The sequence below is a fragment of the Erpetoichthys calabaricus genome, chromosome 2 (genome assembly GCF_900747795.2).
Source record: "Erpetoichthys calabaricus chromosome 2, fErpCal1.3, whole genome shotgun sequence".
Lineage (NCBI taxonomy): Eukaryota > Metazoa > Chordata > Cladistia > Polypteriformes > Polypteridae > Erpetoichthys > Erpetoichthys calabaricus.
The window spans coordinates 58,525,336-59,004,090 of NC_041395.2; the positions used below are offsets into that span (position 1 = coordinate 58,525,336).

The following is a 478,755-nucleotide window of genomic DNA, read 5'->3' on the forward strand; positions in this document are numbered from 1 at the left end:
TTTGTTCCAGGAATGACTATGAAGGCATTTGGTCCAATAACATATCTGGTGAAAATACAGGGTGAAATATGTAAAAGACGTGTGGACCAGCTGATCAGTACAGAGTTGGAGAATAAATATGAAACTCAGATCAATTTCTGGGATGATTCACCCACATAGAAAAGTTCAGATGGCCCAAGTAGTCAAAGAGAGGGGCCAGTGGTGTCCCCAGTTGTACAAAGAATAATAACAGACCAAAATAGTGCTGAACCATAAGTGGCAGTAAAATGTAGTCAAGTCAAATCAAGTCAGATTTATTAACAAAAGCACATTTAAAATAACAGATGTTGAGCCAAAGTGCAGTACAGACGGGCAATAAAATAAACACAATACGAACAATAGTGTAAAAAGAGATTAATAAAACAATCAATTAACACCATCCCCCACACCCTTACACACAGTGAAAAGCAGAAGAGAAGAAGTGGGTCTTAAGCTGCATTTTAAGTTTAAAATCAATACAAAATTTCACCTGTAGCCAGTGGAGAGAGGCTAGTACAGGACAGATATAATCCTTTCTTCTAGTATTAATTAAAAATCTAGCCACTGCATTTTGAACCAGCAGAAGGCACGACAGAGCAGTTTTGGGCAATCCCACATATAAGGAGTCACAACAGTCTAGCCGAGAAATAATAAGAGCATGAATGACTGTTTCCAAGTCCTTCTGTGAGAGAAAAGATTTTAGTTTTGAGATTTACCTCAGTTGGTAAAAACTGGACTTTAGTACCGCAGAAATTTGTTTATCAAAACTTAGTCACGACTCAAAGATGATACCTAGGTCCCTGACATCATTATGAATTGTTGATGACAAGGACCAAAACTGGGTGTTGAATTCAGCAGTCGATGAGTTAATACCAAAAATAAAGACCTCTGCATTTATTTTCATTTAGTTGTAGAAAATTTTGTGCCATCCAATACTTAATATCATCAATTCACTCCATCAGCTTTTTTACTGATGAAATGATGTCAGGTCTGACTTTGAGGTATAGCTTGGAATCATCAGAAAAGCAATGGTAAGCAACACCATGTTTTTGAAAAATGGTCCCCAGGGGAAGCAGATATTGGGCAAATAAAAGAGGGGCCAAAATGGATTCTTGTGGAATGTCTTACATGACAGGTACTGGCTAAAAGAAGTTACCATCTATGTTGACAGACATAGATTTACTTTTCAGGTAGGACTCAAACCATTTCAATGTACAGCCTTGAATGCTAACTTCATACTCAAGCCATTTTAACAGAACCTCGTGGTCCACCATGTCAAAAGCTGCACTAAGATCCATTGGAACTAAAACTGCACAAGAACACAAGTCCAAGGTTAATAGAGTATCATTTGTCACCTTCAACAATGCAAATTCTGTACTATGAAGTTTTTTAAAACCTGACTGAAACATATCACATAAGTTGTTATCCTCCAGATATGAAAGTAACTGCAAATAAACCACCTTTTCCTTAATTGTGACAAGAATGGGTGCCTCAAAATAGGCCTGTAGTTTGAAAAAGCTGTGCGATCAAGAGTAAGCTTCTTCAGCAGTGGCAGGACAATTTCATTCTTAACATTGTCTGGCATTACACCAGATTTTAGGCAGTTGTTAATAATAGCCAAAACAATTGGACTAATGACTTTGTAAGTATCTTTAAACAGGCATGAAGGTAAATAATCTATTGAATGATTGGAAGGTTTCATATGCAGGACTATATTGGCTAGCTGAGAAGAGGAAACTGGTTGACAAAGAGTAAGACGGCTGTGCACTGGCTTAAAGGGAGCAGGTATCGGCACACAGTGGTGAGCACCGGGATGAATAATGCTAGACTTGTATTTTATTTATAAATGATGCCAGCATCAGAAACCTCCAGGATATTTACAGGAAGGCCAAGTATTAGAACTAAGTGCAACACATAACCTCTCTGATGTGTGGGACTAGAAACCAGTTGAGCTAAGTTAAAAGAGTCCACAAGAGCTAGGAATTCTTTAACCAGGGGTTTTTTCAGATAGCAGACATAAATGTTAAAATCTCCTAGAATCAGCAGTCTATCAGAACGTGACACTGTGAAAGATAAGAACTCAGAGAACTCCTGGGCAATATCCTTATTGTATCTAGTAGGTCTATAAATAAGTGCACACAAAATGTACACCAAACCCAGGTCCTCCCTCCATGGAAGCACTTTGAGGTTTGAGAAAAATGCTATATAAATGTAAAGAATTATTATTATTATTAAGAAATGTGCATCCCCCTGAGAGGCTGAATTTGTAAAAATGTTCTTCATTTCTGGGAGAAACACAGTTTCTGATTTAGTGGGAAGACTGCATCATAAAGGATCCATATTACTAACCGAGAATGGTAAACCGGATGGCATGGACGCAGGTACACGGCGATGGGACCATGAGACATACTGCGCAGGCGCGTACAGCGCGCGTCTCATAAACCACACGCGAAGTCGTATCCACCATGAACGAAGGAGTCACGGCCCAAAAATGAAACAGCTCAACTGACGTGAATGAGAAATGAAGCAACAACGCGCCCATAGCTGACGACTAACGCCACAGCCACTCAAAAAAGAGGATTCTGCGCTGCAACCCAGATTCAAACGGAAGAGGCTACGGCGGCCCCAGAGGTCCACAATGATAGTACGGAAGGCGCAGGTGTCAGCGTCATATTGTGAGTGGCACTACTACGGAAGGCGCAGGCATCACCGCCATATTGTGAGTGGCACTACTGCGGAGTGAGGTTAGGAATAATGTGCTGCTTGGGATTGTACAAACCGCTGAACGCTTTACACCGAATTCAAACACGATACAGCTCAACGATACAAACACAAGCCCACCTGGATAAGATCGATGAACGCGGGCACCTACAATGCGCGTCTGAAACTGCGGAAGCAAAGCAGGCATGGGTTCAAAATGAACGAGCTCGACTGACAGATATACAAACACGAGCCCGGCTGGATAAAATCAATGAACGCAGGCGCCTACAACGCACGTCTGACATGCTGCAAGCAAAGCGGGCACGGCTCCAAGACGAACGAGCACGACTAATGTATTTCAGGATACCCAACGCTGGGGGTAGGCGAGCGAAGCGAGAAGGGGGCGGAGCCCCCCTTGTGGGATATAAGAAGGAAATTGTGGGAACATTGCATCAGAAGAAGAAAGGAGTAACACCAAGGAGGACTAGACCAACAGCCTGAAGCTGTGGGGGTTAATTTTGTTTTGTGAAATGTTCAATTCTTGGTTCACATTATATTGAATAAAGAAGATGACACTTGTTGTTAATATGCGTCCCTGTCTTAATTTGTGCAAAATACACAGCATCGCTGATATTCTTTTCCTCTCAGCCTTGCAGCGTGGCCATGCAGCCACTTATTGTGATAAAGACCTGAATTCCAATTACAAGACCGAGGTAGCCACGTCCAATTCATGGTTCACGTTATGGCATATCACTGCTCTCAGTTAAGTCCAAGATCAAGGTTCAAGGCCCAGTTTGCAACTTTTTGCATGACAGACAGACAACAGTAAGCATTTTATATATATATATATATATATATATATATATATATATATATATATATATATATATATATAGGTAGATAGATTGCTGTCATGTGTACAGTGAAATTCTTATTTGCCTATAATAATCACCACGCAAAAGGTCACCACTTTTTGGGACCAAGATTTACAAGTACCTTACTTCAGATCTTTGGTCTTCCTTACCTCACTCATTTTTCAGAGTAATTAAATTTTCCTATTAATACAGACGGGTAGTTTTTATAAAGTAAAAATCATTAAAGTCATCAGTGATCAGTATTATCCTACTGAACAATTTGTTTGAAACAGCAAGAGTATTTTCTGGACATGTAAGCTTCTGAAACCATTTCAACAGAAGTGAAACCTGGTTATTCTGCTGTAAATACAAAATGATGATGATGATGATATTTGTGCATGGATCAAACTACTGTATACCAGTCCAGAAGCCTCAGTCTGTATTAACAACATTTGTTCAGACTACTTTAAACTAGAATGTGGCACCAGACAAGAATGCCCTTTGTCACCACTGCTGTTTGCCGAAATTCTTATCAGATAAAGGGGATTATCCGAGAAGGACAGGAACAGAAAATTTCTCTATATGCAGATGATATGGTCTTATATATATCAGACCCAGAAAACACTGTGCCTGCAGTTTCAGTACTTTCAGATTTTCAAGATTTCTGGTCTCAGAATTAATTTGAATAAAAGTATACTCTTTCCGGGCGGCACGGTGGCGCAGTGGGTAGCGCTGCTGCCTCGCAGTTGGGACACCTGGGGACCTGGGTTCGATTCCCGGGTCCTCCCTGCGTGGAGTTTGCATGTTCTCTCCGTGTCTGTGTGTCCGGGCGCTCCGGTTTCCTCCCACAGTCCAAAGACATGCAGGTTAGGTGGATTGGCGATTCTAAATTGGCCCTAGTGTGTGCTTGGTGTGTGGGTGTGTGTCCTGCGGTGGGTTGGCACCCTGCCCAGGATTGGTTCCTGCCTTGTGCCCTGTGTTGGCTGGGATTGGCTCCGGCAGACCCCCCGTGACCCTGTGTTCGGTTTCAGCGGGTTGGGAAATGGATGGATGGATATACTCTTTCCAGTGAATTCACAAGCATATAATATCAGATTGGACACCCTACCTTTTACCATAGCAGATCAGTTTAAATACCTAGGGGTAAATATCACAAGTAAACATAATGCTCTTTATCAACAAAATTTCGCCGTCTGTATGGAAAAAATTAAGCAAGTTTTTCATCGTGAAAAATATGCATCATAGTATTTCAACTGCAGCCACATCATAAATTGAATATATTCTGTGTGACGTCGCTACATGTGGTAGAAGTCGGCGCAAAACAATCCCCGTTGAAGAAGCTTGTAGCAATTAACGACTGGATCGTGGGGCATGTTGACTATAATAATTTAATGTGGTAGATTAGTTACGATGAGGTTTCAAAACGCCAATAGTTAAAATGTCGATCGTGAGATTGAGTTTATGGCGTTCAGAGCGCCAAGATGCTTTCAGAAAAAAGGTAGTCGGTTTAAACTCTTCCCTTTACATAACTGTACGTGCTGTCACATTCGTACATACATGGTGTCTTCTTCCGTTTCCGCAGATCGCAGTATCATGTAATCACATTTTACTTTTACATTTCGGCTACAATCACAAAATAAACATCGAAACGACTTTAACATAAAAATTTCGAGATTAAAGTTGGAATTTCGACTTTAATCCGAATTTTGACGTTTTTTTTAATTCACTGTGCCACGATTTTTATTTACTTCTCTTTAGACCTTCCGTACGTTCCTGACAGACATGCCGATAGCAAACTTTATGAACCATTCCATAACCACGTTTCTTTAGGAATTACAAAAGTTCAGGGAGAACACTAAAGGTCTCCTTTACTCGGCCGTTATCTATATAATAATTAGTAGATTGTTAAAGTAACTATAGCAAGTCATCCAGCTTATTCAGTGAAAAGTTTTCCTTCCTGCGTCGAGTCGCAGCACTTATAATTCGTCACTTCCGCTTTGCTGTCGTGGTGTTAAAAAATGCGGAACTATAGAGATACCTATAGTCGGCGGGTTCTTTAACCCGGACACCATCCCGGAAGTCACCGGCAAAAGTGTTGTTTTTATGAACCTTACCAAGAACCAACGTAGGAAGTGTGAGTGACGCCTAGCGTTTTTTTTGGAAGTCACACCTGTGTCACACCTCTGCTTTTTTTCTTTTTAACCTGCTGCTGCTTCCTTGTCGCCCATATGAATCGGACTCAACTGAAGCGATCTCGCATTCTGAAAATGGCTCTTGTAGGTTCGGGGGACCAGGAGGAAACGACAGAGCCCTTCTTGAAGAGGGCGACCAGGATAGCTGTTGTCGTGGTACTCTATTGGTTTGTCTCTATTACCATGGTTTTCCTGAATAAATATCTGCTGGACAGCAATGATCTAAAGTTTAACGCGCCTCTCTTCGTGACTTTTTATCAGTGCCTGGTGACTGTGCTGCTCTGTTGGTTGCTCAGCGGTGCCTCCAGACTGTGTCCTGGAGCCGTGGACTTTCCTACCCTAAAGTTTGACCCAAAGCTTTCCAGAGGGGTACTTCCTTTGTCAGTGGTCTTCATTGGCATGATAACCTTTAACAACCTTTGCTTAAAATATGTTGGAGTCGCATTTTACAACGTTGGTCGTTCGCTCACCACGGTCTTCAATGTTGTTTTCTCCTATGTCATTCTTAAGCAGACGACGTCTTTTGGTGCTTTGTTGTGCTGCGGGGTCATAATTGGTAAGAAAACATCGCCTTCCCTGCTGTTATTATACCTAATATAATAAGCTTTTGTTGTGATTTTGGAGACGTTGTAGCAGGTTTCAGTCGGATCAGTCTTTTATTTAATACCTACACATTACTGTTAATAGAACTCAGGATTTGATTTAATTCAGCGTTGCGAAAAAAATAAAAGTTTGGCGACCGTCTCTGTCTTACTTCAATTGTATGAAAGGTACTGCATGAAATGATGAACCACACAGTCACAAATAGTATTACGTTAGACGGTTAGATGCAGCACGTTTAGTTAACTAACCGTACATTCTGCCCCTCTTCAGTATTTGGCATACATGGAGAAAAAAAGCGTGATCTCGGAATCTTAAATCATTGTGCTGAACTGAAACATAGACTATATAGCCTGAAAATCGCGTGTAGTCGTGTGTATCAAAAGCGACATTTTGAAGCTGCTGAAGAAGTAAAAGGTTGGTAACACTCGAGAAAGATTAGGCAAAAAGCTTTCAGTAACAGTAAGAATGTGCTACTTATTCGCGCGTGTAGTGCTTGTTTATTGCATTGTTAAGATGATATGCGGCCTTTGGATTTTGCAAACCGGTTTAGTAATGGTGTTTAATATGAAAGGTGCTTTTATATGCTAAGTGCTACTTTAAAATCAAATGGAATTGTTAGGAACAATTTAGGCAGACCAAAAATTTAGAACATACAGAATATCATTTTTGCATGCAACTTCCTATACCAAAGAGGAACACAAATCAAGCAGAATCCATTTTTATCTTCAAGTTATTATTGAATGCATATTAATGTTAGTGTTCACTAGTATTAAAACTAACAAGCCTTGATTTTTTGGACAAGCCTGTACCCATAGCAACAGATAAGTTTATATATGGAAAAGAAAATCGGACTAAAAAAAAAAACCCAACAGGAATTAAGTAGTGTTGAAAGCTTTGGATTGTGCCAGGGCCATGTACTGCAAATCTGAAATAAATAAAACTCAATGGTAATGTTCCCCAGATGATGGAAGTTGTTTTTAGTAGAGTTAACTTATTAAAGAGAGGCATGGATAATGCAATCTGAGACTTGCCTTAAATTATGAGATTTGTGGGCAACATTTTTGGTTTTATCAGACTTGCACACTTCTGTGTCAGATGATAATCTGAAAGGAAGATTTTTTCTTTCTTTTTTTGTGCTTTTCTAAATTTCATATCAAAGCTGATTTCCTTCGTTTAGCTTTGTCAGCAAAATCCTTTTTTGAATTGAGCAACACATTAAAGCATACTTTTATTTTTATGTCAAAGGAGTTTACAGTACCAAAATAATTACAAATTTTTTTTTGTACATTTTCTTGCACCAAGAATGCAATATGATAACCACTAAAGAAAAAAACAAGTATAAAGTTAGAATTGTATGTGATAGTGTTTACAAGCCAAAAGTACTTTGTATGGATTTTTAGGTAGAGATGGACAGTGTTTATTTGTCACATCAATTACATTTATCTTTTCTCAACTTAGCTGTCCCATCTGGGAGCGAAATCCTTATTTCCCTACACTCTGTCATATGTGCTGAATAAATAAAGGCAGGCAGTGTGGCTAAGAGAGAGATTGTTAGTTTTGAGCACAACATCGGTATTGTATAACTAAAATGCATATGGATATTTTGCTTTTAGCAATGAATTGCCCAACTGCTTCCCAACTAATCAAGCATTTTCTGGAGGTTTAACTGTACATTTTATCTCTCTATTCTTTTTCTGGAAGACCAATGAAACAGGAATTCTGCTACCAGAAAATGACTTTGTGTCATTTAACTGTCAGGTTCCGTTCCCAGATTTGAATCAGGGATGGAATAGCATCCTTTTCATCTTTCATCTTCTTCGATTTTCCATTAGAGGTTTGCTGAGTGTTTTGCATCTTTCCCATTTCTACACATAAGTTTATAGAAATCAACTATGTTTATGTGTTGAAGCAGCATGGACCGATTTTTTTTTTTCTCTCAAACCCACACACTAAGAAAATGTTCCTGCATTCCCTTAATGGTATCCAGAGGCAAATTATGACTTTTTTGACTTGCCGTCAAACAAAAAAGCATTGCCACTGTAAAATGTAATGTTTTTTGGAGACAAGGGCCAAATTGAATATAATTTTTTCTTAAATGACAATTTAATTACACACTTAAATTCTAATACTATTTGCATGGCATTTTCATGTTTAGTGTTTTCTTTAGGTACATATCACAAAGATGTGCAGGTTTGGGAGATTGGCAGCTCTAAATTGACACAGGGTGGATGGGTGCATGATCTAATGTTCCTTCTTACCTTGTGCTTTCAGCTACCTGGATTGGGTCCGACTTTTTCCTATAATCAAATCCAAAAATGATGAATAGTTCAGCTAACTGATTCACTCACTAATACTGAATTGTTGTGTAGCATTGGGTAGGCCACCTCATCTGACAATGTTTTCTTTAAAGGTGTATATAAACAGTTTCATAACTGTGATCTATAAGTAGCTCTGAATAGATTCAGCAGCCAAAATGTACTATAACCTATTTTTCCTTTTCATAGGTGGTTTTTTGCTAGGTGTGGATCAAGAGGAGGCAGAAGGATCCATCTCATGGATAGGGATATTGTATGGTATCTTTGCTAGCCTTTGTGTATCTCTTAATGCAATCTACACAAAGATGGTTTTGCCAGTGGTAGATGGTAACATTTGGCGACTGACCTACTACAATAACATAAATGCAAGTTTGCTTTTCATTCCTTTATTAGTCATATTTGGAGAATTTCGGACTGTATACTACTTTGAGAATCTGTTCAGCATGAATTTTTGGAATATGATGACATTAAGTGGAATCTTTGGTTTTGCCATTGGTTACGTTACCGGACTTCAGATCAAATTCACCAGTCCCCTCACTCATAATGTATCTGGCACTGCAAAGGCCTGTGCACAAACGATCCTAGCAGTAATCTATTATGATGAGGTTAAGAGCTTTTTATGGTGGACAAGTAATATCATGGTAATAGGTGGCTCCTTTGCATATACTTGGGTTAAAGGATTAGAAATGAAGAAGTCTCAAGAGGAACCAGAGTCAAAGACTAGTGCTACAAAAAATATTTCTGGTGTATGAAGAGCACTATGTGATTATGAAATATAACAAACACAGGATTTTCTCTTTTGTGAAAGTAAAGTGAATGTTTTCCACGCCAAAACTGTTAAAATTTCTTCTTTTTGCCTTAAAACTATTTTGATCATTTTGACACAACCTTCATGTTTTATGAATAAATTATAATGCTTTTTAATTTTCTCCAATACACTTACATGGAGTTTCAAATGAATTATTAAATATAAATATATATATTTTATACAATTTTTTAGGCCTTTTCCATTTTAGTCATGGAGTAGCTCTTTAGGAATGAAAAAACAAAACAAATTTTAAAGTACTTAATTTCAGAAAAGCAGTGGATGATGGGTATTCATTCACATAATTTCTGTTAATCGATTGTCTCCCTTAATTCTCAGGTAATGTGTTTCTAACCCATTTCAATGCTACACTGAGTGCTGGTTTCAGAATGAGGATTATTTTATTGCACATAAGTTTTAACACTTCTAGCTTTCTTGCATTTGTCTAAATGATTTTTATTTTTTCCTCTTTACTTAATTGCACTTCAGGTTTCACAACTTCAAACACATCCAAAAAGACGGGCCTTAACAAGTGGGCAAAAGAGAAATTGCGTGTTTCTGTGAAATAAAATTGTTCACAAGTTTTCCATTTCATCACTTGGGAAAGCAAAACGGGCTGTGGGGTTCTTTTTCAGTGCATATTATAGTATATAAAGAAGTCAAGAAATTCAGCAATATGGTTTGTTATGGTGTGAAATCTGCCTGATTAAAAGAAGGCACAGGCAGTATGTCTTAGTAGCTGAAGCCTAAAATCTAACGTAGTCCTCCCTCTGTTCTTGTAACAAGTCCATGCTCCATCCATCCATCCTCTTCCGCTTATCCGAGGTCAGGTTGCGGGGGCAGCAGCTTGAGCAGAGATGCCCAGACTTCCCTCTCCCCAGCCACTTCTTCTAGCTCTTCCGGGAGAATCCCAAGGCGTTCCCAGGCCAGCCGAGAGACATAGTCCCTCCAGCGTGTCCTGGGTCTTCCCCGGGGCCTCCTCCCGGTTAGACGTGCCCGGAACACCTCACCAGGGAGGCGTCCAGGAGGCATCCTGATCAGATGCCCGAGCCACCTCATCTGACTCCTCTCGATGAGGAGGAGCAGCAGCTCTACTCTGAGCCCCTCCTGGATGACTGAGCTTCTCACCCTATCTTTAAGGGAAAGCCCAGACACCCTGCGGAGGAAATTCATTTCAGCCGCTTGTATTTGCGATCTCGTTCTTTCAGTCACTACCCATGACCATAGCTGAGGTAAACTGAGAGCTTCGCCTTGCGGCTCAGCTCCTTTTTCACCACGACAGACCGATGCAGAGCCCGCATTACTGTGGATGCCGCACCGATCCACCTGTCGATCTCACGCTCCATTCTTCCCTCACTCGTGAACAAGACCCCGAGATACTTGAACTCCTCCACTTCGGGTAGGATCTCGCCACCAACCCTGAGAGGGCAATCCATCTTTTTCTGGCTGAGGACCATGGTCTCGGATTTGGAGGTGCTGATTCCCATCCCAGCCGCTTCACACTCGGCTACGAATCGATCCAGAGAGAGCTGAAGATCACGGCCTGATGAAGCAAACAGGACAACATCATCTGCAAAAAGCAGTGACCCAATCCTGAGTCCACCAAACCGGACCCCCTCAACGTCCTGGCTGCGCCTAGAAATTCTGTCCATAAAAGTTATGAACAGAATCGGTGACAAAGGGCAGCCCTGACGGAGTCCAACTCTCACTGGAAATGGTTTCGACTTACTGCCGGCAATGCGGACCAAGCTCTGGCACCGATCGTACAGGGACCGAACAGCCCTTATCAGGGGGTCCGGTACCCCATACTCTCGGAGTACCCCCACAGGATTCCCTGAGGGACACGGTCGAATGCCTTTTCCAAGTCCACAAAACACATGTAGACTGGTTGGGCAAACTCCCATGCACCCTCCAGGACCCTGCTAAGGGTGTAGAGCTGGTCCACTGTTCCGCGACCAGGACGAAAACCACACTGTTCCTCCTGAATCTGAGGTTCGACTATCTGACGGACCCCCAAATAGACTTTTCCAGGGAGGCTGAGGAGTGTGATCCCTCTGTAGTTGGAACACACCCTCCGGTCCCCTTTCTTAAAGAGGGGGACCACCACCCCGGTCTGCCAATCCAGAGGCACTGTCCCTGATGTCCATGCGATGTTGCAGAGGCATGTCAACCAAGACAGTCCTACAACATCCAGAGCCTTGAGGAACTCCGGGTGTATCTCATCCACCCCCGGGGCCCTGCCACCAAGGAGTTTTTTGACCACCTCGGTGACCTCAGTCCCAGAGATGGGGGAGCCCACCTCTGAGTCCCCAGGCTCTGCTTCCTCATTGGAAGGCATGTTAGTGGGATTGAGGAGGTCTTCGAAGTACTCCCCCCACCGACCCGAGTCGAGGTCAGCAGTGCACCATCACCACCATATACAGTGTTGACACTGCACTGCTTCCCTCTTCTGAGACGTTCTCCATGGCCTCCCCAAACTCCTCCCACGCCCGAGTTTTTGCCTCAGCAACCACCAAAGCCGCATTCCGCTTGGCCTGCCGGTACCTATCCGCTGCCTCCAGAGTCCCACAGGACAAAAGGGTCCTGTAGGACTCCTTCTTCAGCTTGACGGCATCCCTCACCGCCGGTGTCCACCAACGGGTTCGGGGACTGCTGCCACGACAGGCACCGACCACCTTACGGCCACAGCTCCGGTCAGCTGCCTCAACAATAGAGGCACGGAACATGGCCCATTCGGACTCAATGTCCCCCACCTCCCTCGGGATATCGTCGAAGTTCTGCCGGAGGTGGGAGTTGAAGCTACTTCTGACAGGGGGCTCTGCCAGATGTTCCCAGCAGACCCTCACAACACCTTTGGGCCTACCAGGCCTGACCGGCATCCTCCCCCACCATCGAAGCCAACTCACCACCAGGTGGTGATCAGTTGACAGCTCCACCCCTCTCTTCACCCAACTGTCCAAGACATGTGGCCGCAAGTCTGATGACACGACCACAAAGTCGATCATCGAACTGAGGCCTAGGGTGTCCTGGTGCCAAGTGCACATATGAACACCCCTATGCTTGAACATGGTGTTCGTTATGGACAATCTGTGACGAGCACAGAAGTCCAATAACAAAACACCGCTCGGGTTCAGATCGGGGGGGCCATTCCTCCCAATCACGCCCTTCCAGGTCTCACTGTCATTGCCAACGTGAGCATTGAAGTCTCCCAGCAGAACGAGGGGGTCCCCAGAAGGTATGCCCTCTAGCACCCCCTCCAGGGACTCCAAAAAGGATGGGTACTCCGAACTGCTGTTCGGTGCATACGCACAAACAACAGTTAGGACCCGTCCCCCCACCCGAAGGTGGAGGGAGGCTACCCTCTCATCTACCGGGGTAAACCCCAATGAACAGGCTCCAAGTCGGGGGGCAATAAGTATATCCACACCCGCTCTGCGCCTCTCACCGGGGGCAACTCCAGAGTGGTAGAGAGTCCAGCCCCTCTCAAGGAGATTGGTTCCAGAGTCCAAGCTGTGCGTCGAGGTGAGTCCGACTATATCTAGCCGGAACCTTTCAACCTCGCGCACTAGCTCAGGCTCCTTCCCCTTCACAGAGATGACATTCCACATCCCAAGAGCCAGCTTCTGTTGCTGAAGATCGGCCCGCCAAGGTCCCCGCCTTCGACCACCACCCAACTCACACTGCACCCGACCTCCTTGGCCCCTCTCATAGGTAGTGAGCCTATGGGAAGGGGGACCCACGTTGCCTCTTCGGGCTGTGCCTGGCCAAGCCCCACCTCCAGGCCTGGCTCCAGAGGTGGGCCCCGGTGACCTGCATCCGGGCAAGGGAAAACGCTGTCCAAAGTTTTCATTCATCACAGAAGGTTTGAACCGCTCTTTGTCTCATCCCTCACCTAGGACCAGTTTGCCTTGGGTGGCCCTACCAGGGGCATAAAACCCCAGACAACAGAGCTCCTAGGTTCATTGGGACACGCAAACCCCTCCACCACGATAAGGTGGCGGTTAAAGGAGGGGGTCCATGCTCCAACTACTGAAATTTGTAAATGTTTATATCGGTATTCTATACTAAGAAACTACATTAGTTTAAAATAAGACCCGAGAAATCATCTGTATATTGAAGCTGGGCATTCTGTAAGAGTCAGTATAATTTAATCTGAATAATTTTTTTTTTGCCCTTCATCTTTTCTATTTGTACAATTAAAAACATTCCTAAATGTTTATTTGGAGGTTACAACAACAATCTATGTCTTGTATAGCCCAATATCACACACAGAATGCCTCAATGGGTTTTAACAGGAGACATTTAATTTATTCTGACATTAGTATATGTCTGCATTTAATAATGGGCCTTGTTGAAATTCTAAATTTAACAGTTTTGCTTTGCATTTACCCTAATTACTGTTAAGCCCAAGGATAAATTGCTATATGTTTGTTACTTATGTCATTCAAGTATGTTGTGCAAAGAAGAGCCATCTTCCTGAGTAACACACTCATTCAAAGATTTAAATAATTTTTGTGTTGTTTTTAGTGAGAATTGTGACAGGCAGATTTTTTCACTTGAACAGAAGGAAAAATTGTTGAAACACTCTTTTCTCACAGTTAAAACTGTATATTGTTATTTCTTTTAATAGGCTCCCTTTAGGAAATTAAGCATGTCCTTACACAGTCCTAGAACATGCTAGAAACCTGTTGAATGTTCTCTATTTACATGTGTTTTTTGCCTGGAATCTGCTGGAATAGATTCCTTCACCTCTCTGCTAAGTATGTAAATAGAAATGAAAAAAAATACTGAAATTTATATTAATTTGTTACATATTAAGTACATTGTGTATGAGTTTTGAAATTATGTATACACCCTTCTACATATTTTTATTTGTGCAACATTTTATCTTTTTCCAAGACTAATATATTTATGTACTGCTTTCTGAAAAGTTTTTATGTTATCTCCGAGTTCATGTTGGCTTGGCTTATAAAATATCTTTCCTTCAACAGTCCAAAAATTCTCTGTTGTTCTGAATATGTAGAGGATAACATGGCTACTTTGTACATGTTAATTAAAAATGTAGTTCCTCTATAATTGTGCAGATATTTGTTGTGAAAATGGAATAGGCACTTGAATTTGCTATGTGTGGGCAGTGTGCTCTGAATTAATTTTCCCCTAAAATATTTTGAAAATATCACAACACAAATGCAGATTATTATATTGCATTTTATAGTTGAAATTTTTATTTTTTATTACACCTTGTAAATCCATGGCTTTAATCTTTTGAAGTTTTAACTATGCAGTTTTCACAAGTTCAAATTACACAACTATTCAATGGCTTAACAGGTAGGCATACTACACTTTTTAGCTGCCAATTTTAAATTTCATAAATGTATATAAAAACATAAGAACTGATGCATCTTTATTCAAATTTTATACAAAAGTGTATGTTTGAATTTCTTCTACAAATTTAAATCTTGGGATTGCCATATTTATTATGATTATAAAATATCTAAATATAAAAGGTATGGTTTCTGATTTTTAAACAGCAATTGAAAATATATTAAATGACTTTACAACTTGCTGTGTATATATTTAATTGACCTCATTCAATGTAAAGTGACTTTGAAACACAAAGCCCATTGCCAGTGAGTGTTTGCACTAAACTGTATTCATTTTTGCTAATTAACTAGGCTTGAAAATGCCACTTAAAATTAAGTGTTGCAGTCTTATCTCTTCAGTAATTAGTGGTTTTAATTAATATAAATGCTAAAGAGTAAATATGAGCGATATTGCGATGTTTCAGAAACTGTGAAAATGAAACTACATTTCTGAAGTAAAATTAACAAAGTTCTTCAGTTAAGTACAAAAAAAATGATTTAAATAAAATTACTTTAATACATTTATGATGTTGCATTCATATTTTTAATCTTTTATCTATACCATTTTAATGAAACAATTTGCCTGGTACATCTTCACAGAACATCTTATAAATTCACAGTACATATCGACATATCTTCTTAGACCCTGAAAAATCCACCATGAGATTTTAACACATACTGGCAAACTTGTTGCTGGTACTTTCACATTCTGTACTTAACAGGCTTAATGTAATACTTTTACATACATGGACATAAATAAAAGTGAGCTTTCTGTATGTTTGTACCTGAATCTGTACTGAACTGTTATCCACCTTTGCTATCAGACCAGTCTCTCTCTTTTTAAAGTATTTCAAGACAGCACATTTATTTGTCTGCCCAAACAAAGAAAATTACTTTCTCTTTAAATAAAACTATTATGTATTGGCATACAAGCCTTTTATTGCAACAAGATGTGTAGATAGACAGATAGATAGATTGATACTTTATTAATCCCAAGGGGAAATTCACATTAAGATGAATTCGCAAGAGCTATATAACTTACTGGTATATTAGATACTGGACTTACCTTCAGTTACAAACATGCATTCTTTAAAAAGATTTACTAAATTATTTAAAAATGCCACAGGAGACATCAAAACAGTTGATTATATGTATCTTTCTGACTTGTGCCCCTATATATAAAGTATGTTCTGTTTATCTACTCTGAGCTGGAGTGTGTGAGCTAATCTGCAGTTAAAACTTAAAAGAGCTACTGAGCAGACAGCCCTTAAGCAATTTCATATAATAAACTTATCATTGTAAACTCCACATTGAAGTGATGTACAGAAAAAATATAATTGCATAACTGCATGAGTAAAATTGTATTACTGGGGCATACACACGTGATTACGGAGGGAGCACTTTTACATAGAAGTCACACCAGCTGGGATGGAACCCAGGATCCCAAGCACTTCAACTAGATTTAAGCGAATTCAGAAAATAGATAGGTGGATGGAACTAAAAAAGGATAATGATAAAATTATATAAATGTTGAAATCACTAGATGGCGCAAAAAGCACATACATTTTCTGAAGCGTTTATTCCAGTACAGAGTCGCGGCGAGCTAAACCTATCATGAAAAACACTAAGAATGCAAGCCTTTTATGACCCATATAATCTAATAAAAAATTTCGGAAGAAACGTACCGAACAACTGAGGTCACGGCTTCAGGGCCGGGAACCCTGACGCAGACACTCACTCTTGGTGGTTGTAGATTACTTCAAAACATGTCTTTAAGAAGTTTGAGTTTGTACGTCTTCGCCGTTTGGATGTGCACAGTATACATTCACACAAATACATAACCTTTATGTATGAGAGGGAGATTTTGTTGTGGCCTTATTAAAATTAGCCCCATACAACCGAATGTCCGTGGCATAATGTTAGATCGAAAATGTTCAATGAATGGGTAATACTTACCACATTTGCACACGCAACATCAAACTCTGTTACGCATTTTGCGGCCTGGACATTTAAAACTATCCCGTAATCTGACTTGATGTAAATTAATTTACAATGAAATGTAGTTAAGTCGAAAACTCAGTCCATCACCTCTACACATTATCCTAAACCCAAACCCTCCGAAACTACAAAAGCAGCCGTGCTAATCACTGCGTTGCTGCACCGCCCCACGATAACTTCACGTTGCAAGCTGATAACTCGCCAAAAGGAGAGCCCTTTCGGCACAGTACGGCGTTTTTTTCCTTCCATATTAAAGCATAAGCAGCGTTTCTAACGATCTCACGCACACACTTCTTTCGCTCCTCCATCCGTCCATTTTCACAACCAGCTTATTCCAAAAAAAAACAAAAAACGGAGGCCATCATGTCCCCTTCGAGCACAAGTCGAGAATCAACACTGAACTGAGTGATAGTCACAAGCTGAATTCATCCATCCTTAAAGCCCTTTTTTCAGAACCCATTGTGATATTAGGAAAGTAATCTACAATGAGCCCTTGTGTCATTTTCCATTTTGAGCTCTAAAAGTTATTGCAGCTGAATTCCATTACACATTGAGATGGAATAAAAAAAAAATTACGTAAGATTGATATAACTACTATATGTAACTGTCGACGTAACAGTTGGAGTGGTGCGAGTGAACCGTATGACTTCACTGCTCGTCTCGTGCGGCCCCACTACTCCTCAAAACGTGATTAAGGCGTGGCTACACGTGACAACCTTCCAATCAACATTTCTGCTGTTTAATACCTCAAGGCGGGGCCTCATATATTACCCAATGGGGCTTGACATCACGTAACAAGCCCTTGCCCACTTCTGCTGAGTGGCGAAAAATTTAGAGGCGGATGTATTTGCGTTGACAGAGTGGAACTTCCTAGTCTTTACCACTTTCTGGGGAGAAATAGATTTATATATACTACCCGAATACTGTTTGAGGATTAATCCTTTGTACTAGAAGAAGGAATTTAACAATAATACCTACGTCCGTTTTAGGGGAAGACATCAAACAGAATCCATGGTAGTAAATTCGATACATTGGTTTCGTAAGGGACTGCGATTGCACGATAATCCGGCTTTACTAGCAGCTTTGAATGGGGCGGACACCGTGCGATGTGTTTACATTTTGGATCCCTGGTTTGCCGGTTCTACCAACGTTGGAGTCAATAGATGGAGGTCTGTTAAATCATCTGAACTTTAATATTTTCGAATGTAGAGCTTGAATGTATTGCATGGAAAGTTATATGAATGGATCTTAACGTTTTCTCGTAAAACAAAAGTTTGCGAATGATTTTGTAGGAGTAGATGGTCTTTTGTTTACTATCAGTTGTTTGACTGACAGACTGAGTAAGCTCAGTACATGCAGGCTGAGTAAGCTGACATGTCATTTTTTATGTAACTCAAAAGCAATACTGCAAGCGGAGCTAGAATTTGCTAAGCTCTCCTAGTACTACAGATATACAAGACACCGAAATGTACCGCTACTCGGTACAACACCCTAGTACTAAGCTCTTCTGTTAAGTTGTAATTACTCGTTTAAGCCCTTTGTGCACGTTAGAAAAGACGACCTGACCACTACCCGCATGCAACTGAAGAGCTCAATGCCTTGAAATGACCATTCGTATCAGATGTTAACGTAAAATTAGGAAAAAGTAAAGGTGTTGGCATCTCCTGTCCAATATACACTTTATATGGCGTGTTACGCACATCGAATGCATAATAACTAATATTTTATGAAGACAGAAGAAATGTATAGGTCTCCACGGGGAAACCTGGCGTTTGTACATACGCTGTTTAAATAAATAAAAGTAAATAAACAAATAGAAAAAAAAAACAAACAAAAAAAAACAGTGAGGTAGATTAATTTTTGAGTTTGACAAGATAACGGAAGTTTTCACAACAGATCGTTTACTTGGTTGTAATAAATCGCAAGATATCGGCGTCAGTTGCTTGATTTAAAGTATGTTCACGTTGTAAATTAAAGGTCTTAAAAGCAAGAAATGCAAAATGTGTCAGAAACGGAATTATTATTATTAGAGGAAAGACCTTTTAAAAAATGATACTTGTGAACTGTGATGTAAATATTTTTCCAAAAAGCATGACAACCGCGACAGATTAAAAATATGTCCCATTGTCAGCAAAGTTTTATTGCCCAGAACTTGTTTAGGATAACCACGGATACAACCACGTGAAATTAAGAGTCACCTGAACTTTTTTTTTTTTTTTTTTTTTTCGGTGCAGTAAGCGGAGGTGGTGAATTTTAGTATTTTTTCAACTTAGCCATTACATCTTCTGACAGTACCTTTCGTGTGAAATAAAAGGCAGTTGTATACACTGCATAATGTATACACCTGACTGAAATTCACATTTCACCCAAATATTTTGGGTTTTTATGGTGTGTGGGTGTGTTTGTGTGTGTCCTGCGGTGGGTTGGCACCCTGCCCGGGATTGGTTCCCTGCCTTGTGCCCTGTGTTGGCTGGGATTGGCTCCAGCAGACCCCCGTGACCCTGTGTTCGGATTCAGCGGGTTGGAAAATGGATGGATTTTCTAGTGCTGTAAAAAAGGAGGTTGGCACCTATTACATTTTTTTAGAAGCGTTTAAATATTTTAAATCATTATTAAAACCAAAGGTAGGAAAATCTGATCAGCATTGTGAAAACTTGTCAGCTTGTTTAAAATGTCAAGTACAAAGTTTATTAATAAAACATATATGTATTTGGTATCTGTGTTGCTGTGTCCCTATCGGGCTATGCTTCTTTTTTATTCCATTTGGTACAGGATTCATTAAGGGCACAGCTAATGCTAGTGATGCAACATCTCTTGAAATGAAACATGCAATGCATTGTATTACTACTTGCATTAAAAAAATACATTCCATATATATGCAATTTGTATGTTTGTATGTATGTAATATAATATCACATCAGTAAATACATTAGAGAGACAAATGAATTCTACATTCAACTTGAGCCTCTCTGGCTAACAAAGGCATTCCCTTAGGTTTATAGTCTCTAGTTAAGAAAAGCAGCAAATCATTTCATGGACAATGAAATGAACTAAAAAGATGAGAGAACCAACTTATCACATGTTCAAGCTTGCACCCATCTTTGGGAGAGGCGCGATAGAAATCCTTTGTTCATATAATTGCTATATGTATACCTATTTACAAATACATGCAGTAGAAATGCTGCACAATTTGCATAAATGTCACTATTTTAAAATGTTACTAAAACCAAAAATGAAACTAAACAGTACAAATCAATTGCGTATTAAGTGCACAGCACTCTCCAAATAGAAAATAGATTGTTTGATGGATAGAGAAACTCAATAGAACATGGGACATCTGGGATAACTTTTTGTTTTTCTATAACTATTAAATGTCATCCATATACCCAAGGATTGAATTGTTATTTACTTCTTGATTAGCACGTTGTGTAGTATTCTCACAAGAATTGACTGTGACAGAAAAGTTTTTTTGTAAACTTTCTGCATTACCATCCTATTTATTGAATATTTGACCATCCTGTGATGCAGTTTTTTTATTGTGCTGATTATGTTTATACAAATGTACTTTTATCTTGGGATAAATTATTATTTTTTAACTCTCAGCATTCTTTTCTTTGTGTAGATTTTTACTGGAGTCACTGGAAGATCTGGACACCAGTTTAAGAAAACTTGGTTCAAGGCTCTTTGTAATTCGTGGTCAGCCTGCAGATGTCTTTCCTAGATTGTTCAAGGTAATGAGTCAAATGAACTTTGCTACTGTATTTTTATCATATGTGTGCCTGCATTACTGTTTCAAGATAGCATGACAGGAGTCATGTTAATGTAAATTTTCATTGTTGTTGTGGACTGCGTAATTCACAGGTATAAAGTACATATTAATTTAAACAGCGAACAACAAAGTAATTTCAAATGGATTATCATGAAAGGGTCTTAACAGTAAATGTCAATTAATATTAACATTAAGATATGGCCAGCGGAAAATAGGGAGATGGAAATGAAAATTGTAATAGGCAGCGTCCAAGGTGAAAATAAACTTGTCACAACTTGGATTTTAGTGCTCCCAGTATCTCTGATGTCTTTCCTATGGGCAGAAAAATGGCTGGGAAGTAGAGCAGTGGCACCAAGTGCCACAGCAAGATATTGAAAATGAATACATAATAGGCAAGTGTGAGTTCACAATCATCATCATTCTTATATTTGTGTACAAATGACTAACAGAAATTCAAAGAACAGCTAATTGGCAGCTCTAATCAGGATATGCTAGACTGAAGTAGTGAGTCTTAAACATGGATTTAAAAGCTGAGCCCGAAGGGGGCATCTTTTATACAAGCAGGCAGATCATTCCACAGAATACGGCACTGTAGCTAAATAGCTCATGATTGATTTATTAGTCCTTAGAATCTTTTTTTAAACTAGTACCTTAAGATTTTAATGTACACTTTTGATTGTTTGTAATAATAGAGTCAGATACAGTAGGTAAGTAGGACATAGTCCATTTAAAATGTTATATATAACAAGGACTTTTTTTTTTAATTGGCTTTAAGCTTAAAAGTCACAATAAAGAGTAAAAACAGGAGTGACTGGGTTGTTCTTTTTACTTCTGCTGTTGTAATGATTATTGCAGCAGCATTTTGAATGAACTGAAATCTGTATGCATAATGGTTTAAATAGCCTATCAAAAACATATTACAGCAGTCAGTTCTATCTGAAAGAAATACATTAATTAATTTCTCTTTATCCTCCATATTTTGAAATAATTTTTTAATATATTTAATCTGGAAAAGTTTTAGAGACTGTTGTAATAGATATTTTAAAAGGCAGACTGCTGTCAATGACAACAACTAAGTAGTTTTATTGAATCAGCACATAAATCTTCAGACCTGTTTATAATTGACAGAATATTGTTATTGTCTGCACGATTCCCTCCAATAAGTAACATGGTTATTCAGTATTCAAAGATGAGTAGTTACCATTCATCCAGCCCTTTTACTCACTGACACAATTTATTAGAGGAATACTCCCATCAAAAATACTACTTTTATTTGTTACTTACCCCATCTAGGTTATAGTAATAACCAAGAAAAAAAATAATCTCCTGTTTTCATGCAGAGTGGAAAGAAAGTTTAATATAATAGAAGCCAATATTGACCAATATTGTATAATTGCAAGCAATATGAAAAACATCCATGGTAAAAAGAAAAACACGTTTTCTAAAGAGACAGAAGGGATGAATGAGCTTTGTTTTGAAAGAAATTGTAACATCTGGTGATTGGATTAAGGTCCCTTCCTGACGCAGATTCATGACATCTAGCCAAATGTGTCCCTTTTTGGCACCTTAATGTCTGAGGGCATGCTCAACTCTGATTTATTCCTCTAATATCGTATGAAGTTAAAGAGCCACTGAAGTTTTGGTAGAGCTATAATTTAGTCACTGTATTGTTCACTCTGAGATGCATCCCTGCTAAATCTTCTGCTTTCATGGGCCTTGTGTCACACTTACAGTCTAGCAAAATGAGCAAAGCCTAAAAAGCCAATGTCCTGAAAGGGAAAACCGAAATTTTGTGGCTATTAGGTTTTCAAGTACTTTAGAAAGAAAAAGTAAACTTTAAATAGATGCATAATTATTAAGCATATTTGTTTCTAGGTTTTTTTTTCCTTCTCCTCAATGACGATCAAAAATCAAATGGTCAGAGACCAAGCTTGCTTTCAATCATAGCAGTTGCTGCCTCTCTTCAGTAGGTGAGATACAGAGGGAAAGTAATAGCTCTGCATATTAGTATATCTTGGCTGAAAACCTACTCTCCTTTGCCAGAAAGCTAAAGTTAAAGAAAAAAAAAAAGTTCACGTTTCATCATGGCAACGTTCCAACACACACATAACCATCTCGGCCAAGGAATAGCTAAAAAAAAAAAAAAAAGAGAAAACAGTGTCTTAGAATGGCTCAGTCAGTGCTCCAACCTCAATTCTAACAGGAGGGTAACTTACAATTTCACAGCGCATAGACACTTCTGCAAAGAAGAACTGGATATAATTAAAAAAAAAATCTGGGTATGCTAAATTGATAGAGGGCTACCCAAATAAATGTGCCTCTGTAATATGTAAATAATTTTGCTTGTACTGATTACTATTTTAGAATTGTGCCATCTGATGGTACTGAAAGTTTATTTTTATTTTCTTTTAATAGAGTCATCTTGTCTTACCTTAACAACATGTAACCAACAATATTTATTACAGATGGAAAAAAGTCTCATGTATTATTTTGATTTTAGTCATTACATCTATTATATAAGAGAATTTCAAGAAGTGTTTAGACTTTTGCTATTAGCTGTATACACAAGCAGCTTTTTCCACTTAAGGACTTCACTTCAGCAGACACAGAGTGGGATGGAATATCCTGGCTTGTTTTTATATTAGTGAGCTTTGCACCATTTTGTCTGAAATAACTCCTCATGTTGTCAGGTAATACTGGACTGCAGCATGATTTGGCTTTGTTGCTCCATAATTTATTTGAAGTGTAATGAAAGTATAAACACTCCAAACAAAGGATTGTTTTTTGCGTTTTGGTATATGTACAAGAATATAAATGTAGTTAAAATGCATATTTTTTCATATTACATGTTTGGGTTTATTTAAAATCTGCAAGAAAAAAAGCTGCATGTTGAATGCGGAGGTGGGTAGGAGCCATTTACAATAGTAGGATCTAACATTAACTACAACTTAATGTTCAGGTTTAATTTAAAAGCTGCAAAAATAGTATTTTAAAACTAGGAGTATGTAACAGTCTCCTCTGTTCTAGTGTCAACATGTAACATTACCTTTCTCACTGATCCACTTTCTGTTTGTTTTTCCTGGTAGGGGTTGCTGTGGCAGCTTGTTAAATTTAATGGAACAGGTGACCCTGTACTCAGCAGCACTGTCCCACTGCTCCTGGGGAATCAAAGTATAACTATGTCATGGTGATGGCATATGTAGTAATTTGAGTCTTTAATCACCCAAATATCAAGCTGGGAAAGCCTTTCAAATAATGGAGCACAGGAACATGAATTTGTAGATATAATAACCCATTATGTCAAAACACCAACAAGAAGAAGCCTGTCTGTATTCTGTAGTGATAAAGAGAGCATAACAAGTAAAGATATCAAAACTATTAGGATCAAGTGATCACAATCAAATAAGTTTTCACATTATTTTTTCAGAGCATATATACAAAAACTGGTTTATTTAAGTTTACTAATGCAGAGTGGATGCTTTAAAAGAAACAAAATGCAAACATGAAAAGCATCAGTATGTAATAAATAACCTAATGACAACAGTAATCCTTATTCCCCATCAGCCCCTAAACCACCTACCAAATGTAAAACTAACAAATACTTGTGTAAAAGAATCCCTTTGCAAATTCTACAGCTATGTGTGTTTGTTGAGTGAAAATTGCTTCAAGGCCTACAAGCTAAGTTATTATATCGCACAGTTTAGGCATAGTCATATTATTCTGAAGTTTGGTAGTCCTTGACTTGTATGTCACATCCATTTACTAGTCAAAAGGAGAGTGAACAAAGCATGGATGGGATTAAACAGGTCCCTGCGTTTAAATGTTTCAATGGACCATCATATTAGCTGATAGTAATGGGCATTATAATACTATGTACTAGTGCTGGGCGGTATGACCAAAATTCTATATCCCGGTATTTTTCAAAATTATATCGGTTTCAGGGTATTTTTTTCCCATGCATCAGTGGATGTTAACCACATTTTCCACTTCAATTACTGCAGTAGACTGGCTAAGAATAACCTATTCCACTGTCATGAGAATTGTACATTGTACAAAAAAACATTTTAAAGTTCACACAAGTATTAATACAGGTTTGCATGGCTCCATAAAGTGATAGTTTTCAAGGGGGTGTCACTAATGAAGAGAAGGAATCACATTGCTTGACAGTTGCAGTCAAAATATAGAACTTTTTTATTGAACAAAATTTGCAAACAACTTAAACTATAATTTTGACAACATATTTTCAACCATCCAAAGGGGCATTTAGACTTAGTAAAATATCCAGAGGTGCTGGTCAAAAGTTGTATTGCACTGAACATGTCTTAGAAAAGGAATAAATAGTAAGTATTTTTTGTAAACCAACTACACTTTCTGTTAATGTTAACAATCTCTGTCCACTGACACGTTAGCTATATGGATTGTAATGGTGTTGGTTATTTCGATCCACTGCTTGCTTTTTTTGTCATAGGCAGTACCTCTAGCAAACGCATCTACAAGTGACGTCTGACTCGAGTGTTATCTAGCTTTTTCAGCTTTACCTGAGGATGTGGAGGGTGCCAATCTTAGTTCCATACATTCATGGTACTCCAAAGCATGTTTGCAGCTAAAGTGGTGCAGCAAATTGCTCATGATGCCGCCTCTGGTGACAACTTTAGCTCGACAGCATTTGCAGTAAATAGTTGTTTGGCCCACGTCTGACCTTTTAAAGCCAAAGTATCTCCGGACAACAGACACGGTTCCTTTTTTCGGCAAAATTTCTTCTGTGTCATCATGCTCAACTTTATCGTCTGCTACAGCTTCAGTTTCAGAAAGTTCTCTGTCCATTTTCACCCCGCAAAACCTCCACTAACACATGTACTCTGATGCATGCGTGTTTAGCGGTGTAGTAGTGAAAAAAGTCCCCCCTTAAACTGTTTCTCGCTGTGCCACATTCCGAACATTGCTTAGGCTATTTAAACTAGTATTGCGGTATAAGAAAAATCCATATCATAACAAATATAATAAACAGTTTTCGGTATGAAATGGTATACTTCCCAGCTCTACTAAGTACTAACTGAAAAGACTTACTAAACCTTGTCGTCATCATTTCTACAGTGTTCCTTTCTGTGAAGTTTTCTTTTTGTAGGGAGTATATACATTTTTAAGAATTCCTTTGATGGTGCTTGCTTTTAAAATTTGTCAAAAGTTTAACCCCTCTTGTATTTTTCTATGCTGCATTTCAGTTTTACTTTGTACTTACATTTTTATTGTACTACTTGGTTATTATGTGTAATATTGCATGTATATATCTTCTTTGCTCTATTAAGCATTTTGTTATATTGCATTATGTCCTGTACAAACTAAAGACTGATTGGCAAGATTATTGGATGAGATTATATATATATGTATATTTAATTTTAATTTAAGCACAGGTACCGAGCATGTTGTTTACAGTATTGTGAATGTATTAAACAGAATCATGGCAGCAATCTTATAAAAAAAAAAATGAAATGAAAACTGGAGGCAAATTAATTTTAAACAAGCGTTAACAGATTTTGTGCATAATCTATTTTAAGGGCTCCACATGCAGATGTTACTTTTGACAAACTTGTGGTGCCTACTTTATTCTCAGGTCAGTTTGTTTTGAAACTGGTTGATCTTGTACTCCTTTTTTGAATAATTCTGATTCCACTTAAGTACAATGAATTCAGAGCATTTAATACTATTTTGTTTTTGTGTATTTAGGAGTGGAACATAACACGCTTGACCTTTGAGTATGACTCTGAACCTTTTGGAAAAGAAAGGGATGCAGCGATTATAAAGTTTGCAGAAGAACTTGGAGTTGAAACTGTGGTGAAGAATTCCCATACGCTTTACAATCTTGATAGGTGAGATGACTCTCTAAATTGCTGATCATTTTTGGTGTTTGGTTCAATTAAATTCTCCTTTGTACAAAAAGCACTTTTTACATTAATGTGATATTTGCTTTTATTTGAAATCTGTTGCAACTGTAGGAGAATGGCCTTGTAGTTACTCTCCTGAGGCTAAAATATGCATAAATATGTGGGTTCAATAAAGTTACTCATTCCTTCATTGTGTTAGTATAGGGAAAATACAAAAGTATTAACAAAACAGATGAAGGAAGAATCCCCTGTTTTTTTCTCTGGGCTTACCTTTACTGATCCCTGTCTACCCACATGTGAAGGCTTGCCTACCTTTTAAGCACCACAAACAAGTTCTTGCTGCTGCTTCTTCTTTCTTTCTTACTCTCTCTTTTATGCACTCTTCATTCTCATAACAGTAAACCTGTGACCAGTCCTAGGTGTTACTTCTGTGGAAATCCTTGGAATTACTTCTAGGGTCACACACACCTTACGAAAATTCTATAGCCTTCATTGTAGTGTTTCCTCTTGCATCCTTCTCTCCTACATTTTGAAACTTACAAACTGGTATAAACCCTATTGGGGAAGTGTCTTCTGCTTCAGGGTGATTATTTCCAGATAATTTTGTGTGTGAGTTCAGTTGGTCACCCTCCAAATTCATTCTTGTTAAATAGCTAGAGTTTAAATGATGAATATTGTATCATAAATTGTACATATTTTTCTGTAATTCAAAATTGTTTCCCTTTCAAGAATTGATATGCATTTGTTTCTTAACATGAATAGAGTGACAGACTTAACCCTGAGAATCTGGGGTAGATTTTTGTGCTTTAACAAAGCAATTCTAAATATTACCTTTGCAAGGGTAGTTTGAACTCTTGATTACAACTACAAGCAATAAAATCCAAAAATAATTTTGAATTACATGGATCCTGCACACAGTCGTTGTTCTTGACGAGATAGCATGTTCTCCGCATGTTTACATAGGTTTTCTTCCCACATCTTCAAAAACAATCTGGTTAAGGTGACTGACAGTTTCTACATGGCCCTCAGTGAGTGCAGGTGTATGTATCACTGGGAAATGTAACAGTTTCCTATAACAACCCTGAATTGGATTAAGCGAGTTTGGGATTTTTGTGATACATAATGTTAAAGCTGTATTAATTAAAAATGTCATTTTAAGAATTGCAGCATAATGCCACGTCTTCTTTGAAGTTACTGCATCTGCCCTCATTGATTTTGTTGCACTGTCCTTTTATTTATTTATGCTTATGGAAAGCTGTCTTTTGCATTAAATATTGCCTCTGTTAATATATTCTAATAGCTATTACCCATTAAAAATACATTTTTTAACTCCATTCTTAAGCAGATTGTTCTTGCAGATTTTATAAAGATCAACTGTTTGATAGTATTTTTATCTGTTTTCACTTCAGCTGTATCATGCATTAGTTGGAGCATTCCTTTGCCCTCTGGTGTTCAAGTTTAGGAATTGCATGTCACATAAGTAAACATGTGCAGACATGGAGGGTGGGGGCAGAGTGAAGAGCTATCCAGTTGTATCACTCTTACAGACACGTGCATGTAAGCAGCCAAGCTATGCAACATTTGGCACATGTAAATCACCTGACTGTGATAGTAAAATTAAAAGTGTTATCTGATCCTTATGTATGCACACTTGTATAACACTGATATGACATCAAGTGGCACAGAATAAAAATGTTTTATGATTTTGATTAAAAATTTACCCTTAAAAATGACATCCCATCTTGGGGTATAATTCAAGTACATTATGTGGATTTCAAAACAAATAACTGAATAACTAAAGACCATCCTGCAAATAGGCTCAACATGTAAAAGTAATTCAGTACATTTAGATTTAAAACAATTTTGCTAAAGACTGCTTATTGTTTCTTTGTGTTGACTTTTTAAATTACTCTAAGAAGAGTTTTTTGTTTTGTACACAGTTATAAAGACTTTATTCTATAGATGTAATCAATGACGAAAAATGTGTTGTTTGTGTATCTGACTGCATGTTTTCTGAGTAGTTTTATTTACTCTTCTGTGAGGATATGGAAAAGATGTTGCTACTGTCAACCAGCTGTCTCATAGCAATATGACAAAGCTGTATCTCATCACCAGTTTTTAGACAATTCATTGAATCAAACTAAAACATACTCAACACATTGCCACAGAATAAATCAAGTATCCATACCAAATCAGAATCGGCAAAATTTTTGTGGGTTTTATTTAGAAGGAGCTGTAAGTTGAAATTTTGACCTAGGCTAACTGAAGAGAAAATTTGTTTTTTTTTTTTCTGTTGGGGTTGGGGGGATTTATGTTGCACAAAATGATTGGACTGGTAATTTCAAATAGATCATATGCATAATTATTAGTGAGCTGGATAATTCTCAATTAAGAAATTGGAGTGATGGGCAATTCATATATGTGTGGATGTATGCCCAATTTAGGGGGTTTCAGAAGTAAACACCATCTTCAGGCTATTTACAAAATTGAAATATCAGCACTGTTCCATAAAGTCCAGTGTCTTAAAACATATTGTGTAAAAGTAAATTAAGGGTAAATATTTCTCTCTATTATAAAAAAAAATCTTGGAAAGAGATGAGATGTGATTGTCTCAGAGACACTTTCATGTCCCGCAAGATGAGTCTTTGTGCCAAGTGATGTAAACACGCCCAGGGCTGGAAGCCCCACGAGACAAGAGCTTATGCAAAGAGATTTGGAAAAGTCCTGCATGGTTTTGTCAGACACATTTCTTGTAGAGAGAAAGAAACGATATTCACTCACGGGCAGATATACATTGCATTGTCACGATGTAATTCCAAACACGGAATCAAAATTCAATGCGATATTGATGAAAAGGTAAAAGCGAAAAGAGATCGAATATATGGACATATGGTGATATTACAGAAGTGTGCCGCGTGAAATGCAGATCATACGGCACTGCAACAGCAGCAAGCCAGCAACTGATCGAGCAAAGAGGAGGTAAAAAAAAAACAAAAAAAAAACTGTGTTTCACATTGTATCACTGTTTAAGAGGGGGTGTCGGAGAAGCAATCGCGTCTCCTTGGGGTGCATTCAGGCCCCTTTTTACAATGCGAGTGGCAGAGACGCAAAGTGTTTGGTGCGTAGTGCAGGTGGGGGTGTTGGGTGAGCGAAGCGAGCAGGGGGCGAAACCCCCTAGTTATTGGACATTAAAATACCACATCTGTGACACAGGCCTAACAACTAAACTGCCTTAAAATCAAATGTGTCAAACCTTTACAACTAAATTGTACTACTTAGGAATGAGGATCCAAAGTACAACAGCAGTGGAATTTGTTAATGAAGAGTGATTTACCCTTCATATTACTTACGTCTGTTTTTCCAGCATTGGATTAAATTGCAGTTGCCATTAATGCATTTTAAATTTTTCCTTTTTTTTTTTCAGAATCATTGAGCTGAACAATAACAGCCCTCCTCTGACATACAAACGTTTCCAGGGCATTATTAGCCGTCTAGAACCTCCAAAAAAGCCAGTGGCAAGCTTGACAAAAGAACAGATGCAAAAATGCACAACAGACATCCCTGAGACCCCTTATGAATGCTTTAGGGTACCTTCCCTTGATGAACTAGGTAAGTTGCATTGCATGAATTTATTCTTTTTTTTCTTTCAGGTTAGTTGTGTCCACATTGATCACATTCTTTTACTTATTAAGAAGAATAGTCATCTTACAGAGTAGTCTTTTTCTGTTATGTGTTATGTCATAATTGCTCATCAGTTTATGTAGTGCCTTTAATAAAAGAACCATCATAGTACTGTTTTATAAAGAAATATAACAGATTAGTATACTAGGGTATATACTGTAGTTGAAGCTGTTAACAGGTTCCACTCCAGAACCTTTTGTTATACTTTAAATCTTGAAACGGATGCATTGTTTATTATCGGGTGTAAAGCTCCACATATAACAATTATTGTCACAGGAGTGATTTTAAGGGGTTCCTCAAGTTTTGAAGTAGTCCTCAACATCAGAAAAGTTAGCCAATCAAGTTTAGAGCAGTTAGACCCCATGGCTTCTCTATAAATAAGTGCAAATTGAAATCCCCTGTATTTCTGGTGCATTAAGAAATTGCAGTTTACTTTTGTTTTATGCTTCTGCCTATTTAATTACACATGGCAAATATCGCAGTGTCTTGTATGTCCCATTATCAATAGTTATTGTTTTTGCAGAGCTTAGTTTTAGTAAACCAATGTGAATTTTTACTAATCAGTATATTAAATTAATAATGTTTAGACAAAACAGTTGAAGATGCTGTCTTTTGAATTATGACTGTTGTTGCTCTGACTTAGCCTCACAGTTTGCTTATCCTACCATTAAGGATGTTGGCTGGTCACATTGATCCTTACTTTATACAGAAGTAACAATTTATTATAATTTGGACACATGTCTACTTTAGGATTTGGACACAGTTGAGGAACCATTGAGTATATGTAAAAATATATTTCCTATAATGAAGGGCAAAATTCATTACAGAGATTGCTATAATCATAAAGTTTCAAAGTTCTTTTCAGAAAATGTGTAATAAGATGAGAACAGATCATTCAAAAGCAAAAAATATTTCCAAGTGAAACAATTTTTACTTATTTTTGAACAAAAATAGAGGAAGATAGAAATAATTACTTCAGTTGAAATATAAAATACTCAAAATTAACAGATGGTATCCCGGAAACAAGCGTATTGACGTATTAATATTGTGATCTTTAAAAACAAACAATACTTTTCCCTGGTAGCAAATGTCAGAAATTATACTTCTGGACATACGACAAAAACAGGTCTAGATGAAGCAAGGATAACATATTGAAGTACTGAAGGTTAGCAACCAGACAAAGAAAAAGCAAATTCTTAATTCATTAGACACAAAAAATAAGCCTAAAACCAAAAACAAATTGCATGGGGATATAATATTCTCATACTGATGAGTCTTTCCCTTATTTTCAAAATGGACAGACAGTAAAAATGCATTTGTTTTTCTATAAGACTAGGGGGCTCTGCCCCCTGCTCGCTTCGCTCACCCACCCCTGGGTTTGGTTTACCGGATATACAATTTAAAGAGATTGTTATTTTCATGGGAATTGTTACATATGCTATTTTCATGGGAATTGTTACATATGCACTATTTTCACTTTTACTTTAAAACTTTTGTAAAAACAATAAAACAACACTTGTCCTTTATTTCCGGCCCCGGGCGTGGTTATATCTCTTTCTCGCAGGACATATAACGCTGCTCGCATTGTCAAGGGGGGAAGGGGGGGGTGGGGTCTTGGAGGCTTTTGAATGCATGCTAAGGAGATGCCGTCGGATCATCTGCTGTCTTTCTGCTGCTGTTGCTGCTGTCGCGCTGCCCATCGATCATTTTAAAGCCTGTACAACAGCTGTCCTTTTGCCACTTCACATCTCTGCCGCTTGCATTGTGAAGGGGGAGGGGGGTTTAGGGTGGCTGAACGCACGCAAGGAGAAGTGGTTGGATCATCTGCTGGGTTTCTGCTGCTGGCAAACTGCATGTTTTGCTTATGGCTTGTCGTCGTTTTAAGAGCTGAGAGCAAGTTAAAGTGTCTCTCGCGGGACTTCAAATTGTCTTCTGAGAAGATCACGTCTCGTCTCCCTCCCAAAGATTTTTTTTTTTATAATAGAGAGATGGCTGCTAAAACCTTGGGGTAATGGCCCTTTGATGTTACATGAAGGCGTGCATGTAGACCACACCCACTAATGGCTAGGGTATCATCGCAACCAAGTTTCTAAATGCAAAACCTCGATTATGTCATAACTGAGTAACTCTACAAAAAGAAGACAAATAATTAAAAATAATATCACTAAAATTTCCTTTTAGTTTTCAATAGTTACTGGCTCAAGCAAAATAAATTAAATAGAAACAAAACAAATAAGGATACAACTGTCTGAAATTATATCCCATCACAAATGTTTATACAAGGACAAAACAGATAAAAGTTCATATACTATAACTAGTAAAAAGTCTAAATATTTATTTAAAGGGCACTAACTGTGAGCAAAATGCCAGTTTGAAAATCCAGATTTTCACAGAGCACATATCATTTAGGCCAGGCCTTGCCCCCTTGCCTATACATACATACATACACATACACACAGCTAGCATACTCCTCCATTCACTCTTGTACACTCTCATCTAGTCACTCGTTCATTCACAGACACACATGTTAAGTCAGTTCAAGCCAGACTGAAACTGTAATGAATGGTTAGTCCAGGCAATCTTGCATCCTTGATAATACCTTCAGCTGAATGTCAGGATGGATTTAGTCAGGGTCATAAAGTGACACTTTGTGGGTAGAATCTTTTTATCTTTTTACATGGAATGTGTTTTTTTTTTTGTTTGTTTTGGGGAAAGGTGTAACAGTTGCTTTCTTCTGTTATCTTGGTAGTTTTCCATTTGTGTTTTGACTCCTTTTTATAATCTAATGAAGCCTCACTGGATGAAAAGTAGAAATGAGTGCAGTCTTTAAAACAACCCCAATTCTCTGCCATTATGCAGTATATCTAGACAAAAAATGAATTTATGTAAGTAATTTTTATAGAGAAATCATTATACTGTGGTATTTTTTATTATACCAGACTAGTATGGTGATTTGTCAGTGTTAATGCCAGTAAACTTAAGCAGCTGCTCTACGTACATATTTCCCCACAATTTATTTTTGTGCATTGTGCATTCTGCCATTTTAGATTTAATTTTTAATTAATTTATAAGTGTCGTCTTCCAATAATTACATTGGAAATATCTTGCATTATCATAATATTTTTGTAAATGCAATCTGTGGGGTTTCTTTTTGCTTGAAAGGTTCATTTTTCAATTCAATTAAGTTTGAGCATGCCTCAATTTCCCATGACCCTGAATTGGATCATGTGAGTTTGAGAATGTTTTGTAAGTCTGTCTAGGAAATATGTGCAATTAACAACATCATATTTCACGAGCAATTCATATACTTATGCAACCTTTAATTGGATTAAGCACATTTGAAAAATTGATTGAATTTTCATATTCTAGAGTATTTTTGAGACCAGTGCTGCTTGTTCTGAGATCTTAAGGGATTTTTAATTTCTATAGAGTTTTTGGAATTATAAAGAAGTTTAATTAGTAATTGTAATTTTAATTTACAATGAAATGCAAACACCATTTATATACTTTTTTTAAACCACTTTTTCTGTGTTTTATTGCAGGCTTTAAAACAGCCACCCTTAGTCCTTCTATTTGGAAAGGAGGTGAAACTGAAGCTCTACTACGGCTGGAAAAGCACTTAGAAAGAAAGGTAACCACTCTTTTCCACCCTGTCAAACATACACAGCATTTTAATACTTGGAAAATGTCTGGGATTAAAACATTTAGAGACTTATGCATCAATAATGTTTTTGCACCCTATGAACACTTAAGCTTCAAATTTAACTTCTCATCAACACAATTTCTCCACCACTTTCAAGCTAGAAACTTTGCTAAACTGAACCTGCCCAATTGTCCTCACCTTCCACCTTTTTCTATTGCAGAAGAAATATTGATCAGCGTTGAAGACTCGGATAGCATCTCCACAAAAACATTTTAAAGTCCCTTCATTTCAAAGATCACAGGGCACAATGGGCAAAGGATCTTTAACTAAACATTGCAGAAAAGAGTATTTTGTAGGGCAACCATCCACACAATACACTCTCACTCCACATGTGTGTCACACTCGATTATTCAAATTAAAATCTTTTGTAATGCACAAGATTAAACCTGTGATTTTTTGCAGTCTGTCTCCAATCTAACTGGGCCACATGTTTTGGGCATGTATTAAATAATATTGTTTTGGGCAGAAATCTTTGAATGCCTATCAGAAAGCCTTGGTGTCACAGTCACTTGTCGTACTCCCAGATGGGCTTAAAGTGGAGAAGGACAAATAAATTGCAATTCCGATAGATTTATCTTGCTCAAAGGGAAGAATCCCAATCCACCAATTTTAAGTCAGTGGGAAACTGATGTACTATACTATTTGAAATTGGAAAAAATCAAATTCTCACTAAGAGGATCTGTTCAAAATGTTTTTAAAATATGGAAGGATCTAATCATACTATTTGAAATTGGAAAAAATCAAATTCTCACTAAGAGGATCTGTTCAAAATGTTTTTAAAATATGGAAGGATCTAATCAAGAACATTTTAGATTTAGAGTAAGTTTCTATATCAAGAGAAAATGATATTTTCCTTCCTTGCTGCTTCAAAGAATTGCTTTGTTGTCAGGCTCTTCTTTCTTTCTTTCTTTCTTTCTTTCTTTCTTTCTTTCTTTCTTTCTTTCTTTTTTTCTTTCTTTCTTTTTTTTTTTCTTTTTTTTGGGTGATGATTGAATTTTGGTTTTGTTAAGTTTGATTTGATTGTATGGATTGTTATCTGCTTTTAATTGAAATTAATAACATAAAAAGAAAAAAAAGCGAAACCAACAATCTTGTTGTAAGACGTGTTGTAGTTTTATGAATGGATGATTACAGTTTGAAATGATTTCTATTTTCATGAGTGTATTTTTAAATTTTAATTCATTCCTACTGTGGAAATGTCTTGGTGGAACAGTGTTTTTTGTTGTTCTTCCTGATGTTCTGTGTGTAGTACCAGTATCAGTGCTAAAAAATGAAAATGGATATCCAAATATAGCTATTATTATCTTGTTCTTCATCTTGTATGACATAGAGTTTTTGAATTGTTACTTGATAGAACAAACTATGTGAGGTGAAGCAACTACTGCCCTCTTGTGTTATGGCCTGTTTTAATAAATGTTTGGCTTCATCTTCTGAATGCAACTGAGATAATGAAGCATGATAATAATAGTCAGCTAATTTAGTTAATTACTGCATCTTTATTACTCACTCAATCATAAATGCTGATAATGGGGAGGTATTGGGTCAACTGCTCTTCCAATCCCAGAGTAAACTAACTAATAGAAAAATGTTAATGGCAAAACTAAGTTAAAATGTCCATACTGCAGGCGCTTGATTCATTGTTGCTACAGAAGACAAAGGCTATTCAGACTGCATCTAAAATTGACTTATTTCTGATTTTTGGCTTATGTCCAGTTTTTATTTTTGTTGAACTGTTCAAATTAATTTTGTAAGTGATACTCATTTTATATGAGTGTACTGTATAACTGATGCTTATCCAGAATGTGCCTCGCATACGCAAAGAAAAAAACAAACAGGTGACTACTTTTCACTTTTTTCACATTTCACTTTTTTTTAGTATAGGGTGACTGTGAATTTCTCACCTCATTATGTAGGTACAGAGAGATAGTGCTCAAGGCAACAGCTTTGATTTTTCATTTGCTATCATCACTGCCATATCTGTGATAGAAAGTCTAGTAGATACAAAAGACAATTTAGGACTGGTGAGAGCAATGTGGAGTGGTGTAAAACAGTGGTTTGGCAAAATCAAAATGTTGAGTAGGATGTTCGATTACTTACATCAACCTGTCTCTGCAAGACTCTCTGAAAAATACATGCTTGAGGCTAACCATTTCCAACAGAAAATGCATAGCAACTGGTCTGTATTGGCTTATGATAAGCACAGAGTACCATACACAGACCATTGCTGTATTGTAATGCAGGACTTTGGCAGCTTCACCCCAGCAAATCGCCTTCTGGATGTCCAGATGGAGGGGATAAATTACTCGACAATTCTGATTCAAGTATTCAAACGCAGGAACGGTTGAAGTCTCATATGTCTGTTTCACAGTTATTACCACTTACAAAAGTGGTGAAAATCCAGTCTGAAAACCTGAGATTCCATATGGGTTTTTGCTGTTCCCAGTGTCCTAAAAAGACCAAATCTGTTTTTCATATGAGTGAAATGATTAAAAATGAGCAATAAACATAGTTGACTAACCCAATATAATCACAAAATTCAATTAAAATAAAAGTATAGTAAATTTTTTGGGAAATATTTTTTTTTTAAAATTAAATTAATCTTCAACAATGCATTTAAAAGCATTGTGTAACAGTCATGCTATTGTGTCGATCTTTTACTTTTATTTTGCTGTGCGTGTGTCTCCTGTGCTACTGTAGTTGTAGGATTATTATTATTGCATTTTTGTGGTTGCTGTATTACGAAAAAAGAAACATTGCAAACACACGTTTGAAGCCATAAATTGACACTGGTCTTGTTGTTACTGCATATAACACAAATGTTCTTTATATTTGAAAATGAGGGTGGTTGATAGGATGTCGGGGGGATGGGTTGGTGCTTCTTGCAATACTACTCAACCATATTCAAAACCTCCACTCAATTGAATATTGAAAACCAAGCACATCAGATGCATCAATTTTAATGCTTAATTTAACAACAACAATAAAATTTATTTTTGTACATAATTTTCATACATGGGATGTAGCTAAAAGTGCTTTACAAGATGTCAAATTAATAGTTACAATAAAAATAAGTTAAAATTAGAAAAAATAATAAAGTAAAATCAATGCACAGTTACATGATATAGATATATAATTAGTAAAATATAAAGTTCTTTTGTAGTATCCTTTATTAAAAATAAGTCTCTAAAGAAGACTTTGGTGGTAAAGTCAGATGGCTAGAGAAAGCATTACTGCTGTTCACTGCTGATAAAACTTTCAGTATGATCAATCTCTGAACTTTGCTGTAAGTTTCATCAGTTACAGGCTATTGAATGCAGCCAAAATAAATTATTATAATTGTTTATATTGTAGCCTATGACTTTTTTTGCCGCTAGTTTTTATGAAAAGTCAGTGTCTGAGCGCTCCATCTATGCTTTGTGACAAGAATTTCTTTCAGTTCTTTTAGATGTTGTCATCTCAATATCTTTACTGCATCCATCCATCCATTTCCAACCCACCGAATCCGAACACAGGGTCACGGGGATCTGCTGGAGCTAATCCCAGCCAACACAGGGCCAAGGCAGGAACCAATCCCAGGCAGGGTGCCAACCCACCGCAGTATCTTTACTCTGGACTACCAATAATATATCATATACATCATATAGATAATAGATAGATAGCTAGTTAGATAGAACTCTGTTTGTACCCAGGGGGAATTTGGCATTTTACATACGCTCTTTATTATCGTATTAATAACTGGAACTATTTAATAAGTAGTATTACTTCCCATTTTAATTAAACTAAAAATTTTGATGTTTATGCTTTCAGGCTTGGGTGGCCAGTTTTGAAAGACCAAGAATTAATGTGAACTCACTTATTGCCAGCCCCACTGGTTTAAGTCCATACCTGAGATTTGGCTGTTTGTCATGTCGTACATTTTATTACACCTTACTAGAGCTGTACAAAAAGGTAAGAAGTGCTTGATGTATACAGCCATACTTTTCTAAGAAGTATTCTTTTTCTCTGTAAAATAAAGATTGCTCATAAATTTCCAGGTTTCTAAATTGTAGTAGTTTAAGCTCAGATTATTTTTAAGATCTCTCTGAACATGGTGAATATATATATATATATATATATATATATATATAAATATAATATTTTTTAGGAAATGCTGTGATTTCCGTTTACAAAGATTAGTTAGAAAAAAAGTATAAAGATATTAATTATTCTGATGATACTTATGATAGGAAAATGTTCTATCCATTTTACTGTTTAAAAATTATTGATTAAAGTCTGATTTACAGTTTATTATGACATATTACTAGGTTAGGTATATAAAATAAAAAATTACATTTTAATATTTTAATATATTGTTTAGCAGCTTCTGTATTGTGAATTAAGATATGTAAGAAATTAAAAGTACTGCTTTTTAAGTAGCATTAGGTAAGTGGAGAGTATCAAATAACTATCACAGTTAGGGTTTGATTTTCCTTTTTTAAAGAATGTCTTTTTACACTAAATATTGCAGATACTCTATTTATAAACAATCAGGTGTTCTTTAAGCAGGAATGATAGCTTTCAGATGAAAGGCAACTTTTAAACCGCCTGCCTTTTTTTAATTAATCCTGATAAGACAAACAGAAACACTGTATGATGGGAGTTGTTATTTTGCTGTAACTATGATCAGGTGTATAGTGAGTGATGAATTGGAATGAAAGGAATTTAGATTATGTTTTCCTGTATTAGCTAACCTATTTCTTTTCAAGAGATCATGTACAAGGTCCTTTAATTTTTTTAATAGTAAAATTAAATGAAAACTTTTTGCTATATTAAAATAGGTGAAAGGAAACCGGACTCCACCTCTATCATTATTTGGGCAGTTGCTGTGGCGGGAGTTCTTTTACACTGCAGCAACCAATAATCCAAAATTTGACCGAATGGAAGGCAACCCCATTTGTGTGCAGATACCCTGGGACAAGAATCCAAAGGCACTGGCCAAATGGGCAGAAGGTCAGACAGGGTATCCCTGGATTGATGCAATTATGATTCAGTTAAAGCAAGAGGGCTGGATTCACCACTTGGCTAGACATGCTGTGGCCTGTTTTCTTACCAGAGGGGACCTTTGGATCAGCTGGGAGTGTGGGATGAAGGTAGGTTATGTTTATGTAATCGTTCTAAATAATATGGACTTCTGCCAGCATTTTTAGAGTGTTTTATTACTGGAATTGAAATAGATGAGAAATGTATTTTTTAACACTTTAATTCATGTTGTTTTAATTGAAAATTGTGCCTTAACAAGAGTATTCTACAAATTGCTGTAAAATGTCTTAAGATGGAGCAGTTTAGTCTATTAAGCTGCATGGAGGGACAGAAGGCTCAAGAGGTGGTGAGTTATGTGAACTTAGTATTTGGTCAGAGCTGTGGTAACATGATCTACCATTATGCAGTGCTTTCAGACGAACCCCGATAAGCATCAAATGTGGTTGTTCAAAGTCCGTTAGAGAACTTCCTCAGTTGGGGCAATTAATAGAGAATAATGTATAGTGGTCTAACAAATTTAATTGACTTGAAGGAAACAGAACCTGTACAGCGCATTTAACCAAAAGTAAGATTAATAGGCCAGTTTGCCAGTCGTGATTTTTAAATAATAAAATTCTCTCTCTGAATCCATCCTCCAGTTGTGCTTCCAAAAAAAAAATAAATAAATCTGGCAATTTTTCTATTGCAGTAACAGTCAGGTGGTTACCTACTAGGTAACGCTTGTGGTTGGTTGGCCAGTCACCAACTAAATAATCAGATTGTGATTCAGAACTAGGAATGTAATGCTGTACTCCGATCTTCACCCTGTCAAATAAGTGAACCAGCTGCCGTGGCGTAATGTCAGAGGCTTTGCCTCAGGCGCTGATGTCAGAGGTTCAATCCCCGTAAAGGGATGCAAAAGTGCGTTCACCTGATGAGCCCCAATAAAGGCAAAACACATGTCGTGTACTTTTTATATTATTTGGCAGATACTGTGTCACATGTCCATTTATGAGCTGCTCCTCACAACTGGGTGGAAGTAGCTGATGTTTGCCAACAAACCACAAGTGTTACCTGGTAGGTAACCACCTAAATAATCGATTGCAATTCAGAGCTAGGAATGTAATATAAATATATATAAAATGTTATTTTCCATGTCCGTTTCTAAAAGTGAACTCTAAAACGTGAAAACTGTAATAATATTGGCTATGTACTACATTTTGTAAGCTGGGCTGTTACGGGTCTCAATCATGAACACAGCTGTTTGAAGTTAGATAGGCAGCATTTTTCAGGAGGCCTGTTTAAATAGTAATGATCAGCTACTGTTGATCCTACTGAATGCTTTAAATGCAAGGAGATCATTGAAATCCTTAACTGTGGTTAAAAGGATAGGACTTAAAAAAGCAATCCCCTTTACAGTATAGTCATTGAAATAATATGAAACCCAAAAGGGTGCCCTATTCTGGTAGTGGGGTACTGAATAAAAGTCAAATAATTCTGGCTTATATATAGGCCAAATGTTTCTATTGTTTGTAGTGGCAGAGGATTCAGATGGTGTGCTAAACTCTGCTTTAGATATGTTATTAACAACAATCTAAAACTGCCTTAATATCCTTTTTTTTCCTTAAAGTTAGTCATTAGTTGACTATCTTTGATTGATAATTATAGGTCATGCACTTGATATTAATGTCCAGGCATAAACAGAGGGAGACATGGCCCGACCAGAATTTCAGTTTTATTACTGAGCTGAGAATATATGTACTTTTGCTATGTGCAAGTTAAAAAATTTATTAAGAACTTTCCTGGTCTTCCATCACTACCCATGGTTTAAACTATTCTCTTTCTATTGGTTTTCATGATACAGGCAACATTTATAGACTTTTCCAGTCTATTATAAAGAACATTCCCCATAAGATTTAAGGTAGCAGTGGAATTTTGACCCTTTAAATAGAATCTCAGTGAAACAATTGGAAATCAGCCATGCAAAAGATACAGTACCTTTTCATCATGGTGTAAAAGTCAGTTAAAAATGAAATGATGCATTCACCTATCTCAACTTTCTTCAAAATATGACGAAGGCAAGCCCCAAATTTGAAACAATTCTGTCAAGTGCCCACCTTGCTAAAATATATCTTTTGGGAATACCCCATACTCTGATCATATATGGGGAATCAAATCTTTACTTATTTGTCAGCTTGGATTTGCAGTTACTCCAGATCCTATAATGTCAGTACTCTGTCATGAAAAATCTGCTGTGATAACGTTTTCTCCACTGCTATCATATCTTAACCTTACTCACTAGACACATCCTATTTCACCCTAAATTACTAGGTGGACATTTTATTTTAAATAAATTTAGGAAAGATTATAAGGTTCAAAGCTGTTCATAATTTGGAAAAAAAAAATAAGGCCTAATAAAATGTAGGTATTTGTTAAGCTATTTAGTGTTTTGACACATAGTAGATGGAATATTGGGCTTTACATTTATATACTTCTCCAGACTGGGAAGGAGATGGGTGCTGTTATTTATATGATTTGATAGGGAATAGGGAACATAAATATATGAGAAATATTGCTAATCAAATTCTTGTGTATTTTTTGTCCATAATGTGATTTATAAAATTAGAAAAGAACATACAATGGACAGTGAGGTTCATTGGACATATAGTGTTCTGGTCTCAATAGCAATTTTCATTTATTAAACACAAACATTTTTCTGATATTTTGAATAATGTGCATATTGCCTTTTCTCATTAAAGGTCTTTGATGAACTGTTACTTGATGCAGATTTCAGTGTAAATGCTGGAAGCTGGATGTGGCTTTCCTGCAGTGCCTTTTTTCAACAGTTCTTTCACTGTTACTGTCCAGTTGGCTTTGGTAGGAGAACAGATCCAAGTGGGAACTTCATCAGGTAAGATAAAACAAAGTAAATCTAAATAGAAATTAGAATGTCGCATTTTTATTTCAATTTTTATTATTTTGTGGAATAGCAGATTTTGACTGAATTGCAATAACATAGCTGTTCTCAAACTCCGTCCTGGGTACCCCTTGTGGCTTTTTGTTTTAAAAAGTTTCATAATCAGTAAGTTGTTTTACCTGCAACTGATCTCATTTAATTAGATGGCCTTTTTTCCTCTTCTCATATTCTACAGTCAGAAAAGCACAACAGGTGTGTTTTATATGTTTACAACACATTTAGAAATACTTGTTCTATATTTTCTTATAGCTTTCAATGTTTAAAATAATACTCCACGTAAAAATTATATTTTTTATATGTTACAAACCCTGTGCAGTTTGTATTGGTGGCTGAGAAAAGTTTTTAATTACGTGTTTTCATGGGGAAAGTACATAATAAACATTCAAATTGAACAGGACACAGCTGTGACCAACTCTGAACAATGGCAAACGATGTGAAAAATGTCTATAGGGGGGAAAATTTTTTTAAAAATCTTATGTACCTCATGTCCATTCTCCATTTGCTGTGTCAGAATGTGCAAAATATATGGATTTTTTGCTAATAAGTATTATTAATACTTAGCACAAAAGATAAACAGAAAATACACATTCCCACAATGCTGCTCTCCCCCCTCATTCATTGGTCAAGAATCCTGTGCTGAGTTTTCCAGAAGTAAGTATTAATAGTATTTTAGCCAATAATTCATGTATTTTGTATGCTCCAAGGCTGCAAATGGATAACGGACATGTGGATTATAACACATTATTCAACATATAAAACATCCCACAATAACTTTTTTCCATTGACTTTTTTTAAATTGTTTATCATTGTCTGGAGTCGGTCACCACTAGGACCCATTCAATGTTTGTTATTTATTTTCTCCATAAAAACATAAAATTTATAAAATGTATAGTTTGCTCCCTTAATTGTATCCTTATAATGATAATTAACTATGGGCATAATAGACAAATGAGTAAATGACACTGAAGAATGAAAGAATGCCACTACTTCAGTGCCACTTGTTATAAGATGTTCTTTACTATTAATTATTTACTAATGAACAAATAGGGGTATTCCACAAAGTGTACTCATGAAATTGAGACTTAGTGGAGTATTTCTTTGGAATAATAAGGCAAATGCAGCTCCACACTGTTAAGGTAGATATATAATCTGGGCTTTGGAAAGGTGATATATAATGGTAAACAAGTAAACATTTACTATTAATAGTGCTGGGCGGTATACCGGTTCATACCAAAAAACATTTTTTATTTTTTTTATGATATGGATTTTTCTTAAACCGCAACACCGGTTTAAATTGCCTAAACGACATTCGGAACGTGGCGCAGCGGGAAATTGTTCAAGTGGAGACCTTTTTCACTGCTACACCGCTAAACACAGATTTGTTGTACAGGGGCTCTTTTTCACTACTACTCCACTAAATAGGTAGTGATAGTGTAGGTATTGCGCGGTGAAAATGGACAGAGAACATTCTGAAACTGAAGCTGACGATAAAGTTGAACATAATGACACAGAAGAACTTTTGCCGAAAAAAAGGAATCACGTCCGTTTCATGGAGATACTTTTGGTTTTAAAAGGTCGGATGTGGACCATTATGTTCAAATGTGTAAATACTGTTTCTATACTACTGGATAATACTGCAAGCCAAGTTGTACTTGTTTTATTTGTTTTCAATACAGTGTAATTTACCTGGGTACTGTATAATAGTGTGATGACATGTTGACTTTATTCTTGACATTTCCACTTTAATCTCGACGCTTATGACGACTTTATTCTCGACATTTCTATTTTATTCTTGCCGTTTATGTCAAGATCAAAGTCGACATGTTGACTTTATTCTCGAAATTTGTCATTAAAGTAGAACATCGTAAACTAAACTTCATCATAGAATGAATATTTACTAGATTTTCTCAAACCCTGTCATAAGTTATATAGCACATTAAATGCTTTGTGTTAAGTGTTCCCCGAGCTTCTTAAACTGACTTCCTCTTGCACTAAGAGGAGGCGCCGGCAGCGATCGCCACACAGAATACATTCACTTCATGATATTCCTGCTCTCTGAACATTGAGAATGCTAAGATAAATACTTGATATAATTTTCATGGTGAAATGCATTAAAGCATGCATTAATCATGTGGGGGTGCGGCGGCGTGGAGGTTGCACTGCTGCTTCACAGCAAGGGTGTCTCGGATGTACCCTGCCTTGCATTTGCATGTTTTTCTGGTGGGTTTACTCGGCGTGCTTCAGTTTCCTTTCAAAGTCATATAGGATGTGGGGTTTTGTTATGCTATATTGACCCTGCTAGTGTATGTTTTGCTCGTATTCACCCTGCAATGTACTGGCGACTCATTCAGGGATGGGCGCAACCCTGAATGAATGGCATCATTAAACATGTATAACGAAGATATTTTCTGAACACTCCGTGGGCTAAGTTTATAGCTAGTTTTAATTTCACAAAGACGTTTATCGTGTGGTGATTGGTTATGTGGAGAAAGAAAAATGAAGGATAGGAACTGGGGTTTTGGTACGTCAGATAGAGACAGCACGCGTGCAATAAAGAAAGCTCGCTCAGAAGAACATGCATTGAATTCTGTGTTCGTGTCTCCGACCACCAGATCACAAACCCAACATTTACACAATATTTAAGTTAAACTTGTGCGATACCCATTCATACATCCAATTTTTTGGAGCCTCGTCACACCTGCCATAAAGTTCTCTACACTGAACATACACCTGGGGACCCCTTACTACGAGGGAGCAGCACTACCGCCTCACTACCGTGCATGTTTAATACCTGCTTTAATGCATTTCATCATGAAAATGATATCAAGTATTTATCTTAGCATTCTAAATTTTCAGAAAGCAGGAATATCATGAAGTGAATGGATTCTGTATGGTGATCGCTGTCTCCTCTTAGTGCAGAGGAAGTCAGTTTAAGAAGCGTAGTGATTAACAACTGGGTCGGGGAACGCAACACAAAGCATTTAATGTGCTGCATTAATTTATGACGGGGTTTGACAAAATCTAGTAAATTAAACATTGATTTTAGGAAGAAGTTTAGTTAACGACATTCTACTTTAATTATGAAGTAAACTATGAGAATAAAGTGGAAATGTCGACTTTATTCTCGACATATAGTTTGTTTTTTTCTTCCCTGTGTCCGTATTGTTCTTTTCTTCACCATGGCCCTAATACGATTCCGTTGGGCTATACCACAAATAGTATTATAAATGCAAGGTGCAGTTATTTTATTTATGTATATAGCTTAGCTTGAAGCAAGGTCCATATTAATGCAGTTTGCCTAAATGATGGTTCAGTTGGTAAAGATGTCATCACCAAGTTGCACTTGTTTTATTTTATTTTAATTTGGTGAATACTTTGTAATGCACCTGGGCTTAAAGTCTTGAAGTAATAGTGCAACTATCAGTAATAATACTATTATTTACTTTATTGTTATTATTTATTAGTTTAAATATTATGCAGTTTAATGATGATAAAGTTGTTTAAAAAGTCACTTTAACGTGTCAGTGGACAGAGATTGTTAACATTAACAGAAAGTGTAGTTGGTTTACAAAAAATATTTACTATTTATTCCTTTTCTAAGACATATTCAGTGCAATACAACTTTTGACAAGCACTTCTGGATATTTTACTAAGTCTAAATGCCTCTTTGTATGGTTGAAAATATGTTGTCAAAATTATAGTTTAAGTTGTTTGCAAAATTTGTTCAATAAAAAGGGTTTTATTTTGACTGCATCTGTCATGCAATGTGATACCTTCTCCATTAGTGCCACCCCCTTGAAAACTATCACTTTATGGGGCAATGCAAACCTGTATTAATACTTGTGTGCACATTAAAATGTTTTTTTTGTACAATGTACAATACTCTTGACAGTGGAATAGGTTATTCTTAGCCAGTAATTGCAGTGGAAAATGTGGTTAACATCCACTCATGCATGGGGAAAAAAATAACATTGAATACCGTGAAACCGGGATAATTTAGAAAAATACCGTGATATAGAATTTTGGTCATATCGCCCACCCCTAACTATTAATTTCGTATTCACTGTTATTAAAAACCTAACATAGCCCAGTGGATCATTATTCAAGCTATCCCAGTGTGGGTAATGCTAAGAATTACAATGAAGGCTATTGATTGTAATATGTAGCATTAGAAGATTCAAATCACAATATGAACTTCATGGAGTGGTTTTGTAGTTCAGAGGAAGTACCTTTCTTTTTATTTTTTAAAGCGTGGCAGTAATCATGTAGCATTCATTTATAATCATGTAGCATTCATTTACAATTTGGTGAATGTGTCTGAAACTATAAAAAGAGATATGTAATAAGTTATGCCATTGTTTATCTCACATTTTCTTCATGATAATTGTCCCAGACGCAATTTAACAGCCATTAAAATTTTATCTGTATTTTTTCCCCCCTGTTATGTTTTTGGTCTCAACTTACATGTTTCTTTGTTGAATTGCACCAAGTTTAGTTTTTTTTATCAAAAGCCTTCTAAAAATCAAGATAAATAATGCCATATGCACCTCACCTCTCTCTTTTTGTTGTTTTCATAGAATAAGAGCATATTACTAAAACACAATCTTCCCCATCTGAACCCATGCTGACTATTTTCTAACACACATGTTCTTGATACATGCTGCTCAATCTTTACCTTAGTAATTGTTTTGGTTAATTGCTTACTGACCCACAGGTACTTGGATCAGCCAGATCATCCTTCTTATAAAACAGGAAAATTATTTTCTAGCTTCCAGTATTTAGAAATTTCTCCAGTGTGAAGAGATTTTTGAAAAATATGCATCACTAGTTTATATAACAATAACATAGGACATGGTAGACATGAAAAGCCTTTGGCACCATTAGATGGGAATACATTGAAGGATAAATTGGTTAAAAAAAATGCCATTACTGATAAAAGTCTGATACTAGAGTTGGAAAGGCTTTTGTTTACTCATTTTCTTATTATTGTAATTAGTCTATGATTTGAAAATTTTCTGTTAAGGAATACAGCAGTTTCAAGATAAGGTAGTTATAATCACCAACCATGGTGTCAGAGAGTAGTGCGTGTTGTATGTGGATTAGGATGTCCAAGTAGTTTCACTATACTCTGTCCAGATGACAATAATGGCCCTATAAACCAAGGGAGATGTCAGAAGCACAGAAATCAAGTAGTTTAATAAGTGTTAACCAAAAGTTTCAAGACAATGCTTCAGAATAATGTGAAGTCTAGCGTCATAAAATTTCTTGCCATGCAGTTTGATATGGGCTGTTTGACAGGGATACTTGAGTTAGTAGATTATTTCATATTCTATAGAAAGCTCATGTAGTATACTATTGGTAGTGTTTTGTGTTAATCATGGTGGATCTGAGTTAGAATTTTCATTGTAATATTTTGAATGTACTTTAAAATTTTAACAGCAAGTAGACCACTGAAAAGAACATTTCAGTAGTCCAGTGCTATTCAGCAATAATAAAGATGTGATAGAGTATTTTTGCATCAATAGAAAAGATTCAAGGTTGTGACCTATTTGATGTTTTATAGATGACAGAGAATTGTGATTGGGGGCCAAGAAGTGGCAAACAGATTTAAGACTGTTTAACAGAAAATTGGCAGCTTTTCTAACCAGTGTTTAAAAAAAAAAAAAAAATGCAGAAATGCGAAGAGTCCATGATTTCTGAGACTATCTGCTTCATGGCGCTCCCATTGTTGTAAAACACTGGCACTTGAGAGTTACATCTAATGGTGTTACAGTGCCACATTGAAGACTGTCGTATTGATTATCAATATTGAGAGTAATGAGTTAAAAGTAACGTGTGTTATGTAGTCGGATTACTTTATATTTTCTTGACATAAAAATGCCTGCATTACTTAAAAAAACCTGATTTGCATTACTTCGTTATGATGGAAAAATATTTGTGTACTGTAGCTCCAAAAAAAAAAAATACTATGTTGTCAGAGTAACATGCATGAGTGCACTCTGGCCATCTGGTGACAGCTAGTAAAGAAGAAGTTAAGCATGTGTGCAATATGTAATCTAGTGAAAAGTATTTAACAAAAGTTCTAAGTATACATTTAATCCTGCATGTGCTTAGGGGTAAATTTAATCTGGCCAGTTTAAGATCACAGGGATGGCAAGTGCAAGGCCAAGGGTAAGGCAGTAAGCTGATGGGCTTTAGAAGCCAGGAGACGCAATCAGAATACTCTCTTAATGCTGTGTCTGAACCCCCCCAGACCGCTGCTTCTCTAGGTATTACCACTGCCCCTTGGACAGGTCTCGAGAACTGGAGGAGCGTGTCCCTCTCAGGTCTGGACTCAGGAGTGCTTGAATATTTTTAAAATGGTCAAATTTGAAAGTGTTTCTGGACAGTTTCATGAAGGCTCACGGGTTTGTTATCCAGTGAAGTTTGCAACTTTTCATACAAAAGAAGAAAAAGTAGGTCAAAAGTAACACTGTAACACGTTACATTTTATCATAAGTAATTACGTAACTTATTCAGTTACTTTTTTGTGAGTAATGTTAGTTATTTTAAAAATAACATTCCCCAACACTGTTAACTATACCTTTTTTATCTCAAAGTAAAAAAGAACAGTCTGAACCTGAAAATATACTGTACATAAGCATTATAAAAAAAATCATAAAATATTTTCAACAAAAGAAGCATATGAAGGGATTTCATTTATTAAACTAGTTACATGAAAAGCATAAAAATGATGTATCGTTCCGGAGAAGTGTTTCTTACATCCCTTGCATAATTAAATTAGCCAATTTTCAGTTGATCTTGTTGATTGATACGATATGGAGAGGTTGTAAGGCAAGTTTCTTTATCTGGTGCATAATAGAGCCTTTTTGAATTTAAATGGATAGGCTCCAGCTGCCCTGAGACCCTGAGATTGATAAGTGGGTTAGGAAAATGGATGGAGATTCACTTAGTATATTTTGCTTCTGTGGTCCAATTTCATGTAATGACTATTTATATTTTAGTGACCATATTTTTTTATTTCTGTAACTCTTGACTGTTCATCTCAAGTTTATTATTCAGACCTATTGTTGTTGGTATAAAGGAGCCCCTGTAGCATTTCTTGACATGCTTCTACTGCATAATTTTTTGGCTGAAAGTACTTGGTGTTAATGTGTCAGAGGGAGGATGTGCTTCATTGTTCATAATGGTGCTCAGTTTTATTTTAATTCTCTTCTTTGCTACTACCACCAGGGATCCAGAGTGCATCCCTTAAGGGAGCCTGCCCTTTTTAAGTAGCCTGTTGTGCCTCTCTTAAAGTAATGTTACCAGCCCAGCACAACACAGCATAGAAAATTGCACTGGACATCAGTTATAAAAGATGGGAAAGGTGTCACTACTCATTAAAGGAACATAGTCTAATAAGAAAAAAATAGCCTTTGCTGTCCTTTTCTTATATAGTACTTCTTTGCTACCCGACCAATAAAACTTGTCACTAATGCAGAACTCCCCCATAACAAGAACCTGTGGGAGTGCACCACCTCTACATCTGCTCCCTGAATCTTACACTGGGCGTAGAGGCTGTTTAATGTGATGAAAGTCAATAACCAGTTCCTTATTTTTGCAGATATTTCATGGCAGACAGTTCTTTCTGCACCAACAAACAAGTTCCTCCACCTGACTCCTATACACTGTCTCCTCCCCCTTATCAATGCACCCTATACATGTACATTTGGGTCAGTACAAGAAACACCCCCAGACGGGGCGAAAGTCCATTACAGAGCCTACCCACACACATTCCTATTCTCACTCGGGGCCAAAATAGAGTCTCCTATTAGCTTATTAGTTTGGGTATACGGGAGGGAAAACCTGCGTAGACACAGGGAGGATGTATCCAAACAAAAAATGATTTGAGTTTGAAGAAAAGATGCCTATTGAACACAATTTGACCAAACAAAAGGCTGCTTTACAAACTGCTGTAAAAAATAAAAATTCTAGAATTCTCTAATCTGATTCTTTATGCTATTTTAAGGCATTACATCCCAAAACTGAAAGACTTTCCAAACCGATATATTTATGAGCCTTGGAATGCTCCAGATACAGTCCAGAAGGCAGCTCGTTGCATCATTGGCATAGATTATCCCAAACCGATGATCAGTCATGCTGAGGCCAGCAGACTCAACATAGAACGAATGAAACAGATTTATCAGCATCTCTCCCACTACAAGGGTCTAAGTAAGCTTTTCCTAATTTATATGTTTTAAATGTTTATGCATTGTACTATACTCCTGTGAGATAAGCTTAATATCTGGTTTATTTTTGCTACCCTATTTACATTATATTGATAAGTAACATTATAGGTGGTTTTGTTCCACCTTTGCATCTGTCAAAATATCACCATTTTATCAAATTTCTAACATTAAAATATAGTAAATTATTTATTACTGTATATTTAATAAATGCTTCTGTCCCAGGAATCTTAAAAGATCATGATGCAATGCATTTGGTTACATTTTTTTTACACTGGTAGCATAAGGATTTGAAGTGACTGGGTGTTAGGGGCTGAACCTTGTTGCCTTTTCTGCTTCTTGACCATATGGCTACAGTGTCTGCCAAAACAATGGAGAGATGTAGTCATACAAATTGTGTGAGATTTATAAGTTAGCGCACGTGACTGAAACTAGATTATTTTAGTTTGAATTGATTTATTGAGGCATTGTTCAAATGCAGGACTCCTTCATTTTTAGTATGATATTAATGGTTAACCTTTATTTTGTGCAGCATCTTTCTATAGCAAACACAAATCCAATGAAGCACACTATAATTTTTTACAGACAGTTTTAATTAATGGAGTATACACAGGTTAGATGACTTTCTTAAAATTACACAATGAGTCAAAGGAGGAGATTGAACCTGAAATTTTGCAGTTTAAAGTCACTGCTTTAACTCTTATGTTACTAGAACATAGACAGAATATCACTGTGGCAGTGTGAAAAGGTTTGCACGCTTGAAAGTTTTTATTGACAGCAAAACGTTTATAATAATTTACATATGATTAGGGTGTTTTAACTTTCAATTAAAATTTGCATCATGTTCAGTGTCTTGATACCTTGAAAAGCCACTCTGTCGTATGAAACCAACAATGGTGCAGTAAAATGATTCAGAATTTCCATGCCTAAATGTTATTTTATGTTTTCTGTAGAAAATGCAGAATAAAAATCTGAGAGATAACTTTTGTAATTATTCAGAATTTGCTGATTTGAGCATATTGTTTCTGATGTAATACATGGCATAAAACACTAAATTGCTTATATCTTATAGTTCATAATTGTATGTGTTTGGACTATTTCTTGCATGGCAGGGACATAAATAAAAAGTGATTATTATTGCAAAATGTTAAAGCATAAATATTCACTGGTCACTTTATTAGGTTAACATGCTCGTTTTCATCTCAAAATATATAGTATATAGCATGTATACATGGTCATGAGGTAATGTTCAGTCAAACATGAAAGTGGGCAATGTGTGATATAGGTGATATGAGGATGAAACATCTTGCTGATGAGAGAATTTAGAAGAGAATGGCTGGACTTGTTACATCTAATAGAAGAGCCATAAATACTTAACAACATGTTGTTGACCATGAGTATTTCATTTTGGACACACTGTGCCCTATTTTCAAAAGAATCTTTCCTGCAGGATAATACATATCATTGCAGATCTTACATCTTTCTATGCTAGTTCCACAAACATGACTGCAACTTCAACTTTAGTTTACACAGATGGTATACACAGTCCCCATCCTGCTAAATCACCTTTGGGATAAGGTTTAAAGGGTGGTTTGTAGCATGAAAGAGTGCCAAAAAATTGGACCCATTTGAATCCGCACCACAAATTCGAGTTGTTTCAAAGGCAAAAAGGGATCCTACCTGGTAATAGTTAGTTCACGTGTTCTGAATAAAGTGTTCTCTGAGTGTTTGTATAATGTACCCAGCGGTAAAAGGGTACATTTTGTTATTTGCCTCATATCCTTTAAATCTAAAATCTGAATTGCTTGACTATACAGCAGAAATACTAATTTTGTGTACACTGTAAATATTTGCTCCTGTTCAGTGTGCTATATCATTCTGGACTAAATATAGTCTCCCAAATATTATATAGCCAACATCATTAATATGCAATACATCCAGTATAGAACTATTTCCATTTTTGTTAAATATTTATTTCTGGATAGAGCAGTCATTTTTTTATTTGTAGTCATATTTATCCTTCTCTATCTTAGTCAATAGTGGACTGAGTGTTTTTATGCAAACTGCTGGATGTGGTGGACACTTTTGCATTTGAGGTGTGATGGCATGAATAACACTAACTCGTGTCAGATTGGAGTAGCCTTTGATGGTAACCCTAGCAGTGCTACTGCTAAAACTTGCAGAGGTCAATACAAGATCATTGGTCCTGCTTAATATTTAACATTTCAATGTAATTTTGTTTTTATAGATATTGATAATGAGTCTGCCGTGCTAGGACCTACAATTAATAAATGTCATAAACCTTCAGCTGAATTTCCAATGCCACTACCATACATCCTCAAGTAGAGTCATATGTTTTTATAGTCTATTAGAATCAACACTATGCCAGAGTAAACTTTTTTAATTACAAGATTATAGTACTGCATGACAGTGATTGTTGTTTTCGCATAGAAAGTACTATAATATTAATTTCAATATTGAGAATGGAATGGAATTTTCCTAAATGAAAATTATAACATGTTAGACATTAACAGAAACTAAATGAGTTACACTGTTTTTGCTTCATATAGGTTTACTTGCTTCTGTACCCACTGTTCCAGAAGAAATTGATTCCCTAGCTTTGGAAGACTGCCATAAGCACAGCAGCATGCCAGGTATCTATATATATTTGTCTTGTTTTTTCAAAAGCATTTTATGTGCCTTCTGTTTGAAACATTTAAACCACAATACAAAAATATGACTTCAACTGCTGTAGCAAATATTATTTTTATTTTTAGGATGTCCCTTTATTTAGTTTTGTATTTCCTTGTGTATTTTTATTAATTACATCATTGGGTTGTAGACAAGGTTTAGCTAAGTTGTCATATGTCCATTATTTGTGGAAAATCTGACCTACTATCAGCATTTTTTGAAGGCAGAATTTGAACAATGCATCACAGAACCGTGCATTTGTAAAAAGTAATCAAGCAGTAGCAGTTAAAATGTCAATTTCAAAAATGACCAAGGTTATACATATGTTTCAAAAGCTATAACACAAACAACCCATAGGCATCACTGACAATACCCAGATGGACCAATCAAGTCCAACAAAGTTGTACTAATACTCTGCATGCTTTCCCAAGGTCATAAAAGTGATATGTAGTTGAATAACATTTTCCTTAGTGATGATTAGACATTTTTTACCCTTAGTTACAACTGGTTTTGGCCAAACTGCCTTGGAAAAAAGGTCACTGCCCCGTAACCAGCCTTAGTTAAGAATAGTAATATTTTGAAGGGACAATAGTTGAATCTGCTCTGATGATGATGATGAGCAGAGCGCCCCAGACCTGTACTGCACTGCTATTAAGGGTGTGCATAAGTGATAAACTTGTGAAATATTTATAGGAGGAGGCAAGATACAACAGAGGACTCCCTTCTTTTGTTATGATTAATTTTTATATGCAGTGACAACTTACAATTTTTAATTTGTTGGTTATTTATAGATTATCATTTGCATGGAGAATTTGTTTAAATAAAAATATGCACTGTTTATGAATAGAATGTTAAAATGTTTGTTTAAATGAAGATCAAATGTAACAGTACCTTATACAATACTGCTACCCACAATGTCAGTATTATAGTCTACCATGAGTATTTTTATTTAGTTATTTGAATGAGATAAATTGACTAAATGCATGCTCCAAGCTATGGTTTATATCTCAATCATCAATTGAGTATATACTACCATTTCTTTTTTGTGAACCCTGTCAATGCTGTATATTTTTCCTAATGGTCACAGATGGTAAATAATCTAAAATGTTAAGAAAAATAGTAAGACCATTTGATATTACCTACACCAAAAAATGAAAAAGAAATAATTATTTTATAGTTTTCTTTCACGTTAAGAAGTCCATCAATATGTATGTGTTCTTTCAGTTTAATGCTAATCATTTCCTTTTTGTGCGTATTTAAACCTTTGACTGAACAAAACATCTGACAAAGCAGGCTTACCAGGAGTATTGAATGTAGTAAATCTCAAATATTTGAACAAAATAATTTAAGTAAAATGTGGCCATGAAAAGAAGCTTCCATACATCATAACAGATAAGATAGTTTCAGTCTTTAAATAAAATATATAATAAGCTTGTCATAAAGTTAGACAGTAAACTTCTTTCTATAATCAATCTAAAAGATATATTTTTATCTTTAAACATATTTTACAAACTCAGATAGTATTGTGGGCGGCACGGTGGCGCAGTGGGTAGCGCTGCTGCCTCGCAGTTGGGAGATCTGGGGACCTGGGTTCAATTCCCGGGTCCTCCCTGCATGGAGTTTGCATGTTCTCCCCGTGTCTGCGTGGGTTTCCTCCGGGCGCTCTGGTTTCCTCCCACATTCCAAAGACATGCAGGTTAGGTGGATTGGCGATTCTGAATTGGCCCTAGTGTGTGCTTGGTGTGTGGGTGTGTTTGTGTGTGTCCTGCGGTGGGTTGGCACCCTGCCCAGGATTGTTTCCTGCCTTGTGCCCTGTGTTGGCTGGGATTGGCTCCAGCAGACCCCCGTGACCCTGTTTTCGGATTCAGCGGGTTGGAAAATGGATGGATGGATAGTATTGTGTTTATGTCAGCACATAAAGGAAGTAAAAAATTACAATAAATAAAGCGTAGTGTTTGTGTATATATGTATATATCATGTATGTACACATATAGGTGGAAAGAGTTGCTAGATATTAGACTGGGCATATTGCACTAACTACAGTATGTAAAACCTCAATCTTAAGATGAACTTTGGAATATATGCAAATAAATATTCCATGAATTTGAAGGACAAACCAGGCAAAAGAATGGAGAAGCAGGCTCATTCTGAGCAAAATATGCCTTTTTGACATAAGCTAACAACTGTCACATTCAGTTCATTAATATGGTGCACCTGCTAGTTATTATTTGGGTATAACTCTTGTTATTACAGTCATATCTATATAAAGAAGTAGCTATCCACCATTGAGTAGAATTCTTTTGTAAGCAGTGTTGGTGAATGTACAGTAAGTTTCAGTGCATCCTAGTTTGTTTTTTTTTTTTTTAAAAAAGATGGTGCTACGTGCTTGCAGCTTTAAATTCCTGGGCATCCACATCTCTGAGGAACTTTCTTGGATGATAAACATTTCCAGTCTGGTTGAAAACTTTACTTTCTGCAGAGGCTAAAGAAAGCAAGCCTTTTGCCTCTGATTCTACTAAACTTTTACCACTGCACCGTTGAGAGCATATAGACTAACCATTATGGTGTGGCATGGCTTCAGTTGACAGGAAGGCCTTGCAGCAAGTGGTAAATACTGCCCAGCACATCATTGGAATACCACTGCCGATTATCACTGACCTGCAGCACACACAGTGTCTGTGACGGGCTCGCAGCATTATTAAGGATGACTCTCACCTCATCATGGACTGTACACTCATTCCATCAGGAAGGTACTACAGAAGCCTTCGGTCCTGCACCAGCAGGCTCAGGAACAGTTTCTTTCATAACACCATCACTGTTCTGAACTCTCAACTTTTACCACTCAATAGCTGACCTTTTCTAAATATTAATAATTTCTGGCCGCACTTTGTGCAGATTTTCACCGGTTTACATACATGAATTCTGTACAAAAATATTTTATATATGTATATCTATTCATACCATATATCCGTACAAAGTTATCAGTGTTCATATCTGTATACTCCTCCTTGTATATACTACCACCTCTAAATTAAAATATTATACAAGTATATATTGTCATTGATATGCTGTCCTATTGTACCTTTACTGTCTATTGTTCTTTAATGTATTATTTGCACCCACTGTCTTATTGCACTTTACTCTGCTATTTGCACTTTCTGGTTAGACTAGGGGGCTCCGCCCCCTGCTCGCTTCGCTTGCCAACCCCTGGTGTTGGGGCATGACAAAGAGTGAGATGTATGAATGAGATATAGAATAGTGTGAAGGTGTGGATGATGCATATAGAAAGCAAACAATAAAGTGCTTGGTACAGTGTAATGGTTTATTGGAATATTTCTTTGTACACAACATTAGTAGTAAAGATGGTGTCTTGTCCTTGAATGAGTCTTCCTTGGCATGGAGCATTTATAACTTTAACTTTAACGTCAGATGAACGTTGAACACGTGAGAAGGCAACATAAAGTTGTCCATTTCCAAAAACGGGTTCAGAGAGGTAGATGCCAACCTTGTCCACGGTTTGTCCTTGTGATTTGTTGATGGTCATGGCAAATGCAGGTTTAATGGGGAAGTGTCGGCGTTTCAATGTAAAAGGTAATTCCAGGTCAGAACTTGTAAGGTCAATTCTAGGAATCAGAACAGTATTGTTAGCATGTGATCCTGTAAGAACTGTTGCTTGAATAACATTGTGTGTAATGGTGTTGACGACTAAACGTGTGCCATTGCATAAACCCTGTTTAGTGTTAAGGTTTCTTAATAGCATGATTATTGTTCCGTTTTTAAGGCTAAGATTGTGTTGTGGTAATCCGGCTGGGTTAATAGTGTTCAAATATTCTAAGGGGAAATTAAGATGGTCATTGTCGTCATCAGAGTCAAGTTTGTCAGAGCTTAGAAAGAGCCGTGCCTCTCCAGGAAGTAATGAAATGACCTGGTTATTAATGTGATCAACATTAATATTTTTTGGACATAATATAGTCCGTTGTGTTAAAAGGGGTATTTGGTCTAATGAGATTGCTGTTCCAAATATCTCCATAAGTAAGTCGTCGCAGATAAAGGGTTGAGGAATTGTAATAATATCTGGGTGAATTACATCTGTATTGGTGAGTGTACCATCTCCCAGTTGTAATAAGCAATTGTTATATGCGGGATCTGGACATCACATGTTTTGTACTAAGTGTATCTTTTGAAAGCAATGCCAATTGTCCGCGTAACATTTTTTTGAAGCGTGTTGTAGGTTTTGACGTGAATTTTTTTTTTTTTGATGCGGGTGTGTGTTTGTGGTCCCGTTACTCAAGCCGTCTAGTTTTGTACCCGTGATCGTATCGTTAGGAAAATGGATAAGTAATAAGGAGGATCGCACTCACTGTTAATATGCGGACTGTTCGTTTCTTCATATTATCACCAATCAGGTCTCGCGCCTGTATATGTATTGTAGTTCGCTCTCTTGTTGTTTATGTATGACGTCGTCGCGTATTTTAAGGTGGACTGAACAATAGCTGAGCGCATGGCATGTGGAGCAATAGCTAAGCACTGTCTAAAATCTCCTCCTAATAAAAGTACCTTTCCTCCAAAGGGAAAATTATTATTCATCAACGCAATGCCAATTGTCCGCGTATTTTAAGGTGGACTGAACAATAGCTGAGCGCATTGCATGTGGAGCAATAGTTAAGCATTGTCTAAAATCTCCTCCTAATAACAGTACCTTTCCTCCAAAGGGAATATTATTATTAATCAACGTTTGTAGAAGTTTATCAATGGTGTTGAGTAAGTGACTGGATGCCATTGTAAATTCATCTATAATTAATAGTGTGGCAAGACGGATGTCATGTGCATTGTTACTGTTCATTTTCATAGTGGATACCGATGTTTCTGTGATTGGGACCGGTATTTTGAATAAGGAGTGACATGTGTTTTTGGAGCCGAGACATTTTTTCTTCCGCGGTTTCAGAAGCTTGTTGTAGGTGCCGACGTGATTTGTGCATATTTGCGTTCTTGATTTGTTTCAGGGTGCACTGTTCCAATGCGATGTAATATTTGTCCACATACGCGAAAGCAGTATGGGCCATTGCCTTTTGGAGGCCTGATATTTACTCCGGTATATGCAAAAGCAAATGAACTATTGTAGGATCTAATGCAGTTCGTAAAGTTTTTACTTTCAGGTACTTCGTTAGTTAGAAGCTTCTGTAGATATGCAGGATATGAATGTAAAGGAGGCAGTCTAATTTGACCCTTGTGACAACAACGTATAAATTCATTACTTGTATTGCCAGTTGTTTCTTCAGGGAAGTTAAGTGAATGACAATGATTGCAAATGACATTCATTAATCCCAATGAATTTTCATGAATAGTGGACTTATTATTGAAGGCGTTGTCAGCTAACTGGCGCAATCGTTTAGCAGGTGTCTGTCGTTGATGTCCTTGACGTGTATGTTTTGCTTGTGCCGTTTGAGAGGCGCGTCGTTGTATGTGCAGGATTTGGGACGTGCTATTCTGGAGCTGTAATCAATTTGCCTGTGGTGTGTGAGAAGCCCGTTGCAGTTTACGGCGTTCATTGTTTGTATTGAGCCTTGCCCGTTTTTGTATGTCGGTTAGTCGAGCTTTCTCTTTTTGGAGCATTGCCTGCTTGTTTTCCGGCATTTCAGATGCGCGTTGTAGACGTCTGCGTTTATTTATTTTGTCCCTTCGCTGCTGTCTTTGTATCTGTGAGACTCGAGGTGTTTCGTTTTGAACCCTTGCTTATTTGAACTTTGCGTTTTTGGAGCCGAGACATTTTTTCTTGGCGCGTAGCCTCACTTTTTTTTATCTCTGTTAGTGGAGGGGGTGTTTATGTGTGGTGGGTCTGAATCCTCTTTTTTGTGTGCGTACCGTTTCGTGTGCTATGTGGCGCTTGCGTCTGACTCCTTTCTTTTTGGTTTTCTAGGGGCGCGTCGCCTCATTTCTTATTTCAGTTACTGGAGGGGGGCTTTGTGTGTCGTGGGCGTCTGGGGGGGGGGTGTTGCTTGGAGGGGGTGGTGGGATTGGTGGGGCGCGAGCGGCTTCCTTTTTTTTGTGTGCTAGGGGCTTGTTGAATCCTCCTCTTTGTGTGTGTCCCGTCCGTTGCTTGTGGGGGGGGGGTTGCTTGGAGGTGGGGGGGGGGGGGGGATTTGTGGGGCGCGAGCGGCTTCTTTTTTTTTGTGTGCTAGGGGCTTGTGGAATCCTCCTCTTTGTGTGTGTGTGTCCCGTTTCGTGTGCAATGGGTTTCGTGCGGCGCTGTGTGCATCGCCGGCATCTGACTCCTTTTTTCTGTGGTCGCGGCGCCTCATTTCTTGGGGTGCCTGCGCAGTACGTCTTTTGCGTCCACGGCCCATGGCCGGATGTCCCTGCGTCCATCCGGTTTACCATTCTCGGTTAGTAATGTGGATGCTAAACTACATTTTGGTGTACCTGTAAAATGACAATAAATTGAATTTAATGTAATCTAAAGGTGGTTCTTCATGAGTGAGTTTTTCACTTTTCCTTGAGTTCTTTGTTATTCACCTGTGTTCATATGGATCATACAAAAGTTTCAAAGGCTGAGCAGCTTGATTAATTCCAAAAAAACACAGCATGCAAACATTATTATAAACAACCAGCAGCTTCAGATATTCTGACAGATAGACAGCGAGCAGCAGGATGGGTTAGTTGTTGTTTTTTTATCATTTAATCCAAACATTGTATGCATAATTTGGTCTAAAGAACAATACAGTTGCTCTGTAGGCCAGTCCTGACTCAGTTTCTTTCTGTAAATATTAAATAGAGAAAGATGTTATTTTACCTGCAGTGGCATTTCAAGCATAATTGCTGTGATGATTTAACTGCTGATTATATTTGCTGCTCTCTACACTTCTTCATAGGAAGGTTGATATACTGTATAAACTTAGGGTAAATGCATAAGATTTAAATTGAAAAAGTAGATTTTTAAAAGTTCAACTTATACATATCAGTAAGACAAAGACAGTTTTTATAATGCATGAGCAGTATTTTATTATATTAATTTTAAGTCTTTGATTTCTTATGATTTTGTTTGTATTTTTGACTAGATTTAAACATGGTATTTTCAGGTAAAGTTTCTCCACTTGGCAAACGGGACAGACCGCCTGATCTGGAAATTGATGAAAAATGCACAGACCCCAAGGTTTCATGTTCACACCTGATGAAGGGAAATTTTGAACAGTAAGGCTATAGGTAGGTGCTGCACTTTTAATACTTAATATATTTTTAATGACTATGTTTAGTAAAATAAAGAAGATCAGTGGTTTATAATATTTTAAATTAATGTGCATGAAATAGGTTGGAAATGTTCTGCTATGTTTATTTTCATTGTAGCCAGCAAGCATTTTACCTGAGGCAGAATGTAAGTATGTAGAGCACCTTTAAATACAGTAGTACAGTGATTCTCAAGTGCAGTCTTGGGGTACCTCTGTAGCTGCATGTTTTCAGTTCAACCAATTTCACAAATACATTTTTCAGTCTTAACCTCTAAATGATCTGTGTAATTAGTCTTTTTCTTCTCTTGTTTTGCATCCAGGAATATGCATTAGTATATTTACATGTTAGCAAAATTCAGAAAGTTGCATTTTTTGCCATATCTTTATATGTTTACTTTCTTTTTCCGTGTTCTTTTTTCAATACACTATTTCCTGTGGAGTTTACTCACTTAATTGTTTCCATATACTGATGATTAGGGATGAGCAGCACAGACATGGGTGCATATGACACTGAATACTAAAGGGAAACAGCTACTATGGTATAAAAGCTTATTAAAAAAAGGCTTAAATGACTAGAACATAAAAAGAGCAAAAGTATAACGGCATAAAAATAACAAAAGCATAAAAAGAAAGTAAAAGAGCACTAATTAATATCTCAAACACAAATGCTTATTACATTCCTGTTAAATTTAGCAAACTCATTTTGTCTGCCTTTTTTGTGGCAATCCAGACACTTGGAAACTGAACAGCTTGTTTAATAAAGGCAGGAGTTCAGTTATAGCAAAAGGTAGTTGGGGTGAACACTTGCAATTAAGGTGGTTCGCAGAACAAAACTTGAGGACCACTTAGTTAAGGCTCGTATTCCTAATTTACGCATAATTTGATGTAATATTGAAATAGCAGCTCTGCTTTAACATTCAGTGTAATTTGCACCAGTGCCTGTACTGCTCATCATTAATTGTCAGTATTTGGATACAATTTAAGGAGTAAACTCTACAGAAATAGGTGAAATGAAATAAAAATATTATAAGAAAGTGAAAAATTAGTAAAAGAGAAGTGTATATAATATGCAAATATCATACTAGAGCACTTTTCTATATGTAGTATAAGAAAAGATAAAAGACTAGGTAAACAATTAGATTGATGAGACATAAGGGTGACCCACTGATTTGTGAAACTGGTTTAAAAGAAAGCTATAGCCAGGGTGGTACAACAGGACTGAACTTGGGAACTTCTGCAGTAGTATGTTTAAATAAATCATAATCCTGTTATTCACATGAGGAGAAAAAGACACATTTATGGTAGAAAGTGATCATGAAAAACATAGCTTTTCACATGGCCAGATTAATTGTGCACAAAATAAACATAGTCTGCTTAGTTTATACTCTTTCATTGGACTATTTTTAAAGGATGGATTTCTTTTATGGCTATATATCTCTCTATTATATTAAAAAATCTTGTGACGAGACAAGACTTTTTCAGAGAGATAATTTCTAGTCCCGTGAGACAAGACTTTGTGCCAAGAGATTTAAACACGCCCGGGGGCGGAAATAAAAGACAAAGCAGAATGTCGTAAAGAGGTTCAAAAATGTTGGCACGATACACAAGTTAGAGATAATGAAAGTACTAAAATTCGAAAATCTCAAAAAACTGATAGTAAAGATCACATTAGCACAAACAAACGAAAATTATTGCTCGGTGAAATAATAGAACAGTGAAAAGAGATCGAATATATGGACATAGGTGATATGACAGAAGTATGTAGATATTGTTCAGCTTTAAAGTTTAAGTCAGAGACTTGTGGATCATCTAATTCGTGTTGCCATCAGGGAAAAGTAGTGTTTCTTCCCTGTGAAGAGGCGTATCCGTGAGAAATAAAAGGTTTCTTATTTGGTGAAAGTGAAATCCACAAACAATACAGGCAAAATATCCGAATCTACAATAATCTGTTTGCATCATTCAATGCTCAGAATGTAAATTTACACAATTCAGGACCATACGCGATGAGAATCTGTGGTCCCGGAAACACTGAAGCTACTACAAGTTTAATTTCAAAGAAACCACAATTCAGTCAGGTTTATATTTATGATCACAGAGAAGCGATGCAACATAGAGTCGAAAGAGTTAAACGATTGGATGTATTCGAAATTCTACAGCCAATAATGGATACAAATCCATATGTCCAAAAGTATCGCACGTTACTCGAAATTTATCTGAAAAACACAGACAAAGAAGTTTTCTTGGATTTCTATATGAATCTGAAAGTTCACACTCGCATATATAATAAACCAACATGTGACGAATTGTCAGCAGTAATAGTTTTGAAAGACGGAGATATCAAAGACAGAGCTGATATTCGTGTTTATCCAAAAGCACAGCACGATTTGTCGCAAGCGGCAGATCCGGGAAATGACAAGCGCGTTGAGCCCACAAGGGGGTTGGCGAGCGAAGCAAGCAGGGGGCTGAGCCCCTTAGTACTATATACAAAATACTTAGGGACCTATGTAGATGGTAGTCATAATTTGTAGGGCTTTGTAATCTATGTATACAAACAATGAGATATGGAAATGTATTCAGTTTTATTTATTGTTATTATGTACACTTCCACTAATGAGCCCAGCCTACTATATAATAATTAAAGTACAGTATGAAAACTGAAATGGAACATAAAATATTTTACATATATTTTATTATGTATGTTGTATCAAATTTAAGATTTTCACTTTGTGGAATACTGCTTTTTGGTTTCAGAGGTTAGAGCTTTACCTACAAGTTTTGTTATATGTGTGCGGTGACTTTTAGTCATAACTTAATTTGCTATATATTTAGTAGCTATATGGTATGTTAGTAGCATGGAATAATCAGTATCAGGAATAATAAAAGTCTGTTTTCTTAATGGCCAGGAGGATTTGAATTAAAATAAATGAGATCACAGTTATAAAAAGCTGTATAGAAATAGGATACTGATAAAATAAATCTGTCTGAAACTTACTAAAACTGATGACTTTAATATAACACATATACATTAACAAAAGAACTGTAAGGAGAATGGTGGTTCAGATGTGAGAAGGGACACATTTTCGTGAGGATATTTGGCTTTAAATAGAAAGTTTCAAGGATAGGGGAGTGACACTAGGTGAGCCTAGTAGACTTTGAAAATTAGGGAGCAGTGATTTATTGTGCTTTAAACAAGTGAAATGGCCATACTTTGATAATGAGTAAAATTAATTAATCAAATATAAACTGGGAATACCCAATGTGTAAAGAAAACCTTTAAAAATATTTCATAGGGCTTTTTCACTTTAATGTAATAAATAAGTGCCATACAGAGTGGAAGCCAATATTGAACTAATTTAAGGTAACATTCTCAAACAGGTATAATCCAGGTAAGACCTTTTTTAGTGAATGGGAGGAAGAGCCTATCCAGGCACATTCGTGCAGACATCAGTTTGGAATTACCAGTAAACCTAATTTGCACATCTTTGGGGATATGGGAAAATTGAGCTTATCTTTAACTGCTTTTTATGCTAACTGATTAACAAATCAACAGCAACCTTGCATTTCTTTCCAAACTCCAGCCACAAATTAATGTAAAACACAATGAATTGCGAAGGTGAAACATCACAAATGAGGACTCTAAAAAGATCAAAACACATAAATGCAGACTATGCCCTGTTCCATAGTGCAGATGTTTAGGGGACAGGATGAAGTTTTGAATGCTGGTAATTTGAATAAGCAGGTGTTGGTAACTAAATTAAAAGGTAATGCCAACATTCTTAAGTAAATGTTATGGTTTACAATTTTAAGAAATTGTTATCCTTTCTTCATAGGATATTTGTTGTTCATTTTTTTTCCATGTGCCCATTGCTCATCTTGAAACCTTCACATAATTCAACCAATTACTCTATGGCAAGGACATTTGTTATTAATTAAGGGCCTTTTGCACACTCCTTAGACTACAGGAGGTTTAGGGCTGTAACTAACGATGATTTTGATAATTGATTAATCAATTAGTTGGATTGTTAAAAAAAAAAAAAAAAAAATGTATTTGAAATTAATCACAAAATTCATTAAATGGAACTTTTCACCAAGTAAACAGATTTGTATAAAATTTTCAGAAATTTATTTTTAAATTAACTACTTGTAGATATTTTAAACAAAATATAGTTTTTACATAGCATTGTATGATACATCCATCCATTATCCAACCCGCTATATCCTAACTACAGGGTCATGGGGGTCTGCTGGAGCCAATCCCAGCCAACACAGGGCACAAGGCAGGAAACAAACCCTGGGCAGGGCGCCAGCCCACTGCAGGGCACACACACACCAAGCACACACTAGGGACAATTTAGGATTGCCAATGCACCTAACCTGCATGTCTTTGGACTGAGGGAGGAAACCCACGGAGACATGGGAAGCACATGCAAACTCCCCACAGGGAGGACCCGGGAAGCGAACCCAGGTCTCCTAACTGCGAGGCAGCAGGGCTACTCACTGCGCCACCATGCCGCACCATTTATAATACATTGAAAATAAATAGTAATAAACATAAATAAAACACAATGAAATGTGCAATGAAAACACATACACACTTTCCTTGAAAACAACAGTTTTTAAAAAAGCAACTTGCAATTTGGCTTAAAAACACACACACACACACTTTAAAATTAAACGTATTTTAAATTAAAAGTTTTTTTTTCTTCAGTTTCTGTGAAGGAGAAGTTTTACTGGCAAACCATCATGTAAATATCTGCCTACCCCAATAATCAACCACTGAAGAATCTGTAGCACCATCTTGACTGTAATAGTTTTTTTTCCGTGTAATGTCTGCAGTAATGTTTGAAATTAGCTGTCATTTTATTGGGAAATGTCCAGACTACTTTTGTTTTGCAGCAAAGCACGTGGTTTCATTTGTGTGAAACTCAGTTCTTCCTTTGCTATCTTTTCACATCATCCACGCAGGTGGCGCAGTAGTAGCGCTACTGCTTTGCAGTATGGAGATTGTGGGTTTGCTTCCTAGGTCCTCCCAGGGTGGAGAGTACTTTGAGTAATCGAGAAAAGTGCTAACATTATTATTAATCATTCGTTTTTTTTTTTGTGTCTGGAAACATTTTTACCCATGCAGATTCTTTGACACATTTGCTTGCAGCCAACACACTTATGGTATGCTGTTAGATTTTCACGTTTTAAAACTGTGATCCTGACACAAAATCTGTTATACTGGCTACACTAAGCTTCCTGCAGCAACACTTGCACATTATCACGTCTTCCTCTGATTGTATAAAAGCCATTTGAAGTTCCAACTAGTCTGGAATTGTTTCTTTTCCACCCTGCCCCTGCCTTTTCACATGGAATGAGGAATATGCCTGTCAGTCATGGTTGATGTGCTCTAGGATTCACCACTGCGTTTTTGATTTCCTTTACACACTAGACTGTAATAAAAAAAAAAAGTTTTTTGTACAGACAGGGATGTACGTTTTTTCACTACCATTTTTGTATGCATACACAGGCAACCGTTACACGTAAATGCAAGTGTGTAATACAGTACCATAATTTGGCAGTCTGATCGCATCAAAAAATACATATATATGGCAAGTGAAAATTTGAACATTTACTAGCTGGTGGCAAATGACACACATGTCAGTCACTTATCATAAAACTTTGTCAGATATGCTAGTGTTTTATTTGCATTGTAGAGGACTGGACTATGACTTGAATTGTTGCTCACTTCAAACTGAAAGTCATGTCATTATGTCTAGCCTAGCAAACGCTGTCTTATGTATCTGTATCACATAATGCTGAAGCAACATTCAACTTACTGGGATAATGGCGAGTCGTCCTCCTCCACAGAGCCTGTAACCGTATGTGTCCTGTTCAAATGTTTGTTCCTCTCTGTTGTGCTCTCATGTCTTTTCTGCCACTTCCTTACTGTCTTTCTTTTACTTTCTTGAAAGTATAGTAATTGCAAAAAAAAAAACGCCATCGAAATTTTCATGAACCTCCACGTTTCATGCTCTCCTGAACACGTTTTGACTATTTTTGCAATTATGTCCGTGTGTGTCTGTATGTATATATCTAAACACGATAATTCGGGAATGCTTTGAGCTAGATAAATGAAATTTGGTATATGGGTGTTATATCAAAACGTTAATTTTCTATCAACTTTAGGGCAACATAAATCAACCGGAAGTGGTACTTTACCTGAACACATTCAAAAACATTTTCAAATGAACTGGTACATAGTTTAAATAAACAATTAATTGAAATTTTGTATAGTAGTTTTTGCATTATAAGAAGAGAAAAATAATTTAAATTTTATTTCATTGTTAGTAAGGGTAAGAAACACATAGATATTGAACTTCACCTTAATCAGATAACCGCAAATGATATCTTAACAGGTATCATCACTATTACATATGCACTACTACCATTATATAAATAGAGATAAATAATTTAAATTATGTATGATCATTACTTAGATGTAAAATTTGATCTTGATCAGGTGACTGGAAGTGGTATTATTACTGACCACAAAAACAATCAGATTTGAAATTTCAGTTTGATCGGAGTTCTTTGCCATATAAACTTGCTTTATAAACAAAGATAAGTGATTGTAATTTTGTAAGAAGCACACAGATATGACGTTTCATTATAATCGGACAACCGAAAGTGGTCTCTACTTTAGCTGAATAGGTATAAGAAAAGTTGAGTAGAGAAGAATCCAGATTTTTTTATGCTTTACGTGTGGTGTTTTACAAAAGACTGGCAGATTGGCACTCATCAGTGCCCTTAACAAAATAACTTTAATAGTTATTATACACAAAAGGTTATTAATTCATTGGTGAAATTATGCAACTTAGTATGTATTTGTGTTCAAAACTTATCTTGCATGATTTGCTATATATGAACACTTAACAGTTGATAAGTTTGTTTTTCATTGTTACACATTACTTTGTCAATGAAGGAAATTTGTTTAATTGGTAATTTTAATAAATTAAGATTAATGAAATCATTGTTTTATATTTTTTCCGGTAAGAGATCATTTTTAATTAAAATATAGATATTATTTAAAATTTTGAAATTTACATACCGTACCTTTCTGATTTGCCCTACGCAAAATCTTACTTTTTTGTCCTTACATTTAATTCCATGAATTGTATTCATATATGTTTTGATCTTTCATCAGTTATATACTGTTTGTGAATTAATTGACATTTCTTCTCATTTTTGTTTTTTTTCGGATTGCCTGAACTTTTTTTATTATCTACATTTCATTTTTTATTTGAAAATCAGAGTTAAAAAGCAAACAGCATTGCAGAGGCAGAAGAAAATTAATCAGTTGCATACACCTTTACGCTGTCATTTTTCTTATAAACAGAATGTAAGAGTTAAAGACAGGCCTAGAATAATATATAATTGTGGGAATATCTAATTATTCATCTTATTTAGTAACAGTTTATTAACTACGTTGCACGTTATTATTTTTAACTGTTATTTAACTTGTCAACAATGCAAAGAAATTACATGGTGCAAACACAAAATAACACTAAATGGAAATGTATCTAATCAGGTAAAAGAACTATTAAATAAACTTGAAATTAGAATAGGTACATGTTTTGTTTCACAAGCTGACATATTCATACAGTTATTATATAATCTTAACATATACAAGAAAGTCAAGTGGAGAACACTCCAGATTTTTTCAAATGTGTTCATAACTGAAGAAAATAGTGATGCAATTGCGCAGCACAACGTACTCGGCCTAATGACATAATTAACTAATCGATGACAGTTATCATTGCCAACATTTTTAATAAATGATTATTATTGATAATGTTGATTAGTTGTTTGCAGCTCTAATACAGTTGCTTCTAACTGTAATAATTTACAAAGTATGTTTTAATTAGAGTGTCAGGCTGCCACTTTAACATATAACTTTCAAACAAGACAAATACCTTATGTGAATTTCACCTTACTTTTTCTTATATGTGTTGGGTTGAAGGATGAGAAGTCTAAAATGGCCTCCTTATTTCAGAAACAAGTTGATAGTTTCTTAAAATATTTTTTCCCCACTACCTCTTGGCCTCCAGGCAGCAAGTGTTGATAGCTTCAATTTAAGGATTATGTGTGTGGTTGTGAATGTGCCTCCTTGATATATGACTTCCTCAAACAGTCTAGATTTATACTGTATGCTGGCAGCCTCTTTCTGCCTAGAAGTGCCCACAGGCATACATTTTTTTCTCAACTCATCTGCCACTGATTTCAAGTCAGTCTCTTTTATAGCAGTATCCTCTGCTGCAGTTTTTATGTTCAGCTGATTATCTACACATGGTATCTTGTTTCTGCCAGTTGCAACATGGTGTCTTCGGCCTCCTTCTTGTTCTTTTTCTGTAAGTGACAAACTGAGATGCAATAAGAGCAGCTAATCATCAGCTCTAATCAACTTATGCTGGAATAAAGTAGTGATTCTTTGGCCTGGATATGAAAGCTGAGACTGAAGGTGTATCGAGCTTCTTTCCATGGCTTCAGGATCCTGCAGATAATAGCTTGGCTTTTCACTGTTGTTTTATTAATCCTTGAAAAGTTAAGTAGGCTAGCATCTTGATCTTAATATGTACACTGGTTTGTATATAATGATAGATTCAGTTAGGTGAGTAGGGCCTAGGCCATTTAAAACTATATATATATATATATATAATAAAGGATTTTGAAATCTGCCCTATGCTTAAGTCAAGTGCAAGGACTTAAAGACAGGAGTTATATGGTCACATTTTCTAGTTATACTAATGATTCTGTGGCAGGCTTGAACAGCAACAGGAGTTCATTCTGAGGCCTGTGGTTAGAGTGTGATGTGGCAGCGCTGTCCTGAAAATGTGCCATTCAATGGGTCCACAGGAGTAAAACATTAATTTACTTTGGGTGTATGTTTGGGCAGATATCTTAAAAATAAATAAATACTGTAGGTATGTATGTATTTCACTAATAAAGCCTTTTATTATAAATTAATGAGCATAAGAGTTCAATAACAAAATATAGTTTAGTATTTATAAATATGTACCCTATTGGAAATCTCACATTGTGTGTGTGCTTAACAAGCTAACATCTATCCATCCATCCATTTTCCAACCCACTGAATCCAAACACAGGGTCACGGGGGGTCTGCTGGAGCCAATCCCAGCCAACACAAGGCACAAGGCAGGAACCAATCCCGGGCAGGGTGCCAACCCACCGCAGGACACACACAAACACACCAAGCACACACTAGGGCCAATTTAGAATCGCCAATCCACCTAACCTGCATGTCTTTGGACTGTGGGAGGAAACTGGAGCGCCCGGAGGAAACCCACGCAGACACGGGGAGAACATGCAAACTCAACGCAGGGAGGACCTGGGAAGTGAACCCAGGTCACCCAACTGCAAGGCAGCAGCGCTACCCACTGTGCCGCCCAGCTAATATCTAAAAATAGCTTAATGTCTAATGTACCGCTGTATTTGTTTGAGATGATGTCACAATTTAACATTAAGGAAGTAATTATAGTATATATAACATAAGCGAATTTTTAGATATTTAATTATAACATTGTCTCATGCAAATATACTATATTTAACACTAGTACATTTGGTATTAGCTGGTTAGATACACATGCAATGTGACTAGTGTTAAGAAAATGTACAAATTGTAATCTCTTTTGTTATTGAAGTCATACACATGTTCATGTATGATAATAAGCTTTATCACAAAGTCCTCATTTGGAAGTAGCTTACCAGCATTGGTAAACTTTCACACAACTCAATAACTTGCCAAGGCAGTGTAATGGTGCAGGTTCGTTCCATGCTCCCTGTTCATTTTGGGAGCCTCTTGAACCCGTAACTGTCGATAGTCATAACCAAGATGAACCAGGCAAATGAAGACACACACATGCATCAAGGTGTGAGTGCATGAGTGATTAGTGCTTTTATTAAAAACCATCAGCAGATCCAAACAGTGTTCAAGTAAATACTGCAGTGCTTCAATTAATAAACTTCTACAAACAGTGCCAGTGTGGAGGTTAAAACCAACTCAATAGAAGTGTCCCTTACACAGCCGGTCACTCCAGCTCCCAAAACACACTCGGCTGGAGTGATCCTCTTCAGTCCCCTGAGCGTTGGCCCTACGTTCCAATAAGGGGCTCTCCTACTAGCTACCTGCCTCCATTCCCCCGCACTGGCTCTCTACCATTCCTACCTTTCCTTTCCCTGGTCTTTAACCTCTGTTTCTTTTCTCTCTTTCTGTTCATTCTCTTCTCTGCCATGCAGGCTCCTCCTATTTTGGCTTCCCTAATTGGGCACAGATGTGACCAGCCAGGCACCCCAACCATCCCCAGAGCGAAGCACGTTTGTGCACACCTGTGCCCGATCGTAGCCTGCATCGCATGGAGCACGATTATTTATTTAAAATCTGCCCAAAGCCATGGACCACTTATCACAGGCACATTCTCTGTTAGAATTTCAGTGTAGGCTTTGTTATGGTGGAGTGGTGTCCTGAGGCTAGGGATCTGCAATGACAATCAGAAGGTTGCTGGTTCGAATCCCATAAATGCCAGAAGTGATTCCACTCTGTCGGGCCCTTGAGCAAGGCCCTTAACCCACAGTTTCTCTGTCCTGGGTATGGCGTTAACCTGCATTCAGCAGAGAAAACTTGGGGGTTGATAGCAGGATTGGCACTCCAGCCACTGTTTAAAAAAAAAAAAAAAAAACCCCTCACACTGTTCCATCCCATTCAAATTAGTGTGGTGCTAAGGTGTCACCCATTGTACAGTTGCATTTGGGTCCAAATACGGGATCCTGAGATGGTTCATCGTGTGGTGGGTGCAGCAACGTGCTTTATCAGTGCATGCTCCCAACCTCCTCCTCCTCAAAAAAGCAAATGAGTATAAACAGAAAACATAAAAAAATGAACAAATAATGAAAATCCATGTGTATTACTTTGAAAGTCAGAATGCAACTTTTGTTTCTTCTTCTATTCCAGGTGCATTTTTGAATGGTAATTCTGAAAAATAGATAAATAAATAACAGATATGTAGCAAATGCTTAAGCTTTTTACAAAAAAATTCCGTTTTTTTTTTTTTGTACTGGCACACATAAAACATGTTGTGAATCAGATAAAAGGATAAGTTAGTTGCATTGGCAGAGTGTGGGTCTAAATGCTTTGTGCGTGTATAGTGAACCATTATACCTTTTTTGTATTTTGTGTTAGGGCTGGTTGGTGCCTTTTTTAAAAAGTACAGTATTTATTAAAAAGAGAGCAGCCATTTAAAGCCAAACCCAGGTAAACAGCCCTATTGTAAGAATGCAGTTGTTTGACCTTTTCTGAATGATTGGAAAACATTTTACTGCTAAACAGTGAACATATATACACACAGAACCTGTACTGCCCAAGACTGCTTATCTTTGCAGTTCAGGAGTGGACTAATTATGTCTACATTGAAATGAGATAATCCCTTCTAGAAGCCTCTTGCAAACATAAATTTCTCTTACTCTGCAACCGTTAAACTAAAGCACCATCCTTTCACCCATCCATGCTGTGCACTTGGAACATAAGCGATAGTTATCAGGAATGATTTGCTACGTAGGTGTATCTCAGGATACTGATGGCACATCCCCAGAATTTAGCTTGAAGGAAACACCACTTGAGAGGTAAAAAGACTGAAAATACCAGGCACCCTAGTTAGTTGCCCACTCATTTACATCCCACAGCTATCCAAGCAGGCCTTTCCAGTGCTAATCTGTGTTTTCTTTTGTATTTACTCTATTCTCTAAATAAAGAATGCCTCAGGCTCATACTTCTGTCTGTGTCTTTCAATCCTCAATCATTTTTGTGTTTGATAACAATACCAGTAAAAATTCATGATACTCAATACCAGTTTGATACTACAGCAAAAATAAAAATTCCATTCAACCGCTTTTTATTAAAAAGTATCTCTATATAGAGAACAATATTGTTCATTTTTTAGCAGAATCTAAATACTAACAGTAACAATATATTTAAATACTGATAAATCCATTAAGTAGTTACTGAAATATCATTTAAGTAAACTAGTGTTGACATTCATAAATATCAAAATACAATGCAGATTTTGAGTTTTAATGTGTGATAGACATGGGGATTCCCCTACTATTACAACAAGTGGGGTTTATAAAAAATTATATTATCATGGATTACCTGATTTATCTTACCATGTGTACATTCTAAATATATCTCTGACATTTTCTCTTGCTTCCCCATGGCCTTAAACTGTATAAAACTGTTAGAAAATGGATGGATGGCCATTTGTGGACATGCTTAGTACAATCAGAGAATGAATGCAAAACCGGCCTTCTTTTATTGGAACTGTGTAGGACACCAGTGCCACCTGCATGCTCAGAGCAAGTGAAATAACCAAACAGCTTAAAGCTTGATTAACAGACAAAATGACCAGACAACAGCTCATGCTGCTTCTATGTACTGTAGTATAGAAAGAGTATTGTGCGCTTTTGCTGGGGTATGTTAGGTGCATCCTGACTCAACAGGAAAACAGGAGAGCTGAATTTGTGAGTAAACCAGGAGAAGCAACAAAAGGCCTAAACAAAAGAAAATAAAAATAAATTGTAGTGACCATAACACAAACAAGAGGCAAAATCAAAGTCAAATAATAGGCAATAAGTCGTAACCAGGTAATACAAGAAAAGAAATCAAAGTGAAAGTAAAGATTTTTATCTGCAAATCGAACAAGGTGCCTAGCGAAAGGGTGACCGTTTATGTCGGTTGTTGATCAAGTCAAGGTCACAGCCCCAGAGAACCTCACACCTAGAGATGAGGGATGTGACCCTGACAATGGTACGCAAATTAATTTTCTTAAAGAAACGGGCTACAAAACATCAGTTTACAACCTAAATCATGACAGGTGAGGTTTGACCACGAACACAGAAAAAAACAGAAAAAAAGCAGGAAAAAGTAGAGATTAGTAAAGATTGCAAATCCCTGAAGAATATGATTATTCTGTTCATGTGTAGTCTATATGGAGTGTATCTAAAATGTAGCTATGAAAAAGCCAAATTAAAAAAGTGGATTTTTATTTCTTAAAAATCCATCCATCCATCCATTATCCAACCCGCTATATCCTAACTACAGGGTCACGGGGGTCTGCTGGAGCCAATCCCAGCCAATACAGGGCGCAAGGCAGGAAACTAGGGCGCCAGCCCACCGCAGTTTCTTAAAAATGTTCCTCATTATTAGCCAGGCGGATCTCTATTGTTAAAGTATTCCAGATATTTGCAGCAAATAAGAGCAAAAGGCAGCATCACCACTTCTTGTATGCTTAGCATCACCACTATCAGAAGATCTAAGGTTATGACTTGGAATGTAGGGTCACAGGCGCTCCAAAATATAGGAAGGAGCAAGATTACTTAAAGCTTTATATACCAACAGTAGTATTTTAAAATCTGTTCTAAAGGACACGGGTAGCCAATGTAATGATAATAAAACTGGTCAGATGTGCTTTTGTTAGGAGTTCATTATAGTAATCTAGTTGATTTAAACCAAAGCATGAATTCATTTCTACATAGCGAGAACGATAATTAACCTTTGAGATACTGTCAGAGAGGACTCAAGCACCATTCTATCATGTATGTAAAAAAGCAGCCTCACCCAGAAAAGATCAAAGTTTCCAACAAAACCAATGTTTTGCCTCTTGGAGGAGGCTCTCATCCAGGTGTTTAGAGATAGGAGTTGACTTTAGGTTTCTTCCAATTAAAGCAGAATGGAAAGTGGACCTGACACAATGATTTTATGTTGTTGATGCCTGCATGAATTAAGGTTGTCCCAATTGTCCTACCCTTGTGCTTCTCAAGGACTGTTGGGGCTCTTCTTTCAATATATTTAACCTGTGTGCCAGGAAAACAAGGCATGGAAGTTCTGCAGTTATCTCTCATAACAGCCACATCACCACTGTCTGCAGGTATAGTAGGAGAATATGGAGGGTGAAAGCAATTGAATGGTGATGAGCTGGAGAAAGTAGAGGAGACCTGGACTTGGACCCCTGCTTGTGTTTTTGACATTCCCAGATTCCGTCATTGGATCCAGGGTAAAGCTGACGGGTATGTGCAGTATGGTGCGGCGTAGAAGTAGCCAAATTGATGCCAGATACCATTGAAACCTCTTAGAGGTAAGATATCCGACCCCTCAGATGCTTTCATATGACAAGCAGCTGTTGGATCTGTGTCTCCAGGGGTTCCAGTTCTTCTGCAACATGTTGCAGCTGGTGCTCGGCCATTTTGAAATAAAGTGACGTTATAGGAGAAAATGACCAAGAAAGTGGTGGATGCAAACTCCATCATTTCATCTTCTATGACAAATTTGTGACACTATGAGCTAAACAATCAAAACTCACATGTGATCGGTCACATCATTGCAAGCCATCAAAGCACACATTAATCTATTTCTGAACTACAGTAACTCCATAATAGGATAAAAGTGGCAATGATGAAAACCTGTGTGTGTATATTTTGGCTTTTTATTTTTTTTAAATATTAATAAGCACTATTCCTGTAATTGCACACTGAAATTCTCTATCCTGCCATGCCTCCAGCACCAACACTTAATTTATACTGCCAATCTATAATAATAAAAGGCAAAGCCCTCACTGACTGACTGACTGACTGACTCACTGACTGACTGACTCACTCATCACTAATTCTCCAACTTCCCGTGTAGGTGGAAGGCTGAAATTTGGCAGGCTCATTCCTTACAGCTTACTTACAAAAGTTAGGCAGGTTTCATTTCGAAATTCAAAGCGTAATGGTCATAACTGGAACATATTTTTTGTCCATACACTGTAATGGAGGAGGCGGAGTCATGTATCGCGTCATCACGCCTCCTACGTAATCACGTGAACTAAAAACAAGGAAGAGATTTACAGCACAAGTCAAACGTGGGAACGAAGGTAAATGACGTTAATTTTTGACTGTCTTTTAATACTGTGTAAGCATACATATTAACACGTGCAATTAAACGTGTGCATTTACGGGGTGATTTCTCAGGCTTAAAAGCTCACCTTTTATCAAACGCGGGAACAAAGGTAACTGACGTTGTTCACTGTCTTTTAATACTGTGTAACCATACATATTAACACATGTCCAATTAAACGTGTGCATTTACGGGGTGATTTCTCAGGCTTAAAAGCTCGCCTTTTACTAAAAAGGTAAATGCAAAACTATTTTCAATCAGTTTATTGAAACGCTCCCGTTAAGGATTGCAATAACATATTCGCGAGATAAAAGAATGAAGTAGGGGGAAATGGAGGAACAGCCGCAAACAGCGAAGAGCAAAAAATTAATTAAACAATTGAGAACGGAGCGAGTTAAGCATACAAGCATGTTCATAAGGGAAACAAACCACGGTGTAAAACGTAAGTTTAAATAAAGTTTATAGAAACGCTCCCGCTGCGGATTGCAATAACATATTCGCGAGATAAAAGTTTAATGAGAAGACACGAGGTATAAACGAAGCACACGCCGTGGCGCAACGTTAGGGGCAACAGTTTCAACCATTCTATGATCTGCTTCTCGCAACTGAAAGACGGCACATGGCGGATGTTAGCCGACTTGCTGACCGCAACGTTAGGGGCTTCAAGTATGGCGCTGACGCCACATCTCAGTGCCAACACTTTGCAGACTGTACTTAAAAGACACGCCCTCCTCACTGGACAGTTAAAAACACCAATCAAACTAACGATGACATCAAGTATTACCCAATCAAAAGTAGGAAAGGAGGCATCTTCATAAAATGCGTGTGGGATGATTTGCATGAGACGCTGCTTTAAAAAAAAAATGATTAAAAAAATACGGGATAAATCCCGTCCAGTATTGATTCAAAACGGGACGCGCAATTTCATTCTCAAACGCGGCACGATTCCGTATTTTAAAGGACGGGTGGCAACCCTACAGTGCCAGGTAACCACCCATACAATCAGATTGTGATTCAGACTAGGAATGCAATGAATGTAATTACCCCGATCTACATACAAGGCGAAAGTCTTGCAACATTTAAAGATGATGGTTTGGGATAATTAGTACTTATTAAGTACACCATGGAACATAAAAGAGCTTATGAAGCCTTGAACCGAAAAAAGCAACATCTCAGAGATCGTACAAAAAAAAAAGGAGGTAATGTCGTTTTACTCGCTGTAGATTTTAGTGAAACATTACCAGTTATTCCACGAGGGAGACCAGCAGATGAACTCAACGCTTCTTTAAAATCCATGCTTCTCCCACGGTCGGTTATATGTCGCGTGTTCTCGGGTAGGTACACCAAAAAATGTATACATTTAAGCATGTAATGGGCAAAGAAAAAATGAGGTATACCCGAAGGCACTGCAGTAGTACTCAATGTAACTTTACTTCTTAAATGTTAATGTTTTACTGTTTAATAATTTATACGCTTCTTATATATTGTTCAAATTCTTTTATCAAAATACCAGTGACAGCGCAATGCACGATAACATGCAGTGAATACACCATACGCATCTGCCCACGGCCGCCCTGGTGTGTGCAGATAGGAGTTGATTCTAAAATAAAATAAACATAAAAAGAGTAATACAATCATCACCCATAAAGCGGATAGCAGACGTGACGTATTATATGTTTACCAGATTTCAAGTCAATAGGTGAAACAGTTTGCAAGCTACAGGTGATTTAAAATCCTGGACAGACCAACGAAAAGCCACGGTAGCAAATTATACAAGAAGATTTTACTGTTTAATTATTTATATTTATATGAAATGTGCTTCTTATATATTTATTCATATTCTCATATGATAATGATGTTAATGTTGTTTATATAAATAAAATTTATTATTATTATTATTATTATTATATTGATTTCTATGTTATTGTAAGTGCATCTATGTGTGTATATGTATGTATGTATGTATGTATGTGTATATATATATATATAAAAAATATATGTGTATATGTATATATAATATATCTGTATATGTGTGTATATGTGTGTGTATATGTATATATATATGACAGCAACACTCATAACAATGACAACACAATTACATTGACAATCATGTTACGTTATTTTTAAAATGTTTCCTTTACTTTTTCATAACCTCTTTAACACACTACTTCTCCGCTGCGAAGCGCGGGTATTTTGCTAGTATATATATATATATATATACATATACACATACATGTATACATATATATGTATATATGTGTATGTATGTGTATGTATATATGTATGTATATGTATATATGTGTGTATATGTATACATGTGTATGTAAATATATATATATATATATATATATATATATATATATATATATATATATATGACAGCAACACTCATAACAATGACAACACAATTACATTGACAATCATGTTACGTTATTTTAAAAATGTTTCCTTTACTTTTTCATAACCTGTTTAACACACTACTTCTCCGCTGCGAAGCGCGGGTATTTTGCTAGTAATGAATAAATGCTAGTAATGTTATGTTCTTGGAAATTTGGTGTTGGCTTGTTACAAAAATATCATTTGTGTGACATCTCTTCTCTTGTGAAAAACATGTACCTTAAATACATTTTGCATTTCTGTTTTGAACATGATCTGTAACTCCTGATTGGCATGGTTTTTGGATTGTTTACAACTGCTCTTTTAATTAGAAGCAATTATGATTTTGTCCTGTAGAATTAATGATAATAAAGCAAAATGTTGAGAATTCAAGTTATCTTCAGAAACATTAAATAATCAATCCTTCCCAACTATTGAACTAACTACAAGAATAGTAGAAATTATACAGTGAAACTGAAATTATTACATTATGTGTCTTACTGAACACTATTAGTACTACACTATGATTTTCCTCTCTAAGTGATTTATGGTAGTATAAGAAAGCAAAAAAGACTTAAATAAAAGGTTCATGCTTTGGCATAGCTGAGTATTAGGCTGTGAAAAAGGACTGTGCTGTACTTTCTCTAATGGGGTGCGTTACTCAGGTATCCTGCAACTCAAAAAAGAATGTCTTGAGAGCTCAAAATTAAAATAGCATTTTTAATAAAGTTGTAATAAAGAAGGGAGTGATAACTATGGAAAATTACAAAAAAACACAACACATTGCTGCTGTACTGGGTTTTCATTCTAGAGGTATTTGTCTTCATCCACCTTTTTGATGAAATGGTGGCATAGTAGCAGCACTACTGCTTTGCACTAAAGAGATCAGGTTTCAAATCCTGGATCTTCCCTGCATGGTGATTGCATGTTCTCCCCATGTCTGTGTCATATACGTATGGGAGTTGTCCAAAGACATGCAGGTTATGTGAACTGGTGACACTAAATTGGCCCGAGTTTGTGTTTGTTTTTTTATCTACTTTGTGCCCTATCCTAGCTGGTATAGGCTCTAGCACCCCTTGCATTCCTGGTCTGGATTTAACAGATTAGAAAATGACATGGCAAATACCACAGATGTCACTTCTCTTATTTTTCTGCCATTTATTTTCCTTATATTGTTTCCTATCTTATTTTTTCATGATGTACATTGTTTTTGCCAGTTTATCTGTTTTCTTTCTGAATCTGACTTCAGTGAGATCCTGGCTTTAAACGTTTTGGGGCCATCATATCAAAGTGCCCTCTGGCAGACATCTGATACCATCAAACCCTTTAGCCGAATTTGATGTTACAGTGCAAGGCTTGCATTGCAGTTTTTTGTGTAGCCTGCTCCTCTAAATTGACTACATGGCCCCACTTAACCCTAAAGTTGGAAACTATGTTCACTTCCAGTTAGTCACCTAAGGAGTTCCATCGGCCTACCCACGAACTGAAGAAGTTGACCCTTGACCCTTTTCAGTTTAAGCAAGTGTAGATGAAGAGATTATATGATTGAAGTGTTTGAAACTGTAAAGGGATTTAGTTTAGTGGACATCTACTGCTTCTTTGAAGTAAATTCTGCAACAGAAACATGGGGACACAGATGGACACTTAAAGGAAAATTTCAAACCAATTTTCAGAATGTTTTCAATCACACAGAGAACCATAGAGGTCTGAAATAAGAGAGTTTAAACATTTCAGGCCTTTAAATCTCAATGCTATTTTAGGGAATCTGGGTGAATAGCATTGGTGAGCTTGTCGGGCTGAATGGGCTGTTTTTGGTCAAAATTGTTTTAATGTTCTGTCAGGTTGGTAAGCTGCTATAATCAATCCTGAGAAAAACATGCAAAAAAATGCAGTGCAATATCAACATCACAAGCAAGTTTCTAGTTATAATACAAACATGGACATTGATGCACCAACTAATGTTCAACAGATGTATACTTGTCCAGATGCAAATTGAGGTGTGCCACAGACTGATTTGTTTTTTTAAAATCTATGTTGTATTCACATTCACCAGATAAACAAGAACACAACAAAATAAATTCAGCATGAAATGGAGAAAAGAGCTACTGTGCCTGTTCATCCTTATTGATCTCTTTACACCCATGTCAGGCAAAGAATAGAAGGAACAATTATTCATTTTCTAAGCTAGCTTATACCAATATGGAGTTATGTGGGGCCTGGCCTTTCCCTAAAAGCACTGAGCACAACTAACACTGGGTGGGGAGCTTGTCCATCAAAGGACTCCCCTACTAATGTGTTCTTATACCTGAATTACCATTTGATGAAGTGCTGTTGGTAGATGGATCAGATTGTAATCTTACACAGAACAGCTTTAGTTTCAGGAACAATCTTTTAACGATTTTTTTTAAATACAGGAAAAGATAATGTGCTTTTTTTACATAAACTTTGTTTATATTTATTTCCTTAAACTCTTCGTTTCAGGATAAACATAAGGAATTTTTTAATGGAAAGTTTTAAGACCAGCTTTTACAAACAGTTACTATCGCATTAGCCAAAGAGGAACAATTTTTTGTGTGAATGTGAAAACTCTGAAAGCACTTATTTGTAGTGTTTTAAATTTTTGTGACTATATTCAAGAAGACTTTGGGGAACAACGGTACAAATGTTGAGCAAAATGGTAATACGTGAAAATAGTTTATGGTCAACACAGCTGTGTTTTTTTCAGATAGGTTTGTTAAGGCATGAGTTTAGATGAGCACATCAGATGACATAATAACTGCAAATCATTAACAGACTTAGTTACGTTTTTTCAATATATGTGAGTCAGTTCTGGGTATTTCGTCTGTAATTATTGAGAAAAATAATGAAATAGTAAAACAATGTGTATTTGTAGTTTTTGAAATATTTGTCTAGGATCTCTTAACAATCCTTAAATGAATGTGCTCATCCATGATCAAATTTGCTTATTCTAGAGTGGCACAAAGCAGAAACCAACTGTGTGTAGAGTGCCAGACAATCACAGGGCACATTCACTCATATAGGGCAATTTTAGAGTCCATAGATTAGTGAAACTGACATATATTTGAGATGGGTTAGGAAAAACAGAATACCAGGATAAAAACTAATCCATATATTTGGAGAATTTCAACACTCCACATGTATTTCAAATGCCAAGATTCAAACTCAGGACTCAGGACTATGATAGATACCATGAGCCACCTCATTTTCCTCATGATAAGACAAATAATATATAATAAGAGTCTATTTTTAGCTCATGTTCATATTAATACATTTTTCATAACATTCTCAAATCGACTTAATCCATTTTAGGGTGACAAGAAGCTGGAGCCTATCAGTCAGCACTGAATACAAGGCATCAAACAGGCCATGGACAAGGCAGCAGTCAATCGGCAGGCCCACTCGTGCACACACTGAAACAAGCACAGGGCCAGTTTGAATTTGGAATTTATTTTAATAGACTAAGATGTGTAAGTTTACTATAAAGGCAAAATTCACTTCTCTGACATTCATTACTATTGAACTCCACATTTTCCATTTAAAACTATAAAGAAATACCATTAATAGTGTTACAATTATTTGACTTTTTCACATAACTAAGCTAATTGTCAGATTTCAAAAATGTTTAAGGAAAAAATGTACTAATTATCAATATCACCTCCAGATATGGCATGCGAAAAAGTGATTGGCCTAGCCTTTGCAGTAAACAGCTGAGTTTATTCGAAAAGCATTTATGTACTGTATATTACCTCGTATGATTAACATATTGAAGGCATACAGGTCTAATCTCATTTCTCTTTTTTCTAATTTTCAGAAATCCTTCTATGAATGTCTACCTGCAGTTGGGCAGCATGTCATCCTGCAGCTTTCCTCGCTCTTAAAGGAAAAACAATCTTAAGCATTTTGGATCTTTCTGTCATATGTGTGATGTACACAATTTCTATATACTTGTACAGCAAGAGAAACAAATATTTTTGAGTAATATACCTAGCGCTGTTGGTTTCAAAATTAGCCTAAAACGTCCTATGAACAAAAAAGAAACATTTAAGTGGAGTCAAAGTTACTGTGGTGGTATAGTTTAGAACATGCTGTATGCTGCAGGAAAAATGAGCCTGAATAACTTATGTGGATTGTACAGCTGATTATTCTTTCTGAGTGGTGAGAAGGTGTGCAAAATATATTTAGTACTTGCCTAGATTCATATTCTGCGTCATTCTAAAGCACTAATGACACATTTAACATTTACCTTTTAATGTTTAAAACTGCAATTATCAAAATTATTAATTTAATGGCATTCTCTGCAATACAGCTTTACATATTCTGATGTCATTTTAATACACATATCTCATATAAATCTAGAATATATTACAAATTTTTGTCAAAATTTTATCAAATACACATTTTAATAGACAATAAGTGTTATTGAAAACATTTGCTGGAGAAAATTCTCAGTGATTTTATCAAATTCAATCAGCTTCTGAATGCCTACTTTTTGGAAATATCCCGATTAAATGTTTTGGGGGTTACTTAATTCTGTTAAATGATGGATATTTATGTTTTATTTCCTTTTTTTCTAGTTTAAAATAAACACCATGACAAGATTTTAAATTGTTTAGTAGCAGCACAACATAATGGCATGATGCCAATAGAAATACATTATACCATAAAATAATCAGTTATTGCAAATTTCTCTGAGTTTGTTCAACAATGTAAGAAAATATGCATTACTCAAAACGCTTTCAAGTGGTAATTAATTCTTAGGACTAGTTAATAATTGATTTTTGGACCACTTAATAACATTTTTCTTAAGTACTATTTTCTCAGAAAACAATTTTTAAAATATAATTTGAAATATGATTGGTTTTAGACTGTTGAAAATGTACAAACGTTCTGTCAATGTGTGTTTGTAAAATAATCTGTTAAATGATTTCATATTATAATAACTTTTTTCCCATAGGGAAAACAGGAAACATTGGTTACTTATTTTTTTACTGTTTGAATAAGCAGTTAATAAAATATTTAAATTATTTTTTTAAGTTTAAAATTTAAAATGCTTGCAATAAATTATATGTCAATGTGTTACAATAACCTGTGTGCTTCTTTCTGCCTTAACTAATGAAAAAAGATTTCAGATTGAAAACTTGTGTTCCTTAATTGATATTTCTCTTTTTTCCGCTTATTTAGGAATTCTAAAGGTGTTTTCACACTCCTACTATTAGCTTTGTACTGAATCAGTACACGATCGGCTATTTTTTTTCAGTCTCCACAGTTAGTTTGGTTGCTTTTCACACAACAAACTTTCAAACCAACCACATTGTAATGATAAACACCTCATGGCAGATTGTGGACTTCTTTTTTTGGAATTGTGTTTTTTTTTTCCTTGTGAAATTTGTATTAAAGTCTTGATAGGAACTCTGCTTATGCACCACCACATTAATGTAAATATGTGGTTTGTTTACCAAATACAGCCCCGTGAGCAGAATACCTGTTATCTGATAACTAGTAAGTACATCAAAATGATGGGTTACTTTGCTACAGAAAGGACACATTTTATCTAGGCGACTGTGCGGAAGAAGGTAACCCATGGTGAGAGTAAACAGTTATGTTATTCAATTTCGTTTAGACATTGAACATATTAGGTGACTTTAATTTCACTTTATGATCTTGCATATTTACTTTTTAGTAGCTTACTATATGAATGAGACTTTTATCAAGTTTATGTCAAATCACATCATAATGTTTACCTTGGAATAGTTTGATTGACATTTATTACACTGTATCAAAGTTGATGTGTCTCTAGAGTTTGTATCATGCTCAAAGTGTGACCACATTTAGAGGACGCCCAACACCAAATAGGGCGGAGTGGTGGCTCTGAAGCTAAGGATCTGCGCTGGTATCCGGAAGGTTGCAGGTTTGAATCCCTATTACTACCAAAAGAGATCTTACTCTGCTGGGCCCAGAGCCAGGCATTTAACCTGCAATTGATCCAGGGGCGAAATACAATGGCTGTCCCTGTGTTCTGACCCCAAACGGTATGCGAAAACCAACAAATTCCTAATACAAGAAATTGTATAATGCGAACTAAAGAACAACAACAAAAAAAAACGTTCATATCACTGTTGTAGTGCAGATTAGGGTGTTAAATCATCAACTCTCTATGTGGTTTGAGCTACCAGATCACAAATCCATTTAAACCTTTTTTTTCTTTTTCTTTTTACGTGGTCAACTGCTATTTGATCAGGAGAGAGTTAAAGTGTCTCGAAGGGTGATTCAGGTGCTGGGATTGATCTGATTGAATGGTAGTTCTAGAAGGTATTCTATATGAACTTGTATGTATGTGTGTATTTATTTTTAGTCTGAGGTTACCAGTAGATATGTTTCCCACAATGCACAGTATTTCCTGTAGTTAAATCACATTCATACCTAACGAGAACCATTCCAGAGTTTGCTTGGCACTGCACCATATCTACCTAAATGAACTAGACCACAGAGGAAATCGCATCAGAGTTCTAAAAAACTGTTCCAGCTAAGTAGATTACATCTAATACATCTAAAGAGAATAAACTACCATTTTTGTATAATACTTTAATCGTTCTTGAGGGTTGGAACATGGTAGAAATACAGTACCAACAAAAAGATACACACACATAGAATGAAACATTTACAGTATTTATTCAGTATACATACAAGAATATGTACAGTATTGTAATTATGACTAGGGGTTCTCTAACAATTTTATGACCTGGGGATAGACTCTTTCCCTATGTCTAATGGTGTGAGTACCGGTCGTCCTGTACTGTTTGGCACAAGGGAAGATTAAGAAAATCAGCTTAATAAACATTGTTTGCCTTTCTAAGAGTGAGTGAGTGAGTGTTGTGTATATCTTGAACAGCCACCTTCGTCACCCTGTGCAGTCTTCTATGATCTTGAGCCAAATAGACGTTGTACTGGGATGTTACAGTATGTAGCCAGGGGGATAAACACTGGTGTGCACCTGCAGAAAATGGTCAGAACAGACGGGGAAATCTGAGCATTCTTTGACAGTATGAGGAAGTAAAAGCATTAGTAACTCTTCTTGACAAAAACCAGAATGTGTTGTGTGTGTGCTTCAGTTTATTGGTGATGGTTACCTCAGGAAATTTAAAAATAGTGACCGTCGCCACAGCACCCCTTTTAGTGGAGATGGGAGTGCATTCTGTTTTCTGAAGTGTATGACCAGCTCATACACTTGAGGTTGAGGTTGTTATCCTGTCATGAATGATTAAGCAAGTAAAATAGATCTTCTGTGTAAGCTGTATCATCATTGTTAGTGAACATGCCTATGGTGGTGGTACCATCATCTAATTTGTTTATTGATGTAATGGATCTGTGTTTAGTCAGTTCAGAAGAGCTTAGCACACTAATCAGTGGAGTGCAAGTGTTGAAAATGTGATTGATGCCAGTCATCAAATGTTGATGTTGAGTAGTTAGTAAATCCAAAGTCCAATTACGAGATTACGTACAGAGTTGAGGAGTTTGATGGTACAAACGTGTTAACTGTTGAGCTGTAGTCCATAAACAGGCATTTGGCATTTGTTATTAGTCAGTAATCTCGTGGGGTCAGGCGTGACTATCAAATGAGAAAACAGGTCTGGGGAAGTTGCTGAAAATTTTGTAGTGAACAGCAGCGAAATCTGCTGCTGCAAAGGCTATGCACATGGGGCTTCCTTCTAAAACACCTACCCTCAATTTCTTTAGTCCGTGCACTTTAAACCACCAAGGTTTCACAGAAAGATAAAAAAACAAAACCTGAATGGAAGACTTAACCCAGAGACAAAATAAAAAAGCTAAAATTGTTATCCATTCAAAACGTTAGTAGCACAAGGTAACTGGAGCCTAATGATTAATTTGTATATTGTAATGAGCGCTGTGGTAGAGGAGAGAACACACACACAGACCACCGCAACTACTTGGCTCCATGCAATTGAGCAGTACTCTGCTATGATATATTTGTCTTTTTGACTTCTGCATCAACAAAACAACAGCAAAAAGAGTTTAGGCTTTGCAAGATAGGCTTTGCAATATATGTATATACTACAGTGGCACCATTGCTTTTAATGTCCGTTAGTATGAATAGTTAAGTGTGCAGAAGATGAACTGATCACCAAACAGCATAAAGTTAAAGATGGCACATTTCTATTACATTGAATAAAAGCACTGGCCAAATAAAAGTGATTTACAACATTTGTGATACAATTGGTTACATTTCCTTTTCCATTTGGAGCACGGGCAGGTGAAGTGACTTGCTCAGAGTCACACAAACTGCGGTGGGATTTGAACCCACAACCTAATGGTTTGAGGTCCGAATCCTTAACCACTGTGCTACACTGCCTGCCTGGTGAAATTCTTCTCAGCATTTTATACAAGATTAGTGTTTTGTTTTTGCTTTGTACAATTGTACAGTGAAAAAAGGAAAGTAGCAGCATGCACAAGATTAGCTCATTAGGGCTATGGCTTGTTCACCATCATCATTAGGAGACCTCAGGTGATGCAAATTGCAAAGCTATATAAACTCCTCAGATGCCTAGCATTGTGAAAAATTGAATAATTGATGCTGACAAAGCAGGAGAAGGCTACAAGAAGATTGTAAAACGTTTTCAGGCAGCTGTTTCCTCAGTTCATAATGTTATTAAGAAATGACAGGTAACGGGCACTGTGAGTATCAATTTGAGGTTCGGAAGACTAAGAAAACTTTTTGAAAGAACTGCTCATTGGATAGCTAGCAAGGCAAATAACCCAACAAACCCCCATTTGGCTGTAAAAGACCAGCTGTGCAAACATCTCAACAAGCCTGATGCATTTTGGAAACAAGTCCATTGGACTGATGATGACAAAATAGAACTTTATGGCCACAATGTGCAAAGGTATGTTTGGGGAAAAAAAGGGTGCTGAATTCCAGGAAAAGAACACCTCTCCAACTATTGAGTGTGAGGATGGATCAGTCATGCTTTGGGCTTGTCCTGCAGCCAGTGGCACAGGGAACATGTCCTTGGTAGAGGGGATGAATGGATTCAAATAAATACCAGCAAATTCTGGAAGCAAACGTCATACCATCTGATAAAAAGTTGAAGTTAAAAAGAGGATAGGTCCAAAAACAAGGTAATGAACCAGAGAACACCTCAAAATCTACAATGGAATGCCTCAAGTGGCGCAAGCCGACAGTTTTGCCATTGCCCTTACAGTACCTCAACCTAAATGTTATTGAAAATGTGCGGATAGATCTCAAAAGGGTAGTGCATGCAAGGACGAATGAGGGGAAAATACCCCAAGTAAGAACTGAAAGATTCTTAGCTGGCTGCAAAAAGCGTTTACAAGCTGTGATACTTGCCAAAAGTGGTGTTATTAAGTACTGACCATGTCGGGTGCCCAAACCATTTCTTCAGGCCCTTTTCATTTTTTTGGAGTGATGGCAATAAACATGCTACCTTGCTTAAAATATTAAATGTGTTATCTTTAACTTTATGCCTTTTGGTGATCAGTTTATCTTCTACTCACTTAACTATTCACATTAACAGACATTTTAAGCAGGGGTGCCCAAACGTTTCCTTGCCACTGTATGTGCTAAAATGCTGCAGCTATATTCTGGCATGGCATGTTTGAATTTCCAAATAGTCAGTGATGTTAACTTCCATTAGTTACTCATTTAGATGTGCAGTCAGAAAGTGGATGCTGTGCAGTCTTGTCCTTGCTATACTGGCATTATCCGCTCTCTTAACAGCAGTCCTTTTGATGGAGTGGGACACACACACAGTGTGACTTCGAATTCATATTTGTTTAAAACTTCTCCTTACTTACTCATCTCCAGACAGAAGAGCAGCTTCAGCGACAGACTGCTGTCACTGTCCTGCTCCACTGACAGACTGAGAAGATCGTTCCTCCCCCAAACTATGCGACTCTTCAATTCCACCCGGGTTGGGGGGCGGTAAACGTTAACATTATAAAAAGTTATTGTCTGTTTTTACCTGCATTATTATCAATCTTTAATTTTTTTTTTTTTTTAATCAGTATGCTGCTGCTGGAGAATGTGAATTTCCCCTTGGGATTAATAAAGTATCTATCTATCTATATAGTTCCTTATCTCAAACACAAGGGCTATTACAGAAATAAATTAAAAAATAGATAACACAGAAAGCCAAAGTATTCCAAATGACACAATACAGAGTATAAATAACATGAAATTTACAGGCAAAAAAAATTAATTAAACTGTTAGGTTTTAATAAAGGGATGGTAATATTGGGTGAAGAGATGTGTTTTAAGATTTGACCTTGTGGAACACCACGGGGCGGAGCGCTTCCCCAACCCAACACAGACAGGCGTGTTACAGAAGTTCTGGGCATGCATTTTTATCTTTACTTTTTTCCCCTGTGGGAAACGCCTTCCCCCGTTTCCCATGTGTACAACTCAGTTCCAGCACAAACCCCTCTCCTCTCCTCTCCTCTCCTCTCCTCTCCTCTCCTCTCCTCTCCTCTCCTCTCCTCTCCTCTCCTCTCCTCTCCTGTCCCACCTGACTCTGGCTCGCCAAGTAGTGGCTGCTGGCTTCTTTTATAAGGCACTTGGAAGTGCTCCAGGTGCTCGTTCACCTAGTTTGGGTGTGGTGGAAGTGCTGCAATTAAGGGCTCAGCAGAAGCTGCAGTACCCCCTGGTGGTGCCCATGGAACCCAACAGGGCTGTACCAAACTCCAGCTCCCACAACCTGAAACAGGATTGTATTGTGAAGTTGTGTAGAGATTGATAAAGAGTGTTCCAAAGCTTGGGAGCAGCCATGCTAAATGACTGGGCTCCAACTCTGGACTATTTTGTGTGGGGAACAGAGAGAAGACAATTGTCAGATGACGCTGAGGGAACAAGGTGATGTACAAGGTTGAAGAAGAGCAGAAAAAATAAGAAGGAGCAAGACCATTAAATGCGTAGATTGTAATAGAGCAGAGTTTAAATTGAACACAAACAAGTGCAGTAAGCCAGTGTTATTGGAAAAGAACAAGGGATATGTGTGAATTTCCTGGGAGTAGTAGCCTGATGGCTGAGTTTATAATATACTGAAGTTTATTGAGAGATTTGACAGAGAGACCATTATATAATGAATTATAGTAGTCCAGACGTAAGGTAATAGTTTTATTAAATTAGGATTTCTGCTTCATGCAAAGTGAGTGAAGAGCAGAGACTAGCAATGCTGTGTAGGTGATATAACATTGCTTAAGTTAAAGAAATAAGTTGTGTCTTGAAACAGACAGAATGTGCAATCAAAAATAATACCAAGATTGGTAACTGTAGCACAAAGACTAACTACAATACTATCTAAATTGACAGAAAAATCACTGACCTTTGAAAGAGCAGACTTGCAACTTATCAACATGATATCTGTTTTATCTTTATTTAACTTAAGAAAAATAGATGTCATCCAGTGCTTAATATCCTGGAGGCAGTTCATCAGACAAGAAGGTGAAAGGGGACCAGTGAAATGGGTGCTTAGATATATTTGGGTGTCATGTGAGGAAAAATGAAATTGCAACTCATAATGATGGATAATAGAACCCAGGAGTAGATGGTAAACATAAAAAAAGACATTAAAAAGCAAAGCCTTGTGGAGCGCCTTGAGAATCAGATCAGTGTGAGACTTAGGCTTTCCAACAGAGATGAAATGTGTCTTGTCAATAAGGAAGAACCTGAACCAGGCTAAAGTAGTATCATAAATCCCAAGGGGAGTTGGAAGAAGAGGAGTGTCCCAGAAAATATAGACACTAACATCAAGTAACTGGACCAATGACCAGTGATACAGAAGACAGAGGCAGACTCCAGAAATGCAAATACAAAAAATCAATTTACTGTGCAAAGTTAAAGTCAATAAATAAATATTTGTAATAATAAAAACAGTGCATTCCATCCAAAACATGTGATCAATAGTGAGAGAAACATCCATCCATTGTCCAACCCGCTATATCCTAACACAGGGTCACGGGGGTCTGCTGAAGCCAATCCCAGCCAACACAGGCCAGAAGGCAGGAACAAACCCTAGGCAGGGCACCAGCCCACCACAGGACACACACACCGAGGACAATTTAGGATCACCAATGCACGTAACCTGCATGTCTTTGGACTGTGGGATAAAACCCACACAGACACAGGGAGAACATGCAAACTCCATGCAGGGAGGACCTGGAAAGCAAACCCAGGTCTCCTTACTGCGAGGCAGCAGCGCTACCACTGTGCCACCATGCTGCCCTGAGAGAAACATGTTTTTTAAAATTCAATAACTAGCAGACCCCCTGTGACCCTATAGTTAGGATATAGCGGTTTGGATAATGGATGGATGAATGGATGGATGGAGAAAATTTTAAAATATTTCCTTTTAAATTGAGCTTAAAATTTAAAATAAGCAGTGAACAATGGTTCAGACTGATCAGATACCAAATGAACGCTGATTCTGTCAGTCTTGTTCAACATTCTTTTTGTCCTCTTCCCAACTTTTTCCAAATATTCCTCAATAACGAGTTCACCCATCACCCAATATTTATTACTTTATCTTATAATAAATGGACGGTCTTTTCTGCTGTGAGGTGTGAAAATCTCTGAGTGTAAGGGTGATTTTAATATGTTAGCGAAAATATAAAGCATATACTTGAAAAATCATAATTGCAATTGTATCACTATAGTCACAGATGAATAGGATGGTTGACATATATACAAATTCATCTTAATTAAGTAAAAAACTTTGGTCAAGCATGCTGTATGTATACTTAAAGATAGTTAAAAATAATTTACTGTATTATACATAGCTGACATCAGGCAAGTTAAATGTTTGCAGCTGTTCAGAGTAAAGCATATGGGATGAAGTGATTTTTAAATTGATTTCAACAGGATAAAGATCATTAGGTTTTGTCACTTTGTTAGCATAATGGCCAGTGGTGTAAGATGAAGCATTCTGTACACTTGATTATTTGTAGCACCTTTCCAGAATTTAACACTGTTACTTGATTTGATAAAGAAAACACACATTATGTTGACACTCCCCACACAGACAGATCACAACAAGTAATATTTCTCATGATAAACAATGGTAGCCTATTTTCCAGAGCAAAATTACAACAGCTTTATAAGTCAATATAATTACAGTAGTGGTTTAAAAAATTCCTAATAACTCCATGAATATCTTTCTAATTATAAACAGCTGTCAGTTGATGCTTTAGTCATCGTTTCCTATAGTGGCTAGACAGTAACATGGTAGTTTTTATAGGTTAGATTTATTATAGTAAATGTGCAAAAACAATGTTAGCATAGTTTATGTGTAATACAGTAAATGAGCACCTGACACCAACATCCAGCACCACCCCAAACATCCAGCTCCTCCACATTCTGGAGTCTGCAGCAATGGGTATGAGTCATGTGCATGTGCCGCATTTCAAATGTTGAGTGGTCTCCGTACATGTGCACCCATGTCCCCTTGTTAGCCTTCATCACAGAGCCATTCTGCACCGCCCTCATTGCTTGCTTCATGCCAATCAACTGCCAGTACCCTTGCATTGAAAAACTTCTGCATAATTGTTGTGCACTTGTACTTTCTCCATAATGCTACTACCTGAAGACACATACAGTGCATCCGGAAAGTATTCACAGCGCATCACTTTTTCCACATTTTGTTATGTTACAGCCTTATTCCAAAATGGATTAAATTCATTTTTTTCCTCAGAATTCTACACACAACACCCCATAATGACAACATGAAAAAAGTTTACTTGAGGTTTTTGCAAATTTATTAAAAATAAAAAAATTGAGAAAGCACATGTACGTAAGTATTCACAGCCTTTGCCATGAAGCTCGAAATTGAGCTCAGGTGCATCCTGTTTCCCCCGATCATCCTTGAGATGTTTCTGCAGCTTAATTGGAGTCCACCTGTGGTAAATTCAATGGATTGGACATGATTTGGAAAGGCACACACCTGTCTATATAAGGTCCCACAGTTGACAGTTCATGTCAGAGCACAAACCAAGCATGAAGTCAAAGGAATTGTCTGTAGACCTCCGAGACAGGATTGTCTCGAGGCACAAATCTGGGGAAGGTTACAGAAAAATTTCTGCTGCTTTGAAGATCCCAATGAGCACAGTGGCCTCCATCACCCGTAAGTGGAAGAAGTTCAAAACCACCAGGACTCTCTCAACTGAGCGATCGGGGGAGAAGGGCCTTAGTCAGGGAGGTGACCAAGAACTTGATGGTCACTCTGTCAGAGCTCCAGAGGTCCTCTGTGGAGAGAGGAGAACCTTCCAGAAGGACAACCATCTCTGCAGCAATCCACCAATCAGGCCTGTATGGTAGAGTGGCCAGACGGAAGCCAGTCCTTAGTAAAAGGCACATGGCAGCCCACCTGGAGTTTGCCAAAAGGCACCTGAAGGACTCTCAGACCATGAGAAAGAAAATTCTCTGGTCTGATGAGACAAAGATTGAACTCTTTGGTGTGAATGCCAGGCGTCACTTTTGGAGGAAACCAGGCACCGCTCATCACCAGGCCAATACCATCCCTACAATGAAGCATGGTGGTGGCAGCATCATGCTGTGGGGATGTTTTTCAGCGGCAGGAACTGGGAGACTAGTCAGGCTAAAGGGAAAGATGACTGCAGCAATGTACAGAGACATCCTGGATGAAAACCTGCTCCACAGCGCTCTTGACCTCAGACTGAGGCAACGGTTCATCTTTCAGCAGGACAACGACCCTAAGCACACAGCCAAGATATCAAAGGAGTGGCTTCAGGATAACTCTGTGAATGTCCTTAAGTGGCCCAGCCAGATCCCAGACTTGAATCTGATTGAACATCTCTGGAGAGATCTTAAAATGGCTGTGCACCGACGCTTCCCATCCAACCTGATGGAGCTTGAGAGGTGCTGCAAAGAGGAATGGGTGAAACTGGCCAAGGAGAGGTGTGCCAAGCTTGTGGCATTATATTCAAAAAGACTTGAGGCTGTAATTGCTGCCAAAGGTGCATCGACAAAGTATTGAGCAAAGGCTATGAATACTTATGTACATGGGATTTCTCAGTTTTTTTATTTTTAATAAATTTGCAAAAACCTCAAGTAAACTTTTTTCACGTTGTCATTATGGGGTGTTGTGTGTAGAATTCTGAGGAAAAAAATGAATTTAATCCATTTTGGAATAAGGCTGTAACATAACGACATGTGGAAAAAGCGATGCGCTGTGAATACTTTCCGGATGCACTGTATACATGTATACCCAAGAACAGGCACGTGCACCCCGCCCCTATCCAGCACCTTAGATGCTTCCACTGCACCCCCAGACTCCGGTAAAACCCTTTGAGTCTGGTAAGTATCTTAAAAAACTACTTTTAAACCTTATACTTACTAGTTAATATAAATCTATAACCAAAGTCATAAAGCTCCTCTTCACACTTGAGCAAAATTTTATTTTGTAAATGCACCTATATTGGAGGGATAGCTACCATCCTGAAAAACAGCTGATGATGGGGCAAAAATTAAAACTAGAACATTTGAACAATCTAGATAAGAACAGGCCATTCAGCCCAACAACGTTCACCAGTCCTATCCATTTAATTCTTCCAAAATAGCATCAAGTCTGTTATCATATATCTAAGCCCAAAACATGGGCAAAAGTCAAAGTCAGAAAACAGTCATAAGTTCATAGCCAAAAAATTAGAAACCTGTAAAACTTTAAATAGCACTAGAAGTAGTGCTATTTAAGTAGCAGACATCTTAAATATTGTTGCTGCAATGATGTCACTAAATACAACTTCTGGATGTCATTACCTAGCAATTTATAGTTGTGTCCTTGCACAAAACGGCAGCACCTGTAACAAAACAAAACGGTGTCACAATAAAATAAAAATAAACAATAATTAGTTTAGAACATGTGTAAATTGAATAAAGAGGATGGAGAAAATAAAGGGTTGGGGGCCAATTGGCACCTCGTTTAACGGAAAAAACTAATTTGGTAAAAAGAAAAGTTCCAGCGATTATTGAGGACTTTGTGCATCCTTCCCTGCCCTCTCTCTTGCTAAGTGATACGTTTTGTCATAGCGGAGCTCCATATTCTTTGATGTTGGATTCAGTCTAAATGCTGTCTTCAGGGAATACCCATTTTTTAAATGTCCCACAGGGCAGAAGAGGCAGTCCCTCTGGGATTGAAGCAGTAAAGATGTCAGATGCATTGGGTCATCAGTTGAGTCCATTAGCAACTGCATTAACCTCCAGTGACGGTGCTGCTGTTTTTATCTCAAAAGTGGTATTGGGATGCTCCTGATTCACTCAAGTTCAATATGTTCCATAATGCTAATCCTTAATAAAAAGATAAAAAAAAAAACTGAAATCATTATGTTCAGGGGTTTGAAAAAGGCCAAAGAATCATGTGAGAAAAAATTGCTGAAGTCAGGAAAATTATACACATGCATGAGTTCACAGCAAAGGGTTAACAGGGCAGTTGGTGCAACCAGGGCCAGTAGAGGGCACTCTGAGATGGCAGCTCCAGAGGTTCTGCAGGGTATTCTTAATCCTAGAGGTAGTTTACCCAGAAGTGATCCTTTACTGGTTCTTAAAAGTGTTGATCTGGCTAGAGAAAGAGAGATAGAAGGAGAGACAGAAATGAAAGGGCATGTTTGTTTCCTGAGCCCACTAAAAAGATGTTGGCTAATGGACATCCCACCCCTCAGATAGGCAGCAACATCAGGCCTGTAATAGGAAGGCCCAGGGTGCCCTCAGGTCATTGTGGCCTTTATTCTATTACTTTGTACACTGATGTTTCCTTGTGTGTACCCTCCTGTTGTTACATAATAAATTACTAGGGGGCTCCCCCTGCTCTCTTCGCTACCCCCACACTGGCCTGCGCTACACACCAGCCACTTCGTGTCTCTGCTGCTCGCGTTGTGAAGAGGGGGCTGACCACACCCTAAGGAGACACAGTCGCTCCTCCGAAACCCCTTCCTAAATGGTGATACAATGGGAAACAAATACAGTTTTTTTTTTACCTCCTCTTTGCTCGATCAGCTGCTGGATTGCTGCCGTGCCGTGTGATCAGCATCTCACGCGGCTCACTTCTGTCATTTCACCTATGTCCATATATTCAGTCTCTTTTCACTTTTACCTATTCATCAATATCGCATTGAATTTTGATTCCGTGTTTGGAATTACCTCGTGAAAACGCAATGTATAACTCCCTGTGTATGAATATTGTTTCTTTCTCTCTACAAGAAATGTGTCTGACAAATCTTTGAATTCTCACGGATACGCTTCTTCATTGGGAAGAAGCACTACTTAGATGATCTACAAGTCTCCAACTTAAAGTTTAAATCCGAACAGTATAATCAATCTCTTTTCGCTGTTCCATTATTTCACCTAGTAATAATTTCCGTTTGTTTGCACTAATGCAATCTTTACTATCCTTGTTTTGAGACTTTCGAATTTTCGTACTTCCTTTATCTCTAACCTGCTCTGCATGTGTTTTTGAATTCTTTACGACGTTGTACTTTGTCATGTACTCTTTGTTTTATTTCCGGTCCCGTGTGTGGTTAAATCTCTTGGCACAAAGACTCATCTCGCGGGACGTGAAAGTGTCTCTCTGAGAAAATCACGTCTCGTCTCCTTCCAACCTTCCAAGATTTTTTTTTATAATAGAGAGATATATTAATTAGTGTTTTGGCTTACTTGGCATTATTCTGGATTTGAGGAAGGCTTAAAAGTGACCCTTCTTATAATCTGACATTTCTCAAGCATTTTATAAACATTATATAAAGATTAACCCTTTTTCAATGTTAAGCAAACATATCATGTTTATAGGTATATCCAGACTAATTTATGTCTGAACAGACTGTCTTTGTACTTCAAATTATTAGAAACCATTATTTCACAACACCCTCTAATGATGACCTAGCAGGTACATAAGTGGAAAACAGGCCTTCAAATGATTTGCCTCATTTCCTTTTTGGTCTGTACCGTTCCTTTAGTTTTCTGTTGTGCATTACATCTAAAACTACACTACTACCACATCATTTTTCGCTTGTCAGTTAAGGTTTCATTTTACAGCTGTTATTTGTCCTTTTTATATCATCAAGCCATACATTTAATATGTCAACTTGACTGTAGCTGTCATTTTTTTTAATGAAGCAACATACACACCTACCTGAAATGAGGCAAGGAAATGAGTGAGATGCGGTGCTGGCTGGTGAAAGGCATCCTGTGGGGAAATGATTGGTAAATGTTCAAAATCCTCAGAGGCGGGGATGTCATTTTGAGAGCCTATAAGTGATTGTCTCATTAATGTAGTGTGGAGCGGAGTGCACTGAAAACAACCAACGGGATGAACAAAGAGGATTGCCCATCCTATAATGTACACAAAGTGGAAGTGAGAGAAAGTATGTCTATAATCACATGTGGGCCCTCTTGGTTATAAGGGTCACTGGTCACACCAGGGGAGGAGGAAAGTGTGATTAGAAGCATGCTCACTGAAAATGTCTTAATCTTTATGTGGACTGTTGCCTTGGTAACAGCACAGGAGGCCGATGTAAATAGGTCAATCAATTTAGGTACATCAACAGAGAAACTTTGTAGCAGCTCGTTTAACTGATAGCATCCGGTATGGGATTGGATATGCAGTTAGTACTTTTATTTGTCATCATCCGATCTGTTTGTTACCAGTAATCAGTCGCATAACAATAGAGGGAGGGTGTAGGAAGGCCATTACCAGTGATTAAATCACTTAGTGTACTCATGGATACTGTACATGTTAATGTGTTAACAGAGTGAGATATGCAATGAAATATTATACACTTACTTAACATCCTTAACGCCTATGGAGGACAATCTTGGACATTAAATAAATACATATATTGTGAAATGTGATAATATATAAATAAAAACACAATTTTGCAAATCATAAATTATTCAATACTAGTCATTTAGCCCGTTATAATAACGGGCGCTAGAACAGTAGTGCATAAACATTAGTAGGAACAGTCTATATTAAATGGCAAGGGACTTTGACCTCATTCTTTTTGTTGGTCGTATTTTTCTTTCTTTCAGCCTTTCTTTTGTTGATGTTTACTTGCTGAGCTGACCGTTCTTCGTGGGCTGCCGCCGTGTATTGTGTGTCTTTAATTTTCTGTGACAGTGATACTGTCTTGTACGGCTGTATTCAATAAAGGCGCGCACAAAAAGACGAGCTTCAAAAAGGTGACCTCAATTGAGCGCGCCTTTATTCGCTGCGCCCAATTGAGTTCGCCCTTTTGAGGCTCGCCTTTTTGTGTGCGCCCTTATTGAAGGATACCGTCTTGTACGTCCGCTGGCTTGTACGTCCGTAATATACCTTTAATTTTCTCTGGCGGTAATACAGGCGTGTGCGTCGGTAATATTCCTTTAATCTCCTCTGACAGTAATACTGGCTTGTATGTGGCTGTAATATGCGTCACTGTATTGTGTACCTTTAATTTCCTCTCGCAGTAATACTGGTTTGTATTTCCGTAAAATGCCTCTAACTTTCTCTGACAGTAATATCATGAGTCGCACCATGCCCCGCGCATGCGCACTTCATCAGAAGACACCCACACACGGACACCTGGACGCACATAGGGATTTTATATATATAAATGACATGAAATATGCTTTTGTTGCTTATTTATTTCTGTACTTATTACATTTTTTTTCTCCATTGATTTATTTCAGTAACACTGCACACAACACCGCCTTGAAATAAAAACTGTTATTTTTAACTTTCAGAAAACAGTGAGTACTCTTTTTTTGACTGGGAGATCATTGGTAGAGGGGACACTCGCTGTCGCAACTTTACACAAGTCTACAGACCACACGATTTCCAGAGTAAGCATAGGGTGACCGTACGTATCCATGGTGGACACGAGTGCAAGAAAAACTTATGTGAAATTACGGTACAAAACAATTAATTTAATTAAAGATCTTCTCAAGAGACTGCATTTGGCGTGTTGTGTCTGACAATAAATGTAGCACTTGATGGCCCAGGATTTATGCATAATCTACCAGCAATTATAAAATAAAAACATGGTACTCAAGGCTGCACAAAATGTTTGCCTGTTTAAGATAAATGAGTTTATGAATTCTCCAATGGTTTTCAATTTTAATACCTTGTAGAGTGCAATCTGGTTAACATAGCTCAACGAAAATGGCCCCATCTCAACAAATTTCTGTGAAAAATAAGTGTCAATTTCAATAAAAACAGCCCAGCCGAGTTGGTTCATGCAGACAGACAGACAAACATGGCTATTGCAGTAGATGTTTTTTGCATTATACTTGAACACACCTAATAAAGGCTTATAAAATGTTCTATGACAAGCAAACTACTAATACCTTCTTATAAAGGATGCCTAACCTAAAGTGTTAACAAAATAAGCAAGGAAAAAATATATTTCATTATACATTAAATTATTTATGGTCACATATAGTCGTGTTTTTAGTGATTTGTCACATTTCACTATACATTTACTTACTTGCATATTTATTTGTTTATCCATCCATCCATTTTCCAACCCGCTGAATTCGAACACAGGGTCACGGGGGTCTGCTGGAGCCAATCCCAGCCAACACAGGGCACAAGGCAGGAACCAATCCCGGGCAGGGTGCCAACCCACCGCAGTTTATTTGATTTATTTTATCTGAAATATTTCTTCATAAACAAAAACTAAAAATAACTGGGTTTTTTTTTAAATGCAACATATTTAAATGAAAGCAAAAAACTGTGAACTAGCCCTAAAGTTTTGAAATCAGCACTGCTGTTTCTATGGTTGAGCAAGAGCAAGTCCTTTAATCTAGCAGTGTTCAATCTAAATAAAAAATTTTTTTTTTGATTTCACAAAATAATTAATTACCACAAGGCAGTACAGTGGTGTATAGTGCTGCTAACTTAGGCACCCAGTTTCTTGGGGTTGGAATCCCTGACCAGGTTACTGTCTGTGTAGAGTTTGCGCCTCTTCCATGGTTTTGAGTCAATTTTTTCTCCAGATAGTCTCCCACACTCCAAAGACTTACATGTCGGGTTAATTAGCACTTCTACTATCAATTGGCTGTGTTCAGTGCTGCCCCTGACTAAACTGGGGTCCTAAGTGGAATCTTCTTCGGCCCCAAACACCTCCAACTGCCCCTCCCTGAATACTTCTTATAGCAGCTTCAATATGAACAATAAGTATATAAATAAAGCAGTAACAGCGCACTGCAATTGTGCAGTGAATACATTTGACTTGAGCATTCATAGTTTTCATACTCTGTCTCTGTATGTTTAGCATTTGTTTGCTCAGAGGTTGATGCGCTTGCTGCTTCCTGAGCCGCTCTTCTTTTCTCCACCCTAGCAGCCCGCTTTATCTCTTCTTTTGTTGGCATCTTTTCGCATTACAACTGATTAAGTCAGTTTTTGTGTTGCAATTACTTAGTACATTTTCCTTAATTTTTCACTTAAGCTGGCACTTAAGTCTTCAATCTGCCTCAAGAATAATTTAAGATATGAAGTGGCATGGGAAGTGATGGCGAAGATGGTAGGGAATGAGAATGGTGCCCGTATGCATACACTGCATGTCTGCAATGCTGGCTGCTGCCGAGAGTTGATTCTACAATAAATAAAAAGAGGAATAACCTTGGAGGTCAATCATCACCCCGAAAGCTGGCACTTAAGTCTTCAATCTGCCTACAGAATGATTTAAGATATGAAGAGTTAGGGGAAGTGATGGTGAAGGTGGTAGGGATGAGAACAACACACGTACGCATGCGCCACATGGCTGTCCTGCTCGCTGCACCATGAGTTAATTCTACAATAAAATACAAATAACAATAAAAAGAGGAATAACCTTGAAGGTCAATCATCACCCCGAAAGCGGATAGGGGATGTCACCTAGTATATGTGTACCAAATTTCAGGTCAATATGTCAAACGGTTTGCGAGCTACAGGTGATTTAAAATCCTGGACAGACAAATGGACAGCCACGGTAATGTATCTATAATAATAAAAGGCAAAGCCCTCACTGACTGACTCACTCACTGACTGACTCACTCATCACTAATTCTCCAACTTCCCGTGTAGGTGGAAGGCTGAAATTTGGCAGGCTCATTCCTTACAGCTTACTTACAAAAGTTAGGCAGGTTTCATTTCGAAATTCAAAGCGTAATGGTCATAACTGGAACATATTTTTTGTCCATACACTGTAATGGAGGAGGCGGAGTCACGTATCGCGTCATCACGCCTCCTACGTAATCACGTGAACTAAAAACAAGGAAGAGATTTACAGCACGAGTTGCACGCGGGAACGAAGGTAAATGACGTTAATTTTTGACTGTCTTTAAATACTGTGTAAGCATACATATTAACACATGTGCAATTAAACGTGTGCATTTACGGGGTGATTTCTCAGGCTTAAAAGCTGACCTTTTATCAAACGCGGGAACAAAGGTAACTGACGTTGTTCACTGTCTTTTAATACTGTGTAACCATACATATTAACACATGTCCAATTAAACGTGTGCATTTACGGGGTGATTTCTCAGGCTTAAAAGCTCGCCTTTTACTAAAAAGGTAAATGCAAAACTATTTTCAATCAGTTTATTGAAACGCTCCCGTTAAGGATTGCAATAACATATTCGCGAGATAAAAGAACGAAGTAGGGGGAAATGGAGGAACAGCCGCAAACAGCGAAGAGCAAAAAATTAATTAAACAATTGAGAACGGAGCGAGTTAAGCATACAAGCATGTTCATAAGGGAAACAAACCACGGTGTAAAACGTAAGTTTAAATAAAGTTTATAGAAACGCTCCCGCTGCGGATTGCAATAACATATTCGCGAGATAAAAGTTTAATGAGAAGACACGAGGTATAAACGAAGCACACGCCGTGGCGCAACGTTAGGGGCAACAGTTTCAAGCATTCTATGATCTGCTTCTCGCAACTGAAAGACGGCACATGGCGGATGTTAGCCGACTTGCTGACCGCAACGTTAGGGGCTTCAAGTATGGCGCTGACGCCACATCTCAGTGCCAACACTTTGCAGACTGTACTTAAAAGACAAGCCCTCCTCACTGGACAGTTAAAAACACCAATCAAACTAACGATGACATCAAGTATTACCCAATCAAAAGTAGGAAAGGAGGCATCTTCATAAAATGCGTGTGGGATGATTTGCATGAGACGCTGCTTTAAAAAAAAAATGATTACAAAAATACGGGATAAATCCCGTCCACTATTGATTCAAAACGGGATGCGCAATTTCATTGTCAAACGCGGCACGATTCCGTATTTTAAAGGACGGGTGACAACCCTACAGTGCCAGGTAACCACCCATACAATCAGATTGTGATTCACACTAGGAATGCAATGAATGTAATTACCCTGATCTACATACAAGGCGAAAGTCTTGCAACATTCAAAGATGATGGATTGGGATAATTAGTACTTATTAAGTACACCATGGAACATAAAAGAGCTTATGAAGCCTTGAACCGAAAAAAGCAACATCTCAGAGATCGTACAAAAAAAAAAGGAGGTAATGTCGTTTTACTCGCTGTAGATTTTAGTGAAACATTACCAGTTATTCCACGAGGGAGACCAGCAGATGAACTCAACGCTTCTTTAAAATCCATGCTTCTCCCACGGTCGGTTATATGTCGCGTGTTCTCGGGTAGGTACACCAAAAAATGTATACATTTAAGCATGTAATGGGCAAAGAAAAAATGAGGTATACCCGAAGGCACTGCAGTAGTACTCAATGTAACTTGACTTCTTAAATGTTAATGTTTTACTGTTTAATAATTTATACGCTTCTTATATATTGTTCAAATTCTTTTATCAAAATACCAGTGACAGCGCAATGCACGATAACATGGAGTGAATACACCATACGCATCTGCCCACGGCCGCCCTGGTGTGCGCAGATAGGAGTTGATTCTAAAATAAAATAAACATAAAAAGAGTAATACAATCATCACCCATAAAGCAGATAGCAGACGTGACGTATTATATGTGTACCACATTTCAAGTCGATAGGTGAAACAGTTTGCAAGCTACAGGTGATTTAAATATCCTGGACAGACCAACGAAAAGCCACGGTAGCAAATTATACAAGAAGATTTTACTGTTTAATTATTTATATTTATATGAAATGTGCTTCTTATATATTACTTCATATTCTCATATGATAATGATGTTAATGTTGTTTATATTGATTTCTATGTTATTGTGAGTGCATCTATGTGTGTATATGTATGTATGTATGTATGTATGTGTATGTATATATATATATATATATATATATATATATATATATATATATATATATATAAAAAATATATATATAAAAAATATATGTGTATATGTATATATAATATATCTGTATATGTGTGTATATGTGTGTGTATATGTGTATATGTATATATATATGACAGCAACACTCATAACAATGACAACACAATTACATTGACAATCATGTTACGTTATTTTTAAAATGTTTCCTTTACTTTTTCATAACCTCTTTAACACACTACTTCTCTGCTGCGAAGCGCGGGTATTTTGCTAGTTATATATAAAGATAATAAGCACAAAGCATAAACTTACCATTGACGTTTACATACATTTAGGTTGAATTCTTTAAAACTCACTTTATAACCCCTCCACAGGTTTTACAATAACAAAATATACATTTAGCATTTTGTGCAGGACAAAAGTATTTTTTTCCAGTAATGTTCCCAGACAGAGTGTTTCACTTTTTATTGACTATATCATAATTCCAGTAGGTTACAATTGTAAACACTTTGTTAAGATTTGGTAGTATTGCTTTTAAATTATTTAACTTGTGCCAAATATTTTGGGTCACCTTCCACAAGCTTCTTACAGTGAGTTACTGGAATTTTGGCCCATTCCACCAGACAGAACTGGTGTAACTGGGATAGGTTCATAGGCCTCTTTGCTCACACGTGCTTTTTCAGCTCTGCCCATGAATTTTCAGACTGAGGTCAGGGCTTTGTAATGGCCGCTCCAATACCTTGACCTTGTTGTCCTTAAGTAATTGTGCCATCAGCTTTGAAGGTATGCTTGGGGTCATTGTCCATTTGGAAGACCCATTTTTGACTGAACTTTAACTTTCTTGCTGAGCTCTTGAGATATTGCTGCAGTATATCTACATAATTTACCTTCCATGCCCACTATTTTGTGAACTGTACCAGTCACTCCTGCAGCAAAGCACCCCCACAACATGGTGCTCCCACCCCCATGCTTGATGGATGGGATGGTGTTATTTGGCTTGCAAGCCTCAACGTTTTTCCTCCAAACATAGCAATGGTCATTATGGCCAAACAGTTCAATCTTGGATTCATCAGACCAGAGGACATTTCTCCAGAAAGTAAAATCTTTGTCCCCATGTGCCATTACAAAATGCAGTCTGTCTTTTTTATGGCGGCTTTGGATCAGTGGCTTCTTCCTTGCTGAGCAGACTTTCAGGTGATGTCGTTACAGGACTCATTTCACTGTGGATATAGATACTTGTCTACCTGTTTCCTCCAGTACCTTCACAAGCTCCTTTGCTGTTATTCTAGGACTGATTTGCACTTTTTGTGCCTAAGCACATTCTTCTCTAAGAGGCAAAATGCGTTTCCTTCCTGAGTAGTATGACGGCTGTGTGGTCCCATGGTGTTTATACTTGCGTATTATTGTTTGTAGAGATGAATGTGGAACCTTCAGACATTTCTAAATTGTTCCCAAAGATGAACCAGATTTGTGGAGGTCCACATTTTTCTTTCTGAGGGTCTTGGCTGATTTCTTTTGATTTTCCCATTATGTCAAAAAAAGAGGCAGTGACTTTGATGGCAGGCCTTAACATACATCAACATGTTGACTCCGATTAAGTTATGTGGCTATCAGAAGCTAGTTGTCTAACTGCCTAAAGGCTTGACATCATTTCCTGGAATTTTCCAAGCTGTTTAAAGGTGCAGTTAACAAAGTATATGTAAACTTGTGACCCACTGGAATTGTGATATAGTCAATAAAAAGTGAAATACTCTGTCTGTGAACATTGTTGGAAAACATTACTTTTTCCCTGCACAAAGCAGATGTCTTAAACGATATGCCAAATTAATAGTTTGTTAGTACAATATCTGTGGAAGTGTTATAAAGTGAGTTTTAAAGAATTCACCCTAAGTGAACACTTTGAAAATACATCAGATTTCAATGGGAAAAATCTTGGTGGATATCTATACTGATATGGACTGGATAATGTGTTAGGAACAAAAGGATGCCACATCGTTTGATGGAAATGAAAATTATCAACCTACAGAGGGCTGAATTTAAAAATACCCCTGAAAAACAAAGTGAAAAAATCATGCGGCTAGCTAATCCATTTTCCCGAAATTTCATTGCAGCAACTCAAAATCGTACTCAGTAGTTTGTATGGCCCCCACGTGCTTGTATGCATGCCTGACAACGTCGGGGGGAGGCATGCTCCTAATGGGATGGATGGTGTCTTCGGAGATCTCCTTCCAGATCTGGACCATGGCATCACTGAGCTCATGTACAGTCTGAGGTGCAACCAGCCGGCGTCAGATGGACAAAAACATAATGTCCCAGAGGTGTTCTATAAGATTTAGGTCAGGTGAGCGTGGGGGCCAGTCAATGGTATCAATTCATTCATCCTCCAGGAACTGCTTGCACACTCTTGACATATGAGGCCAGGCATTGTTATGCACCAGGAGGAACCCAGGACCCACTGCACAAATATAGGGTCTGACAATGGGTCCAAGGATTTCATCCCAACACCTAATGGCAGTCAAGGTGCCGTTGTCTAGCCTGTAGAGATCTGTGCGTCCCTCCATGGATATGCCTCCTCAGACTATCACTGACCCACCACTAAACTGGTAATGCTGAACGATGTTACAGACAGAATAATGTTCTCCATGGCTTCTCCAGACCCTTTCATGTCTGTCACATGTGCTCAGGGTAAATCTGCCCTCATCTGTGAAAAGCACAGGGCGCCAGTGGTGGACCTGCCAATTCTGGTATTCTATGGCAAATGCCTATTGAGCTCTTTGGTGCCAGGCAGCGAGCACAGGGCCCACTAGAGCAGTGGTCCCCAACCTTCTTGACAGCAAGGACCACTTTATTAGATGCAAATTTTTCCACGGACCGGTCGGTTTGGGGGGGAGCAGTTTTATACACAATTTACATAACATTTCTATTATTATTAAGTTATTAAGCAGTTCGCATAAGTTTGCAACCCAAGATTTTTCTTCTTTTTTTGCATATAACAAAGACATATGCTTTGCATTTGTCATTCCAACAGACTGCACATCACAAACATTAACACTGTTATCGTTTATTTCGTGTCTGCCGTTTCTATAGGAGGGTGACAATGAGTTAAATTCCAGTGGATGTTTTTCAAATGTTGACAAGCAATAAGCAAAAGTATCACTGAAAACCAAAAAAAACAAAAACAGCAAAAAAAAAAAAAAAAAATAGTACGAGGAAAGTTCGAAGAAATAGATTTTTTTTACAATGTTTCTTTTTGGGGATCGTTGTGCAAACATGCACAACTGAGCTGTGACCACAGATCTAACTGCTCTGTGGATGATATGTTCAAGCATTTCAAGGTCACTTCGTTGTAATGAAAGCATCTGCTGAATGTACTTCGTAGTAACGCGATTTCTACAGACTCGTGTCATATGGGGAAACTGTCGGGACCATAAAAATAACTTTGTTGTAATAGTCTCTCACCTCAGTCTCTCTCCTCTCTCTGCGCTGCTGCAAAGCCCCGCCCACCAAGCGTTCTGAAAAGTCTGAGTGAGTCTCCGTTGCCGGCAGCTCTCTCGCGGCCCGGCTGTCAGACGGCTGCGGCCCGGTAGTGGGCCGCGGACCGGGTGTTGGGGACCCCTGCACTAGAGGACATTGGGCCCTCAGGCCACCCTCATGAAGTCTGTTTCTGACTATTTGGTCAGAGACATTCACACCAGTGGCTTGCTGGAGGTCATTTTGTAGGCTCAGGTAAGTGCTCATCCTGTTCCTCCTTGCCCAAAGGAGCAGATACTGGTCCTGCTGATGTATTAAGAACCTTCTACGTCCCTGTCCAGCTCTCCAACAGTAACTGCCTGTCTCCTGGAATCTCCTCCATGCCCTTGAGACTGTGCTGGGAGACACAGCAAACCTTCTGGCAATGGCACATATTGATGTACCATCCTGGAGAAGTTGGACTACCTGTGCAATCTCTGTAGGGTCCAGGTATCACCACATGCTATCAGTAGAGACACTGACCGTAGCCAAATGCAAAACTAGTGAAAAAACAGTCCGAAAAAATGAGGAGGGAAAAATGTCAGTGGCCTCCACCTGTTAAACCATTCCTGTTTCTGGGTCGTCTCATTGTTTCCCCTCTAGTGCACCTGTTGTTAATTTCATTAACACCAAAGCAGCTGAAACTGATTAACAACCCCCTCTGCTACTTAACTGACCAGATCAATAGCCCAAAGGTTTCATTGACTTGATGCTATACTCTGATTAAAATGTGTTCCTTTAATTATTTTGAGCAACTAGGGGGCTCCACCCCCTGCTCGCTTCATTCACTCACCCCCGGGTTTGGTTTACCGGATATACAATTAAAAGAAATTGTTATTTTCTTGGGAATTGTTATATATGCATTATTTTCACTTTTACTATAAAGCTTTTGTAAAAACAATACTTGTCCTTTATTTCCGGCCCCGGGCGTGGTTCCATCTCTTTCTCGCAGGACGTATAACGCTACTCGCTTTGTGAAGGGGGTGCGGCTGAACACACACTAAGGAGATGCCATCAGATCATCTGCTGTCTTTCTGCTGCTGGCGAGCTGGCTGTTCTGCTTGTCTCGCTGCCCGATCATTTCAAAGCCTGTACAGCAGCTGTCTTTTTGCCATTTCGAGTCTCTGCCACTTGCGTTGTGGAGAAGCGGTTGGATCATCTTCTGGCGTTTTGCTGCTGGTGAGCTGTATGTTTTGCTTGTCGCTTGTTGTTGTTTTAAGAGCTGGGAGCAAGTTAAAGTGTCTCTTGTGGGACTTCAAATTGTCTTCCAAGAAGATCACGTCTCGTCTCCCTAGTCTCCCTCCCCAAGATTTTTTTTTATAATAGATATATGTATATTATCCTCTGATGAAGACCCCTGGCAGGGGTTGAAAGCTCAGGAATAAAAACTACTTTATGATACGTGATTCATTTTTTCTCCCTTTGTGGATCTCCAGCTGCAAATATGCAAACCGTATCACAGACCTTCTCTTCCATATATATATATATATATATATATATATATATATATATATAGTAAGATTTCTAAACGCTCTTGGGACTCCCCCCAACAGGACGACACACTGAAGAGCATCCCAAAGCAAGAGTGCCGTGTCTGCAGAAGACAGTCTATCAGCTGTAGCGGCTCGCAACAAAAGCAAATCCGAGCCGATTGCCTTCTCACTATAAGTGCCTTTCGTCGATGGGTGATGCAACAAACATTATAAATGCAGGGAACAGTATTATTTGGCCACATCCCTGTCTGATTGCTGTGTCTGTGTATAGGAGAGTGGTAGATCCCGATACAATAATAGCCATGCTGTTCCTGTTTCAATTTGAATAAAGCTGGTTTTGCTAAAATACTGAAACTCAGCCTCGTGTTTTGGGGTGCAAGACAGGGACTCACCCACCACAATATATAAAGAGAGAGAGAGGGACTCCTTTTGCTCTCAAAATAACTTTGGTTCTTTGTGGAATGGAAGCATTCCTTTGAAATTCTGGTCCATGTTGACAGATTTGTCAGCTGCACATTCATGCTGTGAATCTCCAGTTCCACAACATCCCAAAGGTGTTCTATTGAATTTAGATCGTGACTGGGAAATCCATTGAAGAACACAGAACTTATTGTCATGTTCATATAACAAAGGCATGACCACAGAGGGGTTGGGGTGGGCACTGCTCCCCCAGGGACAAGCCGTGCCCCCCCTGCGAAATGCTCTGTCTGTCCAATGAAACCTCCGGAGAAGAATAACATTTGATTTTTTAAAACTGAGTTGCTTTCCAATCGGCCCGTTTGAATTTGGGGTGTATCCATCAGTGCCTCCTCCACTAGACAGGCACCGTGCTGCTCACAGCTCACTTCGCCGCACATTTTGCAGCACGTTTTGAACCTGTTGACTGCATTCTTTCATTAAAACAGCGTATACGTTCCATTCTTCTTTTATTTTCTGATTGGTAACACCAAAGGCTGTGCATAGGTGGCTTATTAAAAAGCAGACATCTTCAACCTCTGTCCCTCCGCAAGCTGCTGGCTCCATGATTGAGCCCAGCACCACTGCTATCAACACGGAGCACAGCGCACCCACGTCGGGAACTGAAACTCCAAAAGATGTAGAGAAGCCTACATAATCCTCCAGCTCTGCGCCCGTGTTGGGTACTCCAAACCTCTGCCTTCAACAAAATATACCGGCCGGTCTGCCTGACTTAAATATGGATAGCTCATCCCAGCCCATTTTAATTAATTATCCCAAGCACGCATTCGGAAAGACACTCAGATGTTTTAGTGCAAGCTGGTATCAGTCTCGACCATGGCTTGAATATTCTGTTGTTCGTGATGGCAGCTTTTGCTTTGCCTGCCACAAATTTAGTGTTTCCAATTCGGACCGCGAGGACATATTCACCAAACACGGCTACACTAATTGGAAAAAAGCTCTGGAAAAAGACGGTGGCGGCTTCCACAAACACACGTCTAGTATCCCGCACGTCAGAGCCATGTCTGCATCACAGCACTCATCATTGGTGTGTCTTCAGCTGCATGCGAAAGCTCTTTCTTTACTTTGAACCGCATTCTCACTCCACTCCGCCGAACAATGCTGCATTCAAGGAAGAGAAATTTAGTCATTCTGGCACATGAGAAAAACATCACAGAAAATCTAGACATGAATGAATTTATTTCAGAATTTGCCAAGAGTAACCGCAGACTAGTCCTGTAGATAATATCCCAGTTAAACACTAGAAACTGATGTCCTATAGCCTCCCATGACTACAATAAGCCACGTTTCTGTTCTTGCTCTCATATGTTGTATACATTTGACTTTATTGATATTTACCTTGTAGATGTAGTTCTATAATTGTTCACAAAAAATAATAATACAAGTTCCATTGCCTCTGTTAATTTTATTGAACAATAGGTTATGATTTATACCAATTTTTGCTTTTATATGTTATATAAAACTATGTTGTTATTATTATTTGACCCCCTTACAAAAATGGGGATGGATGGATGGATGGATATTTTTACCCCCAAACAAGCCAAATGCCCACCCACACATGATGTTTTGGTCACACCTCTGGCATATAACCAGTTAGGGATGACTTTTACTTTGCAACATTGTGTATTATCATGGTGGAAATAGCCATCAGAAAATAAGTATATTTTGGCTCAGAAGAGATTCATACTGTATGGTCAGCAACTACCCTCAGATAGGCTGTGGCATTCAAGCGATGATTGATTGGTATTAACAGGCTCAAAGTGTGCCAAGAAAACATTCCTCACAACATTACACCACAACCACCAGCTTGGACTGTTGGCACAAGGCAGGTTCAATGCAAGGATTCATGCTATTGGTGCCAAATTCGGACCCTATCATCTGTGTGCCTCAGTAGAAATTGAGTTTTATTAGACCTGGCTACATTTTTCCAGTCTTCTGTTGTCCGGTTTTGGTGATCCTGTGCCCACTGCAGCCTCAGCTCTCTCTTCTTGGCATGCTGGAGTGGAATCCAACATGGTCATCTGCTGCTGTAGCCTAGCAACGTGTTGTGCATTCTGAGATGCTTTTCTCCTCACCACAGTTGAACAAAGTAGTTATCCGAGTTACTGTAGCCTTTCTGTCAGCTCGAATCAGTCTGGCCATTCTCTTCTGACCTCTTTTGTCAACAAGGTTTTTCCATCTGCAGAACTACTGCTCAATGGATTTTTTTTGTTTGTTTTTCTCACCATCCTGAGTAAACGCTAGAGACTGTTCGCATGAAAATCCCAGGAGATCAGCAGTTACAGAAATACTCAAACCAGTCTGCCTGACACCAACAATCATGTCACAATCAAAATCATTGAGATCACATTCTCTCACCATTCTAATGTTTGATGTGAACAGTAGCTGAATCTCCTGACCAGTGCATGAAATGATTTCATGCATTGCACTGCTGGCAAGTGATTGGTTAATTAGGTAATTGCATATATACAGGTGTTCCTAATAATTTCCTTAGTGAGTGTATATACAGTATAAGTAGCTTGCAAGTCATGGAGTACTTACTGATATGGCCTTTGTACACCCATATTTTGTGTAAACGTACTGAGTTTTGCAGGAGCATTTGCAATTTAATATTGTTTAACGAGTCCCTGAAAGGTCAACTTGAAGGAGCCATACAAAGGTTAAGCTCCACAATCCAAATATATGAGTTCTTAATCTGAATTAGTGGGAAGTAACCAATCCTGCTCTGATCACTGGACAACAGTTTTATTTTAGAAGACAGCACGTTGCCAATACAAAGATAATGTCAGATTGACCGTACCAATTTGGAGAAACATGAAATGAACTTTTAATTAATTTACTGTGTTTATTTGCCTAATGATGATGACACGTTACATTAGTTCATCCATCCATCCATTTCCCTAATGCGCTTATCCAAAGCAGGGCTATGGTACAGCTGAAATCTGTCCCAGAAATCATTGTGCAAAATGGTAGGAAAAACTAGTACATCACAGAGTGAACACACACCCACACGTACACTAGGGGCACTTTAGCAATGCCAATTCACCTAACCTGCATGTCTTTGGACTGTAGGAGGAAACAGGAACACCCGGAAGAAACCCACAGGGGAGACCATGCAGTGTGCATTTATAAGGGTAACCCCAATCTCCTTACTACGATGTAGTAGTGCTACCACTGTACCACCGTTTAGCTGAGCTAAAAATGTTTTACTGCTGATGCTAATGCTCTTAAGTTTCAGTGTCCAACAATATTTGGCCAATGTTGATGGATTCCACTTACCCTGATACCACTTTTCCATTGTTACAATGTCTTGGTTAAACCCTTCACCATGTTCATGTCTGACTGCACCAAGATTTGCAGTGATGAAGTCCATTTGTGAAAGAAGAAAACTAATCTTTAGTGGTTGTGGTGTAGCGGGTCCACAGCTCACGTCAAAAAGGCCACTTTTTAAATAAATAATCGCCATCTTCGCGGCTTATAGAGAGGGCGTGGTAGTATGGCCGGAAGCGGTTCCTGGGGAAGTTCATGATGTGGGCGGTCCTCGCTTAAGGGCATGGGTGAGGAGTCGTCCGCATCCACAATTGTTGCCGGGAGCTGCTGATTGCCACACCTGATGCACATCCCTGTGATAAATAGAAGCGCGAGTCGGCAAGGATAGGAGAAAAAAATGAGAGAAGAAAAGAAAGAAATGGAGGTTGCAGGAGAAGAAGGTGGCAGGAAGCAGGGAGAGGAAAGCCGGTGCAAGAGTAAGTGAACGAGCGAGCGCAGGCTCGCATGCAACTGAGCAGTGAGCCTAGGTGTTTGGCCAGCACCCAAGGAGCAGTTGATTGTGGTCGCTACCACTGAGCATTTTGAAGAGCGGGAGTGACCGGAAGGAGGATGGCTCACCACATAAGGCCAGTAAAGGCAGTGAGAGTCGGGACTTGGGAAATGAACCCCCCCAGCGTGAGCGCCCTGGTCGTTGGGGAAGCCCATGTCAAGGTCTGGTGAAGCCCACTGGAGCCAGGGATCTGTGAGGTGAACAGAGCTGCAGGAGAAGGCAGAGAGAAGGTCAGCTGCAGGTAGGGTGGCTCCCCTGGTGCATAGCCTGGATGGGAGAAGCAAGGGAGTCACTAGTAGGAATGCATGGGGTTGATTTTTAAAGGGACAGCTTCCAGCCATTGTTTTAACCTTGTTGTTTTTTTAAAGATTTTTTCTAATGGATTTTAACCTCCATGATTTCACCTCTGTTTTAATGGATTATTTGTTTAAGGTTTGAGAAGCACTGCACTTTATTTATTTGAACGCTGTTTTGTTGGTTTTGTTTTAATAAAAGCACTGTGCACTTTTTGCACCATCCCCTTGTTTCATTGTTTGTGCCTCACTGCCTAACTCATCGGTGGCATTACCGAAGGTGTCGGGTTCCAGAACTACCAGAAGCAAGATGGGAGCATGGAGCGAACCCGCATCATCACAGTGGTATGTCACATTTCATGGTTTTGTATGCTTGAAGTCTGTTTTCAACCATCTGGACATAGTTAGGTGCTTTGTAGTTGCCACGAAAATTCTCAACAACATCCTTGAATGCTGTCCAAGTAACTTCTGCTGGCCCTAAAAACTGCTTGTCATTGATGATGTGTTTGTTTAATGGACCAACAAAAATGGCTTCCTTAATCTTGCCTTTGGTTATTTGTAGAAATATCTGTCTCAAATTCTGAAGGCCTTAACCTTTCTTGTTCCAAGTGTTTACAAAATTTTTATCAGCCCATGCTTGTTATGAAGTGGAGGCAAAAAATCTTTGTTGGGGTGACAAGTGCTTTATGTGCCACAGTTTCTGTACTGTAACCAAATGCTTACAACGCAGTTAGTTCTTTTGATGTAATGTAATGAGACTCTTTAGCACGGCTATCATATTTGCAAATGAAACAACAGGACTTGTTATATCTGAGCTGCATTTCTAATAGATGTGCCACTACTTAAAGATCACTACAGATATTCCAGATGTAGTTGTTGGACTGTACATGCATATACATGTAATATGGGACGAAATCACAAAAATAGTTGATTGTAGTGAAAATGTACATGATCTGAAAATTTAAAGGTGATTTTTTTGACCATCAAGCCAAAATCCATAAGGTGCTAAGGAAGCAAAGTCTTTATTGTTCAGTATTATGGATTATAACTGCGATCATTATTTGATCTCTAAATGGATGTGACTGCAAAAGTGCATTTTAATGTTGTTATTACTAATAGACCTATAGCTATCACCTACTGTATAAATAAAAGCGTCATTGCAAGGTAAATATTCTAATTTAATGATTTTGTTAAACTTTTTGAATTGCAGACATGGGCTGAAATAATAATAGTATTTGCTTCTGCTTACTATTGTTAGTTGAAATTTGAGCTTCATTTTATTAATTCATTGATAACAAACAAAAACGACATTATGGTAAGTTGATCAAGCTGGTTGGGTGACCTGATTTCTTTTCACCGATGTCAAAGTTTCTGCCCAAGTTCATGGTACACTATCTCCCTGCTGAACAACACTGTCTTTAGTGCTTAGAATCAGAATGACTTTAATTACAAGCACATTTTTATGATGAAAGCAATGTCTGTGTGCAGGCTTTGATTATAACAGATAATGTCCTTATACTGATTGCACAATTTAACTTGAAAAGACCGACATATAATTAGATAAAACTATTTAGAACCATTTAAATGTGTGAAATGTTGTCAACCTGTATTTGCTAAATGCCTGAAACATATATGGGCAGCACAGTAATGGAGCGGTAGCAGAGCCGGCGCCACCATTAAGGTGATTTAGACATTTACCTAGGGCGCAGCTCATAAAGGGGGAAAAACCCAGCTACACGGGTTAGCGACCGAACACTTGGCTGGCATGCTAATAAGCTTGGCATGGGGCGTAAAAAAACATTGCACCAGCACTGTGTGGTAGTACTGCTGTCTCTCAATGAAGAGTTCTGGGCCCATATTTGTCAAGTGTCTCAGAATTACTCCTAGCAATTGCATTAAAATTCTCACTAGGATAAGAATCGAATCTCCAAGCAGGCTGAAAAAAATAAATATGACACGTTATAGTCCTGGTCCCAGCATGAAGTAGGAGGCCATGTCTGAAAGTGAATGACGTCATGAGTTCATGACAATATGAGCTGAAAAGTGGAGGTCTTGTTGAGATTTTGTAGTTTATTAAATCTTACACTGAAGCTTCGCCACAAAGATGATAATAATAATAATACTAGTAATCAAAAATGAAGGAAAACATAATAAGGTAGGATATTGCACTAAGCTGCACATAATTGTGGCCACTTTGTAATATTATCTTTGTATATAATACACTACTGTGGCTGTCTGTTTGTCTGTCCAGGATTTTAAATCACCTGTAGCTCGCAAACCGTTTGACCTATTGACCTGAAATTTGGTTCACATATACTATGTGACGTCTACTATCCGCTTTCGGGGGTGATGATTGACCTCCAAGGTTATTCCACTTTTTATTTTTATTTTATTTTATTGTACAATAAACTCTCGGTAGCGGCCAGTCGTGCGGCGCATGCCTACAGCGCCGTTATCATTTCCTACCACCTTGGCCGTCACTTCCCCTACCTCTTCATTTCTTAAATCATTCTTGAGGCAGATTCAAGACTTAAGTGTCAGCTTAAGTGAAAAATTAAGGAAAGCGTACAAAGTAATTGCAACACAAACACCGACTTAATCAGTTTTAATGCAAAAAGATGCCGGTGAAAGAAGAGAAGAAGTGGGCCGCTAGGGTGGAGAAAAGAAGAGCTGCTCAGGAAGCAGCAAGCGCATCAACCTCTGAGCAAAGGAATGCTAAACATACAGAGAAAGAGGATGAAAACTAGCAATGCTCAAGTCACGTATATTCGTGCAGTACGCCGTTACTGGTGAATAATATAATACAGTACTGTACTGTACTTCCCAAACTTTGCTATGCCCTGCACCCCTAGAAAATGTTTGATTTACGTTCGCACCCCCTACAAATGTAATATCACATTTAAAGAAAAGAAGTAAACTTCTTCGCATTGCAAGGTCCACTTTCCACTCTCTTAAAAAAAAGAAAGAAAAAAATATATTTAACGCTCCACCCGCTGCAAGGAAACAGCGCAAGAATAGAAGTGGCTACTTTCAGTAAAACTGTTACTTTATGAGGCGTTATCTGTTGGCATAGCAACGGGTGTGAATCAAACAGGATCGCGGGAAAGTTGGAGCCTATCCCAGCAAGCATAGGGCGTAAGGCAGGAAAAATCCAGGTAGCAGTCGTTGTTAAAACAAACTACACGTTATCACGCTTTACTTTCGTTTGCTGTGTGTGTATGTGCCTGTGTCTGCCATTACGTCTCGTTGTTCAGTTATATCGGGGGTTTCCACAACCTGAGGTGTCGAGATGGCTTTTCAGGGGGTGTGACAAAGAGGAAGGCTGCGTCGCGATTCGCTAAAACTGAGTGAGGTACGTTGCCCGCCTTTATCGTGGTGCAGTCGGTGTCTTGCAGTCTGCTGCCATTTGTAGGTCATTCATTAGTTAGTAAGTGCTCCATTTCTATGATATTTAAAGGAATCAAACAAATTGTCGCCTGCCTATGTGCCGCACAGATGCGCGTTGTCGCGGGTTCTGAAGTCACGTTTACTACTCCAGTGCTGTGCCGTGTTTCTCTCTGAGATCTCCCCTTACCTTCTGCGATGCTCTATTTATCCAGTGCCTCGGGAGTCTCCGCCCGCCTCCTTGCACCTTACCGAGCTAATATAACGGCAATGTTCCAGGGGTTCTTGGAATGCAAAACTCATCGTACATGTATAATAGACCGCTGTCTATCACCCATTCAGCTCCGCTTATCCTCAGGGTAATATGCTGGCTATTACAGTACAGTCTGCATGCATGACCACATGTATACTGATACTGTGATATCGTGTGTGATTCACACGTCTGCACATCCTCGCTCGGGACAATGATCTTTATGAGCCTGACGATTTGCACGAATGCAGCATGTTTTACCATTACCTCACGTGAAGTTGGGGAGAAATGTTTCTGTATTATTAAAAAAAAAATCAAATTATACCACACCAGCTGCATTTTATATAAAAATACACACTCAGGAAACATCCAGATCATTTGTCAAAAAATTCTGATCACATTATGTTATAGGCTCACAAATATCCAACCTCCACTTCAAAAACATGATTTCTTTACTTGAGTATAAAAGCATCCAACATTATTACTTGAACACAAAAGCATTCAACGTTATTTTGATCACAAAGGCTTCCAGGACATTTATCAAAACATAGGCAGGTCAGGCAAACAATCCTTACTGTGGGTAACAAAGTCCAGATGGTCAATATAGCCGTAGTATCCAAGATTTAAACTTCAAGCAATGAATATTCACACCGTTGTCCATTAGGCCAACACGTTTCTGGACTCAACCCCTTCTTCAGGGCCAGACAAATTGGGAACTAAAGATACATAAATTTCACATTGCATTAAACAATCCATATAAATACATACACTAAAGGGCTATTCTCAATAAAACCTTACCAAAGAGTACCTCATGGATTGCAAGAGTGTTTAAAGGTTGGTGTAAAATTCAGGAAATACTTGGATTTTACATGTAATGCTACCAGCCCTTTCAATTTAGCAGACCGCACTTTAACGTTCACCTTATAGATGGAGCGATCGCATAACGTACAAACTGTGTACGAAAATAATTCAATCTCCATTAAATCGATATTTGTTGTATGTGCCAATCTCTGCCTGACTGCCATGTTCTTAGCCAGTTAGGACAGCCTACGAAGTTAGGCGTATAGTTTACTAACTTAAAAAAACAGATACTGTACATGCTTTTACTCCAACTCCTAAGTGTGTGACTAAAATTGAATGTGTTTTGGAGCCTGTTAAGACCATTTTCCTACTCTGAGACGCTTGATAAAAAAGCCTCACATCCCAGATGCTCCACGTGTGTGGACTTTGCATGATCTCCCTGTGTTTGTGTGAGGCTCTTCCTACAATTTAAAGACACTCAAGTTAGGTGAATTGTCTTTGCTAAATTTAGTTTGCATTCATCCTGTAATTTCTGGCATCCTGTGCAGGGATTTAGAAAAAGCATGGATGATGTTTAAAGTATTTTTACATACACAGAAAAAAGTACTTTGGAGCAATTTAACTTTATTCTGTAGCCGAATTAAAAACGTAGGTTTATACTGCTAATTATTAAGTCGATGGTCATTACAAATATTTTAAATATAAAGGAAAAGCTAATTCACCCTGTTCATTGAGCTGGATGAAATTAATTTGAATAGATGCTGACATAACCCAAAAAGACTGTCACAAATTGATGGCAATTTACATTTATTTTAACCTGAAAGATTTGTTTTTGGGTCCCTGAAGCTTGAACTGTTTGGGAGTCCCTTCACAACCAGCAACGAGCTCTGGGTAACAACTGCTCATAAAAACAATAGGTTTAGGCTAATCTAACACAATTTCATCTTTATTACTTACCTTATACTTTTTTAAATATAACACTTATTTTTTGAGTAGGGGTAATTGAAATATTGTATCCTTATGAAGAGTTCACTGAAAAATATTCTTGTCCAAATCGCTATCATGAGTGCCATCACTCTGAAATGGGTAATCCCAACACTAACATGAAGCACAGTAGGCTTGTGATTGCCTGCACAACCCCCACCCCCCCCCATTTTGTTATGACATGTCATTTACTGTTTATAAAGAAGGTATTTTTATTACTTTTTAATTTTTACTGTATTTTAATTGTACATAGCTAAAATTGTTATTTATTGTAATCGTATTGTATGTTTAGTATATTTTAAGGTTTTAAAAGATTATTTGTGTAAATAAGAAGTTACCAAAATGTTGTCCTTGACCACAAGCAATGAAATATTCTTTCATTTTTGCAATTACTGATAGCCTAAGATAAATCATTTTAATTTTTTTTTATTTCTGTCATAAATGTTAATGGTGTTTTAAATTATTTATAATTATTTTATGTTAGAATTACACATCCTTAAGTGGAACACATTTTCATGGCTGGCCTACATAATACTTTAATAACCTTTCAATTTTTATTTTATTGAGTTACACTATATTATTAAAAAAAAAAACTCATACGGTAGAGACCCCAAATTGTAAGCATTGTGCACTAATGTCGCTCCTGGGGCCCCTCCGGGATTAGGGGCCCAGAAGGTTAAGCTTCATTAGCTTCATAGTAGATCCGCCCCTGTTTAAGAGCATATGGTGCCCCGGCTGGGTTGGCGCCTGTCTGATGCCCTGTGCTGCCGGGACAACACGGAACTGCGCTGAAATAAGTCTGAAAGCGTTATGTTATTTACTACTTTAATTTTTACTATCAAGGAAAATGTAAACAGTATATTTACTGTAGATGTGTAAAGGGCTCAGCAGCGATGGAATCAGTAATTTGATGATTTTTGAATCATATTTAGAATTTTGCTTTCATTTTGATATGATTATTTTATTTTGCATATTATGAAAAAATGTTTTCTTTTTAACGTGATTTTTTATGTCTAATGTATTTTTTTAATAATGTGAAGACTTTTGCCTTCGTTTTGATATGCATCAGCATGTTTGTGTTTCCGTAACAGAAAGAGGACAAGAGCTAAGATGCACTGCGCTAATTACCTGTATGTGCTGCGCTTTTTATGGTGATGACTCCATAATAATATAAATGATCAATAAAAAGCAGTCACGTGCAGCTTCTTCGAAATGAATGTGAATCTACAAATCCTTGTATTTTAAAAATGCCTTTTACACCTTCAGTGGAGGTAGAAAAGGACTCGGTTGTACCGAGAACATGATGTCATTCATGCTAATAGTCATTTTTTAAAGAGCTGCAATTTAAAAAAAAAAATCACAAAATCACAGTAGAAAATGCTCCCTTGCGAGTAGGTTATAGAGAACTTCGCAGTGCACATATAAAGTCTCTCCGCAGGTTCTTCTCTCTTGATTGCTGACATGATCACTCCCTGAGCTAATGAACACTCTAGCGCCTTTGATTCCGCAGCTGTGTGTATTATTATTAACTGAACACACGGATCACATGACGTTCCACTGGCAGGAGCGCAGCCTTCTAGCATTGGCGGCACTCGTCTTCCTGTTGACTGTAGCTCCCAGGCTCCAGTGTGAGCCCATGCCGGAGCGCACTGGTGCCCAGTATAACGCCACACAAGCCTTCGTCGTCTCGCGTCTCTCCGCCCAGCCGGCCGCTGCAAGTCGGCATTGCCAGTCGCTCTCCTTGAAGGCACGAATGGATAAATAAGGAACGAGAATGGCGGATAGAGAAAAAAGAAAACCTTCTCCGTCTGGATCCCCTTTTCTGGGATTGCAGATTGCGTCGCCGCCAAATTTCAGGTAAGCCTTCACGGGTCTGAACGATTACGCGGGGGTTTCCTCATAGTCTGTCTGCGCAATCGGCATGTCAGATGGGATTTTTACGGAAGAGTGGTATGTAATTTGTGGGAATTGAAGGTACAACGACTGATGATGTGATGCTTATTGCAACCTCCTTACCTTGCGCTGGTATAGAAGATTTATTTGATCGTCGGATTGTTGGCTCAAGCTGTGTGTTCAAGTTGTAGGGTGGCAGCGGTGGCGGCTTCAGGTACAAAGAAATTGTAGACACCTCCGCGCCGGGCATAAATACTATAGGTACGTCTGGACAAGCAGGTCAGGATATTAGAAGTATTACGTGCAGGAGGTTTACACAAGTGTGAGGGTGCCTGCCACTGTGAATGGTGCCAAAATCACAAATCAACCTGGACCGATCATGGAGAACTGCGGCGAGCACTTTAGAGATTTTCAACTGGAATTCGTTGAATTCAAAGCTGCGGGAGGCAGGTTAAGCGCGAGTACAGCCGGCAGCCTGCAGACTTACATTCAACTGGTTGCCGTTTTCACGTTTTAAAATTGTGACATATTATTTATCCTTATTTGTAAAAATTTACATCAACACAAATGTTGGAAGAATGATGCTGATCCGCGCATTTTGAATATATGTATGTAAAAAACGTTGTGGTGGTCGTTGTCACGTTTCAGTTTTCTTTGGGTTATGAAGGTCTTAATAAGAAGGGTCAGCAGTAAAGACGGTCTGTCGCACATCTGATGAGATGCAGGCTGGGTGTAAATAGTCGTTTTCACCAGCGCTGTTGTCAGCCAAGGATTCTACTGGGGCTGCGTCCAGGAAAGCAATTTACACACCCAGTCATGTTAGTGTACACCGGGGCGCCTGCATCGCGCAGCCTGCCAGCAGCAGGCTCTATTAAGAACGCGTTCGGTATTCATTAAAAACTGCCTGACCGAAGATGTGTGAGTGATCGGTGGGCGTTTTACGAGATAGTAACTGTTTCATGTAGAAAGGAAAAGAAACGTTTATAATTACAGGAGGACGCACTGTCTTGTTGCATTTCGTTTGCAAGGAAGATTGATATTGCATGTGGTGCTTGCTGTTTTTTGTAAAGACTTGGAGAGATTTTTTGTTTTAACTTTGTAATCTTGCATTTCTTTAACTTAGCATTTGGTAGTATTAGTGAGAATCATATCATAACAAATTGTGTTTTAGAACAACGTGAGAGCCTATGGAATGCAGCTTGATGTCAAAATTACCCCGCCGGGGAAAACATTGACGCTCTTTCTTTCTTTCTTTCTTTCTTTCTTTCTTTCTTTCTTTCTTTCTTTCTTTCTTGATCATGTTTTAAAAACAGTATACATTGAAAGCATATTTTAAATTTTAGATTTTGCTCAGTTTGTTTAAACTGCAGCCAACTGTAGTCAGCGATTTAAGGGGCATTGGCACTTTGTTATCAGATGCAATGGGACGGCGGAGCCAACACCAACCACTGCAGGAGGCAGGAGGTCACACTGAGCGAGGAGGGAGCTAGTGTGTGTGTTTGTGTGCGTGTGTGTGTGTGTGTGCCTGTGTGCGCGCGCGCGGTTTGTGTGTGTGAGAAGACGGAGCGCGCCGGTGCACACCGTTGATCGGCGAATATTATATTGTTTATTCCACCTCGATGTTCTGCAAGTCTATGTTTAATCGTCCTTAATGGGAATGAACTGTACACTGATGTTGATTGCACAGTAGATTTAAAATACAGAAGCGGTATAAATCAAAAGTGTGTGCAAAGAGCACGTATTGTTTTATTGCGATCTGAAGAAAAGATACATTTACATTGAGAATTTCTACTTACTGTTTCGAAATTAAAAAATAGTTTGCAATCCTGAATATCAAAAAATTATATCAAATTATATCAAAATTCTTTGCCATTACGTGAAGAACACGTTCTTTCTTTCTTTCTTTCTTTCTTTCTTTCTTTCTTTCTTTCTTTCTTTCTTTTAACAACAGCAACAGTACTAATAACTGACATGGCTGTTTGGTTAATTAGAGACGGCAAATTGTCCACGCATGAGTGAAGTTGTGCCCATGGACGCTTTACAGCATACAGCCCTGATAGGCTCCGCTCTGTGATTGGATAATAGGATCTTAATTAATATCGATTGATATTTGTGTCCGATAATGGAGTATTTCTGTTATTAATGAAAATATGATTTTTGTCATATTATTCATCAACACTTTAGGAAAATAATTACTTAAATCAAAATCAATGCAATGAAAGCTGTGACTTGGAAAGGTATCCAATGGTTTTCCGAATTCCCATGGGTAATATTTATCATTTTGATTCACCAAATGTCATCATTAGGCTATCTAAGCAAAGCGTTCATAGTTTTTTTTTTTTTGTTTGTTTTTTTTGTTTTTTACTACCTGCTCACTGTTAAAAATAATGGTTCTTTATTGGGTTGTGTGGTTCCCTTTAGAGTTATTGCTTGACCAACAACATTTATTTCTATAGCATGCTTTCATACAAATGATGTAGCTCAAAGTGGCTTTACAAGATGAACAAAGAATAAAGAAAAAAAATAAAAATTAAGCAATACTAATTAACAAAGAATAAAGTAAGGTCCAATGTCCAGGATGGACAAAAAAAAACAAAATCTGCAGGGGTTCCAAGGCCATGAGACCACCCAGCCCCCACTAGGCATTCTACTTAACATAAATGATCTAAATCAGTCCTCATGGTTTTCAGGCTTCACATGGAAGAACTTGATGATGATGGTCACGTGGACCTCTGGCCTTCAATCCATCAATGTAGGGACTGCACAGAGCTTTGATCAGGTGGTGGTGGAGAATAGCAGAGACAGTAGGGGTTAGTACAGATTTTCTAACTGTACACTATTCCAGAGTTTAGGCGCATAACAGCAGAAGGCTGCCTCACCACTTCTTTTAAATTAAGCTCTTGGAATTATAAGCAGACACTTATTATAAGATCTAAGGTTACGATTTGTAATGTAAGGTGTAAGGCATTCTGAGATATAGGATGGAGCGAGGCTTTGTAAACCAGTGGGTAACCAATGTAGTGACATCAAAACTGGAGAGATGTGCTCGGATTTTCTTTTCCTAGTTAAGATTCTGGCAGCTGCATTCTTCATTAGTTGCAATCGATTGATGTCTGTTTTGGATAGTACCGAGAGGAGTGCATTGCAGTAATCTAGTTGACTAAAAACAAAAGCATGGAGAAATTTTTCAGCATCTTACAAAGTTATAAGGGGTGAAAAAATACTGTCATAGTAATCTGATTAATATGTGATTTAAAATTGAGGTCAGTCAATAATTACCCCTAAATTCTTTACCTCTGTCTTAACTTTCAAGCCTAATTGATCAAGTTTATTTCTAATACCCTCATTATATCCATTTTTGCCAGTCACTAAGATTTCCAATTTCTCCTTATTTAGTGTGAGAAAACTACTGCTCATCCATTCAGAAACACAAGTAAGTCATTGTGTCAGTGAATCAAGAGTGTTGGGATCATCAGGTGCTATTGATAAATACAGTTGTGTGTCATCAGCATAGCTGTGGTAGCTCACATTATGCCCTGAGACATAATCTGACCTAATGGAAGCATGTAATTGAAAAGAACAGCGAACCCAGGATAGAGCCTTGTGGAGCACCATATAGAATATCATGTGTCATAGAAGTAGAATCACCACAACTAACAAAGAATTTTCTACCTGCCAGGTAGGATTCAAATTAATTTAAGACACTGCCAGAGAGGCCCACCCATTGACTAAGGCGATTTCTAAGAATATTGTGATCAATGATATCGAATGCGGCACTCAGATCTAAGAGGATGAGAACAGATAAACGGCCTCTGTCTGCATTTACCCGCAAATCATTTACTACTTTAACGAGCACAGTTTCTGTACTGTGATTTGTTCTGAAACCTGACAAACTTATCAAGAATAGCATGTTTATTCAAGTGATCATTTAGCTGCATAATGACTGCCTTCTCTGGGATTTTACTTAAGAAAGGCAGGTTAGAAATGGGTCTAAAATGTTCAAAAACAGAGGAGTCGAGATTTTTTTTTTTGAGCCGGGGTTTAACAACAGCAGTCTTAAGATAGTCTGGGAAGATCTCCAGACCAAGCACCATTTTGTTCTGGGAAGGTTTCTTTGCATATGAAGTTGGTTCTTTGTACTTTGATAAACTTTCTAAATGTAGAAAAAAATGAAATCTTTAATATTTGGTAGGCTATACCTAGTAGATCACTATCAGATTAAGAAAACCTGGACATAGCCTGTGTTATTGTATGTAACAAGAGTCCATTTAAAATTATGAGCCATTGGTATTTCACAAATCTCTTACGATCTATTCATGGCTACTGCATGTATGAAGCCTGTTATGGATCTAAATAAACAGATTTCTCGAATATTTATGTGAATGGGTCTTTTGGGAAATAAAGGTTCTGCAATGGCATCGCTCTGAAGAACTGCTCTGGCATCTTTATTTTTTAGAGTGTGCAGGACTTCTACCAACTGATATCATTTCTGTTCATTCCTTAAAAATAGTAATCATATTGCAGATTTAATCTCAAAGAAAAGACAACAATTGTAAGAACATTCTGAAATGATTTATTTAATTCTGGGTTTCAGTTCATAGATTTTGCATTTCTCCCTATGTTCACATGGGTTTCCTCTATGTGCTCTGATTTCCTTCTACAGCTCAAAAACATGCAGGTTAGGTGGACTGGCACTGTTAAATTTGCCCTAATGTGTGTGTGTGTGTGTGTGTTCACCCTGTGATGAGCTAGCTCCCCATGCAGGAATTTCACCCAGTCCATCATGGGATAGGCTCCATCTTTCCTGTGACCCTGCGCTGGGTATACAGGTTTATGAAATGGGTGGATAATCATACTGATGATGTATCATGTCATGACCAAAGCTATTTCCATGAGTGGTGGTTTTCAAATCCTTAATTCAGAAGGGTGGTGCAGATCAGTGTGGAAATTACTCATCAACCTAGTGTCAGGTTTTTCTGTTTCTTTCATAATCATTATTTGGTAAGTAGGTTAACTGATTCTTCTAGCTTTCTAATTGTATTATCCAGTTCAGGGATACGAAGGGCTAGTGACCCTTGCAGCAAAACTGGGCATGAACCCTGGATGGGGTGCTGGTCCATTTCTGGACATGCCTGCACATGCATGTTGTTCGTACAGGTAATTTATGCATGCTCACTACTTTCTGTTATATGGTCATAGGCAGCTTGAGCAGGTGTATAATTTAATGTGCTTTAATGCCTTCCTTCTTACTTTGCTAAACATGTGCATGAAAGGCTCTTCAACTGTAAAGCACAATGATATTTCCTGAACTGGTCAAACAAACCTTAATAATCAACAAAAAGCTGGAGAGAATGAAAGGCCATAAAAAACATTTGAAATAAATAGGTTAATAGAACTGATATCATAATGCATATGCCAATACATGGAAGGGAGCATTTTTAAAGATCAGCCTTCCCTTGTTTTGATAACAGGATTCTGATGCACCCATTTTGCACAAGCCTATTTTTTTCTTCCTGCATTTTATTTCATTAACTCTTACGCTTTTTCGATTATACTTTCTTAACCCTAGAGCCACGACTAAAGCCATATCTACTCAGTTATGTTTTTTCAAGTCTTTGATTCAGTAGAGCAGCACAGATCAATGTGACAATTACATATTGACTCAGTTTCTGATTTTTCTGTGTTTTCAAATTTCAGCAGAGTAAACAGAAGCCATGATGCAACAGATCTAGGGTACTCAAGTTTCTCTGCCATGGTTTTCATTTTAACCCTCCCAGTTGTACTGTAATATCAATGTCTGTCTATAGGTGTTCCAATAAACTATTACAAAATAATAACTTCTGTTGAATCAGTTTTAGAAGATTTTGGCACATTCTCCTGGTAGTGACAGGAAAATTTTGCAAGACTTTAAAATGAACTGTTTCTACATGCTTATTCCTCTAAGTAACAATCAAGTTAAGCCAATATCGCGTTACACGAGTTCAAGTTGGAGGGGATGTCAGATTTGATGACTACAGTTGCTGATCTCACCGCCTGAGTATGCAATTTTACATAACTAGACATTACAGGTAGGTCAAATTAGATGATTGTATGTATCATTGTCTAAGTACTGCACACTCACAGAGCTGGTGGCTGTATGAAAGCTGTACAAGTACAGTGAGTTCAGAAGCAGTTTCGGCCCCCTTTTTCTATTTTTCATTCTGTTGTAGTATGTAAATTACAAGACATCAGACAGATGAGCCTCTTTTCTGTTTAAGAGGTCAAAAACATCCGTGTTCCTTACTGTTTGTTGCTGCATTATATTTATAAGCATTGAACATCTTGGTGAGTGCTCATAGGTTGTCATCTCTCAGACACACACAAGCCTGCACTTCCAACTCTGGATGAATGGTAGACTAGTTGGATTCACTGGGTATTTCACAGTACATGACCGGTGGTCATGGGATTACATTGTGACTGCCGTTTACTCGCTAAGATTATGTAAATGAAGTTTGAGACTGAAAATCAGTAGAAAAGTCATTTAATGTGGCAGGGATTTTGCTTAAAGTGGCATTTAGAGGCGTCAAGTTTCCCAAGCTTCCCTACACTAAGTTTTATTATAAGCCCCTGAAGACAAAGAGATAAAAATGTCTTATTTAGACTATTTAAGAAATGTACTCTTGTTCTGGAACCACTGTCTTGGTGAAAAAAACGATTGTCCTTAGTTCTGCTAAGGAGTGCTGTTTCTGTCACCTAGCTTGTTTGTTTAACATGTGCCTACTGGATTAAATATGAAGTGCAATCATTCTCATGCTATTAGAAAGACTGTTGATTGGTTCAAGTACCATATCTAAAAGTTCATTCTTCTGATAGGATTAAAGTCAGTGTTGAGACCACCTCCATAAATCTGTTGGAACTACTGCAGTGCCATCACTGTCCATGTGCCCACATATATCAACGGGATGCTTTCAGACATAACAGAGAGTGAGTGGAGCTCAGGTCTTTACCATAGGGGATTGGAATCTGTGGTCCACAAACTGTGTTCTGTTTTATAAAATGGTTGGAGAAGGAATGTAATACATTGAACACAAAAAGGGGAATTCTGTAGTTATTATGCATTCATTACATTCATTTCAAATGAAAGCCAGAACATTCTCTATTTCTGAAGATACCCTGCAGCTTAATGTGTGACAAAAATTGCTCTTCTTGGCTACAAACACACATCAGAGATAAGGTCATGGTTGATATTTATTAAATAAACCACTAGCACATGCAAAGAAGAAAAAATACAGTAACACATGATACTAGTTAAATTAAACATTGTTCTTCAGGGCACACTTGCTGGACCTTTGGACGGGCTACACACAATTACATATTTTTTGTCTCTTTTACTAACTGCAGTTTTTTGCTCTCCAGATGGTCTCCTAAAAAGGGATACCCACCCAATGCCCACCCACCCATCTTAGATTACACATGTGCTCAAGTGCACTAGGCAATTAACTGAGTTGTTAAAGACAATTGTAGTTGCTATGGGAGAGATACAGTATGATAAGAAGAACACACATGTAACCAAATAAATCAGTCCATCCTTCTTGTGTCCACTCACCCATTTTCTGAACCTACTAAGTCCAAAATGGTGTGGCAGAGTGGGGAACCCGAAAGTATCCCAGTAGATTCAGGCACAAAATGGAAATCACCTCTGTTAGGCATACTTACCATGTATGTGTTTGGGACGTGGGATCATTAGAACCTAAGAAATGTGACAGAACCATTCACTCCATCAAGTTTATCTGGCTTCCATGAGGAGTACATGCAAACCCAACATTAAAAGTGGGTAGGGTGAGAATCACACGTCAGCCTCTGAAGCTGTAAGGAAGAAACAGTCGGCTACATTATCATAATATCTGCATCGTGTGACAAAATGTGTAAGAGAGCAACATCACTTGTGTAATTCACACATGAACTTTTGTTTTGATTCCGTATGGCTCAATACTAACAGAAAAAAATCACAAGAGTACTATCCATGTGTGCCTTTCATGATCTTCACACAATTCTGGTAGTGGTTGCTATTAATGCTACCCAAGTGTTAATTTGCAGCCAAGGCCATTGTTTTATTCCTAGGCCGCCCTCCAATGCTGCTGCTGCCACCACCTGGATCTTCCATAGCTCTTTCCATTCATCTCCATTTGCTCCAATCTGCTTCACATACTGCCTGCCTTATTTTTTCCCACTGCTTATTTTGGGTGAGAGGTGACACCATTTACATTCACTTTCCCAAACTCCATAAAGTGATCCAATGCAGGATCTTATTGGTGATTTTCTGGCAGCCCTACACCCAGACAAATAGGCTTTTATGAAAAAAGATTCTTTAACATCAAAGTGAAAACAGATTATATATACAGATTTTATATATATATATATAATATATATATAGTGAAAAAGGCGCTATATAGGCACCCAACCTGACACAGATTTCACATGGAGGCACATGCAAAATAAACAAATTATTTATTTTTTTCTTCACCTGTGGGTGCATGTCTTCCCCGTGTCTCATAGGCAGTACACAGCCCCCAAGCACCAACACCATGTAAAACACACAAATAAGCACTCTCTCTTCCTCCACCACTCCTCCCTGGCAACCTTGTCCTCCTCCTCCCAATTCTGGCTCCCAGAGTGGTGGCTGCTGGACCCTTTTATAGTTCACCTGGAAGTGCTCCAGGTGCTTGATTGCCGTGTTCCGGCTGCACTTCTGGGTGTGGTGAATATGTTGCCCATGAACAGACACTTGGACATAAATCCAGCATATGCCAACTTAAGAAGGACATGTACACAATAATTAAACTATACAACCCCCCCCCCTTGATCATACTGACATAGTCACCTCCACCCAACCCCCCCACTGAATGTGTTGCTATATATTGCCTTTGTAAGTCTAAGCATTATCCTCTGATGAAGACCCCTGATAGGGTTGAAAGCTCAGGAATAAAACTATTTTATGATACGTGATTCGTTTTTTCTCCCTTCGTGGATCTCCAACTGCAAATATATATATATATATATATAAATGTATTTTTATTTAATTTACCACTGTGATTGATTAACTGTAGAGAGCAGGGTTTCATTTTGAAATTCTAAAACCCTTCTTACAGACAGCATCCATCTGTCCATTTCCAAATTTGATTTTATCCCTTCTGTTATTGCTTGATGACTGCCACACTCGACAGTTGTGCCAATTCACAGTTCATGGGTAAACGTTGAATAATCATAAGCTGGTGAGAGACACTGTGGCTATTCATGCAGACATGCTTCACTATGACACTTTGACAACTTGGAGCTAAAGTGGGCATTTCTGTTGCATGAGTGGCAAAAATAATGCAGAGTGTCAGTGCTTTATTTTGAAAGAAATACTCAAATAATTAAATATGTGATGTATAGTTATTGTTATTTACAGAATTAATGCTACAAGAGACAGCTACCTAAGGCAATAAGCTCAAGCTTTATTTTCCATGTATTAATCTAATATCTAAAGGCCATGGCACATTAGACTATTTTCCCAATGATTTTCAGTCAAGAGCTTCATTTACATCATCTTAGTAGTTCACTTTGGGGGCATTCAGTGATGCATTCCCATGTAGACCAGCGTCTCACTCCAACTAGTCCACAAGTCACTCTGATAAAATCAAACAGGCTTTTTTTTTCTTTCTTTTTTTTAGTTTGACTATGAAGTCATTTGTTGTATAAGTTTGACTTGGATGTATGCAATGTTATTTTCATTAAATAAAATAAATAAATAAATAAAAAATTAAAACTGGATTGATTTTGTCTTTTCCTAGTGGAACAGTCCCTGTGTGCACGAGAGCTGACAATCAATGATTGTTCATACAGAAGTAAAACACACACAATGCAGAGATGAGGAATAAAGACATGGGACTTTTAGACCTCATATGCAGAAGATAAGCTTGTCTGTTTGATGTCTTATGTTTTATGTACCACAATAGAATGGAAAAAAGAAAGGTGCTATATAAATAAAATGTGTTACTGTATTATAAATGTCAGGAAAAGGGGTGGACATGACTGTATCAAAAAGGCATCAGACAGTCACTAAATTTGACGTGCCTATTGATTTTCAGTTGTGTAAATTTACATGGTCCAGTGATAAGATCAGTAAGGCTGTCAGCAAGTCTGACATACCCACTGACTAGAAGTCTTATATCGTGATATTGGCTTAAGTCCGCTTATTTGAAACCTGCCCTTTACTGGACACCAGTTCATCCATCACAAGATATTCTCATAAGAACAGAAACCACAGTCATGGATACTGGGCGAATTTAGAAATTAACATAAAATACAAATGTTTAGGATTTGAGAAGAAAAGTGAAAAATGCATGTAGAAGCACAAAATGTTTAAACTCCCCACAGGCATTGATTTGCCTGGTATTTGAACTCATATTCCCAGAGATGCTAGTTTTTCATTCTGAATAAGTGCTGCTTTTCTTGCTTACTAAATCTTTCTCTCTCTCTCTCTGTATATATATATATATATATATATATATATATATATATATATATATATATATATATATATATATATACTAGGGGCTGAGCCCCCTACTCGCTTCGCTCGCCAACCCCACAACCCCCACCCCCGGGGGCGCGCTTCACGCTAGCCATTTCACGTCTCTGCCGCTTGCATTGTGAAGGAGGAAGGGGGGCTGAACGTACGCTAAGGACGGATCAGCTGCTGACTTGCTGCTACCTGCTACCGAGCTGCGTGATCTGCATGTTGCGCTGCGCGACAATCATTTAAAAGCCTGTATAGCAGCTGTCCTTTTGTCTCACTTCCTTGTCTCGTGGGACGTTAAAGTGTCTCCAAGAAATTATTTGTAAGTAGGGTGTGACATGCAAGAAGTCTCACAGGACTTCAAAGTGTCTCCACGAGATGATCATGTCTCGACCCAAAATTTTTTTATAATTATATATATATATATATATATATATATATATATATATTGTATATATAAGTCAATGTGTGTGTGTGTGTGTGTGTTTGTATGTATGTTCCAGCGTCACTTCTGAACGGCTGAAGCGATTTTCATGATACAGTCGACCCTTGACTTACGAACTCAATTCGTTCGCAAGGGCTGGTTGTAACTCAAGTTGGTTGTAAGTCAAGACTATTTTTCCCATAAGAAATAATGGAAATACCCATAATGCGTTCCGAACCCCCCACAGCAACACTTACACTCTCATATTTCCGCACAATTTCCTTTTTGTTTCGATTGTGATCGCTTTCTTTACCTTTCTTCCTTAGCAATTATCGAAAAAAATTATATAAATCACTGCACTGACCGAAATTACGTCCATAAACACATGTATCAGGGCTCCGACTAACACTTACGAACGCTCTCGGCTGTTTGTTTACAATCGCACAAGCAGATACACGTGACCGCATTCAAGTCATAACGCAAGATGTTGGTCGTAAATCAAAAGGAAAATTTTGTTCGTAAATCAAGTTGTTCGCATATCAGGCCGGTCGTATATCAAGGGTCGACTGTACTTGGTACACATGTTTCTCATTGGTCAACTAAAAATACTGTAGGATGAAATCAACTCTAACCCACCCCCTTCTGGGTACAGTGGGGGGTGATCTTGTGGTCTTGTATGCCTGTTATCATCCAGTTGACACTCGGAATGACCACCAGAGGGCGAACTGGAGGTGACTGCCAGTATTCTTTATGTTTAAGCAGCACCGCACCCCTTTGCTTTTGAAATAAAATAGAGTTGGCCAGTTCCGAGCGTAAACTGGATGATAACATATGTATAAGACCGCAAGACAAGCACATTAGTGAGTCTTCATTGTTTGTTAATTTTTTTTTATTTTTAAAGTTGTGTTTTTTTTTAATTATATTTTTCTCAAACAATTAAAAAAAAACAAAAAAAAAAACACTTCACTTTCCTCCCGGGCAATGCCGTGTATTTCAGCTATAGCTAGTATCAAATATATTCAAGGAAGGGAACTGTGACCAGCATAGATTATTTAAAACAAAACAGAGCAAAATGTATGCTAGTAATAATGGATAATAGTCAGACAATGAAGTTATTTATGTTTTCAAGATTCACACCCACTTAACAAAGGAACTTGCTGGTGATGCCATTTGTGAGAATATCATGGTAAGGGCTGATTGATACTTGATGCATCTATGAGGGTTGCGAGGGCCACATTGCATGAACAGACATACTCAAGGGTTGTGTGTGATTTTCGTTTGCTGTGTGTGAGCATCCAAAATGTTCAAACTATAAAGTGTGGATGCGGACACTTTGAGGAGATAATAGTGGCTGAGGTGTGGTGAGAGAAACATCTCTGGGACTCCTCAATGAGAGACCACAGGGACAATGACATGGCACTTCATCCACAGAAGCATTAAACTCTTTACATTGCTGGTGCATCTATTTAAACTGCTTTAAAATAACAAAGAAACATTTTTTAATGATATTGATAATCCATCCATCCATCCATCCATTTTCCAACCCGCTGAATCCGAACACAGGGTCACGGGGGTCTGCTGGAGCCAATCCCAGCCAACACAGGGCACAAGGCAGGAACCAATCCCGGGCAGGGTGCCAACCCACCGCAGGATATTGATAATTCATTTGCCAAATACAATTTCTTGCATTAGGAATTTTTAGTACAGTATAGAAATGATTGTGTAAGAATTAAATACTGACATAACAATACTGACAATTCATCTACTTTGAGATGTGGCAGATCAGCATCTAGCACAGCCATGAATGGGAGAATATCACTGCATCATTCAGATGAGTTGAAGTGAGTGTAAAATGTTTGCTAGTGCAACCTACAAGTCCTGAATGCTGAAAGTACAATCCAACCCAAGGAGAAGATGGAATCCTGGGTTATTAGACAGGCTTTTGGAACAGGGCTCTGAGATAACTCAATAAAATCACTGCTCAGAACTGCAGTCTAATATAAAATCCTACAGCAAGGCCTTTTATGATGTTCTGTAATTCTTTACCTAGCTTAGAAAAAAGGAGGTTCTCTTGTAACTTATATACAATAGTACTTTATAAAATGTGAAGGAGCAAAGAGGTTCCATTGTTGCTCCATCTCTGTTGGTCAAGATGTGACTTTTTCTGTTTCTCCTGGTGTCTGTAATGTGTTGTTCTGTGTCTGAGATATTCAGGTTCAGGTTGTTGTTCCATAGCTACTTTCAAATTGGCCACACTTTCTGTATGCAGTCTTAGTGGTGTAGCCTCTAGGGATCACATTTGAGTTCAAGAAGGAAGTCAAAAACAGATATAAAAAGCATGAATTTATTATACAGAAATAAAGTACAGAAGCAGGGTCTCAAATAAGGAGTAAACACAAAGTAGAAAGTAAAATGGAAACAACCCATGCACCAGTCGGCCTTCCTAAATAGGTTAATACCCCAGTGGGAACGCTACCACACCTGACCACAACATAATCCATAAAAGACTAAAAGCTCTTTCGCTGTCTCTTTGTTTTCTTGCTCCTACTAGCTCAGGTCTTACCAGTCCTTGTCAACCCAGTTCCAACCTCAGAGACATACTGGAAGGTAGAGCCTTTAAATCCCCAGCCCTCTAGTAGTTCTGGGGTGACTTCTGTTCCCCTTTGAATTACGTCCAAGGCAGCTGAGCCCAGAGGAACCAGACTAGACCTTCACCCACTGGCTCCTATTTAACCGGAGACCTCAGGCCTGAAAGGGTCAGATTAGTCCTTTTATACTAGGATTTGATACAGTGATTGTTATGTTTTTTGGATGTACAGTCAAAAAGATGAAACGTGAGTACAGTCTAGCAGTCTAAGTGGACTTGAGTGTTTAAAATGAGTTAAGTTCAGTAGGTATGTAAAGCATTACAGAAATGTGTTTCCACGTCTATGCAAATATACTGTAAATATGACATATCAACACTTCATAGTTATAATTTATGCTAGGATGCTGAATTCAGGCACATGTCATGAATAGGACAGAGGGGGGTCTGTAAATTAGTACTACAATAGTGCTTGATTATATTTTATTGTATAATATGAGTTGAGATGAGTTTTTTATCACTTGTGATCAATTTGCTGTGAAGTCCAGTATCCACTTGCACTTGACTCTAAATGGGTATTTTCACATTCTTTAATGGCACAACTTATTTCTCATATGCAAATCAAATATTAAAATGTATAGAGTGTCAGGTGATATCAGATTGATTTAAATGGCTTGAATTAATTTATACCTGCTGTGTATGCAATATCTAAATCTTGTTTCTTAGTAATCAGGTGAATATTTATTTTTTTCTCAGCACTTCTAAACTAGAGCAGTTTATGGTTTCTTCTACTTGACTGCTCACATAAAATGAGCTGCCTTCTTCAGCTCCCTGGTTCTCGATAATTTGTCTTCTTATAGCATTACAAATCCAATAAGAAGTCAAGCTTAACTGTTTCATATTAGCTCTGTACTCCCCACCAAAGCCGAGTGTGTATTCTGTGGAATACGATGAGCCAGCAAGCCTGCTGGAGAAAAGTCACCATTGGAGTTCTTATAGACTACAGCGTGTTGCGACATATGGTGCCTTTTGCAATGCTGCAAGCTTGTTTATTCTCCTGCTTGGATTTTTCTGCTAATGAATTTTTTGAAATTAATTCAGATTTGTTTATGTAAATACCGTGTTTGCCATGTAAGTAGGTGCCTGCAGATCAGTAATTTAGCTTAGGCCAAAGACAGACATAGTTACTGAAAGACAGCTTTATAGGGGAATAGTGATAAATCTAATGGCAGAGACTTCCAGTAGAAGATGCCAGAAGTCTGTGAAGGGCTACAGTATTCAGCTGAAAGAAATTGTGAATGGAACTGAAGGATTAAAAACACTACAGCTCATGGAAAAATTAAGACTGGACATATGTTGTTAAATATGGACTAATGACTTTATAAGAATAAACTGAATTGAACTAAATTCACATTTTCAAACAGCATAGTGCTTAGAGTGTCTTCTTTCCACATCCAGCATCCCAGGCTTAATTATAACCTGACTGTTGTCTGTATGGGGTTTTCTCCTGGTATTCTGGTTTTCCTCCAGCATTCCCAAAATGTGCACATTAGGCTAATTTGTGATTTTATATTGACATGGTGTGGGTTTCAATACATGTGAGTGGGCTCTGTAATGAAACAAAGGGTCTGATCATCCATCCATCTATCCATTTTCTAAATCTGCTTATCTAGAGCAGGGTCACAGAGAAGCTACAGCCTATTGCAGCAAGTATTGAGCGCAAGGCAGGAACAATAGCTGGGGTGATAGTCCATCACACACATATCTGGGGCTATTTTAGCATCACCAATCATTATTCAGTGTAGATTGATGGGCAAAAATCCAAACTTTTTTTCTGACCTTACTTGGAAATTCAGTTTAGTTTTAGTTTTCCTTCATTTTGTATTTTTTGTTTAAATTTAGTTTGCATTGGGAATGATGAGCTTGGACAGGATCATAAATGAGTACATTAGAGGGTCAACTCAGGTTGGATGGTTGAGAGACAAAGTCAGAGAGGCGAGATTGTGTTGGTTTGGACATGTGCAGAGGAGAGATGCTGAGTATAGTGGGAGAAGGATGCTAAGAATAGAGCTGCCAGGTAGAAGAGGAAAAGAGGAAGGCCTAAGAAGAGGTTTATGGATGTGGTGAGAGAGGACGTGCAGGTGATGGGTGTAACAGAACAAGATGCAGAAGACAGAAAGATATGGAAAAAGATGATGCGCTGTGGTGACATCTAACAGGAGCAGTTTAAATTTAGTTTTTATTTCACAAAGACATTTTAATTTTATTTTTATATCTATTAGTTTTAGTTTTAGTAATTATGGCATGGAACTACTATGGAGTTTAGTTTTGTGTCAGAATCAGACAGAACCGTACACTTAAAGGATATGGATATAGTATGCGATTAAAATTAGTTGAAGCTTACTACACAACATGGTTTTTCTATCTGAGTTTGGTTTTGTCAGATATTAAGGAACATAATCAAAAGCAGATACTAAATATGAATAATTGTATACAATTTAATTCTTCTTCTTTTGGCTGGTTCTAATTTTTAAAATATTTTCTATATCATTTGTTCTGTAACATATGTATGCTGACTGTTGGTGCTTTTTATCTTTTCCTTTTATTGCCCACAATGGGCCAATTTGTAATGAATTTTAGGTGAATTTTAAGGTTTGAGGGTTTTTTTTTACTCTAAATGTCTACAAAGTGTTAGGTGAATTATTGTCAACAAAAAGCTGGCACCTGAGAAATAAACTGAAACGCTACTCACTCATGATTTTTCTGTCCATACGGTAAAGGTTTTGTTTATTGTATTTCAGGAGTTTGAATTACATCTTGAATATACAACAAGCGCAAAGAAGGGCAGCACAGTAAATTGCTTTCTATTCCACACGCTTTACTCGCCAGTGTTCAGTTTGCTCTGTCACCGCAAATGCTATGTGAACACCCGCCCTCTGTCACCAGCCGCTGTTCACTGGATGAATATATGCGGGCAGCTCATGGTGGATGACTTTGTTGTAGAGTTAAAAGTTCCATTATTCAACCCGATATATCCTAACTACAGGGCCACAGGGGTCTGCTGGAGGCAATCCCAGCCAACACAAGGATGCAAGGCAGGAAACAAACCCCGGGCAGGGTGCCAGCCCACTATGGGGCACACACACACCCACACACCAAGCACAATTTAGAATCGCCAATGCACCTAACCTGCATGTCTTTGGACTGTGGGAGGAAACCAGAGCACCCGGAGGAAACCCACACAGGGAAGCAAACCCGGGCCTCCTAACTGTGAGGCAGCAGCGCTACCACTGCACCACTGTGCCGCCCGAGTTAAAAGTTTCCAGGGTTAAAGATGAACAGAAAGAATATTCTTTAAAGAATGAAATCTAAAAATATTTTTAGTAAATTATTTTATTTCAGTTAGTCTTTCCAGCTACTTCAATAGTTTTGGTTTTGTTAAATATTGTATTTAAGTTTACGAAAATGTTTTTTTTAATAATAGTTTCAGTTTTGATTTTAGTTTCATTAACTACAATAACCTTGGTGTGCAGGCCCCAAACTGATTTGATACTTTGCAGTATGGAACACCAGTTGAGTGCTGTGGACAGGAGTAGGCAGCCACCTGAAGGCAGTGGTGCACTATATGATTTTGAGTTGGAGAGCATGTGAGACTTAACAACTGCAATTTGTGGATCTTGTTACTTTGAGGATATCAAATCAAATGACTAGGAAGCAGAGGATATGATGGTTTACAAGAAGACCCCATGACTTCTTAGCAGTTTCAAATTTTCACAGTATCACTAGCATTAGTATTTTGACAGCCAATTGATATATTGCCAGACCACCAGTGCCTGTACGAATGTTTTTCAACTATGATGTGTACAGCTGCAGTCTTGTCATATCTTTTGTATTTGTTCACTCTGTTGTGATATAACAAACACAAGACAAGACTGATGAATGTCTGTTTCCGTGATTCAGAACATCTTCTTCTCTTCATTCCTTGCATCCACACTGTAGTTTCAGCTGAGTGCTCATTGGTTGTCAGCTCTTGCAAGCTCGGCCTTAGGTATAGGCGAAGTAGGCGCCCGGCGTCTGGAGGGCCCCGGATCGACTCCTTGGTCTAATTTTCACGCATTTCGCAGAGCTTCCAGGGGGGCTCCGCCCCCCTCAGGGGGCCCCTGGAACCCCCTTTCGCCTAGGGCCCCATAATACCTAAGACCGGGCCTGGCTCTTGAACACACTAGAGCTCACCAAGTGACAAACACATCGAAGACCAATGTGATTGGATCACTGGGGATATCAAACTATACGGAAGTGTGTCATGACTGTCAGACCAACTAAGATTATGTAAAGTCTATCACTGAAAATTGCTGGAGAAGTCTGTAATATGATGGAGACTTAGGATTCAAGACTGTGTTAGAAACTGCATGTTGGATGAGGTAGATATAGAAAGAGAGTATTGCTAATATTGAAAAAGCTCTTTAAAATGTAAAGGTGTTTATATAATGACACCAACAATAAAGGTAAATCAGAAATATGGCATGAAAATATTTAAGTACAGCAGTTTACAAATGTTTAATGAAGAAGTATAAGATAACTTGTTTCACAATTGATCTAACATCAAAGAAATGTATAAAACTCACCAGTCATGTGCAAGTCACTAACTGTAAAGTATCTTTCATTGTAAAATTTGTTAAACTCATAGATGACACTAAAATTGGAGTGGTGGCAGACATTGAGGAGGCAGCAAAAAAAATTTGAAAAGATTTAGACCAGCTTCAGAACTGGGCAAATACTTGGAAAATGGAGATAAATGTAGAAAAGTGCAAAGTACTACATGTGGGGGAAAAAGGATTGACAATTATAAATACAACATGGGAGACACTGTCATTCAGGAAGCAACCTCTGAAAAGGATTTAGGGGTTTATGTTGAAACAACATTTTTATTGACTAAGCAATGTGCAGAAATGATTAAAAAGGCAAATAAAATGTAAGGTTATATCATTATCCATTTATATAAAAAGGTGATTGGGCAGATCCAAGCATCTCTTGCCAGTAAGCTTCACTGGTTGAGAAACACATGGCAAGAACAGGAGTTTTACTGAAAAAGTCAGCATGGGTTCAGTAGAGGGAGGTCATGTTTTACCAACATGCTGGATTTCAATGAGAAAGCAACAAAAGGATATGATCAAAGTGGAGTAAATGATATTATTTATCTTGACTTTCAGAAAGTATTTGATAAAGTGCCACATGAGAGGTTGGGCATCAAACTAAAAGATGTGAGTCCAGGGTGTTGTTTGTTGATGGATGCAAAGTTGGCTCAGACAAAGGAAGCAGAGGGTTATGGTGTAAAGAAGCCTATGAGGATCAGCTGACGTTAAGAGTTACAGTATGTTCCGCAGGAGTCAGTGTTAGGGCTGCTGCCAATTTTAATGTATATAAATGATTTGGATATGAATATAACTAACAAGCTGGTTAGGTTTGCAGATGACACCAAGATGTGTGGATTGGCAGATAATCTAGGATCTGTTGAATCATTACAGAGGGACTTGGACAGTATAAAGGCTTGGGAAGATTTGTGGCAGTTGGAATTTAATGTAAGTAAATGGAAAGTATTAAACATATAGGAAGTAAAAATGAATATCATGGGAGGTCTGAAAATCGAAAGTACACCTTATGAGGATTTAGGAGTTGTAGTGGACTTGACAATATCAACTGCCAGACAGTGTTTAGAAGCCATTAAGAAGGCTAACATGATGCTAGGTTATATAGCATGATGTTTAGAGTACAAGTCCAAGGAGGCTATGCTCAAGCTTTATAACACACTGGTTAGACTTTACCTCGAGTAATGTGTACAGTTTTGATCACCAGACTACAAAATAGAGATAGCAGCACTGGAAAAAAGTCCAGAGAAGAGCAACGATAGATAGATAGATAGATAGATAGATAGATAGATAGATAGATAGATACTTTATTAATCCATCCATCCATCCATCCATCCATTTTCCAACCCGCTATATTCCTAACTACAGGGTCACGGGGGTCTGCTGGAGCCAATCCCAGCCAACACAGGGCACAAGGCAGGAACCAATCCCGGGCAGGGTGCCAACCCACCGCAGTACTTTATTAATCCCAATGGGAAATTCACATTCTCCAGCAGCAGCATAATGATACAATAAATAATATTAAATTAAAGAATGATAATAATGCAGGTGAAAAACAGACAATAACTTTGTATAATGTTAAATGTTAAAATTGAAGAGTCGCATAATTTTGGGGAGGAACGATCTCCTCAATCTGTCAGTGGAGCAGGACAGTGACAGCAGTCTGTCGCTGAAGCTGCTCTTCTGTCTGGAGATGATACTATTTAGTATATTTATAAATATTTATTTATTATTATTTATTATTATTATTATTTATTATATATTTATAAATAGTATATTTATATACTATTTAGACTGATTCCAGGGCTACAAGGAATGAATTATGAGGTAAGATTAAAAGAGCTGAGACGTTTCAGTTTAAGCAAAATTAAGTTAAGAGGAGACATGACTAAAGTGTTTAAAATTACAAAGGGAATTAGTACAGTGGATCGAGACTGTTATTTTAAAATGAGTTCATCAAGAACACAGTGACACAGTTAAAAACTCGTTAAGGGTAAATTTCACACAAATATTAGGAAGTTTGTTTTTACACAAAGAACCATAGACACTTGGAATAAGCTACCAAGTAGTGTGGTTGGACAAAAGTAGACGTTATTTTATGAGAATTTAAGTGTATAGGACTGCCGAACTTTGTTGGGCTGAATGGCTTGTTCTTGTCTACATTGTTCTAATGTTCTAATAAAAACTGTTGAATGTAAGTCAAGGGATGTTATGTTCCAAATATATAATGCACTAGTAAGACCGCATCTGGAGTATTTTGTGGAGTTCTGGTCACCATGGTACAAGAAAGACATAGCAGCACTTGAAGCTGTGCAGAAAAGAGAAACCAGGTGAAGCTCAGGATTTAAGGACATGTCTTACTCTGACAGCCTCAGAGAATTAAACCTGTAGCTGTGGGAATCTGGAACAACTACAGAGACATGGTTTTGAAGTAGAAACCTCTGCAACATTTAAGAAGCATCTGGATGAGATGTTGGAACAGCTTAGCTCTTAGCTAAACAAACGGGCTTGATGGACTCAATAGTCTCTTCTCAGCAGTCAAATTTTTAGGTGCTTATGTGTCCATAGCTGCCTTGCATCTTTTTGAAGCTGAAGCTGCTGAATACTCCGAAATGCAAAGTGTGTTTGTAACATTGATGGATGGGCATAGAGGATTACATTAAAATTCAAGAATATAAAAACTTTGAATGAGATACCTTCTTACATGTATATTTATTTTCAAAGTCACTTGGTCTAAGTTATGGTCATTGTTTTGGCACATCCAGTCCAACAATGCTGAGGAAAGGCAAGAAATAACTTTGAATATGCGGTCAGTCCATCACAGGGCACACGTACAGTGATACCTACACTTGGGCAAATTTAGACTCACCAGCTTAGCCTGCAAGTCCTTGAGGATAGTGAAGAAAAATCGGAGTTCCCAGAAGGAAACCTACACAGTCAAAGGAAGAACATGCAAACAACACACAGACAAAGACTGGGCATGGGATTTGAAACTAGGCTGCTGGATATGAGAGGCAGCAGCACTAATCCCTACTCAACCACGTCACCATTCCACTATATCATACTTCCTTAAAAATATCTTACATTTAGGCACTTGTACAATACCACCATTGTTGTAATCTTCTATCAGGGGTTCATTTTGCCAAACTTAGTTTGTGGTTTAGACTATTTGTAATTTGGGCCAGTGATAAATATCGCCTTAGTCATTAAAAATGATTTTCTTTGTGTTAAACAGCAGGGCAAGACTAAACATAATGTCTTTGAAATCAGTGTGAAAGAAAGTGCGGCTCACGTCTGCATGATGAAGGCAAGTGAATGTCAATGATATCATCTGGAAGAAGTTAATTAAAGAAAGCAAAGCAGGTCTTTGAACTAAATTTGCATTTAAAAAGATATCTTCTACCTTTCTGAGAAGCAATCTGTGTATAGAGACCTTTATTGTGAAATAAATGGGATTTTCCCAGCTGGAGTTTCTCAAATGATTTGCCAGTTAAAAACAACTTTAAAATTAGGAGCATTTGAAAAGCTAAATATATCAATCTCCTTATGAAAAAATGTACACATTCACATGCTGCCTGTGATTCCTCCAAGGATAGTTCTGGAGTCATGCCAAGTCCTTTCACAATATGTTGTTTGTTCCCTCTGTTTCATTTGCTATCTTGATTCTTAACTCCATGCATTTATTCATCTTCAGAAGCCATCAGTTCAATTTCAGGACATGAGAGGCTTCCCACCCAGCAACAGTATGTGGAAGGAACAGAATTGATCCAGGACAACATGCCAAGGCACTCACTAGGCTCTTCAGTCCCCATAAAGTTCATGTTTTTCAGACATGGGAGAAGGCCAGGGTTAGAGTGTGACCATCCTGAAAATCGCGCCATAACTGCCAAGCCTCTGGAGGAGAGAGGCTGCAGCACAAACCACTGCACCACTGTCTTTGTCTCTTTACGAGCTCCTAGGCAAATATCAGTTTACTATGGGGTAAGACCTGTTTTCAAACAGGTCCAGTATAAAGCACTGCATGTCATATTGCAATTTGCAGTAGTACAAATACACAGTAAGTGATGAGCTAACACACATTAACAGTAAATGAGCCTTTCATAAAATCCTTATTAGTGAAATGAGTTCCTGCATTTTTTACATGAGCATTGAAGGTCAATTGCTATAAAATGTCACTAATGGAGTTGGTAGGTTGAGAAGAACAAGAATCAGAGAATCAGGGTAAGACAAATGTATGTCTCCTGAGCAGGATTTAGTGTTTTATGTTAAAAAAACACATTTTCACCATTTAAGCCAGTGTTTCTTAATTTTTATTTTCTCATGACCCAATCATGCCCTTCTTAGTGTCTTTGAGACCCAGTACATGATGACCGACAGATTGGAGTGGGGGGATCCCCCCTTGGAGAATCGCTGCCAACTCTTATAGAAGAGCAATGGAGATTGCTTGAACTGTGCATGGTGACCCATTGCAAGACATGTTGCAAACAATACACAACCCTTTCCCATCAAATACAACAGTGAGTCATAACTCTGCATGACCCAAAAGGTGGCAACATTCAACCATATGATCTAAGAAACTATGATCTAAGCGATGCAGAGCCTATTAAAAAGGTAAGTAAAATATTAGTATATATTGTAAAAACTGTTCAGTATAAATCAAGGGATGTTATGCTGAGACTATACTGTATAATGCACTAGTGAGACAACATATGGAGTACTGTGTGCAGTTCTGGTCACCATGCTACAAAAAAGAGAGAGCAGCACTTGAAGCTGTGCAAAGGAGAGCAACCAGGTGCATCTCCGGAACTTAAGGACATGTCCTACTCTGACAGACTCCGAGAATTAAACACTTTTAGTCTTGAGCAGAGGAGACTTTGTGGGGATCTAATCCACATCTTCAAAATCCTCAAAGACATTGATAAAGTAGATCTAGCAGAAATCTTTCAGCCTAAAGGTAAATCCCGTACTCGAGAACACCAGTGTACATTTAAAGGGAAGTGCATTTAAGACTGAAGCTGGAAAGCACTTCTTTATGCTAAGAGTTGTGGGACTGTGGAACAAACTACCAAGACATGTATTTGAACCAGAAACCTTGACAACCTTTAAGAAGAATCTGGATGAGGTATTGGGACAGCTTAGCTATTAGCTAAACAAGCATGTCTGATGAACTCAATGATCACTCATTTGTCAGATTTCTTATGTTCTTATGTCCTTATTGAACCCAGTCCAAATGGAGCTGTCCTGCTTAAGTCAACAAACGGACAGAATCTTCAAAGACATGCACACTGTGATTTATTCATTGTTATTGTGTTTGAATAGGACAAATGATAAGTCATTTGGGATAGTTTGAAATAAGAGTGACCTTCAGAAACAACTAAACAACTAAAGTTCCCCCAGCACATTACAGGCCCAAGATTTCCTTCTTAGATCTGTGTCTACCAGACAAGTCATCATGTTGGAGTTAACAGTCCCTCAGGAAGATACTCTGGATGAAGCCTTTGAAAGATAATGCTCCAACTTTGAGAAACTGGTTAGTTATTGTGGGCAAGGAGGCTGAAAGGCTAAGTGCAAAGCAACAGAAAAGTCACTCTTGATGGGTGTGGCTCAAGAGAGGAGGAACATGGGGTCAAAGTTTGCTAACGGGCCAGCTGGACACAAGCTAGGATCTGATCAGCTCCAGTTGGGTCACTGATGTTGAAAGACCCAAAACACCCAATGATTCCAGGAAGGTGATATTTCAGAAATGGTATAACACTTCCATAGTGTTTACTGTTTCCATGAATAGTTGCCGGTGATATGATTCACATTTGATGATGTCATAGGAACGTCATCACCTGAGTTTTTGGAGTTAATAATTATCATAAATTTTTTCATTAGTTCATTTTTCTGACTTTGATTTTTGGCTCACTTTTTTGATTTTGGTATTGCTATTGTTTTTTTACCTTCCTGTTAATGATCCTCAATTACCCTATTTGACCAATCTTTTGCCAGTCCCCTTACTGTATTCTCTTAATCCATCTGCCTGTAAGAATAAATTGAATTGAATTGCACTCATATTACTATTTAATTTGCAGAAATTTGGTTTAAACTTTACATGGAGCTGAATAAGAAATACAGTAAATTACTCCTTTGGCTAGAAATGGCACAATGACACGTTCACATCCTCAGTGTTACATTATTAATGCTTTCAATGAATAATTTGTAAAGATGTGTAAAATCAGTCTTCTGACCTGGTTGCTTACCTTTCATTAAGGAATCTGTTCCTCATCAGGGCAAAAGTGTTCATTTATAAATCATGGAGGGCATAGAATTATTTAGCTTGAAGGAAGGAGTGAATTTTCATTGCACTGAGGGTAAGAAGGGTCAGGGCAGAGGGTGTGCTCATCTGTTAGGTATAATATGATCTACCCCCTTACCGATTATAAAAAATATGGGTACACATACCAAAACAATATTCAGTCTGCTTCAAACACTCCTAATGTTCATATATAAAATCACAAAAGAAAATGATTTAATTTTATAAATCATTAAAGGCTGCTGGGATTGTGTTGACACACGTGAAGACTCAGCTGTCCCAGATCATTTAGTCTTTGTTCTAAAATACCTAACCGAACCACGAGTCAACAATCACAAACAAATCAAAATGGTATTGTAATGATTGTCAGCATATTCAGACAAAAATCCTTCTTTTTATTTATTTATACAGAAGCATTTGTGGGTTTTTTTAGTGGCCTGGTGTTGAGCATGCTTTATCAAACAAGGATAATTGAGTAAAATGACAGTGAAAAGCAGAGTTGGATGCATTAGTTGGGCCATTAGATTTCTGGCAAGAGTTCAAGGAATATCCGTCTCTTGAACCTTTTAAACATTTAGAAAGTGATTAGCCAGATCACCCTGAGCTGACCTTTGGCACAGAAGGAAGATGAGTTTCAAGACAATAGCTAGGAATACTCTGGGATTGGAAAATGTCAATATTAGCGTAAAATATTATGTTACAGCTAAGAGGGAGAGTGAAATATGGAGACCTTTAAATAGGTTACTGAATGATTTGCTTTAATGTTAATCAATGATAATCTAAGTATTTTTTGTTTGTATCGAAATAATCATAGTAAATGGTATGGTGTGTCAAAAATCATATACATTTCTAAAAAGACAGTTCTTCATTGAGGGTGTATGTAAATTAGAGTACTTCCAGATGTCATTCTGTAATTTTGTTTTCAGATTTTGCTGTCCCAAAGTTAGATTTTACAAAACAAGTGGCAAGTTACTATGCGTGAGCCAGTTAACTTCAAGTGGCACAGGCCTGGATCCAATGAAAACTGAAAAAAAATTCTCATATGATTTTTCTTCATTTTTGCCTTTACTTCAATGTAAGATTTCGTTTCAATAAGGGTATACACCTCAGCAGACATTATTGTTGGATCGATACTAAAATTTTGACTTTTGTACTAATACCAGCTTTCAGACCTCAGTACCAGTACCAGAATGGTTCTGAAGCAAATAACAGATGACCCCAAAACCCCATGTCTTACTCCAATCCCCAGATGTGCTGTACTACGGGTATGCCCCATTTCCCTGTTGAAGCTGTGAAATCCATATTGCGTCAAATCAGTGGAGGTTTGGTGGTCCCCCGTGAAGTGCAGATCACATCAAAATGATAAAGGATCAAAACGATAAGGGAGTTGGGTCCCCTGTGAATTCTATGAAACAAAGGTTTTTCTATTTTCAAATGCACAGCTGTGTCAAGGGAGATGATGGTGGGTGTAGAATTTAGAGGCAAGCTGATGTTTACTTCTGGTAAACTGGTTAGCTACAACATTAAAACCACCTGCCTAAAATTGTGTAGGTCCCCCTTGTGCTGCGAAATCAGCTCTAACTTGTAAAGACATGGTCTCCACAAGACCTCGTAGTTGTCTTCTGGTATCTGGTAACAAGACATTAGCAGCAGATCCTTTAAGTGCTGTAGGTATTACTTAAGTGGGGCCTCCATGGATTGGGCTTTCTTTTCCAGTACATCCCAGAGTTGATCACAATTGAGATTTGGGGAATTTGGAGGCCAAGTAAACACATTGAACTCTTTGTCACATTCCTCAAACCATTCTTGAACAATTTTTGTAGTGTGGCGGGACACATTATCCTAATTCAAGAGACCAGAGAATAGCAGGGTGTACGTGGTCAGCAACCATCTATAGGTAGGTGGTATGTGTCAAAGTAAAACCCACATGAATATCAGGACCCAAGGTTTCCCAACAGAACATAGCCCTGTCTTCGCCAGCTAGAGAGGAGAAGAATGAACGTCAGTAGGAACAAGACAGAATACATGTGTGTAAATGAGAGGGAAGTCAGTGGAATGGTCAGGATGCAAGGAGTAGAATTGGCAAAGGTGGGTGAGTTTAAATACTTGGCATCAACAGTACAGAGTAACAGGGATTGTGGAAAAGAGGTGAAAAAGAGAGTGCAGCCAGGGTGGAATGGGTGGAGAAGAGTGTCAGGAGTAATTTGTGACAGACGGGTATCAGCAAGAGTGAAAGGGAAAATCTACAGGACGGTAGTGAGACCAGCTATGTTATATGGGTTGGAGACGGTGGCACTGACCAGAAAGCAGGAGACAGAGCTGGAGGTAGCAGAGTTAAAGATGTTAAGATTTGTACTGAGCGTGACGAGGATGGACAGGATTAGAAATGAGGACATTAGAGGGTCAGCTCAGGTGGGAGACAAAGTCAGAGAGGCGAGATTGTGTTGGTTTAGACATGTTCAGAGGAGAGATGCTGAGTATATTGGGAGAAGGATGCTAAGGATAGAGCTTCCAGGGAAGAGGAAAAGAGGAAGGCCTAAGAGGAGGTTTATGGATGTGGTGAGAGAGGACATGTAGGTGATGGGTGTAACAGAACAAGATATAGAAGACAGAAAGATATGGAAGAAGATGATCTACTGTGGCAATCCCTAACGGGAGCAACCGAAAGAAGTAGATTATCTAATAAGACAATGTCTGATTTGAAGGTTCTTATGTTAAACATATAATTGTATGCAACTAATAGCATGTAAGCATTATGCTGATTTTAAGATTTGGAAAATGAAGAACCATATTGCTGTTTTATCCTACTTTTGACCTTGGTGTGGCTGTGGGCTTGTATGCCTCAATAATTCTTACAGCTATGTTGTGTGGAGGTATGTTAGCCAGATTGGTTTACACATGGCAGATTATTGTGAGGGGAAGGGTCAGACAAAGAACAATTCCTAATTTGACCCTTATAAATATTATAATTAAACCTAAACGAACCTCACTCACTTATCTCTCATCTCAGGCAGAGATTCTTATTCATCTTGGACCTGAGTAGTGCATATAGCTGCAAGGACTTCTAGCTAAAAGATTATTGGTACCTGTTACAGTGAAAACCCTAGGACCTGATGATAGAAAGCCAGCTGTAAGGAAAGTGGTCAACATGAAGAAAGAGACCTTCCATTTACTTTTAGCTGGAAGATCTTGAGATATAATGGAAAGGTACTGGCAGGCTAGAGAGGTGATAAATGTAGTAGAAGCTGAAATGAAGGGTTATGTGGATGTGGTTTGGTAAGACTATTGAGAATTATTTTCATACAACCTCAATGAAGTATTAGCACACCACTTGTCAACACACGGCATCACCCAAATGGTTGTCAGCAGGAATGTGAAAACAATGACCTTGACAAGTGGTGTCATCAAAAAGTGGTAGGTGCTCTTTCAGAAATTTCTAAACCCAGATAATATGCCCTCCTTGAAGCAGGCAGTTCTAGAAGCACTGGGGTTCTGTTTCATCTCAGTGGCAAAGGTTGGTGCAATGATTTGTCTAGCAAGATTTATACTGGCAAAATCACAGACGTGAGTGAGATCTACCTGGAAAAGCTGAAAACCCTGGGTATTGTTAGGGTGTTTTGGCTTGTAAACTTCTTCAATGTTGCATGGAAGGCAGGGGCAGTTCTTAGGAACAAGAGAGTGTACTGCAATTAATGAGGAATCACACTCCTCAGACTAACTGGGAAAGCATATGCTAGTGTACTAGAGTTCAGGCTCCAACAGTTGAAACATAAATTCTGCAGGAACAATGTGGGTTCTGTCCTCACCACAAAACAGTGTACTGACTTCTTCATCTTGCACAGATAATTAAAGATATTACACTGATGTAGAGAGTTAGGAGGTATCTTGACTTCTGGCCAATTAATGATTTTTAATGACAAGAATATTAAAGTTCAGCCGAGGTTTGGAGGATATCAAGTGTGGGTACGTAGGGGCTGCATTTCTGCTCGTTGCAGATGATGTTCTCCTATTGACCTTGTCAGACATCTGCTGGTGCACCCTACAAAGTGTGGAGTGTGATGCTGCTGGGATAAGAATTAGCACTTTCAAATTTAAGATCATGTTCCTCTCCCAGCTTTTTCCTGAAAATAAGGAGTGAGTTTAGGTCTTAAATTTAGGAGTTCAAGTACCCTTGGCACTTACTCATGCGTGAGAGTAGATGAGTTTTTGAGACTGACCAATGAAACAGTGCAGTGACAGCAGTTTTTCAAATGTTGCACCTAACCATGGTGGTGAAGTAGGAGCTAAGTCTACACACAAAGTTGTCGATTTTTGGCAGTGACTAGGGACAGAGTAGAACTGTTGAACTTCCATATTGAGAGGAGCCAGTTAACATGGGTTTTTTTATTTAGTTATGATGCCCTCATAGTCTAAATTATTGGTGCTCTGGATACAGAGTCCTGATCAACCAGACTAGCTGGTCTCACTGTGTTACTACCACAGTGCTGACATGGAATAATTGAAAGAAAACAATGATGGTGATCTTGCTATTGAGAATTTTTAATGTTTCCAAAAGATTCTTTATTGCAAGGGAAGGGAGGTAAATAAGGCTGCTATGAGTGATTATTGAAATAAAACTATGTTACTGTATAGAATTTTAAGTATTCATAGTTGCCCCCCTAATTAAAGTATGTTTTTTTTCCTATGGCATATTTATAGAGTTTATAAAAGAGTGAAAATAGTTTTTACCATGACATTTATTTTATTGAGTGAGAACTAATTAAGTATCTTCCCCAGAGGCATCTAGCACACTTTATACACTAATTACCTTTTTGGCATTTATAGGTCATTGTTAAAATACAAATGAATTTTCACTGAATATTAGCTTTCATAAGGGTGCTTCTGGAAAAAAAAAAGATACTGTATACAATATTGATTTTGTCCCTTTAACAAATGATGGCTTCTAGTGATATTAGATGCACACCTAAAAATCTTGTCAGTATTAAAAGCGGTCAGTCTCTGAGTTGCTTCAAAAAACACACATAGGCTACTAAAGACTTTTTCAGTTTACACTTATACCTAAATCCTTACACATTTCTGCTACACCCAATTAAACAGCTTTGACAGCTTAGAAGTGCAAATACTAAGCAACGCAGGACAGATAAACCAGACATCGGTATTACATGAAAAGGAGATGATAAGTCAGAGCTAAACATTCTGCTCCATTTGAAGCTGCCTGTTGTCCGACTATTGTAGGCCGCACGAAGCATAGGAGCACCACAAGTACGGTACAAAGACATCTTTACCTCTGCATGCAATGAATTATAAAAAAAAAAAATTACAGGAATACAAAAAGGTATGTACTATGGGAACAGAAGCTAAAGAAAACAGCAGAGCAGGAGTGTAACTGAATATGACTAAGTGAAAAAATCCTTTATCCCTTTTTGTAACTTGAGCTGTGTTAAATCTGTGCAATGCTACTCATTTGGGGGTACAATACCTATATTAATCTTCAGGTTCAGCATTATAAATAATAAATGCTGGTTGTTAATATAAGTTGAATTTTGGGTTATATTTTGTAAATTTTAGGTATTCATTCAATGCACCAACATCAAAACATTTGCAAAAGGCATGTATTATTTGGCTGTAAATTAATGTTGAACATGTAAATTTATGAGCAATATATTCCAAGTTAAATACACTGCATTTTCACAAAAAAAGATAATTTTAAATACTTCCAAACTGGAACACAAGCTGATTTTTCACAGGATCCATATGTTTCTGGTATCTTCATTTCCACTGGTAACTGAATCCTTTATCCTTTCAGTTGACCACCTGCTATTCCTGCTCATAAAGCACAATTGGTGCTATTGGGTTACATTACAGTTTATTTCATCGATCAGTTAATCAGCTTTCTGTGCTGTTATAGTAAATGTGAGTACGCAAGCAGGCCACAAGATAAATTCAAACAATTATTTTTTTTTCAAAAACAAGCGATAATTACCTCCATTTTCTGTACAGTAGAGTTATAAACTGCTACCTAACCAGCATTTGGATAGTGTTTGTATGATCTTCATCTGCTGACTGGCTCAGAGTGAATGAATGGGAAAGGAGACTCCTCCAGTGCTGGTTTATTTCCAGTTCAATCTATTGCAGGACACTCCTTAGACAGTAACAGTAAATGTTAAATAGAATAGCATTTGTATACATGAATATACAATCATTGAAACAGAATTAATCTCAAAGAATAATAACAACAAATCAAAATAATACGTTCTGCTAGCATTCCAATTAGGTAAGAAGAGTTGATAATAAGAGCTCCTGCCTTGTGTTTGATGATGCCAGGATGGATTCCTGGTAACTTCAATCACCTTGAATTGCAGAAGCACATTTAGATAAATCTATATGTACATTTTCCATCTGTTGCCATTTCAGAAGCTGGATCACTGGATCTTTGGTTTTACTTCACAAAACGTCTATGTTATTTGCTATTCTGTTCACCTCTCTTGGCTGCAGAATTGAAAATGAGTCATGGCTTGTAAGAGCGACATGGAATTGCTTTGCCGTCTGAGTACCCATTCCCTATTGGCAGGCATGTTCTTTCTGAAATGATCCCACTAAGTAAAATGCTGTCTACCTGTTATTACACATTCTTGACAGCCTCCTGCTTTGACTCCTTCTTGTTTTAACAGATCCAGTGAGAGCAGTTTATGTCAAAGTACAGCAATGGGTCTTGAAAATTTAAGTCAGCTGACATTTAGAAAATGTTATTACTTAATTGTTATTATTGCTGAAGTATTGTTTTACTTCTGTTTATTTTTTCTTGGATTTCAGTGTGGTGTTGGGTATAGGACAGAGCAGATTCACGTGTGTCATCTGTTTGGAATTTCACACTATATGTTATCTGAAGTAAGGAGCTGGTCTATTCTGCTGGGCAGAGTGTAAATGTATTCGACGTAATAATGCCCCTGTGTTCTCAGAAATTCAGATGCTATAAACAATAAAGATAGGAATGAGCCCTGTATTTACTATTCCATATTCATGTGCAGTGTTTTTTATTATTTGCATGATAATGGCTCACACAGATTATGTTTCTGGTGCAAATGCCTTGTGCAAATTCTTTTAATTCTAACACAAGTTTGCTCCAGAAGTCACACCCTCAGGATATTTTTAATGACTGCTCAGAATGTATTAGTGTGAGGTAAGCAATCCTCTTGTTGTTTAGATAGATAGATAGATAGATAGATAGATTTTTATCCCCGGGGGAAATTTGGCTTTTTACACAAGTTTTTTAAATAAATGAATACAGTAAATAAATGAATTTGTTGTTATTAATCTTTGAGATTACAGCAGCTGTCCTTTTGTCTCGCTGCCTTGTCTGTCTTTTCTCCCCCTGACATCCTCTGCTCCTGTTGGAGGACCCACTCCCGAGGCGCGCCCCTATAAAGAGGAAGATTTTCTATTCTTTTAATTGTGAGACAGAACTGTCCCCTCCAACTACACACAGAGCTCGATTCACTCCTGAAAGAGACTTATGTTTGTTTGAAGTGCCTGAATAACGTTTCTGTCTCTAAAATCTCCCGTGTATCTGTGTCACTCTGTGACCCAAGCGTGACAGCATATGTGAATTTCAGCAAACGACAAATCTTTTAATTCTCGTGGATACGCCTCTTCATTGGGAAGAAACACTACTTTTCCCTGATGACAACATGAATTAGACGATTTACAAGTCTCCAACTTAAAGTTTAAATCCGAACAATATATTCGATCTCTTTTTGTTGTTTCACCAAGTAATAATTTCCGTTTGTTTGCGCTAATGCGATCTTTACTATCATTTTTTGGAGACTTTTGAATATTTGTACTTCCATTATATATAACCTGCTCTGCATGTGCATTGCGCCAATGTTTTTGAATTCCATCAACTCTTTGTCTTGCGGGATGTGAAAATGTCTCTCTGAGAAAGTCGCATCTCGTCTCTCTGAAAAAGTCTTGTCTCGTCCCAAGATTTTTTTATATAATAGAGAAATATGGACTAAAAAGAAAGAAAATTAAAAGAGAGAAAACTTCTGAATTGGCTGTCACTGTCACAGTGAGGCATTATGCAGGTGTTTTGCTGTTGTAATGAAGGAGCCCCTTAGTGTTTCTTGACACACTTCTGCTGAATAATTTGTTGGCTGAAAGTCCTCAGTATTAGTGTGTCAGAGAGAGGATGTGTAGGATTGTTCATAATGGCACTCACTCTCTCCTTTGTTATGACCTCCACATAGTCCACAGTGCATCCTGTAACTGAGCCAGATACTTATTTCATATTCATCCATTAGACTGTGATAATATTTGAGGGGAGATCCTTCCAGGCACCCATTAGTATCACTGTGGCTACAATAACAAACACAGAATGAGACATAGATACATTAATACATTTGTTGATTAAGCATTTATTCACTAATTTCATCATATATTTATTGTTGGTGAACCTTGGCATAGTTTATCTTGCATTCTGACCAATTAAATCTCACAGTTACTCATATTTTCATAATGTTTTTAATACACCATTCCAAAACTGATTTTGACACATTTATTCCCTGAGATGTGACAGTTATCTATATCTGCTATTTTTCAGAAAATACCACACTGAATTGGAAATGTACAGTATACATAATGGACTGTTCATTATTAAAGATGACGTATGTTCCACCTCCAGCTACCCTGGCTCCCACAGCAAGAGGCAGACATTCTGCATCAGTGGGGAAAAAGATTTCTGCATACAGAATGTGAGATATGGAAGAGAAAAGATGTCATCATAACTGAAGCATTCATCAGAGACTCATAACACAGACATAAATGTAGTGAAGCTAAATGCTCCAGCCGTTTTTGACAAATAAGTTTTGGATGCTAATGTCTCATTATTTTGCTTTAATTAAGACTGTAATTGACTCATAGCGCTCCCCTTACACAGCTGCATGTGCCATAAAAGATGCATCAGTTAGGCTAGATGATTGCAAACCCGCCCTCCTTTTATATGGTATTCTTAAGAGATGCCTATTGGTCCCAGTGGGTTGAACAATTGATGACCTACTGCATTTAGGATACTGCAAATGTTTAGAGGAACAAATATGTGAGAAGAGTGATATTTTTCTAGTGCTGTATTCATCTAGTTTCCTTAAATTGTGCTTTGTATTCCATTTCACACATTCACACATTTTATTCAATAAAGGAAAGGGCAGTGTAACCAGTCATCACTCTGTGGCTGACACACACACGGCTTCTACTCTGACTCTGCATTGTGTTAAAATGAAAACTGAATGTCAACACTGGAGTTGCATTGCTATTTGGAAGCACTTTTTATTTGCAGAGGTAACCAATATGCCTGAATAAAATGACAACCATAAAATATAAAAAAAACTGTCAGCATCTCGTCACTCTGTTACAACCATTCTTTCCAGCTGAACTTGATGCAACTTTAATACATTATTCTATCAAAATGCAATATATAAATTACTATATACTGTAATATCACATAACAAATCATAATATTCAAAAGCAACCTAAAACATTGGCATATCGAGCGTAACACTAAATCTGTTTTACAACAATACTTTTAACTAGAATAGAAACATAATGAACTGCTGCGTGCACAGGACATACAAAAGAAAAGAAGGGCAAGATATAACACAAAGGACTAACATACTCTATATATTTAAAACAATAACTAATTTTACTCATTCATTAAAACTATATACAAAGCCCTTTCTTGAAAAAAAAACCAGCTAAGTTAAGCAACTATTTAACAGAACGCTGAGAAGAGCTAATGCTTTGCGTAACTCTTATTAGCTGAACTTTATGCAACTGAGGAGAAGGCATGCAAAATTCATAAATAACATCACAGCTGGGGCAAAGGTCAACAGTTATATAAAAAAATAATTTTATCAAAGTTAAATTAAAATGGAAATAACAAATAGAGGGATTCTGGATGAAATTAATAAAGTGAAATAAATCCATATTAAACCAACAACCCATCTCTTGACAACTTTGAAACCTTTGTAAGAAGATATCCCTATTTAACCTTATTAGTTATAGATTTTATGTTGATCTCCAAACAGTGTATCTGAAAAAGGTGCATTAGGTGTACAGTGCTCTGGGTGCATTTTTGTACAGGTGCTACTGATGCACTTAAATACAGTTTTAACCCCATTTTTATGAGACAAAAAACAATTTTCAGCTTCACCACCCAGTGTGGAATGAAATGAGCAATTACCACAGATATGTCTGGATGGTCTGAAGTATTAAATGTAAACCAGTCGCTGGAGTAATTGTCCTCAGGGCAGATTGGGAAGCCTAAGTAATAAAAAGGGCAAAAATCTTTCATATAGCAAAAGTTGATCATTTTTGCGAATTTAAACCTGGAGAACATTAAAAATGTATTCATTATACACCAAGCACTGGGAACACACAAGGTGAATCTAGGGCAAAAATAAAAGGCAAATTTGATTATGTGTATATATTAACTTTATCTTATGACTTCCATAGCCAATTTTATTGCCTTACTCCCAAAAATGCCTGGACAGGCCCTGGCTGTGGTGCCAAGATGCAAAAATGACAAGTCTAAAGGACTATTTATCTAAACAGATAGATAGATAGAACTTTATTTGTCCCCAGAGGGAAATTTGGCTTTTTACAGAAGTTTTTTTAATAAATATACACTTAAATAGATAGATAAAAAAATAATACAGTAATCCCTCCTCCATCGCGGGGGTTGCGTTCCAGAGCCACCCGCGAAATAGGAAAATCCGCGAAGTAGAAACCATATGTTTATATGGTTATTTTTATATTGTCATGCTTGGGTCACAGATTTGCGCAGAAACACAGGAGGTTGTAGAGAGACAGGAACGTTATTCAAACACTGCAAACAAACATTTGCCTCTTTTTCAAAAGTTTAAACTGTGCTCCATGACAAGACAGAGATGACAGTTCTGTCTCACAATTAAAAGAATGCAAACATATCTTCCTTTTCAAAGGAGTGCAAAGCAAGCAGTCAAAAAAAAAATCAATACGGCTTTTTGGCTTTTAAGTATGCGAAGCACCGCCGGTACAAAGCTGTTGAAGGCGGCAGCTCACACCCCCTCTGTCAGGAGCAGGAAGAGAGAGAGAGAGAGAGATAGAGAGAGAGATAGAGAGAGACAGATAAAAAAAATCAATACGTGCCCTTTGAGCTTTTAAGTATGCGAAGCTCCGTGCAGCATGTCCTTCAGGAAGCAGCTGCACACAGCCCCCCTGCTCACACCCCCCTACGTCAGCGCAAGAGAGAGAGAGAGAGAGAAAGAGAGAAAGTAAGCTGGATAGTTTCTCAGCCATCTGCCAATAGCGTCCCTTGTATGAAATCAACTGGGCAAACCAACTGAGGAAGCATGTACCAGAAATTAAAAGACCTATTGTCCGCAGAAACCCGCGAAGCAGCGAAAAATCCGCGATATATATTTAAATATGCTTACATATAAAATCCGCGATGGAGTGAAGCCGCGAAAGGCGAAGCGCGATATAGCGAGGGATCACTGTATATACACACATGCACACACACACACACTATGGTCTGAATGAACACCAGAATGACTTTAAAGAAAGAAAATTAAAAAAACTGTGACTGTGACAGCCAAATCACTAGTGAGGCATTACATAGGTGTATTGATGTTGCTATGAAGGAGCTAAAGTCGCGTTTCTTGACACACTTCTGATGAATGATTCATTGGCTGACAGTCCTTAGTGTTAGTGTGTCAGAGAGAGGATGTGTGGCTTGTTCATAATGGCACACAGCTTTCTTAATTCCTCTCCTTCGCTACCATCCCTGGGGATCCAGAGTGTTTCTCATAACTGAGCCTACCCTTTTAATTAGCTTGTTTATTTGGTTGGCCTCTCTTGAAGTGATGTTACAGCGCCGACAATTGCACTGGCCATTACAGAGTTTACTTACCCCATTAAAGGAATGCAGCCTCTTAAGGAAGAAAAGCCTGCTCTGCCCTTTCTTATATAGTTCCTCTGTATTTTGAAATTAGTCCAACCTGTCATTAATATGCACTTCCAATTACTTGTAGCAGAGGACCACCTCACATCCGCTCCCTGAATAGTGACTGAACATAGAGGCTCTTTGGTATGGTGAACGTCAATAACCAGTTCCTTGGTGTTCCTGATGTTAAGTTGCAGACAATTCTCTTTGCACCAGGAAACAAAGTTCTTCACCTGACTCTTATCTCTGCCTCATCCCCCTTATCAATACACTCCTTAATTGCAGAATTATCTGAGAATTTCATCAAGTCACATGACCTGGTGTTTTATTTATAGTCTGAGGTATACAGACTGAAGAGAAAAGACAGGGCTGTTTCTTGTGGTGCTCCAGTGTTGCTCACATCCATATCAGAAACACAGTCCTTGAGTCTCACAAACTGTGGTGAGCCTGACAGGTAGTCCATTATCCAGAACACCACAGGCTCATCCACCTGCATATCTCTGAGTCTGACCCCTTAATAGGTATGGCTGGATGGTACTGAAGGCACTGGAGAAAGCAAAACATTAACATAAACATAAAGCTGCAAGTTTTACCAGGGGAGAATAAACCATGTAAGCCAGATATATAATTGCATCCTCCACTCCAATGTTTCTTTGATAGGTTTCTCAAAGGTCTTCATGTAGGTCAGAGAAATGGAAGGGTTTCATGGGAATACCAAAAAGAGTCATCTAAATCCAATAAGTCAAGGGAAACAATAATGAAAAGATTGTCAAAGCACAATACATAAACCTAAAGTCAAAGTTATTAAAACAAGGCCAAGATGTCCTACACTAGTTTATAATCCTTGTACTAATTAAATTAATAAGTCTATTAGTTATTCTGGTGCAAATCTATTGCTTGAATGCCTATCATAATAGTTTATCAGAGCAATGGGATGGAGTCCCATGTTATATTAACAGCCATAACAACAAATGCTGGAACCAACAACATTATAAAGTGTCTTGAGGTAGTAATACTCACTAATCATGGTGTACGAGAGTGGTGACTTGTAGCATGTTGAGCAGTACATGCAAGTAAGGATGACAATATTGAACCTATTATCGCTGCCATGAAAGAAATACTGGAAATAGCCACACTAAGGAATTAATAGTAAAACAAAATGATTTCAGATATTTGGATGTGTTAATGAGACTGACCTTTACAGGACAGGACACTGATTAATCAATTAAAAAAAAAAAAAAAAAAAAAAAAAGAATGAAACTTTATTCAGGGACATTGCAAACTGAAAATGGGAGCACATCATGAGTTAGATGCCAGTGTTGTTGCAGGCCACTACAAGCTCATAATACAGTGATCCCTCGCTATATCGCGCTTCGCCTTTCGCGGCTTCACTCCATCGCGGATTTTATATGTAAGCATATTTAAATATATATCGCGGATTTTTTGCTGGTTCGCGGATTTTTGAGGACAATGGGTCTTTTAATTTCTGGTACATGCTTCCTCAGTTGGTTTGCCCAGTTGATTTCATACAAGGGACGCTATTGGCAGATGGCTGAGAAGCTACCCAACTTACTTTCTCTCTCGCGCTGACTTTCGCTGATCCTGACGTAGGGGGTGTGAGCAGGGTGGCTGTTTGCACACCTAGACGATACGGACGCTCCTCTAAAAATGCTGAAAGATTATCTTCACGTTGCTACCTTCTGTGTGCAGCTGCTTTGTGAAGCGACAGGCTGCACGGTGCTTCACATACTTAAAAGCTCAAAGGGCACGTATTGATTTTTGACTTTGTTTTTCTCTCTCTCTCTCTCTCTCTCTGCTCCTGACGGAGGGGGTGTGAGCTGCCGCCTTCAACAGCTTTGTACCGGCTGTGCTTCGCATACTTAAGCCAAACAGCCCTATTGATTTGTTTGCTTTCCTCTCTGTTTCCTTTGAAGAGGAAGATATGTTTGCATTCTTTTAATTGTGAGACAGAACTGTCATCTCTGTCTTGTCATGGAGCACAGTTTAAACTTTTGAAAAAGAGACAAATGTTTGTTTGCAGTGTTTGAATAATGTTCCTGTCTCTCTACAACCTCCTGTGTTTCTGCGCAAATCTGTGACCCAAGCATGACAATATAAAAATAACCATATAAACATATGGTTTCTACTTCGCAGATTTTCTTATTTCATGGGTGGCTCTGGAACGCAACCCCCGCGATGGAGGAGGGATTACTGTAATGCAATTGTGTGTTGCCTCTTTCATCGGCACATGAATGAAATTTATGCAGGCACAAGTAAGAGGATGTGGAAGCTGTTTTGATCGTGAACCATTTACACTATGCAAAAAAGATGCAAACTGTACAATCGTATTTACTCAAGATTTTATGTTGTAACTGTGTAAATATAGAGTGAAAAACAAAACTTTATTTTATTTTCTCTGCAGTAGAACATGTTTTAAAAACAAAGGCATGGGTCTGAGTGGGAGACCTAGTACTTGAAAATTTGAGCTCTATTGCATAAATTATGTGAACTTGGAAAAAAAAATACAAAAAACACAACCCACCAGGGTAATGTTAGAATATTATTGCTACTGTAAATGGCTCAATAACTGTTATTCAATGTTTCTAATTTGGCCATGTAAGAGTGATTATGCTTTGTACTACAATTGATGAATGCTTGCAGCTCTCTTGCACACTACATTAGAATCCCCTCAAAGCATGGCACAAAATCCCATGGTTTAGTTATCTTGTAGAATACTATTAAAACTTTTATGCAGAATTATCACCTTTACTGCTATTAGTGTTCCAATTAGCTCTGAGAAAACAGTTACTTTCCAAAAAAAACTAGGCCAAGAATTTCTATCTGTTTTCTTAAAAAAATTGAAATCCCTTACATTTTGAATTTTGAGAACCCATTTCTCTTTTAAACAGCAATGTCAAAATTCTAGTTTTTTTTATCATTGCTCCTAAAATCAAGTGAAATTTGAAGAGACATGTTTTATGAATTGATTTGAGTTTCTTAGGAATTGAAAATTAATTAATTTATTGTTGTCATCTTATGCAAAATGACTTTTTCTCTGTTTCAAGATGGTTATACTGTACTTTGGCTCACTGCAACTCTCTGCACGCCTGATTTACAGCTTTGAAAATTGACAAATGGGTTACAAAAAGAGTAAATCTACGATATAGTAAAACAACAAAATCTGTGTGTCCGGTCCCTCAGAGCAATCTAAATAGACAACTTGGCTTTGGTAATGCAACAAAAGAGGAAGTGTGAGCATGAGAAGCACAAGGAGGAGTAAAGACACACGCTGAGAGAGTCACCTTCAAAGATGGAAAGCATGAAACCAGACCGGGGAGAAAATTGCCTTGAAAATAATGATAGTGTAACAAGTGGACTTTACAGGCTGAAGTAAGGGAGTACCGGTGAAGAGAAATCAGACACATGCAAATACAGAGCAAATGCGCGTAAAGCACACATTTTGCAAGAGGTAGTAAATATTTTTAAATTGTTCTATTACTTGTCTTTGTCTCTGGATGGAAGCAAAAAAATCATCACTGCCTGATTAACTGCTAAATTCCATCATGTTTCTTAATGCCAGAATAGCCAGTTCTGGCTAATATCATATTACAATAATATGCCAATCTTATTCATTCAGTATTGAATAACTAAACTTTTGGTATTTTCTAAATGACTTGGCAGGTTAAATGGTTGTTTCATAAGGGCCAAAAGCTTGAATCTGTTGTGTTCAGACATTGCCTCTTCTGGAATAAAGTTGTACTTCAGGGTGAGCATACACTTGTGAACACCTAGTTTGGTGTTTTGTGTGAAATGTTTTTTCAGTCTTGGCATATTGTTAACTTCTTAAGCATTATTCTTTGGACCTGATCCCAAGAAGAGATTCCCTAATTTATAAAAAGTGCATTGTGACTGCTACAAAAATAAATAAAGTGTTAAAAGTGTTAGCATACATTAGCATATATGAACTGACGCTATTCAGTATAATGTAAAATGTAATATTAGGTATAATATTAATACTACCGACCATCTAAAGTACTGAGCATTTGCTATTTTCTTTAAAAAGCTCCGCTTCATGATTGAAAATTGGTATTATGTGATGTAGCTGCTTTATGGCATATACTGTAGGATGGCTGCTATGATGATTCAGTTAGAAATCCTTGTCTTTTAGCATTATTCTGCTCTGTGATAATGTGTAATTCTACTAATCCATTTCCTAATTCTAACTATTTTGTTATAATGGTCACATGTAGCTGAAGCCGATCTTCACTGCTTAAGGCATAAGGCAGGAACCAAACCTGGAGGAGTCTCTGGCTCAATGAAATGTGTTGTTCTGCTTATGCCCATCCCTGGGCCATGATAGCCTGCTCACATGGGATGGAAAGCCCAGTTGGTAGTGGAAAGCCTGCATACTTCTGATAGAGGGTGACTGACCCAGTTTTCTGGAACTTTGAGAATGCAGTCTTTAATCACAGCACCATTGTGCCTTCCCAGCTGCTGTGCAGTGTGTGTCGATCTGCATTCAAACCAATTTCATAATTAGACATTACTGTAATTCTTGTTTTTAATGGAGCACATCATTTAATTCCTGTCTCCAAATTCCAAACTGTGTATTTAATTTTCCTAAAAAAATCAACATATCATTCTCAACATTTTTCTTACATTTCTTTCTAAACGAGTGATTAAAACAGTTTGTTTATGAGGCACTCTGACATGTATAAATAGTACTAATTGAACTGTCTAGCTTTGGCTGCACCTTATTAAAAACTGTTCGGATTAGACAGCAAACAAGTAATTCTAGCTAGACTTTAAGTGAAAATAAAGCAAAAATACAGAGAATAATCCTTGTTTCACAAAATGTAATGACAACATCTTTGTGAATTTCATGGAAAAAATGAAGCCCACTTTTCTGAAATTGATACACAGATTGCTGATACATGCCACTTGATTAAATAAGAAGATCATAAGTAGCAGGGATTGACCTGAAATTAAGGAAATGGTCTAAAATCAAACTTGGGTGTGGACTGGCTGCCCTTACTCTGTACGTGTTTTTTTATTTTTATCCTTACAGTTCTTTAAAGGTGCCCAATTCCTTAGAGAAGTTCTCAAGTGACTAAACATATACTGTAAGAGAGAGTCTTGGCAAATGCATTGTAATAATTCATTGCATTGCATTTTCACATCACTGCTGCTTTGATTTATGATCGTCAAGTGAATTATTTCACTTTGAAGCAGTTTCAGTTAAATAAGTGTGTCCTAAATTTTTCTATTACAAAATGCCTCAAGTGACGCACAGTAATTTCAATTTTGTATGCTCCTCTCAGTTTGTTTGTGTTTAGGCTCTTAAGGTGTGAAGACAGATGAAAGTATGGAGAGCTGAGAGTATTCCTCTTTAAGTGCAACTATGTTACTTCTCCATTCATATTACAAATTTACACTGTTCTGAAAATGTTATGATTTTTGATTAGCTTTTAGGAAGAATAAATCAAGTTCAACTTTATAAGCGTATTTGACATGCCTACAGGAGCCAATGAAGCTCATATTTATCTATGTTATATTTCTTTTTATCACAAAGTGCTCCCTAGATCTCTCAACAAGACTTCAAAAATGCTCTCATTGCCAGCATTTCGTGTTTGAACTATCAGAGAATTTCTCGCTTGTCAAATGTGGGAAAATGTAATTTTGATAAGGTGCGCCCAATGTGGATGACAGAGACTTTATCCAAAACATATTTGCATCCATTCCTCATGTGAACACTTACAAAGTTATAATGGCCAGAGACTTTAATTGGTTTTACATGGGTGATAACGTCTAACACTGCAAAAACAATTAATATAGTTTGTAATTGATAATAACTTATCAGACCCGTGGAGATTTGCAAATCCAGACGTCAGAGCATACTGTATGCCTTCTTCTCACCAGTACATCATTGTTACCGTATAGAATTTATATCCAAGCAAATGGCTTTTTTTTTTAGAGACCGGTTCATCCTCAGAGGTCTCTGCAGGAATACTCTGATAAACTCTGAAGGTATTTTTAAAAGGACAGATTATTTCATATCTCTCCCACAAAAATAAATCTGAAAGCAAGAAGGCATTAGAGTTAATCAGTGAAATTACCAGAATAGATCAAGAACACACCTCTTCTCCAAATTAACCACTTTGCAGGAAAAGACGGGCTTTGCAATCAGAACTCAGCTTCCTGACAATAATAAAACAGAACAACTCATTTTTAAATCGTGACATCATTACTATGAACACAGAGAGAAGGCTAATAAGATTTTAGCTCAGCAAATCCAGTACAGTGTATCAGTAATTACCAACACAGATGGAGATAATGTATGATACACATCTTACAAATTCTGCCAGGGTATGTAAACCTTTGAGCACAAATGTATATAGCCTGTCAAGAAAACATTTCCAGGTATACTACATGCACTCATGTGGCCTATTGGGTTTCTTACCGTATGTTTCTCAAACATTTGAATGATAAGACATCACTGTTTACTGTGGGTAGCATCCTCCCAGAAACAACAGACATGCATTGTAAAAAAAGACATCAATTTAAGCTTCAGCATTTTTGTACCAGAGCATACTAGGTAAATGTCTGACTTTTTTCTTGATATTCTGTGGTTACCGCGGAAATCCTCCCCAGGGAAGCTGAAGCTGGTGCTACATGTACACAATTTATATTCACACATAACACAATTGCTTTATGTAATATAACAACAGTCTTATTTAGTGTAAATAATACAGAGGCTATAGTTAATATGTATGTACATTACATATGTGAGGGTTGCACGGTATACCAGTACTGGAAAAATACCAAAAAAAGTACATTTTAAAACAGTACAGTACCAGCATTTTGGGATTTTTAGTACCAGAAATGAAAAGTCAAGCAAAATGACACCTTTTATTGGCTAACTAAAAAGATTGCAATATGCAAACTTTCGAGGCAACTCAGGCCCCTTCTTCAGGCAAAATGTAATCATGAAGGGGCCTGAGTTGCCTCGAAAGTTTGCATATTGTAATCTTTTTAGTTAGCCAATAAAAGGTGTCATTTTGCTTGACTTTTCACTACATTCATAATGGCCGACACGGTACAACACCCTAGTATTAGTACCAGAAGTAAATGCTGCTTTCCTCTCAATCAACCCTCTTCCCTTGAAACTCGGCACAGCATTGCTGTAAAAACATTAATTTTGTAGACACCATGAAATAAAAAACTACATTTTTCAATGTGATCAGAACTTCACAGGGGAACCCACCCACCTCGTCCTCCTCTATTGCTTCAACATAATCAGAATTTCATGGCTATCAAGAGGGATGCAGTGTGTAGTGCAGAATGATAGTGTGCTGCACCAGGAAAACTGGAGTAAGACAGGGGGGTTTTAGAGTTAAAATTTGCTTCTGAATCGTTTTGGTACCGGCACTGAGGCCTAAAAACTGGTATCAATACCAAAGTCAAAATTTTAGTACCAATCCAACACTAATATGTGTGTATGTATACTGTGAAAGAAATTAAAAATAGTTGTAAAGAAGGGTTGGGGCACCCTGTTTAATTGAAGGTCCAATTGGTCAAAAAGAACTTAAAATGTATAAAACAGAAGGAACATCTGTGCTGAAAATAAGGTTACTTCTACCATGGAGGTTCCATCCTCTCAAGGATCTAGTTCCAAGTGAATGTCATCTTCAGGCTGCCTATATCTTGAGAGGATTGGAGAGGGTTGGGCTTCAGGTAATTCGGTGGGAGTGACGTCATTGGTCTGCCAATCTTTGTTGCTCCACTCTAAAAGGAAACGTTCTGTTATTATCCTTCCCTATCTTGCTTACCTCTTCATTGGCAGGCTTACATTGCCCACTAAGCTTACATGTGTGACAATGTATACTGTATGTTGTGTATATACTGTATATATAATGTACATATCTATGTACGGCTCACAGATGACACTTTAAAATTCACAAATTTGAATTTGTTGCATATATTCCCAAGCAGCATGAACCATAAAGCTTTGAGACCTCTGGAAATGAATGCAGTGAATATGTAAATAGCACACCAGAATCTCCAATTTGAACAACTTGCATAAAGAATATACATTTTCTTTTTTTAACTTTGATTTTTTTTCCTTTTCTTTTTTTTTTCTAGTTTCACTATGAGGTCATTTGTTGTACAAGTTCGACTTGATTGTGTGCAATATTATTCTCTTCAATGAAATAAAAATACAGATTTTAAAGCTAATGCAAACACATGTGCTTTTAACTTTATTACTGCATTCTTTTTCATTCTGTATTTCGATTTGCAAGCATTTGTACTATTTTGTCTATTTCCATTACTTGGCAAACTTTAAATATTTTTGGCATTTACTTATTGTCTCCAGTTTTTAGACATGACCAAGCATATGTTACTAGATCTTGAGGAACCTCTGGTGCAAAAGTTAATGATATAGAAAAGCAAAGAAATTTAATCCCCAATGAAAACAGATGTTTTTGCAAAATTGTGTATGAGGAAGTATTTTCTGTTTAAATGTCATTTAATTTAATAAAAATGCATGTAAGTATACAAGTATATATATACTTACCAGCCACTTTATTAGGTACCCCTGTTCAACTGCTTGTTAACACAATAGTTTATCAGCCAATCGTGTGGCAGCAACTCAATGCATTTCGGCATGTAGACATTGTCATGAGAACGTGCTGAAGTTCAAGCCGAGCATCAGAATGGGGAGATTTAAGTAACTTTAAACATGGCAGGGTTGTTGGTGCCAGACGGGCTGGTCCGAGTATTTCAGAAACTGCTAATCTACTGGGATTTTCATGCACTCTCTATCGTTTATGGAGAATGGTCCGAAAAAGGGAAAAATCCAATGAGCAGCAATTGTCTTGGCAAAAGTTCCTTGTGATGTCAGAGGAGAATGGCCAGTCTGGTTGGAGCTGATAGAAAGGCAAAAGTACCTCAAAATGCCACTCATTACCACCAAGACATGCAGAAGAGCATCTCTGTACACACAACACGTCAAACCTTGAAGCAGATGGGCTACAGCAGCAGGAAACCACACCAGGTGCCACTCCTGTCAGCTAAGAACAGGAAACACTAAGGCTACAATTCTCAGTGGCTCACCTAAATTGGACAATAGAAGATTAGAGAAAGGCTGCCTGGTCTGATGAGTCTCAGTTTCTGCTGCAACATTTGGATGGTAGGGTTAAAATGTGCTGTTAACAACATGAAAGCACGGATCCATCCTGCCTTGTATCAACGATTCAGGCTTGTGGTGGTGGTGGTGGTGTAATGGTGTGAGGAATATTTTCTTGGCACACTTTGGACCCCATAATACCAAATGAGTATTGTTTAAATGCCACAGCCTACCCGAGTATTGTTGCTGAGCATGTCCATCCCTTTATGACCGCAGTGTATCCATCTGGCTGCTTCCAGCAGGATAACACCCCATATCACAAAGCTGAAATCATCTCAAACTGGTTTCTTGAACATGACAATGAGCTCACTGTACTCAAATGGCTTCCACAGTCACCAGACCTCAATCCAACAGGGCACCTTTGGGATATGGTGGAACGGGAAATTCCCATTATGGATGTGCACAAATGTGTGTGACAAATCTGCAGCAACTGCATGATGCAATCATGTCAATATGGACCAAAATCCCTGAGGAATTATGGCAGTTCTGAAGGCTAAAGGGGGTCTAACCAGGTACTAGCAAGTGTACTACCTAATAAAGTGGCTGTTGATTGCACACCACAAGCATTTAAGCATACAAGTTACATTCCATTTTTTGAGATTTATGTTGCACTTTAACTACTTGTTTATCTTGGTCTATTTTATCTAATAAAGATAACTTTAGCCTTGAAGTTATTCTGGTGTTGGGGCTTCATATGCAGTTTAAGTCATAGAGTGCATCTTTAGAAAATAAATGGCAAATGCTCCGAAGATTAATGTTACTTTATAGCAAGGATGTCAAACTCAAGGTTCGCATGATGGAACATTCATCATTATTCAAAATGTTACATACAGCCTGCGATTTCTATTACTTTTCTCAAAAATCACCTTTAATGTACATTTCATATATAGACTGCATCTGTATATAATTTAGCTGGATTACAGTTACACCTGGCAATAAAAAGTGTTTCTACTGTCCACTCACATTTTTACTCCACATCTACTGACCTGTAGTTTGAATGGAAAAAGACTCAACAAGGAAAAGTGAAAAGGTGACATGCCACACTGTTACAAAGAACTTTATCGTTTTAGCATGATGCCAAAGATGTGATAGTCTCAGGAAGAGATGGTAGCTCGACTTCACATGTGCCACTGCACTCACTTTTTAAAGCTGCACAGGTGTCAGGGATGACCACCCTTCCACGGCTTACCTGACTACTGCCCAGCACTCCACATGATTTTTCGTCTTTTCCTCTGACTTGCTGTATGTGGATATGTAATGCATTTGTACTTCCAGTTGTGTTAAATGAGAATAGTGACCAGCTTCAAATGTGATCAAATGCCATCAGATTGTGACCCATGAGAAGAATTATGTACTTTGCTCTAGATATATATTTGTGCATTTGTCCGAACTACCAGTTTCACTCAACCTTTATGCACGGATGTCATTTTATCACTCAATGCTGATTTTAATCTTGTGGTACCAATCCAATGGTAGCTTTCCTAACCCACACCAGTGTCCAAAAAAGAAAAGCTGATAAGGAGAGAAGAGCGTTTCAGGCAAGACACAAGGCAGAATAATGTATGACTGTAATGAGCAGAGAGGCACCTACATGTCTTACTTGTAAAAAAAATAATGTGGTGCTAATTTATTGATACTTTCAAGCCCATGTTAGGTACAGTATATACAAGTGTTATTTTGGCCCTCAATAAAACAGAATTTTTACCTTGTGTTTTATAGTAAAATAGTTGGTTAGAAATATTAATAATGCCACTTAATCTTAGGTTTGTCCTTATAACACACAAAATTAATTGACCTCTGCTGATAGATTTGATGAAATTATTAAACTTTTTACAGCAAAAGATCCACAGTAAAGTAACATATTATTATAATGAAACATGATGCATCAGAACATAACACAACACAACACTGCACTAACAACACAATGTGTTATTATTTCAAACACTCCATCCTCAAGCCTGCCTAGTCCAGCACAGGGTTACAGTAAGCCAGTGTCTGTCCCAGCAAGAACCATGTGCAGTCTATTATGTTCTTATGGCTGTACATAAATACATGCTTTAAACAATATATATATTAGTGTTTCCCCATGATTAGCATGTTTTGGCCATATATATCATTACACAGTAAAAAGAAAACAAATGGTTGAGGTGTACTTAAAGCAGCTGTAACGTGTCTTATTTTTCTACTTTCTATAGCTTTTCAACCCGTGCACTTCACAAATACAGTCTGCTCCAATGCACACCATTTTTTGGTACTTGGCTGACAAACCGGAATCTTCACATCTGATGTTTAGCTGTTCCCTCAAAACCTTTACAAATAGCACTCATTGGAGTCAAGCATGTCATGTTTCATACATCTTTTTTTCAGATAGTCAGGCACTGCATACATATGAATTATTATTTGCTGTAGTTGACACTGTCTTGGGGGGTAAACGCTTTATGCCATTAGTCTGTGCAGAACAATGGCTAGTCGCAGTGTGCTCCATTTAAATTCCAGTGGGATCAGGGAGTTGGTTTCTGTAATCCAAGAGCAAGAAATGAATTAGAGATGTGGCCAGGCTTTTATTAGGCAAAAGAGGTCTACAAAAACATTATTAGTACTGTATATTCAAAATGTGAAAACACCCTTAATTGAAATTCAAATATTGTAACAAAAGAAATTATTTCACATTAGTCATACATTTACAGCATAATGACCAAAAAGATATTTTGTTTAAATCATGTAAAAAAAAAAAAATAAAATCTAAAAATATATGAGTACCTGAACACTCTGTCTTTAATTAACCTTAACCAGTAAGAATTCTGTGTTTAACTCAAACAGAACTCAGATTGATTTTCTATTAAAATATTAACAATAGGGAAATGTCCATCCATTATCCAACCCGCTGAATCCTAACACAGGGTCACGGGGGTCTGCTGGAGCCAATCCCAGCCAGCACAGGGCACAAGGCAGGAACAAACCCGGGCAGGGTGCCAGGGCACACACACACACTCATACACCAAGCACACACTAGGGACAATTTAGGATCACCAATGCACCTAACCTGCATGTCTTTGGACTGTGGGAGGAAACCCAGGCAGATATGGGGAGAACATGCAAACCCGGGAAGCGAACCCAGGTCTCCTTACTGTGAGGCCTTTTTAATTTCTTTTTTTAATCACGAGTTGAGTCAGCACTTCTGCTATGTGCTGTAAGGTTTTTTTTATTTAATAGCCACCAGATAAAGTAAGAATTCATAAAGACAAACTAAAAATGCTTCCATGCTGGTGTCTGCCTTGTACCTTTGACTAGCTGTCACTCTATTTTGTTATTATTTCTGCAAGTGTTCTGTCACCTCCTACCATACTGGCCATTTCCAAGAATGTTTTTATTCTAAATGCAGTGACCTACCTTAGCTATGTAAACTCTGATTACCCGTATCTCCATCCATTTCTGGCCCGCCTAATGTAATTCAGTGTTTCAGGGGTACATGAGCCCTGTCCTGCAGCTTCAGGAACTAACCAAGGGGTTTCCAGCTCTGATCCTCGAGAGCTGCTGGTTTTCATTCTAACCCTTTACCCAATTAGTGACCAGATTTAGCTGATAATTAATTCACTTCTGTTGCCTTAATTTTACTTTATTTGCTATTCAATATTCACACCCCTCAGTTGTCTCTTTTTTTCCTTCATTAGAAGCCAAACAATAAGGAGATACAAACTAAGCCCATGTATGACCTGTTATCTTGTGTCCATCCAGTGGTGGCTCATAGCTAAAATTAGTGGGGGTGCTGCTCCAGAAAATTTTTTGCCTTTGTTTTAAAATTGTGTAAAAGGAAACAAACATGTATAAAAATAAAATTTATTCAGAAACCGAAAAAAAAATGAATCAGATAGAATAGCTGGAAGCAGGATAATAATCTAATTCTACACTTTATCACATTCAAGAATATGGTACACGGTTTTTAAGCACAACACACGCGGAGTAAAAAAAAAAACCCTACCTTCTACCAGCACGCCAGGGTCGGCACTGCGGGAGCGACAGTGCTCTCTCTCCCTCGCACAGTTCCATACAAAGATTTTTGTATCTTTTTCATAAACTGGGGGATGGCTACTGACATTAAGCTTAAGGATTATATTTTGTACAAGTATAAAGAAAGAATTAAAGAAAAAAGGACTCATTATATTAAATGTTATCGATAATATCAAGTGGAAATAGGGGGAGCTGCAGTTCCACAGTGCCTATACGCGAGCCGCCACTGTGTCCATCATAGAAAGGTGAAGGTCTCAGTAATGTTATCTGCTCAGGTCTACAATTCATTTTAATGGTGCTCTTAGAAAAAAGAAAATCAATAGCTTTTAAAATATTTGGCAGAATGAGAACACCAAGAAGCCATGGGATTAAATAATGGGTTTAATTAACAAAAATCTGCTTCTAATTAAGAAACTGGTTGGAGTGAAATTGTTGGTTCACTTAAAGGAGTACTCCACACAAAAACAATTGCTTAAATGTTACTTAACCCATGTGCTTCATAAAGGTGATCCAGAAAAAAGTAATGTATTTTAATACAGAAAGATGGTAAGCAATTTTATGGTTCAGCAGTCGCACTAGGGGCAATGTAGTTCTCTCATGAACGAGGAAGGAATGCAAGGCGCAAAGGGGCGTTTGACGTGAAGACCCACCTTCCCCCCTCTTTCATTGGTCTGGAGTCGTCCTTAATCATTGGCTGCCTCGCAGCTTCACATGATGTGTGTGTGCGCGCGTTCCTTCCTCACTCATGAGAGCACTTCCCACTTTTCCAAGTGTAGTTTATTTAAAAATATTTTAAGGAAAATACATGTTCTGGACGTTGTGAGTAAGTGACCAGGTGACATTGCAGTGAGATTTTTTTTCATGGACATTTTGATATTGTTTCCTGTTGTACTGAATTGGTCCCCTACCGCGACTGTTGAATCATAAACGTTCTTACCTCCTTTCTGCATGACAACACAAGATTAAAAATTAAGCACATTAATTATGGAACATTTAAGTAAAATGTCATTTTTGGGTGGTGTACTCTTTTAAGGTCTCATTTTCCTTTGGCTGCCATTTAAGGAAAAAGAATCAATTCAGAGGACAGAGTGTTAGAAAAGGCAATTAAGATGGATGGAAAAGAAGCCAATTAACAGCAGAAATTGGTCACTGATGAAGAGAGTGCCCTGAAGGAAAACCTGCAGATACTGTAGTCCTCCAGGATCGGAGTTATACACCCCTGAACTAACCCATCACATCCACACCTAGTCTCCCTAGTCTTTAATATCTGATTAGCTAGGATGTGGGAAGAAAAACAGTTCTTAGTGTAATGTGTAATAACTTGATTCATCATTAAATTAATCAATAAAAATTATTGTTTTCCTGGGCTTCATTAATTAATTAGGGAGCTTGTCTTCCAAATCCTACTTTCCTAATCTCTTACTTGGCCTTTTTCTTTTGCTACCAATATTTGCACCACCTATGAGCTCTCCTAATTAAACATGATACATTAGAGTAGCCGCCATTGCTGGTATTGATTGGCACTTAGTTAGCTAGGAAATGAAACTTGTGAAATGGATTTCTAGAAAACCAAACAGCTAGCATGATTGTGTTCATTTTTAGAATACGTAATAAACAACAATGCAATTCAGTTTCTTACCTGTCTTTACATTTAAGCATGTTTCTTCCCTCATTGGGGTATTTCATGTACTTATTTAACTTGTTCAGTGTTTGTAGATGTTTTAATTTCAAAGATGTCTAAATGCTCTCAACCTAAATGCATTATTAATAGGTAGAATCATTTTGTACTAAAACATAATGCAAATGATTTATACTTTTTTTCCCTAAATAAATGCTACATTTTTGATCAGTATCCCACAAACATATGGTGCTCAGGTCTGAAATACATTCTGTGAATTGCCAATTTTAACTGTGAGAGGGATGTGCCATGTGCTGTGCTGGCATCCCATGCAGGACTTTTTTCTCTCTTGTGCTTGATACTACCAGGACAGGCTGTGACTTCATTTAAGTACAACACAAAAAGTGTATGAAAATGCTAGAAAAAATGAACCACATACTGATAACCTATGTTCATTGTGGACTGACATGAAGATAATGACTGGCATTCACACCAAATGCAGTAATCATGTTGAACTGGCAGGAGGTAAAACTGAATATAACTTGGCTCAAAAATTCAATGAATTCCATTCAAGGTTTCAGAGACAGGATTTTGCTGCAGAAATTAGTCAGCAAAAAAACAGACTGAGGGCTGGAGCCAGGAGTCTGCCCTGCTTTGACCAGAATAATGTCAGAAAGGTCCTTAAACAAACCAAAATCAAAAAAGTGTGGATCTCGACATTATATGTGGGTGCCTGCTTCAGTCTATGCAGAGCAAGTCTGCCCAATTTTCCACTCAATATTTGACATATCTCTGGATTTACAGATAGTGCCCAGTCTAAGGAACTGACTGAGTGGATTAGATACACTTTATTAGTCCCATGGGGAAATTCAGATGCATACAGCAGCTAAACACAAAAAAACAAGGATTCAGAATCACGGGCCAAATACTGTAACACAGCCAATAAGTCAATTGATAAAAACCTAAACAAATGTTTACTGTGCAGATATTTCAGAATGAACTTAACAAGTACATTGGGAGGAATCATTGAATTGCCTGATAGCAGTGGGCAGAAAAGACCCCCAGAGGCGCTTCTTAGCACACTGTGGTGGAATGAGCTTATGGTTAAAAGTGCTCCAAGAGAACACCTCCTGGAGAAGGGATGGAGGGGATTTTTCATGATGGCATTCAATTTTGTCACCATCCTCTTTTCTACAACAGCTTCCAGTGTGTCCAGGGTTTGCCCTGTGGTGGAGCAGGCTTTCCTGATAACTTTGTTCAGGCATTGTGTTTTTTTTTTGAGCTCAAGTTGCCAGGAGATTGCAGTGTAGCACACCAGAGTGGATGCTGTGGACTGATAGAGCATTTCCATCAGCTTGCTTCACACATCAGAGGACCTGAGTCTCCTTTGGAAGTACAGTTATGCTCTGGCCCTTCTTGTATAGTCACCATTTTGCTGTTTATATGAAACTCCAGGCACGTGTAGCCTTGCACCACTTCCATGTCCTCCCCCTGAATGGTGACTGGTTTCAGAGGCTCCTTGGCATGTCGAATATCCACCACCAGCTCTTTTGTCTTGCTGATGATGTCTTCCTGCACCACAAGACAAAGTCCACCACATCCTTCCTGTACTCTGACTCGTTTATATTATTAATGCAGCCTACGATCAACAAGTCATCTGAAAATTTCTGTAGATGGCAAGCTCTGGTATTGCATTAGAACTGTTGTGTCGAGGGTGAACAAGGGGGACAGGAGTATCTCTAAGATAAAGGATATGGTTGTAAATCTCAGATGTTTCCCTCCTTCCAGTGTCTGATCTTTAATTAATGTAAATGAGAGACAGTTGGGATGGCAGAGCACTTCAAATATCCGGGGACAATCATTGATTATGTAACCGACTGCAATCACCTTTCTCTGCATCGTGTAAATGATTGTCAAATCAGAGGCACGTAGGGTCAAAAGAGAAGCTTTTATTGTCCTCTCCAAGAAACCCCACAGTGTCCACCGTGCTTCTCCACTTTTATTTATACAAATACATTGCATATAAATCTATTTACAAAAAAAATTACTCAAATTTTCCACAGAGAACTATTTACAATACACATAGCTTTATACAAAAAAAAATCCTAATTTTATAATTATATATTCTTAACAAAAAAAATACATAAAAAAAATTATTTAGTATACCTTTCCAAAACAACAGGAAAAAGGGACAGGGCGTCACATAACCGGCTTCTCCCCTATGCCTATTAAATAATAAATTAATTCAATCAATTACAAATTATTAATACAAAATAAATGAAATAAAAATCAGGAAAAACTTAGGGAGAACTGAAACCATAACCTACCCCCACAGGATCCATTGCGCTTGTGGTGCTAGAGCCAATAAACCTGGTGCATGCAGGCTGTGAGGTGTGACGCTAAATAACGCCTGTACTACAACAGATTATATTGTCAGTATTCTACTAACTGTATTTACAGTTCATAACTAAAACAAAGAGAAACTATAAACAACATATTACACTTTACTACAATTACAGACAAACTTTGATCTTAACACTGACAAAAATTGTAAGAGGGGGAGACAGTTTTTCTTTCTTAGCAAACTCAGTTGTTTAAAAAAAAACAGTAATGGCACTTTTTTATAAGTAGTTTATTGAATTTGTTGTTACATTTGCTGTTATAAGTTGTTTTGGCAACTTCAGCATTAAAAATATAAACCATCTTTAAAACATTGTAAGAATTAGCAGTAAAATAAATTATTGTTTTACAGCAGACCTTGCCGCTAAACTATATTACAAACAGATTAGAAAGAAGGCCAGCTCTTTTTTCCTAAATTTCAGCTGTTAGGTTCCCAAGGGTAAAGAGTAAAAGATTTAAAATGTCTTTTACTCCTGGAGCTACAAGCATTTTGAATTCTGTTACCAGTAGTGATGCTGCTAAGTTCTTAATTATTATTTAGTGTTCTATTAACAATAAAATATTCTTCTTTGTATTAATCTTGAGTATGTGTACTTGGGATAACACTGATTGTCAGTTGTTGTGTCTTTCCTTATTTTCTTGTAACTGTGTAACAATGCCAACAATGTTTTGTACTTTACAGCTGCAACCAAATTTTCCTCTGGTATAATAAAAATCTACCTAACGGAACCTAACTGCACCTAGATGGTTAATTTACTGAAACATGATGTTGTGATTCTCTGCCTGTTCACAAAGCTCAAAATGAAGGAAGGTCTAAAGTGAAAATTGCACTTGCAGTCTAACACCAGTCTGAGCTAAAAGTGAAGGCTTCACCAGTCCACACTAGTGTAGCCCCTAACTCAAGTGGCAGGCTTATGGCCTGCACAGGCAGAATGGTGAGGCAAAGGCTTTAAAGTAAAAAAAAAATTAAAAATGCACAAAGGGAGAGAAAAAATCCCTAGAAATCGTAGGTACATCTAAAGCAGAACAATGTCTCTTTAATGCTGTGTTTGTCATTCTCACACCTGGGGTCCCTCTGTGGTTGCAGGTTTTTCTTCCAACCAATTTCTGATCCTAGCACAATTAAGCAAGCTTTTATTTCCCAGTCTTGGAGTCAATGCAGAAATTATAAATCCAAGTTTAGTAATTTATTATTAGAATATACCAAGACTTTTCCAAGGGTTAATTAATCCATTATTTACCTAATAGCATGCTAATGTATCTGACGCTAAAGCAGTTTGCTGCCTTTCAACATTCGGTGTTGTTTGCTTGGGTGTCTGCTCTGCTCTTTGTTAGTTATTGTTTGTTAGTCATTATGAGAGTACAATTAGGGCAGCAAACTACGCAGAAGAAAAAAACAACAGGAACAGATGAAAGGAACATTAGGCATGTAAAACTGTAGCAAAAATACAAAATAGTCTTAAATGTCTCTTAAATAAAAAATGACACTGGTGTGCTATTCTGAATGCAGAATAAGAGAAGAGAGAAAAACACCAGCTAATTACAACAGATTGGTTATTAAGAAAGTGGTTGGAACGAAAACCTGCAGGCGCATTGGTTTCCAGACTGAGTTTGAGCACAATTACTTTAATGTTTAAGGATTTGTTAAGAATTTGCAGAACTTACTAAAAAAAGCAAAAGTGGGAATAAAAAAATAAACGAAACAAAAAAAAAAAAACAAACCTAGAAAAAAAACAATCCAATACTAAATTTAAATGCAGTATCTCTATACGAAAACTAGAAGTTCATGAATCCAGGAGTTTAATAAGAAGTGCAAAATCAAAAGCCAAAGAATAAGAGATCAACTCGGTTCTGAAGCAACAATTTCATGAGCTGCAGGCTCTTAAATAGTGTGGTGGGTGGTCCCCCAGCTACAGTGTTAGGTGGCCCCACCCCCTTAACTAATCACAACAAGCACAAATAATATCATTTAAAGAATTACTAAACCTACTACAGTATAACTGTAAAAATACAATATTAAATAAATAAAATAATATTTATAACATGATCAGTCTACAAAATACATGAAATAATAATAATAATAATAATAATAATAATACAAAAAACATCCAAACTAAGGATTGAGCTTTAAACAACAATATAAATATATGTTTAATTCAGTTCAATCCAGTTCCGTATAGCTCTCTTTACTACTTTAAAGGCTTGTGTAGGTTTCCAGTTATAATGCAATAATGCAATGACACAAATATTATACTGCACATCATTAATACCAAATTTACATGCATGATTTCACAAATTCGCTTAAATACACAGTAAAACAGAGCAATTTCACTTTAATTTAAGAAAATTATCTGACATGTTTTTTATTTGTTGATATTGTGAGGTTTCTGAACTCTTTTAGGATCCCCTCAATAGGATGGCACGTGACAGTGACTCATACGTCACATGGTATTTATTAATATTATGGTAATTTACATTCTCTCTGCATTGCAGACAGTGGCTTTATGCAAACAAATGATCCACTTCAAGCACTAGAGCAAACAACCTCAAAAATCAAAACATCCAGTTCATTAAATGTGCACAGCCTGTAAAAGTCATTACTATTTGTTTGTACTGTTTGAATGTGATTGCGAAATTGCTCAAATGGGGATCCTGTGCTTACTGTTTGTCACTGAAATTGGCAATATGGAAGGACCTCTGATCTCCTTCTCTGGATTAAAATGAGCCAATTGAGGTAGCTTGCACTCATAGGTAGGATGTGCTGGACACCTCCTTTGTGAGACGTACAAAGCAAAATCCACAGAAGACTGAAAGGTAGATTTGGGACATGTAAAAGGGTCTATCAATAGTCTATCATTATATCAATATAGTGTGACACTAGAGGGCACTGTCGCTCCTCAAACCCCGCAGACAAATGTCCAAGACACCAAGTAAAAGCACCAAGTAATATTTTAATTTCTTAAATAAAGTGCACAAAGCACCACACATGCCACAATTCAACAATAATCAAAAATCCAATACAAATAATCAATCCTCCTCTTCCACCACCTCCGTCACTCTACCTTCCAACTCTGGCTCAGCTGGCTGGATCTCGCATAGTCCTTTATGTAGTCCTTGACCTGGAAGTGCTCCTGTCCTTCAATCCATGTGATTCAATAGCACTTCCGGGTCAAATGAAGACTTATATTTTTCTTCAGCCCGGAAGTACTTCTGTTCTTCTGTCCCCGTGACCTGGGAGTGCTTCTGGGCTATAGGGAAAATAAAAATCCTTGCGCCTCCCTGCAGCATCACATTGTGGCACCCAAGGTCCCCAGCAGGGTTGTGAATTCAAACTCCATCTCCCATGATGCCCTGCAGGAATCTGAGGCAGCTCTATGCTGCAGGGAGGACTCCATCTAGCAGCCTGGATGTGTCAGCCAGGATAAGCTGCCGGCCATCTATCACAATAGATATACTATAAATATACTATATAAATAGTCTATCAACTATTCTGGGAGTTTTTAAACTAGGGAATGTTTGTTTTTGTTTTAATTTTATGCTAATGTCAGGGTTAAAACAAATAATCTATGCATGCTGGGCATATTACTTACTGGACAGTACTGGGTACCTTCAGAATGCTTCTGTGTTTGTCAGAGTCTCATTAGTTGAATATAAGATTTTTGACAAATGAGAGGAGACCATTTAATCCATCGTGCTTGTTTGTTTAGCTAATAGCTAAGCGGTACCCAATATTTCAACCAAACACTTCTTAAAGGTTGTCAAGGCTTCTGCATTAACTGCATATCTTGGTAGCTTGTTCCAGATTCCCACAACTCTTTGCATAAAGAAGTGCTTCCTGACTTCAGTCCTAAATGCCGTTCCCTTTAATTTCCACTGGTGTCCTTGAGTATGTGATTCATTCTTAAAGTAAAAGAATTTTACAGGATCTACTTTATCAATGCCTTTGAAGATTTTGAAGATCTGGGCTATATCCCTTGCACATTCTCCCAAGCTTGAGACCAAAAATGTTTTATTCTGAAAACCTGTCATAATAGGACATGTCCTTATGTCCTGGGGTGTACCTGAGTGCTCTCTTCTAAGTAGCTTCAAGGGCTGCTGTGTTTTTCATATACTCAAATTTTCATTGTTTTTATTTCAGGGCTCTTGCAGTTTTTCTCTGTTGTTAGTTGTCGTAACCTCATTTGTCCTGATTAATTTTCATTTGCTTTTGGAATTTTTAATATTGTCATTTTGGTTTTTATGAACTTTGATGGCAATGCAACACCATTTTGTTTAAGGCTTTCCTGTGCAGTTACCAGCATTTGTGAGTTCATTCTTATGAGTCCCCCGTGATTTGACAGCAATAATACCTGTTGGTAGCTTCTTAGAGCCAGGGCCCAAGTTCAAATAAGACCTCCTGAGCTGTGATAAAACAGCGCTAACCACTGCGCCTCAGTACCTCCCCTTATTAGCCATTGGAAAACTAAAATTGCATTCCTGCTTATTGTTATGCTTTAAGTTCTCAGAGCAATATATTAAAGAACAATAGCTTCTGTTCAACACTTCTTTAAATTAAAAACCCAAGGCATGGAATTGATTATGGAAATATAGTGGAATCGTTTTAGGTACAGAAATGGAAATCTTCCTTTTGATAAACCTCTTGCTGACAAGGTGGTGGTTTGTCTCAAGACAAGAAAATGTTATAATGAAGCGAAATCCCCTGCATAGGTTCATTGTTATCCTTGGTCTTCATGAAATATTGATTTTTTTCCATCGAATTAGAAAGAGCACATTGGCATTTCTGCTTCTCTGCAAGCATTAATGTCATTCCTAGTGGACGCAAACAGCTTTAAAGTGTCAGAATGTGTGAAGTACTCAGGCTTAGATGATTACTTTTCAAGTCCGGCTGTAGACTAGAAAGCAGAAGCGAGTGTCTGCTAGCTTAGAGTGGTGCTCATTGTGTTTTGTATGTGCTGCGATTTATGATGTGTTTTCTTTAATAATACATGCTTTGGCTTGTATCGCTTGTCTTCTGTCTTATTATAACTATTTAATGATGACTGGCAATCCCAGCTTGCCAGAGAACACTCGGCGGTGAGCGAAGAGATCGGTATTAATGTGACTCAGTAATTGGGTGTTGCTGGTCTGTGTGCTGGGTGAACAAAGCTGATTTACACATCCTCCTCCTCATACAGTGTGTAGATGAATAGGCAGTGCTAGCAAAATTGCAAAACAAAACAAATTATGCATGCTGGGCAAATTACTTACTGAACAGTACCAGGTATCTTCAATATGCTTCTATGTCAAAATGACATTGTCATGTGCAGTGTAACTGCATACAGTATGAGTAAGTATGGGCAGGGGACCCTCATGCTGATCCCTGGCCTATGAGCTCATACACAAGTGCTTTTGTTCACAGAGGCTCTGCACATTGTTCCAGGACCTCTCTAAATCATTTTTCTCAAAATATGTCCAGGTGAAGAACAATTAAGTCTTCCTGTCAATGTTGCCGAATATTCTTGCTCTAAGAAGAGTGTCTCAAAACTGAATCCAAAGAGAGATGTAAATGACCACCCTGCAGATGGAGTACATGAGCTCTGCTGGTATGAGGAAAGCCAGACAAAGAACAATGAGCTGAGAGTCCTGAGGGAGTGCTGAGTGGGCAAAATATATCAGCTTCCCTGCTGTGAAATACCCAGTGCGTCCATATGAGTGCTTTTAGCTTCAATTGTATGAACAATACGGCTGATTTTAGCTGTGAGTTCAAGGTTATTATCCCGTGTACAGAGTACAGCAAAATTCTTACTAGCATGTCTGACCAACATGCAAATCGTCTCCAGCTCCCGACTTTCTGCAAGGCTATGGACAGTGCCAAATACATTTACTCCGAAACATACATTATTAAACCAACTAGTCCAGTTCAGGTGGTGAAAAGCTGGAGCCTGTTCTGGCAGCAAAGGGAACAAAGCAGGGAACTGGGCAAAGTGCCAGTCCATGCGGACCTTGGTGTAAAGGACAGTTTTAATGACACTGGTCTGCCAAAAAAATAATGTGTTTCACTCCTGTCAAAACTTGTAGGTGTTCCTTAGAGGTCTGAGGGTGCTGATACCAAATCTGCCGACAGAATTGCTTTATCACATCCAGGTTTTGAGAGATGAAGTTTTAAAATGATGAAACACTATTTTATGGAAATAATGTGAGCTGGCGACAGTGGATGAGTTTAAATACTTGGGATCAACAGTACAGAGTAATGGGGATTGGGGAAGAGAGGTGAAAAAGAGAGTGCAGGCAGGGTGGAATGGGTTGAAAATAATGTCAGGAGTAATTTGTGACAAACGGATATCAGCAAGAGTGAAAGGGAAGGTCTAAAGGAAGGCAGTGAGACCAGCTATGTTCTATGGGTTGGAGACGATGGCACTGACCAGAAAGCAGGAGCCAGAGCTGGAGGTGGCAGAGTTAAAGATGCTAAGATTTGCATTGGGTGTGACGAGGATGGATAGGATTAGAAATAAGGACATTAGAGGGTCAGCTCAGGTTGAACGGTCGGGAGACAAAGTCAGAAAGGCAAGATTGCATTGGTTTCGACATGTGCAGAGGAGAGATGCTGGGTATATTGGGAGAAGGATGCTAAGGATAGAGCTGCCAGGGAAGAGGAAAAGAGGAAGGCCTAAGAGAAGGTTTATGGATGTAGTGAGAGAGGACATGCAGGTGATGGGTGTAACAGAGCAAGATGCAGAGGACAGAAAGATATGGAAGAAGATGATCCGATGTGGTGACCCCTAACGGGAGCAGCTGAAAGAAGAAGAAGAAGAAGACTTCTTAATTATTTAGACTTGGACTCTGGTAAAAAAATATAAATTATACATATTATTGTTTTAAATATAATTATTACAAAAAGCTATTGCCTGTAAAGCTGTAAAGGCAGTGCGGAAATGCAGCAGTTAACACTTCTTCTTACAGGTACAAACGTTGCGGTGTTTCCTTTTTTCTCCTGTGTTCATGTTGGCTTTCTCTGAGCGCTTTTGTTTTCACTTACCTCATGAAAGAGGCTGAAGTGGCCACTGGTTGGTCAGACACCTGTCGGGTGGTGAGGAGAAAATGGGTTTAACTGGAGGAAAGACGTGAAGTCATTGTTGTGAGACAGTGCTTGAAAAATAACGGCAAGGAGGATTATATTGCATCTGGGTGGCAGTGTACCAAACAGCAGACAGTGGTCCAGCTTCTTATAAGCTAAGCCCAGTAGGATAGCAAAGGTTTTGTTTTTTATCTGATATATGTTATTTCATTTTTTTAATTCATTATTTATGTTGATAATTAAGTACTTTGACCTCTGTGTATGCAGACCACTTGAGAGCACCACCTATCTTTCTAAAGCCTTGTAGGTTTTTGACAATCTTTGACTGTCCATGTTTATTATTCTTGTGGGTGCCTGCCTCTAATTAAAATACATTACTCATACAGAAATTTTGTAAATTGGCTTCTTTTGATCTGTTGATTGGCTTCATGTCCATTTACATCAGGCATAGTGATCTGGGGCTTCTTTTTGAAACTCCAATAGCTTTCATCTCATAAGTAATAACAGGGCCAAAATGGTTTACAATTTTGAGTGAAATGATAAAGTCATATTTTTTTTTACCAAAACAAAATCTGTTTTCAGTAAATGTACTATACTAAGTGTAAGAGCTGAATGTAGATCTGACAGTTGCTGGGTGTTACAAAACCCTAATTTTCATGTTTGCTTCCAGTCATATTAGGTTTTTGCTTTGTTTTGTTTTTTTAATTACCTATCCTTTGGAGAACTGAACCAGAATTTTCACCCTGTCTGTTTTCTTTGTCTCAGATCCCGTATGACTTTGCTGAAGGGGCTGAAGGTCACAAATGTCAAGCCTTATTAATTTAAATTCAGTTCTACTTGACACATCCCATAACAGGCTGTTTGTCACATAATAATAAAAATAATACATTATGTCTGCTCACCTTTATCAGTCATGGACTTACAAAAGTTCACCCTACTAAAATTGTTTTTTTTTTTTATTTTCTAGCCTATGATAACAATCCCATTGTATTTGTGGGAAATATCATTGTGAAAGTGCTCTGATAGATAATAATGGTCTGCAAAAAGAACAGTTTCTTCTTTTTAGGGCGAGTTAGTCTTAAATGAACTGAGTTGAATTAATTAATGTACTGCAATTCTTCACTGATATGACGTACAAATTAGCTAGCTGTGTCTCTACTAAAGATCTGTCTAGTATGGATGATGTTAATACAGTATATAAGAGCATTATTGATCTAACATTTGTATTTGAGTTTTATAAGTAATGCTTTAGTAACATTACTACAATACGTTTACTACTTTTAACACTTCAAAAGAATTTTACTCAAATGTGTAAAAAAGCCAGAATTCCCCCCTTTGTCTCTAACTCTGCTACCTGCTGTCAGCTCTAATGTAATGGCTGCACATAGGAAAATGTTACTACTCAAAGGTTACTCATGAGACTTAAAAGAGATTTTCATTAATGTTTCATTTAAAAATCCACTTTTTTCACAGATGCTTCTCCTAACATTCCTTTGGAGAAATAGCTTTACACAGAAAGGTTGATGAGATACAACTTAGGTTAAAGGAGTCCAAATTAAGAATTTGGTTTGAAAAGCATGGTATATAATGTTTTTTTTAAATCTTTTTCTAATGTTGCTGTAATCTCTTTCAAGACTTCATATTGTTTACTTATTATTGGACTGATGCCTTTATCCAATGCAATTTACAACATCTTCCTTTTTTTTGTTTTTCCAGTTGGAGCACAGGCAGGTGAAGTGACTTGTTCGTAGTTACATGGTGTTAGAAGTGGGATTTAAACACATAACCTCAGGGCTTGAAGTCCACTATATCATATTGCCTACCTTATCTTCCAGAATGACTATGATCTAATTGGAGCACAGCAATATAAATTAATAGTGCCATTCAATTTTATAATCATTGTAAAGTGTCTCATTACCACAAACAACTGTCCATGCATTTCACCGTATATACTGTACAGTATTACCGACCACACAATGAAAACATTTTCAAATTGCAAAATAAAATGTCAAGACACTACTTAGAAAATCTGAGCCCCTTCTGGGACTTTGCTGAGATCTCCACTGAAACACAAGAGGAGAAACATGTCAGATTACTGTGTTATTTGTTTTCAGGAGAAAAATCTGAGAAACATATTACAAAAGAACATGTCTCAGTTTTATTTCTTTCTAATCTCATTGATATCTAGGAAAAACCAAAAAGATATTGAGGTGATATCTTTTTTGATTTTTTTCATTCATATGGATGAGACTGTGTCTGTTTTTTGAATGCGTTTGGCCTTTGATGGACTGGTGGGTCCACATTGGTCTTTCCCATATGCAAAAGTTATTTTGGATTCAGAAAATCTGAATCTTAAGGCCATTAAATTAAGGAGGTTTTAACATCAACCAGTGTGGGACAGCATGTAAAGTCCATAGGCCCATCCATCATAATTATTATTACTGCAGAAACCTATTTAACTCTTCATATGAGTTAACCCCCCTCTCAAATTTGACCAAGAATCAAATCATTGACAAGCCTTAAAGCACAAACTGATACAACTAATTACTAATTAGTTACCAATAATCAATGTGGTCAATGTCAGATGATCATTACACTGTGTAGTCATTGCCAAATGATCATTAGGCATTAATGCTGGAATACTGTATCTCCAATGCAGATATTGCTACAAGACCAATATGCACTGTGAGATGCCCATTAAGTCTTGTGAGCTTTGTAAGTTAATCATTATGACCCATATGTACTTGCTAGATCAGGGATTCCTCTAACATCTGGAAGTCACCTGGTCATGTCCTCTCACTAATATAAAACCAAATCCCCAAAGTAGGGCATGATCTTAGATCTTGGATACTGCTAACAGTAATCCCACAACATGATTCTGTGTAATAGTAGACCTATTTGTCAAAGCATTTATGATCAGATGTCGCAGGATATCTCTAAGCCAGGGTTCTCAGTCTTTTTTCTTGACTTACCTCCCTTAGGAATTGAAATGTTTAGAAGTAGCACCATTTTTACAGTTTTTAATTGTTACGCATTGGACTCTTACTAGGTAAAACTAGGAATGATATTCTCTATCTCCCACCCTTCTTCGCATATTGCATTGGGAGTAATTATGGACAGTTTAAATTTATAAAAATTTCAGTTAAATATGATTTCAGATTAAAAGAAGTAGAAAAATAACTCAAGTTACATATAGCTTCAGATCAAAAAAGAAGAAAATTACTCAAAGTCAATTGTGAAGGCTGAGCCCTCACTGGGTGTCTTTCTGTTTTATACGGTCATTACTGATAATGTCAGGCTCCAGTTATAATAACTTAAGGCACAGATCAACCTTTACCTTCACTCTGTTTCTGTATACTTTTTAAGAAAGGACAAAGTGTTATAATATGTTTTGTTATTAAGTTTAATGTCACTGTTCTCTGTGCCCACTGTTATGGACTCATTCATACAGGCAGACCAAGTATGGTACGCAGGGGCTCAGCATCAGCATTTAGAATTGCAGAGCCAAGCACAGGTCTAGAGAGCCAAAGACAACTGGAGAATTGAATAGTCAGCCTAAAGACAGACTAGTATATTTCTGTCTTCTGTCAGCACACTATCCTCTTTCCTTGTTGGGAGAATGAGAACTGTATGTAGGCATTGTGCTATTCCTGTATTTTTGAAAGTGGGGTTTGAGTTCTTTCCTGTCCTTGTTTGGATCCAGAGAAGGAGCCTGCACATGGAGCAACCCGAATATAAGGATCGACCTACGGCCAACACTTTGAAGCTGCCAGGCGGAAGATTATGTCTTCCGTCCGGTGAAAATCCTTTCAGCGTGGCGACGAAAGATGGCAGACTGCGTTGGTCAAGACCCCCACATTGCTTGATAGAGTCTGTCATAAGCTTCCCATCTGTAATACCGCGTGAACCCGTCAGTAAAGTTAGCTAGATTATCCTTTATACTTCTCGTGTAATCTTGTAACCGTCATATTGCATGCTGGGTGGGGATAATACCTTTTTTTATTTATAATTATTTAAATTCAGGTTAATTAAAATGCCGCAATTGAAATGAACACATTTCCAGAGAGCTAATGCCTCTTAAGGAAACACAAAGGTAACTGGACATCGGTGTCTCTGTCTAAAACAATTGCTTTCCCCTGTTAATTAATGTTAATAACACTAAAATATTTTTATTATTAATAATTCCTTACATTTATCTTTGTTCTTCATTATATATTCTTGTGTATCATTTCAAAAAATGATGGTATGCCAAATAAGTTTAGCCAAACTAAAAATATTATAATGTCCGCAGACCAGACCTCAGAGGGACAGAGAGAGAGTCAGACATACTGTTCAGTGTGGGTAGTGGGGGTGAGAAAGGCAGCATTCACCTGTGATGTTGTCTTTTGGAAAAAGTCCTTTGGTCATGGTGTGTGGTTCCTGAGCAGAGTCGATCCTGTCATGGGTTGGTCATTGAGCAAGAGGAAGCTCTTACCCCGGACCCATCTGAGCGGGTAGTGGACGTCAGAATAACAACAACAACATTTATTTATATAGCACATTTTCATACAAAAAGTAGCTCAAAGTGCTTTACATAATGAAGAAAAGAAAAATAAAAGACAAAATAAGAAATTAAAATAAGGCAACATTAGTTAACATAGAAAAGGAGTAAGGTCCGATGGCCAGGGTGGACAGAAAAAACAAAAAAAACTCCAGAAAGCTGGAGAAAAAAATAAAATCTGTAGGGGTTCCAGGCCACGAGAATAGAGTGAGGTCAGTTGGGAAAGACAGGAGTAGAGTCTTGCAGCAGGAGCACAGCAAGATGGAGTGGAGGGGCTGAAGCACAGCCTAGCATGGAGACTTGGATTAAGAGGCAGTGTAACCAAGGGACCCTTTAAGGCCTACGTTATCCACCCAGTTTTTTTTTTGTTCCTTCTGGACAGCTGCTCTAATACTTAACCACTTTGATATAGGACTATTTTAATGTGGCATTTGAAGAACATTTTGAGTTACCTGTATGATTATGTTAAAAACTACATGAATTAATTTAAAGACAATGTTTAAAACTGGAATAGATTTTTTAAAGCCTGCTGTGGCCCTGCATGGACAGCCTGACCATTTGAAAACCATTGTGCTAGATGACTCATATGCCATTTGGACACTGTTGGATAGATTTTATTTTATGTGTGTAAACCTGATAACTGTGATACTATCTTAGTATTGTCAGTTGGCTATTATGTGTAAAAAGCCTAGCCTTTTTCTGCTTTGTAAAATAGTAATTTAAAATTTCCTTGGTACAGCCTACAGTCTGGTAAAGACATTAAGTGACATAGGCGGCCATCTAGGGCACTGTAATCTGACAGGTGCCATTTATGAAAGTTAAATGGTGCATGCTTCAGACACCGGGGGGATCCTCCTACCTCCCATGTTGTCGAATTCTGATGATACTGAGTGGGCTTTGTTTCTTGCTGGGTGCCTTTTATGAAAGTAAAATACGATGGGGACTCCCCGCCCGGGGGTCATCTAAGTCTAATATTGAATTCCCTGCTATGGACAATGAGGGTTGACGTCCATCCACTTCAGGACTCTAAAAGGTCTTTGACTGGCACTGAGTCTACATGCTATAAATAATACAAATGCATTCACTTTCAAATAATGTATGTATAAGAAAGGGGCTTTCATGTGAGCTGTTCAACTGGCCATCTCAAATCAATCAGTCCTCAGGTTTTTCATTTTTATCAGAAAATTGTTTTTGAATCTTCGCTATTCTATTCTCTACTCTTTTTCTATTTGGAAACATGTCCAGCATAAAAATGTCAATTGTAATTGATTTTCAAGTAATCATCAAGCAGGAGCATTGGCAGCAACGGTAGCTAAGCACTTTTTTGCTCCCTGTCTTCTGCTGTTCCATTGCACATATTTGATTTATTAATCTCTTGTATTATAAATTTCAGTGCCTTTTAAAGCATTTTAACAGGTCAGAGCAGTTATGGAGCTAAACTGTGAAACAGCTGCTGAGAAGAAGGCCTCTCAGGCCCAGTGATTCTCATTTTAGACAGGAGGCATTCTTTCAGTGAGTCTCTGTATGGAAACCCTGTAAGAGTGTAAGAATATAAAAAATCTGACAAACCAGAGGAAACTATTCCTTTGATCAAGCTCACTTGTTTAGCTAATAGCTAAGCTATCCCCAGATCTCATCAAGATACTCCATAAAGTCTCAAAGTTTGTTTCAGGTTGCCATAACTCTTTATGTTAAGAAGTGCTTCCTGGCTTCAGTCCTAAGTGCACTTTAACATATTTTTCACTGGTGTCCTTGAATAAACGATTTACCGTTAAGTTATCTACTTTATCAATGCCTTTGAGGATTTTAAATATCTGGATTAGATCCCTACATAGTTTCCTCTGCTTGAGACTAAATGGGTTTAATTATCTTATTCTGTAAGAGTAAGACATGTCCTTAAGTCCTGGGATGTACCTGGCTGCTGTCCTCTGCACAGCTTCAGGTGCTGCTATGTCTTTCTTGTATCGTGGTGAGCAGAACTGCACATTCCAGATACAGTCTCGAGGTATAATGCGACTTGAGTAATACTACACAGTTTAAATGACATAACCTAACATGTTATTTGCCTTTTTGATTGTTTTTGTGCATTGCTTAGATGATGAAAATTTTGTGTCACCTAAATGCTTTATGGAGGATGCTTCCTGTGGGATGGTGTCTTTCATCTTGTATTTATAATTAACATTTCTTTTGCCTACCTGTAGCACTTTGCACTTTTTATACATTCATCAATTCATATAATCTTCTTTACTCCATTAACGGTGATTCTTCTGTGCTTCGCTCAGTCCCATCCACCTATCCACTATCAAACCTGTTTCATCCATCTCAGGGCTACAGGTGCCAGAGCCGTTCAAGCAACATAAGGTCCAAGGGATAGTTCACCCCATAGTGCCAGTCCATTACAGAGCACACCCATGTATAAACTAAACCCACGTGCACTGAGGGAGAAGATGATGTAGCACCAATCCTTGTAGCACTCCAGTGGAGAATTTCTGAGAATAGGAGAGATGGAGCTGAATGGAGAGAGAGATGAACAGAACTGTGTAAGTTAAGGAAAAAGTAAGGTGCTCTGGGTCACAGAAAAACTTGGTGGAAGCCATAGCATTTAGGTAACAGTAAACTTTGGGGCTGAACAAAAACAACAGTGCCAGTTTGATAACTGTTAGGGCATTCTTCATGACTATAGGAATGGGAAGGTATTTCTAAGGCTGTGAATAATCCAGTATTCAGTATTTCTCCAGTTTTCAGTTTCAGTTGCCTTGTTTCCTTTTTCCTACTTGAAACAGGCCAACAAATAGCCTGTTCTTTTTGTTAATTACATGTCTCTGACCTCCTTTCTCTCTACACACACAGAAGGTTGCTACAATATGAATTGTTTTATGGCCAGCTGATTACTGCAATCACTTTTATCACTTTAAACATGCTCTCAAATGTCGGTGTGATATACTGCTTGGCCTCCTTTGCTATTGCACTGCATTAACCTCCTAGGTTAAATAAATATTCTTCCAGTGCTAAAGTCAATTTGATGGTGGAATCATTATTCAGTCATTGTTTATTTTATATAGTTTGTGGTGACTTGGGGTTTGCCCTCATACTTCACTAGGTGTAAACAAATTTCAGATAGAGTCCAACCAAAATAACATTGTTATCCATTTCATGTTGGCACAGACACTAAGAAAAAATGTGTAACACAGTCAGGTGGAGAGTTTTAAATACACAGTAATACACAGGAATAATGGCCAATACCCACACAGGTTAACAGCAGGTCCAACAACAAGTGTATCACCTCCATGGGCTTACTTCACCCCTAGATTTCTATTACCATTCTCCCTCAACTTTTATTCTTATCCTCTGATCTCTTATGCCTCCTCTTTTACATGTCTTCTACTTCCACACAGCACTAAACTATATGGATGAGGACTGATATGGGAGTACAGTACATCTGGTATGACTATTGTATAACCAGGAAGTACTTTTGGATAAGTCAAGGTCCTAAAGTAAGGAGGCCAAATATCTTGTTTACTCTTGGGGAAAATGCCATTGTGGTCTGACCTGCCGAAAGCTGGTTGTGAAAGTGCTTTGTAGTCTGACTTAAACTGAGTGTAACAATGTCCAGTGTGTTTCTCCCTCTGGTTGGGCATGTGACATGTTGGAGAATGTTTGGCATGGCCCATTTGAGGTTAGCTTTGTTAAAGTCCCCTGCCACAATAAATGCTATGCTCGGCTTGATCAGATGTTCACTAAGCACATCATGGAGTTTATACAAAGCCTTATCTACATTAGCTTGAGGGTTACAATAGACAGAGCTGATGATAACAGCAGAAAACTCACAGCAGGTAGTGAGGGCGGAAGTGTGAAAGATTTGAGATGTTCCTGGAATTACACCATTTATTGTTTATCATAAAAAAGATACCTCCACCTTTTTACTTTACCAGATTCAGCCATTCTGTCCATCCAAAAGATGGAGAAACACTCCAGTGGAGTTACTGTTCCAGTCAGACAAAGAATATTGCAGTTCGTGATGTCTCACTGGAATTAAATCCTGGCTCAGACATCATTCATCTTGTTTTTTTAGTGATTGGACATTTGTGAGCAGGATACTGGGCAGAGAAAAATGATGTGGTTTATTCCTCAGTCTGGTCCACACAATGGTTCTTTTTCTGCTGTTTCTCTGTTCACAGTGGTTTGGCTCTCACTGAGGGTCTTACCTTGACATGACAGGTAGGAGGTGGATTGCCTTGCAATAGGCAAGTAAACTGATTCCCAATGTTTAAAAGTGTTCCCCTGTCATAAATAATCAAAGTGGTGGTAGTTTGTGCAAGTGATGTGATGAAAAATAACCAAAAACGTGCAAACTTAACAGAATGACCAGGATGTCAGCCAAATTCAGCAGCACCGTATTTGAGTTTGTCTATTTTATTTTTTGTTTGTTATTGTTTACTGTTTTTGTTTATCATGTACTTCTACCCTTTAAAAAATTGACTACATTTGTTATGAACACCCTGAATTACGGAAGTCTAATTCAGACTTTTCGCATTTAATTTTGAATTTAATATTATGGTTATGGAAAGAGAACAAGAAGTGATTAGGGGTTTGGTACCATGCAGAAGTTAATTATGTTATTATTAGGGTTTTGAGTTTGTTAAAAATAATTTCTTTTGTTATGTGCCACCATTTTGTTTTTTCATGGGTGCTGTCATTTTGTGAATAATATACAAGTCTGTAGTTGCCACCTTGTTCACTACTATATGACAACTGGAAGTGTGCGATGCGGATGTCATCATTGCTCCTTTATAAAGGCCAACATTGTGCACTTCCTGATTTTCCAAGATTGTGGAAAATTCTGAAATGTATATTGCTGCATTTATTTTGAATTCAGGGTTAATGAACATTTAGGAACATATCTTTAGGCATCAGCTTCTTTTTAGTGTTTATGGTTTTGCGCTCAGAACTTTTTCAAAACTTAAAGAACACTTTAAGAAGATCTCTTCAGCATGGGTTTTGTATAGGTTTTAGCATTTTCTTCTTCCGGTTGCTGAACATAGAGGCATCATGTAGCTATTGCCTTCTAAAGTATATGACCATGTCATCCTGTCCATGAAGTGTTCCCAGCAACCTCGTAAACATGTCTTTGGCATCTTGTTCAGGAAGTATTACTGACAACCTTCTGGGCATTTTCAGTATCCCTTTCAGGGAGTGCTCTTGAAAACCTCTCTGATGGGATACAGTTCCACTCCCATAAGCTGTTGTTAAGTAGCATTTATAGAGTACAAAGTCACAAATCACTTTGAATTGCAAACAAGAGTAATTATGAAAATAACCAATAAAAAATAGAATTTGACAATGTGTTACAGTTAGTTGAAGGCTAAAGGGTAAATACTGTAAGTAAAGAACAACTAAATAGTACAGTTGAGTTAATTAAATATCTAAAAGACTGTATGATAGTTTTAGGATTAGTAATGTACAGCAAGATGAAATAAGAGGGCAGTATGCCTAAGGGGAAGAGAGAACAGACCACTCTGATATTAGATTTGCAAGGGTCTACAGATGGAGCATCATGACCAGATCTCAGCAGTTTTTTTACAAAGCTAAATGAGGGCATAGTAAGAGCTTTGGGACTGTGAGAAGGCCAACATCAGAAGATCTCAGTTGTTTGATGGTAGCGAAGACATGTGATCTGGGGTGTTGACTTTCAAATCTGGTAAATTCAAAGGGAGTTTTGAATATAATCAGATAATATTTGGCCAGCCAATGGAGCTGAGCCAGAGGAGGAAAATTGTGCACATTGAACTTGCTCAATGTCAGAACTCTTGCAGCAGCATCTTGAAATTGTTGTGGTAGATTGATGCCTCAATAAGGAAAACTGTTAAAAGAGGATTATGTATAATATTGTTGATGTTGAAGGCCTATCTAAAATATAAGTGCATCAAACAGTGAAAGGGCTTGGATCAAAATTTGATCAAGAATAACTTCAAGACGAAAGGCAAAAGATGGTAGTAATAGTGGCAGTAGTAGTAGTATTCATACTTGCATGTCTGACTAGCATGCAACACATGGTCACACTCCAGCACCATGATAATCAAGACTATATTAAATGATACAACATTTACTAGAATGCACTACTCAGCTTACTCTATTCTCCTGCTTCTATTCTCCCATGTTCTGAAACCTTGTTGAACAAATCCTGGGAAAATCTCCAGTATAATTAGCATTCCTTACTGCTTCACAAAATTACTCAGCAAGGTGGCTTGAGTGACATGGACCTCTCAGAGATAAGTTCTTCAAAGTGGTCAAGTGAACGACTTTGTTGTGGTCCCTGTTGTAGCTCACAGCTACATTGAGATGAGTTTGTAAGAAAACACTGACAGCAGCCGAGGTGAAGAAAAAAAGAACGAAGGTTCTTTTTCTTTTGTTTTCAGGTGATGATTACTTATTGTTTTATTGTATTAGGGTCCTATTCTCCCCTTTATACTCTTTATTACATTGACCTTATCAAAATATCTAAAGTCCTGTGTTCTTACCACGCTGTCGGTTACTGTAGTTCAGAACTTCCCCCTTCCTGTTATATCAGTAACCCCTGTCAATTAGACAAAGTATCAGAACAGGCAGGAGTAAAATGTTACACATTTATTTATGTATAATGGGTAATATGGCCAAAATTATAAACAAACCAATTAGGCATCGTGGTACAGAGTAACTCTCGTGATTCAGCTACAAATCCTATTCAACCACAACTCCTGACCGATGGGATCAGCCAAATCCCCACTTCGTACCAGTTCTTGTTTCAGCATGACTCAGTCCTATTCCATCCTCAGATAGATTGCCTTTTCATATCAGCTCACCTGTATTCCCTCAGGCTAGCTTGACCTAAGTTAGTAAATTCCTGTTTTGCATGCAAAGGTTTTATATTATAAATGGACTGACTTAAACACATTTATTATTTGACATTAATAGTAAAAAATATTATCAACATATGTACTAGATATTGTTCTTCTCATTACATTTATCCGATGGATATAAAAACAGAAGAAAGATAATAATAAAGTACTGTAGAATTAATATAGAAATTCAATATCCAAATAAGCACTTGTTAGTGTCGAGTATTTTATAAGAAATGAAAAGCTGGATGTTAATCATAATAGTAGAACTCACTAAATATACATCCATCCATTTCAGTCTGTCAGGAACTCATTTAATAGCAACAGGAAATAAAGTTTAAACCAGACAAGGAAAGTGAGGCAAAGACTTAAAAAAAAAATTTAAATTCATGCTGTGGGAATTAAGTAGCCTGAAGTCTAGACTGCAAAAAATAGAATTACATTTGAAATTCAAGAACCAAAACAAGCACACACAAAAAAAGAAACTAGATGAGCTATTCTTGTGTATAAAGCTGGTGGCACATTCAGGTTGTCACCACAGAATGTCGGCTTTAATCAGCCATCCAAAAGTAGCAGGGCACTGACGGCTGATTTAATACAGAGCTCCGGTCACCGCAGGAGACTTCACTTTGCTATAGCAAGGCCTAGTTATTCAGCCTGCTCGACAGCAGGTGGCCCTGTGGGCTCTAAACAGGAAAGGTCAGCATATGTGAGAAAGTCTCAGATATTTTCAACATCATCTGAGCGATCTGACCTGGTTGCTGATAGTGGACTCTTGGCAAGCATAGTGTGTTTAAAAGCTTTTTGGAACTTAAAGTGTTATACTGCAAGGTTTGGCACCAAACACAAGCTCTTTCTTCAGATCATTTATCAGCACTGCTGATGTGTTGATTTCAATTATTTGTGATTGATGTACTAAGAGTATTTTTTTAAACTTATTACAATCCAATTAGGAAGGAAAATGTCTGTACATATAGGCTCTTGGTCTAGTAGCTAAGATGCTGAGGTTTAAAGACTAAGGATGAAGGTTTAGTCCACACCACAGATCTAATTTGTGACCAATGATTTAACAAAATTGTCCGTTAATATATCTGGAAAAAACATGAACGTGCTGTTCATAAATGAAAGCCACTTGCAAAGGTGCAAAAGGAGGAAACATTAGCTAGACAAAGGTTTTGAGTAGCATGTGGTAGCACCGTTTAACTGTGGTGATTAAGTAAAGGTGAAATAAATAGCACTCATGGATGCAAAACTGGTATGAAGCCAGAACAAAAAGTTGCAGTTGTTAAAAATGTTCTCTGTCCTCTTCAGCTGATGGTCCTGAGTGAACCCTAAATTTCAGTAGGTTCTCTGTTTGCGCATTGTCCACCTGAGAGGGGCGGGGCTTCTTGGCACTAGAGGAATGGAGTCACACATCCTCCAGTCGGCAAGCCTTGGAACTGTGAGCAGAAATAGTGACACCTGTCATGCCTGTCAAGGAGGTATCATTTACCTTTTGTGAGCTCTGAAGATGTCTCCTAGGGATACGTACTTGACACACTATGTAAAAGTATGACTCCTACTGAAGGCTTGGTAATCTAACAAAGAAAATAATTATATATATATATATTTTTAAGTTGCATTTATAAGCAAGAGTTTATAAGTTGTGTCTATCGATTATCTGTGTCCAGCAGCCGAGAAAGACCTAACAGGATTATCATATCTTTAGTGTCTATCCATGTCAGCCATTTTAAAATAAATATTTAACCTTAGACTGCTTCTCCAGCTGGAGTCCATAAGTGAACTCTACCATTCTCTTTTATACACTTTAAGGACCATGTGGCTGAAAGGGGTGGTCTTCTCTTCTTTTTCATATAGTGCGCACTAGGGTAAAATCTGTTGGACTTCTTGGGGACTGGTCCTATCCTGAAGAACAAGGTCTAAAATTCTAAAATTCTCAGTTCCCCATCCCATTTCACACCACTGATTATTTCCATGTCTATCGCTTTAACCCAATAAAGTTAAAGAAATGAAGTGTTTACTTTTTCATTTACTTGTGACAAATTATGATAATAAAAATAAATAATAAATACAAAAGATTAACATGACATTGAATGATCAACATAAAACGTGCTAGCATACGAACATGTGTGTTTCACAATAAAGTGCGCATCTAACATTTTTCACGTTATTATATTATCTTTTGAAATGCTATATTACTATGTGAAAACTTTAAAAATCTTTTCTAAAATATGTGCAGTATACTATGAACATTATTCTGTTAAGTTAATCACAACATTAACTATTTACATACCAAGAACAGGAAGAATAATAACAGAAATCCTGACACGTGGCTTAGGAATGAGCCAGGGTGTCACATGCACTTCAGAACAATACAATACATACAGTTTATTTTTGTATAGCCCAAAATCACACAAGGAGTGCCGCAATGGGCTTTAACAGGCTCTATCTTTTGACAGCCCCCAGCCTTGAGTTTCTAAGAAGAGAAGAAAAAAATCCCAAAAAAAACCCTTCTACGGAAAAAAATGGAAGAGATATCGGAAAAGGCAGTTCAAAGTGAGACCCCTTTCCAGGTAGGCTGGGAGTGCAGTGGCTGTCAAAAAAAGCGGTCAATATAATACACAAAACAGAACACAAACAATCCTCAATACAATATGATAGTACCATAGTAATATTACTAGTACAGAGCAAAATGCAAGAGTAGATGATATCACATAATAGGATTCAGATTTGTTCAGAGTCCTGGAGACCTTGGCCATCAAGTTGCCTCCCCACTATTGGCCATTGCATAGCTGAGTCAGTGGTGAGCTGATCAATATGATGAAAGGACCTCTACCCAACGATTCCAGTGCTCCTCCATCAGAGATGAGACCATCCACCTGAAGCTAAACATGTTCGGGCCTGGCCAGTACTTGGATGGGACAACATTTAGGAAAATTTTGGGTTGCTGCTGGAAGAGATGTTGGCAAGGGCAACAGGGGGCACTTACCCTGTGGTCTGAATGTGGCTTGCAAAGCTCCAGTACAGTGACCATGCAGAAATGGCACCATCCTTTGGATGACATGTAAAACTAAGGTCTTGACTCTGTGGTCATGAAAGATCCATGGGTAACTTTCGTAAAAAGTAAGGTGTTTCCTTATATCCTGGTTAAATTTCTCATTACGGCCTAGTCATTCTGGCCTCCTAATTATCGGCCACCTCTAATTGGCTATTTCTCAGCCCTTCACCACCTAAAAACTAATATGTGGTGAGCATACTGGCACAAAAATGGATGCTGAAGCATCATCAAGGTGGACACTGCATATTGGTGGTGGTTGAAGTGGAACCCCCCCCCCCCCCCCCCCCCCCTATATGAAGAGCCCTGTGAGTATCTCGGAAAGCGCTATATACATGCAATGTTGTCTTCTTCTTAATCCAGCAGGTGTTCCTGCTAAGGACACTTCAATACAGAAAGGACAACTGATTTATAACATACAAGTTACAGAATTCTTAAATGGAAATTCTCTTATTTGCATGCAAGTTAATTACAGAGCAGAACATAAACCTACCTAATAAAAAAAAGCTTGTTAGAGCTGAACAAAATATATCCATCACACCAGCCAGGACCCTCTTTACAATATATATGAATAGGGTAGCAGAACCTTATTTCAACTTTTGGTGTATGTTTTGCAGACAGTACTATACTATTAGTTATTCATTTCTGTTTCAAAATGAATTTGAGTGGGAGGAAATGGTGAATATTAATGGAAAATATTTTGTGTTTCAGCAGTAAAAGCCATAAGGAATCTAATAGTTCCAAACAAGTCTTGTACTGTTAGCTAATGTGAAGCCTCCACAAAAATGCAGAAAGTACTGTAACTTCATTTTTTGTGAACTTTTTGTACTTTGTGACTTTACTCACAGAAATAATTTAGTGGTTGTTTTCCTCACACAAGCTGAGTGGCCATTTCTAGCCTCTGCAATGCTGGTTTGGCTAAGCAAGTTTCCTTTGGCAGCAAATACGGCTTTGAATCTGCTAGGGTAAGTCTCTACAAGCCTGGCATATGTGAATCTGGACAGTTTATCCTATTCTTCCTGGCAGATCATTTCAAGATCTGTTAGATTAGATGGTAAATGTAAACTGCCATCTTCAAATCTCTCCACAGAGGGATTTAAGTCTGGGTTTTGACTGGGCCACTCAAGGCCTTTCAGAGACATGTCCCAAAGCCACTCAAATGGTTTCTTGGCTGTGTGTTTTAGGACATTGTCTTGCTAAAAGGTAAACCTGCTCCTCAGTCTTAGGTGTTGTGGACTCTCTAGCAGGTTTTTTTCAGGGATCTCATTGTATTTGACTGCATTTATCCTTTTCAATGCCAATCAGTCTCCCTGTCCCTGCTGCTGAGAAACACCACTATAGCATGATGCTGCCACCACCATTCTTTATTGTATAAGTGGTATTGGGCAGGTGATGAGCAGTGACTGGTCTTCAACAGACTAAGGCTAAAGTTTTATCCAAAGAGTTCAATTTTTGTCTCATCAGACCAGATGATCTTTTTCCTCATCCTCCCATAGTCCTTTAAACTGCCATATGCCTTTTACGCAAGAGTGGCTTCCATCTAGCTACTCTACCATAAACACCTGATTGATGAAAAGCTGCTGAGATAGTTGTCCTTTCAACAGGTTCTCCCATCTCAGTGACAATTGGGTTTTTGGTCACGTCCCTGACCAAGGCCCTTCCAACCCGGTTACTCATTTTAGCCAGACATCCAGCACTAGGAAGAGTTCTGGTAGTTCCAAACTTCTTCAGTATCAATTATTGTGGACACTGTGCTTCTGGGAACACTCAAAGCTTTAGTTTTGGTTTTATATTCTTGCCCTGATCTATGCTTCACCATAATTTTATCGTGGAGCCCTACAGAGAATTCCTAACATGCAGTGTGAGTCGTAGAAAGTTATATACACAGGTATGAACCTTTCTAAACTATGTCTAATCAGTTCAATTTGCTACAGGTGGACTCCAGTCAAGTTCTAGATGCATCTCAAGGATAAGCAAAGAGTCTGAATACTTATATAAATGAAAGATTTTGGTTTTTGATTTTTAATATATTTTCAAACTTCTCAGAAAAAAAATTCGCTTTGTTATTATAGGTTATTGAGTGTAGATTGATGGGCAAAAATGGCCAATTTATCTATTAAAAATTAAATTACAACTCAATAAAGTATGCTGAATGTCTCCACTATATGCTTGATTCCAGTGTTTCTTAGAAGTTTAGGGCCTTGTTAGGAACATATTGGACATCGGTTTTTCCTAGTTTGTTTTTTAAACAAAATGAATTTTTATTTTTGTTACATCATTGTGTTATTATCTGGGTACCACCATGATGTTTAGAGTAACTCTGTTTGTTGCTGGTCTCAGCCTCTGGGTGCTTCTCAACTCAAGGTGTCATGACATTGCTATTTTAGCAGATGGCTTCACACTTGCACGAACATCCGAGCTTTAAGACCATTTATAGTGACAATAAAGGAAAAACAAAAAGCTCCTAGAGAATTCTTTTCAGTTTTGAGTCTGTTGAGAAAATAAATAATCTTATGAAAATGTTTTCTATTCTCTTACTTGCTGTTAATAACGTACTGTTTGATTAGACTGAGCTTTCACTTCCAGTCTGACAAAAACATAACCTTTCTAATTCATCTTTTTTCTTCTTAATCTGTTTCAGTCACTCCCCACCTTGCCATTTAGCTTCTGCCTTATTGCAGTAGTTGTGGGGAGGCTGAATCATCACAATCACACTGGGAACACACTGAATGGTAAATAGGCTTTGGCTTCAGTAGAATGCTTTGTTTTTGAGGGAGTTTTTGTCAAGTAGGACTCTCAATTTCTCTAACAGCTTCTTCATGTTTTGAAGCATTCTTAATTAAAAATGCCCCTGTTCTGCAGCTACTGAGCCTCAGCTCTGCAAGACTTGTTCATATCTGACTGTGGAGCTGTGTTTTTTTCTGTTATGGTGTCCTTTATATTTGGTTGCTTTTGCAGATTCACTGTGGTCCTACTGACTATGCTGTTTGTGCCTGGAAAATCAGAGTACATGACTCTGGAAAAGATTCTTTAAACCAGACATGCTGGTTACATTTGTTGATGCTTATTTAATACATAACGTGTCCATGAGTTAGTCTGAGGTTTCTTCTGGGGCACCTGGAGGAGCTTGTCAGACTGAATTCCTGCTTAGCGGCAGAAGACGGTGAACTGCTTTTCCTTTGGTTTCTTCACCTTTTATATACCACCAGTGAGTATATACATTCTAATACAAAAACCATTATTTAATCTTTTATATTTAGTGATGAAAAGAACATTAAATTATTATTCAAAAACCTCATATGAAATCTAGCAAATGAGGGAAATGGCACTTAGTGAAATTTAGTTTTCTCACAAACAAATTCAGCACAGCAGCCATTCACTATTTGTTCAATTTTTGCAAAATAATTTCAGTGACAGGTTGGTAACACATTTGAGTTTTCCAAACCAGTGGTTGTCAAGTTTAGCCCTGGGCCTTTCCTGGGGCTTCAGTTTTTTGTTCTAACCAGCTAATTCATTCATTCATTCAGTTTCTACAACTTAACCGAGACAGTTCTAGCAGTGAAACTTATAAGTCCCTTTCCACAGCCACAGTTGCCAAGTCATACTGCGGGATGCCATGGCATTCCCAGGCCATCAGGGAGATATAATTCTCTCAGTGAGTCCTGCATGTTTCCTGGAGTCTCCTCCCAGTTGGTTATGCTTGTAAAACCTCTGCAGTGAGGCATCCAGATCAGATGCTCGAACCACCTCAATTGCCTCCTCTCCATGCAGTGGGTCAGAGGCTCTACAGCTAGCCTCTCCCGGATGTTTGTGCTTCTCACTCTCTCTCCAAGTGAGAGCCCACAATTTCATTCTTTCAGACATTATCCAACACTTATGACCAGAGGTGAGGGTAGGTACATAGATTGACTGGTAAATTGAGAGCTTTGCATTCTGATTCAGGTCCTTCTTCACCAGTATGGATTGGTATAGCAACTGCACAACTGTGCTTGCAGCACTGAACCATCTGTCAAACTCACCATTTCTTTTCACCTCACTTGTGAACAAGACCCCGAGATACTTAAACTCCTCCATTTGAGGCAGTAACCCACTTTCTACTCAGGGAGGACAGTCCACCTTTTGTCTACCGAGGACCATGGCCTCAGATTTGGAGGTGCTGATCTTCATCCCACATTGAGTAGCAAACCATTCCAGTGCGTGATGGATTTCACAGCCTGATGAAGCCAACTGGACTACGTTGTCTGCCCCTGAACTGGACACCTTCCTCTCCCAGGCTGTATCTTGATATCCTGTCTATGAAAATCACAAAGAGTGTAGATGATAAAGCACAGCCCTGGCTGATTCCCACACCCACTGAGAATAGTGCTGATGTTCTCCTGAGTATGTGGACATAGCTCTCACTGCAATTATATGGAACTGTACAGTGTTATGGCCCTGGAACCCCATACTCTCTTTGCACCTCAAACAGAATTTCATGAGGAACATAGTCATACGCCTTTTCTAAGTCCACAAAACACATGTAGACCAATTGGGCGATCTCCCATCCATAAACCAACAGAAGGGAGTTACACTTTTAAAACTCAAAAACACAAATATTTCTAAATTTGTTATAACTATACTGTATACCTCATGCTACTGTGTTTCTCTGAATGTAGAGTAAAAGAAGACAAACGAGCAAATTAAACAATAAAGTCAATTCAAGGAAAAATGACTGACAGTAAAACTGTCAGAGACAAAAATCTGCAAGCACAAGGGGCCCCCTGAAATGAAGTTGAGAAGCACTGATCTAAACCATTTGCTTGTCAACGTTTATCCTGTAGGGAGTGTGCCAGGGTCCAAACCAAAAAGAGCAACTCAAACGCGATTTCCTGGTCTCATTAAATGCTTTCATATGTTCTTATGACAAAGAAAGAACAGCTCATAGTTAAGACATTCAAAACTCTGAATGCTTAATTGTTTGAATTCTTCATCTTTTCATACAAACAAGCTAAAAGAAAGTCATTCTGAGGACAAAACACACAGGGTCTTGATAAAATAGATACAATTTAGTTTTAATTTTTATTTATCCATCTTTTCACAAGATAGGCTCAAGGTAAATGTATTAGTTTACGATAATCATCCATCCATTGCATTGTAGGACCATGGAAAGTTGTAGAGCCAACAAGTGAATGTTTCTGCAGTCTACACCGATGCCCATATCCTCACCTACTCATACTGGGACAATTTAGAGTCACTAGTTAACCTGAAATGTAAATCCTTGAAAGAAAAAAGAGGACAAATAAATGTGGACACCTGGAGAAAGCACAAATGTCATGCAAATGGAGACCAGGCAAAGATTCAAAACCAAGTGCCTGGTGTTATCAGACGGCAGCATTAACCATTATGTCATTTTAAGTGGATGAATGGAAAATATATAAGAGATAGAGGTATACAGCCTGCAAGATGAAGCTTAAGTGAATGGTGAAAATGGATACAATGCGAGGGAGAGAAGTTTGCTTTTTACCACAGCTATTTTTAGTACATTCAGAAACAAACAGGCTGTAGTGAAGGACTCGGATTTTCTCCTACAAAGAATGAGCAATGCAGTAACTTATTTCTAATACGCCTCCCTTTTGATCTGTACAGTATGCCTTCAGTGCATTTCCCTTTGAGCGGGAGTGTTTGGGATGGGGGGCTGTTAATTTTCAGTATCTCGTGTGGGTGTGCGTGTGTATGTATGTGTGTGTTAGTTATTCTGTATAATGGGTAAATTAGTCATCTAAAATAGATTCAGAGCCCGCGTGTTTCTTCTTTTAATTCTCAAAAATATGTCTCCTTATTGGAAAGCATATTGCCTATAATTTAACAGTACAGCTGCATTCGTTTTCTTTTCACATTATTTATTCATATCAATATGTTTAGTATAGTCATGCACATCTATTTAGGGACACCCTGTGTCAATTGCTGCTAGTAATGTGAAAAATGTTCTGTGTAAAAATCCTGACTTAAATAAAATTTAGTTTGAAACTAAATGCATTGGGTCCAATGAGGTGAACAAGCAGCACAAATAGACAGACTGGTGAGGGGTGGCTTTTTGCCTCTAACCATGTCGACTTTTGCAATTCAAAGTGTGTGTTTGTGTGTTCATTTCTGTCTCTTCATTAGTCAACATATGCTCTGGTAGGGCAAACAAGCTGTCGGCTATCTTCACTTTGTGATAATCAAGAGTCCAAGACATCATAAAGGTTTGGGGCAGCCACCTGTATATTGTTTTTCCCAACTGCAAAAGGGTTGAAATAAGTAACATGATGTGCATATTACAGAGTCCAAAACATAACTGACTATAGTAGCCCAAGATGGAGGCTTTAAAGGCCAGTAGAGGAACTGATGTCATCAAAATGGCCGGAATCAGAAGTGACGTCAGCAAAGGGGCCGGCTTCGGAAGTGACATCAGCAAAGGGGCCGGCTTCGGAAGTGGCATCAGCAAAGGGGCCGGCTTCTGAAGTGACGTCAGCAAAGGGGCCTGCTTCGGAAGTGACGTCAGCTGAGGTGCCGGAACCTTGAAGGATTTCCCAGGAAAGGTCTGTAGGGAACTGAGAAAGACACACTCCGCCGCCCCCTGGTCGGATGTTTTAGTACACTTACTCAGACCCTTTAGCTGCCTCCTACTCGCACGTGTGTGACAACTTATAAATTTGATTGTGTAAGTGTGCATGTGTGATTGTGTATGCTTCTATGTATAATTAAATTATGTAAATCTTTCTAAATTAATAGGCCTAGTCCCATGACTACATGGAGCAGGTTGCAAAAAGCCTGCTTAAATCAAACAATTTCTACAGCAGTTACCACTGGACATTAATCAAAAGTGGAGTGGTGGCTCTTAGCTGTTATCTGGATGGTTGCCGGTTCAAATCCTGTTACTGCCAGATAGGAACTTACTCAATGAGCAAGGCCCTTAACCTGAAATATTACTCCAAGGGACGTCGTACAACGGCTGTACCAAAAACAATAGGCCTGGCGTCCATAACAAGATCAACACAATGCAACATTCTTGAAAAGGATAAGTCAGTTGTTTTGAAGTTATTGTTGTATAAAGGTCTAGGATTGACTATTCAGAAACCACTAATTCAAATTTTTGGTATCTTTTTATAGGATGTAGTCATCCAGGTTAACACAAAGAAGTGCACAATTTTCCAATATAAATTGTAATTTGAAGACATGGAAATCAACATGCTAAACTCAACTTTTTTTTGACATTTTGAACATTGCAAAATCTGAATCTAAAAATAACCCAATAGTAACATTTTGACTCCATCACCAAATTTTCATTTGCATGGAAGAAAAATGATAATAAACAAGAAAAAGACAAACATAAGGCAAAGAGGGTTTGTTTAAAAGAGCAACTCAAAGCAAACACAGCTAATCCACGATCCAGTTGACAGAAATCTCAAGAGAGGTGCAAAAATAAAAAAAAAACAGAATCTATAAGTACTGTACTTACAAAAACGATCATCACACCACAACAATCTTTGGGCCTGTCAGAGTCCTACTTACCAGCTTGAATTATGTAATATCACCAGTGATGTTATGCTGGGCTTACCTCTTGGGGTTCTACCCGCAGAATATTCAACCCTTCAATATTCAACCCTTCAATATTCACAACAATTACATAATAATCAAAACATATGAAAAGTAATAATTCAAAAACAAAAGAAATAAAAATACTTGTAAGCCTTGAAACAAATCCTGATTGAAACATAATAAACGAAAACATCAACTGACTGAGTTGAAGAAGAGAAGTCTGAGCAGGTGAAGAAGACACCTTATTATTAGGCAACTCAAGCTACAATAGACAGAGATCTGCTCAGTGTAACAATAGAGAGGACATCTAGTAAATGGAAAGTTCTGGAAGAATATCATTAAGTTGCAGTGTAACCTATAGCAGTATACAGGTGCTGGTCATAAAATTAGAATATCATGACAAAGTTGATTTATTTCAGTAATTCCATTCAAAAAGTGAAACTTGTATATTAAATTCATTCATTACACACAGACTGATGTATTTCAAATGTTTATTTCTTTTAATGTTGATGATTATAACTGACAACTAATGAAAGTCCCAAATTCAGTATCTCGGAAAATTAGAATATCAATTAAGACCAATGCAAAAAAAAGGATTTTTAGAAATGTTGGCCAACTGAAAGGTATGAACATGAAAAGTATGACCATGTACAGCACTCAATATTTAGTTGGGGTTCCTTTGGCCTGGATTACTGCAGCAATGCGGCGTGGCATGGAGTCGATCAGTCTGTGGCACTGCTCAGGTGTTATGAGAGCCCATGTTGCTCTGATAGTGGCCTTCAGCTCTTCTGAATTGTTGGGTCTGGCGTATTGCATCTTCCCCTTCACAATACCCCATAGATTTTCTATGGGGTTAAGGTCAGGTGAGTTTGCTGGCCAATCAAGAACAGGGATACCATGGTCCTTAAACCAGGTACTGGTAGCTTTGGCACTGTGTGCAGGTGCCAGGTCCTGTTGGAAAATGAAATCTGCATCTCCATAAAGTTCGTCAGCAGCAGGAAGCATGAAGTGCTCTAAAACTTCCCGGTGCGTTGACCTTGGACCTCAGAAAACACAATGGACCAACACCAGCAGATGACATGGCACCCCAAACCATCACTGACTGTGGAAACTTTACACTGGACCTCACGCAACATGGATTCTGTGCCTCTCCTCTCTTCCTCCAGACTCTGGGACCTTGATTTCTAAAGGAAATGCAAAATTTACTTTCATCAGAGAACATAACTTTGGACCACTCAGCAGCAGTCCAAAGGCGAGACGCTTCTGACGCTGTCTCTTGTTCAAGAGTGGCTTGACACAAGGAATGCGACAGCTGAAACCCATGTCTTGCATACGTCTGTGCGTGGTGGTTCTTGAAGCACAGACTCCAGCTGCAGTCCACTCTTTGTGAATCTCCCCCACATTTTTGAATGGGTTTTGTTTCACAATCCTCTCCAGGGTGCGGTTATCCCTATTGCTTGTACACATTTTTCTACCACATCTTGTCCTTCCCTTTGCCTCTCTATTAATGTGCTTGGACACAGAGCTCTGTGAACAGCCAGCCTCTTTAGCAATGACCTTTTGTGTCTTGCCCTCCTTGTGCAAGGTGTCAACGGTCGTCTTTTGGACAACTGTCAAGTCAGCAGTCTTCCCCATGATCGTGTAGCCTACAGAACTAGACTGAGAGACCATTTAAAGGCTTTTGCAGGTGTTTTGAGTTAATTAGCTGATTAGAGTGTGGCACCAGGTGTCTTCAATACTGAACCTTTTCACAATATTCTAATTTTCAGAGATACTGAATTTGGGACTTTCATTAGTTGTCAGTTATAATCATCAAAATTGTAAGAAATAAACATTTGAAATACATCAGTCTGTGTGTAATGAATGAATCTAATATACAAGTTTCACTTTTTGAATGGAATTACTGAAATAAATCAACTTTGTCATGATATTCTAATTTTAAGACCAGCACCTGTATATATTATAGAAATGGACAATGAGAAAAGGAAAGCAAAGCAGAAAAGAAGGGTTTGAAATATGAACACTGAAGAGTACTGAGCAAATATGGCAATCTGATAATGTAAAGAAATAAATGCTGCAAATGGTGTAGGGAATGATAGACTGTCTGAGGTTGAATTTCTAACAGATGAGAGTCTGGTGAGAGGAAAACTTGAGGGCAGTTTAGCACAAGAAGGCAAATTAGGACAAGGTTGTTAGGCGATGTAAGAGAGAAGAACTCACAGGCAGACATTAAATGAAGAGCCCTGAACACAGATAACTGCAGAAATTGGATGATTTCAACCTGCCTTTAGGCGGGAAACAAAATGATGGAGAGTGGATTGGAAAAGGGCAGTGACATTTACTGCTAAAAATATAAAAAAAAGGAAATAAATACCACTCCTGAAAAGGAAAGCAGAGACTTTGTGAGAGCATCTGAAAAGATTTTTTTTCCAATACAGAGGCCCAAATGAAGCTCTTAAAACAGAGAGAGGAAATTTAGGCGACCAAGAGGTTGTGTGGCTATGTTCATGCATGGGATATAGAACTATCCATCATTTTTATCAAAAGTCTGGATGATGCTTCAGTGTTTTATATTAGGCTCTGTTTGGATGTTTTCAAAATAACACATAATGGAGCTCGCTTTCAATAAAAATTATATTTTATTTAATCCATCAGTAACAGCAGAAGGCTCTTCTCTTACAATATGGTTTCAACTGCTCTTCCTAAGGTGAATTTCCTGCATTTAGATCCTACAGTCTATTTTTAAGACTTCATCTGAAGTGGTCTTCTATGTTTATCATTGACTGTTAATCAACAAAAGTGTGAAGGTGGCCTGGCAGACAAAATTAAATTATTAATTAAATTTCTGTATGGTGCTCTTCACTGTGCACATCCTTAGGGTGCTTACATTCCAGCTACTATGCAATGACAGAAATGGTAAACCATAATGTATATCAGGGGTGTGCAGCTCTGAACCTGGAGGACCTGGCTTTCCTTCCTGCCACCTTCTTAATCAGTGATCAGTTTCTTTTGTTAATTGACTTTATTTACCTTCATTTTATTTGGTAGCCCAATATAGAAAATTAAATAGCCCATAGAGTACAGAGATACCTCATACAGTACCATGTGGATGGAACAATTGGAAGAAGGTATCAGGGATATTGTGTGATTGAAGAATTAAGGCAAAGGTTAAAGGTAAGACTTTTAAGACAGTAGTAAGACCAGCAATAATGTATGGAGCTGAGACATGGGCAGTAAAACAAGAGAAGTTAGATGTGGCAGAAATGAGAACATTGGGAGGCCAAAGTGAAGGTGGATGGATAGAGTAAAAGAAGTTCTGAAAGAAACAGTCCTGACTAAGGAGGAAGTAGCAGGGCCAAGCTGTTTGGAGAAGGTTGACCAAGCACATTGACCCCACATAGAAGTGGGAAAAGATGAACAGGAAGAATTTAATTTTGGGGCTTATTGGTGCTCTCATTCTACCACAGCAGACATTTCCAAAACTGTTGATTTCCTTTTTATTAAGAACACCCTTCAAAATGCTTTGAGGACCTGAACAGGTCAACATTACTGAGACCTTCACCTTTGTTTATTTTCAGACTAGGGGGCTTTGCCCCCTGCTCGCTTCATTCGCCAATATCCTCAAACACTATTCGATCTCTTTTCATTGTTCCGTTATTTCACAGAGTAATATTTAGTAATTAATTATTACTTTCCTTACTTTCAGAATTTGCACATTAATTATTTTTGTTCTTTTTTGCATTCTTTTCTCTCCAAAACTTTTGGGTCTCTTTTCGACGCGCAGCTCTTTCTTCTTCGCTTAGTCGTTGACGTGTCATCTAGAACGTATAAAATTTTTAAGAGCTGAGAGCACAGGAAGTGTTTCTGCCAAAAGCATTCCATTTATGAGAGGTTCGATGACTGTGGTCTTGTTTGAAATTGGTTGTAAGTAGGGCGTGACTTGCAAAAGTCACCGTCTCATGGGACTTGCTTCCAAAGGTTGTAAGTATGACGTGACTTGATTGTCTTGATGGACGTGAAAGTGTCTCTCTCTGTCTCTCTTCAAAAGATTATGTCTCGTCGCAGGAAAAAAAGTCTTGTCTCGTCCCAAGATTTTTTTTTATAATAGAGAAATATTGTATGATAAACAATAGGTTAGCTGGTCATGTGTTGGTTGGTTTTGTATTTCATTATTGTTTGGCTGCATAGGAAAAATGAAACATTTGAGGGGTCTGAGTCTTAAATAGCAAGACAATTAAAATGAAGACAAAAGAAGTGAATTAGCAAAAAAATAAATAAATAAAAAACTGGTCACTAATTAAGAAAAGGGTTAGAATGAAAACCTACAGCCACTGTATCCCTGCAGGGTCAGAGCTGGACATTCAGTGTATATATCATTTAAATACAGAAACAGACAATTTAGGCTGAATGCATAATAAATCAGGTATGACTAAATACATACAATCCTTTCTGGCTTTAAAATTGCAAAAAAACAAAAAGTTGATTCTGGTGTTTATTATGGAAATGGTACTTTTATTTATATGTATTTGTTTGCTTTATTCTATTTGTATGAAAAGGAGATTTATCATGCTAGTTATATGAAAGAGTGCAGCAGTTTTACAGCTCCAGAGACTTTAGTTCAAAATCTGGTTTAGCCACTCTCCATGTGGAGTTTCTCCATGTCTGCGTGGTTTTTCCCCAGACTCTTTAGATTTCCTCTCACATTCCCAGAGATATGAATAATTGATGACCATAGACAAAGCCTCTATAGTGTGTGCATTGAGTGTGTGCCTGGTTGGACTGATGTTCTGCCTTGTGCATGATGCTGTTGTGTTTATCTTCTTGCGATCCCGTATTTAAAAAAGAGTTCATAAAATGAATAACAAGAAATATACAAGGGCTGAGCAATGGCAGAGCAGTGGTGAGTTTAAGATTTGCCAGCCTTCAGTAATGGCATTGCCAAGCATGCAGTGGAGGATCTGTACGGCTGGTATTGTATGTAAATGACTATACAATGTAATGGGGCTGTTCAAGAGCAGATCTCTTAGCAGTTCATAAGATTTAAAACTAGGATTTTAAATCGTGTAAGAAATTTCCTGTGGTTATTGGGGAGTTCAGTTAGTTCTCCATTGCTGACTAAACACTGAAATACTGTGAAATATACAATTTTATAATGTTATTGCATAGGATGGTTGTCCTCAACCTTTATTGCTCCAAGGTCCCTCAGCAGACCACATAACTCAGCGTTTCTCAACGTTTAACTAATTTGCGACCCAAGTTTTCATAACAGTTTTAATTGCGCCCCCTAACGTTTTTTTGAAAGGAGCCCACTAATACCAGTTTGTTCTTTTTAAATGAATGATATATCATAGATGCATATTTTATTATACTTATTTAACTTTTATCGACATTTATCTAACTTTGTATTTATTTTTCTAGTATCAGAATGTAGTTTAAGTTAATTTGTTTTGTTTTCAATGGATGTATTTTTCATATTTTCTTTTTTTCACATCTTCGCGCCCCCTAGTTTGAGAACCGCTGCCCTACATGATATTCCCCCACTTTCACTTTTGCTATTCCTTTGACCAAGGTGCTTGTTTTTGACTTTTATTTTGACATTTATTAACAAAATCATATCTTCTGCTAGTGCTGTTACACTGCTTGTATTTTAAAACATAGTGTGAAATTAGACAAGCCATTTCAAAAGCAGGCTATGTGGTTTTATTAAATAAAAATTATTTTACTTATGTGAGAATTTTTTAAACATAACATTAATCAAGGAGGCATTTCTTCAGGATAAGTAATAACCAGTAATTACCAAAATACAGAATTTGTCACTGCAGATATTTTTGATAACAACAAAACCTAGTCACCACTCATTTGGCTTAAGTTTTACTTTTAAAATTAAGTATAAAATGATTCCATATTTCTGAAAATTAAAAAAATCAAAGTAATTTTTAAAATGCAGAATTAGTCGCTGCAGACATTTTTTCATAACTTAATTAAAGAAGCGACTTCAATTTTTTTTGGATTGAGCACTGGAATGTTTTCATCTATGATGACGCTGTTTAACACAACCGGAAATTTAAATGTTTTTCATCTCCACATACAACAATTAAAGCAGGAAAAACTAAAACATCAGCAGTCATTTAAGCCACAAGCGTATTGACAGCACAGCTTTAAAAAATAAGGGCAGCAGCAGCGTGTGTGAAGTCACTCTATCATCTCCTTTTGTGAGAATGTCACATCTTTGGTATCATGCTAAAACACTAAAGTTCTTTTTGGCATGTCACCTTCTTTTCACTTTTCTCGTTGAGCCATTATGAGCAGCCGATACGCCCAAAACTATAGATTAATGCTACAGCTGCAGTATATAGGAAACAAGTATCAAAGGGTGACTTTGAAAAAACTAACAAGTCATTGCACATTGTATGTAACATATTGTAGCAGCCCAATACTTGGCTTGGGATGAAGGCACAGAAGAACATGGAAGTGGTTGCAGAAAACTTTTTACTCAACGATTGCATAATGAACAACATATAAGGCTGTAATTAAAGGAACCAAACTTGAAACTATTTACACATAACTATAATCCCCTCATTGTTCTGGCCGTGAGGGATGCCCTAGCTATTGACGTTCTGTCTAAACTTTCAATCGGATTTGTAGCTATCTCTTCAACTTATGGTCACACTGCTACCATCCATGTTCTCTCTTCACTTTTAAACTCATTGTGGTTTCTGCACCAACGCACAGCCAATGATGACCCTGCTGCTGTTTTTTTCTGCAGACAAAAATCAGACTGCACAGCGGCTGATGTGCTCACCACCGCACCCACCACCGTCCTAAAGGAAAAGCCTGCTACTGACTCCAGCCCCGTCTTTGCTTTTTTATTTCACGTGATCACGATGCCAACCTCTTTTCCTCTCAATGTTAGTCTTTTGCATATTTCTCTGATTTGCATGACAGACAACTTTCCATGGTGCTCTCCACATCCTTCGGCACATCTAAGTGTCGCTCAGCCACCACGCTACATCCCGGCTGAGATGCTACAGTGTTTTGAATATTGATGAAGTGATCCACTTTTAAAAGATAAGTTTGATAATCCTGCTGTAGTTAAATATTTAGTGATCTGAGTATTTTGCAGCTACTTTATACTTATTTTTCTTTCATCTTGAGGCCCCCCGGAAAGTTTACTGAGGCTTGGGTAACTTAGATTTTTTTTTTTATCCCAAAAGAAATTCTGTCTTTGATTTTTGTAATTAGACTAGTGAGTTGTGCTTCTGTCATGCCGATGAACACCAAGTGGTTACTCTTAAAGTAAAGGGTGGACTACATGTTAAGTTTAAACTAGCCAAAGTACCCTAAGTTGCATTAGTATATTTGTACAATGGGTGGAGGTAAATAAATAAAATGTTGTTAAAATGTTGACCCTTTTGTTATTGCTGGCTTAAATACATGTGTCATCTGTCGTCAACACTACCTGTCTGATAATTATCAATTCCCCTGCTCTCATGAGCTAGAATTTGTTGTTTTGGTGTATGATTGAATTCCATTCATTAATGATATTCAATCATACATTCTTGCTGCGTTACTTTGCTGGAACCATGGACTTCAGTGTCTTTGTGTTTAGTATGGTTTCACAAACAGTTGTTTAACCCCACATGGCTGGTTGAATAACTGAGTCCATGAATGGCAGAAAGCATCCATAATAAGGGCGGTGGGGGCCTTCATAGACATCATAGCATGTCTCCATATTATTACAGAAGACTGCACCAGTAGCAGTATTTGGTAATGTTACAACGACAATTCAAAGTTGATTCATTCAATGTTGATTTAAAATAGCTACAAATCATGGTAATATACAGTACTGGCAACAAAGCCTAAAATTATAAGTGTCTCATCATAAAATGGAGTTGAATAAAAGGTCTACCATCTAGGAACTGTAAAAGTTACTTGTGTCACCCTCATTTTTTCTCTTTTTAACTTGCTATTGTGGCGGACGGCCTTCACTGTATATTCAGGGGGAGCAGCCCTAGATGGTGCAATACCTCCCCCTGGACACTGGATGCCCACCCCCCAGGGTTGGAGCGGTGCCTCAGCTTCCCGCAGGGCTCCATGGGAGATGGAGTTCTCCACAGCCCTGTTAGGATCTGGGGTGGCCGCCAGGGGGCACTGCATGGGGCCCAGAGCCTGGCTGGACGAATCTTCAGCCCCACCCGGAAGTGCAACCGGAAACAGGTGATCAAGCACCTGGAGCGCTTCCGGGTGGGCTATAATAGGTGCCAACAGCCACCACTCAGTGGGTGGAGGAGGACAAGGTTGCCTGGGAGGAGTGGTGGTGCACAGAAAAAGAGCATTTTGGTATTTGTGTGTTGTTTTGGGACTGTGTTGTGGCTGGGGGACGTGGGGAAAGTGTGTCCTACAACTAAAGAAAATAAAAGTTTATTTATTTTGTATGTGTGCCTCCAGTGTGAATCTGTGTCGGGTCGGGCGCATATATAGCGCCTTTTTACACTTTGAACAGCAACTTGGCATGCACTTGTTCTGTTGTGGCTTATCTCTATGACATTTTGTTAAGATATGTAAATATACAATAGCATTGGCTTTTTGAAAATGTAAGATTTTGCATTGATAAAAAATGTAGCGTCATCGATTTATTTTAGTTGTTATCATGAGTAGACAGTGGAACAAAATTTCCATCCACACACTTGACCAACACACACAAGGACACCATTGTCCTCGCATTGGGATATGAATCTCCCACCGCAGGTTATGTAAAATATCTTTCTATTATAATAAAAAAATCTTGGGAAGAGAGATGAGACGTGACTTTCTCAGAAAGACACTTTCACGTCCCACGAGACGAGATCTTAGTGCCAAGAGATTTAACCACGCCCTGGGCTGGAAATAAAACACAAAGAGTAGATGACAAAGTAGAATGTTGTAAAGAATTCAAAAACATTGGCGCGATACACATGCAGAGCAGGTTAGAGAAAATGGAAGTACGAAAATTCGAAAGTCTCAAAAAAATGGTAGCAAAGATTGCATTAACGCAAACAAACGGAAATTATTACATGGTGAAATAACGGAACAGTGAAAAGAGATTGAATATATTGTTCAGATTTAAACTTTAAGTCGGAGACTTGTAGATTGTCTAATTCGTATTGCTATCAGGGAAAAGTAGTGTTTCTTCCCAATGAAGAGGCCTATCCACGAGAATTAAAAGTTTTGTTGTTTGGTGAAAGTGAAATAGACATACGAGAGTGGCAGAGACGTGAAGTTGCTGGCGTGTAACGCAGGCGTGGGGTTGGCAAGCAAAGTGAGTTGGGGGCAAAGCCCCCTAGTAACATCACAAAATAAAAGGTAGTGGTGAGCGATACAGGTAAGATTCTTTTTGCATACAGTTTAGTGAAACTGATGTTTAACTTTGGTTCATATGATTTTTTAACTGCAAACTCAGTAAAAAGGGTGTTTTGAAGTTTTAAAAGATTTTTGGATGGAAAAAAGGAACTCTGCTCCTTAATGGCTTGACAACAGTGTACATCTCTTTTGGTGTCATAAATTTCTCTTTGAAAATAAACAAGGAAAAACTGTAATTTGGAAATTCATCATGGCTAAACACGACCCATGATGAGACAAAAAGTTGTACTCTTAGAAAACAAATGTAATCTAGTGAGGCAATTAAATTGTTATTCAGATTAGTTGAGAATAAAATTCTGTACCTGTGGTCTCTGGAATGTTAGAACATTAGAATAATCAATGAGAGAACAGGCCATTCAGCCCAACAAACTTGTCAAGTCTTATGTGTGATCCCACTTTGGCATGCTGATAAAGTTACCTTCCCATCAACCTCATTATCCTTCTGCTGCACTGACACCATACAGTTTATATTTTAAGCTTGTACCAATGGCAGTGTATGTATGTGCAAAACTTTATGAAAATTGATTCTACCATTTTTGCATGATTGGCAACCAAATGAAAAGACAAACAAACAGATTGTGGTTTTATTTATATAAATGACATATCTTCTGAAGTATTTACCATTTTATTTTAAAAGTTCCCAAGTTGAATGAAGCATCTAGCATGCTGATAGTCTACCAAGTAATTTTCTTAACTTATATCCATCCAACAATCCGTTTCCAAAAAGACTGAAACTAGTTCAGGGCTGTAGAGATGTTGTGCCCCACATGATGTTAAATTAAAGTTATCAATGAAACTCACATGCAGATCATTGGAATGTGAGAAGAAAACCAAAGTCCCAAGAGAAAACCCCTCACAAATAAGGAGAGAGTGTGCCAACCTATGTACCAGGCTTGAGTTTTGAACCCAGTATCTTGCTGCTGTAAGGTGGTAACATTAAACACCAAACAATTAATTTTTCTGAATTTAATATTTTCACTTTTAGGATTTTGCAAACCCTGAGTCTACCTCAGCAACAAGAGGTGCAATACATGAAGCAGCCATGGACAGGGTGCTAGATCATTACAGCACACTTGTCACATATGACAAGAATCATACTCCTATTTATAGATTCCGATTACCCAAAGCATATATATCTAGAGTGTGCAAGGAAAAGTTTAGTTTTCAGTTCTATTATCCATAATACAATCATTTAGCATATTTGGCTGCCCATCCATATTAATACAGAGAGCTTAAACAGGTAGAGGTAATGTTTACATTCAAATCACAGCAAAGAGTTAACAAATGTTTGGTTTAGGTTTAAATTGCCATTGACCTTTATATCTTCACTGAGGATGATGAGGCACATTTTAGGGAGCCAGGCTCCCATTGATCAAAGTAACGCTATCCACCTCTCCTCCGGAGTCAAAAATGGAGGTGGCAACTTGAGCCTTATCGATCGCTTCCATTAATAATAAATAAGCATTACTGTTTGGAAGTGCAGCATTGGCTGGAGCTCAGTGCCTTGTGTTAATTTTCTGTGGAGGGCAGCGGATTTTTGCCTTCTACCAGCAGCTGAGGAGTTTTTTTTTTTTTTTTATGGACTGAATAAGAAGTAAATAAAAAAGAACGCAGCATAGAGAGATGCAGTGGTTTTCAGCTGCTCCTATGAAAGCATAGATCCAAGGGTGGGATTACACGGACACTCATCATCAGAGAAAGTGTGATTATTCTATTTCCTCTGCGTCTAAAGATACCCTGCAGCCGTGTAAATGTTGTTCACCTCCACCATGGGATCTAATGAAGATGAAAGCTGGGTAGAGGACCAGTGGGAAAAATGGTAGGATGCATCTCTTGTGTGTATTTGTCAAATCTTTTGGCAAGTATCTTTTATTTTGACCTTGAGAGTCACTTACTCTAGATATGCCAGTGAACCGTTTTAAACATAAACTTCGGCAAAGTCTAGCCATTTAGAGAAGTTTGCTGGAGAAATTGTTAAAATATTGCTTATTGTGTATTCATTGCTTGCACTACTTGGTTTGTTAGTACCATTTTAGATTTACAATGTGTGTTTTATTTAATTCAGAGCTATATTTTGCCTTTCTTAACTAGTTTCTAAAGTGAGATTATTTATTTATTTTTCAGTATTGACAAGAAACATTTTTGTGACAGGATTAATTGCTGAGGACAGACAGGCAATCCATTCTTTATGTGAGATTTTTCTTTCCAGTGATATAATATGGATATCAAATGCTTTTCAGCTTTTCCCTAGAAAATTGCTTTGAGCTGGACAGCTACATTAGTGGGTACAGTTAGTATTACAAAACATCAATATCCACCACGGGAGAGACATAAGGGGCTTTTAGATTTCCATCCAATCTCACTTGTACCATTTTAGACCATTTTGTTAATGAATCAATTTTTAGGTACAAGGAGCAGTTGGGTTAAAAGGTCATTATCCTGGGTGGTATTTTATAGCTGTAAGATGGCCCCATCTCCACTGCCTATCAGTTAATTTTGTTTGGTCTCGGTGTGCAGATGAATTGTGAAGACTTCCCCGTTAACTACGTGGTAAGTGGATTTTTTGGCCAATTTGGGGGAAAAGGTGGTAACATCCCAGGTATTTTATGAATACACGAGATTGTTCAATTTGGAATCCTCTCTGAATGTGGTGATGATAATGACATTGACTTCATCACTCTGAAACTGTAAAGTCACTTTAGTAATGTGGGATATACATCATTACTTGAAAAACGAGTCAACATGTTGCCGAAATGCTGTTAATACAAGATCCACTATGTCCGTCTTGCCATCTGTTTTATAATCTGCTTATTCAGTTCTATTCAGCCTATTCCAATAGGTCTGTTCACAAGGCAAGAAGCAATCCAGCGTACATACTGGGCCAGTTTAGTGCTGTCCATTAACTTAACCTGCATGTCCTTGGGATGTGAGAAGGAAATGGGAGAACTGGGAAGGAAACAAAAAAGGCAAATATAAGCAAATTAAACACAAACAGAATTTGAACCTAAGGGTGTTTTATCTTAGATATGTGCAGTGTCCTTGAGTGTCATGAAAGGCACTTATACAAATAAGATGCCTTATTATTATTGTTATTATTTTACATTATTGCTAATACTACTTTGACATGACTATAATTATTATTGCTATAAATCTGTGAGGCAGCAGTTTTAACGCCTGAGCCATTTCAAGTAGTCAGAAACTACTTGTTAGTCAAACCCCAAGAGTGTGATTTGCATAAGAAGCAAAGCGTCATGGGAAACACTGTTTTATAATTAATATTTGACAGACATTCCTAACCGCTTTAATGTATTTCCTTCTAAGTCTTCCTACATCAACTAATAAGTCTTTACTTTATAGGCCACCTTATTTAGCAAAGAATACCAGAAAATGATTTAAACCACCCTTAAGGACACTATAAACAAGAATAAGCAATAAATCCATGAGCATAAACTGCACGTCCATTAAAAAAATCTAAGGGAATTTTTGAATGTCTAAGATAAAATAGATTAAAGTCTGAAGTATAAAGGTGCTTTTTTATAAGTTAGCAATAGTACTGACAGATTAAGCCTCAAGATCAGTTTGTAGGTGCAGCACCAGACCAGTATGCACTGTTCAGCAAGGCTTTGGAGCGCCAAGGTTGAGACATGATAAAAGCCATCGAGCTGCTTTACAGTTGGTAAGCAGTGAAGGTTGTTTTCTCTACACAAATTACTGTTTCCCACAATTATCCAGATTAGGGAATTTATGGGGTGTGCTAACCAGAGGCTAACATCTCTCTGGAATTGAATTACAATTACTGAAGTTTATCTGTCTTCTATTGTGATCACTAGGGAAACCAAATGATGTTAAGAGGAATGAAATAAAAAGCATTATTTTGCCAAAAAAATGAATATACCAATAAAAAGACATATCATTTGTGACATCCCAACCTTGTGCAATGTGCAATAGAACAACAATACAAAAACCCTGCAGCCACTGCTGCGCCTTCCTGTACTTTGTTCTTTATGCTATTCAGCTGCTAAGATGGCTGGTTAACTTGCCTTCCGAGTGATAACTTACCCGGATCTTGCCCTGCTTTCTGTGTCTACTTGCTCAGCTTCTTTTATCATTTTTTTTCTGCACCAGTTGAGTGCTCCTTATTAACATTCTTAACATTGTCCGTTCTACCTAATCTAATTTTCTCTTTTTAATTTCACACTCATTTAGAGTCTTTTTGTGAGGGTCTTTGAAGTCCAAGCCAGGAACCACTAATAAGGACATCCTAAGACATCCTAAGAAATGCCATCTGCTACCAGGAACTGCTTTGGATTTTTTACTCTCTACTGGCCCCTAGCATCTCTACAATCCTGGACTTTAGATTTTAAATGAAGAACCAGGCTAACCTGAGATTGAGGAATCCATATAAGGGTCAACAAAGAGTCATATGAAATGCATAAGATTTCCATTCTGACACATCATAGATAGAGGACCCCACCTTCAGTAACCCATCATTTCCCACAGTCCTTCCATTATTCTATCCCATTGTGAGAGCCTACCTCCAAGTTTCCTTGCAAAGCCTCCCCCAGTTTTAATGGCACAATTTCTTAGGCAAAGCCATACAGGCTATCACTGTTAGTAACCTCTACTATCTTATCCAGCATGTACTGCAACACTGTAGCCATAATCCTAAAGAGGCTCTCCTCCCCACATTTCTATGTTCAGGCATACGCCAACCAGATGCGCCATAGGGGTAGATGTTTGCAAAGTACAACCCTTCTGCTAAAACTCTTTTGAAAATGAAGCTGAGTCAGAGGACTGCAGAGCAACATGCTGTCATGAAAGACAAAGCATAGAAACACTAGAAATAATAGCCAAAAATGACCTGCAAAAGGGATGCTAGAATTGGTGGTAGCAAAGGTAATGTTCAAGAATAGCAAAAACTATGTCTCCCAGTTTATGTTTTCTGTTCCTATCATGTGACTGTTGTATAATAAAAGTGGTATAGCAACAGATACAGATAGTAGGGTCAGAGGCGTACACAAGGATACTCAAAGTCATACTCAATGGCAACACCATTTTGTGTTAATTTCTTGGATGATCACCACCATTTAGGGACAATCTATGCATGAGGCAGCCATATTGTTAATAATCCCTCTGCCCATTGTCACATACATAAAATAGTCATCATGTAACATATTATTCTCTGAAAGGAGGGCAAGGTTTAATGATAAATGGATATAAGGAGCATCTTTTTGCTATAAAATAGCAATACATACCAATTTTTCATTAAATTGCAATAAAACTACCCACAAAAAAGGCATACTTACAAATTTTAAATTGAAAAAGAATTAATTGGTGCAAATCTCTGTAATTTCGGATGTTAATAAGAAAGACAATGACTTATTTCATAAGGTAGAAGTACATAATAAAAAAGAATAGTTGCATAATATACAGTCATATAATAATATGTAAAAGTTTGGGGACCCCTTGTAATTCTTTGGATTTTTGTTTATCATTGGCTGAGCTTTCAAAGTAGCAACTTCCTTTTAATATATGACATGCCTTATGGAAACAGTAGTATTTCAGCAGTGACATTAAGTTTATTGGATTAACAGAAAATATGCAATATGCATCATAACAAAATTAGACAGGTGCATAAATTTGGGCACCCAAACAGAGATATTACATCAATACTTAGTTGAGCCTCCTTTTGCAAATATAACAGCATCTAGACGCCTCCTTTAGCCTTTGATGAATGTCTGGATTCTGGATTGAGGTATTTTTGACCATTCTTCCATACAAAGTCTTTCCAGTTCAGTTACATTTGATGGCTGCCGAGCATGGACAGCCTGCTTCAAATCATCCCATAGATTTTTGATGATATTCAAATCAGGGGACTGTGATGGCCATTCCAGAACATCGTACTTCTCCTCTGCATGAATGCTTTTGTAGATTTCGAACTGTGTTTTGGGTCATGGTCTTGTTAGAATATCCAACCCCTGCATAACTTCAACTTTGTGACTGATGCTTGAACATTATCCTGAAGAATTTGTTGATATCGGGTTGAATTCATCCGACCCTCGACTTTAACAAGGGCCCCAGTCCCTGAACTAGCCACACAGCCCCACAGCATGATGGAACCTCCACCAAATTTGACAGTAGATAGCAAGTGTTTTTCTTGGAATGCGGTGTTCTTTTTCCACCATGCAAAGTGCTTTTTGTAATGAGCAAATAACTCAATTTTTGCCTCATCAGTCCAAAGCACTTTGTTCCAAAATGAATCTGGCTTGTCTAAATGAGCATTTGCATACAACAAGCTACTCTGTTTGTGGCGTGAGTGCAGAAGGGGCTTCTTTCTCATCACCCTGCCATGCAGATGTTCTTTGTGAAAATTGCACTGAATTGTAGAATGATGTACAGATACACCATCTGCAGCAAGATGTTCTTGCAGGTCTTTGGAGGTGATCTGTGGGTTGTCTGTAACCATTCTCACAATCCTGCGCATATGCCGCTCCTGTATTTTTCTTGGCCTGCCAGACCTGGGTTTAACAGCAACTGTGCCTGTGGCCTCCCATTTCCTTATTATATTCCTTACAGTTGAAACTGACAGTTTAAACCTCTGAGATAGCTTGTTGTAGCCTTCCCCTAAACCATGATACTGAACAATCTTTGTTTTCAGATCTTTTGAGAGTTGCTTTGAGGATCCCATGCTGTCACTCTTCAGTGGAGAGTCAAAGGGAAGCACAACTTGCAATTGACCACCTTAAATACCTTTTCTCATGCTTGGACACACCTGTCTATGAAGTTCAAGGCTTAACGAGCTAATCCAACCAATTTGGTGCTGCAAGTAATCAGTATTGAGCAGTTACATGCATTCAAATCAGCAAAATTACAAGGGGACCCACATTTTTGCACAGCCAGTTTTTCACATTTGATTTAATTTCATATAACTAAAAACTGCTTCACTAAAAGTCTTTGTTCGGAAAACACCCCAGTACTCAGATGTTCCTAGGAAATGAAAGACATACTACTGTTATCTTTTTTGATGAAAGTAGAGTAAATTATTATGCAGGCTGAGAGGGGGTTCCCAAACTTTTTCATATGACTGTATTTGACATATTAAATATGTCCTTCAATTTAAACATTTAAAGTCTAAATATTCTTGATTGTAATAGAAAAAAGACATAATCATAATCACTGGGCTTGAAATAATCTAAAATGATACCCCATGTGCTTATGTTTGTAGTTTGTTATTTTTAACCTTCTGGGAGTGTCACTTAGAGGGCTAGGACTATCAGTAAAGAGTTAAATATCAAAAATTATGTTTATGATCAGCATCCTAAAAATAGCATTCAATGTCACCCCAAATGCCGATACAACAATGTTTTCTAAGTTGTGAAAAGAAGTATCTTTGACCCCTTGTATCCCATTATGGAGTGAACCCTTGGGGTCGGTTGATGTGCCAAGAGCAACTTCAAGTCATTCTGCTTATCTTTGTGGAAGCCACTAATTGGTTTATTCTTTATCATAAGGATGAAATTTCCTGCATACAACATGGTCCAAACAGGTCTAAAATAAGGGTTTTTTCGAGTCTAGAGGGCCAAAATAGGGCGGAACTTCAACAAAAAGCATCAAGGCGACTCAAACAGTACATCATATGTGGGGGTTTTCTCATTCCAGTGAGTCAGGAAGTGTCAGATAAAAAATCTGAAGTGACTTCAAAACGTTCATAAATAATTCTCATAAACATAATTACAGTTTCTAACTTATTATAAGAAGAAGAATGTTCAAACACTGTTTTCTCTACATTGATGTTTTTAGAAAGGGGTGAGAATTATGGGAATGCATTTGTATTAGAGGTGAGGGTAGATCATATTTGCATCCCGAAACAACTCACAGCAAGTTTCAGAGAGAAAGGTATGTCACATTTAAGGAGTGTAGTTGCTGAAGTTTTGCTACTGCTCAGTTGTGGTAACTGTCACCCTAAATGAATGTCAGTGCACAACTAATTACAAGAATGTTTGAGAGTTTTCACACTGATGCCAAGATGCATATTGCACTGCACTTCACTTGTAGTCATGGACAAGTCTATCATCAGGGTGACTTGGGTGCACTCCTTGGTGCTCTGCTGACAAAGGGGCTTCAGCATATGTAAGAAATAATGCATAGTAAATGAGAAAAGTTCCGCACAGCAACTCGCCATCCAGCACACACCCTACTCCACTTGAATCCTTATGATTATAGACTTATCCAAGCATGGCTTAAATAAAAAGCTGTCTTTTTGAAATGGGTGAGGCACAGTCAGAGCAGGTGCCTACTAATTCACTTTTGTGAGATCATATATTTGATATGAAAATTTGTCAAGAGAGAAAGAAGTCAAAATGATCATTTAAAATAAGAGCTCACTGGTATAGAGAAAAGAAAAGTGAAAGATAAAGAGAAGCAAAAGGCAGTTTGCTGAAAACTGATATTTGCAACTTGAAAAAGATGACTTGAACAAGAACTTGGAAATAATTAATACTAGGGAGCTCTGCCCCCTGCTCGCTTTGCTCGCCCACCCCCAGGTTTGGTTTATTTGATATACAATTTAAAAAGATTGTTATTTTCATGGGAATTGTTACATATGCACTATTTTCACTTTTATTTTAAAACTTTTGTAAAAACAATACTTGTCCTTTATTTCTGTCCCCGGGTGTGGTTAAATTTCTTTCTCGCAGGACGTATAACTCTGCTCGCGTTGTAAGGGGAGGGGGGTGCTGAACACACGCTAAGGAGATGCGGTCAGATCATCTGCTGGCTTGCTGCTGCTTCTGGTGAGCTGCGTGTTCTGCTTGTCGGTTGTCATTTGTTTAAGAGCTGGGAGCACATGAAGTGTGTCTGCCAAAAGCATTCCAACAACTGCTAGGTTAGATGTCTGTGAACTTGTTTTAAATTGTTTGTAAGTAGGGTGTGACGTGCAAAAGTCACCGTCTCACGGGTTTTGCTTCCTAAGGTTGTAATGTGTAGTCTTGCGTGTCGTCAAAGTGTCTTTCCGAGATGATCATGTCTCGATCGCTTCGCTCAACCCCCCCAGAGGCGCGCTACCCTCCTGCTACTTTGCGTCTCTCTCGCTCACGTTGTGAAGTGGGGGAGCTAAACGCTCGCTAAGGAGATGAGGACAGATCAGCTGCTGGCTTTGTGCTGCTGTTGCTGAGGTGTATGTTCTGCTTGTCGCACTGCGCGACGATCATTTAAAAGCCTGTACAGCAGCGGCCCTTTGGTCTCACTGCTTTGTCTTGTGGTATGTCAAAGTGTCTCTCGCAGGATGTCAAATTCTATTCCGAGAAGATCACATCTCGTCTCCATCCCAAGATTTCTTTTAATAATAGAGAGATTTAAATCGTAAATACTGCAGTTGAAAAAAATAAGATTGAAGTTGTAGATAGGAAAAGGTTAATATCGCACTTCTATATGTTTAGCAGCAATGTGCAGTCCAACAACAGCGACATACAGTGATGTGAACAACAAGGTGGACGACAACAAGGCCACTCACTGCAGGATATATGACACACCAAACTCAAATGTTACGACAGTTACAGTTGGCAGCTTCTCTTGATGTCACTGTAACAGACTTCTCTGTGATGTCCTATGCACTTTCACCTGTCTGCCTTTAAATCCTGTGAATGTAAACATCCAGCACTTCTCTTCTGGTCTCACCTCAGATCTTTTATTGTATTTGCTGTAGTACTAGGGTGTTGTACCGTGTTAGCCATTATGAATGTAGAGAAAAGCCAAGCAAAATGACACCTTTTATTGGCTAACTAAAAAGATTACAATATGCAAGTGAAGAAGGGGCCTGAGTTGCCTCGAAAGCTTGCATATTGTAATCTTTTTAGTTAGCCAATAAAAGGTGTCATTTTGCTTGCAATTATTTGCTGCAAACCCAAAGTAAACAGTTACATATATGCCCGAAGGTGGCATAGGACTTTAAAAAATGTTTAATTGATGTTCATTAACAGTACTATTGGAATAAACTTGATTTCTCCGTAAATGTAATTTTGCACTCATCAATTAATTTGTTACATTTATTGTAATACACTAATAAACAAAAAATAATGTTAAGTTGCATGAAGATTTGGATGTTTTATCTACTTTAATCTCTGTATATGATTTGTTATTGATATATGTGATGTTCATAATCTGTTAGTACATACCTGTGTCTAGTGGGTGTATTTTTGATGAGAGGTATAGGAGGTAGGAGATGGGTTGACCAGCAACCCCCTGGGGCTCATAGAGGTCTTGGGATATTGGAAGTGGGAGTTCAGGCAACCAGCGACACCCTGGGGCCTAAGGAGGTCTTAATCTGGCCTTGCTTGTAGTGCTAGGTAAAGGTAATTTTGACAGCCAACTCCCTTTCCGTCATGCTGGTACCCTTAACATGTCATTTTCTACAGCACTTACTGTATATATGGTTTACTGCCTCCTGCTGGCCTGTATATTTTCATACTTTCATGTGGAAGACCCTTCCTGTTGCCATTCTCACTATTTTTAGCACCTGGAGGCTTATTGTAAGAACTACCACTACGCTTAGCAATCCTATTGGTATGCAGACTCGACTCTTGGAATCCTCTTGTAAGCTGGGCACACTCTCTACAGAACAACACACACTTCTGTAAAGAGACTGCAGCTGTGAGTCTTATTGAGAGCCTCTACACTTATTGCAATTTTTAAGATGAGACTCCTTTTATTTAAATGCAAAAGAAGAGAGTCCAGTTAAGATGGCCAATATGAAATTACTGGGGGGGAGTTACTGCTTCTTAAAAGCATTTCAAATAGCACACACGTTGTGAGCAACTCTTTATATTTGTGAACGAAAGCCTCAAAATCTTTTTTTTTTTTTTTACCAACAATTGTGAGTACGCAGTTCAGTGCAAAATAAATTACAAATTAACTTTGTGCATGCTTAAGGTCTTTTCCCCCAGGGATTGATGGAAAATTAGCTGAGCATTTCAAGGAGAAACATTACGACTGCCTTCTTTTCTGATGCCTAATGTCAGATTACATCCTTAGGGTATAATGAGCTCTGCTGATACTGCCAGAAAAAAATGTTGTCTGCAGCAGTACTTAATAAGTGGAAGATTGCTTCTATTCCATTCCAGTTTATTTTTTGCTGAATATTATTTGAAGTACCAACAGGAGTACCAGATGAAGCTCAGAAATAAATCATACATAACCTTCAAAATTGTTTGCGCACAGGTTGTCAGAAGAGTTCAGAAGCTCCATAGGAAATGTGGACAACTGCTCTTAAGTTATGGTATCCCTAATTACTATTTAGTGCAGTTGTAATTGTTCATCATTGTAATTCCTTGCAATTGTTATGAACTAGGAGTCCCAAAACGTGTTAGTCCCAAAAGCAGTTCTGAAAATGGCCACTAAGGGGGGATATTACCATCAAACCCTGTTTAGATGTGCGGTAAAACACAAAATATTTATTAAAAATATTTGTATTTTTTTTTCATAAAAAATCCTCTTTAATACTGTGAAGTTCTGAAGAACAAAAAGGGCATAAAAATAAGGCAATGCAAAGCAAACACAGTTCAAATATAGAATCCAGGTACAAAAGCAAGAACAATGCAGAAGATTGAAAATTCAGAATTTCTGAAAATCACAGAATAAAAATTAAAACAAGTAAACTCATCGACTGTCTGGTGCATTCACAATGAACCACCAGAAGCTGAGGCAGACCCTCCTGATTTTTAGGGTGGAGGGCAGTCCCTTGCAGTGATTGGCAGGTGCCCCCACCTATTGGGGAACCACCCACAAAACACATAGAACATAACATTGGCTCAGATACAGGTAGAAATAAATTTAAAAATGTACAATAAAGACACAAAACAAACATCCTTGCTGAAATATTATCGCAATAGCACAGTATAAACAGAACTTGACTGGAATTCATCTGTGGGAAATTGAATTGGCTGGATACCATTTAGAACGGCACAGAAATGTCCCACAATACACACTGCATGTCAGAAAAAAAAACTAAGCTATGACCTAATGTTCACCTTCCAACAGGACAATGATACTAATCGAAAGCAAAGACGAAACAAGAGTGGGTTAGGAACAACTCTGAAACCTGATAAATAGTTATCCACTAATGATCTCCATTTAAACTGAGGGCTCTAAAGAGGATCTGCAGAGAAGAATGGCTGAAAATCCCCAAATCCAGATGTATGAAGCTTGTTGTGTGAGACGCAAGAAGACTCCGGGCTGTAATCACTCCTAAAGGTGCTTCAGTTGTTGTATTTTCCTGTAAACTCCTTTTTATGTCTCTTTAGCACCAATGCACCTGTGCTTAACCTTCGCCCATGGCACTCAGCACTCATCATATGAAAAGTTTTTGCATGGGCTTCATCTTTGGCTTATCTCCCACTCCCCACAGCTCCACATGCAGCTGAATCAGACATTGTATCATCAGACTGGTCTGTGTTATTCTTTAGTTTTAAAACTACAATATGAAATGAGACAAATGCGTGTCCAGCCAGTGTATGGATTCTGAAACACAAAGTCATTCATTTTATTTTGAAATGAACGTGACATATGGGACCGCTGATTTTGTCGCAGTTCTCCATTTTTACATGCCATTTACATGTTGTATATTTTTACAACACCATTATATTCTGAAGATGATTGCAAAAATATTTTTCTTATCAGAAGTGTGTATGGTTCTTTTTATTATTTACCAATCCTCTTTGTTGTCATTTTTAATTCTATGCAATGGTAACAACATTGTGAATTATTTATTGTTAATTCTGATCTCTATCTATCTATCTATCTATCTATCTATCTATCTATCTATCTATCTATCTATCTATCTATCTATCTATCTATCTATCTATCTATCTATCTATCTATCTATCTATCTATCTATCTATCTATCTATCTATCTATCTATCTATCTATCTATCTATCTATCTATCTATCTATCTATCTATCTATCTATCTATCTATCTATCTATCTATCTATCTATCTATCTAATTTATTAAGTAAACTGTGCAGGATCTTTAAAGAAGTTCTCTGTTATCACAATTCCACCCTGAAATTCAAGCTCCGATTCTGTTTTCCATATCCTCAAACAATCTCAGCTTATTTAGCTTCTTTAATAAGTCTTCCATCACTGTGTTTTTAAAGCATTTCAGTCTTGTGATATGTACTCATAGAGGGAAGAGTAACTATATGCTATAAAATGTTGTATGTTTTTTAAGTTCCAGCTATTGAGCCCAGCACTTTGCAGAAACAATGAGGCACAAGTACAGCAACAATCACATATTTTATTAACTCTTTTAGGGTGGATGTCGACTTTTGTCAAGAGCAGGGGTTGAGGGTGGATGTTGAGAGTGACAATCAGCTGTAAACGTCGATAAAATTCACCGTTAAGTTAGATAGGAAGACCATCTTTTCTAGGAGGACTGTTAGACTTAGACTTGACGTTGAATCCCTGCATGTGCGTGAGTAGTGTAAACAATGTCTAGAATGGCATCGACATTAGGCGAAAGAGTGAAGCAAATGCATAAAGCAAAATACCCTATGTGCATTTATTTATTTTTTAGTTTTTGTGTATTATTGCTGAATTGGACTCTGACTTATCGGACTCTGATTTGGATATGTTTTTTTTTTCTTTTTTTTCAGAAAGTGCCTTTCAGCTTATGAGTGATGAGACAAACAAGTATGTAATAGATAGATAGATAGATACTTTATACTCCAGCAGCAGCATACTGATAAAAAACAATATTAAATTAAAGAGTGATAAATATGCAGGTATAACACACAATAACTTTGTATAATGTTAACGTTGGAATTGAAGAGTCGCATAGTGTGGTGGAGGAACGATCTCAGTCTTTCAGTGGAGCAGGACAGTGACAGCAGTCTGTGGCTGAAGCTGCTCCTCTGTCTGGAGATGATACTGTTCAGTGGATGCAGTGGATTCTCCATGATTGACAGGAGCCTGCTCAGCGCCTGTCGCTCTGCCACGGATGTCAAACTGTCCAGCTCCATGCCAACAATAGAGCCTGCCTTCCTCACCAGTTTGTCCAGACGTGAGGTGTCCTTCTTCTTTATGCTGCCTCCCCAGCACACCACCGTGTAGAAGAGGGCACTCGCCACAACCGTCTGATAGAACATCTGCAGCATCTTATTGTAGATGTTGAAGGACGCCAGCCTTCTAAGGAAGTATAGTTGGCTCTGTCCTGTCTTGCACAGAGAATCAGTATTGGCAGTCCAGTCCAATTTATCATCCAGCTGCACTTCCAGGTATTTATAGGTGTGCACCTTCTGCACACAGTCACCTCTGATGATCGCGGAGGGGCCTGGGTCTCCTAAAATCCACCACAAGCTCCTTGGTTTTGCTGGTGTTCAGGTGTAGGTGGTTTGAGTCGCACCATTTAACAAAGTCCTTGATTAGGTTCCTATACTCCTCCTCCTGCCCACTCCTGATGCAGCCCATGATAGCAGTGTCGTCAGCGAACTTTTGCACGTGGCAGGACTCTGAGTTGTATTGGAAGTCCGATGTATATAGGCTGAACAGGACCGGAGAAAGTACAGTCCCCTGTGGTGCTCCTGTGTTGCTGACCACAATGTCAGACATGAAGTTCCTGAGACGCACATACTGAGGTCTGTCTGTAAGATAGAGCTGCCCTCAGGTGCGTTTAAACAAGGACATTTATGACCTAATTGCAGTGAAATTGACTGTGTGGCTCTGATTTCAAAACTGACATAAATCGGAAGGCTGGCCAGCTGTACATAAAAGACTTTTCCCACAAGTTTAGAAGTTGGTAAGAAGAAACAGTGTTATCAGGGAGTATCATGAACAGTAAGGCCTTTAACACCCCTTACTGTGTCACGGTATAATTCATTTCATTTCATCTCCCACCTAGTACCTCTGTCCTCCTTCTAAATAAATAACCTCCATGTCGCTAACCCCTGGGTGAAAGCTTCTATGCTATTTGTACTACCGTTTTCACCAAGGAAGCTGTGCTACCTCTAGCGTTTCATTAATGGCAATACACCAGGCTGCCTAAGACATTTACTAGATCCAGTAACTTTAAGGAAAAGCAAACATACCAAATTGAGTAGCATCCTGGCACAAAAATAAGGTGTAAGCCTTGCAAATGCGTCTGTAAAAATGGGAGTACTATGTCAAAATGACCTACATGATCAAAGAGTTACCTGAAAAGGTGGCAGCCCCAGTTAGACTACACATATATGATGAAGTGCCTTTTCTTGTTCCTGTGAGAGTAAAAGCCTTGTGCATCACATGATGGAACTGGAGAGTGACCTACACAATTGAGTAGAAATAAACAATGATAAGAGCAGGAGCTGGGGGAGGATGTGAGCTGGAGAGCTGGGCAAGAGCATCCTACTTAATACACGCTGAACTGGAAAGAGATGTTACTCTTTTATTTTGTACGCTTCCCTGCATTATGTGTTTCATTTCATCCATTATATTCCTGTGTCTCTGGCATTTTTGTACAATTGGCATAGCTGACAGATACTGTGAAAGGCTCATTAATTTTCTATTGTTGATTGTGTTGTTTCCTGACAATTCCAAGTCTAAAGCCACTTCTTTCACCTACCTTTTTGTACAAAACAAAAAAGCTATCAAAAATGCTTGTTGATATTCTTAAACGTTCTTTTTATTTCTAAGATGAAACTCAAACATATTTCAGTATTATTTTTTCTTTGAGTTTTTTTTTTTTTTTAAGATAAAAGTTGACTAAAATCGTAAGAGAGATTTTCTTATTAAGGCCATATCTCTCAACCTCAGTTACCTGTGTACTTTGTAGTGGTGGCCGACAAAAAAATTATGTGAAAAACGTCCATGGAAAAGAGAAAACAAAAATATCTCACATTACTTGTATCAAATTATCCACATGTCTGTTAGTCAGTTGTATGCTCAAAACATAATGCATGCTTTTCTGCTTACAAATTGTTGAATAGTTACTTCTGGAACAATCAGCACACATTGTAAACAGTAAACTAAAGTCTAAAGGGAGTCACTTTTTGAACTGATGACATGACTCCTGACCAATGAATGATGGGGGGAGGCAGATCCTCAATTCAAAAAGTTAGTCCCATGGTGCTTTAGTTTACTAGTATTCTGGTAGCATCTATTTAGTATTATTTTAGCATAAAAGCATGTGTTTTCCACATTTTGAACATATGACTAGGTAACTGACATGGATTATGTGACATAAGCAACAAGAGATTTTTCTTTTTTTCATAATATTTGCTGTTATACAGCATTGGCCCCTTATGACTTTTATTATGTCATAAACTTTTTTCCCTACATTCTGCATGAAAACATGACATTAAAAAATGTTCTCGGCCTTCACTATAAAGTACATGGAGTAAGTAACATATAAATAAAAGAATATTTTTAGGTGGAGTACAGTATTCCTTTAAGAATAATTTTACTATACTAATAAAAGAATGGCACAGTTAGCTGGTACTCTCTTGGGGTTTTCCCACTTTACTTTTTACAACAGACATAAGAGTGTGTTGTCTGAAACAATGCCCTACTGTAAAAATAAGCAGAAATAAATGGCTTCATTGTCCTCTCTGGATCCATATACCATGTATTATGGTTGTGCTGGTTTTCTGAGCTCCTCTCTTAAGGCAGCTTCTTATCTGCTGCTTCCCAGCTATCCCAGTAGACACTTTATTTATGGTTAATAGCTCATGCCTTTCTAACAAGCACCATAGTAGTTTAAAAAGCTGAAATATAATGCACACATACACACACATATACCATGATAGAGGGTCTTCAGGACAACCCACACAAGGGCAAAAGGTTAACAAAATGGCACATTTATTTAATAAAAATAATTAAAGGGAGGGATTATCTTAAAATCTTATTGAACCCTGGTATGTTAAGGGAGGTGGCTCATCCATTACAGTATCACACAAAGCATTCCCTTCCTTGCCTTCCACCTCTACAGTTTAAGCTTTTGTCCCACTTTTCTCATGGCTCTGCACTCAAGTGGTCTCTGCTTTATCCTCACAAAACTTCTTGGGCTTGCTGCAGATAAGCAACCGGAGGCTGCCACCACCATGCTTCGTGCCAAGGATGATGTGTTTTTTTTAAAACGTGTAGTGTTCAAATATGGCCTTTAGTCTGACAGCCAAAAGTCTCAAGTTTCTGTCATCAGACCATAGAACGTTCTTCTAGTTGACTCGAGAGTCTCCCATGTGCCTTCTGTCAAACACTAGCCAGATTTCAGGTGTATTTTTTAACAGTGGCTTTCTCTTTCTCCTATAAAGCCATGACTGTTGATGCACCGAGACAGCAGTTGTCTGCACATTCTCTCCAGGCTTAGCCACTGTGGCTTCAGGGCTATCATAGGTCTCTTCATGGCCTCCCTCACTAGTGTTCTTTTTACATGATCACTCAGTTTTTGTGGACAGGTTGCTCTAGTCAGATTTACAGCTGTGCCATACTCTTTCCATTTCTTAATGACTAAATTAAAAGGATTTTCAGTGACTTGGATATTTTCTTGCCTCCAACCCCTGTCCTGTGCTTCGCAACCTCCTTTTTATGGAGTTGTTATGGATGTTCTTGTTGTCTTCATTGAGCTGATCAGGCAACCATACTGACTCTTTATATATTGGCCCTTCCAGAATCAGTTGCATTAATATTACAATCAATTAAAGCCCCTTAACTACATACAGGTTATCTCTATTGAACTAATTCTTTGACTTCTAAAGAAAATTAGCTGCACCATTGATTGGGTGTCATATTATTCAATCAATTATTTTGTGCCTTATATTAGTAAAGTAATTCAGACCACTTTGCAGAAATCAGTTTTCCTTTTAACATTAAAGAGACTTTTTTTCTGTTGATCAATGTGAAAAAAGCCCAATAAAAATCCACTGTGATTTAATACCGTATAACAATAAAATGTGAAATCTTTCAAGGGGTGAAACTTTTAATAGGCACTGTAGGTTGCCTTTCCCCTAGTGTCATGGAGCAGCCTGATGACAGTGCTCCTGTACCCTGCCCTCAGAAGGGCTTCTAGCACACTGCCCCTGGATTATTCCTCACCTGCATTTACAGAATAGCTCCATTCTTTCCATGGAGGCTGTCTGCAATTCTTGCCTTACCCTTTGTCATTGTGATGGTGACTTTGTCTGACATTGCTTCTTACCAACTAGGCATTCCTCACAACTTCTCTATATATTTAAAATCAGACATCTGTCTGTCTGTCCGCTTTTCATGAGAGAACCACTTAACGGATTTAGATTGGGTTTTTTTCTATAGTTTGTTTGAACATTCCAGTTGATTTTGCAACTTCTGTCATTGCACTAAGTATCATAGTTTGCTTGCAGGATGATATATTTGCGCTAATCTGAGTCCGAGACTGAGGAGGAAGCGTGACGTCAGGAGTAGAGAGCTGGGCAGGGTTCTCCTCACTCACACGTCAGCCTCCGTTTGAATCGGTCTACCTCTGGCCATGTTTTAGAGTGGACCTTGCCTCTGCTTAGCTAGCAATATCTGTTTGTTTATTGCTTTTTAAAGTTTGTCCTGTTTCACTACTACGCGGGGACAGCTAGTATATAATATATGTTCATGTGAAGTTTAAAATAGTAGGGTAGGAATTTACATAAACATTAGAACCCATGGCATCAAGTTTTTAAGTTGTGATCTGTGTGGACACACAAAGCATACACTTCACTGCACAAATAAAAAGGAATTCTACAACAAAAGGAAATACAGCATTTAATTACATTTCTGTCCAATGAAATAAAATGACATTCATTTTACATTTTTGATGTACCATTAATGGTGTTTTAAAAAGTACATAAATATGGTTTATATCTTTTTTGATTTAAAATATACAAAATTACAATTGTGGCATTAAACTGGCTGAAATCTTACAGAGCCAAGAAACTTGCTAATAATGCGTTGCTATTTCAGGTCATAGAGCAATTCAGTATTTTGTGCAGGGCTGCAGTACAGCATGTAATTGATCTCATTAATCAAATTACAGCATGCACAATAAAAGCATTCTAAAAATGTCCTCGCTGGCTTGTTTATCAAACATCACCGCAACAAAGGACATACTGCAGACAAAAACTGTTTGTGTTCTTTAATTATACAATATTGCTTCGAGTCAAAGCTTCCAGCTCCAACAATTGCAGGTTTCCATTCCCATCTGGTATAATTTGTCGTGTTGTTATTGACACTTTGAATACCGCATTGTGGCACGGTGGTTAGTGCTGCTGCCTAAAGAGTCCAGGTAGATGGATTTGAATTCCATTCGGGTCACTATGTGGGGTTTACACTTCTTCTACATCCCAAAGATATGTGTGTTAGGTCGAATGAAGACTCTGATTGGCCTGACATGATGCACCAGGAATCAACATGACCCTGTACTGCATCAAGCATGTTTAGAAATGGGTGGGATTGACTGATTCAGCTGTCTCACCCATAGTGAATATACATTGTCTTGTTGATACTTGACTTTGCCTACAGGTATGTGAGCTTTGCTATGTTCCATTTTAATATTTATTATTTTATTGTGTCTTCTAGAAAAGATGGGGCTGCCTCCAGTTCAGTTTGTCTTGTGCCATCTTTTCCAAATGTTTAATTCTCATTTCGTGTTCTTTCAACATGTACCTCAAGGCATTTTTATTTAGAACATAAGAAAGTTGACAAATGAGAGGAGACCATTCAATCCATGAAGCTTCTTTGTGTAGCCTATAGCTAAACTGTCCCAATAGCTCATCCAGATACGAAGTATCAAAGTTTCTGCTTCAACAACATGGGTCATTATTTTTTCCCATATTCCAGCAACTCTTTGCAAAAAGAAGTGCTTCCTGGCTTCAGTCCTAAATGCATTTCCCCTTAATTTCCACCTGTTTCCGAGTATGTGATTCCCTGTGAAGTTGAAGGAATTTTGCTGGATCTACGATATCAATGTCTTTGAGCATTTTGAAGACCTGGATTGATCTCCTTTGTTTCTGCTATCATTGTGGGTTTCATGTCAAATCCTGTCAAATTATGGATCTTCTTCGTAGTTGTCTTCTGAGTTTGCAAAGTCTTCACGCCATATAACAGCACTGCTTTGACCTTTGAATGTATAGATTGTAGCTGTTTTACTAATATTTTGTAAATCCCATTCATTTTTGAGTTCTTGGAAGTCTACTCTGGCTTTTCCTATCCCTTTTTTAATAATCCCTTCTCTTCCACCCTTCTTGTTCACCATAACACCAAGGAAATTAAAACTGTTGACTTCTTCTAAAGCTGCTTTAATATTTTTTTGTGAATTGTTGGATTTTCTTTAAGAATTCTACATTGAATTTTGATTTTCTTGTGTCCCATCCGATTGTGTGTTTCTTCATTTTTGCATTTATTTTGGCTATGGTAAGTAGTTGGTCTGATGCCACGTCAGCATCTCTCTTGACTCTCATTCTTTCCAAGATTTTCTGGATATAATCTTCAAATTTTATGGCTTGGTTTGTTCCTCCTCAATATGTAGAATCCATGCTGATGGAAACATCTCAGTGTGAGAGTGGTGACATGAGGGTCATTTATTGATTTATGAAGATCAAATTGTTTGGATTCCCTTACATTTGTGCAGTTCCAACATTGTGTTTAAACTGGAGCAGCAGGTATTCTGGAAAGAGTACTTAACTGACAACTTTAATCTTAAGCTGTGGACATAGCTGCATAATAAATGGGGTGTTTCGAATAAGATAATAAGAGCAGACATCTGGGCTGAGTATCCACTGCCTCCTGCAATCCCCTGAAACTCACAGCAGACAAATCTGCTTTCACATCAGTGAGAGCACTTTGATAATCTTTGTTAGCTGGAGACAAACTCTGAAAGATATTTTAGCTCTTGTAGATTGAGCTTTTATACATGTTGTAACTCAGAACAGTTGTACCTGTGATCAAAATAAAATATCATACATTTTTATTATCCAGTTGTTGACATTTAGTAGCTGCTGAAAACTGGCACTGACAATGTATTTGGTGTTTTTTTATGGCTACATACTGTATGAGTGCACTCACTCATGTTTCCATTAATCTGACAGCATGCCATCGCACTATGAATAAAACTGGAGTGTCCAAAGGAGACCCAAATAAACATCAGGAAAGAAAGATGTGTAACATCAACTGGGAGTGGAAGTTTATGTGGTGATCACATTAACCTCTGAAACTGTTCTGGTCATTGTTTAATATATTTTTGGAAATGATATGAAAGTCTACAGTATTTCAGTTAAACAGCAATTAATGCACAATGCAACAAACAACAGAATTCTTCAACAGTTCTGTAATTAAACATAAACCTAAAAACTACAAAAACTGGATTCTTGAAAAATGTAAATAATACATGGAGCATATTTAACTTCCAAGTGACATAAACCAATTTTGCGCACACAGAAACACTGACAGATTACTGAATAAGTAACATGTCATTCATTAGTTTGTATAATGGCAGTACAGGTAGCAAATCTCTCTCTATTGGATAGCCTACAGCAAGGGTGTCAAACTCCGGTCCTGGTGGGCCGCAGTGGCTGCAGGTTTTCATTCTAACCATCTTCTTCATTTGTGACCAGTTTTTGCTGTTAATGAATTTCTTTTGCCTTAATTTTAATTAACTTGACTCAGGCTCTTTAGATGTTTCTCTTTCCTTAACTAGCAGCCAAACAATAATGAGACACAAAACAAGCTGCCACATGACCAGCTCACCTGTGTCCATCACACAATATCTGAAAATAAAGAAAGTTGAAGGTCTCAGTAACGCTGATCTCTCAGGTCATCAAAACATTTTGACAGTGTTCTTAGAAAAAATCAGAAAATGTTTGGAACAGTTTTGGAAATGTCTGCTGTGAAGGAATAAGAGCAGCAACAAGCTGTGGAATTAAATAACAAGTTTAATTAACAGCTTCTAATTAAGAGGTTGGTTGGAGTGAAATTGGTTGGAGTTTGAAGCCCCAGTTTAGCTGGTCATCTGTTGGCTCATTTCACATCTCATTTCTGTTTGGCTGTCATTTAATGAAAAAAAAATCAATTCAGAGAACTGAATCCTTAAAGACAGGGCTAAGAGAAAAGGAGTTAATTAGCAGTGAAAACCGGTCACTGATTAGGAAAAGAGTTATAATGAAAACCTGCAGCCACTGCGGCCCTCCAGCCCCGGCGTTCGACACCCGTGGCCTACATGATAAATAAAAACCTTATTTTAAGTATATTTGTGTATCAAATTGCCTCTTTTATTTTTGATATTGCTAATAGTCATTTTTTTTCAACAGGCTTACTCATGATATCAGCCTGGAAGAGTTTGAGGATGAGGATCTCTCAGAGATAACAGAGATTACAGATGAATGTGGGGTGAGCCTGAACTGCAATGACCACCTGGACATCAAGGTAGGAAAAAGAAGTGATTGTTGAAATGCTTGTGACTTAATGGCTCCTTCAGCAGAAGCAGTGAAGGACTATTTTGTAACTCTTCAGGAAGAAGTTGTTTCTCTAGTATTTATGTCAAACCCTTTATCTATCTGATTTCTAAGGCAGTAGGGTGGAAGAAGTCAGGCCTGTACATAGTGGAAAGAGCACATTTTTTCGTATAAAGATACTTTAAAATTTGACCTGCAACTAAACACAACTATTAATAGATAGATGTAGCAAACTCCATCTCAGTCATTTTTTATTTCATATAGTTATTTTCATAGTACTAGTAGAGGCTACTTGTTAAACAAAAGTCAAATCATTATGAATAAAATCATGTAAACCTGTAAATACAAATTGAAGCCTTTATTGTAAGTATTGTCCTGCAATAAAAGCAGAAAAAAAAAAACAGTAAAAGAATGTGCTTGCAGTTTAGCAGTCTACATACAATACAACAACACATAAGATACTGGACTGCATGGCCAAATTAAATCAGTAGAGTGACAGAAAGATGTGACGTAGACACAGAGTGAGAGGAGAGTCCTGGAGCTCCACTGGTCTTCATGTGTAAAATATTTTGGGCTGAATAGGATCCTTCCTTTATTGTGCTTTTATATATTTGCCTTTTGATTCAACAAGGTGCACAATACTGGTGTGACCCATCAGTAAGAAAAGACCAGTTATAACAGTTAGAAATGTAGAAGATGTTGACAATACTTGGCTTTTGTTAGAGAAATTATTTTTTTATTAAATTTGTTAAAAATCCTTCAGGGAGAGTATGTACTCCCTATCACTTTGTAATGGCCAGTTCAGAATGCCTTGATGGGCTGCTACAATTCCAGGCCTGATGCCTGGAAGAAGCTAAAACTAGGCTAAGTTTCATTTCCCCCAATCAAAAGTACATGACAAAATATAAAACTGAAAGATAAAGATATTGTAAAGAAGGGTGAATATATTTTGTAAAAACATAGATATGTAATAGAATGTGCCCCAAAATATATGAGGAGTGACCCAAAAATTGCAAGAATTGTAAAAAAAAAAAAAAAAACTTTCTTATACACCTTACAGCAGCTCGATTTTAGTCATTGTCAAAATACTCCTCTTGAAAAGCAACACACTTGTCCTGGCGCTTCTACCTATCCTAAAAACATTTCCTGTACTCCTCTTTTGCTACTGTGTCTAATGTATGCATAATGTTATGTTTAGAAAAATAAGAAGAACACTTTATTGTTGCTTTTCTTCTAATGGATGCTTGTCAATCTTCGTGAAAAAAGAAGTCAATATTCTGCACCCTAGTTTACTAAATGCTAAAGGCCTTGGAACCCCTGCAGATTTTGTTTTTTCTTCTCCAGTCCTCTGGAGTTTTTTTTTTTTGTTGTTGTTGTTTTTTTCTGTCCTCCCTAGGCATTGGACCTTACTTTATTCTTTCTTAATTAGTATTGCCTAATTTTAAAATTTTTTTCTGTTTTCTTTCTTCAACTTGTAAAGCACTTTGAGCTACATCATTTGTATGAAAATGTGCCATAGAAATAAATGTTGTTGTCTAAAATACTCAATATAAGTAAGTGGTGGTGTGTTTGTATCCTGCACTGGGTGCTGGTTCTCACCTTGATCCTAACGTTTTTGATGTGCCACCATATCATGCATTTGCACTGGATGAACAGGTCAGTAAACTGATGGATAGAACGAAAGATTTTTTTAATTTATTATTCCACACACTAAGGAATATTAAAGAAAAAGTGTAAACATAATGGAAAAGGCCTAAACAGATAAAGACATTATTGAAAACAAAAAGTGGTCACTACAGCAAAATAAAGTAATTCAAAAAGTTGTTACATCAAAAGAAAAACTATAAACTGTATTTGGAGATAATAATGCTCCTGTGCCACTAGATCAAAGGGCAGTTTTTACTCTCGGCTCCATGACTTTACCTGAGGTGTGCATCTTATATCTGCTGTATCCTCTAATTTTGTATTTAATGTATGGTGATGCTGAATTAAACTATTGTTGGACCTCGGTAAGTAAGAAAATCAATACAATGGCATGTATTGTAGACAAGTGAAATGTGCTACATGGAAACAAAATAAACTAATAATTATAAATACTGGAATGATAATGCTAAACTACAGCAAGCAAACGCTGAAGCAGATTTATGGGCATAGTATACTACTGTAATGTGACATTGTCATCCTTCAAGGATTGTGCTGAAGAAATGGTAGAGTTATATATAGTGCATAGTTATATCTTAAAAGCCATTGAACAAAAATCAATCATTATGCTTGTATTCTATAGTGAGCTTTTGCAGTGACTTCTGAAACATTTTGCACAGTTCTAATAACCATGGCATACACAATCTCGATGAACACATAGAAGCACTAGAAATTGTGTAGCGAACAGCTAGCTACCAAGAGCATACCTGGACTGAAGGTCATGGCCTCATCTGACAAGTTAAGTGACCTGAACCTTTTTAATCTATAACGATACATGGGGACCAGATCAGGATGGTTGAAATTTTCAAAGACATTGATGTAATTGATCCAGTTGCATTGCGTTAGTTAAATGTATGGATCAAGAAATCTAAGACGCTGAGAGAAATTAGGGTGTAGGGTGTTTGAACCATAAATCAATCCGCACCTCTGTTCACAAAAGGTCATGGACACCTGAGTCATGTAGTTGAAGATATTGGGATGACATATCTATTAGATATCAAGTTAAATTTATTGGACTGATACACCCCTCTCATTTGTAAAAGTTATAATGTTACTAAGAAGTCAAGTAAAATGACACATTTATTGGCTAATTAAAAAGATTACAATATGCAAGCTTTTGAGACAATTCAAGCCCCTTATTCAGGCAAGATGTAATAGAGAAACTGGAGTTCCATGTGTTTATATAAACACCAGGACAGATACAACATTGGAAAACCTTTAAGTGAGACATCTTAAATGTAAAAAATTAATAGACCTCTTCAGGCTAAGATTTATTAGCAAGGGAGGAGAACAATATATGGTCAAGATCCTTGGATAAGATAACTGTCCAACAAAGTCTTTTGAAGTTTATTATGAGTTTTTTTCAATACAATGTGGGTCTGTAGTGCTGAAGTGTGAACTGTTAGCCTAGTCGGTGGTTGCATGCTCTGTAGCGGGTTTCATCAAGGACTAACTCTGTATTTGGCTGCATTAATTTATCATTCAGTTCTAACCAGTCTCCCTGTCTCTGTTGCTAATAAACGATGCTCCCACCACCGTGCTTCACCATAGGTATGGTATTAGGCAGTTGATGAGTAGTATCTGGTCTTCACTAGACATAGTGCTTGGAGTTCTACCCAGACTTTTGTCTCCGAAGACCAGAGAATCTTTTTCATCATTCTCTGAGTCCTTTAAACTGCCACATGCCTTTTACTGAAGAGTGGCTTCCATCTAGTCATTCTACCATGAACACCTGATTGGTGGAGTGCTACTGAGAGTGTCATCCTTCAAACAGGTTTTCCCATCTCCGCAAAGAACTTCTGAAGCTCTGTTCGAGTAACCGTTGATTTCTTGGTGACCTCCCTGACCAAGGCTCTTCATGCCCAGTTACTCTGTTTGGCCAGATGGCCAATTCTAAGAAGGTTATTAGTGCTTCCTAACATCTCCATTTTACAAATACTGAGGCTTCTGTGCTCCTGGGAACACACAAAGCTTTAAAAATGGTTTCTTACCCTTGCCCCGATCTATACCTCATCATGATTAGATTGTGGCAGTATACAGAGTTCCTTGGACTTCATTGCTTCATTTTTATCCTGGCATGAAGTGTAAATTATGGGACCTGATAATACCCAGGTGGTTGGCTTTCTAAACAATATCCAATCAGTTAATTTCACCACAAGTGGACTCCAATCAAGTCCTCAACACATCTAAAGAGTGTAGACTTATAAGCAAAAACGGCAAATTTATCCTTTTAAAAGGAAATCTATAACACATCAAAGTGTGCAGAAGGTGAATCCTCTGTGTGTAAAGCAATGTATGGCTTATTAGGAAAACATAGGAAGAGCATGCAAGATAAGTATCACAAGCCCATAAAATCTGTCAAGTCAACTATGCCTTTCATTATTTTTTTTCTTCATTCTTTCTGATTCAGGCACTTCTTCATCTAACCCTCTGCCCCATTCACAAATGAACTATCTCTTAGCAGAACCTTGGTATGATGTTTAACAGACAACATAAGACCTCCATGATCACCATGAAGAATGACCAAGTAAAGCAAGGAGATGGATTCTGAATTTTTTAAATTTTCATACCTTTGAAAATTTGTAAGCAGTGGTGCCCACACTGGTTATATCTCCCTGTTACATTTTCAGTTATTTAGCACAACCTTCTACTTCAAAGAAACGGCTCACGTAAATATTTTTCTACAGCAATGCAGTGAGGAACTCAATATTTAACGATTCAGCTTTTTGATACTTCACCAATATCATATACCATACCAACATGACCATATTTTATGTTATTTAATACTTAATCTATTTTCTGAAATCTTTCCTTTGTGTACTGGGTAACAGTAAGCCTAACATTAATCTCGTAACATTAGGCTCAAGGATGAAATGAGCACTGATCAGCATACAGACTATCACTGAACATACTGCACGTAAACACTCACTCACACTAGGCTGATTTATTTTAAAATGGACTTTTATTTAATTTTGTTTCATAGTATCAATACATGCATGCAAAGTGTCAAACAGCCACTCATAGACTATGTACTGAGTGTAGCAATGTTCAGACCTCCATCCACACCAAATGAGAGAGCGCTAGAAAATAAACTTACTAGAAGGTTTACCATGATGTTCAATTATTACTTTAAAGAGTCATCGTTTAGAATGACACTGATTTTAAAACAAGTGCTGCAAAAGCTGCAACCTTTCTTCCTATGGTCAGTTCAATTTTAAGTTAGATGAGGTCACAGAAAATATCAGAGACCCCTTGTGCTTTAATATTGGTGACTCTTTGTGCTTTAATAGGCAGGCAGTTTTTCCTTCAGTAAATAAGAGATGATGAGCAGGCAGTGTAATGTGCATCATCACAATGTACAGTAGCTTTCATTAATCAGTGTTGTTCTGGTTTTACCCTTAATAATGCTATTAAAGCGGAACAAGGTTGATGTGAATATTAGGTTATTTAGAGAATTAACATCTGCAGGATGTGGGAGGAAACTAAATTATATACAGAAAATACAATATGAACACAGAAAATGCACGGCCTTGGCAGAGAATCTCATGGGCTGCCAAATGAACTTAAATCAATGTAAGAATGTACAGTAGCTGCAGTGCTAGTCAGTGTTTGGAAGACATTGCTACTCAACTCTGTACTGCTTGAGTTTGAACAGATACACGTTTAATCATTAGAAGACCAAAGTGGATTTTTCGAAAGCTCAGTCCATGTGCCTCAGGAGGAAATGTTCATGAATTTAGTACTATATAACCATGGAATTCTGAAACCTACCAGGTATGTTTACTAGGTTTATTTACTACTGCCCTTTAAGAGTAACACACACAGATACACACAAACATACACAGAGATCCTCTCCAGGCAAAGTCTCAGGTTATGCCAGTTGCTAATCACCCCTCAAAATTCCATAAAGGACCCCCTTCACATAATTACATGTGAGAGTGATGCCAAATGCTTTCACCACTCTTTGTACTCTACATAAGGATTCACTACCACCATCACTAGTAAACATTCATGTGTCATTGTGACACTTTGATTATGCACCTTGAGCATAGGAAAGGCACTATATAAATAAAATGTGTTACTGTTATTATTATTCCATCCATCCATCCATTTTCCAACCCGCTGAATTCTTATTATATGAACAATTTCTAACCATCAGTGTCATATTTATAACATACTTGCTCTACATATCGAGGAACGACCTCTCAGCCTTGATAACCCTCCAGTCAAGAAACCGGTATTCTTCTTACACTAGGTGCCCTAATATTTACTTCAGTCACTCAAGAGATAAAGACAAACTATAGAAATCTAAAACCAACATGGCATTTATTAAAGTATAATAATACCAAGTAGAAGAATATATAATAGAAAATAAAACCGATAGTAAAGTCTAAATATATATAGTGTATAATGTATATAGTGGCTATTGTCCTAGGCAGCATTTTGATATATTGCTCAATGTTATTCATAGGTTATGTTCTCTGACGTCCAGATGGAATGATCACACATGTCTTGACCTCTACCGTCAGTTCTTATGTCGTTCCGCTTTTGTCGCCCTTTTTTTTTTTTTTGGTTCCTTGGACAGGCCATATTTATTCTAAAATACACACTTGGGGTTCTGGGATATTTGACATTGCACACAGCTGATTGGTTGGCTGTCTTTGTGATGGATAACTCTGCTCAAAGTTTTTGATCTTTTGTACGGTTTTCCTTTCCCAAGCTACTGTATAAACACATTTATTTTCTGTTCTCTCGTTATAAACTAATTAAAACATCTGCCTTAAAATTACAGGTGCAATACAAAAAGAATGTATGAGATAGAAACACATTCAATCTGAATTGCCCCTGTAACCAGTTTGCTTTTAAGAGTCCTGTAAATTCAGTTCATCCTGGTTTGTTTGAGCAAAAATGAAAACTTGATATAAGCAGTCTGCAGTTTAAGAAACTGAAGATTTTCCACTCCCGGAAAAGTACTGTGTTTATATACTGTATGAGCCTGCTCCAGTTTTATACTCCCAAAAATATTCTAGAAGCCAATATTAAGTGTCATCACACAAATTACCAAAACAGAGTAATTGAGATTTGAAGGTTACTTTCATGCCTATTGTGGCATTTCTTTTTATTTTTCTTTTCATATTAATATTAAATATCATACTATTTGATTTATCATCTTTACAGTAGATATTCTGAAAACAAAAAAAAAATTCTGAAATTTTCATAGGCTCACTAGAATATTTTCTTTCGGCTGAGTACGTTGTTGATATCTGCTCTGTTTTAGTTCACACTGTCTTTGTCCATTTGGTTTGACTCAGTGGGAGTTGATTTTAGCATATTGATTTATGCCATCGTGTATTTATTTATGTACAGAAAATGATGCATGGTTTAATTATATTTCTCTTTGCTTTATAGCAGTAAATTTGTCTGTACTCAGTGAAGCGCGCTATACAAAAATAACGTGAATTTAGCTAAATCACCATCTGTAAATATTATTTCTGGGTGTGGAAGTGATCAATATTTTCAGTCTCCTTTTAGTGGCGTGCTTTATGGATGTATTTTATATGGTCCTTTTCACTCTATTTCTCCTTATTTGATTAGGAATTGATTAATTTGACCTGAACGACTTTAGAGGGATACTTTTTCCTGTAACATTTTACCTAACATAACACCTCTTTCTGCACAGTAAAAACAGTAGTGTAAAATCACAATGATAACACTTTTTAACACTGACTGGACAAAATTAACACCTGAAAGAGTAAAATGCCTCTCAATGCTCATGTTAAAAGCTGGAGTTAAATTTGCGGAGTCAAGTTCAAGGTTAAACTCCACCAATTTATGTGTGACGGGCTTTGAGAGGACGACCACCATTTCCTTCACATCGTCTGTGTGACTTTCAAGGCATTACTTATTATTGGAAGTATTAAATTAGAGTAATCTGTGTTTGTCATGATTGTTTGGTTTGAATGTAATAACTTTAACAAGAGAACTTTTTACAGAATAAAGAAACTGTCATCTTAACACTATAGTGTAGTACCTGACACATTGCAGTGTGTGTAAACTTAGGTTTAACGTAAGTTCTATTTAACTTCTAGAGCAGTGAATAACACCCTACAGAGTAAGAGGAGATATGAAACTCAGAGTTCTTTTGTACTGTGTACACTTCAGGGAGTTAAAGTAACATTTTATGTTTTATTCCAGTGGACACTATACTACACTATACACTGGGCACCATACTATACTATACTATACTGTACTATACTATACTACTGTATACTCTGCTATACTATACTATACAAAGAGTACTTTTAACAGTCTGTAGCGCTGATAAGATACATTTGATAAGACTCATTTAACTTTTGTCTAATCCAGTTTGGATTTGACAGTTTTTAAACCCTGCTTTATTTTGGCTCTCTTTACTTTAATATTACGATGTTTGCAAGATCCTTAGCAATGTCTCACTTAGAGTCTACCCTAACAGCAATTCAAAAGTGAACAAAACAAAAACCTCATCTGACATAAAACGTTCAGAGAGCTGCCAGCTTTACTTAATTCAAAAGCACTAGTTATGTCCCTGATCTGTGTTCTGCCATTTCTTAAACACTGATATATCAATGTACCTTGTTTTAAAATCTTACAAATCCAGCTTAATCTTATTCTGCTATTATTTTAAAAGTACAAAAGTGCTCCATTGAAAATATGATTATTACCATTCAAGGACATACAAGACAGCCATCCAGGCTTTTCAAGGGAACTTGCTTTATTGAGTATTTCTATGCAGCACTCTAATGGATATTTTAAAAAATGTTGAAATTAAAACTAAGAGACACATCTTTTTTGTTATTTAGATTTGGTGCATTGTTTTGCTATGCTCAGAAGGACATAACATATTTATTGTTACAATACTCCATCACTATGTGCCTGCCCACCCACTAAGGTCCTCTGATTCTGGTAATCTTGTTGTACCCCACACTAATCTACACTCCATGGGTGACAGGGCCTTCAGCTGTATAGCGCCCAGACTCTGGAATGACCTACCGAAATTAATCAGGTCAGCTGACTCCATGAATTCTTTTAAAAAACAACTCAAAACTCATCTGTTCAGGAAGGCTTTTAGCTCTACCTGACTTTATTACCCTTCTCTCAGTTTACTTCTCTGTCAAGATGCTAATGTAACCTGTGTGTGTGCGAGACCATCAATTATGTTGTCTGTTAGGCTTTCTTTCTGTGAATTCACTGTCGTAATCTTCTTTATTTATTTATCTGGTTTGTACAATGCTATATACTGTATACCCCACCGTTCTTTCTTATATTCTGTAAGTGCCTTGAGCATGGGAAAGGCGCTATAAAAATAAAATGTTGTTTTATTATTATTATTTTATATTGGCTTCCCATCTCTGACAGCAGATGCTAAGTTGGTAATTGAGCATATATGTTGGTCTGAGAAAAAGCTGCACTAGCTGCCTATTAACATTACAAAGAAAACCTGTCATGGCCCCCTACCCACCAAAGAACTTTCTGTGTATTTCAATATGTCAAAATGTTATGAATATCAAGCCGCTTGTGGGGAAAAGAGCTTGATCTTGTAGGCAGATGAGCTGAATGTTCAGCATCTGATGACCGTTAGCCAGGCTCCCAGAAACACTTAGTAGTTGTGAGGGCCTCAGACTGGTAATAAAACCTCTCTTTGCACCTTTAAGATCGGCATTTCCTTTTGATCACCCAGGCTATGCTAATTTTAGAAATCGGCAAAATGAGACACCGCAAGCTTTACACATATAGCCTTTCTAGGAAATTTGTAAGTATAATACAGTTAAAAATGGATCTATTTGGAATATCTGGGGAGTTAATTAAATAAGCGAGTTAATGGGAATGCCTTGAGAGTGCTTGAATCTGCATTAAAAAGAAAAAAACACTTGTGCCATGGTAACATTACAAATCATTCTTGTTGTGTTCTGCCCAGTCTTTAATCACTGGTGAGGCTCACTAACACCCTGAGAGGCAGCTGAGGCTCAGTTGGGCTTTGCATCTTTTGCTTGATGTTTTCCCTCCAGACACAGCTGGTAGAATCCACCATTCTTACCAACTTGGATCAATCATGACATCTGATCAGCTGCTTTCACATCCTATTGATGAAAGGCTCTTAGTAGCGTCCATTTGTGTTGATATTTCGCTAATATTATAAAATCAGGTAAAGTTAACATAGCTTCAGCTTAAACTGATGGAAACATTATCTAGAGAGATGCAATCACATTGACCAGTAGCCATGTAGGTGGATAAAATATATCAGGAATTTATCTTCACTAGATAAACAGTATACATGATTTGAATGCTTTTGGATAGAGAGACCAAAAATTAAAGCAAATGAAATAAAATGTACAGGCTGGGGCCATTCTGGGTTTCTTATTTAAGGTTTTGCCCCTGACTATGGCTGGTCCTCTTGGCTACCAAAGTACTGAAGTACCTTTAAGGAGAAGTTTGGTTTTTTTCAAGTCACTTATTTGTTCACTGTCATGGTATATATTAGTTCGCCAAATTAAATCGTGTTTAAAGTGGAGCACGTTTTATAACTTTTATAATATACCTAGCCTTCTGCTTTACTCTGAGCTCTCTTCCTTATTACTTCTTACTAATTTTCCTTTCAACTCCATGTTAGCATAGTGCTGGTTTGCCCTTCAGCACTGTCGATGGTCAGGTTTCAAGTATTGACATGACAGACAGCATCTTACTTAAGGGGGCAGGTTTCTGATGATCTTTGTTTCATATTTATTACAATGAGATACTGTTTAAGAATATCAGATTGCAAACTCAAGCATACAGCTCTTGTTTTTGCCCCATTGACCCTCATTTGTATTTAGGATTTGTTTTGTTATTATGTATTTGCAACCTCTTCCACCTATAAAACAACAGTAATATTATGTTTTTTGATGGAAAAATACTGTTTGGCACATATACAACTCTAAATTATCATTGGTGGATCTGGACAGAATTCAGAGTTGGGTAAATACATAAGTAGCTGATTTAAAATTTAATGTAAATAAATGCGATTTTTAGGAGAAGTCTAAACCCTGAAAGTACACCTTAAAATTTCAAGTTAATTTAAAACTAAGACTTTTCTTTTTTTGTATTTAAAGACATTCTTACTGCAGAATAATGTTCAGTTTGCTCTGTAAAGCTTGCCTATAGTACTGCCCTTACTTAATGCTTTATTCATATTCACACCACCTCTTCCTCTTTATTTCTTTTGGGCAATTTGTTTTTTAACTTTTAAAAAGAAAGAAAGAGAGAAAGAAAGAAAAGCGCCTTGCACAGTTCAGGTTGACTTTTTCTAGCAATGTCTTTGCAACTAAACCAAACACAGTACAAAATCACGGCACCCACATCACAAACCAAATGGTGCCACCGCTGTAAAACTAACTTTGTTTTAAATGTAATTAAGAACATATCTAAACCATGAATAACTGAACTCATTATACTTCTTGGTTTACCCAAACTCACAGAAAGATGCCTTAGTTATTTTAAAGGCCATAGTGTCCACCTAGATAATGTGATGGCAGCCTTTTTTGTTCCAGTATGCTCTGCACGCATCAGCTATTAATTAGTAAAGGGGTGAGAGAGAAAGTTAGCCAGTTAGACATGGGTGATGATGAGGAGACCTTTATCAGAATTATTATCAGTGTTGGGGTTGATGCTTTTTAATTTACACATATAATTATGCTGAAACATTACTAATGAACATGGACAGGATATGGGCTAAGACAGATTTAGTGGACCCATCTGTATGCAGTGGCATGAACTGCAAATGAAAATGAAAGGAGAAAACATTGTTGGTGGAGCAGCGTATTAGAAGCCTAACAGTCATAAACTCTTTTCTGTTCTGACACCAGCTGTCTAGAAAACAAAAAAATGTAAATGAAAATATGTAGTACAGGGGCATTCCCTGACAGAATAGTACAAAATCTAGTCTCACTATGATCTATTGGGAAATTCTTAATTACTTTATTCTCTTTCTAGATCTGGATATCACACACTGAGCTAAAATAAAAATATTATTTGCACTTCTTTTCCAGCTCTCTCACCTAATACGCTGAGCCTGGCATGGGGTATAAGACAACAACCTGCACTCTTTTATCTCTACTCTGCTTCTGCTACACAGCACTTTTCTCTAATTGGATTCTTGAAGCAGAGGATAACACATCATATGTTGCTCTGGCACCTCAGATGTACTGTAAATCTGTGTGAGTTTTAGCCACATGGCAAGCAGAAGCTTAAAATGAGGGACAGTTCTATCGAGTCCCTGATATTGACACACAGGCAATTATTTATCTTTCACTGCACACTGTTTTTTTATTGTTTATTATATTCTTTCTTGTGTAGTCTGGTTTGGTTAAATTACCTTTTCAGAAATACTAAAAAAATGACATTGATTTCATAATCTTTACCAATGAATCCCACTTACCTCTTAGGTCTAAAGAGTGTTGATTGTAAATATTGAGACCATGCAGACAGCAGTGGATTTTTGAAGGGGACACTTTTATATCAGCTCATGTCATGCTGAGGGACACCATTAGTTACACTTGGCAATCATCTAAACTGTGCATTTGCTCCATTGTGATAATATTAGCAATTTTTACAAAGAATCTAGTAAGGTGAAGGAGGCATTTGATTTGCACTGCTGCCTCAAATAACAGCATTTCAGAGTCTGTTCCCACTCCTTGCCATTAATTGTCTGGAGTTTGTACATTTTCCCCAAGACGTGACTGAGACGATGGAAACTGCACCATCTTTAACAATGGATGTATTGTTTGCGGTAGAAGCTTTGGAGTAGATTGCTCAAGAGCAGGATTGATCAGGAGATGGATCAAAACCAGTAAACTAGTGAAGAGTCAAAAGCAAAAATTAAACTGAAATGCTATGCCCAAAAATTAAGTGCTCACAGTTCCCATTTATATATTGTCGCTTCCAGAACTATGCCCCCTTTCAACAGTCAGAACCATCATAGCCACATAATTTTAGCACCCACAAAAAAAAAGTGTTGCAGTAATTTCAAAAGTAAACTGTAGCAAATAAATAAATAAGTTTGAAAACAAGTGTAAAATAATAGTGAAAGTGAATTCTCCATGTTAAAAAAAAAAACAGAAAATAAAATAGAGGAAAATGTTTTTGAGCAACAAAAAGTAAAGGAAAAACAAACTAACACAACAGCTGTATTGTTTAATTAGAGGTTGCAGCAGCTGGTTTTACAATTATAACACATTTATAGATGTTTTTCTCCTTGAGGAGTGTATGTGGGTGCAACAACTGCCTTTTTCTATTATAAAACTCTTTGTACTTTATGCAGTCAATAAAGCCAGGGCTTTCTTACTATCTTACATTATCCACCCATCTATCCATCTTCTGAATTCATTTTTCCCAATAATATATCTTACACGTGTACTGTATGGAACCAGAATTGCACAAGCAGGCATAGAACTAGTGTTTTGGTAACCAATGTATAATGTACAATACATGGATGTTGACAGCACAGTCAGTAATAAATAGCAACAACTGCAGTTTGTATTTAATTCCAATAATTCACTATATCCTGAAAAAAAACTTGTAAATGTAATTAACAACTTCCAAAAGAATAATAGTAATAATAATAATCATTATTATTCTTTAATACAGTAGTTTAGTAAATTCTATTGGCTGTCTTGCCATTATCATTACACTTTACAATTTAATGGAAACTATTGTTGCTAGTCCAACTTATGCAGAAATATTTATTTAAAATACAGTACAGTAATCCCTCGCTATATCGCGCTTCGCCTTTCGCGGCTTCACTCCATCGCGGATTTTATATGTAAGCATATTTAAATATATATCGCGGATTTTTCGCTGCTTCGCGGGTTTCTGCGGACAATGGGTCTTTTAATTTCTGGTACATGCTTCCTCAGTTGGTTTGCCCAGTTGATTTCATACAAGGGACGCTATTGGCAGATGGCTGAGAAGCTACCCAGCTTACTTTTCTCTTTCTCTTGCGCTGACTTTCTCTGATCCTGACGTAGGGGGATTGAGCAGGGGGGCTGTTCGCACACCTAGACGATACGGACGCTCGTCTAAAAATGCTGAAAGATTATCTTCACGTTGCTATCTTTTGTGCAGCTGCTTCCTGAAACGACATGCTGCACGGTGCTTCGCATACTTAAAAGCTCGAAGGGCACGTATTGATTTGTGCTTGAAAAACAAACTCTCTCTCTCTCTCTCTCTGTCTGCTCCTGACGGAGGGGGTGTGAGCTGCCGCCTTCAACAGCTTTGTGCCGCGGTGCTTCGCATTCTTAAGCCAAACAGCCCTATTGATTTGTTTGCTTTTCTCTCTATCTCTGTGACAGTCACTGCTCCTGACACGCACTCCTTTGAAGAGGAAGATATGTTTGCATTCTTTTAATTGTGAAACGGAACTGTCATCTCTTTCTTGTCATGGAGCACAGTTTAAACTTTTGAAAAAGAGACAAATGTTTGTTTGCAGTGTTTGAATAACGTTCCTGTCTCTCTACAACCTCCTGTGTTTCTGCACAAATCTGTGACCCAAGCATGACAATATAAAAATAACCATATAAACATATGGTTTCTACTTCGCAGATTTTCTTATTTCGCGGGTGGCTCTGGAACGCAACCCCCGCGATGGAGGAGGGATTACTGTATACAGAAGAATGATACAGCTGACATAAAATACTAATGGAGCATAGACAATTATAAAAAATACCCAATGTTTCCAAAATAAATGCTAGGGATCTTCGCCCTATGCTCGCTTCGCTTGCTAACCCCCCACCCTGCGCTACGCGCCAGCCACTTAGCGTCTCTGCCACTCACATTGTGAAGAGGGGGTCTGAATGCACCCCAAGTAGACATGGTCGCTGCTCCGAAAACCCCTCTTAAACAGTGATACAATGGGAATTTTTTTTTTTTTTTTTTTTAACCTTCTCTTTGCTCGATTAGCTGCTGGATTGCTGCTGCTGCTGTGCCACGTGATTTGCATCTCGCGCAGTGCTTCAAACATTTAAAAGCCTGTACAGCAGCTGTCCTTTTGTCTCACTGCCTTGTCTCTCTTCTCCCAAAGACATCCTCTGCTCCCGAGGCGTGCCCCTATGAAGGTGAAGATTTTCTATTCTTTTAATTGAGAGACGGAACTGTCCCCTCCGACTACACAAGGAGCTGAATTCAAACAAACATAAGTCTCTTTCAGGAGTGAAGTGTCTGAATAATGTTTTTGTTTCTAAAATCTCCTGTGTATCTGTGCAACTCTGTGACCCAAGCGTGACAGCGTATGTGGATTTCACTTTCACCAAACAATAAATCTTTTAATTTCTTGTGGATACGCCTCTTCATTGGGAAGAACACTGCTTTTCCCTGATGGCAACATGAATTAGACAATCAACAAGTCTCTGACTTAAAGTTTAAATCCGAAAAATATATTCGATCTCTTTTCACTGTTCTGTTATTTCACCGAATAATAACTTCTGTTTGTGCTAATGCGATCTTTACTATCATTTTTTTGAGACTTTCAAATTTTCATACTTTCATTATCTCTAACCTGCTCTGCATGTGTATCGCGCCAACGTTTTTGAATTCTTTGCGACGTTCTACTTTGTCACTTTGTCATCTACTCTGTCTTTTATTTCCAGCCTCGGGCATGGTTAAATCTCTTGGCACAAAGTCTCGTCTCGCTGACGTGAAAGTGTCTCTCTGAGACAGTCACATCTCATCTCTCTTCCCAAGATTTTTTTATTATAATAGAGAGATGTAAATTATTGTCAAATATAAAAAGTATGAATTGGCATAAGCTAGCATAATTTGAGGTGTTGTAAGAATGGAAAGATGGGATGGGACAGTCATAATAAGGTGGAAAGGAGGAGAGATTTAACTCAGTTAATCAACTATTGATCTTGCGTTTGGCAAAACAGTAATTGATTAAATAATCTGGCAAGGTTCCTACTTATTTACCTTACCTTAATATTTTGTAGGATAATATATCCAGCCTTTAGACTTATATCAAGGTAACTTAAGTACAGTTGTTTTAAGAAACAGAATAATACAATTTATTGATAAAACAAATTCCTGCATATTTGTAAGACTGGATGCAGGCAGACTACACAGACAACATATAACATAGACAGGTTGGCTGTTTACTTGATATTTAGAGTTCTAATTTATCTTGGCACAGATAAAGTTCTATGATCCCAAGTCTTTAAAGGTAATGTCTGTTGTTGTGTGGAGTTGTTTATTTGTTGGTGCTCTGGGTTCAAGCGAAGGATTCTTTTTTGTGTTGGAGTGCACTCTTTCTCTATGCTGTGTGATCCTTTGTCTGTGATGTGCAGTGCTTTCCTCAGTTGGGCCCTTTGCTCTGTCATCTGCAGCATCATAGGGAAAAGTGTTAATCTTTCTGGCACAAGAGCTTAGATGCTGAAGTTCCCTTCTTAAAGTAATGGCTACTTCTCAGCCTTCAGACTGTCTCAATATTTATCTTAGAAAACTGAATCTCAGCACAAAGGTTCATAAAGAGAAGAGTTTGTCAGCTCCCTAAAAAAGAGTGGCTCATAGTTTTTTAGTTTCATAGAGCAGGTTTCAGAGGTTTTCAGTCAATCAGGAGAGTGAGAGTAGATCTCCTGTAGGAGTTCCCTCAGAATCTCATTGAGGGAGCCACCCGAGAAACTCAGTGTCCAGAATTCCTCTGATGGGCTGAGTGTGACTAGTTCAAGAAGAAAGTTGCAACCTCTCCCAATTGGATTAGAGTCACTTCCAATTGCAAAATCAGTGTATCCTCATTGGAGAGTTCTTTTGTCCATCAGAGGTGTCATTCATTGATTTACAGCTCTTTATTCTGGCTTGAGTCTGTTTTGCACCTTCTGGTTCAGGAGGTCTGCAAAGGTGGAGGAGGCATTTGCAAAGATGTCAGTTCAACTCTGATTTACACCTTTGCTATCAGATGAAGTACAGGCAGATTCTAGTACAAGCTAGAGTTCAGTCACTCAGTTTGGAATGCAAGTGGGGGTTTTGTACAGCTGGTTGTCTGCTAAATCTGCTGCCTTATAGGCCAAATGTACCACTAAAGCCTAGAAGAATGGGTAATGCCCACTTCGTCCTACAGTTTTCATAAAAAATGTAATGATTTACTTAATGAAATAGAAGTACATGATAAACAATTATAGTTGTGCCATATATTTGAGATATTAAGATCTGTGCTTCAATTTACGTGTTTAAAGTCTAAATATTTTCAATCGTAATAGCAATGTGTTGTTTTTCACCCTCTGACAGAGGGTCCATGGAGGGCTAGATCCCTAGTAAAGGATCAAAAAAAAAAATAACATCATATTTGTAATCATTTACCTTGAAATATTCTGAAATGATATCCCATATGCATATGTTTGAAGTCTGTCATTTTTAACTTCCTGGGAGTGACTAGGACCTAGAGAATCAAATATCAAAATTACTGTATTATCATATTTGTAATCAGAAACCTTGAAATAGCATAAAACAACATTCCACATTACTATATCATCAATCCCAATTTTTTCCTAAGTTTTATGAAAAGGATTAAATTTGAACCCTTTGCTTAGTTAGGGAGTGAACCCCTGAGGCCAATTGATGTGGCAAAAATGCTCCAGAAACAGCCTAAAAATAAGAGTTTTTCCAGATCTGGGGGGCCAAAAAATAGGGAGAAACCCCAAAAAGCACAACATCTTGCATAACTAGAAGTCACATTTTGTCGAATGATATATCATACTGGAGAGTTTTCTCACAATGGCAAGTCTGCAGGTGCTGGACAGAAAAAAAGGGATTTCAAAGCATTCATAGGTAATTATTCATTTGAACTGTTTGCTAGGAATTTCTCTTGGTGTTACATCCATACGCTAACAAGGTACATCAAATTAACCAACACAATATACAAAAGAAAACACCATGAAAACATTAATTATGGTAAACACAGATAGTTTTAGTGACTGGTAGTGTGGCTGCCTTCAGAGTGGGGATAGAAACTGTGTGAGTGTCTAATCGTAACCTAATGAGTACCGTTGATAGGAGATAGAGACACCACACAGAGAAATGGTAATGCAGCCGGTAAATACATGGGAGTATTCAGAGTGTTACGTAAGTTCTGAAGTAGTCAGCTGCTTCAAAAGAGTAGCCAGCCAAGGGCTGAAGTTTAGAGGAGTTGGTGCCCATTGTTTTTCTATAGATAAGCGCAAGTAGAAATTCTTTGTATTTTTGGTGCATCATAGAGAACCTGCTATTAACATTTGTTTTGCAGTTCTGCTTGTCTGATTACACATGGTTAACATTGGAAGTACCTTTGAAAATCATCAGTAAACACTATTGTTTAAGCACGGCTTTGTAAAGCAAAGTTTAATCTGTAATATTTGGTGCATTAAATTAAAAATGTTTGGGTAAAATAATCATCCGTAAAACCATCAGTTAGAACCATGGCAAGAATGGCTGTCACACACTGACTGAGCAGCAGAGTCTGAATATCCTACTGTTGAGGATTGTGTTTCAGATTAAAATATGCTCCAAACTCAAAAGATGCAGAGGAGAAATGAACTGAGTTAATGGACTGCACAAAATTACATTTGTTTTTTGAAACATTGCTTTCTTAATGTTCTTTTCCTGTTGTTTCACTTTGCTGTCTGTTTTTAATATCTAGCATTATGATAATTGTATATAATAATATCATTTAAGATATTTAAAAGAAAGAAATAGCTTTCTGGAGGACTTTTGTATTAATGTTTAAAATATTCTAGTAATATTTTGCAAAAATGCTCTATTCCTTTCTATACTAAATCTCCCTGTTACGTTAAAATAGCTTTCGTGTTACTTTATGCTACTAAACATTTACCATGTCTGTTAATGCTTTGGAGTTTGCTTTAGAATTACTTGAATATGCTGATAATTAGTTTAACTAGAAAGTGCACTGTGCTCTATATTGTGAGTCTAAGGTGTCTAAGTGTGTTTTTGTTGATAGGAAATAAGTGACGGTTTAAATCAAAAGTATACTGCAGAACAGCTACCATAATGCACATATGGTTACAAAAGCTATTTCAAAGTTAGACAAACATGCTGGACTGTTGGCTTTCATTTATGAAGCGTGAGCTAAATCGGCTGATTATGAAAATGCGATTTTTAGTTTTATGGATGATGGCATACGAACGCTCCTTATAACACCCGGTTTCTAAATTTCACAGGTATGTCTCACTATAGCCTCCTGACTCTAAAAACACATGAGCTCTGAAAGCACCTTTCAGAGACAAGAAATTTAATTTTGAAAAAAGTAAAGTTCTCTCAGAGACAGGATGACTGCATCATATCTAGATTAGCTTTATAAGATCAGTAAAAGAGTTGGTCAAAAAAGAAAATAGAACGTGAAGAGTTAAGCCAAGAATTCTGTTGAGTTACTTCTGGCGCTTCAAGCAATGCAAGAAATGGCCACTTGGAAAGACTGAACATCTAGCAGTACCAGGTTGCATGGTGTTCACATGTTATTTTGCTTTTGTTTATGGCACTGTCTATTCACATAATCCTCTTTAATAAAATCCCTGTGTGCGTCCATGTGTCCAGTGTCCGTGTGTGTGTGTCTTCTGGTGAAGTGCGCATGCGCGGGGCACGGTGCGATGCTTCAAAGGCCACCTGACGCATTACACAAGACAGAGAGGGCGGGACCTATAAAATATCGCGCAGCCGATCCAATCGGATTTCGGTAAATGAGGTACGTCCTAAAACATAATGCATGAAAAATCCAATCGGGTACTGACATGCGGAGACCAGCTTCCCCAAAGAGGTGGGATTAGTGTTTGCTGTTGTGCAAGTGTTCACTCTGAGGATGTCAGATTTGCGATTAACAAACTTGGCCCGGTAAAGTGTAAAGTGTTTTCCTAAATATACGAATTTTCATGATATTACAATAGGATGACTTTTAAAAGTAGATTTATTTTCGCGCACATAAAATCCGTTGCTGGGAAGACGCCATACATACAATAATCAGCTGCACGCCAGCACAGATTAAAATACTTGCTTGAGAGACGTATTACTGTGAGAGAAAATTAAAGGCACACACAATACAGTGACGCATATTACTGCCACATACAAGACAGTATTACTGCAACAGAAAATAGACAGTCCTTTGAAATTTAATTTAAACTGTTCCTACTAATGTTTATGTACTATTATTCTAGCGCCCGTTATTATAATGGGCTTAATGTCTAGTACTTAATAAATGTGTAACTTTCACTCCTGCCTGTTCTGGTACTCTATATAATTGCCTGGAATTACAGATTTAAAAGTATTGAAGCACAGATATATAAAAGGAAGTATTGAACTACAACAGGGTGGCACGGTGGCGCAGTCGTAGCGCTGCTGCCTCACAGTTAGGAGACCTGGGTTCACTTCCCGGGTCCTCCCTGCGTGGAGTTTGCATGTTCTCCCCGTGTCTGCGTGGGTTTCATCCGGGCGCTCCGGTTTCCTCCCACAGTCCAAAGACTTGCAGGTTAGGTGGATTGCCGATTCTAAATTGTCCCTAGTGTGTGCTTGGTGTGTGGGTGTGTTTGTGTGTGTCCTGCGGTGGGTTGGTACCCTGCCCAGGATTGGTTCCTGCCTTGTGCCCTGTGTTGGCTGGGATTGGCTCCAGCAGACCCCCTGTGATCCTTCGGATTCAACGGGTTGGAAAATGGATGGATGGATGAACTACAACAGCAGTCAGTCCTGAACAGGGTCACTCTGGGAACCAACCATGACAAAAAAAGGATGTTGACTGATCAGGTTGATCCTCACTCTGTAATTAAAAGACATTTTATTAAATCCACCATTTGTTACATCTCATTATTAGGTATTGTTAGAATAATCAGTTAAAATATTTTTCATTACAAATAAGGATAGTTAAAGAGTGTATTATGCAAATAAATAAATAGGCATAACTGGGAGTGATGATACTTAACAGGATATGCATACGTCTATCTACATAGCTACATAGCATAATATTTCGCAGGCTACATGAGCAAAGAGATGATGACTGAGAACACAACTATAAGGCCAAATGAACCGTTGCACTTTTTGTTAGTGAAGCCAGTTTTATTTTCCATGATGCACCTGTAAAAGTGTCTTTATCTGTAAGTTGTAGCGTGCGGCCGGGGCTCTTGCCCGGCTGGGACGCCTCCACGCTGGGAGGTCCGGGGGAGCAAGCGTAGCCAGAGCATTACCTCCCCTGGGACACTAGATGGCAACCCCCCTGGGTTGTAGCAGTGCCTCAGACTCCCGCAGGGCTGCATGGTGGAGTTGGAGTGGGTTGCAGCCCAGGCGCTGCCAGGGGGTGCTGCAGCAGGAGCTGCTGAGCCCTTATGGGTAGTTCTTCCGCCACACCCGAAAGTGCTGCCGGAAATGAGTAATCAAGCACCTGGAGAACTTCCGGGTGCGTTAAGAAAGGAGCCAGCAGCCACTACACGGGAAGCCAGAGTCGGGAGGAGGAGCGACAAAGCTTGATCCGAGGAGTGAAGGAGGAGAAGGAAAGGAATAACAGAAGAGACTTATGGTATTGTGCTGTGCTTGTGCCAGGACTGTGTTATACTTGTGGGGAACGGGGAAGGCGTTTCCCACAAGGGAAGAAAAAAAATAAATCTTGTGTGCTGTGAACTTGTGTCCCATGCGTGTCTGTGTCAGGTTCAGCTGGCGGTGCCAGCCTGGTGGGCCACAAAGTATAATACTAGTCCATTGGAAATATAAATGTACAGCTTACTAAAGGAGTATGGTGGATATGATAATTAGGAAAGATGAGAGGTAGGCTTGTTTGCACCATCAAGGCTTGAATTTTATTTGAGGCAGGGAGAGGGTCTTCCCACTGTAACAATAACTTGGTGGTATTTTACTGGTGTCACAAGAATAGACGAAAGACATCAAAAAGGTTTGCTGCAGCCACCCATATATTGTGCCCTGGCTGCAACATTGGTAAATAGATTGTGAGATGTTAACAAAACAGAACTGACTTAAGGTTGCACGATGGTGGCTTGAAAGGCCATGACAGGAAGTGATGTCATCCGTGGGGCCAGAAACCGTGTGGGATTTCCCGTGGATGGTCTGCAGAGGATTGAGAGACAGTTAGTGCACCCCACCACCCCCTGCTCTGACATGGAACTACTATTATTCAGGCCCTTTAGCTGCCTCCCAATCGCACGTGTGTGACGCTGGCTTGGGGAGGACTTTACATATATGGGTTAATAGAGAACAAATGGACTACCTGATTTATTTGATCATTTGCATGCACTAAATCAATTTGTAGATCTTTTTCTATTAAGTAATTGAAAAATGAAAGCTACTTAAAATCAATAGTAGAAAATAAAAATTCAAACATTATTACAGAGTTTACAAATAAAGTCATGAATATTATTTAAAGTCAATATTATTCAATATGTTTTCATTTACACAAACTCTTTAAAGCTGTTTTTATAATAACACATTTTAAAAATCAATTAAAAATCAACTAAAATGCCTGCCTTTCTTCAGCTGTGTTCCAGGTGCTCATGTAAGTGAGATCAGACATTGTTTTGGTGCTTGTGCCTGTGCACAGTGACCACGAATAACTTTTAACTCGAGTAATCATTCGTAATCTACTACTACTTTCAATTGAATACTGCATCCACTTTGATCCCCTACCACAAAAATATGAGCTTTGGCAAGGGTTACACTTTACAATTGTTGTGAACAGATGCAAATTCATATTGTAAGGTTTCTAAACTCGTCTGGGACTCCCCCCAACGGGACGACCCGCCGAAGAGTGTCCCGAAGCGCAATCACCGTTTCTGTGGAAGACCGTTTATCAGTTGCCGGGGCAACCACGGGCTCCTAATGCGGAAGCGGCTCGCAGGTAAAGCAGATCCGAGTCGATCGCGGTCACGCTATAAGCGCTTGCCATCGATAGGCGATGAAAGGAACATTATAACTGCAGGGAAGAGGATTTCTTAGCCACCAACCTGGCCACGACCCTGCCTAATTGCTGTGTCTGTGTTTAGGAAAATGATAGATCCTGCTACAATAAATAACTGTGCTGTTCCTGTTTCAAGCTGAATAAACTTGGTTTTGTTGAAGTACTGAGACTCAGCCTCGTGTTTTGGGGTGCAAGATGGGGACTCACACGTTCACAGTATGTCTTGTGAGCATAATCAGCACATTTGTGTCATTGTGGAAGATGTATCATACATTTGGCGGCAGTTGCATGTTTTGGTATCCTTTGGTTTGATAAACTTCAAAAATCTGTAGCGATAGTTAGTTTGTAATTCAGGTAGGCCAAGTGCTAGGCTTTGGTGTTTAATCTCCTTTCTCACTTTGATTTTAGGTTTCCCTCAAGCTTAGCTCACTTGTGTTACTTTTTAATATTCTGGTTTCCCTCACAATAATCCCTGGTGACACTGTCTTGCAACAGATGAAGAGCAATGGTGAAACGAAGGAATTCTTATGCCTTGTTGCTGCCTCACGGTGCTAGTGCAGCAGGGTTTTTAGCCTTCAGCAGACAAAAGAGTAGGACAGTTCTCTGCAGGGCTCAACCTCTGTGCCACCCGCATACATAATCTAATAATTTACCACCTTCAATTTATAGGATTGTGAGTGCATTTCAGTGAACCTGGTAAAAGATTAAACCACAAGCTTCATGTCCTTTCCAAATTCATAGATTGTGTCTTATTTTTTTTGCAATATATGCTTGACATATGCATTTTCTGTTTGTAAAACATTTCACAATCACACTACAAATGGAGTGAGTTTTTTACTGCTTAGTCCAAAAACTCTTTAATTTCCTTATACAGTCTTGGCACATTCCCTATTGCTTATGCTGTTCTGGCCATAGGAAATGCCACCTAAGTAATAACATAGGGGTGTCTTCTTCCCCCTTCACTTCTCTTTCTTGCTTATATCTTTCTTCTTGAATCTGGGTATTTGATTTTCTTCCTAATAATGACTATCCACTGCATCCTGGGTCTCTGACATTGCTTATCACTGATGTTTTCAAGTTTTCTACGCCCACTTGGACTATTTTTGAATTGTTTCACTGGGTTAAAATGGTCTTTAACAGCTTACTAGTTTATGGGTTGTTTTCCAGAACCTTTTCTGCATTGCTTGGGCTATTATTGAGGGTGAAGAATGTAAAATTAGGATAGAGTGACAGCCTAAAGGAGCTCAATCTCAGGAGCTCTGTGGCACTGTTGTATTTCAGCCAGTGGTGGCTCTGAGGCTAAGGATCTGTGATGGTATCCAGAAGGTTGCCGGTTCAAATCCCCATCACTGCCAAAAGAGATCCTGCTCTGCTGGGCCCTTGAGCAAGGCCCTTAACCTGTAATTGCTCCAGGGGCGCTGTACAATGGCTGACCCTGCGCTCTGACCCCAAGGGGTATGCGAAAACTACCAAATTCCTAATACAAGAAATTGTATAAGGCGAAATAAAGAACAAAAAAAAAAATATTTGCTTCCTGAGGTGATTAGCTCAGAATGGCGAACTGTTGAGAGTCACACTCTGCTAAGGGACATGGAGTCAGCTGTCTGCAGTTTTAGCAAAAGTCTGATTTTGACAGTAGCTCATTGTCCATCATTCTTGAAGATGGCCCTATAAGCACTTATCACAGCAGAGCTGTCTTAATGGTAGTTTTCCCTCACACTAAACCTTTTTGAGAATTTGATTGAGGTAGCAGTGTTAGGAATTTGATAGTTTTCGCATACCCCTTGGGGTCAGAGCGCAGGGTCAGCCATTGTACAGGTGGCGCAGTGGTAGTGCTGCTGCTTTGCAGTAAGGAGACTGTGGAAGATTGTGGGTTCGTTTCCGGTTCCTCCCTGTGTGGATAGTGCTTTGAGTACTAAGAAAAGCGCTATATAAATGTAATGAATTATTGTTTTATTAAAATGTACCGTGAATAGAGACTGGAAGGAGCGTGAATAAAGAAAAAGCAGGCAGCTGTAGTGACAACATGAGTGTGCAATAGGAATGAATGACAAAGAATGGCAACAACAAAGGTATTTTTAATAGTCCCCAGTTTTATGTAAGTTTATGCAGATAATTATTTTATCACATAACTAAAATTTATAACCTTATAACCATTAAGGGTTGCACAGTGCAGCAGTAGTTAATGCTGCAGCCTTCTGTGTTCAGAGCCCTGATCCGAATTCTGCAGAAATTTGTTGTATGTGTGGAGTTTGCACATTCTTCATATACTTGCATGAGTTTATCTCCCTTTACTCCAATTTTCTCTCGTTTCCCCCTAACAAGAGCATGTTAAGATAATTGATGACTACTGTGGAATTATCACCAAAAAAAGAAACTCCACAAAAATAAAGTTTTGGGGACCATCCTCGTATGTTGTCCTACGGACAAAAATAAAGCAAAAATAGTGAAGTAAATGATCAAAAGTACTGTATTGTAGCATTTGACAAAGTTTATGAGACAAGATGGCGTTTTTATACAAAATGAATTATGGGAACAGGAAATGGTTGGCAGGAAATGACGTTGAATGCAGGAGCTGGAAACAACATCATTTTGGAAGAACCAGAAGTGAAGTCTTTCGTAATGGCCGGATGTGACGTCATGGTGGCCATTTTGGAACCCGGAAATGGAGGTGATTATTTTTCTTCGGTTTTCCTGTTGAGAGATGAAGAGATTCAGGTAAGTACCACGTGAGAACCCCTCGTCTCACAATATTTCACTCACCTTTAGGTTTTTTGACTGCCTCCTAAGCACACATGTATGACAAGACCCTCCACTCAGCCTAGACCCACCGGGTCAGGCGACCTGCACCAAGATGTCATGGGCACGGGAGAGAGCATCTGCGTTGGCCTGCAAGGAACCTTTACGATAAACAACACTAAAACGATCAGGTTAAAGGTCCAAAAACCACCTAGTGACATGGGGCTTAGACTCCTGGTGAAGGGACATCCACTGTAGAGCAGCATGATCCGTCACCAGAGTAAATTCCTGTCCCAATAGGTAGTACCTTAACTGCATGATAGCCCATTTAATCGCCAAGGCTTCTCGCTCCACCACGGAATACCTGGTCTCCCTGTCCAGCAGTTTCCGGCTGAGGTACATGATGGGGTGTTCAGCACCATCGACGCATTGTTCAACAATGCTCCTAATCCTGTGTCTGATGCGTCGGTCTGGAGTATGAAAGAAAAAGAAAAATCAGGATATTTCAAAACAGGTGCTGACGTAAAGGCCAATTTTAAGTCACTGAATGCATTATCAGCCTTAAATTCCCATACCACTTTTAAAGGTGCTCTTTTCTTTGTTAAATTAGATAAGGACGTAGCAATTTCAGAGAAACGAGGTACAAAACTGCGATAGTATCCCGCTAAGCCCAGAAATGCTTGAACCTGCCTCTTACTCATCGGACGGGGCCAATTTATGATGGCATCAATTTTGGAACATTGTGGTTTAACAGTGCCCCCACCCACCAGGTAGCCCAAATATTTGGCTTCTCTTATTTGGATTAATGTGAAGTTCCGTTTTGTGCTAGTGTGGAGAGCACCGTTTTAACCAGCAATACATGTTTCTTCCATGTGCCGGAATAAATGAATACGTCATCCAGGTAGGCAGCACTAAATGAATTGTGGGGCCGTAGCAGTGTATCTACCAGACGTTGGAAGGTTGCTGGCACCCCGTGCAAGCCAAAAGGAAGAACCGTGTATTGCCAATGTCCACTTGGTGTACTAAAAGCGTTTTTTTCTTTAGCGGAAGCCATTAAGGGAATTTGCCAATACCCTTTATTCATGTCAAGAGTAGTTAGGAATTGAGCATTCCCAACTGATCAAGTAAATTGTCCACTCGCAGCATTGGATACGCGTCAAATTTAGAGACCTGATTAAGTCGTCAAAAGTCATTACAAAACCTCCACGACCCATCTGGCTTAGGAACGAAGACTATTTGACTAGACCAGGGGCTATAACTTTCTTCAAAAACCCCTAATTCCAGCATTCGTGTAATTTCCAACTCCACTTCCGCTTTCTTTGCCTCCGGGACCCTATAAGGTCTTTCTCTGACAATTACCCCTTGGTCAATAATAATGTCATGCTCAATCAGAACAGTCCGTCCTGGTAGCTCGTTTACAACTTCCGGTTCTGACAGGATAGCCATTTCTAGGTCCTGTTTTTGTTCCGGGGTCAAATCAGGTCCGAAATTAAGGCAAGAGTGTGACATGAAAAGGGAGTGAGGCTGGCCAGAGGAGGGATCGATTTCCCTGTCCTTCCATGACTTCAGCAAATGTATATGATATACAGTACTTGCTCACTCTGTCGACAATTTGATTGTTTAACCAAATAATCTACGAGTCCTTTTCTTTCCTTAATTTCGTAAGGGCCTTGCCAATGTGCCAACAATTTAGAGTGGGAAGTCGGAATTAGCACCATTACACGATCACCTGGGACAAATTCCCGAATGGTGGTGTTTCTATTATAATAACGAGACTGTGCTGCTTGAGGTTTCTCCAAATTCTCTTTTAGTATAGGTCTAATTTTTTCTAATCTATTGCGTAATTGTGTGATATATTCAAGTATATTTGATGTAGGAAGGACCTCCTCTTCCCAAACTTCTTTTAGCATGTCCAATAGCCCACAGGGTTGTCTTCCATATAATAATTCAAACTGAGAAAAACCGGTAGAGGCCTGTGGGACTTCCCAATAGGCAAACAATATGAGAGGAAGTAACTGATCCCAGTTTCTCCCATCCTCGTTAACTACTTTACATAACATCTGTTTTAATGATTGATTAAATCGTTCTGCCAACCCGTCTGTTTGGGGGTGATAGACCGATGTTTTCAGATGTTTTATTCTGAGTAATTTAGCCACCTCCCTGAACATCTCCGAAGTGAAAGGAGTCCCTTGGTCCGTCAGATGTTTTTCGAAGTAGCTGAGCGCAAGGGAACAGCTTCTGGAAATCGAGTGGCATAGTCTACTAGAACTAAAGTATATTTAAAGCCTTTTAATGAGGGTTATAACGGTCCTATGAGGTCAATACCAACTCATTCAAATAGTACATCAATAAGGGGAAGGGGAATGAGAGGAGCTCGGTCCCTTCTAGGAATCTGAAGAAGTTGGCATTCTGGACAATAAGTGCAAAATCATCAAACCTCCTCATTAATTCCTGGCCAATAAAATTGGAGCTTTATTCTCTCCAATGTTTTTTCAGAGCCTAAATGGGCTCCTAAAAGTTGAGCATTCGCTAGTTCACACACTTGTCGCCGATAAGTGTGCGTTACTAGCAGCAATGCTCTCACTTCACCTCCGTGTTCTGCCACTTGGTACAATAGTTCATTTTTTATTACAAAGAAAGGCATTGGTGGCATGGGATCTAGGGTTGTATGACCCTCGGTAGATAATATTGCATTCCTCTCAAATTTTAAGGAATCGTCGTTCCATTGTTCTCTTTTTAAAGAAGAAGGGTTAATTAGAAATTGGGCTGATAAATTTTGAATAGGGTCTCTATTGACCTCAATGGGAGGGGCTTCTGCCACCACGTCCTCTATGTTAACTGTAATAGCTCCCGCAGAGGACGATAGGACATTGACTCCTTCGCACTGGGTACCGGTATGGGTCCTAGCGACCGTTGTACACAGCGTGGAGGTAGTCGGAGTAGAAGAACTCTCTATTATTAAGCCCAAATTCTTTCCAGGAGCAGTTATGTTTTTACTGCTGTTAATTTCTTTCCAATCTCTCCCTGATATGACTGGAAATGGGGGATCTGGTAGTACTACCATGGTCATTTTAGTCATAATGTGATCCACAGAAATCATACATTTAGCAGTCTTATAATACTAGACATCCCCATGAATACATCTTAGGCTAGTTTTTATTTTAAGCCACTGTTGCGGTAAAATGAATCGGGAAGCAACAATGGAAATGTTACTCCTGCAATCGAACATTGCCCTTACCTAATAACTGCACCTGTATAAGGAAGAGACAGAGGGTTAATCACAGTGGCACAATACCTTTCTCCCTTCACCAGTGAGCAATCTATGGGCTCGTTAGTTCAATTTGAGGACAGATGACCAAATTCCCCACACTTGAAACAGCGGGAAAGGCTGAACTGTCTGTCCCTTTTACGGACGGCAGGCCCAGGAACTTGTTGAGATGGCTCGGGGTTGCCACACGTGCCTGTTGGGTGCGGCGAGAGAACCATTCCGATCGCCCTGATTTACAAGCCGCCCAGTGACGTTCAGCGACCTTGATCAAGGTGTCCATGTTTTCAAAGTTTTGCTTCTGGATTTGCTGGGCGATATTATCAGGGAGGGCATGAATGAAGGTCTCACACGCAAGTAGCTTGGCCATCTTGTGGGAGTTGTTTATATCAGGCCTTAGCCAATGACAAACCTTACTCCATGCCTCGAATGCCTGTGTTCTTAAAGGCCGTTCGGGATCAAACTGACTCTCCCTCCATTCCCTCGCCTGCTGTTCCGGAGATATACCGTAGCGTTTAAACACCTCAGTTTTCAGAATGTCATAGTCTGCGTCTTGTTCCTCAGTTAAATCGCAATAAGCCCTCAGCGCTATCCCCTTCAGGTAGGGGGCCAGTAGGTACGCCCATTCCTACCTCGGCCATGCAATTCACTTTGCGGTTCACTCAAAGACCAAAAAATAAGTTTCAATATCATCGTCCTCCGTTAAATATGTTAATTGGGTTGGTAATGACCAAGTGGCCTCCGTCCGTACTGCAGCGCGAGCCTCAGACTCAGCTAGCTGTGTCTGAGTTTTGCCCATCTGCACTTTTAAAGTACGTAGCTCAACCATGATCGTCAAAAACACTGTGATGAGGTCCTGCTCTTCTGTCATCTTCAAAAAAACAAATCCTGCCGGCTACGCCAATTGTGGAAATATCACAAAAAAAAGAAACTCCACAAAAATAAAGTTTTGCTGAACCATCCCCACATATTGTTCTACTGACAAAAATAAAGCAAAAATAGCGAAGTAAATGATCAAAAGTACTGTATTGTAGCATTTGACAAAGTTTATGAGACAAAATGGCGTTTTTATACAAAATGAATTATGGGAACAGGAAATGGTTGGCAGGAAACGACGTTGAATATAGGAGTCAGAAACCGCATCATTTTGGAGGAACCGGAAGTGAATTAATTCGTAATGGCCAGATGTGATGTCATGTTGGGCCGGCGGAAGTGACGTCATGGCAGCCATTTTGGACCCCGGAAATGGAGGTGATTATTTTTCTTCGGTTTTGCTGTTGAGAGATGAAGAGATTCAGGTAAGTACCACGTGACAACCCCTCATCTCGTGATATTTCACTCACCTTTAGGCTTTTTGACTGCCTCGCACGTGTGTGACAATCCATATTAGTTTATATATGACAGCGCCTGCAATGGACTGGCACTCTTTCCTGCCTTTCGTCTGATTCTGCCAGGGCAGGTGGCCTCCAAGATCCTTAATTAGATTGAATGGTTTTAAGAATGTTATGTCTTGGGTGACACACTGTTCCAGTGGTAGCACTGCTTCCTTACAATAAAGAGAACAGGGTTCAAATCCTGGGTGCTGTCTTCATGGAGTCTGCATGATCTTCCCATGTCAGAGTGAGTTTCCTCCTCTAGCAGTCCAAAGACACTCCAGTTAGGTGGACTGGCAATGCTAATTTAGCATCTGTGTAAGAGTGTGTTCACCCCGCAATGTTCCTGCCTTGTGCACAGAGCTTGCTAGGATAAGCACCAGCTTATCCGCAACCCTGGTCTGGATTACTGTATTTAAAAATGGATGGATGGATGTTATGTCTTTGTAGTGCATCACTTTCACTGTTGAAATAAAACTGTAGTTGTGATGAATTGGCACCCAGCCTAGGTTTGAATCCTGACTTACACCCTGTCATGCCAAGATAGGCTCTGACCCCCGGTGACTTTATATTTGGACTGTATTGGTTTGAAAATGGATGATAGATGGTTTCATCTAACCCTAGAATTTTCTTTTTTATTTTAGACTGTAGTAAAAAGGCGTTATATTTCACCCGTCCCGACACAGACTCACACTGAGGCATGTGTAAAAGCACAAAGACTTTTTTCTTCACCTGTGGGGCACGTCTTCCCCGTGAAACCCACAGACAATACACAGTCTCAAAAGCACTCAAGGCAAGACAAACATTCCTCTGGCACCACCACTTCTCCCATCTAGCTTCGTCCTCCACCTCCCTACTCTGGCTCTCGAGAAGTGGCTGCTGGCCCCTTTTATAATTCACCCGGAAGTGCTCTAGGTGCTTGATTGGCTTGTTCCGGCTGCACTTCTGGGTGTGGTGCATGCGTGGCCCACAAGGCCACAGGAGTCCCAGCTACAGCACCCCATGGTGGTGTCTGTGGGACCCAACAGGGCTGCATCTAACTCCAACTCCTGTGGAGCCCTGTAGGAGCCCGAGGTATTGCACCGTCCAGGGCTGCTCCCCCTGAAGATACAGTGCCACAAGATATAGCCGCGTGCCACAAGATATAGCTTAATAATCAAAAAGCTGTTTAGTTTGGCTGATTCAGTTATAGGTTAGATGCCACAATGAAGGACTGCCATTAAACCACATGACTTTTAATAATGAAACCGTTTCTAAGCCCCAGATATCAGCTAGTGCTGATTGCAGCATTAATTGTCGTTTTGTGCAGTTTTAACAGATGGCATATCATTCCTTTAATTTCTGAATAATCAGTATGTTAAAGTAAATATCAATAAGTCTTTAGAAAGAAAAGAAAAAATAATGAACCTCCAAAAAGACTGACCCACATTCCTGGGCTCCTCAGAGTGAATTTCAGCTGAATGTTCACATTTTCAACCTACTTTCCTCTACTTTTTTCTCTGATATTCTTAAACATGAGAGGCAGGGTTTTGTGTGTCAGCACAGGGTCTTGAGATAAAAAGAAGAAGATAAAAACAGGGCATATGAGATGTGAAAGAGAGAGCAGTCAGTGCTGCTCTGTAATTTGTCAGATACTCAGCCTCTACTCAATGGCTGAAACTACTTGGGAGCAAATTGGCTGCATTGGCTAATTGAAAAGAAGGATTTATGCTCTGCTGTATTTCACATTCATAGATAAGCTGTATTGATCAACCAGGTCAAAGGGCATCTACTCAATAATGTGGAAGAGATTTTGTTTCCATCCTTTTTATACCAATTTCAATAATTTGGCTAAACTAGGACTTCTTTAGGACAAACGTGAAGTTTCATGATTAACGATCCATCCTGAATTGATGTTTCATTCTTCTGTTAATGAGGGCTTCTGCTTATTTTTTAGAACATTAGAACAATCAAGATGAGAACAGGCCATTTAGCTCAAAAAAGATCACCAGTCTTACCCACTTAATTCTTCTTAAAAACCATCAAGTCTAGTTTTGAAAGTCCCTAAATTCTTACTGTCTACCTTGCTTGATAGCTTATTCCAACTGTCTAAGTTTCTCTGTGTAAAGAAAAACTTCCTAATGTTTGTGTGAAAGTTACCCTTAACATGTTTCCAACTGTGTCCCCGTGTTCTTGATGAACTCATTTTAAAATAAGTCTCGATCCACTACGACTCCTAAATCCTTCTCATAAGGTGTACTTTCAATTTTCAGACCTCCCAATGTGTATTCAAATCTAATATTTTTACATCCTAGTTGTAATACTTAACATTTATGTATATTAAATATCTTTAGTTGTCAGAAATCTGCCCAAGCATGTATGTTGTCCAGATTAGAGATTATCTGCCAATCCTCCAGTTTGGTATCATCTGCAAGCTTTACCAGCTTGTCATTTATATTCCTATTCAAAACATAATTTTTTATATATATATTAATATATTGTGGACGCTAAAGGTGCTGTTACCCCGTGAAACCCACCAGACAAACGTCCAGGACACACGTTTAAAAGCACCAAGAGTAATTTCTTTAATGTTCTCTTCAAATAAAGTGCACAAAGCACCGCACACTCCACAATTCACCAATAATAATACAATAATCAATACAATAAATCAATCCTCCACTCCCAGCAGTTTAGTCACCCAACCTCCCAACTCCGGCTCTCCTTGCTGGGTTTTGGCCAGTCCTTTAAATAGTCCATGACCCGGAAGTATTCCTTCTCCGGGTCACACGCCACATCATCCCTCAAGTAGCCCAGAAATACTATGGGCTTCCGTCCTCGTGCCTCTGAAGTACTTCCGGGTCGTAATAACAGTAGGAGTCCCCAGGTTCCTTGTGAGCTCCCCCTGGCGGCACCCACGGTACCCAACAGGGCTGAGGAAACTGACTCGATGTCCCATGATGCCCTGAGGGAATCCGGGGAACCATTTCCATCCAGGGGAGCTGCCACCTAGCATCCCGGGGGATGCAGTGCCCTGAAAAGCCTGCTCTTCCTCCTTTTTTCTGTTCAGGGACGTCCCGGCCAGACTGAAACGCGGGCCGTCCATCACAATATATATAGTAAGGTTTCTAAACTCAATGGGATGACACACTGAAGAGTGCCCTGAAGCACAATCACTGCGTCTGTGGAAAATAGCATATCAGTTGCCAGGGCAACTGCGGGCTCCCAGCGCCATGGCAGCTCACCACAAAAACAAATTGGTCACACTATAAGCACCAGTCGTTGATGGACGATGCAACGAACATTATAAATGCAGGGATCAGGGTTATTTAGCCACCAACCTGGCTACAACCCTGCCTGATTGCTGTGTCTGTGTATAGGAGAGTGGTAGATCCCACTACAATAAATAACCGTGCTGTTCCTGTTTCAAGCATAATAAAGTTGGTTTTGCTAAAGCACTAAGACTCCGCCTCATGTTTTGGTGTGCAAGACAGGAAATCCCACGTTACAATATATATACTGTATATATTAAAATAGCAGCGGCCCTAGCACTGACCCCTGTGGAACACCACTCTTAACATCGGCCAGTTCTGATGAGGTTCCTCGCACCATCACCCTCTGCTTCGTGCATCTGTGCCAATTCTGCATCCATCTAAAAACATCACCCTGAACTCGTACTTTTTTTAGCTTGATGCTCAGCCTCTCATGTGGCACCTTATGAAATGCTTTCTGAAAGCATTATCTAACTGTACCTCATTATCTTCCTTTAAGTCCAAGAAATGGACTAGTTTGATCAGAGATGCAAAATGTTTTCTGAGGAAAATATTTTCTGAGGTGCTGTGGCTAATGCCCTCACTTGAAGATGAGATGGCACAATGCCGATTGTAATGCTAATCTAGTACACTTCATCATTTACTTTACAGAACTTTCTACAATTACCTTGGCTTCCTGATGTCATGACTGAAAAACACAAATTACATACAGTATGTATCCTGTCCTGACAGTATCCAGCATATGATGGGAACCACCCTGGATGAGACATGAGTTTGTTATAAGGCATACTCACCCATACCAGGCCAGTTTAGACAATGGAAAAATGTGTAAACCCACTACAAACAGTCATTAGGCTCAACATCAAACCCAGTTCTAATTGGTTATGTGATGAGCCAGTACAATTAATTAATTTTGCCTCAATGTGATCCTGGAAAAAAATAATTTAATCATTTTTTTCTTTGCCCTATTTTTGCTAATAAACGTTTAGCACTGTTGATATCCCAATACCAACTCCCACCCTGCAAAAAAGCATCTAAAATCAAACAATTGTATTACATGTTGTATGTGCTGTGGTAGAGTGGTTAGCGCTGATATTCTTAATAAATGTTTTACTTAATAAAAATGAATAGGCATACTAGAAAAAAATCAAACTAATATCTTACCTGTAAACTAGGCCACTACTGTAGTACAAAGGGACCAGAAGATGAACTTGTGTCTAAACTAAGCCAAAGGCAAAACTGGGAGAGCAATAACTCTTGCATCTTGGCTTGTTTTGTGATTTTAACTACTTGTCAAAAATCAGTGCAAGAGAAACTAAATTCAGAATTTCTCAATGTTTTTTTAACGGACAGGGCCAGCTTTTTAAAGTGTCAGCAGGTGTGTGATGTCACAAATGACACCATTTCTAAGGCCACACTCCTAGCATTGCATCATAGCAACAGAGCTACAAAATGTTGGCACCAACAAAAAAAATATTACATTAACAACAGAATATAACTCTAGAGTTTTAACAGGAATATAGACTGTAAATAACCAGAAAATTGTATTCTTTGTGGTTCCAAACCCCTCAAAAACTATAACACCAGTTAAGAATAAAATCCTGAGAGCCAATCGTAATATTCATTGTGCCTTGCCTGGGTTTTCTCTGGGCAATCCATTTACCTCGACATCCTTAGGAAGTACCCCGTAGATGAAATGTCAGTTCATGTTTAGCTCTGTGTGTGTGTGTGTTCTTCAATGGACTGGTGTCCCATTGGATTGTTTCTTAATTTACTCTCAGTCCCATCAGGACAGGCTCTGGCTCCTCATGATATTGTTCTGGATTAAGAGGCTTAGATAAAAGGTAGGGGAATTCATATTATTTTGCAGCTGGCTCATTTTATTATTGACTCTTCAATCCATTTTCACCCAAGTCTTATCAAGCACTCGAGATACCGTCTTTGTAGTGTCAGTGAGACTGTTACAAAACTTTAACAAATTTATTTTTCTTTAATATAAATGTAGCAAACCATGGACTCATTTACAGTATTTCTGTGACCCATAGAAATGAAGGAATGCCCTGATTTTATTCTTTCCACAAGTGACACATGTGGTCTACATTAATGACAGGTTGGACTGGTTTGGGAACACAGAGGAACTCTATAGGAAAGGGCAGAGCATACTGTTTTTCCTTAGGAGACTGCATTCCTTTAGTGTGGATAGTGACATCCTTCACATATTCTATAATTCTGTGATGGCCTATGCAATGTTTCACATTGTGGTGTGCTGGGCTTGTAATATTACTTCAAGAAAAGTCCACCAAATTAACAAGCTGATTAAAAGAGCAAAACTCAATTATAGTACACACTCTGGACTCCCTGGAAGTCATAGCAAAGGAGAAAATGAAGACAAAACTCCATTATGAGCAATATTGCACATCCTCTCTCTGTCACACACTGACACTGAGGACTTTCAGCCAATGAATTATTCAGCAGAAGTGTGTCAAGAAACGCTACTGGGGCTCCTTTATACCAACAGCAATACGCACATATAATGCCTCACTTTGGCTGTATATATATTTATCTGTCAACTTGTGTATTTATTTAATTAAAGAGCTTCTGTAGAAAGTTCTCTGTATTGTCATGAAATAAGAGACTTTCCACCAAAAACAAAGAGTTGGGGAATGACCCCGTATATTGTCCAGCGGACAAAGCCAAGAAAATAGATGAAAAAATTGTCAAAATACTTAAAAAAAAAAAAACATTTGACAAATGGAAACAGGGAAATGGGGTTTTTATACAGAAAAAAGATGGCTGGAGGAAATGATGTGGTAGGAGATGTCATAACGGGTAGATGGAAGTGACGTCATCATCGGGAGACCGGAAGTGATGTTGTTATTAGCGTGATGGAAGTGATGTAATCAGCGGGCAACCGGAAATAACGTCATCCTTGGGAGTCGGAAGAGACATCATCAGCTGGAAACCAGAAGTAACCTTTTCTTCTGGGATTGAGTGTGGAAGTGACTTTGGGTGGCCATCTTGGGAATCCGGAAGTTGGTGTGGTGAGTGTATTGGATTATTTCTCTTGTTTTGGTCTGATGAAAAAGAGAGAGAGGCATTAGTGCCATAAAACAACCCTTCATCTTGCAATGTTTCACTCACCTCAGGGCTTGTTGACTGCCACCTAAGTGCACGTGCGTAACACTATCTATATAAAAATAGAGAGAGGTGGGATGGATGTGGCAGTTTAACCTGCAAGTCTTACTGGCAGGAACCACTGGGAACTTCATACACCCATCTACAGTCCACAGAAGTCTCATCAGAAGTGACCTGCGTAGAAGGATTGCTACCAAACAGTCATTCCTCCAAGGTGGAAATAAAGCCAAATAACTTACCTACACATGGAAACACAAGGAGTGGGATTCAGAAAAGATGGCAACATTTGTTTTGGACCGAATCAAAAATGAAAATTTCCAGAAGTAGAGCTGGTGACTTGTCTGAACTTCTCAGCAATGAGGTGGCCACCAATTTTGATTATATTCTTTTCAATCATGCAGTACCATCAAGGAGACGTTTACTCACTCCCAACTTCATCCTGCAGCCTGAAAAACATACATCCTCAATCATAAAAAAATACAAACAGCAAAAACAGAAACATGGGATCCTGCAACAGATGGTATGGCCCCTGCAGAGCTCTGATTTCAACATTACTGAGCCAGGCTGGGATTACAAGTAAGATAGCCAAAGTCTTCAGTGGACCTATGGAAAGTTCTCCAACAGGCTGGGGACAACTGAGCATAGTGGACCTTCAGATATTGCATTTAAGTGGGCCCAAGAAAAGGTAAAAGGTGGTCACACCACATATTGGGTCGATTTAATGTTTTTTCTTTTTACTGCACTTTCTAGGAAGTTCACAGATTTAATAAAAATGCTTCATGGCATTTTTAAAAAGAATATTTTCACAAGTGAATTATTACTTTTGTACAATACTGTATATATTTGCAGTTTTATGCCAGTGACAGACTCTAGTGGGTAAAAATTAGGCAATGATGTATCCTCTTATCCAACTTACTTATGAAGATCAGAGTCATAGGAATTTGTGTTTGTCCATGTAGCATTAGTTGAGAACCAACCCTGAAAGGAGTAGAAATCCATCACAGGGTACACTTATTTTCTATACTGGAAACAGTAATCAAGTCCAAGGACATTAGAACATTAATCTACATATGAACACTCCTTTCAGCCCAACAAAGTCCTAATTTCCCATGGACTTTATGCAATTTAAAGCACACTTCATCCATACTAAAGGACACTAAAGAAATACAAAGGTAATTCAAAAAATAAAGACAATTTCAAAATTACAGTGTAACTGTAATGGATAGAAGCTGATGCAACAGAACATTTTGGCAGTGACTTATGGGAAGTTTGAACATGCACAGTGCTCTGCTGTTAGTTTAGATGAAGCCAAGGTCAAATGAACATGGATGCTCCACTGCAGGATTGCACCATTATTGAACGATGCACCATAGTTAGATTTTTTTGGGCAGAGGTAGTGAATCCTTTTGAAATTCACTGAAGAATGTTGGCTCAGTACAGAAGTGAAAACAGCATGACTCAACGAAAAATTTATGAATGGGTAGAAAGGTTCAAAGTGGGAAGAACAAGTGTAACTAATGAAGCTCAATCTTGTCGATTATCAACATAGTGAACACAAACTCACATTGACATGGCGAATTCCTTCATCAGAAAAGGTCAAAAGATTACATTGTCCTTAATTGCTGAACATGCAGATGTGAGCTATGTATCTGCCCAGTGATATTTCAGTTCTGATATTAATTTTATTTTTAGTTTTTATTTCATTTTATTAAATTAATTTTAATTTTTATTTTGTTCTAGTTTTCAGTGGAGTCAACAATTTTTATTTTTATTCAGTTCTGTGTTTAAAATTGTAATTTTTATTTTATTTAGTTCTGGCCTTTTTATATAATATTAGTACAATTTTTTAGTTTTTTTTTTCTGTTGCAAGACCACAAATGCTGGCCTACACATATTTCAATGTAAGTTATATTTCAGTCAACAAAATACACTCAGTTCATAATGTCGTTAAACACAGCTCAACTATGATTGATCAAACAGATTAAGTGGCATAATGAGTACAAGATGAAATGTTTCAACCCAAGAAACCAGTCTGTATAAGCACGTTGCTCTTAAGCTTTAAACAAGCACGCATTTCGAGAGATTTGTTCATGCTGCAATGACAGCCATTGCACAGATAGCCACACAGTGAAAATATTCGCTTGACGAGCGTCTGTAATGCAGGTGCACAGACAAGGTCCTCTGCACTATGAGGGACACCAGCAAGACTGTATGTTAACGATTTCTGCTGCCAGTATTGAAGCAGTGATGTGTGGTGAGGTTCGTAAGGCACTGACTCCTTCAGAATCAGATTTACAAATATATGAACCCATATCTTATTCACTATTCGATTGGCAGCATGCACACTGACTACTGCTTATGTTTGATATCTTATCAGCATTCTTTACACACATATTTGGCTGAGAAAGAACGTTACATTTATAGCGGCGAGAGAGAGCGGAGAGCGTGCATTTGCTCTACGCTCTCCATGTGTTCTAAATTTGCCGTTGCAGTTTCACAATTTATACTCATTCAATACAAATGAAAGTATAGAGTGATGTACAAAAACGGATTTCAATTTTGACCTTAATTGAAATATTTCGTTGTTTTTAAAAGATTTTAATTCTTATGTTTTAATCAATTTTAATACAGACTGTCAACAAAAGGATAACAAGAAAAGCAAATGAATATTTTATTTAAGGTCAAAATTTTGTCTTTATTGGATTTTTTTCTTAGCCTGATCCCATTTTTTATAAAATTGAAAAACATTTATTATTTTACCTTTATTTGTAAATGAAGTCCATGTACCTGTCCTTCTCCACAAAAATCTCTGTCACTTTCTTGTAAAAGTCCTCCTTGTTTTCCTTTAGTTTTAAAAGTATTAATTTTCCATTTTGAAGTTGGAAGAAAAAATAAAAATAAACGGACCGCTGCAGTGCACTTGACTTTATGGTATCACTAACTTATTGGCACCTCTGCGTAGAAGAGCAGCAGCAACAAGCACCTGTTGGCCTCACATGCGCCTCTTTTGGTGCGGCATGGTACTGTCTGCTCTCCTTGTGCCTTTTCACTGTGGTTATATGACTGATCAGCAAGACTAAATATGTCACACACATCCATTACAGATATTAGCCAGACTGTGGAAAGTCAGGGTGTATAATAAACGCATCTGCAAACATTATATTGGTGACATACAGAGAGACAGCAACAGGCACGTGCCAATTGCATGCTTTAACCCAATGTGTGAGGGATAGTGCAGTCCGAGCTGAGGTGAGGCTCGAAGGTGCTGCATCTCACGGTTCTCTTCTGTATTTGAACAGGAAATGTGCCAATTCAGCGATTTTGACTATAAAAATGATCAAAGTTATTGGAATCATACAGAAAACTAATTTATAGCACAGACCAGTGGACAAATTTATTTTATATTATTATTATTGGGTTTTTTTTTTATTTTTATTTTTACTTTACATGCCTCTCCAGATCACACGTCCCTGTACTGAAGTGCAGTTATGGTGCCAGAGAAGTGCTGGACTTACACTAAGTACTGATCCAGTTGGTCCTGCACTGACACTCCAAGACTCTTTAGTTCTCCTCGCATGCTACATTTGCTTTTATTATCATCTGCGCTGTAATTAAAGTATTTCCACACATAACTTTCTTGCTTTCTACCTGCAAACATCTGTGCAAAACTCACCATCATCAAGCACATGTGCCTACTGCTTCAACCCGACGAAGCCAGATGTGCTCAACAAACAAACAACAGTTCTTTACAGAAGTTGTGCCACGTGACTATAGGAAGCCCAAGGTACAAGATCACCGCATAGTGAACAGCGCAACTTAACTGAACACTGAGGGCGACTGAACCGGATTGAACGAAAATGCTATTTTTTTTTCTTTTTACTCAATTTTCATTCTCATTTTAGTTCGTTCACATATCACTAATTTTTATTTATATTTCGTTTTAATTTCTCTGTTTGCCTTAATTTCAGTTCTCGTTCTTGTAAAATGAAAAACAATATTTTTAGTTCTAGTTCTCCTTTCATTATTAAAATATCACTGATCTGCACATGTGTAGATGTGCAAGATGTGTAAAATAGATCCTGCCATCCTGCCAAGATGTGTAAAATAGATCCTGCCGACTATGGCAATTGTCATGAAATAAGAGACTTTCCACCACAAACAAAGATTTGGGGAATAACCCCATCTATTGTCCAGTGGACAAAGCCAAGAAAATAGATCAAAATACTTCAAAAAAAGCAATTGACAAACGGCAACAGGGAAATGGCATTTTTATACAGAAAAAACATGGTTGGAGGAAATGATGTGGCAGGAGATGACATTGTAAAGGGTAGATGGAAGTGACGTCATCATCAGGAGACTGGAAGTGACATTTTCGTCTGGGATTGAGTGTGGAAGTGACGTTGGGTGGCCATCTTGGGAATCCAGAATTCCAACAGCTTACTGATCTGCATAAGCCAACAGCTTTCAGTGAATTTCATCAGATTTCACTCCCTCTTCCTAAAGAAATCTCACTACAACACATCGTTCAACTGTAGTACAACAACAATGGTGCAATCCTGCAATGAAGCATCAATGTTCATTTGACCTTGGCTTCAACATGCTACACTGTGCGTGCTCAAACTACCCATGAGACATTATGAACATGTTATATTGTGTCAGCTTCTATCTGTTGTGTTAACAAAGTAATTTTCTAATTGCTTTTATTTTTTTGATTTACCCTTATTCATTAGTAATTTCTACATTTTTTTTTTCTGTATGCTACATGGTGACATACAGTTGTATTTAAAATGCTTTGTCATTATTGTTCTTCCATACATTGATTTTCTAAACTTGCTTTATCCACTACACTTGTGTCCATCTTTTGTTATGGGAGTCATTTGCCAAGACATAAAGTCCTTTTTCTTGAAGTGCTTTCTTTGTTAAGAATTTAAATGCTTTGATAATTTAAAACGTGTCAGAATAAATATTACGGTAAAATATCGACAGTAACTTGATTAAACTAAATGTGTTTGAAATATTCAGCCCAGTATATCAGAAAGATGCACTTAGCTTGACTAACTTTATTAGAACAAGGTGATCACTGCAAAACATCTACATTTACGAGAGATTTGCGTAGCCAAGGACACACAGATTACTCATGCCGCCTCTTGAATACCTTTAAAAGGTTCAGATGTACAAGTTTCGTTTCCATGACAAGATGACTCATTGCGGTGATGGCTAGTTAACCAGCAGGCTGGAGGAGTGACACTGCTCAATGTCTCACTTGGCTCTTTCTTTTTTCTATTTCAGTTCAGATGACGTATATAGCTCCCAGCATCTGATACATGTCTCTCTGACAGCAGGCATGCATGCTTTGTATCAGGAAGATATATTAAAAATAAATATTGTTAGCTTGATCACTGCAGGCTAGTATCCATGGCAACAGGAGCTGCTGCACCTGAACAGCTTTGATTTCTTTTCAGCAAGGACAGAATTCTTCAGCCCTCGCAGTTTCATTCAAAAGTCCATGGCAGCTGGATTCCAGTGAGGCACAATATTTCTAATTTCTGTTGGCATGGAGTATAAAAGTTGTTCTGTAGACAGGTACCTACATCACAACTGGAGCACACACATGTTAAGCAGCCTACTGAGGGCCACCCAGTGAAATTACAGGCAGGATCTGAATGAAAAAAACCTTCAGGTTTTGAGTGATTGAGCTCCTCAACTACACTACATCTTATAGTCAATGCTGCCAAAATATTACCGGCTGTCTGTAATCTTAGTTTGGATGAGCAGCTGAGAAAATGAATAGATGGAATTGTGATGCTGCCTTCTGTGAAAGGTACTTGATAAGTGATTGTTAATCCCTTTCATGGTTTCCTACCTGGCAGTTCAGAAAGCAGAAAGAAATGAAAGGTAGATTACAGAAAGTACAAAGAGAAGGAGAAACCCGCATCAGCAGGCACATTCACTGTGACCTTTCTTAAATATGAATAAATGTATAATAATATGCTTCTGACAGCAAGTGGTGTGAAGCCTTTAAAGTCCTTTTCAAATTTAAATTTCATCAGTTTAAAAGTATCAAACCAGATCTAGTTATTTGATCCAGTAGCCACATTCATATCCTTCTTCTCCACCAAATGAAGATGGACAAAGGTGGAAGAGAGTAGAGAAATGTCAGTCGGAATGGCTGGCAGAAGTGTAGTGATCAATAAAGGGTGCTTTAAAATGTGCAAGCTGAAGATGACTGTGATGAAGGGCAAACCTTTTAACATTTATTGTGCACAGTAGATAATCTTTATAACAGTACTAATTCTAAAATTGTACAAAATAAAACTAATATACTCTTTTAAGCCCAGAACGTTAGAAACATTTAAAAGAGAACAAGCCATTCAACCCAACAATGCGCGCTAGTCCTGTGAAAGCTCACCAGTCCTATCCTATTACCGTGTTTCCCCGAAAATAAGCCCTACCCCAAAAATAAGCCCTAGTCAAGATCATCAGCTGACAAATAAGGCGCCTAAGGCCAGGTTTATACTTCACGCGATGCGACGCGTGTACCCGAAACATCCATTAAATTCCAAGGACACATTGCCACAATATCTGTGAAAAGGATGTTTAATGATTACATCCATCAATCCAGGGATTCAGCAATTCCAGAAGCATCAGTGCAAGACAGAAACAAAACCCTTGGACAGGGCATCAGCTCATTGCAAGGTGAACACAAGCACACACATACACTAACGAAATTTTAGCCTTACCAAATCCCCAAACCTTCATGTCTTTGGATGGAAAACTGAACACACTGTGGAAACCCACCAGGAAAACATGTAAACTCCAGGCAGGGAACACCAGGAACGTGAGCAGTGTTACTGCTCTGCCACTGTGCCGCCCCAATATGTGTAACTATTAACAGTATTCATTATTTAAACAGGGCGGCATGGTGGCGCAGTGGTAGCACTGCTGCTGCCTTGCAGTAAGGAGACCTGGGTTTGCTTCCCAGGCCCTCCCTGCGTGGAGTTTGCATGTTCTCCCCGTGTCTGCGTGGGTTTCCTCCGGGTACTCAGGTTTCCTCCCACTGTCCAAAGACATGCAGGTTAGGTGCATTGGTGATTCTAAACTGTCCCTAGTGTGTGCTTGGTGTGTGTGCATGTGTGCACGTGTGTGTGGGTGGGTGTGTGTGCACCCTGCGGTGGCCTGGCGCCCTGCCTGGGGTTTGTTTCCTGCCTTGCGCCCTGTGTTGGCTGGGATTGGCTCCAGCAGACTCCCGTGACCCTGTAGTTAGGATATAGCGAGCTGGATAATGGATGGATGGAATTTAAACCTAGCCTTGTTTAGAAATTAGAAATTGTTTAGATATTAGGGAGATTATGGCACCTTATTGAGATTAGTTTAACCGAGTACCATATGCAGTTCTGGTCATTACACTACAAGACAAAAAGAGCAACTTCAAGTGCAGGCTGGGTCTAAAGGCCATGCCCTGCTCAGATCAGCTAAGGGAATTGAATTTATTTAAACAAAGTTAACGATTTATCTGTAAAATGTAACATACATATTTTAATGCATTTCATTATGAAAGTGATATCAAGTATAAATCTAAGAATTCTAAATGTGCAGAGAGGTGGAATATTATAAATTTAATGTGTTCTATGTGGCGATCTATTGCTGCTTGCCACTGCTGTCAGGTCAGGAGGAAGCCCCAGCGATTAACAACTGGGTCGGTTTTAAGATGACGTTTACTTTGCGTCTGCTTTAATGTTTAAGTAAACTATGAGGTTAAAGTGAACATTTTGAGTTTAAAGCCAAAATTTCCACTTTAATCACAAAATAGATATTTACATTATGCCCTTAATTTTTTTTTCTAAAAAAAAATACATTTTTTTTGGCTCAAATGTCAGAGAAAAAAAAATATTTTTTTTTTGGCTCAAATATGTCACCGTACATTCTATTCTATTGCTATTGTGAAGGTGCAAAAAAAAAGACGGCACAGAAGATGGTATGTGAGACTTTTAAAATATATTGTGTTATTACTTTGGGGAATATGCGATGCTTGAATATAAAATCAACATGAATACATTTGTATGTCGGCATTTTGCTTCACCACATCGAACCATTCATCAAACATCGAAGCACGCACATCTCTCCTGTAGGATCCTAAAAGCGGCTGGAGTAGCAAGAAATTCAGGCTGGAATTCTGGGTTTGAATGCGGATTCCAGAAGAAGATGACATGACTGTATTTGGATAAATGTATATTGTTGTACATAAATAAATATAAGATATCCCCTGAAAATAGGCCCTAGTGCATCTTTTGGAGCAAAAATTAATATAAGACCCTGTCTTATTTGTGGGGAAACACGGTACTTGTCTGTTTACAAGGTGGTGAGGGGTCTCTTCCAGCAGCATCAAATGCAAGGCTGGAACCAACCTTGGGCACCCACTCAATCTTAGGCAAATTTAGAGAAATCTAGCATCAACAGAAAAGTAAATCCTTTCAGGAAAGAAAGACCTTGAAGTAGCTGCTAGCTCATTATTGTGGTTAAAGAGAGCATCTTTGAAATGTTCAAGTTAGCTCTGGAGTGGGCTGTGATGTACAAACACATTAATAACTGATGAGGTCGACTTCTTCCTGCTCTCCCGGGATGCTGATCTCAGGCATGAGATCACCCTCTCAGTAGGGAGGGGGAGCGAGTGATGTGGATGTGTGCATTGTTCTCCCTCTGCCACTCTCTCATCCTTCTCAGAGTGGTGAGTGCATTGTGCCAGGCAGGCTGCAGGTCCCACCACATAGTATAATTTCATCATCTGACTGAGCCCTCTGACTAATGGAGTTGACTAATGGATTTTGAATGCCAATAACAGATCACACACTGATGCCAGTCAGTGCCATTATGCTGCCTTTTCATTGCACTTAATGCAGCAGAAAATAAATAAAACAATCTTTGTAATATGTATTCATTGGCCTAGCCGACTGATAGAAGAACATAACAAAATATGGAAGTAACTCTCTTAAGATTTTATACCTTTGACATTCAGACAACGTAACCATTATCTAACTAAACAAGTTTGAGGGAGTGAATCACCCCCTGTCATTTGCAAAATTTCCTGGGTTCTTCTGCAGTCATCTGATAAGAAATGTAAAAAATACATCTGAAGCAAATGTATTAGGCGTCCTTTGGAATGATATCTGAGACTTTCTGTCAAGAGTTCCATGAATCTTTGTCAGTTTCAGGTGTCACAGACAAAAGCCATGGGGGCAGCTGTCTGGCTCTGAAGTAGAAAGTATGGGCAAGAAAAAGAGTGTTACACCATCCTTAAACTCCCTCTTGTTTGTATCAAATCAGAGGATGACTTTCGGGAAGAACAGTAACATGACTTGCAGCCCTGCAACTCCGGCCTCACCCCTTTTTAATCTATGTAAGAAGAGATGTGAACACAAATCAACTGCCATTGTGCTCCCTGCTCTCAGTGAGGACATTATATTCGATAAATGGACAGCCGCTCAAGAATTCTAAAGAATAGACCACTGGCTCCTATCCTTTGTTTCATTAAGTGCACATGTGGGTACAAATTTCACTGTTAATTAAATGGGGTACTGCCACACACCCCAAACCACTAACGGTGTTTTTTAATTGTTTCCAACATAGGACTACATTTGTGTCTTGCCCTGGCTTCTATTTTCTTAGGTGCTTTTCACATTCTACTGTGATTGCTCTGTCCGTCTGTCAGTCTACATGAAGCAACTCGGCTCCTGGTGGACTGATTTTGTTAAAATATGCTAGCTATTCTTTAAGAAATTTTGTCAGAAAAGTTTAATTTATATTGAGATATCTTAAAAATATCGTCATGTAGAAATTTTTAAAATTTCTAAATTTTCCAGTGAAAAGCACTGGCAAATTCACAAACTCGTCTCTCTTAAAACAGATCTGTGTAACTTCAGTTACAGATTAGTTTGCAGTTTCAAATTTAACTTCAACTTGTATGTTTTGTAGACTTTTCTTTCTCACACGTTCAACAACTAAAAATAGATCCCCAATGCAAGTTTGCCAAGTTAACTCACATCTTCTGAAGCTTGAGGTAAGTTATCAGTAAATGTAAAGGTATCAAAAAAACATATATCTAAAATTTAATTTAAAAGGAACATAGTTATATAAGCATTGCTCTGTAAGCATACAGTGAACAGATATGTACTCCGTATTTACGTTACAGTAAATACAACCTAATGGCTGCATTATCTGCATATCATTATGACTCAGCATTACTTCAGCAAAACTCCAAACCTGGACCCATATTTAGCAAGCTTCTGAGAATTACCTAGGAACTGCAATAAAAGTCTAAGATAAAAATTTGTTTTACTTCAAACAGGAGTAGGATACGAGAAAAATTTACAAAATGTTCTACACCTACTCCCAGCTAGGAGTGACAGTTCACGTTTGAGAATAAATGAAGAAACAACTTCACTACACCACAAGCTGCAAAATGGAACTCATGATGACGTTTAACAGTTTTATCGTACTAATGCTATGACTGCACTACAAAAATAATAAAAATATACGTCGTAGTAGTAGTAGTAGTAGTAGTAGAGGTAGTAGTAGTAGAAGAAAAAGAAGGAAAACATAATAAGGTGGGATATTGCGCACTTAATCATTGCTACTTCATAACAACATCAACAATAATACTTTAAAAACCACTAATATGGAAAGACTAAGACATACACTCCGATTGAGGGTAAAGACTAAAATTAAGCACGTTTATGTAACCATAAACACTACAAAAATTGTTCCTGCCTTACACCCTGTGCTTATTGAGATAGGCTCCAACTTGCCCACAACCCTGTTCAGGATAAAGATAGATGGATGGATGGATGATCCACAGTCATACTTTCAAATGAATCACCGTCCTGCTGTTTTGGCCATGGGAAATGCCCCATAAACATAAATAACATCCGTTATAATTAAATTAGCCATGGTGCAGTTTCTGAAGTCCCCTTCAGTTTTCCATTGTCTCCGTTGTCTTCCACTCTGCTGTGTCTCTGTCTATAATCCTCTCTTATCTCCTCTGAGGCTCCATTAACCTTACACTCTGGGAGTCTTCATGTGCCTTCTTGAACCTTCCTAGACTTGTAAAATGTAGTGGGAATGTTCCAAGGGTTTGTGGAATGAAGAGTTTAGAACCTGTGTGACATTTCACAGTGAATCACCCATTCAGACCGGCTTATTTTAAAGATAATATGCTGGCTACTACAGTACTATTTGCACCCATGACCACCTGTGTGTCGATACTGTGGCACTGCTTGCAGTTAACATATCCATGCTCATCCACACTTCGGGCAATGATCTTTATCTGAGTGTTATCAATCACACCAACAACTCCAGGAAAACCTGTAATTTGCATGAAAGCAGCTTGCTTGACTTATTCATAATACATCACACATTGTTGGGGTGTTTAATGTTTGGTGAAAAATTCTAGAAATGGTTGGTTGTAACATACCTAAATCATTGCTATTGCAAAACTACATTTTACATGTAACATTACCAACACTAATTTCACCTGACAGTGCATGGCTTCACCATGTAGTGTAGATCATGTAACATAGAAGATTTGTTAAGAGTATTATTCCATTTCTACCAAATCAATATATTTTTACAAATTTATTGTTGTCCAGTGTTTTAAATTAGAAGAATTGATAAAATGTTTTTACTCCTATTCCTAAAATCAGGACCAAATTTATGTCACTTTCAGATTTATTGAGCCAGTTAGGACTGTTTTCCTACTCTGAGATGCTCAATATATATGGACACTGTTCTCCATCATGGTTAGAAGGTGCAGTTGAAGTACAATTATCGAAAAGCCAGTAAATCCAGAGAATTAACACCAAACATAAAGAGGAGAACTCACCAAAAGTAAGTGCATACAATGTACCACAAGAGACTACATTTTCCTTGAGTGTTTATAGAACTGGAAGCAGTCGCTCAGTTTAGATTTACAGGTGGCCATGCCTCTTAGGGAACCACCCACAAAACATAAAAGAAACAGCAAGAACATACTCTCATACATAAAAACTAAAGAATAATCTAAACTGACAAAAAATACACAATTGTAAAAATAATAAGCATAAATGTCATAACCAATAATATATAAAGGAGGAAACACAAACAAAAAAAGAAATTTAAATGTAAGCTGGGGATACATAACAGGTTGATGGTTGTGCTTGGGAGAGTGTTCCCTTGCCTTAGTTTTGTTCACTATGTAAGAGAAAGAATTCTCTTTAACTATGTTGTTGATGGCTTTCAGATTTTTGAAGACCTGAGTTCAGTCCTGTTGTGATGCTAAATGTTGCATACAAAACTTGATAAATATTTTGTATGTCTTTATTTATAACTTAGGCAAAGCAATGTAATATTAGTGTTACATTAGTGAGAAGCATTCATGTTTACAACCCCCGCTTTTAGGAATGGGTCTCTTTCAATTTTACGATAGGGTTAGGGGGGAAGTGCTACAAACCAGTTTGGCAAGTGTTTCTCTGCTAAAGTCTCTCTCACATCCCCCACACAAAGCCAGGCTGCCTAACTGCCAAGCTTTACCTTGACATATGGTTTGGGGGGCAGGTGTGAAGATGTTCTATCCCCCCATTGATCTGAAGTATGGCTGTTTGGAACTGGCTTGTATCAGAAGTCTTTAAGTACTATGACATCCTATTGGCTCTAAGGGTTGGACAGAAAACCTATAAATCTCCTCACTCCCTCACTCTTTCTCTTACAAATCTGATGAATGACCATCTCACACCATGAACTGAAAAGGACAACACAATGAAAAGCACAGCTCGGCAGCCATATTGAAACAGGCATGTGGCCTGTTCTGAAGAAAGCTGACCACAAATGATGCCTTAACTAGAGACATTTTTAAGTAACTAACAAGTCTGTGTGCCGCCTGAAACTACACATCACCATTTATCAGGTTGTATGGTTGCCAATATTCAAATATACTTTGCATATTGTTATTATTTATGAATATTATCAATAATACATTATTTTATGTGTAACTTAACTTGTGCTTGTCTTTTACTACACCTAATTGCCTGAGGTTATAGATGTAGATGGGAAGGTGGGGAGAAGTTATATACTATAATACCTTATAAGCAGTGGTAAGTCTGTGAGATTTGAAACATTCTGACAAAGGCTACATATTAATAATACAAAAGGGGAAAGTAGAGTAATATATTTCTCTACCAAGACAAAACAAGTCCACACACAATCTTCTTGGTCAAGAATTAAGAAATTCAATTCCCTTAGCTGATCTGAGCAGGGCATGGCCTTTAGACCCAGCCTGCACTTGAAGTTGCTCTATTTGTCTTGTAGTGTAATGACCAGAACTGCATACGGTACTCGGTTAAACTAATCTCAATAAGGTGCCATAATCTCCCTAATATCTAAACAGTTTCTAATTTCTAAACAAGGCTAGGTTTAAATTCCATCCATCCATTATCCAACCCGCTATATCCCAACTACAGGGTCACAGGGGTCTGCTGGAGCCAATCCCAGCCAACACAGTACGCAAGGCAGGAAACAAACCCCGGGCAGGGTGCCAGCCCACTGCAGGGCACACACACACATACCCACACACCAACCACACACTAGGGACAATTTAGGATCGCCAATGCACCTAACCTGCATGTCTTTGGACTGTGGGAGGAAATCCACACAGACACAGGGAGAACATGCAAACTCCACGCAGGGAGGACCTGGGAGTGAACACTGGTCTCCTAACTGTGAGGCAGCAGCGCTACCCACTGTGCCACCGTGCCGCCCTAGGTTTAAATTAAAATTAAATTTGAAGATAATTTGGTACTCTTGTTCTAAAACTGCTGTTGTAGCAACCTAGCAGCCTACTGTTGTACTCTTTGACAGGGTCATTTTAGATTCCCATTTCCCCAACATTTTGTAGGATACATTAATTTAGTGCTGGCTACTGGCTGATAGTGGGTGTCCCTACCTCCATGATCACTGTGCTGCTTGGGAGCCCGAAGCATCAATAGTCATAACCGAGATGAGCCAGGCAAATGAAGACACATACATGCAGCAAGGGGTAGTACTTTTATTTAAAATCAGTGAAAAACAAAGTGTTCATAGAGTGCATTACTCTTTCCATAATAAACAGTCAATAAATAAATAATCCATAAAAACTAGTATCCATGTGTAAGTTAAAATCCATCAAATAAATATCTCTCTATTATAAAAGGAAATCCTGGAAAGCAAAGCAAAAGCAAGGCTACGATACGTGATCCTCTCGGAAGACAATTTTAAAGACCCGCGAGACCAAAGACACTTGCCACGGTGCAAGACATGTCCTACTTACAAGATAAGACCACGGGCAGAAAAAAAAATCAGTAGTGTAAAGGCAGTCATGCAGTACACACAGCTCAGTGCATATAAAGTGTATAAGGTCAATACGGTAGAAATTAAATGAATAGGGTAGTACTAGGGTGTTGTACCGTGTTAGCCATTATGAATGTAGAGAAAAGCCAAGCAAAATGACACCTTTTATTGGCTAACTAGAAAGATTACAATATGCAAGCTTTCGAGGCAACTCAGGCCCCTTCTTCAGGCAAGATGTAATGATTACATCTTGCCTGAAGAAGGGGCCTGAGTTGCCTCGAAAGCTTGCATATTGTAATCTTTCTAGTTAGCCAATAAAAGGTGTCATTTTGCTTGGCTTTTCTCTACATGAATAGGGTAGAAATGAAACGTCGACAACTGAACGAAGACGAAAGAGAAGCGTGGAGAGAAAAAAATGCTAAAAAGAAAAACAATAATCTAGGTGCAAATTTAGAAAATAAGGAAAGTGATAATCAGCCCAGAACAAGTGGAATTGAAAACAAAGCATGTCCAATAGGGCTCAGAATTAAAAGATTAGAACTTCATAAATGGGAGCAGCGTTATACGTCCTGCAAGAAAGAGATTTAATCATGCCCTGGCCGGAAATAAAGGACAATTATTGTTTTTACAGCGTCATGCGAGATAAGTCAGTGAGCCATCATTTAAAACAAGTCCACAGACCTCTAACTAAGCAGTTGTTGGATTGCTTTTGGCAGACACGCATAATGTGCTCCCAGCTCTTAAAACAACGACATGCGACAAGCAGAACAGGCAGCTCGCCAGCAGGTTGAAGCCTGTTTTGTTTTAAGTGACTGATAGGTCCGATTGAGGGGGCAGAGTACAGCACAGAAGACTGATAGCGGGGTACTGATTGATGCGGTAAGGGGGAGGCGAGACCCGCGGGAGGAGGGGTCAGAGAGGGTGCTAGACAGTTGTGTTTGGGGTTACGAAGTCAGCGATTGTTCAAGTAAAACTTTTGTGACACTTTATTACATCAGTCGCTACAGTATCAAAAAAAAAAAAAGATAGTAAAGATCTCATTAGCACAAACAAAAAGTGATTAATCATCAGAGCCAGGTGTAATTGAAAAAATAGCAGGACAAAGCAAGGTCGTCCCACAACAGTTAAAGCAACGACAAGTTTAATTTCAAAGAATACACAATTCGGTCAGTTGTATATTTATGATGACGGAGAAGTGATGCAAATTTTAACAGGTGACAAGTAAGGTGATGTACAGTGCATCTAGAAAGTATTCACAGCGTATCACTTTTTCCACATTTTGTTATGTTACAGCCTTATTCCAAAATGGATTAAATTCATTTTTTTCCTCATATTTCTGCACACAACACCCCATAATGACAACGTGAAAAAAGTTTACTTGAGGATTTTGCAACTTTATTAAAAATAAAAAAACTGAGAAATCACATGTACATAAGTATTCACAGCCTTTGCTCAATACTTTGTCGATGCACCTTTGGCAGCAATTACAGCCTCAAGTCTTTTTGAATATGATGCCACAAGCTTGGCACACCTATCCTTGGCCAGTTTCGCCCATTCCTCTTTGCAGCACCTCTCAAGCTCCATCAGGTTGGATGGGAGGCATCAGAGCACAGCCATTTTAAGATCTCTCCAGAGATGTTCAATCGGATTCAAGTCTGGGCTCTGGCTGGGCCACTCAAGGACATTCACAGAGTTGTCCTGAAGCCACTCCTTTGATATCTTGGCTGTGTGCTTAGGGTCATTGTCCTGCTGAAAGATGAACTATCGCCCCAGTCTGAGGTCAAGAGCGCTCTGGAGCAGGTTTTCATCCAAGATGTCTCTGTGCATTGCTGCCCTGCTGCTGAAAAACATCCCCACAGCATGATGCTGCCACCACCATGCTTCACTGTAGGGATGGTGCCAGGTTTCCTCCAAACGTGACGCCTGGCATTCACACCAAAGAGTTCAATCTTTGTCTCATCAGACCAGAGAATTTTCTTTCTCATGGTCTGAGAGTCCTTCAGGTGCCTTTTGGCAAACTCCAGGTGGGCTGCCATGTGCCTTTTACTAAGGAGTGGCTTTCATCTGGCCACTTTACCATACAGGCCTGATTGGTGGATTGCTGCAGAGATGGTTGTCCTTCTGGAAGGTTCTCCTCTCTCCACAGAGGACCTCAGGAGCTCTGACAGAGTGACCATCGGGTTCTTGGTCACCTCCCTGACTAAGGCCCTTCTCCCCCGATCGCTCAGTTTAGATGGCCGGCCAGCTCTAGGAAGAGTCCTGGTGGTTTCAAACTTCTTCCACTTACGGATGATGGAGGCCACTGTGCTCATTGGGACCTTCAAAGCAGCAGAAATTTTTCTGTAACCTTCCCCAGATTTGTGCCTCGAGACAATCCCGTCTTGGAGGTCTACAGACAATTCCTTTGACTTCATGCTTGGTTTGTGCTCTGACATGAACTGTCAACTGTGGGACCTTATATAGACCGGTGTGTGCCTTTCCAAATCATGTCCAGTCAACTGAATTTACCACAGGTGGACTCCAATTAAGCTGCAGAAACATCTCAAGGATGATCAGGGGAAACAGGATGCACCTGAGCTCAATTTTGAGCTTCATGGCAAAGGCTGTGAATATTTATGTACATGTGCTTTCTCAGTTTTTTTATTTTTAATAAATTTGCAAAAATCTCAAGTAAACTTTTTTCATGTTGTCATTATGGGGTGTTGTGTGTAGAATTCTGAGGAAAAAAATGAATTGAATCCATTTTGGAATAAGGCTGTAACATAACAAAATGTGGAAAAAGTGATGCGCTGTGAATACTTTCCGGATGCACTGTATATATTCCGCGAATAACATTAGACACCAAAGGAGATCGTGATATGCCATTCATATTAAAATGTTTACAGTTTACCGTGAAAATAGCTTTTGCTATGACAATTAACAAATCAAACGGACAACCATTAGAAAACGTCGGATTATTTATTAGAGAAACAGAAACAATATTCACTCACGGGCGATTTATACGTTGCGTTGTCACAATGTATCTCCAAAAACGGATTCAAAATTCAATGCGATCTTGAAGAAAAGGTAATTCCATATATTGTTTTTAATAAACCTTTAAAGTAAAAAGTGCAACTAATGAAACTGAAACAATTCCAAAGAAAAAAAAAAGCTTTTAAAATTGTATATCCGATTAACCAAACAGCGGCACAGTGGTGCAGTGGGTAGCGCTGCTGCCTTGCAGTTAGGAGACCTGGGTTCGCTTCCCTGGTCCTCCATGCGTGGAGTGTACATGTTCTCCCCGTTTCTGCGTGGCTTTCCTTCGGGTGCTTCTTCCCACAGTCCAAAAACATGCAGGTTGGGTGGATTGACGATTCTAATTTGTCCCTAGTGTGTGCTTGGTGTGTGTGTGCGAGCCCTGCGATTGGCTAGCGCCCTGCCCGGGGTTTGTTTCCTGCCTTGCTCCCTGTGTTGGATGGGATTGGCTCCAGTAGACCCCAGTGACCCTGTAGTTAGGATATAGCAGGTTGGATGATGGATGGATGGATTAACCAAGCACAGGGGTTGGCGAGCGAAGTGAGCAGGGGGCAGAGCCCCCTAATATTCCATAAAAATGAGGCTAAAAAGCATAGACACAATTCCTTAAAAAAGAAAAAACTCACATGTCCCTAATGCTTCCCTCTAAAATTGATGTCTCCTCTGTTTACCCTGATTGAGCTCTTGTAGTCCAGAGGAGACGTCCTCCTCACAGGTGTAGTCAACCAATGACACCTGGCTTGGGTTCCCATTGTCTGGCCTTTGGCAAATCTGGGGTGTCAGACCGAGCCACACACATCACCTGCCACCTGTTCCTCCGCATCTACAAGGGGCACTGCACATCAGGTCAGTCCTACTCCCATAATTCATTTCTGTTCTTCTCTTCCATCTGAAGCCCTAATCTTAAAAAAACATGCACTGAAAATGACAGCCATTTTTGAAAGCATCTACATCTGTGAGCAGACCTTTTCCAGATTAAAATACATCAAATCTCTGACCCGATTCAGACTCAGTGATACACACTTGGATCACCTATTACAGTTGTGTGATAAGTGCTGTGCCGTATCGCGAACATCATTGCTTTCATCAAGTGTCTGTGAAAAATACCACATATCTTTAGATTTCCTTTGAAAATGCACTAGCAAATTGTCACCAGTTCCTTCTACCCTATGTGTAATTGTTGGTGTGGAAAGACTCACCGCACTGAATAAATCTGCCTTCTCTGGACACATCTCATTAGCAACAGAAACCAGACATTTTTTCACTTTTTAACTCTGTCAGTGAACGGTCTACCACTGGTAGCTATTAGCTTGGCTACTTGAAAACTGGCCTTATATACCCCATCAGACAATCATATTATTATTCTTTATGTCGAGATTTGCGTTCATTGACAACAGCTATAGACTCTTGATATATGAGACAAACAGCTTTGTCCTTGCATTGAACAAAAAATAGTCATTGGCCCACTGTTAACTGAATATCCTTCACTCAGAATTGATTTTTCTTTTCTTTCACATTGTTTAACGCAGCTATTTCAAGATTCATTTAATGAGTTAGGTTGAAATGATTGTGAGAGGTTATATGGGTATTTTTTTTAATGTTTCTCTGGTAGCTCCAGGTGCGCAAATTTCATTTACTAAGGCTTACATAGGCCTGTGTTTCAGAATTTAATTTTCAGTGGGCCGGACCACACAAATTGCAGATATTTCTTAAAGGGCCAGTAAAGTGGCAGTCTAAGACCGTACCTGGCCTGCGGGCCGTAGTTTGGGGACATCTGCACTAGAGCTTGTCTTTTGACCATCTTTGGACATCTTGTCAAATTCTGAGCAGTAAGCAGTATAGTACACGTTTTTTGCATATAGACATATAAGTAGATTCACCTCCGACTGATAGGGATATTGTGGAGATAATCTGGGTCTGTGTGTGGTGATCTTTATTATTATTTGTATGTGATTTTTTTCACATTTTGATTTTTGTTTTTCTCTTCTTGAACTGTGTTCACTGAAGGAGGAAAAAGGTTATTTTTTCTCTTCTTTTTTTATCATTGTTTGATTTGGAGCCACTGTTTAATTGTGTCTTTACAATGAACTGTGTTGAATAACGTAAAGACACCATTTTATATATATTTGACATTTGCTGGAATAAACCAGAATTTGTATTTTTAAGAACAACCTTTTGGTCTTTTTCTCAATCAATCAATACCAACTGTTTCATTCTAGTACAACCCAAGAGGCCCAGGTTCTAGGTCTGTGCAAGGGTGCCTTTGCATGGGGCATCATAAGGGCAGGTTGGCCATTTGGATTAGGTTATCTGAATTGTGCTTTTTGTCTGGGTTTGACTGTGACTGTCTGTTATAACCTACTGTGGATTCCTCCTAGTTTTATTATCTCCAGGAATGTTCTTGACCAGAGTTTTTGTTTTCGTTCCTCCATTGTCAACTGATCATATCCCTGCTCTAAATTTAATTGGACTTTACATTTTCCTTATTCGTTGTTCATTCTGTTTCATTTTGTGTTTAATATAATTTGTATACTATGTATTTAAATATTGTCTGGTTTGTAATTTAGTGTTAATAAGTTATATGTGTAAATATGGCAACACTTAGTGAATAGTGCTATAGCAAAATTAATTAAATTGAACTGAGTACTAGCATTACCAAAGTATCTTGAGCACATTGTATCTAAAAGCAAAGCACGTGCAGTGTGACAGAGTTGTCATTATAAGACACGGACTGTTCTTGTTACAAAAAAGGTGACATAAGGTACTACATGTCTCAGTAGTCTCATCAATTTTCAATATGCATTTTCATGTTCATTTTTAGTTTCTGTTTTTGTCCCACTTTTTAATTTACCTTTTCATCTTAATTTTTACTTTTACATTTTCATTTTTTTTTTTGTTTGCACTTTTGCACTTCTGAGAAGGCAAATTCCATGTTTTCTTGTGTAAACATGACTAAATAAAGAAATCTTAACCTTAACCTTTTCCCTTTAGGGCCATCGTATATAACTCAGCAAACTAACTTGTCAAGCATATGCCAAGTTAAAAGAACAAAGCCAGAAATCCTATTGATTGTTATACCTCTCTATTTTAACAAATATGCTGTTTTTCTTATTAAAGAAAGAATCCCAAAACTAAGATGCTTGATAATGTGCACGGCATTTTTGATCGGGGATGAACAGTGATCATACAGGTCACAGGTTCTTGAAACAGCATGGTGATGCCAATGTATATGCACCACAAAATGACAACGTCCAAGCAAGAAGTCCCAGGCTGATGAAACCATTATAATGTTAAAAATAATAAAAAATACTCGTCACAGTTGGACAAAGATTGTCTTTGTGTCAAAAAACCTTGATTCCTGATGTTTCACCTCATTTCTTAAGAAGCAAATACTAGGAGATCTCCAAGGTGTTGTTCTGGAGACCTATGCATAGCTCAAGTGAATGAGGCAGACCACACCTGACCTCTCCTGGACTGCTCACGATGGACATTGGCCATGGACTGAACCAGCTATGCAAGTCAGTGTGGTATGGAGTCGCATTATCAAGAGCCTGAGCTAGCTTGTACTACTACTACTTCTACTACTACTTCCTGATGTTTCTTAACAAGTTCAAGAGGAAGTCCATCTACTGCACTCTGAATTTGAGTACATATAATCAAGTCACTATACACATTGTTTACTTCCTGTGATAAAATGTACACTCAAGACACCATTCTGGGGGTTTTGAGACAATTGCTGAATTCTTCGACACAATAGTAATCAAAGATCTTCTTCTTCTGTTTTCGGCTGCTCCCTTTAGGGGTTACCACAGCGGATCATCTTCTTCCATATCTTTCTGTCCTCTGTATCTTGTTCTGTTACACCCATCACCTGCATGTCCTCTCTCAACCTTCTCTTAGGCCTTCCTCTTTTTCTCTTGCCTGTGTGGCAGATTGCTGGGGTTCTTACCTGGCTGGGATGCCTGGAAGGACCAGAAAGGGACATGAATAGCGTCCGGGTCACGAGGGGGCAACCGCCCTGGACTAGGAGAGGACCACGGGGGAGGAACAAAGAGGTTCTGGCCTGTTGGGACCTGTGGCCACCACCAGGAGGCGCCTCAAGCCTGGTGGGATCTGGAGAACTGTCATTCCGCTACTCCAGGCAAGATAGCGGATGAACCTGCCAGGGACGCCCGGAGTGCTTCCGGTGCAAAGGGCAGCACTTCCGCCACACCAGGAAGTGCTGCCGGAAGGTCGTCATCAGACACCTGGAGCACATCCGGCCGGGAATAAAAGGCGCCACCTTCATATGATCGGGAAGCTTGAGTGGGAGCAGGACAAAGCTCCCAGGAGGAGGCAGGCAGCCAAGGACTGAGAAAAGAAGAGATTTATTGTGGTGATTAATTACTGTGTGCATTGTGTGGTGTTCGGGACTTAAATCCTGTGTTTATTTGGGAGAAATAAACGTGTGTCTTTTTATAAAGATGTGGTCTCCAACTGGTGGTGTCCGGGCAAGTCTCACACCTGGCAGCTCTATCCTTAGCATCCTTCTCCCAATATACCCAGCATCTCTCTTCTGCACATGTCCAAACCAGCACAATCTCGCCTCTCTAACTTTGTCTCCCAACCGTCCAAATTGAGCTGACCCTCTAATGTACTCATTTCTAATCCTATCCATCCTCATCACACCCGATGCAAATCTTAGCATCTTTAACTCTGCTACCTCCAGCTCTGTCTCCTGCTTTTTGGTCAGTGCCACTGTCTCCAACCCATATAACATAGCTGGTCCCACTACCATCTTGTAGACCTTCCCTTTCACCGTTGCTGATATCCTTCTGTCACAAATCACTCCTGACATTCTTCTCCACCCATTCCACCCTAAACTGTAAAATTGCACAAAAATGCTAGAAGGCTTAGTTCAAGAACAAAAGAAACAGTGAGAAAAGTAAAAACACATGGATTCACAACCCCAGTGACACATACAGTACATACATTAGACAAATCAAATCTTCTGCCCCATATCATTTCCAGGAACAGGGAGGCCCTTCTCTGGTTACAGACACAGTGGAACAGAACTCTCTCCCTGCATCCTTATTAGTTTTTAGTCAGACAGGCCCCATTACAGCTGTTGACTGTTTGCTCTCAAGAAACCTGGACCTTCTCTGGCTTCCTGTGACCATCCAGAAAGTTTTACAACCTCTTGCCAGCCCTCCCTTTCCTCACTTTATATCTCTTTCTCTTTTTCTTATGTCTGTTCCACCATTTTTCTTTACTGTTGTTTCTATTTTCTCCTTCATTTTTATTTTTATAGCTGTTCACCGTTTCCACTGCTGGTCATGTGACTGACATTGACACATTTCTTGACTTCATGTGTTCGGACAGAGTTTGAGATATCATTGTACTGCAAAAAAAGCATATGCAAAAACTAGACAAAACTCTAATGTGAGTTGTTTTACTTGACAAGATTTCTTCATGTAACCCAAATAATCATAAATACAAATTTTTGGATAATTCAATCTTCTTTGTCATCAATAATTCTTACAATAAGGAAAACTACATATAATGTCATGATGTACAGTAAATACTTTTCATTTGGCTTAAATTTCACTTTTTGCAGTGTGTGACAGTAGCCAGAGCCCAAATTTTTCCATTTATAATAAAATGAATAGCAACTTGTGCGAATATTCTAGTTAGTGATTCTCTTAGCTGTAGCTAGGAAACTGTTGTTTTTTCACTTTTCACAGCTCAGTTCAACTTTTGTGTGCTGGGTACTTTCACTAGGTTTTTGAATTCCTGGTGTTGACCCCTGCTTGCTTTTCTGATTATCCTTGTTTTAGCTCCTTTTTAATATTCCCAGTTCTCACAGTCCATATTTTCTATATTAAAAAGTTCTCTTGGACTTACTGTGGTTCCTTTCGGGTATTGTCTCACTAACATTTCTGACAGCACACCTAACAAAGATTTTCACAGTCTATTGGAAAAGCCTTTCCATGTTGAGTTGTGCTGTCGCTCCTTGTGAGTTTCACATTCTCTTTTAGGAATTTCCCCTATCTTATGTCACCATGGTATTCCATATGGGTCATGATAAAATACCAGAGGAAAATAGGCAACCAATCAAAGATCGGTTCCTGCCTTGCATCCAGTGTTCCTAGGATAGGCTCAAGCTTCATCTGATCTTAATTAAATTAAACGGATTTGCTAAGTATGTATGCATACATAAAATATATTTTTTCTCAGTCTATTTACATTTTTGATTATTTTGCCAATTAGATATTGGATCAATATGCTTTGATCATTGATTAACATAAAATAGTCATAAAAATGGCACCTCGAGTAAGACCTTTGATTACTATAATACGTCACACTGAGGTTGTTTTTTAAGGTATGAATGCAACATAAGAGCAATTCTCAGGAAATGTCTCTGAGCTCAGCTACATGCCACTGGTTACCAGGCAACCAGACAGTGGTTCTTAAAGGTAGCAAACCTAATTAAATAAGTGCCCCACATCCCACATTACTGCTTGCAATTTTATCAGTACATGCCACTGTGTTAAAAGTGTTAGGAGGGGCACCCCATTTTGATTTATTTGCCACCAACTTGCTGTTGTTTTTGTAAATATGTCTAATGGAGATGTTCCCAGTCAAGGTCAGCATGTCAGACGTATTCTTGATTGAATCCTCTGTGTCTCTTTTGTATTCCATCTGCCATCACTGCCATAATTTTAAAAGGACCAGAAAGAAATTGTATAATTAATATGCAGCTCTGGTTGGCAATATGATTAGGGCCACATGAAGTTGAAAATGCTGACAACCATTTAAAACATGGTTTCTTTTACATGTTTATTAGTTTTAGGTTGTTTGGTGTTTCACTGTAGTTCACATGCAAATACACAAATCTTTGTATAAAGTCTTTGATGTAATAGTTGAATGTCAGTGCGGCAACTAATTTTGCCTCCAGAACAAAACAAATACAAATACAGTAAGAAAAGTGAATCATGCATCTATTGTTCTTTAAATCTTCTACATCCAGATAGATAGAATTTGTTTGTCCTAAGGAGATATTTAGGTTTTATAAAAGCTGAGAAAATATTATAACCAAAAACTGCATCCCCCCTTTAACACGCAGCACATTGCCATCGGTTTTGAAGGAGCCCCAGTAGCGTTTCTTGACTCACTCCTGTAGTGAGTACTCCTAAAGTACTCAATGGCAGTTTGTGTCAGAGAAATGATGTGCAGCATTGTTCATAATAGCACTCTGTTTTGTCTTCATTCTCTCCTCTGCTGTTACCTCCAGGGGGCTGAGAGTGCATCCCATAACTGAGCCTGCCTTCTTAATGAGGTTGTTGATTTCGTGGGACTCATTTGAAATGATGTTACTGTCCAACAATACCACAGCACAGAAAAATTACACTGGCCATCATAGAATTGCAGCACAAGGACAAGATATTGCTACCTACTGTACATTAAAATAAAGCAATCTGTAAAAAAGACTCTGCTCTGCCCTTTCATTTATAATTCCTGTGCGTTAGGAAACCAGTTCAGCCTGTCATTGATGTGGGCCTCCACCACCTAAACGATCATTCCCTGAATAGTGACCAGGCATAAAGGAGGTGAAATTCAATAATCTGTTCCTTAGCTTTGCTGATGTTAAGTTACAGACCAAGAAACAAAACAAAGTTCTCCACCTCACTCCTGTACTCATTCCTCCTTATCAATACACCCCATAATTGCAAAATCATCTGAGAATTTCTGAAAGTGATGTGGCCCGGTATTGTTATACTTATAGCCTGAGGTGCACAGTGTGAAGAGAAAAGGAGAGAGGACTGTTCCTTGTGGTGCTCCAGTGTTGCTCACATCCACAATAGTGACATAGTCCTCGAGCCTCACAAATTGTAGTCTGCTATACAGATAGTCCATTATCCAGGACACCATTGGCTCATCTACCTACATATCTCTGAGCTTATCCCTCAGTATTAATGTTTTATTAAAGAAATCAAGAGAAAAGAAACATACAGTAATTCTCATAGCACTGCTGGTTTCGTCCAAATGCGAATAAGCCTTGTGGAGCAGAAAGATAATTGCATCTTCCACTCCGGTTTAAGTCTGATAGGCAAACTGCAGTGGGTCCATGACCATCATCACAATAGTCTTCATGATGTGGGAAGTAAGTGCCACTAATCTATAGTCTTTGGTGAAGAGGCACCTGCCTTCTTTAGAGCTTAATGATACAGGATGCTTTCCAAAGCAGCAGCCCTTTCTAGAGCTTTAGTGACAGACTGAGTAGGCGACACTACAACATTGTCAGCACAGGCCTTAAATACTTAGGGCTTGACTCCGTCTGGTCCCGTGGCTTATCCTATGTGTAAGCTTATATCAGTTGTCTCCTCACATGGTCATTACTGATGGACAGACCATATTGATGGTCTGAAGTGGATTCATCGTTGCCCATATCAGTTGATGTGGTAGGAATAAAATACATACAAGGAGTTGTTAATGCAGCAGAGATGATTGTTTTCAATCACTGGGAGCTGGAGTCAACACGATCCCAGAGGCTGTCCAGGGTGATGTGCTAGTCCATTAACGGATACACACACACATATGCCTACACTCCATACTGGGTCTTTGGGATATGGGGGGAAAACGGGTGCTCCCAGTTTAAATTCCACAGACTTTTGCAGACATTGACCTGGGCAAGGTTTCAAGCCTTGGGCTTGTGAGGCAGCACAATATTTGGGTCACCATTATATTTAAGATAGCACCCATACACACACTCGTATCATACATACATACAGTACACACTTTACTTCGAATAGCACCATAACGGCTAATTTAATGCTGGACAGGTTTCATCTGGTAAAATCAGAAAAGGCAAGACTGAGACTGGATATGAGTGAATGAATAATGGTTAAAAGCAAGCGCATTACAATTAAAACTACTATATAATGTGTTATCTAGTCATTAAAATACTGACTGAATTTCTTCCATGTTACTGCCTAGAGGGACAAGTTATGTCATGCTGCTCATTAACTCAGGACAGAAGTAATTCACTTTGTATTAATATTCCAATGAGTGAATCATTCTGACTCTTGAATGCTGGTGACTTAAATAAGGGGGCATTGGAGCAAACTTCAATTACCACGTTCCATTTGTGGAAATAATAAACCTGGACTTGCTCTATTTGAAAGTCAATGGCTTTAAATGTCAACCTGCAGTACAGCTGAGCAGATCTGCCCATCTTACTGCCACCAAAAAGTATGTAATTGATAGCAGCAGATCTTGTATTCAAGCCAGAAGTTTTTATTTTATGTGTGGATTTTTTTATTTTATTTTATATATTGTTTATATTGTTCTTGAACTTCTGCTGCACTCAGGTCCCAATCTGGGTGTGCAACAACATGCTGTAATCTGCACATGCTCCCAACCTCTCTCTCTGTAACCAAGCATTTTACTACAATTTGCACTATATGTTTAATTGTATGTGACAAAAACTGATTTAATTGTTTAAAATAAAGCTAATAGGTAGGGGTCTGAAGACAAGACCTAAAATGGTGGCTTTGGAGATGACATACTAATTGGTACCACCACACTGCCACCAGAAGATCAGATGAGTACCTGAATTTCCATGGCTATGAATTCTGCTTACTGCAGAAGTGAGTCTCCAAATATATCAACAATAATGATTTTTATTAAACTAAACAATGAGGTAGGAGGAGTAAGAAGATACACACAAAAGTACCATATTAAAAAAATCCCTCCTGCTGCACCACCTAAGCTGGCTCTCGTCAACTGCCACCAACCATCCATCCATCTACTTTTTATATTCCATTATAGTACTAGAGTATCCAAAGCCTGTCCTGGAAGTATTAACTGGAATCAACCAAGAACTGGAGGTCTGTTTATAGCAGGCCACTTCAAGATATGATCACTTATAGGGAACCAATTTTGGGATGCATGCTAACATATCATATATCCTTGTGGGATGTGTGAGATAATTGGAGTGAACCAACAAAACCCAAGCTGGCACAGGAGAATGTGTAAGAGACTGATCTTCCTGTGAATCAAACCCAGGAATTGTTGGATTTGTGAAGCGGCAGTGCTAACTATGCGGTAAATACACAAACACACACACACACACACAACAGCCCACTCGTGGCCCTGTAATTTCACAATGCACCTATGAAAAAAGAATGGGTGCATGGTGGAAACCTTGCAACTACTGACCCCATTACTTTTTACAAGTGCCTCACAAGTGGTCATTTATGGAAATAAACCTAAAAATCAGCATCCATTGTAAGAAGGTTAAAAGCACTGGGGGTGAAATACAGCAGCATGCCTGAGTAACGATCAAGTCTTTGCTGCATTGTATATTTGATTAATGATATAGAAAAACCTTGAGGCCATCTGTAATCAAACCATTAGGATTTCTCTGAACTCCAAGACCCTGTGACTCCCAATGGGAATATAAAGGAGTAGGATAGCATCTCTGCTATCTGACAGAAGAAGCTGTGGTTACTGTAGAATAATAAAAATGTCTTCAGGTGAGCATGTCATGTCTGCCTTGTAAACCATGCCACTGTTATTCATAATATAATGATGTGAACAGGTTCTGGGCCAGAAGTAGCCGAGAACACTAAAATGAGCACGCCGGGAACTGTCAGGAAGCTCTCCTTCTCTCTTTTTATAATAAGTGAATAAATAAATAACTGCATTTATTCAAATGTATTGTCATGCACTATAACTGCCAGATACTGGTTTTATGGCCATATATATAAAAACATGAGCTTGAGCATAATATTGCCAGCATAACATACAATATCTGATTTTATATGGTACAGTAGTACATAACAATATATGTAGCATACATTTCAAAGGTAATAACAAGACATACTCAAATCTGCCTAATCCTGTTCAGGGTTGAGGGGCTGCACTGGGCACAAGGCTGCTATAGACGGAGTGCCAGTCCATAGCAGGGCACATTGTACTCCTGCAGTCATGCAGGACTAACTTAGAATTGCCAATAAAACTAGCCAGGTTATCTTTTAGTATGTGGTAAGAAAATCAGAGGACTCAGATGAAAAATGCAAACTCAACACAGCCAGTAGCTAGGCATGGAGTATGAACCCGAGTTGCAGTTGCAGTAAACATTGGATGTGCCATCCTAGAGGAGCTGGACTACATGCGCAACCTGAATCAGCTGCAAATACCACCTCATGCTAACAGTAGTGACAAGGAAAGTAGCAAAATGCAAAACTAGAGAAGAATCAGTCAGAAAGGATAAGGAGAGAGTAATTGTCTGTGGCCACAATCTGCAAAACCATTCCCTTTTTGGGGGTTGTCTTGCTGTTGCCTCTCCAGTGCCCCTGTTGCCACTTTCATTTGCACCAAAGCAGGTGAAGTTGATTCACAATCACTTATGCGTCCTTAATGGATAGATTCATATCCCTGAAGGTTAATTGATTTGGTGTGGACTGCAATGATTAAGTGTTCCTGGTGGTGGAGCAGCAAAGGTGCCAGTCTCTCATCTGTCTTTCCTCCTGTACTGCTGCTGCACTAACGGCTCTCCAGATAACAGATTTGAGCCTTGAGACTCCCCAGCAGCTCCTACGAAGAGCCAAGCAGGTCTAATTTAGGTCTCTGAAGCACTGGGTGTTCTGCTAAGTCAGACTGTAGGTCCTCTCTTCTCACCTCTGACACAAATGTAGCATCGGTGCCAAGCACTGCAATGGATAGATTCTTTGCTCTACTGTTCAATTTTTGCCACACTAGTTGGAAAAGCATGCAATTTTGCAGGCTTGCCATTTACATGGGTGCCCCTGCCACTGGTGATGTAATGCCACCATCATTCCCTACAGTGGCCTTGCATGTCAGAGTATTCTGCTGTGCCATAATAACCTTCTTCACTTATGTTACAAAAAGAAAATGAACCATGAGGGCACAGATGCAGACAACTATATACAATTACTGATATACTGTAGATCTAAAAAATATCGAACCCGTTTCCAGTGAGAGTTGGACTCCGCCAGGGCTGCCCATTGTCACCGATTCTGTTCATAACTTTTATGGACAGAATTTCTAGGAAAGCCAGGGTGTTGAGGCGGTCCGATTTGGTGGACTCAGGATTGGGTCACTGCTTTTTGCAGATGATGTTGTCCTGTTTACTTCATCAGGCCGTGATCTTCAGCTCTCTCTGGATCGGTTCGCAGCTGAGTGTGAAGCAGCTGGGATGGGAATCAGCACCTCCAAATCCGAGACCATGGTCCTCAGCCGGAAAAGGGTGGAGTGCCCTCTCAGGGTTGGGAGCGAGATCCTGCCTCAAGTGGAGGAGTTCAAGTATCTTGGGGTCTTGTTCACGAGTGAGGGAAGAATGGAGCGTGAGATCGACAGGCGGATCGGTGCAGCGTCTGCAGTGATGCGGGCTCTGCATCGGTCTGTCGTGGTGAAAAAGGAGCTGAGCCATAAGGCAAAGCTCTCAATTTACCGGTCGATCTATGTTCCTACCCTCACCTATGGTCATGAGCTAAGGGTAGTGACCGAAAGAATGAGATCGCGAATACAAGCGGCTGAAATGAGTTTCCTCCGCAGGGTGTCTGGGCTCTCCCTTAAAGATAGGGTGAGAAGCTCAGTCATCCGGGAGGGGCTCAGAGTAGAGCCGCTGCTCCTCCGCATCGAGAGGAGTCAGATGAGGTGGCTCGGGCATCTGATCAGGATGCCTCCTGGACGCCTCCCTGGTGAGGTGTTCCTGGCACGTCCAACCGGGAGGAGGCCCCGGGGAAGACCCAGGACACGCTGGAGGGACTACGTCTCCCGGCTGGCCTGGGAACACCTCGGGATTCTCCCGGAAGAGCTAGAAGAAGTGGCCGGGGAGAGGGAAGTCTGGGCATCTCTGCTCAAGCTGCTGCCCCCGCGACCCGACCTCGGATAAGCAGAAGAGGATGGATGGATGGATGGATAAAAAATATTGGTTTGGATGTATACAGATTTCGATGTTGCATATAATTTTGTTACAAGTGTTAAATGTGAATTTATGGTATAATCTGGAAGTCTTTCTTCCCTGAATAAACTTGTCTGAATCCTGTGCTTTTACAAACCATTACACTCTCCCCATGGTGCTTCTTTTTTTTTTCTTTTTTTTTAAGATGATGAAAATGTTCAACAGTGTTTTATCAGTCATGCCATAAGATCCAAATCTCCACAGAATACTAATCTACCAGCTTTCTGGGTTATCCTACCATGGAGAGTGATACTTTCCTCTTTGACATTCTCTTATCCACTATGTTTTGCTTAAAGCAGACTCATTAACTCTGACATAAGACAGTACAAGAGAGGACTGGAGATCTTTATTTTGGATTAATTGCTGTGAGTTTTTGTTGGATGACCACCCCTAGGGAAAAGCAGTGATGGCATTGCATTTTCTGTGTTTTTCACTAGATGCATTTAGATGTTGTGGATGATAGGGGGCCCTCTTATGTTGTCCGCAACCCAAAATAAACTCCCATAAGGCCAGAGTATGTCAAAAAAAGGATGTTTATTGTTATTTGAATTGTGCAAGTTCCCTTTAAGGACATGTCTTTGCTTTCCTTCTCCTCTTACCAGTATAGTTTCTGTCAAACAATGTGGCCTAGTGGTTAGGTTGGGTTGTTGGACAGTATATTGAATGTCTGTTGATACAATCACTGAGCAAGTTGCCTAATCTGCCTGTGTTACAATTGTGCATAACCTCTGTAGATTAGAATGGGTTTAGGTGCATCCCATTCTGTTGATCATCGTTTAGATGTTTCTATACCTTGTTTGGAGTTGGTTGTATTCTTTAATCTGCCTTGGGAATGACATTCATTATAGCCAAAGTAAACTGTTTGAAATTAAAGACAGCTAAAATATTAATATATACTGTATATAATATTGGTTGGACATTTGTTAGCTCTGCTGCACTCCAGTTTTCCACCACATCCCTAAAACATGTAGGCTAAGATAACTGGTGACTATGTACTGTTTTATTGTGAGTGAGAAACTAGTGAGTGAGTCTGAGTGTATGCAGGACCAGATAATATTTACCCTCGAGATCTTAAGTAGGTTAGTGAGTACATATATAAACCCTTGGCACATATTTTTAGGAAGTCACTGTGCACTGGAGAGATTCCGAAGGACTGGGAAATGGCAAATATCATCCCATTATATAAAAAGGGTGACAGGGCAGATCCAAGCAACTATAGGCCAGTAAGCTTAACATGCATCACAGGAAAACTAATGGAAGGAATTATTAAGGATAAGATTGAGCAACACCTGGCAAAGACAGGAATTATTCTGAACAGTCAGCATGGATTCAGAAGAGGGAGGTCGTGTTGTACTAACATACCTATAATTCTATGAGGAGGCAACAAAAGAATATGATAAAGTGCAGTATATAATATTACTAGCAAAATACCCGCGCTTCGCAGCGGAGAAGTAGTGTGTTAAAGAGGTTATGAAAAAGTAAAGGAAACATTTTAAAAATAACGTAACATGATTGTCAATGTAATTGTGTTGTCATTGTTATGAGTGTTGCTGTCATATATATATACATATACACATATACACACACATATACACACATATACAGATATATTATATATACATATACACATATATTTTTTATATATATATTTTATATATATATATATATATATATATATATATATATATATATATATATATACACATACATACATACATACATATATATACACACATAGATGCACTTACAATAACATAGAAATCAATATAAACAACATTAACATCATTATCATATGAGAATATGAAGTAATATATAAGAAGCACATTTCATATAAATATAAATTATTAAACAGTAAAATCTTCTTCTATAATTTGCTACCGTGGCTTTTCGTTGGTCTGTCCAGGATTTTAAATGACCTGTAGCTTGCAAACCGTTTCACCTATCGACTTGAAATCTGGTACACATATAATACGTCACGTCTGCTATCCGCTTTATGGGTGATGATTGTATTACTCTTTTTATGTTTATTTTATTTTAGAATCAACTCCTATCTGTGCACACCAGGGCGGCCGTGGGCAGATGCGTATGGTGTATTCACTCCATGTTATCGTGCATTGCGCTGTCACTGGTATTTTGATAAAAGAATTTGAACAATATATAAGAAGCGTATTAATTATTAAACAGTAAAACATTAACATTTAAGAAGTAAAGTTACATTGAGTACTACTGCAGTGCCTTCGGGTATACCTCATTTTTTGTTTGCCCATTACATGCTTAAATGTATACATTTTTTGGTGTACCTACCCGAGAACACGCGACATATAACCGAGCGTGGGAGAAGCATGGATTTTAAACACGCGTTGAGTTCATCTGCTGGTCTCCCTCGTGGAATAACTGGTAATGTTTGACTAAAATGTACAGCGAGTAAAACGACATTACCTCCTTTTTTTTTTTTACGATCTCTGAGATGTTGCTTTTTTCGGTTCAAGGCTTCATAAGCTCTTTTATGTGCCATGGTGTACTTAATAAGTACTAATTATCCCAAACCATCATCTTTGAATGTTGCAAGACTTTCGCCTTGTATGTAGATCGGGGTAATTACATTCATTGCATTCCTAGTGTGAATCACAATCTGATTGTATGGGTGGTTACCTGGCACTGTAGGGTTGCCACACGTCCTTTAAAATACGGAATCGTGCAGCGTTTGAGAATGAAATTGCGTGTCCCGTTTTGAATCAATACTGGACGTGATTTATCCCGTATTTTTTTTATAATTTTTTTTTTAAAGCAGCGTGTCATGCAAATCATCCCACACGCATTTTATGAAGATGCCTCCTTTCCTACTTTTGATTGGGTAATACTTGATGTCATCGTTAGTTTGATTGGTCTTTTTAACTGTCCAGTGAGGAGGGCGTGTCTTTTAAGTAGAGTCTGCAAAGTGTTGGTACTGAGATGTGGCGTCAGCGCCATAGTTGAAGCCCCTAACGTTGCGGTCAGCAAGTCGGCTAACATCCGCCATGTGCCGTCTTTCAGTTGCGAGAAGCAGATCATAGAATGGTTGAAACTGTTGCCCTTAACGTTGCGCCACAGCGTGTGGTTCGTTTATACCTCGTGTCTTCTCATTAAAGTTTTATCTCGCGAATATGTTATTGCAATCCGCAGCGGGAGCGTTTCTATAAACTTAATTTAAACTTACGTTTTACACCGTGCTTTGTTTCCCTTATGAACATGCTTGTATGCTTCACTCGCTCCGTTGTCAATTGTTTAATTAATTTTTTGCTCTTCGCTGTTTCCGGCTGTTCCTCCATTTCCCCCTACTTCGTTCTTTTATCTCGCGAATATGTTATTGCAATCCTTAACGGGAGCGTTTCAATAAACGGATTGAAAATAGTTTTGCATTTACCTTTTTAGTAAAAGGCGAGCTTTTAAGCCTGAGAAATCACCCCGTAAATGCACACGTTTAATTGCACATGTGTTAATATGTATGGTTACACAGTATTAAAAGACAGTGAACAACGTCAGTTACCTTTGTTCCCGCGTTTGATAAAAGGTGAGCTTTTAAGCCTGAGAAATCACCCCGTAAATGCACACGTTTAATTGCACATGTGTTAATATGTATGCTTACACAGTATTAAAAGACAGTCAAAAATTAACGTCATTTACCTTCGTTCCCGCGTGTGACTCGTGCTGTAAATGTCTTCCTTGTTTTTAGTTCACGTGATTACGTTGGAGGCGTGATGACGCGATACGTGACTCCGCCTCCTCCATTACAGTGTATGGACAAAAAATATGTTCCAGTTATGACCATTACGCTTTGAATTTCGAAATGAAACCTGCCTAACTTTTGTAAGTAAGCTGTAAGGAATGAGCCTGCCAAATTTCAGCCTTCCACCTACACGGGAAGTTGGAGAATTAGTGATGAGTCAGTCAGTCAGTGAGTGAGTCAGTCAGTGAGGGCTTTGCCTTTTATTATTATAGATTTATCTTGACTTTCAGAAAGCATTTGATAAGGTGCCACATGAGAGGTTGGGCATCAAACTAAGAGTTAAGAGTGATGTTCCACAGGGGTCAGTGCTAGGGCTGCTGCTATTTTTAATATACTAGGGGGCTCTGCCCCCTGATCGCTTCGCTCACCAACATCTGTGCGTGTGCTATGCGCCAGCCGCTTCACATCTCTGCCGCTCACGTATGTGGATTTCACTTTCACAAAACAAGAAATCTTTTAATTCTCACGGATACGTCTCTTCATAGGGAAGAAACACTACTTTTCCCTGATGGCAACACGAATTAGACGATCTACGAGTCTCCAACTTAAAGTTTAAAGCCAAACAATATCTACATACTTCTGTCATATCACCTATGTCCATATATTCGATCTCTTTTCGCTGTTCTGTTATTTCACCGAGTAATAATTTCCATTTGTTAATGCTAATGTGATCTTTACTATCAGTTTCTGGAGACTTTCGAATTTTAGTACTTTCATAATCTCGAACGTGCTCTGCATGTGTATCGCGCCAATGTTTTTGAACTTCTTTACGACGTTCTACTTTGTCTTCTACTCTTTGTCTTTTATTTGGAGCTGAGAGCGCAGGAACTGTGTTTGACAATAGCATTCACATGAATGAGAGGTGATTGGACCATGGGCATGGTTGTAAATGTTTGAGAAGAGGGCGGGAATTATCAAAATCTCTTGGCAAAAATGCGCGTCCCGCGGTACCTGAAATTATCTCTCACAGGACTTGAAATTATCACTGAGAAAGTCTCATCCCAGGATTTCCTTTTATAATAGAGAGATATAAATGATTTAGATAGGAATATAAGTAACAAGCTGGTTAAGTTTTCAGATGATACCAAGATAGGTGGATTGGCAGATAATTTGGAATCCGTTATATTATTACAGAAGGACTTGGCTAGCATACAGGCTTGGGCAAATTTGTGGCAGATGAAATTTACTGTCAGTAAATGTAGAGTATTACACATAGGAAGTAAAAATTTCAGGTTTGAATACACAATGGGTGGTCGGAAAATTGAGAGTACACCTTATGAGAAGAATTGAGGAGTCATAGTGGACTCTAAGCTATCAATTTCCCGAGAGTGTTCAGAAGCCATTAAGAAGGCAAACAGAATGTTAGGTTATATAGCATGATTTGTGGATTAGAAGTCCAAGGAGGTTATGCTCAACCTTTATAATGTACTGATGAGGCCTCATCTGGAGTACTGTGTGCAGTTTTGGTCTCCAGGCTACAAAAAGGACATAGCAGCACTTGAAAAGGTCCAGAGAAGAGTGACTAGGCTGATTCCAGGGCTATAGGGGTTGAATTATGAGGAAAGATTAAAAGAGCCAAGCCTATTCAGTTTAAGCAAAAGAAGATTAAGAGGTGACATGATTGAAGTTTTTAAAATTATGAAGGGAATTAGTATAGTGGATCAATTCTGTTATTTTAAAATGAGTTCATCAAGAACATGAGGACATATTGGATAGTTGTTAAGGGTAAATTTCGTACAAATATTAGGAAGTTTTTCTTTACACAAAGAACAATAGACACTTTGAATAAGCTACCAAGTAGCATGGTAAACCATAAGACTTTAGGGACTTTCAAAACTGAACTTGATGTTTTGTTTGAAAGAAATAAGTGGATAGGACTTGCAAGCTTTCTTGGGCTGAATAGCCTGTTCTCGTCTATGTTGTTCTAATGTTCCAATTGTGGGAATGTCCCTGAGCATCCCAGCAGCACTTGAATTAAACTGGACATCTCTGGAGTGAACTGAAAATAGCCGTCTTCATACACAGTCTTCATCTCCATGCTTTCACAGTCGCCATCCTACCTGTTAGAACTTGAGAAGATCTGCAAATAAGAATGGCAGAAAATCACCAAAGCTTGTTATGCTAGAAGACTCCAGGCTGTATCCATCCATCCATCCATTATCCACCACTTATCCAAGGTCAGGTTGCAGGGGCAGCAGCCTAAGCAGGGAAGCCCAGACCTCCCTCTCCCGGCCACCTCCTCCAGCTCCTCTGGGAGGACCCCGAGGCGTTCCAAGGCCAGATATAATCCAGGGAGATATAATCCCTCCAGCGTGTTCTGGGTCTGCCCCGTGGTCTTCTCCCAGTGGGGCATGCCTGGAACACTCCCCCATGGAGGCATCCAGGTGGCATCCTAACCAGGTGCCCGAACCACCTCAACTGACTTCTCTCAATGTGGAGGAGCAGCGACTGTACTCTGAGTCTCTCCCGGATAACTGAACTCCTCACCCTATCTCTAAGGGAAAGTCCATCCACCTTGCGGAGAAAACTCATTTTGGCCGCTTGTATCCGCGATCTTGCTCTTTCGGTCACTACCCAAAGCTCGTGGCCATAGGTGAGGGTAGGAACGTAGATCGACTGGTAAATTGACAGCCTCGCCTTTTGGCTCAGCTCTCTCTTCACCATGCATTACTGCGGTTGCTGCACCGATCCATCTGTCAACCTCCCGCTCCATTCTTCCATCACTCGTGAACAAGACCTCGAGATACATGAACTCCTCCACTTGAGGTAGTACTGTGCTACCAACCCGGAGAGAGCATTCCACCCTTTTCCGGCTGAGAACCATGGCCTCGGATTTAGAGGTGCTGGCTCTCATCCCTGCTGCTTCGCACTCGGCTGCGAACCGCTCCAGTGAGAGCTGGAGGTCACTGTCCGATGAAGCCAACAGAACCACGTCATCCGCAAATAGCAGAGACAAGATTCTGAGGTCACCGAACAAGACCCCCTCCGCTCCTTGGCTGTACCTAGAAATTCTGTCTATATACAGTACCTTATGAACAGAATCGGTGACAAAGGGCAGCCCTGGTGGAGTCCAACCTCAGGAAACGAGTCCGACTTATTACCAGCAATGCGGACCAAGCTCCTGCTCCTCCTGTACAGGGACTGAATGGCTCATAACAATGAGCCTTGTACCCCATACTCTTGGAGCACACCCCACAGGATGCTTCGAGGGACATGGTCGAATGCCTTCTCCAAATCCACAAAACACATGTGGACTGGTTGGGCAAACTCCCATGCCCCCTCCAGGATCCTGGCCAGGGTGCAGAGCTAGTCCAGTGTTCCACGGCCGGGATGGAATCCGCATTGTTCCTCTTGAATCCGAGATTCGACCATTGACCGAACTCTCTTCTCCAGCACCCCTGAATAGACCTTACCAGGGAGGCTGAGGAGTGTGATCCCCCTATAGTTGGAGCACATCCTCCGGTCACCCTTCTTAAAAAGGGGAACCACCACCCCGATTTGCCAATCCAGAGGCACTGCCCCCGATGTCCATGCGATGTTGCAGAGGCGTGTCAACCAGGACAGCCCCACAACATCCAGAACCTTGAGGAACCGAGGGTGAATCTCATCCACCCCAGGGGCCCTGCCACCTTGGAGCTTTTTAACTACCTCAGCGACCTCAGCCCCTGTAATGGACGTGCCCAAGGAGTCCTCCAGCTCTGCTTCCTCTAAGGAAGACATGCTGGTGGGATTGAGAAGATCCTCGAAGTATTCCTTCCACCGGTCAATAACGTCTGCAGTTGAAGTCAGCAGGGCCCCATGTCCACTATACACAGTGTTGATGGAGCACCGGTTTCCCCTCCTGAGGCGCCTGACAGTTTGCCAGAACCTTCTCGGTGCCGACCAAAAGTCGTTTTCCATGGCTTCCCCAAACTCCTCCCATGCCCGAGTTTTTGCCTCTGCAACAGCCGATGCCACCACACGCTTGGCTCGCCGGTACCCCTCAGCTGCCTCTGGAGTCCCACTGGTCAACCAGACCCGATAGGACTCTTTCTTCAGCTTGACGGCCTCCCGAACCTTGCGGCCACAGCTCCGTTCTGCTGCTTCGACGATGGAGGCTCGGAACATAGCCCATTCAGACTCAAGTTCTGCCGGAGGTGGCAGTTAAAGATCTTTCTGACTGGTTCCTCCGCCAGACATTCCCAGCAGACCCTCATTATTCGTTTGGGTCTGCCTGGTCTGTCTGGAAGCCTCTCCTGCCATCTGATCCAACTTACCACCAGGTGGTGATCAGTTGACAGCTTAGCCCCTTTCTTCACCCGAGTGTCCAAGACATAAGGTCGCTGATCTGATGACACAATTACAAAGTCGATCACTGAGCTGCGACCTTGGGCATCCTGGTGCCAAGTGCACTTATGGACACCCTTATGCTCGAACATGGTGTTCGTTATGGACAATCCATGGCCAGCACAGAAGTCCAACAACTGAACACCACTCGAGTTTAGATCAGGGAGGCCGTTCCTTCCAGTCACACCTCTCCAGGTTTCACTGTCTTTGCCGATGTGAGCGTTTAAGTCTCCCAGCAGGACGATAGAGTCCCCAGGAGCTGCGCCTCGCAGCGCCTCTTCCAGGGACTCCAAGAAGGCTGGGTACTCTGAACTGCTGTTCGGCGCATAAGCGCAAGCAACAGTCAGAGTCCTTCCCCCAACTCAAAGGCATAGGGAAACAACCCTCTCGTCCAACGAGGAGAACCCCAACGTACAGGCCTCAAGCCGGGGGGCCATAAGCAAGCCCACCCCTGCCCGATGCCTCTCACCCACAGCAACTCCAGAGTGGAACAAAGTCCAGCCTCTCTCAAGAGGGATGGTTCCAGAGCCCAGACCATGCGTAGAGGTGATATATCTATATCTAGCCGGTACCTCTCAACCTCTCACACCAGTTCAGGCTCCTTCCCTGCCAGAGAGGTAACATTCCATGTCCCAAAAGCCAGTTTTGGCAACCGAGGATTGGAACGGCAGAGTTCCTGCATTTGGCTACCACCCATATCATACTGCACCCGACCCCTATGGCATCTCTTGCAGGTGGTGGGCCCATAATAGTGCGGAACTATGTTGCTCCTTTGGGCTGAGCCCGGCTGGGCCCCGTGGTCAAAGGTCCAGCCACCAGGCACTTGCCAGCGAGCCCCTCCCCTGGGCCTGGCTCCAGGTACCCTTTCCCGGGCAAGGGAAACGCCAATCCTTGATTTAAATCCATGTGGGGTACTTAATATAGGGGCTGAATACTTGTGTCAATGTGATATTTCAGTTTTTTTCTATTTTTAGTAAATTTGCAAAAACTCCTAAAATGCCATTTTCATTTTGTCATTCTGGGACATCAAGTGTTGTGTGATGAGGGAAAAAATGAAATTAAACTATTTTAGCACAAGGCAAAATGTATAAAAATTGCAGGAGAGTGAATACTTTCTCCAGGTGCTGCACATAATTCTTTTTGGAAAAGGTGAAACAATGTTCAGTGCATTACAGCTCCAAATTCTTAGGCTGAAATCCCTGCCTAGAAATTGCTTGTGAGAGATTGCATGTCCTCTCTGTGTCTGCATTGATGCTCCTCAAGTCTTCCAGTTCTTCTCCCACATCTGATGGATGTGAATGTTAGGCTAGTTAGTGACTATAAATGAGCCTGGTGTACGTGGGCTCTGTGATTGGCTGGTGGCTTGTCCAGGGATGGTTCCTGCCTTGAACCCAGTGCTGCTAGAATTGGCACCACCAATTGGGTAAGCAGGTTAGAAATCATTGCAAACATAGATGTTTAGAAAATATTAGTAATGACCCCCTGTGAGGGGCTAAAAGAAGATAACAATAAAAAAAAAACATCAGTTTGCAGTTACAGTGCATCCGGAAAGTATTCACAGCGCATCACTTTTTCCACATTTTGTTATGTTGCAGCCTTATTCCAAAATGGATTAAATTCATTTTTTTCCTCAGAATTCTACACACAACACCCCATAATGACAACGTGAAAAAAGTTTACTTGAGGTTTTTGCAAATTTATTAAAAATAAAAAAATTGAGAAAGCACATGTACATAAGTATTCACAGCCTTTGCCATGAAGCTCAAAATTGAGCTCAGGTGCATCCTGTTTCCCCTGATCATCCTTGAGATGTTTCTGCAGCTTAATTGGAGTCCACCTGTGGTAAAGTCAGTTGATTGAACATGATTTGGAAAGGCACACACCTGTCTATATAAGGTCCCACAGTTGACAGTTCATGTCAGAGCACAAACCAAGCATGAAGTCAAAGGAATTGTCTGTAGACCTCCGAGACAGGATTGCCTCAAGGCACAAATCTGGGGAAGGTTACAGAAACATTTCTGCTGCTTTGAAGGTCCCAATAAGCACCGTGGCCTCCATCATCCGTAAGTGGAAGAAGTTCAAACCACCAGGACTCTTCCTAGAGCTGGTCGGCCATCTAAACTGAGCGATAAGGGGAGAAGGGCCTTAGTCAGGGAGGTGACCAAGAACCCGATGGTCACTCTGTCAGTACTCCAGAGGTCCTCTGAGGAGAGAGGAGAGCCTTCCAGAAGGACAAGCATCTCTGCAGCAATCCTCCAATCAGGCCTGTATGGTAGAGTGGCCAGATGGAAGCACATGGCAGCCCGCCTGGAGTTTGCCAAAAGGCACCTGAAGGACTCTCAGACCACGAGAAAGAAAATTCTCTGGTCTGATGAGACAAAGATTGAACTCTTTGGTGTGAATGCCAGGCGTCACGTTTGGAGGAAACCAGGCACCGCTCATCACCAGGCCAATACCATCCCTACAGTGAAGCATGGTGGTGGCAGCATCATGCTGTGGGGATGTTTTTCAGCGGCAGGGACTGGGAGACTAGTCAGGATAAAGGGAAAGATGACTGCAGCAATGTACTGAGACATCCTGGATGAAAACCTGCTCCAGAGCGCTCTTGACCTCAGACTGGGGCAACGGTTCATCTTTCAGCAGGACAACGACCCTAAGCACACAGCCAAGATATCAAAGGAGTGGCTTCAGGACAACTCTGTGAATGTCCTTGAGTGGCCCAGCCAGAGCCCAGACTTGAATCCGATTGAACATCTCTGGAGAGATCTTAAAATGGCTGTGCACCGACGCTTCCCATCCAACCTGATGGAGCTTGAGAGGTGCTGCAAAGAGGAATGGGCAAAACTGGCCAAGGGTAGGTGTGCCAAGCTTGTGGCATCATATTCAAAAAGACTTGAGGCTGTAATTGCTGCCAAAGGTGCATCGACAAAGTATTGAGCAAAGGCTGTGAATACTTACAGTATGTACATGTGATTTCTCAGTTTTTTTATTTTTAATAAATTTGCAAAAACCTCAAGTACACTTTTTTCACGTTGTCATTATGGGGTGTTGTGTGCAGAATTCTGAGGAAAAAAATGAATTTAATCCATTTTGGAATAAGGCTGTAACATAACAAAATGTGGAAAAAGTGATGCGCTGCGAATACTTTCCGGATGCACTGTATTTAACCGATAAGGTTGTTCTTCAATAACAAGGAATGCATGAGTATAATTTCACACACGAGATAGTAAATTGCAGATGATGTAGGCATTGTTGTGTATTTATATCTTTTGCACCCCTATTTAAGAATACAATGGCTTAAATCCTTGGAAAGTCTACAATTGTCTGAGGCAAGAAACCGGTCCATATTTTGTTTAAACTTTAGCCAACCTTTTTATAGCTTCGGTCACCAATTAGTGCTTTGATGAATTACCCTCTTATTGAACATGTGACCCAGATTACTTCTGTAACCAGCTACCTCTCTCCATTTAGATTGCCATGGAATGGCTGGTGCAAAAACAGTGACATTTGATGTCTAGAATAAGCTGAGATACTTAACAGTTTACTAAACATTCCTCCATGACTTCACACTGGAGTAGTGTGTCTTTTATCATTAGCCTGTCAAAAGCCCATAATCCATAAATTGAAGTTGCATAAAGCCATACTAAGCCATTAGGATCCTGCATCTACAGTTGAGCTTATCTATAACTCCATGTCTAAAGTGCTGTCCATGACAGCCCCAGTGCAGCTAAATTTGATGATCTTTGTGTGACAGTTTGCTGGCCACCATCTGTCGCTTGCAGAGGCATTATCTGGAAAATCACACGTCTCCCATGTAAATCAAAAGTCACATGCAGATCATTCAGCACTCATTATCATATGCCAAGCATGCCTGTTGATCACTGGTGCAGTTGGGTGTTAAAACTGAAAACCTCTCAAGCTAGTTAGTGGAAACAGTCTAGACAGCTATTGTTTAGTTGCTTTCTCAAACACAGCTTCCATGTAGGAGTGCTACTTGAAATTACAGTGCTAGCTGCCATTTTCTAGGCATATGATGTGACAAGCTGTGTACCGACTAAAATGAAGCAAATCAATTTCATTATTATTCCTTATTAAATGCCAAAGGTATGGTAATGGAGCAAAACATAAATAATTTAACAAAATAAAGCTTATTTGGAGGAAAATGTTTTAACACTGTTGGAGCAACAGGATGAAAGTCCAGCTACTCAGCCTCACTTAATTTAGCAGTGAAAGGGTTACTCTGCACACTGACGACAGTCATGATGCACTGCATTCAGCTTCCCTGATGTCTGTGTCAAAGCAGCCAGCACTTCTTCCAAGTCCTAACGCCCAATCTTGTCTTTCCATTCACAGCACCATGTGACCCGGGATACCAATAGCACAGCGGGGATAGCAGGTGGGAGTGAGGCCAGCAAGCTGCAGGCAGAAATGCTTCAGCTGGATTTGATTGATGCTGTGGATGAGATACAAGACGAGGAAGCAGAGTTGCCCATCAAGGAGCCTCCCGTGAAAGAACCCCTTCCTGTTACCATGGACGCCTACAGACCTAAGCGGCCAACCACCCTAAATCTCTTTCCACAGGTGCCTCGGACTCAGGTAAGGCACAGTCCTGGAAGAACTGTCACTGTGATCTTGAAACGCATGTAGGGAGCGGTGGGAGTTGGTCTGCACTCTATCTATCTATCTATCTATCTATCTATCTATCTATCTATCTATCTATCTATCTATCTATCTATCTATCTATCTATCTATCTATCTATCTATCTATCTATCTATCTATCTATCTATCTATCTTTTTGCCAAATTCAATTTGACTGTCAGCCTGTCTTTCTGCATATATAATATAACATATATAAATGTGAATCTATCTATCTATCTATCTATCTATCTATCTATCTATCTATCTATCTATCTATCTATCTATCTATCTATCTATCTATCTATCTATCTATCTATCTATCTATCTATCTATCTATCTATCTATCTATCTATCTTTTTGCCAAATTCAATTTGACTGTCAGCCTGTCTTTCTGCATATATAATATAACATAGATAAATGTGAATCTATCTATCTATCTATCTATCTATCTATCTATCTATCTATCTATCTATCTATCTATCTATCTATCTATCTATCTATCTATCTATCTATCTATCTATCTATCTATCTATCTATCTTTTTGCCAAATTCAATTTGACTGTCAGCCTGTCTTTCTGCATATATAATATAACATAGATAAATGTCTATCTATCTATCTATCTATCTATCTATCTATCTATCTATCTATCTATCTATCTATCTATCTATCTATCTATCTATCTATCTATCTATCTATCTATCTATCTATCTATCTATCTATCTATCTATCTATCTATCTATCTATCTATCTATCTATCTATCTATCTATCTGCCAAATTCAATTTGACTGTCAGCCTGTCTTTCTGCATATATAATATAACATAGATAAATGTCTATCTATCTATCTATCTATCTATCTATCTATCTATCTATCTATCTATCTATCTATCTATCTATCTATCTATCTATCTATCTATCTATCTATCTATCTATCTATCTATCTATCTATCTATCTATCTATCTATCTATCTATCTATGCTTTAATCTGTGTGTCTGTATGAATATTACATATACTGTATGGTCTAAATATGTTTAAGCATCTCTTGTCACACATTTAAATAATGGCTTTAAAGATATTATTTGCACTAATACAGCATATGTATCTGCGATGTTATCTGGTTCCATCACTCTAACCGTCCTACCCCCCCATTGCTAAGAACAGGGTGTGATCTTTGCATCACCAGCTGCAGGAGAGTCGCTTAAAATAGTAGCATGGCTTATACATGTCATTTGAATGGGAGACTAGAAAGGATTACACGGAAGCTCTAAAAGTGCTGCTTTGAAGCTTTCACTTTAAACTGTATATGAGACAGCTGCTTCTTATGTGCTGCCATAGTTCTGTAAGAAGTGCTTACATCTGGCTGCTTATTTGTAAAGGTTGTCAGCTTTTGGTCATTTTTCTTCAACAGACTATTGGCCGTAATAATATGAGGGCAGACATTCCATTGAAAAGATGTCTAAGAGGATTGGGAAGAGTGCTGAATCATCTGCAAAGTGAAAAACTGTCCTTGAGTTATATGGCTGCTTGCTTTGGCAATTAAAGGCAATTTTCAGGTCTACTTCTTTGTATTTAGGGTGATCAGAAGATCAAAAGGCCAGGCAATTTATTTTACATGAATTTTCCATGTCAATAAATTAAATTGAAATCAGAAATAAAAGGCATTATTTTTAACAACTGGAAAGCATTAATTTGGACTTTTTCTTTGTGACTGACGTAACCTGATGTTGCTGTAGTGATATTTCAAATTAAAGTAAGTGTTTGAGTTTAATTCTCCTGACACTAGTAGCTGATTCTTTTAACTGTTGTCAATTTGTTTTACATAGCAGAATTAGAAGCATTCTGGCAAAAGCAGTAAGAATGAGATGGCCTTTGTTAAACAGACATGTTTTCATTTTGACTCAACCATTACAGTAGATTGGAGTGAGCAGGTTACAGCACAACATACAGTAGTTTGCAAGGACTCTTGTAACAGAACATACAACTGATCATCTCTTTAAGGCCAAGTGCATCAGGGAGCAACACCAAGCACTCACACCCAACAGATCAAAGCAGTGGTCCCACTCACAAACTTACTTAATTTTGGATTAAGACCTTTTCTGGAATGATTCTTGCTGTTTGTGACAGTTAGTTTGTTTTAATCTAAGCAAGTTTTGCTTGAATAAACTGAACACGACCTGTTATTTTCAGCCATAGTATGAAAACGTTATCATTTGAACATAAAGGAAACTGACTGAAGCTGATGTAGGAAGGTGTGAAAAAGGGAACTCCACCTTCATTAAAGATGACTGAGTACTCTTGTGGAATTTTTTTCAGTGCTTTACTAACGGTTCTCTTGAGAGAATGATGTCCAAAAAGGCCCTCTGATTGACCCTCGTTGACTTATTATGCACTGTGAGGCATCTTTTACTATAGAAACATAAGCAAGACACATGGAGGCATGGATCTATTTAAGTTGAAGGTCAGGTTTATTGTCGTTGTAATAATTGTTGCACTCTATCGAGGAGATTCTTACTGTATATTCAGATCAAAACCTATTACAGCATTCACCTCTCATACTTTAACTTCCCTTATTATATGTCAGAGGATTCTGTAATAACTAAGTTAAAGCAGTGGTAAACCAACCTGCCTTGCGCCCTGTGCTGGCTGGGATTGGCTCCAGCAGACCCTTTTGACCCTGTGTTAGGATATAGCGGGTTGGAAAATGACTGACTGACTGACTGACTTGCAAATGGTTTATATTAGGAAGGAGCACAAGCACACTGCTGGATATCGTCCCGTCAAGGCTTTTTTCACCAATGCACCCATGCCCAGTGTAGGTGAACATCTACGTCACACGCTTTTTTCGGTCACGTAGTGTGCACAGAGATACCAGTGTGAAAAGCTAGTATGGAAGGAGATCATTTTCATTTAAAAATGCCATATTTAAATGAAAATGTATTAGTGTGGACAGAGCCTGAGAGGAGTCCATCTGTCCCTCTTCATAGGTCATCAGACTATCACAAAAGATAAGCTTAAGCTTCTTCTTCTTCTTCCAGCTTGTGGATTTTATGGCTATGGAAAAAGAAGACATAGACAATAACTTTCCAGTGTTAGACAATGCTCCTACCTGACTTTCCTTTATTTTGGTCTACATAACAGCAGCAGGAGAATAGCACTTATGATGGTAACAAAAAGTAAGAAAGCTGGTATTGGTGTACCTTTGTTGCAATATTGTTTGATGTAAACTCTAAACCATTGTGGCACGCGGCTGGGGGTGGTACCCAGCCGGGACGCCCAAGAGGACCGGAGGAGGGCTCACGCATCCTCCGGACCACGAGGGGGCATCCTCCCTGGTTGTGTTGGGGACCACGGGTTACAGGGCTGTGAAGCCCAACCCTGTAGGGGCCCGTGGTCACCACCAGGGGGTGCCCCAATGCCTGGAAAGCCCTGGACCTCAGCACTTCCGTCACACCAGTGTGCTGGGGGGAAGAGGAACAGGGACACCCGGAGTGCTTTCGGGGATACAGCCGGCACTTCCGCCAAACTGGGGCGAGTCGGTGGAAGAGTGCCGGGAACCACCTGGAGCACGTCCGGGGGACAATAAAAGGGGCCGCCTCCCTTCATTCAAGGCTGGAGTCAGGTGGAAGAGGACAAGGTCTGAGAGAAGAGAGAAGGAGGCGGTCTGAAGGCATACTGTGGCTTTGGCCTGGACTGTTGGGGTGATTGGTGCTGCGGCACTGGGTTGGTGCACTTTTCTAATTTTTAAATAAACGTGTGTTGGACTTTAATATGCTGTCCGTCTGTCTGTGTCCGGGCTGTTTCCCACACCATCTATGCTTTTGTTTTATTTATATTTTATTCCTTATGTATGTTTTCTGTATCTGTTTCTGTGTTATGCTAGAAAACATTGCTTCCTTCCTGGATGCATGGCGTTTGCATGTTCTCTCCTAATTTTCATGGCTTTCCTCCTTGAACTCTCCAAACACATTCTTTAAGGCATATTTCTGGGATTGCAGTGAACCCGGTGTCCCATCAAAAGAATGTTTGTTAATTAAAGCTGCAGTCCAATCCAAATTTAAAAGCCCCCGGTTTTCATTCTTATAAGAGGAGCATAGTCTCACGGTGACTCTTCATGGAGTTTTTACAGAGAGCGTGAGCTAGTAAGAAGAAGGAACAGAGACATGTATAAACATTCAGTTACTTTCATTTGGCAGATGATTACATGGATACAGCATTTCCCTGGTTGTGTCTTGAATTCTGCTGATATGATCAGGCCACATTATTTTAAAATTGTGGTTATGCCTCACTCACAGTTTGTGAAATCATCTGTGCTATTGCTGGTTAGTTTAATTTGTTTCTCTTTTTTGATCAATGAAATTACCTGTGCATTTAATACCGTTAAAATTCATGCTGAAACCAAGTGTCAATTCAGAATGGAATTATCCTGTTTAATTGCCGTATACATATTGAAGAAAATAGCGTTTTTTTTTTGCTGTGTATTTAAGTTATTGGGTGGAGTGGTGGTGGAGTGGTGGCTCTGAGGCTAGGGGTCTGCGATGACACTCAGATGGTTGCTGGTTCGAATCCTGTAAATTCCAGAAGTGATTCCTCACCATTAGGCCCTTAACCTGCAATTGCTCCATCCTGGGTGTGATGTTAACCTGCATCCAACCCTGCAAGCAGGTCCTCCAACTTACAGGGAAAGCTTGAGAGTTTTTGGCAGGATTGCCACTGTAAGAAACCTCACACTGTTCTATTCCATTCGAACTAGTGCGGTGCTGAGGTGTCACCCGTTGCATGGCTGCACTCAGGTCCTAATATGGGATCCTGAGGTTGTTTGTTGAGTGGTGGCTGTGGCAATGCACTGTATCAGTGCATGCTCCCAAGCTAAGTATTTATTGATTACATATCAACATCCTGGGTTCAAAACCCGTGCCTGCTGCTGTCGGCCTGGAGTTTTCACTTTTTTCCCTTGTCTCTGGGGATTTTCCACAGGTATGTGTTAGTTTAATTGGCTATTCTAAATTGGCCCCATGTGGGTTTGTGTGAGTGGGTCTGCTTTGAGCCTGATGCTTCCAAAATAGGCTACAGCCCATCTTCAAACCTGAATTGGCTTAATAAGAGTTAAGAAGGTAATATTTTGTTACTTTCAATTTTAATTAATACACTTCTATAGCAATCATAGCATAGGGTATGTTACTATCTGGGTTTGTTGTTAAACCAAAGGCACTGGTTGTCAATTTAGAACATGGCTGCTCAGATATCTTCCCCAACAAAACGTGGCTCAGGGTGGCTTTTCTTGAGCTATATTTATTACATAATGAAATAAGAGCAGGATAATAAGCAAAGAAGGCCAGTGGATTAATACCCAGAGCAGCACAAACCTCGAACACAAATATTACGTCAGCAACTTTGCAATGGGAAAATGAAAAGCGACCTTCAGCACTGATCTAAATAAGGATTTGCATTCTAATCCTTAATCTCCCTCTTGTCAGATCCGCTCATGTAACATGCGAGTGGCCCCATTATCTGTCTTGTACAGTGAATAAAGTGCATTTGACTCTAATTCTTTCTTCACATTGCTTCATTTCTTGGCTAGACAAGCTTGTCTCACACTGTAAGAACTAATGTTGTGCCATTGTACCCAGTGAGCTGAGAGGGGACTTCACTCCAGGGTGACAATTTCTGTGTGTGCTAACTGCAACACTTCAGAACAGGAGAATGAGAAGTGGTGTCTTGGCATCGGCCCCTCTAAATTTCTGACGTTCTTGTTTCTTTAAATCAAATAATAAGTCATAATTTATATTCTTTAGTTTTTTTGGTCTTTTTTCAAACAGCCATAGATTGATGGCATGGTAGAATGTTACACACTCACATGCGAATCGGGCTTGCCTATCATTGTGTTAAAATATTTTAAAAGATATCAAATGACAGATTTTACTCAAGGTTTGGATTCTAATCATCTAAAAAATATAGATTTTATCATATTCTTATATGAAAGAATAATTTTGGTATTTTTCAAGTCAAACTTATGTCTTCACAATTATGGCATATATTCGTTTTCCACATAAAATTGTGTTCTTAAGTGCAGCTATGTTTAAATCAATTTTTAAAGTACATTGTTTGTTCTTGCAATTTATAAAAGGACTGAAGGGTCCCAGGATCCAAACAACATTATCAGATATGAATCTGCATCTTGAGATTGCACAAATATTGTTATATCCACTTTGTTTAAGAAAGGAATAAAAGAGTAAACAAACTCTTTGTGAAATTCGACCATTTCCAAAGAAAACTGGCTCTGCACCTCATCCTGCCGATTGTCGTCTCTACCTCCACGGCTCTGTGTGAAAGACAAAAAAAGGGCACCTGCCCATCACAGGAACAGCTAACAAACACGCACTCATGCACAATCCCTTTCACTCTAACCTGGAATCGCCATTTCAAGTGATCTTTATAGCTTTGTATAAGTGTTGGTGAGAACACTGTGCTAAGTCTTGGAGAATGTGCAAAATCTACACAGACCATAACCAGGCACACAATTCAAGCCCATGGCACTAGATCCATGAAGTAGCACCAATAATGATTGCTCTACCTTGCCCGCCATACACCTCATCTACTCATCTATGCAGCATGACTGATATTCTGTGACTCTGCATTTCACCCCTCTTCACTCGAAGCTGCAGTGAAATGACTCACCTGAAATATGTTTGGAACTGCAGTTGACTTTATTAATGTGTGATAAGTAACATGTTTTCAGCTGCAAGTAGTCGTCCATGGAGAAATGGACACTATAAACTTGCAGGGACACACAACTTGAGGACTCGCATCCAGCCTAACCGCAACAAGCCATAAGTTTAAGGTATCGTGATTACCACAGGGAAGTCCATGGAGATGGCAAATGCTTCTTTTTTAAGTTTATGTTCATATCCTGTAGTACTAGGCTGTTGTACCGTGTTAGCTATTATGAATGTAGTGAGAAGTCAATCAAAATGACACCTTTTATTGGCTAACAAAAAAGATTACAATATGCAAGCTTTCGAGGCAACTCAGGCCCCTTCTTCAGAGTTACCTTGACGGCTTGCATATTGTAATCTTTTTAGTTAGCCAATAAAAGGTGTCATTTTGCTTGACTTCTCACTATGTTCATATCCTGGATATACTAATTTTTTAACTTTTCTCAAAAGACAAAATGCTCTAAACAGCTTCAGATATGTGTTTGTTTTTATAATTTCTTTATTTACATCTAAATTCCACCTAAGATGGCAGGTGTGAGCATACAAGTGAACAAGAAATGTATCTGTGATAAAATAATTATTTCTAGTTTCCCTTCTTTGTCACAAGGATGCCACATAAATGCGGAAGGCATGTTTTCTTAAATCAAAACCTTCGCTGCTTGAAAGTGAACGTATATAAATATGTTTTATGACTTTTTTCATTTATCTCTGGACCTGTACATCCATTGTAAGCTGAAGAAACAGACAAGGTATTTTCAAAATTTGTGAAAAACGATTCACTTTAGAATACAGTTTTATTTGGAAAACTAATTTATTCCATAATTGTAAAAAAAATACTTTAATCCGACTTAGGGTGAAGCCTATCCCAACTGTATAGGACATAAGCACAGTCATCTGCAAAATGGGAACCTGTGGGAATCAGGACTTCCCACCCCAGCACAAATTCTTAAAAAATATATTTTTAATATATATGAGTATTTTAATGCATGTATTTTGCACAATAAAAATGTACATAATAATAATTAACTGAATAAAAACTCATGTTTGGCCAAAACAAAATATGCGCACATGACATTCAAAATATTTCCTCACCTTTTCTTGCCAGATGTTCACCATTTATTTTCAGTTGAATTCATTGGGACAGCTTAAACCGTAATGGACTGAATGGTCTTCTCTCATCTACTTGTATATATATAATTCACTAAGTCCATGGCAAGCATGACGCATGCAAGACCGAGCCCAGCCCACCAACAATTCACTAAGCAGCCGACCATGGCACAAGCACTACAGAGCCAACAATTTGCGCAAAAGCGAAAGCATTTGCCAAGAATGTTTTAATTAATCAAGAACGAAAGTCGGAGGTTTGAAGAAGATCACATACCGTCGTAGTTCCGACCATAAATGATGCCGACTGGTGATCCGGCAGCGTTATTCCCATGACCTGCCTGGCAGCCATTACTCCCACTGGCAAGCCTCCGCATAAAGTCAAACTTAAAATTGGTTCAGTCGTCATACTTCTCAGAAACCTCATCCCAGCAAGAAGTCTCTGTAAAGGCACTAGACTGACTGTTACCAGCATTCACCGCAATGTACTGGAGTGTAAAACAATCGCAGCTGCTACCTCACAAACTGTCCTTATTCCCCGGATATCCCTGACCCCATCAGATTCAAATTTGCCTTTTACTTTTACACACAGACAATTTCCTGTTAGATTGGCCTTTGCAATGACAATTAATAAGGCACAGGGCCAAACTTTCAAAAAGATATGCCTGTATCTGCCAAAACCAGTTTTCAGTCACGGACAATTGTATGTTGCTCTCTCCAGAATTCCATCTTTTCATTCACTTACAGCACACAGGCGCGCGCGAGACAGACATACACACACACACACACACACACACAGGTGCGTGCGAGAGAGAGACACACACACAGGCGCGCAAGAGAGACACACACACAAACACACAGGCGCACGCGAGAGAGACACACACGCACACGAGAGAGAGAGAGACAGACACACACATAGGCGCGCGAGAGAGAGAATCCCTGACCCCATCAGATTCAAATTTGCCTTTTACATTTACACGCAGACAATTTCCTGTTAGACTGGCCTTTGCAATGACAATTAATAAGGCACAGGGACACACTTTCAAAATGATATACCTGTATCTTGCAAACCCAGTTTTCACACTCTCTCCAGAGTTCCATCTTTTCATTCACTCACAGTCGTACCCTCAAACCCACCCCATTTGGACAACTGTGTCGTTCAGGAAGTGTTCACCCATCAATAAATAATTATGCGGTGTATGCTACGCCGTGGGTTGGGTAGTTTGTCAAATTTCTTATGTTTTTGTTCTTTTGTTCATGCAAAACTGTCTTCCTAGAGGAAGAACTATTGGGATGTTGTTTTCATGAACTGTGGAGGAAGAAAGCAGAAATTTAATTTAGTGGACATACAAAACTGACGAAAAGGTTCGTCTACATATTAAAATTATTAGCTTCATACTTTTGATGATGTGCCCACTGCTTTAAAAGAGCTTGAATATTTCATTTCCAGAGCTACAGGTATCCAAACCAAGATATGTGGAGCTTAATCACCCCTGCAACAGTTAATACTGACATATGAATGGGGGCTGCTTTAATAATAATAATAATAATACATTATATTTATATAGCACCTTTCCCATGCTTTTAAACTTTTTGGAAGGGGTTGCACATGCTATAACCACACAGCACAGATACGCTTTTGTTCACATAGTTTTGTGTTTTTTGTGTGTAATGAATGCTTCTTCTCATGTTATGTTTTTTTTTTTTGCTGCCTTTTTTTTCTAATTCACAATTTATGTAAGACTTATATATTATACTTGAAATTATATCGATTTCTGCGCTGTATCTGTAATCTGGATAAATTATTACCAACATGGAGTTTACTATTTTGTAAATTTTTAAAAATGTGCATTTTTTGCTGTGCATATTTTTTTTCTTGTTCATAACTTTTTCAGATATATTCTGCTGTTAGGGGCGGCATGGTGGCACAGTGGGTAGCGCTGCTGCCTCGCAGTTAGGAGACTTGAGTTCGCTTCCCGGGTCCTTCCTGCGCAGAGTTTGCATGTTCTCCTCGTGTCTGTGTGGGTTTCCTCCCACAGTCCAAAGACATACAGGTTAGGTACATTGGCGATCCTAACTCGTCCCTAGTGTGTGCTTGGTGTGTGTGTGTGCCCTGCGGTAGGCTGGCGCCCTGCCCGGGGATTTGTTCCTGCCTTGGTTGGCTCTGGCAGACCCCCGTGACCCTGTGTTGGGATATTGAGGGTTGGATAATGACTGACTGACTGATTCTGCTGTTAGAATGTTCATTTCCGATACAATGGTTTATCATCTAGCTTTGTATTTTTGTGTTTTATTCTTGCAATATCTTTAGTTTATCTACAGTGAAGTGTTTTTATAGCTAAGTTTTAGGCCTTCAGCACATTAACAGGGCTGTTTTAGTAGCTTTTTTAGTTGCATGCAGTGGTAAGTTAAGTTAAGTTACAAAAGAGTCCTTTTCAAATTTTGATGTTTACATTTCTTTTTTAAGTTTGGATTTGTCCTTTTGTTGCACTGGACAGTATGCTCAGTACTGTGTGCTGGGTTTTGTGCGTGAGTGAGGCCGTGCACTTATGGGTGCCTCCTCACACGTGTTTGAAAGTTTAAAGCTCTGCTTGGCTTGGGCCTGTTGAGCTACAGTGCTACCTTGTGCCATTGCCCTGTGTAGAGTGAAGTTCTGTTGCTCTAGTCTGTTGTAAATAAATTCTCCTGCAGATTTGTTGTAAAATACTGTGGGTTTTATTTGTATTCTGATCCTGCATTTTCCTCCCCTTGAAAACCTCATGTTGTCCTTTTAAATTATTTTTGTTGCTGACCCTGCAAAAGCAGGAAGTAGCCCAGACGCTAATTTAGAGTCACCAGTAGGGGAGAAGAACTCAGAGGCAAACCCATTCCGATTCAAGGTGATCATACACACTGCACAAAAACAATGGCTAGACGCAGGAGTGGACTGGGTCTCGAAACCGGCCCTGGCATCCTTCAATGAGTGAGGTGACGAGGTTGACCCACTCGGCCCATTATTCATTGTAATTTTAATGTCAAACAGTAACCAGTACATAAAATTTATTTCATGAAACGACCGGCCCATGACCAGACCACAGTCCGCGGCGCACTGTGCGTTGCCCAAATGCCCTAATGGACAGTCCGCCCCTGGCTAGAGGAGAGATATAACTCAGGACATTGGACAAGCTAATCACTATGCCACAATGCTGTCCTTAAATAGTACCAAATCTTTAAGCACCTATACACATTATCCTACAGTGAAGTGACAAACAGCTACAGAACCTTACTTCTGTTTCACATAATAAGAAAAGACCACTGTGATTTAGACATTTTCAAATGAAGTAGTTCAGTTTTTTTTTCCCTTCTCGTTAAAATCTGGATATGACCAGGTACCGTAGACTCATTATAATTCAGCCTCATTTACTGATGAGAGTCAGTCAGTCATTTCCCAACCCGCTATATCCTAACACAGGGTCACGGGGGTCTGCTGGAGCCAATCCCAGCCAGCACGCAAGGCAGGAACAAATCCCTGGGCAGGGCACCAGCCCACTGCAGGGCACACACACACGCCAAGCACACACTAGGGACAATTTAGAACCGCCAATACACGTAACCTGCATGTCTTTGGTCTATGGGAGGAAACCCATGCAGACACGGGGAGAACGCAGGGAGGACCCGGGAAGTGAACCCAGGTCTCCTTACTGCGAGGCAGCAGCACTACCACTGCACCACCGTGCCGCCCTACTGATTAGAGTGACAACACAATTTCATCTGCTTTATGGTGTAACTAATGAGCTGGCACTGAAATGGCAAAGAAGCAGGTTTTAAAGTCTCTGTCAGATTTGTTTCTGAGTCTTCCCAAATTACTTAGTTGTCCTATTTGGGTCTCTATAAAATGCTTTGCTCAAGAGAAAAAAAAAAATTCAATAGTGTGTCTGAATACCTTACAATGGACTGGCATCCCGCCCAGCATTTGCTCTTGCCTTGTCCCCAATGCTGCTAAGATTGCTTATTTGGAATAAATGAATCTGAGAACTGAAAGAATGAATAATGAAAGAAAGGTGACATGTAGGCTCCGTGGCCCATGTTTAGCTCTTGATCCACTCCTACACTGTAGTTGGGTGCTTCCTGCCTTACCGAAGCAGACTCGGCCTCCCCATGATTGTGTAATTGAAAAAGTGGGTTAAAAATGGAAAAGTGGGTTAAAAAAGTGAGAATAAAACTGAATAATAAACAAACAAGCGCTAACTTTTACAAGTAGCCAAAATTTACACTGGGTGTTACAGACACAAATCAAATGTATGTTTTTATTACATTATAGTAATAATAATACTAATAATAATAATAGCAGCTCACTACTCAAAACGCAGAGTGCCTAGTCTCAAACCTGGGACCTTTGGGATATAAGGTACCAGTTCTTACCTCTACACCATTCAAGTATATGTGTCAACTTCCTGCCGATTGACATTTGAACTCGAGTTTTTAACTCATTGACAGCAACATGTAAATCAGATGCTTTTTTTTCTTTGGTAATATTCTTGAATAAGGGCCCACGTGTTTATTTGATATTTGGACCAAAGTCTTTGCACATTATACACTTCATGTCATTATTAATATCACATGGAAAAGGTTTCTGCTTTAGGTATGTGTTCAGCATTTCTTGCCTCGCAACAACGATATACTGCATTATTTACCCTATACAACTCCAGGCACCTCATATGCAGATGAGCTGAGAGAAGTTTTTGCCAATGAGCCGACTTCTGTCAAGGTAGGGATGGGACAGCAGGCTGTTTGCTGCTTGTGATGATCGATGTATTTATAAAACAAAAGATGCTGATGGTAGAGGTGCGAAGGGAGGTAAGGTGGGCCGGGATTATGACTTTTTGCATAGGCTTCAGGGATACTAGTGTTAACACTTGAATATAACGCTGAATGACAAAGGCAGGCTTAGTGTTAATGGGGCACCAGGCAACTCAGCTTCAGCTAAGTATTGTCTTCACATTTCTGTACATAGTGAAATTTATTTGATAAAAATGAACTAAAGCACTCAAGGACAGTGCCTGAGAGCCCAATGCCATTTCCAGCTTATGTAATGAAATAGAATGGACACTGGTGTCAAATGCTGTGTGTAAATCTATCAAAATAATTATTGTGGAATTTCCTTTGTCAGAGGATAGCAGAATGTCACTTACAATATGGGTTAGTGATGTTTCTGTACTGTTTCTGGCGCTAGGCTTCTGGAATTTGATTAAGCAAGTTTAAGAAAGTTATATGTTCCCCAAAAATGAATTTTCGAAATATATCTAAAAATTACACAACAACAACAACAACAACAACAACAACAACAACAACAACAACAACAACAACAACAACAATAATAATAATAATAATAATAATAATAATATAGTTTATATATACAGGACCTTTTCCCAAACCCAATGTCACTGAACTGAACTAAGTAAAGTATAAGTTCAGAAAAAAACAACAAAATATATGAGATGAAATAAACATGCACAACAGAGTATAAAGAATCCATAAGACAGCAAAATAACTATAATAGAATATAATAAAAGTGTGGTAATACTGGGTGAATAGATATATTCTCAGATTTGACTTAACAGAGGAAAGGCTCATGCAGTTGCTAAGGAGTTGTCTCAGGGAGACCTCAGGGAGCAAGCTGGTGTGTAAACGATGAAGAAGAACCAAAAGACAGGAAGTGAAAAGGCCATTAGCTGCTTTTTATGTACTCTAAGTGTGAGGCATTTAAATTGAATATGAATGGTTGCAGGAGGCCAGTGTAACTTGAAAAGAACAGGAGTGATATATGTAGCTGTCGTTGTATGAAGGAGGGTCCATGCTGCTGAATTTTGGATAAATTGCAATTTATTGAGGTATTTAACAGGGAGACCTGTATATAATGAATTTCAGTCATCCAGACACGAGGTAAAGAAAGCATTAATTAGGATATTTGCATCATAAATATTAAATGAAAATTGGAGATCAGCAATATATTTACGTGGTGATAGACTTTAGCTAAGGCATTAATATGTGTCCAAAAAGAGTGTGAAATCAAAAACGACACCAGGATTTTGAACTGGCCTAGGAGTAACTGTAATGCCATCTAAGTTAAGAGAAATAACAGTGGACGTTGAAAGATTAGTCTTGGACCCAACTTACATCTCTTTGTTATCTCTGCATTATCCTAACATAAGAAAATTAGATTCCATCCAGTGCTTAAAATCCCAGAGTCATTTTGTCAGAGAGGAAGGTAGAGAAGGACCAGTGTGGTAGGCACTTCAATACATTTAGGTGTCATCGGCATAGGAATTAAATTACAAACCATGTTGACAAATAGTAGAGCCCAGGGGAACCATGTGGGTGATAAACAAAAGAGGACCTAAAATAGAGTGTTGTGAAACATATTTAGGAAAACAGAAATGAAATACAATGTCTTAATATTATCCTAAAGAAATCAATCAGTCATTACTTTATATAGCACTTTTATGATTACCAGCAATCCAAACTGATGAACAACTTGCTTTACATTGCCGGATTTTGAGTATTCAAATTCTTAAAAATTCTGGGACAAGCCAATTATGTTTTCTGGGTTAAAAAATGTAGAGATATACTTTATGGAGAAACTTAATAAGTATTATGGACTGTATAGTCTCTCATTCTCTGCCAATATAAGGTACATTAATATAGACAATAGTCTTTATTAGCTAGATGCCATTCCTGTTACCAGTGTCCTATAGACCCCATTTTACAACATCCCAGGTCACAGAGATATGTTTCATGCATGGTATAGAGTTGAATATTTCTTTTATTTTCACAGATTAAAGCTAATTTTAAAATTTGACCCAACTCACTCTTAATCATCAGTACGTAAGAGGTTAGATTTGCCTAAGCTAATTAGAAAGTAATTCCCATCATCATTTTATTTCCTAACAGAAAATTACATTTCTAATGAGTAGTATAAAATGAAGGCTTAAATGTAATAAATTTGTAACTGTTTCCTAAACAAATTAGCTTTCTGTCTACAGTTAGGCCTGCATTGTGTCAACGTACTGCTTTGCTTTGTCTCTAAGAGACAGACTTGTGACACCCTTTAATCTCAGTGAGTCAGCCGAATGTTAGGCTTACAGGCAAACAGACCAGTAACCTTCCCTTAAGGTGGAATCCATGCTACCCTGCTGTGAGTTTGTCAACAGCATTTACTGTGAAACACGACATTTAAAATAAATGTTGACTGACAAAGGCAGGCTTAGTGTTAATGGGGCACCAGGCAACTCAGCTTTTAGCTTTACTTGGATAGTATCACCTTATCATAGCTAATTAAGTGGTTGCAAATGGCAACTTAAAAGCTAATGTCTTTCGCAATAGCTGTAAGAACATAAGAAGTTTGACAAACAAGAGGGGGCCTTTCAGGCTTTCAACCTTGCTAGGTTACCTAATGTCCAGCTTATACCAATATCTCATTCTGATACTTTCAAAAGTTGTCAAGGTTTCCATTTCAGTACCATAATTCTGTAGCTTCATCGTGGGTGGAGTGATGAAATAAATCTTGAGCCAAAACCAGGAATCAAGTGATGCAAACAGAAGCAGTCTTTAGAGAAGGCATTAGACCAAGGTGACACAGACACAGCTGGGATACAGTGGCCACCATAGTTTGTCACTGATCTGACGTTATGCAGATGGGGTCACTAAGAGCCCTCATGACCTCCACACTGTGGACAGTAGAGGCTCAAGTTACAGTTTTAGTTTTAACCTTTAACACAATTATTCAGCATTCTAGTAAAACGCATCTGACTATTTCTAAACAAGGGACAGGGAAGCCTGATTAGTTACCTAATGTCTAACATTTTCTTTTGTCAGTACTAGGGGGCTTTGCCCCCTGCTCGCTTCGCTCGCCAACCCCCATGTTTGGTTTTCCGGATACACACTTTTAAGATTTTTTTTTCTTAGAAATTCTGTAAAAACAATATTTGTAATCTTGCGAGTCCCAATATGCTGAATCTTTTTAATGAGGTCAGGATAGGTTTCTCTGTTTGGAATTTCAGTACAGACAAAACGATCTACATCATCAGCAGTTAATAATTTTTTTTTTACAAAGTAAAAAAGTAAGTAGAGTTCTGCATTGGACTCCTGTCTGTAAAGTCGTGCTATTTTCCTCTCACAGTTACAAAAGTACATGGGGTTACCAAGGAGATACCCCAGCTTTTCTGCAAGTTTTTGTACAAGGGCTAGACAGAACGTTTTTAACTCCTGGGGTAAATGTAGCTTTTTAAATAAGCAGACAGATAAATATATATACATGAACAAAGTAACCAATAAATGCATGTGCGGTAAACTCCGTTTTTGAAATTCTCAAGATTCTTTATTTGTCACATGCATAGTTATATACAGGACAACACGCAGTGAAATGCATCCTGATCCGCTTATCAAAAAATGTGCAAAGTTAGAAGAATATCAGTTATATTAACAAAAAGTCATAGATTGAAAGATAACAGTATAGTAGTACATAATAAATAAGTAAAATTATGTGAATAAAGTAGAATTAGGTGTTAAGGTGCAATAGTGTAGTAATTATTGTGCAAAACCAAAGTTAGACTGGTGCATAGTTAAATGAGGCAGTTTGTTTGCACTACTGCGATCTTTACTTTCTTTTTTTATATTTTCTAATTTTCCTACTTTCATATCCTTTAACTTTCTCCACATGTGTATAGCGCCAACGTTTTTTTTTTTTTTTTGAGCCTTTCTAATTTCACTGGTTTCATAGTTTCTAACCTGCTCTGCATGTGTTTAGCGCCAACGTTTGTAAACATCTTTATGAAGTTCTACTTTGTCTTTTAATTCTGAGCCGGATTGGACGTGCTTTTTTTTCAATTCCACTTGATAATTACTGATAATTACTTTCCTTATTTTCTGAATTTGCACCTCGATTATTCTTTTTTGCTCTTTTTTCTGTCTAACGCATTTAAGTCTCTTTTCTCCATGCTGCTTTCTTCTTCGTTTATATCTTGACATTTAATTTATAACGTACTGTCCTTATATGCTTTATATGCGCTGAGAGCCCTGGATCTGTGTGTGCACAAATCCTTCACAAGACTGAATGTTTTGCTGCCTATTGTCCTATTTGTTAGATTGTAAGTAGGAAGTGTCTTTGGTCTCACGGGTAGATTGTAAGTAGGGTGTGTGTTTGGTCTTGCGGGTCTTTAAAATGTCTTCCGAGAAGATCACGTATCGTAGACTTGCTTTTTGCTTTCCAGGACAGGATTTCTTTTTATAATAGATAGATAGATGTATAGCTTTAACTTATTTACAGAGCTGAAAATAAATCATAAAGAACACCAGTTTCTGGACCAATAGATGAACGGTTAACTCACTGTTGTTTCATTCTTACTTCATTCTTATAGTAAATGTTCTTTACTGAAAGGCACTATATTAGTACAAAATCAATGTAAAAATAACAAAATTAAATCCACAGGACTGCGGTGGGTTGGCACCCTGCCTGGGATTGGTTCCCTGCCTTGTGCCCTGTGTTGGCTGGGATTGGCTCCAGCAGACCCCCGTGACCCTGTTTGGATTCAGAGGGTTGGAAAATGGATGGATGGATGGAATCCACAGGAGTTAATGAGGTGGCTGGGAGAGCCTGACCCACAATAGCAGATATACTAAATTTCATATAAAAAGTTTTTTTAAAGCTACAGTACATTACATATAAATAGTTTGATAATCAGTGTTTACATTAATCTTCCATCCTTACCTAAGTAACTCTCTTTCACACATAACAAAAAAAAAAAAAGAAAACATTCTGTAGAACTTCATTCATGGATTAGTTTACTGTATCAATTTTATTTCTGCTTTTATAGTGCATTTTGTTTATAACATTCTCCTCTTTTACATGTCCAATAGCTGCACCTGTTGGCCACAAGGCGATTTGAGCAAGCCCCCATCATGTGTCACATACAGCCCTGTGATAAAATATTTAATAATCAAAGCCATAGCCTAAACACCAAACTCTCACGCCATGCATACATTTTCTATCTTATTTAAAAACCAGGGGGCTTCGCCCCCTTCTCTCTTCGCTCGCCAACCCCCCTGCCTCCTCTACGCACCAGCCACTTCACGTCTCTGCTGCTCGCATATGTGGATTTCACTTTCACCAAACAACAAATCTTTTAATTCTCATGGATACGCCTCTTCATTGGGAAGAAACACTACTTTTCCCTCCTGGTAATATGAATTAGACAATTTACAATTCTCCGACTTAAAGTTTAAATCCGAACAATATATTTGATCTCTTTTCACTGTTTCATTATTTCACCATGTAATAATTTCCATTTGTTTGTGCTAATGCAATCTTTACTGTCATTTTTCTGAGACTTTCAAATGTTAGTACTTTCATTATCTCTAACCTGCTCTGCATGTGTATTGCGCCAATGTTTTTGAATTCTTTATGACCTTCTACTTTGTCATCTACTCTTTGTCTTTTATTTCCTGCACCGGGTGTGGTTAAACCTCTTGGCACAAAGTCTTGTCTCGCGGAACGTGAAAGTATCTCTCTGAAGAAATCACGTTGCATCCCAGGCTAAAAAGTTTTGTCTCGTCCCAGGATTTTTTTTATTATAATAGAGAGATTATCAGTGCTTATTTTGCCACAATCACAATAAGTATACAGACAAGCTAAAATAAAGAGAGAAAGAAAGAAATAACTTTAAATGTCATTTAAATATCATTAATGGTACTTGTGTTTAATGTGAGATTTTTAGATGTATATTAAGAACACCGTATGATATTCGATTGGGGATGTCATGTAAATATGTGGTTGTACTGTTGTGACTATAAAATGGCTACCTTTTTTATGGTTCTTCTGCCCCCCCCCCCCCCCCCCTTCTAAATGTCAGACTCTGCCCACGAGCTTCATACAGACTACCATGATGCTTAGTATGAAGAAGCGATTCAAAGTAGTGTGATGCTAGTAGTGTTCTGGTACAAGCCCAGCCATTGACTCATTATGTGAGCTTAATGAGCCTACTTGTAAAGAGCCTTGGGTCAGAGTTCGCCAGAGGAGAGGTGTCATACAAAATAAAATATTGTTTGTTAATGTATAAATAAATAAATACACTAATTGAGCACATTAATGGATATATATCACATTCGTTGGTATGGGCATTTTCTTAGTAGAGGAAATATTGCTTCATTTTACTTTTTTTGACATTTCCTCAGTATTTCTGAGTTTAATAGAGCATACCTCCAATCAAAAGATACAAACAAGAAAATCACCTTCTAACGTGTTTGGAGGAACAGAATGAAAGAATGAATATATTTTCTGCATGTGGCAGAGATTATAAGAGTGTTTTATTTAGGAGCTGACAGGAGAAGAGTTCGGCACACAGAATTTGTTTCTTATTTTTCCTTTGAATAGTCAACTGCCAACTGTGACTTTATAGAGGCACAGCTATGCACCATGTTGTGAGGGACTCACTGCACTTCCTCAAACCCACAATTAAAGAAAATGTTAATAAAAAATACAAGAAATATAAATTAATAAATTAGGACAAAATCAAAACATCATAAAAAGAAAACGAATGTGTTCATTACTATGATGTTACTGAAATAACAATGAAAGGCTATAACAAATGGGAATAAACAATTAGTACACCCAGCCACAGAAGCACAAAAACTTCAGACATGTTACAGCTGGGGATGCTGCCACTTAAACACAGAAGTTGTTATTATATTAGCTATTATATTAGCTATATGAGTGCAAAGGGCTAATTTATCCATCATCATTGGTTGAGGATGTCTGAGGGCTGGCCGTCTAAAACCCATTTCATTGTTATGGATTTTAAAGATGGCAGAAGATAAAACAAAATAGAGTGAACACCTGAAGAACACCAGTACACTGCCCCTAACTATTGTTCATATTTTATCCTTGAACTTAATCACATAAGGGTTGTAGCTGCAGACTAGATAGACACACATGGAATGAGCAACAAATTAGTGTAGTAGACAATTGAACTTTGGAGACTTTAAAAACTAGACTTGATGTTTTTTTAGAAGAATTAGTGGATAGGACTGTTGTGTTGAATGGCCTGTTTTGGTCTTGATTGTCCTAATGTTCTAATGTCCTAAAGATACACTTCGTGTGGATTCATGAAGGTGATTATTATCATTATTGATGATACAAAACCACCACCAGCAGGGGGAGCTAAAAGACTACATCTGGGGCACATTCATGGATAAAAGACAGAGGGGGACAGCTGGTGAAATATACAGGTATTATATGTCCTCCAAGATGATACAGTAGATGGCAGCAGGGTGGCCAGCTATAAAAATATATGGCCTATAATATAGAGCTTTGGCCTAGAACCTCTGTTTGGGGACAGATTGAGGGCGGAGGTTGTAATAGGATGAGGCCTGAAAGTTTTCTGAGACATTGAATCTGTCCTGGAAGTTATCTTTAGATAGGTCTTACAGGCCTCTTCTGGCCAAAGAGGTAGAAGTTGGGAGGTTGGTGTTGGCAAGGGCTTGACTGGCATGATGGAATAAGAACTCAGGGAACAGAAAGATGGCAGATGGAACAACAAGGAGGAAGCTAATTATGGTACTGCACGTGTGGGTAAGAGGTCCTGCCACTATGCTTTATAAGACTAGGTTTTGTGTAGGTAGATCCTGAGAGGCTTTTAGGTTTCTTGTGTTCGTTTGTTTTAGTCCCTGTCCTCTTCTGTTATTGTTACTGTGGCTTTTGTAATAAAACCATTTTCTTTTATATACTGCACTTTGACATCCTTGACATTATCTGAGTTTGAGGCCAGCCCATGAGCATCCTCTACAGTCCACAGTATGTCTGTACTTGATGTAATACACAGTGTTACCCACAGATGCCAACTGGATTTTGAGGAAAAGTCTATTTGCAATTTAAATACTGTAGATGTTATAATTTGCTCTGTAGAAGCAAGTTTTCAATTCTAAAAATGTTGGAATTTAAAATAAATGTAATTTAAAATGTCAAATAGAAACATGTTCGACTAGATATGTACTGATGGGCATAAAATATTAAATGCTCCCTGTTAAAATTGTACAGCTAAATATTTGATTATCTGTCATGCCATTAATTATTTTTGTTTAATTATGCATCATGACTAAGCACATTATTATAGGCAATTACAATAGAGACATTAATAATAATCTCACAAAAAGAAAAGCTACCATCTGCACCTCTAGTCCAAACCTGCACCTTTCTTTACTTCGGTGTTAACGAGATGAAGTGCAATTAAAACATCTGATTGTTATGTAGTTGAATTATTTGTCATTTGAAGAATAAGTGCACTCTTTTCCAAGTCAAAATTTTTTTTGATATCCAAAATGGCAGAATCTCACAGTTTTATCTACAAAAATGACATGGATATGTCGTTTTTGCAGTCTCAAGGCACACAGCAGCACTTATGAACATGCTCGACTTGAAAATGGATGCATTTGGTTAGTTTTAAGGCTTTTGTTTTAACATTTGACTGGTGCTCACAAATCCTAATCTAAAATTAAAAGTAAAAGCTTCACTTAAGAATTCACTTACCCAAATTAATGAATACCCTGATTGTGAAAAAATAACTTTGACTTGGAAGACGCCAAAGTATCAATTTATTGCTTTGAGGTGTGCCTTCTATAAAGAACTAGCCACAGTACCTGTCAAAGACGGGTAATAAAACAATTAAAAAATACTTGCTATCTCTTATTTTCCTTGGACCTTCAGTGCCTTTCCTTTGTTCTCATATGTGTGCGCCACGTCTCTTCACTGAGGCTGTCCTTCTCAAGCATGTTTTCACAAAACCTGTGCCTCTGACTCTCATTATTTTTAAGGATTCTTTCTTGCCTCCTGTCCAGTTTTATACTTCCCGTCTTTGGAGGTGATGCTCTCAGCATACCTCATGTGCCTTTACTCCTTTTTGTGCATCTCACACTCACACTTCTTCTTTTGATTCCGTCATGAAAGCTAAATTGACCAATCAGGTTGCTTAGAGGGTCAGGACACATAGTATTTTATTATTAGACAGACAGACAGACATACGTGTAGGTTGCAGACACTTGGACTAGACCATGGGTGGGCAAAGTCAGTCCTGGAGGGCCACAATGGTTGCAGGTGTTTGTTCCAACCCAGTTGCTTAATTAAAAAACGATCCTTGTCAATTATTTAATTTTATGGCTTGCTGGTGCTTTACCTCTGCCATGTCAAGTCATTCCCACGTCCTAGATTTTTTTTTCCTTTCTAAGGATATCATCTAAATGATTTGAAGTCTAAAACAGACAAGTTATTCTCAGTGCTTCACTTTTTTCTCTTCACTTTCCTTCCACGTATTTATGGTAATTAAACCCAATAGTGCATGATAAATACACACAGGTGTAAATGGTAACAAGGTAAATGGAGAAATGCAGGTCTCTTTTGCCATTTGCATGTTATTACTAATGAGGAGCAATTAAAAACCAAGACTACAGCTGTTTAAGTCTAAAATAAGCAGTAAGGGTTCAAAATCTTAAAGAGAGAGACAAGTAAAGTGAATCAGAAGTGTTACTTGAGCAATAAGTGCTTCTTATTGAGCAACTGGGTTGGAACAAAAACCTGCAGCCACTGCGGCCCTTCACGACTGACTTTGCCCACCCTTGGACTAGACTATAGTGGGCCATTTATCTAGAACAATGGGGAAACTATCATACTCTTCTGTAAAGCTACCCAGGGATTTTTTATGACTACAGAGAGTCAGGACCTCGGTTTTAGATCTCATCTGAGGACAGTGCCAATTTTTACATCACAGTATCCCAATCACAGCTCTGGAGCATTGGAGTCCACACATAGACCACAGGCTAAGTGACCCCTCAATGTGACAGCCCAGGTTAGTTCTTGCAGCCCAGACACTACTTTCACCCAGAACCATCAATAGTCATGACCAGGATGAGCTGGGCAAATGAGGATACATAACAGGCAAGAGTTAGTTCAAGTATAAAAATGTTTTTATTTTCAAACAAAGTGCAAACTATGAAGTGATCTTCCATAAATAAATTACCCAATGTAAAAATGCTGGGTCTGGTGGAGGTTAAAATGTACTTTATTAATAATCTATAAATATTTCATACTCAAAACAAGGTTAAAAATCTCAGGCAGGATTCATCCATTTAAATATCCTTGAATCTCGGTGCTTCATCTTTAAACAGACATCTCCTCACCTTTACCTCCACAGTCTCCTCAGCACAAGGAGACATCCACTGACAGGTGCAGCCAACTTTTTAAAACATGGCTCAGGTCCCCACCACCAGTCCTTTGCCATCTGTGGGGTGCCTTGCGCTCTTATCTTCCACTTCCGCTTCTTGGCCTCACACTGGAGCCCTCATGGAGAAATTAGTAGGTCCTGCTCTCAGATCGCTCAGCAGGAGCAACCCAACCCCTCTAGTGCTGGCCTCACTCTCTTGCGAGTCCATCTTAATGACCAGCTGCCTTCATTCCACAGCACCACCTTTGTTCTGAGCCAATTCTGATGTCACATTCATTCTCACTTTCTCTCTCTCATCTTGTTTTTTTTAACTTCTGTTATGCTCTGGCTCCCTTTATACTGCAGTCAGACGCAGGTGTCTCCCAATTGCTGCACTGTAGTCAGCCGGCCATTTTTAAAGCCCACATGTGTGTCCCTCACTCTCTGAGCCTGAGCACACCGTATTTATTTAAAACTGCACATCACCACGGACTTAAATGTGTCTTATCACACTCACTAACAGCTCTTCCAGTAGCATCCCAAGTATTACCTGGATGGTCTCCCAAGTACTGGTCGAGCCCAAACACGTTTGGCTTCAGGAGGATGACACGTTCTGAAGTGCAGATGGCATGGCTGCTCATAGAACTTAAAGGCAGTAGTGGAGCAGTAATGCCGTCGTGGATGGTACTGAACTGGATGTAGCAGACTAACCACCCACCCCAATTCTTTACTCAAATTAGCTTCATGCATCCATTCTTTTGAGTATAACCAACTTATTTTACATTCACTGAGAACTGCATTTCTTTAAATTTTACTTCTTTGACATTTATTTTAACCTTACGATACGTGACCAGTGCAATGTCATTTTCTAACCCACATAATCAAGAAGGGGCCTTACGTATAAATGGTGCGTACGCACAAAAATGTTACGTAAAAACATTTCTACGCTCAAATCACGATGTTTAAAACCTAAACTTGGCGTAAAACCACTCACATTTCCATGGTAACTCCAACCCTGGCGTACGCAAGTTCTCCGCTCTGTTTTGCAGACTGGCGGCACCCAGCATCAAAGCAGTGCTACTGTTTCTGTGTGGTTACCCTTTCTTTAGATCCACATCCCTGACGCGGCTTTATCGTATACACTGAAACTAACTGCATATTGTTTATTAGTTTAATGCATATGATTGTAATTAACCTGTAACAATTTAATGGTCCACGGAATGGCCAAATTATTACAAATACCATAGCTGCTTTAGTGTTGTTACTCTCACTGCACCACAGCGGATCATCTTTTTCCTATTACTCTCACTGCACCACTCGGAGTATTTATATCACTATATCTGAGTGGGGAATCACAGATCCACAGCAGAGAATTATTGGTATACAGCATCAAGCACATGCTGCCTATTAGAAGTGCTCTCTCTCGGCAAACTCTTCACAGCCTTTCCTGTACGGACCTCGCGGTTCAGAAACAGTTTCATCCCAAGAACTATAAACGCACTCAATCAGTCCATCAAGTGCTCCTTGTAGAACTGTTTCTACTTATAAGTACAATTACCTCACTGTAAACTTGCGATGCAGTTATAATATTGCAGTACCAGAGCCACTTTATAAAGGGCGTATTTACATATGATGACAATATAATTTTTAAGATGAAATGCAGCAAAATATGTTTATTATATTATACAGATAAAATGTTAACATCATTTAAATAATCTATATTGTTAATAATTAAACATTTGAGGACACGGTGCCGCAGCACTAGCTAATTCAGGGACTGTTCCTGCCTCGCGCTGTATTCTTGCTCATGCTGACGCGACACTAGAAGGATAGATGGATAGAATAATTAAACATATACTACAAAGATATTTCAATGTTCCTTAAAAGTTTTAAAGAATCAGCGTACTAAGCTTACATATGGCTTAACGTCTATTACAGAGCTGATTGTGTGACGATTGGGTATTTGGAGAAAGAAAAGTAAGGACAGGAATTGGGGGTTAGTATGTTTGAAAGAGACAGTACTGTTACAATAAAGTATTTCATCGAAGGTCGCTCATGGCGCAGCAAGCATCTTGCGTGAGACATGAAGAATCACCGCGCCACCGTGTTCCTATGTTTAATAACATGCTTTAACTCCTATCATCATGAAAATGATACACGTATACATCTCAGTATTTTAATTATTCAGAGAGCTGTAATATCACGAATGTAATGGATTCTGTGTCCTGTCGGACGCAGAGAAAGCCCAGAAGCATGTAATGATTCACACACAGAGCACATAGAAAATCAAATACAAAACAAAGCCTTTAACGTGCTACTTTAGTTACAATGGGATTTGAGAAACTAGTAAATTAAACGATTTTAAGATGAAGTTTATGATGTTCTACTTTAATGACAAAATAAACTACGTGATTAAAGTGGAAAATTAGAGATTAAAGTTGACATTTCGTGCTTTTTTCCTACTGTGTGTCTTTTTTTTCTCTGTATCCTAATAAGCTTTCATATGACACTCAGATGGTGGGCTATGACTCGCCTTTTCACAGCGACTTTGATATGTGACAACTTCTTTTTTATTTCGGGCACTGTGCAACTTTGTGAACTTGAGCTTTCGAGTTTCTCCGACACACTATGTCACTCGATCAACTTCCTTTTGTTGATTATATCACTGTTTAAACCAACAAATAGTATGTTTTTCTTTGCCTCCACTTGGTATTCTCTGAAATTCTTCTATTTTCCCCCATGCATTTACCATTGTCTTTTCTCAGAAGGCTGAGCTTAAGGGTTGTTTATATTGATTTGCATATTCAAAGAGGCGTAATTCTGGGAGGAGTTGGGGCGGGACAGCAGGCGCATGCATGTGCGTTACTTTTCACGCTGACTGGGATTTATGTAGCGGAAGAACGTGGAAGTTGGCATACGCACAGATTTATGCATCTGGATTTTTTTGTGCGTAAGCACATTTCTGCTTTTGTCCGTACACCATGTTATAGTGTGAATTCTATGAACGCGTTATGCATGATGCCCCAGGACTGTGGATTAAAGCTGGAGCCAATCCCAGCTAGCATAGGGCACAAGGCAGGTGTAAACCCTGGACAGGGTGCCAGCCCATCACAGGGCAAACACAGTCACACTTGAATGTCTTTGGACTGTGGAAGGTAATTGGAGCACTTGGAGGAAACCCACACAGACATGGGGATAACATGCAACTTCCATACAGGGGGGACCCGGGACACGAACCCTGGTCTCCTAACTGTGAGGCAGCAGTGATACTACTGCACCACCGACACTCACACAAAGGCAAAACATAAATACTGTAGTATATGTTCAGATAAATAGTTTATCCTTCTGCTATTGTCAATATCAGATAAGTTTTAATAGGCTTAAACTTTGAAAAGTTGCACGGCTTGGTGTCCATGGCCTCTGGCATCATCAGAACAATCCTCAATTCATACAAAAATGTTAAGAAAATGCCTCATAGCAACAAAAATATATATTAACATTCTCAGTTAAATTAATGCACATTTATTCAAATTTGTATGAGAAGAACAAATTTTCGAAAATGTGGCAATTTATTCTTAAATGCTGCATTTTGGATTTTTCCAGTGTATCACATTCAAGCTTGCTGGTGCCCCATCCTCCCACAAACCCCAACCACAAGATTCCATCTAAGGTGACCACTGGCTTGTCTGGCCCTAAGACACTGGGCACTGGTCTAACAACAAGATGTTTAATTTCATACAAAACCACAGCATTACCCAGTCAGGAGGAGCACCTGTCATTCATTGGCTGATTTCAGGATAAGCAGGTGGCAGCTTCCAGCAGTGAGAAGATCGTATCCTCTAGATGCTGTTCTTGGTAGTTTGGAAGGCTTCTCAGATCCTAAGAATGTCTTCCCTCTTTCTTTGTTTTAATACTTAAGTGGTATTTACTGTATTAATAAAGCAGCTAGAGTAATTCATGCAGGTGAACCTTGCACTTTCCCATACAAACTTAGTGCTACCCTGCTCCACTCATTAATGGTATATATTTCAAAGTATTTAGTCTACAGATCAAATAAAATCTACTGTATGTCTTGATCTTGAAACTAATCAGCACTGTACTATATAACTGTAGGTTGCAGCCATTTATTATGGCTTGTTTTTCAAAATGTCAGTTATCAAGCTATTTATATTAAGTATATTGTGTTTTATTCTTGCATCCACAGCAGGATGTATCTAACAGTAGAGCAATCAGGCTGGTGTCAAAATCAATGTCATAGCTTATAATATTCTGTATGTGTGCCAGAGTTCTGAGTCAGACTTTTTGACAGTAGTTCACATTCTTTGATTGCTGCATTACTAGTTCCTAGATTTTCAGAAAAATCTGTGAATGAAAGTTTTAGTGCTATAGAAGGAAGTGGATTTAAGGAATCTTATCTATGATTCATAGTAATGAAAAAAGTGTTTAGCTGCTGGGCAAGGACATATTCCTTCATCATTTTTCTACACTAGCAGGTATTCTTCTTGTACAGTTGTGCTTAAGTTGTATTTTGTGTGTTCTCCAAACCCAACTTTCCTTTACAGAATTACCAGAAGTCTGATTCCACAGCAGTATTTGCAAGTTTCTTCAATTTTTTCATGGAGCAAACTTACTCATACTGGAGCAGTTCAGAGTCACCAGTTACTCTAACATGAATAGCTGGGAAAGCTGTTTGAATAAAACACAGACATTGAGAGAATGTTCAACCTCCATAAAGACAGAACCTGTGGATGGATTCAACTCTACTGTCCAACATGCCACCCTGTCATCAATGGATCCTTCTAAAAAAATTATCTTTAAGAGGTTCTTCATATCCTAACTGTTAATATCCTTCAGTTGCACTTTACCACAAGGGGTCATAGACTGAATACTTGACTCACAGACTTGAAATGCCACATTGGGTTTACATGCCTCCTCATAAAGGCCTGATATTAGATGTGACTTTTCTGTATCACGTGCAGCTCCTTGAACCCTTCTAATAAACAAGCCAAATGGCATTCCTCTGTATTTAAAAATATACCAAAAATGGACAAATTTCCTACTCTTATAATCATCAACTGGCATGATCTTATTTTAGTGTGTTATAAAATAAATTACATGGGAATGAGCAAACACAAATGGTTTTTGTGACTAAGCTGCTTGATACATATTTTGTTCATAGATTGATGGCTTATTAATCCCAAAGGAAATTGCAGAGTTACAGCAACGGACAAAAAGGAAAAATTTACATACTGTATAACAAGAAAGATCATAACTTAAGTATGCTAACAAGATACAAATACACATATAACAAGATTCCACCTTGATAAAAAGACAAGTGCCTGTGTGTCTGTCTGTGTGTCTATCTATCTGGTTGCTTTGTCTTTCCAAAAGATGGCGTATCACAAACATTTGTAATAAAATGCTGTGCATTTGTCATTCCAACAGATGGTGCATTACACCCATTTTTAGAAATGCATTTTTATTACTACGTACATTTCAAAATACATTCCAATAGATGGTGTACTGCAAAAGTTATTGCTGAAGTCTGCATTGATTACGTAGATTTCAACCTGTCTTAGATGCATAGTGCAGCTAGTCCACCTTAATAAAAGGATAAGAGTCTCCATGTGTGTGTGTCTGTCTGGTGGCTTTGTCTCTGTCAGTCCAACAGATGATGCATCATGAACATTAACACTGCGTTTTGCGCCAGAAGTGACTCTACTCCATTGGGGCTTTGAGCAAGGACCTTAACCTGTAATTGCTTCATCCTGAGTACGACGTTAATCTGCATCCTGCCCTGCAAGCAGGTCCTCCAACTTGCAGGGAAAACTCGGGGGTTGGTGAAAGGATTGATACCCCAACCACCAGTTGTTCCAGTGTGGTGCTGAGGTGTCACCCGCTGCATGGCTTCACTGGGGTCCCAGTCTAGGTGGTTCATCATATGGTGTGTGTGGCAACGTGCTGCGCATGCTCCCAACCTCATGCTCATACCACACGGCATATAACACTGCCATATGCATTGCATTCGTCTTTCTAGCAGATGGTGCATCACAAACATTTGTAGTAATGCATGTTATTACTACAAATGTTTGTGATGTGCCATCTGTTTGAATGATGAATGCAGTGCATTTTATTACTACACACATTACAAAATACATTCTAATACAGTAGACGGCTCACTGCAAATGTTAATGCTGACGTCTGTGTTGATGACTTAGATTTCAACCTATCTTAGCTGGGTGGCACAGCTTTTTATTTAAAAGTAGATCAACAAAGTGTAGGTATTACTAAGTGTAAAGTTGTTAGAATTGCATAAACTTATAAGTACCGAATAGCCATTGGCACAGTATATTGCACATGGCATCATGTCTTTTAAGATGTCTGCTAAACCAGTTCAGTACCATTTAGCGCACAGGGAGCAACACCACTTCAGCCGAGGAATGAGCCATTATGGGGCCTGATGGCTGAGGGTAAAAGTGACCTGACATAGCACTCCTTGGAGCCGCACAATTGTTTCAGTCTGTTACTAATTGTGCTCTTCTTTTTATACAAAACTTCATACATGGGGTGAGAGTTGTGGTCCAGGATAGTAAGCAGCTTCCTGAGTGACCACTTTCTCCAGTGCGTCCAGCCTGACTCCCAAGACTAAACTGGCCTTTTCAATCGGTTTATTTCGTCTGTTGGCATTACCTGCACTAGTGTCATTTCCACAGCACACTAACACATAGAAAAATACATTGGCCACTACAGACTGAAAGAAAACATGTAAGAGTGGCTGGCATACACCAAATGACCTCTGTCTTCTCAGGCCATTCTGAAAACCTTGTTATATACTCTCTGAGTTGGTAGTCCAGTCAAACCTGTCATTCAGATGCGCCCAAGATATTTGTATGTCCCCATCAATGTGAACTGGGGACAGAGTGGACTTGAACTTCCTGACGTTTACAATTTTCTCCTTTGTCTTACTGATGTTGAGCTGCTTCTGATTCTGTTTGCACAGAAAACCCTTTTGCTATATTCCAAAAGATGAAATGAAATATTTGGTTGTCTTTTTTAACTGGTGTTCTAATATAAATATGAGTCTGTACCTTCCACAGTGAGCTCCTTCCTGCATTTGCATTTGTCTTTTTTCTTCTCATTTTAAGAGTAAATGTGACTTGATCATTTGCCTGACTGCTCTTCCTGGGATCTCCTTCTTGAAGACTGTCAGCTGATTAGCACATTTTCCACGTTGAATGAGACAGACTAGAAGTGTTGGCAAGAGGATGAAACTTGAGAGGCTGCTATAACAATTATCTCGGCTGGTGCTTGATTGAAGTTGACACCTAATCGATCCAAACCTGCTTTTTAATTTGTATCGGATTTTTTTTTTTTCATTTGCACAGAAGACTAAAAAAATATCTCCAGTTTGTGTGTCTGTGTGTTTTTTATTTTTTCCTTTTGAAAACAGAAAGTCTGTTAGGTGAGTCTGGTGACAGGCCTCAGGGGCTTTCAGCTCGATTCCTGCCTGGCAATCTGAAAGGGATCCCTGCCCCTTTAAATGCGCGCTGCAGCTTGGAACAAAGACATCTAATTGTCATGCACCCTCACTGTTCAGCAAAATTAAAGCTTTGTTGTTGTTCTTAATTAAAATCGCAGGACACCCTGAATAACAACTCGTTTGGGAAGAAGTACAGCTGGCAGGAAAAAGTCTCCCGGTCGTCGTCACCCTTGAAGACAGGTGAGTGCACATTGATGACCAGTGATCTCAGACCCCACCACCCCCACCCTGGCCTTTGTCAAATTTGCTGGAAACTTTGTCAGTGCCGTCAGCAGAGGCTGCCGGGCTTTGTGGGGGAAGTGAATTTGGAAGCAGATTTATGGAGTACAACTTCAAATCTGATGTTACAAGACGAAATGACAGCTTAATTCAAGGTCGCTGGTAGTTGATTCATTTATTTAATTATTGTTTCTCATCTTTCAAGCTTTGTGTTGCACTGCAGTTGCCAGACAAGCAACCCTAATGAGCAGTCATAGAGGCATATTGCTCTTATAACGAGATTGTCTTGGGGTGGGGATGGAGAATGAATATGTGTCATTACTGTATTTTCCAAAAAAACAGCAAGTCTGTATCATGTTCCAGATCATTTTAGAGGCAGAGAACTGTGTTAGTAACAAAAGAAACATTCCTCAGAAAGCGGCAGCCTCTTTAGAGTCCCCATCTGGGAGGACGTTTTATTCAGGGATGTGTTTGTAGTGCTCTGCATTTCTGCAACTTTCTGCTTGAATTCTCCAGCTGGATGGTTTTGCAGTTGGTGAAAATATCGAAGCTGCAAATGGGCCGTGATGTCAAACAGATTATAGTTTCTATTTTTCTTCTTCATTTTTATGCTAAATTATAGACAAAATAAATTAAATTGTTATTGTTTTAAGAACAGCAAATGAACATGAAGGGCAAAAACTGTGGCTAACTTTAACTGGAGTGTACTGACAGGAGTTGGGACCTGGAGCCTTTGCCAGTTTCACAGTGGGAGGGAAAGCTTGGTGATTCCATGTGGTTGCGGCTCCTTATCTGTTAGTTATGTACAATCAATTCCCAAGGGTTTCATTAAGAGCCGGCACTAGATGTGCCCAACAATCCCAAGGGAATTCCTCAGACCCCAATGTGTAGAACAATACAGCTGCTGTGTTATTTTTTTGCCAGACAATCAAAAAGTCTTCAACAGCATACAATGTCTTCACTACTTCATTTATTCACTTTCTAGTAATTGAATGAGAAGAAACCTACTTATTCTCTCCACTCAAAAAGTTGTATTGTGTTATTTTTGCAAAACTATTGTTTGATTTTATAAAACTTTGTGCTTTTTCACAAAGATATCGCCTGCTGCTGCCAGAAACATCTGGCATGTGTATGCTTTGATTGTCTACTGATAGCGGTTGAGGGAGAGGTTCAGCAATCAAGGGACTAGAACTGAACCAAAGTTATAGGTATACATTTAATTTTAATCGGGTTAAGGTTTTGCAAATAGAGTACAGGTGTTTAAACACTTGCTGGGTGGTAGTGCAGAGCTGTAATTCCTGCTTCACAGTGCTAGGGTCTGTATCAGGTTTTCATGGCCTCCCCATGCATTTGTGGATTGATTGGTATCCATGAGTCTACTTAACTGCATCAGATTCTCATTTAACACTGCATACTGGGAATATGTGAGTAATACTTCTCAATTAACAAAATACGTTCGGTCCTTCATGAGGTGTGAAGTAAAAACAGGGGCAGCTCTAGGATCATGGCAGCCCTGGGCATAGAAAGAATCAGTGGCCCCTTCACCCGCCAATGTCAATATGGTATCTTATGCACGGCGGATGGCCACGTCCATTGTGGACGCTGCCTAGCCTCCTCGTGCTCATGACACAAGCATTTAACTTTTGCCGATATTTGCCGCTGCGTTTTGCCAGCTTTTGTGTACTCGAAATCTCTTCATTTTGCTTAGAATGGGTATGCGAATGTCTTGTGTTCCCTATCCGACTAGATATTCACTATGACTATTGCGCTAACACTACTTTATTAAAACTAGGTGAAACATTAACTTGTAAGACGACTCGCCCACTTACACTAGCTTTGCTTCTATATGCGTGTGTCCGTAACTTGAAAGCCAAGTGGCGGCCCATGATATTCTCATTACGGCAGAACGTTATAATACTATATATAGCTTACTGCTCCGACTCTAGCAACATTAGTAAATACAGTGTACTGATTAACAAGAAACACAATGTTTTTCGGCCACATTGCCGTCAGCTGTGTAGTTATTTTCTCTTTCTGTTTTATATTCAATATATATTGGCGTGGCGGCCCCTGGGATTTGGCGGCCCTGTGCAGGTGCACAGTTTGCACATGCCTAAGGCCCCCCCTGAGCACTGCCTATTTCCCCTTCCCCAACTTGAGCCCCCAAAGACTGAAGGTATTAACACTGTCAATATCACACTGTTTCAAAATATCTATAGCAAATAACAGGATTCAAACTAAACGGATGTTTATATGTTTCTGTTACTGAATTATATGCTGCGCACACCATTTTCTGATTGAACCCTACAAAGGAGACTCCACCACATGCCTTACACCCAGTGCTACTGCAATAATCACTGGCTCCTTGTGATCCCAACATAGGCCAATTAAATCCACCTCTCAACACATGCAAGATTAAATTTACAGTATACACGCAGTACCTATAGCTTCTGTTCAGTTCTTGTCATTGGATTGCTCACTATGCACATGCTCAATCTTGTCCTCACTAGCTCTCAGTAGACAACCTGTAAACATACATGCGTGATGACACCAACCAAAGCAAGCAATATCTTTGCAAAATAATGCAATATTGTGAAAAAATGTCATTCTTTTATGAAACAGCACAACAACTAGTGTGAAATAATACAATACTATGATGAAATAATGCAATAATTATTTCAAAATAATGCAATTGTTTTGCAAAATAACACAGTAACTCTGCAAAATAATGCAATCATTTTTTGAGTAGCGGGAATAAGTTTTCATAGATACCAACACTGTAAAACACCATAATTATTTAACGCAGTTACAACCATTTAGCCAACAAATTTCCACAATTCACAGTCTATTATTCATTTAGGTTCTATTATGTTTTGCTATATAGTGCACTGTAAAATAAATACCTATAAAAATAAGTTAAATTAGCTGTACATTTTCACAAAAAAATGCAATACAATGAAGGTTAAAAATGTTTTTAAACAAATAAATGCATGTTTTTAGCTACCAAAATCAATTCGTTATTGCAGTACACAAGAATATCTTGTGCCTTGAATTGCTGTATTTCCATAGACTTACAATGATGCTGTATTAATATAATATGAACATTTCTCTAAATTTTAAATAATACAGTGTCTATGATTCTGACCATTTTTTGACAGGCTAAAATTTTTAATAAAACCTCTAGCACATAATATGACTTATAGTCAGAGGGGATATCAAACTTGACTACTGCAGTTGCTGACCTCGTCACTTGAGTACCGTATATACTCGTGGATAAGTCAGGACTTGATTTTACAGTATAATTTCTGGTATTTTATAATGTCGGTCATATAAGTAAAATGCAGAAAACTCACGCTATTGGTCCAAGAGATTATGGTATGCTAATGCCCAACTGAGAGAGTAACCATGGGGCACACTGCCTTTTTTTCTATGTGGGTGCAGCAATGCGCTGTATCAGCGCGTACTCCTAACCTCCCCCTCTCTCTCTCTATTGTGCCTACATGACCACACGGTAATACCCAAACTATTCTGAAGCAACAATTGCACTGATTTGTGTTTTTTGTATCTCACACCTTCATACACCATTATGGTAAGATCATCCCTTATCTAAGATGGAGTGTTCAATCAGAAGAAAATATGAAGCTGGTTTTAAATTAAACGTCGTTGAAGTAGCAAAAGAAATTGGTAACTGCGCTGCTGCAACAAAATTCGATTTGTAAACTGATGCGGGATTGGAGGAGGCAAGAAGATGTAAAAAAAAAAAATTAAGTGTCGCATTTTTGAATGGGGCGGCACGGTGGCACAGTGGGTAGCGCTGCTGCCTCGCAGTTGGGAGATCTGGGGACCTGGGTTCGCTTCCCGGGTCCTCCCTGCGTGGAGTTTGCATGTTCTCCCCGTGTCTGCGTGGGTTTCCTCCAGGCGCTCCGGTTTCCTCCCACAGTCCAAAGACATGCAGGTTAGGTGGATTGGCGATTCTAAATTGGCCCTAGTGTGTGCTTGGTGTGTGGGTGTGTTTGTGTGTGTCCTGCGGTGGGTTGGCACCCTGCCCGGGATTGGTTCCTGCCTTGTGCCCTGTGTTGGCTGGGATTGGCTCCAGCAGACCCCTGTGACCCTGTAGTTAGGAATATAGCGGGTTGGAAAATGGATGGATGGATGGATTTTTGAATGGGTGTATAAGTCGGGGTCTGATCTTATGATCGATTTTTCGGGTTACAAGACCCAACTTATATGTGAGTATATACGGTATATCAGATTATACAACTAGAAATCACAGGGGATGACAGTTTGGATGACTCCGTAATGACTTTCCAGAACGGTTTCGCATTTCCAAAGTATCGTAAGCTTTCTGTCAGCCATAATGTGTTGCCCGACAGTGCCAGTGCTGTACGAATTTTTCTAGGTACGGTGAGTCCAGCCTCAACTACTGCCTTTATTATGTTTGCGAGGTTCAAAACACCTGTGTTTTTCATTCCTCAGATTATATGCATTGTACTTCTGGGTGAGAGCACATTTATTGTCAGCACAATCACAAGCATGCACACAGAACCAATTCCTACGCCTTAAGACAAAGTCAGATCTTTTCGATTTAGTCAGGCCGAACTGCAGACTTTTTGAGTCGCTGGGTATATCAGACCAAATGGCAGTCACGGGAATACAGTATATCACTACTGGGCCCGACTCTAGTACTACAAATATATATGTAAGTCAAGTCTGTGACTGAAAATTTCTGGAAAAGCTGTGTAATGTGACACAGCCTTATTGTTTGTTCATGTATGAAAATATATAATTTAGTACCTTTATCATTATTGTATTATAGCTGCAAATATGTGTAAACACTATGTATCTGTGCTGTAGAAGAATACATTGAATTGAGTCTAAATCTTTAATATAAAACTACACACTCACTGCTCACAACCACATCGATGCAAACAATTGAAAAGAGACCAACATCTTATAAAATAAAAAAAACATAATTATAATGTCCATTCTACTGACAAAAAATTGAGAATTGACCAAATATGAAAAAATACTACAGTTACTACACTCAGTCATTCTTATTTGGTTGATAAACAATTGAAGGAGAAGTTACCAATGTGAAACATCAAGAGTACTTCACACAACTACAGAGGACAACAAAACAGAGGACAGATGATGTAAAACATCAAAATCAATGCAAATAACCATGCTGATTTTACTAAAAAGAACGAAAAAATGTAAAATGTTACAATTGTTTCAGACAAATGAAACCATTTTTGTGGCAAATCACAGAGAAGATAAGAAAAATGTAAACCACTACAATTGTTATTCTAACCATGGCATAATCAAGTGGGGTCACTTCTACACCAATTAAGCTGGGTGGACCCCAATATCCGGGCTTATGCAATGAGCTTGTCAGCTCTAATTTAGTTAGTTGGAAACTTTTTCATATGTTGACAGCCTTACAGGTCTTTCAAAATGGTCCCTCTGTTCTATGTCTGAGTTAGTCATAATACTGGTGGAGCTTGCTTAAAATGTCATTCTCTTCCCAAATAACACCTGGTTTGGTGCTAAATTATGATTCATGTTGCACAGATGTGTTAATAGCGCTAATGATGGTCGTTACCATTTCACTGTGGAGCCCTGCTTGTCAGTCTTGTCAGATTCACCACCTTCTGCTGTAGACGGCTGCCTCTCCTCTGTCTATCATTTGCATATGATTTTCCTTGCTGTGTGGTATGTATTTTTGTTCTCTTTAGATCCTCCACTCTGCATTGCTTTGCTGACACTGACTAAATTTACTATTGCTTTATTTATTTTGTCTAGTGATAGTCAATGCAGTCTCTAATGCTGTGATTTTGAAACCTTTTTTTTGAGTGCTTTTTTGACATGTTTCACAACAAAATACTGACTGATTGATGTGGTTCTTTGATCTGCTTCTTTCAGGAGAGCTGACCCCAACCCATGACCACATCTGCTTAAGTGACGAAGATAAAGTTCAGCACAACACCACGCAGACCAAAGACAAAGGCACCTCCACTGATGCTCCTTGCCGTCGCACCTCTTCAACTCAGAGCACTGGGGGCACACGGTCCAAACTCCATGAAAAACCCACATCGGGCCTACAACAGCAGCAGCAACAACAGCATCACAGTAAAGGTTCTTCAGAAGGTCACAGGGACCGCATTCGTTACCACACAGATGTACGGCTAGAGGCCACTGAGGAAATCTACTTAACCCCTGTCCAGAAAAATTCAGACTCCTTGGAGCATGATAAACCCTTCCTCTCTCAGTCCAGTGAAAACCGCATGTCCATTAGTTCAGACATAGACACTACACATTGCCAGTCACTGCCCAACAGAACAAACCCTTCAATTAGCGAAGAAGATGAAGTGTATACCACTACAAATACCTCATCAGTAGATCACAAGATGAATGTTAAAAGAACAGCAGATCATGGAGGTGATGCTTTTCAGGCAGCCTCTTATATTCCACGGACGTCTGTCAGCTCTGAGGCCAGTGGCCTCTCTTATGATTCGGTCAAATATACTTTAGTGGTAGATGAAAACATGCAGCTGGAACTGGTGAGTCTCAAGCAGTGCTATTCTGGTTACAGCGATGACAGTGACTCTGCAACCATCTATGACAACTGTGTGTCCTCACCCTATGAGTCCGCTATTGGTGAGGAATACGAGGAAGATGCATTGAAACGGGACTCGGTGTGCCTCTCTGAAGACTCTACTCCTGAAGTAGACATGCCTTTCACCAAGAAATTTCTTAATGTCTTCATGAATGGACGATCACGATCCTCAAGTAAGTGTTTCTTGGTTTCCCCTGGATAAGTTACTTGATTTTTTTTTTTAATTCTTTAGTAGGTAACAAATTTTCATTAAAAACTTCAATATATTTTTTGTCTCTATCATTTCTGTGAAACGTTTGTACCCAGCAATGAAAAAAAGGAATTAGAATCCCATCAGATTGCTGTTTGATTTTCTGAGGGTTAATAAATGAAGCACTTGTGCTCACATGAAAATAACATGACAAGCATCAAATTAGTTCTGACATTACTACAGACTTGCTGGTTATTTACTAGACACTCTTGTGTCTCACTGTACATTGATGGCACTCATTTAGGACATATTTAAATGAGATGCTGGTAAAAGATGCAGAACAGTTTTCTTTTTAAAGATCTTATAAGGAATGTATTTTTTATCCCCTGCAAACATTTATGTTGTATGCAATGGTGTGCCAGTCCCTGTTGAAGTGTTAAGTATAACTGTCATTATTAAGAAACTAGCTGTGTAAGCCTATGCTGTAAAAAGCCTGGGGTTCTACAAATTATTGAAATCGTCAGAAAAAAATGGAAATGTAGTGATATCAGGTAATTGAAAGGAACTACTCTGGGCATCTCTCTCCTAGGATGATTTGTTTTGCCGATGTGCTCACATCACTTGTGTTAGTAGCAGCGGGAGGAAAAGTAAAAGGGATACTGTTTTGCCGATGTTAGCGGTTAAGTGACTTTGTCTTTCTTCGAAGGTTTCATTTTGCTGACGTGCTCACCTCGCATGTGTATTAGCAGCAGGAGGAAAAGTAAAAGAGACACCGTTTTGTTGATATTAGCAGCTAAGCGACTTTGTCTTTCTTCTGAGGCTTTGTTTTGCAGATGCGCACACCTCGCTTATGTATTTGCGGCTAAGCGAGTTTTCTCCTTCCTCGTTGGCGGAGCCCTTACCCCGACTCCACCTCTCACTTCCGGGCCGGACAGACAGACACACTTCCACGAGTAGACGTTTATATATAAGATGGTAAAAAATGCACAAAGGTGAGAGCTTATGCTTGAGCCACTCTCTGGACAGAAAAGCAGCTAAGAAAGTGATATTTTATGTTATTTATAATAATAAGTGTTCTAACTTGAGAAACTGAGAGCCGTAACTTGGAGAAACATGTTGACTAACTTTTCATGTATTATAAGAATAGCAACGTGAGAAGTATTATGAATGAAATATTTTTGTGCATTTAATAGCTTAAATGAGTTGATAATGCATCTCATTATGTTATCATCAATTAGGAATTGCAGAATCCTGAATACATTCAGCAAGCCATTACATAGTTGCACTTTTAACACCATTAATGCTTTTGTTTAGAAAGGTTTGTGGGTTATTTACTTGAGACACATTTAAACCTCTAAACATAAATATTTAATATTATGCACTTGTATAGCTTTGGAAAAATCTAAAATACTTCATGTTCCTTTTTATCTATAAATGTTTAACTCCTGAACATGAAGCAAAATGATCTCAAAATATGGTCTGTGCATGTTTTGGATTAAACTGAAATAGATTTTTATTTCTTAATGGACTCATTTAAAATGTAAAGATAAAAATATTAAAACAATCAGATTATTCTCAGACAGCAGATACTGTAGATCCACCACATAATTTCTCCGTACGCCTAAACCAGCTCACCATCAAGTAGTGATCAACTCAGAATGTCTCTTTACCTGACTGTTCAGGACATGATGGCTTCAGATCAAATAACATGACTGCATAATAGATCGTTATCATTTGACTTAATGCAATTTATTACCAGGTATACTTATGAGCAACTTTGTATTTAAAATAGGAAGAAAATTTCATAATTGAAAATAGTGCAAGGACAAACTCCTGGGAAATGCATGTAAACATTTGTTTAACATGAGGTGAAAGGATGGGTTGGGCTGGGAGCAGGCGCTGATATTACGCTGCCACACCCACCACATGACAGACCACCTGAATTGGGACCCGAGTGCAGTGGGTGACACCTCAGCAGAGTGTAAGATTTTTTACGGTGGCTGGAGTGCCAGTCCTGCCACCAAACCCCCAAGTTTCCCCCTGTAAGTTGGAGGACATGCTTGCAGGGCTGGATGCAGATTAACACCATACTCAGGACGAAACATTAAGTAAAAATCTTTCATAAATTCTAACTTTAGTTAAAAGATTTGTATACATGTTTAGGTGTAGGAGCATATCATTGAGCTTGGGAGTTTTTCACATATGCAGTCTGTTAACTGTCAGGCAAGCAGACAAGAACTGGTAACACTGATGATCTGATTATGCTAAGGCAGACTTTTGTCACAGTAAAAAAAAAAATATTTTCAATCTGCGATTCACTGTAGCTTGCAGTGTACAAGCGAAACATGATATTCAGGCCTGATTCACAGGTGTGGATGAATTACAGACCACAATGCTTCATTCATTATCATTAACGCATACAATCACTTTGTCTGTGAGTCCCTGTGACTCTTGGGATAGCGCTTAGCTTCACAACAAGTCTGTCAACTGTGTGACAGGGTGGGAAATTTTCTGCCTGAAGTACTACTGAATTCTATCAGTCTTCATCTGTTGTTGTGATACAGTTATCGGTTGTTAGTACAGGTCAAATCTGTTATGAATGTGAGTCTATTGGCTGTGGTTGTATTGTAGACATTGCATTTTTGTATTTCAAGAGAGTATTACAAATGTGTAGATAGATTTGTCAACATTTAACTTGAAATGCTTTCAAACCTGTTAAGGTTAAGCCATAAAGATGTGTAGCTTGGAAACCCACCATCCATCTTTTTCCCAAGCACCATTCAGATGTTAAAAGCAGTTAACTAGGAAGTAATGTACATGTCTTACAGAAATGACAAAAAAAGTTTTCTTTCTTGTGAGCTAAAAATAAAATTGAAAACAAAAAGTATTCTTTTACGAGCACGTACATCTGGAAGGTTAACTGGACAGCTAAACCATAACTGTTGTCAGCAAATGATTGGAATGAGTTGTTCACCAAAACTCAAAAATAAAATCAGAGATAAAATTCTAAGACAAAGACTGAGTTGAAACAAAAGAGCAAGGGCCCAAACTAGAATGCTGAAAATGAGTCTTTCTAAGCACACTTGTTAACTGACTGAATCTGTACCTCAAACCAAAGGAGTTTGCACTGCTGCAGTTTATCAGCATACTAGGAGAGCGGACTCTAGGAACAGGCAGGAAAACCACACCAACCATTACCTGCCCGCAGCATCTTTCAAAATGGTGATGTGACCCAGTTTAAATTTAAACAAAAAAATGTAAAACTTTCTCAAGCAAAGAAATGAAATTTGAACTCATACATAAAAATGAAGCCCCAAAATTAAACTTTCGAAATATAAAATATTCATAAACTAAAAAATTATTCAAGAACAAACAATTGCTAAATGTGTTTCCTAGTTCTTAACAAAGGCAGGTTACTTTTATCATTCTTCATTTTCACTGAAGGCATCTTTTACCTTCCAGATATAAAATTATCTTAAGTGTGGCTTAAATGCTGCCCTCATGTACCGTATCTATTTAAATTTAAAATGTGTCTATTTAAATTAGCAACACGTCTCTAAGTAAATCTATATTATGTATTAAAATGCAGCAGGGCAATAAAAGGTATGAATACAAAGTAAAATTAATTCCATCAGTTACATTGTTAACATCTTTAGTTTGAAGAAGGTGTTCATTATGGTTAATTTTAAGACTAGCATAAAAATCTAATAACAATTCATGTTATGTCCTGGATATCATAACATTGAAAAGAGGAGGAAATGTTATAATATCTACATTCAATAATGTGTCTGACATAGATAATACAAGGAGGTCCACCTTATCACTCACAGAGCTGAACTACCAAGAACACTAACAGGCACACAGCTGTGTACTGCAGCACAGTGGAATCAGTTGTGAATTACAAAGAGAGAATTTCAAAATAAAAGATGTCTTATATAATACATTGCAATTCCCAACTTATGTTCAGATCAAGTTGTCTTTCTTCCCAATCGTGTCTCTGCAGATATCGCCACCATTCCCTATGTGAACATTAAGGTACCCTAGTAAAATTAGAGTCAACAGAGCAGCAAATCCAGTGTCTCTAAACAATAGTTTAAGCTATAAAGAGAAAAATGTAAAGTTCCATTGAAGTTACTATCTTGTCCATTGGAACAATCTCCAACTGTATGTCACTCAACTGGGAACTTGTACAGTATATATTCACATATCTGTCTGGTGCCTCTCCCATGGGGTAATAAGAGTAGGAAACAGAGAGACCAGCCTTGATTATGAATACTGAGTGGAGCAGTGAGTGCAACAACATCTACCCAATGTCAACCTCCTGCTCTAGTTCCATCTGCTTTCCTGCAAGAAAAGATAAGTTCCACATTTCAAGAACCAGGCTCCATTGACAAAGTCCAGTATGTCTGGATCTATGTCCCCTCTTCACAGCCATATGACTGGTGTTGCACCCAAATCTCACCCTTTCCACTGCAGAAACAGAAGGTAAGCAGAAGATATCAGACTTTGGGAGGTTTAATTTAAGATGATGTTCATTCATCTGTGGTTAGATAGCAGAGACACCGTCTTGAATAAAATATATGGGTGTAAAGAGGGAAAAAGATGAAACATCTACACAATGTCTGCTAAGTAGTGAAAAGGGGAGCCATGGGAAAAAGTAAAAATGCAAAGGAAACAAATGTAAAAGGAAAAGAGGGTGACCATTTACAGTGATCTAATCAATAAAGAATACACCCAATTGACATTTGCACATCATTAAGAAGCTGTTTTTTCATCCAACTGTCCACTTGTTTAGGTTATGGAAGACCAGAACCTGTCTCCGCAGCATTAGTTGTAAAACTGGAACCTACCTGTTGTAAGGACCCCTTAGTCTCACACCCACATCAACCACATACAGAAAAATGTAAGAAAGGCTGAAGGGCCTGTAGCACCTTGAGCTTAAATTTTTAAATTTAAATGTGCAATTTGTCTGGACGCAGTGAAATTGATTGAATTTGAGTTACTATATATGACCACAATACATTTTCCACAAATGATCCTCAATAACATCTCTAAATATATTCTATTTTACAAATCTTTTCAGCAACAGATAATTTCAGGCAGATACAAGTAATGTAACAGGAACATATCTGTGGCACTTGCTAATCCATAACCTGTGCTATGGTAAATCACTGACCTCTTTGTGGTCATATCCAGCAGATGATGTTTCATTTTCCTTGTTTTGTTGACAGGGAATTAATTAAGTGCACACAAAAAAGTGAACATCAGCCCATGACAGTCGGCATGCTGTTCTGTAAAGAGGCCAGGTCGTCTTGGTGGTAAGATCTTGTCCTGTTCTGATGATCTCTGGGGGAGATTTGAATTGGTCCTAATGTGTCTTGCATGCCAAGAAAGAAAGACTTCTGGCTGCTGTATCATTTCTAAATCAATCAGCTGATTACCCAGTAGGCTGCATTGCAGACAAGAATTGATTGCTATTCTCAGGAGCCTGTCGACTCTGCTTGGAAAAGTCATTCTGCAGCTATATTATCTGCACTTGAAAGGTTTTGTTTTTTCATGCTTCATATTGGGCATTTTGAGGAGTGAATTTTCATAGACAAAGTGATTGTAAAATATGATCTTCAACAGTTTAGCTGCTGAAAGCAGGATGGCATGGCTTGAAAGCTGACGGAAGTTAACATATTAAATGGCTTATTGTTGAATCCATGATTTACATGGCCTGTTGGATATAACAAAGGACCCGGTAATATGCTCATCTATTTTGATTTTCTAAGATAGCAAAATATTCCAATAACTGGTTCAGATATCTCCTCATCCTTTCAAATGAGCTATTCATCTTGTGCTTATGGTAATATATTTTTTCAAGCTCTATTTCATATGATTGATATAATTAATAGTGTCAGTAGTTATTTTTTCCAAAACTGAGATATACACATTACCATTCAGGGCTAATATTTTTTCCTACCTATACAAAATTAGACTGGGCATTAGACCAGGGTGCCAAGCAGATGGTATGAGACATTGTTCATAGCTGCTTAGCCAACATCCTTCTTGTTACTGCCTCCAGAGAATGTAGGCTAGCACCCATAATAGAGCCAGCTTTCCTAATTACCTTTTTAAGTCTGTTGGCATTTCCTGTTCACATGCCACTGTACCACTGCGTAAGGAGCCAAAATACCTCCACAGGATAATGGAACATTTGCAGAAAAGTTCAACCTACACCAAATGATCTAAGCTGCCTCAAGAAATAGTGAACTCTGGTCCTTTTCTTTATGGCTTCTATGTTTGTAGGCAAAACCAGAGTTCTGTGTAGGTGTCTTTACATAGCTGAATCACCTGTACTTGTGCTCCACAGAGTCACAAACACATTACTTCTCTTCTAGTCCAATGCTGTCCCCTTGGGTTTACTAACACTGAGCTGCAGATGGTTCAGGCTGCAACACTCTAGAGCAGTGGTTCTTCAACTTTTTCTCTTGTGACCCAGCTTTTCTTTTTCTATGTCTTTGTGACACACAATTGCCATGAGGTGCCATCCAAGGAATAGAAAATCCTTTGCGGAACTGTTGTCAATTGACATCCCCATCCCCCTTGGAGAATTGCCACCAACTGACTTTCAGGGTGGGGTGGGGAATCCCAATTGACCAATCGCTGGTGTTGTCTTGCAGGGGGTATTGTTTCCCCTTGCAAGCGGCAACCCATCACAAGGCATTCCACTAACCTTTTCTCATTCATTTCTATTGTAAATCACAACTCAGCATGATCCATGCACAGACATTGTGTGACTCAAAATGGGTCGCAACCCACAGTTTAAGAAAACAACAACTAGAGAGTTATTCACTAAGACCTGTCTATTTTGGTTTTTGTCCACTAAGTGTTAAAATCAAAGACAGAAGAGAACTACAGTACTGCATGTGAAGTTTAATAGATTAATATTGGAAGTCTGGCATATACAAGACCAACAGGAGTGGAACTGCTGCTGACCATGCATTGACATTTACATTTATGTATTTGGCTGACACCTTTATCCAAGGCGACTTGCAACATTTATGATACAACTGGCTATATTTCTTTTGGTTTTCCAAATGGTTTTCTTTCTGACACATGCTGTAACTCTATACCATCTTAAACTGTACCGTGCTAGGGTTTTTTATTTGGAGTTGTGTAAGATTAAAAGGTATCAATAGTCTGTTATAGAAGCACAAAATACATTTATATTTTATTACAAACCAGTTACTAAAGGCTGACTTGTTGTCATTAACAATTGTCAGTATCAAAACGTTTTGTACAGCATTCAAATATGCAAATATAAAATGGAGGCGATCATGTCTGGTTTTCATAAGGCTGAAGGTTTTCCTTTCTGACAGACTTAAAGGAGTTGTCAAATTTTCACACTTACCAATCACTCATTAAAACTTGGCCATGAGCTGCTTGAGAAACAGCTGGTGCTGTTAAGACAGAAAATGTGTGTGGACTCTTTTGGTCCATTTAGTTTTTCAGTTGAACTTGTTTTATGGATGAACCAGAGACTTCATAATATATGGTCAGACATTTCTTAGGCCTGTCTTGTCACTCTCTCTTTCTATCTGCTGCTCCTTTATATTTAAGTCACCAGATCGGTCGTGTGTCTTACTCTACATTTTGACTTAGAGATGAGACTCTGCTTTAGGAAACCATAGGTCTGTGATGGTAGGTAAATCTTTATACTCCGTGGGGAAGAGTAAAGTTCTGGAATACATCAGTAGGGAGTAGATGGGCAAGTATGACCATGTCCTGCAGGGAACTGGTGCCCCACCTGAAAAGGAAGCCTTTCAGTCCATTAAGCATATTTGGTTAGCTGTTAGAAATATTGTCCCAATTTCTCATCTTGATCTATTTAAATGTTATCAAGGTTTTATGGTTTAATCAAATGACTTTGCAGTTTGTTCGTGATTTTCCTCAATCATTTGTGTAAAGTATTGCTTAATAGATTCAGCTTCAATTAGACTAGAGTATCATGGAGTATGTGATTTATATGATTTAATTGAAAGAACTCTGATGAAACTACTCTATCAATGTTTTTGAGAATTTTGAAGACTTGGATTAGGTCCTTAAGTAGCTCTCTCTGCTCAGAACAAGTTTAATGTCCATAGCCTATTAGAGTTAAAAGGGTCCTTTAGTCCAGGATGTGCACTTGATTCATTCCTTGCTCTTGATTCTCCTATACAGTGAGGGAAAAAAAATTATCAGAGGTTGGAAAACTAAATTTATGAGGCTCATGACATTTTTTCTCAGTGAATGAACTTGAAAATAAAAAATTTAGTTGGCATACATTAAAAAGAAAAACTCTTCCCCAGTAGTAACATTTTTCTAAACTGTGCAAGGTGCAATGCAGCATTTAATAAAGCAAATATCCTTATTATGCAATAGGTGACCACCATTTAGTTACACACAGTAGAAGTAGTAGTCTTAGACACACTTAATGTACAAGTTTCAATTCTGCCATTGCTCTCTGTTGTCTGTTTTGTGACATTTGTGCTGCAAGTTAATCTGCTGTAGTATCTATAGTTAAGTCCAAGAGTTTAAGTTCCATTTTCCTTATGTAGTAAGTACATTAAAATTTGTATTTGTTTTTTCTTTTTTAATTACAAAATTGGTAAATGAGTAGCAAAATCAGTAGCATGCCAGAATGTTAAGTTTGCGTAGTAATATTGTAAGAAATTCCACAAAGGCAGTGATGAGAAACAATGAAAGAAGTTTCATTCTGTTTAATAGTCGAACACTGTCAATGCAACAATGTTAAAGACTCCATCTCTACAACTCTCCATGGTCACAGATGTTGCACACATGGATGATTGGAGCTGAAACAGTTCTTTCCAGTTTTTATTATTATGTAATGGCAGCAGCATTATGAGCTGGCATTCTGTTATTCAAACGAGCAGCTTAAGCACCATCCGCAGTGGAGACTATAAAAGGGGTAAGTCTGCCACGTTCATGAAGTCATTGTAGTGTACTGAATATAGGTATGTACAAGCAAATATAAAGGAGAAAAATAAAGATTAAAATTGGGGAAATCTTGAGTAAGTAAAGGGAAAGCCTTTACATCTACAGTGTGTTTTCTATCTAATTTAAAGACTTGGTGTTTGATAATGTACAGTATAAGCATAATGCTGAAAAAGAGTGTACTTTATTTTTCTTGGAGGCAATTGGTAAGAAGAGTAGATGTAGACATACATGTGGGTTTTACACCAATACAGATTTGAGTGTCCTCTCCATAATAATGATAACCCAGTCCATATTTCCTTGTGATTTGCCCTAAGGGTAACATAACTGAACTCTGGGCAACACCATGGCATACTGGTGTAGAGTGAGAATTATTATTACCAACAAGAACAAACAGCCCGGGCCACTCTTCCATATGATCAACTAAAAGGGGATGGCAGACAGCATCAAAGGCAGCAGTGAGGTGAGGCAGTACTAAGATGTTGAATGTCTCTGAATCGAACAAAATAAGGAGGTCCTTCATAACCCTACGGACTAGGGCAATTTCATTGCTGTGTCCAGTTCTAAAGCCTAATTGGAATGGTTCCAATAAATTATGAAGTGACAGATGATTATGTGATTGAGCAGAGTCAAAGATTTTAGCAAGAAATAAAATGTTAGAGATTGGTCTGTAGCTGGATAGAACACTCACACCAAGGGAGATCAAAAGAGGGTTAAGAGGAAAAGGCTGTTGGGGAAGGATCAGTCTGCAAAATGGGTACATTTAGTTTCGTGTTGGAGTGTTAGGGTGGAATAGGAGGACCGATGTGCGTGGGTTTCATTACTGAGGTTCATCTTTGAGTGGATGTTATCTGCTCCCGCACTGATTAAGAAGAGTACCTACTATTGATGGAGAGGTTTCTCTTTCTGAGTTCTTCATTACAGAACTCAACCTCATCACTGCAGAAGTGACAGAGCCTAAGGAAAAAAAAAGTAGTGTTTTCAGTGTTCAGGGAATGGAATGGGATTTAGAGAAGGTAGCTGTGTGAGCCAACTGGCCTGTAATAGATAGATGTTTTAAGACCTGACAAGTTGGTGGAAAGAAAGACTGATGTCAGGAATGGTAGAAACTCTGACTGTATACCTGGGAGAAGGGTGGATAAAGGTACAATCATAAAATGAATTCCCTTATATTGTTTCTGGATCAACACAGTTGTTGATATATCGTTTGTATAGGTCCAGTCTAGGTGAGAGGAAAAGAAATGCTCTTCTAACCAGCTAATAAATGTTGACATAGCTAAGTCCCAACTCCATTGTCCTAGTAAAAAAAGTTGTTATTATAAGAGAAAGCACTGAAGGTTCTGGCATCCCGATGATGGTGTGTGGGAGGATTCTATTAAATGAAATTTTGAGAAAGATAAGGCCTTTAGTGTGAAGAATGGCAAAAAGATGAGAGCCATGGTAAAGATGAAGCAGTCAGGAAAATGAAATCTAAACTATCAAACAAATGGAGAGTAGTGGAATAGTTGCATATAGAAAACAAACAGGTCATTATCTGGTTTGTGGAGTTTGGGAAGAAGGTTGAATTGAGATATCTATGGATTTTCAACAGTGATGACGTTAGCAGGCAGGTCATTTTTGCTGATGATGCGAATTCAAACAGATTAACTTTACAGGGTTTTCATCAGTGCATTCAAGTGTGTGCAAATGGTTAGCTCTTCTTTATCTATAGCAAGATGAGTTTTGCTTTAGCAGTTTATCATCTTAGTAACAGTTATCACTTAGCACAAATTTGTAGACTGCACTGTAATCTAGTATAGTGTTGGGTTTTTTTGTTTGCAAAAAAGTATTTTCATATATTACGCCTGTTTTGCACAGTGGATTAAATGAACCAATGCACCACACTGGAACGCCTACTGTATGTTTAGAATGCACTCTTTCCCCCAACCTTTGTTAGACCATTGAATGAAAGGTATGTTAAAAGATGATAACACAGGTTACTCAGTCGCAAGGGGATTAGGGCTGAGTTTGGTGTTGACTTCAAGTTCAATGTTTGACTTTAGGTTCGATTATGGTCTTGGTTTTCGTAGCTTCCCTCTTGAGCTCCATGCTTTGACTTTTTCCTGGCTCTTAACCAGTCTGTATTTCTGTCAGTAATAAAAGTAATTTCACTGTTGTAAAAATCTGTTTTTATTCTGTTTGAACTTGTCATTGTCCCAAATCAAAAATCGGTACATGCTCTGGAAGGCAGCACTTTATGGATATTCAAGTAAGAGAGAGTTCTTTGGGAATGGCAGAAACCGGATGGGACTCTGCTGCATAATTGGGAAGGTAGGCACTGTCTGAGCCATTAAAGGTGCCTGTCCTGTACTTATAGACTGTGGTTCAGCCATGTAGGGACTTTTGGGACTAGAAGAAGAAGTTCTGATAGGACAGCTCAAGAGCATGCAGAGGACATTCCTGCCCTAGACCATGATTCCAGTGTTTTCTGTGGAAGTAACCAACATGTAGGGTTTAAAGGCCAAGTTTAAATCTGGAGTCAGAAAATGAGCTGGAGCAGACTTTATTGGCTGGGAGTATGAGTGGAAAGGGAGATGAAGAAAGAGTTTGGTAGGTAAGCATGATTTGGTTTTTGTGTCACAGAATTATTGATGGTGAACAAAAGAGTTAGTGATAGACAGAAATTTAATCAGACAAATTAGGAAATATTACGCTTCAGGAAGCATCTGATATGATGAAACACACCCAAGGTGTCCGGAGTGTAACGTTTGTCTAATTTTACACAGATCATTACATGGTACAAGATAGCTTCATGATCTTTGGGAGCACTGCTGTTCTCTCATCCCTGATGTGGTTCTCCTACACCCTAATTCACACATGGTAACATGTGACTAATGGCTGAACCTATTGATATGCTGTGTATATTTTGGCTCGTTTACTTTGATTCTTTACCTATTTGTTTTTTTTTTGGTCAAGAAGAGAGGCATGACAATGACTAACGTGTAATGTAATAAAGGAACCTGTGCTTAAACAATATGAACAATAGTGTTTGATATGTTGATGTGTAATGTCATCTGGTTTGGCAGCACGTGCCACATACTGTATATTATGAACCCTTTGTCAGATTTTGCACTCCAGTTGTGAGACAATGAAGTGGGTGTGAATTGAAAGGAGTAGTTTTAATTATTTAATCTTTTATAGTGGTAAGGCACATCCTGTTATTTTAGATGATATTGGTGTGGGATGTGCTCATTCCAGCATGCATGATTACTAATTAATGGTTGCCAGCTAACAGCAGTCCAGCAATCAGAGGACACCAACTCAGGGTGGTTTTGGAGAATAAGAGGAAGAGTGGTTCGTGCAATAGGAAAAGGAAAAAGTCTGGAAGAAAAATGAACAGAAAAAGCCGAGAGAAAAGGTGAGAGAGAGGTCATGGCTGCTGAAGAAAGGATGATGTCCTGATGCAGCGGCATCAAAGGGAGTTGTGGTGACTGACAAAGGTGGCAGCTCCGGGTCCATGGGTGATGGCTGTGGTGATGGATTGGAGGGATGCGGTGAGCTTCTTAAGTGAGATGCCCATTGGTCCTGAGGTCTGACAATGAGTAAGAAACATACATTTAAGGTTTTACCTTTGCATTTGGAATTTTATTATATTTATGTACCTTATTTTAAACACCCAGAAAACTATTGATCTCAAAGCACAATTTTACTGATTATTTATTGTTTGAGGACATGCTTTGTTTTGCACATTTTTGACTGCACTTTTTTTCTCAATGTATGAATAAACTGTAACTTCTTTTACAATGTAACTGTGACACCTGTTTACTCCCTCATCACGGCTTATCCTCAGTCATGACTATTGATGCTCTGGGAAGAGGGCAGTGCCAAGCCTGTGGGCTCTTTGGGCTTATGGTTTGTGGTTTTGCCTATTACTGGGAAAGACAGGGAAAACAGAATGCAGGAAGCAATATTTCCAAAAGCCTTTTTATGTTAAAAATTAATTGAGGAGAGAGAGAGAGAAACATCAGGAGAAACGAGAAGCTGAGGCAACTGACATCTTCTTCTTCTTTCGTCTGCTCTCGTTAGGGGTTGCCACATCAGATCATCTTTTTCCATATCCATAAACCATCCATAAACCTTCTATAGACCTTCCTCTTTTCCTCTTCCCTGGCAGCTCTATCCTTAGCATACTTCTCCCAATATACTCAGCATCTCTGCTCTGCACATGTCCAAACCATCGCAATTTCGCCTCTCTGACTTTGTCTCCCAACCACCCAACTTGAGCTGACCCTCTAATGTACTCATTTCTAATCCTATCCATCCTCATCACACCCAGTGCAAATCTTAGCATCTTTAACTCTGCCACCTCAAGCTCTGTCTCCTGCTTTCTGGTCAGTGCCACCGTCTCCAACCCATATAACATAGCTGGTCTCACTACCGTCCTGTAGACCTTCCCTTTCACTCTTGCTGATACCCGTCTGTCACAAATTACTCCTGACACTCTTCTCCACCCATTTCACCCTGCCTGCACTCTCTTTTTCACCTCTCTTCCACAATCCCCATTACTCTGTACTGTTGATCCCAAGTATTTAAACTCATCCACCTTCACCAACTCTACTCCCTGCATCCTCACCATTCTACTGACCTCCCTCTCATTCACACACATGTATTCTGTCTTGTTCCTACTGACCTTCATTCCTCTCCTCTCTAGAGCAAACATCCAACTCTCAATCACGAGAAATACAAAACAAAAGCCACCTACCTAAAGTCGGACATTTAGCTCAGATGTACAAGACAGATGCACTCTCTGCAAAAGTTTTTTTTCTTTTGTATGCTCTGCAGCGCCCAACTATTTCCTGGTAGTACTGAACATTTTTCTTACATTTTTGGTGGCATGCTGTTGGTATCATTCTGGTACCTTTGTCCTCTTTCAGAACTGTGAAACTTTAAATCAGGACTGTTATTATAAAACATTATGTCTGTTGAGGCAGATTAGTATTTGTGATCTTATCATATAACATAATTTGTCACCCTCTTGATTTATTTTGGGAATGTATTTGTTGATTTGGGGGTTTGTGTAAAGTAATTGATTTTTCTTAGTTGCGTTACACTTTTTTGATATTAATAATCACTGAGTGCTGGTCTGGGATTATTGGTGAGTGGGTTAATAAGGATAGTGTTGGTCACTGAGCCCCACACACTTTTTCATTATTACTTCTTGCTGCGAGTGAGATGGATGTGTCTGATCATGCTGTTGCTCTCAGGTATAGCCACATTCATGGAGAGAGGTACAGTTTAGTACATTACACTGTCTTTCAAAATTTTAATGGAAAAGGAGAAAGTAGTCGATGTGGGTTGTTTCACCAATTTTGTAATTACATTTGGTAATTTTTTTTTATAACCATTTCATAATTTGATTATAACCTGGCATACCAATGAACTCTGCCCCTGTCCTTGCTAAAGAATTTACTGAGAAGTATCAGATAAATTTAACCATACTTATCCATCCCTTCTTTCACCAAACCCACACTATCCCATTCTGCAGTTTTAGCATTGGGTGTAAGGAAGGAAGCAAACCCCAAATGGAATGTCTGTCCTTTATTCATAATTTTAAACATTTTTAACATGGCTGTTTGTAATTTTGGCACCTCCAGCCCCTCCTCATAGCTAATAACTCTAGTCCTGAAATTATTCATTATTTTTTGTGAACATTTTAATCCAAGGTGACATCCACAGCAAATTATAATACATTCAAGAATGATTAGAAGGTGCAAGAATCACAAGCAACATAGAACAAAATAAAAAGCCGAGAAAGAAGGGAGTGCTACTGCTACCATATAATTATACCTGCAACTAGGCTAAGACAAAAATCAGTATTCTAAACTCATCTCTAGCACAACAGCAGCTATCCTGCACAAGCCATTCCAAAATATTTCATTAAAAGATGCATTTTCCATAAACATGAGGAAATTGGGTGCAGTTCGAATAGACAAAGGGAATGTCATTGCACAGTTTTGGAGCAAGAACACAGAAGCATTGTCCAGTCTTGGCACATCTGGTAAGATGTGGGACAGTCAGCAGACAAACAGAGACAGAACGGACACTATTTGAAGAGACATAAGGAAAGGCCAAAAACTGGAAATATTAAAAAGCAGGACTATTTGCAGAGCCATAAATCAAAACAAAGGTTTTGAACTTGAACCTTGCAGCAACAGGAAGCTAGGGAAGAAACCTGAAGTAGATGAGAAGTTGTAGCAAAACGAGGAAGAGAGAACATCAGCCCTGGAGGACCTGAAGAAGAATTAGCTTAATTGGGCTTCTCTGGGCTTTCTCGAGCGGTGCTGTTTTTTTTTAGTATGAAGACCAAACTGCACAAACTATTCCACATAAGGCTTCCTAAATCTATTATATGTCTTCCATATATCATCTTCTGGTTTGCAATTCACACAGTGCAACACATTGGCATACTGTTAGTCATTCTAGTTCCTTGTGAATACTGCCTTTTAATGGAGAATGGCGAGTCTCTTGACTCTTAAATCTTTTTACACACTGCATACCTTCTAGTCCATAGATCCAATTATGAAATTGTGTCTACTGTTTTTCTATTGCTCTTTAGGGGCACATCAATCTGTATGGGTTGTCTGCCAATTTTTATCAGTAAAATAATGTATATATAAAAAAATACTTTTTAAAAATCATGCTTATATTAAGTTAAAAAGTGTACTAAAAAGTAAAAAATAAGTCTCTCATACATCACTTGTAAAATAAAAGGTGGACGCTTTTGCTAAGATTTTAAGAAGTGTTTCTTGAATGTTGATTGATAAAGCGCCCACGCTTTTATTTTATGAGTGATGTATGAGTGACTTATTTTTTTACCTTTTAGTACACTTTTCAATTTAATATAAGCGTGGCTTTTAAAAAGTATTTTTTATATATATATTATTTTCAGGGGCAGCACGGTGGCGCAGTGGGTAGCGCTGCTGCCTCGCACTTGGGGACCTGGGTTCACTACCCGGGTCCTCCCTGCATGGAGTTTGCATGTTCTCCCCGTGTCTGCGTGGGTTTCCTCCGGGCGCTCTAGTTTCCTCACACAGTCCAAAGACATGCAGGTTAGGTGGATTGGTGATTCTAAATTGGCCCTAGTGTGTGCTTGGTGTGTTTGTGTGTGTCCTGTGGTGGGTTGGCACCCTGCCTGGGATTGTGCCCTGTGTTGGCTGGGATTGGCTCCAGCAGACCCCTGTGTTCGGATTCAGCGGGTTGGAAAATGGATGGATGGATATTATTTTCAACTTTTTAGTGTTGGGTTTGTGTTAGTTTAATTTTGTAATCAATAATTTAACACTTCCTTTAGTATTTCTATCCATTACTAGTGCCATCTATTGGTGAAATCTTGAACTATTCTTCATATGAAAATTTCATTTCTTAATCAACTTGGATTAATTGATCAATTAGTGAAACTGATTATCGATTCATGTATTGTCAATTTCAACTCATTTGGACAATAGGATGTGGGTTAAATATCGATAACAAGATTTGTACCAGACAACAAACAGGTGTAGTTAAAATAAGCGTGGTAATAATAAAAGAACTGTTAAAGGACACTAAAGTGATACAAATGATGGTTCCCTGTTTAATTCCCAGCTCAGTACCTTCTGTGTTGAGTTTGCATATTCTTCCAGTGTTCATATAGGCTTTCTCTATCATCTCTGATTTCCTTCTTCAAATTCTAGTTGTTTTTGAGTGTGACATGCACTTTCCTGGCACCCCATTCAGGCCTGGCTGTTTCCTTTTGTAGGTTGTTTCTGGGATTGGTGCTGGCTGTCCTTCAGTCTGGACAGAAATGATCAGGTTTAGGAACTGCAGATGGAATGTGGATATTTTTCTGTAGTTCAGCGTTTCTCACCCTTTAAGTATTTGCGACCCGAGTTTTCATAACAGTTTTATTTGTGCCCCCCTAATGTTTTTTTGAAAGGAGCCCACTAATACCAATTTGTTCTTTTTTAATTAATGATATATCATAGATGTATATTTTATTATACCTACTTAACTTTTATCGACATGTATCTAACTCTATATTTATTTTTCTAGTATCAGAGTGTAGTTTAAGTTAATTTGTTTTGGTTTCAGTAGATGTATTTTTCATATTTTCAATTCGTTTTCTTTTTTTCACTGCTTCGCGCCCTCCTTTTTGTTACTTCGCGCCCCCCTAGGGGGGCCTGTCCCACAGTTTGAGAACCACCGCTGTAGTTTTAATCAAACTTATAAAGATAAGCATTTATTAAGATTGATTTTGGCAATTTCTTGCTTGTGTGAAAATACTGATAAATGTACGTTTTTGTCATCGTTTTTTTTTTTTCTGAAGTTCCAATATCTTTGGGCTGCAAGTTGAAAAAATTATTTTGAAGTTTTTAATGTGTTTTCTCTTTTGTCCCTTAGGTGCTGATTCATTTGGGTTGTTTTCCTGTGTAATAAATGGGGAAGAACGAGACCAGAGTCATCGTGCTGTGTTCAGGTAATGGGCTTCTTAGATTGATATATGTTGGAATACAAGTGGAAAAGTTGTAATGTCTGTGGATGAATTCAGTTCTGCAGTTATGTTTATTATTAAGTGGGTGATTAGCCAAAGAACACAAAAAGGTAATATCTAAAAGTGTTGTGTTAAATTTGTGTGATTGAAATGAGGGACTAATAGTGTTACACAAGGCAGCATTGCTGACTCACAGCCTTTGTTTTTCTTTTATGTCGAGGCCCGTGTCCATGTCACGTTTGATGGCTCATTACAAGCAGAGGCAGCAGGCTTACTTCTCCCACTTCTGTGTTTGTATGCCTACCACCTTTTTCTCTCTACATTAGCAGAAACATTGAAAATGATTCAATCTCAAATCTGTGCTCATCGTGTGGGTCTCATAGTGATGTGTTTTACTCTGGAGGAGTTCAAGAATGTCAATGTCTTGCCAGTTCAGGAGTGAAAAGACCTGTGAATGAGTGTGAACGATGCACTGGACTGTGGTGATAAAGTGAGAGCTAAAACCTTAAATAAAGATTTTAGTGTTGCAGATCAATCAGTAGTCCTTATAGCTTTGTTTTCCTTATAGCATTGTACTCTAGGTGTTGATGGAAAGAAAAAATGTCATAAGCATAAGCAGACAAATGAGGTTCTAGTACAGCAATACTGGAAGATTCAGAGTTGAATTTCTGCTTCTCATGATCAAGTGAAGCCAGTGAAAGTGATCTTGCCAAGTCCTGAAGATGGTCCATGGAGTCCTTCCACATGAAGTGCACCAGGCACAATCTACTAGGAGAAGACCCAACAGCAGACCCAGGCCATGCTGGACTAACCATTGTATAATCCAAGTGTGAAGTCAGTGTAGTTGAGGCAATAGATGGGTCACATGAAAAAGAACATGAGATGGAGTGGTATTGTTGAGAAGTGTCCATTCATACACAGCGTGTCTTCTCAATTTCTTTATGTTTAATAAGCCCAAAATAAGGTCACTTTAAGATATGAATGTCACAGACATTCTTTCACCTACATTTTTATAATTTTTCTTATGGCTTTCAGTTCTCTTTGTAAATAATAATAATAATAATTCATTTACGGTACTAAATATTTGTCTTAATCCAAATTCTGTCTAAATTCATCTGTAGGTATTTTACAGACTTTCAGGCACTATTAGTTGACTTATTTTAATGTAAAATTGATATTTAATTGTTAATTTTCATTTAAACCATTTCATTTAATTAAAAAATAACAAAGCAGGTTCCCACGTCTCACAGAAGAAGCTCCTCACACAGTAATTGTTTCCCTGCCCTTCTGCTGTAATGTAACAATATGAATTCATCTGTATTTTATATTCTACTAGCCAACCCGCGGCGTACCATACGCCGCATAATCAGGCTGGGTTTTTAATGACTTTTAAGCACAGGGAAAAAAATTAACATTTGAAAAATCCGGAGGAGAGGGGAAGGACGCCGATGCCTCACGAAGCATCAACACGTTTGAAGCAATTGTGTCGGAAATCGTATCGAAGCTTCGAAGCATTTAACACTCACCTCTGTAGTGACACTTCCTGGCCATTTTTATTAATGTTACAGAAACTTATGATACACTTCAATGACGTCTGTTAAAACTCGTATTGCTTTAATTTTTTAGCAGCTACATAGTACGGCTACTTTGCAGTAAGGAGACAGTGGAAGATTGTGGGTTCGCTTCCTGGTTCCTCCTTGTGTGGATAGCAAATTATCCGCGACAAACAAACTGTTTTACACGCTGCAAACCAACCCGAGGCGTAGTATACGCCGCTTTTTCAATGTTTTTTAAGCAGAGGGAAAAAAATGAACATTTGTAAAATCCGTAACGCTGCTTTCAGTAAGTACAATGTACACGCGTTTAGTTTGTTGGTGACTTTTTGCCAGCTGTCTTTCCTGGTTTGGGCTGTTTTTGCAGTGTTACCGCTTGTGCATATTAAATCTTGAATTCTTTTGAGTAACCAATTAACTAACACCCACCCACTCAGCTTGTGTGAAAAAAATGCGCCCGTTGTTTCATCATTTTGTTGCAGCAATATACATTGTGTTTTCACTCAGCGCGGAGGTGCGCATTCATCTTGGATTATTACATCCAGCTAATCTGCTACACGACTGTGTTTGAAAAACCGACTTATCTCTGATGAGTTTTACCGGCATTAATGATTAGGAATCTGGTTGGAATAAAACACTGCAGCCACAGGGGTTCACCAGGGCCGAGTTTGGGAAACACTGCTGAACACTCATGGCTCTTGCCAACTCACGGCGTATCATATGTCGCATAATTATGTATTGATGGGTGAACACTTTCTGAACGACACAGTTGTCCAAACAGAAGTGAAAGTAAAATCGAGACTGGTGCATTCTTTAACTGCATTCTCTCTCTTGTAGCGCAGTGGTAGTGTTGCTGCTTTACAGTAAGGAGACTGTGGAAGATTTTTGGTTCGTTTGGGCTGCATTTGCAGTGTTACCGCCTGTGCATATTAAATCTTGAAATCCTTTGAGTAACAAATGAACTAACACTAATAATAATAATAATAATAATAAATTTTATTTATATTGCACTTTATATTTTAGCAATCCCAAAGTGCTACAGAGTAAAAATAGAATAATAAAATAAAAAAGAACAGAAGAGTCTATAAAATACTTTAACAAAATGACTGTCTAAAAAGATGAGTTTTTAGGTTTCGCTTAAAGGCCTCAGTCGACTGTGGGGCTCTCAGGTAATCAGGGAGGGCATTCCACAGCCTCGGCGCCACCGATGAAAACGCCCTGTCACCCATGCTGCTGAGCTTAGTTCTGGGGACTTGAAGAGTGTTAGTGAGTACAGAGCGGAGGGAACGTAAGGAGTTATGGGGGGTAAGGAGTTCCTGTAGATAAAGAGGGGCATGTCCATAAATGCACTGATGGGTAAGAAGGGAGACCTTGTACTCTATTCTGAATGAAACAGGGAGCCAGTGAAGGGTTTTCAGGATTGGGGTGATGTGATCATACTTTCGCACCCTCATCAGGATCCTGGCAGCGCTGTTCTGAATATACTGGAGTCTCTGGATACTCTTGCCAGGAATCCCAATGAGGAGTGCATTACAGTAATCCAGCCTGGAAGAGACAAAGGCATGGACGAGCTTCTCTGCATCTGCCAGGGTGAGTAATGGGCGGAGTTTGGCGATGTTCTTGAGATGGTAAAAAGATGACTTACAGAGATATTTGATGTGGGTGTCAAAAGTAAGTTGGGAGTCCATTCTAACACCCAAATTAGTAACAGATGTGGAAAGAGGAATATTTTGGCCAGAGAAAGTAATACTGGTGATGGTAGAAGAGCGAAGATGATGTGATGTACCAACTAAGATGGCTTCTGTTTTGGATCTGTTCAACTGAAGAAAATTGAGCCTCATCCATGCCTCTATCTCCTCCAGGCAGGTAGACAATGTAGATGTTGGCAGAGGAGCAGTAGAGGAGGTGGGAGTAGTCCTGAGGTAAAGCTGAGTGTCATCGGCATAGCAATGGAACGATAAACCATGTCTGCCAATGACAGTTCCAAGGGGGAGCATGTAGATAGTAAAAAGGATAGGGCCCAGCACAGAGCCCTGTGGAACACCACAGGCGACGTTGTGGGTGTGGGACTTTGCGCTGCCAAGGGCGACATGCTCAGTTCTGCCAGTCAGGTATGATGTAAACCAATTTAGAACAATTCCTGAGAGTCCAATAGTGTATTGCAGGCGGTGAAGAAGGATGTTATGGTCTATTGTGTCAAAAGCAGCTGTCAGGTCAAGGAGGATAAGTAGTGAAGGTGAACCAGTATCTGCCGTCATCAGAAGATCATTGGTGACCCTGACCAGGGCTGTTTCGGTGCTATGGCCAGGGCGAAAACCAGACTGAAACTTTTCAAACAGATTGTTCAGTTTGAGATGTTGCAGCCTATCAAAGACTTGCTGCCCCCAACTCAAGGTGGCTCAGAGGTCCATGTGTAGCGTACAACAGATGAACATAAATGACGCCGTTTTTTCGGAGGCGTCGCGTCCCAGTTAGTGGGCGTGGCTGTGTGAGTTGTCGTCGTATCCAATGGTCATAGAGTTGGTGGGCGAGGCTCTTTCCTACTTGTCGGCGGCTTAGTGAATCCATGCCTCTTCCTGCGTGCTTGCATGGTTGTCTTGTTTTGGTGTGCGTGCTTTCATGGGTGTCTTCCCCTTTGGCGGCGACTTTGTTAATTATATATATAGATTCTTGTCTTTGCTATTTTTTAATTATTTTCGTATTTGTGTTATTTCTTTTGATTTAATTTATTATTGGTTAGTTGTGTATTGTCTCTTGAAGTTTGCCTATGTTCCATGTTCTTTGTAGGTGGTCTCCCTCACATCATCACTCTTTAGCCTTTCACAGCATATTTATAGGATAAGTTTGATACTGTACAAGTCAAAGTTACTTCTTCTCAAACATGGTGTATATGCATTTACCGTTCAAAATGATGTTCTAAAGTTAGGCACTTTCTACACATTTTTAAAAATATATAACTGGTCAAAGCATTTTAACCTTATGAGTCGCAGGGCTCCATTGGAAATAAAAGCATAAAAACTTACTGAATACATTCATTTTTCAAGCCAAGAGAGTTGTCGAGCATTGGTGGTAGCTGCATTGGAGACAAGCTTCTTCTGCACTACAAATTGTGGAGTAGCATTTCATGGGGTAGTTTAACCAAAGATTTTGAAAATCATCATAGACATTATTACACACTGTTTTGCATTATATGCAGATGATTTTGTTTCAGACTCATAAAACATAAGAACATAGGAAATTTGACAAACAAGGAGAACATTCCGTCCATCAGACATCTCTGTTTAGTTAAGAGCTAAGCTGTCTCAGTATCTCATCCAGAACCTTCTTAAAGGTTGTCAGTTTCTGCTTTAACTACGTGTCTAGGAAGTTTGTTCCAGATTCTCACAACTCTTTGTGTAAAGAAGTGCTTCCTGGCTTCAGTCTTTAATGCATTTTCCCTTAATTTCCACTGGTGTCCTCGAGTTGATGATTCATGATTTACTCTTTAACTTAAAAGAATACTGTTGGATCTATTGGATTTGCTTTATCAATGCCTTTGAGGAGTTTATTCTGGTTTAGAACCCTACAGAGTCTTCTCCGCTAAATACTACATAAGTTTAACTCTCTGTGTCTGTCAGAGTATGACATGTCCTTAAGTGCTGCTATGTAGTTGAAATTTGGCACACTTTTTTATTTTTGGAATTTTGTGGGAAATGTTTGTTTTTTTAATTTTGTTGGAATATCTACTATAATCTATTTTAAAACATGGAAACATTCAGTGCAAATTCTGATTATTCGCCTTTTCATATTTACCTTTAGGGATATTATTTCACTCCCTCGCCCTGTCTATATTTATATTTATTATTTATATACATTGTAACAAAAGATGCTATATGGGCACCTGACCCGATACAGATGGACATGGAGGCATGTTAAAATAAATACACTTTTATTTTTTCTTCACCTGTGGGGCGTGTCTTCCCTGTAATCCCCACAGGCACAACACAGTCCCAAGTGTAAAAAAAAGCACCACCAAAACACACCACACACTTTCTTCTTCTTCTTCCACCACCACTCCTCCTCCAAGCTTCATCCTCCTCCCCCCGACTCTGGCCATTGAGTGGTGGTTGCTGGGCCTTTTTATAGTCCACCCGGAAGTGCCCCTGGTGGTTGATCACCGCGTTCCGGCTGCACTTCCGGGTGGACGTTTGGGTGTGGCGAATATGCTGCCCATACAGTCTCAAGAGTCCCAGTTGCAGCACCCCCTCAGGGCTGCACCCAACTCCAATTCCCAAGGAGCCCTGTGGGAAACCGAGGCACCGCTCCAACCCAGGGGGGCAGCCATCTAGCATCCAAGGGGACGTATTGCACTGCCAGGGCTGCTCCCCCTAAATATAGGGTGAAGGGGTGTCCCGGCTGGGCATGGACCCCGGCCGTCTGCCACAACATACAGTATATATACATTGTGATAAGAAAGAGTCAAATACATCTTAAAGATTTGGGGCAGGTACCCGTATATTGTTTTTCCCGGCTGCAAAATTTGATTTAAAATAGCATGATGTGCATAGAACAGAGTCCAGAATAGAACTGATTGCATGGAGACAAAATGGCGGTTTTAACTGATAAAATGGGAAATGACGTCATTGGCACCGGAACTGAAAGTGATGTCTTCATGACCGGAAGTGAGGTCGTTGTCGGTGCCAGAACTGGAAGTGACATTTTCTTGACCAGAAGTGAAGTTATTGTTGGCGCCGGAACCAAGCAGGATTTCCAGAGAATGTTCTGGAGAGACTGAGAGAAACAGTTAGCACAGTCCACCACTCCCTGGTCTGGCATACTGTATAATTACCATTTTCTAGGCCCTTTAGCTGTTTCCCATGCACACGCGTGTGACAACGCATTTATATATATATATATATATATATATATATATATATATATATATACTGTAAAATGAATAGACTCGACACACTTAAAAAGGTTTCGGGCAGCCACCCGTATATTATTCCTTGCTGCAAAAGGTTTTTAAATAGTACAGAGATGTTCTCAGTACGGAGTCCAAAACAGAACTGTTGAGGGTTTGCAAAGATGCCGGCTTTAAGGGATCAGACAGGAAGTTACATAAGGGAACCGGAAGTGATGTTCTTCGGATGTCAGATTGGGTGCCGGAAGTGATATTCTTCTGGGCGCCGGAACTGGAAGTGACATCATCTGCTCTGAATCAGGTGGGTTTTCCCGCGGCTAGTCTGTAGAGATAACAGGAGAAGGTTTAGTATACCCGCCACCCCCTGGCCTGGTGTGGAATTACCTTTGCTTGGTCCATACAACGTCCTCCTAGTCACACGTGTGTGACAATCTTCTTCTTCTTCTTCTTTCGGCTGCTCCCATTAGGGGTTGCCACAGTGGATCATCTGTCTGCATATGGATTTGGCAAGATTTTACACCGGATGCCCTTCCTGATGTAACCCTCCCCATTTATCCGGGCTTGGGACCAGCACGAAGAAACACACTGGTCTGTGCATCCTCTGTGGCTGGGTTATGTGTGTGACAATATATATATCCATCCATCCATCATCCAACCCGCTATATCCCAACTACAGGGTCACAGGGGTCTGCTGGAGCCAATCCCAGCCAACACAGGGCGCAAGGCAGGAAACAAACCCCGGGCAGGGCACCAGCCCACCGCAGCAATATATATATATATATACACACATACATATATTGTGAGGAACAGCTGGATATTGTGAGGACCCCCAAAAGATGGAAGGATGGGGGATGGCAGATATTTTTGGAGACTGCCTCTACCAAAACACTAGATGGCAGGTCCCCTGGAGTGTAGCAGTGCCATGGATTCCTGCAGGGCATCCTGGGACTTGGAGTTTGGTTTCTCAGCCCTGTTGGGTACCATGGGTGCCGCCAGGAGGAGCTGTAAAAGATCTGGAGGAGCCATGTGTCATCCATAGCCTGGAAGTACTCACAAGTCACAAGGATGGAAGCTACGAAATATTTCCGGGCTGAAGAAAAAAACAGTTCTCCATCTGACCCGGAAGTGCTAGCAAGTCACGTGGGTGGAAGGAGAGAAGCACTTCTGGGAACCCAGCAAGCGAGCCAGAGTCAATCCTTGCTGGGAGATGTGGAGGAGAAAATTGTGCTTTATTATGTGTATTATTGTTATTACCTGCCTATTACTTGTGGCCGAGGTGCTTAGGACACTGTTTATAAGAAGAAAAAGTATTAAAATACTTCTTAGTACTTTTACCCTGTGTCCTGAGCATCTGTCTGTTGGGTTTAAAGGGACAACAGTGACCTCTAGTGTTCATTTTATATATATATATATATATATATATATACAGTAATCCCTCACTTATCGCGGGAGATAGGTTCCAAGGCCGACCGCGATAACTGAATTTCCGCGAAGTAGGGACACCATATTTATTTAATTATTTAACGTTTATTTGGACGTTTTTAAACCCTCCCTGTATTGTTTACAACCCACCCTTTACTCTATTAATAACAGGGACAACTGCTAAGCAATATGAAATCGGTAGATAAGTTTACACTTACTATATAGCGAAGTACACGTAGCTATATATGACGTGATGAATATGCTGCGCAGTAAAAATGATGACGATGAAAGTGATGATCCCCTGAATGCAGTATAAAGAGCACGTTAATGTTGAATGAGTGAGATGAGATGAGACTTCCTGGTTAATGCAGCACTGCGTCGCTGAGCCAATCAGCAGCACACAGGAACTTAACTGCGTGCTCTGATTGGGTAGCTTCTCAGCCATCCGCCAATAGCATCTCTTGTATGAAATCAACTGGGCAAACCAACTGAGGAAGCAACTATCAGAAGTAAAAAGAGTAATTGTCCGCAGAAACCCGCGAAGAAGCGAAAAATCTGCGTTATATATTTAGATATGCTTACATATAAAATCCGCGAAGTCGTGAATCCGCGAAAAGTGAACCGCGAAGTGGTGAGGGATTACTGTATATATATATATATATATATATATATATACTTTAGTTTGTCTTTTTTATTCAATATTTTGTCTGAAATCACTCATCAGCTCTTTATGTACTGCATTATATGAAGTATTCTTTTAAATTTACCTTATTGCTCCTCAGCCTTCCTGATATATAGGAAGTTTCATTTGTTAGATAGAGATAGATAGATAGATAGATAGATAGATAGATAGATAGATAGATAGATAGATAGATAGATAGATAGATAGATAGATAGATAGATAGATAGATAGATAGATAGATACTTTATTAATCCCAGGGGCATTCTGAATTCTGATTATTATGAAATACTAAGTCAAGACAGGTTTCTTCTCCTGCTGGTTTGTTGACATTAGATTTAAAAATAACCATTAAATTACCTCGGTTAGTTCCAGCTCTTAACCATTGTTTATTGGCTTTCACTGTTTGGGTTATTGAAGTCACTTTTGACTATGACGTCCACATCAAAACTCACCTCATAATGCTTCTGATGACATTATTATGTGTGCTGAGGGCTGTTTAACATATTGTGCGATTTCATAACTTTATTCTTGCAGCATTTTATTTATATTTTCTGTTTAAGATGCGGCTTATCTCTCATTTGAAGTTGGCTTTTATTAAAATTCTCATTTGTGTACATGGTGGCACATTGTCTACCTTTTCATCCTTGCTTATCTTTGTTCGGTTTTGTGTACTGTAGCTCTTTATTTGAGATTCTTCATGGTTTCCATCATTGCCATAATGTATCCATGTGCAGCTGTAAAAAAGCAGATTGCCAAATCAGATACTGTATATGAATGGATGAATACACAGTATGCAGCTCTGATTAAGATATTTCATTGATAAATCCTTTTGTTATTAAAATAAGCAATATTTAGACTAACATTTTCTAAACTTACTTTTTACCTAGTGGTTGATAATTTTAACCTTAAACTCTTCTACCTTTGAATTTCTGTTTATTTACATATTCATTAATATTAAAATCTTATACATTATTCATTATGATTTCCATTTCCAAAAATGGTCCTGGTGCAAATAATCATATGTCGTACTAATAGAAATGTTTGAAATATAGAATTATAATACTTAGTTTAAACTGGTAAGAACCTTGAAGTACAAGGTTTGATGAGCAGATCCAAAAAAATCCAAACAGGTGAATACAAATTGTCTGTAAACTAGTGTGAGATCAAAAACCAAAAGAAAATCCAACAGCAAATATAATTGCTAAAGAAGCAATAAAAAGAAGGAGCAGACACTAAACAATGTGCATCTTGATCTTTTAAAGATTGCTAGTGTGCCATAATGCACACACAGGATGTACATGCTCTAACACACCCTAAGAACACATAACATTTTAATAAAAGACACATAACATGTCATCAGCAGCAACATCACCAACAGAACACCTCAAAAAGATAAAAATAGGATAAAAGAAAGGGGCAAAAACACTTAATATGTGACAGGTCTGCCCTATGCCCCCTATCCTCTCATTCCCTTATCTAAACAGGCTACAGGAAGAGTTTTCTGTATTTAATATAATATAGCATAAAGTGTGTAATCGTGCCACTTAAGAAACATACACAATCTGTCCATACATTTTTCAATCTGTTTAATTCAATTCAGGATCACAGAGGGTTGGGGCCTTCCAACAGCATCAGATACACAAGTCAGAAAACAACCCCAGAACGACACCACCACTCACACACACGGCCAGCTTAGAGTCATCAGGGTTGGAGTTATCAGTCAACTTGAGTTGAATGTCTTTACAACATGGCAGAAAACCCAGAGGACCTACTGAAAAACCCCAACAGACACAAGGAAAATGTGCAGACATTACACAGAAAGAGAGACTGGCCAGACATGAACATATGATAGTTGTAAGTGAATGGTTTAAGAGGCATCATGGAGAATTGGAGGATTATACAATTAACCAGTAGCAACACTAAGTGATGTACTAATGTAAGGACAGTTTCTGAAACTGTGATGCTATTGTGAAGTTCATGATGTCGTCAGTAGGGTCCCTAAGATGTTTGTGGTTATTGTCATAATATATATAGTCATATAAGTGTTCTGAGTTTATTTTGGGTTTTTTTACCACCAGGGATCAGCAATCATTTGTATTTTCAGCAAACATCTTGTTTTCTTACTTCACCACACCGATCAGTGTTTTCCGTAGTACCTCGGTATATAAACAACTTCCTAATTATTCTTAGTGGTAGTTAGTTTTTCTGTCAAGTAGGCCGTAGTTGTAGGTTTCTTATTTTGATTTTGACTTCATCGTAACTTTCAACTCTCGAGTAACATCTTGCCCTTGGTTCCTGGTTACTTGTTATCACGGTTCTGACTCGTGTCTATCTTAGATTACATTTCAGTTTTTGTTTATCATTCCCTGGTATTTCAGTGCTCACAATAATTCCTGGGCATATCAACTGATCTTAACAGGTAGGCTTTTATTTTTTTTTTATAATTTATATTAATGACATTGATTCTGATATAACTAGAGAGGTAACAGATATTCAGGTAGGAGCAAAAACAATGCAGGAAGACCTGCATAATGACCAAAACCAGGAAAACACTTGGATAATTTAGTTACAGTAAATGTAAGTAATTTACATACAGGGGTAAGAAACATTATAAATAAAAGATGGCCAGTGCTGATCTACAGGAACCAGATGCTGAAAATGATTTAAAGCTTTACACTGACAACATCATATCAACTTCAGAGCATAGAGGGATATAAAAGTTAAAATGTTAGGGTATACTTTATCTGCTAAATTATATAAAGTGCTAGTGAGTCCACATTTGGAGTCACTGCGTTCAGCAACACCTTGCAATAGACGTGAACCATGTCCAGGATTTGTTCATGCCTTGAGCCCGATGCTTGCTGTGATAGGCTCCAGCTTTCGTACATCCCTGCTCAGGATACAGCAGGTTTGTAAAATGGATGGATGGTGTTCAGCCACTGCACAAATGACAATGCAGCTTTAGAAATTGTGTAGTGAAGAACAATTAAGTCCATTCCTGGACTGAAGGGCATCCCTTCTCTGAAAGTCAAAGAAAAATTTACCTTTTTAGTCTCAAAAAAAGAAGGCCTAATGCAGGCCCTCATATTTCTCAAAGGCATCAGTAAAGTTAATTTGTTAACTGCCTTCTGTCAAAACTGAATGTTTTACACAGGCCACTGACAGAAATAAATTCAAGATGGAAGCCAAGCAGCATTCACTGCTTTATTGGTGGTGGCAATCTGAAATGAACTACTGAATTATGGACAGTACTTGGAGGAAAATCTCAGAATTATTTCAAAAAATGGTTGATGGAATGGATGCTACTTTACTTTTTTTAAAATGCCAGTGCTTAAGAGTTTTCAACTATTTTAAAAATGAAGGAAATGCCTGTATCTTCATGGATTCTGTGCATTTTAACTTAAGGCATGCCAAAGGTCTTTTCCTAATAGCATCTAAACATGCTCCTTTGGTAGGTTCATCCCACGACACGATGATGAGCTCGAGCTGGATGTGGATGACCCTCTGCTGGTGGAGGTTCAGGCAGATGATTACTGGTATGAAGCCTACAATATGCGGACAGGCGAGAGGGGTATCTTTCCGGCATTCTATGCTATTGAGGTGGCTAAGGAGCCTGAGCACTTTAAAGGTGGGTTTCTCTAGAGGTAAGGAAAAAACATTTTTAATTCATGTGAAAAGATTATCTAAATCATGAACATGATTATGGTGACTATCTTTTTGAATGCTATTTTGGCCCATAAATATTCTCTAGAGTCTTTTTTTCTTAATTTTTCTTTAAAAATAACCAGAAGCTGCTAACTTTTTCCTTCTTTTTAGAAATGGCAAAAAGCAGCGACTGGGTGGACAAATTCCATGTAAAATTCCTTGGTTCTGTGCAAGTGCCGTATCACAAAGGGAATGATGTTCTGTGTGCTGCTATGCAAAAGGTACTCTGTCTGAATATTTGTCATCTGAAGCCTCCTGTATGCCACACTTATGAAATATCATAAAAAAAATTAAAACCTAGAGTGGAATTTGCTTTTTCAGCTTATCCCAAACCTTGCATCACAGAGAGTGACATGAAAGAGAGGTCAAGGCTTCATGACCTATTATTGTAGGGCACTTCTTACTTATGCTATATAAAAGTTTTAAAATAAATGGGGCACACACAAACGTGTGTTTTCTACTTCAATTTTCTGTCCTATCATGTTTTCTGGCTGCGGTGGGTTGGCACCCTGCCCAGGATTGGTTCCTGCCTTGTGCCCTGTGTTGGCTGGGATTGGCTCCAGCAGACCCCCGTGACCCTGTGTTCGGATTCAGCGGGTTGGAAGATGGATGGATGGATGTTTTCTGGAGTCTCCAAACATGGAGAATGGAACTGTAATGAACAACTGATGTCATAATTGAAAATTAATCATATCCATTTACATATATTGGTGGATCACAGATGCTAGTGAAGAAGATGCTCATGTACACACTTTCCTTAGCACAGGAGTTTTGACCCCCGCCTAAACAATATAAATTAGAACATTAGAATACTCTAGACGAGAACAGGCCATTCAGCCCAACAAAGCTCACCAGTCCTATCCACTTATTTCTCCAAAAAAAACATCAAGTCGAGTTTTGAAAGTCTCCAACGTCTTACTGTCTACCACACTACTTGGTAGCTTATTCCAAGTGTCTATCATTCTTTGTGTAAAGAAAAACTTCCTAATGTTTGTACAAAATTTACAATAACAAGTTTCCAACTGTGTCCCGTGTTCTTGATGAACTCATTTTAAAATAACAGTCTCGATCCTTAATCTTCTTTTGCTTAACCTGTATAGGCTCAGCTCTTTTAATTGTGCAACAAAAAGTGTCTAGCAGATGCTTAAACATTTATCACTGTCATAGAGCTAGCAGTGTCATTCATAGAGTGTCAGTCACTTAGGCAAATAAGTCTACAAAGTAATACAGCAGGGCTAATATGTCATGTGTATTTAATTAATAAAATTAAATTGTTTGTGTTTCTATTATTTTTTTTATTTCAGATTGCAACTAACAGACGAGTAACAGTGCAATTACACCCACCTTCTAGCTGTATTTTAGAAATTAGTATACGAGGAATAAAAATTGCGGTTCAAGAAGATGCCAGCAGTGACTATGAAAGGGTACATTTTCTGTTTATTTTTTTAAATTATAATTACTTTCATTTATTTAGCAAAAGCTGCCCAACAGAATGCATACCTTGTTAACTTTGAATATCATTCCCCGTTAGTAAGCTTACTCCAGCAACAAATTCCTCTTTGTTTGGTTTTGCTGCCATCTACTGAGAAGGAAGTTTATATCCAAGATGTGATGTAATCTTTTTGTTGCATAAGCCACAATAACAACTGGATGAAGTTGGGATTTACGTAATTGAGCACTGCTAAGCATCTAATGCCTGTTTACTGTGAAGGATGATATCATCCGCTGGCTTTTGCTTTTTCAGTTAATGCCTGCCATGCTTGATGAAGTGCTTCCAGTGTAATCCAGCAGGCCAGTGTCCCTGTATTTATTTTATTCCATTTGTGACTGATGATATGCAGCAGGAGTTCTTTCCTCTGTAAAATCTTCATTGTCTTTTAATTTTGTATACACCACACTCAGCAGTGACAGATATTTGTTAAGTTCTTTTTGTGGACTCTTGATATTTTAAAGTATGGCCGTCCTCCATGTTCTGGTCATTCCAGTTTTCTGTTTGCTATATCTAAGTATGCACAGTTTCTACCTCATACTCCAACAGTTGTAGTTAAAAAAGGTGGGACTTCTCACCATTTACCAGAATCTGTTATCCGATGCAATCTTATTAGACTTTTCTGCCATTGATCGTGTCACAAAGGATCTGCCTGTTTGCAAGACTTGGTTTAGAATATAACACTATCATCTCTTACTGCTCTGCTCTATCTAGGCCACCTCAGTCACAATTAGTTATTTCATGTCCCCGTCATCATTAGTTTTTGAAAAGATAAAATTCTTGGAAACATATAGTTGTTCATAAATGTATTATAGAACAATATACTTCTTAGCACAATCATAGTAATATAATACACTAAATGGCCAAAGGTTTGTGGACATCTCACCATCAGACTTGCATGAGCTTGTCAGATACCCCATTCCAGAACCATGGACATTAATATGAAGTTGCTACCACTTTGCTGGAGTAACAGCCCCCACTCTTCTGCAAAGGATTTCCATATGATTTTGGAGTGTGTCTCTGAGAATTTGTATCCATTCAGCCAAAAGTGAGGTCAGGTACTGATGATGAATGAGAAGATCTCGCTCAAACTTGGTCTTCCAGTTTAGTCCCAAGTGTTCAATAGGGTTGTGATCAGAGCTCAGCGCAGGTCACTCAAGTTCCTTCATGTCTTTAAGGACCTGGTTTTGTACACAGGGACAAGATCAGGTTGGAACAGAAAAGGACCTTCTTCACAAAGTTTCCATAAACTTGGAAGCACACAATTGTCTAACATGTCTTTGTATTCTGTAGCATTAACAGTTTCTTTCAATAGAACCAAGAGGTCTAGCCCAAACCCTGAAAAATACCCTCAGACCATCATCCCTTCTCAACCAAACTTTACAGTAAGCACTATGTAGTCAAGAAAGTAGCATTCTCCAGGCATCTGCCAAATACAGATTTATCTATCAGACTGCCAGACAGAGATGTGTGATTTATCATTCCGGAGAACAAGTTTTCACTGCTCCAGAGTCCAACCACTCCAGCTCACACTTGCCATTGCACATAGTGTGCAGCTGCACAACCAAGGACACCCATTTTGTGATGCTCCAAACACATAGTTGTTGTGCTGATGTTGCTTCCAGAGCAGCTTGGAGCTCTTTTGTGTGAGGATAGGCAATATTTTACAAGCTATGCACTTCAGCACTCAGTGACTCCACTCTGAGAGTTTGCATGGTCTACCACTTCATGGCTGAGCTGTTGTTGCTCCTAGACACTTTCACTTCACAATAACAACGACTACAGTTGACAGGGGCAGATCCAGAAGAGTAGAAATTTCATGTATTGGCTTGTGGCAAAGGTAGAATCCTATGATAGTTCCATTTTTAAAGTCACTAAGCTCTTCCGTACGACCCATTCTACGTCCAATGGAGACTGCATGGCTATGTGCTCGATTTCTAAGCACCTGTTAACAATGGTTGAGGCTGAAAACACCTGAACTCAGTAATTTGGAAGGATGTACACATACTTTGGGCCATAAAGTATATTTGTATTGTCTTTATATAGGTTATAAAATATTTTTTATTTGATGTGTTTTTAAAGTTTGAGTTCCTTATTTTCTTGTTTGGTGTCAAAATATTAAAATATATTATTTCAGTCACAATTCATTAAAAATTAACAGATTTTTTTATATTCTAGGAATTTGCTTGTGCCGGAAGGAAATTGGAAAGAATGTTTGCCTTAGAATCTGGGGTGAGTTTTTACATTTTCATTCTTAACAATTCCATTCCCTTTTGTTTTTTCTATGATATTACCAAATGTTTCTTAGTTTGATTTCTTTACTTTTCTTTTCTGTTATCAGGAGCCTCACTGAGTTAGAATGACCATAGAACTTCATAATGATTAAACTTTTAATGTCTAAATTTATCTATTGTATATAAAGCCCTTAATATCTACCATTCATTCAATCACAGCAAAATATCTATTTGTTTAAAAATTGTATGTTTTATTTTATTTAAAATATTTTAGTTGTTTTCTGGATGAGTGACATGGAACGCTGTCAATTCATAATAAAGCACTGGTGTTTATACAGTGATTATTTCTGTATATTGAAGTAGCATTGAACACAAACAGCAGTTGACCCTAAAAGGGATGTCAGTCCATCACAGGGTACACTCACCCACAAACAAGAAAAATGAAATCACCTTTTTATCTAATGTGCACATCAATGGGGTGTGGAAGCAAAAATCCATACAAACAAGATGAACACACCAACTTCACACACACACCGAACAGACCAAGAATGTAACTCTGATCTCTGGAGCTGTGAGGTAGCAGCCCCTAAACATGGTAGCAATGTACCAAAAATAAAATACATTTTTACTGCAATATGCATAACACTGAGAAGAGGTGAAAATATAACAAATTATGCTAAGTTTTAGGTTTTGTTTGATATCTTCACACTAGGGCGGCATGGTGGTGCAGTGGGTAGTGCTGCTGCCTCACAGTTAGGAGACCCGGGTTCGCTTCCCGGGTCCACCCTGCATGGAGTTTACATGTTCTCTACGTGGGTTTCCTCTGAGTGCTCCAGTTTCCGTCCACAGACATGCAGGTTAGGTGCATTGGCGATTCTAAATTGTCCCATGAGGGTGCGTGCCCTGTGGTGGGCTAGCGCCCTGCCCGGGGTTTTGTTTCCTGCCTTGCGCCCTATGTTGGCTGGGATTGGCTCCAGCAGACCCCCGTGACCCTGTAGTTAGGATATAGCGGGTTGGATAATGGATGGATCTTCACACTATTGACATTAATCTTCATTTCTCTATTAGGGTAACAGGTGCAGCCATTTCTTCCAGCTAAAGAATATTTCCTTTTGTGGGTATCATCCAAAGAACAACAAGTAAGTTACTCAATTTAAAGATGTTTCTCTTGAATAAAATATTGTAATACATACACTGATATTTCATTGATTCTCTTGCTTGCCAAGTGGGTTAACACTTTAGAACATTCGAATATTCTGGATGAGAACAGGCCATTCAGCCCAACAATATTCACCTGTCCTATCCATTTAATTCTTCTAAAATAACAACAAGTCTAGTTTTGAATGTCCCTAAAGTCCTACTGTCTAACACACTACTTGGTAATTTTTCTCATGAGTCTATGGTTCCCTGTATAAAGAAAAATTATCTTGCCTGAAGAAGGGGCCTGAGTTGCCTTGAACGCTTGCATATTGTAATCTTTTTAGTTAGCCAATAAAAGGTGTCATTTTGCTTGGCTTTTCTCTACATTCATAATGGCTATCACGGTACAACACCCTAGTATTACTAATGTTTGTGCGAAATTTACCCTTAACAAGTTTCCAACTATGTCCCTGTGTTCGTGATGAAGTCAGTTTAAAGTAACTGGCTCAATCCCCTGTACTAATTTGCTTCATATTTTTAAACTTATTTTCAATCTTCTTTTTCTTAAACTGAAAAGGCTCAGCTCTTTAAGTCTTTCTTCATAATTCAACCCCTGTTGAAGCCCTGGAATCAGCCTAGTTGCTCTTCTCTGGACATTTTCCAGTGCTGTTATGTCCTTTTTGTAGCCTGGAGACCAAAACTGCACACAATACTCAAGATGAGGCCTCACCAGTGCGTTATAAAGCTTGAGCAGAACCTCCTTGGACTTGTACTCTACACATTGTGCTATATAACCTAACACTCTGTTTGCCTTCTAAATGGCTTCCAAACACCATCTAGCAGTTGGTAGTGTCGAATCCACTACCTCTCCTAAATCCTTCTCATAAGGTGTAGTTTTGATTTTCAGACCTCCCATTTTGTATTCAAAAATAACATTCTTACTTCCTACATGTAATACTTTGCATTTACTTGCATTAAATTCAAATTGCCACAAATCTGCCCAAGCCTGTATGCTATCCAAGTCCCTCTGTAATGATTCAGCAGATTCCAGATTATCTGCCAATCCACCTATCTTGGTATCATCTGCAGACTTAACTAGCTTGTTACTTATATTCCTATCCAAATCATTTATATATATTAAAAATAGCAGTGGCCCTAGCACTGTCCCCAGTGGAACACCACTCTTAACATCAGCCAATTCTGATGAGGTTCCTCATACCATCATCCTCTGCTTCCTATGTCTGAGCCAATTGTGTGCCCATCTACACACAACACCCTGACCTCCCACTTCTTTTAGTTTGATGCCCAGCCTCTCATGCAGCACCTTATCAAATGCTTTCTGAAAGTCACCATAAATAATATTATATACTCCGCTTTGATCATATCTGTTGCTAACTCGTAGAATTTCAGCATGTTAGTAAAACATGACATCCCTCTTCTGAATCTGTGCTGACTGTTCAGTAAAACTCCTGTTCGTGCCATATGTTGCTCGATCTTATCCTTAATAATTCCTTCCATTAATTTACCTATGATGCAGGTTATATTTACTGGCCTGTAGTTGGTTGAATTTGCCTGGTCACCCTTTTTATATAATGGGATGATATTTGCCATATCTAGCCCTTCAGAATTTCCTCAGTGCGCAGTGACTCCCTAAAAATATGCATCAAGGGTTTATATGCTATATGTACTCTCTAACCTCCTTAAAAACTTGAGGATAAGCATCAATCCGGTCCTGGACCTTGAGGAGGATGCACCATGCTTAAGTGTTATAATGGAGCTTATTATAAACTACTTAGTCAGCCTAGAATGGATTTTCCAAAGCTTTGGTTTCTCCACGTCAGGGATATACCAGAGAAAGATACTTATATGTATTTTGTGAGACAGACTTAAGTCCATCTGGGCATCAGGAGAGAAATACAGAATGAAAAAAGGTGAAAAGCATAAGTGACAAAATTACTTTGTTCATGCAGGTATTTTTTCCCCCATTATGTAGCACTAAGAAAAGGTTTTACCAACATCTGCTCCTTCATCCTTAGCTGGGGAGATTTACCACCAATATGCTCAGATGGGATTGGTAGTGATTAGTGATCTGTTAAAGTAACTGTTACTACACTAATGCACGCAAAGAGAAGGTTAAAATCTAGAGATGTACAGATGATCTAAGATATTGGGGAAAACAAACTATAAAAATCAGATATTTTTTAAAGGTTGATAGCTTGAATGGCAGCAATTAGGTTGCCTCCCTTCTAAATAAACACAACATGTAAGTCAGGTTCTAGCCAAAAATTATTATGAGAACCATGAAATTGTGATAGAAGAACAAAGCTTAAAATAATAAAGACGAAATGCAAGAACAAAAAGCTCTGTGCTAAATTCCAAAGAGCTTTTGATTCTTTTATTTAAATGTATTTTCACTTTTCTATAGTACTTTGACTTGATGTCATATTTTGGCAGAGACTCTTCTTGTAGTGTGCCCTTCACAAAATGGCAATGGTGGTTTTAAACATCAAAATATCCATGCTTAGTATCTGCCCTGAGGAACACGACATACAGCTCAAGACCTGTGGTGCACACAGAGGTATCACACATGGTACACAAATAAAACAAGGGGAAAATGTATACCAAACCAACAAAAAAAATAGGAAAAGAAATATGTCTGATTCTAACTGAGAAATTGCCACAGCCTCATTGAAATCATTTAAAAAGCAATGGAGGAAGAATAACGTGAGCTCTGTCACACAAAACCATACATTTATTATGATCGTAATTTTTGTTCTTTATTAGTTTTATGTGTATTTCTCCATGCTAATTTTGTCTTGGATCTTTTTTGAAACTCAGAATCTTCTTCTTCTTTCGAAGGCTCCCGTTAGGGGTTGCCATAGCGGTTCATCTTCTTCCATATCTTTCTGGCCTCTGCATCTTGTTCTGTTACACCCATCACCTGCATGTCCTCTCTCACCACATCCATAAACCTTCTCTTAGGCCTTCCTCATTTCCTCTTCTTTAGCAACTCTATCCTTAGCATCCTTCAAAGTTCCTACCCTCAGTTCCACTCTCTCTACTTTCCTCCATCCCTCCTGCCATAATAATTCTTTGCATTTATATAGCGCTTTTCTCACTACTCAAAGCGCTCAGCAGTTGCAGGTTAAGGGCCTTGCTCAAGGGCCCAACAGAGCAGAGTCCCTATTGGCATTTACGGGATTCAAACCGGCAACCTTCTGATTGCCAGTGCAGATCCCTAGCCTCAGAGTCACCACTCCGCCTATATGTCACTCTGCGACATGTCTCTCCCCTCTTCTTCTCCTTCTTCTTCTTCTTCGGCCAACAGTAGCCTAATTTCCACCAGCACCCTATTTGCTAACAGTACTGGTGATGGTTGTTGTTAACGTGGGGCTCGACTGATCCAGTATGGAACTTTGTATTGTTGTCCGCATATTGATTCGGCAAAATTTTACACCGGATGCCCTTCCTAATGTAACCCTCCCCATTTATGCGGGCTTGGGACCGGCACGAAGAAACACACTGGTTTGTGCATCCCTTGTTCCTGGGATTTTTTTTGAAACTCAGAATATATTTCTGAATTTAGTTGTACTGGATTCAGTCTTTTTTTATAGTTAAAATATTTTGCGTCTTCCCGCAATGGCATTTTGCTTTTACTGGACACCACTATTATGCACTGGTTTAATGCTTGGAATCACAAATTGTGTGATGTTCCAGGTCAAAGGTGTAAGGGGCAGCGGATGAGATTTCCAAATAATTCCTAAAGGTGAATTTAAAGTATTTATGAGTGTGTAGTAAAAAATTCCTAACCTGTTTCTGTTTCCCTCAGCTTTGATTTAGGATTTTTTTTTGGTTTTGAAGCTTGTTTTCTTTTTTGAACTATTGGGTATGTCTACAGCTATTCTGATCTCCTGATCCGGTGTGCCACCATCATTCTGAGCATAACAATTAGTATATATTCATTTACAATTTATTGTGATTAAGGCTGCATTACTGCTTTGCAATATTGTCACGTAAAAAGCCTTGGGTAGTGAGGACATGCAGGCCCCTGGCCAGTTGTACCAAGGGAAATCACCTGATTAACCTCAACACTTCTCCTCCATTCAGTGTGGATGTATAGCCAGAATACAGTTCATGATTTTGCCTGATAGGCAAAACTACTCTCCATTGCTGAAGCCAATAATTTCCTGCTTCACTTGTTGAAGATGCCAATTTGCTCCATACTTCAGATTTTCAGGTAAATTAATTCACATTAAATAATGTAAATGTTACACTGGTGCCTCTCAGCTTACTTTTTCCTACTTAAATATGTTTTATATGGAGCTGAATTTTGAATATCATTTAAACTGTAGTAAGTGGAGCGACAAGTCTCTTGCCATGGTTTCTTGAATTAATGGGAATTTCTAATTTCTTGTAACTTTTTTTGTTAAAGCAGGATGTCGAGACTGAATGACATTTTTTTAACTTCCTGCATAGCCAAATGTTCCTAATTTGGGAAAGTGGCAAGTAATGGCATAATAATGAAACAGTTAACAAGAAAGGTGTATAACCTATTTTCCATTTTCTTTCAGGTACTTTGGGTTTATTACTAAGCACCCAGCTGATCACAGGTTTGCCTGTCATGTCTTTGTTTCAGAAGAATCTACCAAACCTCTTGCAGAATCCGTAGGGTATGTGATGATCTATTCTGTACTGTTTTGACATTTTCATATGGATATTTCTGTAATTTCCAAAATAATAGCAGCAGAAAGTCTGCCAAAATTGTAATTACAAAGTGACATGGGCACAATGCAGTTTAAGATATTAAATATTCAAAATAATAATTTACATGACAATAAGTTGCCATGTTGCAGGAACACCAAATATAAAGCAGCATGTGGTAGAAAAGAAACTGACCTGCTGTAGCACTAGTCTGTTGGAGAAACTACACCAAGGTCACATAGTTTAGCCCCCAAGGGCTTGGTCTGTTCAGCTGCCTTTATGAGGACAGAGGGAGAACCGACAGAAAAAGAATAGCTCCTAATGAGCAAAATAGTATACTACTGTTATGAAAATAAACTTAATTCAAAGAGTGATTAAAAAATTCTAGAAATGGCAAAAGGTTTTTTATATTAAATTGTTTAAGTCTGACCCAGATGAATTGGAATACTCGATAGTGAGAACCCTAACCTTAAATAGGTAAGAATGGCAGCAGGGTGTCACTTGTAAACATGTGGCTTTGCTAACTACATTGTGTTGCCACACCTACCTTGTTGTCACCTTGTCTGTCCTGAATTATGGAAACACAAAGAAATAAAGCAATAAATAAAAAAATGATACCAAAAAAAAGGAAACCATAATCAAACATCTGGGAAACCCTTGCACAGAAAATTATGAAAGACGCATTGACACGTCTGATAAAATATTTTTCTCCTAACAAACTTGTAGGCTGTTTTGCAACCCTAGTGGACCATATATCCAGAAAAATAGAGACCCCATATATAGTTCCACAGGGCCTGTGCTTATACTTAACCTTATGATTGAAAACATAATTTTATTTTTCCCTTATGATAAAAGTATTTTTCTCACATACCCAATATGTACAGATTTGGCTGAATGAAGATGCTAAATTGAACAAATATTAGTTAGAGTGCCCTGTGAAGACCTGGCACTGTGCACTGGGCTATTACCTACCTTGTGCCCTATGCAGTCTGGAGAATATATACAGTCCTTTAGAAATGTGTATTTGGAAGATGACAGAGTGATGACAGAATGATAAAACCTTCTTTTGAGTCTTGCTGCCTCTGTAGCATTTTAGAAATGAGCTGGTGCCATGTTAACTGAACTGGCCGCTAAATTAAGCATAAATATCCTTTGTTTTATTCAATGACCACATGAAAAGTCTCATCCCAATATTACATATAACATATTGTAAGCTGACCACACGGCAAAACAAAGGCCAAGAACATGGGGTCTTTCAGACTCACTTAGTTGTTCAGATTTATTGTTGAGCAACAACAACTGACTTTCATTTCACATAGAGTTTTCACAAAATTGACACTAAAATTGGTTTTACATCTGATATCACAGTCATCAAACACAAAACTCACTGAAGCATTTTTGTATAGTTTTAAATGTTTTTTGGGGAGTAAAACAAGAAATATTGTTTCTTAAAGCCTCTTTCCCACTTCTGTGCTTACTGTGGTTTTTATTTCTACATAGATGTGTAATGCAGGTAATCTTCAACACACCAGTAAAGTCAACTATACTTTATAGCCCTCATTTACATCACTGTGGAGGAATCCAGTTTGTTTTGCACCAAAACACACCAAGTACATTACTACATTTTCTCTGCAGGAAAGAAGAGTACACAAGAACTAGCATCTTGCACTTACCTAGTAACCACCATTTCCCGATTCTTGATTCCTGCAGATGAAGCTGAGAATATGCAACATCCAAGCACCATGAAGGAGTGTGCCAAGTATCAGTTCTGTCTCTGATGCATTTTTAGGATTGCGATCACCAACATTGCCATTGTATTTGGCACCACAGGCAATCATACTGTCATGAATTTGAGCTTCCATGAAAACAAAAAGTTGTGAGGCCTCAGTAGTCCTACAGTGGTCAGGAAAGGCCTTACCTCAATGGACTTAATTACCACTCAAATAGGCTTTGCAGGCCTAACAGGGATGAAGCGAAAAAATAACCATGAAATATCTTTCAGTATCACAAAAAGACCCACCAGAGGAAAGTAATCATAAACCTCAGCTGGATCAAAATAATCTTTGTAAAAACTAGGGGGCTTTGCCCCCTGCTCGCTTCGCTCGCAAACCCCCGGGCCTGCGCTACGCGCTAGCCTCTTTGCGGTTCTGCCGCTCATGTATGGGGATGCGGATGTAAAATTTAAACAGATTTTTATTTTCATGGGAATTGTTGCATAATAGAAATAACTATTTTACATTACAGTGAGTAATTAACCATAGTAAAAAATAGTAAAACATAATAATCTGAATGTAAATTATGTTTCATGTTGCGTTAAGAATTATTCATTGAGTAATACGATTTTATTCCATTTGGCTTTGAAATTAACACACAAATACTTTTTAAACTTATACTTTTACTGTAAAACTTCAGTAAAACAATTTTTTTCATTTAATTTTTGTTAATATCTCATTGAATTTTGATTCCGTGTTTGGACTATCATTGTGACGACGCAATGTATAACTGCCCGTGATTGAATTTCGTTCCTTTCTCTCTATTACATAAAATTACTTTTTCGAATGTTTGGCTCTGAGATTTATTAATTGTCTTTGCAAAAGTTATTCTAACGGGAAACTGTTAACATTTTAATACAAATGGCATATCAAGATCTCCTTTGTTGTCTAATGTTATCCGTGGAAGATTTACTACATTACCTTTCTTGGATACATCCTTCTTTCTACAGTAATTTGTGCAGTGGAAGACCGGATGGTGTTAATGGTTGTGGATCTTCTTGGGGATATTGTAAGTTGATGTTTAAATTTTCCGCAGCATCACCACCAACTGTTTCAGGATAGTTTATCGATATGCATTTAACCAATTTGGCGTGTAATCGATCAACATTTTTGCCATTTATTCGTTTGACTTCATCGTTTCTTGGTGCCAGGATTGCCTGTGTACTCAATTTTTGTGTTGATAACCCTTCGTGATGAAGTTCTTCAATAAGATTTGGACATAATACGTCTTCTTTAATTGTGAACTTAAAGTGAGGAAAACGTTACAATTTATAAGAGCTGAGAGCGCAGGAACTGTGTCTGACAAAAGCATTCACACGCATGAGAGGTAAGAGTACCGTGGGCGTGACTGAATATTGTAGAGAGGAGGGCGTGACTTGAAAAAATCTCATGGCCAAAGACTTACAGGACCTGAAAAATATCTCTTCAAAAAGTCTCGTCTCGTCACAGGATTTTTTTATATAGCTATATTTGCACTATACCGAAAAATACAGAAAAAGTTCCACAGGGAAAACAAAGGTATTAAAGTTGTTGCCTAAAAAGCAATCCACAGGAAACAAATTCCAAAAAACACAATTCAGTAATAAGACTCCTTAGACAGAACAACCATAATCAGAAATCAAGAAAATCTAACAAAAAACAGTAATACTTACAATTCCAACTCACAATCACATATGAGTCCTACTGAACTGCCTGTCTCCACCGCCTCCTTTATAGGGCTGAGGGCAGTTCCTAAAACAGAGATTGACAGGTGGCCCCGCAACTCAGGGTTCCACCCACAAAGAACATGAAAATACTCCCCTTTAAAGAGACAGTACACCAATATATCACAAAGGAAACCAATAAAAGTAACATTAAGATATGGAAAATCATAACTCAAAATAAGTAAAAACAATAAGCAAACATAAAATACACATAACTTCATCTCAATACAGGACATGTGCTACCAGAACAACCACAACATACATTTCACAGCACAACAAAATGTGTAACCTTGACAGGAATTGAATCAGGTGATTTGTTTTTTTGAGTAGAGAACTTTATTTAAATATCAACACATATGGAAGTAGCACAAGTGGATGCTTGCGGACAGGAACTAAATGCCTTTCTCACTATGTGAATGGTGTGATTTTTGTGCAAAGCAAATTCCTGGCTTATAACTATTAATATAACTAAGATAAGCATTGTGTTCTAGCAGCGGTGTCTCGAGGTCCCTGTGAACTGACTCTGTCCTATTACTAACTTTCTGAAACATTCCCAACATGTACTCTGAATGTAGTAGATACAAAAACCTGATCATTTTCATACTTGAATTAAACTCATTGAAAACACCTGTGATTCCTGGGATGGCAGACTATAGCCATAACCTGAAGGGATGCCAACCCACAAGACATGTTATATAGTTGGCAGGTAGGATTAGAAAAAAATTGTTTGCGCCCCCTGGTTCCCTGGTTCTAACTATCATCTCATCAATGGTAAGATTCTGGGTGGTGCCAGCAACTCCAGTGCAAGGCCTGAGAGGGAAATGGTATTTTGCCAGATAGGTAACTGGCCATGTTAATTTGTTACATTTTTATATTTATTTTCTATACAGAAATTATAAAATAAGTTGTGTACTTTCTTTTTTTTTTCTTTAGGAGAGCATTCCAACAGTTTTATAAAGAATATGTGGAATACACATGCCCAACAGAAGACATATATTTGGAATAGAAGCACGAGCTGGCCTTTGTACATTAACATGTATGATAATCCATTGCATGATGGAGAAAATATGTACAAAATATTACATTCAGTTTACAAAAGGACAACTGCTGATTTGTCAAGAAAACGTTGTTGGAGAATAATTAAAGTACAAAAAGTATGCAAGGAGAAGGAAGAGCACCAGTTTTGTGCAATCATGGTTTAGTTATTAAATAAATTACAGAAGATATCAAGTGGAAATCAGAAACAGGCATTCTCTTTCAGCCTCCTACACTCTTCATGCAAAAAGCAGAAGTCTGACCATTTCTACTAAGTATTTTGGTTAAAAAAAAAAAAAAAACTTAATGCCAATGTGATTTAGAAAATATAAGATGGTCCATTGCCCACCTTTTTTCTTAGCACAAAGGGATGAACAAATTATACAATGTCTTGTTTGGACTTGGACTAGAAATGACTCAATAACAGTGAAGGCATGGAAGATTTAAAGCACTATTTATGTCTTTCTTTGGGGAAATTATATGGAAAAGAACATAAATGTTCTTATTCTGACAGTATTAATTAGATAAAATTTGATTTAAGAGCATTGGGTATTGGAAATGAATGGCAGTGGAAAAGGGAGGCAGCCTGCTGTGAGGTGCATATGACGTTACATTAATGAAATAAACTCCATAACTTTCTTTGGGCATTAAACAAAAAAAGTACTGCATTGCAGATAAAGACATTCTGTAAGTTTGATGGAAGGTTTTTTTATAGCTCCCAGCTAATATATTGATTGCACAAATTGTCTAATTTTATATTGTTATTTAGCTGTTCCATCTAGACATTTGTTCAGCCATGTCTGTTAGAATTCAAACATATTTACTCATGTCTAGCCGGGGTTCTGAACATAAAAAGGTTTGTGGTTGCACTTCTAATATGAGACTAACACTCACTCAGTCCACCTCCGGACACTTAGTAGAGCACACCGAGCAAGTGAGCTAACTAAGCAAATGCTTGTGTTTCTGCAGCTTGTGTGAGGCCCCCCAAACTTACACTTTTTCAGCACTTACATAATGTCAGGGGAATAGTGGGCGTCTCAAAATGGAAACACTGCTTAGAGTCCCAACAAGACTAGAAACGGCCCTCATAGAAGAGCCAGCGGTACAATTACTAAATCTCTGACTGAATGGCTTTTATGCCACATATCATTCAGGCTTTGATTCGATTTGTTTTCTTCTGAGCCCACCGTATTAGGGTACACTAGTATGTAAACCAATGAGTTTCAATTTCAGTGTGCACCAAGTTTGCGCTTTGTTTGACTCAACGACTGAATAACTTGTTCCCTGTTTGCTATGAATTTCTCAGGGTATAAACTCCCTGCGGCGTTGAAAGTGCAGCACAGGCTTTCTGCTCCATGTCAACTTCAGTCCGTTGAAAACGATATGGTCATGAGCATCTCCTTCGAATAGCTCATTTTGTTTCATCATCACAGGTATTCATTTGGATTGAAATTTGGCTAATGGGAATGCAGCTGTTGTATTCCCAGAAGTTTCAGAACTTCCTAGACTTGTATACTTACAAGTGGGTGTAAATAGCCTTTCACAGATGGAAATTCTGTTAAGGCCGATGTTACATTGTGCACTTCTAGTCATTGGGTATTATATGACTGATAAATCTCTGGGCATGTCAAATTTAATGTCTGCATGGCAACTTTCCAGCACAGTCAAGCTTGCTCTTTTTCCTGACAGCCAAGAGGAGGCTGCCTGACAACACCAGTGCTGTGTGGAGGGTTAACATGCATGGCGAGTTCAGCCTCAGTAACTGGTCTTTTCTCTTTCATCGTACATAAAACATGCAGCATTAAACAGACAAGCTTCTCTTCTGTTTGTGACGTCCAAAACACCTGCATTCTTTATTCCTTGACATTGCATCATGTGCATTGCACTTCGGGATGAGCACTGATTGGTTCTCAGCTCTCATCCATGCAGAGTCCTACTACTAAAGACAAAATCAAACTTATTTAATTCTGTCTAGATGAGATACAGACTAGATGGAGTGAATCACTGGTTAACTCACATTACATGACTGGACTTTATGGGAGTGCACAGCTGATTATCTAAAGTAAAGGTACAACTGGAAAATGCATCTAATGTGACATGTCTTAATAGTAAAGGAAGCACCAAATGGCCATTGACATTTGGCTAGCCTGTGTTATTAAATATTACGCTACTCATAAAATTCCTTTAAAATTGCCCATTTACAGCAAGCCTGCATTCTTAACAGTCTCCTGGATAGGCCCATAGAGTTGCGGCTTTCACCATATACTTGTCTTCCAATCAGCATGCATTGGCAGGAATTCATTGAACTATCTGTTTTTCTTAGTATTCCTGGATATGTATTCTTCTGGTCTCTATAACCGTGCCTTGTTGTTGTCAGCCACCATACCCTATGTGAGATTCCTCTTCGGGTAAAAATATTTGAGCTTTGCTCTTAGTTGACAAACTGTAGCTTAACTCTTATTGTATAAAACCTAATTTAGACCTCTGTCATCTCCTTGTATTCTGGAGCACCATTAGCTAGGTACATTCATGGTGGTGACCCATTGTCAATATCCCCATTACACTGCTGACTCTGTGGTCTTCTTCAGTGTTTTCTAACCTTTGTGGTGTCACAATCTAGTTTTTCACTTGAGAGTATGTTCCCGACTTACCTTGTGGCCCCCACCATGAATTTAGCGCTGTCGTCTTTGCTGGGAGGAGTGAAGTGGTCCCCCTTGGTAAATAAAGCATGATTGTCACAGCAGGGGTTAGAGAGGTTGTCCAGGATAGGCCATGATCCACCTTCCATGCTGCAACTGTGAATCAACTGTGATTGTTGGAGAGCTGTAGGGTTTTTGTCTGGGGCCGGTCATGGCCCACAGCTTGGGAAATGCTGGCTTACTTACATCTGTGCTTCTGTGTCACTGTTATGGCTCAGCCATAACAAAATAAATGAAGTGATGTTTCAGACCAGGAAATGAAAACAGGTTGAATATCAAAGTGAAGTAATTACTGGGAGGATAGAGAGCTCCTAGAGAGCTCAAAAATAGCCAAATTTGTATAGAAAACTCATGGTAGAAAAGGACAAGCAAGAAAATTGAAACCAGAAAATGAGAATTTAGTTGCACGTTGTAAATGTTGTTGTTGTTTTTTTTTTCCAAATAGCAGACCTCCGTGACCCTATAGTTAGGATATAGCGGGTTGGATAATGGATGGATGGAAGATGTGCGTCATGCCAGTATAAAAAGTGTCGCACTAATGATGTCACATGTCACGTCAAGCAGACTGATTCACAAAATAGCAGCACAAAACAAAAAATAAAATAGCAATGTTATAACTAAGTTGCATAATGGAAAATAAAGTAGAGATACGAAATACTCCCAGCCCAAAGGTACTTCATAGAAAAAGTGCCATTTCTACAAGAAAGATGTAAATAAGACTCAGGGAAGTCCAGAACATAATTTTAATGGTAACATTCACAACAAACTACTCCACTTATGTTTACACTCTTGCCCATCGTCCCTTTGAATTACTTGCACACCCAATCCACTGGTACATACCTACCTGCCTGTAAATAGCACTCTGTTTACACATTTGCTATTGCCACTAACAGAGCTAACTATGGCATGGTGGGGGCACATAGGCCTAATTAAGTGGCCCTTACCGTATACTGTATATATCAATATATATTTAGTCACTTTAAAAGCACAGGACTTTACAGATTTACCAGTTTTGAACGTTGTGAGGCCATCCAGTTCACAAAAGTGGCCATTAGCAAAAGGTGGGTCTCATCCCGGTTTTATTTTAAATTGCATGTCTATGGAATACAGTGCAGAAACAACTCAAAGTTTAATAATCCTTCTGTCCACAGCTGGCTTTTTGACCACTTGAGAGCAAGTGTAAGGTCTATAAAGATGTAATCCAGTGGTAGTCAACCTGGTCCCTACCGCCCACTAGTGGGTGTTCCAGCTTTCATGGTGGGCGGTAGCGGAGCAACCAAATGGCGCTGCGATTACATACTAATCGACAAATTTAACTATAGTAAGTTGTTTTATAAAGATTTATTCTGCCAAACTTAGCGAAAATCCGACATAAAGTACTTGGTAAGTAATTATTATTATATGCTTTAACTTGCTGTAACTCTGCTTTATAAATTTTTTAAAGTAAAGTTACTTCCCTACTTTATAAATCACCATTACTGTGAATTTCCCCTTGGGATTAATAGCGTATCTATCTATCTATCTATCTATCTATCTATCTATCTATCTATCTATCTATCTATCTATCTATCTATCTATCTATCTATCTATCTATCTATCTATCTATCTATCTATCTATCTATCTATCTATCTATCTATCTATCTATCTATCTATCTATCTATGTGAAACCGGTGGGCGGTTAGAAAATTTTACTACTAACAGAGATACAAAAGTGGGTTGACTACCCCTGATGTAATCACTAAAGTAACATCCAGCTGGCATATGATCTCCATACTTGTAGTCCATACTATCCCTCTTAATAAAGTCCACAATGTCCTGTTCATTACCTCTCAACTAAATCACCCAGTTTAAAACAGGAGTAGGATGCGATGTGTGTTACTGGAGTCCATAATCCTCATTTAGTGACGTTTGCCACAAACTTTAAAGACCTGTGTGTTCTTAAAGGAATACGCCACCCAAAAATGAACTTTTTTAAATATGTTGCTAACTCAACATTGTTTTTCTTAATGGGCAAAAAAAATTAAAAAATGTTTAAGAATGGAGATAGGCGATAACACATTTGCTGCTGCCATAGGTGTGAGTAAAGCTCCACTTTGAAGAACAGCAAACAATGTCAAACATCCATGGAAAAAAATCAAATTTCTTTTGTGGCATAATCCACACAGCAGGTATCCAGCTGTATGCTTACCATGTTCCAAACACATGTATTTTCAGTAAAATATCGTTAAATCCTCTCTGAAGATCCTGTCAGACTCACATTTATAAATGTTGTGTTTGTCTCCTGGTTCTTTTAAAAATGGAAAAACTGAAAAGCAAATTTCTCAGACTCGCTCCTCCTCTCAGAAACTCATATAAATTGACAGTGTTACTGGAATCCTGCCCTTGATTGGTTACATCATCACCGCCATACTTAATCCCTGTGCCACAATAAACTGCTTTATAAAATGAATGCACCTCAGCCAGCTTTGTTTTCAGTGTTTCAGAATATGGGGGGCTGCATGGGTTTGTCTTCAAAGCCACTGAGTGTTGTTTGCTCCATTTATGGACTGATTAAACAGAACATCTTATTCAAAATGGACCAAATATTTTTTGTAGATTTAGGCCATTTGAAGTATTTGAGCTCCAGGGTACTCTCCTTCCTTTACATTATGAAAGAATGTGTAGGTGAACTTGAACACAGTTACCTTTATTGAGGGGTGTTTTGGTGTTCTTGTTCGTGTCATTTGTGAATTTTTACTCAGCTTTAAAAAAGCAATAAACATGCAATGAGGACTGGGTGTTAGGGATAAGAAACAAGCAGCTCAGCCATCATTTGCAATCTTTGCATGTTTACTTGTTGAGAGATATTTAGACTAACAGACGTTTTAACAATCACATGTGGAACTTTGTAAGCTCAGCTTCTTGATTGAAACTCTAAACCAATGTGTTCCAGTTTAGGGTCGTGAAAGCCAGCGTCTGTTCAGGCAGCCCTCAATAAAAGGCAGGAGTGGGGTGGCCACCCATCATAGGGTGCAATTGTTCCCATTGTGCCAGTTTAGAGTTGGCAGTCTACTGAACTGCATGTGTCTTTGGACTATGTGATGAAACTCAAAAGGATATGAGCGTAACACACAATCTATAGAGAGTGCGGCTTTCAAATGACATACGGTATTCAACAAAAATACCTGTGCTGCCCCTGAGCGTAACTCTGATTAACTAAACATATTGGGGTAGCTAGGTCACTAAGACATCGATTAAGGAGACAGGCAAGCAAGCACCTGATTTTAAATTTAGTTCTAATAACAACAGCGATGAACTTCTCCAATTGTTTTACTGCCATTGTGGATTCCCGAAAAAAAAAATTTCAGGTGTTAACTGTTGGAAGTAAAATGAATTAAACAATCCACCTGAGGTGTAGAATAGCCCATTACGGTAAAGACAAGCCAAAAATCAAACCATGTCCTCATGTTACTTCACTCGACAAATTTCATGTCAAACTTGAGTGCCTAATACAATTGTGTTGTACAATTATTAATCTAAAAGAGTTCTGGTATCCCCCCCAGATAGCATTATGAACCTGAAAGAAAGCTGAACTAGCCAAGTGCTGGGGGTGCACAGAATGTGTGGGACTCTGTCATTTTAATGTCCACTCATAAATAAGCACAAGGGGATATCTCCCCACTACAGTGAAGGAAAGCCTGAAGATGTGAAAAATGGACTGAATCGGTTCTAACAGAACTCCAAGAGCATTTCCATTCCAAGCCCAAGCTTGACTTTATTTAGTGTCCTTAATTATGTCCCTTTATACTTTTATGATTTTAATTTTTTGTGGGCATTCAATATCTTATTGAAAAATGAAGTGTTTTGGATTCCGATTGCAATCATGTGGGGGAAAAAAATAAAATCAAGATTTAGGACCTCCATGGTGGTTGTAAAATTTCCCATCTTTTGTGATTCCTTTTGATCAATTATTTGGTAAGCCATATCCAAAGACTTGTTTTCATGTTGTCTCATTAAAACTCTTAAGTCAGCACTAACATGGAAAGGTGGAAGTAGTCACAAGGTTTAAAGGTATGACATAAAAAATTGTAACTCCAATGTTACATTGTACCACTTCATACTGTAGTGTGTGAAATTCTTATTTCAGTTTTTGGAGTGTGACATTTTGCTTTATTTAAAAGTTTAAAGCAGCTCTTCCTTTGTCCTGTGCTCATTTCGACTTCGGTTTGTGGGTGGTGAGGGTGTGCGTTGGGCATGTACGGGTCAGCTGAACCAGAAACCGCTTACTGCATGTCCAGGCAGAGGTGAGAAGACTGTACCTCAGTGGTGATATCATTGAGCGGGTGGTCTTGCACCAGTTTTACAGTTTAAGGCAGTGGTTTCCAAATCCAGTCCTTGGAGACCCCAAAGCCTGCAGTTTTTTATTCCTACCAGTTTGACAACATTGACAATTGTTTAGTTTGCCTATAAATGTTTAATTAATATTGGTGTTATTTGCCATTGATGTAAATGCTTATGTTTCTTTTGCTGTTTTCTATCTAATTTTTCCCTTTTCTGTAGAGGTTGCTCCCTTAATTTTATCCTAAAGCCAATGGTTAGCAATGGGTACTGCAGATACGGGTGCCAATTACCCTGAATACTAAAGGTGGGAAATGACTTCTGTGCCATTTTCACTTGTCTGCTAATTAAATGCTATGTGCTGATGAGCAGACGAGTCAATGTGGCACAGAAGTCATTGCTCCTCTTCAGCATTCAGTGTTGTCACCAATTGGATACAATTACCGGAGCAAACACTGTAGAAATGGGTGAAGTAAAAGAAAATGTAAACGTAAGCCTTTAGAATTTTGGCAAAAATACAAACAGAAAATGTACACATGGAGTATCACTCAGGTGTGTTGGGGGATTTATTTAATCGACTTGAAAGCTGGGGCATTTAACATTTTTTATATACTTCAAAGAGTCTTTATCACATTTGTGTTTATTAACTATTTTTGTAATAATGAATCATATTACTAAAAAATGATAATACAGGGTGGCCCAAGAAAAAGTGGTCTGCCTCAACCGATGCGACTGACGTCTCATCTGCTGCCAGATAGGCGGCTGCGGTCGTGTTGCCTGCCTTGTTTCCTTGCTGTCTGACCCCTGGAAACCACTTTTGTGGTGACCCGGACTACGAACGTGACCATTGTTACTTCCCGCATATCTATGGCTACTATTCGGGAGCATTTCCCTGACGAAAGGATTATTAGCAAGGGTTAATGGCCACCACGATCGCCTGACTTAACAATATGCAACTATTTCTTGCGGGGTCATTTAAAGGACTGTGTGTATGAGACAAATCCACAGAGTGTAAATGAACTGAAGTTGAACATTGAAAATGTGATGGGAGAATCGATCTCATGACGTTGCAAAGAGTGTACATGAACATGCTGAAATGGGCACAGAGATGTATTGATGCACAAGAAGATCACTTTCAGCATCTTCTGTAAATGTGAGTACCAAATTTGATCATTTTTCTCTTCACCATGTAATGTAGTTGTCTCTGGGGAGGCGGGCCACCCCGTATAATGCAATTATATGTGTTAGTAGACTACATGAATTATGTGCTCTTTAGCGGCACTTTAAAATATTGTATTGTGAAAAATGTTTCCCAAATAAGCTTGTCGTGTCTCAATAGCTTTCAAAGACAAGAGAATCCAATTCAAGTGATATAAAAATGGCATCAATTGACATCCTATTTTAATGCATGTGGTCTGGAGGGTCTGTAAATAATTGCAGTTCAGATTTATCAAACATAAAATAACATAACATTGGCAGAAGTACACAAAGACGTAAAATCTACAAATGCTTCAGGCTATAAAAGAGAGAAAAGATTTCTCATTGCTTTTCAATGAGGAATTTTGAAACTTCAAAAATTTGTACAGCATCCTGTATTCAAGATATCACAATGAAAATTGAAGGATAAATGTGGTAAATTTCAATAAAATTGGTCCACTGGGACAGACTGACAGACATGGCAGTCATAGTTTGTGCTGATCACTAATCAATGACATCAATTTAAAGTTGGAATAAGGCATTGATGGTGAAATTGATTTGGAGTAAAAACCTGCAGCTATGGGGTTCTCTCTGAGGACTGGTGTTGAAAACCACTGGTGGGCAGATTTTTAGCCATTGTTTGTGACATCACTAAACAAGCCAGCAACCTTTACGTTATTGAAACAAAAAATGGAAATGGTTATTTTAGAAACCACATGTTTTGGTTGTTGAACACTCATCATCTGTGTATCTAAAAAGGAGTTAGTAGTGTGACAAGCAGGGGTCCCCTCTCATCTGGAACCGTGGTAAATAATAAAAAGGAGAACAAAAAAATGTTATTACGAAAATAATAATGAGAGGATACTTGTATCAGGGACTACAGTACAAAAATGATCAGAGAAGCCAATAAACCTCCTAGCTTTTCATGATGTACCTAGGCAAGAGTTTGAAGCTGTATCTGTTGGGTAGGGAGTCTCATCTGCTCAAACAATACCTTGATTTGTCTTCTGCTGGTCGCTCCTTCTACCTTCTCTCTATCTTCTGGCCTTTCTTCTTCTTGCCAGTTGAGCCCTTGCCAACACTGAACCAAATGACTCAAAGTTCATATTGTGATTCTAGCACCACAAAATAACAAATGGGTCAGGCCTTCAAAAAACCCACGACAACAGGCCAGATTCCTCATTGGCCTGTGCCGATCTCAACCTGGCAAGCCTCACCCTAAGCAAATGGGAGGTTTTGGCCCCGTCCAGACCCCAAAATGAAGAACAGACTGTTAAAGTTCAAGAATAAAAAGAGTGTCTCGGAAATCTCAAAAAATGTCTCAAAAGAGAGAAAGCAATAAAACAAGAGACGAGTCCCAAGGAATCTTTATAATGAATTAGGATTTATTAATATAGAAATGCAACAAAATGTTCAAAACAGCAAAATTGACTTGCCTGACAAGCGATCCATAAGACAGTACACTATCTGAAAATTAAAATCCAAAAAAACAGAACTGATCATTGGAAAACCAGCAGATGCAAAAAAATATTTACAACACCCTCCGAAACCCACTCAATAATACTTCAAAGGCAGGCTTGTAAATGAGATCCTTAGCTTTGATGCAAGAGGGGTCCTGCCCCTTGGGGTTCCACCCACAAATGACAAGGAACTGGGGAGAACACACTTAAGGACATAGATATGTAATTAAGACAAAACAGAACAACAGAAACAAAAAAATACTTCAAAATACATGAAAAATAATACATAACAATGAACAAAGAAGGCATTTAAAAGAAAAATGAATAGAAGCCAGGGAACACATCCTGGCTGAAACATGTCAGCTCAAAGGCTTTTGAGCCCTGGTCAGGAACTACTCCAAGGGACAAGAAAGTCTCCCCCAGCTGGACCTGCCCTAGTGTCGCCAGGAGCCAAACATTCATTTAATTCTTTTTGCCCCAGGCAGAATATTTTTCAGAAATGTCACTTTTTTACTCAAATACATCTTCTACATGTATGAACTCTCCATACTCTCTCATTTTCATGCATATTGTTCCAAACAACTACTGTAATTGCATGCATTGTTGAGTTACACAGTTTGCAATACATATTGCACTGCTGACTGATTTTTTTTTTGCCATTTGGTACAAATGAACAGAGTTTGGCTTGTGCATCATGTTTTCATAGGGGACTGGAAAATGATGACATGGGAATGTATTGTGTAATAAGATAAACAGAGACAGTAAGAGTGTCAGGGTACCCATGGGCAAACCCTGTATAACTGAAAGTGATTTAAATCAAAATAAGGCATGTGAAAATGCTAAGTCGAGTCTGCTCAGACTGAAGTCCCATTCTGACTGCACAAGATGGTGGGTGATGGAAGCTGGGCAGGAAAAGACAGGTCCAGGTGAACGGATGCCGGAAGTGATGTCAGTGGAGGAGAGCTGTCAATCTTACGCTCTGTAGAGGGAGGAAAAGAGCGAACATTATCGCACTGTACCATCCCCTGGACTGGTGGATATTTATATCACCTGAACTCTTAAACTGTCTCCCAAGCGTACGTGCGTGACAGCTGATAAATGACAGGGAGAATCAAAGAAGTCTCCACACTCTTCAGTTCAAAAGAACTCTCCAGAAAACAAAAAAAAACCACTTTGAAATAATCAGTAGTCAGTAGTGTCCATCAGAACCACACGTTTTTTTGAAATCTGGCAACCAAGGTGGCTCCCAGAGATCAATTTCTAGATAGTCTTCAAAAATGAAAGTCACAAGGATTTGTACATTGATATTGCTCTCAATCAGCCTTGTGGACATTTCAGAAGCCTTCTCATTGCCACTTCCTTTTGACAACTCAAAATCTTCATCAGTCAATGCAGAATCCGAGTCATCAAACAATATGCAAAAATCTTCTGAAAAGTATTTCTTTTGACAAGAATGACTGCTGGTATTTGATGCCATGATGTAAGGACTACATTGATCTTGATTTCTTTGCTGCTATCAAGTGGATAATACCAAACAATGCAGTCTAGATGACTTTTAGTGACTCCTGGCCTTCTAACCCTTGATGCCGAATTTGCCTAACTTCAATAATGCCTCTTGCTAGCATATCATCCGGATGGGACTCAATAAACTCTTGCATTCATATGGAGGTATAATAGGCAGACAAATCCAACCAGGCATGACAGATTTTTTTTGTGATTTTGTGTCTGACAATATCTCTCCTGCCAAAACCTGTGGGGTTCTTACTGAATACATGCTGAAAATTCTGAATTCTGTCCCAGATTAACCTGCAAAGTATCTAAAGTGTCCAAACTTTGGGCAGTCACTGACTTGAACAGAATGGCATTTTTCACAAAAAGGGAATTGACTAACATGTGCTCTCATTGATGAATGAATTGCTCAAGTCTCTGTCTAACATTATGCATACTAGGGGGCTTCGCCCCCTGCTTGCTTCACCTGCCAACCCCCCAGGCCTGCACTACATGCCAGCGACTTCGCGTCTCTGCCGCTCGTGTATGTGGATTTCACTTTCACCAAACAACAAGTCTTTTAATTCTTGCGGATACGCCTCTTCATTGGGAAGAATCACTACTTTTCCCTGATGGCAACATGAATTAGACGATCTACAAGTCTCCGACTTAAAGTTTAAATCCGAACAATATATTCGATCTCTTTTCACTGTTCCGTTATTTGACAGAGTATTAATTTCTGTTTGTTTATGCTAATGCGATCTTTACTATCCTTTTTTTGAGACTTTCGAATTTTAGTGCTTTCATTGTCTCTAACCTGCTCTGCATGTGTATCGCACCAATGTTTTTGAATTCTTTACGATGTTCTACTTTGTCATCTACTCTTTGTGTTTTATTTCCTGCCCTGAGCGCGGTTAAACATCTTGGCACAAAGTCTCATCCCGTGGGACGTGAAAGTGTCTCTCTGAAAAAGTCCTGTCTCATCCCAGGCTAAAAAGTCACATCTCGTCCCAAGATTTGTTTTATTATAATAGAGAGATGTGTGAGGCTTCAGCAAAGCCAAATACATATGCAGTGAATGTTTTATCATTCACGTGGCCATGGAATGTTCATTGTCAGGGAGCTTGGGGGTACTGCTTGTTTCTTCTCAGGATAGCACAATTTTTGAAAACATCGTAGGACTACAAGGAATATGACCTATCAAAGCTAGTAGAGAAACAGTTGAGTGTCCTGTCAAGATCAGCTAATGGCACCTTCCCTGATGATGGTCCTGATGAGTTCCATCTTCATCCAGAGGAAAAACATGGATATTTTATTCATCTGATGTCTGCAGCTGTCTTGCGACAAGGCAGGGATGACACATGGTGATGAGTTGCAGATTAAATTCAAGGTCATTGTCGGTTATCATTAGCATAGTAGTCAAAGAAACGATCTGGAAAATGTCGGGAGTGAGAAAATTGTCTGGATGTCTTCAAATGAAGTGGAAATATTTTTAGGTTTTTAGGGACACCTCTCCTTTCATTTCCTGTAGACCCAGAGTTTATATACAGTATTACACCACTGTCTCTACTCCCATCTGCCTGTTCTTACACTAACCAACGTCTGGGAGCATACAGTTCACAATTGTGAACAACTTGAACTGAGGAGTACAGTCCACTACATTCAAACGTCACCCAGGTATGACTGTCACTCTACTTATCTATTGGGAGTGTTCTTTCCCCACCTCACCCTTGATTGATCTAATTGAGGACAGAACAACTTTCCCAGACCCTAGTGGAAGAATAGAGCAAAACATGCAAGCAGGAAAATAGGCTTCATAAGTTTTAATCTTTAGGTATCTTTAGTGTCATAACTGAAACCAAATAGAATGTGGCAGTCAATACCATACACATCTGACAGTGTTAGATGTTTAGCCTCTCTGGCATTTAATCTTGTAGCTATTGGAAGTCTTAACAGCAGCTTACAACATCCTCAGTGACGTTCCGGTCTCTAATCTCTTCTGTCTCTCTGGTCATCTCCGATCTCTGACTTTATAAAGTTTACTTAAATGAATTTCTATTTTTGTCTTTCTTATATCATTGATCAGGGTCTCACAAATCTAATTCCTGTCCTCTGTTTTCTGAAAGTTTATAAAATCCAAAATCCTGTCTGTCCCATCCCCCATGCTTTCATCTTGGGAGAGATCATGTTTCTAAAGCTTCTGTATCTCCACTTATGATCTTTGGCACTTGTAAATTATATCAGAGGCTTCTCATACAGACACGGTGCTTCTAAAACACGCACCTCTGGACCTACAATGTCTCAGAGTCTCCAACACTTTGTACTTAGTGTATATGCTTAAAAGTCAGTAGACTGTGTGAGGGATTGCCGGCCATATATTCCGGCCAACACCTCCAAGCTGCCAGATGGAGCCCTCCTTGCAGCAGGGAGGTGCCCCGAATGCCAGCAGGGAATCATGGACCTTGGAGTTTTTCTTCACAGCCCTGCTGGATACCATGGGGGCCGCCAGGAGTCGCTGCAGGGAGGCCCAGGGATTTATGCTTTCCGTATAGCCCGGAAGTATTTCCAAGTCACGGGAACGGAAGAAATGATATACTTCCAGGCTGCAGAAAAGGAGAAGTTTTTACATGACCCGGAAGTGATAGAAAGTCACATGGACTGAAGGACAGAACCACTTCCGGGTCAAGGACTATAAAAGGATTGTGGGAAATCCCGGATGTTGAGCTGAGCTGGGTGGCAACGTGTCTGGGAGTGGAGGATTAATTATTGATTGTATTATATAAGTATAGTGGAGTGTAGAGTGCTTGGTGCACATTATTATTATAAAATAAAGTCATATTGGACTTTTATCTGGTGTCTGACGTCTGATCTGAGGGTTCAAGGGGTCGACAGTGCCTCTATCTGTTACAGTGGCGTAGTCTCTGCAGGATTCTCTGGCAGTCGGTTTGGCAGAGGACCTAAATTTTAAAAATTTCTGTGGACAGAGAACCCCAAGAAGACAGCGTCAGGACGCTCAAGAAAACCACCATACTCAGTAGGCTGCTCTGCCTAATAGAAGGCCTCCATAAACATCGGTACATGATGGGGAAGAAGTCTGGGAAGAAGACTGGTGATCGCCCAAAGGAACAGATCCTAGATGACGCCGAGCGGTTATGGACATACCTGACGGGAAGTGAAGAAGACAGAGCAATGATTGATGCCGAGAGGACCCGGGCATTATGGCAGCGGGATGGCTGTCGGGCTTTGGACGTACAGGACAACCTCTATAAAATAAGAGGACGCAATCGGAGTCTGGAGGTATGTGCCACAAAAACGTCTGATTCGGCGGGACCTTATTTTAATTACTTTTCAGAGGCCTGTCTTCTCGTTTCTGACGACAAGTCGGAGATATACTTCTCACCTAGGCAAGATGGCCGCAATGACGAGGAATCTAGCCCATCTAGGAGTCGAAAACTGGGGATCCTATTCGACGAGAATAGTCACGTGGAATATCCCGGAGCAGGCTGGGAACACCTAAAGGACTACAGCCGATAATATGACCATGAGGATCAAGGATTCCAAGGATTAATAAAATAACAGTGGGAGGTCGAGCTTTTAGTTACAGGGCCCCTAAACTGTGGAATGGTCTGCCTGCTACTATAAGAGATGCCCCTTCGGTCTCAGCTTTTAAATCCCGGCTGAAGACTCACTACTTCAGTTTAGCATATCCTGACTAGAGCTGCTGATTAACTGTACATACTGCATCTCTGTTGTTAGTCATTAGCACTTAAACATAAGTAACATGACAGTTATAATTGGATACTAACCCTCACTTATTCTGTTTTTCTTCTCGGTACTCAAATGTGGCACTTGGTGCCATGGCCCACCTGCCAAGTTGTTTTGCCTGCCTAAGGAAAAGTCATCCCAGATGGAGGATCACAGGAATCGTGGAAAAGAGGGGTCCTTTCATCGGATGGCTGGCCCAGCACTGTTTCAGCCGTGGAATGGCCAAATGGGGGAAGCAGCTTGAAGGATGAGGTCTCCAGGACTCTACACAAATCCAAATCTTATTATGGGATATATTATCTATTGTTAAATTCTGCTCTGTACTTCTAAAATTTATATTTTTTATTTCTTACTATATTGAGAAATTGTTCTGTTCTGTGTACTACATTGTATTGTATTGACCCCCTTCTTTTGACACCCACTGCACACCCAACCTACCTGGAAAGGGGTCTCTCTTTGAACTGCCTTTCCCAAGGTTTCTTCCATTTTTTCCCTACAAGGTTTTTTTGGGAGTAGCGGGTGCCAAATCACTGCGTGCCCTACAAGAGAGTGCGGAACGTTGACTGAGTGGTCGGGAGAAGGACTGATCGAGCCGAAGCAGCTGGATAATGCTGCCTCTCGGAGCGATTCGATCTTGAAGACCCCGACCCGTATTATAAATAAATCAAGAGGGGTGCAAACAGTAAAGGAGCTCTCTTTTATTAATAGAGAGACTCAGACTGTGGGAAAGACCCAGAGTAAGCAGGAGATCCCAAAAATAAAATGCGGGTCTTCTGACAAATTAGTAAAGAGACCTGAGAGCACAGAGGCGGCCATAGAACCTCCCTCGGCGGGGAAAAGGGTGGAGACAGAGTTCCCGAGGTGTTTCCAGTCTCGCGGAGGAAGACATCTGGGAGGATGGCGAATTTGCTATAACTGTCGTTGGCCGGGCCATGTATGGCGAAGTTGTCCTCAGAGGACAGGGGATCAGAGGGATACCCGTTACAACGTTCCCCCTAGGTTCTCCGGGGAAGCTAGACAACGTAGCCAAGGCCCGTCTTACGGATCATCCTGGAGGTAGACGTCCCCCACGGGGCTGGACGCTCCGCCCCATTGTGCTTCGCTGAGGGGAGGGATATGTGAGGGATTGCCGGCCATATATTCCGGCCAACACCTCCAAGCCGCCAGATGGAGCCCTCCTTGCAGCATGGAGGTGCCCCGAATGCCAGCAGGGAATCATGGACCTTGGAGTTTTTCTTCACAGCCCTGCTGGATACCATGGGGGCCGCCAGGAGTCGCCGCAGGGAGGCCCAGGGATTTATGCTTTCCGTATAGCCCAGAAGTATTTCCAAGTCACGGGAACGGAAGAAATGATATACTTCCGGGCTGCAGAAAAGGAGAAGTTTTTACATGACCCGGAAGTGATAGAAAGTCACATGGACTGAGGGACAGAACCACTTCCGGGTCAAGGACTATAAAAGGATTGTGGGAAATCCCAGACGTTGAGCTGAGCTGGGTGGAAGGGTAGCAACGCGTCTGGGAGTGGAGGATTAATTATTGATTATATTTATATGAGTATAGTGGAGTGTAGAGTGCTTGGTGCACATTATTATTATAAAATAAAGTCATATTGGACTTTTATCTGGTGTCTGATATCTGATCTGAGGGTTCAAGGGATCAACAGTGCCTCTATCTGTTACAACTGCTTCCTTAAAATCCTCTATTTGGTTTATAGACAATTACCACAAAATGCCAGATATCACAAATAACAAAGAATGTTTCAGGTAACAAATGCGTTTCGTGCAGTCCTTAACTCAGTTAATTTTTAATGATTTTAATCTTTACCTTGTGAAGTCTCCACTGCGTCTGAAAGGGTAATTCTCTGGTGAGGAATGATGCCAGTTATAGTGTAGTGCGTAGTATTATCAACAAAAAATAAAATATATTTTATGGAAAGTACGTGAGCGTGCACCAGCTTACATATCTCAAGATAGTACAGCAAGGAACTAACAGAAATTGGCACATTTTCACAAAAATGCAGCCATTGTGTTAGACAACCACTAGCTCCATTAATAGCTGCAATAGCATTCCTGGTATGTTTTAAAGTGTTGTTTCTTCATGGCACTCTTTAAACATTAATGGTAACTTTTTTATACTGGAACGATATATACCATAGAGGTTCATAACTCATGACATGTTCTGAGCTTGTCTGCACCTCGAAGAGAACCACTTTTAATGCAGGCTCAAATGTGGGACCAGTATTGCACTGTGTGACCGCACCTTTAGAAGTGCGTTTAGCCATGTAGCTTATGTGACAAGGAGTGTGAAACTCCACAGCCCATATTATTTTAACAGGTGTGACCTCCCTAACCCACTCTCACCTCAGAGTACTGCACCCTCCACCCATCCTTCTGCTGATACCAGCATAGGAGAGAGTTTTCCCCCACCCACAATAACAGCAGCCCAGGTAAGAAGAGAGCTGAGGAGACTTCGTGCCAGCAAAGCAGTGGATCCAGATGGAGTATCGCCACGACTGCTGAAGGCCTGTGCGTTGGAGCTGGGGAGTCCTCTACAGCATATCTTCAACCTGAGCCTGGAACAGGGGAGAGTCCAGAGGCTTTGGAAAACATCTTGTATCACCCTAGTCCCAAAGGTATCACGTCCTAGTGAGCTGAATGACTTCCAGCCTGTCGCTCTGACGTCACATGCGATGAAGACCATGGAGCAGCTGCTGCTTCACCCCCTGAGGCCACAGGTCCGCCACGCCCTCGTCTCTCTGCAGTTCGCATACCAGGAGAAGGTGGGAGCGGAGGATGCCATCATCTACAGTATATGCTACACCGATCCCTCTCCCACTTGGACAGAGGCGTGGTGCAGTAAGAATTATGTTTCTGGACTTCTCTAGCGCCTTCAACACCATCCAACCTCTGCTCCTTAGGGACAAGCTGACAGAGATAGGAGTAGATTCATACCTGGTGGCATGGATCGTGGACTATCTTATAGACAGACCTCAGTATGTGCGTCTCGGGAACTGCAAGTCTGACATTGTGGTCAGGAGCACAGGACCGCTGCAGGGGACTGTGCTTTCTCCGGTCCTGTTCAGCCTATATACATCAGACTTCCAATACAACTCAGAGTTCTGCCACGTGCAAAAGTTCGCTGACGACACTGCTATTGTGGGCTGCATCAGGAGTGGGCAGGAGGAGGAGTATAGGAACCTAATCAAGGACTTTGTTAAATGGTGCGACTCAAACAACCTACAACTGAACACCAGCAAAACCAAGGAGCTGGTGGTGGATTTTAGGAGAATCAGGCCCCTTATGGACCCCGTGATCATCAGAGGTGACTGTGTGCAGAGGGTACAGACCTATAAATACCTGGGAGTGCAGCTGGATGATAAATTGGACTGGACTGCCAATACTGATGCAGTGGGCTGCTAGGGTGGAGTAAAGAAGAGCTGCTCAGGAAGCAGCAAGCACATCAACCTCCGAGCAAATGAATGCTAAACGTACACAGAAAGAGGATGAATACTATGAATGCTCAAGTCAAGTATATATCGTGCAGTGCACCGTTACTGGTATTTTGATAAAAGAATTTGAACAACATATAAGAAGCGTATAAATTATTAAACAGTAAAACATTAACAATTAAGAAGTAAAGATACATTGAGTACTACTGCAGTGCTTTTGGGTATACTACATTATTTGTTTGCCCATTACATGCATAAATGTATACATTTTTTGGTGTACCTACCCGAGAACACGCGACATATAACTGACCGTGGGAGAAGCATGGATTTTAAACATGCGTTGAGTTCATCTGCTGGTGTCCCTTGTGGAATAACTGGTAATGTTTGACAAAAATCTCCAGCAAGTAAAACAACAGTATCTCCCATTATTTTGGTAGGATCTCTGAGATCTTGCATTGTTCGGTTCAAGGCTTCATAAGCTCTTTTATGTGCCATGGTGCACTCATCCCAAACTATTATCTTTGAATGTTGCAGCACTTTTGCCTTTCCAGAGCCCTTGCGTATGTTGCAAATTGGACTTTCGTCGTGAGCGAGGTTTAATGGTAATTGCAATGCCGAATGTGCTGTACGGCCTCCATCTAATAATGTAGAAGCGATTCCCCATGACGCTACAGCCAGAGCTATGTCACCATTCACTCTCTCTGCAAGAATCAGGTATAGTAAGAATGTTTTTCCTGTTCCCTAGTGGTCATACATAATTTCCATTTCAAATGCGAAAATAATTTTTATATATATATATATATATATATATATATATATATATATTCCTCCAGTTCATCTGCTTCTAGCACTTTGAATTGTTTTTATCATTTCACTCAGATAAGGTGACCAGAATTTTTTGGGCCAATCCGGGGACATGGGGTGGGGGGGGGGGGGGGTATCTAGACTCTACAGATCATGAGTAGGGACTCTAAACACTACAGAGTACAAAGCAAAAGCTTATCACATGGTTTTTCTACTGTACCTGTGCGGTAAAGCATAACCTTCGTCAAAACACTGCGCACGCGCGCCGAGTTCAAATTATCGTGGTGATGAGATACATTCAAAAAAGTGAACCAGCTGAAACCGGGGACGAAATCTTAAAACGGGGACAAAACAGGGACATGTTTCTGAGTGGGGACAGTTGTCCGAAAAAGGGGACTGTCCCCGGAAAACGGAGACGGATGGTCACCTTAACTCAGATCTTTGAGACTCGGATTGGGCCTGTATTAAATAATCAGTAGTTATAACTTCAACAACAAAGTCATTTTAATTTTCCCTAGGCTGGATCCATTTTACCATTATCCCCATAGGTCAAAACTTTGGTCTCTAGTAGGCATACTTGAATCAAACGGGTACTTCTTGGCAGTCATAACTGGGGTTACTCTATACAGGGCCAGAATCTCATTTTTTAAAATATAATTTGCTGGTACCGGCTTGTTTAAATTTCAACTGGCATTTAAGGCTTTACCTGTTTGGAAAGGTGTGACAGTATGGGCCTATTTTATTGGTGCCAGTACTGGTTATTTGCAGATCCCTTGAATGCTAAGAGGTATACTTCTGTATCCCCATATCGGTGCTGAAGTAGCAATAGTAGCTAGGTAGTCTAGAATCCATATTCTTACTCTGGTGCCATTTCTGCAAAACTGCAGGCTGATGCTTTGGTGAACTGTGCTGGCTCACAACCTCACCTTGTAACTGCGAGATCTATTCACCCAGCAGCCAAAAGGACTCAACTTGAGTTTAGATGTTAAGATTGTTGTTTAATTTCTTCAGAATAAATCCTGCTGATTACATCACTGTGAATACAAGCAAAGACAGACACTTAAAGGATTTGTCAATAAGATGCAAGACCCACACTTCTGGCTTTTGTAGCTCATGCACCAAACGTATTGACTGAGAGAGCAGAAAGACACAGACAAGAATTTATAAAAGTTATAAAAAAAAAAAAAAAAAAAAAAAAAGCATTTTGGGCTTCCAATAAAAAGGTGCAAAAATGAAGTTCCCAAACCAAAGTAATAAGATGTCATTAATAAAAACACACACAGCAGAAATAACAAACAACAAAAATGAAGTCTTTTCCCTTCCTCCCAGTCCAACCAAAACCTCCGGAAAGGAAAAGAAACATAACTCTTGTTCTAAACACTATTTACACAAAAATAAAAGTATCCATTTCCTCCTTCTCAAAAACAATATTTAAGGATTAAAGAATTACTAGGGTGTTGTACCATGTCAGCCATTATGAATGTAGTGAAACGTCAAGCAAAATGACACCTTTTATTGGCTAACTAAAAAGATTACAATATGCAAACTTGCCTGAAGAAGGGGCCTGAGTTTCCTCTAAAGTTTGCATATTGTAATCTTTTTCGTTAGCCAATAAAAGGTGTCATTTTGCTTGACTTTGTACTGCAGGAGTGACGAAAAAAACTATATACAAAAAAAAATCAAATGTCCTTCATTCTTCTCCCTTCTTAAATTATACGGAGAAAAGGGAAATCAAGAGATTATTTACACTAAAGAAGAAATAAAACACAGTTTAAGTCTCCTATCAATATGCAAGGGCCTTGACCACTCACTCACCACACTACCATCTCGGTTAACGTGGGCCTAAAGGTTAGCTGGACTCCCAACCCTTTCAAAAGATGAACTCTTTTAAACTTTTCAACTTAAGGTGCATTACCGCCACCAACTGGATTGGTGTATGATGCAGAAAGGGGAAAACAAATGACTAGAAATACTGTACCTATATTTTCTAATTAAATGCTTTCTAATAACCCTATAGTTTTAAAATACCATAATATGAATCAATTTAAACTCATCTTCATGTTCTGATATCAAATTATCCATTCCCAGGGATTTAAAATATTGAACTCTTAGTTTATATGTCACACACTCTAATAAAATATGCTGTACTATCTCTAATTGATTACACGCTCTGCATGCTCCAGACTGATGCTGTCCCATCTTGAATAATGTACCATTTCATCTAGTGTGCCCAATTCTAAGGTGTGTTAATATAATTTTTTTCCCCTTCTCTCATGGATCCAACTCTGCTTTGTATTCTATAAATGTCTTCCCTTACCATCAGCGTCCTACATTTTTTGCCACATCTCATTGATTTTCAACATCATCAGACATGATTTCCAATTTACTAAATGTCACCTTTAAATCAATTAAAGGATGTTTAGTGTCTTTTTTTGCCAAATCATCAACTACCTCATTTCCTTTGACTCTTTTTATGTGCTGGGACCCATAAAAAAGTAACACACAGACCCATAGTCTGCAACTGGTACACTGCTTGATTCACTTCCAGTAACAAGTTAGGCCTTGCTGAAGAATTACGCATTTTAATGATCTGTAAGACAGCAAAGGAATCAGAACAGATAAGCACCCTGTTTGGACATAGTTCTTCTATCCATCATAGACCAAAAATAATGGCTATCTTTTCAGTTGTAAATACTGACAAATAATCAGACAGTCATTTTTTAATATATACTTGTAATTCTGGGACACAAAAAGCTGATGCTATATTATCTTTGAATGCTTATGTAAACAATCTTAACATCACATAATAGTTCTGAGTAATATGTATTTACTATCATCTTTTCAGACATAGCTTGACTATTTGCTTTTAACAGATCATTTATGCTAAAGTCTACTAATGTCATTGGAGAAAGTTATGTTGGTGTTACTGTGGGACCAATCTGAAAATTCATTAACTCCATGATTTCAGCCTGTGCTGAACCCACCTTCCCAAAACTAACAGTACTTTTTATTTTATGGTGCTCCCAACAATCTCTTCTTAATACACTAATTACAGAGTGATCATTCTTATGCCCTTAAATATGTACCCAGTACATTAAAAGTAATTGTTATCTGCAAAGGTTTAATGGTATTTAACACATCTCGTCATGTATTGCAGTTAGGCGAGGATCTAACAGCACCACAACAGACTCTCAACGCCTCAACTTTATTTCTAATCACATTTTGCTAGCAATATATACAAAAATTCCTACTCTTAATCCAAAAAGCTCCATCATCAGCATACAATGATTTACCTGTATACTTCTACCTAATAAAAACCCCATAAAATTATAGATTCTACCAGTTCCAGAATTACACAACTTTAATAAAAGTCCTTCCATCAACAACATATCATATGCTTTTCCTATGTCAAAAAAACTGCTATTACAAATTCTTTATTTGCCTGAGCTTTTCTAATTTCATTTTCTAGTTTCAATACTGAGTCCATTATCATTCTACCCTTTCTAAAACCACTTTGGTAATTTGCCATTATTACCTCCCCCGAGATACAAGTTAAACGATGATTAACCCTTCACTCCATTATCTTACTCATTATGTGCCGTTAATGAGTCTATACTGTAACTACCCGGGTATGACAGTGTTTTACCTGGTTTAAAAACCGGTATTACTACTGCTGTGTTCTGGGTAGAAGGCAGTTTACCTAATCTCTAAATGATATTACTTCAAGAGATTTCTTACTCATGTTTTTGAGCATGTGATAGCAAATCTTATTTTCCCCCAGAGAAGTACGACTTATACTTATTACTGCATCTTTAAATTCATACAAAGAAAATTCAATATCTGTAATACTATCACTAAAATAGATAGTTTCTAATATTTCAGGATCACACTTCAAAGTTAAATTTCCTACATTATTTCACCTCATTACTTAAATTCTCCATGCCATGAACTTTAACAAAAGATTTATCTAATATTTCAGCCTTCTCATCATCGGTAACATACTACTTGCCCTCACTAATCAGAATTGAATGTCTTATATCCTGTTTAACTCCTTCCATTGCTTTAATCCTATTCTATACGTCCCCTATTTTAATATCCCTCCTGATCTTATCACACTGTGTTCTCCAATACATTTTTTGCATTTTTTTTTTACAGTTTTTCTAACAACTGCCTGAGCCTTTTCATATTTATAGTGTGACATTTCTTAATTCTCCTAAAGATTTTGTTCCTTTCCTGGATTATCTCATAACAGTTTTCATTCCACCATGGACCAGCCTTTGTTCTCCTAGCACCCTGACTTTTAAGTATTACTTCTAAAGCTGATTTATAAATAACACTGCATTTCTTTTCATTACAATTATCCACGTTATCTTCTAGAATTACTTTTTTTAACCCCTCTTCACATGTTTTATTAAATCTTTCCCAAATAGCTTTAGCAAAATTCCACCTATTTATACTACTTTATTTTTGTATAATTCTATCCCAGATCTAAATATTATAAGATTATAATAATTCCCTAATGATGTGTCCTTCATAATCTTCTATCTACTAATTCCTGCCAAAGGTCACGGACATTCTCAGTTTGATTCTGTATATTAAACCTTGTTCTTGTTCCTTTATTAATACAAACCATATTACACATATCTAAAAAAAACAACTTCAATCACTAAACCATTTTATCTGTCCTAACACTACTCCACAACGAGCTATTTGCATTAAAATCCCAACACCACACTATTCTTCAGTAAGCTGAATTATATATATATAGATGACAATAATTCAACAGACAATATCTCACAAGGATTGTAAAAGGTAACTACTATTACTTCTCCTTCAGTATCAAATAATTCTAAAACTACTGTTTCATATTTTTCATTTACATTCACCGCTCTATATCCCAAACTATGTCTTATAAAAGTAGCCACTCCGCCCCCTTTACCAGTTAATCTGTCATGTCTTGCTACTATATAATCATGCAAACAAAAACTAAAGTGAGGTAACAGCCATTTCTCCTGAACACGTATAACATCTGTGGGAATAGCTCTATCAGATATAAACTTTTTAAACTCCTGACCATACGCATTAGCTTCTAGCATTCCATTGCTCTATTTTAAACCCCATTATGTTCCTTCACTTTGAGATCGAGCTGATACCAGCCTACCCATCAAATTTCCATTTACAGTTGTACATGTAATGCCTGTTAAACCAAGAACTTTCTGCCACCTTGACAATAATATTTTTTTCAGTACGACTCACTGTCTGAGATGTACAGCTTATCACATCTCCTATAAACATTACAAATTTCAACTTTTCAAATATTAAGGAGTGTGTCGTAACAGAACAAGTATGTTTACGTACATCCATCGATTTCACATTCTGCTTCATCACTGACAGATTTTTTTTACACTACGGCATATGACACTCCTAAACCCATTTTAACTTTCTGAACCTCAGCAGCTCTCTTTAGTGCCTTACAACCTCTATATGCTGCGCTACGTTCTCCCCGACGATCACAACATTTTGGTTTAACGTCTTTTTACATTCTTCATACTTATGCTCATTTCTGCATCTACTACATCTCAGTTTACTATGACATCTAATCTATAGGGGGATACACATTCTTACATTATAGCTTAAGTACCCTAAACATACTCTTTCTGGTATTTTCATTTCGTCAAAATAAGATCAAAGAAGTAAAAGGGCTACCAATTTTAAGAAAAGGGGGGAAAAAACAGATAATCTATCAATACTACTTTATGTCCCAATAAATGGATTTTAATTTGTTCATTAGTTAACTTTTGGGGAACTCCTGTTATTACTCCCTTACCACTTTTATCATCATATAGCAAAAAGCACTTCTATTCTTTTACCAACTAAACTTTTCATTTTTAAAGCTCTCTCACATGGTTTACTACTTTTACTGAATACCAATATTTCACTTCTCGCTGTCTGAGCACTATCTATATCACCCAATGCAGATTTCACCTCTTTCTTTAGTTTAACTGGATTTATGTAAGATTGGGAAGACTCAATTGTAACTAATACTTTAAATTCTTCCTTTCTTTTTAAGTGAAACTTGCCCTTCTTCACCATTGCTCAAAAGTATACTTGCATTATTTTTGTTTTTCTTTTCCTAGTTTCAACCGCTCTTCTATCTTTTCCCACCATGCTAGTTTCTCAGCCAATCTCCATTTCCGGTTTAAAATCAGGATCCACCTGTCGCTACCCGATCTGCGTGCCCATAGACATATATAGATAGACACTGCATTCGCTGTGTTGCCCAGTCGACACAATACGTCAGCACGTGCACCATATTGCGAGTGGCAAAAGTGCCATTTAAACTAATGCCCGTAGACATATATAGATAGACACTGCATTCGCTGTGTTGCCCAGTTGACACAATACGTCAGCGCGTGCACCATATTGCGAGTGGCAAAAGTGCCATTTAAACTAATACAGGTAAACGTGGAAACCAAGTTTTCTGATGAAAAAACAATAATGTTTAAAACAGTATCGTTTACATAAAACAGATTTTGGCGAATCGTTTAAATGCAATTATTTATATCCATTTATACACTAATAATGGCAATTATTAAATAATAATAATTATTATTATTTATTATTATTAAATAATTCCTCCCATATTAGTAACAGTTCTCGGACTGTCTTCTTCCATCTCTGAAACATTTCTAGATTTTGTCCTGTTCTTACGCCAGCATTTCTCAACCTTTAAGTATTTGTGACCCGAGTTTTCACAACAGTTTTAATCGCGCCCCCCCTAACGTTTTTGTGAAACCCTAATAAAATTTATTCCTATATTTTTTGCTGCCAATACACCGTTACAAGTTTAAAATTTTCCTACAAATAGCAAAATTACGCCACATATGGCAACATTCACGCCTCCTTTTTTGTTACTTCGCGCCCCCGGAGGGCCCCACAGTTTGAGAACCGCTGTCTTATGCAACACAGTACTGAAGTATTGGTTAATGCCCTAGACACCTCACATATAGATTACTGTAATGCTATTCTATCTGGCATCCCACAAAAACTTATCCAACGCTTACAACTTATACAAAAATCTGCTGCCAGGATAATAACCTGCTGTTCTAAATCCACTGAACATATTACACCTATTCTCTCTCAATTTCACTGGCTCCCTGTTCACTACTGAATACAATACACAATACTGCTCTTAACATTTAAAGCTCTCCACAACCTCACTGCTCTCCAACAGACTTACACTCCTCTCGCTCACTCAGATCCTCATCTGCAGCTCTACTTTCTGTACTGCACATCAAACTCAGTGCTCTGGGAGCTCGAGCGTCTCTCATTGTGCTCCTCAACTCTGGAATTCTCCTCCCTCTCATATATGTCAGCTCGATTCAATAACATATTTTAAAACTACCCTCAAAACTTATCTTCTCAAACTGGCATACCAATTGTGAATTTTGCACTGTTACTGCCAGTTATCTTTGTTTGTTTGCTAATTATTGCTTTTTGATTTATCATTATCTTGTTTTAATTTTACTGTTTAATTTTATTGTAAGGTGTCCTTGAGTGCTAAGAAAGGCACCTATTAAATAAAATGTATTATTATTATTATTAATTATTGAGACGAAAACTTGACCAATGTCTGAAAGTCAAAATAGTAAGACTGCAACTGGCAGTCTGGTCTTTCTTTTAACAGTGAAATGATACGCTCAATGACAAAAATAAATGATTTTATTGCATACAAATCGGAGGCGTGAGCACTGCCCCCCAGAGACAAGCCGTGCCCACCCTGCGAAATGCTCTGTCTGTCCAATGAAAACTCTGGAGAAGAATAACATTTGATTTTCAAAACTGAGTTGCTTTCCAATCTTCCCGTTTGAATTTGGGGCGTATCCATCAGTGCCTCCTCCACTAGACAGGCACTGTGCTGCTCACGGTTCACTTCACCGCACATTTTGCAGCACATTCTGAACCTGTTGACCGCATTCTTTAATTAAAACAGCGTATACGTTCCATTCTTCTTTTATTTTCTGGTTGGTAACACCAAAGGCTATGCATAGGTGGCTTATTAAAAAGCAGACATCTTCAGCCTCTGTCCCTGTGCAAGCTGCTGGCTCCACGGTTGAGCCCAACACCGCTGCTACCAACACGGAGCACAGCGCACCCACGTCGGGAACTGAAACTCCCAAAAGATGTAGATAAGCCTACACAATCCTCCAGCTCTGCGCCTGTGTCGGGTACTCCAAACCTCTGCCTTCAACAAAATATACAGTCCGGTTTGCCTGACTTAAATAGGGATAGCCCATCCCAGCCCATTTTAATTAATTATCCCAAGTGCGCATTTGGAAAGACACTCAGATGTTTTTGTGCAAGCTGGTATCAATCTCGACCATGGCTTGAATATTCTGTTGTCCGTGATGGCAGCTTTTGCTTTGCCTGCCACAAATTGTTTCCAATTCGGACTGCGAGGACATATTCACCAAACACGGCTACACTAATTGGAAAAAAGCTCTAGAAAAAAGATGGTGGCAGCTTCCACAAACACACGTCTAGTATCCCGCACATCAGAGCCATGTCTGCATGGCAAGAGTATTGGCCCCGGGCAGAGACGGGTGAAAGCATAGTTCAACTACTGGGTCAAACCCAGATAGAAAAGAATAGATATTATGTGAAAAGCATTGGGGAGGCCGTTCAGTTTCTTGCAGTCAATGAACTGGCTCTGTGTGGTCACAATCACGAAGGTGGGGAGGAAGGACTTTTCCTTAAGTTCTTTGATTACACAATCAAAAAAGATGCCAAAATTGCAGAAATTGTAAAATACATCCCAGACAACGCAAAATACACATCCAATGTAATTCAAAATGAAATAATTGAGACTCTTGTCAAAATGGTGATAAAAGATATCAGGACCAAATATGAAAAAGCTGACTCTCCTGGTCTTTGCATTAAAAGTGATGGTACCAGGGATCGCTGTAACATTGAGAATTTGTCTGTAGTGATTAGATTTGTCCAGAACTCCATCCCTGAAGAACACTTGATTGGCTTAATTGAACTGAATCAGCTTGATGCCGAATATATTTGTAACCAAATTCTGTCACATCTCTCTGAGCTAGGTTACAACCCAGACAATTTAGTGTGTCAGTGTTTTGATGGTGCTTCTGTCATGTCTGGGGTAAGGGGTGGTGTCCAGGCTTTGTTACAAAACAAAGTTGGTAAGTACATTCCATATGTACACTGCTACAACCACCAGCTCCATTTAACAGTGATACATGCAATGGAATCAGAACCTCTGGCTAAGATGTTCTTTGACTGGTCAAATTCATTGAACACATTTTGTCACAGACATTATGTTTCACACACATACAATACACCCACACTGAAAAGACTTCTAGAAATACAATGGACCAGTCATTATGATATCACAAAGTCCATTGTCAACAATGAGGAAGCTATAAGGGGCCTTCTCTCAGAGTTAGCAGAGGCTGACACTGCCCCTTTTGACATTTGCATAGAGGCATGTAGTCTTTTGACACAATTAAAAAAGCAGAATTTCTTCAATACAGGAAAATTCCTCCTTCATGTGCTTGGTGTGCTGAAACCAGCCAATGCAATTCTACAGGCACATGCAGTGGATTTTAGCACTGCTGGGGAGGTGGTGACAGCTTCACTGGCCACACTGAAGGAGATGAGATGCGACTCATTCTGGGAGGAGCATTTCTCTCAGTGTGAAAGTAGGCCTACCAATTCGCTCAAAAGGAAATGGAAAGTTAATTCACAGCTTGATGATAGTATTGTCGTGTCTACACTTGGGCATGGTGACTCTGATGAACAAATTGCTCCTAATCAGACTTTTAAAAGGGCTATGTTCAGCATTCTCGATAGAGCTATTGTGGAAATGGAGACAAGATTCTCTCAGAGAAATGTTGAATTATTGAGGGCCACATCGCTTCTCCTGTCAAAATCAGAATTATTTCTTGATCATTCTCTCCTGAAACCACTTCAGGCACTTGCAGGCACAGAGCAAAACAGCATGAGTTTGCAAAATGAAATTGCTGTGGCAAAAGCAATGTTGATCAATAAACTGCCAGCTGATGCTAATCTCTCTGAAGCATGCAAATGCATTCAGCAGTACAAAGAGGCCTTCCCTATGTTGCATTCGCTATACAGTAATCCCTCCTCCATCGCGGGGGTTGCGTTCCAGAGCCACCCGCGAAATAAGAAAATCTGTGAAGTAGAAACCATATGTTTATATGGTTATTTTTAGATTGTCATGCTTGGGTCACAGATTTGCGCAGAAACACAGGAGGTTGTAGAGAGACAGGAACGTTATTCAAACACTGCAAACAAACATTTGTCTCTTTTTCAAAAGTTTAAACTGTGCTCCATGACAAGACAGAGATGACAGTTCCGTCTCACAATTAAAAGAATGCAAACATATCTTCCTTTTCAAAGGAGCAAACAAATCAATAGGGCTGTTTGGCTTGTAAGTATGCGAAGCACCGCGGCACAAAGCTGTTGAAGGCAGCAGCTCACACCCCCTCCATCAGGAGCAGAGAGATAGAGAGAGACAGATAAAAAAATCAATACATGCCCTTTGAGCTTTTAAGTATGCTCACACCCCCTACGTCAGGATCACAGATAGTCAGCGCAAGAGAGAGAGAAAGAAAAGTAAGTTGGGTAGCTTCTCAGCCATCTGCCAATAGCGTCCCTTGTATGAAATCAACTGGGCAAACCAACTGAGGAAGCATGTACCAGAAATTAAAAGACCCATTGTCCTCAGAAACCCGCGAAGCAGCGAAAAATCCGCGATATATATTTAAATATGCTTACATATAAAATCCGCGATGGAGTGAAGCCGCGAAAGGCGAAGCGCGATATAGCGAGGGATTACTGTATGTCACAGCACTCATCATTGGTGTGTCTTCAGCTGCATGTGAAAGCTCTTTTTCTACTTTGAACCGCATTCTCACTCTACTCCGCCGAACAATGCTGCATTCAAGGAAAAGAAAAACATTACAGAAAATCTAGACATGAATGAATTTATTTCAGAATTTGCCAAGAGTAACCGCAGACTGGTCCTGCATATAATATCCAGGTTAAACACTGGAAACTGATATCCTATAGCCTCGCTAATGACTACAATGGGCCACGTTTCTGTTCTTGCTCTCATACAGTATGTTGTATACATTTGACTTTATTGATATTATTTACCTTGTAGATGTAGTTCTATATTTGTTCACAAAAAATAATAATTCAAGTTCCATTGCCTCTGTTAATTTTATTGAACAATAGGTTATTATTTATGCCACAATTTTTGCTTTTATATGTTATATAAAACTATGTTGTTATTATTATTTGAACCCCCTACAAAAATGGGGATGGATTGATGGATGGATATTTTTTGACCCCCCCAGACAAGCCAAATGCCCACCCACACATGATGTTCTGGTCACACCTCTGATACAAATTGGCTTAATAATTTCTGAAAACATTTCACTCATTCCTCTCTCGATCGCTCTTTGTCTCACACACACACGCGCACACACACGCAATGTGGTTACTTAAATATACACAGGATAGGATCTAAAATCCATGAAACAGAACTGTCTTACATAGCTTTTTCCGTGTGTTGCTACTCTGTAATTTAAGAGTATTTAGACTGGCAATATGGTGCAGCCTTAGTTTGTGGAAGACAGACACAAATAAAGACATGAGCATAAAATGATGGTTGTCAATTTCAAACTGTGTTTCCTCAATGAGCTCCTTGAGAAAAAACACATCATCTGAACAAACTGATTGATCAAACATATACTGATAGCTTGCCCTAATGTCGACTGTCAGATAAAACGCACAGCTACTTTGACCACCTTGACTGTACCCTCAGAAGCAATCATCACACCTCATTTTTTTTTTCAATGTGAGCAAGTTGTACCTTTGATCATGTGATGCCGGTACAGCATCTGTTACCAAACTAGCACGGCACACATCACAGGACAGCTTTCTCAAAATCCTGTAGGGTCAAGAAAAAAAAATACAATGAAGGGGCATTGTATTTCTAACTGCAGTAATATGAAATAAGTTATTTCTAAGGAGCAAGCCTTCTCCATTATATTCAGTTAAAGGTATATGTGTGTATACTCCTCCTAAACCAACAGCTTAAATGATAAGCTAATGACAAATGACAACAGCAGGTGCCCAGCCTGTCATCGTGCCACATCAGACACTCGCCACACTTCTCTGATGGCTTTGGATATAAATTTTAAAATTGCCAGTTTTCTGCCACAGAATTTTTTCTACCAAACAAGGTTAAAGAAATCAATTTCAAAATCATGAATAAATACTAGCCAACTAACAAATTAATTCATAAGTATGACAATATATTGCCAAAATGTAGTTTATGTACAAATTAAGACAAATCCCCTCTCACATTTCTTTTACTTCTGCTCCTACTCCAAAATGTTTTATAAGGATTTATTTCTGTTACTGTCTTCAATGACAAACCAATATCTCACTGTTTAAGTATTGTTCTTCTTCTGTATACAATTTTAAAGACTAAATGTTTGAAAATGCAGTAACTGTGGTTTCCTTGCTTAATAAATTTCCGATACATAAGTCTAAAGTTCAGAATGTTAGACCCTGTTACATATTTCTGTATGGACATTAATATGCTAGAAATAGCTTTAAAAACGGAAGACACACTAAAATAATTAAAACGTGTAAGATTCTGATCTGCTTCATTAACAATTTGTAATGCTATTATCTGCATCTCGCTTTCTTGTAATAACTTAGCTATTGCTACTCTTGTATGTAATTTAGCCTTCATTATTATACATTTGTTAACTTTACTATGGAAAAACTATTGTATTGATGTAATCGGATATCAACATAAAAAATACCGATGGCTTGGGAGGGCACACTTTACACCCGTCGAGTGTCAGTCGTGCACTCCTAATTCTATTCCTAATTCGACACCTTGATTTTTTGCTTAATTATTAGCATGCCGTTCACTCTTTTAAGATAAAAAATGTGAACAAATGTTAAAAGAAACACACCACCAAATGCTAATAGGTTTTACGAAATAAATTAAATACATCCATTAACCCAAATACGGAAAATGCTGCGACTTTCACATTTCACACACACGAGAGAACGAATGTCGTATTGCAACTAAAAATGAAAATTCTTATTGCCTTTTTCATCAATACGATGTACTTACAAAAAGCGATATGTATCCATTATAAAGTTCACAGACATACGTCGCATTTCATTTCGCTCCCTCTTCATTCGAATGGAGTCAAAATTTTCAGGCGACAAAATCTTTTCCAGTAAGAAGACCACTTACAGACGGTGATAAACGGCAACACAAAAATGACGAGTAACGTGTGTCGTAAAACATTAGACATGCGCAGATCAAATCGGGCAGAGTCGTGAAATAAATTTTAATTAAGCAGAGAGCATGTGCGCGAGCCAAATCGGATGTGGACTCGTGTCGCAAAGTAAAAAAACGCAGATCGGGCAGGGTCGTAATAGTAAAGTTCTGCACATGCGTGCGCAGTTCGGGTTGTCTTTGTGCAGGCACCACAGATCGGGTAGTGACACCGCCTCACTATCCAACCCTCCACCAACTGAGAAGGGTATTGCTGCAGACCGGAGACATTATGGGCGGATCTGAAGGCGGGATAACTGTAAATGGAAGTGGATAGTATTGGCTAATTCAGAATTTCAACGAATGAGATTGTTGTTAAAGTATGACAATCAAAAACTCACTCAATGTTTGAAGTTGTCTATCAAGTGTAACTTCCACCAATCTTTTCACATTTAGTGATCCCTACCGCTTTGAGGTTCCGCCTCATAGAGTTTCTTTTGAAACAGTAGCAGCGAAGAAACTCTATTAGACCAAAGAAGAAGCGATGAAACGAATTGTTTGTTATTTCTGACAATGGAAGTAAGTTTGCTTCTAAATTAAAACGTATAAAATTTGCAATTGCTAAGTTTTCTTCGTGTTTTTCAAATAACCTTTTGTTTCTTTGTTGTGATTGTACATTTGTATAAATATTAATATATATTGTATTCACGTTTGTATTAATAATCATTTTCTCTGTAGTAATTGATGCATATTCAGTGCTTGAAGTGGTCCGGCACTCAGCGGTGCCGGCAAATCTTCAAACAACGCAAAGCAAGTTTCACGGGCAACATCCACCCATACCCACCCCCTCTCTGGTGCTCAGTGGAATGCTAGTAGATCACCGCCAGTAGTTTGGTTCCCTATTAACTCTGTGCATATTTACATTTGTGAGATATTCGATTAAAACGCTGTAATGTTATTTTACATTTTTTTAAACAGGATCATATCACGATCAAAAATATCACAGACATTCCGTCCGTACTTTAATATTCAGATGTGTTTTTGTGCCCTTTCTGTCATTCGCGACTGTATTCTTCACGCTCGTATATACGAGCAAATGAACACTTGCGAGATCACCACAGAACAGCAGTTTCCTACGGAGGTACATGTATCCCACTTTTCCCATTAACTCAGGCTGAGTATGGGTGGTAAATATTCAGTGTTTCCTTTTTGTTTTGTTAACAATTTATCCCATAATTTTATGTGGCCATCTCCTATGGTCTGGTTTAGTGGGTGCCAAATGACCTGTGCCTTGTTAGAATAATTTACAGATACTGGTACTTGTTCTGAGTGTGCCATTGCTGAGTGCCGGTGCGGGTACCCTGCTTTTGGAGACGCGCCTTTTTGGGATGCTTGGACAATCAAAGGTGACACCTCACATCCAACCAGGGGAAAATAGTTTAAATAAGCTTGGAATTTTACATTTTTTAATGTCTAAATAAGTTCATATAGTGTTACTTTAAATACACCAGTGTGTGTTTTGGTGTATACAGGTAAATTTTTACTGGCACTCTTTTTTTTTTCTGTTAAATGAGTAACATCAATATTTTAATGTCTAAAAGTGAGGACCAAGAAGATCATGGCAGCAGTGAACTCGTTGAGGAATATACTGATACAGCCACACCAAGGTATTAATGTAGAACTTAGTCTACCACTGTGGTTTGATACTTGGTTCAACTTGAGTAAAAACCTTAAAATTGAACATGGTATGAAGGATTGTCATAAGCTTTTTGACCCGTTGTCACATGGGGAGTGTTAGATTGGTTATTTTGATGGTTAGAATAAAAATATCTTCAAAGCTTTTCTGTGACTTGCATATTACTTTAGCCAGTGTCCGGACTGGTGCAATCATAATACTCTGAAGTAATGGATGTATTCAGAAACGCTATTGAGATCACATCCAACAAGAGTTTTTGTAGTGATCCACAGAGTAATCCTCACAGTTTCAACTGTCTTCCAATGTGTCCACTTTTCCGAGAAAACACAACTGTTCAGACCAAAACCAGACAGCTTGCATAAGACAAAAACTACATGTGACAGTCTGATGCATTTATTTGTGTGTGTCCACAGTGTAGGAGAGCAGGCTGGCTGTGTGGCTGCAGCAGGGCAGCTGACTGAAAAACAAGTGGCTCAGATTTTTGCAGCTGCAGAGATCAGCAGGGCCTACAGGAGGACTCGTCATGAAAAACTGTTAGAGTTCATAATAAAGGACCATGGAGCAGATGATCACTTGCTGGTAACTTAGTTCAGATGACAAGTAAACTTTAGTATTGTAATCTATCTGGCAGCAAAGAGCTATGATGACTTTATAGTGCCAAACACTTGTATTTTCTTGTCCAACAGGCTGTTGTATCTCGTAAGGTATCGTCCAAATGGTTAAAAAATTATGAAAATCCTAAAGGTCACCGGGTAATGACTTATATAGAAGATGAGGAGCTGATAGATGGCCTCTACAACTTCTTGGATGAAGTGCTGTCAAGAGCTGTAGGCACTTTTGAGAGGATTGACAGAGTTCGCATCATTCTGGATGTGCTGATGCCAGAGGTTAATTAGCCTTCAGTAAATCTCTAATGAGTACAGAAAGTGTGTCTATGAGTAACATCCTCTCTTTTTCTGTGTTTTTGATAGGCTCTTATTAAAGCTATATAAACAGTTGAGAGGATTTCTCTGCCAGAGGCAGAAAATCTGTTCATGGATGGACCAGTATACAGTGAGTGGTACGTCATGTGGAAAATAAACAGTCCTTTCTTTTTCTTTTCAGCGCCATTATTCTGTTAAACAGAATACCCTATAGTTGTTGTGAATTTAGACAAGAATATAAACTAAATATATATAAATGTGAATATATATGTTTAAAGTGACATTTAAACTGTACATTAGTACATTTTTAGTACTGGTAAAATTACATTTAGAATTATGCCATATATAGCATTTATTCTAAACTTTACAAGGTCAAGAATTGTGGTTTCAAATGACAAATGCAGAAGTGTTTCTGGTTGGTATGATTAGAATTTGTTCATTTGTGTGGTTGTTTTTGTTTTGTTTTTTTAGTGAGAGGGAAGAGTTTGACATACTGTACTTGTTTTGCAACAATTGGAAGCACAAGGAAAGCACCACTGAGGCATTTAAACTCAGGATTACATCTCAACCCTACTCAAATAAATGTGTCTCTTTCTTTACTTCTCTTTTGCCTTTTTTATTTCTGTGTGTTAAAATGACTGTGCATAATAGAGTTGTATATATTTAATGTAACTATTGATGTAAATAATAAAGGACACTTTCTGTTATTGTTAAAGATTGTTGATTAAGTTCTGTATATTTGAAATTGCGTGTCTGTTTTTAGACAATTGATGTCATTTGGATTTTTTCTTTAATTGTTATAACTGCTTTGTACAGTTGTTATGCATTTTACATTGTTGTTTTATTTATATATAATATATAGAAGCGGGCATGCTGTTGTTTCAATACTTCAGTATATTCCTTGATCAGTCTGTTTGTTAAATTTAATCTTTGTGCATTCTTTCTTTCAATTCAACTGACCAATCATTGTTGATAATTGTAAATATTTCTTGAAATTGTTGCACAATTTTTATATTGAATAATTATTAATAAAATCTTGTTTTTGGTAGTGATAATACTGAGTGTTCTGTTTAAGTGGTGCTGGTCCAATCACCTTGCGTATTAACACTGTTAGAACTGATAGATATGACCAGCGCCTCCACTTGTATCCGCATGGTTACAAATGGTGTGCACTTTGCTAGTAATCCCACAAGATAAAAGAGCTTGGAAACGGAGCATCCTGATCAAGGCTTTGCTGTTCACTTACAAACTTACTCTAGAATAATATGGTTCTTACTTATCTTTTATTAGGAGTCACATTTTCAATAACACTTGCATTTTTAACTTAAAATACAGGTTTTATATATGGGAACAATAATTAAAAGACAAGGATTGTATATGTCTGATAAATAGTCAAAACGTTTGAAGCTCAGTACACTATTCTAAAACCATGACTCACAGCTAGGACCTTGTTGTTCTAAGGTCTTGACATTATATATACAGATATAGATATAGATAGATATATCTTCTCAAAAAATGGAAGGAACCCTTTTTAATGAGAGTACAGCATCAAGTCAGTGACACTTGTGGGCTATTGATCTGGTCAGTTAAGTAGCAGTGGGGCTTGTACATCAGTTTCAGCTGCTTTGGGGCACTGGGGGGGGGGCAACAATGAGACGACCCACAAAACAGGAATGAATGGTTTAACAGGTGGAGGTCACTGACATTTTTCCCTCCTCATCTGTTTTTTCACTTGTTTTCCATTTGTCTACGATCAGTGTCGCTACTGGTGGCATGAGGCCATACCTGGACCCTACAGAGCTGGCACAGGTAGTCCAACTTCTCCAGGATGGCACATCAACATGTGCCATTGCCAGAAGGTTTGCCGCGTCTCCCAGCACAGTCTCAAGGGCATGGAGGAGATTCCAGGAGACAGGCAGGCAGTTACTTCAGGAGAGCTGGACAGGGCCCCTCGTAGAAGGTCCTTAACCCATCAGCAGGACTCACCAGTTTCTGCTCCTTTGGCCAAGTAGGAACAGGATGAGCACTGCCAGAGCCTATAAAATGACCACCAGCAGGCAGGCCACTGGTGTGAATGTCTCTGACCAAACAATCACAAACAGACTTGAGGAGGGTGGCCTGAAGGTGGCCTGACGTCCTCTAGTGAGCACCAGGGAGCTCGATTGGCATTTGCCATAGAATACCAGAATTGGCAGGTCTACCACTGGTGGGCACCCTGTGCTTTTCACAAATGAGAGCAGGTTCACACTGAGCACATGTGACAGATGTGAAAGGGTCTGGAGAAGCCATGGAGAATGTTATTCTGCCTGTGGCGTACTTCAGCATAACCAGTTTGTTGGTGGGTCAGTGATGGTCTATGGAGGTATATCCATGGAGGGACACACAGACCTCTACAGACTAGACAACAGTGGGCACCTTGACTGCCATTAGGTATCTGGATGAAATCCTTGGACCCATTGGCAGACCCTATGCTGGTGCAGTGGCTCCTGGGTTCCTCCTGGTGCACCACAACGGCCGGCCTCATGTGGTCAGAGGATGAAGGAATTGATCCCATTGACTGCCCCAAGAACACCTCTGGGTGGGACATTATGTTTCAGTCCATCCGACGCCACCAGGTTGCACCTCAGACTGTCCAGGAGTGATGCCCTGGTCCAGATCTGGGAGGAGATCCCCCAGGACACCATCCTTCATCTCATTAGCAGCATAACCCCCCCCCCCCCAATATATTGTCAGGCATGCCCACAAGGACATGGGGGCCATACAAATTACTGAGTGCTATTTGGAGTTGCTGCAATGAAATTTCGGCAAAATGGACTCGCCTGCCTGCCTGCCGCATTGTTTTTTCCCTTTGATTTTCAGGATGTCTTTGAATTCAGCCCTCTGTAGGTTCATCGTTTTCATTTCCAACAAACGATGTGCCATCCTTTTGTTCCTAACATATCAGTCCATAGCAGTAGAGACAGCCAGCAAGATTTTTTTCCCCATTAAGATCTCATGTGCTTTCAAAGTGTTCCTTTAATTTTTTTTATATACTATATATATAATACATACTATTGAAAACTACATTGATGTAAACCAGATTTTCAGTATAAACCAATGAGAAACGACAATATAAAAATGCCTTATCAGAAATATCATTGCCAAAATAAATTCCCAGCTGTTCAGATTGAATTATTTAATGGTTCAGACTTGACAGACTCAGTGCAGTGTGTGCTAAAATGACCAGTTAAGTGGAGTCATTTACAGCTGTACAGGTTGTTATGTCAGGGCCATACTGGAGTATACAGACTCTGTGTGCTCTTAATATGTTGTTTGCTTGGATACTCATATAGGATTATGTCCAGCTCAAATATCTGTCATCTCTATCTTGTTACCAGTCGTGATGCTGATGCCCATCAGTGCCTGCTGTACAGTTGGACTCCTGACCTCCTCCAATCTCAGAGACCCTAAAGACAGGCTGATGTGTTCAGCACACCAGTAGGACCTGATGGAGTCAAATGGAGGATAAATGAGATATGAACAAACATCTGTCATGTTTTAATCTCTAAATGTAAGTAATATGTATTATAATAAACACATATTTGATGACCTTAAAGAGGTATTTAAAATCCCAAAAGTAATAAAGGTCCAATTAAGTCAAATAATTGAATACCCTGATTAACAGGTGCACAGTCACAAAAACTGCAAAATTATTAGTCTTTTGAAAGCATAATATTTGCTCTTCAAAGATCGTTTAACATAGTAAACTTCATTGTAAAAATAATAATTGAAAGGTGACTATTGGCACTATGAAAACTGTGTTTCTTACATTTAACATTGATAACATAGAGACAGCCAATGCATTCTTTAAAGTCACAATTTTATTGCCAGCTTTCTTAACGTTTTATATTCCCTGATACCTGAACGTGAGAGTGTCAAGTATGTGATTTGTAATAATCTGTAATCATAATACAGCTAAAAAATAAACTTAAATACTTGATTCACAGGCAAGAAACTCACTAGAGCTGCTGGTATATTGAGAACAGACATGAAGACCGAAGAATATTGACATCAGCAAACAAAGAACAGAGGCTGATCTGCAGGCAAGAAGGGGCTACAACGGAATATTAGGAACTCTGACAGTTTATTCAACGTTTAAAATTGTAATACGTTTATAGCCCGTCTTTAAGGTGAGCCGTTAAATGTTGGCGGCTATTTCATTTGGACATTCGAGTAAACACCGACAGTCAAACATTTGTTTTAATCTGACTGACTTAATCAAGTAGAGCCCACACTTAAGTCCACGTCAATCCATTAAAATTAGGCGGACACAAATTTGTATTGTTATGTTCATTTAAATTTTCTTCATACGTTGTTCAGTAACGATAAATATCTCATATGCAAACTTTTATTATTATTTTTCAGAACCGCTACTTCATAAACGACTGTGGTAAAAATACACTGCAGTCTTAATAATGCATTCGACAAAGTGCTATAGTGTAAGATATTGACACTAGTAGACTATCGTCGCAGAGGTATTTTATGAATACAGTATACACCCCGTCTCTTACAGTCACTTTATCTTGACCGTCCACCTTTAGAAATTATCTTTCACGTCCACCTTTAGAAATTACACCCACCTTTCTTTTTACGTATCCAAAAGGCAATTGGCTAAAGTGGAGCATGAATGACAAATAACACCGATTGGCGATTTGTTGAATAAAACGGTGATTGACCGCGACGTTTAAATTTGCGATTGGCTGATCAGTGACTGACGTGCGCAAATTTAATATATGATTGGCTGAAGTCGAAAATGATATTCACGCCCATTGTACTCCGGTCTGCAGCAGTATCTACTTGCACCAACTCCCTAATGAGGCCGTCCGCGATGACGAGTTTGTCGTCTTCGGAATGCGAGCTCCTACTGGTTGCCCAAACCGAAAGTAGCATAATTTTTATATCCACCCTAAAAGGATTATGAATAGTTTAACAACTATCAAACGATACCCTTTAGCAAAGCTGGTAAATGTGGATATATTATACTGCGGACAACAGCATTTATGTGTTCTGTATTGAGCAGGATAAAACATAAAGAACACATTAATAACCTATGTTGTGTTTTTTTTTTCATTCTACCCGAAAAGGTCAAATGTACCCAAAGTTTGGGGTATAAATATTGTCCCGCTTTTTCTCAAAAACGTGTTAGCTTCGGCTGCACATATACTAAAATTGGAACGATACAGAGAAGATTAGCATGGCCCCTGGCGCAAGGATGACACGCAAATTCGTGAAGCGTTCCTAATTTTTTCGTTATATTAATCATTTACATCAAATTTAACAAAATCCGAGGCGAAAACTCGTTTTCTGGAATGAAAACACTACACGACCGCCATCTTGGCCATGTGATAGGGAGACGACCGTCATCCTTCGCGCTGATATCACGTGCCGCTCAAGCGGCCATTGCTGCCTCGCGTTTTCTGAAACCTCGACACGTTAGTATCGAGCATAGACATATATAGATAGACGCCGCATTCACTGTGTTGCCCAGTCGACACGATACGTCAGCGCGTCCGCCATATTGCGAGTGGGAAAAGTGCTCTCACAACTCTTCTCCAGCGTTTGCTTCTATGGGTGCACAGATAACTCAACCTCCTGTCCACGGACCATACTGTTTTAAAATTCACGGACAAGTTCATCACCAAATCTCTCCACTATACGCTAACACTTCTACCTCTCCATGATATGGACAGTTGGATGTTTTTGACACTGCGCAAGCTACTGAAGTACGCTTACAAAATAAAGCAAACTCTGTATGCCGCGAAATTTTACTTCTCCAGCTAGATTCCATGCTCAGAACCATCAACCCCTTCGCTGAATCATACAAACACATGCATGAAATCGCTCAGTCCAATCCAACAACATCTGTACGAATGGTTTTCAAGGAAAACCCTAGGCAGGATTTACGACGACACAATGCCTAGACATGTCACACCGATGTTGCAGCGATTTTCGTCGGAGAAGATGGCGAACCGCCGAAAGGGACATTTGCATCTACCCCATTGGCAACTCCTGTAAACAGATTTCCACGCTCAATATGAATTGCGATCCTATGGTTTACCCAGTTTTATTCCCTTACGGAGACATTGGCTGACACAAATATTTACAGCATGTTCCCGATAAAAGAACCGCCAAGCGAATACGGCTTACTCAATGCCAATTTTACGGGTACAGATTAGCAGAGGGCGCGCGTCTCAACTATCTCAGATTACATCAACAAGATCTGCGCGTGGAATGATGCAAAGGACTATCAGACGCACTGCAAGCAAATGCTAATTATCTGTCGTCTCCACCAAAACACCTATTCACGACTGCGTCTTTCAAGAAGTATTTATTTCTTCTTGATTTCTGAATTCCTTTTTCACCGTTTTCCGTTCCTATTCTTACACCGCCGTATGCTACGGCGGGCGTCGGCTAGTTGAAACTAATACCGGTAGACGTGGAAACCGGGTTTTCTGATGAAAAAAAAAAAGTTTAAAACAGTATTGTTTACATACAACAGATATTGGCGAATCGTTTAAATACACTTATTTATATCCATTTATACACTATTAATAGCAATTATTAAATAATAATAATTTATTATTATTATTATTATTGTTATTAAATAATTCATCCCATATTAGTAACATTTCTCGGACTGCCTTCTTCCATCTCCGAAACATTTCTAGACTTTGTCCTGTTCTTATGCAACACAGTACTGAAGTATTGGTTAATGCCCCAGTCACCTCACGTATAGATTACTGTAATGCTATTCTATCTGCCATCGCTTACAACTTCTTCAAAATTCTGCTGCCAGGATAATAACCTGCTGTTCTAAATCCACTGAACAAATACACTCCTCTCGCTCACTCAGATCCTCATCTGCAGCTCTACTTTCTGTACCGCACATCAAACTCTGTGCTCTGGGAGCTCGAGCGTCTCTCATAGTGCTCCTCAACTCGGGAATTCTCTTCCCTCTCATATACGTCAGCTCGATTCAATAACACATTTTAAAACTGCCCTCAAAACTTATCTTTTCAAACTGGCATACCAATTGTGAATTTTGCACTGTTAACTGCCAGTCATCTTTGTCTTTCTTTTAACAGTGAAATGATACACTTAATGACAAAAATAAACAATTTTATTGTATACAAATTGGCTTAATAATTTCTGAAAACATTTCACTCATTCCTCTCTCGATCTCTCTCTCTCACATACACACACGCACACACAATGTGGTTACTTAAATATATGCAGGATAGGATCTAAAATCCATGAAACAGAACTGTCTTACTTAGCTTTTTCCGTGTGTTGCCACTCTGTAATTTGAGAGTATTCAGTCTGGCAGGCAATATGGTGCTGCTACGGGCTACCTCCCACTGCTTCCTGAGGTGTATTTCTTTGGGAAACCTTCAAAGTTTGAGAAATGTTAACAGCTAACAACAATCTACATAGTTAGTGACTAAATACGTTAAGCCAAAACGTTGTTTGGGGGCTCACTTGAGCACATAAATGCATAGCTTTGCTACCTTAGCTTGTCGTAGCTAAAATTAAGATTATAAAACGGGATTTTCTAATGATCAAATATAACCAAAACAATTGTTCATCTTTACCTATGAAATGTAATCCCTGTGATCTGGTTTGGAGCGTACAGCGGTTTGCACAATCCCAAGCAGCACATGCGTGAAGCATCTTTATCCATTACTTCACTCCACAGCAGTGCCACTCGCAATATGGCGGCGGCGTTGACGAACGATGCTTCTGGTCATGCGGCGTCTAGTTCTATGTCTATGGTATCGAGCAGCGGCTGCTCGGAGGCCCATCACTTGTTTATTCCACTCCTTCATAGTAGACTTGTAGATCTGGTGCACCCAGAGAGTAGCTGCATGTGAATACAGGAACAGTGGCATGTGTCCTTTTAATAAAAGTAAAAAGGTAAAAAGCAGTGCCTAACAACCAAGGCGTTGTTAGAAACAGGTCATCGTTGCAGACATAGCAACATCAGTGCGCAGGTGGCAGAGTATGTAGCTTTTGCTGTTTATGTTCATTCGTTCATATAATTTTTCACCGAGTTTAAATAGTAACGCTAACGAAATGGGATGAGGGGGCGTCTTACAACATGGCGACGATGCACACCTTTTCTAACGATCGTCCAACGCGTTGGTTTTAAACCCCTTTCAAATGACAACTTTTAATGGTATTGTTGCCTTTTTTTGCTGCAAAACACATTTTTACCTACAACATTTAACTTTGAGCGAGATTTGTGCAATGAGATTCCAGCAAAGAGCCCAGCACCAAAAAAAAATAAAGGGGCACCTTCTTTGAGTGAGTTATAAGCAAATGTTATAAGTGCCGTAACATTGTAAAATGATGAAAGATCTGATGAGTTTGAACAAATTATTTAAAAAAAAATTACAAATTGCGGAAATAAACACATTTCGGAATTTTGCATTTCACAAAATTGAGAGTTTAAAGAACGATAATAACATCAGCCAAATGGAACGTGACGAGAGACCAAACTGAAAATAAGCTCAATGACAGACTGTCTGATGCTGAACATTATAAGAAAAGATGGAGCTTGTGGTTGAATGGCTTATCTGAACAGGACAGTGAGGATGTTAAATACTGAATACTAGAAATTTGTATGCATTTGTCTCCAGAGGCAGGTGAAAGCGCCAAACTCCCTGTGCATGTAGCTAACAGATTGGATTGCCAAGAAGGTTCCAGAACGTGACCTGTTATTGTTTTGTTTGCATTTCACTGGCTGCAGGACTTAATCTGGATGAAAGCCCAAAACAGTGGCTACTTAATGGATAGAAGGCTGCGATTTGAAGAGGACCTTAGAGAAATGGAGAAAGAAAGAAGATCACTGTTCTGGCATCAAATGTAACCAGCTTGGAAAGAGGGTAAACAGAGGGGGTTAGAGCATTGTACTGTACTGTTTTCTGTGACAGTGTCGCACAGACAAGAACAGGGGTTAGGGACAGTGTTATCGGAGAGAAGTGCATGCTCACAGGCCAGTGTTTTGGCTCTGTGGGCCAGTTGCCTTGCTTTACATTACAGATTACTAAGGTGCCTTCACACACTCCATAGCACGCCAGGGAAAGATCAGTACGGGCCCCCTAATCATACAGGACCATCATTACAGTAGTCAGGGGCATAAAGTACTCTTTCAATTATAGCACAATTTTTTTTTCTTTTTATGAATTTGAAGAGCATTACACCACAGTATGTAAGGTTTAAATTACGTATAAGCACTAACAAAATGTTGATGTTAGTTTTGTATGGCAGTTAGTTAAACTTGTAATTTTTTGCCCAAAAACTTTCTTTTTTGCCCCTGGGCCATGTGGGACACTCTTGCAACAATTTCTCTTCCCTTTAAAAGTATTTTTTCTCTTTTTGCGTGAGTAAAGGTGTGTGTTTAAATTTTGCAGCTTGTTGGGGTCGCAGAGCAGCTACAGGGATTTGAGCATTGAGTACACTTTACTGTACTGGTAAATCTGACTCTCATGGGCCAATGCCGCTTACCCCCTTTAACTTTTAAAATTGTAGCCAGAAAATGTAAACCGTATTTTGCAATATTGTCATTGTTGGATTTATCTGTTTTTATATTCTGTTCTTCTAGATCACAATTCACATCTTGAGCAGATATGAGGGGCTTTGCCCATACGAAGCAGAACCTGCACTAATCTCCAGGGATATCATAATGTAAAAAGCATTTGAACATTGCAGAAGTTTATTCTGAATAATTCTTTTTTGTATTGTTTTGTTTTTAAAATAAAAGCATTGACAAAAGTAAAACAAGTTGGTGTGGTGTTTACTTCATCATTCTTGACATTGGTGTGTGTACATATGGGGGTGAGATGCAGGAGATAATAGAATTTTAAGGAGTTCATAACCTTGTGGTGACCCTAGTGACAAAGTCAGAAAATTACATTTGTAAATGCTTAGTATGTTCTTCATAATGTTAGTTCTGTAATGACATCAGAGGCTATCACAGCTATAAACAGCGATTTTCAGTAAAGTTGTTTCAGTATTGGGTATTAATGAGTCAATTAATTACTGTACTTTATAAATGTCAGACTGCTGGACATTATTTAAGAAATGAATGACAGGAACACAATTTGATTTTTAACATGGTTTGCTTTAATATTAAATTGCATAGTTTTGAAGCTAGATATCAGTTTAAAAATTTTCATGCTTATGATACACATCCTTTTAAAGTGTTTTAGCATAAAATGGCATAAAGGATCAAGAACCAAAAGAGGCAGATATGTCACGCACATTTCAGATTAAATGTTTCTTCAGGCCAAACAATGCAGCTGTTAATATGTACTGCTATTGAAATGTACTTTTATGATATAGTGGAAATACTGTAATTCAAATAAGGCCCCAGAAGTCCTGCTCTCTAGCATCTACTTGGTCTCTTATACTGTTTGTCTATTGTTCTTTGTGTAAAGTAAGACTTTCTGACATTGGTGCAGAATCTACCCTTAATGATTTTCCTTCTATCTCCATCTCTTAAAAAGTTCCCTGGACTAATTCCTTTCACAATTAAAAAGGGAATGCCAATCACATGACCTCATACTCACCTTCAGTCTTTCCTCATAGGTAAAAGCCTCTACCTGGAATCAGCTTAGGTAGTGTTCTCTGAAGGTCCTATTTGTGTTGCTGTGTGGTTTTCTTTGATTGGACTCCAAAACTGTACACAGAACTCCTGAAGAGGTACATAGCTTATGTATAACCACCGCTGATTTGTACATAACATGCCTTTTGTGTGACGTTTTCACAATGTGTGGATGTAAGCACAATTTCTAGATCTGTCTCATTAGGTGTTTTTGTTGCTTCCTAATGAAATTGAAGAATATTGGTGAAACTCAGCCTTCCCTATCTGATCCAATGTTGACTATTCACCAAAACTCTCGTTCTTGCCATGTGATGCTCAATCTGTTCCTTAGTAATTCCTTGCATTAATTTATCCATACTTAATATTAGGTTTTAGTTTTAGTGTTTGAATGTGTGCCCTACCAAAACACTGTGAAATATAATATACCAGTAATGGCGCAATGCAAGATAACATGCAGTGAATACACGACTTATACTTTTCATCCTCTTTCTCTGTATGTTTAGTATTCGTTTGCTCAGAGGTTGATGTGTTTGCTGCTTCCTAAGCAGATTTTCTTTTCTCCACCCTAGCGGCCCGCTTCTTCTCTTCTTTTGTTGGCATCATTTCTCATTAAAACGGATTAAGTCAGTGTTTGTGTTGCAATTACTTCGTATGTTTTCCTTAATTTTTCACTTAAGCTGGCACTTAAGTCTTCAATCTGCCTCAAGAATGATTTAAGATATGAAAAGGCAGGGGAAGTGATGGCGAAGGTGGTAGGGATGAGAACGATGCCCGTACGCATGCGGCACATGGCCGCCCTGCTGGCTGCTGCCGAGAGTTGATTCTACAATAAAATAAAATAAAAATTAAAAGAGGAATGACCTTGGAGGTCAATCATCACCCAAAAGTAGATAGTAGACGTCACATAGTATATGTGTACCAAATCTCAGGTTAATAGGTAAAATGGTTTGCGAGCTACAGGTGATTTAAAATCCTGGACAGACAAACGAACAGCCACAGTAGCGTATTATGTATAAAGATTATGGTCACTTGACCACAGTGGTTCAGTAGTGTCTACATCCTGAATTCTATCCTGGTTATTACAAAATACGAAATCTACACAGGCTGCCCTCCTTGCCAAAAAAGAGTCACTGATTATGTATGAAAAGTCCTGCAGTTGTACTTTAATTTTTGTAAGGTTAACACAGTTTATATTTGGTAATTAAAATCCTCCAAGATTACAACATTCTCCTCTAAACCTAACATTTTAATGTTATTAAAAAGTTTCATATGAAATTACTATCTCAGTTCGGAGGATGTGTATAACACAGTCTCGTTATCGGATCTCCATCCTTAATGCTTTCTAATCAAATCACACAAATTCAGTATGTGGTGGCTCACCATCTGCTTGAAGAAGACTTGCATTCAAAGTTTATTTTACATAAATTGCAACTCTCTTTCTTAAATAATTTGTATTTGCCAATTTTATACTCATCCCTATCTTTATTATTGAGTCTGGTTTTAGTTATTGCTGTAATTTCATTGTAATGTTTGGGTACATAGGACTCCAACTTGCTTTTATTTTTGATGCTTCTAGCATTTAAGCAAGCATTTTTAACATGTTACTTATTTTACTTAAGCATTTTATCCTTGGACTAGAAATGAAGTTGCTGTGCATATTTGTTATTCCACCACTGTGCATCCCTTTATGTGAAATTCTAAACCTGGTCTGTCCTAAACTCCCTGGCCCAGACTCCTTGACTAACCTACTCACATGCTTCTTCAATATACTGTATCAATATTGTTTCTGTTTAAATGCAAGCCATCACAGTGAAGCAGGTGCCATCCTTTCCAGAAAGAGTCCTAATGTCCCATAAACATATGCCTTTCTATCTTACTCCAACATTTGAGCCATGCGTGAAATGTTTTAATGTCCTCAGTATTGCCTGGATGGCTGTGCGACACGGGAAGAAAGTCAGAGACGTCTGTTTACCTTGTCAATTCTACACCTCAGCTTGGCGCGTAACTCTTTAAATTTTGATTTCAGAATTGATAGCTTACCTTTATTTATGTTATTTGTTCCAACAATGACAATGAAATCTAGATCCACCCCAATTCTGACCAAGAGCCTATCCACTCTTCCAGAGCATTCCCCAACTTGTGGGCCCAGAAGACAATACACCATACTTCAAGTGTCTGCTCCCAGTAAACCTGCTTTTGAATACCTCTACAGACTAAGTCCACCACATGCCTGCCAACTACCTCAGAGTTTTAAGAGTCACTATCCAGTTCTGCAAGGTCCTGAAAACGGTTTGACATTTCCAATTCTGGAGTTGATGCTCGAGAACAAAGTGCATTCTTAACGTTTTCAGGTATCTGACTGTGACCCACTTAGCTCTACCTCAAATCAAGAAGGACTGACTCATCCAAGCCACCCTATAAAAGCTCCAACATCAAACAGAACTTGTATTATATTGTCCTCATAATCAACATTTGTATTAGTAAGTTTATCTACTCCTTTTTTAATTAAAAAATACACAGTGATTTAAATGAACTATTACAGTTGCTTAACACTTGTAATATTCTCCTGCCTTGACTGCCTGTATCTTTAATTACTTTGCCTTTGTCCTGATTGCCAACCTACATGACTGTTTTCCTAACACAATGCCCCTGTTTAGCTTTTTAGTTTCACACCCAGTGCTGCCAAATACACTGTACTTAAAGAATACAGTATGTTCCTCATTATAAATTGAGGCTTCTGCTCTGACTCTTATCCTAGCCTTTACATATAATCAATCGCTTTGTAGTTGTTTAGAAAATATTTTTATAGTGAACCGTTTTGTCCTTATGACTGTTTTCCCCTTTTTGTACTTTTTATTGTGTAGACTTTATCAGAATGCCTAATATCCCATAATTTACCACTGTTTATAAGGTATTATACTTTAGCATTTCTCCCACCTTCCTTGCCATTTTTTCCATACTGAAGAGAGCTGACCAGAGACGGTGACTTGATCAGAGACATCTGCGTAACTACAAGTTTGTGTGCTGCCTGAAACTACACATCTAGCATTATCAGGTTGTATGTTTATGGTTTGCCAGCATTCACATTATACTTTGCTTCCATATTATTTTTATCGGTATTGTCAATAATACATTATTAAATGTGTAACTTGACTCCTGCTTTTCCTTTTACTCTAATTGCCTGAAGTAATAGATGTAGAAGGGAAGAGGGGAGAAATGCTAAAGTACAATACCTGATGAAGAGTTTGTGTATGGGATTTGAGGCTTTCTGTTAAAGTCTACACAATAAAAAGGTGCAACAGGGGAAAGTAGAATTACATATTGTAGCAGTATACCCAAACAAAACAGGACTTTTTAATTAACACCTCAGAAAAGGAATGGAACTCCGCCATACACAGAGTATTATCTTTATATGCACCAGGCACTCAGTAATTCAACTCAAAATCTTTCATAGGTCACACTTATTTTGTTTAAAACTGTCCAAAAAGTACCCAGGGCAAGATCCAACCTGTGAGCGTTGCCATCCAGCTCCAGCATCACTAGGCCATATGTTTTGGGAATGTGTCAGATTAACATCATTTTGGATTAAAAATCTTTAAATACTGTACTGTTGGTGCCGAGTGTCCCAATGGCTGGGTTCTCAGTTCTTTACATGGCTCTTTGAGGTGGCTTACTATGCTTAAAATGACTTGTCAAAATGGCAGGATGGTCTCTCACACTTTGGTGTTGAGGCCACAACATTAGGGATCAGGAGCACTGTGATGTCAGATGGTGCAGCAGGGATGTTGCGTGCTGCACTTGCAGGTGGCACAACCAGGATGTTAAGTGGTGTGCTGTCATGTAGTGCAACAGAGGTATTAAATGCTGATCAGCTGTAGACAAGCAGGCGAACTTCGTTGTGTGGAGATACAAATATTCAGATCATTTTGCCATTTCCTTTTACTAAGCTGGCAATGCAAACCACATTCCAAGTCTGGATCTCAACTTTTAGACACTTCCTTTACCACCGTTCCACAACACCTCTACGATCTTCCTTGTCCTTTGCCTGTGCATTTTTCTACCAGTCCTGCCTTTCACAGCTCACTTGGGGTCAGAGGTAACTCAATCTACCACACCTTTCCCCAGCTCCATGAGCCTGAAACTGCACTGGTGCCCATGCACGTGGGCTAATGGACCTTAGCACATGGAGAAGCAGTGGTGGAGCTGCAGATGTGTCAGTCTCTCAGCTGTCTCCATCCTTGAACTGCTGCTACAAACAGCACTCCAGATTATGGCTCTGAGCCTTGAGACTCTCCAGCACCTTCTCCGAAGAGGCAAGCAGATTTGTTTTAGGTCTCCAAAACACTCAGTGCTCTGCTAAGTCAGACTGAAGGACTTCTTCACGTCCCACTTATGACACCAATATAGCGTTGACACAGAGAGCCCCAAAGGCTGGATTCTTTGCTCTTTACATGGCTCTTTGAGGTGGCTTGCTATCCTTGAAAGGATTGCTTGCCTTTTGCAGCAGTAGTTGGAAAAAACACCTGCTATTGTGCATGAGTTGCTGTTTTTAGAGGCACTCATGCTATAGATGATATAATGCCACCTCATTCTTTTGGTGATTCATCCCTGGCTGATGTAACTTGTCCTGTGTCATTGTAATATTTATCAGACAGCACTGGGTTCACAGTCATTCCTAACCCATTAGCTGTATTTGGAGGACCTCCCAGATAGGGACAAATGGTTCGTACCAGCCTATGCAACACTAGTAGAATGTAGAATTGTCTTTCTTAACCTTCCTCTTATGTTAGCTTTCTGTTACTATCTCTTATGTTAACGGGTCGGTTTTGACCCGTGTCTTTAATCAGCCATATTACCCACAAAACAATTATTTATCATCCAATTTTTTTCCTTACGTCTTGGTTACTTTGTTACGCTTCCTTGTCCATTAAAAGAATGTTTTTAATATTTCTGCTGTGACCTCATGAGCTTTTACTTTAACAGCATACCTCTCGTTTTCAATTTTAAAAAATGATTAAATGAACCTCAAGAGAATTATTTAAATAAATAAAAGGTTGTTATGTTACCTGACTATTACTGAGGGGTATTAGAACACATCTCTTAAGTAAATTTGTTATATGTATTTTTTATTATAGTACTAATTACTATAGTAACATCTATGGTGATACGGGTCAAATTTGACCCATATATATTTATTTCAAAGAAAAAGGCAAAAAAGTATTTTCAAAAATAACTTTAATATAAATGGAAAGCTAAACAAGTAAATCTCAAAATGTGGATTTGCAAGGTCAAACAAACAATGAACAATCAAGCAAATCAAACCAATAGAAATGAGGCACTAGTTCCAAAAAACGTCTTTGTGTGCAAGAACATGCATGTGTGGCAAAAAGTGACACTTTTAGTGTGTTCTTTGCAAATATATTTTTTGCAGTAGAAGCAGAGTACGTTTGTCTTTCTGTCTTTATTGCTAGGGCAGACCTGACACCTCTTTCTTTTAGAATCAGGTGGCCTCAGTGGGGTTGTGGCTGTGGCTGTGTAGGTTGATGTTGAGGCAGTGCTGGCCGAAGAGGATGCTGGCACTGATGCTCTTTGTGTTGCTGATGGTGTGGAAGGAGTGCTACGTGAGCTCTGCAGCTGTCTGACCAAGGCTGCAGCGGCTGGGTCCCGGGGCACCCGTTCCCTTTGCTCAATGTGTGCCTTGACAAGGGAACTTCCTAACTCCTCAAGAAACATTCTCCGCTTGTTTTTTCTGGTTGAGTTCCACCCTAGGTGAATGTGGGTCCACAACACAAATGCATTATATGCAGACACATCTAGAATGTTATAAAACACAACCATTGGCCACCTCCTGGTCATTCTCTGGCAAGTGTAGGTGGCAGTCAGCTTGTCCAGGTTGTCCACTCCACCTTTGGTTTTATTATAGTCCAAGATAATTATGGGCTTTTTGTCACTTGCTGATGACACAGCTGCGTCTTTGTGAAAAGTGGACGTAAGTATCACACTCCGGTGTTTTTTTGGACAATATGAAACAACCGTGGTGGTGTCTGTAAAAGCAAATTTTGAAGAAAGTGGAGCCCTGTCCTTCACCTGCAAAATTTCGGCAGGCAGCTCAGGTTTATTTTTTTTTTTACTGTGCCCACCATGGTAAGTTTCCACCTGAGAAGTTCTTGTCCAAGGTCATAGCTGGTAAAGAAATTGTCACATGTGATATTGTGACCCCGCAGTCCAGTAGTCATATCGAGGACTACATGTTTTCCTTGATTTTTCTCAGGAATGCCACTGGCATGTTTGCCTGTGTAAATCTGCAGATTCCATGTATAGCTGGTTTTTGCATCACAGGCTGCCCAAATTTTTATGCCGTATTTCCCTGGCTTACTAGGCATGTACTGCCGGAAAGGGCATTTTCCACGGAAAGGGACAAAACGTTCATCTACTGTTACCTCTGGCCCTGGGTTGAACATAAGTGGAAGGAGCTGCACCCACCTTTCCCAGACATCCCTGATGGGAGCAAGCTTGTCAGATTTTTCTCTAGTTTCTCTGTTGTCAAATCTAAGGACTCTTGATATCATTCGAAATGACTGAAGTGACATTGTTGCCCGGAAAATATTTCTGCCTGTCGACGCATCCCAGAGACTATCAGTGGCCTCATTGCTGGATTTGTAAACACCAGCAAGAAGAAGAACACCAATATAAGCATCCAGGTATTCCTCATCAATGTCATTCCACATGTCGCCATGAACCTTTTTTCCTTCAAGGTTTGTCATAGCAATCATGACTTTCTTTAGTGACAACGGCATAAACAGAGCAAAACATGTCTTGATGTCACTTACTCTCGTCACAGCAAACCTTGTGATTCCAGGGGTCATTTTGATGACAATTGCAGCAGCTGCCCTGCCATGTAAGTCAGGAGGTACTGAGCTCCAACAGATGTTACCACTTTTGGATTTGAACGTTTCAGCAGGAGTGAGTGCAGCTTCAGCATCAGTGACCTCCTCATCAGACTCATCAGATGTGTCTGTGCCTTCTGGTAGATACTCTACAATGTCTTCTTCCTCAGAAACCTGCTCATCTGTATCACTATGCTGTTCTGTGTCCAGAGCTTGGCTTATTGTAAATCTTCTTCTCATTTTTGACTGCTGCAAACAGGAGATGTGTACTCTGCAAGTCACCAACGCTAAACTAAATTTGTCTTATGCAAGCCTTACATGTCTGAACAGGTCTGTCTTTGTTTGTTTGTTCAGGTAAGGAGACACACAGGCAAAGAGAGAAGCCCCTCAAAGTGTGTTTAGGATTTTTGTTTTGACCCTAACTATTGTTTTATAACCTTAAATTATAACTGGGTCAAAACTGGCCCTACCAACACAAAGGTAATCATTTTCACCAGAGCATTTTATAATTTAGTACAATTGTTTTTTTTTGTTTTATTTTAATTAAATACACATTCCTGACAAAGTCAAAAAGCCTTGATGCAATAAACAAAATTAGGTAGTAGTTTTATGCATTTAAAAAGTAAAACGGGTCGGTGCTGACCCTAACACAAGAGGAAGGTTTTAACTGGAAGACTCACAGCCCACAGTGTATGCCTGAGAAACTGATTTTGTACGAGAATATTATTGAGGGTTGTATAACTGAGAAACTAATGTTGTATATTATTTGCTTAGAGGATCTGTCTAAAACAGCTTTAAAATATGACAAGACTTAATTTAAAAAATATTAGAATAAGCATACATATAGGGGAAAATATGTTTTTTCCTCTGCTTTAGGATGTCATCTGTTTCTGTTGGTGGGAGGTTGAATTTTTGTTCTGTTAGGTTTTGTTTCATCTCATATTTAAAATGTTTTCTTTTTTTCTTCTAGATTAATTTTGAAATTGTTTGGAGTATAAATTCTGTCTGTTTGATTGTAAAGAATTTTAGCTTTTGTTAAGTCCAAAAAGAAAACCAAATTAAACTATTGAGCATTAATGGCTGCAGCAAGGAGCTAGATGAGTTCTATATGGAAAAGGCAAAAGGAGCATCTATACGATGTATGGGCAGATGGATGGAAAAGGCAGAAAAGAATAGCACATTTTTCTTTGGACTTGAGAAAAGGAATGTGCAAAACAACATGATAAGAAAATTAAAAATTGATGAATCAGTTTGTAGAGATATAAATGATTTGTCAAGGTTTGTCACAAATTTTTATAGCAGCCTATATAGAGCCACTAACCACCCTGATAGTTCTCAGTTGTTCTCCTCAGTTAAGAATCCAGTAGTTACTAATGAGGAATTCAGAAAGGAATGTTCTGAAAATACTACTTTACAAGATGTTAAGATAATCGTTCTTAATTTGAAAACCAATAAAGCTCCTGGAAATGATGGGCTTACTGCAGAATTTTATAAGAAATTCATTGATAAACTTGATGTGTTTTAGTTTATGAGGAGTCCTTCAATGCTAAAGAATTGCCACCTAGTATGAAAGAAGGCATAATTACCCTCATACACAACCCTCATAAAGACAATAAGTTGATTGATAATTGGCACTCTATTACCTTACTTAATAGTGATTATAAAATTATTGCCTCAGTTTTTAGCTAGACGTCTTAAATGAGGCCTAGATGACATTATTAGTGAAAGTCAATGTGGCTTTACGAAAGGATGTCACATTTCATATAAAATTCATCAGGTACTGGACCTTATTGATTACCATGAATGGTTAGAGGGTAATCCATTAATATTATTTGATTTCACAAATCTTTTGATATTATTAGCTATACTTTCATTATTGTTTCTTTACGTTTTTAAATTTGGGAAATTACTTTCTTCAGACCATTAAAACTCTATGTAAAGGTATTAACAGTTCAGTTAAGCTTGTCCTTGAGATGTCACATAGATTTAATGATGAAAGAGGAATAAGCCAAGGATGTCTGACCTCTCCTTTGCTCTTTCTCTTGGCAGCTCAGATTCTTAATATTTTGATTGAACAAAGTTCCTTTCAAGGTATTAGTTTTAATGATAATGAATTCAAGTTAGCCGATTATTTGAACAATAAACATGAAGTTTCTAAATCTCTTGAAATAATTAACAATTAACAAGCTTTTCAGATCTAAATCTCAACATTAAAAAATGTGAACTCTTTCGTTTGAAAAAAATGTGATAATAGCACAATAAAACATTTGTCATCTTGGCATTAACATTTCTGAAAATGTAAGAAATAGGATCACCTTAAATTGTATGTCAGTCTTTAGTGAAATGTATAAAAAATGTAATGCTTGGCTGACTAGATATTTATCTATCCTGGGCAGAGTCCTGCTCCATAAAGCAGAGGAATTATCGAGAGTGTCATATGTATTTTCATCATTAGATGCTCCTTACAGAGGTTGGGATAATGCACTGATACGACATATTGCCGCACCCTCAACATGACAAACCAGCTCAGGAACCCAATTTTAGGGCCCAAGTGCAGCCGTGCAACGGGTGATACCTCGGCACCACGCTAGTTCGATTGGAATGGAACAGTGTGAAGTTTTTTTATGATGGCAGGAGTGCCAATCCTACCACCAACCCCCAAGTCGGAGGAAGTATTAAAAAATAAAATATCAGATGGAGACTTGGTGTCATCAATTTCTTCACACTGAACCTGAGTATGCAAATTAACTGCATTTAAAGATTTCTTAAAAATTCCTCTAGTAAATGGTACTGCATACCAAATATCATTTTTAGCAAATTTGGTGGGTTACAATTCCTGCTCTAATGCACATATCAAATTAGCAAACTACCTATAAAGTTGCTTATTTTTCATAAGCAAGTTTTGTTGAGTTGGTTTTTGATTTACAAACATAATTTTTCTCCACATTTTTATCTGAAATAATAAACACATTACCAACAATGGAAAATCATTATTCTTAGATGAATGGTTTAATAACAATATTGATTCACCAGTTATCTGATCATAATTATATGATTGCCTCTGCTGATTTATGTTTAAAGTTTGGTGCTATTTCTTCAATAAGAGAAAACATATAAAATGGCAGGTGATTTTATCCCAGATGATTTTATTTCCTTACTTAAAAGCAGTTAGACCTTTGTAAACACTTTCTCATAAAATGGATTTTCATGATCTTTAACCGGAGTTAACATATAGGACAAGTGCTGTAATAATAATAATTTTATAAGGCACTTATTAGTTCATAAATCCAAACCTCCAGTGATTTATCAATGATCACTCTATATGAACTTTTTTTTTTTTATAAATAAAAGTATAGAATTGTTCTTTAAAATATTGCATAGATATTATCCAGTTAATAAAACACTCTGCAAGTTCTTTGATGTAAGTGATGCATGTATGTTGTGTAAAGGGGTTACAGAGTCATTTATGTTTCATCGTGTATTTGTCAGTTTCTTTTGATTAGTTATTTTCCTGGACTTGAAAAAAATATTTGATAGAGCGATACCCCTTGAAAGTTACTAGATACTGCTAATTTTTAATAATGCCTCCTTTAGCTCAGACAAACACTATATTATTAACTTAATTGGTATAGAAACTAAATTTGATATACACCAAATTTGACTCTCCAGAGGGATATTATTATTTATATCTTGTGGATCACATTAATAACGTTATGATCTTAACAAAACAAAAAAGTTAAATCAGGCTGTTTTGTTAAGGCTTTAAACTTCATTTAATTTAAATATTTTTGCATTGGTTATTTCCTTATATTGTTTCTTTATTCTGTGTATACAAATGTAAGGATATCTGTTACATTTTATGAATGTGCAAAGCATTTTAATAAAGTTTATTTCTGAAGAAAAAAATATTCTGTCATCCGCTATGAGGCGCATCCGAGACGGGCCGGAGTGGAGTAAGCAGCGCTGCTGCTACCCTCAGACAAACATAAATGTCTGCCTCTGAAAAATGGATAGAGCGCTGTGACTGCCCGATCTGCGGGCGCATGCGCACAAAGAAAACCCGAGCCATGAAAAGTGGGGAACAATGTTTTTTGGAGGACCACTCAAGTTCAATGAAGTGCTGTGCTGTTTTTTTCTGTTTCTTGCCGCTAATCCACTAACTTCCTCGTCCTTCATTGACGTCATTTCCTTTATATTTTTTTTTTCATTTTATCTTAATTTTTAGATTACGGTTCATGTTCATTTTTAGTTTGCTTTTTTTGTTAATTTGTTTTTTTTTTTTTAATTTGCTCTTTGCCCTTCGGATCCACCTCAGACTGTTCTGTCGTCAGTTAGTCAGTTATTTTCTAAACTGCTAAGTCCTCAATAGGGTCACAGTGATCTTCTGGAGTGCCTTTAACATTTAATGACTTTCTTATAAGGCATGAACCATCTTCTAGAAATATGCAGCTGGGTGAATTGCATGTCTTATACACAATGTATTTGTAAATATGCTTGTTACACCATGCATTCAGCCATCAATTTCTTTTCTTAACGGTTCACCTTGGCAGGATTATGGGACAGCTGGAGCCTACCTCAGTAAGCACTGGGCACAAGGAAAGAACAAGGCCCAGTGCCAGTTTATCACAGGGTGAACACACACATGCAAGCACATATTAGCAGGGCCAATATAGCATCTTTGGATTGTGGGAAGAAACCAATGCAAACTTGCTGTGACTAAAAGTATTAAGGGAAATATGTGCTTCATTATATTTCAGATATAATATGAAAAATATAGATATAAATATATCTATTTTACATTATATCGAAACATATGTCCACATCTATTAGGTATATTGCAAAATATTTACTTTTAGTGTTTGCATTTAGCAAGGTTCACGATCTGTACCTTTGAGTTATTCTTTGATAACAGCATTGTAGTTGGTATTTCTTAATTGCTGATATAAGAGGACTGTGTGGTAATACATGAACAGTCCATCCATCCATCCATTTTCCAACCCACTGAATCCAAACACAGGGTCACGGGGGTCTGCTGGAGCCAATCCCAGCCAACACAGGGCACAAGGCAGGAAACAATCCCAGGCAGGGTGCCAACCCACCGCAGGACACACACAAACACATCAAGCATACACTAGGGCCAATTTAGAAACGCCAAACCACCTAGCCAGCATGTCTTTGGACTGTGGGAGGAAACCGGAGCGCCCGGAGGAAACCCACGCAGACACGGGGAGAACATGCAAACTCGACGCAGGGAGGACCTGGGAAGCGAACCCAGGTCCCCAGGACTCCCAACTGCAAGGCAGCAGCGCTACCCACTGCGCCACCGTGCCGCCCTACATGAACAGTCTTTTATTCTTAATTACATGCACAATTTTAAAAATGAATATGCAGCTTTTTGAATGAATGTCCCCGATATTATAGTCGGTTTACTTCAAGTATTGTTTGTTGGTTGAGTTTACAGAAACAAAAGGCATGACATTTGGATTAAGTGGGTTAAAATGGATGGTAAAATCCATCCATCCATTTTCCAACCCACTGAATCAAAACACAGGGTCACGGGGGTCTGCTGGAGCCAATGGATGGTAAAATGACTGCATAAATCCAGAGCGTAAATGTGATTCATTCAGTATACAGCTTTTAATATATTACTAGGGGACTTACTCCCTGCTCGCTTCGCTCGCCGACCCCCCTTGCCCTTTACGTCTCTGCCGTTCATGTTGTGAAGATGGGGGCTGAACACACCCCAAGGAGATGCCGTTTAAGAGGGGGTTTCGGTGCAGCGACTGCAACACAATGGGAAACAAAGTTTTTTTTTTTTTTACCTCCTCTTTGCTCGATCAGCTGCTTGCTTGCTGCTGCTGCCATGCCACATGATCTGCATCTCATGTGGCGCTTTGAACATTTAAAAGCCTGTACAGCAGCTGTCTTTGTCATCTACTCTTTGTCTTTTTTCTGGCCCCAGGTGTGGTTAAATCTGTTGGCACAAAGTCTCATTTCACGGGACGTGAGTTCTCGATATTTTTTACTTTATAATTTAAATACGGAATAAGAATCTTAAAATCTAACAACATCACATTAAAGTTCGATAAATTCTGATAAGAATCATACCAAACATATAGATGTAGGTTTTAAAATAAGCCAGATTTAAAGCGTGACAAAAAAAAGTCACATAAAATCGTTGCACTTTTAGGCTTAGGGTTATATAAAGAGTAGATATGCAGTGTATGTTAAAGATTTATTATTCCATTTTAAGAAGATGATACAACTAAAGGTTTTAGTCCGTTTCATTTTAGGACTGCAGCAAGCATTAGTTTTGGGATAGTGCCTGAGGACACACCAAAACCTTCTGTAAACATGCAATTTATATTAAGACGTCCTATTTTGTCTGTGTGCCACATCAAAGAAGAAACTACATGTTCTAGACATATTATATACATGATATATATATATATTACAAAATACTCAGTGTACATTTATCTAAATGTAAACATGCATTGCTGTTAAGTACTGATTATGTGCTGAATGATCAGAAATCACAAGTGGTAAAGGTACAAGTCAGTCATTTTCTAACACACAGGGTCAGGAGGGTGCTGGAGGCTCTCCCAGTAACAAACCCTGGACAGGGCACCAATCCATCTCAGGGAAAAACACACCCCAACCACACGCTAGGGCCACTTTAGTATCGTCAATCCACCTAACCTGCATGTCTGGGAGGAAACCAGAGAACTCGGAAGAAATCCACATAGACACAGGGAGAACATGCAAACTCCAGGCAGGGAGTACTTGGAACATAAATTCAGCTCTCCTTACTGCGAGACACCATTGCACCACTGTGTCACACTAAACATATCAGTGGAAATGAAACAGCTTTGAGACTGTTCTATTAAAAGGAACACCAAATGAAATAAATGACACCAAACAAAGATTATTGATTATGTTTCTTACACGTTCACAAAGCTTTTCTGGGTTGCGTGTGCAGCCATTCCACTGTAGCTGACTTGATATTTTAATCCTGGACACAGCTCATCCCGTGGAGGGTGGCTGTCCAGTCACACATGGCCACATTTGTAAAACCGGGTGGATGTGGCACCTCTTCACAGCAACAGTTTTGCAGAGGAGGCTTTGGAACTTTTGAAGTGTTAAGATTTACCAACTCAGTAAACATAAAATACGGTACAGAACAGCATTCCCTGTGAAAAATGAATCACTAATTTACATGTTATTATTTCTTACCTTACAGTTAAATGTACTGGTCAGAATTCTATAGTAGCAGAGATTATCTGAGTGTTTATGACACTTGATGGGTCTGTCCAGGGCTGGTTCCTGCCTTAATTTCCTCTCAAATCAATGGAAGCGCATCTCTGCAGCCATACAACTGATTTATAGGGGATGAGGAAATGGACCGGTAGGTGGAACTTTAAGCGTTGAGACCCATGTAGTTTATCAAAAAGTGAGAATCATTACAAATAACTTTATTAAGCAGGCAGCAGATAACAACAGCAACATTTATTTCTATGGCACATTTTCATACAAAGAATGTAGATCAAAATGTTTTATACGATGTCAAAGAGAAAGCTACAACAAAAGAAAAAACAAATATGTATTATTATTCTTACCTAATCCTAACAAAAAAAATCCATAAAACATATATAATTAGTACAAGAGTAGTGTCCCTATATATGATGTCGTATTGTAAGTCTCTATAGATGAGTACAGAGATAAGGTCAGATGGCTGTGAGGTCAGAAAAAACAAACAAAAGTCCTGTAAAGCTGGAGAAAAAAAAAAAATCTGCAGGAGTTCCAAGACCAAAAGATTGGCCCGCTCTACAGGGCATTCTACCAAACGTAAATGTTCTTAAGTCGTTTCTAATTGTTTCCAGGCTTCATCTGAGAGGATTCGACTCAGTCAATGTCGTGGAGAGCGGGGGGACCCACCTTCATTCCAGCATGACAGGTGGCTGCGCGGTGCCTCGATCAGGTGGCAGTGGCACAAAACTCCACTACAGAAGAACTGGTAGAGAAAGAAGAGAAAAGATTAGCAAAGATTACAATTCCCAGAACATTATGATCATTCTAAACATATTTTTAGTCCATTCAGAGTATAACTAAGATGTAGCTATGAAAAGCCAAACTTAAACAATGATTTTTTTTTTAGCAGTACTTTCATTGTTCCACAGTATTATCCTGGCAGATCTCTACTGGTAAACAATTCCAGATTGTTGGTGCAGAGCAGCAAATGGCCTCCCTACCACTTCTTTTAGCTTGGCACTCTTGGAATTATAAGTAGACCATCTTCACAAGATCTAAGTTTACAACTTGGTATGTAGGGGACAGGAACTCCAAAATATAAGAAGGGGCAAGATTATTTAAGGCTTTCAACACCATTATTTTTCTAGTTTTTTTTTTTTTTCTAGTTAAGATTTTTGCTGCTGCATTCTGCACTAGCCGCAACCGATTCATGTCTTTCTTAGGTGGTCCTGTTAGGAGTGAATTACAAACACTTAGCCAACTAAAAGCAAAGGTATGAATTATTTTTTCAGTATTTTGCAATGTTAAGAGGACTAACTTTTCCAATATTCCTTAAGTGAAACTGCAGTCCTAGTAATGTGATAAATGTATAATTTTAAGGATTAGGTCAGAGTGCATGATTACATCTAAATTCATTCGCACTGCCTTGACTTTTAAGGCTTGAGTATCATACCCGCACTACTTCGTTATTGCGCAGTCACTAAGGTTTCTGTTTTTTCTTTATTTTGGGAAAGTTGGTCGACCCTGCCTGGAGGTTGCATGTTCTCCCTGTGTGTACGTGCATTTCCTCGGCGTGCTCTGGATGTCTTCCAAAGACATTCAGGTTAGCTAGACTGGTGATACTAAATTGGGGATTGTTCTTTCCTTATTCCCAGTACTTGCTAGGAATAACTTCAGCTGTCCCAGGACCCTGCGCTGGTGAACTGACAACAAAAGGAATAGACAGATGGATGCATAGTGAAACAAGCACATTTACAAATACATTGTGTGAAAGACATGCAAACCACCCAGCTACATACTGTATTTCTAGAAGGTAGTTGGTGCTTTATAAGAAAGTCAATAAAATGTTCAAGGCACTCCAGCAGACCCCCTTCACCCTGTTGAGGACTAAGCAGGTTAGAAAGTGACTGGCTGACTGACTTCCTACGAAGCACAGTCTATGGTGGATCCCAAGGAAGGAAAGAAAGAAAATTGAAAACGCATATACTGTAAAATTGACATGAAAAAACAAAGTAAAAACTTAACATGAATTAAATAGTAAAATTAATCTGATACATAAATTAAAATGGGTGGAGCGCCACGCTAGAGAGGAAAAATGGGACCTTCACGGTAGCATGTTTCTGTCAATTACTTTACTCATCAGGCGAATTATTTGAGATTAATAACTCACCGAAAACTCTACTTTTAACCACACTGGGATATCGCATAACATAACAGCCCTATAATGCACTGGGACAAAGTGTTGATGGTGCGATTTGGAGCATAAAAGTCCAACCTGAAACGGCGATCAGGTGATCTCGATATCACGTGACCCTGCCGCCAACAGGTTGTTCGCCTAAAGCAGCCTGACAAGGCTGTCCGCAATAACGAGGATTGTTATCTTCTGAATTCTAGCTCCTATTGGCTGCCCAAACCGATTGTTGTACAGTGGAACCTCAGTTCACGACCATAATTCTTTCCGAAACTCTGGTCGTAAACCGATTTGGTCGTGAACCGAAGCAATTCACCCCATAGGACTGTATGTAAATACAATTAATCCGTTCCAGACCATACGAACTGTATGTAAATATTTTTTTTTTTTAATGTTTTTAAGCACAAATATAGTTAATTAAACCATAGAATGCATAGTGTAATAGTAAACTAAATGTAAAACATTGAATAACACTGAGAAAACCTTGAACAACAGAGAAAACTAACACTGGGACTAACACTAAGCACAGGGAAAAAAATTAACATTTGAAATATCCGTAGTTTAATAAACCACCAAGAAATGTAACATTGCAACAATGCACACTACGAAGTGAAAACAAAATCAAGCCCAGTGCATTCTTTAACTGCCTTCCTACCTTATTCGTCCAGCTCTCTCTCACGCTGTCTGTGTGTGTGTGTGTCTCTCTCTCTCTCTTGTGTGTGTGTGTTGCACTCTCTCTCTCTCTCTCTCTCTCTCTCTCTCTCTCTCTCTCTCTCTCTCTCTCTTGCTTGCTGCACAGGAAATGTACAGGGAGAGACTGAACATGTACAAACCGAAAGGGAAACTGGCTTGTTCGTATACCGAGTGTGTGGTCGTGAACTGATTTGTACGTGTACCGAGACATTCGTGAACTGACGTTCCACTGTACATCATTTGTATCCACCATACTAGGCTTGTGAAAAGTGGAATATTTTTGTAGCTATCAAACGATTCCCATTAGCAAAGCTCAGTAACATCAACATTATATTATACTACCGATTACAGTATTTATGTCACAAGTACTGAGCAGGAAAAAAAGTATTAAAAAAATGAATGCAGTCTGTTGCGTAAGTTCTCATCTTGCTAACCGAGAAGGAGAAACGTACAAAACTGTTGAGTCTTAAATGACTACAACCACACTCTTTATATGTATTATACATACAAAGCGTTAAAATTGGAACGAAACAAAGATTAGCTGAAGCTGCGTTGCAATTTTAGCACTCTATAAGATTGGTGTCTTAAAGGGGCATAGTGCACCCCGAGGAAACGCACGTAGACAGGGGGAAAACATGCAACCTCCAGGAAGGGAACACTTGCGACGTTACCTCCTTACAGGCTGCACAACCGTGCACCCAACAACATGTTTAATCATTAACAGTATAAGTTATTTAAATGAAGTTAAAGGAAAATGTAACACAAATGCACAGTGATCTGTGATGATCTGTGTCCCCTCTTCACAGCCATATGACTGGTGTTGCACCCAAATCTCACCCTTTCCACCGCAGAAACAAAAGGAAGGCAGAAGATATCAGACTTTGGGAGGTTTAATTTAAGATGATATTCATTCATCTGTGGATAGATAGCAGAGACACCGTCTCATAGGTTAAAACTTTGGTCTCCAATACGTGAATCAAATGGGTACTTCTTGGCAGTCATAACTGGGGTTACTCTTTACAGGGCCAGGATATCATTTTTTAAAATATCATAATTTGCTGGTACCAGCTTGTTTAAATTGCAACCGGCATTTAAGGCTTTACCTGTCTGAAAAGGTGTAACAGTATGGGCCTATTTTATTGGTACCAGTACTGGCTATTTGCAGATCCCTTGAATGCTAAGAGGTACAGTTAGGTCCATAAATATTTGGACAGAGACATTTTTTTTCTAATTTTGGTTCTGTACATTAATTACCACAATGAATTTTAAATGAAACAACTCAGATGCAGTTGAAGAGCAGACTTTCAGCTTTAATTCAGTGGGGTAAACTAAACGATTGCATAAAAATGTGAGGCAACTAAAGCATTTTTTGAACACAATCCCTTCATTACAGGGGCTCAAAAGTAATTGGACAATTGACTCAAAAAAAAAGGCTATTTCATGGACAGGTGTGGGCAAGTCCGTCGTTATGTCATTATCAATTAAGCAGATAAAATGCCTGGAGTTGATTTGAGGTGTGGTGCTTGCATGTGGAAGATTCTGCTGTGAACAGACAACATGCGGTCAAAGGAGCTCTCCATGCAGGTGAAAGAAGCCATCCTTAAGCTGCGAAAACAGAAAAAACCCATCCGAGAAATTGCTACAATATTACGAGGGGCAAAATCTACAGTTTAGTACATCCTAAGAAAGAAAGCAAGCACTGGTGAACTCAGCAACGCAAAAAGACCTGGACGTCCATGGAAGACAACAGTGTTGGATGATCGCAGAATCATTTCCATGGTGAAGAGAAACCCCTTCACAATAGCCAACCAAGTGAACAACACTCTCCAAGGGGTAGGCGTATCGATATCCATACCATAAAGAGAAGACTGCATGAAAGTAAATACAGAGGGTGCACTACAAGGTGCAAGCTACTCATAAGCCTCAAGAATAGAAAGGCTAGATTGGATTTTGCTAAAGAACATCTAAAAAAGCCAGCACAGTTCTGGAAAAACATTCTTTGGACAGATGAAACCCAGGATGATGGCAATAAAAAAGTATGGAGAAGGCTTGGAACAGCTCATTATCCAAAGCATACCACATCATCTGTAAAACACGGTGGAGGCAGTGTGATGGCTTGGGCATGCATGGCTGCCAGTGGCACTGGGACACTAGTGTTTATTGATGATGTGACACAGGACAGAAGCAGCCAAATGAATTCTGAGGTGTTCAGAGACATACTGTCTGCTCAAATCCAGCTAAATGCAGTCAAATTGATTGGGCAGTGTTTCATGATACAGATGGACAATGACCCAAAACATACAGCCAAAGCAACCCAGGAGTTTATTAAAGCAAAGAAGTGGAAAATTATTGAATGGCCAAGTCAGTCACCTGATCTTAACCCAACTGAGCATGCATTTCACTTGTTGAAGACTAAACTTCGCACAGAAAGGCCCACAAACAAACAGCAACTGAAAGCCGCTGCAGTAAAGGCCTGACAGAGCATTAAAAAGGAGGAAACCCAGCATCCGGTGATGTCCATGAGTTCAAGACTTCAGGCTGTCATTGCCAGCAAAGGGTTTTCAACCAAGTATTAGAAATGAACATTTTATTTCCAGTTATTTAATTTGTCCAATTAATTTTGAGCCCCTGAAATGAAGGGATTGTGTTAAAAAAATGCTTTAGTTGCCCATTTTTATGCAATCGTTTTGTTCACCCCACTGAATTAAAGCTGAAAGTCTGCACTTCAACTGCATCTGAGTTGTTTCATTTAAAATTAATTGTGGTAATGTACAGAACCAAAATTAGGTCCATAAATATTTGGACAGAGACAACTTTTTTCTAACTGTATACTTCGGTATCCCCATATCGGTGCTGAAGTGGCAATAGTAGCTAGGTAGTCTAGAATCCATATTCTTACTCTGGTGCCATTTCTGCAAAACTGCAGGCTGATGCTTTGGTGAACTGTGCTGGCTCACAACTTCACCTTGTAACTGCGAGATCTATTCACCCAGCTGCCAAAAGGACTCAACTAGAGTTTAGATGTTAAGATTGTTGTTTAATTTCTTCAGAATAAATCCTGCTGATTACATCACTGTGAATACAAGCAAAGACAGACACTTAAAGGATTTGTCAATAAGATGCAAGACCCACACTTCTGGCTTTTGTAGCTCATGCACCGAACGTATTGACTGAGAGTAGAAAGACACAGACAAGAAGTTATAAAAGTTAAAAAAAAAAAAAAAAAAAGAAACATTTTGGGCTTCCAATAAAAAGGTGCAAAAATGAAGTTCCCAAATCAAAGTAATAAGATGTCATTAATAAAAACACACACAGCAGAAATAACAAACAACAAAAATGAAGTCTTTTCCCTTCCTCCCAGTCCAACAAAAACCTCCGGAAAGGAAAAGAAACATAACTCTTGTTCTAAACACTATTTACACAAAAATAAAAGTATCCATTTCCTCCTTCTCAAAAGCAATATTTAAGGATTAAAGAATTACTAGGGTGTTGTACCATGTCAGCCATTATGAATGTAGTGAAAAGTCAAGCAAAATGACACCTTTTATTGGCTAACTAAAAAGATTACAATATGCAAACTTGCCTGAAGAAGGGGCCTGAGTTTCCTTTAAAGTTTGCATATTGTAATCTTTTTCGTTAGCCAATAAAAGGTGTCATTTTGCTTGACTTTGTACTGCAGGAGTGACGAAAAAAACTATATACAAAAAAAATCAAATGTCCTTCATTCTTCTCCCTTCTTAAATTATACGGAGAAAAGGGAAATCAAGAAATTATTTACACTAAAGAAGAAATAAAACACAGTTTAAGTCTCCTATCAATATGCAAGAGCCTTGACCACTCACTCACCACACTACCATCTCGGTTAACGTGGGCCTAAAGGTTAGCTGGACTCCCAACCCTTTCAAAAGATGAACTCTTTTAAACTTTTCAACTTAAGGTCCATTACCGCCACCAACTGGAATGGTGTATGATGCAGAAAGGGGAAAACAAATGACTAGAAATACTGTACCTATATTTTCTAATTAAATGCTTTCTAATAACCCTATAGTTTTAAAATAACATAATATGAATCAATTTAAACTCATCTCCATGTTCTGATATCAAATTATCCATTCCCAGGGATTTAAAATATTGAACTCTTAGTTTATACGTCACACACTCTAATAAAATATGCTGTACTATCTCTAATTGATTACACGCTCTGCATGCTCCAGACTGCTGCTGTCCCATCTTGAATAATGTACCATTTCATCTAGTGTGCCCAATTCTAAGGTGTGTTAATATAATTTTTTCCCCTTCTTGTTTTGCCCCCTTTTCTCATGGATCCAACTCTGCTTTGTATTCTATAAACGTCTTCCCTTACCATCAGCGTCCTACATTTATTGCCACATCTCATTGATTTTCTACCTTATCAGACTTGATTTCCGATTTACTAAATGTCACCTTTAAATCAATTAAAGGATGTTTAGTGTCTTTTTTTGCCAAATCATCAACTACCTCATTTCCTTTGACTCCTTTAATGTGCTGGGACCCATAAAAAAGTAACACACAGACCCATATTCTGCAACTGGTACACTGCTTGATTCACTTCCAGTAACAAGTTAGGCCTTGCTGAAGAATTACGCATTTTAATGATCTGTAAGACAGCAAAGGAATCAGAACAGATAAGTTCCCTGTTCGGACATAGTTCTTCTATCCATCATAGACCAAAAATAATGGCTATCTTTTCAGTTGTAAATACTGACAAATAATCAGACAGTCTTTTTTTAATATATACTTGTAATTCTGGGACACAAAAAGCTGATGTTATATTATCTTTGAATGCTTATGTAAACAATCTTAACATCACATAATAGTTCTGAGTAATATGTATTTACTATCATCTTTTCAGACATAGCTTGATTATTTGCTTTTAACAGATCATTTATGCTAAAGTCTACTAATGTCACTGGAAAAAGTTATGTTGGTGTTACCACTGTGGGACTAATCTGAAAATTCATTAACCCCATGGTTTCAGCCTGTGCTGAACCCACCTGCCCAAAACTAACAATACTTTTTATTTTATGGTGCTCCCAACAATCTCTTCTTAATACACTAATTACAGAGTGATCATTGTTATGCCCTTAAATATGTACCCAGTACATTAAAAGTAATTGTAATCTGCAAAGGTTTAATGGCATTTAACACATCTTGTCTTGTATTGCAGTTAGGCGAGGATTTAACAGCACCACAACAGACTCTCAATGCCTGACTCTCTCTAATTTTACTTATATGACACTTCCAAGTCAATTTACTACACGTGTATGGACCTAAAAATGTAACTACTGACACCATTTCCAGCTGTTGACCATATACTCTTAAAGTTAGCTTAGGTCTTTTCACTCTCTTACTGAAACAACTCACTTGCTATTTTGCCACTGAAAGCTTAAACCCCCATTTATGTATCTTATTCTTCAACTTTATTTCTAATCGCATTTTGTTAGCAATATATACAAAAATTCCTACTCTTAATCCAAAAAGCTCCATCATCAGCATACAATGATTTACCTGTATACTTCTACCTAATAAAAAACTCATAAAACTGTACATTCTACCAGTTCCAGAATTACACAACTTTAATAAAAGTCATTCCATCAACAACATATCATATGCTTTTCCTATGTCAAAAAAACTGCTATTACAAATTCTTTATTTGCCTGAGCTTTTCTAATTTCATTTTCTAGTTTCAATACTGAGTCCATTATCATTCTACCCTTTCTAAAACCACTTTGGTAATTTTCCATTATTACCTTTTTTACCCCAAGATACAAGTTAAACGATGATTAACCCTTCACTCCATTATCTTACTCATTATGTGCCGTTAATGAGTCTATACTGTAACTAGCCGGGTCTGACAGTGTTTTACCTCGTTTTAAAACCGGTATTACTACTGCTGTGTTCTGGGTAGAAGGCAGTTTACCTAATCTCTAAATGATATTACTTCAAGAGATTTCTCAGTAATGTTTTTGAGCATGTGATAGCAAATCTCATTTTTCCCCAGAGAAGTACGACTTATACTTATTACTGCATCTTTAAATTCCTACAAAGAAAATTCAATATCTGTAATACTATCACTAAAATAGATAGTTTCTAATATTTCAGGATCACACTTCAAAGTTACATTTCCTACATTATTTCACCTCATTACTTAAATTCTCCATGCTATGAACTTTAACAAAAGATTTATCTAATATTTCAGCCTTCTCATCATCTGTAACATACTACTTGCCCTCACTAATCAGAATTGAATGTCTTATATCCTGTTTAATTCCTTCCATTGCTTTAATCCTATTCTATACGTCCCCTATTTTAATATTCCTCCTGATCTTATCACACTGTGTTCTCCAATACATTTTTTTTTTTTTTTTTTTTACAGTTTTTCTAACAACTTCCTGAGCCTTTTCATATTTATAGTGTGACATTTCTTAATTCTCCTAAAGATTCTGTTCCTTTCCTGGATTACCTCATAACAGTTTTCATTCCACCATGGACCAGCCTTTGTTCTCCTAGCACCCTGACTTTTAAGCTTTGCTTCTAAAGCTGATTTATAAATAACACTGCATTTCTTTTCATTACAATTATCCACATTATCTTCTAGAATTACTTTTTTTAACCCCTCTTCACATGTTTTATTAAATCTTTCCCAATTAGCTTTAGCAAAATTCCACCTATTTATACTACTTTATTTTTGTATAATTCTATCCCAAATCTAAATACTGTATTATAAGATAATAATCATTCCCTAATGATGTGTCCTTCATAATCTTCTAATTCCTGCCAATTTCCTACTAATTAAAGTAAGGTCACAGACATTCTCAGTTTGATTCTGTATATTAAACCTTGTTCTTGTTCCTTTATTAATACAAACTATATTACACATATCTAAAAAGAACAACTTCAATCACTAAACCATTTTATCTGTCCTAACACTACTCCACAACAAGCTATTTGCATTAAAATCCCAACACCACACTATTCTTCAGTAATCGGAATTATATATTATATATATTATATATATATATATATATATATATATATATATATATATATATATATATATATATATATATATATATAGATGTCAATAATTCAATAGACAATATCTCACAAGGATTGTAAAAGGTAACTACTATTACTTCTCCTTCAGTATCAAATAATTCTAAAGCTACTGTTTCATATTTTTCATTTACATTCACCGCTCTATATCCCAAACTATGTCTTATAAAAGTAGCCACTCCGCCCCCTTTACCAGTTAATCTGTCATGTCTTGCTACTATATAATCATGCAAAGAAAAACTAAAGTTTCTCCTGAACACGGTGGGAATAGCTCAGTGGGAATAGCTCCATCAGATATAAACTTTTTAAACTCCTGACCATTCGCATAAGCTTCTAGCATTCCATTGCTCTATTTAAAACCCCATTATGTTCCTTCACTTTGAGAAATAGCCGATACCAGCCCACAAATCAAATTTCCATTTACAGTTTCACATGTAATGCCTGTTAAACCAAGAACTTTCTGCCACCTTGACAATTTTATTTTCAGTATGACTGTCTGAGATGTACAGTTAATCACATATCCTATAAACATTACAAATTTCAACTTTTCAAATATTAAGGAGTGTTTCGTAACAGAACAATTATGTTTACGTACATCCATCGATTTCACATTCTGGTTCATCACTGACAGATGTTTTTTACACTACGGTATATGACACTCATATGAAACCCATTTTAACTTTCTGAACCTCAGCAGCTCTCTTTAGTGCCTTACAACCTCTCTATGCTGCGCTACGTTCTCCCCGACAATCACAACATTTTGGTTTAACGTCTTTTTACATTCTTCATACTTAGGCTCATTTCCACATCTACTACATCTCAGTTTACTATGACATCTAAGTGACAGGGGGATACACATTCTTAGATTATAGCTTAAGTACCCTAAACATACTCTTTCTGGTATTTTCATTTCGTCAAAATAAGATCAAAAAAGTAAAAGGGCTACCAATTTTAAGAAAAGGGGGGGGGGGGGGGGGGGGGGGGGGGGGGGGGGTGGGGAACGGATAGTCTATCAATACTACTTTATGTCCCGATAAATGGATTTTCATTTGTTCATTAATTAACTTTTGGGGAACTCGTTATTACTCCCTTATCACTTTTATCATCATATAGCAAAAAAAGCGCTTCAATTCTTTAACCAACTAAAGCTCTCTCACATGGTTTACTACTTTTACTGAATACCAACATTTCACCTGTGGCTGTCCGAGCACTATCTATATCACCAAATGCAGATTTCACCTTTTTCTTTAGTTTAACTGGATTGATGGAAGATTGGAAGACTCAAGTGTAACTAATACCTTAAACTCTTTCTTTCTTTTTAAGTGAAACTTGCCCTTTTTCACCATCGCTCAAAAGTACACCTGCATTATTTTTCTTTTCCTAGTTTTAACCGCTCTTCTATCTTTTCGCATCACGCTAGTTTCTCAGCCAATCTCCATTTCCAGTTTTAAAATCAGGCTCCGCCTCACTACCCAACCCTCCATCAGCTCCCTAATGAGGCCGCCCGCGATGACGAGTTTGTCGTCTTCGGAATGCGAGCTCCTACTGGTTGCCCAAACTGAAAGTCGCATAATTTTTATATCCTCCCTAAAAGGATTATGAAAACGGGAATATTTTATCAGTTATCAAACGATACCCTTTAGCAAAGCTGGTAAATATCGATATCATATTATACTGCAGTTGGGACACCTGGAGACCTGGGTTCGATTCCCGGGTCCTACCTGCGTGGAGTTTGCATGTTCTCCCCGTGTCTGCGTGGGTTTCCTCCGGGCGCTCCGGTTTCCTCCCACAGTCCAAAGACATGCAGGTTAGGTGGATTGGCGATTCTGAATTGGCCCTAGTGTGTGCTTGGTGTGTGGGTGTGTTTGTGTGTGTCCTGCGGTGAGTTGGCACCCTGCCCAGGATTGGTTCCCTGCCTTATGCCCTGTGTTGGTTGGGATTGGCTCCAGCAGACCCCCGTGACCCTGTGTTCGGATTCAGCGGGTTGGAAAATGGATGGATGGATATTATACTGCGGACGACAACATTTATGTGTTTCGTATTGAACAGGACAAAACATGAAGAAAACATTAATAGACTGTGTTGTATTTTTCTTATTTTACACGAAAACGTGAAATGTACTCAATATTTGGGCTTTAAATACTGTCCTGTTCTAACATTATAAACGTTCTAGTTTCTGCTGCACATATACTAAAATTGGAACGACAACGAGAAAATTAGCATGGCCCCTCGTGAAACAATGAAATAACTATACATAAAAATTAAACAATAATTTTTGCAATAAAAAAATAACTGTCAGTGCCATAACCTACATTTGATGCCCAAAATTAAAAAAGAAAATTGTGCGGAGGAGGCCTGCCAACATATAAAGTGCCAGTCATTTGCAAAGATTACAAAAAAAAAAAAAAGTAAAAACAGCTTGAAAAGGGAAGGAGGCCTCCCTTTCTGCCAACACAAAGTGCCAGGCAGTTACACAGATTAACAAAATCTTAAACAGGCCTGCTCGTGAAGAAAAAAAAAAAACAATAAATGGGCCATGGTGGCGCAGTGGGTAGCGCTGCTGTCTCGGAGTTAGGACACCTGGGTTCGCTTCCCGGGTCCTCTCTGCGTTGAGTTTGCATGTTCTCCCCGTGTCTGCGTAGGTTTCTTCCCACAGTCCAAAGACATTCAAGTTAGGTGGATTGGCGATTCTAAATTGGCCCTAGTGTGTGCTTGGTGTGTGGGTGTGGTTGTGTGTGTCCTGCGGTGGGTTTGCACCCTGCCCAGGATGGGTTCCTGCCTTGTGCCCTGTGTTGGCTGGGATTGGCTCCAGCAGACCCCCGTGACCCTGTGTTTGGATTCAGCTGGATGGATGGGCCAATCTACAGATTAAATAAATAAAATTCCTTTAATGGCCATCTCCCCCGTGCGGCACGATGTTTTTTCTCCCTCTTCTTTTCCTCCAGCCACTCCTGGACAGTTTTGGATTCCCCCCCAAAGCAGCTGTGGCCGAACTCCGTTTTAGGGTGGCCCGAGCGCTAGTATACATAGGCCTCCACCTTCTTCCTTTGTTTGGGGGGTTGGGGGATACCTCGTTGTCGCGCCAGCACGTCCGCCTCCTCCTTTTTCTTGCGCCGCCAGGCAGTGGTGCGGGGTACTGTCGGAGTCTGTGTCTGTGTCGGTACTGTGAAGGTCCTGTCGGTGGCGGTGGAAGCGGAGGAACGGCAGTGTCAGCCGGCGGGGGGGAGTGCCTGGGTAGTGGGTGCTTCATGTGGCACCACCCACATGAACCACCATCTGTGGCGTGAGGGTGAACCACTGGGCAGCAGTAATGCTGGATTACATCTGCATTCAGGAGAATGTCCTTACAAACCCGGTACTCCAGCTATTCCCCCTCAATCAGCGCACCCTGGCACAATGGTAAGTACACACTGGACAAGTGGGATCCACCATGCCCCTCTCCTCCCCCCCACCCTGACTTACTTTGCTTTCTGTCCCTGTAGGCACAACGCTCGCACCAGGGAGCTGGTACGGCGAGCTCTGGAGATGGCCGTGCCATTGCCATCCAGCTCGGCCCTTGCTTCAGAGCCCATCCCTGCCGTGCGCCCACGACCCACGGGCCTCGAGCAGACCACTGCACAAGATTTTCAATACGGTGACCCACCTGACCTGTCTGGTCAGGCGACACGGTGAGCTCGGGGCCCCGTGGAGGTGACACCACTGATCGTTGGGCATGCCCCCGTGCCACATGAAGCACCTGCCACCCAGCCACTGCCCCCGCCGGGTGACACTGCCGCTCCTCCGCTTCCACCACCACAGGCGGGACCTTCAGTGCCCCGCACCACTGCCTAGCGGCGCAAGGAAAAAAAAAAAAACAGCAAGGTATCCCTCTCAAACAAAGGAAGAAAGTGGAGGCCTTTGTTTGCCAGCGCTTTTTTTGTGTGACGAGGAGGCCTTCTTAAGATTTTGTTAATCTGTGTAACTGCCTGGCACTTTATATGTTGTCAAGGAGGCCTCCTTTTTTCAAGCTGTTTTTACTTTTTTTTTTTTTGCGCAATCTTTGCAAATGACTGGCAGTTTGTATATTGGCAGGCCTCCTCCTCTCAATTTTCTTTTTTAATTTTGGGCTTCATCTGCAGGTTATGGCAGTTATTTTTTTATTGCAAAAATTGTTTGATATGTATTTATTTATTGTTTGTATGTATGTATGTATGTATATAGTGCCATGGATTGTTGTTTGATTTTTATTTATTTTATGTATACTTATTTCGTGTTATATTTATTGTATATAGTTATTTCATGTTATTTTTTTCTTGGATTGTTGATTTCTATTTATTATATGGATATATTTCATTTTATAAACCTTGTTGATTAAATCGTTGTGTCTGCCTTGATTCTGTCCCGCCACTGCTTTAAGGGCTCTCTGTTTACCTTTCCGCGACCACGTGGCTAATTGGCTCTGCGCCCGCCCCTTTCACCTTTTACGGACCTGGCTGAATGAACTCGGCACGAAGATCGGGGGGGTATTTTTCGTACGTCGCTTAAACCATCCGAGATCAGGTGCCTCATCTTGAATGAGTTAATGCCAGTGAAACTCATCCAGATAAGTCGGTTTTTCAAACGCAGCTGTGTATTAGATTAGTCTAGCTGGATCTAATCATACAAGATGAATGCGCGCGCCCGCGCTGAGTGAAAAGCCCATATATATTGAGTCTAGAAAACATGATCACCAAGTCTTTGATAGGCTGTAACAAAATGACGAAAGAACGGGCGCATTTTTTTTTCACACACGCGGCGCAAGACCTTTTATTCGAAGGACACGAAGAATTTCAAGATTTAATTTACACAAGGGGTAACACTGCAAAAGCAGCCCAGACCAGAAAAGACGGCTGGCAAAAAGTAGCCGAAAAAATTAAACGCTAAGTAGTGTACATTGTACTTAGTGAATGCAGCGTTTCATTTCCTATGTGTCAGATTAATTATTATTTAATATGTCATAATTCCAGATCAAACGTGAGCACAAGGAGAACATGGGAACAGGTTAAAGTGAAGTACAAGAATATACTTCAAACTGGTAAATATTGGTATATAACTATTTAAAGAATTGTTGACATGAAGAATCATATATAATATAAAAAACATTAATTTTAAAGCTAATAAGGAGGCAGACAAGCAAAAAACAGGTGGAGGTCCACGCGGTCCAGACCTAACCCCTGCAGAAGAGTTGGCTCTCCAGCAAAATGCCCATCGCCCTGTTTCTGAGGGCATTCCGGGGGAAGCTCCTCCTCAGAACCAGTGGCAGGAAGTAGTGGTCACTTCATTTCAGGTAAAGGATGGTCATTGCATATTTGTCCTCCATGTGTGCTATAGGTATGTTCCATATAGCCCTCTTTTTTGTTGGGTCAGTTGCAAGGAATGTCATATCCCTTGAACCTGTGTCTGACCAACGAGATATTAACGAAGGTCAAATATTTGATGAAGACACTGTGTCTGATTATTCATCAGGAGGAGAGGTACACTTTCCAAATAATGTTTGATCAAACTCCACTCTGATCAGTTCCATGTGACCCAATCACATTTGGAAATCCTGGTAATGAGAATGTTAGGCTGATTGAGATTCTTCGTGGAACTGTGGGTGTTTTAGCCTGTGTATTACCTACCTGCAATGGCATGAAACGCCTCTTTTATTGTCTGCGCACGCAGGTGTCCAGGAAACACAATGAAAACCTGAAGGAAATATTTCAGAGCCAAACAGACTTTACGAATTGCCTGGCAAACTGCACTTTTCGATAGATGTTCCGCATCGCCTACAGTATATAAAAAAGTGCCGCTTGCAAGAAACCTCAAAGCAATGCCTACTGTCTGTGTGGTTGTGAGAGCCCGACTTCGCCGAGTTTGACTTCGAACATACGGAGCTAATAAATCTTTGAGGTACAATATTCCCCCTCGGCTAAAGCGGTATCTTTCGTACAGAATTTCCTCCGGGGGCAATAAAGGATCTTGCCGATCACGCAAAACCCTCTTTATATGAAATTCTCTTCCTATAATTTGCACACCAATATCAATTGGTCGCTCATTCATGAACGGCGAAGCCCTGACTGGATGACTTCCACACCGTCACTGATCACGTGTGTAAACTAATCCTTGTTTACGCAGAACAAACCTGCTCCGATCAGGTTTGTGGATTTGGATGTGTTGCTATGACAACACTTCCAGCAAGAGTTTCAAAAAACCGACAGATCCAGGATCAGGCCAAATCGTCAACAATTACATCCGGCTAAGCGAGTAATCCACGTACGAAAAATACCCCCCGGAACTCTTTGGGCGCAAACAACTCTGTTTCGAGTTTGTGCGGATTTCTCGGGTGATTGACAAGCAGTCCTGTGTAGCGATTGGCTCGCCCCGGAAACGCCTGTCTTCTAATTGATCGAAGCTTTTTTGCCGATTGTTTTGTAAATTTTGACTGGCTGAAACGAAATGCGTTCCGTTTTCTGTTCCGAAAGACCCGCCTCCCCACCTAAAAGCGGCGATGTCATGTTTCAAGATAAAAAATCTTGAAGTGGGCCCGCTGGTACTATTAATATGGTACTATTGCAGTTACCATTAGTACACAAGGATTATAGTGACGTGAAATAAAACTTGTAGTTTATTTTTTTTTATGTGCATATTAATTCTTTTTAGCGACTACATAACGATACTTTGACAGGTGGTATAATAAGTTATATAACTATTAGTTGTACTGCTATACAAGGATTATAGTGAAGTGAAATAAAACACATAGTTTTAGCTAATGAGAATTTATTTGTACATAATAAAAGTATTCTTTTTTTCCTTTTTAGCAAACTGGTTTCAGTAGTATAAATATTTGTAAATAGTCTGGACAGAATTGCGTTATAATTATGTTTGTTAATAATAATAATAATAATGCTAACAATAGGAAATTGCAGTGTAACAAGGTAGTTGTAATATTATTAAAGGCCTTAAAAAAGTCAGTACTAGTATTACTAACCATTTTATTTATTTATTTATTTATTTAGTGTCTGTCTCCCTTACTCTTTCAGAATTAACTGTTTCTGGTATCTCTTACCATGGCTGTCACTAGTGTTCTTGTGTGAGTCTTTCTTTGTAATAGCAATGTTCCTCTTAAAACAAAGGTTTCTTTCTTTAATTGACGTACTGGTTGATTGCGTTGTTTTAATAAACCCAACATCGCCTGCGGTGTTGACATGTAAGTATTCATAGGTTAAATAACACAAAGATTCATTCAAAAAGTTTTTGGAATATCGGGCTTGGCGCTTATAGACTTTGTTCAAAGGTGGCGGTTTATCATCCTGTTGTTCCCTTGTTCCTTTTTGCATGCTCAGTTACTCTTTATTTGATCTCTGTTGGAGGCAACGTGGCTTGGTGCAGACTATATGTAGGTTGTAACCTATTAGTTGTTCCATGAAGGCCAATTTGTAATATTCTGAAATTTCTTTTAATTTCAGTTTTTGGTAACCTACACTTTAAATGTCTGCCAGTTTCCTGCGGATCTGTTTCAGGTCGCTCGTTGCATTCCAGCTGGTTAAATTTGAAGAAAAACAGAGGTGTTGTAAAACTTTGGAATGGAACTGTAACTTTCTCTTGGTTTGTCTGATTTATCCAGCTTGAATCCTGTGAAACGGTTCCGCCGCGAGACCTCCGGCGAACTGACCCTGAAGGCCTCCGCCGAGGCGATCCAGGTCGCCAAGGCATACGGCCTGAGCGCCACCGTGCCGTACAGGGTCAAGTCGGCCGAGATGGTCAAGGAGCAGGCCAGGAGACAGGTGCGGGCAGCAGGCGGTGACCCCGGGGACTCCAGGCTGGTGCGCAGCGTCAGCGAGCTCCAGTTTGGACAGTACCGGGGTCAAACTTTTAAATGGTTGCTGACCCATGACCTCGGCTATGCCGTCATGGTGTTGGCAACCCACCAGAGGGAGCGCGAAGATGGCCAGGTGTCGGATAGCCCGCTGGCGAGCAATAAGAACGCCCTGGAGTCCTACGCCTGGCTCTTTCCCGATGTGAAGACGGCCATCCGTCGTCGATGGGAGAGAGACGGGTCGGCCAGGACCCTGGACGAGGGCAAGAGGCTCGTCAGCTTCGGCCAACATGGACACCTGACGTTTGAGGCCCTTTACGATGCGGAAGATCGGGAGGCTAAGAGGTGAGAGACTTTTGGGTGGGGTCTGAGGGGAAGGGCACAGCAAGGTAGTGGGACCCTGCTTCCATTTGTTCACCTGTTACCGTTCCCACTTTCGTACCGCAACGCAGTTACATCAAATGGCTCCGGCGCCAGACCACCAAAGTCGGGACCAAGATGCATGCGCTCCAGCTGTATGTGCGGCGGAGAGACGAGGCAAAGGCAGCAGCAGCAGCAACTGTAAAGGACACATGATACTTCAGCAGGGCTTGAATCGCAGCATTTGCGTGACTTTTATTTTGATAAGTTATTGAGTTTCCTGGTTTGCATAATTAATTGCGCAGTTTGCCGGGAATAGGAAAGGAAAATGGCGACATATGGAGTTAACAAACAAGCACCTCGCTGAAAAGTGAACAAGGTATTAATTTCTCTGTTATATGTAAAACAAATGTTACGAATGTTTATGTTAAGTTATTTATATGCCTTTTATTTGTACTTTGCCTTTTATAGCTCTTACGGTGTGTTTATGAAACAAGGTTACGGAAACGAAAATAAACATTCATAAACCATCAGTCTGAGAGTTGACCATCATTCAGCCGGGGTCGCTACAGTAAGAGCTTGACCACTCATCGTGTCCTGCCGAATTGAAGTCGCGGGTGAAGCGCTGGTGATTCGTACCCATCGTAACGGAGTTAAAGGTGAAGCGCCGGTGATTCGTCTGATTTGCAACGGAGTTTAAAGGCGAAGTGGTGACGCTCAGTTTCCACTTTACAAAGGAAAAGAAAGTACAGTTTAAGAATTTCAATACGAGGACTTCAGCAAGGGATTTTTAAATATTAGCGGCAGCTGACGAATGGATTTTGGTGCGATGGTCAAATGCAGGCGTAAACGGTTATAACGTCACCGTGAGTACTGTTAACATTAAAAAAGGGGCTGTATATATTAGTAAAGTTAAGAGAAAAACAAACGGTTTATATATGTGTGTATATGTATGAAGAGGGATAAATCCTGACCCTTTGATAGAATTTGGCTATTTGGACTATTCTGTAACTACTGTTTAAAGGTTTAGCGTTTGCTCTTACAAGGGAACTGTGAAATATCTGACTGATTGTTCATTTGTAATTTTTGGACAGAATCATAGTTAATTCAAGGCTTTTAAAATTGATATAATTCTTTAACATTGTTACTAAGGGATATTGATATCTTTGTATTGTATTAGGTTTATTTGTGTATACAAGTGTTTTCTTTTTTACTCTTTCACTGAGTAAGATGACAGAGCCAGGTCCAATTCTTTCAGGTGTGGGAGCATTGCAGGAGCAGGTTGATAGTCTCCAGTTAAAGGGTTTAGAGCCAGATAGTTTGCTTCAAAATGAAGAAGAGAGTGCCCAGAGAGATTGCTTAGAAGAAGTGATTTACAGTAGTGAAGAAATGCAGACTAGCATTCAACAAAAACTCCAAAGGGCTGACCCTCGTCGCTGTGGTCGTGAGCGAAAGCCCACAGAAAAATGGTTATATTTCAAAAGGAAGAAGCTCTAAGGAAGGAAAAAAGGCAAAACTATTTGTATGAGCAGTGGAAGATTCAAGCTCAGGAAGTAAGAGAACAGCTTAAGACAGACATCACAGAAAGCCAATTATCTGTACTGATTGATGAACTTGAAAAGAGAAAAGGTGATGTCATAGCCATTTATGTGGCCATTCGAAATAACATCACACCATCTTCAGATTTAAGACGCAGAGTAGATGCATGTGAAGCAGTGACGGCTGACATTACCAAAATTGCATATGAGAGGTTAGCTGGCATAGATGGTGAGTTTAGTGCTGAAAGAGAAAAATGTCGTCTTCGTCAGCTTCTGCATCATGGATATGCTAGATCCATTTATGGTTCTACAGTCTCAAGAGTAAGCAAAAGATCCAGCAACGATTCTGCAACTTCATGCATGGCAGCAAAACGGGCAGATGCTGCAGCAGAGTTAGCAGCAAAGGAGGCTGAATTTACAGTTATGATGGAAGAAAAAAGACAGCAAGAAAGAATACGGCAAATAGAAGAACACCAAAGAAGGGAGCTAGAGACTCACAAGTGTGAATTGGAGCGACTGAAAGCTGAAAAGGGATTGAGAGCAGCACATGCTAGGCTGGAAGTTTACAACCATGAGGCTGCAATGGAGGCCAGCATCCTGCCGATTGACTACAGCATAACAGAACAAAGACATATTCCTGCACCAGTCACCTGTCAGTCCTTCAATGAAGAAACATCTCCTCACGAAAACACAAACTCATTTGTGCAGGCGTTACAAAACAGCATAACACTGAATAGGCTTCCAGTGCCAGAGCCATCTATTTTCAGTGGAGATCCACTTCACTTTATTGAGTGGAAGGCCTCCTTTGTATCGCTTATTGATGGAAAGAACGTTTCTTCAGCTCATAAGCTTTACTATCTCAAGAAATATATAGCTGGTCCAGCTCGTAAGATCCTAGATGGAATATTTTACAGAAGTGATGATGAAGCTTATCAGGATGCTTGGAACAAGCTAAACCATCGTTCTGGTCAGCCATTTGTCATTCAGAGAGCATTTAGAGAAAAACTGGCAAACTGGCCAAAGATCCAGTCGAAAGATGCTATCGGACTTAGGGATTATTCAGACTTTTTAAGTGCATGTCAGGATGCGATGCCTCATGTTAAGGGTCTTCAGATATTGAATGACTGTGAAGAAAATCGGAAACTTGTACAAAAACTACCTGATTGGGTAGCATCTCAGTGGAATCGTCAGGTTACACTAACCCTAAAAGAGACTCAAGAGTTTCCAGGCTTTAAAGAATTTGCAGCTTTTCTGTCAACAGAAGCAGAGATTGCATGTAATCCAATAACCTCTCTTACTGCTCTTCATGCTTCAGAGCAGAAGGGTGAGAAACAGAATCTCAGAGAAACCAAGAGAAACATGGCCAGTGTCCTTAACACTCAAAGTGTTCGTGAAAATAGTCAAAGTTTGACTAAGATCAGTATAGGATCTCAGTGTATATTCTGTAGTGATGATGGTCATCAGCTCCATAGCTGTTTAGGGATGATGTCCAAGCCTTTGGACGAGCGACGGAAATTTGTGCAGGAAAGGAAACTTTGTTACGGGTGTTTGATGCCTGGACATAATGTAAAAGACTGCTGTCGTCGTCACTCCTGTGACCTCTGTAAGAAAAGGCATCCCACATGTCTTCATGACAGTAGCTATGTGCCAAGGGCAAGAACATCAACTTTTGAAACCTCAAACGAAGTTAATAGCAATGAAACAACTACTGCAGTAGCGCTCACTGTGACAGAAGGAAGACATTCTGCAAGTACCTCCATGGTTGTGCCAGTCTGGGTGTCATCATGTAGCCGCCCAGATGCTGAAAAACTTGTTTATGCTCTGCTTGATACTCAGAGTGACACTACATTTGTAGACCAAGGCATAAGTGATGCACTAGGAGCAGATAAATTTCCAGTGAAACTAAAACTGTCTACCATGATTGGAAGAGACACACTTGTGAAGAGTGAAAGGGTCTTTGGACTTCGTGTTAGAGGTTACAACTCCCAGGTTTATATTGAGCTTCCTTCTGCATACACTAAAGAGTGCATACCATTAAACCGTTCCCATGTTCCTACATGCGAAACAGCACAACAGTGGAAGCATTTGTCAGAAATTGCAAATGAAATCCCACCACTGCTAGACTGTGAAGCTGGACTTCTTATAGGCTATAACTGCTCAAGAGCATTAATGCCTAGGCAGGTAATTGAGGGTGAAAATGAAGAGCCTTATGCTGTGTGCACCGACTTAGGATGGAGTATTGTAGGGCCCTCATCACCACATATGGATTCATCTAACAATATACGTCTATGCTATAGAGTCACAGTTAAAGAGCTCCCCCTGATGACACCTGTAGATGCAATTCATGTTTTGGAATCAGATTTCAAAGACACTAATGAGGAGGAGAAAAGGGTCTCTCAAGATGACATCCTTTTTCTGAGAAAATTGCAAGAAGGCATTAAGAAAAACAGCCTTAACCACTATGAAATGCCCCTACCATTCAAGAAGAGACCCAGTCTACCAAACAACGAGTCACTTGCAATTATTCGGCTTGACCATCTGAAGAGGAAATTGCAAAGAAATGATAAGTACAAAGAACACTATGTGAGTTTCATGGAAGACATCATAGAAAAGGGTGATGCAGAGGAAGTTAAAGATGAAGGCAATGAAGGTGAGACTTGGTATATTCCTCATCACGGCATTTATCATCCGAAGAAGCCAAACAAATTGCGTATTGTGTTTGATTGTTTTGCTAAATATAAAGGAACATGTCTCAATGACCATCTTCTCACTGGGCCTGATCTAATGAACAGTTTGGTTGGAGTCCTTATTCGATTTCGTCAGCACAGTGTTGCTCTTATGTGTGATGTAGAAAAGATGTTTCATCAATTTCATGTATGTGAGCCTGACAGGAATTATTTGCGCTTCCTTTGGTGGAAGAAAGGAAATCTACACACAGACCCTCAAAGGTTTCGAATGAAAGTACATTTGTTTGGTGCTGCTTCTTCTCCTGGATGTGCAAACTATGGGCTGAAACATTTAGCAAAAATGAACAGTGTTCTATATCCTCTAAGCTCCCAATTCATCCTAAGAAATTTTTATGTGGATGATGGAATTACAAGTGTTAACAGTACAGAACAGGGCATTAAGCTTGCAAGGGAGACTCAAGAACTTTGTGCCAAAGGTGGTCTCCGGCTACACAAGTTTGTTTCAAACAACACAACTGTCCTAGACAGCATACCACCCTCTGAGCGTGCAAGTGATGTAAAAAAATTTCAGTCTTACATTTGATGACTTGCCAATAGAAAGAGCTTTAGGAATCCAGTGGCATATTGAATCAGACTGTTTTAAATTTAATTTCAGTCTCAAGGGTCAGCCTGCAACACGTTGGGGAATTCTTTCCACTATTGCCTCTTTGTACGATCCTTTAGGATTTGTAGCTCCGTTCATTTTTAATGGTAAAAGAGTTCTCCAAGAGATGTGTAGAAAGGGCATAAGCTGGGATGACACTCTGCATGATGAGCTTCAGCCACGGTGGGAGCTTTGGAAGAATGATTTAATTAATTTGAAACATGTAAGCATCCCTCGTAGTTATGTACCTGCCAACTTTGGAAAAGTTGTACAGGTCGAGCTTCATCATTTTTCGGATGCTAGCATTTGTGGATACGGACAGAGCTCATACTTGAGACTTAAGAATGAAATTGGAGAGGTTCATTGCACCCTCGTTATGGGAAAGTCACGTGTCTCTCCTACAAAGGTTACAACTATTCCCAGGTTAGAATTGATGGCTGCAGTGATCTCAGTTAAGATCAGTAGTCTCTTGAAGAATGAACTTGAGTATTCTGATATTGATGAGTTCTTCTGGACGGACTCTAAGGTAGTTTTGGGATATATTAACAATGAGGCACGCAGATTCCACACATTTGTGGCAAATAGAGTACAGAGGATTCATCTTAGCACGACTACCCAACAATGGAGATATGTTCCAACTACTGAAAACCCAGCTGACCATGCTTCTAGAGGTCTTACTGTTTGTGAACTGCTTTCGTCAAACTGGTTTACAGGGCCCAAATTTCTTTGGGAAAGAGAATTACCTTCACACTCAGATATGATCCCAGAGCTTTCAATTGGAGATCCTGAGGTCAGAGTATCGCAAGTGCTAACCACAACAGTCACAGAGCAAAAGAGCCTCATAGATCGTCTGATCAGTTTTTCATCCTGGTCACGTGCAGTTCAAGCTGTTGCACGCATTCTTAGAAGAATTCAAAAGAACAAATCAGATGGAATTTCCACAGTAATAGAAAGACAGAATGCAAAGAGTCTTATAATAAAAACACTGCAGAAACAAGTTTACAGAAATGAGCTAAAGATACTTAAAACAGGAGTTCCACTGCCTTCACATAACAGTCTGTTTTCTCTTGATGCCTTTATAGATAAAGATGGTGTGCTCAAGGTGGGAGGAAGACTTAGTAGCTCTTCTCTTCCCGATTCGCTGAAACATCCCACAATTCTGCCCAAGAATCATCACATCACAACTTTGATAGTTGGTCATTGTCATGAAAGAATCAAGCATCAAGGGAAAGGTCTTACAATTAATGAAATCAGATCAAATGGTTTCTGGATTCCTTCCATCAGTCGAGTAGTAAAACGTTATATTCAGCAGTGCATCATCTGTAGGAAGCACAGAAGACCTATAGAAGAACAAAGAATGGCCGACTTGCCTCCAGAACGAGTGGATCCTTCACCTCCATTCACATATTGTGGAATGGATTGTTTTGGCCCATTTCTTACTAAAGAAGGTAGAAAAGTAAATAAAAGGTATGGTCTTCTGTTTACATGTTTTTGTTCTCGGGCCATTCATATAGAAATGCTGGATGACATGTCAACAGATGCTTTTATCAATGGGCTCCGCTGCTTTATCGCTATACGTGGTGCAGTTTGCCAAATAAAGTCAGATCAAGGAAGCAACTTTCTCGGAGCAAAAAATGAGCTAAAGGAAGCACTTAAAGAAGTCGATAATGAACGAATAATGGCCTTTCTTGCTGAGAGACAGTGCGATTTTAACATGAATGCGCCATACTCAAGCCATG

The 478,755-nt window shown here is 38.7% G+C and overlaps 4 protein-coding genes and 2 non-coding genes across 8 annotated transcripts; all 6 read left to right on the forward strand.

The window, feature by feature from the left end:
- Nucleotides 1-5,580: 5,580 nt before the first annotated feature.
- Nucleotides 5,581-14,722, forward strand: slc35c1 (solute carrier family 35 member C1). Its single transcript, XM_028793828.2, has 2 exons — nt 5,581-6,320; nt 8,872-14,722. Exons 1-2 carry the CDS (start codon nt 5,801-5,803, stop codon nt 9,432-9,434), a joined length of 1,083 nt encoding a protein of 360 aa, XP_028649661.1. The 5' UTR covers nt 5,581-5,800; the 3' UTR covers nt 9,435-14,722.
- A 2,925-nt stretch (nt 14,723-17,647) lies between these two features.
- Nucleotides 17,648-82,468, forward strand: cry2 (cryptochrome circadian regulator 2). 2 transcript variants are annotated; one of them, XM_028793826.2, is made up of 13 exons: nt 17,648-18,017; nt 20,471-20,579; nt 26,342-26,484; nt 29,924-30,108; nt 33,723-33,811; nt 37,691-37,831; nt 38,701-39,012; nt 41,641-41,792; nt 49,870-50,072; nt 52,657-52,740; nt 59,854-59,977; nt 60,119-60,146; nt 81,195-82,468. In XM_028793826.2, the coding sequence occupies exons 1-11, from the start codon at nt 17,860-17,862 to the stop codon at nt 59,967-59,969; spliced, it is 1,692 nt and encodes a 563-aa protein (XP_028649659.1). In that variant the 5' UTR covers nt 17,648-17,859; the 3' UTR covers nt 59,970-59,977; nt 60,119-60,146; nt 81,195-82,468. The 2 variants fall into 2 exon arrangements, with proteins under 2 accessions (XP_028649659.1, XP_028649658.1); XM_028793825.2 differs by lacking the exon at nt 60,119-60,146 and having other exon boundaries at nt 17,649-18,017.
- Nucleotides 82,469-118,136: 35,668 nt separating this feature from the next.
- mapk8ip1a (mitogen-activated protein kinase 8 interacting protein 1a) lies at nt 118,137-395,256 on the forward strand. Its single transcript, XM_028793829.2, has 13 exons — nt 118,137-118,545; nt 233,017-233,131; nt 312,342-312,584; nt 343,308-343,389; nt 349,351-350,217; nt 367,629-367,704; nt 379,735-379,907; nt 380,096-380,205; nt 381,289-381,408; nt 383,652-383,705; nt 384,776-384,846; nt 389,419-389,517; nt 393,957-395,256. Exons 1-13 carry the CDS (start codon nt 118,463-118,465, stop codon nt 394,027-394,029), a joined length of 2,166 nt encoding a protein of 721 aa, XP_028649662.1. The 5' UTR covers nt 118,137-118,462; the 3' UTR covers nt 394,030-395,256.
- A 32,495-nt stretch (nt 395,257-427,751) lies between these two features.
- LOC114645914 (PWWP domain-containing DNA repair factor 3B-like) lies at nt 427,752-429,928 on the forward strand. Of its 2 annotated transcripts, XR_007934114.1 has the most exons (4): nt 427,752-428,869; nt 428,977-429,177; nt 429,262-429,350; nt 429,685-429,928. XR_007934114.1 is itself a non-coding variant. In XM_051922793.1 (3 exons), the coding sequence occupies exons 1-3, from the start codon at nt 428,504-428,506 to the stop codon at nt 429,280-429,282; spliced, it is 588 nt and encodes a 195-aa protein (XP_051778753.1). In that variant the 5' UTR covers nt 427,752-428,503; the 3' UTR covers nt 429,283-429,928. The 2 variants fall into 2 exon arrangements, 1 of the variants encoding a protein (XP_051778753.1); XM_051922793.1 differs by having other exon boundaries at nt 429,262-429,928.
- Nucleotides 429,929-434,393: 4,465 nt separating this feature from the next.
- LOC114647459 (U6 spliceosomal RNA) lies at nt 434,394-434,499 on the forward strand. Its single transcript, XR_003715521.1, has one exon. It is a non-coding gene; the product is annotated as a U6 spliceosomal RNA (small nuclear RNA).
- Nucleotides 434,500-466,138: 31,639 nt separating this feature from the next.
- LOC114647460 (U6 spliceosomal RNA) lies at nt 466,139-466,247 on the forward strand. Its single transcript, XR_003715522.1, has one exon. It is a non-coding gene; the product is annotated as a U6 spliceosomal RNA (small nuclear RNA).
- Nucleotides 466,248-478,755: the final 12,508 nt, after the last annotated feature.

Bases quoted from the DNA above. Each gene is read 5' to 3' on its own strand.
- mapk8ip1a (XM_028793829.2), top strand. From the start codon at position 118,463: ATGGCGGATAGAGAAAAAAGAAAACCTTCTCCGTCTGGATCCCCTTTT. The intron at 350,218-367,628 runs GTAAGTGTTTCT...TTTGTCCCTTAG, and splicing joins TGGACGATCACGATCCTCAA to GTGCTGATTCATTTGGGTTG. The intron at 379,908-380,095 runs GTGGGTTTCTCT...CCTTCTTTTTAG, and splicing joins GGAGCCTGAGCACTTTAAAG to AAATGGCAAAAAGCAGCGAC.
- slc35c1 (XM_028793828.2), top strand. From the start codon at position 5,801: ATGAATCGGACTCAACTGAAGCGATCTCGCATTCTGAAAATGGCTCTT. The intron at 6,321-8,871 runs GTAAGAAAACAT...TCCTTTTCATAG, and splicing joins GTGCTGCGGGGTCATAATTG to GTGGTTTTTTGCTAGGTGTG.
- cry2 (XM_028793826.2), top strand. From the start codon at position 17,860: ATGGTAGTAAATTCGATACATTGGTTTCGTAAGGGACTGCGATTGCAC. The intron at 37,832-38,700 runs GTAAGAAGTGCT...ATATTAAAATAG, and splicing joins TACTAGAGCTGTACAAAAAG to GTGAAAGGAAACCGGACTCC. The intron at 41,793-49,869 runs GTAAGATAAAAC...TGCTATTTTAAG, and splicing joins CCAAGTGGGAACTTCATCAG to GCATTACATCCCAAAACTGA.
- LOC114645914 (XM_051922793.1), top strand. From the start codon at position 428,504: ATGTATTCAGAAACGCTATTGAGATCACATCCAACAAGAGTTTTTGTA. The intron at 428,870-428,976 runs GTAACTTAGTTC...CTTGTCCAACAG, and splicing joins GAGCAGATGATCACTTGCTG to GCTGTTGTATCTCGTAAGGT. The intron at 429,178-429,261 runs GTTAATTAGCCT...TGTTTTTGATAG, and splicing joins TGGATGTGCTGATGCCAGAG to GCTCTTATTAAAGCTATATA.